The sequence below is a fragment of the Amblyomma americanum genome, chromosome 3, assembly GCF_052857255.1.
Source record: "Amblyomma americanum isolate KBUSLIRL-KWMA chromosome 3, ASM5285725v1, whole genome shotgun sequence".
Classification (NCBI taxonomy): Eukaryota; Metazoa; Arthropoda; class Arachnida; order Ixodida; family Ixodidae; genus Amblyomma; species Amblyomma americanum.
Window position 1 is genome coordinate 198520006 of NC_135499.1, and position 527037 is coordinate 199047042.

At 47.5% G+C, this 527037-nt stretch overlaps 15 protein-coding genes, 1 long non-coding RNA gene and 3 pseudogenes across 31 annotated transcripts in view; 11 read left to right on the forward strand and 8 right to left on the reverse strand.

The window, feature by feature from the left end:
• Positions 1-9259, forward strand: part of LOC144125827 (uncharacterized) — a 105446-nt gene extending 96187 nt beyond the window's left edge. The window contains exon 2 of the mRNA XM_077659545.1: positions 3962-9259. Within this exon, the coding sequence (XP_077515671.1) occupies positions 3962-4458 (497 nt within the window). The 3' untranslated portion in view covers positions 4459-9259. The remainder of the gene's footprint in view (positions 1-3961) is intronic.
• Positions 9260-120529: 111270 nt separating this feature from the next.
• Positions 120530-121864, reverse strand: LOC144124339 (uncharacterized). Its single transcript, XM_077656973.1, has one exon. It carries the CDS (start codon positions 121862-121864, stop codon positions 120530-120532), a length of 1335 nt encoding a protein of 444 aa, XP_077513099.1.
• A 7325-nt stretch (positions 121865-129189) lies between these two features.
• On the reverse strand, positions 129190-163372 carry LOC144125828 (uncharacterized). 6 transcript variants are annotated; one of them, XR_013313422.1, is made up of 9 exons: positions 163269-163372; positions 162116-162234; positions 150851-151260; positions 149610-149841; positions 149056-149408; positions 137906-137951; positions 136689-136790; positions 134075-134132; positions 129190-129306 (listed from the first exon to the last, which is right to left on the reverse strand). XR_013313422.1 is itself a non-coding variant. In XM_077659547.1 (6 exons), the coding sequence occupies exons 2-6, from the start codon at positions 162223-162225 to the stop codon at positions 139240-139242; spliced, it is 1197 nt and encodes a 398-aa protein (XP_077515673.1). In that variant the 5' UTR covers positions 162226-162234; positions 163269-163372; the 3' UTR covers positions 139112-139239. The 6 variants fall into 6 exon arrangements, 2 of the variants coding, with proteins under 2 accessions (XP_077515673.1, XP_077515672.1); XR_013313423.1 differs by lacking the exon at positions 136689-136790 and having other exon boundaries at positions 129190-129302; XR_013313424.1 differs by lacking the exon at positions 136689-136790.
• Positions 152058-154284, forward strand: LOC144125826 (uncharacterized; annotated as a pseudogene).
• A 2454-nt stretch (positions 163373-165826) lies between the features above and the next one.
• Positions 165827-180725, forward strand: amx (TM2 domain-containing protein 3 almondex). Its single transcript, XM_077659555.1, has 6 exons — positions 165827-165984; positions 166139-166283; positions 166369-166543; positions 169737-169899; positions 174809-174884; positions 178193-180725. The coding sequence occupies exons 1-6, from the start codon at positions 165861-165863 to the stop codon at positions 178359-178361; spliced, it is 852 nt and encodes a 283-aa protein (XP_077515681.1). The 5' UTR covers positions 165827-165860; the 3' UTR covers positions 178362-180725.
• Positions 180726-182863: 2138 nt separating this feature from the next.
• LOC144125832 (5-taurinomethyluridine-[tRNA] synthase subunit GTPB3, mitochondrial) lies at positions 182864-196052 on the reverse strand. The gene is made up of 8 exons (XM_077659554.1): positions 195768-196052; positions 195502-195637; positions 195259-195412; positions 187922-187994; positions 187722-187865; positions 186276-186441; positions 184894-185181; positions 182864-183194 (listed from the first exon to the last, which is right to left on the reverse strand). The coding sequence occupies exons 1-8, from the start codon at positions 196039-196041 to the stop codon at positions 182963-182965; spliced, it is 1467 nt and encodes a 488-aa protein (XP_077515680.1). The 5' UTR covers positions 196042-196052; the 3' UTR covers positions 182864-182962.
• A 235-nt stretch (positions 196053-196287) lies between these two features.
• rump (heterogeneous nuclear ribonucleoprotein rumpelstiltskin) lies at positions 196288-223590 on the forward strand. 7 transcript variants are annotated; one of them, XR_013313428.1, is made up of 12 exons: positions 196288-196472; positions 198890-199080; positions 200358-200418; positions 202276-202369; positions 203872-204096; positions 210765-210918; positions 211026-211124; positions 214366-214425; positions 214769-216525; positions 216603-217311; positions 219689-219824; positions 222508-223590. XR_013313428.1 is itself a non-coding variant. In XM_077659553.1 (12 exons), the coding sequence occupies exons 1-12, from the start codon at positions 196438-196440 to the stop codon at positions 222561-222563; spliced, it is 1560 nt and encodes a 519-aa protein (XP_077515679.1). In that variant the 5' UTR covers positions 196288-196437; the 3' UTR covers positions 222564-223590. The 7 variants fall into 7 exon arrangements, 2 of the variants coding, with proteins under 2 accessions (XP_077515679.1, XP_077515678.1); XR_013313429.1 differs by having other exon boundaries at positions 219741-219824; XR_013313425.1 differs by having other exon boundaries at positions 214769-215217; positions 217260-218866; positions 218945-219824.
• LOC144122838 (uncharacterized) lies at positions 207653-208545 on the forward strand (annotated as a pseudogene).
• A 4381-nt stretch (positions 223591-227971) lies between the features above and the next one.
• On the reverse strand, positions 227972-229734 carry eIF1 (eukaryotic translation initiation factor eIF1). The gene is made up of 3 exons (XM_077659557.1): positions 229523-229734; positions 228465-228622; positions 227972-228287 (listed from the first exon to the last, which is right to left on the reverse strand). Exons 1-3 carry the CDS (start codon positions 229554-229556, stop codon positions 228141-228143), a joined length of 339 nt encoding a protein of 112 aa, XP_077515683.1. The 5' UTR covers positions 229557-229734; the 3' UTR covers positions 227972-228140.
• A 186-nt stretch (positions 229735-229920) lies between these two features.
• Positions 229921-310845, forward strand: Larp4B (La-related protein 4B). 4 transcript variants are annotated; one of them, XM_077659550.1, is made up of 17 exons: positions 230160-230515; positions 237658-237732; positions 251655-251743; positions 259963-260053; positions 278544-278730; positions 281627-281763; positions 283949-284052; positions 284159-284326; positions 284724-284981; positions 286257-286391; positions 290714-291144; positions 293989-294037; positions 294126-294224; positions 294492-294889; positions 296862-297030; positions 304733-304880; positions 308018-310845. In XM_077659550.1, the coding sequence occupies exons 5-17, from the start codon at positions 278618-278620 to the stop codon at positions 308170-308172; spliced, it is 2364 nt and encodes a 787-aa protein (XP_077515676.1). In that variant the 5' UTR covers positions 230160-230515; positions 237658-237732; positions 251655-251743; positions 259963-260053; positions 278544-278617; the 3' UTR covers positions 308173-310845. The 4 variants fall into 4 exon arrangements, with proteins under 4 accessions (XP_077515674.1, XP_077515676.1, XP_077515675.1 ...); XM_077659548.1 differs by lacking the exon at positions 251655-251743 and having other exon boundaries at positions 229921-230515; XM_077659549.1 differs by lacking the exons at positions 230160-230515; positions 237658-237732; positions 251655-251743 and adding an exon at positions 253187-253686.
• Positions 310846-314290: 3445 nt separating this feature from the next.
• On the reverse strand, positions 314291-316680 carry ND-B12 (NADH dehydrogenase [ubiquinone] 1 beta subcomplex subunit 3). Its single transcript, XM_077659556.1, has 2 exons — positions 316392-316680; positions 314291-314535 (listed from the first exon to the last, which is right to left on the reverse strand). Exons 1-2 carry the CDS (start codon positions 316547-316549, stop codon positions 314352-314354), a joined length of 342 nt encoding a protein of 113 aa, XP_077515682.1. The 5' UTR covers positions 316550-316680; the 3' UTR covers positions 314291-314351.
• Positions 316681-320492: 3812 nt separating this feature from the next.
• On the forward strand, positions 320493-347100 carry LOC144125836 (maspardin-like). The gene is made up of 8 exons (XM_077659558.1): positions 320493-320703; positions 320994-321081; positions 323214-323375; positions 326771-326997; positions 336575-336683; positions 340583-340690; positions 343938-344078; positions 346859-347100. Exons 1-8 carry the CDS (start codon positions 320687-320689, stop codon positions 346940-346942), a joined length of 936 nt encoding a protein of 311 aa, XP_077515684.1. The 5' UTR covers positions 320493-320686; the 3' UTR covers positions 346943-347100.
• A 4754-nt stretch (positions 347101-351854) lies between these two features.
• Positions 351855-365807, forward strand: eEF2 (eukaryotic translation elongation factor 2). Its single transcript, XM_077659559.1, has 9 exons — positions 351855-351976; positions 353364-353578; positions 353778-353971; positions 356156-356364; positions 358139-358469; positions 360759-361110; positions 362016-362526; positions 364126-364651; positions 365362-365807. Exons 1-9 carry the CDS (start codon positions 351974-351976, stop codon positions 365553-365555), a joined length of 2535 nt encoding a protein of 844 aa, XP_077515685.1. The 5' UTR covers positions 351855-351973; the 3' UTR covers positions 365556-365807.
• Positions 365808-366027: 220 nt separating this feature from the next.
• On the forward strand, positions 366028-388070 carry LOC144125839 (protein lin-10-like). 2 transcript variants are annotated; one of them, XM_077659560.1, is made up of 10 exons: positions 366028-366247; positions 366915-367917; positions 370291-370331; positions 371424-371500; positions 371588-371630; positions 374943-375085; positions 378415-378501; positions 384495-384698; positions 385590-386207; positions 386671-388070. In XM_077659560.1, the coding sequence occupies exons 2-10, from the start codon at positions 366938-366940 to the stop codon at positions 386740-386742; spliced, it is 2265 nt and encodes a 754-aa protein (XP_077515686.1). In that variant the 5' UTR covers positions 366028-366247; positions 366915-366937; the 3' UTR covers positions 386743-388070. The 2 variants fall into 2 exon arrangements, with proteins under 2 accessions (XP_077515686.1, XP_077515687.1); XM_077659561.1 differs by lacking the exons at positions 371424-371500; positions 371588-371630 and having other exon boundaries at positions 366042-366247.
• Positions 379783-380799, reverse strand: LOC144125840 (uncharacterized; annotated as a pseudogene).
• Positions 388071-391928: 3858 nt separating the features above from the next.
• Positions 391929-399581, reverse strand: LOC144125841 (alpha- and gamma-adaptin-binding protein p34-like). The gene is made up of 9 exons (XM_077659563.1): positions 399271-399581; positions 398980-399167; positions 398813-398912; positions 398484-398573; positions 397504-397572; positions 394960-395028; positions 394795-394890; positions 394499-394548; positions 391929-392078 (listed from the first exon to the last, which is right to left on the reverse strand). The coding sequence occupies exons 1-9, from the start codon at positions 399338-399340 to the stop codon at positions 391995-391997; spliced, it is 816 nt and encodes a 271-aa protein (XP_077515689.1). The 5' UTR covers positions 399341-399581; the 3' UTR covers positions 391929-391994.
• A 4-nt stretch (positions 399582-399585) lies between these two features.
• LOC144125842 (uncharacterized) lies at positions 399586-401562 on the forward strand. The gene is made up of 3 exons (XR_013313430.1): positions 399586-400284; positions 401064-401261; positions 401488-401562. It is a non-coding gene; the product is annotated as an uncharacterized LOC144125842 (long non-coding RNA).
• Positions 401563-407389: 5827 nt separating this feature from the next.
• On the forward strand, positions 407390-411828 carry LOC144125843 (cilia- and flagella-associated protein 20). The gene is made up of 5 exons (XM_077659564.1): positions 407390-407620; positions 407719-407798; positions 407911-408022; positions 411122-411310; positions 411632-411828. The coding sequence occupies exons 1-5, from the start codon at positions 407537-407539 to the stop codon at positions 411746-411748; spliced, it is 582 nt and encodes a 193-aa protein (XP_077515690.1). The 5' UTR covers positions 407390-407536; the 3' UTR covers positions 411749-411828.
• A 21765-nt stretch (positions 411829-433593) lies between these two features.
• LOC144123577 (uncharacterized) lies at positions 433594-473949 on the reverse strand. Its single transcript, XM_077656390.1, has 7 exons — positions 473532-473949; positions 457575-457792; positions 452734-452933; positions 451013-451249; positions 439969-440250; positions 438009-438124; positions 433594-437122 (listed from the first exon to the last, which is right to left on the reverse strand). The coding sequence occupies exons 2-6, from the start codon at positions 457780-457782 to the stop codon at positions 438032-438034; spliced, it is 1020 nt and encodes a 339-aa protein (XP_077512516.1). The 5' UTR covers positions 457783-457792; positions 473532-473949; the 3' UTR covers positions 433594-437122; positions 438009-438031.
• Positions 473950-527037: the final 53088 nt, after the last annotated feature.

Sequence of the window (527037 nt, forward strand, 5' to 3'; positions counted from 1 at the left end):
GCCGGGCTGCATTCTGTCTCTTGCTCTTTCATTCCCCTCTGCCTCCGGTGTACATCGCAGCGCCGCGCAGAGGCCTTCTTTCCTTCTTTGCTCCTCTTTCCTTTCCCGTCCGGTTCTCTCCGCTTCCGACAGCTCATCGCGCTCTCTCGTTTTTCAGCTCTCTGTCCCGCCGCCGACGTATGCACTCTCTCGCGGTCCACCGCACCTCCGTCCTCCTCTCCTGCTCCTCTTAGCGTCTCGTTCGTCGCCACCGGTGTGCGGAGGACACAGGTGTCTACAGGTGTGCACTCCCCGAGATCGGAGAGATGTGTTCCTTGATTGCCGCGGAAGCAGCAGCAGTGGCCGCTCACTTTTGGGGGAGTGGCGCGTGTCAGGGAGGAGACGAGATTCATTTCGACGATTGCCGGACGCAACGACCGGCGGTCCGGCCCGGAATTTCTTCTTGTCGGCAGTGCGATGGAGAAAGAGGGAGGGGGACACCTCGCTCTACCGCCGAGCGAAGGCAAATCGCTGTAGTACCTCGTTGGCGCGCCTGATGGGGCTTCGTTCACTCGCTCTGATAAGTCTTCAAGGCTTTGAGTAGTACTGAGTTATTATGCTAGACTCCGCAGATTAGCAAAAGAAGGCTACTTTACTTGAAGAAGGCTTTACTTGTAATGTGTAATGGGGCGACTGTTGTGCTGATCGCGCGCCAGTTCACGGCCTCATACCCTCTCTGCTATGTGTACTGGTGTATAGAGGGCAGTCCCCCCCCAAAGAATACTAAGATTTTGACGAAGTAATAATCGCGATCAACGTCCATCGGGGCATAATCGTGCGATCACAAAGCAAAGCTAAGGTAAAGCGTCGGAGTTGAAAATAACTAACGGTAGCTGCGAAGCGTTACTATCCAACACTCTATAAAGGCGTGGCTACTCTTGTGTGGAGGAGTGTATACTACTCTCCCCTTGTCACCTTCTCGTTAACTGAAAACGCAAGTTTCAGCAAACTGTCAATAAAGGAATGCCAGGTAATCTGGCAGCGTGAATATCAGCAAGATTCGAGTCGGAAAAAGCTAATACATTTTATTCAAACACGCCACTTAAAAGACAGGGCGCCAGATCCTGTGAAAGGAAGCTACTCTTCTTGTGAAGCCATTCCTGCACATGTTCCATGTATCGCTCGATGTGATTTCATCTAGGTTCATCGTGCTGTTGTCGGCTTAGTATAAATAACTGATAAAACGCGAAACCGAAGTGATTTTGCTCCCACGAGTAAACCTATGATTTGAATCATTAAGTCTGGCATCATAAAGCATAATACTGCTGGAGAGCATTAAAGTTGACAATGAAGGAATGAAGAGAGAATAAATTGCAAGTTTTATATAGTCTGAACACATTCTTAGACCACATTTCTTCTTTCCCATTTATTCTTTCCAAATCGAATGCCGAATGCACTTTGCCGCCAATCAACTGGTAATTCTTTTCAGTGCTCTGAGAGCGACTGGCTTGAACGACAAACTTTAACTGTGCTCGTCACCCCTTCTCCATTTGTCTTTTCAATTCCCTCATCCCTCCTCCACAGCACAGGGTAGCCAACCGGAACATCCTCCTGGTTATCCCTTCCTTCTTCCTCATCATCTCTGTCTCTCTCTCTATCTTCAGTGCTCTTAATCACTCACGATTAACGGCACTGTTCGCCCCCCCCCCCCCCCCCGCTTCCTCTCCGCAAGAAGAAAGCAAATCAATCTACACTCTGGCTGACTAATTATGTGCAGCCCCGTAAAACCCCTAAACGCGCTTAAAAAGGACGCAACCGCATGCGCGGGAGCTCCGACAATCCTTTCTAACAAATTTATCGTTCACGATTCGACCACCTCTCGGTACAAACTCCCACGCATATCGCGGTAATAGGCGAAAGTAAAGTGGGAAGAACGCCCGGTGCAGCTTATTGGGCATAACGTTTTAAACACGTTCGCTGATCGGACCAGCGGCCGCGCCACCCATGCCACTGCACGTAATTTGTGCGTGCAAAGCGGGCGGGCAAAACGGGGCGGGTCGGGCACCTCACGTTCGAGCCACGCGCCACCGCCGCGCACCTCCGAGCGCTGCATCTGCGATAAATATCGGGGGCTGCCCTCCCGTGCAATTACGGCGGGCGGCCCTACTCCCCCGTTAACCGCGAGCACTGCGCCGGCCAGCCGAGGCGACCTGTGGTGGCGGCGGCACCCGTAGAACGGTGCCCGCGCGCGCACCCGGCAGCTGCCCCAGGCCAGCGCAGAGATTGCCCGGCGGTGTGTTCTTCGCTGGAGGGATGAAGGCAGGCAATTGAGTGCGCCCCACAAATTTGCGGTGGCCACCACTGGGGGCAAAGCTTTACGCGGAAGAGAGCCGTAGATCGTCGACGGAGCAGACAGGGCTGCGGTGGCCTCTCTCGCTTCGCCTGCATGCGAGTGCTCGACTTTTTCTCGGTCAAGCAGCTTTGCTCCCGCACCGTTTGATGGGGAGCTGTGCTTGTCTGTGTCTGGATTAGGATCGTGCATACGAAGCCCCGTTGGCGCGTAATTTATCGCTGGCTCGTTTCCGTGTGGCGTGCTCTTATGCGCGTACCAGTCGTTCCATTTCGCTTCGCGAGTTCGCAGCACAAATTTCTTCATGTGCCGCAACACTCTGGGAGAGAAAGGAGATGAAGAAGGGATGAACAGAGCGAATGAGAAAAGAGACGAAAAGTTGGGTTCTTCGTAGGACAAAACGCTGTGGAACAGCAGTTTGCAACAGTCTAGTGATCTCACTTGAACTCGATCGAAATAACTCTGTTAGCATATCCTATCAGACTGTGGTCGAAGATCGAGCGTCTACAGCTCTGACAACTATCTTTTTTTTTTATTGTTTTCCGTCACTGTCACCTCGCCGAAGATTTTTACCAAACCTTTTGTTTCATCAGTTATGTCATCATTGTTTCGCTCGAGATGTTCGGCTCATGTTCAAACACCACATTACATATAGCGCATCGCTTTGAGCATAGTTATATGGCACTCAATTATGTTAAACGCCGTATTTTCGCTGTAAGTTATGCCTCATATCTCCATGAAATGGAGCGATATTCTCATCGAAATTGTACTCATATTCGATAAGCATTGATTTTGCAATGCATGAGGGAACGCTGTACTGATCCAATATTACCTAACGCTTTTGTAATGCTAACAGTAGAATCTAAAAATATGTTAGTTCTGTATGCATACTAAATAGCTTTATGACGCGTTCTTTATTTGCTCTGTACCTATCCAAACCTGAACGGATCCTTCGCTTGTGATAGCCAAAAATAGATATTAGTGAGAGTAATATTCATTAGTTAGGGGCAGCACGCTGTACGAAATTTTCTCTTTCCTGTTTGCTAGATTACGCGGACGGTAAAGTATGGTAAGAAACAATTAGGCTTGTAACACGCGGCCGTATACGCTTGCACAACGCATGATTTATTTTCAGAATACCCTAAGGCGCAGCTGGCACTACAGAGGGGGTCTCTGGTGAGAAACAGAGCATGATCATAGAAAAGGGCAAACCAAAAGGATGGCTGCAATATGCATCCTGCACCTATTGTGTGCACGTTGGCAGCGAGTGAGCTTGCAATAATCCTTAAGAGGCCCGAAAGCGGACTGCCACCGCACCATCTCGAAGTAAGTTGACGAGATTTGGCGAGTTTCGCGGCCTATAGGGGCGCCACTAGCCGTGCTATAAGCACTGCAGTCAAATTGGAGGACGCGGTCACCCGATAGTTCCATGGCATCAGTTAGTGATGGGTTTCCCGACTGGATCTTAGCTGTCGAGGCTTTATTTTTTTAAGTGCTTTATTTTTTTGCCCGGCGTGCAATGGGCTTATGGATAATGCCTATCTCTCTTCAGTGTCGCACTTTGGGGTGACAGTGAGTGTGTTTGAGGAAGTCAGTGTGCCCTCGTGACGCGTGCTCCTCTCGTGTTCGCAGGCGAGAAGCCGTTCAAGTGCGAGTACGAAGGCTGCGACCGGCGGTTCGCCAACTCGTCGGACCGCAAGAAGCACTCGCACGTGCACACCTCGGACAAGCCGTACAACTGCAAGATCCGCGGCTGCGACAAGAGCTACACGCACCCGAGCTCGCTGCGCAAGCACATGAAGGTGCACGGCAAGTCCCCGCCCCCGTCGCCCTCCTCGTCGTCCGCCTCGGGCTACGAGAGCGACCCGGGCGCCTTGGCAGCGGGCCTCGGCACCGTGACGGGCTCTTGCAACGCCGCGAATCCCGCCGCCGGCGCGCTGGCCGGGGCGCCCAGCCTGCAGCCCCTGGGGCTGTCCGGGGCGCCCCCCCACCAGCTGCCGGCATCGACGGCGCTGAACGAGTGGTACGTGTGCCAGACGGGCGGAATGCCCACTCCGCCCAGCAACGAGCACTCGCCGCTGGGCGGGCCCCACCACCACCTCCCGCCCCCGCCGCCCCCGCCCTACTGACCCCGGCTGACGGGGGCCACCGGCTTCTGAGGGCCCCCCGACGACGCCAACGCCCGGCGGTCACCTGAACGGCAGCAGGATCGCCGAGTCTCGTCGCCGTCGAAGAAGCGTTGGAAGCCGCCTTCTCTCGACGACCAGGCCGAGCAGACGACGAAGCGGGGAGAGCGGCAACCTGCTCGGAGCAGACGGACCTCGAGGCGTCCAGAAAAGGCGGCTTCGTGACGGTGACGTGCGCTGTGCTGGTCAGCGACGGGACACAGTGCCAGAGGTGGCAGCGTGTGGTGAACACTGAGGACGCTGAGACGCGCACTTGGCGCCAGGGCCGCGGAAACAGGCCATCATAGCGCGACAAGGCACACAGCGACCGCAATAGAAAGTTCCAGCATGCATGCCGTCGCAGTGAAAGCTTTGCACGACGTACGGAGGATCCGCTGCCTTCACGAAGGTTGGAGCGGGCTCTGAGCTGCTTACCGTTCGTGGTGGAGCCTATCGAGTGACGTGCCAGCAGCCTTTGGCCTTAACTGTTGCAAACGCTTCAATGTTACTGCTACCTTCGCCGCAGCTTCCAGTCGCTTAGCGTGTAAACACGTCGCGATGCCGCTAACGTAGCGAGCGCACGCGGAGTTAGCGCCTAGCAGGGTGCGGCGTTAATAGACGCTTTTTAGCATACCGGAGACGTACTAGCGGAGACGGATACCGGATTACCGGACCCCTCCTGCGCACTCGCAGTGCTATAGGCGGGGCCACTGCGCTAATACGTCCCCGGTATGCTAAAAACGTCTAATGTTGGAGTAACACGGAAATGCGGTATGCTGGAACTTTCTTAACGCCTCGCTTGGCGCCGAACGCGATTTCCTTTAAACCCTTCAAACTTCCCGCCTTCCCGGTCCGTTTCCCCGGAATGGCTGCTCCGCGGTCCGTCATTTTCTCGCACGCGCTGCATGTGAAACGCACTGCGCCCAGAAATGCTCCGAGATGTGCATGGCATGCACGCCATGAATTGGCAGGCTGTGCGCCTGTAGCCATAGAGCATGCCGTTAATTTTCGCAGTCCCCACTCGTATTCAGATAGTCATAATGACTATGTTTTCGAACTTCCCGAAATAATGCGGGAACACATTCCGCGAGGTAATTAGGGATGTTTCAACCGCGTATTAGTGACAATTTTTTTTTTTAGGTCAGCCGTTTACCTACGCCTGCTTAGGATGGCAAGTCCCTCTTGGACAATAGCTTAGCAGGCCTAAACCTTGCACCGTGGAAAAGGGTTTTAAAAAAGCAACAAAATCTCTCCCATTTCTGGGCGCAGGAGATGCATCATCCGGCGAGTGCGTCACATATCTTGACTGTGGGAGCAGCCAGCCGCTCGACGCACGTAGCAAATGCGACTTCTGCCGCCTGCTTGCGACAGCTCTGTGTACGTCCAAAATAATTGTGTGGCTGTAATTTTTGGCTTTGTGTGGCAGAGAGTCGCGTGTGTACGCGGAGAGAAAAAAAAAGATGTTTGTTTTTTGCCTTGTGATAGAGATGGCGTTCTCGCAATGTGTATAACCATACGGCGCCTTTGACATTCGTATTTAGCCACATCGGTGATCTCAGGACGATCATTGTGCGTATATCTGCCTCCTTTCGTGGGAAAGAAAACCTCCGAGCGTTTTTTTGTTGTTTTTTTTTTTCTGAAGAGCTTCTAGTGCGGGACAAACCAACCCTGAGAATATAGCCTATCACACACGGCTGTTGCGTGAAGGATTCATCGTCTGGTGCCGTGCCGTGCAGTTCCATTCCTCGTGCGGTGTTTTCACTGTTCTATTCGGTCTTGTGAAGAGGTCTGCTGCGGCTGCAAAAAAAGAAAATTACAGCTTCACCCGTGTAAGGGCTGTTGTCAGGACTTCATGTCGTTCGCGCTAAATGGCGTCAATATCCAATGACGAAATCAGTGACGTCATATTATCTCATGTGATCAATTAGGTCATGTTACGCATTAACTTTCATGCATGGGACCCATCAATTTTCGAAGGGTCATATCAGTCCTGACCGTCACCCCCTTGTACATAAAAGACCACTTTCACACCTTCAAAGCTAAAGATAGTATCACCTTCAAGTTTTCCTTATCGCAACAAAAAGACAGGAATAATTCTTTACAAAGAGCCCAAAGGGAGCCACATTTCTTGAACTTTAGCAAGTCGAGTAAAGAAACGCATCGAGGCGAGTTGCAGACTTGCCGCTCGCATGCGTATAGGCTATAGTTGTACGACAGTCGTCTTCATTCACTAACGCACCCAAGTGCGCGGGCTATCGTGTTCTCTTTCCACGAAAGGAGGGCGTAAGGCGCGCACGACAGCGCATATCATCGCGGGGAGCGCTAAGCGACATTCACTACCTCATGTTGCAGAGTAGAGGCTGCACAGTCATGTCCCGAAGGCACAGCGAACGGATTGAGGCCGTCCTGTACAGTATAGATTTGGTGACGTGCACTTGACGCTTCACAAGGACCCACCAATGCTATTCTCATCGATAATGTACAGTACAGTCCACGCTTAGAGGGAACACTAATGGACATGATGCGAAATTCCGCAAGTGAGATTTCCCACATATGGCAACTGACGAAAACAAGATGGCGGAGCTCTTCCTAGAAGAGTTTTCAAGGCGACAAGAGGAGCGCGATGGACGGAAAATATGAAAACAGTTTGGAAGGATCGAACAAAAAACTTGCGTGTTTTTGCGCTCTGATTGCTCGGAGTGGATAGTCGGCCATCATGTTTGGGGTCATGTGAGACGTGTAAAAGTTAGCTTGCGGAATTTTTCTAAATTATGCAGGATGGACTACAGCTCAGATTTCCATGTAACGCGTCATGAAAGCCGTATTTTCGTTTTCGGTGACCTGGGAATAACCGTTGTAGCTATATTGACTTAAATTAGGCTTTCTTTTCAAGTGGGGACCTTACTGTGCAGCGTACAAAACCTGACGCCATTCGTGGATGGTGTTGCCCGCACATTCAGCATCTTTCACCGTCAAAATGGCGTCAAGGGATGCCACGACATATCCCAAAAGATTAAGCCGAGTGGTGTTCTCAGCGGTATATGTACTTAATATGTCGACACGCGCATTTCGAGGCGCAATTGAAGTCAGTGTCAAGCGTGCATTAAGTCGCTGCTTAGTTCAGCGAATCGCGTTTAGACGTTACAATCGAGTGTGATTGTGAAAATGGTAGAAAGAAAAGAGCCATCAGCATCACCATTCACAAACACTTACCTGATCTGAATGACAGAAGAATGTCTCTTGTCTTCCATGAGTCAGTCACTTTGTGATTCGCGCCAGAAAATTGTGCTCTGTGTATTATACAGCTTGTCAGGGTAGCGCCGGGAATAGTTTTCTCCGAAAGTTTCCAAGAGTTTCCAAATGACTGAATTAGCTTTCCTGCATTTAAGATTTTTTTTTTTATCGCCAAAGGAAAAGGGAGGCTGCGTATCCGCGAACTATGAAATCTCCAACACTAAACCGACGCTGCACTATAGTAAACATTGCGGGTAGTGAAAGCCGATGATTGCAAAAGGAAAAAAGTTGTTTGAAGATAACGCATATGCTACTTTTGTTCCATGTATACTACCAAGCCAAAGTAATAATTTCAGCTGCTCACGAAGAGAGTCCTTTGAACTCGAGTATGAGCTGAAGAAAACGCCGTGTACTTTACTTTTTTTTTTTGTCGGCGCTAACAGTATTTTTTTCGGTCAGTGAGAATGCCTTGAAGAAGTGCAAAGCATGAAAGGAAAATATTGGCATGTTCGAAAACTTGACCAAGAACATTTCCTCGCCTAAGCGTTAAAATCGAATTCCTCAAGGGCTGTGGGATCAGTTCACAAACAATGAAAAAAAATTAAAATGAGTGTTGACTCCCCGGACAGAGCCGTTGCGCACAAACGCATTCGTCCTCATGCCTGTGTAATATAGTCAAAGACGGGCACGCGACGATGTGCCGTTGCTCGTGCATGTGTATACTATACAGATACACACACACGCTGCGCTGGCCTTGTCGCGTTCCCCGCCTCCGTGTAAGATATATGCCTCCATCGTTTTTCATTCACTGTGTGTTTTTGTGTCGTCGTGATAGGTGTCGTGTGTTTCTTTCGCAAGAGCCAAGCCGCATGCCACAAGCGCCGTGCCAGTGCATGCATTCGCGTCGAATGTCGAGCCTCGAGTGACGGACTACAACACGCGCATCAGACGCGTCGACCGCACCTTGGGACCACAAGCGAAAAAAAAAGGATGGACTCTCGCTCGGCGCCAACAACAGTCATGCCTCACGGCAACAACGCTGGAAGACTGCGCCTGTCACGTGACGAGCCGCTAGGCCGTGTGCAGTTAAAATCACCCTTTGCACGTGTGTGACCTTGCGGGCAACACTGGAAAGCAGCACCGTGTATTGTGGCTCGACGACCGAAAACGGACGAAAAACTGGACAGACTCGAAGGACGTGCGTGTTCGCGTGTGCCTCTCTGTGTGCATGTGCGTTTTTTTTTTATGACGCGTGTGTCTGTAAACGTGTAAGTGTGCGTATGTGTACATTTCGAGCTCTCTATTTTATTACGAAGTCCTCCTTCAGACAACCCTGTACCGTTCCCCCGTTCCCGGCTTCCACCCTCCAGTCGACATCCCGCCGAGAATCGGATTAAGTGATAGAGCATGCAATGCGCTCGTCGTTTATTTTTGCAGTGAACTTGGACAAACGTAGAGAGGAGGTGAAAGTGATGGCAGCATTAAAAGAAGAAAAAAAAGAATAATGACGAGTTGCGAAAGCGGAAGCAAAGTTGTACTGTCTTTTATTCCTGGGCATGTGTCTTATCTGCCTGTATACACGGCGGCGAGATGCACTCGCTCATGTCGACGCTGGACTCGCTGCACGGGAAGCAGGAAGAAAAAAAATACATAAAAGATATGGTCACCAACACAGCCACTGTGTATACACCACGAAATATGCCACGAACTTAAGCAGGCGGGGCCAATGCATTGCGTGGGAGCTAAGGAAGGTCACATCAGTGACTGTTCCTTGGTGGGCCGCAATTTAATCGTCTTTTGAAATAACAGCTATATGTAGTTGATCATGCCCAAACAGCAAAAGCTTTCATAGGAGGTCCCGCACGCCGGTGAGCCCTCACTCGAAACACATGTTTGATGCGCCAACAGTTGTGAATTTGACGCAACATTTTGTTGATATTCACATGAGTACAGTTGTATGCAACACAAAATGAAAACTAGTTGAAAAAAATACAGTGGTGTCAGCAGGTAAGGAAATTTTTCATGCCAAACAACATTTTGTCCTACAAATATATCAGCTACGCCGAAAAGGAATCACTTCCGATCACCAAGGGTGAACTGACTTGGCCTTCATCGAAAAGCGGCCGTCGCCGCCCACGGTCGAACCCGCGACCTCGCGTTCAGAAAAAGGAAGGGGAAGAATAGCAAGACATGATATGCGTCAGTGAGAAATGGAATCGTGCGCGAACTGGTGCCTAATTTTAACTCGAGGGTTAAGTCGCAGTGCGGTGCCACATACTTCCCGACGTTTACATTCACACCACGTGAAACTAATTTGCATTTGAAAAGCCATTTCCCCATATCGGCATTGGGAGGAGTATGCGCCGCGTTTCAATACAAGCACGCACTGCCATCGCGTCGTTGCATCCCCGCGCTATCGTGACCCAAACCTATTTATTCGCTTTCGGACGTGCGCGATAGCTTCGCAGACAGATCGAGTTCCGCACGAGAAATTCATCGGATTCGATTCCGCGCGCGAATATACATACGCGCCAAAGCGAACGACAGCTCACGCAACGGGCGACCTGCGCGGATCCGGCCCGTCAACCCTGTGCATGCATATATGCCCTTAATGCATGTATATACTCCGAGCCGGCTGCTAACGACACGCAGTCTACAGGAGCATAATGCGGGGGGCACCATGGGCTGGGGTGTATGCAGCGCCATATCGTGCGCGCTCCGTCGAGGCTTGTCAAGATACCCGTGGTGCGTCTTTCGCGCACCGCGACACATTCGTGACCTGGCAGACGCGGTGGCGTCTCTCCAGCCGTGGACGCGAAAAACAAGGCGAGAGAGGGGGCAGATAACTCTTCGTACATACCGCGCGAACAGTCGATCCGTATGAGAAGTCGTCCGTTGCGGCATTACGCATATGCGTGTAAGAGCGTGCAGTGTGGCGAGTCTGTTGCGTGTACGTGTGTGTACACGTCGCGTGCGTATTCACGATCGACGCGAGCAAGAGCAGCAGCCTTGTTTTTTCTTTCTTTGAAATTTATCGGGGCTCCCCGCCGAAGATATCGGCATGCATGCTTGCGCGTTGTTTGATGGAGCTGTCCATGCGTGCCTTAGATGCAACTCACAAATCACCAACGCGAGACAGGCGATTACAAGAGACTCGGCACTCGCGAGGCAGGAGGGCTTCTCATTTTTAAATTTTAGACTGTCCGACCAGCCCTTCTATTTCTTCGTTTCGTCGCTTCTTCTATAACGCTTCGCACGAGGTACAGCACAATGCCGTTACTTGTGCTGCGATCGGAATGGGAAACCTCAGCTCATAGAGTTGCTTCGTGTGCAGTTACGCACAAAATGCTGAGTTTTGGCCCAGTGCACGAGTGAGCAAGCAAGCGCAGAAAGGATTTGCATTACTCGGTAGGTTTATAAAGTTCATGTTGCTCCTTGTTTACAGCGTGCACGCTCTACGCCAGTTGAACAAAAAAAAAACGTACAAGGGTTTGGTCTTTGGGGCTAACAACTTTGCCGCAGCCACCTCCACATAGCAATCAGAACTGCCCTTGAGCCCCGTATCAATTAGACATCAGCCGGACGGTCAGCCTCCACGACACGACAGCCTCATCAGGAGCAGCCGAGCCAACCTCAATACTAACAAAGTGGTGTAGTTAGCGTAATTTCGCCAATTTTGGCTTGGAGTGTACTAAGATGCAACTTCTGACTGCCATCGGTTAGCTTTCCTTGCTATCGAGAGAGAGAGTGAAGCGCAAGGAAATGAGAAGGCTGGTTTCCTTCTACAGCATCATCGTCAGCCTAGCTACGCCTACTGCACGGCAAAGGCCTCTCCCATGTCTCTTCATCAGCCCTGTACTTCTGCAGCGTGCGATGGCAACTCTTATTAAGGGAGGATATAGTGCTATCGCATGGCCACCGTTAACGAAAATACCTCTTCCCCTACTTCATTGTTCTAATGCAAAAACGCCTGTGCAGTGAAATTTTGTTGTAGGCTATGGAGTGCAGTGGTCGAAATAGTCCGGAGCCTCGCAGCCCAGATCGCGGCTTTGCATGCAAGGCGCATAAAAACATGCCAACCTAAGAATCGCTCTTCTTATTCCTTCTTAATTGTTTTCTCAATGATGTCTGTGCGTGTTTGAGTTTCCCTCAGCACAACACACAGTGATTTTCTAGAGCGTTTTACACATCCTATGGTCTCACACAACTGCCCTTGTGGGGAGTTCTGGCGGAGTCTTTTAATAAAAACCCAATGAAACGAAAGACATTTCGAATTAAAGTAATTTAAAGAGGAGAAATCGTTCGTAAAGGAAAACACGCCAGTGCGAATGTCTTCTCATTCCTTGAAGACGCCGACCGCTGACGTGCACTTGTGACGTATTTGCACTATAGCCATAGCCATAAATATATAGTACTATTCACGTTGTGCACAGCTTTGCGAGGTTTCGTCTGGGGAGTTGTCATTACCTAGTTAAAGATGAAGAGGCTTGTTTCGGAGCACATAATGATTCCCTGTTCACAATCCTTGTTCCTGGTTAAGCATTTGGTGAACATAGTACCAGTGTGGACCCCGAAACGCCATTCTTGTCGCCTTTGATGAGAGCAAAGACTGCGGTATATTGCTGGCTCACATTCCACAATTTACCGTTACTTAGACCTCCAGGGCGTGCGACGCGAAAATCGGTGTTGCTTTCTTTTTTATTTTTCCATGATTGGGCGGCTACTGGCCAGTAACCATTGCATGCACCATCAACAGCGTCCACTTACGAACGATTTCGAAGAGAACTGAATTCGCCGCTGGGACAAACACAGGCTGACGACCGCGAGCGCCCATGTCTTCAGCATGACGTATGCACGTGCCATTGTCTCCAGCAAGCGGCGATGAGCAGCCCGATCTATGACGTCAGCACGCTTCGCCGGACGTCACACGCAGAAATTCGTTGACGCTACTCTACACCTACCAATCTATACTGCAGTTTCGTTTCTTGGAGAGCTTATTACCTTCATGCTGCGTTACGCACCGAGTCATCTCTTTTCAGTCTTTCGCATCAAGTTTATTTATTTTTTTACTTATTCGCGTTTACATGGAAACTCTCGTATGCTAACACAATAAGTCAAGCCTTTTTCTCCCGTTTCAAACATGACAACGCAAATGCTTTATTCTACAGCTATGGCGATTAAGCTATCCGCCAACAGCTGAGCTGATGAATGAAAAAAGGCTTTCACTTACGCCTCTGCATGCGTCGATCAGATCATGCACAACGCCCCGCTTTTTGCTTGCGCTACAGCTCGCCTTCCTGACACACGTAGAACGTATGGGGGGAGAGAGAGAGAGAGGTTCGAAGAAAGAGCAGGCAGGGAGGTGCTTGTCCCCCAACCGCGCATCGGCAGAGCAAAACATGTCTGTTTATGCGCCGCTATACTATTCACGGCCCACACTGGTCAGAGAGAGACGACAATTGTTATTCGTACAGCGACATAATGCCTCACTGACTACTGATGGAAAGGGGAATACAAGTATAGTGAAAGAGAAGAGAGAGAAAAGGTGAATTGCGCTCATGATGTAGTTGATGAATACGAATTTGCGTAAACAAATTTTTATCTTGACTGCAGGGCTCTTGCATTATTACGTTGAAGAGTTGCAGCACTTGTTAAAAACTTCCTCCCGAGACGGAGGAAGATACAGGGCTTTATTCAAGGCCCTGGGGCACCAGACTGTAGGTGTCAAGGGTTTGCAGTGCGCTTTTAGAGCTGTTGGAGCATTTAGATTATCTAGCATATATTGTACAATTGGCGTTAACCAAAGATATAATCACCACAGCTACTTGCCGCCCTTTTTTCCGAGGGTTTATCTAGAGCAGAAGTTGAGCTTGGAGATGCGAGGCCACGCTGAGGATCGGTCAGGGTGTGTATGCCGTGCACCTGCGTATTCAAAGAGTATTTCAAATTCAGTAAAGAAGTTAGAGATAGTATGTTCAAAATTGAAAAATGGTAAGTACAGTGCTCCCTTGCAAAAATGGTCGTTCAAACTGTTTTAACAACTTGCATTAACGTTCTACTGACTCTGCTAATATTGTATTGACTTTTACTTTCCATGACCATTTGTTAATTCAAAGTTGGTAGAATGTTACTTCTTTGCATATGCCCCTATCAATATATAGTTACCAGAGAACTTTGAAGCGTTATGACACATCATGAGTTCGCACACGAGTGTCTTTCTGTTCATTTTGGGTTCAAGCACTGAATCGTGCAAATGTAACGCTTCGGGTCGCCAAATGGACTTCTGAAGACTGCTGGTTCGAAGTCGCTTCCCCGCTCTCTGGTCGGGCGGCCAGGGCTAAACTTCACACCGGCATATCGAACACTACCACCGTGATCAAAAATGAGCCACCTCGTAGCCTCGGCGTAATTATATAGCTAACCTCGATGATTAGAACTCTTAGGGGACCGCAAAGTTGTTAAACTTACAATGAGTTTGAATTACGGAGAGCCCAATCGGGCTTACGTGTAAGCAGGCGATGTAGACGATACCAGATTGTGTTAGAATAAACCGGTAGTTCGCAATGGGTGAGCTCACATTAAAGATATTCAATTGTATACGATTATGAGAGGTGAGTGGCCTGATACTCGCGTCTCACTGGCATCGTAAAGCTTCTTTATCACAAAGTCGAGCATGCAAGTAAAGGAAGCATTATCGTAAAAGAACAGTGTCGCTGCTACGCGGCGCAGAGCCGACATTTAGCTTCTTTTTTTCTCGTGCCACCAGGGGGCCACCACTTCCAGTTTTGTTTGTACGTTTGGGTCAAATTTTTAAGTGCAGTTAGTGCTTTTATTTTTGTGCTAATTAGCTCAGTACATAGAATAAATATACGGTAAACTTGGGCGGCAGCTCACAATCTGCAAAACGACGTTCTTTTACAATGTGTAACCGTGTTGTTATCAATCCCAGTCGCCATGGACCGCCTATCGTGCAAAAATTCATCTTTGCCGACTGACCGCATGCCTGTATTGTCAGCGAGACTGCGCTGGTTTCTATTTCGCAGAATGTTGCTCCTGTTGATCCTGTTCGAAAATGGCGCCTCACGGAGGCGATCGAGGTTGCTGTGTAGAGAGTATACGGCCGTCACAAAAAGCAAGATTACTGGTTCACACGAAACCTCCACGATATTACTATTTATTGTAACGGAACATATTTTTTTTTAATGTACCGGACGTTTAGTGATGCTCACCGTGCGGAATAATGTGTTGCTCACTTGAAAAAGGAGTGCTCCTTTAGCTCGCTGAAGGAGAGCACCATTTTACCTTTGTAAAAACCTCCCCTTAGCCAAGCGATCTTTAAATTTCCCGTGTGACACATCGTGCAACTCCCTATATAAATAAACGTTATCTTAAAGGACTTGCCCGTGTGACAGGGGCATAAGCATGCCACGATTCTAAAACCGCGACCGCCTCCCCTTTGTGCTCCACGGTGTGAGGGTGCAACCGAGCGATAGAAAGCCAAGCTGCTACGAAGGATGGCCCATGAGGGCTCCCGATTTCAGCCGTCCTATGGCCCAAAAGGCCTTCTGAGAAAAACCACGTCCCTCGAGAGCCCTGACGTTCCAAATTGTTCGCACGTCTGCAGCGCATTAGGGCGTTCTAGTTGCTTGTTTTTTTAACCTCGACGATGCATGCTTAAGCTCACTCTACCGTAGACTGCCTCATGATTTATAATGACGTCCTTATGACTTGGCGAAACGTGCGGACACGTAGAGCACTTTTCTCCAAGATGTACGTGGCCATACTTGTCAACCAAGTCTCGGTTTCCTGAATACATTTTATAGCTAGCCACCTTTCGGGGCATGTGCACACCTAGTAGGCTGAAAACGCTGAAAACGTTGTATCTGGTGCACTTTTTAAAACCGTGCACCGCAGTGCTGCGTGACTTACGAATCATCTGACTCATTCTCGGGTGGCGCTGTGTTCGAATCCCGGTAAAGCTATAGGGTAAAAACTTTTCCAAGAATTTCTCTCTTATAAGAAAATCCAGCTTCAAGCCGAAGAACGCTTGAACGGATTAGGAAAACCGGTGGGTTTCTTGCGATAGCGGCATTTGAATGCAGCGCCATGCCCCTAATAGTGTCGCATGCTGTGTAGCTCTGGGGTCGAACTCCATGGACTAACCCTTCCGATGACTGGCGCGTCTGCCGCAATGCAGTCGAGCCCAGATATATCGAATTATTGCCTATATCGGACAGTCAGAACATCCTCTTGAAAATCCCATGCAGAGGTATGACTCAATTGTTGGCATTTATCGTCCAACGGAACATTCGTTATATCGAACGTCGTGCGCCGTTCTCTTGTTAAGTGGCGCTTCTCCTTAACGGCGCTCTCGCGTTCGCACGAGGAGACGGGTCAGCTGTGCGGCCTTGCTGGCAACGATAGCGCCGCGAAATCACCTGACGAGGTGAACATGACGCGTGCTTGAGGGTGACCTTTGGTCTCCTGTACTCATTTTCCACACCACATTGCTGCCATGCGGTGAAGCCCACCTAACTAAAACGGCCTGGCATCAGCGAAGCGAACGATGAACACCAGGAGACGAGACTATTCTATTTAAGAGATTATTTTGTTTGTGCTCTACTATTAACCGACCTGGACATCTAATGGCAGGCGGCGCCTCCAAAGCACCGTCCGCTGTGGCTTCGATGCGAAGCAGGTATAGCAACGCCTAAAGTCAGCGGTGCGCTGCCAGTGTGCCGCCGGGTGGCCCGTCACTGTAAAAAGAGCGTCACTAAATTGGGTGCAATGTATTCTCACTTCTAGGTTACAGATAAGCTTATATACTGCCCTTTTTTATATGCCGAACTTTTTGGGATCCTCTTCAAACTCGATACATCTGGGTTCGACTGTATATGTTAAGAGTAACGGTCACTGCATGTTATTCCTTTTTACTTTGCGTCTTCACTTCGTGTGCTTTTGAAGAGCGCACTGACCATGGATTCTCAAATGCCAGGCATAAGTACCTTGTTTTCATAGCGGCAGTACCGAGCCCGCGGGGCTTGGCACGCGATAATGATAAGGTGGTGCAGGTTTTGCGGGTTTTCTAAAAATGTGTGGCAAGTGTGAATATTGAAGTTATATTACTAACTAATTCTTACAAGCCAAGGCAGCGCCATGAATGGGCTATGAGGTACGTCGCATAGTAGGGGGGGGGGTGGGGGGGGGGGGGGGGGGGGGGGGGGGGTGCTCTGGATTTATGTCAACCATATATGCACGTAACCGTAGCGGCTGTGGATCGCACCTCGTGCCCAATAGCAGAATTGCACAGCCGTCAGGACACTGCAAAGGTGTGCAGATGTTAATAGACGTTCCCGGAGGAAATACTAAAGAGGTAAAATCGTGCTGCATTCGCTCTTTAAATCATTCATCTCTTAAAGAAGAACTTTTTGAGATACAAGCCCGCTGTCATGAGCTCGTTAAGACACATAGGCGACTATATACTTAAGAAAAATCAGCAGAAACTTTTCAGATAAAATCTGAGAAACAACTTCCATTCTCTCGTTTTGAGATTCTTCAACCGACTGTGTGAACACCCGAGACAATCAGACTGCTGCCAGTTGATTTAGAACTATTTTCGTGCAACACGTTATTTTCACGACTTAAAAAAAAATACGTAAGACACTTTGTCGAGACTAAAGTGTGAAACGGCGGAAGCCTGACACCATTGCCAATGGCGATTTGTTGCGTCGGAAACACCACGGAGCGGACGCGCCTCGCTGCCCTGATGCATGCGACGTATACGGTCAGCGTCTCCTGAGCGCCGCTTGCGTTCGGCGGCTGCCGCACGTCGCGTGTTGGGAGACACTGGTTTGGCGAGACGAGGCATCCGTCCCGCACGATGCCGCAAAGTAAATTGCCGCCACCGCCGCCGCTACCCCACACCCAAGCAGACGGCCGCCACGTCAGTGATGTCAGGGCACAAAGCGCCCATCCGGGAGGCCACATCAAGAGCCTGACGACAGTGACGTCACGACAAATAGGAGACCAATCAGGAGGCCGGAAAGCTGTGGCAGTTTCTGCTAACGGCAGATGACCTTGACAATGAGCCATAAAGGCTTCCGCCTTAGTATGCCTTCCTAAGTTGAGTACAGTCGCGCTTAATTAATATGGACACTTTGGTTCCCGAGACAAACTGTCCATATAATGTCCATAACATACGTTTGGGCCAATCGAGAATTTGTTCTCATTGTTGGCCATATTAACGCGACAGAAACACATGTGAATGGGCTCTGTGCATTTTCACCTTGTACATTGTCCGGATAGCGAGTTTCCACATTAATGAATGAATGAATGAGCTCTTTATTTATAAAGGGAGGCCGAGGTTGTTTGTTGGGGAATTTGGTTGTTAAGGAAGGGAAAAGTAGGGACCTATTAGATACATGATTGGACGGCTTGGGTTGTGGAGACACGCTCTACACTGCTTTGTAGAGGCCACTTATCATAGCACATTTGCTAATATCTTCCCAGATGTCGCTCGCTCCGGCTCTGGTCAATGCACAAAATTCCTCGCCATCGGTGCGAAAGCACGCGTGGCGACGTGGTTGTCGTGTCCCTGGCAGAACTCTGAGCAATGCCAAACTAGGCTACTCCCCCGTTTGAAATGCCCCGTTCCAAATTCTCCGCGCCAAATGTCCGGATGCGTTTTGCCCGCGACGTTTGCTCCATTTCAAAATCCCGGAGCTTGAAAGCCCCCCACGATTGCCCAAGTGCACAGTATACTTCGGCAATGTGGCAGGGCCAAGATTTCTGGGTTACTTTTAGGATATTGAAGGCCTCCGATTCGCGATATGGCATTGTCCGCTGAAGTAAAAGAAAAAGTAAACCTTAATGATTTATTAATAGTTAACTAAATATCTTTTAACTATCTTCTGCCACAGATATAATGTCCGAAATGCCTTACAGTCCACTTGCAAAGTGTACACCGTCGTATATTCTGTGGCTTTTTAAAGAAAAATCTGTACAGGTTAAAAAAAAACGGTATGTTTCGTACTGTACTCAGTCACTACAACCTTTGTCCGTAAAATTGCGAGACTGAGACCATTAAAAAATGCGTTTAACATTGAAATAATTTGTGCAGCACCTTTCCGAAAACGCTTCTTGAGGTCTTCGAAATAGTTGGAAAACGCTTCTTTTGGCAGGGCTGTCAGCGCCTTTGTCGTGGCGTCTTGAATGGCCTCCAGCGACCGTTTAGGGCTCTCTTCACACGAGGAAACAGTAAAAAATCGCATGGGGAGAGGTCAGGCGAGTATGGCGGATGGGGAAGTACAGTAACGCTGTGCTTGGTGAGAAATTTTGTCACGCTGAGAGCAGTGTGCGGCCTTGCGTTATCGTGGAGAAGGCTCCATTGTCCAGATGCCAATAAGTCAGGGCGACGGCGTCGCAGTGCATCACGCATGTGTCGGAGCACGCGGATATGACACTCCTGATTCACCGTCTGCCCTTCTGGGACGTACTCGGGGTGTATGACACCTCTGGCCTCGAAAACAAAAATATCAGCATCGTCTTTGTTTTGGTCTTCTGTCGCCGCACCTTTCTCGACGCCGGAGAGCTTGTGGACCGCCATTCGGCGCTCTGCCTTTTTGTTTGAGGATCGTATTGAAAACACCATGTTTCGACTTCAGCAATGATGCTGTCGACGAATGCCCACCCTTCTCTGCCTCGGAGAGCAAATCAGCGCTCACTGATGCCCACGCGTCCTTCTGGTCCTGAGTGAGGCAGTGCGGCACAAGTCTGGCACTCAGCTTTCCTGTCCCCAAGTTATCGCGCAAAATTGGTGGCATGTTGTCTTACTAATGTCAAGAACATCTGATAGCATGCGGACTGTAATGGTGCGGCCTTGCTGTACGATTTCCGTTATCCGAGCCACGTTCTCCGTGAGGTTGAAGGGCGTCCTTGCCTTGTGTCGTCTTCCGCCGATGTTCTCCCCGAAACGAACCCCTTGTGCCATTCGATAACTCGCGCCTGCGATAATTAATGTCTCGTTGCCGTAAGTGTCACGAAGGAGCTCATACGTCTGTGTGGCTGTCTTGCCAAGCTTCTCAGAGAATTTTATGTTTACACGCTGTTCGAGGTGGACGTCCATCTATCTTTCCACATTCACTCACAGTAGAATGCGCAGACGACTAGTGACAACGCATTTTTTCTACATGTAGTGCCATCTAGCGGATGGCACAGCAATTAACATAAAAAGCTCTGGTTAGCCCGAAAAGTTGGCGCTACACATATGCACCAACATTTGTTTCGGGGAATCATTTCTAGAGAAGAAAATAAATCAGTCTCGAAACTTTACGGACAAAGGTTGTATTTTGCACATATCAAGCAACTTGACATCAGCGTTGGCCAAATCGTTTGAGCATCCGCCTCGAATAAGGGAGGTGCGGGGTTCGATCCCCAGTGCCGCCGGGCACCCACCGGTGATACAATGGGTACAAGCTTTCCCCTTCTTGATGCTCGGTTTCGTTAGGCTGAAATGCTTGGGAAATGGGTCTTTGGCCCCATCTTGAGAAGAAGAAACATATCTTGTGTCACGGCGCTCTTTGGCCGCAGGTGCCCTTGCACTATAAAAATCCATCATCATCACCACCAAGGAAATTGATTTTTTTCTTTTATGAGTTCATCAAGTCTAGCCAACAATTTACTCGATCACTGTGGTACTGTAAGAGGCGTCCGATTCCATGAACATCGTATGCACAAGTATATAAAAAGAATAACCAAAGAAACTGCAGTGTAGAGCGGTTTATTGGCACGATGGAAGCGCCGGCTACGAAGACCTTGGCACAGGCAATCTACGAGGCAGAGAGCCGAGAGACCAGACACAAGCGGCAGTGTTCCATCCAGCACGAGCATCCCACCGGCGGCGCGAGCGCTTCGTCGTCGTTGGCTTCGGGGCTGGTTCATCTTCTTCATTCCAGCAGTTATTGTTTGTCACCTTCGCTTGGTTTCAAATCCGCAGCGGCCGTAATCTGCAGTGATTACAGGCATGACAAAGGAAAAACAAAATGACATCCTGGTATAGTGGTACCTCCTTTTGCATGAGAGTGTTTTGTGTAACGCGAAAATGTGTGAACAAGCGTTGTATTTATTGTATTGTGAAAGCGTAGTCCGATCGTGTTCTCTCACAAAGACCAGTGCAAGTAAGGGTAGCCGCGGAGAGACAGCACGAAACAGGCGTTTGCCTACACATCAAGTAGGTGAGTCAGAAAGAAGGAAGAACTCCCCGCTTCACTAATGCACCGCGGGTAAGGCGTTGGTCTACAGCAAAAATTAGCTACAGCGAGCTATGTTTAATAGTAGTGAAGCACTTGATTTCAGAGCAGAAATGAACTGCTCAAAATTAACTTCGCCTGCCACACCAGGCCGAGATTATCTCCTTCGCGAGAAGAATCCAGCCAGGTACGACAGGAGAGGACTGGGGATGAGGGAGGGGAGTATATAGGAATGAAATTGAGCAGCGACAGGACGGTAGAAGAGGCAGCGTGAAAGATCTGCGGAAACGGTACAAATACAGCCTTGGTGATGTGAGTGTGTAGGTCTGAATTTTGCGAAGGATGAGAAAATAGTGCTTTACTACTATTTAACCTAGCTCGCTATAGCTAATTTTTGCTGTAGAACAACACCTCTTTTGTGCTGTCTCTTGGCGGCTGCCCTTGTTTGTATACTGGTCTTTGAGAGAACACGATCAGACCACGCTTTAACAAGCTTGGGAGATAGAGAGACAGGAGTGTGGGGGCAGGGAGAACGGTGAGCTCCTGCCTGAATTCTAGGTAGGACTGCGAAATGGCTTCCCCGACTGGAAGGCCCTCGTCACATAGCAATGGGCTGGACCAGCTTATCAATGGAGCCCGGTTAATACTCTCGCGGGCGAGCCGATTGCACAGCTCATTCCCAGCAATCCCTGAATGCCCGGGCATCCACCTTAATGTGACTGTACGAGGCCTCAGATCCAAAAGCGCCGTATATAGGTCAGCGTGTATATCCAGGGTTATACGGTGCGCTTTCGAAAAGCACGGAGGGCGGGTAGGGAGTCAGTGTACACGACGTACTGTTGGGTCGGGGAAGATGAGCAGGTACCTAGGGCCTGCCAGCGTCCCAAGTGAAGGACTGGGGACATGTTGCGGGGAATGGGTGCGACACGGAGGTTGGAGACTTGTGGGAGGCGGGGACCTGAAGGGCAAAGGGATTGGGATAGATGTGAGCCTTGTAGAGGATTCAGCTGCCCTGCTGTGCGGAGGACAGGCGAGAAAGATGACGATCGCGGTGAAGAGGAAGAAGATTAAGAAGGGAGCGTATAGGGAGAACTAAGCCGGTAACGTATATAGAGACGCTGAGTAGAAGTTTGTACTGGGAGTTGGAAGGCCTGTTTGTAAGAGTGTGCAGAACAGATACCAATTTGTCTATTGGGTTTGGGTAAGACGGAGATAAGAAACGTAGTAAAGGATTTTGTTGATTGCGAGAGCTTGAACAAGACGACAGGCCTGAGCCTCGCGGGGGCCGCAGTGCCGTTTGACAACACGACAGACAAGATGGGTGACCGTGTGACAGGTAGAAAGAGCTTGGTTGAGAGTCTGCACGTTTTTGTGCGAATGGAGCGGCATGCCTAGAACGCGACAGCATTATAGTCTGCAGGGGCTGTTCGTGAGTCGAGAGTAAGAGAGATAAGCCTGTTGTGCGTGCGCTGATATTTAGACCGGGGCGAGGAGGAAGAGTTCAGATTTCTCTGGTGCGGGACTCAGGCCGCCCTTAAAAAGAAAGATGAAAATAATGTCGAGACCCTGCTGAAGAGTGATCTCGATTTCTCCCGCCGATCCTCAGGTGCAAAAGAGAGTTATTTCGTCCGCATAGAATATATTGTGCAGGTTGGTCCCCTAGCGCGTCGCTGTTCAAGGTACACATGCAGAGATTGAATAGGGTCGGAAAGAGGACAGCTCTTTGCGGAGCTGGCGGCAGGACGTTTCCCACTATTGCGATTCGATAGTGACATGTCAAGTACGCAGCTACTACTTAACCATTATTTTCTTTTATTATTCTTTATTGTTGTAAAAAGCACTGATCCATTAAAGAAGAGCACAGACATATCAAGCCGCAGTACACGAGCCATCACCCGATTAGTGCAGTCTTTCTCTACCAGTATACGTCGAAATGTTGTCGTACCATACGTCAGTAGCACGCTGCTCGGCTGAGCCTAAACGCTGATTGGCATTATTTGATCGCGTTAAGCGCTATACCCGAGAGCGTAATGCGCAGAGAAACCGTCGATCGGGTTGACAGCAGGCCGTCGAGAGAACGCAAGCATCCGCCGCGAGAACAATGGAGACAAGCGTTCAATCGCTTTGCACCTGCAGAAAGACGGCGAACACATCTGTCGTGAAACAGGAAAAAATGTAAACAAAAATAAAAAAACACAAAAAAGAAACGCAGACAAGACGCATTTCTATCATGTGACTCTTCGCGTCTGGCGCCTCCAATCCTCCCTTCTTTGTTAGTTCAGTTTTCTTCTCATCTCCTTTTTCTATTTTTTTGCGTTGCTCTCGAGAAGCTTCATCTTCGCTCTGATCGAGGCAGGCACCTCCTTCTCGGAAAAGCATGCCGAAAAGCCAAAGGGCGCAGAGCAACAACAACGACAGAGAAAGAAAAAAACAGGCATAAAGCGCCAAGGTGACAGCTCTCTGGCTATAAGACGCCACCATCCGTTTTGCAGACAGTGCGCACCCGCACCCCGGTGCACGGACGCAAGTGCAGCGCGCACCAAACAAGCAACTAAGGAGCGAGCAAGCAAACCATCAAATACAAACAACAAGGGAAGAACGCGGGATCGGAAAAGGAAAAAAAAAACAGAGTGAGCTGCCGTGCCGCAGAAAGGTATGAGTGGAAGAGGAATCCAATAGGAGGGAACTGGCTGCCTGTTATGTACGCTATTCTCTCGTCCGCATGTCTCGCTGAGCCTTTCCCTTTCCCTGAGCTCTCATCTCCCTCTTTCTTTTATGCTCAGCAAAAGCTGTAAATGCTTCCTTCATCGCAGGCGAGATCGTAAACGAAGCCATTCGTCTACGCTTGTGCTGCCGTCCCTCTCGCATCGCTTCCCCCCTTCCACCCCTCCCCTGCTCTCACGGTTCTCTTGAAGGGAAGAAAGCACCCAGCACCGGTCTGGGATGCTCCTTCGTTAGAGAGCGCTTGTTCTTGGCCGCGGTCCACACACGTCCACCTGACGGTCGAAGCCAGGCAAGTCTCCAAAACTCAAAGCAGGGAAGACACACGTAGGATGAGACACGCAGAAGGTTCTCGGTATAGTCACAGTAAGCCTCCTTTCTGGCACCCTCTCTCTGCGTTTCCTCCACATTTCCTACCTTTGTTTCTCTTGCTGCCCTGCTCCCGAATGGGCCATGCGCGGAAGCTGACATCCCTCTCTCCCGATCACTGACCAAGAGTTTACGCGGCCAAGGTGAAAAAGCCAGTCGGAGAGTGGGACACATGCGCGAGCACAAGTCTAACAAACAGCCGGTTTGCGGGCATCTTCGTTTCCCATCAGGTGCAGTGGGGCATTGCCGGACAACAATGCGAAAGTGAGCCAAGTGCTGGGCTGGCGAACAACGACGACGCGACGCCGGAATCACTCAAGTCGCCTTTGGAGCCCACGGAGAGACCCAGGTGACGAGTGTTCTTCCTGACCCAGTGAGCGGAGGCCAGACGTTAGTGAAAGGGAAATAGGCTGGGCGAGAAAAGTGAAGCCCCGCGGCCATGCAGCGGAGACAAAGGAGGAAGCAAAGACGGCTGGGGGACACAATGCGAGGGAAGGAAATAGGGGCGACAGAGACGAAACAGACGCCCACACAACAAAAACGCCGTAGGGAGTGCGTGTCTGTACGGAACACTAGCGGTCGATCGCGACTGCATGGGCGCAGGGCGGAAGAAATGAGCGGGAGAGAATGGCGTTTCGCGCGAAACATCCGGGCCGTAAACAATTTTTTACACAGAGACACAGTCACGCTGAAATGATGTAGCGGGCCCCTGTCGAACAAGAAGGACGCCTTGCCGAGATCACAACAACAGCGACAAAGAAAGCTGTGGAGTGAGGGAAAAAGGCTCGCCCCTTCGTGAGAAGCCGCGATGCTGCTACTCGGCGACTCGGCAGCGGCGGTGAAGCCCGGACCACCTCGCGTTAGCTAGCGGCCCGAGAAAAGTGGGAGGGTGCGAGAGGAGCCTGCAGGTAAAAGCTGCGGATGCGCACGAAGGGCGGGGGTGGGGCGGAGGAACGGGCAGCCGAGATGACATCGCAACGGGAGCGAATATTTCTCGCGAAGTCGTCAAACCGAGAGAAAGCGGCAGAGCTGGGAGGGGGCGATTTTGACGGCGCTCACCGGGGCGACGGTAAAAAGTCGGGCCGGACACAAAAGGCCACGGCGGCGCGGCGACAGGCGGGAAGCCCGAGAGGCATGTGCGGCGCGAACGAAAGAGGTGCAGCGCAAATCGACCAGGGACCTCCGGGGAGAGCGGCTTCTGAGTACTGCGTACATAGTTATACGGTCCCGAAAGAAGACTCGAGCGGGTGGGCGACCAACCGGCTGCAGATCGAGTCAGCGGGCCACAGGGACGAGGCAACGCTCTTTGTTGAGGTGACCCAGTGCTCTACGTGAGGCTTTAGTTAGTGCTTCGTGATGTTCTTCGAACAGGCGCTTTTCTGTAATAACGAGAGTGGAAGCTCTCGCCTCATGCATGTGGGAGTGAGGCTGGAAGAGAGACCTGGCACGAAACCGCGACGGAAAGAAAAGAAAAAGGCGCGCCTCCCAGCAGCGGGCGAGAGAGCGGAACGGAGCGAGTGTCCGAAGCGGTGTCGCTGTGAGCTGCGAAGCTGAATGACAGCAGAGAAACAACGGCCGGCGGTGGCGGCACGATGGCAACCTGCCGCGAAGCGACAAAAAAAAAGTGAAAAATGCGCTCGCACAGAGGACCGCGATATACGAAGACGACGACGGAGCTGCAATGAGCAGCGAAATGTGTCCGACAGCTTTCGGGCCAGGGTGTGTCTGTTGCCGCAAGCCAGCCGCGTGCGCGCGAAGCAGCCAGAGCAGCAGCGGCTTACCCACGCCCCTCGCCGAAACAAGGGAGGGAAGGCGAACGAGAGCTGCTCTGTCGAAGCGAGTCTTCATCTGCGCCTCTTCCCCCTGCAGCAGCAACAGCAGCGCGGCTCGGTTTAAAAAATCACCGGTAGAAACATCCGCCACCCCTCGATGTCCCGTGCCTCCCCCGTTCGGCGTCTACTGCTCGCCGCGCGGCCGATGTAGCCGTTTGCTTTGGCCGCGCGTGTGTCTCCTCCGCGGCAGTGGTGGGACCACTCTCCCGAGCACGCTGCCGCAGCAGCAGCAGCAAGCATCGGCGGCGGCGGCGGCATCGAGAGAGTCCTTGAAGTGCCACTTGCCCCGCCGGCATTCCCGATGCGTTTCTTCGGCGCGCTCTCTTGTTTTGTTTCGCACGGCGCGGTCGGTCGGTCGGTTGGTTGGTCGGTCAAACGCCGCGCCTGGTGGCAGCCTCGCTGGTTCGTCGTGCGCTGCTGCTCCGCTGAGGATGCATTCCAGGCATGCTTCGTCTTTTCCGCCTGGACAGTCAATCCTCCGCCGCCGACAACGGCATACCTCCCCCCTACGCCACACTAGGCCTGATTGCTTTCGCGAGAACGCCCCCGACGGTCGCCTTGTTCCTTCGGATGTATTGTTTTTTCTTATATTTCACGCGTCCGCGCGCCGCGATGCCGTTTTGAAAAGAAATGGGGAATCCTGCGAACGGAACGGTCCGTCCGCGGAGCGTCAGGTGTGATACATGCCTGCCCGCGCGTGGGTCGGCTCCCGGGGCTTCGGGAACCGTTTAGAACGGTCGACAAGGGAGGTAATTGGTTGGCGATAAAAGCTGAGCGATGCCTCACCGGCGCTGACATGTCAGTCTCTCTTTCTCTCTCTGTCTCTGGCTTGCTTTCATTTTTTCCTTTCTCTCTCCCTGCACGCTCGCTCTCATATACGCACACAGGTGCGCGTGCGCGAAAGGCAACTCTCTTTTCCGAAGCGCATGCAGAGGTGCGCGGATGTTTCTTCGAGATGCGAATACCTGAAATGCTTTCGCGGGGCAATAGCAGTCCGCTCCGCAAGCGTGAGTCAGAGGGACGAGGACCGCGGGAAAATGAAGGGCGTCGATTTCGAGTTCGACTGTACGTGCACGAACACGGTTACCGGCCGTCTCCGCTGATGAATTTCCGTCGCGACCGGAGGTCAGACTGCGGCCACGCTGCAGCTAAAAGCACTGGTCCGGTGCCCTCCTAACGAGCGTGTTTATATGCTTTGAAGTTTTGCGTTTTCTGTTAGCCGTAAATGCAGACTAAAGCGCTGCAGCAAAGCACAAGTGTGTTGCACATGCATCTCTGTTATTGCACCTAAAGCTGCATAGCCTAGGTCTTTGGCTAGATGGATGGTTGGAAGTTAGGAGCGTCCCCCTTGAACTTTTTTTAAGTATATGTCATTATTGTTTAAAAACAATTTTCAGTCTTGAAATTGAAACCTTAGGTCCCTGGCCTGCTTTTGATCCACCAATTTTTCAATCGCCTTTTGCTACCTTCTACCGCAGGAGGAGGAGGGACTTTAATGGAACAGGAGAGATCTGCCTGGTTGTCGGCCTGGCATGCTACGCAGATTCATTCATTTTACCTTTGCTATCTCTAAATCTTAGGGGCTCAGGCAGAGTGGCTGAGCCTGCATTGACATCCGAATGGATGCTGCCACATTCTAGCATAACATGTTCAATAGGGGATATTTAAAATTCTGCAAGGGCGCTTTTCCGCATAACAATGTTGCCCAAGACAAGATGGCTGACCGGGCGTTTCCAACTGAAAAAAAACAAGAAGGGCTAGTTTTTTGTTTGCTTTTTTCAAAAATACGTTTCTTACATTCTACCCACACCTATAGCGCCTTTCTTATACGGCTAGCAGATTTTTTTTGTTTTTTTTTTACAGGGGAGTCGGCCATATTGCCCTTGACAAGATAGTTATGTGGGAAAGCGCACTTGCAGAATTTTGAATATCCCTTATAGTTTACACAGATCTACCACACACTGCACCTGTGTCATCTTCTTGGTTGAATTTCTTTTTCTAGCTTCGCGTTCTAACTCAGCTAGTCTAGCTTCAAAAAGTAGGGCGCTACCTGTTTAGTTATCATAGAACGATTCCTTCCTGATCTGCCTTTCCCGATTTCTGTGTGTCCTACAGTCTACTTCTTTTCCACTGAATTCATCCAGTTTTTACCTTCTGCGTTTTTTACCTCCAGCTTAAAGCTCTTTATTTATTCGTCCTAGTTTCCTGCATACTTACTGGTTAGTTCGCTAGTCTTTTTCCGCCACTGTGAGTGAACACTCTTTCTGTACAAGGATTTAAATACCTTAGCTATTCGCCTGTTATGGTGTAATTTCCTCAGGCGTTCTTCATGTAAAATTTTACTCTGAGCTTCCCGTGCGTCGAACGATGCCCAGCCCATACCCCCATTTACTCACACATTTGTGGTTTTGCCTGGGCACTTGTGCTAACCTTCCGACAGCTCTCTGATTTATTTTAGTCACGACTGAACGTGTGTCCTTAGCCACAGAACCGCACTCCCAAAAGTAAGCCCTGGCGCAATTATTCCTTTCCAAATACCTCTCCGGAGTTCATACCTGTTATACCCCCATAATTCCGTACGCCTCATTTTCGCACCATCTCTTCGCCCTTTCGCCCTAACATCTGTTCGTACTTTTCCGTGCATTTCTCTCCTTCGTTTACCCCCCTCCCTTAGATATTTGTATTCTGCCAGTCTGTGTATCTCATGGCCTTGTACTGTAAGCACCTGATCAGTGGAACCGTTGAATATCATGAGACCCGACTTAGCTATACCTAAAAGTGAAACCTAGAGTATCTTCTTCGCCTCCGTAAGAATTAACCAGAATCTGTAAACCTTCCAGGTTATCAGGTAAAAATACGTACAATATCGTCCGCACAGATTAAACTTGGTCGCCGATGCTGGGAATCTGATGCCTTAGCACTTTGGTTTTCACTTCAATTTCGGTTTTGGCTTGGTTTTCAAGGTTTCTCAAAATCAGACTTCAGCTCGGCTTTAAGTGTGTGAAGCGATAGCGTTAATTGGTTAATTGGTTAATGCCCATAGATACGCAATTGATCATTCTCCACTTTACATTAATGCAGACTCCCATGGGAATTCTTCATACCTTTCCTGGCGCTAGTGGTGAAGCGGTTGAGCTACGCGCCAGTGCCCTGCGATGGCAGGCGCTCCCAGCGGCGGGTTTTGTGCGACCCCGGATAATCTTCCCGAGCGACTAATCATTAACTTAACTGCCACAGCGGGCCGTTTGCCCACTATCCGGCGGGCAGGTTGTGATGACGCCGCAAGGTCACATGACTTATAGGTGGCCCATCTGCCTCCTAGGTTGCTCTCTAGGAATCGCCTGCCAGAGCCAAGCGCTCACAACGCCGCTCACAATGCCGACACCGAATTTTCTGCTGAACGGGACCTTTAACGCTATTTCGTTAAAATGTTCGAAACACTTCATGATTAATGAAATCTCGTGTGCATACTGGTCAGCAGTGAAGAAGTCGAAGTTGGGCGAATTCTCGGGAGCTCCAAGTACATTATCCCAGTAGCCATTATTTGACAATAAATTAACGCAGTCTGGAGCACCTAGTGATTCATGAGACGCGCGATAGCGTTTCAGGGCGTGAGGATGTATCCCCTACTTCGAATTTCCATGTATTATGAACGGAGCGTTAACACATAATTGTACTCAGTCACATCTCAACGGTAACACAAGCTGTAGCGATAATTTCATTCAGAGCCATTCACGCAAGAAGAATAATGATTGTGCTGGTCTACCGGCCACCATGGATGCTTAAAACATATAACAGCAACAAAAATTGCCTATCGCTTAGGCATTTGTGCATTCGCACTGCCTTTCGCTGGTGTCCTGAACTAAAAAAAAAAAACAAGATATATCTATTTCGGGCAGTCGAGGTTTGTCCTCATCACTGCCATACTAACTCGACAAAAATACATTGACTCGACCCGCCGCGGTGGCTCAGTGGTTACGGCGCTAGGCTACTGATCTGGAGTTCCCGGATTCGAACACGACCGCGGCGGCCGCGTTTCCATGGAGGTGAAACGCAGGTGACTCAGTGGTTAGAGCGCTCGGTTACTGATCCGGAGTATCCTGGTTCGAACCCGACCGCGGCGGCCGCGTTTCGATGGAGGCGAAACGCAAAGGCGCCCGTGTGCTGTGCGATGTCAGTGCACGTTAAAGATCCCCAGGTGGTCGAAATTATTCCGGAGCCCTCCACTACGGCGCCTCTTTCTTCCTTTCTTCTCTCAGTCCGTGCTTTAACCCGTCTCTTACGGCGCGGTTCAGGTGTCAGCCGAGATGTGACATACTCCGCCATTTCCTTTCCCCAAAAACCAACTTAATTTAATTTAAACGCAAAGAAGCCCATGTGCTGTGCGATGTCAGTGGCACGTTAAAGATCCCCAGGTGGTCGAAATTATTCAGGAGCCCTCCACTACGGCACCTCTTTCTTCCTTTTCTTCTATCACTCCCACCTTTATACCTTCCCTTACGGCGCGGTTCAGGTGTCAGCCGAGATGGGAGATACTGAGCCTTCATTTCCCCCCAAAAAACAATTTTACATTGACTGCGTTTTTATGGAGGAAAAACGCTAAGGCGCCCGTGTGCTGTGCGATGTCAGTGCACGTTAAAGATCCCCAGGTGATCGAAATTATTCCGGAGCCCTCCACTACGGCACCTCCTTCTTCCTCTCTTCTTTCACTCCCTTCCTTATCCCTTCCCTTACGGCGCGGTTCAGGTGTCCAACGATATATGAGACAGATACTGCGCCATTTCCTTTCCCCCAAAACCAATTATTACATTGACTCGAATGCCCCGCCGCGGTGGCTCAGTGGTTAGGGCGCTCGACTACTGATCCGGAGCTCCCGGGTTCGAACCCGACCGCGGCGGCTGCGTTTTTATGGAGGAAAAACGCTGAGGCGCCCGTGTGCTGCGCGATGTCAGTGCAAGTTAATGATCCCCAGGTGGTCGAAATTATTCCGGAGCCCTCCACTACGGCCCCTCTCTCTCTTCCTTTCTTCTTTCACTCCCTCCTTTACCCTTCCCTTACGGCGCGGTTGAGGTGTCCAACGATATATGAGACAGATACTGCGCCATTTCCTTTCCCCCAAAAAACCAGTTATTATCATTGACTCGAATGGGCTGCGTGCATGTTCACCCTGCCATTCTCCAGACAACGAGTTTTCGCACTAACAAGGCGCAAATTCGCTGCAAAATTTTGGTTGCCAGAAGAACTGTCGACAGTTGGATTCATTCATATCAACGGGACTCCCAATACCGGAGCACGACTGTATACATAAGGAATTGAAGAGTCTACGTGGCGGCAAAGTAATAGTCTTGCGTGTACGCGCGGTGCCCTTGAGAAACGCAACAGCAACAAGGCTCGCACAACACTGATCAGAAGAGTTAAAGAGGCAGTTGCGCTGCTTGGATCCGGCGTTGCACTCGCCTTTTCGCTGACCTGCGCCTTAGGAAAGTCGCGCAGAGCTGCTTTTTCTAGACTTTTTTTTTTTTCTGGAACAGCGTACAGAAGCAAGCACATTCAGATCGCTGTGTATATAGCGGTGGCCATGCATAGGTGATCAGAGCAAAATAAATTCGTTAAGCGTCTCACAAGCGCACGGGCGCCAGTGCGGACTCCGCGCGCGAGCACGGAGCTCAGGTGCCTCGACTGGAGCAAGGAAACGACTGAGCGTAAGCGGCTGAGGCCGCGTAAGTGGAACGAGCCCAAGTAAATACCTACACGAGGATAAAAAACCTTTTAGCCGCCTGTCAATTCTAGCTGACTTCCACCCCCCTCCGCCTTATTCTCCCTCCCGAGCGCTTCTGTCTTTGTTCTCTTCTTTTCCATCTGTCTCGTTCATTGTTCACTCCTCGGAGGTCTCTCTTCGAGTCCCTCTCGTTAGGTTGTTGTTGCCGTTTGGCTTTGTGCTTGCGCGTTCGCTCCGTACGCGTAGCTCTTCGCCTCGCTCGTGGGCTGCTCCATTGGCGGAAACCAGTTCCAAGGAGACGACGGCCAAAAGAGAGAGGGGGTAGGAGAGAAGGTTTCGAGGCAGAGAAAGCGAGGAACGCGGTGAGAGAGAGAAACACCGAGGAGGAGAGGCAACTGAGCCCCGCCAGTCTCCTCGTTTTGGAACAATGGTCCGTTAAGTGATCGCTCATTTCTGCTTGACTCGCGGCGCTTCCTTCTCATCACACCCATTTTGTTTCCCTTCACCACCGTCGCCCATCGCCATTGACGCATGCGAAAGTCCTCCTACGCAGTCGTTTTCATCAGCTCCTTCCTTTCTTTTTCTCTTTTTTTTTTTCGTTTTCCTAAGCCTTCTGTCGTGCTTGCTCCGATCGGTTGGTTTCTTTCTGCTTTGTTTTGTTCTTGACGCTGAGTCTTCTTCGTCATGGTCTTCATTAGGCGTACCGTAGTCGTCATTCGGGGCCTTTCTTGGCGCCGTGTCTCTACGGCGGCTAGGGCCAACGTGCGGCAGAAAGCATGTGGCGTACACACACGAGAAGCTTTGAGTGCGTCGTGCAAGGAGTTGAGAAAGAATGGCCGTACAACTTGAGTTTGGCTCTGTTTCTTGCCCGTTGCGTACTTTTCTTTTTTTTTTTTGCCACGAAGCTGCCTCTGAGGATGAATCTGCTCGACGGGCCGAGTCACGTGACTCAGAGCCATTGAAGTTTTCGACACGCCGCGTGTTTGAGGTAACAGCGGATGTTATAACGATTAGCTGCCTCCGGAAAACGCTGCCGAAACCAGTTAAAGTCGAGGACGCCAGCGCACTTTCTTCAGACAAAAAAATAATAATAATCTGCATCTATACATGTAACACTCACTTTTGTAAATATTCGTAGTGCACAAAAATTTCAAAATTAAAATTTTAAATTTTAATTACACCTGCACGCATAAAGCTAGTGCTTCCAATCAGAAGCTCGAGCAGTCTCCAGATCGTTCTCTGAAGTTTGTTCTTCTTTGTCGTCTCGGCGATAAAGGAGTTATGAAAATCAGCCTTATAACTCCAGTGCTAACACTAGGGCCTGTGCACACATTTCGTAATAAGTGTTGTGAATCCTGCTCCTAATGGATTCTACATACGGGCAATCTGCACGAAATGCCACTCTGCAGCAGCAGCGTCCAAAGCTTCGCGTATGCGTATATCTTCAAATCTCTTGCCCCTTTACACATCGCACACCGACATGTTTCGCTGGGACACAACAGCACTCCTGGCCTCCTTGATACGATTTAAGTGGTTACTAAACGATCAGCCCTTACAAAAATTGCTTTAGACAGTCTATAGACTGTCCATGGACGTCTGTCTATAAAGCCTATAGACTCTTTATAAACAAACCCTAGGGAACAGCCTATAGGCAACACAACTCTTACAGACAGTCTATAGACAATCTATAGATTTATCGCCGTACACTTTTAGTAGACTTTTGCTTATAGACAGTCTATAGACTATGGATAGACAAAAAGATATATGTATAGGTAGGCAATAGAGTATATAGGAAGACTATGGACTGTCTATAGACCATTTTTGTAAGAGAGGCCTCCTCTAGAGGACGGACGGACGGACAGAAAGGTGTTCTGTACAAGCGTGCGTCTGGGAAAGACCGACGGGAGGGCGCGAGACCACCCTGCTCTGTCGTAATGGGTGCCAAAAACCGAGTCACCCGCCGCCGGAGGGCAAGAGAAAGACGGCGGCGCGAACGCAGAGGGGTTTACCCGAGCGGGCGTGCACGCCGCGCCACTGACATGCCGGACAGCCGGACACATCGGCCGCGCTGATGACGAATCGCCTCGCGCCGTCGTCCGTGCCTCGCGGTGCGCGCGGAGGGCGTTCAACGCGCGACGGGCGTTCGCGCTCCCCACGGCACTTTCTCGCAGTGCTCGATCAGGGCGCGACATGCAGAGCACACGCACCCGGGTCATCTGCATGCACGGACCGCCGGCAACAACGCGGCTTTGGCTTTCCCCAGGTGTCGCTATAGTTACTGGCGGTACTATAGCAAATGGCTACAGCCCTGCGTTATAATGGCGCTAAATTGCTTCACCGTGTGTAGCAACGCGTTAGATATATGTTAAAGGAACACTAACTCCATTAATATTTTTTGCTAAGGAAAAATATATTCTGTGGTTCTTTCTGGCTATGTTGATGTTGTTCAGGTAGCAAAAAGACGCTTTCTGTTGTTGAAGAAATTAGATTTAAAAATGTTTTGCTCCTCTCGATTTTAATTCATGACGTCAGGACCGAGAAGAACTCCGTGATCGTCGTTTGGAATTGAACGCTGGTGTAGCCTAGCCTCAGGGGTCCGCGGTTAAAAAAAAAATTAACCGCGTCGCATTCTCCTTGCACTAACGGCGCAAAAAAAAAAAGTTTCTGGTCGGTATATATTTTTCCGTCTCTTCCATTCAAACTCGTGGATTTGGTGATGGTGTCGAGTACGGTGCGTTTCCTTCGTTTAAGTCTCCACGTTTAGTCTAATTGATGCTGTCCAGCTATTAAGTGCGCGTTCCCGGGGTTTAGAGGTGTTGTTATCGGCGTTACCTGCAAGAGAATGGAAGGTAAAAGGTAAAAGGAGGAGGGCGCAGAGAGAGTGAAAGTGTTATGAAAAAGGAGGAGGAGTTCAGAAAAGGAGAAAAAGAGGTTCGTGGGGCGCGTATTCTAAGATGACGAGGAGGAAAGTTGAAAGAAGGAGGGCATGGAAAGAGCGAAAGCGCTCCGAAGAAGAAAGTGAAAGAGAGAGGAGGAGGAGGAGGTCAGAACAGGCGAGGTGTTTGTCGTGGGTGAGGGGCAAGGCGTAGATCTGTATCGAGACTGTATCGTGTTCAGCGCGGCACATTTCAAGAGGTCTTTTTAACGCGACAGCGTTAAGGGCCCCGTGTCGCAGAAAAGCCGGTGTCTTCGGCGTCGGCCGTGAGCGAAAAATCCCTCCTCCTTCTCCTCGCAATGTACGCCACTGCCCCAACAGATAGCGCGCGACGGCAGCGCCTCCCGCTCGTCTCGTTCGGGCGCAGTGGGGCCGTGCGGGCACGCAAAAATCACGCGGTGATTGGCGAACAACGCAGCGCACATCCAAAGCGCGTTCACCGCGAAGCTTGCGGCTAACTGCCCGTTCGTTCGGCGCGAAGCTATGCTGGCGTTCATGGCATCGGGTTTGTCAAGAACGATGTGCCGACGAACTACGACTGCAATTTGAGTCCCGCGCGTTTCGGCAAGGCGCCTGGCAGCGCTTCTACGTGGTTTGCCGCTCCGCGCGTCCGTCTCACCGCACGTAGCAGAGCGATTTGTCTAACGGGCAAGGCGTTGCGCCGAACGGGCGAAGGCGTTCCGTGGACTCCCTGGCAGTGCTGTAGCACGCTGTCGCGTTCCACTCTTAAAGGCGAAGCTTAAGCGTCCTCCAATTTTTTTGTTTGTTTCCAAAATGAGCCAAATCTCGAAACCGTTTCCGGCTTCAGCCCCGCCGCGGTGGCTAAGTGGTTAGGGTGCTCGACTACTGATCCGGAGTTCCCGGGTTCGAACCCAATCGCGGCGGCTGCGTTTTTGTGGAGGCAAAACGCTAAGGCGCCCGTGTGCTGTGCGATGTCAGTGCACGTTAAAGATCCCCAGGTGGTCGAAATTATTCCGGAGCCCTCCACTACGGCACCTCTCTCTTCCTTTCTTCTTTCACTCCCTCCTTTACCCTTCCCTTACGGCGCGGTTCAGGTGTCCAACGATATATGAGACAGATACTGCGCCATTTCCTTTCCCCCCAAAAAACCAATTATTATTATTATTCCGGCTTCAGGAGTACATCGAGAGGGAATGTGGCCAGCACCATCGTGGCATTAAAGTGAATCAATTTAATTACAGCATGCCGTTCGAAGCAGCACACTGGAACTTTCAATCCCGTGCATTCCTCCCCCCCCCCCCTTCTTTTTTCAACTCATGCCTCATGGCACACTTCTCGAAAAAAAAGAAAAAAAGAAGAGCTTCGTGCAAGGCCGATTGAGCAAAGCCCAGGCACCAATTGGGAGCTTACTAACACGTGACGCGTGTAATCAAAAACCACGCCCTGAGCTGACCATATCCTGCGCAAATAATTTCTTATACACGAGGATTTTTTTAGCCTTTACCGACTTTTATTTTAAAACTGGGAGGTATACGTAAGTGCGGTCAGCTGAGCAGGATTCTACACCAAGGGGTAGGGGAGGGGGGCATTGATGCGCTTAATCAACTGAAATTAACCAGTAAACTTTATTTTTGATTTTAGGGAGCGAGGTTATAATGCGGAGTTGATGGACATCAACTTAGAAGGTGAGCCCTGTTTCTAATTTTGCTCAATAAGGAATGTGGATTGAAATATCGAATGTCAAAAATGCACATTTCAGTTGGATTTACCGCATTACCTAATTTTAAAATGGGCTCGTTGTGCGTGGTATCGTCGCCGAAATCAAGTCATCTTCTTCCACATCATCAAATACGCCAAATGCGCTCTTATCTGATGCATAAGAAGCAGGAGAGATGCCATTATATATATATATATATATATATATATATATATATATATATATATATATATATATATATATATATATATATATATATATATATATATATATATATATATATATATAATGCGGGGAAGCCAACTCAATGAGCTTTCAAAGTATATTTTGATGTTTAATATTTCGAACCACATTGCCGATTAATAAAATTTAAAACCACAGCTCGCTTTCGTTGCTGGCCATCGATTATGCAATATTGTTACGTGACGGCCAGCCGAGGAATGAGACGAGATGACTGATGGCAATGAGATCGTTTAATGGCCGCTGGCCTAGCTGTTGTTGTTGTTGTTGCCTGAAAAGATGATGGCACATACCCACGGTGGGGGATTGGCCAAGGTTTGGTGCAGGTCCAAACAGGGTGTTGTTCCCCTCACAAATGCCTAGCGCGAGTGCGCCGTCTCGGCCCACAGCCAGCGTCGTCGTCTTCGTCACAATATAACCTTGTACCCAAACCAAAACTAAAGTTTTAGTTATTTTAGTCAAATAATCGTAATTATTGATCGATATGAAGTACATAATGGCCGCACTGCTGTACAATTCAGCTCAGCAGACCGCAACCGATGTGTCTCTCCCAGTTTAAAAAAAATAATATATCTGTAAAGGTTAAAAAAATATCACCCTGTATATGAGCAGACCAATCTGGTTTTATTGCGAAAGCATTGCCATCACCGTCCTTCCGACAGTTTGATGCCTGTTGAATGAAAGTCCCCAGCCCAAGCGAGCAGTCTCCATACTCCACCCGCCATCTACCTCTCTACTTCCTCACACGTGGGGACCGGCTAAGACAAAATATTTTGAATGAAATGTTTAAACTGTGTTGTTTCACATCTTTATCAAAATACAATTTTTAGATCTAAATCACCCTCGTTAAAAAATACCCTCCCATTCTTAGCTTCATAACATTGTACATGGTTTATGGGCGTTTAACGCCCCAAAGCGACTCAGGCTATGAGGGACGCCGTAGTGAAGGGCTCCGGAAATTTCGACCACCTGGGGCTCTTTAACATGCTCTGACATCGCACAGTACACGGGCCTATAGAATTTCGCCTGCATCGAATTTCAAGCGCTCCGGCCTTGACCGAACCCGCGTCTTTCGGGTCAGCAGCTGAGTACCGTAACCACTGAGCCACCGCGGGGGCTTTTTATAACATTATGGTAGCTCACTTTACATCTATAAGTAACATAAAAAATATCTCTACAATGTTTAAAACGACAGATGTGTTTAAAGCTTCGCTTCTTTCCAGATTTTTGTTAAAATTAATTTGACTAAATTTGAAAAGAAACTCTTCACATATAACCGTAGATCTCTACAATCATCGCACGAAGATCAAAAATCGGAAGATGCGAGTTCCGCCTATACGTAGTGTAGGCTATCTTTTTGTTGGGGCGCGAATTAACGGCAGGATGCCTTATTACTTTTTAAAACTGTTTATTAACAAGGTTAAGTTTAGAGCGATTACATGGGTGCGTACGGTCCAGCGTCCATCTTGCGTCTCCTGTCTTCCTCCCCGGGGTTGCTAGCCGCCTGCTCGCCCAGGGTTGCCGGACAACTGCGCTTTTCCCGCTGCGCGCGCTCGCCGCGCATCTGAAGGTCCGCTAACAGTAGTACTGCATCTGCCCTCTTATAACATCTTGTTCACGTAGGGTTGCTCAGACGGAGTTCGCAATGATATTAAAGGATTGTCAACTTTTCTTGGTTGTTTCGTGACATCGTACGGCATTTCTTATTTTATCCAATGCGCTCACCAAGGCTGCAATTTACCTCACCAACCAACCTGCCCAAGTGCGAAAGCACTCACTGGATGCGCACATTAAATCCGCTGGACTCCTAGTGCCACATGTTAAAAAATACTCAATCCACGGCAGCCATTGTTATTTAGCAGGCTGCAAATGCTACTTGTTCCTCCCCCCCATCGATAGGTTGAAGGTTCCCTACGCCCCACACTGCGATCAACATCGATAAAATGCGACTTTCTTTAACCACCCCTGGAAATATTTAGAAGGCTGTTATAACCACCCTTCCGCGCCTCCAAACGCCCCTCGCCATCTGTTTCTGGATACTCTAGAGAGAACAGCACCAAGATGTAATTTACACGTCGCGACACCCTCAAGAGCGCCTGAAGGCTTATATAGACGGGGTTTAGCCCGCTTTAGCAGCTTCAACTGTATAAAGCCCCGAAGGAACGCGTTTCCACAAAACCAATAGCCAACCAGTCATTTCTTCGACGCATTTGCGCGCTCGCACACAGCGACGCGACACGCGGGTCGTCGGAATAAACCAGCACGCGGCGCTCGCGCGCGACCTTGTGTTGTCCGTCTCCTCCGTGAAACGACGAAAACGCGCTTCCCGTCCAACGATCGAGCAGCGCGCCGATTGCGACACAGAGACGCGCGCACCCCAATCTCGAAACCCGAGGAGGAGCCTCTCGTTCGGCGTCAGTGCTGGGAAATGAACGAGAGGAGGAGGGAGAGAACGGAGGTCGAACACGGGTGGTGTAATAGCGCGTGCCCGCGTCGCGCAGTGACACGGGTGCATGCACGGTGCGCATTTGAATACCTGACAGGGAGAACGCCTCGCGTCAAATTGGGTCAGCTGCCTGCCTGCCCAACGCCGCGTAGCGTATACACGTGTATGTCGACACCGGAACGCGGTGCAAACGACGCTGCTGCTGCACTTTGACGCGCCATACATGCAACGCCATGGCGTTTGGCAACGACGCAGTGTGGGCAGCGCCGATAAGTCCCGCTTGTACATAATGCATTCGGGCCATCCCCGTATGGGACAAGTGCGTGTACTCGCGATGTGTTTGGAAATAGATATCGTAGTGGCCGTGTATGCTGTGGAATCAGTTTAATACTGAGAACAATTAATGCGACACAGTCTACGTGTTGGAGATCTCCCCTCCACCAGTTTAATACTAAGAACAGTATGCTACAGTCTACGTGTTGGAGATCTAGCCTTTAAGTCATGCGATACATGGCTCATGGCTCAGTAGTTATGGCGCTTGGCTGCTGACCCAAAAGACGCGAGTTCGATACCAGCCTTGGCGGTCGAATTTCGATAAAGGCGAAATTCTAGAGGCCCGTGTGCTATGTCAGTCAGTGCACGTTGAAGAACCCCCCCCCCCCCCCCCTCAGGTGATCGAAATTTCCGGGGACCTCCATTGCGACGTCCGTCATAGCCTGAGTCGCTTTGGGACGTTAAACCCCCATAAACTATAAACTAAACTATAAACTTAAAGGAGTAGAGACACCGAATTTTTTGGACTGCCTTTTCGCTCTGGAACGATTCGCGCGACGTTAGTAAACATGAATACTCACGTGAAATTTATAAAGCGCAATAAATAGTTTGTAATAATTTTTTTCACTGTAGTTTCAGTTTCAGTTGCCAGACGATGTTTGCTATGTCGCCAGTGAGTATGAGATTACGTGAGGCATAAAAAAACTGCAAATAACCGCTGCTTTATCGTTTTAATTTATTCAATTTCTTACGCTAAACTGCTCCAGAAGCCGGAATGGCGGAAATTGAACAACGAGCTATTGTATTGCAATTTTTGTATGCCTCCGGAGATCCGGTGCTCACCTGTGACGCCGCAGCCATCTTTCCAGTGCTGAAAACGACACCGAAAGTGCTTAGAAGAATTTGGTTCATTTATAAGTGAAGTAATGAACGAAAGCGAATTTCCCGTGATGATTCACGTTTACTGATGTTTTACGCATCATTCAAAGCAAAAACACACAACGAAAATTTTGATGTCAACACCTCTTTAAAAAATGTAAAAAAAGTCCGGTTCTATGTATTACGTACGGTAGGATACCACTTTGAAAATAAACAGCAGCTGGTAACACTGGTCACTGTCTGCGGCATCCTGCATTATTTGGCTGCCTAATTACAACTGTGAATACAATCACCTTTTCAATATTAGACAACTAGTAGAATAAAAATTATTGTGCCTATAATTTCGTTTCATGGTTCGCGTCTTCTTTAAGTATACAAGAAAAAACTTTCACAACGGAGTGCTTTTAATGAGACAGCATTTAGGTTGTCGTCTCACAAAAAATTGCGGCTTCTCTGGCACTAAATTCCCGTGATTGGTCGAAAGAGGTCGCATGACCTTGTGACGGCATCACCGCCTGCCCTGATAGGACACCCTGATTGGTCGAGAGAGGTCACATGGCTCTGTGACGTCATCACTACCTGCCAACCGCGCAGTTGGCAACCTTGCCACCTGATTGCGAGCAACCTGCTCTTCGTTGCTGGTGGCAGGGGAATCCCCCAAAACCGGCAGTTGACCCACCCTCAGAAATTCCAAAGGACCCCCAAAATTTCAGAAGTAGGCACAGCCCAGAAAAAGGATTGAGGTAGATTAGAGGATATCAGAAGGTGAATTAAGGCATACTAGTGAGTTTTATTATTGTAATTCCATATGATAACCAAATGGAAGGTACTTGAACATACCATATCAGGGCAATGGAACAGGTTTCAACCGGAGTTTTGGCACGCAAACCGCACGAACAGCATTAGACACTCATTGCAGACATCATAGCAGACAATCTAAATGCTATCGCATATTCTTCTTTAAAAATGTGGATAGAATTTCGCTTTATTAAAATTCATAAAAAGGGGGACGGGGGGGGGGGGGGGAGAAAAGAAGTTGCCGCACCTCTAAACGAAAGGCTAAGAAACTTCATGATAAGCAATTTTTTTTTGTAACAGCTCCACAGGAGATGAGAAATAGACGAAAACCAGCAAAATCCGACTTCTCATTCATCTAAGGAGCGCTGCTGCAGCAGCAGATGATTAAAGCTTGCCTTTATATTTTTTTATAACTTCCAAGACTAAACGATGCTGATTTCGTAATCCTTAGCTTCACGATTTCCCGTCGTTTCTTGCCTGGCAACTAATCTGCAAATAACTAATAATTCAGTACCAATTGATTACTCAAGACAGGGGCTTACGAACTACCTAGGAACCAAACAAATATGCCGTGCTATCCGTTTGCATGTAACGGTCTCCACTGCGCTGAAATAAGCAGCGCACGGCTCGTCAAGCAATAGATAAACACAAGGGGATTAGACTGCAGCGGCTTTTTTTCCAGACAGCATCCTTCCCTTGCTACGGAACAGACACGCATCATTCGCAACGTAGCACGTTAGCAGCATAGTCATAACCGCACATACGGAACTTCTTATTCCAACAGCGCTGCCCACCATTGCCCTAACTTATACGGACGTCCTGGATCTGGAGCACACGCTTCACCCCACCTCATTTTCCTTACCAGCCTCACCCAACATGGAGTCCAGAACTATACGCTCCCTTGCTGGGAGGGCTTGGCTTACCGATTATTCCCTGACAAACCAGCGGGGCCTGACGGACCCAACCCACCTGTGCGAAAGATCTTATTTTGATATCTACTTAGAATAATTATTTTCCCTCTCTCTTCTTAGGGAAAGCCCTCACGGAGCATGCCTCTTTTGTACGTGAGTAGGCGTTCCGTTATAAATTATGATGGGGCTTTCTTATGGAAACATAGTGAGAGTAGTCTCTTTGATTACGGCAAGGATTCTGAATGCGTCGCGAAGCTATTCTCTGTAGGAGGCGGGCACCTTGCGGAACTGGACTCGTATCACATCGTGTATTTTTAGATGTGTTCCACAGCCCCCCCCTCCCTTCCCATTTCTCCAACTTTCATAAATTCTCAGTTGTGGCCGTTGAGATCTTGTCTAATGCAGTTGAGAAAATATTATGTCGGCTGACAGCATCTCAACGGCTATGTTGTTGAGACTCGCAATGACAAGGAAAGCAATCCTGAAATCACATATTCATAATCTTCCTTCTTCTCAAGTCACGTCGCAAGTATTTAACTGTAGACACGAACGAACCGTCCCTCAAGATATCAAGGATCCAGTGCTATATGTGTGGACCTCCATAAATAAAAAAAAATGTTCGCAGATGTCGAAGAGCTATTCGAAATAAAGTAATGTTGTCGAGCTTGTCTGTCTTAAAGGGTAACTGCATATGTTTTAGAAATCGACGAACTTACAGGGGTCGAATGTGTGAAACTTGCATGTAAAGCATGCAAAATCTTTTTGGGCTAGCATTCGAAGTGGTGATGGAATAGACGATTAAAATCGCTGTGGCCTTCAAACTTCTCCGCAGCGCACAGCGCCAAGTGGGGGCGCATAATGACGTCGTTGAAGGCACCGGCACATTATCAACGCATAAACGCTTACTTTGAAGGAAAAAAACCAAGGCTACAGAAGACAAAGCCCGCCGAGAGTTGTTTGGCAGCATTAAACGAGGCAAGGCGGAGTTTGGTTGACGGCAGCAGTAGTTTGAAATCTCACCTTAGATGACATCACACCAAACTTACCCGCACTCCTCCAGTGCATTGAGGAGTAGCTTACAAATTCAATCCTCGATTACGTCACTATTTTGAATGCTAGCGCAAAAACACTTGGCATGCTTTACATAATGCCTATATAGATTTGAATCTTTGAATTTCGCGGAATTCTCAAAGAGTGGTGCAGTTGCCCTTTAAAGTATGTTGCTTAAACAGCCGCAGTTGCTTGTAAACGACGCTCATCCTAACTTGAAATCAGGACAAATCAGATCATCAAGAGGCAGACAATAGCAGGACAAGAAATGGAAGCGCTTCTCAAACGAAAAAAAAAAGTTGTAATCGCTAGTAGAGCTCACGTGGTTGCTGAATGTTCTTATCGCAGCAGGCACTTCTTGCCGTGGTGGCTTGAAGTGCCTCAGGACCGTGCCGCAGAAGTTAGCTGCTTGCTCGCCAATGACTTTGGAAGCATGCGGCGAACACTTGAGCTTATTGCACGTGGTTAGCACTACGGTTCTATAGTACGCAAATAACAAGATGTAATAACACCTCTTCAAGTCAGATGTGTAGCGCCGACTTAGTCAACGAAACGAACGATATTCAACGATGTGCACACGATCTTTTCGCCATGTTGTCAAGTCAGCGGACAACGTAAAACTATTCTTCTCGTTCGTTAATTGCTAGCTGGGTCCTTCCATGTCTTTCCAGCCAAGCATGCAACCCTTCACTACGAGACACATAACGATAGGATCCTAAGAAAGCCGTTGAAGTGTAAAGACTACGGGCGGACGAAACATGTTATTGTCAGCAAAAAAAAAAAATAAGGCTGTCCTCGATTGTGGACGCACAGCGACTCCACCGCAAGCTTGCATCAATGGCTTAGTGGGATGGCTTTCGGATCGAATCATGGTCGGTATGGCCAATTGCGATCGAGGTTAAATGCAAGAGCTCCCATATGTTGTGCGATGTCTGTGCACGTTAAAGAACCCCAGCTGGTGCTAGTCAATCTGGAGCCCTCTTATACGGCGCCTGTCATTGTGATGCACGTACAGCTCTGGGACGTTAAACCGCACACACTAAACACGAATACGCCTGTATGAGAGTTGAAAGTGAGCAAGCTACATGTCCTCCAGCACACGCCCATTTATAAAACGGAGTGCACTAGAAGACAGATAACTCCTCGTTTACTCCTTTCTGTTTAGAGTGTACTAGGGTGCTCAAATGCTGCATCGGGGAGGACACTTCCGTCATTTACTAATGAGATAGTCCTCAAAACGAGACCTTATAATGCATGCTGATTCCCATGAATAGTGTTTAAATCCCCATGTATTTAAAAGCTGCGCCGGGCATGGCAGGCAGCGGCAATCCCCATAAATGCACAACAAAGCGCGCCGTTCGAGCGCTCTATATAGACGAATTTGTGGACGACTGTACTACCGGATTACCTACACAACATGCCCTTATCAAAGTTGCTGTTCCTCCTCGTTGTTGTTGTTGTTGTTGTTGTTGTTGTTGTTGTTGTTGTTGTTGTTGTTGTTGTTGTTGTTGTTGTTGTTGTTGTTGTTGTTGTTTTTCTTTTTTCTTCTTCTTCTTCTTCTTCTTCTTCTCCTCCTCCTCCTCCTCCTCCTCCTCCTCCTCCTCCTTCTTCTTCTTCTTCTTCTTCTTCTTCTTCTTCTTCTTCTTCTTCTTCTTCTTCTTCTTCTTCTTCTTCTTCTTCTTCTTCTTCTCTCTCTCTCTCTTTCTTCCTCCTTTCTTCTTCTTCTTCCTCCTCCTCCTCCTCCTCCTCCCTCTTCTTCTTCTTCTTCTTCTTATTCTTATTCTTCCCCTTCTTCTTTTTCTTCTTCTTCTTCTTCTTCTCTTTCTCTTTCTTCCTCCTTTTCTTTTTCTTCTTCTCCTCCTCCTTCTTCTTCTTCTTAACCTTAGTAAACGTGGCACATACCCACGCAGGGGGATTGGCCAAGGTTCAGTAGATAATCCCAGTGAGGTATTTGTGCGGGGAAAAATAGACGTGAGAAGTCTGAATCAAGATGAAAATGGGAAAAGTCAACTGAATTAAAGAAATATGAATTACCAGGAATAGAATCGAGCACTTTTGGACATGCGACAAAATTTTGTATACAGCTAACAAGGTAATCTATCAGTTGCACTTATGTAATCATGAAGGTAGCCGCAAACACTGCTTAACGGGAATCCTTTTGCGCTCGCACCGAATGCAAGAAGAACTGGAAGAGACAGAGGGAGTCCTAACCTCGAAAGAGGGACCTCCGAATACTGCTTTCTCTGAACTGCGAACCGCCGACAAGAGAGGAGAAAATGATCTATTCTTTCAACTTGTCCACATGATACGCAAAGGTTTGTCGCAGCGAACCCACATTTGCATAAGCACAAATTTCAGTGAGGGATTCTGCATCGCAAAAGTGTCATTGACACCTCACAAAGCCTTGATTCACACCACCGAATATTCCATGGGTACTTTAAGTGGTGAAAATCCACGGTATTGCTGAAATATGTTGGAAGCGCTGGAAACGTGAAGCTTCCAACAGAATGAGGTGAGGGACGGGGTAGATTACAGGAGTGCTGAGAGCTAGCCTTGCCAATAAATCAGCCACCTCGTTAAAATAGACGCCCGAATGCCCAGGTACCCAGACAAAGCGGATCTCACGCCCAGTGCGCGGAATAAAAAACCTAAGCGAACGATTCATTAAAGATTTTCCCGAATTTTGGAGAGCGACTAGAACTGAAAGACAGTCTGCAAGAATAAAAACCCGTGCTACATGCCTAGGAAGCTTGAGAAGAGCCAAACCAATGGCCAGAAACTCTGCGAAGAATATAGGAGTATAATCTGGGATACGAACGGAATAGCTCCAAGCCAGCGCGAATATATCCCAATCGCCACCTTCTCACAGTTGCCGGAGGCATCACTGGAGATAACAGTATGAAGAAGAAAATTCTGTAGGTGTTCAGAAAGGAGACCATTTAGGATATTTGCGGGCGTATGTTTCGCATGGGACGGAAAAATATGGTCGTAATAGAGGACTGGGTCAGCCTGCGTATCTGCAACTTGTTGCAAGGAGATCAGGTCAACCTGAAGCGTGGCTAACAGATTCTGCGTGAACCCAACTAGCGGAAGCTGATAGCGTGGCCAATGATTAGTAAAAAGCAGGTGTGGTTGGGATAGAAAAATGGGACTACTAACGCCGGGGGCCGGGTCAAAGGACCTGAGGAAAGTACGCACTGTTCGAAGTTGGAAGCGGGAAAAGAGATCGGGGATACGGGCTTCCAGATAAAGGACAGCGTTTGAAACTGTTTTTGGGAGCCCGAGGTATAGCCGTAGGGCACGCCTTTCCAGTAAAGCTAATGGCTGAAGCTTGTAGTTTGCGCTACCAGGAGAACAAGACGCAACCAAATTCCAGAATCGGTCTCATATAAGCGTTATAGAGCAACAGTAATGTGTCGCGACGCATTCCAAACGTTTTATTGCCAACTCGTGTCAACCGGCCCAAAGCACGTTCCCCTTTAATAACATTATTCTTAATATGGTGTCGCCAGTCCAAAATTTGGTCATAAGTAACGCCTAGGTATTTAACCAACTCCACCTGCGGAATTGGAGTGGAGCGGTAGACTAGCGAGATGTACAAAGGAATGTCAGGCGGAAATACCAGCACGCCACATTTGCTGACATTAAGTGATAAATTAATTTGGTTCAGCCAGACTTCAATAGCATTCAGGTATGCCTGCAAACACCCGTAGAGTGCATGAATATTCTTTGCTGATGCGAAAAAAGCTATATCATCTGCGTATTCATAAACTGTTTTGTTTGGATGAATGGGCATGTCCCGAACCAATATGTTGAAAAGCAGTGGAGACATAACAGATCTTTTCGGCACACCTTTTGATTGAACGTAGGTATTAGAACAGAAAGATCCGTCTGTACAGAAGAAAAATCTATCTTTTAAAAATTTACAAGTCCAAGCACAGATGTAGTGCGGTGAATGTAGCTGAGCAAGGTTGTTAATAAGGACCGTGTGCTCAACGCTGTCATAGGCGTTAGCAACATCAAGTGTCACCAAGGCCGCAACTTCTCTCTTGCGCATTGAGAGTCGTATTCGGCTCTCGAGATCCACGTGCGTGGACCATATGGAACAACCACGACGAAAGCCAATCTGTGCGGAGCTGAGGCCATTAACGTGATGAACATGCTCTGCGAGGCGACTGTGTACTACTCTTTCTATAAGCTTTACTAAATTTGAGGTTAAAGCAATCGGCCGAATATTGTCTAAATGAAATCCATTCTCGGCATTTTTCAAAATTAAAATTATTGTCGCAATTTTCCAACTGTAAGGAATTCAAGAGTTTTCTAATGACGCATTTACAATATCCAGAAGGTGAGTTGGAAAGTCTTGCGCTAAAATCTTTAACATGCCCACAGTAACCCCATCAGATCCCGGGGCAGTAGACTGCACCGAGGAAACAATTGGGAGGAGCTCCGACACGTCCACCTCAGGATAGTCCAAGCTGGGGGTGAGAGTGTGCAAAGGTACCGTTTTCTGCACTTGGAAACGTAAATCCAGCCCCTGAGCGATACTTTCAATGTGTTGCTTAGCTTCCTGCGGAGACAATACCATTGACTTTATGCGGTTGTAGGCCGGAGAGTTGTTATTCCGCGCCATGGATCTATATAGAGCCTTCTTATTCTGGCGTTTAGAAAGATACGTCTTTAAATTTTGATTATAATCCTCCTTTGCTTTTTTAACAGTTCTTTTGAAAGACGCAGAGTAGAACATAATTTATCAAATTAGCTGGGCTCTGATTATAGGAAATACATTTCCTACTTTCCTGCTTTTCTACGACGATAAGCTTTCTCACACTCCTTCATCCAACAAGGAGAAGGCTGTCTAGCAGGGGCAGTAGCGCACACAGAGAATACAGAGCTCTCAGCAGCATCTTGCAGAAAAGAAATTGCCCGCTGAGCTCTTTCTGCTCGACCGGAGCTAACTATGGAAGGAAGCGAGGCAGATATCAATTTTTTATACGCAATGTTGTTTACAAATTTCATGGCTGCGCCACCTTTTCTGATAGGAGAGGATATAAGAGTAAATGTTGTTGAAAAGTGATCACTAGATGTACCTGAGTCTACTGTTGACCATGCTGATACTCCAACCCCACGAGATGCTAAAGTTAAATCTATGACTCAACGAGAAACTCCTCGCATAAAGGTTACTGCTCCGGAATTGCAGCAGCGCACTGCATTCATAGACATCCATGACCAGAGAAGCTGGCCGCAGAAGTCAGAGCGACTACCCCAGACACTGTGGTGGGAATTAAAATTCACTGCGATGACTGTGCTGTTTGCTCCGCTCAGTAAGGTATCCAAACAGTCTGTCTTGTGAAATCACCTACAGGAAAGTAGACGTTAGCAATGGTTACTTTGGCGCACTGTGGAAGGGAGATTTCAACCGCCAACAGCTCACAGTCAGGGAGCATAACTTCCTGCGAGATTGATGCCCAGTGACATATTTTTGTAGACGTCATAGTTATTAACCCACCACACCTGTCATTATTGCGATCTACCCTGAAAACACGGAATTTTTTCATTGAAAATGATTTAAGTGGAGAGGGCCACGTTTCTTGCAAAATCACAATATCTGGATTATGTTTATAAAGAAGTAGTTCAAGATCCGTGAGAGAAGAAAGTACGGAACGACAATTCAATTGCGGAACTTATAGACACCCCATGATTACTGACTGATGAAAGAGGCAGCAACAGACTCCTTCAGCACATCAGTCTGGGGAATTACTTTGGGTGGTCCTTTCCTTGCTTTGATTTACCGAACAGCTGACTTAGAGGGTGAGGAAGAAGCTCGACGGTTCTGGGAAGGACTGAGCATTTCAACATCCGCGTTACAGATATGTACGTGTGAGACACTGGCAGGAGCGCTGTTGGCAGGCGGTACGTGGGATGTGTCAGGAGGCGACATGGAGTCACTCTTACTAGCAGTACAATTTGGGAGCGATGCAAGCGTCGCCGCCGAAACAGATGATTGCGAAGGCAGAGATTGGCCTGCAAAAAGTTGAGATAAAGCCTCGGCGAAATTTCACAACATTCGCTCGACCACCACAGAAAGAACCTGATCAACTGAGGACACTATCGAAGTAGTCAAACTTGACCGTATATCTGCAACAGAGCTTCGCGCACGGCTGGCATATGTATTATTCTTCCGATCCAGAAGTGCATATGCATCTGCTCTCGAGAAACGCTTCGCTTGAATTATATCTAGCAGGCTTTGTCCGTCAGCTCGCTTCGAACAGTTGGCATCATCAGCTGAGTGGTTACACTTGCAGAGGCAACACTGGGGCTGATCAGAGGAGCAGCTGTCATCTTAATGCGCTTCTCCACAAACACGGCAGCGGGTCGCCGATTTACACGCTTTACCACTTTTACGGAACCGCCAACAGTTGGCGCATTGAAGTGGACGGGATTGCAGAGGATCCACACGATACACTATTGGCCAGACCTTGAGCTCAGAAGGACAAGAGGAGCCAGCAAAATTAGTTATAACTGATTCTGTCGCTACACGCACACCATTTAATTCTCTACTGCACCGGCAGAAAAGAACCCCCACGCCTGCATCCTGAAACTCCTCCAGTATTTACTGTGGGGAAGATGCTGGGTCCACTCCACGAACAGTACCCTTTGGAGCATGCGAGCTGTTCAGGGATGAATGTTTTCACTGCTAATGAGTGAAAAATTTTGCACTGGAGCAGGTCTGTGACGCAAGCAATGTCAGAGGACTTGAAAACAATGCCTCTGCGGCCGAACGGTCGCACCTCAGAGATCTGGAGGTAGTGGGTAGTTAGAGACCTCAGCTCCTGCTGAAGAACCTTAGAGGTTTTCATCTTGATCAATCCTTCACCGATCGGGACGAGAGCCACAGGTATGACGTCAATTCCATTTTTTGCTAAAAAAGGTTTAGCGGCAAGCTTTGGGTGGGCAGGCTGGCAAACCAGGCTGCCGACCCTCCGCCCGGGGAGGTCAGCGACATACCTGAGCCAACCGCGCCCTCAAGTGCACATTAACCGCGCCTACAGACTTAAACTTAGACCTCTCCAAATCTCCAACGCAGAAAGGCCTCAGCAGAGATGAGCACGCAGGCACCACCAGCAAACCACAGATGAACTCTCAGCCGAGCACCAGCAGCCTCTTCGGCCTGATCTCCTGTTGGCGTTCCCTTTTCTTTCTTTTCTTCTTAAATAGAAGCCACGGGATCTGATCGTGGAGTGTCTTTCGGCTGATGACGCCTCTTCCTTCCCCTTGCCCTATGTAGGTAAACCGGGAAAAACACGGTTTGTGTATTGCCCAACAGCTAAACAACGGTCGAACAAACGCGCCGCCCAAACCAGGGCGACGCACATCTGCGGCGCAGCTGAAGCCAGTTGATTCAGCCTCGTACGTTCACGAGCCCCGGGAGCACTTCTAGCCCTCCGCGCTGACGACAGACTCGAGCGTTTCCGATTCAGCTATAGCGGTGCCGGCGTCGGCCCGAGGTAAAGGGGCGCTTGTTCCCGGCGCCGACAAACGCGCACGCTCGGTTTGTAAAGCGGCCGCACGTGGGGCGAGTCGCAACCGGACGTGGCCAAAGCCCCGAGAGCGACCGCTGTTTGGTTTGCGCGCCGAGGATGAGGAGCCGCTGACAACAACGGCGGGAGCGCGCGGCTCCGGCAGCGAAAGCGTACGGGTGTTTGGCGCTAACTGCTTACACCTGTTCGCGATCCCTCGCACGCGCGGTGGGCAAAAAAAAAATGCAGCAAAGTGTAAACAAAACGAGGTAAGGACCACGTGCTCACCCAATGCTCGAAAGGTTATTGTTTTTCGTGCGTTGCACAACTTCGTCTATATATATGATTTGCTTCCTGTCTCGTGTCCGTCTACTAGGTTCGTGCATTTATTTCACAATGACGACCTTCGTATATCAACAGTATCGCAAATTCAGCAACTTGCAATAAAGAACGAACGCAACAACGCATAGAAGATGGCAAAAGCGCAAAGATGGATCACTAACTGAAAATATGCAGCGATTTAATCCAAAGCCTTTGTCAAAAGGAAATAGCCTAAGGGGGGTTTGCTTCTCCTAACGTTCGCATGGGTGAGAGTGTTCGTCTCACGCCCAACAAATTTAGAATGCTGACGATGCAGACCGAGTCACAAAAGCGCGACTTAAAACCAAACGCCTATAGGACTGTTGACAAAGGCTACCTCACAAGGGACCAATTGTTCATTTTTTGCAGGTATTTATTTTATTCTCTAGGTGCGAAATGTCAGAACAAAGTAAGGCGACCTTTGAAAGAACCTGAAAAATTTTTTTTCCTTTCTATTTTAATGAAGTACTGCGGTTGGAAACAGTAATGAATATAAAGAATGAAATGAAAGTAATGAATGTAAAGATTTGAACTTTCTTCCTCCGCCTCGGCCATATCTTTTCCTGTAGCCAGCGGGCTGACACGATGTACGATGAATTTAGACGGCGTGAAATATATACCTTATGACGTCATACTCCCTTTCAGTTCTTCTCTCGCTTAATTTTGCTAACCGTGCAAATTGCCGCGTCGTCACTCTCTTATGCTGTACCACAATTTGCTTCATTTTAAATGCAGTTTTGGAATGATGCTGCCCCCATGTGAGCTCTTTTTATGGCTGCGAGATATTTGCATGAGAAAATTTTGAAAACCAAAGCCACTGATTGAGACCAAAAGAGAGGACTATGTTAAACCCCTTCTACAGCCACAAAACTGCTAGACACCTGCTGTTCAATCAAATTAAATTAAATTAAAGCAAAATCAAGTTTGTTTCTCAGAAACTGGGTGTTCACCGGGGCTATCACTTCTACCACTAGCGGGGTAACAGAGTAAATCAGAAATTCAAAGTTGCGCTAAGCACTGCGGTTTTATAGAGACGGTACTGCCTGATGCGCCGATCGCGAGCGGGTCGAGCGAAATAGCGAACCGCCTTCACATTCGCAGATTTACGCCGGTACATAGGCTCGCTTCGCCCATATTGCATCTTTTGTCCGAGTTTTCCAGGCTGCATTTAAGGAAAATAAAGCACCCGCAGAGCGCTACCAAGAGTTTTTAAGTCACTGTAGCCTTGGACCGGTAAAAAAAAAAACGAAATTACAGATATAAAAAGAAACCTGACTTGGTCTGAAACCGTTCAGTACCGCGTATACGCCCGCGACGTACTCCCCGGCACAACAAAGAATCCTGGCTTCGAAGCACGTGCAGAGCATGACCGTGTGACCTAGTGGCCCACAGAGTACGCCCCGCATTCTGTGTCCCGTAATTGGCTTCTTCCCGAAAAGCTGTCGCGACAGTGACGAAGGAGATCGTGCGCTCTGACAGTTTCCATCTCCCCAACAATCCCCAACAAACAACAAACACATACACGCTCGTAGTTAACAGTTCCAGAACAGGACTGCTCGAGCATCGTTCTATACTGCGTGGATCATTCTCAGAATCCGCCGACGACTTCCGCGAACCGTTCGTGTGGTCTCATTGTGCGCCGACGAACCGGGACCCTCTCTTCCCCATTTTCTCCCCCTTTCCTTACTTCCTTCTCACCGACCGAACGGACGACGAAGCTGCCCTGCATACGCTTTGTTGAGACGGGAGCGAGCAGCGCTTGTTTCTATTTACTTTCGCGCACCGGCTCTTACCGCTTTCTTGTGCGTCCAGCCAACTCTCCCTCGATCATCCTTCCCCGACTTCCTTTCATTCCCGAAACCACGTTCGTCCGTCACCCGTCCCGCCCTTTCGAAACGATCTCTGGAAGTTTCAAAACGAAAACGCAAAGCTAAAAACAAAGAAAAGAAATGCGGAGATAGAGAGGGAAAGAAGAATGAAAGAAAAACAAGGGCAAAAAAAATGGACAGCAGGAGTCCGGGAAACAGTCGAGAAAGAAAAGGATGGAGAGCGAGTCGAGGTTGTTTCTGCCGACTAGGCCACCTTCGTTCTCGTCGCCATCTCATGTGCGCAAGTTAGGATACACTTTTTTTTCCCCCTTCCGCCCTTTATTTTGGGGTGGAGGCCCTGCGGTGACTCGGCGAACAATGCCGGGAACGGTCTGATTCCGGAGAAGAAGGGCGACCCGAAGGGTAGCGACGGTGAAGCTGCCGCTGCAGCGGGCAGGAGTCCCGCTGGGTCCCGACAGCCGTTTCGGAATCGGGAGGAGCGCCCTGCTACAAACTAACGTCCCCATTTCCCTCCATCCCTTTCCCGAACTCCCAGCCTCCAGAATGTAGCGCACTCTGTTGTGACCCATAGCCCGCAGCGTTTCCTCCTCCCCAAGTCGCTTCTCAGAAAAATGCATTCTTAAAGTTGTTCTTGGAGCGCCTTTGCAAACCGCGAACGGCCTTCGACTTGACGGGCGATCGTCTTCGACGCCCGAGACCATTTTTCTCGCCCCTGCGCGCAGTTGGTCGCGAGGCCCGCACAGGTCGGAGTAATGACGTGACCTTGAGGACAGGCGTGCTTTTCTTTTCATCTGTCGCAGTCAGCTGTGAACGCGAGTTTCGCCCTAATAAGAGAAGAACAGGCTGCGTAAATACTTTTCGTGCGTGCCCGTAAAGCGAGCATTCAAGAGCTTGGAGCAGCGTCAGTCCGCAGAGTAAAAGAAGGCATTCCGGGTTTTTTTTTATATTTTTATTTTTTAAAAGGCGCTAAGCAGACAGAAGGTCATTAACTGCTTGGCATCTATGCCCTCTCCTTGTCCCTAGATGCAGGGTGTTAGTTCCACTGTAACTCTCGTAGCTGCAGCTGAATGCATGTGAGGATGCTCCTTTGTTGTTTTTGCTTTTCTTTCCTTCTGTCACCAAAACTTTCACCCCTAGCAACAAAATGCATGACCACAACGAAACAATTTCTTGCTTGTACTTAGTGATTCGGTTCTTGCCTTAAAACTTGGCAAACCATATGAACTATTTCGGCGGTCACTGGAGACAATGATTATGTGACTTAGAAAACGTTGAATTAAGTCAGGCCAGCCTACACCGCGTCAAGGGCAGGAAATTTGACGTAATGTTAGCGTAGAATAGCTAAATTTACTCGAAGCACTCGATAAATGTATTTGTTTACCAGACCAGTGTATTTATGGTGAAACAAGCTTCGACCCGTAGGAAACAGCGGCTGCAACGACGATTTTTTATTTAAGTAACAAGATTATCGCCGCGAGACATGATGTAATGATTGCTGGTGGTGTAAAACATACGCGCATGCTTTGCACTCACGGGAAACTTTTGTCGAGGTCTCCCTCTGCAAAAAGAAAGATGCAGGCCGGATTTTGTTCCCCGAGATTTCGTCCAGTTACCCCTTATTTGACTATTGCAGCGCTTGGCACTCAATCGGACGTGAACATGCATACATACAAGTGGACGCAGTACATGCGCTTTACGTATCGTTCAAGTCGTGTAAATGTGACATATCACTAATACTGTATGGAGCGACATCTGGCTGGGCGCCGACTGCCTTCAGGCTTTGCTTTCTTATTTTTTGACCAACACTGCCGGAAGCAAGAGCGGTGTGTACTACGCTAGCGTTGACTGAACTGCATCATACCGCGCCATGTTACGGTCGCACCTGCTGTGGAGACCGCCGCAGACGGGAGCGTCATTAGACAGTTTTAGTTTCACGTACGTAGAGAGTTCACGTACGCGACGCACGCCGCGCGTTACTCCTAGCGCCGTCTACTAAGAAACACGGACACTGGTTGTAGCCTAAATCATCCAAGACAAGTCTTTAAGCCAAGCCATTCGGTTTGTCCTCTCGCGAGATCTCGCGAGACCGTTGCTATCAATTTTCTCGTTTCGACCCTAACGCCGAAAGTGCATGTTTGTCCGACTCGCAGCCATGGAGCGTAGTTGTTTCACTGCGACATCAATCGCTCGAATAATCGTACGCTTGTCAGCATGAACTTTAAGTTGCTTTAGCTTCCCTTTGCGCCTTGTGGCACTTAACTATTCATTGCTATATAGATATACAACGCAACTCAAGAAAGAACAGCACTGTTAATTGTCTATTACAGTGCAGTGCTTCTAATTTCATGATTTAGCTTCCGTCTGACCCTTTGGTCTGAGTCAATGCCATCATATGTTTATGGTTTCGACGAATCTACCCCAGCGCTTGTGAAGTACTTCAATTCATTTTTTTTTTGCCCAAAAAATGTTATCCGTAAAAAATTCAGATCCTCTACGGGGAGATGATTCGGATGGTTGAGAGAATGAGATTCTATCTTGTGATCAAGTTGACAATTGGTGGCCTCTCAACCGTCCTCTACCACTACTCTTTCCAGCATTCAACTATAGCTGTGCCTGTGAAACATAATTGTTAACATACCTTTCACGTACTCCTGTTTTTCCTACTCGGTGGAGGTGCTCTGAAAATTGGTTGGTTTTTTGGGGAAAGGAAATGGCGCAGTATCTGTCTCATATATCGTTGGACACCTGAACCGCGCCGTAAGGGAAGGGGTAAAGGAGGGAGTGAAAGAAGAAAGGAAGAGAGAGGTGCCGTAGTGGAGGGCTCCGGAATAATTTCGACCACCTGGGGATCTTTAACGTGCACTGACATCGCACAGCACACGGGCGCCTTGGCGTTTTTCCTCCATAAAAACGCAGCCGCCGCGGTCGGGTTCGAACCCGGGAACTCCGGATCAGTAGTCGAGCGCCCTAACCACTGAGCCACCGCGGCGGGTCTCTCTCTCTCTGAAAACGCGCGCGTATACAATGCGTAAAGGAAGGGTAAATGGATTCCTGCTCCCCCGTAGGCACGTTAAGCAGCGACCCACTGAGCACACTGCTGTCGTAGCCACTCCGCGTGGTCACGTACGCGGAAAAATACTCAATGAGACGTGATCCCTAAGCGCCTTTTTGCCGCAAAGAAGCGGTTGCCCCGCCCCCAGCCCCCTCTCTCTCATCCCCTGCGCACGTGCAGTGGGCGCGGCATGCAGTTCCTCGGAGGTGCCCGCACCTGCACGTCGTGGAACCCGGGCGACAGCGCCCGCGGGCGGCGCTGGAGGCGTCTTCTCACCGCCAAAGAATGGATACCTCGGGCGGCTTTGCAGGCTGGCTGACACGTCGACAGGGCCCGATCCTTGTCTGCCGGGGCGTTCAAGGAACACGTCCGTCGCGGGACAAACGCAGCCGACGAGTACATTCAGTGTACCGGCGGGTGCATGCGCGCCGACTGAACGGAGCGCAACCGTACTTCGCCGTGCTCCTTTAATCCGTTCATGATCGCGATGGTTGTTGCCCGCAAACATGACAGCCTTCACTTTAACAGCGGGCGGTAACCAGAAACGTGAAAGTGGTTTAGCAAGGGACAGGGCGCAAGGGAACTGGTAAAACAGACAATTTGTGCGTGCGTGTGTGTGTGTGCGTGCGTGCATGTGTGTGTGCGTGAATGTTGTCCATGTTTCGTGCGTGCGTGTGCGCGTGTGTGTACATGCGTGTGCGCGTGTGTGTGTGTGTGTGAGAGAGAGAGAGAGAAAATGAAATGGACGATAAATTCGTGTTATGCGAGTCACGCGAACGCGAGTCACATGTCTAGGGTCGTCCGCACTTAGTGCGAACACGCGACCGTGTGGCCACACTCTTTAGAAGCCCACTGCGCGCGACACAGCCGATCATCGCAGCAAAGTGGCGCAGGAGAAGATTGAACTGGGCGTTTTACTACCCGTCATCTGCCTCTTCCCTTCGTTGCGAGGCTGTGTATATAATGACGCAGTGGCCCAGGCTTTCAAAGAGCACGCCCATGCGCTCGCGTGTTAGCACTAAGAGTGAACGGCCCTGTACAACGTGCCTGTGCTGATTTTCAGGAATCATGAGCACCGTTACGGTGCGTGTGTTATGTGGTGTTTTCGTGTGAACGCGTATACCACTGCCTATGGGTGCACGCTTGTCCATGTGCGTGCCATGCGCGTGTAGAGCGGCACTGCGCACGTTTCCGGAAATGTACGCATAAGGTGACGGTGAGATCGGTCTTCAAAATGCGTGCCCGTATTTGCAGAAAGCAGCCGTCGACGCGCTATCAGCTGCCGTTTCGCAGCAACGTTAGCGAGACATGAGTGCCAGCAGTTAGCGGAACCGCGGAGCCCTTTCCACTTTGTTTCGTACAGCGGCCGCCGCATTTCGTTGCCAGTAGGGTTCGAGGCTATCGGGCACGCGCTCCTGTGTTCCTGCTCATATTGCTCACGATAGTACCTACATAATACCGTAAGCTTTGGAAAAAAGAAACCAGAAAGAACTTCATAAAGAAACGACGAAGAACAGCGCCATCAGTGAACATCAGTGATCGCTTCACATTCTGTGGCACAAGAAACAACGTTTTAAAAGTACCAAGTAGAACTATTTTAAAACAACAAAAACAGCAAAACAAAACTGAAACTCGGTTCGTAGCCAGGGACGGTGCTCGGTTGACAGCGTGATGACGACGTCAATGGGAAAAAAAAACGCTTTTGCTCAGTTTCAATGGCTCTAACAGCGACTGAAAATGACTCCTTCATAAAACGCCTACGAAGGCTTAATACAAGCCTCAAAGTTTGTTCTTTGTGTGTGGATCGCGGGCAATAACGTGCTACTGGTGTTTGTGACATCGCAAACTCAGTGTTCCCAGCAAAACTTTAAAATCGATTTGCTCTGGAATGAATTGTGACACGGCTCTGAAAATTGTTGGACACGATCAGTATGAGGATAAAAACCCGCAGTAAAAGTTTCATTACAATTCGTGAATCCTGAAAAAACGTCCCGGAGTTGCCCTTTGCGGGACAACTCGATTCCAGAGCTTAGCTTCGTGAATCGCCGCTGGCGCACTTTCCATGTTGCGAAAATCGACTTCTAAAATTTCGCCGCCACCTGGCTGCGAAATCTGGCTTGGAAAAACTGTGTTCAAACCTTCGGTAAAATTCGTGAGTGACAAAAAAAGCCGCCGCAATTTCGCGAAGTGAGGTTCAAGCAGGGGCCTCATGAGCTGCCCACAGACTTCACCCCATCCTCGTCATCACGGTGCACAAAGACAGCAGCGCTACACCGGAGAGGTGTGCGGTTTCGGAGAGGCTCCCGCGCGATAACCGTACGGCGCGGCACACCCGGAACACAACCGGGGCGTGGATGAAGAGGGGATTCTCGCGCACCTGGTCCTGAGCCGTGAAATCCGGCCGCGATGGGATATATCCGCGAGGCTTCTTTCAGGCGCCGCGCGGAGAAGAAGAGTGGCAGATGCGCTGCCCGCCGCTTAGAGCCCGCCGTGTACACGGGTTCCGCTTGGTTGGACCAGCGCGCCCAACGCGGCCTGTTGCGCCGCTGCTGCCGCGTGTTACGTCTTCATAAATCGACGCGGTGGCGCTGCCGGCGCCGCTTTCTCTTTCTCCCGGAGGGCGACCACACAGCTTTTGCGTGGGCAGTGCGCCTTTCTACTTTCAATCTCTCGCTCTTTTATTTATTTATTTTTTCTCTCTCTCTTAGTCCCCGCGTGAATGCGAGTGAGAAACTCTTCGTTGTACGCTTTCACTTTGATTCGCGAAAGCTCCGTCTGTCGGTGGTTTTGGTCGACGCGTGGCTGCGCGCAGAGGCCATCGACTCGACCACACGGTATATATATATATATATATATATATATATATATATATATATATATATATATATATATATATATATATATATATATATATATATATATATATATATATATATTAGCAGACAAGGTAAAGGAAATGAGGGGCTCGTTTGACAAACATTAAGGAAGCAAGTCACGGAAACCAAGGGGCATAGGGGAATGTTTTTAATCTTTTTTTTGGCACTACAAATAAAAAAAAAAAGATTAAAAACATTCCCCTATGCCCCTTGGTTTCCGTGACTGTTGGCTTCCTTAATATATATATATATATATATATATATATATATATATATATATATATATATATATATATATATATATATATATATATATATATATATATACCCTGAAGGTCAGAACAGCGTGCCGCGGTATGCATGCTTCGTGTTCTGATGATATGCGTCTGCTTGCTTTAGCTGCAATTAATGTTCTTGAAATCATAAGTATCAAGTTTAACCACCAAGCATCAGACCACACTTTCCTGTCTCGTGACAAACGGATGTGAAAAGGACGAGACAAAGCAAACAAAAGTAGCCTTCGTATAGTGGCTTTTTGCGGCTATATTACAACGGCTTCATACAGAACGTGAACCGAATTAAGGCAGGAAACAAAGCGCGTAGTGATAATTTTGCTCTGCAGGCACAGTAAAAATATTGTCAAGTTTTCGATAACTGTATACCTGAGGCATTGAACGCTGAGCAAGATACGTGCAAATACACAAACCCAAACAGTTCACAAAGGGAGGAGACGGTGTGTAATGATTACGAAATAGAAGGAAACGCGTAGTGTGTAACACTCATGCCTGTGTACCTACTCAAGCGGTAATCGCGAAAAGGATTCTGTCTAGGCTTTCTTGATTCTGCGCATAGTTTAGTTCGTCCTCCATTGGTCCACCCCTTGTCGATCACCATCTCCCGCACACACTGGTTGAACAGATGTGTTCCGCCTCTGAATGATTACCAGAAACACAGCATGATTTTCACATGCGTGCCTATTTTGGGTGAAAACACAGTACATGTGCTAGAAGAACAAGAAAAGAAAGTAAACAAACACGAAGACGAAAGAGAAGAAAAAAAAAGCCTAAAGGAACATGTGCCTTCCATTTTCGAGCCTGCACCCCGGTCGTTCAAAGCTCGTCCCAGCCCCTAATATCCCTCCTCGTTAAAGGCAGCATTCGGGTCTGTCTTCAACCCGGAAATGCCCTGAACCCGCAAACGGCTGTTTCGACACATGTTTATGCGCACAACTGCGGTTCAAGAAGTAAAAAAAAAAAAAGTAAGGAAAGCTCGTCAGTCACCACGGCGCAGAGTGTGGACGCGTATAGTTGCGCTCAACGTTAAAATGGCTAGCATACGCCTAAAAGCTTTAATGCATTTTCTGCTCCAGCTCTGTTCAGTCCGCTGTCACAGAGAAGCACCAAGCTGAACAAATATGGCTTTTTTTTTTTCGCTTTGTGGACTGCGTCTCATTTCAATACCTCGAGCATGTATGCGGCTTCATAACTCTTGCCTTGGTGTTCTATTAAAGACGTTTTCTCTCTATGCGTCGCCGCCAATTTTCCCGCCCCTAACAGAAAGGCGCAAACTCAGTGAGCTTAAGTTCGTCAACGACCGTCTATAGTTCGATGCGACTCAAGAACGAAGCGGCAAATGCCCCTCAAAACAGGACCTCCAGCTAATGGCGTCGATCGATTGTTATGACGTCGTGGCTGATCCTACTGGACCTGTTAGCACGACATCGCAGGGGGTGGCAAATGAGAGGGGATTAGCCACGGCTTAATCGGGTTAACCGCGGCGTCATGAAAATCGGATGCCGCTATTGGCTGAGGGGCCTAGGTCCCTTGATGACCATCTGCCGCTTCGCTCTTGAGTCGTAACCGACTGTACAACCCTCCAAAAAGCCTTTGCCGCGGCCGCTTTGCCTTCCCCTGCCGGGCCTTCGCCGGCAGGTGAGGTTGTCACGGGCTCCATAGCTGCTCCCCACAGCCCGGCCCTCTCCTCACCCCTCCGCCAGTGGTGATCGCTTTGACGTTCCGGACGGCGCAGCTGCGGGCAGAGTGCAAACACAACGCACGAGCCAGATGACGGCGATGCGAACAGGCAAGGGTGTTAACAAGCATGGCAGAAGGAAGCCAAGCCGCTCGGACCTACACCACGCACGCAAGAGACCCCGCGCGTGGCACACAAGCTGCGATGCACACCTTTGGGGCTCAGGCTCGCCTGAACGATGAAGGAAGGTATCCAACTCAAACGTGCAGCTTGAGCGTGGTACGGGAATAGCAACCCAGCTATTCAAAACGCCTGTGTGCTTTTTTATTTTCTCGTTTGACATGTTTTATAGCAATACCGAATGTCCGACTACGTATATACCGGGTGTTTCAGCGAACACTTTCACAAATAGGCTTTTCTGGGATAAAAAATTAGCACTGGCTTAGCTCGGCTACGCCAGGATATACGCAGCGTGAGCTACGCTGAGCCGCTGAGCATCAATTGCCGCTGAGTAGCAATATCGCTCTCCTTCTCCATGGCTATACCACACTGGCAAACGCCCCGCTATATGTATACCCCCACCCCTGATACCTCTGCGCATGCGCACAAAATGAGAGGCGCTATCAAGCGGCTCCGGCGCAGCGTCAGACTTGGCTACTGCGCAACGGAGGCGCACAGCTGGGCATGCGCCGGCGCAAGTGCGTCTGCCGCGGCTATGACGTCACTCCTCTGGAATGCGCAGACCGGCTAGGCGCGCCCGGCGGCTCCGGCGCGCCAGCGGTGCGCCGTGTGACGTCACTGCGCCTCGCGCATGCGTAGCACGGCTCTCCATAAGCCACGCGAAACTGCTCAACTTCGGCCAGTGTAGCTCAAGCTACAAAATACGCCTTCTGCGGCATAGTATATCCGGTGTTGGTGGACAACAAAAAACCGACGAATCGCCTTAAGTAGTAAGCTGGTTAACTAATTTTTAATAATTAACCTTTTAACTAGTAGAGTTAGGCGCCTAGTTGCAATTAGAGATTTGTAGTCGGTCGTAATAGCTATATCAGTTTTTAGAATTTCGAAAACGCGATTACCCTCGCCGCTGTGTCTCGACAAAATTAGGCTACATCGTAAGAAAATATACGTGCTTTCGAAAGCATGCAGGCAAAGTAACCCCTCCAGTACACATAACTATTCGAAAAAGACAAATTTTGTCGAGCCACAGCGCCAAGGCTAATCGCGTTTTCGAAATTCTATAAACGGATATGGCTATTTCTAACGACCGGCTACAAATCTCTTTATTATTAAAATTAATTAATTATTAAAGTTAATTATTAAAAATTAGTTACCCGCTAACATTTTAAGACGATTCACCGGTTTTATGGTGTCCGCCAACACTGGTAATACTATGCCGCAAAAGTCATATTTTTAGCCCAAAAAGCCTATTGTTGAAAGTTTTTTAAAGTGAAAGCTCTCAATAAAGCAATGTGTGAAAGCTCTCAAGCAATGTGCCAAGTAGACGGCAGATTTAGGGGGCTTAGTGACAGACCATTAGGTAATGCAGGCCATAAATGCTCCTTCTGTGCTACCAGACACTACAACCGAGAATAGCCAATAAACTGATTACCACGCCTCGGAAGATTTCACTTGTACAACGCCGAACATCAGCTTTCCGGACCACTGGGTATCGCAATGAGACATAATAGCCGGGATACGGGCTACGCCGTTGAGAAGGGCTCATGACTGATTACAACAAAATTATGTTCTCTGACAAGCACCCAAATCACAGCGCAAGTGTTTTTTTTTTTTTTCACTTCGTATTCATTTAAATGCGGCCACCGCGACCAGAATCGCATCCCGACCTAGTGCTCGATAGCGAATCCCCGTGGCGACTGACCCCATCCGGTATGTTAAATCGGGGTCTAAAAAATGCTGGGACGCGAGCTGTCTGATACGGCACACAAGAAAACCATATAAAGCTCATCAGAAACTCATCAGTGATGCTGCAGTTCTGACAATGATTCACCATTTTGCTCTCAAGGAGAAGGATAAAAGCAGGAGCAGATAGACAAAAGTGGTTCTAATTAAGCGTTTGTCTTCGCCATTTTTTTTTCTGACAGTTTTTCGCATTTCTTTATGTGCAAGAACTTTCCAAGTCTACCAAAATCATTTCATCCTTATGTTTAACTCGCTGAATACGCAGTGCAGGCGAATGAATCTTGTTACTGCGGCGGAGAAAAACATTCTAATAAATAATATTTTCACGAATTCGCTCGCAGTTCACCTTGAATGATAACTTCCAAAGAGAGCAGTTTCTACGAAGACGCGGCTAAAAAAGCGACGCGAACCATGGGAGGAAGGTGACGCGCTCAGCCCCTCTGTACACGTCAGTCAAATACGACTCTCAAAAAGGTGAAAACAGAACCGGGACGCACATTCAGTCACAAGAGGAGGAGGCGGTCGCGGAAAAGCGCTCGGCCAGCGGCATTCAAATGCGCGCAAAGATCTCCACTGTCGGGCCCGCTGCACGCACGCCGGGTCTGGACCCCTGTTCGCGCTTCAGCGGGCGCCTTGTGTCGAGCCCGATCTGTTTACCAACACAGTGTCCAGCGCTATACTGCAGGACAGATTGAAAGCAAAAGGACACTCTTTCGCGCGCGCGCGCGCCCTCACTCCTGGCAGTCGTCTGCGTATTTGGCTTCGTACGATTGTGCGCTGCCCCTCCAAACGTCCTTGCATGAGAGTGTCCGCGACGCCCCCACCCGGCGGAGTCTCCTGTAGAATAGGGTACAGCCGCTCGCACCCGCTCGCCGCAGGCCGCTCCTTCTCGACACCAGAGGGCATGCCTTAAACCTCCGGCGCTTAACCCAAGCAGTGATTCATGGCGTAGCTCTAGCCTACCTCACAGCCTCCCTCAATTCTAAAAGCCATACTTCGCCACTTTGCATGGCAGATTATGCCGCCCCCTTCCCGACCATTTCTTTTTCTTCATCCAGTTCGAAGAAAAACTTTTGAATACCCGTAGTAAATCTAGTAAAAGAAGGCTCAAAAAGTAAAAGCGGGTGTGCATTCACTGTCGTCGAGTGCGTTCCGGGTATAAGGAACGGGGCTTGCGGAGAGAATGGGGTCCCGGCGGACTACAAAACGGAGCGCTCCAGCGTTCTTCGCGCGGTTTCGTTTCGGAAGCAAAAACGGAATGGATCGAGGAACGGGTTCGGAAGAATAAAAGGAAACTGCCGGCGCATCCACTTATTTATCCCTCACTTCTGACCCGCTCTCCTGTTTCCTTCGTTCCTGCACGTATTCGGAACCGGTGAGCTTTTGGCGTGGTTGGTTCAGAATTTCTAATTTCTTTTATCGTTTCATGCCCCGATTGTCTGCCTGTCATCTATGCCCACGACGCGGCTGGTTCTGTTCGCGCGGGTTAAGGGAACTCTGAGGAAGTGTGAATGAACGCGTTGAAACCCGAACTCGATGTGTTGGCCATTGCTGTGGTCGGGGACGGGGAAAGGGGGACGTCCCGCTGGGCAAATATAGGCCTCCCTTATCGGCTGGTCACATCTTCCTGAATTGTTGAAGGTATCGCGATTTCATCGCTTCCGCACATATTAGCTTCTCTATGAGTGGCTATGTATTCCTTCGCGAAAACGTGCCACTGCTTTTACATTGCAAACGGCATTGCAGGTTACATTGGAGGTTACACTGCATTTGCATTTGCAGGTTTTACGTTATCGCACAGGTGCCTTTAAATGCACTGCTGCTATTACTGAGGGCATCACGATACCGCGCACAAGTGTGTTGTGGCGGTCGCTTTAGAAATCCTGGTGCCTGCAGTTCCGTATCTTTTTTTTTTCGTCTGCCTTCACATTTTCTTCCCCCTTACGATCCTTCACATACGGGATAAAAATAGCTTTAAAATGATGCTGAACATCCAATTAGCTCTTGTATGCCTTTAGTAACATAGTACAAGCTCTATCTGAATCTTTTTTCACTTTTCTGCCGAATGACTTACCAGGTTTTAATTACGAGGAACGCAAAAGAGGAACTCTAAGATTCCTCTTTTTTTTTTCAGCTGACTTACTCTGCCTGTAGTAAGCTAAAGAGAGCAGCCATCGCCTATCTTACGACAGACGACATTATAGAGTTTAACAGAGCGGGGGCGTATTAGTGTGCAGGTAGCCGCCGCGGTGGGTGAGTGGTTATGGCGCTCGGCTGCCGGCCCGAAGGACGCGGGTTCGATCCCGGCCGCGGCGGTCGAATTTCGATGGTTGCGAAATTCTAGAGGCCCGTGTGCTGTGCGATGTCAGTGCACGTAAATCTTTTACGTGCATTTCCGGAGCCCTCATAGCCTGAGTCGGTTTGGGACGTTAAATCCCCCATAAACCATAAACCATTAGTGTGCAGGTGCAGCGTACGCAATCTGGGCACATTAAGTGGGCAGCCTTGTTCCACACCGTGCAAGTGCGCTTGCGCAGAAGACATACGTTAGTCCGGTATACGTCTACGCCAATACGTCTCCGCTATGCTAAAACGTTCCTTACAGAGATTTAGCACAGTACGATCCACGTTCTGCTGCCGCTGCCGTAATCCGCTTACGCGGAGGACACAGCTGTGCCTGGGCATTAGCAGGTGTGCGTCCCGCATGCGCAGAGGCGGATCGCGGTAGCAAAACGCACATCGCGCTGTGCTAAATCTCTCTATTGTAACGATCAAAACAACAGTTTCGCAAAAGGGAACATGTTGGAACACTTCAACGATGAGCTCAGAAGCAGAACGTGTGTCCGGGCGAGAGTCGTTGCGTACGCAAAAGCGACGCAGTGGCAAAGTGTAGCGGACGCCCGTCACAGAGCGGGGCCTCCCGAAATGTGCTTCATGGCAGGCGACCGACGTCTCCGCGTGGCGTCGGCACCAAGCTGTCTGGCTGGTCCGGACACTCGCCACCTACAGGACAGACCGCAAGGAAGAGGACGACAGCAGCAAGAGAAACAGAACGCGAGAAAGAGGAGCACCCGAAATTGAGAGAGAGAGAGAGAGAGAGAGAGAAAGTGGCAGACCTCCCTCCGCAGCTTTCTCCTCGGCCACCTCTTGGCTTCCCTTTCCGAAGCAGTCAGTGCGCAACTGTCCTCGTCGTCGCAGACGCGCTCCTGGGAGGGCTGCTTCACTGAAGGGCACTGGTGCACTCCTCAAGGACGTCGCAGCATCCGGTTCCTGCACTGCCCATCCCGAAATAAAATTAGCGTAGATGCACGTGCACTTGCTAAAAAAAATGCATATAGTTTATCGTAATGCTATGTACTCTCCCTCCTTCTTTTCCGCTCATTTATTTTATGAGAATATCTAAAGGTTGCGAATTAAAAATTATAATCTAGGTCGTCGCCGGGAGTAGATATGAGCATGGCATTCATCGCAGGAAAGGCGTACCGGTTAAAGGTTTCTCCGAGGGACCTTCAACTGCACTCGCTTTGTGCCAAACGCGGTCTCCATACGCCACCCAATTTCCTAGCTTCATCTCTCCACCTGACTCTCTGCCACCCTCGATGGTCCTCCTACTCCGAAAGACGAATGACTACCTGTTCTGAGCATTGCATGTCCTGCCTGATTCCAGTTTCTTGCTTTAATAGGAGAGAAGTGCACGTGCTACCGCTGAAGAGTCGGCATATATTTGGAAGAATGAGTTCGCCTGTATATTCCCTGGAGAATACACTAATTAGGGCTCCTAATACACGAAAATTTCCCCAATTACTATGCAGTATCAACTAGCCCCCTTCGTGACTTCGGAGAATATAATAGAGAGATTTATCATAGCGGAGACGGACTACCGTACAGAAAGAGCTATAGGAGTTGCTTAGTATGTAAGCACTGAAGCCCTTGTACACGTATGAAAAGCAATAACTATATTCATGCTTTTTCTACTTTGCCATGAAGTCTTAATTACGAAACATGTTTAATTATGCTTCATTGGAGCTTAATTATTAAGCTAAATTAAAGCTTAATTATGAAGATCTCCTGTGCACCCTTACATAATAGCTTAAAAAACTGTATCGGTGTCCTCGCTAACACCACACTCGACTGTGGTGCAACGCCATGCTGTGCTTCCATGCGAGTGCATACACACCGTGCCAAGAGAGGCTGGGAGCTTCGTGGGACACTCACCGCGCCTTTCCTCTACTCTTCTTTTTCTCACGGCAGCTACCATTGAAGCCCAAGAATACTATCGAGGCTATCTTCTTCTTCTACACTCACTCTTTCTCCCTCTATTTCATTTTCTTCCTCCACTGGGATGCCGAAGATAACACATCCTCAAACCTGAGCTGCCGTGTATGCAGTGTTACGATATATGGGGTCGTGTCGTGTATACAGTGTATGCTTATAACAAATGAGAGCTCTTTATTGATATCCAATTAAGCTTGAACCTTGACTGTCATCCAGGTGAGTACTGCTGTTATCAAGGCGAGATGTTCGCCTATGGACGGACGGAAAAAAAAAATAAGTTAGGACAAGAAAATGCGGACACAGCAAAGTGAAAATGAAGACGTCTCATGCATTTAAGCATTAAAGTGTGGAATTGGGAGTCTCGCTTAAAAGACTTGCGAACTTTGTGTACAAAAAACGTTTACTGATAATCTCGACCCCAAAACCCCTATAAAAATGGTCTATAGACAGTATATGGACTTCTTATAGACTCTATTGCCTTCTTATAGATATATCTTTTTGTCTATACTCTTAGTCTATAGACTGTATATAGACAAAAGTCTACTAAAAGAGTATGGCCATAAATCTATAGATTGTCTATAGACTGCCTATAGGATTTGTATTGTCTATAGACTGTTTTTAGGGTTCGTCTATAGACAGTCTACAGACTTTATAGACAGAAGTCTATGGACAGTCTATAGACTGTCTAAATAAGTTTTTGTAATGGAAGGGCGTCTACGTTTCCGTTCCATGAGCTGCAAACGCCGGTTCGCAGCTCGCTTCGCGGCCCTCGTCACCAGAACAAATGTGCCTCTGGCCGGGCAACGCCTCGTTTCTCCGGCAGGCACATGAGCCGGCACCAGGCGAGAAAGGGGAGGGCAGTGCAAGAGAAAAGAATGCCCGTGCCACGCGCTCGTCTTCTTTTTTTCCGCAGCAGATGCACGGAGGACGGGCTCGGCCCATCGACTGAGCACGGCGGATGAGTGTGGGCGCCCGGCTCATTACTGTACGTGGTTGGCAGAGAGGGGCCACCGCCCTGGTCCGGGGACCACTCCCGCAACCGCAAAGACGCTCTTCTTCTCGTTGGACAGGAGGGGGAAGAAGCGAGCGGCCGTGCCGCGTATAGCGCACACACGGGCAGGCAGTGCGGATATATGCCTGCCTATACGGACCCGGATCTTAATTTGGTCCCGGCCGCCCGCTCCTTCTCCGCTCGCTACATTACTTAGGGGGCGCTCTCTCGTGGGCCAGGCGAACGGCTTCGCATTCGCCTCAAAACCAGCACTGGGCCAGTGCCCGGCAGAGCGAGGCGACGCTGCAGAATAGCAGCAACGCGTCGGTGGAATAAAGGAAAAAAAGAAAGAAAGCGAATGAAGCGCGACTTCGGCGCTAAATGCTCGAACTGAACCGATCCAAAGTTGTGCGGAGGAGAAGCCGCAATAGCGACGGTTCCGGGCGCAGCCCCTTGAATGCGTGCTGGCGCTTTCCCGCGCGACACGTAGCTCGGACGTGGCGTTGCTACGAGTGCGCGGCGAGTTGGCGCGGCAACGACCGCGTGCGCCAAGTGCGACTACACTGCGGGCATTTGGGCGTTTACTGGGCTGCCGACTCCAGGTCGTGACGAGCGCCTCTCAACAACACCGGCGAGTGGAACGGACCCATCCCTCAAAGTCAGCCCGGGGCCAACCGCATTGCAGGGTTCCTTTTTTTTGGCCGCTATCATAAGCAGCTTTGGGCCGTGGTTACAAGCGAATGTGTTGGCGAGAGTCTATATACTTGGAGAGTCTACTTGGTAACACCGCCTATAGCTGATGATGGCGCGCACCTCATGACGTCAGCTCGGACGAACTGTACCGGCGAGGGGGACAGGCTCGAAGGCGAACACATGCGGGCGGACAGGCCTGCGTGTATAAAAGAGGCTGCACGCCCCCTGTATGTTTGCGCACGGTGGCAAGAGGACCATCCTTTTACCGCGCTGAGCCGCCGCGATTAGCGAGCCGCGAAGGTGTGGCCTCCCCGAACACTCGCGGCTCCTCACCGACATGGGTGGGGAGGAGTTGGCCGTGCCCAAAGTTGGCGAATCCTTGTAGCCGAATTTCGTCACGCGTGCACTGCGTCCAACCGGAGGTCAAACGCTGGCATGATTGAACACTGGGCTTTCACATGGGGTCCAACGGCGATAGTTCTGTAGGAATACCTTAACGCCACTATACGCGCGAACAGGGAATGCATGGAACAAAGCAACGTTGGGTAACGAAAGAAAAGTTTAGTGACGGAATGTAATGCTGCACGCATCTTCAGCGTTGGTCAACTTTATAAGAATGCTTTCGGTCGTAGCTATATAGCAGATCATTTGAACAGTGTGTCAGCGACAGATTGCGCTTAAATGTCACAAATTTAAGAAATCGCTGGCTATACAATGATCCGCTTGAAGACAGGCTACCTAATGTCTTGCCGGTTTTCAGAATTGCAGTGTTAGAGCGAAACTATAATGTTAGATAGTCAAAGTAACCTGCCAGTTTTGAATAATTTCACCGACCAGCGCACATTTGATGGCTTGACCTCCGATTTACCTGCTCTTCGTTGCACCCGCTTATGTGAAATAAAACCGCAAAGACGATCCAGTCATTTAGTTGCCACCATTCACAATTATCCCACGCCACTTGAACAACACCGCATTTCATGAACAACCTTCCATAGAGTCGAGCCAAAAGCGAGGGTAACCGGAATTATTTCACTCACAGCGTCCTGAAGTACACGTGCTGACTAACGTTTTTGTCACACAACAAGCCCTCCACTTCCGCATGCACAAAACGAATTCAGCTGCAGCAGAAACAAATTAGATAGTTTAGTTGTCTGGATTCTCAGGATGACATGGGCATGTTACGAGACAGCTAGGGTCCTGTGCAAATTAGTGACGTTCAAACTGCAGGGTACGTAATGCAATACTAAAAAAATGGAACGAAGCGACGACCATCTTCACGAGTATTGGCAAGTCTTCGAACCACAAGTAAACCACGATCAGCCTATATGGAGATTCGACACCGATCGTGCTATACAGTTGCGATGGTACTGTCTTTACCCGCGTCACCTCACCCTTTGAACGAAGAAATACACATTTTTTTATTCGTTCAAGATACACTAACTTGACCAACAGCGAAGTACCTTTCTGGTGTCTGCATCTTCTCGAATCCACAAGTGGTCTGCACTGTCCGGTTCCGGTGCTTAAGGGAGAAGCACGACGATACCAGCATTGATTTTAACGCGAAAAATGTACCACCTGGACAAGAGAGTAACAAACCTCCTCCTAAGCGCGCCAATTTTATTGAAGCTTAGGTCTTTCTGCTTGGCTGTGTTAGCTAATTTACGAGGCGACTCATTTTATAACTAAATTCTTGAACAGGCAGTGATCTATAAGTAACGCCAATTGTACGAAAATGCGACTCAATGAGTGAGCCGGGACATCTGCAGTTTTCTGCCGGGTGAATGATGTTCTTATATTCAAGGCGTATCAATCCACATGTGTGCCGGAAACTTTTGCCGTAGTTCTGATGACTGGACTACCGCGCATCATAGAATCCACCTCCTTTCTTGCTCTGCCTTGCAAAGTGTTGAGATCGCTTTCAGTGTTCACCTTAGGCACTAAACCATTTTACGTTGAGCCTGTTTCGTCGTACGCACTGCAACCACCGTTCGCGATCGTACAGTTCCGCAGTCAGCGTTCTTAACGGTACTCAGCGCGATGCAAGCGACGTTCCCAGTATCTGAATTAGAGGATGCCTATGGGCCCAAGCTTGTCGTTCTCGTATGTAGCACTCTCGCCCAGTGAGAAAAACAGTGGCAAAGCGTTAAACAATCCGCGCTGCAGTCGTCACCCAAGACTGGCAGGAGCGCGTCCCGTTATCGATCACGTGACCCCGAACGTCACGCGCAGCTGACAGCACCGACGCCGTCGTTATTATGGGGCGAAGGGGAGAGTCAAAGGGAAGAAGCGTCGCGGCGCGTATGTATCGTGAATTGCGAACGCTTCACAGCCCCTGTATCAACTCTGGGGGCTGCTGTGGGAGATGAGGCGCGGGAGGGGGTGGGGAGAGCGAGGTCGGGACCGAGAGGCTGACGAGAAAGGAAAAGCAGCCGCTCCCCCCCCCCCCCCCCCTTCCTCTCTTCTTTTCTCAAATAACCGAGCGGCGCGCGTGCGTCTGGCCGCGTGCGATGCCGAAAGCTCGGGCCACGTGTACGGAGGAGGGAAGCCAGTCACCGATGGATGCGACAGCGCAACACTGGAGCGGCACGTTCGCGATTATACGTGGAGGCGACGGCATTGCACGTTGCGAGCATTTTCGGCCACCTCTCGCGTGAATCCATTCCTAGTCGTCAAATACGTATCTTTCAAATCCCAGCACGAATTCTTGCTGTTGCATAGGTTCTAACTAATATATTAAATATGTTCATATGGATTCTGGTCTATTTGAAATCAGGTTTAAACCCACCATTCCTTCCTTGCCTTAGCACAGCAAAGCACCCCCCGTACAGAAGCCGCCACCCGCCACCAAACAATCCACCTTCATCTTACCGAAGCTTTCCAGCCCCAACCACCCACCGCCACCCGCCACCCATCGGCTCACTTTCTCTCTCCAGACAGTGATCTCCACCCACGAGAAGCCCGTGCAACACTGGAACGCAGAAGCGACAGCGGAATGCAATTCAAAGCCAGAAAGGGAAGGCGATCATTATAGCAGCAAAATGTGCAACTAATACTGCTAACGCCTGTGTATTTTCCTGAAACGCATTGGTTTGCTTACGGTAGGTTTTCCCTAGCAGCGAGAATTCCTCCCTCGTCCGCGGTTGGAGCCGCACGGCCGGAAACCGGTGCACAGCCGCTCCATGTACACACGAACGCAGTGCGACAACGCGCGTCGCGTAGCTGCACTAAAGGGGGCGGCGGCCATTCACTCTTCCGTCATCACCGGCCCTTTCTTTTTTCCCGCCAACTGTCGTAATTGTCTTCAGCCTCCCGTCCGTTGCACTGCTGCTGGCCTCGCCCTCTCCGGTCTCTGTCGGACGCCCTCGCGTTGCAATGGCCGCCGCCTCCGGCCTCTTCCGTCAGCTGCCGCTCAGATGGGACCTGCTGTATGGGATGCATCCCCCTCCTCTGGCCTCAATCAGGGCGTTTGGTTTCTTCGCAACTCCCTCGCTCTCAGTACTGCCGTTTCATTGCTTTATTTTAACCACTGCTCGAGCACCAAGCGTGCGGCGCTGGGAAAACAAGGAAACAAAGATAATTAGGTGGTGGCTTAGCATGAATGTGCATATGCTTACGCCCGAGGGGACAGCGAGCCAGTGCATGTGTCCTCAGCTGCCTCCGGTGTGCAATGCAACTATAGTCGCAACGCGACTAAAGTTGCATTGCATAGCTTGGAGATCTGGACATCTTATCAGCAGTCAAATAACAAAAGCCATTCGGCGAGCCACAACAGTGTATAGCAGTGTTCAAAGGCATATGTCTCGCAGATTCACGAAAGCGAAATCCGGTATCTAGACGAAAGTCAAAGACGTGCAATTTTCTAAGGACAAAAAATACTAGACAGAGAATACCCCGACCAAATCTCTATTTATGTCGATCAGGGTTATCGCTGACCAACCTCTGTGAGACTTGTGGCGAAATTGAGTCAACAGATCACTTTTTCCTCTATTGCCGGCGGTTCGCTTCTCTCCGTAGCACATACTTGGAGATCCCCCTCACTCGGCTGGGCTACCTCTATCTATTCCGATCCTCCTCTCCTTTAGGGCAAGCGCCAAGGGATATGCCTTCAAACCAGTGTGCGATTTTATTCACGGATATATAATTGCATCAGGTAGATTCCTCTGCTAGAATGCGAATTCACAGCTTTTTCATTTGCGTTTTTTATCCCCATTTTTAATCCAAATTCGAGTCTTGGTCACAAAATTATCCAATTACTCCACTCCTTGCCCATGTGTGCGTTTGTATCAGCAATGCACCCTGGCGAATCCCCCACTGTGGCTATGTGCCATTATGCTTGAGGACATCATCATCATCATCATCATCATCATCATCATCATCATCATCATCATTTCCGCAGCTATAAAGGTGCGGAAGACAGGCACATGAACAACAGAATATGCCACCAAAAGCGATGGATTGACATTGCTGTTCCATAGTTTCTTCACTTACAAACTACAGTGGCAGCTTCCACAACGCCGCAGAGGATTAGCGGCGAGCCACACATGCACGCATAAAGGCGGACTGCGGACGGGCGAAGCCAAAGCCAAATCCAGCGGCGGGCCGCTGCAACGCCCGAACGCGGTGATGAAGTGCGTCCACATCATCCAGGGCCGCACGGGGACACGCGCCGACTGCCTAAACATTTTCACGGCCCGCTGAAAACGCTCAATGGCGCGGCGGTTGGAGCCTCGGGGACACAAAAAAGAAAAGTTGACAAAGAGGGGGGCACACTTAGCGCGCGCACGTGTCCGGGCCCACCCCACCTCTGCTTTCTTCAGTTGCCGCAAATCACGCGGTTCATGTAACTTAAAAAAAAAAAAAACAGGAAACAATAGGCATAGAAGAAGCAGGGGAGCGAGGTATATATATTGTGGCTACGCGCGCTGTGCGAAAATCGACCACTTGTGGGAAATGAAAAGCAAGATAAAGAAGGCACGAGGATCCCACTATCCTGTTTAACCGCACTTGGTTTTTCCCATGCCGCTGCCACGCTTAGCAGAAAACCCACAGCTCCAGTTACTCGAGAAATAAATTGGGGGAAATCGCAGAAAATGGCGCAAAATTCGAATGCGCGCTTACATCTTGCCAGCAGCAGGGTTAAGACTATTTCTTAAATCGGCAAAATAAAAATGAAAAAGTTCAGTATTTTGCGACACCGTTACTTCTGCATCTGTGACGCATGTACAAGATTCTGGTGACATGTATGATGACAAACAAGAGAAGAGACAGATAGCAGCTTACTTGCCATCAAACAAAAAGCGAATGGAAGGTTTAGTGAGTCTTTTACAATGATTAACCAGCCCTCAGTGACGATTACTGTGAGAACAAATGCATTAGATCAAGCACTGTCGCAAGTGTAACGCCATATTGCCTTTGATAGGAGGAATAACACGACAAATGAACGGTTACGAATTTGGTGGTGAAAAATCATTCAGAGAAGAGATTAGGCTTCTATGCTACCCATCAAAAAAATTCCGCAGGTTCATAAAAACCACGATCACCCACGAATCAGGCGCAGATAATCCGTCTTCAGTTGAGGAGGCATAAAACCATGACTAATAGCATCCTTATCGAGCGTTCCAAATATTTTTGCCTACACGGATGCCCACCCTGTGCTCCCTCAATCTTGAAGCGACAAACCGCTTTTTGTTCGCCTCTTTCTCTCCGCAATGCTTCTGTGGTACAGTGGAAACTTGGTACCTCGATAACGTTATATCTGATGACACGGTGAAAAGTGCGAGCAGACCAGAGGGCAAAAAAAAAAAAAAGGTAAGAGACAGGAGGAAGCTATGTACCGAGTGGAAAGCCGGGAATTGATCGGCCGGGCATTCGACGTGAATAAAACTGCTGTGCACGGTACACGTGTAATGCACGTGGAAATAAGTCGACGATAAAAACAATCTTGAATTCAGCGCCACGATAAAATAAGCAGAAACAGGTGAAGCGACGCGCAGAACCGGTCAGAAGAGTAAAATATGGCGGCACTATAAGTTTGGGCGGCCAAATAAAACACGAGCATCCGGAAGTCCTAGTTCGGCGCTCCGGATCCGCCCATGCGAACTGCTTAGTGCAGCGCGTGGCCGGAGTGGCGGGCAGGCGAGCCGCCTTCCCTCCCCCTCTACTCCTTTCCGCGTCGCGAATCCACCACCACGGCCGCCAGATGCCGCTACGCTACCTATATAGTACTGCAACTCCTTGAAGACTGCGCGATCTGAATAGGAGCACGTCGTACTATACAGTTAGGTGCAAAACTACTGGGAAGTTAAAAGCACATAGAAACGCTTCCAACTCTGCTCGCGCTCATCAAAGTTTATACAGGCGGCGCATAGCCTCACCTCTGCCTTTCAGCTAATAGCTGTAGGTATATCTAAAGCGGGTTGTCCTCTTTAAAACGACCTTAAGTTGTTTGCCCGGCCATTACGTACCCTTCGCACTGTTCCAGGGGAAGTTGGCGACGAATGAAGTGAGACGCACTAACATGCAGGCACCCACATTCATGACAGCTTGCACAGGGTTCGGATCAGTATGCGGTTTGTAGGGAAGTGCTGTACGAACAATCGGCGAGCGTGAAGCAAAGGCGGACCGCATATACTTATTGCATGCGGCGCTTTTTCATGCTATATACTCCCGCCAAGAATCGTACAGCATTTAAAAACGGCTCCATTGGGGGAAGGAGCGCGATTTCTGCCTCTTGACTGTGCGATACCCAGCTGCAGCGTTTTCACTGCATTGCACCGAATCATGCGGGGTCGATGCGAGTATAAATGCATAAACGCGTCACCCGTCGCAGGGGCAGCGGGGAAAACATAACTCGATACAAGGGTGCAAGAAAGGTTAATGGTGAACACACGCAAACACAAAAAGGTAACTCGAAATAAAAGTGACAACTCGGGAGACACAGAGCAGGAGGCATAGTGAAGAAAGATAAATTTGTTCTTGGCAACCTCGTCTCCTCACCGCGCTTGTTCAAGAAAAGAACAGCTTCACTTTACTTTCAAACAGAGAATGAATGGAAAACGCGCACTGGGGTCGGGCGATGAATGAAGCGGCGGGCCCAAGACAGACGCAGTGTGGCACGCGCCCGCGCGTTTCGTTGCGTCATGGAAGACGCGCGCACTCTGCAGCAGCAGGAACAACAACGCGGTGACGGGGCGAGATTGCGGGTTGGCCGCCGGTGCATCACGTGACCCGCAGGGCTCCGCACCGCCGCTGATTGGCCATTGTGTGGGCGCACTCGAGGGGAAAATTGGTGGCCCCGATCGAGGAAAATGAATAAGGGCGCCACCCTTGAAAGGAGAGACGGTGGGCGCCGCGACCGGTGCGCGTGCATGCATGGGCAAGGTGCTGACAGCCGCTCGCGTCGTGGAGAGGAGGAGGAGGAGGAGGAGGAGGAGGAGGAGGAGGAGGAGGAGGAGGAGGAGGAGGAAAGAGCGCGGCACCAATGGCCCCGCACGGGCGAGAGAAGCAACAGTAAACTGCTCGGTACAACTCTGTACCCTTTCTGTACCTTGGTAACCCTTTAAAATTGTCCTCCCGAAAGAAGATAAGCAAAAAGAGAAAAAAAAAAGCCTGAGGTATTACCGGGCTGAAAGCCAATCAAATGTGTTTCAAATAGATCACGAGACCAAAATGAAACCCACGCGTCGCCCTTTCCATCCCCTTGCGCTATTTTTCGTCACTAACGTACAAAAACTCGCCCAACTTTCGGCATTCCTTAATTGATAGCCCATATATTGTGGCAATTTGCGATGCTAATGATGCGTTTTAAAGGCCCCGCTCCCCAGAAAATCCGGTGTCGGCGTTGTGAGCAAAAATCACGAGCATGCCTCTGGCGCGTGGTCCACAGAAAGCAACCTAGGAGGCAGGTGGGCCACCTAGGTCACGTGACCTTGCGACGTCATCACAACCTGCCCACCGGACTGTGAGCAAACCGTCCACCGTGGCAGGTGGCTATTAAATTAATGATTGGTCGCTCGGTACGCGCAACCTGTTCCGCACAAGGCCCACCGCTGAGAGCACCTGCCACAGCAGGGAAGTGGCGCCTCGCTTAACCGCTGCACCACTACGCCAAGCGGGACATGAGGGCTCCCAGGGATCTATGAATATAAAGTAGAGAACGCCCTTCTGCATATATGGGAAATAAGCTATCACGTCATGCCCTTAATTCAGAGCTTAAGCGTCTCCTCTAATTTCTTTCTCTCTGTCATTCTCTAGTTCACTCATTTTCCCTGATCTGGCCTACCGAGCCCGTGTTAGCAGCTCGGGTTAACTGCGCGAGTTAACAGCTCCACCGTACGCTATTTTGTCGAGGAAAGAAAACATAGTGCCACGCTCACTCACCGCACGGTAGTCACTTTCCTGACCAAGCATATCACAGTCCTTTCGCGAAGTACCCCTCCATCAGGACGCAGACGATGGCCTCAGAATCCTTCAGACTGCACAGCATTGTTGAAGCGAGCTTCGCCTGCAAGCAGATGTGTGCAGCAGGAAAGAAGCAAGCAAAGATCACGTATATCAAGTTTTTCACCTAAGATGTTTTGCAATTTTTAAAAATAGGCTTGTACAGTGGTAGATGTAGAACGGCGCTTTTTTCAGCTTAGGATTGTCATAGCGTATCAGAATGTAGCTAATACATGGTAACTAGTAGAAGCGGGTTTACACAGCGCAACACACAAGACATGAAAGGACTGACACCCCGAGTGCTGACTATCAGCTTAGGCTTATTCCGCTTTACACGAAATATATAAGGAAGTAAGTCGCACAAGATGAAAGGCAAGATAAAATGAGACCCGGAAAACACATGACACAGTGAACGCTTACTTCCACGCTGTTACGGAGACAAATAATCAATTTCCTTTTCAAGCAATCTAGCAGACGGTTTGCTCTGACCCCTAAGCCTGATAGCCGTCGCCTCGAACACCTCCCTCGCTTTCTGAGATTTGTATTTTTTTTATTACGCGTGTGCTTCTCAACAAAGGTGCACATTTCCTCGATTGGCAACACTTGTAGTGAAGGGCTAAACTGCTGCCCGTTTCGGACTGTAGTGATCTAGCGTGTTCACTCATTCTTGTATTCAAACACCGACCAGTCTGTCCGACATATGTTTTTACGCAGGACAGCGGCACTTCGTACACAACACTACACTGGCAGTCTGTGAAGCGTTGCTCATGATCAATGTCACAAGGCGGAGCCCTTGAACCGTCCGGCCCTGCTCACACGCCGGCTCAAAGCGCTGAGCCTATTCGCCGAACAAAAAAACAACGCGAATACCAGCCCGTCCTGCCCATTTCCTGACCCGATGAGACAACTTGTGTACATTAGGAATGACGGCCGTCTTAGATGGTTGAGAATACCCTTCTTCTTGGTATTGCGTAGGCGTTAACTTTGCCACGTATTTTCCGGGTCGCATTTTATCTTGCCTTTCATCTTGTGCCACTTCCTTCCTTATATATTTCGTGTAAAGCGGAATAAACCTAAGTTGATAGTCAGCACTCGTGGTGTCAGTTTCTTTCTTGTCTTGTGTGTTGCGCTGTGTAAAACCGCTTCTAAGTATGTACCAACTTGCCCAGATCTCCGCCTTAACACATCTAACTAGTAGGCTGGTTAACTAATATCGAATAGTGAAGTTTTTTACTATAACTGTCAGTGTCCTTATTTATTGAGGGGCATGTAGCCCGCGGCAGGTAACATCCGTGCCAGATTTTCGAAAATGCGGTTAGCCTGAGTGCTGTGGCCTAAATAATTTTGGCTATTTCGACGAATTACGTGCACTGGAAGGGTGCTTTGCCTGCAAGCTTCTCGAAAGCTCCTTGGCGCGATGTAGTCAAAACTTGTTGGGGCATGGTGCCGAGGATAACTTCGGTTTGGAAATTATAAAACTGATATGGATGTTACGGTGAGCTACACGCCGCTCAATGAATAAGGAGAATAACGGTAATAGTTAAAAAGTTACTTACTCAGTATTAGTTGTCTTAGCTGTATTGTGATGCGCTACACCGCTGACAATGTTAAGCAAAAAAAAAAAGAGCGCTCTGCTAACTCAAAACGCCTATTTTTAGAAATTGCAGGACATCTTAAGTGAAACAACCGGTATAATAAATAAAGCATCAAAGCTTTTTCGGTGTAGTCTGATTTCCTGATTTCCATAGAAACAATGTAGTTCGAAGACTACTTCGGCTAACCGGGGTTACCTAACGTGCGCGAAACTTCGGTACATTTTCTTCTTACTTCAGCTTTTCTTTGCGCAACCACTCCTACTTGAGCCATATTACTGGCCTGCAGTATTACTAAAATAATAAATATATAAAAAAGAAGTACAGACAGGAAGGTCCGAAGCTCCATTTAAATGGAGGCACTTATATCTGACCGCAACAAAATCATCTTAATTAAATTGTTCGCGTTAGATCGCGAATATTCTATGTCACAGTCAAGTCATCTTTTTTTAATTAACATCGAATACACGAAACAAACGAACAGGGAAACACTGGAGTAAATTGCAGGTGCTTCATAGTTTTACAAGAAAGCAGAGAAGCCAGGGAGTTGAATTTTCTTCACGTCAAGAATAAACCTTCAGTCGGTAGTGTGCACCTAAGCGTTGTTGAACGTCTCCCTCACAGCTTCTCTTCTTTTTCTGTAAAACTATGCAGCGCCTGCGATTTACTACAGGGTTAAACAGCCAACTAGCACGAACACAAACTATATACTTAAACAGGGGAGTTCCGGACCGGCTGACTGATCTTATTGCTTCGCTCTACGCCTGCTTTCTGTGGCGTGCGGTATTACTGCACCCTGCATTCGGAGCGAGCCCCAACAACTCTGGCGCTAATCGTATCCCGCTCGGCCACACCATTAGCAGCGAGAACGACCGCTGTGACAGCGATCACTTGGCTGCAAACTTGTTGAACGGCCGCCGCCGGCAACTTGCCACTCAGTCGAGGGGGGGGGGGGGGGGGGGGGCGTAATCGGATTGGGCCGCGCGTGGGCTGCGTCTCGCGAGTCCCGACAACCACTCGGGATTTGCTCGCGCCCGTCTACATTGAATTTGAGCGGCACGGGTGTCAGGGAAATCGGGAGCCCGCGTCGGTCACCCGGGCGCTGCGACATGGAGCCTAACCGTATTTGGGAGAGGAGGAATTGTGTCAAATGAACCAGCCTCGGTTCCCGACTTTATAGGCCTCGAGTGAATGAGGTTTTATGAACGAGCAGGGGAACGTGGATTCCCGATGCTTTCGCCTTTTTGTAGCGCATAACGAAACGGGCCTGGCGTATGTGTGCAGGCACTTTGGGCACAATGCAGTATTCGTAATGTGAAACGAAGCTCGAAAAGATGAGAGATGCTGAAGAATGTACACATATCACGAAGCGCTGATAACATTTTTTTTTCTCCAGGGGGAAGCCCAAAAGTTATCCCTGTCATGGCATGCATAATACTGTGACACTTACCGTACTTTTAATAAAAAGTAAGAAATTGAGTTTGTCTGGAGGTGCCGCATGTGAGGGATAATGTATACAGGCACGGCAACCACATACAGGGTGCGTCACGAAGACTTTACAGAATTTTTAAATAAAGGCTTTTTGAAATATAAGAGCCCTTTTTTCGGCATAGAAATGTGAGCGGTGTAGTACAACAGAATGCAGCTAAGGCGTGCTAACTAGCAGGCTGGTTAACTAATAATGAATAGGTAATTATTGAACTATTGTTGTTAGGCTCCTTAATTGTCGAGAGGCGTGTAGCCCACAGTAAGTAATATCCATATCAGTTTTTAGAATTCCGAAAACTCGGTTACCCTCGGCGCTAACTGTGGCGAAATAAATCCTGGCTATTTCGACGAGTTACGCGCTCTGGAGAGGTTGCTTTGCCTGCTAGCTTCTCGAAAGCGCATCTGTTTTGGCGCGATGTAACTAAAATTTGTTTGGCCACAGCGCGCCGAGAGTAACCGCGTTTTCGAAATTCTAAAAACTGATATTTATATTACTTGGGTGGCACTACACGCCTCTGAATAATTAAGGAGCCTGAAAGTTATAGTTAAAATCATCCATTCAGTATTAGTTAACCAGCCTGCTAGTAAGGATGTATTGACTGTATTCCGATGTACTACACCGCTGGCAATGCTATGCCGAAAAGAGCGCTCTTCTAACTCAAAAAGCCGATTTTTAAAAACTGTGTAAACTCTTAGGTGAAACACCCTGTATATAGAAAGTATCCAGAATGAACCAACCAGTCACGCCGGCTTCCCCAATTGGATTCCTTTTTATTCGCTTCTGAAGGCAGTTCTCAACTTTACAAGGTAACGAAGCGTCCTAAATTTGACACCGAGGTAAGATATAAGACAAGCTGCCAGCATGTACGTATGCGAGGCATGTCCCTTGACGCAAACCGAACACAGTGTACTCTATAGGCGCACTCCAGCGAGTGAAATTTTTCAAAGTCAATACCGCACACTTACAAGGCTGCAGCGCGCTCATCGGACTCCGAGCAGTGGACAGAGGGGGCGAAATCGAGAATGGGCGCAATAAATCGTGGCCAGCCGGCAACAGGTTCCCCGAACGCGGCGCGGCGACGCGCGGCCAATTGCATCGCGCGCGCAGGCAGTGCCGAGACGCCGGCGCGAGAGCGCGGCCCGTTCGCCGAAGCCCGGGACTGACAGCCCGTGTCAGACCATTTGAATATAAATGACATAATCGATGCAGCTCGCTTGCCCCCCAACAACACGCCGTACACCACGCGAACCTCGAACCCCCCCCTTTCCCTTCAGAAAAACTGGTTCCCGACCGAGTCACTAACCCGCGCGGCGATGCTGTGTATACGCACTGCATATGCGACCGTGTGTATGCGTTCTACGTGTATGAACGCAGACAGACATATGCGTTTCTGTACAGGTCGGGTTGGGATGCCGCTGTCTGCGGGTCTATATGCATCCAAGGATGCTGCGCACAGAAGGCGTCTGAAGTCTTGGCGCTTCTAGCTCTCGTCAGGTCAGTAGCTTTCACGAGGATTCGTAATATACCGGTCTCCAGACAGTGTCGGCACGCCGTTATGCAAGAGCCGTTCCCTTCGTCTCTTTTAATGCACCGCACGTCAAGAACTGAAACTGCCCTTCCTTTGAGTGCGAAAGCACTGCTTCACTAGTAAAACTGAAAAACCCGACGTATGTGTGAAGCCTCAACCTTTGACAGAGAGCCAGCGACCCCCCCTCCAGTTCCCGCGTGCGGCTGCTGATAGCGGCTTCCGATAAGGAGAAAACCGGGACCGATAAGGGGACCGATAAACCGATAAGGGAAAACTGGGAAGGGCATATTATGCTAGGGCAGGATAACCGATGTTGTTAACGGTAATGGAATGGATTCCAAAAGAAGGCAAGCTTAGCAGGGGGCGGCAGAATGTTAGGTCCGCGGATGAGATAACGAAGTTAGCGGGGATAGGGTATACCCCAAGCTGACACAGGACAGGGTTGATTGGAGAGATATGGGAGAGGGCTTCGTCTTGAAGTGGGCGTAGTCAGGCTAATTATTATTATTATTATTATTATTATTAGAGTTTTCAAATACGTCGAAGACGTATACGGACAGGCGCCTTACGTGTGTGCTGTCCGTATTGTTGTTTGCCCCGGAGCCGGTTGCTTGGATCATTTGTGTTAGCTGCCAGTTCTTGTCTCTTTTTAGCGAAGCGTATATGCGTACTGTCTTAGACACGGGTCCACGTCTTCATGAAGCAAACGGAGCGCTAACGTGGCAATAGCGTGACAGTTAGAGGCACGTATAAAAGCTGTATGACGGTAACGAACTCAGCGAGTGCAGCCAACCGCGAGGCATTCCGAAATAAATGGAAAGCAGCTGAAGTAACGGCCATGAGTCGCCACTGCGTACCAGGCTATGCGTGCCGAAATTCACAAGACGTAGATCAGTGACTAACAAGCTCAGCACAGGCTCTACATGCTCAGTCAGTGTAGTAGATACCGTACATGTCACACGCTCAAAGAATGCTTCAAATACGTCCCTGGAACCGTATTCCGCACAACCGGCGTTACTGCGAGCCGGGTATAGAACACAAAGCGGCGGCTGTTTCATTTAAAATCAAGGCGTCCCCCTATAGTGCACTCAATGCGGTGAAAAAGGCGCTGCATTGGTATGTGTTCCACATAAAACAAATTCACCCATCTGTAAAGTATCGTCCGAGACAGAGTATATTGAACAGAAAAAAATTATCAGGATCGTATGTGAAACTATAGTAAAGTGTACGTTAAGCTGAGATTAAAAGAGTAGCCCGTTGTATGCCCTAGCTACATGGCACGCGCGCTTATCCTCTGCAGGTGGCTCACGCTACTTGTTCGGAGAGAGGAACTTCTCTGCGCGTGCGAATGACCAGAATGGCACGCCCGAGGTGAAGGGCTTGTACCGCTGACGCAAGCCGTCACGAATATCGTGCAGTGACAATGTCCGACTGCTGAGGGACTGAATTTAGACACGGCATTCGGCCGACGTGTATTCCTTCGTTTTAGGCTTTAACGTTTTATTTTTACAAATTACAGGGGTAAATATTTTGGCCGTTTTTTTAAGCCCGCAATTGGACGCATATCAATTTTTTTAAACATTTTCGTCGCCAAAAATTTTTGGGATTATATTTGGCAGAGAAGACAACATTTATCGTTAGTATTCCTGCAGGACGTAAAACGGTATATTTTTGTTTATTTTGTACACAATTTATAAAAGCGCCGTTTTGGGAAGAAATTGGGTTGGGCCCGGTTCTCACGAAATATTCTTGGAGTGCAAAAAAAAAGCGGGCTGATTGGGGTACCGAAAAAGTAATGTACTAAAAAGTAAAACGTATACCAAAAAGTAAATGTACCGAAAAAGTAAAACGCTGGACCCCTCAAATAGCTGCAGTAGGCTTTACTGATTCTTTTTTTATTTTTTGTTATAGCCACGTACAAAATAGGGAGTTTTAGAACGGGTGACCCTATAGGTTAGAGGTATACGCAGATGTATACGCAGCACTTCTAACGGTTTGCGACAGCATGTAAGGAAGTCAATACCGCATTGATTTCAAGCATAATGAAATTTAACATTCACATAAGCTATCTGTGCTGCCGCATCGTCCTTACCCAAGCCTCGAATCTGGGAACATTGTCTCTACAAAAAGAACGAAGTGAAAAAAAAAAATGCCTCAAAACAAACAACAGCTTGGACAGCGCGCATTGTATAAGCCAGCTATAATAAAATGACGTTAGTTGATGAAAAACAATTTACTGGGCCAGCTATGGAATGCAAGTGAGGGTTAATAACGAAGTAAATACAGCTTTATTTCTAAAACCCTGCGTGAAGGGATGAGTGCAACAGGACCCGTAACGCGCAGAAGCTCAAGACTATGGAGTGCGTTGAAAAAAATACTGATGTCAGGACAAATCACAGCGTTAGTTACATTAAGGAGTGCTCTTAATCCCCGTAATCATAAGAGCATAAAAAAGGAGGGGAAGAGATTAAACGGCAATGACCACTGCCCCCCCCCCCCCCCTTTTAATCCAAGTACAAGCGATTGTACAAAGGCAAACTAAGACCATCAATTTGACTGTATACGCTATCAAATTACCGCATTCTCATGACAAAGAGGTTACATTCACTGAAAATAGAGCTTTTATAAGCTAGGTAAGATAAAAATAATGGAATACAGGTATCGCCACTACCGGCCGTTTTCAGAAACTGCGATGATGTGCAAAGCGATTTTCAATGCGGATCTCTGAGGCTCTACTACACTGCCTCTTTTAACTGGCTCACTGGGTCAGTGGACACCTCAATCACGCTTTGAGGTACATGGGGGTGGTGTCCACCTAACGAGTTACATGGCTGCCGTTGTACCCCCAATTTACTTCTATTAAGTGGCTTGTAGAAAGCCATTAAAGATTTCCCTCTAAAGGAACACATAGCGCCTATGCCCTCTTGCTTTCGAAATTGCGCGAAAGCCGTCGTACAACGAATCACAGCACGGGCCGACCCACATACCTCGCGGACCCACAGTACGCCCAGACGCGATGAAGCCGCAGTATGATGTAAACAAAAGTGAACAAGAAGAAGACGTATGCCGAGCTCTGCGTGCGCGGTGTAGCTAGACTCGACAGTTACGCATTCGTAAGCGATCCGACCGGCGCGGGCGGCTGGCGCCGGTGAAATTGGCGAGAAGTGCGCAGATAGCGAAGGCGGATATACGCGCTGGCACAGAAACGCGCGCGAAGCGTCCGGCTTCCCAGGCGGAAGTAGACTTATGATGGGCACTCATCTCGCGCGGGCGGCTTCAACGCTTCGTCGTATAGCAAAGCCACGCTGCTGTGCAGACAGCGCTTTCCTTTTCACCCACGCTGCGGTAATCGGCGAGCGCGCACAGCGTTCCATTTTCTTGCCTGTCCATTCTCTCTCGTATATGGCGCACACTATAGTGCGCATATACGACCCATCTTGCATAATTGTTTCGCGGAGTGCCTTGTTGTTTTTAATCTCGCTCCTCCGCAAACGGCGTCAAGACGACGAGAACGTCCGCCTAGCTTGCACGGTATATGCCGCATTTTGGCGCGTACTACAAGCACCCCCCCCCCCCCCCCCCTCCCGCACACCCCATCCCCCCAAAAAAACTAGGAAAACATTTAAGCTGCGCCAGAAGGGTATGATGCGTCAGCTTTAAATGTTTTCTAGTTTCTTTGTTAATTAGTACCTCCTTCTAATTATATACACTCATTATCATACATGTTTATGGGATTTAACGTCTCAAAGTGATGTGGGACGCCGTAGTGAAGGGGCCCGGAAATTTCGACCGCCTGGGGTTCTTCAACGTGCACCGATATCGCACAGTACACGGGCCTCTCGAATTTTGCCTCCATCGAAATTCGACCGCCGCGGCCGGGATCGAACCCGCGTCTTTCGGGCCAGCCGCCGAGCGCCATAACCACTCAGCCACCGCAGCGGCTTATTAGCATACATCAGTTGGCATGCTAGACTACGTGATACACCACACTGACACACAAAGTCTCCCTTAAACCAAGTAGGACGAATGTGCCTCAGTGGCCTAGTGGTAACGTGTGTCACTCGCAACCCGAAGGCACGGGGTCCGGTTCCAATCTAATTAACCCAGTCTTCTTTTCAGCACAATTAATTTGCTTTACATCCTTACTGTCAAAATGACATTTCAGTCATGCTACAACCTCGTAATCATAGTTTGACTCAAGCTTTAATCATTATCACTCCACAGCCCAACGTGTGACGTCACGACCCTCTTGACCAATCAGGATTTTCTCGACATGCCAACGCCGACAAGTGGGAACATACGGCCAATGAGTTACTGATATCGGAGTAAATTTGTTCCCAGTATGACAATAAAATAAGCGTTGCTAGCATAGTTATAAAAGCACCTGCAGCATAGTGCATGGGTAATTTTTTCCGGTACATCGCGATCGGCCTAACAACTTCCACCGCAGGACAAATGTCTCTCCCCTATCACTCGCACAAACTCCCATGTCTATATATGTGCTAGCTGCGGCCGCCTTATTCCTGCACATGTCTTAATCTCACCTGCCCACACAGTTCTATGCCACCCCCCTCCGAAGTTTGCCTCCTCTTGCAACCCATTCCGTTAAGAGACCATAGGTTACCTGCTCTAAGCAGTTTCGCAGTGGGCAATGGACGTTCCCTGCCCAAGTCCATTACCTCTTGATCCGGTGTCAGTGACTCGAATTTGCTCTCAAACTCACTCCGCTCTCTTCCTGTCTCTTAACGGGTTACAAATATCATTTTCCTTTCCGTAGCTCGCTGCGCTGTTCTCAATTTAAGTTCGAGTCTTTTCGTTATCTCCCTAGTTTCTGCCCCATATATGTGTGTACTTGTATGATTCGTGGGGCTACAGCCGATCCCTGATATGTCTAACTAGAAGGGGATTGTGAAATAGTTCGATATATCGATAATTGGATGTGTACAAAATGGCAATAGATGAGCCTACCTGTCACCTAGAAGTGGGAATACATTTCATCCACGCTAGTGACGTGCTTAAGGCAGTGATGTGCCGCCCGCCGGCATGCTGATCGAAGCCGCTGTGGACTGTTATTTGTAACTATCCAATGCCTCTCCGAACATATCCCATCCTTTTACCAATACTCTACAAATAGAATGATCGCGCATTAAAATTAATTTACAGCTAGTTTCCGCAACGCTTTGGGCAGTGAAGCAAGCAACGCGAGAGCCGCCGCTGGCTTTTGTTAGTTTGGTTGGCTTCACTGCATGATATCGATGTGGCTTGGAAAATGAGTACAAGAGACCGAAGGCCACCCTAAATCACACTCCAGGTTCACCTCGTTACACGGTTTCACAGCGCTTGCGCTGCCAGCAGGTGCACGCCCAAGGCCGACTCACCTCCGCGCGCGGAAGGCGATCGAAGAGTGCCGTTAGGAGAAGCGCAACTTGAAGGAGCGCAGTTATATCGAGCGGTTGACAAGACTGTATCTTGATATATCCGGGTGATATATCGGTGATATATTACATGCTTTCCTCTTGAAGGATATTTGTAAGCTGCTCTTCATCACCTGAGAGTATCTGCAAAATGCACTGCACCCTGTGCTTATACTCCTAGCTGTTTCACTCTCATGATCCAGATCAGCGGTCAATACCTAAGTTAAGTTCTTTTACCACTTCCAATGCTTCCCTGCTATATGGTAGACTTGTTGCCTGTATATCGTGAAAACCCCAAATTAGGGCAGCGGAATAAACATAAGGGCGGGTAACATGGACGAAAATGCGGTACACATCCAAAGAAGCGGCAACACCTCCGCCATCCGCTTGCTTGGAAATCAGCACCGCTCAAGACATGTATGTGAGAGCGAAAGGGAAACTTCGTCCGGAAAACACCGTGTGACGGCACATCACTGTCTGTTCTTCGCTCATTTTAGGGCATATGCATTTCCTTCGTTTATATATATACTTGTTATTCGAGAAAGGTTTAATACGGGCCGCTCGCGGTGCGGATTACAACGAGGAAGCTTCCCTCGGGAATCGAAACAAGTGGTAAAATCGCGTGAAGGCTGAGTGGGATACGTCGCGATATAGGCCCTTAGCTGGTATATTAGCCGCGGAAGGCCGCCAGTCCGGAGTTTCTGCGCAGCTCTGCTTTCCCACGAGCCTAGCGTACGAAGAAATATGACAGTAAGTGCAGGCGTTCATGCGTTCGAGGAAATGGTTAGATCTCCACTTTTTTTTTTTAACAGGGGAATAACGACATTGAGATTTTAAAAAAATCATTTTCTTGGCTCATACTCCAATCGCGAGACATCACACCGGAATGGAGTTTCAGGGAAAATAGTACATTTAAATTTGCATGGCGCCAAATTTGTAGTCAACGAGACAACACACTGGAATGGAGTTTCAGGGAAAATTTTTTTTGCATGACACCAAATTTGTCGCCAGCGTCATACATATGCGAGTAGAATTTTTCGTCTTCTCCAAATCTTCACTTCCCAAACTCACCTGGATAGCACGTATAACCTACTATGTCACCCACGAGACCATGTATGCGATGTACAGTATGTGACATACTTAAAGGGAACATGGCAGCGCGTGGCCGCAGCGCTTCGCGCATGCGCAATAAGCACAGTGGGCTCTTCTTTCTGCGCATGTGCCTGGAGCCTCCCATTCTCGCCGGCTATCCACGGCGTCGCTTCGCGAAGCGTGGCGGCCACGCGTTGCTATGTTCCCTCTAAGTATGACACTTTACGCTATGCGTGGTCAGTTATACGATAAAGTGTACACTTTTAGAGAGATATGGGTGCTCCTCAAAGTTTGTGCGGATACGGTGGCCGCAGCTGGCAAAGGACAGGGTTATTCGGAGAGACCTGAGAGAGGCCTTTGCCCTGTAGTGGGCGTAGTCAGACTGATTATGATGATGATGATGATGGTGATGATGGTAGCTCCTCACTGTTACCCCCGTGAGCTTCGACTCGGATGGCTACACAGGCGAGCCCTACACTGCGGATGTGAAATTTGTTCTGCCAGTCTAACACGCAACCCTTAATAATAATTGGTTTTGGGGTAATGGAAATGGCGCAGTATCTGTCTCATATATCGTTGGACACCTGAACTGCGCCGTAAGGGAAGGGATAAAGGAGGGAGTGAAAGAAGAAAGGAAGAAAGAGGTGCCGTAGTGGAGGGCTCCGGCAACCCTTAGAACGCATTACTGCACTGAAATCCATTGCTGGTCCTCTGTTGACTTGAGTCCGAAAAAAACCATCAACCGGAGATCGGTGAAACGCGAAACCCAAGTGGCAAAACTTATCTCTTCTCTTCGCCGTAGAAGGGACGCCAGCCGCATGAGTCGCGGGCACCCCTAACCGATTCATGAACAAGCTCGGCTTCGTAACTGTTTACACCTGCATGAACGTATGCACACGCACGGGGAACACGACGACAAAGCGAGATCACGACGCACAGCGCGTTATGCATGCACAACTGCGGCACGCGCAGAGCATGTGTAAAACGCGCATACGTAACGACTCTGCAATACCCGGGCCGCAGATATAAGGACGTAAACAAAGAGGGCACGAATGAAAGCACAAGGGAACTCGCGCAGGGGCAGAGGAGGGGCGTCGGCGCACAAGAATAGCGCCCGCCGGCTCCTCGCATTGTCGAGGGACGGATACGCACGCAAAGCAGGCGCGTCCGCCCGCGAGGCCAAGGAGGAAAGAGGCTGGGGATGGACGGAGAAATGAGAAAAGGACGGAATTGGGCAGAAGACAAGGAGACGCGGCTCGCGCGGAGAAAAGAAAGCAGACAAAAATAGGTGGGACGCCGCGCTAAAGAACAAAAGAATAAGAAAGGAAGAAGGAGAACAGAGGGCAGAGGCGCGCTTGCGCGGGAGGAGCGAGAGAAAAGGAAAGAAAAGAGCAGAATCTCGGTCGGCGCGCGACGGGCGCAGCGGGAGGCAGCCGGTCATCAGCGGCGCTCAATGCCCGGCTCGGCGGGGTGCCCAGCTTTCATTACAGCGTCCGGACGCAACTCTCGGCGCGCCAACCCGCGCGCTCCTCTCGTCCGCGCGTCGTCGCCGCACGGCCGCCCAGAGCGCGGCGGAGGCGGAGGAGCGCGCTCTACCGCCACGGCTCGCTCCGTCCTAGTCGGTAGTCGTTGTCTCCGCCGCTCGGAAGCTCGTCGATGTATGTATACTCTAGCGTAAGACTGCACGGTCTCTGTGTTCACGAGTGAGCGTCGGCGCGTTCCACACGCTTTGAATGCGAGCTTGAGCGCATGTAAACGGCGTAGCTCGCGTTATCTCCATTCTATGCAACAACAACAAAAAAAAAACTACTGTGTGACATTCGAGAAGTATGAAGCATACGCACTGCGGGTCTTTCCTTACTGAACTCAATCCCTGCCCAGTTACAACTACTACCATCATCATCAGTCATGTTAACTCCTGGTTAGTCCGATGGTTATGAATGCCTTGCCTTCACCCCTAACCCCTATACCCACATCATTTCTGTAGTGTTTCCACCTTTCTCCCTTCTACGATAACTAAAATAATAACTATACTAATAACTAAACTAAAAATACTAACGATAACTAAAATAGTTGCCAACACTTCTGCAGCTTTGGAGAACAACAGGAACTGCACGCTGGACGACAAAATAAACGGTCGCAGAGCCAACACATTCGAGGTCGCTTTCATTCCGCCCGAAAAATAGGATATAGAGTCGCGCTCGGATATATCTCGCCCGGATATTTTGAATTATTGGATATATCAAACCCACGGATTATCCCCTTGAAAATCCTGTGTAAAAGCCTAGGAAAGCCGCGCAGTACTATATCGAACTCCAATTTTTCCGGCCATTCGGTACATCTAAGGGTTGTACTTTTCAATTCTTATTTTCGAAAACTCGGCGGACATTTTTCAGTCAGTATTTCAAAAAGTTACTTTTGTTTTTTTTTTGGCAAATATTATTTTTGCATACGAATTTTCGGTTTCTATCGGTGAAATATATGTCCCTGTGCGGTCAAAAGTGACAAACAGTTTATATTAACTTTTTTTTTAAAAAAAGAACAGCCGCTCGTGTAGCAGTATGTACCACATAAATGGCCCTCTTAAGTTTTTTTGTTACGACTGTGCGACTTTCTGCCGAAGTTATATGATTGGTCTGTGAGACAACAACGTATGTGGAAGGTTAGTTCTAAAAACGTGACTGTCACATTCTGGTTGCACTCAGCGCTAAATGAGAGGACCACGCACGCTATGCTACACGTGCCATGCATGGTTCCGCATGGGCCGTTTCTTGTTGCGGTTCCAAACGTTTTACATGCCCTTACATGCATTGGAAAAACCTACTTAACGAAGCGACGGCTTCAAGTCGGTGATAAGTGTGAGCAGATGGCGCTATGCTATAGCCAGTGACGCTTAGCTAAGCGGTTGAGCGTTCCTGTCTGCAATGGCATGTCTGAGTTCGCGGATTAATGCCTCATAACTCACAGTCACTGTACTAAATTCCTAAAATATGATTGCCTCACTGCGCCGCCGCGGTGGCTCAGTGGTTATGGCGCTCGGCTGCTGACCCGAAAGACGCGGTTTCGATCGCGGTCGCGGCTGTCTAATTTCGATGGAGGCGAAATTCTTTAGGCCCGTGTGCTCTGCGATATGTCAGTGCACGTTAAAGAACTCCAGGTGGTCGAAATTTCCGGAGCCCTTCACTACGGCGTCCCTCATAGCCTGGGTCGCTTTGGGACGTTAAACCCCAATAAACCAAATCAAATCAAATCATTGCCTCACTGCGTTCCTGATTCGAACACTTTCTTAATTTCCTGCTGTGACCTTGTACGTGGTACCGAATGGCCAGTTAGCTCTGACATGCATGCCAGAAATACTGACCTTTTTCGGCTAAAACCGAATTTCCGTAAATGAATCCGGCTTACTTTTATGGGTGTTTTTAGGTTTAAACCGAAAAGTCTAAACCCTATAGATACATAAAACGACGCGCCACGCCCCTGCAAATAGTGCGCGCTTCTCCTAACGGCGCTCTTTCATCACTTTTCTGGCGCAGAGATGAGTCAGTGGCGCGGCCTTGGACAGCTGCTGGAAGCGATAGAGCTGTAAAACCGCGTGATGAGGTTAACGTGGGGTGTGAGTGAGATTGATTGATTGTAAAACATTTTATTCGCCGGAAAGAGCTTGGTAAGAGGTCGCGCTAAGTGGTCGAGAGTACATAGCCCTCGACGACTTTGTCAGGGGTCAGAGCTAGCCAGCACGGCCTCCCACCGCTCAAGAGAAGGAGGGGTATCTGGGTCACCCGGAGGTGGCTCGATTTAACAATACCACAGGATGTGATCGTAGTTGGCTCGTTGGCCACAGTGTTTACAGTTCGGGCTGTATAGATCCGGAGGGTGGCCTTCAGTCATCTGTGTTCAAATACCGCGCCACATTGCTGACATGCGGTGAAGCCAGCCTAACTAAAGCCTAGCCGCGGCTCTCGCGTGGCGTGCTTCCCTGCAGCACATGTTGCGAAGACCAACTCTCCCTTAAGTTTAATGAATGATTATTATAACTATAGCGTACTGGCCACAGGATTGAGTGGCTACTTCCAAATCACCGTCCGCTGCGCTGCCAGCACGCCGGCGGGCGGAACGCCACTGCAAGAACCCATGCTGTATATAGCATGGGTGCAATGTATTCTTGCTTCTAGGTTACTTATAGATAATAGTATCTATTGATTTTTATACAACCAAACAGCGATACGGTGAACTATTCGCGATCCCCTTCCAGTTCGATATATACGGGTTCGACTGTATAGTGCAACTGCAGGTCCAAGCCTTGCGTGGAGCGTAGGAGCCTTCCCGGGGACACGCACAACGTGTTGGAAAAGAACTAAAGTCTGAATATTGGAGAAAAATAGTACGATATATATATATATATATATATATATATATATATATATATATATATATATATATATATATATATATATATATATATATATATATATATATATATATATTGGGCTTACACTCAATAAACATAAATACCCACGAGAGCAGCAGAGCAGCAGATTGGACAGCCGTCGCCGTAGCTCAGTTGGTAGAGCACCGGGCGCGATATTTGGAGGTCGTGGGTTCGGATCCCACCGGCGGCATGGGTTGTTTTTCTGCTGCTTTATAAGTAATTTTCTTTAAGCAATAGATTAATCTAAGTATTAGTATCACACTGATAAACACAACACACAAAAAATTAAACATTCCCCCTATGCACCTAGGTTTCGGTGACTGTTGGCTCTCTCTCTCTCTCTCTCTATATATATATATATATATATATATATATATATATATATATATATATATATATATATATATATATATATATATATATATATATATATATATATATATATATATATATATATATATATATAGAGCCAGAGAATTAGGGCGAAGAATTTGAGGATATAGCCCTCAACAATGTAGTATTAAATGGCCGATAACTTCAGATGAAGTGCGTCTGAAATATACTTGTTGCTGACAATTTTCAGCGAACTTCTATTGCCAAAGATGAGGAGACGGTCATGTGATGCGGCAAGCTGTGCCGTAGAGAGGTGGCGACAGGGATCGGATCCATTAATGAGCTTCTGCGGCCGGTTTAGTACACACTGAGCTGAGAACTATACAAGCTGCGGACAGACAGCGCAGCGTCGAATTTGCGGAGCTATCGACCTTTTTGTTCTGCTTGAACAGCCGCTTTGTGCTTGTGTCCGCTGCTGAATGCATTGACCGCCGGGGTCCACATGCATGTGCGACATCGTGCTTTGGTGAGACATGTGTACGCATATCACACGACTTAGGAGTTCTAGCACCTATCGAGCGTAATACGGTCCAAGTGGCAGGGACACGATAAAAGGCTGAGATTGGGCGCAAATGATATATGGCGAAACTATAACCGCAGAGAAAACGAGAAAGGGAGAGAGAGAGAGGGGGGGGAGGGAACGCAGAGACGAAATTTACCGCTGTGGTAGAATGCGCCACGAAAATATACATAACAATGGCGCCAGGTCGAGGGCGCCTAGCGAAGCGACGTCAAAATAAAAAAAAGGATCGATAAAGAAAAAAAAAACAGCACACTGGACACGTGTTCGTGTCCGGGCGCTCACGGCAACGCGCAATAAAATATAAGCTGGTTAGTCGCGCTGGGCCTCTGCCAGCAAAATATAACAAATAAAAAAAAACAAAAAGGAAAAGCTAAAAGGAATGACACAACCGACGCATACGCACTTCGCGGGGCGAAGCTCAGCACACGGGAGCAGGAGGAAGGGAGGAGGAGGGGGGTGGGGGCGAGCGGCGAACTTATTTCTGTGAAAATTTCTCCGTTCACCTTCTCCTCTTTCCGAGATGCTCCGATAACAAGAGGGCCGGGCCGCTGCGGTTGCTGTTGCCAGTGCAAAGGAGCGCCTATATGCGCTCCGCAAGGAATGGATGTTTAAGGATGAAGGTGGAAAGGAGGGGAGGGAAAGGACCAAGAAAAATGGCCTTCCAGGTGGCGGTGGCGCGCGAGCAGTGAGCGCGTTTTCGCTTTGGAGGAGGGTAGAGCAGTGCGAGTGAAAAAAAAAAAATATGAAAAGGAGCTGGGCGTCAGCGTGTGGGTTCCTTGGCGATGTGGGGTGTGAGGGAAAAGCGAGCAATAGGAAGAACCGCAGCGGCGGACGCGTACTGCAGAGATAGCATCGACATGGCATGGCAGAAGAAAGGGGAAGGGGAAGAGAGATGATCAAGAACCCCTCCCCCCCCTCCCCCCGCTCGCTGCTGGGCTAACTAACGACTGCCCGCTTTTAAACGCCGCGCTGAGGCGGCAGCAAAGTCTCCGCGGCTCTGTTGCCCGACTGTGCTTTGGCGAGCTCCGCCTGCCCCTGCAGCAGTCAGAGACAGCGTTGCTTGTTACTGCTTGCGCCTTGTAGCACGCACACACGAGTCAGCTTTGCTCCTCGGTTGACCCACAATGACAGGTTTAGAATGAAACGTTGTGTCATGCAGAACACGCCCGACGGAAAGTACGGATCAAGAGAAGTGACAAAGTGAGAAACGTGGTAAGGGAAACAGGGCTTGGAGGGCTGCATATGTGATTTGAGGTAGAGATATACCGTCAGGAAGCGTGTGCAGTTCTGCGGGCAGGTATGTTTGCGCATTTCACCCCCCACCCCCTCCCCCAATCTCCCCCCCCTTCCCAACATTTTGTTTTTCTTGTTACAGCTGCCTCGGTTTTCGCTTGTTTGCTTGGGGTCTTGGGTGCTTGTGAGAGTGGTTCTCACGCCGACTTTTGCTTCTCCGGAAATGTGCATTCCTACCGCTAATTACTGTATACAAGTTCAACGTCTCTGTCGCCCCACTGTTGAAATGACCTCATGCAATTGCACGCACACGCAGTAATGTCAAACCGCGCACCTGAACGAATTGTCCGTCCATCCCTCGTGTCCCGCGTTAAACATTGCGCACAGAGTGGTGAGTTTATGAATTCAATTTGTAAATAGGCGGATCAGTGCTTGTAGAAATCCTCTACTGTTTATAAAATACTCCTGCGCCCTCAGTTTCGAAAAACATCGCCATTTCGCATTTGCTGATAACACGTGCGTTTTTAGCCATGCTCACCGGATGAGGTTTGCCTGCGCGAAGCCTCACTTGACATAAGTGACAGGTGGTGCTCGGGAATAGCTCGGGAAGAGCAACCTGGGTCTCAGAAACCTCACCTGTCACTTCCGGCAAGGCCTTCAAATGCTATCGCACCGCCTACACATAATGTAAGGTGTTCCGGTGTTTTCTTTTTCTTGTTGCAATGTGACGTCAGATGGTTTCTTTCCCTATGCGAGTTGGAGTATCCGGCGCCGCTGACAGCCAGCAATGCATGTCTATGTAACTAAAAGAAACTCACAGGACGGTGTGTAACGCGAGATTCAGCGATAGCTGTTTAGGTGTCTAGTTTCGGGGATATATCCCTGAGCACTGGTTTAGTGGTCACGTGATCCACCCCTGCACTGGCAGGCGGCTGTTCTAAACAGAGCCCCCCGTAGGCTTATGCGACCCAGGTTGGCCGTGACATAAGGTCACGTGACACTAACGCACCCACCGGTTACGCCGACGTCGACGCGAAAGCCAAGGACGGACGCCTAACAGATATCGCTGTAAAAAAAGTAACCGGGAATCCGTTAACTTCCCGCCGTCGGCTGATAACGCCTTTTGCCGCATGAGCTTCGACGTCACTGGTTCGAGTTTGGGCCTGATCTGCCACATTCCTGCTAAATAAGCTCACAGCTCTAATGCACGCAAATTTTACTGCGCTTCAATTCCGCGTGGTTGAAATTGAATCGAAAGTAGTTCTGCCATTTACATAATTTCTGTGCTCGACGCCGTTACCCGCGTAAGACCACGTATACCTTGAGTCTCATTTTCGTGGCAGTTATTATCTATGTCTATAGTGCGCATATATACACCGCTCTATACCTTTACCGATCAACAAGCGGTCTCCGCACTTGGACAGAAAACCCGCACGGAGGAACTGCTGAATGTCAATGCCAATTAATTTACGCTAACACATTCTCTCGAGCATTCGTGAAGGGAGAAGAATAAACGGCGTTCTGTGCCGCCGTTTCTCTATAGCGCCAGGTGCAATAAGGGATGACGGAGCAACTCTCCGCTCTCTCAAGGTGCAGGCGACCAGGCGATACACCGCTTCGGCGAACAAAAAGGCCGCAGGCTGCAGCATAGAGGCCTGTCATCTGGGCGATATAGATTAGGCATCAGAAGAGAGAGAGAGAGAGAGAGAGAGAGAGAGAGAGAGAGAGAGAGAGAGAGAGAGAGAGAGAGAGAGAGAGAGAGAGAGAAGGCCCGCAAGCGAGCCGAGCAACAAATCAAGACACGCTGGCAAAAGCGGGGAAAGCCCCGCTCAAGAACCCGTATAATCCATCTACTGTATGCCGCACTCACGACAGCGGAGCTGAGGGTTGGCGCGGTACTCGCGCTGACTGACAGGAGATGAGATGAGCGACCACTCGCGCAAGCTTCGGGCGGCGGTGTCTGCAGCCGGCCGACGCATATAGCACACTCTATACGAGGCGTATGTATAGTATATACAGGAAGTGCAACCCGAGCGCTTCGTGCGAGCAACTCAAGACGCGCGCAACTGACATCAGAGATCGACGCGGGCAGAATGAAGTTTCACTCCTGTAGACCGTGTGAAGAGAGCCTGCGTATACATGCACCGAACACGAAGGATATCAGCTTCTCTGTTATGCAGTCACAGACTGAACGAATATGTGCGACCCATTCTGCTATGCCTTTCTATAGCGAAACCTCCTTGTAAGAAACTTGAACGGTAGCGGGAGAACAAACAAATCATAACAATCTACTGTACATCAACAAACAGTAAATAAGCCAATCATATAAGTGCCTAAATTTTGCGGAAGATGATTTAAACATCGCCAGTGAGTGTCATATTCCACATCAGTGCTGGAAACAAAATGTGCAGAAAAAAATAATCACCACAAAGCGCCGCGTCGCGTCTTCTTTCTGCGTCTCGTTTATTTGTATACGGTTGGGTTTGAAGCAGAGGAAAATACGCAGTTAAGCATACAGTCTTCACTCAGCTTTGGTGCCTAAAGGGGGCCTGTTCCGCCCGAGGGTTCTCTGAATGCTCGGATTACCGAGTATCCGTAGCTGAGTGGATTAACTCAGCGCCCACCGTCTCAGCGGAGCTCGAAAAGATGGCCAACAGCAGCGGGGACTTCCGCGTCCGCAAACCCGCTTTCTGCTCGGCACGGGGTATATAAATCAGCGCAAGAGCTAAATTTCTTTTTTTTTAAACTGCTGAATCGCTGTGTGATGTGGCCGTGCCATGCGCTGCACTCTCGGAGATCATGGGGCTAAAGCTGAATAAGCTCTGCGGTGTGACATGGTGCTGTTCACTTAACGAGATTTGTCGGGGCCGGCAACAAGCCGTAGCTGCTGTCGCGCATTATTTTATTTTCACTAAGTGCTTTGAAGTGCATTTGAAAAAGCGATAGACGCGATGAATTGAATAAGTTCTCTGGCTATTTATACAGCAGAGTTCAACACCTTAATTGTGACTCGGCCGCGACGTCAAAAACCTCGCGATTATTTTGTTGCTGCTGCTACTGCTGATGACGACGATGACGATTTTGATGTTGTTGGCGCTGCTGCTGCTGTTCTTCTTGGCGTTGCTGCCGCTGTGACTGCTTTCGTTAATGGTGCTGCTGATGACGATGGTGTTGCTGCTCTCGCTGCGGTTGTAGCTGCATGCATACTGCTGCTGTTATCGTCGCTTTCATACTAGCAGCAGAAGCAATGGCAGAACAACGGTATTAGTTATGGTAAACGGAGGAGGAGTAGAGGTTAAATAACTGAATTACAGGAGGACACTCAGCCGCCTCTCGAGCTGTATCCTTCACGCGCCTGTTACACTCATCCACACGGGTGGAATTATAACAAGTATAAATGCGCGGCCAAATCCGACGCGTAGAGGCGTGTGCAGCTGCAGAATCTTTCTTAGGCCTGATTAAAAATACAATTGAAGGGACAAAAAATTTAGGGGCGATCAGTTGGATTTATACGGAGGAAATGCGATAGCAATTTTCTTTCACTCGCCAATCTATTCCAATTCTGATTCTTTTGTCTTTCACTCGCCAGTTTATTCCACTGCCGATTATATTCTTGTTTCATTTCTATTCGTAATCGCTTCCTTCATTAATTTTTGCTGAGTCATTCTTAGTCCGGCCTCTCCCCTACAAATGGAGAGGATTTACGTCTCTCCACTTCCAACCTGCCAACAGCGGCAGGTGGAAGGTGGAGAGAGAGAAATCCCCTAAAACTCCACCTGCCACGGTTGGGAGGTGGCGCTTTCACACCGACGCCGCCGGGCAGTTTTCGGCTTTAAAAATAAACGCAGTCGTTTCGTCAGCGTTTTAAAAGGCAGAAACAGCGAGCTTCTTTCCTGTTTTTTTTTTCTTTTATCGTATTCTGCTTGCGTAAAACGCTAAACTAAGAGTGGTTGTGTTAGGCGAATACTCTATCTCAGTAGAAACATGCTGCGCTTCCAAAGCTACAGCCACATCATCCAATCCGAAAGTCCATTCCCAATTTAAAGCTGGATGTGAGTTGGCCGATCATGCAAGCGAACCATGCATGCTGTATGCGAGGTGCCGGCACATCTCCAGCGAGCATAAAAAATAAAAACTTAGAGATCACTGCAAAGGCCGCATTAGCTCATTAGCACAATAAGCTGAGGGAATATTACCAAATAGTAAACTATCGTAACATACATAAGTATTCAGTTGATTGCAGCGACCAGTGCATGGTCAAAGTTTAGGTCATCTCTGTTAGTAATAAAAAGTGAAAGGAATGAGAGTTAAAGAAATACTGTTGGTAAGATGGTAGGTACGTTTACATAAGAAAAAAAGAAATGTAGTGGCTGGCACACGAAGCACAATTAGCGCACAACAAGGAAACAAAGGTCACCAAAGTGCCGTTCAATAAACTGCCTACAAAACTTGCCCTCACATCCTCAGTCAGGGTTGTATACACGCTATTGGAATGAAATTGGGAAAGCTGGTAAACCTTTGTTTAGCCGCGCAAAAAGCCGACAACGAAACAAAAGGTTTTAAGGTAAAGATCAGGTGCACAAAAAAAAAAAGAACGACATTCATTCGCACTCCCGGTCACGCGCGCACGTGTCTGGATTCTAGACAAAAAGACACATCACAGTCTATACGTCAGCGACCGTCGCCGCAAGGAGCCTGCGTGTCAGTATTAAATAACGACCCTGGACTGGGAAACAGAAGATGAACAAACCCATCTGCATATGACGCGAACAAATCGACGACGCCACGGCGGCTGGCACGCGCAGTCAAGCCTAACAACAACTTGAAGGGGCGCAAAAGAAAACAAAGAGTAGACACGAACCTAAGCGCTAACGTGGATATAGAAGCTTCCGTGTACGGGACACTGCATGGGGACAAACTAAAGAGGGCTGCATCGGAAGGGGAAGGGGGGGGGGGGGGGGGGGCACGATGAAAAATTCATCCCCCGAAAAGTGAGAATCCGAACTTGACATGGGCCATGCAGCGCGCGTAGTGTCAAAAAAAAAAAGCAAAAATCGCCGTAGTGCATATCCGCGCACGACCCGCCAAAACCAACAGACACCCTCTCCAAAGTAAACATTGTTTCGCTAACCGCCGCCAGAGAGCGGTTCCGACCAACCCCCATTGACCGGCACCGACCCCGACCCGGGGGTGACAATGGTGCAGCACTAAAAACCCCGGCGCGCGCCCGAGCGAGCTCCGCGGCGTGCGAAGCTGCCTGCACCCGAGCTTCCGAGAGTACAATATGTCGCACCCCCTTTCCATCTTTTTTTTTTTTCTGGCGATGCCCCTTCATCCCCGACGGGTGCATATTATTTATATAGAAGGATAATAGTTTATTTTAAATCGAGGTCCGCTACGGGAGCCGAAATGGGAGAATGGGTCCGCCGCTGCGGAAGGAGATAGGGTGGGGGGTGGGGGGGGTGGGGGTGGGGGGGGGGGGACTACTGGAGGAGACGCGAGAGGAGGGTGTCGCGGCCGGCGAGCTTTATAATGTTCGGCGTGCATGGGCTCTCTGGTACTCGCCCGTCGAGCGAGCTTGGGGCCGGGGTTACAGAATCGCACAATGCTGCAGAACTACGCGGCTGGGTGAACCCGGGCGAGTCTTTCGGTGCGCCCAGTCTTGCGCGAGATGCCGTGAAATGGCGGTTCGTTCCGACACCACCAGAGGGCGGTGCGGCTGCAGGCCGCGCGCCGCACCACTCTGCGTTGTCGCTGGTGGGACCTGGCGTACAATAAAGGATGCCTCGAGAAAGATGCGGACAATTATCTTATTAGTTGCTATTGGATTTTTTTAAGAACTTCCGGCGCTTGATGGATTGAAGGTGTTCTGCAGGCACCAAGGAGTATAGGCAAACGTTCTACAAAGATAGAAGAGGCATTCGCGATTCAGTTCAGTGCTAATGTCACGTTCCCCTCGCCGCATTGGAACGAGAACATACTCAATGATATCTTATGAAATGTCCGCCCTCCTCTCCCTTTACTTTCCCACTGCATATAAGAAGTACGCAAGCGGCCCCTGGGACCCAAGCTGAGCCACCATGTCTCGCGGCTGACAGATGTAATCCCTATTACACAAACCGTTCTGACGAATATGCAGAGATTGACCTCACTGATGTTTCAAAGCTGTCGAGGACGTCAGTTAGCACGTCTAGATACGACGTCTTCAATCAAGCGATGAGCGCGCAGTCTACGTTTCCTTCCTGCAATGCACGATACGTGCCCTCTGCAAGACTTGCGCCAACGAAAGCAGACACCGAAGTCTCTGTACCACCAGACACTTCGTTTAGATTTATATATTACACATGTTTATTTATGAGTACCGTCAATTAATTGGACCTATAGGGGGCCGTTATAATGTGGTAGGGAAGGCAGATATACAGTTGATAACCACATAGCTGCTGCCGTCAAGGACACTGATAACATGGCACAAGACCGACGTATTATAAACAAGTGCGAATATAGGAAAAAAAAACAGTCGAAAACCATTAGGACAAACATGAAGCTCAGCATATTCGCTGGATACATGGAAAAAAGCCAGTGGCTTGCAGTCCGTTACCAGTTCAAAAAGGCGTACTACAAAGAAATTTATCAAAGACCAGGATGAAATAGAGTGGAAATGAACGAGACAGGACGGTCAACCAGAGCGCCAGAAAAGAAAAAAAAGAGTAAGTGTTCCTAGAGGGACTCTCTGTAAGCGTTCCCTGTACGTAGTGTAGAAACAAAGGCCTCCAATGCTTTCTCTCGTACAGCAGCAGCTCTTCTCGCGACAACCAAAACCTTTCACCTTGTTCGAAACTCGTAATGCGCGCGACCATATCTTCATGACGGCCGCGGCGGCGAGACGCGTGCAGGCAGGTGGCTCCCTCTGTGGGCGCGGGCGAGCAGCGAAGCCTGCCGCCTCGGCGCCGAACGCGGAGACGGATCTGTCGGGCTTCGCATTGCACGAGGACCGCGAAGCGTCGGCGCAGCGGCAGAAAAGCCTGCTCCGCACTCTACCGCAATACATAATGCAAGAGCAGATAAAAAAAAAAGAAGCAGACAAGGAGGAAAGAGGATGTGTTACGGGAGAGGGAAGCAGGTTGCACAAAGGATGACGACGAGAGAGAGGAGGAAAATACATTGGAGTAACGTAGAGAAAAGAGGGCCCTTGCACGTCGTAACAAAGGCCATTCAAAACAGGCCCCTCTTACGTGTACGCGGGGCCCGCACTACAACGCCGAGCGGGTGAAGCGGATAAATCGCACGGCGGCATAGAATGAAGAAGAGCAGAGTGAGAAGAGAGAATGGTGCGCAGTTCAGGCAGGAGCCAGGCGCGTCGTGCGGAATAGTGGGTGCCGATGACAAGGGGAATAGGGAGAAAAAAAAAGTAAACGAACTACAGAAAAAAAAATTCATCAAGGCTACGATGAACAATAGGTGGAAAGAAGTAAGGAGCAAATGAAGCTGCAGGAGTCAACACAGTTCTAGCGCTCACCCTTTTTATTTGTTCGTTGGTGCCGTCATCATTTTTCTTGTTTAATATGTGAGCATTAATTCCGTAGCTCGAGGGATGCGAGGGAACAAAAGTACTTATGATCCAATTCAAGTCGACTACAATACTAAGTAGCTTTAAGCTGGTAAGTGAGCGATCGTCGCTTCACCGCTTAGCATATATGTGACCGTCAGCCAGGAAATAGCGCGAACGCCTTCATTGGGAATTCATAACCTAAAAAAAAACAGCAACTAATACGCACGTATGACCGAGGCTGTGATGTAGTTATAACCAGGTACGAAGAAACTGACTTTTGTTGAGCGTTTTCGATTATTCAATATAGTAGCATTAACGGCCTCCACTTTTCTCCTTACCCCAGGAATTTCTCTGCCAGAGGTCGCTATGAAAGCCGACACTCGCGCGCAGTATAAGAAACATCAACTCAGAGTTATTCCAAGCAGTCCCATGCGGGCAGCAATGTTTTTATCGTGTAATTCTATTTTCATGCGCAAATGACTGTTCATACGGCTTTTTAATAATAATAATTGGTTTTTTTGGGGAAAGGAAATGGCGCAGTATCTGTCTCATATATCGTTGGACACATGAACCGCGCCGTAAGGGAAGGGGTAAAGGAGGGAGTGAAGGAAGAAAGAGGTGCCGTAGTGTAGGGCTCCGGAATAATTTCGACCACCTGGGGATCTTTAACGTGCACTGACATCGCACAGCACACGGGGGCCTTAGCGTTTTTCCTCCATAAAAACGCATTTAAGCTTAACAAATCTGAGAAATCAGCATTCACGAGTTGACATTTGTTCGGTGTTTGCGAAATAACAGCTGCTTTAATTACAAGCGTCAACCAGCGACTGCGTTTAGTTTCAATTATGCACAGCTTTGTTCGAAATAAATTATTTCAGTAGATTAACGGGATGCACTTTCTTGAGCAGGAATGTCATGACTGAACAAAATGTAAATTCCTGTTCAGGAAACATGCCAGAGATATACACCCCTCAGATATGCTGTATTGAAAAGCATTTAACTGACACACTTTGAACTCATGCAGGTTTGGGCTCCAAGTATGCATAAAACGACAAGCAGAATGTTCGTTTTGCAATTAATTGGGTCTCCGAAAGCTGTCTGACTGTGCTAAGCATTTTTCTTTTCGTGTGTGCCATAGGAACGGTACTAAGCCCCACCTTATGCACTTCAGCGCAATCAGGAATCACTGGTTTATGCAATAAATATAAACATAGTGGGTGTTGTGTGTGTGTGCGTGTGTGCGTGTGTGTGTGTGTGTATTTATTCCAGCATTGTTTTTCTACGATTATTCGATTATTTGCTCCCACGCTTTAAAGCTGATTTAATTCCAGTCATGTTTCCGGTCCACTGAGTTTCCAGATGGGCGGCATTTGTAGAGCTGTGGAAGCACATCCGGCGCTTCGAAGCACAGAGCGTGTTACAGGAACAAAATTCTCTTCACCCTGCAGAGGTTATAAAAGCCGGAGATGCTGTATGTGCGGCTCCTTACAGGGTCCCAAAACAAATCCTTTGGCCTGGGAACTTTTGGAGAGCAGTGCACACCGCTGGGCATGCGACTACGCGAACAAAAGGAAAAATGCCTCTCAGTGGGCGACATGGGCGCTGTACAGTGGCTGCTTGTTACCACACACCGCGCAGTCCGTCAGCACATCAACATGCGCGCGCTATCGCGGGGCCTCCATGCGTGCACGGGTGCCGCGCATCCGGCGCCGCTGCGGGGCGCTGATGCACGACTAGTACGCATACATATGCGCATGCATGCACGCGGAAGCCCGAGGCGCCTCCAAGCGGCAGGCAGCTACATTGTATGCAGAGCGCGCAGGAACGCGCGCGCATACATTTGGCCCACACATTGTGTGTATACGTATACGGAACAGGCCTTGATGGAACGGCCCGCCGATATCTCTAAGAATAAGCAACTCGCCGCCCAGATTTGTGCCCACCGTGCGTGGAACGCATTGTTTGCTTATCTCATGTATACCTTCAATAATACACTAGCCGAATTACTTTGTCAGCTTTCATGCCGCAGCGAAGTGATTTAGGCTGCCAGTGCTCGCAGTTGGTTACATGCATTATATGTATCTATAGATAACAAAACTGGAGCTGATGCAGCATTTATTCCTGCAATAAATCCACCTCCTGCTTTATCTTAATCATTAGAACTTGGAACAACTTTAATTCACTACAGTCTGAAATTTTGCCTCCCTTTATTTGATAAGCGCTAAGTCAGCGCTAACTGAACAGTGTCCCCGCCCGCGTAGCATGGAGATTGCAGTCCCAGCCTCGAGGGCTCGCGTCAGCAAGCCTCGCGGCGATGCTTCATCGTCATGGCCTCTATACCCTTTTAAAAGTGGTCTATACACAGTCTACACACTTCTTATACTCTCTATGCCTTCCTATAGATCTCTCGTTTTTTTCTATTCAGTCCATAGACTATATAAAGACAAAAGCCCATTAAAAGTGTATGGCCATAAATACATAGATTGACCATAGACTGTTTATAAGATTTGTATTGACTACAAGCTATTCTCTAGTATTTTCCTATAGACAGTCAATACACTTTGTAGACAAAAGTCTATGGACAGTCTACGATAGTGTAAAGAGATTTTCGTGCAGGTATACAGCGGGAGAAGGAAAAAACTTCATTGAGGGGATAGAGTAAGCAAGACGTAAAACAAAATCAATTTTTATTTCGTTGAATTCCTAAAGTACACGCCTTAAACCATTTTTTTCCAGTATCGCACTTCTCCCTACGCGGTACATTTCCCTTTAAAGAATAGCTTTGACAAGGAGAAAGCGAGCGGCGCGTTCCTCTTTTTGTGGCGGCAGTGTTTTATCCGTTTTTTTTTAAACCAAATTACATTAACGAAACTGAAAGTTCTTACTTCAGTTGAAGTTAGAGCGTACCTGGCAACCACCTCATAAGATGGTTGCCAGATAGTTGCCAGAAGAGGCTAACCTTAGCCTCCATGTTGCCGTTAGCACTCGAACCGGGATTCGAACCCGCGGCGCCGCGAACAGATCAGCTACCGCTGGCCAATGCACGAGAGCACTATAGGCTATATATGGCCGCAGCCGATCACGCCTCGTGCGAAACTGTAACACATTCCGCGTTGTGCAATGCACATAGTCTTCATCTAATACTGCTATCGGACTAATATACCCATTCTCGCGCGCTGTGCATTGCACACCGTCCCCCTTTTCAACTAATACTACCACCAAACTAATTTCTTCGCCAGACGTGCCGATGAGCCAGCAAAGCACAATCAATGGTATACATGGAGCCTGAGACACCGATAGAGCTGCCCTCAAATTTCGCATTAGGGAGAATCCTAATCATCCCTAGAATTTTTCCTCTTCTTTATATCTCTCTCCAGGAGGTCCAAAAGTGTTCTGCATTAAACATTTGACTTTTTTCGATAAGAAAGGCTGCGTAAGGGATGATTTGCTAAAGGAGTAGTTAACGACCGGTTACGTCAAAAAACTTTATACCCCATTCATATAGTGTTTCACTTTCATTTCACATTTACTAGTTATTTGGAAGCGTTCATTGACATACTCATTTTCCAAGTGCCTGTTTTTGTTAGTACGCCGCGAATATTCTCATACAACATCAAAGCTGTCATTTGAAACTCGCGCCATTGGTGGAGAGCCTGCCTGTCTTCCTCCGCCCTCTTCCTCTCCCTCTTATCCACAGCCATGCACGTCTTCAGCGTGGGAATAGCGTTCATACAATGGTGCTAATTATACACCCGGACAGTATAAAGATCATCAGCAATTAATTGATATTATATACAACATGCATTAGTTCGTTAGTTCCCGTGCGATGCCTTCAGAGTTGTGGTCTGGAATTTCATTATCCTGAAAGCTAATTTCTGAGCAGAAATCGGGTTTAATGGGATTTTGAGAAAACTCCTCGGAGTACAAAAACCGAGAAAAATCGGGTTTTACCCCAAAGCAAAGTGACTCAACAACCAGAATTTCTCTGAACGGTTAGTATCACAAGTCACTGGAATTTAACGGACTGCCATACATTCAACCATACCTGCCACGTACGCTCACAATTTGCTGCCTTTCTACGCACGACCCGCCGCGGTGGCTCAGTGGTTAGGGCGCTCGGCTAATGATCCGGAGTTCCCGGGTTCGAACCCGACCGCGGCGGCTGCTGTGTCGATGGAGGCGAAACGCATCAGGCGCCCGTGTGCTGTGCGATGTCAGTGCACGTTAAAGATCCCCAGGCGGTCGAAATAATTCCGGAGCCTTCCACTACGGAACCTCTTTCTTCCTATCTTCTCTTAGTCCCTTCCCTTACGGCGCGGTTCAGGTGTCCGCCGAGATGCGAGACAGATACTGCGCCATTTCCTTTCCCCAACAGCCAATTCAATTCCACGCACGCACTAACTTGTTTAAAAATTCTCTTTTCCTCGCACAGTTAGTCAGTGGCATGGTCTCCGCTCTGCAATTTTCTCCACTGACAACTTTCACCAGGTTCTACTTATGTATTTTGCGTCGTAATATTCTGTGCCATTTTTCCGTCCGAAATTTCATCAGTTTTTTTTATATTCTGCGGGGTACTGTATATAAGTGCATTTCTGCCAAGATTACGTGAAGGTCATTTTTATACGAAAATGAATTGTGAACTTGTTCATTTTTGTTCTAGTTTTTCTTTCCCGCTTCGCATGTCAAACACAAGATTATATTGTCACTTGATGTTAATGGTAATAAAATGTTGTACAAACATGCCCACCCGTTTGGTCTCCTTGATACCGCAGTACCTGTAAATAAAAAAAATAAAAAGTACAAACGCTCGGAGCATTGCGCAGTCGCAGTCTAGGTTACTTCTGGACTGCGAGTGCAGAGATATATTACGGAACACTCGAGACCTGTAAATCGCTTCGAAGAAGCGAGCTTGGAACTCTGTGACGGCAATGCATTTGACCAGCAGACAACTTCAAATTCCCAGGTCCATACCCCACAAACAGCGTATATTTATTGACTTCCATACCAGCACCGGAGATGTCGAGCTTGAAATAAAGATGCACTTCACGGACTTTATGCGTATGCGAATGTCAGCTTCGAATAAAACTCGACACTGCTGAGTACGCAGCCTGACGTGTATCCGCCACTGTCTGAAACCTTCTCGGGTGGCTTTTGCTAAAAAGCAACTTTCAAATAGGGCCTGCAAGAGTACTTGTGTGCTAGTCGTATATTTTTGACCATCCTACGAAGCAAGTATAAGCTTCTCCAGAGCGAAAAACCTATTGAGAGCCAGGCGCTGAAGTTACCGCGTTTAATGCGCTGACGACTGTAGGACAGATGCATGTTTACACCTATGAAATAGACCCGCTGTTACACATACACATGCAAAGCTCTGCCTCGCCGCGTGTTTTGTAACATAATCTGCACACACATGCGCTGTTCCTGGGCCTCTATTATGCGGACGGATGCCCTATGCACGTACCATCCTCTGCCAAGAGAATCGTATGATACGCATAAACTGCGGGTCTTTCCGCCGGTAGAACTTGCTCCCCAAACCGCCCCTGCGAAAAAAAAAAAAAATGCGCCCAGAGCGCAAGGAAAAAAAAAATTAAAGCAAGAAGACTGGGCGAGCGGAGGGGGAAGGGGCGACGCCAGGGGTCGGTGCATGTGGTAATGACGCGCGCCTGGTGGGCGAGAGAGTGCTCCCATTGGCGGAGCAGCACGCCCCGAGGTCGCAGCGGGGGATCCAATGAGGGGAAGAGGCAGAGCCGAGGGACAACGCCCCTCTCGCTCCGCGTTTCAGCCTCGCATGAGCACTACTGCCTCTCCCCCCTCCCCACACCTTCTCACCTTTCGCGGGTCCAGTGTTTTTGGCAGGGAGCGCCTCCCCTCCCTATCCTTCCCCTCCGCACGAAGGTAGTGCACCCACAGCAGAGAGAACGGACACGGTTCACTCGCGGTATACTGTGGTGTGGATTGTGTGTATCGTGTGAAACGATATATCGAGTTGGGTAATGAAACAGCAGCAAGGAAAAGCGATGGACAGGTCCTACTCGTTCTCTTTCCCGCCCCCTCCCTCTCTCTCGCACGTGACTCACGAGTGGGGTGGAAACCAATAACGACCGTGGCTGCGAGAATTTTAATTGGTCGGTGATACGGCAGCATCAGCGATGATAAAGCGGTCGTTTTTCTGTTCTTGTGACCGTTCTGCATCGGACGTCGTGCGCATATTGCGAAAGCGCATGCGCAGCTGCGAACGCAGTGTAGTACATGTCTTCAGTGCGCCAAGCGCAGAAAATGCGCAGTTGCGTGAAAATGCTGTTCTGTAGCTAACGTTCTTTGTCGTTTTTATCAGCAAAATCGTCATCATCGTTCTTGCTCCGTCCTCGCGCATGCGCGTACGGACACCGAGAAAGTAACAATACAATTGAAATACAATACAAGTAACATGTACGCATGCGCATACAGCAAACGCGTGCACTAGGTCTGCGCTCATCTACAAGGCAGGCATCCTGAAATGCGACGCAGATGGCAAGAATTAGGCTGGATGATCCGTCAAATGATTTGCGTTGCGATGACTGAAAAAGTGGCTGCAACTTACTCACTGGAAACGGTGACTGCAAAAAATTTAGCTCTGTAAGTTAACTGTAAGAAACGACAAACGCGCTGTAGTGATGACTGCGTCTCTTACCGGTCCAGACATCAAAGTTACACGCAAACCAATGTAAGGACAATACCCATCGAGAGTCGTGCTATCTGCTTTAATGGTATCTCTCGAAATGAAAAAAAAAATGTCTAAAAGAAGTTTTAGCTGCACATATTCACAGTGAGGCTTTCATTCAATCGGCTACTGCCCGTGACTGCCCATGAACACAGGAAACGCATAGTATATGAAGAGGTTTCTACGCAACGGGGAACATGAACGGGCAAACGAACTCAGTCCAAAGGCACATGTATACGCTATAGCATTTCTAGGGAGTGCAAACCTGCGTAGATATTTAAAGCCAACTGCAGTGGTGTAATTTTTCTTTGGCTATAAACTGCGTCTTATTGTGCTGGATGTGTCATAAAACTAATCGTGACACAGTTCAGGCTGGTTAGAAAAATAGTACCGCTGTCACAAGAGTTTAAAAAGCTCAACAGTAGAAGACGTGTGCTCAACGAGGCGTGTCGCACAGTTAGGCAACTTACCGGATATGACGCAGGTCCGGGAACTGAGATCCCTCCTCATCGAGCCGGGCCCATTGGGACTGAACTGAAAGCCTGGAGGCTAAGATGCAGCTCGACTGTCCCATAGCTTTGTCCCCGGGGTAAAGTTATTCGAAATTTTGGGAGCGATTATAACACGCCTATGGACTGCGTAGCCGTCGGAGTACGAACGTGCATGCGTGCCGCGTGCGTTGCCGAAGTACGGCAAACAGCGAGCGTTGTGCGGCATATATATGGCGATCTATTTTCTTTCGCGGGTAGAAAACGTAGCGCAATAACGACAAGGACTCAGAAAGACAGACACACACAGCGCTAACTTCCTACAATTATTTATTTCCCAAAGGGAAGGGTGGTTTTATGCACCGACTTGTCACAGATGCACCATCACACCATGCGCTAGCAAAGCGTATCAGCCAGATATGCGAGCTGCTTTGGCAGCGATGCAACGGAATGCCTACTCACACAGTCATCTTCCAACAGGGCAATCATTCAGCTTCAATGATTTCCCGTGTTAAGCGCTTTTTGTGCACATTTAAGACCACACATTTTTTTGAGGAGCGGAATGCAATGACAAACATTGGCTGACGAACCTTTCCCACACATATCCTTTACGTCACGCCCACGCTCCCGAAGCCATCATTCAGGCATCTGCCTGTTTGTCCTACAGATTGCTTGCCGCAGGAAAGAGGTATCTGATAGCCACTGATATCTGATATAAGATATATCATCTCTCTGATATCTGATATATAAGGTATCTGATATCAAGCCTCCTGGCGAAAAACCTTCGTTACCTTTTAATTCAGCGCACTCTAAACTCGTAAAAAGATTCATTGCTCATTTCTTAATCCTGCCCGCATCTCATGCATGAAAGTTTTTCTCAGCAGTGTAAGCGGCATTCCAAAGAAAGTGTGGCAGAAAAAAGCGCAGGACAATCAAGGGGCTATGTGTAAGAAAGAAAAAGTTGCTGTCATTCCTTACTTTCATTGGCTGCCCCATAATCTAAAAAAAAAATATAGCGCAACGTTCGGGATCTAGAGTGGTTCTTTCGGCCCCTAAAAAGTTGAGATATTTGTGCACAAAAGAGTTGACAGTACCCAAAAAGGCGGTTGGCTGTACAAAAAACAACAACATAAGAATGAATTTGTAAATTGCATTGAAAATGTCGTTTATCAGACACCTCTTTCCTGTGGCAAGCAATCTGTAGGACAAACAGGCAGATGCCTGAATGATAGGCTTCGGGAGCATGGGCGTGACGTATAGGACATGTGCGGGAAAGGCTTGTCAGCCCATTGCCGTGTTTGTCATTGCATTCCACTCCTCAAAAAAAAAAAAAAAGCGTGGTCTTAAAAGTGCACAAAAACCGCTCAACACGGGAAATCATTGAAGCTGAATGGATTGCCCTGTTGGAAGATGATTGTGTGAGTAGGCCTTCCGTTGCAATGTTGCCAAAGCAGCTCGAAAATCTGGCTGATACGCTTTGCTAGCGCATGGTGTGATGGTGCATCAGTGACAAGTCGGTGCATAAAACCACCCTTCCCTTTGGGAAATAAATAATTATAATTACTGGAAGTTAGCGCTGAGTGTGTCTGTCTTTCTGAGTACTTGTTTTTGCGTTACGTTTTTATGCCCGCGAAATGAACCTACAAGCCCAAGCGTCTACCCATCTTGTTTTCTTTCGCGGCCTTCTGATGGGGTCCCAGCTTGGTTTGGTGAGAGTGAATCGAAGGTCGGCATCGGCAGTAGCGATTCCGGCCGAAGAGCAGTATTTTTAGGGTGCCCCGATCGGCCAGCGCCGGAGGCCAGCCGACGTCGAAGCACACTCAGTTTTTCTAGGGTGCCTCAATGCCAGGCGCTGGCATTGAGGCACCCTAAGTATTTCCAAAAGCTAGCGCCATCTCTCGTCATCGACAGAAGACGCAAGCAGACTCCGCATAACAGAAAGTGATCCCTGATCGTGGCCGTTCATTCGTAGTGCTGTAAATTAATGCAATCGGCGTTCACGCCGCTCAGAGAATATCTTGCAACGCATGTCCACTCGATGCCGTTTCTATATAAGGGCAGTAATAAGCCGCTGTAACGCCACAATCACGAGGCCGACTGGTTCCGAGCGCTATCGTTTGCATACGTCATTTCCGGCACTTGGTAATGATCCCCTTTTTTCGAGTTTCGGTTTAAAAAACGACGATTTTTGCGAGCAATTCCTGACGCACTCACTTATTATACAAGTGCTATTTTTTAAAGACTGTTTCTTGACATAATGGTAGAGAAAAGCCTTTTTACGAGGTGAAAAACTTCGCTGCACAGCCTTTAGCCTTTACAATAAAGGAAGTTCAGATTCTTTTAAGGTTATACACAGCGCCTAATGATTACAAAAGAGCTCGCTACCTATCGAGTCGACCCTTAAAAAGCATTTCGGACGCTTCACAAGAAGGACTACGCAATATTACCTGTGTTCACGCAAAAAAAAAAAAAATGTACAGAAATGGTAATATGTGTGACTCGTTAAACTTTAGAGATCTAACATTTACGCGAAACGGAAAAGTCAACATGTACTCAACGAAGAATTGAAAATTTTGGCAGTCCACAAGACCTATATTAGAAAGCAAATATTAATAGATGGACTGCAGCATTTCTGTTGCACAAAGAGATATAAATTAAAATCTAATGTTTGATGACACGTCGTCTGGTCGGGTAGTAAATTCATGTCAAAAAGGAAAACAAGAACGCCGACTAAAGCTTGTTGTCAAAAAATTTAAGACGTTTCGGCAATCCTGTTTTCCTTTCTGACAACTGCGTCACTCTCCTCTCTGGGATGTCCCCTTTAAACCGGCGGATATCACTTCTCCTGGATTAGGCAGCAAAAGAGAGAAAGAAGAAAAAAATCAGCTGCAAGCATGTTATCCGCGCACTGAAGTACAGTCATGAAATTTATGAGCGTGAACACGGCAGCGCGTGCCCGATAGCCTCGAACCCTGCTCGTGGCGCTACGCAGCGGCCACTTCATAAACACAATGGAAAGGGAGGTGCGTCCTTCGACTTGCCGGAAGCTGAAGAAGCGGATAACCCTTTCCACCACGTTGCGGAAAGCAGCCGTCGCGTATAGCTACATGTAGGGCTCGAGGCTATCTGCCACGCGCTCCCGTGTTCATGGTCATAAATTTCATGACTGTACGCAGAGGTTAGGTTGAGTGGAGTATAGATTAAAAAAAAAAAAATCTGGGTCTACCTCGTCCTCTAGAGCATAGAAGCATTGCAAGCACTGCAGAAAAGAAGCATTCTAGGACGGCTGAGACATAAAGGTAGCTACACTCGAGTCTTGGAGGCTTTTGTCATCAGGCACTTCACCTTTCGTCTAGCGAGCTAAAGCGCGCCGCTTTCGGTGGGCGGTGACCCCCGTGACCAAAGCCGGCATTCGATGAAGAGGAAGTAGAGCTCCAGTACGCGCTACACACTTACGTCGCGACCGCGACCACATTTGTTGGAAACTTGCAGTTGCTTCATCGAGGCTGGCGACGGAGCGGAAGCGGCAGGTCCCATGCGTTCTGTGTAGCACGTGCTGGCGGCACCTCTTCCTCTTAGGGAAGTCTCCGGCACTGGTCACGCGTGTCGTTACAGTACCTGCGTTCAGCCGCTTCTCTTTTTGTATTAGGTACCGCGTTCAACGAGAATACTACTCAAGAATCTCACGATCCCAGCGCCTTCCCCTCGGTACGCATCATGTGCGCTGCAGGCCACGCGTCCCTTCCTGGCAACAAGCGCCCACACGCGCTAGTCTAACTTACAGGCCGGGCGCCAGGTGACGGGCGGTCACACCTCAACGACATACCGCCGACAGAACCACTCACGTACTCGCACATCCTCGAATGGTACAGACTCCAACGAAGAACACCCCCACCACCCCTCCCATCCCTTCCCAGAGCGGACGCCAAGGCGCGGCGAAAGCGCCCCAGTCCAGACGAACTAATTCCCGATCCTCCACCACAAGCGCACCTTCTTTCCCTCACAATACCCCTCGCGATACTTGTCAATGTAAGTTTTTTGCCACCATCACCCGCGTTCGACGTCTCTCGCCAAGCAACACAGCAATACTCGCATTCGAGGCGAACGCTCACAGCTCTGGGCCACAGCTGCGGTAAAAAAAAAAGGGGGGGGGGCACAACTGGGCCTTCCCACACGAGAGCTGTCGCCCGCTATGCTGCGATGCACTTTCCCTCAGTAACATCGCGAGCATGAGGCATCACTAATACCGGGACAAGCTGCGCACTACACAAACGAAAGAAAACACAACTGAGAGAGGTCATTGCCGCGAGACCACATGCACCTATTGGTCTGAAGAAAAAAAAACATGCTGGCAATAGAAGCGAAAGAAGGCGTTTTGAATTCACGAGAATGACGAACTAAAACGATTATCGCAGTGAAACGCACAAACATAAACGATAACGCACTTGGGTTGGCTTTGCCACAGTAAGATGCTCAATGCGGAGATGCCAACACGCAGGAGCTCAATGCTCTAGTCAATGGGAGGCATCAACGTGGCGTCTTGTTTGTTTTTCGCCATAGTTGACATTCCAGGTATAATAAAACTGCAAGAAAAGAAAAATTCGGTTATACCCAATACTTACAAAAAAAAATTGAGGCATATTCAACGCCAGGGTCAGAAGTTTGCCAGCGCGGTGGTACAGGGCAGTAGATTGTTATGTGTCCAGAGTAGTGTGGGAAAAGTTACGCTTAATGGGCATGATTTTCCCTAGGTACTGGTTATGTCAACATATTTAAGGTTTCTTCACCTGTTCTTGCAGGAAGCGCAGACGATAATGACCATGACGACAGCAAGCGTTCGACGTGACACCATAAGATTGAATACAAGAGAGCGGAGAGTGACGACCATCAAAATGGCGATACTCAATGACGCAGGTGCCACGTGACATTCGCTGTCCCCGCCCACGCTGCAGCGGTTCCCGCTCATCACCACTACGCTGTTGCAGCGCGGGTGGCGACAGCGAGTGTCACGTGACATGTGCGTCATTGACTATCTCCATTTGACGGACGTCGCTCTGCGCTCCCTGCAGGCGCGCGGTTTTCGAATGGCTCGACAAATGGCCAAAATTTATTGAGCCAAGCGGAGAAGGTAATCGCATTTTTGAAATTAAAAAAAAACTGATATAGCTATTAGTAACGACCGGCTACCAGACACTAATTACAATCAGGCGCCTACCGTAATAGTTAAAAAGGTAATTATTAAAATTAGTTTTACTTTACTAGTTAACATGGTTCGCCTGTTTTTTTACGGTCCCACAGCACTGGCATTACTATGCCACAGAAAGGTTCTCTTTACCTTTAAAATTAGTGGCGGCCTTCCCTGAAACATCGGTATATAAATATTCGATATGTAAGGGTTGGATGTTCGGTTTTCAGTTTTTTAATTCGCGTTCCTTTTTTTCGTGATACAATGTGGTAATCCTGTCCGGTCAAAAGCCATCAGGAAAGGGCCATCAGGAAGAACGACACTATAAGGCGTGATAGTTGGTTCGTATTTGAACGAAACGCTCGTGCTCAGCGCCCGTGGTTGTCGTCTCGTTCGTCCGCGTCCTTGCGCTGTTTCTACTTTGTTTAAAAGCTGCACAGGGCGACCCTTGCTTATGATTGCACATAAGTGGTGCAGGGCCAGCCTGGGAATTTAGACATCCGTCTTGAAGCAATATGAATTCTCTCTCCGCTCCCATCCTTATAGTGTATTCTACCTCAACAGTGTCACGAGGAGTGGTACGCCGGTTTGTATTTCGACGAACAAACGGGACTCTTTGTGGGAGGCCTGCTAGATTCCCGCCGTGGCGTCTGCGCGGCATCCCGCGTCGCCCTCTTTCCCTTTCTCCCGCCTCGGGCGGCGGAGAGACGGCTGGTGGCTAATCGCTGTCATTCGGCCGCAGCTCCGCCCCCGGCTTCCCAAGGGCCTTTGCCATTGGTGACTTTTGGCGGGAATTCGGGACCCGTTTGGGGTGGTAGCGCGACCTTCCGAGCGGGGCCGAGAGAGAGAAGAGAGACCCCTCCGAGACAGCGTAAGGTGCGTACGTTACTGTTCGTCCGGGCCGGCCTCTGCCGGTCGGACCAGTTCATACTCGAGCTCGCCAGCGTGGGTCCTTGATCCGCCGCGGCTCGAGCCTGTCCAGGGGTCCAACGACCTCTGACAGGCGCACCTTGCGTTGACTGCCCACTCTCTCTCGCAAACGGCCCATCGGCCGACACGAGAGAGATCACAGCACTGCCGCGGGGACAATCTCCTGCAGCGGCGTGCTAGCGGCGCGCATTTCTCTTGTTGCCCCGAGCGCGCACCGGAGCCTTGCTCTGAGCGCGCCCCGGGACGGGGTGACTGTTGAGTGTGTGTATGTACCGCTGGAGGACGGCGTCAATAAACGTCTCCTTCGTGAACTTGGAGGCCTGTTTCTTGCGGCGAGCCGCTCTCCTCTCTTCAGAGGTTGAACGCCGCCGCAGCGGTGCCCCAGGGTGCGTGTGGTGACGGCTGATCGGGGCCCTTGGCTCGCGCGAAGCTCGAACCCGCGGTGGGTAGTGGCCTGTGCCTACTGAGAAACCCACATCTTTCAGTGGCTCTTTCTCTGATCGAAACTTCACTTTTTAGTGCATTTGTTGTTTGCAATTCATAATTCATAATGTTTTTTTTTAAACATCGCTAACAAGTTTGTATTGATATGCAGTGCTGATTCATGCTGCTATTTGTTCTTTTTTACGTTTGTACATAGAGGTTAGCCGCCGCGGTAGCTCAGTGGTTATGGTGCTCGGCTGCTGACCCGAAGGACGCGGGTTCGATCCTCCTGGCCGTTGCGGTCGAATTTCGATGGAGGCGAAATTCTAGAGGCCCGTGTACTGTGCGATGTCAGTGCACGATAAAGGACCCTAGGTGGTCGAAATTTCCGGAGCCCTTCACTACGAAGCACTTCATAGCCTAATACCCCTGTCACACGGACACTGTAAAGGTACTTTGAACTAATGCTCCATTACTCTAAGGACGAACGCGCGCTGCCACACGGACGCGCCAAAGGACACCTAGCTCAAAGGAGCTTCGAAACAAAACTGCTCGAGTTCGTACTTTGAGGTTTCAAGGGAGTACTCTCTCTCCCAGCGAGTTAACAGCATAAATAAATTGAGAAAAGAAACGTTCAATTTCATTTTATAAATACACTTCATAAGATTAGTGGTGTTTTAAAATATAAGATGGTCATTTGTTTTGTGGCAGTCTCACCACGCCATACTCTCGTTCCAGATATACGAGCGTCACGGTAACCACGGTAAATATGCCGCCATGTCGGGCATGTTGTTTGTTGCTTTAACATAATACGGTTATAAAACTAATTTACTAAAAAAAATGTGACATTTCTGTATTTACATGTGCAGTGAGGTTTGCAATTTTAATAACGCTTTTCGCCGATGAGGGCGCTAAAAACTTCTTGCGAAGGTCGTTCCGCGACCGTGTAGCACGGACGAACTCCCTTGAAGTAGTGCTCCTTTGGGAGCATAAAGGAGCATTAGTTCAAAGTGCCTTTAGAGTGCCCGTGTGACAGGGGTATAAGTCGCTTTGATACGTTAAACCCCATAAAAAATAAAGATGTACATAGAGGTCCCACTACAGTGCCAAACATTGGGACCTCTTTTTGTAACCTTCTGCATAAACATAGCGTTTGTAATAACTTATGAATAAACTTTCAAACTTTCAGAATGATCGGTGTTGCATGCCCAGCTGCTAGGCTGGTGCGTTGCCCGCACAGGGGCCTGTTTCCAAGCTCTATTCGACGAGATGAACGCACACGCGGACCCAACGTGCACGCGCACCCACTGCCCGCCCAAACCAGCGCACGCTCGCGGAGCTGCAGCACCGGAAACGGACACGCGGGAAGCCGGAGAGCAGATGAAAGGCGTTCGGGGCGGGCGCTTGATGAGCCGTCTCTGCGTGAGACGCGGCGGGTAATCCATCCAAGCCGGCGGAAATTAGACGAGCCGGCCGGGCTTAGGAGCGGGACCGAGGAGGCCGGCTGCCTACGATACGAAAGCGGTTGGGATAAAGACGAGAGGCCCGGCACAGCACCGACGTGACAGGAGAAACAGCGTCGATAGGCAGGTTGCATAACCGGACTGACGCCTATCGGGTGAAACCCGGCAGGTAAGTCTAACAAGGCCAGATATCTTCGCTCAGTGTCCCCGGAGACTTGTGACGCGAGATGTCGGGATAATCACGAGCAACTTCGCTATTGTGTTTGTAAGTTTGTGGGTAGACGCGCTTGGATTGGAACGTATACCGCGGCTGGTATAGCTCAACTGCGGTGTAGATTGTGAAGTGGTCAGTGATTATCATTCGAATTTTGGCGTGCCTTGCAATTTAATGCATCTAGCCCCCATGGAAGACACACGAGGGAAGACGCTAAAGGCACAAAGATAGCATCCTCCATCATTGGCATGCCACTGGCCCTATACCCACGGACCCGCAGCACCGGACGCGAGTCTGTGCCAGCGTAATGCAGGATACCTGGCCCGACCTCACGGTCGTCTCCAACGCGCGCAACTATGAGCACTCAATACTGGAGAGACCTTACGCAGCGTTCACTCCGTGCTGCATACCATCTTCGAAAGCAACAAACACAGCGAACGGCGAATCCAAACCAGAATGACGGAGTGTGAGAAATTCAGGAAGGGCAGCAAACTATAGCTACATCGGAACAAATAACCATTTACGAAGATTGGGCTGCCTCCCTTCTAGACCTTAAAGAAAAGCTCACAAAAACCCTCGACACCACGGAGGGTCACCCAGCTGTTGACAACCACCTCCTACGCCTCTGGGAAGCCAGACGTGGTCTCATAAAACGCTGTAAGGAACAAAGACACAATTGCAAACTAAGAATTCGAATAGCCAAGCTTACACTTCAAGCAAATCAATACGCATGGGACCTCGCTCGCACCAATTGCCTAACGAATTGCGACTCCCTCAAAGGCAACCTAGAGACCAAGGCTACGTGGAACCTTCTCCGATGCCTAATTGACCCTCGCAATGCGAAGAATGAGCACTCGTGAACGCGTCGCTATATCTGCACCACGAAACACAGACGACCCTGCAATAAGCAGTACCGGGAGAAACCGAACGAAGACCTAGACAGAGGCTTCACTCTAGAAGAAATCATAGCAGCACTAGTAGATACCTGTATACGCAGAGGCGCAGCCCAGGGACACGACAAAATCACGGTCGGACTTGTGAACTACCCCGGCACGGAGGCAGTGCAACGACTCACGGATTACACAAATTAAAATGCTGGCGCACCGACACCATTTCACATGCACGGAAAACAGCCAAGGTACACTTTATCCCCGAACCCAGCAAAGAAATCAGCACCGAATACTTGCTCCCCATATCCCTCACATCGTGCGCCGACAAACTCATGGAAAAGGCAGTCCACGTGCAACTCTCCAACTATTTAGAGGACAACGAGCTACTGCCACACACGATGTTTGGATTCAGAGCACAGCTGTCCACGCAAGATGCCTTTGTGCAACTCAAACGTGAATTCATTGAACCAGAACGCAGAAAACAACAAAGAAAGCGCTTCTAGCCCTAGACTTCAAGGGAGCGTCTGACAACGTCGAGCACTGTCCACGATCCTCGACGACCTCCAGAGCACCAACTGAAGTGGACAAAAACTACACCGGCAACCTATGTGACTGCCTCAGAAGAACTGGACTTCACTCCTTTTAACTTTGTAACTCCTGCATTCCATTCCCCTTTCTCAACTTAAGCCTCATGGCACACTTCTAGAATAAAAAAAAATAACTGTGGCTAGCGAATCTACCAGTACATCTGCGAATTCCTAACGAACAGAATGGTCGAAATCAGTAGCGGCACAAAACAAACCACGCAAGTGAAGATGGGCGCGAGAGGCACTCCGCAAGGGACAGTCCTATCCCAGCTGCTCTTCAACAATGCGCTCATCAATCTCCCACCCGTTCTCGATAAAGTACAGGGCGTACGCCACGACCTGTGAGCGGATGATATAATCATCTGGACAACCACGGTAAGTATGGGAATGATTGAAGACAAACTACAAATAGCGGCAACAACAGTTCAGAATTATGCGCGGGTGTGCGGACTAACGTGCTCTCCGGAAAAACCTAAACTGAAAGTCTTCCGCCAACGCAAGAATCAAGACACCAGCGGCATCCACGCCGAAAACACACCCATCAAGGAAGTTCAGACCCTCGAGATACTGGGTCTGTACATCTATAACAAGGGCAACAACCTCCTCACACTCCAGAAATTCCACCCGCTGAGCGAGCAAGTCGTAAAGATAACAGCCAGGATAACGACGCGGAAATCAGGGATGCTGGAAAAGGATACTGTCAATTTGGTGCAGGCGTTCGACGTCAGCCGCGTCGTCTACGCAAGACACTACCTCCGCCTTAAGAACCGAGACAAGAACCTAGACGTCATAATCAGAACGGCCTACAAGAAGGCCCTGGGCCTCCCTCTTGCGACGTCGAGAGACCGGCTCTTACGACGGAGCGTCCGCAACACGATAGACGAGCTGGCTGAGGCACACCACACGTCAACTGCCCCCTGCAGTTAGACACCAAAAACAACATCCCAGGCTCATGGAGGGGACAATTCAAGGCAACCCCACTACCGAGGAATATGCACCCCGATTTTCACCAAGCAAGACGATATATACACGAGCCGAAGCTATAAAAAGGCATATACGGCGGGCGCGAAGGCGTGTTCTACATCGATGCTGCGGGTCCCGAGCAGGGAATGGCGACCGTCGCGGTAGTGCACCAAAATATAACAGTGAACGGACTAATACTGGCTAGCCAGGATACACTGGCTGCGCAAGAAGTGGCGTGTCCAACATTGTTGGACAAAAAATTGATTATCGCAATCGCGCGTCTATCGCGAGGTACGACATCGGTAACAGGACAACAGCGCTGCTGCTGACTATGTCGGGGCCCCCGGTTAATACAGGCTTTGTTTTTGGCACTAAGTGCTTGTAAAGCACTGCAGAAATACCCACGCCGCGCAGGGGTGCAGTTCGTCATTTTAAATTAACTACCACCAGCTTCTGCCAATATGGTATGTTTAATTGCCAGATAACTGTCCTTAGCTATACTTACACAAGGAAAGCGTATACATATATAGGAGTAGACTGCGCGCGATAATCATAAACATTCAAAGCAAAATAAAATCAAGCTTATCAAACAGCGACTATGTGCCTCGCGTGGTAAGAATTGTCACAAAAGGAAAAGTAATATTGTTCATGCATGCATCAGCAGATATCTTTCTCCAATGCGGCCACTGTCACCGGCCCGCATGACTCTCCAGAGCAAAGTACACGGACCGCGTGAACGAGTACGGAGGGCCACACTTTCCACGGGTGTCATCAAGCCTCATGTCGAAGATGACGACACCCTGGGCCTTCCTCCAGGAGCCCCAGTCGGAGTGTGGGTCCAGCGCAACCCTGGACAGCGAGCCCGAGGAGGCCACCACGCAGCTGCCGGTACGGCGCACCTTCCAGCCCTTGCCTCTGCAGAGTTCGGCTCGGCTCACCAGCCTCCGGAACCTCACTCCTGCTTTGTCGTCCCCTTCGACGGTTGCCCCGTATTCCGCCAAGGCTGCCGAGAGGGCCACGAACCACCTGGGCCGCTGTGCCGCCGCCTGCTCAACTTCAAATGCATCGAGGACCTTCTCGGGAACAGGGCACGGAACGGTGCCCAGACGCTCCAGCTTCGTGGCGTCTGTCAGCTTAACGAGAGTCAAGTGACGAGGCGCGTTCACAGTGCGGAGGCTTTCGTGCAGCTCAGCCTCGGCGCCGGGGTCGGTGGGCAGGACTACTGCCGTCTGCAGGGACTCCCGCGCGGCCGACAGACAGAGTGCCCTGACGAAGTGCGCGAGTTTCTCTGGTTTCTTCAGGAGCTCCGGATGCCGCACGTCAACGAGGCTGCCCCAGTCAAACCCCAGGCGCTTAACGGTCCTTACGATGTTAGCTACTAGTTTGGTGAGGTTTCCAGTATTGTTCAAGGCCCTGCTCAGCACCGTGGCGTTCGTGGACGGCCCGCCAATGCCCATAATGCGCCCGACACTAGGATGGCTCCTTTTGAGTGACGCAGCCGCTGGGCCTATGTAGGCGCCTTCCACGTCCAACCAGGTCAGATCCACGGCGCCGCAGCACACGACGACGTGCGAGCAGAACCGGTACGGCGCGGACAACGCGGCGCTGCTGGCCGCAACCTTCTGGTCCAGTACGCAAAAAATTGAGCTTTTGGGCGGAGGTACGACTTCGGTGGCGGCAGAAAGGTGCGCGGCCGGCAGTCGTCGTGTCGAGGCGCGCTCGACACGGGGGGCGTCGTGGAACAAGGGCGCGCTGGCGGCTTCCAGCTCGTCGTCCGCGAGGCCTTGGCGACTATCCGTCTGCGATTCGAGGTAGTAATTGCGCGCGATGAGCGGCGCCAACAGGAGGCCAAGTGCGGCCACGGCTACCACGAGGCAAGTCGAGAGGGCCAGCACGAGTAGGCGGTTGCGCCTGGACACGGTTTCTTCCGAGACGGTCCACTGGCGCCGCGGCTTCGAAGAATCGCGTCCCGGTGTCGAGTCGCGGTAGTGCACAGACCCCTGGGCGACACGCTGGCCGGACATCTTGCCGTTCCCTCAAAGCCGAGACGATATAGACTTCCTCCTCTTTCTTGTGGAGCGCGTGGACAGCCTGGCATTTGCGCTCGTATGCACCTGACATCAAATGGATAGCGCAGTGTATAACTTCGTTCAGGGAATTTTCGCCACAAAAAGGGAAGGAATCGTCAAACGTTCAGGTAACCACCCGAAGATTCTGCTTTCCACCGAACAGCACAGTTTGAGGACAGAGCTGCATGTCGATTAAAACTTTCGTCTCCTCTTGCATATATTTTCCCATTTTCGAATATCATGTTGAAGTTTTAACGTTTCCCTGCACATCACAATTGATATGCCTCTGTGGTGATCTTGCCTCCAGCGGTATCGAAGTCACCAGTATGTTGTATTTGTAATATCGGGCTTGTTAGTTTTGATTTGGGTCCTGCGCGGTGGCTCAGTGGTTTTGGCGCTCGGCTGCTGACCAGAAAGACGCGGGTTCGATTCCGACCGCAGCGGTCCAATTTTGATGGAGGCGAAATTCTAGAGGACCGTGTCGCCGAGATCGATGATCTGCGCCGTAAGGGAAGGGATAAAGGAGGGACTGAGAGAAGAAAGGAATAAAGAGGTGCCGTAGTGGAGGGCTCCGGAATAATTTCGGCCACCTGGGGATCTTTAACGAGCACTGACACCGCACAGCACACGGGCGCCTTTGCGTTTCGCCTCCATCGAAACGCGGCCGCCGAGGTTGGGTTCGAGCCCACGGGTACTCCGGATCAGTAGCCGAGCGCCCTAACCACTAAGCCACCGCGGCGGGTCTGGCGTAAACTCCTGTCATTGTGCCTAATGACCTGTACAAAGAAAAGGCCCAAGAAGCAGTCCATGTCCCCTTCAAGGAATTATAACCCGCAAAACCTGGTAAACTGCAAGACAAAGCGATCCAGCTTTGTGAACAAGCTGGCCTCGCATTCCGCGCATTCGTGTTTGAAAGAGGCACGTGGCAACGTGAAGTCGCCGTGTTCTTGCAGAGCAGAAGTCCGTTTCTCACCTGGAAGTGGACGACCCTTTCCTCATCAGGAGACCCGAGGCTGTTTCAGACTTCCTTCAGAATGAGTGCCCACTTGATGTGAAGGACCTGTACTATTCTTTGCCTCAGCGCTCCGTGACCGCGGAAATAGCCTTTGCATCGACCGCTTTGGCGCAACCGAGTTCCAAACGCATGTGGAACGGACTGTACTTACCGTGGACTGTACCTGGACTGTACCTGGACTGTACCGCTAATTGTTCGCGACGCAGCGCCTTGCAAGACGTTCCTTATTAAAAGTGGTGGAGGTGCCGACGATCCCCTCGCCCTGGAGCTTAGCAACCGCGCATTGCATACCGTCTCTGCAATGCCTGAGACCGTCACACAAATTGCATCACCGCTTCCGTCGGCTGTCTTCAGTTCCGGCGCCGCGAAGCAGCGCTATCCGGCCATCTTTAGCGGCACAGATGACACTGATTTGAAGGATTAGTTGGCCACCTATGAACGCTTAAGTGCATACATACAATAAGTGGGACGACAGCGTCAAGCTCACCAATATTATATTTTATTTGAGCGATGTAGCCAATCTCTAATTTCGAAACCACGAGGCTGACAACTCAAGCTGGGCAGCTCCCAAAACCAACCTTACAGAAGTCTTTGGCCGTCCCGCAGCTTCGCGCCGAGCAACGCTTGCGAAGTCGGGCCCAGCAAACCGGTGAAAACTTCACCAGTTAAACAGAAGATGTCGACCTCTGCAAGCGTGTCAACCCTTCTATGAGCGAGGCCGACAAGATCAGACATTATGAAAGGCATTGAGGATGATGCCTTCCAGATGCTCGCCGCCAAGGATCCCCAGACTGTCTCCGGTGTCATCGGCTACTGGCAAAGCTTTGATGAGCTGCGCAAACAGCGCCTTTGCACCCGGCGTGCTGGCTTTCAGGAGGCCACACTTTCCAGCTTGGCACTCCCAGGTGACGGTGCTCTGGACCAACAGTCGCTCCTCTAGCGCATCCAGCAGTTGGTCCGTGAGGAAGTCGCACGCCAGCTCTGCTTGTCTATACCTGCCCGCCTGCGCCGTCGCTCACTCCCAACCTACAGCGTGTCATCCAGGAGCAGGCCGCTGAAGTCCTGCCATCTCCTCCTCAGCCACCCCTGATCGCGGCTCCTCTGACGTACGTCGATGCCGTGGTGCCGTCGCGGCCCTCACCTGCTGCCCTTGTCTACAGACCACCTAACATACTGTTAGAACCTATTTAAATATCACACTATCAGTGTTATTCAACGCTACGGGGAGGTTTTAGGTACCCTTCCAATAGTTGTCTCACGGCTTGTGGAAAGGGAGTGTGTAGCATCAGCTGGGAGTACGACACCCACTCATTCATGCAAATCGCCTCATGGTCAGTACTTACCCTTTGTTCAAGTTCGCTTAAGTGGGTTAGGTCATTAATAGTAATGTCCCGAACCATATACTGTTGCTCGTTCTTATAATACTCGCTTCTAACATACAGCTTTGGTTTTTACTACTATTTCGGACCTTATAATTGAGTTCCATGTCACTCTTGCCTGGTCTTAGCGATCGCCGTTTTTCGATATTTAAGCATAACGTTAACGTAACAGCTTTAGCGAAATGATTGCAACTTACAGTTATTATTACAAGATGGGACACAATCTTTAAGATAACAGCTCTTATGTTTACATGATACGTATGCAGAAGACTCCTCCGTTTCCACTTTGTACTGGTGCTCTAGCGATGGAAAGAGTGATTTAAAGGGACCGTGGCGGATACACTGCAGGGATTGCGGCTGCCTGCCATTCTTTGAAAACTGCTCAGTGATCACGAAATAATCACGATGCTTGCTCTAAAATATTTCACCTTAATGGTCTTTCTGACCATGACATCATTACTGGGTGCGTCATTTGCAGAATTATCGTAAGAAAAACTACCACCAAGCTGATCAGGTGTTGTAGCAGAGATAATTTTGACCAAATGAATCATGAATTAACCTCTTTTTCCGGGCGGTTCTTGGCTGAATCTTCATTCCGTTCCATTGAATAGAACCGGATACTGTTTAAAACTACTCTAATTAACCTCATTATAAAATACGTACCGGTTATCACAATTAAGTGCAGCAAAAGTGCGTCCTGGTTCAATGGTGGGCTGCGAAGAGCTAATAATAAGAAAAAATGTTTGTATAGGCAGGCGGTTGCTAACAACCTATTAAGCACATGGTAAAAATACAAAAAATGGATACAAATTACCAAAAAATGCTTAAAGCTACCCGTTGCCAATTTTATAGTGACGTTTTTCCCACCATGCTAATAACCGCGGTATAGATTTTGGAGCGTAATTAACCCTCGTTCTCGTCCCGATTCTTTCTTGACAAGTTCTAATGGTGACCGGCTGGACGATGCCCATTCTGCTCAGCTCTTTAACAACGCTTTCTCATCTGTTTTTACTCAAAAACTCATCACCACCTCTCCAGTTCTCAACTCATTTCATGATCATTCAATGCCCCCAATAGTCATTAGTGAAGATGGTATTCTTTCTTTCTTACCACAATTACCACAAGCGCGTACCCACTGGGCTTTAACAACAAAAATACTAAAAAACCTTAAGTATTTTTCGTCTTGTCTGCAATTTTTTCTCAGTCTTTATCACTTGGCTCTATCCCTCACGACTGGCGTGTAGCCAAAGTAACACCTATTTTCAAATCTGGCGCCCGCTTTGATCCTCTAAACTATGGACCCATTTCGTTGACATCCTCCTTCTCCAAGCTCCTTGAACACGTCATACACACTCAGATCATTCATTATATTGCAGATCACATCACATTTAAATATCAGCACGGTTTTCGCAAGGATTGCGATGCCCAGCTCGCCGGTTTACTAACGACTTATTTACTTCTCTGGATGCCGGAATTCAAGTCGATGCTTTGTTTTTGGATTTTTCGAAGGCATTTGATCGTGTTCCCCACCATATAGACTACTTCTCAGACTATTCACCCTCAGGTACTAGCATGGATTGAACACTTCCTTTCATCTCGCGTTCAGTTCACTTCTGTTAATGGTTCTGGTGTACACCAGGGGAGCGTGCTTGGTCCCCTGCTCTTCCTAATATTTATTAGACTACCAAATTGCATTTCTTCACAAATTAGATTGTTTGCTGACGACTGTGTTGTGTACCGAACCATTACAAATGACTCTGACCGACAATCTTTACAAACTGACCTAGAATCTATTAATACTTGGTGCCAGTTGTGGCTTATGACCCTAAATCCCTTGCAAGATAAAGCTCGTCTCCTTTACTAGAAATTCTTATCGCATCCCAACTTCCACTTACAAGCACCTAGGAGTTTACCTTTAATCAGACAATTTGGAACTATCATATTAACTTTATTCTAGCAGCTGTTAACAGTCCTCTTGGCCCTTTAAAAAGCAACCTTCGACATGCTCCGACGCACGTGCGTAAACTTGCTTATATTACATTAATTCGACCTAAAATTGAGTACGCTTCAGCTATAAGGGACCCAGATCAAGTTTACATCAAAGATAACATCGAATCCCTGTAAAAACCGTGCAGCTCGTTTCATTTATTCTACTCACGTTTTACTACCGTCACGGTGTTATAAGCTCGTGCTGGAATTGACAACCTTTGCCATCATCGCGAACTCGCTCGCTTAACTCTTTTGCACAAAATTTACCATCATCACTTGCTTCACGACGATTTCTTTCACCCACCCTCAGCAGTTTTTCCACGCCGTGCATCCTTTCAAGATCAAACGCAACACATGCAACACTTCAAAGTTTTGCCAAATGATTCATACCCAAAACCATTATTGATTGGTACCGGCTGCCTTCCACAATCGCAACTGAATAGAATACATCATTTCCTGAACTTTTAAAAAATCAAAGCGATGTGTAGTTTTCTTCTGTTCTGCTCACCGTAATGTTTTTGAGTTTTGTTCCATTTTGATACTTTCTGACTATCAGTTATTGCGCTTTTCTTGTTGTGTTCTGTCCCTCATGTTAGATGTTCCTTCGTGTACCTTCATGCTCGAACTTTTACCACCACTTATTACCCTCGTGACGAAGGCCTTTAGTGGCATCTTGAAATAACTGAAACCTCCCTCTCTCATTCTCACAGAAATGCAAATGATAGTTTCCTTCCATGTCTCGCTTATCTCGGTAGACACCCGAACCGCGCCGTAAGAGAAGGGATAAAGGAGGCAGTGAAACGAGAAAGAGGTGCCGTAGTGGAGGTCTACGGAAAATTTCGACAACCTGGGGATCTTTAACGTGCACTGGCATCGCACAGCACACGGGCGCCTTCTGTTACCCGCTGCGGTGGCTCAGTGGTTAAGGCGCTCGTCTACTGAACCGGAGTACCCGGGTTCGAACCCGACCGCTACAGGTTTCGATGGAGGCGGAACGCAAAAGGCGCCAGTTAAAGATCCCCAGGCGGTCGAAATTATCCGGAGACCTCCACTCACTCCCTTTCTTACGGCGCGGTTCAGCTGTCCGCCGAGATGCGAGACAGATACTGCGTCATTTCCTTTCCTCAAAAAAAAAAAAAAAAACCTTCAGGCTGGAGAGGCGCGCATATCCCCCTCCCCAGAAATCGCAGGAAGTTACCTGGCGCCGAATGCAAACACGCTCCCTTCTGGATCCGGCAGTGCTTGCCCTCATGTACCCTGGCCAGTACGACCCGAACTGCCATAAATGTGGTGAAAGGGCCACATACGACCGCATTCTGTGGAACTGCGCAAAAGATAGGCCTCCGGCGGAGTTGATACAGCTCCCTTCTCCCGAGCGGTGGGAAGCCATGCTGGTCAGCTCGGACAATCGAGCGGGCCAATGAGGTCGCCGTCAGCCATGGCTGGCGGTATGTGCACGTCTCTCCTGCAACCTGCTCTCGACGCATTAAATGTTTTACAATCCAATCACTTTAGCTTTTCTTGCACCTCCATTCGTTCCTTTTACGCTTCTACACCTTTTCTATCTTGCTTTAGTCTTTCCCTCCAGCTATTCTTCGTTCACCTTTTCCTGGAGCTTCATTGCTTATCACTGGTAATTGCTTGCAAACTTCTCCCGCGTTCGCTGGCCGCCTACTTGATCTGTAGTCCACTTTCCCTGTCCCAAATCGTTTTTCGCTCTGTGCGCCTTTGAATGACGATTCATTCTCAGGGTGCCCCGCTCAGGCGACGTGTTCGCGGTCGGCAGGGTGCGGATACCATGCGAGTGAGGCCTTCGCCGCGCGTATTGCAACTTGTCTCCGAGCCTCTCATACGCGCTTTTATTGCCCTAACGAGCTTAAACAGCCCCCCTTTGCCAACGGCAACGCTTAAACTCGCCGAATGCTGCGACATAGGCGGTTAGCTGTTCTCGAGTATTCCACGGCAGCGACAACCCCAGCAATACGGTTCGCCACTACAAAGCCATCTGTGAACATTCTATTCAGGGGGTCGGTTCGGCCCGGAATAGAGGCCAGAAGTTCGGCGCGCTAATCACGTGCGCAACCTGTACAAATTTATGTAAACAGTTTGTGCATATTACCTCGCCCCCTATCCTGTCCCCCCACCTTTTTCATTCCACTTCTCCATTATGCCTATCCTTTATTTCCGCTGCCCAAGCTCAGGTGCTTTATTATCGATGGCAGAAGCCAGGGCTAGCAATTTTAACAAACTACTAATACGCTCAGAACGCAATTTTACGCTGCCGCTTTGTAAATTGCCGCACGTACAGGTCCCCCCAAAATGAAAACTTTCTGTACAATTGTGTAAAGAGCCAGCCAATTTCAGGAAAAATCTCTAATAGTGCAAGCAGTTGACATTCATGCTGCTTCTCCCTGCAGCTGCCATCTTCTCACAGTGGCATTATTTTCACAACTTATGACTGGTACAGCATGGCACCTTCTGTGAACGCCCTGAAGGCCTGCCAAGCAGTTTAGTAATGTGACCCCCCCACACACAGCAGGTGCACCCTCAATGGCAAAAAAAAAAATTGCTACAGTGGTTCCTTCAGGCATTGGCTGATATATTGTTTCAAGAGAACCATCAATGAGCCTACACCTATTTAAGCATTCATTCTTGCAGCGACTTACCCTAGCATTTCAGACATACAAACATTTGAGGTTCAATTACAGAATTTTTGAAAATTCTAAGAACTACGAAAACGAAGACGCTTAGAACGGTCACTTCGCCACTCGCATTCATGGCCCAACCCCAAAGACAGCGAAAAAGATGAGAAGGCATGCGATTGACCTGGAAAACATGGATGCAAGCCTGCAGAAAAAAGGTAGCTTTTCTAAATTTTTTGCTACAAAACAACAATGTAGGACTGTGCAAACAATGGCACAACAGATTCTTTATTTGCAGCTAGGGTGTCTGAATGGAATGCAGCGTGTTCACTGCCACCTTTAGTACTCGCAGGAAGGCCATGGACAATCTTCCTGCACAAAAATGACACACACGCATTAAAGCACAGCACACAGTAATTAAAAATACAAGAACACTATTTTGTGCACTGAGAATGACATTTAAGGTCACACTTATTAAATGTGTTTTGGGCTTTACATTTTGTTAAACGATAACTGACTCAATGCCACCAGCCAATTTCAGGAAAAATTGTTTGTAGTGCAGGCAGTTGACATTCCTGCTGCCTCTCCCTGCAGGTGTCAATTTCTTACAGTGGGATCATTTTCACAGCTCATGACTGGTATAGCATGGCACCTTTTGTTAACACCCTGAAGGTCTGCCAAGCAGTTTAGTGTAGTAATTTACACTGAAAAGCAGAACATTCATTCATTAAAAAAAATGCAGGATTTGCAGCCACAAACAGCTAGGACTCTTCCGTTAAGTCTGTGAGGACAGTCTCTGCAACCATGCACTATACTAGCCAGGCTCTGAATTGGCCACTAGGGGATGGTTAACAAGTCTTCAATGAAGTCTGCAAATTCCCAATTTTAATATAAATCCAGAGTGCCTTTTCATGCTGAATTTAGCCCCTGTATTCTTAATTGCTTTAATGTATTTAAACATGAAGTAATCCTTTTTGAACAAGATGCCTTGAACTCATTTTCGCCTGCCTGAACAAGCTTCCAAAAGGATCTTCTGAAGGATCACTTCCATGAAGAGTATTTTTGAACCACTTACTCAATTCACTGAACCTTGCAGGGCTATTTACATCACTGCTGGGACAGCCTCCGCCAGATTTCATTATTCTAAAATAGGTATGAAGCATGCTTTGCAACCTTTACAACAAGGATGACTAAGCTCTGCGTAAACTATAGTTAGGAAAATAAGGGCAATTTTCCCAAATTTTTTTTACAAAGCAAGGAATTTGCACAGTAGTGTTTCTCACAAAATTTCACTCCAGAAACCCTGCCACAATACAATAAGTAATACTGAAAAAAGTTTTCCTAAGATGACAGTTTACTGGAAAAACAGGAATAGAGAAAAATGGACTCAGAACATTGAAAATCACCCAACTTTATTTCCAGCGCTCCAATGTTCAAGAATGACCTCCACCCATGTAATGATATTTAGCAGAGATTGTTCCAGCAGCGATATAAACCAGTCCCGCAAGTTTCAATAAAATCGAGAAAGCGGTTAGTTACTCAATAGGGTCGTATTGCCCCTTAATGCACAGACTTTAATAAGGCTTGACACCACGCAAGCTCCGCATTTACTGGATTAAAGAAACACGTACCAACTAAGGCGCAAAATCAAATAAGCAAAATATAAACACTTCACCACACTGTGCATACTCTAAGGCTGCGAGGATATTTGGATGTTCATGCTTTTTGCACAGAGTTGCTGCAGAGAAAGTTGCCTAACACGTTAAAACATTAGCCCAAAAGTTGGGTGTCTATACTCCCTTAAAAAAAAAGTGCATGTGTAGTGTGCATGTGGGTGCTTCTGCTTCCTTGTAGTTTCATGCATCCTAAACAATTTCGTGCAAATACGTTTTCACTAGCTGCAAGGTGGTTTTGCAAGCAAAGTTCAAGAAGACGCTAACCGTTAATAATGCGAAAGTAATCCAGGTTCCTACATCAGTGGTGGGAAAGGGAAAAAGCGTTTTGAAGCAGGCAAAACATTTGTAGCAGGGTCCCAATTTTGCAGCAGAAGCCAGATACTCAGAAATAACATGGGTGTTTCAACTATAACTCGGCAATTGAAAATACGCCTCAAGTTGTAAGAGCATTTTTTTTCTGCTATAGCATTGTCAGCGGCGTACTGCATTGGAATACAGCTAAGATATTCTAACTAGCAGGCTTTAGCAATATATTGGAGAGACCTTTACCCTACAGTGGGCATAGTCAGGCCGATTATAATAAGTTAACATTACTATCGGACTCCTGTTAGCCTCTCAACAAATAAGGCACCTAACAGTAACATTTAAAACGTTAACTGTCCAACACAGTGAAAGCTATTTAATTCAGACCTCATTCATTCGAATTTATGGATAATTCGAACTGTACGACTTCGTCCGTCCTCGCCAATTGAAGCTTCATGTGAAACAGCCTATTAATTCGAATGTGAATAGGTTGCGCCACCGATAATTCGAAATATACGCTGCTGTGCCGAGGCAGCCTCACGTAAAAGTGGAAAATGAAGGAACAAGGGGATCATGCCCTTGGGCCCGAATGCCTCACGTTTGGTCGCGGCTACACAAAGCAGAAGGACATGACGCTTTGGTGACTCATTAGGCAACATGTACAGGAACTGGCTCTGCTGCTACTATTAATGCAGGGAAAGGCGGGATGCACTAAACATAAGATACCGCATTTACACGATTGTAAGTCGACCCCGCATATCGCATGTCAGGGGGAAAAAAAAACTTGGAGGTCGTTTAAGCTTTGCTTTTAAGAGTAGAACACGATAGCACTATCCTGTCGCAGCCGCTATTCGGCAGCTGTACACGGGCATGCCAGAGGGCACATTCGAAAACGAAAATGTATTAATCATTGGACTACTCGTCTATATTTGTGCCACCATCCTCACTAGCACTGCCATCATCACTGCTGCAGCCCCACAGCACGTCGATCTAACATCGTAGTCCTGCGAAATCACCCACTTCGCAGACAACCACAGCATGTTGTCGTCCCATGGAATTCTACACTGCACAAACAGCCACACCACAACATCGCATGGAAGAGCTGAAAATTTTGCCTCACTGCATCCACCACGCCTGCCTGTATCACCTGTTCCGAGACGTCGAATTTCTGGCCCAGCGCGCAGTTCGTATCTTTGGTGTAGAGAGAATGACAGCCATCTTGAATGTAGCTGTGAACGAGCGCCAAACGCTTACCAGACCCGAAGCAAAAATGACTGACGAAGCACCACATTAAAAATATATAAACCATGGCCGGCAGTCATCAAATGCGTCAAACAGAGCCAAAGAGAAACTGTGTGGGCGGCGTCGGCTCTTCCGTCAGCGACACTCCATTGAGCGCCGAGTGCGGAATTTAAGGAAAATCCTTCCAAAAAAGTGCACAGAATAGCTGAATGTTTATTACTGGCTAGAGCCGCAGAGCAAACAAAATTGCAACCATGCTGTAGCATCCCTGATATCTCATTTGCCTCGCCTTAATTTATGGTGCCATGCTTTGGTTTAGACTGTCAACCCTGCCCCACCCACTCGATTTTCAAAAAAAAAAAAAAAGGTCAATTTACAATGTCAATACGGTACTTCAAAATCTGAGGTAGTAGTACCATAACATGGCGAAAAGAACATGAGGCTTCGAAATGGAAACGGGGGCCAGCTGTCAGGAACAAAGATTACTGGCTGTACAGAGGATTGACTTTTTGCACAGCAAGACCCACAAGGGTGATCTACTGCGGCGCGGCACCAACAACGCATGCATTGTCAGGACATGCAGATGCAAATGGTGCAGGCATACACCTGTTGTGCAGGTGCATTCGGCTGTGTATGGAAGCAGATAGTACTGATAAACTACAGAGTTTCAGGAGCGCATATCTGCTAAAACTACAGGTCCATTGCCTAGGGCGGTCCCAGTTGTGCTTCTGCAAAGTGCCTGCACATGCAGGGCAGCTCATACCCAGATGGCGTCCCATGCAAAGAGATTATGTTAACCCATTGTGCTTTGTTTGGACTTCCTATGCCAATGCCAGAAGGCAGTGGAATGCAGACCAGAGTGCACTTCCGATAGCAGGAGCATGATGTTTGCAGGTATGGCAAACAGTATGGAACAGGCAGAATAAGTGAGAACATGAGACAGTGATGATGACAAGCAAAAGTTGAAATCCCATACTACAAACGCAGCCAGCAGTAGCATACACTTCAGCAATAACACTTACCATCAATGCAAACAAAGTAAACAGCCTCCCCCTCCCTTGTTCACTTTGTTTTCCAAGAAACCCATCCCCCGCCTTCACTCTATCCTAGTAACCTTCATGGATCATATCCACCTTCACACGAAGCCCCTTTGTTGAGGGGCTCATTTCGATGCATCCCTATTTTTTGTAGAGACAGCTACAGTAAGGTAGCATTTCGAGCCTTCAGAGTGGCGGCGCCGCCACGCTGTCATGTGGTTGGTCGAGTATTGCGGAGCAGCTGCAGGTGGTGCAGTGCCGTGGCTGATCACGTGGTTGGTCACGTGACCAGCCACGTGGTGTGCTCCGTGCCGGCGAAACAGTGCCACAGCTGTGCGCATGCGCCGTGTCAAGTGGGACGAAGATGAAGAAGGAACGCCCAGTGAAACAGAGCGGCGAAAGATTGACTTTGCAATTCAACTGAGCAAGTTCCACTCGGCCAGCTGTAGCTATCGCGTCATTGCAGGTTTAACCAGAGCTAAACCACTGCCAATTTATTTTTATTTGGATGGGGAGTGTTCCTTTGGTTCACTTTGAACAAGTCTAGAAAAGAGCAGTGAGAAAATTAGCCATGCCTGCGTATAGGATGGTAAACCCTGGCTTGGGAAGGCAGTGGTTACTGAAATGGTACTTTGGCACAATTTCATAGAAAAATACCGATTTGTAGCAACATCAAGCAGGCTTAGGGCAATGATGCAATATGGAGCAATTTGTGCAAAATTCCCCCCCCCACTGCTTTAAGAAGCCCCATTTGGCCAGTGTACCTTCACACTGTTGCCCAGTTCCAGCACCAAACAGAAAAAAAACCTCCCATAAACTCCAACACATCCACATGTGCCAGAGACATCAGTGGAGTGCTTTAAAAATGAACTGCTCCCTTACCACAGAGTCATGGTGCAGAGGAGGAACTTGGCTTGGTTGCCCAGCAAGTGTGACAGTCCTGCACGTGGCAAGAAAATAAAAAGCACAGCATGATGCACCTACACAATGCTTCAAGTGATTTCTTCTGAAGCAACAGTCCTACATAGTCTCGCAACATTACGTATTGTACTAGCAAAGCGAAAGCGGCTGCAACACAGGCCTCCCAAGTCATGCCCACATGTGTCATCACTTATACATACCATATTTGCTCTACTAAGTCATTCTCGTGTCCAGGCCACTTCCCCAACTCCAAAGCTGATAGGGCAACCCACACTCACACTCAGCAGGCAGATTATGGCAGTTGTGCGCCATTTAAAATAATGCAGACGCCTGTCTGGATGGCAACAGCCCACCACAAAGTGACAGGGGGGGCTAAGAGGAGCACCACCCCAGGTCGCCCGCTAGTGGATTTCGAATTTGTGGCATGCCAAGGCAATGGATATTGTTTTAAAAGGTTCGAAGTTGTAAAATTTCGAATGCAACAGATGGAACCAAAGATGACCATTTACGAGGGTGGTGAGAAGCAGGGCCCATGCAGTGACTGCAGTGAACTTCAAAGGTATCGAACTCCCCCCGCCAGACTGAGCCTTGTACTGTGCAATGCAACAGAGCAATTTCCCACAATCACAAGGTACTATTCATAAAACCCTCAGCAAATAAATGCAAACATCTACATCACTAGCTGACAAAAGACAACATCCTAATTTAATACTGCACGAGGCATGCAAGCAGCTGCATTAGTAGAATTAATGATTATGCATAGAATCTCCACGATACGAATTTTGCAATGATACGTACAGTCGAGCCCACATATAATGGCCCCACTTAAGACGAACCTTTGCATATAACGAACGAGACCTGCGACCGTCAAAATATACATTGTTTCAATGGCACAAAATCACACGTATAACGAACGTCATTAAGCCCTGCTGATCGGTTACAGCGAACGGACAGCGTAAACCCGGCGCCGCGATGATAGATAACCTGCGTCCGACCCCTTTGTGCGCCCGGCGCACGGCATGTTTTCCGGAGCCTCGTCCCCGGCCAACTCCCCGCCACGTTTCGAGACGCTTTAGAGCAAGCTACCCTTTCCCCCGCCGACGCACCTTCCAAGATCACAATCCCGCCCCTCCTCGCAACTCCACTCCCCACTCTTGCAAATCTGCGCATGGCCCGTGATTGACCGCTCCGCCGCCGGTGCCGATCACAGAGGCCACGCTCCGTGAAGCAGGCCTTCCGTGAGAGCCATGAGGCGGCTGCATTGACGCTCACGGACGCCCCTCATTGGTCTCTTCGCTGGCACTGTGCGTCTGTATCTTTAGCTTGGTTTGATTGCCGCCTGTGCACGTTGCACGTCTACCCCATCGCGCGCTTTTGTCACTCGTGTGGTGCGGACATTTCGTTCGGTTCGTTCAAATCTCTGGCCCTGGTTGTAACTCGGGATGGTGGACGGGAACACCGTGCCCATTTCCATTGTATTCAGTGGTAGAGATGATGAAAGCGGCCTGGGCAGAGGTGACGGCCACTGGCGAGCGGAACTGCTTCCGCGAGGCCGGCTTCGTCGACACACTGCCTGATGCTTCGGAAGATAACCAGCCCGGCGGCGATTTGTGGCAGCACATCGTCGACTCCGACATGGGGGGGGGTCATGACATTGGTTGGAATGATTTTATTTCTGTCGATGACGATGCCGACACCGCGGAACCGTGCACGGGCGTCGTTTCTGAAGTGTGGGTAGAGTGGAATCAGATGGATGAAATCAGATGAGGATGAAACTTCGGAGCCAGCACCCATAGGTGCGCCTGTAGCAATGAGCTACATAGAGGGCCTCGGCGATAGCATGCTTCTGCTTTACATAAACTTGAAACCTCCCTCATCGGATCTGCGCTGCAAAAATACGTCCATCACGGATTTTTTCGCAAAGAAAAAAAATTTTGTGTTTTGACAAGCAACTGTTTTTAAAGCTGTGGTCCACTTGCTACAAACTTCGGGATATAACGAACGGACGCCACGAGACACTCATATTCGTTATAAGCGGGCTCGACTGTATTAATAAAATTCCCCGGCTGGAGTGCATTGTGCACATGTTCCGAACTCTCTCCAGCGCCTCATCAGATGATACGAACACGCGAGCCGCGATTGCACACTCGAGCACCAAGCGCAGCCCTCAGATCGCCGAAATTGTGATTGCTAATTGTGCGGCACACACACCGCGAGCAGTGAACGGGCCTCACATCGCTGAAATCGCAATGGCTAATCAAGCTGTACGCACTATGAGTAGCATGGCCGCACTGCCGTGAAAAAATCTTGTCGGCAGTAAACAGATCTGCGTGCATGCATTCTCTGCTCCTGCATATAAATTCTGTTTCATTGGATGATACAAAATTTCAGATGATACGAATTTTTTCGCGACCCCGTGAGATTCGTATCACCAAGATTTTACTGTATTTGCATAACCCTAACAAACATTTGTATGACCATAATCCAAGAACATACAATTAAAATCCAATTAAGGCGCGACCCTGCTCTTCAAAAAAAGAAGTAAAAATTATGAGGTGCACTGAAGTCTCCTTACCTGCAGAAATGATAAAGTTGTCCGCCACCTGTGCCATCTGCTGGGCCAACGCCGTACAGTGCGAGGGGGATTTTCAGGGGATGCCACAAGGTGGCGCTATGGCTGCACACCAAGCACAGAGAAAATTTACCAGAAAAGGACGAAATTTGGTACTCGCTTGATTGCGACATCTATAATTAGCATGCTCATAATTACTAATGTTGGCCTCAGTACATTTCTCAAAGATGCGTTTTTAAGAACTGTGCATTCACCAGATGTGCTTTTATTCAGCCTGAAGTGTCGAGGTGGAGTGGCAGCGTCCCAGTCTCGTACGCCAGAGGCCAGTGTTGGATTCCCACCCAGACCCGAATTTTCTTATTAATTACCATACAACTTTTGCGGACTGCCTCTGTCTACTTTTGTCCACGCCACTCATGAGCGAAGAAAAGCTCTTGTCTTAAAATTAAGGAAGTCACAGTTATGCAATCTTCAGGGAACATGTACGATATACACTCGCTTAATGAACCCACCCCCCACTTTTCGCCGTGAGAATTTACCTTTTTTTTAACTGTTGCCTTTTTCGTAACGCGACAGTGACCCTCAGTTTTCGCGCCATCCCCAGCGCAGAGCTTAGCACCGCACCAAGATGCTGCGTGCTGGTAACATCACACCGTGCTTGTGTATCTTTAAACTCCTGTGGAGGGGGGTCTCAACGAACTTGGCAGAGCGTCAAGACATGCGCCCTTGACAGAATCGGCGGCGGCTTGCTCGGCGCGCTGCTGCGTGCCCGGCTGCGCTACTGCATGCATAGAAACCTGGCGAGCGCTTGAGTATGAGGGGTGTGGCAGTTTAAACCAGAACCCTATAAAACATCATCTACACTGAAATGCTATGAAGGAAGCAGGACCTTCAGACCTCCAAGCGATTTGGCAAGCTCGAGATCGGAAGCGAAAATGCCTAATCCCTCACCGTCCTTCGAGTGCCCCTGACCTTGAGGGCCAGTGTTCGACATGCTCGCCGTGATTTGCCACACACAGAATCCATACACGAAAATGCGTTCCCTGAGGATTGCATAACAAACTTCATAATTTTTTTTCAATGAGCACAGTCCCCCCATAAAGAAAAAAACCAAGCGCACCCATATCCTTTGTCAAGGCAACTTTTCGGAGAAAACATCATGACAAAGCTTCACAACAGAGAAAAAGCTATGCATAAATACAGTAACAGCATCTACTCACCCATTGATTTTTTGATGTTCACAGGCCCACGGGAAAGGGCATCAACCTAAAGAACAAGCAAGCATTTTAGAAACAGTACTGCCAACAGGAATGCCTTACTTCAGCTATGATTCCAAATAAATTTGCCAACCTCTATTTAAGTTCATTCCTACCTAAGGAGCCAAACATCTTTTTTTTTAATCGGCTTGGAGGCCCCGCATGCAAGCATATATCCGATTTGCTACTACTAACGCTTACGAGCATGAATCCATAGTTGTACAAGATGCAGCCTTTATCAAAGCTTACTCGGCATACACATAGACAAATGAATGTCAAAAATTGAAAGTCAACTTTACGAAACGCACGAGTGTAGGAGTAACAATGTTACAACTGCCATTCCGCAGTAATAGCAGTCTACCAATAGTATCCAGCAGTAGTACTGGTAGCAGCAGATATCGGGTATTGTCGAAGTTTCCGATGCACCGATTTAAGTTTCAGATGCGCCCATTTAACTTCTCGCTTTTCTGTGAGCAGGGCGCCTGGCAGTGTGAAAGAGGCAATGTAATGAAACTTTTGTTAACCCACCTGTGGTACTTATCATCCGTGGATGCTTTTGATTTCAGCATCATGGAACCAAGCTTTGTAGTCTAGAGTTCGCGTGCAACGCCTGGCTGCACGTTCTCAGCACCAGGATACAATAAACAGGCTGTATTTTACGACAGCATGGCATGTTTGCTTCCACACAGGTCATTTTCACTGCACTATGTTTCAAGATGCATAGCTTCAGCAGACAATCTACCATGGAAAAATTTAATACTCTTGCCAATCGGCAGACTGCCACAAAAGGTTACACGCGGTGAGTGCCCAACATTGTACAAATACAGGCTTGTACTCAAGTTAGTGGTTACTTCAAGTAAGCTAAATGTGGCACTAAGGGGTGCCTACTGTCACTGGTAATAAACAGCCTTTCTTAGAATGGCACTTTGCATCAGACAGCCATGAGGAAATAGGATCCGCTTTTTTGCAACATAGCAGTGATTTTATCAGTTATATGAAAATGTTTATGCTACACAGCAGTGGTGTGAACATCCTTTTTTATAAGCAACTGTGCTAGACTGGCACAGGTTGTTATTTCATATGCAAACCAGTGCAACTGACGTCCTGCGCATTCAGACGCTATCACCGACTGCACTGACTTAGTACTAAAGCAAGACACATAGCCATGTGCACGTATTGCAACTCCTTTATAGAAACTCAAAGGTGTGGGATATGAGGAGTTTAAAATGGTGCTTATCACGAGGCTTCCTTCAGTACAGCACCAACAATGGCTGAGAGTCTTGGTCTGCATTATGAGATCACGTCAGCGTAGTAGTGTGCGATACTTGGCCGTATGCCAGCGGAGCCACTGGAGCAGTGCCCTCTCCATAGAATGACGGGCTTGCATAGGCTGTGGAGAATTTAAGAAGACGGCCTTGCAGACATATCCACAATCAAAATGCATGAGAGAAACTGCTACCCCAAGAATAGTGCAGAGTTAGCTTGCTGGGAGCTCTAAGTCATACTGTCCAGTGCAAAAAATCGAAGGCTGCCACCACAGCCAAGAAATGCTACATAATGTAAGCAACTGGCAACGTGCTGTTTAGTAATGTGTCATACTAATAGTGGCATAAGCTTTGAAACAACTGGTAAATCAGTCATTATGCTACCAGATACATGGTGACATGCATGTAGCAGTTTCAATGCAACACATTGCTCAGTAGAATGCTTTAAATGTGGCTGTGCCAAGTACAGCTTCTTCAGGCATTGGAACACTTTAAACTCAGTGCAGGCAATAACACTGTACAGTTATGTGCTTAATTCAACTGACAAAAACAATCTGATACAGCAAAACTGAAGGGCTGTCATTCTATATTCAATATTGTACTATGTGGTTTTCCACATGTAAATGCGTCCTGGACCAGCCATTTGTAGTCAAGCCTAGTTGCAAATACTGAAAGGCACAAAAACCACGCTCTCCAATAGCGTTCGTCCGAGGACGAGATGCACTGTTTAACAGCGATTCTTTTAACTGTTTAACAGTAGATTCTTTTTGACGGTTGCAGCTACTGGCTACTCAAGATATGCCTACTGCTTTGATTAATTCTTGCTAGCGTGCCATTTTAAGCACATGCGGAATGGTACCCGCCAACTGTACAAGGAGAAAGTGCGTAATGATGATCAGCAATCAAAGGTAGTAGAGCCACGGCACATACAGCTTTGCTGCACTTGGGTAGTGGCGGCTTGGTGACCAGGATAGCCTACGCAGTCTTGTAAAACTGCGGCTGTCTTCAAAGAAAAAGCAGCTTCAGACAGGCACATGGCTCCCTGCAGAGCTCTTGTCCGTTTTCTCAGAACATAACTAGGGTCTCCATTACACTTTACAGATGGGCCAGTGCTGCACACTAAGCACCTTCATAATAAAAATTGGCAGCAGCTAAGGGTTCCACTCCACATTTTATTTCATTTGATCCATCTGGACCACTTTGAATACATACATAGACAATGGTAGCATGGACTTAATTCATGACAGGAGCGCTTACTAACACCAAGTTTTTTTTCATGACAGAATGCCAGGTTCACATGAACAGACATAAAAATAAAGACTTGGGAGTGCCTATTACAGTGCACATGTGGCCTTCCAAACCGCCTGGCTATGCTAAGAAAAAAATAAAAAAAAAAGCTGCATGTGAGGAAATGAGAAATGAAGAGTAAATTACAGAGCACGAACTTCACATGTGGTGTTGGGGAAACAAAAAGTGCAGTGCCTGCATCTAAATTTCTTCGAGCAAGGCCGTGATGGCAAGTTGAAGATGGATGGTGGCGGGCATGGTGGAGGCTCTTTCAGACGTGAAAAATGTGTCACTGGTGCTCTTCTAAGCCTGCTCTCAAAAAGCAAGAGTTGACAGCTTGCTGCACTCTTAATAGCGGCCCGCGCCTCCATAGCTATCCCGAGACTGGCCATACGCTCCGCCACCATAGCTGTCATAGGAGGCATAGCGATCGTCTGATCGGGGACCACCTGCAAGCAACGACAGACACCGAGATTGTTATGCCGCTTCACACTTTCCGCGCATTCCAACAAGTGGCAGGAAATCTAAGTGTGTAGCACCTGGCCTCTGAGCTTTTTGTTCCAACTCACAAATTTCGAAATGGGCATTTGCCACTGCTCCTTATGCTGGCAAGTAAAACAACGAGACAACTGTCACTGAATCAACTGCTAATGTTGTTTCTCTTGGCAATGGACTTTCATCACCTGTGCACTTCAAAATTTACGGGCATACAATATGATTACACGAGTGCAACCATAATTTTCTCCAAGGGAACTATTTGTAGACGATATTCAGAAGCAGAGGCACTAGCATTTGCCATTGTACTGCATCATTTTTGTTTGCAATAATAAATGTAAGACCGTTTGTGCACGCAGGCATATAGAGGCTCTGCTCTAGGTCTATGAAAAACTGGCAAAAAAGTCTCAACAGCAGGTCGCAAGCTTTTTCTGGGTTTAGGCAGTGCTCGCACTCGCACTATGTTGCGGACTGCCAGCTTCACTATTCACCAGCGTTCTAAAAACACCTAAAGTGCCGAAAAGCCATCCACAATAAGCCGTGTCGCCCGATATGTGGGGCCATCATTCCATAACAGGCAGCTAGAATATGTTTTGGTAGATAAATGGGTGGCTGTTTTTGTCATGTTTTGTATGCACAGCTCATTAAAACAGTGCCACCATTAATGAAAACAGTTCAACAGCTCAATATGAGCTGAAACGTCGTGCACGCAGTCTCTCTCAGCAGTTCATATGTGGTTCTTCATAAAACCACTTTAACTATTTTCAGGGTTATGAGGCAAGAGTTCATATCAATGGAAGCGATAATGGCATGCCATTTGGGTTTACAAATATTTTTGTTTTTAAGTGGTGCTTGCTTAGAGCTTTCATAAAGAAATACATTTGTGGGTTTCTTGTTAGCCTGCTTTGTGGAATGACCACATCCTTGGCAAGACAAAACTGCTGGACACAGGTCCATAGAAATCAAGTCATGTTATGTTGAATTTGCTACTTACAGGTTAGGTCCCAGAAAGCATCAGAGACAACATTAGTGGCTAATACGAAGTACACAACAAAATGCATGCACACATGAATGGCAGTGCCTCGCAGCCAGCTCTGTAGTGCATGTGCCTCAATAATGAGTCATATCAGCATCACTGTCTCAAGCCAAGAACCAAATGAGGCAGCACTAACAACCTAATTTGCTAGAATAGAAACATGGGTGACCCATATGCACACCAGTGGAAATCCGATATTAGGCCAAAATGTGTCTAGTCTGGAATAAATGTGGTCACTAAAGCTTTGCAAGATTAACCCCTGCTGAGCACACGGCCTTGGCACTGAGTGACCATGTGCAATCTGCAAACTTACACTGACAAAATCAGCAGAGAGATGATAAGCACAAGCTTCTAATAATATACTAGCTTATGCGCATGTTTCTGAACGCAGCGGAGACCACACAGGTAGGTAAAGGACACTCAAAGGGGTAATACAGTGACTGTACCCAGTCAAGTTTGGTTTGGTCCCAAAGCGACTCAGGCTATGAGGGACGCTGTAGTGAAAAGCTCCGGAAATTTTGACCACCTGGGGTTCTTTACCTTGCACTGACATCGCACAGTACACAGGCCTCTAGAATTGTACCCAGTCAAGTCCAGAAAAAAAAAAAGTGAAGGACAGTAACAGCCCTCAATCGAAGTAGCAACTGTGTCCAGTCGAGTGAATTTTTAGCTGGCCACGAGTGGTTCGCTATGAATGGATGCTGGGCAACAACCTGACCAAGCCCTGCGACGTGCACCGCTGCCAACTGTTTGTGGGTAGGTGTCGTCAACATGAAATCTCTCCCCGAACAGATGGTCCGCTAGTAATTTAAAAAATTTAGCATCAGCGACGCGCTAGACGACACTGAGGACAATGTTCTGTGGAACGTGGGCCGCGAGAAGCACTCATCATCTGATAGTTTTTACGACGCAAGGGCACCTGTGGCCAAAGAGCGCCATGACTCAAGGTTTTTTGTTCTCAAGGTGGGGTCAAAAATCCATTTCCCAAGCATTTCACTCTAAAGAAGCCGAGCACCAGGCAGAGGAAAGCTTGTACCAATTATATCACCGGTGGGTACCCGGCGGCACTGGGGATCAAGCCCAACTCATCATCAGACTAGAGTTCTGATGACTCGCACATTCCATGCCCTTGTGGCATGCACTGTACAGACATGGATAAAAGTTTGCGGGATGGGGATTTGTGGAAAAAGATTTATTTCTGCGTTGCTGCACTACCCAGGCAGATTGTATTTTTATAGCAGATGGAGCACGCACGACTCCGCATGTTCGTACATATTTCAGCGATCTGCTATGCCTGACCTCGCCGCAATAAAATTTTTGTCCTCAAATCTGCATCTCGCAAACTTGTGTCCATGACTGTACATACTATCAGCATTTAAATGCAAATTAACATATACCATGCAGCCGGTAAAATAAGAGTTGAAACCTTGATGTAACGAGCTTCAATGTAACGAAGTATTCCAGTTTTCGTAATTTTCAATTCATAGGACACAGTGTACTTTTAGCTTCATAATAACAAAGTACATTTCGCCGTACTTTCAATGTAATTAAATTTCATTACTGACTGGAAACAAACCCGAGGAAGGATTGTATCCTGGGCACGAGTGGTTAAGCAGAGCGCATGGCGACACACGCACCAGAGCGTGCACGTAAGGTCCATTCGATTCACCTGCACTACATGAACTAGTTCTCGCGATGCTGCACTTCTGCATTCGTTTCAGAAATGTGCAGACATTTTGCAGGTCTAGTTCAAGAGAAGTTTAGGAAAACTACACCTCCTCAGTGGTTGGTGCCGAAATAGCTGCCGCTGCCATGGAAGCAGACGACGACTTGCATGACGATGGCTTGCGCTTTGCAATGAATGGCGGAGAGGCTCAAATTATTCCCCTCATTGAAGAGAACGGTGACCCACTCAGACCCGACATGTATGAATGTCACTGGGGCTCCTCCTGAGAAGGCGGCGACGGAGGAAGGGGTCCTCGCCGGCACCTCTGCATTTCTCGACGGACCCGTCACTGGCATCTTCCTTTGAGATCAATACTCGAAGCAGCTTTTGTTAACTAAAAAGATAATGTGCCCATAGCACGATGCACGCTGTTGTAGAAACCGCCTAACATGCAAGTCTGCACGTGCACACCTCAGTCATGCTCAGTAAAAGAACACACGTGCATATCGCTTAGCTGCCTCGAGGCTGGTTCATGGGAACACTTCGCTAAGATGTGCTGTTTGAAAATTCATCCGGTTCGGGATGTTGGCGGCACTGATGTGGCCAGCACACTGCTGGCTGCACTGCAGTTTAATGGCAACGCCAATGACAGCAGACGACCAGGCCTGCACTTAACCATTCGTTGTGGAATCAGCCAGTGCCAAGCTGCACTTGCAGCGCCAGTTCCTGCAGTTCATGCTCACAGCACCGCCATGTAACCACACAGAACTGGTGCAGCGAGTGCAGGTGAATCAAATCTACTCGTAATACGGGCACCGCCCAGCTTTCACATGCCGAGTGCATAGGCACACTCAAATATGATGAAAATCATGTGGTGAACATGCTGCAAACCATGCCATCTGGGGTAGTAGGGACAAAACTGCACAAGCAACTGCATGGCCTTGGAAGCCTGCCAGGCCAGCCCGTCCTAAAATCGGCACCGAATGACTCTCTCTGCCTGTGCTCAAAGGCAGCATGACACCTCTATTCCATTTACAAATGCCCAAAGCTTCGTAACAGAACTGAAGGATCAGTGCCGTTGGCATACCCATCAGCGGTGAAGGCCTTCGAATGCTTCACACCCGACAGCCTCACTTCTCACTCAGATGATGCTCAGATGCGCAAAAAGACGCGCGCTCACAACGGGAAATAACAGAGCGAAGTGGGCTTGACTTCGTTTAATTGGTTACGGAAGGAGTAGGGAGGGGCAGATGGTGTGGCCCAACACCGGCCAGGGGACCGTAGTGGCGTGTAGTGTCGGCAGTGTGCTCAGGGAACTTGCAAGAGGATGATGCTGACAGCAAAACCAAAATCAAGATGGATGCGTCACAAGGTGGTTGGCGCAACTGACGAGCTAAGGGAGCTCACGGGCTCTCAACATAAGCAAGACGCATATAAAGTTGTTGCAGCTGCTGAAGAAAGGGCAGAAGGACCCTTTAATAGCAAATAGTTTTTCCCGTAGTTATCCGCAGCACAATTTTGCCAGATTCGTAACAAGCTAGGAGATTTCAGTGCAGCTGCGACATACTTTGGCATGTTATAGCGATGCGCTCGGGGTGGTTCATGTTGGCCAAAGCCTGGCTGTTCTTGTACTAGGATTGCCAGCCCCGAGGGCAGAGACCATGGTTCGGCTCGGCATCCGTTGATGTCACGTGGTTGTAGGTGGCAAGCACAGCATTGTGCATCTTGTCAATGTGACCATGGTGTGTTCTTAATCCCCAACCATAGTGCATGGTGAGCGTTATAATGAGCTTGCCAGTCAACTTTCCTTTACCACTGAGGCTTGGTCCGTTTTCTTTAATACGCACTAGGTTTCGGAGTGCCGTCCCCATTCCCCTGCTGACATGGTTGGTGCAGTCTTCTTTCTGAGTCTGCACATATCCGTACACATTCGCCTCGTGAAGACTATTGAAGGCGCGGCTGTTGCCATCACCGAGCATGGTAACATATCACAGCCCGTACTTTTCACGTGACTGGATAAGACAATCACGGTTGCTTCGACTTCCATTTCACCTGGCTTGCTGGAAGTGTTTTTTTTTTTTTTGGCATTTGTGCTCCGCTTGCCATGCTTAAAATTCTGGATCACCCTCCTTCAGACCACAATAGCACCCCAGGCAGAAATTGGATAGAACAAAATCGAGAGCATAGCCTGTGAAATGTTCTATTGCGGTCCCAACGCATACATGCCATGAATGGCCCCGCTTGAGCCACGTTCCATCGAACGACACAGCTGTGTGCTGGATGCCCAAAGTTCAGGTTCTGGTAGGCAGTAGCACCGTATTAGCACAGTCATTCATCACTTGTGCGGCAGCATTCAGAACTGCAGGGTTCAACTTGTCTTTCAAGAAATCTTGGTACGTTTTGCAGTGCATACCGCGCCGCAAAATGTTGAGCACGGCAAAAATGTCATTCAACGCGGTCTGCCCATTTCCCTTGCTTGCAGCCGCACGCGTGGCGAGAACGTTGACTTTGAAGGCCTTGCAGGTTGCGTTCATGCCTACCCCATGTGAGCTCCAAGTAGTTTCTAACTGCCTGCAGACTTCAAATTTGAGCGAAAGCTTCACAGCAATCCCAAATTCCAGCTCACCTTTTGTAATGGTAACAAGAACCGCCATACACTTTGCATTTCACACACTCAAGCAACTCATTCACGAAGGTTAGGGCAGCACAGTGAATGGTGTTCCTGACGTGGGCACATCTTTGATCGGCGGTTCCGAGGGAGATCGCTTTCGCAGAGTGGCTGGAACCGATGAAAGTTCACGGCGCACGTCAGTCAGAAACGGTGTATTACGACAGCTCTCCTGGCTCTGTCGGTTGTTGCAGCATCTTGCAACGACGCCGCAGGAGAGCTCGTAATGTCGACGGTCTCCATGTTGGTGCATCCGGCGACATTTCGCCCGACTGCAGCCGCGACGGTTGCCAGTTTTCTTTTCTTTTTTTAAATGCATGGGCAGTGTGGAACCTTACCGCCAGCCATCGTAGCCCATTCGAAAGATCTCTATCCAAAATGGCAGACGCAATGCCGTTTTCTTGCATCTTTTTAGCAGACGATTTTGCAACATCCAATAAGGGGGCAGGATTCACAACACGACACAAAGTGCCAATGCAGCACCTGTATTCTTTTTTTACTGGCACATGGCGCTTCTGTTGCCAGACTTACAAACGGTTTCCCACCGAAAACGGATACATAGTTGGGCTCTGCAGTGCTGTTCTTGCGCAGTACGCTTTTGAATTTGACCGTCTTTTGAGTTGCTCTCGTGAGGCATGCCACGAACGAATACCAGCGAACGAGAAAAAGCTTTGTCAGTACTTGAGCTGCATCAAGAAAGATGCATGACCATGTTCAGCGGACATTAAAACCAGCGACTGAATCTCGGGCGAAAGGAAGTGATGAAGCAACCCCAAAAAGTCCAAACGAGCTGCAGCTGCAAGAGAAATTAAAACATATATGCCTAGCATCCAACATGTAGGACGTCGTTTCTTTGCGCATTAACTTTATTGTATAAAAGCATCACCCGCTAGCATATGTTCAAGAGGGTGTAAACTATTGCGTGCATTCAGTTTTATGCATTGTGCGCGTTCAGAAAGATCCGCCAGTCTTCTCTGGACGCCATTTTTGAAATTCGACCCCATGAACTACGTTGCAATTCTGGAAAAAAAATTTTGCGCATTGTCATAAGAAAACTACTCCGTGGATGATAAATGAGATTTTGAAGTGTAAATCTGCAGCTTTACCACACTAACAGATAGCTAATCTGCCTAGTATCCTACATTGTAGGACAGCTCGAAGTTTGTGCAGAGAAAGATATTGCCACCAATAAAAGGTTGATTGTGAATAGTGAACTGAAATAAACATCACTTAAAATATACAAATAGTCCCTTTTCTGAAAAAAAAAAAAAACTGCTTTAAAAATTGCGAATTTTGCAGTTCACCAGATTCCATTTACAAGGTAATATAATAATAGACTGCTCAGAGCCACAGTCACACTTCCGTGATGTCCACATCAGCTCGCATCACGATTCTAGACAGTGCGAAGCAGCCGCAGGTCACGTCTTAAACGAAAGCACATGCCACACGAAGCTAACAGTCTGCTTCCAGACGAGCAACGACACTCGCGAAGGCAGAGGGGTAACCCATGGAAAGAACCGATCAAAAGCGGGCGCCTCCGAAAGCACACCCTCATCTGCACCGCACCGTGGGTGGCGCCGTCTGAGCCGTGGAGGACGCTGCAGCTGCGGTTTTAAAAGCGATAGCGCTGTCTTTGCCAGTCATCTCGATGGCAACGGAAAGCGTGCCATTATGCCATTATCTTGAGTGGCAATGATGAAGACTAAATAACCAAAATTATCCAAGCTAGTCCATTCGAGTGCTCCCGTTTAAATCCAAAATGGTGCCTTTCGCAGCGGCGGAGGACCAGTTGGCTGTGACAGTGATGCCTGCTCAAATATAGACATTTTCAAAAACAGGTTGACGGGCATTGCCACATTAGGCACTGGGCTGTACTCACATTACTGGAAAGAGTCCCCCCCCCCCATTCTCCCCACAGGCCAGAAAACCAGTTTTCCCCAAGGGTCATGGAAAGGCCTATATATTAGGCACAAATAAATTTTCGGTCGAAAAACTATCTCCATGGTATATCCATTGAGTCTATTTTAGTCCAAAAAATCAAGCTTTCGGACTCCAGTAAGTCCAAAATACACACCTTTCCAAAAAGAGGTCGATGGCCGCCGCATTGGGCACCTGGCTGTGATTGTAGTACTGGAGAGTTTAGGATTAAGGTCCCCCATGTTCTCCCCACAACCTGTTCTCCAGAGGGTCTTGAAAATGTCTATAAATGGTGAATATGTACACGTTCCTATGGGGTACGTGAAGGTTTTTCAACTAAGTCCGAATTACTCGAGTCCGAAAAATCTGTCAGCTGTATACGTGTTATTCATTACATTTGAAAGCAGCTTAGTTTAGCACAATGGTAACAGCCACAAAGTGCTGCATGCGGTAGAACAGCATATCACACTTGCCTTTTTCATTTTGCTGTAATTTCGGATAATTCGAAACGCTGGTTAATTTGAATATTCGACACGGTCCAATGGGGTTTGAATTAACGAGGCTTTGCTGTAGCTTCATGGCGAAGGTGACAAGCAGAGTGGACCAATGTGCAAATTTTCACACCCTTGGTCCTCCACCATGGCAACTACATCAGTGCAAGCTACCCACTTGATCATTGCAAGCGTTTCACCCTATGAGGCACATGCATCTCCAAAGTCTGCTGCGAGGGCTCTTCACAAGCAGCCCCTAAAACAAAGCAGCAAAACATTGAAATCTTACCTCCACTGAAGCTGTCGGCCGCTGGACGTGCTCCGCCGTAGTTGCCCTGCCTGCCCCCATATCCCCTGTCGTCGTAGCTGCTAGCGTAGCCACCACCGGAAGGTGCAGGAGGTGCATATCCAGCGCCACTGCTTCTGAAGTCGCCGCCTCCCCTCTCCATCGGTGGTTTGGAGTAATCTGTGTTGTAGCCACCAGAACCATCGCCATATCCGCCTGCACTGCCGACTCCCTGGCTCTGGTAGCCATTTCCCATCATGTCAGAGGGCGCATTGTACGGGTCTTGATAGGTGTTCTGGCTGACAGGTGCTTGCCCATAGCCATCGTCATAGCCACCGCTGTTTCCATAGTCTTGGCTAAAGAGGAAATGAAATGGAAGCTTTAAGTAACTGCGAGAGTAACTAGATTGATCACCTTGCACCAATACAATCACAAACGGGCCCTACCAAATTAAAAAAAAAATTGCACTTAATGTTCTAAGAATTAATGACCTAATGGCTAAGTAGTTGAACATCGAGACCAAGCTTAAGCAGAGGCAAGAAGGAACAAGAGGGCACCTTGCGCCATTGTTGTAGTACGAGTCCTGGTAGGAGGAGGCCGCACTTGGCGGTCCCTCCCAACGCCCTCGCTTGGCAGGTGGTCCACCAGCCCCCATGGGTGGCCCTACATGAGGTGGCATGCCACGACCGGCTCCCCGAGGTGGCGGAGCATCCCCCCTCATTGCCGGTCCTCCCCGCATCGGTGGTCCTCCAGGCATGTCACGGCCAGGCGGTCCACCCGCAAAGCCTCCTGCGCACCATGCCATGCAAAAGTATGTGCCATTAGACAAGAGCTTGAGCAAGTTGACAGGGCAACGCAAATACTCTACTTTGGCCTTGTACAGTTGGAATTCTTTGATACCTTCTCAGTTCATATGATTTCCTGCTTCACATGCTCAAAAATCTTGGGCAATAAAAATGCCCCCTTCAGTTAAGCAAATTTAGAGCGCAGCTCTTCGGCGCCCACTCCCATGTTGAGCAGCATGCTTCGCTGTCAATGTAACTTAGCAATGAGTGCACTAAAGACCAATAGCAAAGAGAGTGCAAGGGGGAAAGCTGAGGAGGAAAGTAGAGGAGCGGCAACCCTTGGCACCAGAGTAGACCATGCGATCGTCTGCCCACCGAAGATAGCGCCACTGTAAACACGGGCTACAGGATGATAATTTAACCCTTATTGCATAGCTTGATGTCAAAAACTAATGGCACGCAATCTAGCAAGTTTCCTGCAGCGGAATTTCTTTAAGGGGGAAGGACGGCTTCTGGGGGCGAAAAAAATCGGACTTTTCAGGAACAGAATTTTTGAAATCTGCAGCTGTTTTTCTACTAGTCTGTGAATTTCCACAACTCAGGAGTCAATAATTCGACTGCAATACGATTAAGAAACGTAGACCCGTGCACGCTCTGGGTAGATTTGGACGTAAAACCACGCTCTTTCTGCGACAAGCAGCCGTCATCCTCCAGCAGCAATCGCCGCCATCTTGGTCTCATACGAAAGAGCAGCTTTTCATGTTCACTTTCGCGCCATTGCTGCACCTTTAATGCTTATTGCTTGCAGGTAAAAAGGCGCAAAAGAAAGTCGCAATGTGCGCTGCTACTCGCTAGTTGGTGCACGTGACTGAAGCGCGTCATCAAATTGGCTGACATGCTTCGCAATGTCCGCTTTAGGAGTCTGTGGCCGGCCGCAAGCGGGACCATCTTGTTTGAGTATCATCGTTGGTGCACCTGCGGAATGAAGAGTGAAGAATGAAGAGCAAGCTCACCACCATGAGGGGCATTGAAATCGCCTCGTCCCCGAGGAGCAAAGTCCCCCCTGCCACGTGGTGTGAAGTCTCCACGGCCCCGTGGTGTGAAGTCCCCACGGCCCCGTGGTGTGAAATCGCCACGGCCTCGTGGCGTGAAGTCACCACGACCCCGCGGAGTGAAGTCACCACGACCACGTGGCGCGAAGTCCCCACGACCCCGTGTGGGAGGTCCACCACGTCCTCTTGTGAAGCCACGTCCTCGGGGCACAAACTCTCCACTGGCTCCGCCTCGCCCTCGTGGTGCAAAGTCACCACCTCCCCCCCGACCTCGTGGGGTGAAGTCGCCACGGCCCCGCGGGGTGAAGTCGCCACGCCCACGGCCTTGGAACTCTCCACCACCTCTCATACCGGGCCCACCCCTGAACACACTGCATGAACAAAAAAAACAAAAAAACTGAGGTCAGTTGGGCACCTGCAAAGGCAGGAGCTAGTTTTACATGTGGGTTTGTTCAGCATGTCTCCTCCATGCAGCTTGCTCCTATGCTACAAATCGTGTTCCTAACACATGCTTTGGCACATGGCACACATGACTTGCTATATCATATGAAAGAAGCAAACACTCAATGAAACCAAGAAGCATGGAGGAATGTTCTTTAAATTTGTGTTGCTGTTCAGCCGGAGATTAATAGTGTACAGTCTAGCCCGCTTATAACGAACATGAGCGTCACGCGGCATCCGTTCGTTATGTTCCGAAGTTCATAGTAAGTGTACCGCAGCTTTAAAGACAGTTGCTTGTCAAAACAGTTGCTTGGCTCCCACGGAAGGCCTGTTTCACGGATCGTGGCCTCCGCGATCAGCACCAGCGGCGGAGCGGTCGATCGCGGAGGCCATGCGCGGATTTGCAAGATAGTAAGGAGGAGAGTTGCGAGGAGGGGCGGGAGGGCAATGTTAGAAGGCGCGTTGGCGGGGAAGGGTAACTTGCTCAAGAGCGGCGCGAAACGGGACGGCTAGTTGGCCTGCGACGAGTCTCGGGAAAACATGCCGCGCGCACAAAGGGGTCAGAGGCAGGTTATCTCTCATCGCGGCGCCGGGTTTACGCCGTCCGTTCGCTGTAACCAATCAGCAGGGCTTAATGACGTTCGTTATACATGTGATTTTATGCCATTGAAACAGTGTACAATTTGACGGTCGCACAGGTCTTATTCGTTATAAGCGAAACTTCGTCTTAAGGGGAGATGCGCGTCGAAAAAGCGAGTTTTCCGAGTAATTTTTCAGTTTTGAGTTTTTGCCTGTAAAATTATCTTTGGGCATTCAGCTACAACTCCCGAAAAGATCAAGGCAAAATTCGATCGCGAAATTAGTAAAAAGTCTATTTTATTCAACCACGGTGGCTCGAGAAAGTGCTGCTTTTCGCGCAAATCGTCTACTTTCGAACGCCTGCATCTCGAAAACGGCGCGTTGCCCGCCATTGCCGTTTGCTGGGAGAGGTTGAGTAAGCCTTTTTCTCGTAGACAGCGCCTCCTGCAGTTTCGTATCTGGCTGAAAATAATAAGAAAAACACGTTTTTCGCGCACGCTTCAAGCGTCGCTACTGGTCACGTGGGGCTCTAGCGAAGCCGCCATTGGCCCGGACTGATGCGATGCTGTGGCGAAGCCTACCTCCTGGCCTTTCCTGCTCTTGCTTTGTACACGGCTAGTCCGGCGTTTCAATCGATCTCTGCGGCCTTTTAGCATTTGTTCATTCGCGATGAACGACTCGCAAAAGCGCGATTTCCGAGTTCGAAAGGCTCGTACGAACAAACCGTACCGAGGACGCCGTCGCAAACTTCACCGGAAAACGGCAACGAAAAGAAGTCACCCGACGCCAGCTAGCCCTAGCCAGGCGAACGGGCACTCGGACGAGATCGACGCCGCGGTGGAATTTGTGAGCACCTCGGAGGTGAAGATTGGACTCTTCAAAGAAGATAAAGCAGCGTGCGGTCGACATTCTGCGAGTGCTGCGATATGCGAAATAGGCGCGCTTACGGCGCTGCTTGCCCTACGTGCCGTGCCTGTACCCTTGCGGTACGCGAACCGGCGGAAAAGCGAAAGGGGCTTTCAGCATTTCTTGAGCTGCACTGTGAAAATAGTGAGTGCCCAGCATCGGTTCTTTCTGCTGCGCACACCTCGAGCCGCGTTGTGCCCAGTGAATCTGCGGATGGTGCCAGCGGAAATCGGGACTATGTGAGTGGGAGCTCTCGTGACAGCTTCGCCGTGAATGTGAAACTGGTGGTGGCTGCGCGCGCGATTGGCATCGGGCATGAACAGTTATCGCGATTTTGTGCTATTCTTGGCCTGCCAAACCCATTGCACCACAAGAACTTTACTGCGATCGGCAAGAAAGTTCATCTTGCGGCCATGAAAGCCGTGGCAGAAAACATGGAGAAGGCGAGGGCTTTCACGAGAGAGATGGTGGATGACTCAGATATTGCCGTCATGTTTGATGGCACATGGCAAAAACGGGGTCACAAGAGCCATAATGGAGTTGGCACCGCTGTGTCAGTCGACAGTGGTTTGTGCCTCGATTTTGAGGTCCTGTCGAACTTCTGCCTTGCTTGCAGTCGGCACCAAGACCTTGGAAGTGAGGAGGAGGAAATCTGGAAGGCGTTCCATGGCCCTGTTTGTGAGAAGAACACTGAATGCTCCTCCCACGCCATGGAAACAGAGGCAGCAGTGCATATATGGCAGCGGACCTCCTCGCAGAAAACCCCACTGCGCTTTACCAAATTTCTTAGTGATGGGGACAGTAAAGCTTTTAGTGCTGTGTGTCAGGCTAAAGTGTACGGCGAAACCTCCATCGTGAAGGAGGATTGCACAAACCATGTGGCCAAGCGCCTAGGCACTGCTCTTAGGAAGTTGGCGACACCTCTTCCACGCGGTGAGAAGTTGAAAGATACACAGATACAAAAGTTGCAGAACTACTACAGGATAGCAATCACAAGCAACCGGGGTAATGTACAAAAAATGTATCGTGCCATTTGGGCATCATATTTTCACTCATGTTCGACTAATAACGCTGGTAGCCACAAGTTCTGCCCGGAAGGAGTGGAATCATGGTGCAAGCACCGACGGGCCGAAGCGCTGGAACAGCCTGCACCGGACCACACCCCGCTTCTGACAAAGGCACAGGGGCTAGCTCTGCTGCCCATATATAAGCGCCTCACTGAGGAAAAGCTGCTCACCCGCTGCTTACAGGGGAAGACCCAAAATGCAGCAGAGTCCCTGAATAGTAAAATCTGGCTGCTCTGCACAAAAACCAGGTTCGCTTCCAGGACTGCTGTGGAAACAGCAACTGCCATTGCTGTTCTATGGTATAACAGCGGACATACAAGCTTTGAGAAAGTGCTTCAGGAGCTTGGTGTGCTGCCACCAGAAGAGCTTGTTGTCTTAGGTAATTCCCGGGACCAGAGAAGAGTAAAAAAAATGTCATTCCGCCAAACTGCAGAAGCTCGAGCGCATCGCCGTAATATGGTGAAGAGAGCACGCCTCACAGACTCTGTTAGAGAAAATTTTGAGGGGTCAACTTATGGGCCAGGGGAGTTCTGATGAACATTGCAGTGTTCTCTGCATATTTCTCTATTTTCTGATGAAGTTTCATGTGCTTTTGTGAAGTTTATGAAAAATACAGATGTTTGAAACTTTCAAATGCAGTTTTCTCCATTTGCAGTTTTCAGCATTTTCTACGTTTCGTGCAACAAATTTCAAGTACTTCCAATAGTCAGATTTGGATGAAATTTTGCACACAGCCTCTTCAAAGTGTATAGAATGTTATTATCTGGTTATAAAATATCTGTTCAACATTTTTAAAAAAAAAATCAGAATGTTGACTCATGGTGCCCAAAATATACACTTTGGTGTTTCTGAATTTTTTTTACAATTATGGGCTAAAATGAATAAATTTGAAGTAGATTTGAACATACTACATTACTAAAGCAACACAATGAGCTATTGCAAGCTGCTCAGAACATAAATTTAATTATCAAAAAAGTGTGCACAAAAGACCCTATATTATGCTTGTGTGAACCCATTTACATAAAAACTAAAAAATGCATGCTGAAACTAAATACATATTTGGAATCAGCATTAAAAACTCTATCAGTGGCCAAAGTTTCATAACCTTGGGTTCATTATTTAAAAAAAAAGTGTTTTCGACGAGCATCTCCCCTTAAGTGGGGCTGTTATATGTGGGCTCAACTGTAACTGTTTTACCGCTGAAAGATTTCTTAATAGAAACCAGAAGAAAAAACCACATGCTGCCAGTAGGAGTCCGGCCCTCTACCGAGCTACAGCGGCGGCTGCCTAACCTTCTGCTCTCAAAGGTACTTACGTTACGTGTAATCTAACCTGTTCACAGGTACTTATGTTACGTGTAATCTAACCTGTTCACAGCACTGCCCGTTTCCATGTGACATATCATGGACGCATCTAAGCTTCCTTTTCATAGGATCCTAAAAAAGAATGCAGAAAAAATTTTATCTTCATTTTTAATGTCCACACACATCTCAAGTTTATTTTAACAGCCACCTTTCCACGAAACCTCCTTCAAAATTTCATTTAACGAGAATTACAATACTTGGGGAAAAAAAATCTGAGCACAGAAAAAGCTCGTTAATTTGAACTCTGAAAATTTGAAATGACGCCCAGGTCCCGGCACAGCCCTGTGTACTTCAATGGGGGAAAACTCCCAATAATTCGAACAAGTCGGCATCTGCTACGGTTAATTCGAACTAGGAGCCCCTGGCTGACACCGTTCCTCGTAGATAGAAGTTGACCCATAGCGAGTAGAATGCTGCAAATTCACTAGAGATGTAAAATAATGGAAACGAAAAAAGCCGCTCACACGAGGCTGGCAGTGCCCGCACTCCGGTGCATGCCGAAGCAGGTTTTCGCTGCTGGAGCACTCAGCCGCGCCGCTGATGCTTCGGCGCAAGCCATTCCAAATTTGCATTGTGCCGCGGTCACTCGGTCGCCAACGTGAAGTTTTGTTGGTGCCGCGAGCTATGTGGACAGAAGTGTGGAGACAGAGTCCTTGATTGATGCCGATATAATTGAGGCTAAATGCTGTCGGCAGACAACACAGGGCTCAAGTGCGGTGAGCACAGCAGACAGTGATAGCCCGACTGCGGCGACAAGCCTATGCCACCGCCAAGTGCATGTGAAGTAGCGTCGGCGCTCGATGTTGCAGCACACTACTTCTCTGCCAGTGAGAACTTGCGGACGTTGTGCTGGAGCTCTTGGGCAAGCTGCAGATGATGCCGATGAAGTCTCGGCAGAAGGAACGCAAGCGAATGCCCACCACTGATTACTCATAATTTTGACAACCCTTCTCAGTAGATAAACATGTTTTGGAGCATAAATAGCAGTACTAAACCTCGCTGCTCACGCGAATGCATTCCAGTACTTGTTTCTGGCACATCACTGGCCGATCAATTTATTTCATTTGCCAATAGAACTGCATGAATTTAATTCTCAGAATTGCCCGCCACAAACATGTAGTAGCGGCTAGCTCGCGATAGCGGGTCTTGATGCGATTGCTTCGGATTCTGCCCGCGCGGCGGGGCTCAATGACCGCTCATTCTAACGTCCATTTGATAATTCGAACAATTTTCCTGTCCCCTTGAGTTCAAATTAACGAGCTTTTACTGTACAGACAAATCTGTTTCATGTTTCCTCCTTTCAATTGATGCGTTAGGCATTAGTATACGTGAATCACCCCCTGGTATTCCCCAAGGCTGCTAAACATAAAACTAAATTTATTCTTGTTTGTTTCAACTTAACGATGGGCGAGACATGCAAGAAGTGTGTGGGTCACGTGAGGCACGAAAAAAAAAAAAAACAAATACAATCACCAATATGTACTTTCAAATCACTACAACACTTAAGGGGGGACACGGCTCTTTGGCACCGAAATTCTGCCCAAAAATCAGATTTTCAATCTTTTAATTTTCGTGTTCCTCGCACCATTCCGCATCTGCAAATTTTCATCATTATACCCCACGTAATTAAGAAGTTATAGCGATTTAAAAATGCAGCACCACACCCACTGTCCTTTAAATTGTGGACAAACGTCACCCAATTTCGATCGACCGGCGCATCGAAACTACGTGCTCTACCGCGGCCATTTTGGTCTCGTTCGAAAGTGCGGGCTTTTGGCTTATTTTTTCTTTCGAGCAGCAACCCTGTACATGCAACCTTTGCAAAAAAAAAAATGAAGAAATATAGCGGCACGCGCTGCTATTGGACGGTTTAGGCACGTGATCAAAATGGCGTCGTCTGATTGGTTCCGGCAAGCTAGTCATGGAAAGCGGACGCCCGGCGACGCCATTTTGTCTTTCTGCCGACCACGCTAGTGCAACGCAAGACCCATGCCAGGAGGCGCGAAGAAGTATCGCTCTGTGCACAAGCTCAGGCGAAAGCGTGCAAAAGGAAAAAAACGTGTTACTGACGCGACATTGTTGCATACAGTGCAACAAGCAAGCGCCAGTGGTACGGGATTGCGTGACGGTCACGTTGCGGGCGGCGACGCTTCTCCGTCTCCGCTGGATAACGGCGGTGTTCTTCGTGCCGATTGTAGTCGCGTACGAATTGACACCGTGCCTGTCACTAACAGTGACATAACTCAAGCGAGTGCCCGTGAGCAGTCTACACTTGATCGACTGGAATCGACGCCGGCGACGGCACGAAAGACCGCGCTGTTCGCCGATGCAAGTGGTGCGTCCGCAGGATCAGACGCAGACGGAACAGCCTCCTATGCAATAATTGACCTCAGCGTTGCGAACGTCCTCTTGGATGCCGTGCGGTGCAAAACGTGTCGAGGATGCGTGAGGTTGATTACCAGCGACCAGAGCTATGGCCTTGCCGTGAAACTGATCGTGCTATGTGACAACTGTGGTGAGATTGCAGCCGAGTGGAACGCGCGGAGGGTTGACGGTGAGAAAAGTGCAATCCTTTCGAGCTCAATATTCTTGCTGGTCGAGCAATGCTGTCGACCGGTAACGCCCAGACAGCAATGAACGATATCTTTTCGACGATGGGATTGTCACGGCGTGGCATGCACAACAAGACGTTTCAACGGCACTTGAAAAACACACTGCAACCTGCTGCTACTCGAGCAGCCGCGGCAGCTACGGCACAGGCCGCGCAGGCAGTGGCGAAGGTATATGACGACTTGTGTTTTGGACACAGGGGGAACATTGCCGTGTGTTACGACGGCTCACGGATGATGCGCGGGCACTCGTCACATATAGGCGTCGGTGCGGTAGTGGAACTCTTCACTGGTTATGTGCTCGATTATGTGGTGCTGTCAAACTTTTGTCTGGGCTGCGAAACTGGCCCAAAGCTGAACACTGACGGCAATGAACTCTGGAGATCGCGCCACGAGTGCCAAAAGAACACCAACTGCAAGGCTGGCCAAATGGAGGTAGGGGCAGGCAAAATTCTATTTGAGAGGTCTCTGCAGCGCCACAACATGCGCTACACAACGATGTTATGCGATGGGGACAGTCGCACATTTAATGCCTTTCAAGATCTATGGCTACATTGAAGTAGTCAAGGAGGACTGCATAAACCATGTGCACAAGCGTATGGGAGCAGCTTTGCGCAACCTCTTGCAGAGGCACAAGGGTGCAGGAAAACAGTCTTGGTGGCAGAGGAAGGCTCACAGCTGATCTAGTTGACAAGCTAGCTATATATTATGGCCGAGCGCTAAGGTCAAATGTAGGTAATGTGGATGCCATGCAGCGAGCCGTGATGGCGACATATTACCACATCACGTCTACTGATGACTGCCCCAATCACACTTTGTGTCCCACTGGTGAGCAGTCTAGGTGCCGCCACAACGCTGCAAAAGCAAAAGAGGAGCCCGAACCGAAGCATAAGTACAGTCTGCCAAGCGATGTGGCTGAAGCTCTTTTACCCGTGCACAGTCGCTTATCAGAGAAGAGCCTGCTGCAGAGGTGCATTCGGAGGAAGACCCAGAATTCAAACGAGAGCTTCCACTCGATCATCTGGACCTTGATCCACAAAGAGCGGCATTCGTCACTGTTTGCTGTGGAAGCAGCCACAGCAGAAGCTGTGCTGCGCTTCAATGCCGGCTGCAAGCATACAGCAACAGCAATTGTGCCATAATGCAACGCGAACGTGCCAGCAACTGTCTCCAGGAGAGCTGAAGAAAAGGACTTGCGCTGTAGCACGCGTTCTGTGAAGAAGCGGGCGGCTTCGCTTGGCTTTGCTAAAGTGGAAAATAAGAAGCACCGCGACAGCATGCACCCTGATTATGCTCCTGGTGCATTTTGAAAGCATGTGAAGGTCTTTGGCGTTTTCTTTCCTGATTAAATTTGCTGTGAGGCATGAGTGCTTCTCATAATCTCCCAATTTTGGTGGTGTTGCATTTTTGAAAGATTAATACCTCCGGTCCTTTTCTTGCTATTGCTATAATTTTTTTTTTTTGCTAGAAAGGGAACCTTGTGAGTCACATGACACCAAGGTAAATGCAATGACCACAAGAAAAAATTTACTCAGAAGGTTATCTGTCTTGGGTACCCAAATAAACCTCTCCTTTCAAAAGTTTCATATTGCATAACTTAGGCTGAAATTGGCATAAGCCATTAATTTTTGCTTTAGTTCACTTTCCACTAGTTTCTGATCATGTTGACATAATTTACATGTAGATACTGTGAGATGTTCTTTTCTAAGAGTTCTAAGAGGGGTGTTCCCCCTTAAGCCAGCCTGCTTCACAACCTGGAATGACAATTAATGCACCAGCAGCTATACCGCGATTTTATTTCATGTCTCACATGACCTATACTCCGTTTCATACACAGCAGTCAACACTGCAAAAGCTAGCGTGCCTGTTCACGCAGGCTAAATTCGCACCCAAAAGGAGTCCTCCATAAATTTCAACTACCATCACTGGCAACCTCCTGCACTTTGCCTCTTGCCAAATTACTTCAAGAACTAAGAAAGACATGTGGCGTTATTATACACGACTGGTAGGACTCCGTCCGAGCCTAAAAATTAGTGCATGCACTGAAAATTTCGGCACAACGCCTGAACACTAAGCGCCTCAAGGCTTGAACAGTGATTCCCAATGCAAGCACTTTGTTTTACCAAAGATTCCCGAAGAACAAATGATACGTTGAGTAACATGGTTTTGCAGTTACACTACTTCTGCAGCTTTGACTGCTATGTATGAAAAGAAGCATAAACATTTCTTGAATTCAGAGCCATCAGTCAGTTGACGGAACCAAAGCAGCATAACAATTCACATAAAAACTAATTAGCAGTCATAGGTGAATGCCCTACAGTGATCCATATGTTCTAATGTTTAATGGTGCACTAAAGAGGAAACAACTCGTCTTTTTACCGCGTGAACTCGACATGCACGTTCCGAGCATTCTCAGAAACTTCAAATTATTGCCTTGTGCGGCCAATTTCCCTAATTTAAATTTGATTAAGCGTCCCGGCTCCCGCCTTTTTTAAAATTCAACATTGAAGGTAGGAGGAGTCCACCAACGCGTAGAGTGCCTTTCAGCCAGTCCCGTAGTGGCTTCGCTTTCGCTTTTATTTGGTTTCTGTAAATAAATGTTTCAGTCGCAGACAACATAGCCGCAAATTAGGCCCACAGAAATAAGAATACGCGTGGACTCTTTCATTTACGTATCACTCCGCCGATGGCAGAGCGGCAAGCCGCCACGGGACTGGCTGAAAGGCACTCCACGCGTTGGTTGACTCCTCCTACCTTCATTGTAGAGTTAAAAAAAAATGCAGGAACCAGGCCAGGACGTTTAATCCGATTTAAATTGGGAAAATTGGCCGCACAGGACAATAATTCGGAGTTTCTACGAATGCTCGGAACATGTAGATTGAGTTCCCGCGGTAAAAAGAGTTCAGATTCCTCTTTAGTGCACGTTTAATGCGTGATAACAGAGAAGAAAACATGCAACTAAATTTAAGTGTTTATAATACTTTAATGAAATAACTACAATAAAAGATCAACTTGAGAAATATTTCTTGGATTGTGTGCACATCCTGCCACCACTCTTGGAATGGGTGATCCGTGTTTCCGAAGTCAACGCAAAGGTTCACAGGAATATTGTCATTTACTGAGAATTCCAACACACTTGCAGGAAAAAAAAAGATCTGAAGTGTAGACACAAAGCCTTTTTCTTTTCTGTACATTATATTTTTTACGTTACTGTTTACTTCCAGTTCCAACTTTTCTCTCTGCTCCATTCATTGCAGTCACTGTGTTGATACTGCTTAATCTACCAATTTATTTGTGCTGGATCATCGCTTACTGTATGGCATCATCAGCAGACCAATGCAGCATCCAATGCACTCTGCTTCGTGGCACATTCAGGCATGAAATGAGAGCTGCAGTGCAACCAAAATAAAAAGATGGCAGCCGATTTGCGCAGTTAGGCCAAATGGGAACATGCGAGTAGCATGCTGTGTTCAGCAATTTTTGCATCTTTAAAATTGCTACTCGTGATGCGTTTGTCTAAGTCGCTCATTTGCAACCTAGGTCTTGTGACATCACAAACTGACAGGCGCACGTGCACACACCGCACTAAAATAAGGCAAATTTTTCTGTGAGCACACCTTGCAACGTGTAAGGACGTGCGGTGGTAGTGGAATGTGTGGGTCACGTGCTAGCTCTCGATTTTGCAGATTTCGTATCGCTTCGCAGTGCAGGAATAAAACGTACAATGTTGATGCATTAAATTCATTCAAGCGCACTTGAAACCGGCTGCAGCACAACACCCGACATATGACGACGTATGATCCATAACAGTGCACTCTTACCATCCAGAACTCAATTTTTGCACTCATGTTTTGCACATACACAGCACACACTGGTCTTGCAAAGATACAGTGCAATCTGTGATATCGCAGCACAAATAAAGGAGTGAATAAACGACACAGAGACAGATGAAACAACAAAAAGTTGCATCTGAAAGTAGCTATCTAGCACATGATTTTCCCATGATTCTTGGCCGCGATTCAGCAACGCACCTCCCCCATTGAACAGTTCTCGCAGTGCAACAGGGTGCCACTAATTCTCTGCCTGAACAGATGGCAGCACCAAGTTAAGTGCTTCATAGTCATAGTTCCACTCAAAAGCACAACTAGAAAAACCTCCAAGCTGACAAATACACAGCACAATATCCTAAAAACAACCCATAATGCACTTCCGAGAATTGAAGTGGAACAGCTGCTTCACTGCGAAGCCAGAAAAGCTCACCCAGGTGGGCCACCACGGCCTCTCATGGGCGCCCCACGGCCTCTCGTGAAGTCTCCTCTGCTCATGCCACGGGAGTAGCCGCCTCTGCCACGCATTCCTCCACCGTCCATCTTCAAATGCTGTGAAGAGGAATAATCGATTAGTGCGCAGTACTGACAAGATCAAGCAACCAAAACACACCAGTGGAAATGCGTAAAGGAAAACGACAGTAACGATGCCAAAAGACAAACGCAATAACACGACGATGCGAGCACGTCGGCACAAACACATTTAGCGCTTAGAAAAGAACGCATGCAGGCCTCGTTTGCCTACTTGTCGGGATACAACTAGCATGTCGTGACAAGACAAGCGGGAACCGACGCGCTAGACGAGCACAGTGATCTCACGGTTTCTGCCTCCGCCAGCCGTGTTTTTAGTCACGCACCGTTCTAAGTGATCTACCTCCTACAGGCTCCTACGCTCGCACTAATGTTTTCCAACCGATAGCATTCGGCAAGCCTCCAAGACTAACAAATGAGCAACTTTTCGTGACCGCTAAGAATAGCCAGTCCCGTTGCTTATTCAGAGCACCGTACAACGACGTACTCTTCGGCGTCAATTCCGTGCACATTCCAGGCACTAAACGTAGCACTGATCCGCGAGAACAGCATTTTAAACAGATCTGTAAACTTGTTTCAGCACGCAGGAAAATAGAACCGAGAAACGCAACTACGTAACACTCGACGAAAGAAGAGCATGCACCTCCTAGCACGTATCCTGCTGCGCACCATGATCTTGCACACTGCAGAGAGCACACCAGGTAGGCCTACTTCTCCGAAGACTGACAGGTAAGAAAAGCAGCATTTACTCACTAAAAAACGAAGCACCACATGCCGCAAACCAGCTCACGACGCAACTTAACTAAAACCATAACGCCGGAACTTTACAACTTTTGACTCCAATATTAAAAAAACAACAAAAACACGTTAAACCACACAGGTGCGTCGTGCTAGATACGTCGGCGCTAGGCCTAATACAGAATCCACAAAAAGAAATTCGCTCGCAATTCCAAGCGTCCTCTCAATAGTTCGTTCACAGCATGCTAACATACCACGGTATTTCACAAACCAATTACAAGCCAGCACATAAGGATGAAAGAGAAATTTATACTTACATTCTTTCTTGCCGCTAGAACAGCACGCACAATTTATGAAAGAAACGCTACGAATGACGGGAAGTGCACTGACGCCAGTTCGCCGGCACAGATCGGAACACCACTACCGGTGAAATGAGTAAGTAGCTGTGAAAATATTAGAATTCCGCGAATCCGTAGTGAACGCGTTCGACCGAAAACATGCAAAACGCAGTACAAGACTTTTGTATTCCGTAATCAGTGCTCTTTGATCCTTTTTTTAGAGCCCTGCAGAAGAAAACTGTGACTCTTTAATTCGCTAGCTGAAGGCTGCTGAAGGGCTCATTGGAGTGGGGCTGGTGGAAGGAGTACCACAGATGGCTGGTGGAACTCCTTCACTGAATGGGCTTCTTGGAGAGCATGTGTCACAAAACAAGTACTATCAACATATACAAAGAATGTATTACTCCAAAAAGATCGGATATGAGGGCTCAAGCGCGCACCTATCGTGCCACGAACATCGGCCTAGGGAGTACCACTACCACCACCGCCTCACAAACAAGTTTTGTTTTTCTTTCATCCTGATAGCACTGAACCGATCGCAAACGGCTAAGGCTGCATATGTATGAATTTGACCTTTTTTGCGTGTATGCATGCTACTTCCGCAAGCTGCAAGGCTACGATCCGCGCGCTTGTTCCGTTCCCCGCAAAACGCAAAGACGTCCCGAGTACTAGCCAGGGGTATTTTATAAAGGCAGAAATATGGCCAAACTGTGCATCGTTCTTGTTCTGTGCATCTTTCAGAATGCGCAAGCATTCACTGCCTGAATGTTTTCCGACAGTGTCGTGCCATTTTTGTTTTAAGGGACAGTGTACTGACTTTTATCAACGATATTTTCATTACAGCAGTTAAAAACACCTTGCCAAATTAATCGCATACCTAGCTGTTGGGCTGAGAAACCTAGCGGAACTTTAATTCGCCAGCTGAAGGCTGCTGAAGGGCTCATTGGAGTGGGGCTGGTGGAAGGAGTACCACAGATGGCTGGTGGAACTCCTTCATGGAATGGGCTTCTTGGAGAGCATGTGTCACAAAACAAGTACTACCAACACATACAAAGAATGTATTACTCCAAAAAGATCGGATATGAGGGCTCAAGCGCGCACCTATCGTGCCCCGAACATCGGCCTAGGGAGTACCACTACCACCACCGCCTCACAAACAACAGTTTTGTTTTTCTTTCATCCTGACAGCACTGAACCGATCGCAAACGGCTAAGGCCGCATATGTATGAATTTGACCTTTTTTTGCGTGTATGCATGCTACTTCCGCAAGCTGCAAGGCTACGATCCGCGCGCTTGTTCCGTTCTCCGCAAAACGCAAAGACGTCCCGAGTACCTCAGGATGTCCGCGTCAGGATGTTCAGATATCCTCAGGTTGTCTCTAACTTAAACCTGCAGTTTTTAATATTAATGAGAGCCGAGTACGAGAGATAAAGCTGGTTTGATCTCTGTTCAATCCCACAATAATGTCCTGCGATAGTACGACTGTAAGATAATTTTTTCATCCTCGAGTCGTCCACCAAAGTGCAAACTTCGACATCGATTCGCCTGCACTCCCTGCACCAGTTCTGTAAAGTTCCGCAGCGGTGCCGTGGCGGTGCCGCGAGCGTGCAGCGCCAGTTCCAGCTCTATGGTTCCAGCAGTTCAAGTGCTGCCTACTTCCAAAACGAATGGTCGAGTGCAGGCCTGGTCGTCTGCTAGCCTTGGCGTCGCCACCAAATTGCAGCCAGCAGCGTGGCGCCCAAATCAACGGCCGCCAACATCCCGAACCGCGTGAAGAGTTTTCAAACAGCACATCGCAGCGAAGTGTTGCCAAGAATCAGCCTCGATGCAACCTCGCGGTAGCTAAGCGAAACGCACGTGTGTTAGGTGTGCGCGCGCCGACTTGCATGCTAAGCGGTTATTGCAACAGCGTGCATCATGTGCTGCATGCACATTTTTTACTTTTTAGTTAGCATAACCGGCTTCGAGTACTAATATAACTTTATTCATAGAAAGGAAAGAAGCCGGTTACGAGTCCGTCGAGAGCACGATGGTCGAGAGATGCAAGGTGCCGGCGAGGGCCGCCGTCCCAACCTCCGTCGCCGCCTTTTCGGGTGGCCACTCACGTTCCATGAGAGTCAGCTACTGTTAATCATCAACGAGTGGAATAATTTGAGTATATCCGCAGTTTATCGAAAAGCGCAAACCATCGTCGCGCAAGCCATCGTCTGCTTCCATGGCGACTGCAGCTCAACTTGATACGCTTGTAGTCACTACCTAGGCTTCTGGAACCATCTTCATCTATGTTCATTACCCCTAATCTATTATACATCCTCTGTGACATTAGTGCATAATCTATCGTCGAGTGCAGATGTGGTATCCAGCCCCCTAGTGGAGATCAGTGGTGGTGAGAGTCACTGCTCTCTTTCTTCTTTTTGAAACTTAAAATAGCAAAGCAAACACTATTATGTTTATTGTTGTTTGATACGTATTGTTTTTTAGCATGACAGCAGAGAATTACAAGCTTGTAAGTTAGGTTACTGCTTTCTTTTGTTTTCTTTCTGGCAGCTGTTTGGTCAAGCTCTGGCATCAATGTGCAACAGCATAATGGTGGCTGCGGGCGCCTCGAAACTCTTGCGTCGATGGGCGCAGTTAACAGTCTCTTTTTCGTTCGTTATTCTTTCGTTTTTCGTGTGCAGCTGTTCTGTTTATAACGGTAAGAACGCCTCTTGCTGCTGATACTGGTCGATAAGACCGGCGCTTAATATTGTTGCCAGTGATAGACGTCATGTTTACCAAATTTGTTGGTAGTAGTATGTATGCAAGTACTACGTCTCAAGACCGCTCGTTTGCTCTCTTATTAACCGCAGAAGCCGAGCTTTCCAGCGACACACCTCAGGTATTTAGGCCTCCTTCCAGTGGAAACGCTCATCACTTGATCTTCGCGAACGACAGTGCCGTTTCCCGTGTCTACCGAAGCAAGGCGGATTTGATCTACAGCGGAGGTATTCCCCAGTGAGTGCTGAACAGTTGCTTTACCAGCGTTACCGCTGTAACCAGCCTTGGCGGCTTGTTGACACATTTTATGCTTGCGCAACAGGCAGCAGCTCCAGGCGGGACTGTTGGTTCAAGATGCTGGCTACGTGACCTGTCCGTCGGATGTCCCTTGCAATAGGCTCAACGCCGAGTGCCTAACGTGCGATTTCAACTACACCTGCGTTTATGGCGAGGAGCTGACAGTCACGTGTCGTCCGAAGCAAGGAAGAAAATGCATTGTGAGTGGTGCCGCAAGTGGTGGGACGCTGAACAAGTGCTTTGAAAAAGATATTTAACCGCCGTGACAACGGTCGCGCGTGAAACTGGGATTAGGGCGGCCGTAAAAGCGCAATTATTGTGCAAAGAACTGCAATATGCGAAAGTATTTCAATCTTATCAAGGCACCCACTGTTGATGAGGTTGCCCAGCTCCTAAGGAGTATAAAGAAACGAGAAAGAGACTATGCATTCTGCTTTAGTTCAGTTCTAATGTGTGTTGAAAGTTTTTACTCGAGGAGGTGCTGATAAGTATAAAGCCTTACACAGAAAAAAAATGAGCTAGAAAGCTGATACTGCTACACTATTCTACATGTACCCCCAGGATGTCACTTGCGAGATGTCTCCTGCAGCCTTTTAAGTCCCTGCAAATAGAAAAATTTTGACTGCTGGTCAAACCAGCCATTTGCAGCATTAGTTACCTCCAAAACTATCCCAAACCTTTGTCCCTGTGGGTGTTTTCAGAGGTTCGGGAACAGATGGTAGTCGGGGAACCAGGTCGGGCGAATAGCTGGAATCCCAAGGAGGCCTATCTTGTAATACAGGCACCTGCATTGTGTGACTGGCCACTGTCATACAACAGGATGATGCCTTTGGAGAGCTTTTGTCGATGTTTTTTTTATTTTACCTCAGCTTTCTCAATAACGAACAGTAATATGTTGCATTGATGGGTGAACTCTTTGGGAGGTAGTCCACGAACAAAACTCCCTTCTTATCCCAAAAAGTGGTTGCAGTTTGCTTCTGCACTGACCTTTGCACGCAAAACTTCATTGGCCCCAGGGAACCACTGTGTCTTCTTTCCTTACATTTTAGTTTTTTTTTCTGGATCATAACAGTAGATGTGTCTCATCACCAGCCACCAGTTTGTCCATAACAGTTTGTCCATAAATGCTCCATAACAGCCACTAATGCCTCTACACGTCTCCCCTTCTGTTCGGTTGTCAAAAGTTTCGGGATCCAGTTGGCTGTAAGCTTTCTCATTCCTAAGTCGTTGCCGATAATGGCACCAACTCTTTCACATGATATCTCTCGATATGTAGCAGTAGTCTTGGTTGGTATTCGGTGGTCCTCGATGATCATATCATGAAAGTCTTTCACATTTGCAGGCAAAGAGACGGATACAGGCCTTCAACTGGGTTTCTCACTTACAGCACTGAAATGACCAGTTTTAAAATTTACAACCAAACGTTGAACTGTTGCATATAAATGGCCGCTGTCACCCAAAGTTTGTGAAATTTCATCGTGGATCTGCTTTGCATCCTTCCTTTGGAGAAACAGGGACTTGATTATTGTCCTAGGCTCTTCCGCATTGAATGTTTACGGAGGCACTGTCAAGTTAACTGTGGAGCGCAAAAAAAAAAATGTTAAAATCATAGGTAGCTAATTTTTGCACCACTGAATACAAACGAACCCTCAAGTATACCCTACAATTTACAGCCTCCTAGCTTAATTTTTTCTTGGTAAGGCTCAGTACTTATCAGCACCCCCTTGTATATTATATCAAGGGCCATCAGTTATAAAACGAACCATTGCACATCTTACACGAGTTTTTTCCAAGGTTCCTTTAACGGTATGATACAGGGTGTCTTCTGTGTGTTTCAAGGTCCTTGGGGTCATTAATGGTTTCCAAATAAATGCAAGAAGGCTTAAGGTAGTACTGTTATTGAACAAATTGTGTGCTGACCTTGCATGTCACTTTACTGCATTTTGAAAAATACTGCTGCCAGCTTGTTTCATACAATTCTTGCTTGAGCAGTGTTTTTATTCAGTCAAACTGTAAGTTTCATCTTGCATTGTGAATGAAGAACTTTGCTCTGTGGAAATTTTTGGGTCAAATGTTAAAAGAGGGTGGCCATGGAGAAAATGCATAATAGATATGTATATACCCACTGTGGTGGCTTAGTGGCTATGGTGTTCGGCTGCAGAGCCTAAGGTCACAGGCTTGAATCCTGGCTGCAATGGCCACGTTTCAAATGCAGTGAAGTGCAGAAATGCCTGTGTACTATGCGATGTCGGTGCACATCAAAGAATCGCACGTGGTCAAAATTATGCCATAACCCATAACTATGGTGTCTCCTATAGGCAACATAAGATGAAGTTTGCAATGTCAATTGCAGAACCAAAACACAGAGCCTAGTGAGGGGAGCAAGCATTTTTTGGGTGAACCTGTAGCGCTTGTCCGAGCCACCTGCCTGCACTTTAGGTATGGGCTTCTGCGCTGTGTTGAAGCCTCACATGTCGTACGTGAGCTAACCAGGCCTTGTCGAGAGCACCTTGGTAAGAAAAGTTATCAGTCGGATGCCGCCTCTAATTATTCAGAACATGGTCTCACGTTTATTGCGACCCAAACAGCTGACGGCAGCAGTGTTTACGGGTGCAGCGGAACATTTACAGTGCCTCTGTAGTCCATGCGTAGCTCTGGGGTTAAACACTGCATACCATGCGAGGTACCATACCATATATTGATATCTGTACTTTAGTTTGTACTGCTACTGTAATTTGCTCTCAGTGGTCTTGCTCGGCTGGCCATGGCGCATGCAGTTGTGCGTACTCGTACTTGACAAACTGCCGTGACTGCTGGTAAATGCAGGATCTGACAAAGTTAACTGCCAAGTGCTACCTCAGTATAAAATGTAAGTGCAAAAAAACTACTAGTCATAAGTTTATTACCACATAATTTTTGCATGTCGGTGTTTATGACTTATAAGGGCCCTTCCAGGCATAATAATAATGAAAATTAAGTACTAAAGCCAGGGTAAATCATGAATAACTAATATTAATTAACTTTTCACTGCACTTCAGTCAGCATTATGTGGTAACCAGTAGCCCTGCAGGTTCCACGTCGCCGATTGTTCACAGATCGACACAGAGACGTCACAATATATCTTCTGCTTGGACAGCACATCACCCATTAGCTTTTTTTGTATGGACGAAAATGTAGACACTGCTTGTCAGCCAATCCTGGAATTTGCCTGTGTCTGAAACTTGCTGGAAGACATCTCTGTACACTGATGAAACAATTGGATCTTTTTCCAGTCTCTGAAATTTTGTGTCTGTGCCCCTTTAAGGCATGGGAAGCACTTTATCGTCTCTGCACTGGTGATCTGCATGGAGTGAAAGCCATACAGCAGCTAAATCCAGTTTCCTGAACACGCAGGATGAGCCTGGTCACTTCGAACGCAAGATGGTCTGCCGTTACTGCTACCAGACAGCAGCTAGTGAGCACACCTGTGACCACAACAGCAGCTGCCAGGTGAACAGTGCCCCGCGCCAGCGCTACATTGCAACGTGTAATGTTCGGCCAGACGTCCTTTGCCTGGGTGAGCAGCTGCATGCAATGTGGTGAGCTAAGAAGGCACTTTTGTGCCTCTGTAGTAGGGGCACAGAAGTGCCTTTCGTTTTGTGCGCCATACTGTAAATAGTAAAGCGCAGGAGTCATTCTACACTGCCCTTGACAAAGCACGTCACATGCGGTGGCCCAGAAGTTATTTGTGTAAAAGTTATGCATGCTTATGAAGACATGGAAGACAAAGTACACCCTTGTTAGAACTCTAGCATAGACTAGTTGTTGTGCCAGGCCTTGTTTGTTTCATTTTTTTTCCCTCGATGTTTGTGAAGAGTGCGGAACTAGTGGACTGACGGACCATTTTAATTGGGCAGTGGCTCACACTACCTAGTCTTGTTTCGTAATACATTTTCGACTTAAACTGGAGACAGGGAAGGCTCTGCTTCGCCTTTAGCATGAGCCATTCCACGAACTCCTGCAGAGTGCAGAAGAAATTTCATTCTTGCCTTGATTTTAGCCACCCATCAGATAGCCAAAGCTTGGTTATCTCTACCCATTTAAAATCTATTTTTTCTCCGCTGTCCTTAAACACCTATGAATTGAATAAATCAGCCCCGTTGTCTTCAGCTGTAGTGTGAAGCTCAGTACAGAAAAGTATCAAGTGTTCATTTGTGTCCTCTTCCTCACATGCACCGCATAACTTGTCTATCGCTTGGCACTTTACTCAGTTCGTCTTAGTCTGCAGTACTCCTGTCCTGGTTTCGAACATCAAAGAGTTTTGTATCGTAGATATTATCGTAGATATTATCGAAGAGCAGCTCTTCTTCCAGTTCGCCAAACTTGCATGGCCTGCCCTCGGCCTCACCCAGCGCCTCAAGTAGAATGGTGCCCTCTGGGTGTTGCGGCGACAACTGGGAGCAATGAATGACCACATGTTCAGTGCTCTCTTGTTGCTCAGCACACTTTTGGCACCGTGCTGCCTGAACCTCCATGGAAGCGCTGATGGAATAGCAGGGTGCGTAGGGCTCGAGCTCATGCCTCAAAGAGGAGTGCACTCCCGCTATTGTTGTCATAACTTTTTCTGGGACTGGGGCGGTCTTGTGGACAACACAGCAGACTGATCTTCGAGCACACTGCCGCGAGCCACTGGGTTGTATCCGCAGGCCAAAGTTGCAGCTTAACGTGTGTAGGCGTGCGGTCCACTTTGTGTTGATGCCTTTGAGGCATAGGTACCTATAAACTCGGCAGGCCCACCTGTTGTGCATAGTCCGCAGGTGACCTTTGGAGGGAAGTTTGCTGCTTGCCTCGTGTGCTTCAAACGAGGGCCAACCGAGGTCACCATATATATGGCCTCAATGGCCACTCGTTCATGACAGCTCAGAGCCATGCATCCCACTTCACGCTGTCCGCGTTCCAGCCAAGCTCGGGTTTTGGCTGAAATGCGCATCACCACATTAGCATAGGCTAGCACTGGGATGTGGGCAGCCTTCCTTAGGTCACAAACGAGGATATATTAGTTTCAACCCCACATCGAGCGCCGGCACAGAGCATCACTTGCTCTGTGGCAGGCTTGTTGCAGGTGTTTTTCGTGTGCCACCAGGAGATCCGGTGAGGATGAGAGGGTAACACTGAGGTGTCGGTGCTCGGTGGCCCATGGGATTGCTTCGTTGTCCAGCAGGAACACCTTGCTTGCTTTTAGTGTGCCGGAAGACAGCAGAACGGTGGATTTCTTTGGGTTGAAGGAGAGGCCGAGGCTTGTGAGGTAGGTGGCACTCAGGGTGACGAGTTGAGGTTTCCGCCAGAAGCACCAGATTGTCGGCAAAGGCCAGTGCAGGCAACACCAAGGTGTAGAGCAGTCCTTCACTTATAAACCGGGGCGGGAAGCCCAGCCCAAAGTCAATCAACCTTTGCTCCAACGCCGAAACATACAGCATGCACAACAATGGGGAAAACAGACAGCCCTGCTTCAGGCCCCGGCGCACCGGTACTGGAGTGAGTGGGCGTCGCCCAGGCAGGCGGCAACCCGCCTTTTTCACGACGCGACTGCGCATGCGCCCATCCCCTGGCGGCGGTGTCGCGAAACATATTGGAAGGGTCGCGCGCCCCACTCGAGACCGGCCGTGCAAGTGTAAACACACCGGCTTCCTACGCAGGGCGCGCTGCTGCAGCCGTCGGGCGTTCAGCGCGACGCATATCGCGATACCTACGATATGTGTTGCTTACGGCTGCAATGCCCAATATGTAAAGGGAAGCAAACTCGGATTTTTTCGCTTTCCGAGCGCTTCTCGGGACAGCCTTCGACGCAAAGCGTGGATAAAAGCAGTTCGCCGGCTCGACGATCGTGGCCGCCCTTGGGCACCGTCAAGCACATCAAGACTGTGCGGGAATCACTTTGTGACAGGTACGGACGAGGTACTGCGGTTAAATGCGTGTGCAGTTTATCACAAAAGGTTTTATTCATGGCCAGGAAGGCCTCGAATGTCACCGCGGCATTTAGACATCGTTCCGACGCTTTTTGCTTTCTCAAGCAAGAAGGCCGAATAGGCAAGTGCTGTGAGCCGCTTTCAACGCGCGATGGAGCGGGCAACGAAAAAGTAGCTACGAGAGCATTCACGCATGGTGCTAAAATTTTGTCATAATCTCCTACGAAAATTTCTTTGTTTATGCCACTACACCCTGGCCAATCCCCTCGTGTGGGTATGTGCCATGTATTAAGAGGCAGAAGAAGAAGAAGGTGCGTTATGCGTGTGTTCGAATCATATCCATGATGAAGACATCTGCGTGGTATCGCCGGAATGGATCAATGTGCGCCTCTCGCGCTCGTCTTTATGGACGCGCATGCTTGTTTAACCTATGCAGCGGTGTGCTGTGGGAAAATACAGTGAAATGCTAGCAGATCTGCTTTGTTGCGAGTACGCTTGTGCTTTTATAGCTCGTGTAGCTATTCTGCAGCACTTCAACGCAACGATTGCTTGTGAAAACTGTTGTCCCCAGTCGTTTTCTGTACTACGGCGTGCACGATGTAGTATCCACCTTTCATGAATGACAGGCATATACAGCGGAAAACGCCAACCTTACTGATCGGGGATATTTCATTGAACATTATGTTCCGAATGTAGCCTTGATCTCTGAAGCGGCGGCCCTTGCTCAGCTGGTGTTCGCATAGCATGCCGGATGACCGGAGATACTGAAGAATTTGCTCTTCGGTAGGCACTGCAGCCTGCCTCGGACTTCGCACCCAGCCATCAGTCAATCCTAGAAGTCCTCCAGGTACCAGGTGCTGCCCAGGACTTGCCATCGTCGACAGATTCCAACAAAACGTGCTCCGGAGCGGCACTCAGTCCGGCCGGACTGGGCGCGCAGTACCCTACCAGTGAGCTTCCATCGTTGTACGCGAGGTGGCAGCACAGGAAAATGAAAAAGGCGGACTGTGTTGTCTGTGTATATCCAGCACAGAGTGCTTTCCAACAGTGGTGGCATATTGAAGGCTGGCATTTGGGGTAGCATCAGTTCATGTGGAATGCTGTCATGCGTCTTTGCGACGTCGAGGAAGCGTGTAACCAGGCCCCGTGACTTCTTCTGCGCCAGTTCGATTATCTGGCCCAGGGTAGGCGGGCGGATGGACGGACGGACACAGACAGATGGACTGGACGATGATAACACTTTACCCTTTGTATTGGGCAGCAGCTTTTGCCACCTAGCCTGTGATCCCCCCCCCCCCCTTTAAATTTTTCCTCCCAATTTTGCTTTTCAAATGTATAATTTGACCATCTTTTTTTCAAATTCAGTATGCGCATAGTACCATTGTTGCCAGCTATGCAAAAACTGCCAACACCAGCTTCTCCAGAATGCATGAATGCTACTGCAGCTTGTCCAAGACAACTAAGTTCATTTCAGGATTGATCAAGGTTGATTAATATTACTGTAACGATTAAAGATTTTGTTTTAACCTTTTCAGTTAAACTTGTTGGTAGATTGCTGGCATGTCTGCAAAATTATTGGCGGCAACGGTGGCGCCGCAACACCTTGGTGTAAAATGATTGAATCTCTCGACAGCGATCGAGTTTGCCGTGTAGCAGTGGCACAACCCCTTCGAGTTCGATAGCAGTTGAGTTCGAAGTCTCCTAGCGCAGTAGCCTTCGAAAGTGCCCGTGTGACAGGAGTATTACAAAGCCGGTGTCTATTTCTCAAAAACTGCGTTATCTTCACTGAACTCATCAGAACAGACTCCATCGCGCTGTTTTCCAAGCTCTCCCTTCCTCCCAGCCATCTGCTTTAGGGACGCAATGAACTAATCGTGGTTGAAGCCTTCCTTGTAGCTTGTGGCAGTTCATTCCTTGCGTTTAAGTTGTACTCATACTTCATGTACAGCAGTTTGGCCAGAGCACGGCTATTTGATTTTGGCGTCCGCATGAACGAAGTCATCCCAATCAACATTCGGCCAGGTTTGCATCAACGACAGATTGTCACGAATCCGCAGGCATCTTATCACATGGGCTATGTAGTGATGGAAACAGCGCAGCACAGATGCGCAAGGAATGTATCAGAAAGAAAAAAATTAGTGGATGAGAGTGCACGTAGACCTACATAAGGAGCACATGGTTGCTCTAAGAATGTCGATCCAGTGGCTGCAAAGCGTTTTAGCATCTGACTGCAATGAATTCCCACTGTAATCTAGTCTGGTATTAACAGGGATGTGATTGTTGCAGTTTTTTTTTTCCATTGCTATTGCCATTCTACTATTATTACTTGTCCATGGTCATTGAGAGTGGGTGAGCATTTTCTTATGAAACTGTGTTTCTAGTCATCCTTACTTATCAATGTGTGGCGTCAGGGGTGGCTTGTTTTCGTTTTGAGCAAACTTCTGATGGAACGAAAAACTCCATTTATTGCATGGTAGTGCTGTCATTGATGCTCATTTGAGTGACTCTCTGTGATCCCAGGAAGGCGACAATTCCACAAGAACCTGCTCTGCAATTGGACAAGGGGCTACAGCTGGTGGACGGCCCTCGTGCTCAGGTCTTTTATCTTTTGCTGTTAAACTCTTTAATGTAACTGACCATACGGCCCATGCGTTTAAATCTAGCGATCTGATTGGGCCACTGAAGTTGGCTGACACTCGGTACCTGTGGGGTGGGTAGCTTTAAAGTAAACTGTGTACAAATAGCAAACTCTGAAATAATTGATAACTGCGCTAACACCTGGCAACAAAATTAGTGACACCAATGCAGTGACAGAAATGCATAGACGTAACAGTTCGAGAGATAAATTAAAAGCTAGAACAGGCAACAGAGTGCACTAATTTTTTAGTTGATGACAGCGAATAGCGACAGTTTTTATTTGCCACTCCTAGATGGCGCCTACATATGCTAACCTCCATGAAGTGGTCCTGTGTTTTGCAACTGGTGTCATCAAAGAGTTCTGCTTGTATGTGCGGCTTGCAGAATGACTTTGCCTGTGTTTGCGTTCACTTGCACTCCAAAAACAGGCAAGCGCAAATTTGTTGCTGTGAAACTGAAGAGTAGGAACAAACTGTGGTGTGTATAGGTTAATTTTGAACCTGCCACTCTCAAGGCTTCTTTGCTTGTCCATCAGTGTTGATAATTGTGTGATTACCTGAATATATCATGTTTCAACCCTAACGGATGGCGTGGAAGTTATGAGAATAACATTCGTGTTCTATCATAGCATAATATGCAGTCTGATGCTGTGAATCATGCTTGTGAGGCACTGTGCGTGCACATACCGTCTTTTCCAGAAGTAACCACGCTGCTCATATTTCTTCTTATGCTATCATGAGACTTATCATCATCCAGAGGAGGATAGTGATGGTACTGGTTGACATTGCAAAGGTTATCCTCAATGGTGACAAGGGCTGGCAACCACAGCTTCACTTCTCCACTACCACCAGCCCACGTTTTCTTGTCACTGCATCCTGGTTACTTTTGGCAAATATGGTACCTGTGTGAATGTTGACTGATGACAAGGTACTTGATATAATGTATTTTCTCGTGTAATGAACAAACTCGCATAATGAGCCCACCCCCTACTTTTGTTAAGAATTTACTTTTTTTTTTTAGTGTTACCTTTTCTTAGATGCATTCCTTAGTTTTGTGCCATCTGCAGCGCAGACCATGGCAGCATGTTGCTAACATCACTGCATGTTCATCTTTTGACAAGAGCTCAGGGGGCGGAGGCGCGCTCAGCATGCTTACAAAGCCAGCGAGCACTCAAGCATGAGAGAGGGCCGTAGCAGTTTAAACAAGAGCGCTGTAAAACGTCCTCTGCACTGAAGTGCTATGGAGGAAGTATGACTGTCAGGCCCCCAAGCGATTCAGCGAGCTCGAGAGCAGGAGGGAAAATGCCTAACACTTTTCACACCACAGCCAACACTTAAACATCACATTATGCACGCGTAACTCTCCTGCAATTTTTTAACCATGCATAAAAAACGTGCACCTGACCTTCGTTTTATTTCGCCGTAATTGGCTGGCGCCGACAACTATCACAAAATCTTCGGATCGCGCCACAGTACAGCAAACACCTTTCGAAGCGAACAGCGCTAAACACTGGCGATACGAACGTGCCTGATCATGTGATTTTGTTGATGGATGGACAGACGGACGGGTAAGCCAACAGGTACACAGGCGGGCCAGCGGGGAGACAGGTGGCAGTATGATATGTAATTTCGACTGTCGCTAAAAAATCTGTCTAAAACACTTTTTCCCAGTGTAGTGAACCTGCCCCCCAAATCGATGTCAACTTTTCTGGCAGGGTTCATTCCACGAGTAAATACATTGATTGGATGCATGTTAAAATTTAGCAAAAAATAATCTGGCTAAATCTGTAGCCATTTACTGTACAAAGCCAAGCCATTAGTTTGACTTTCACGACTCTCGCAGTTGAATCTGTCCTGTCAAGAAATTTTTGGCAAAAATAGGAACGATGGGAAAATTTTAAAACGTGAACATTGCTGACATTCAGCTGTGTCTGGGCCATCATGTGCATCTTGGTACGACCATTTAACTGGCTTTACCAACTGTTTGCCTAAATTACCTTGTATTGCGCATCTAGTACTGAATGGCTATCAAGGAAATTTGGAGGCTTTGATTGAATGTTGAGTCCCAGATTTCGAGGGAATTTTTTTGCCAATGGGAAGAATATTGTCACGTAGTAGTGACGGCAGTCGAAGTAGCGATGAAAACGGACAAAAGTTCTTCTAAAAGGAAACTGTTTATTGGGCTGAATCACTCGGCGGCGTCGAAGCGACAAGCGTGCCTGCCGCTGTTGTCCATGCTCAATTTAAGGGGAACACTGGTCTTTGGGACCAAGAAATGACCCAAAACCAATTTTTTAAAAATGACATTTTTGGAGCCTGTAGGTAATATTCTTCAACTCTAGCAGTTTTATCCTGTGGGAAATCGGTATTTGGCCATAGTATTATATTTAGATCACCGTGTGGGCTCAATTTGTGCAGGAGCAGGCGATTTAACACCATGAAAATTTTGGACACCTGGCTGTCTTAGTACGTCAATATTTCAACGTCTAGGACAGATAGACATGTCATATCGTTTGCTAAGGGAAGCTGAAGGCACAATGTATGCAATAATTGAAGCTCAATTGTTCAATCACGCTTCAATAATTTATAATTTTGCAAAGTTTATCTATGCATGATATTGACACTATGAATGCTGCTATCCTAAGTGCTGTAAAATTACTAATGAGGGTAAAATGAAAAAAATGCTTTGATTATTGCACTCTTTACTCACCATACTATGTAGCAATGGGTTACAAATTATTTTTTATTGAGCCATTTTTTTTTGTACCGAGGTACTAATAAATGACCCATTAAAATTAATTATATTAGGAACCAAAAATTAATTAAAAAAGCAATTTCATATTTGAAATTATTATCATAAACTGAGCAAGGTGATACAATTTCATTAGGATTGGACTAAAAATAAGGAAAATAGGTCTAAAACCAGTGTCCCCCTTAAAGTTGATAGCGAACTTTCGAGATAAAGCGTGCAAAGTTACTAGAACATTCCGGAACAACGTAGAATCAGCTCTGCCTGGCTGCGATGAATCGAGATAAATCTAGTCGCGTCTTGCATCACAAACAAAGTGATAAAGTGGCGTGGCGGCAGATTTGAAGAAGGAACAAACACTGCAAAGATTCGCAGCAATATCTTGAGGATAAAAACTGCTGGACTACCAATAATTTGTGCTTACAGTTTGATTGCTCTCTGGAGCTAGCCAGAAGAGAAATTTTTCTGAGCTCTCGCACTGCCACAGCTGTCTAACCACTTGATCCTCCTATCTTGCAGCATAGTGCTGGGTGGCTTCGGTGCAGACCGCTTCTACCTGGGCATGTGGCAGGAGGGCATTGGCAAGCTCTTCAGCTTTGGTGGCCTGGGTGTGTGGACACTGGTTGACGTTGTTCTTGTGGCTGCTGGTTACCTGGGCCCAGCTGATGGGTCTCTCTACATTTCCTGAGAGGATATTCTAGTCTGTGGCAGAATTCCCCTGTGGTGCACACAGCGGAGCTGGTGCCATTCACTGGACACAGTCATGTCGCAGGGTTCCAAGTTGCATTGAAACTGACACACCCCAAGTAGAAGCTATGGGTGCATCTTTAATTCACAACTTTTGTGAGACACGATATGCAGAGGTAAAATATGCTTCGTACAATTGCTAACCTTGGAAATTTATATAGAGAAGATACTTCAAGTTGATGAGTTACAGTAAAGATATGAGATAAAAGGATTCATGCAAATGTAGTTTTAGTTCATTGACTGCAGGGAATTGTATATTGTTTTGGAAGTGCCTAGTACCGCAAGCAGCAGTGGCTTGCGGTGCTACTAGGCACACCTACTTGGGATATTACGACCAAAGCAACAGCACTTCAGGTGCCTTTAGCTGGCTGCTTTTGAAGATTACTGTGCTCACTAAAGTGCCACATGTGTGTTTGCCTTCAGATACTGCTGTGTACATTGCCGTAGGTTTTAATTTCACTTGTCCTGCCTAGTCATGTTGTCAGACAGCAGCATTACGTGTTTGGTGACTGCAGATGGAACTAGGGTGACCCTGCCCATTGCAGCTGGCATGACCTGGCAGGTTGTACCTTGTGTTCTTGCATTGAGCGGTCTGGTCGCATTCCCTGGTACCCACTCATTGTTCTAATGGTGGTGCTTCAGATTTGTACTAAATCATGCTGCAGTTGTTCGTAGAGTAGGTTCCCTTTGAGATGAACTTGAAGGGGCCATGAAAATTTGCTCATTTTAATAGAAGTTTTGTTTTATCACAAGTGCCCCCCAAAAAGGGTATAGTATGAGCATGCTACGTGTGTCAAAATATATGTTACACGAGAGGAATTAATAAAATTACCTTGCAGTGATAAATTACAAAGAGACTATTATATATGAACTAAGCTCAAGAGTGAAGAAATAAAAATGCTCGCGTCACACTATGAAAACAGCACTGGTCTATTTTTTTTTTTTTTTTCACTCTCTTTCCCTTGCTTCTGCAGTGACCGCTTTTTGTTTTTTCCTGTCTTTTGCTTTCCCAAATGCGTTCAAGTGCACTGAAGGTGCCCAGCTGGTTAGCCATGCAGTATAGCCTCTGAAAGCATATGACCATCTCTCTCTCTCTCTCCTCCCACTCCTTCTGCAGCGCGGTTGTTATCAAGTATATGAGCAGGCACTCCTCCCATTTTTCCATCCGCTGCAGGTGACGCGGATTGAGCGCTGATATGTGGCTATGTCAGATTTGTACACCATGAAAACCTATGCTGTAGCACCACATCAGTTTAAAGCTTGGCTTCCACCTAACTGTGTAAGTTGACCAGCAGTGTACTCTGCGCCTAGGCGCCTTCTCGTCCCCCATAGGCAACGCTCGGCATCACCGAGATCTGCCTATGTCAGCTTGCTGCGCTGTGCTCAGGCCAGCGTGAAGAGCCCTGCATTCCTTAACCGCACCCGTGAGAACTTTTCCCTGCGCCTTCATGCAAAGGTGCAGTTGATCGTGGTTGCTGCAAATGTTTATCTTAACCCAAGGACATTTGGAACAGTTTATCTTAGACAGGAGTCTATGGGAAACCAACCAAATGCCATCATGTTCTTTTATCCAAGAATTCGTCAAGCTTATAATGATGGCACAGACAATGAGCATGCATTGGCATGTCCCGTGACTAATTGAGGGAGGAGGAGAGAGACTTTAATGAAAAGGAGAGGTCTGCCTGGTTGTTGGCCTGGCATGCTACTCCAGGCATGACTAATTGCGGCATCCTCATCACGGCTACGGCATGCAGTGGACGTTTCTCATGGAAGTACGGAGTGTTTTTCGTAAAAAAAGCTCTAATGCTGTGTGATGCTGGCACATGTGAAAGCACCACAGGTGGTTGAAATTAACCTGGAGCTCTCCACAATGGTGTCCTTCATAGATTGTGTGCAGCTTTGGGATGTTAAACACCACATGCAATATTGTACCATACCACCGAGAGTGCTCGCATGTGATGTTAGTATTGTGACATACTCGGCAGTTCATGTTGATGGGCTTGTAAGTTGATACTTCAGGAAACAAGACTGGTAGCTCATACCAAAGACCGGCATGCAGCAAAGAAGACAAGATGCTTCAGCTGAAGAGAAGAACGAAGTGCCCATCCTGTCATCATCTATCCACCCCATTACTTGGCTTGAGCTATCAGTCTCGCTTCCTGATGCGACATGCCCGCCTTGTCCTATTAGTGAAACACTGAAATTTCATGTGGCTTTGTGCTTAGTGTGTTGCAAATCAATTACTGTAAATAATGTATATACAGGGTCTGGTATAACTGTCTGGAAATAAAGCTTCTGAAGCTTCTCTGTGGAAGTCCTGTTAAATGACTGTCATATACAGTCAGTGTTGGCTGAATTTGTCTGTGGCAACACTCCTTGTCCAGTGCTATGGCATGAAATGACACAAAAGGAAAGGGTTTATTCAGTGCACTGATAAACATCGAAATCCAGAGCTGAGCCACTGTGCCAATTAAGTAAACATCCTTGTGCCCACATACCTTCTGAGGAGAGTTATGTAAACTCGCTCAATCACTGTTTGGTGTTGTCACGAACACCTGAGGCAAATAAATACACTTCTTCCTGTAGCAGAGAACCCACAATCGCGCAAGAAAGTTGGCGAGCCCTTCCGATGACTTCTTTATGCTCGCGCCCTCCTCCATCTGGCGCTCCTGCGTATTTCTGTTGGAGATGGCTGTTGGTTGGATTCTTTGAGCCATCGCGCAGCTACGATGGCCGCGGCCATTCACCCATGTCACTGTAGTGATTCAGGCAGCTCTGCCCCCCGCCCCCGGGAATTCCCCCGCACATAGAGAGCCAGTGGTGGGGCAGGGGCCAAGTGGGTGCGGCCGTTGGAGCAGTGCCGACCTTTGAGTGTGCAAAAAGCGACGAGAGGAGAGGGAAATGTGCAAAAATGCTGAAAAAATTACAGGATTGCACTTCAGTGTGCTTAAGAGTGGAAATGCGAAAGCCTTTCGCTTTCCTCTCTTTCTCCCTCCATTTTTCAGTTTTATTTTATTTTAAAATTTTTGAATGTTTTTATTTTTAATTTTGCTTTTCCTTTTATAATTTATTTCCCCCTATTTTTATCTGGCCTTGAAAATTGCATTAATTGAATTACATTAATTACAATCTTTTTTTTGTCAATGTAACCACAGCATATTTTCTTACACACTAAATATTTTTTTCACCAGCACATTCACACAAAACGATACTGTGAACGGACATTTAAATCATTAGTTCAATTTAATTAACTAGTTACAGTTGGTCAATTAATCTTCACATTCATTCATATGGAGCGACGTTTTCGTGCGGACAAATTGCTGACAGGACATAGCCGTATAATGCTTTTGCATTAATAAAAAAATGGTCTACAGATAACGGCTTCCAACAAACACATTAAAAAAATTCTTGCTGAAGGATATTCTTTAATGTCCCAACTATACCATAACTTTTCAGAGCTTCTTTAAAGCATTCCTTGTCCACACGACACTTCCGCTCATAAAGCGGCTAGGGAGCATCTCCTTACCTCCGCTCTTCCACTGGACCCTGTTAACGAGAACATTCCATGTGTCTCTTCCGAAGCTCATTGTAAGCAGAACGTTGCCATTTAACATTTTCGATTAAATCGCCTCAGGAACATCAACTGTCGCCGGCTTCATGACACCACCACTCAGGGTTTTCTCACTGACACCTCCAAGCTCTCCTAGGTGGACCAAGCTTCAGTTAACAAGCTTTGTGGTAATGCTGCGTACAGCCCCCAGAACCTCCACAAATGGCTCACTTCCCATCACCCACGATCGCTGTTGCAGATCCCACATGAGCGCAGATTACTGAAATACCTGTACTGTTCCCTTGATTGTAAACCAGATCTATTTCACCTAATATGACACTGCTCCTTCTTTCATCAAGGTAGGGACTTGGCAACCAAACATGACACGCCCACAGATGCCATTGCCTTTGGTCAACTGCTTTCTCTTGGCCTCCACAGCATTAAGGAGGACCTTGGTGCCTATGGTAGGCGAAGTGGCCTTATACAACCAGCGTGAGGTGAGACTTCTCACCCCGCTTAGTGGGTTACTCATGCCCTATTTCCAATTCGTAGCCATACGACCTAGATGTAAACTATTACTTTCCTTCTTCCCCATCCCTCGACCATGGCCACAGGCTCTGCCTCAATAAGAGCTTATTCTTTCATTCATTCCTGCCCACCCGTGAGCCTTTCAAAGTTGCACCACACTTCAAAATTTTGTGGCAGGTCATGAAACCCAGTACTGTCACACAGTATATACCATTCAGGATACTGCACGTGCTGAGGACATGTACTAATTGGGTTTTTGGTGTGTGTGACACAAAATTTAAGGAAGCGGAGCACTGTAATCCTAATGAACTGCATCACAACAGGTCTTTGTTGTAGTGCATAACGAGGAAAGAGTAAGAGGCACATAGCGACAACCCAAAGTCGTAAAGACATTGTGTCAGTGCATTCAATTTTATTATATCTCTGCTCTCAACCACTGTCCACATAGTGAGTCCGACAAACACTTATTTTCCAATACAAAAGTCCCTGAATATAACGTCAAGTATTTCTTCTGTGAAAACACGGCCTGTGATCTTGCCAATGTGAGTGATTGCAATCCTCAAGTGTTCAGCACCTATTACCGAGTCGCTCTGCACCTCAGTGCTGAATAGCTTTAGGTGCTTCAAGCACTGCTCGAGGTTCCTTCTGTGCCTTTCCTGGGTCAGAAGGGGGCTACACTCTGCTGGCTTGCCACACCTGTAAAGCAAAGCATGAGAAGCAACCTTTAACAATACTGATTCATACTTTACTGCTGCCATTTTAACTGCAGAACTGATGGTGCTCTCTTTAACTTAGTTTCATCATTCACTGATCATCCACTGTGGCCTTTTTTGATTTTTTGGTACCCTCATTCACACTGTGTTGCTTTTTGATCTTGCTTCTACAGTATATTCTGCATGCCTATGATATGCTCCTTTATTCACTAGTGTGTATTATCTGCCTGTTCTTTTCTTTCTTTTTTGAAATATTTTATATTTTCTATAAAATGCTCTTTCAGTGGCCTGTTTAAGCAGAATACAAAAAATAGTGTGACTTGCTCCATAAAACAGCCAACAACATGCATTTGGTCGTGTCGTCTTAGAGTGCCTCGGTATATTTTTAAACCCAGGCTAAAGTTAGCTGGGACACCCAGCATATGTTACATGAAAAAAATAAATAAAATATCTTTTCAGAGAGAGGCTAACTGCAGATAGTGCATTTAATGCACCATGCATAAAGTGTGCTGAAGACTGAGAGCATAAAACAAGCTTGTGTTATCCTGCTTGAAAATGGGTCTAGTTTTCTCCTTACGGCCATCTTTTTTTTCTTGCTGCATCTCATAGTGGCTGCTTTTTGTTTTTTTTTCTTTCCATCCTGCTCTTGAGTACTGCGAAGGCACCCAGCAGGGCAAGTGTGCGTCTCTCTTATTTCGCTTTTTCTGCAGCATAGCTGTTACCACACCACGTATGTTTCCCTACACCACAGGCGATGTGCACAGCGCCGATATCTGACCATCTCTGCGCCAAACGCTTGTTGTGACACAATGTCTGTTAAAAATGCAGCCCCACAGTTTTTAAGCTCTAAATCAACGAGCGGATGCACTTTGCACATACATACCTTCTAGTATGTGGGTGGGGTAACATGCGCACAATGCCGAGATCTGACCTCTACGCCAGCACAGGCGCGGTGGTGCCCTGCTTTTAACGCACTGGCAAGGCACAACAGCCTTCCCCCAAGGAAGCGCACTCTTGCAAGACTGCTTTCCCACAGCTTTGTGCGAAGGTGTGCGGAAGCCATCTTGCGGGGGTGCTCTTTCTTGCGTAAATGCATTTTGTACATTTTTCTTCCCTTAATGCCGCGCGGACACCTTGTGAGTGCTGTTAAACGTGGTTGCTGTTGCTCGCGGTTGCTGCGAAAGTTCGTCTTAACTGAAGGACACATGAAACGGTTCATCTTAAGCAGATTTCCTTTGCATTAATTCAGTCCTATATAGGAAACCAACCAAATGATCTCGCTTGTTCACCTTCTCCGAGAATTCATCTTAACCGATAGCCGCCGCGGTGTTTGAGTGGTTATGGTGCTCGGCTGCTGGCCCGAAAGACACGGGTTCAATCCCGGCCGCGGCGGTCGAATTTCGATGGAGGCGAAATTTTAGAGGCCCGTGTGCTGTGCGATGTCAGTGCATGTAAAAGAACCCCAGGTGGTCGAAATTTCCGGAGCCCTTCACTACGGCGTCCCTCATAGCCTGAGTCGCTTTGGGACGTTAAACCCCCATAAACCAAACCAAACCAAATCATCTTAACCGAGTTCGTTTTAAAGGAAGTCTACTATAATAAAAACAACTTAACAGATTTTTACGTGTTCTCAAATGTGAATTCACAGTTTCTGCACCAATCAAAAATGCAAGAACACTCACAAGGCTTCAAGCCGAGCGCTGAGGATCTTCACCAAGTCGGCAATGCCTTGAAGCGTGGTGCAAGATGTGAAGCAGCTCTCAACAGGCAGCCTCTTTGCTTTTTTTTCGACTGCCACTTGCTCATCAGCAGACAAAAGGTCTCGCTTGTTGAAGACAATCAGGCGTAGTGGCGCACACGACATCAGACCGAGTTGCTTCAAGTAGTCCTCAGTAAAATCTGTCGTGGGTTGCAGGTGGAGGAACTCCTTTGAATCCACCACTATGAGTGCCAGATCTGCACCAGCTGCCCTGAAATGGAAGTTGTTTTCCACTTAACTGATACAAGCAAAATTTTTGTCTTCCCCTTTCCTGAATAGCTGTATATATTCAGGTCATAGAGCATATGTTAAATTAAAATTTAAAGAACCTGAACGTTTCATGAAAAGCTGCATTCTAATGGTGGCGCCTAGCAGATTCCTGCACACTACATTTATCCAAACCATGGAAATAAATCTGCCCACCTCTGTGAAAATGAGAAAGATATCTCACGACACAAGCCACTCAAATACCTACACCTCCGTTTGTGCATTGGTCTGTGTCTCCAGGTTTAAAAAGCTGACCACACCATTAGCTTTTCGTGACGCCAATAGGCAGAATTTGTACATGTCATCCACCTTCTGTTTGCTCATGCCACCTAGGATGAAAGTCGCACAAAGTTCCACCGCCATTGCTACTGCCTTGCTGCACAGACTGTGTTTGCCTCTATCCATCACGTAACACGATGTGAGCGCACAAAACTAATGTCAATAACTATGCAGTTGTGCACAAAAACTACAACTAGAGCAGCTGTGGTAATTCCAGTTGAAATGAAGTGGCACTATAACACTCATCACTGGCCTTTGCGGACAACCACTCAACAGCCCACTGATTCGAGACAGTTCACTGAAGCTCAAGGCTAAGTGCACTACAGATTATCGCAAGCACGAATGACATATTGGAAGCAGTGTACTGCATTAGAGTGTCATAATGAAAGCCAGAAGAGAGGCAAGCGATGGCCGACTTTAGTCTCTTCTTCCATTCCGTACGTCCTTCCCTCCACGCTGTACACCTTGTTTCATTTCACCACTAATACTGTGCTTTTGATAGCAGCCTTTTATGCCCCATCTCCTGGTGCTTTGGACTGCAGGTCTCTGAAGTCACTCTGCTATGCCTCCGATGTCTGCTCTCCTACCTGTGCTATCTCTCTCTCTCTCTCTCTTAATCTGACTGAGATGGAGCTGTTCAATGATCACATATCACTCTGTACCTACAGGTTTGCTCACAAATGCTACCATGTTTGAAGTTACCCTTAGCTTAAGAAGCCAAAAGACCACAAGGCTTACAAGTGGGCCTGCCATTATTACCAGCGCTGGGCACGCGAAATTCCTTCTTGTTCAACTGGGTCATCACTGTTGCGAAGGCCAGCAGTATCAGAAAACACAGCAGGGTAGCCGCCAATATCCAACATGCTCTCGACCACATCTCTTGTTGTTCCTGCAATAGGCGACACTATGGCCGCATCCCTCTGACCTGTTTCACAAAGAGAGTGAGAAAACAAACAGCCATGATTTCCTAATGCTTTCATTGATTTTTTTAATGATTTTTAATACTCATCTTGGTCATGCAAAAACCGGTATCTGTTTGTTTTTGTGAGCCATGACATACACCAGTGCAATTGTCCACCTAATCAGTCACTCATTAAATCGGAATCATCCACTTGATCGTTCACTCATTCACTTGCTTGCTTCCATTTCCTCTGAGCTAAAGCCGAAAGGACTCTAGTTATAATTTATGACAAACAAAACTAATAACACAAATTCATTCAAACCCAGGAAACGCTGAAGCAGAACTGTTTTTAACACTGCCTTGGCATTGAAAAGTTTGCAGATTCAATAAGGAATGGCTCAAGGGCTCTGTTGAAACTACTCTTACCTTACAAATCCTTCAGACGAAAAGTTGTAAATATTTTATGCTGGCTATATTTCCTAACGTATTTATGCATCTTGAGTGAGACTCTGCACTTTTGCAACATCAAAGAGTAAATGCAAAGAAATATTCATGTGGGGAGTATGTTTTTAAAATCTATTGCCAAGAACCGTGTCTGGTTGCCTCATTTTTGAGCCTCATCACAGAGATGCAAGATGCAGCTCCCAAGCTGAAAGAAGCATAAAACGGTTTGAAAAGGTAATAAATCGAAGCACAAGCAAAGCACGTTAATGATGTCAGCTAGACACAAGTATCATTGCACTCCGAAAAGCAAATGGGGCCTTTTCCATGCACTATTTATAATAATTTTTTTTTTCCAGTATTGTAGGCGAGGTCAGGTGTAGTGATGTCATTTTGCACATACATACATCATTTTATGGTTGTTTTATGCGTTCACATCTGGCATAACAGAATGTGCTATTTGTAGAATGTAGGCCTCTCAGAGGCAGTGCACTGCAGGTTTTAAGGAGTCAACTGTATAGCCCCACTGAAGCAAACTTCACCACCAAATTTGAAATACGCTGGATCCTGGGACTTTCATGTCAAACTTATGATTTTGGCTAGAGGCACCAAATTGACAAATTTAGAGTAGAAATTCAATGCATTATATGCTTGAACTAGAAAGCACAGCAGTTTCAGGAGCGCGGCAATGATTCTGCACGCAACAGCCAAGTACAGCTGTGTACTGTACTGTTGCCGACTAAAAACACATTGCGCTCTTACTCTTAGTGACAGGACAGACGTACCACCATTTATTTTTCTCAGTAAACCAAGTAAGCATTAAACGGTGAGTATGAAGATGTCAATGACTCAATACTACTTACACAAGGCATTAAAGAGGCTGCTTTTTCCAACATTGGTCCGGCCGATAATGGCAACCTTTACACCACCTCGTAATCTTTCTCCACGTCGCCCATCCGATAGGTGAGCCTGGATCTCTGTGGCTAGCTTTTCAGCCTGGGCTGCAGCTGGAATGGCCTTCATTAGAAACGAATGTAGGGAGCTGGTCAGTGGTGTGCAGTACCGGAGTCCAGTATGGCTTCTTCTATCCCCTGGTCCTCACTGAAGTCGATGAAGGCTTCAACATTTGCCAGGCACTGAAAGAGAGAGAAAATGAGAATTGAATGATGAAATGAGAATGAGTGAAATGAGCCATATTCTGAGTGTTGTATTCCATCTTTCTAGACCTCCGGTCCCACTCTTCCCGTGTGGAACTTTTGTATTTTGCAGGGATTTTAACTACCCTGACATCGACTGGGAGCAGTTGTCAGCATCATCTCGACAGTCAAAAAAATTCCTTGAATTAATTCTTACTTTTAATTCAGTTCAGTCTGCTAAACTCCCAACGTGTGGTACCAACATTCTTGATCTTGTACTTGACTCAAAGCCCGAGTTGTTTCAGTCTTTCTCATGCAACAGTTGGATTAGTGATCATAACCTACTATTTTTTAATTTGTCCTTTGTCATCCATTCCCACTTGCCATCATTAAAATACATTCAAGACTATAACAAAGCCGACTATGCGCAAATTACCTAGGGCCTGAAAGTGTTTCTGCATCAATTCAGTAAATCTGCCCATTCCCGAACAGTTGATAGCACCTGGTTGCTTTGCAGCCAAAAAATGGTATCACTCATGGAATCACTTGTCCCCCTTGTCTGCACTCGCAAAGATGCTGACAAGCAATGGTTTTCCAATGCTCTCTGATGGCTGTTCAAAAAAAAAAAAAAAACACCTTTTCCGGGCAGCCAAAAATTCAGCCTCCAATTCAAAATGGGGCAAGTATTTCAAATGCCTCCGGAACTGTATGAATCTTTTGAGGTGCACCAAAACAAATTTTTCAGTAATGATTTGCATAATATCATCAGAAGTAACCCCCCAAAATTCTGGAAGATCCTATTACTAAACCATAACTCACAACAAAATATGTGTACAGATGTTATGAATACATACTTTTCTTCCGTTTTACTCCAGAGCCGGTCCTGAATGCACCCAACCATCCCAGCGGTAGTTTTAGCCAGATGCCCGATTTCCATTTCTACCAAAGGCATAGGTAAACTTATTGACAACCTGAAGTTAACGCTCCTGGGCCTGACGAGATACCTGACACGTTTCTAAAAGGCACTAAAGAAATTTCAAGCCAGATATTACAAATAATTTTTAGCCAATCAATTTCAAGTAGCTCAACACCGAATGATTGGATATTAAGCAAGGTTGTTCCAGTTTTCAAGGCAGGCGGTCATTCTGACCCATCAAACTATAACCCAATTTCATCAACATGTACTTCCCGTAAAATGCTGGAATATATCATATAGTCACAAGTTGCTTTTCACCTGGACAAAAAGTTCCTTCTTTTTCACCAACCAGCATGGATTCTACTCTGGATTTTCATGCGATACCCAGCTGTAGGAATATACTATGGACCTAAACCTCAACCTGGATTCTCCATTTCAAACTGATATCATCCATCTAGATTTCTCTAAAGCCTTTCATCAGGTAGCACACACGCCTGATGGCTAAACTCGCGCTTCTCTCCCTAGATGTCTTAATACCGTCATGGATTTTCTTTTTCTTCTGAGACTGTACTCAGTTTCCTGTTACTGGAAACCGTCGCTCCAAAACCTCCAATCTTATTTCAGGTGTACCACAAGGCTCTGTCCTAGAACCGCTTTTATTTTTAAACTTTATCAACAACCTCCCTACAGGCATTTCATCCACAATTCGCCTCTTTGCTGACGATTGTGTGCTTTATCGTCGCATTACTACTACCTCTGACCAGTCACTCCCGCAGAAGGGCCACCTGGCTGATGAAGCTGAATAAGTCCAAATGTAAGAGTATGCAAGTGTCCCGAAAGCATTCCACCCTAGATTATACATACTCATTATCACGTGTTGAATCTTAGTGATATCTAGGTGTTATCACAGATAAACTGAACTGGTCTGAACATATAACAAACTTGTGACTGACACATCCAAAACACTTGGCTTCATCAGATGATCTTTTTTTTTATCTCCCAGTTACATTCGAAAACTTTCCTATGAGGAATAAGTTAGATCGAAAATTGAATCTAGCTGTGCAATATGGAGTCCTCATAAACATTACCTAATTGAATTACTTTAAATTATCCAGAATCAGGTGGCTCGCTTAATTTGCTTAATAATCTGTGTCATAACCGCCCCGACCTTTGAACCTGCCTTCTAGTACCACCCGTAAAACATCACGTCGGTTTCTCAATTCTCTGAGTGCGCAGCGTATAACTGGTTCCACAAATGCATTCAGTAAGGCATTCTTGCCCTCGGCTAATGATAAATGGAATTTGATTTCCGAATCTACCGCCTATGAATGCATCAACTCCAAATTTAGGCATTTCATATCAGCTCATTTTGCTTAATTAAACTGATGAACAGCAAAAGGTTATCAATTTCTCTTTTCCTGCTCGACTCCAGTCTCAATTTATATATTACCTTTTGTTCTGTGCCTGCGTAGTTTTGTGCGTATTGTGCTTGTAAAAACTGTTTCGAATATTCTGTAAGCGAATGCAGACACGTATCACATAGGTGCTCTTGTCATCCGTTTGGTTTTTGCATTGTACTTTCATTACGCATAGTTCCACAGAAATGTATAACGTTACCATGCCTTTTTTTTTTGCAGTATAATAATAATATAATGAAATCACCACAAACGTACTTGCTTGCTTCCCCCTTCTTTATGTAATGCCCGACCCGGGGCCCTTAAGGGACAATAAATGATGATGGTGAATACGGTAATGTTTGGGAAGTTGATTCACGGGTTACGCAGTTATGTACCAGCAGGTCTTCTAAACACAGCTCCAAGCTAATCTGAAACACACTTTGTGCATTTGTGTTTAACCAAATTCAAATGATATTTGGCTCAGCTTAGTATCTTTGCTTACAAGTACTGCCCTACAAAGTGCTCACAGCTCATGAACAGCTCAGATAAAGGTCAGCTCCATCTCTCTTTCATTTATGGTACATATTCTAGAGCACCTTAAGGTGCCAAGAAATTAATATGACGTGCTAGTTAATCACTGCCTTATTGAGAGAAGACAAGCTAAGCAACGATAAAATGGGACATGGGAATGATGTGCATCTTGAGGATAATAAACCAGAGAAGCAAAATCAGCTGTGCATCATGGTGCCATACCAAGTATCTCGTCTCCATTTGAATTCAACATGGTCCATAAGCAAAAAGAGAAACATTCAAAGCTTCATTTGTAAATCTAACAATAACTTCTGCTCTTAAGCATGCTCTTCTCTAAGGACGCCACTCAAAGGCAGCCTTTACCACCATTTTCAAAGCATCATGCACATTTAGAAAAAAACAGTTTTCACGGTGGCATCATAAGGCGTTTGCTGTCTTAGCAAGGATTAAGTCACAAATAATCATTTTTTATGAAAGTGCCATGAAAGAATAAGTAAAGTGCTAAGTAAAGTAAAACAGCAGGCAAGTACCCTCTTTCCTCCTGTAAACTGTATGTGTGAACATATCCTGTGTGTGCTAGTGGTTGCTTTTTTTTCCACGTTTGCTGTACAAAACATTGTATCTCACAGTATCTGGGGGAAGCACGCGGAATGTATTTGCAAGGCTTCCCAGTAAAAAGAAAAAAAAGACAATTGGTTCCAATGGGACCCAAATGGTGTACAACTGGTTTTAACTGGAGTGGTGTTCTGGCTAGATAGTCCAAATGGACTACCAGCTGGACAAAATGAGTTTCCGACTGTTTCTCACTGGAGTAGCATTCAAAACGGATACTCCAAATGGGCTCTCAATTGAAGAAATTAAGTTTGTTGCCCCAACTGGACAGTCCAAATAGACTGCCAGTTGGACACAGCACCAGTTTAAGGCAGAGGTCACATTCAAATCAGACGCTCAGCTGGATAAGTTATTGTCAACTGGTGAGCCCAAATGGTCTTACCAATTGACTACAATGTTTAGGCCAACAAAAAAACAATGTATCAGCGGTATACTGCAGTTTTTTTCGTGCCTTACGTGTCTTAAAACACACTTAGACGCCACAGCCATCGCTTGGTCGATGAAACCAAAACAGCATGAGAGAAGAAATTCAAATTTAAAATATTTGGCAGTCATCGGCAAATAGCATATGGCGGTTCGCCTATTCTAATGTCTTGTACATCATTAAAAAGAAGAAAACATGCATATAAAATTAGGTCTCTGCAGTCCTTTAATTTGGAGGTACACTTAGTAAATATTTGCTGGACACAGTAACTAACAAGGACCTAATAGCGGGTTTTAGAATAGGGGGACCCTGTCGAGTAGGGGGATAACAGCCAGACTGCCAGTACGCCTGTGCAGGACAATAACCCGAGGAGTGTTATTGTTCTACGCATGCGCTTTGGCATTCCGCTATATCCCCTAACCAATAGGGTCCCCCTGTTCTAAATGTCTGTAATGAGTCCAACTGGTCAGATCCAACTAGTGGACTAAAAGCACAATAGAATGAATTGTAATATCCAATTAGTTCCAGCTGAAATTTCCAGCATTTTTTTTTCTTCGTGGGTTAACAACAGAATTTTACGTAATGAATTACAATTGAATGCTTATAAATTACATATTCTAGGAGTTTTGTAATGCAATGATTACTTTTTCAAAAGGGGTAATGTTTTCAATAATCCAATGACATTTTTTCAGTAAATGATTACCCAGCTACTTTTTATTCAAAAAACAAATTGTAACCACTGAGCCTGGTGATAAATACTAGTGTTAGTGTTGAATATTCCTTCATGATAGACAGACAATGTTCAAGCTGCAGAAAAGCTGTGCAGGCAAGGATGCCCAGAATTGCAAGCCCAAATGGCCTACATTTGACTAGCCCTGCGTTCCATGGTTCCCATATTTCTTCACGATGGCACAACAGAATGTCATGTTTAATGAGCCTGAGCTTTGTCTGCCCAGAAAGCGAATAGCAATAAAGCGCGGTTTGTGTATTCGTATGTAACAACTCCACCCTACCCTCCAGCACATACACCGAGACAGTCTTCAGTGTCGCTGCTCATGTTTTCACGAGAAAACATGAAAAAAATGACTGCTGGTGAAAAGTAACAGTGTTTGAATTTGCAGCAAACAGATCAAAGAAGCCGCATTGGCTCATTCTAGTCCATGTGTATTTGTCCTAAGGTAATAAAACTGGAAAGAAAAATAATGTATAACAGTAATCGATTACTCTTGTGTAAATGGTCACTTACTTTTGGGAGGGCTTAACTAACCATAGAAATTAGTTACAATTGAGATGAAATAATCCTAATTGTAATCGGTTATACTAATTCTGCAAGGCGTACAAGACTGCTTAACAGTGACGTACAGGTATTGGTGTCAGGCCTGCATATACGTGCTGCTTCTCGTGGAGAATGCCCAGGTGTGGTGAAAAAGGTAGGTATGCAAGGTCAGGAAAATGGCACTAAAATATACAACTGGCTTAAAGGGTAAATACTGACTGCAGGCTCTGTTGGTGTGGTCAGGTGACGAGGAGGGAAGGAGAATACGTGAGAACAGGGGTTTGGAGAGAACACAGAATGAAAGGGGGGACAGGGATGAGCAAAGTGGAGATTTGACTAATTCAACTGATAAATTACTTCACCAAATTAATCAGTTCAGTGACAACTGAATGTAACTGAGTTTAATTATTTCAGCAATTAACGAATTCATCAATATAATAAATTATCGATTAATTTGTGCAATAAATGACGAATGCAACACATTAACAACATCATCCAATTAATTCATAAATTAATAATTTGGTGACCTAATTATTCAGTCATGCTAATTACATAATTATTTGGTGTTCACTTTAATGAATTTTTTATGGGATAACCATATCAAGCAATTGGAGGGTAAACCCTCCAATTGCTTGATGTGGTTATCCCATAACAAATTCATTAAAGTGCAAGGTACCTACTAGGACAAAACTTGTAATCTACCATGCTCCAGATGTTTTGACTCTCATATTAAATATTGTGATTCGGTTTGGGGCACAACAATGCAAACAAACGATTTTATTATTACAAAAAAATGCAGTACGAGCAATAGCAGGTGCTACATATTAAGCACCTACAAATTCTTTATTTTTAAAATACTGCATCATGAATGCGAGGCTTATCCATCAGTACCGTGTGATTCAGCTGTATAAATCTCAAGTACACAGTGACACTACATTTTTAACTGACCTTGCTAATATATGGGAAAATACCGTTCTTCATAATACAGAACACTATGAATACTGTTATGTACCTTGTCCATGCACAAATTACGGATTTCAAACACTAAGATATGTATTACAGTCTTTCCTGAACATACACTTTCACTAATCCATCCATTCTCTCTGTTTCATATAACAGTATCAGAAAGATGTTCCTACAGATGAATAATATCCAGCTGTAAATTATACTAAGTATTCAAGTGATGTCATTAATCTGCTATTCTTTGCCTGCGTGTAACAGTACAGAGACTATGCTGGTGACCTATTATGAAGATATTGTACACATTTATTTCATGTATTTTCTTGTTTTGTTGTTACTTTTATCTGCCATCGCTGTGTTGAACAGCTACGGGAGATGGGAGCTTTGTCAAGCCGCGTGCGCAGCTTGATTTCCTTTCTCCTCAGCCATTGTACGACTGAACTAAACGGAAATGAACTGTTCTATTAATTTCTTCTATAATGGATGATTGACAATTCGTGCGGACATGCTCTGATGGTAGGTCCTGTATGCTACTCATTAGACAAGAAATGCCTTCGCATTAAAAAATTAGTCCGACTACAATGAACTACTGCGCCTTTAGTGGTATTTTGTTGCACGTTAATTTTGAAAAGTTGTTTTTCGAGGTTGTCGTTGCTAATTTCCCCAAATTTTCTCATTAAGAGATTATTAGCTACACTGAACTCTCTATGTATGTGCTCCAGGAAAGGGCGGTATTATCACGTATGAACACCTTGCGCAACAGCCCATAGTTGCTTCGATGAATGAAGCAGGTATGGACCTTGCGGAGTGGTCATGTGACATTTCTCGAGATTAGAACAGCCATACAAGACGGTGGTGACCCGTATGTAGTCCGGACATGATCGCGCGATGTTTCTCCACAACCGCTTGGTCATGAAGGAAATATCCCCATGTTTGCCGTCGTGTTTCCTCAAAGTTGTACCGTTGGTTACAACCTGCTGTTAGGAAAAAATAACCGATTACCAGTAATTAATTAGATGTAATGCATTACGTGAAACTCTCGTAGTGGAGGATACTCATTAGAAGCAGTGAACTCACAAATGGGATACAATCTCAAGGAAGAAGACTGGGTGGATTTTGGGAGAACATTACGCAGTAATAACATCTACCATCTTAAGGTCGTGTGTCCACTGCATGTAGAGCTTGCTGAGGCTTCCTTCCATCTGTTCCAACGCCTGGATCCTCTGGGCTTCTGTCTCGGCTCGTAACAGGTCTGCCAAGCCTTCAACCTCTGCTAAGTCCATTTTGCCATTCAAGAAAGCCCTGAAAAAAAAAAAAAATCCACCATAGTTTATAAGCACATGAAGCGCGGGATATTAATAATGTAAGAGAGTTCAATTAAAATATGCCACCTCTTTGTAAACTCGCCGGGCTCTGCCTGCCTTACGTCTTCAATGTGTGACAGTGCACCCAGTACTGCGTTAACAACCCCGGGGCCTCCGTGAACATGCAGTTCGCAGCAGTCTTCACCAGTGTAACTGTGAGGTGCTGCACAGCAATGTGAAAGCACAAATTAATCGTCGAAGCACCGCCAGTGCCGTGATAGCGAGTTTTTCTCGTCGTCTCTCTTTCCCCTAAAAATGTACACCTAAGGCAACAACCAAATAATCATTCATACAAGGAAACCACAAAACAATGGCGCTGTCGAGATGAACGCCCGAGCAAGGATGCACCAGCTTTCGCAGCAGTGCTTTCCGCGGCGTCGGCTGCTTCAGGTTGGCTATGCGACGCAGTACAGCTGCGGCGTGCGGCCCAGATACTCTGATTGTGGCAAGGGCGCTCCTTACTGAACCGGAAGAAAGTGCGAAAATAGTCGACGTCGACTTTGTTCTCACGAATGACGAAATGTTTCGTACGCGAAGATACATCGCCACCGCGAACAGCGTGCACATAGCTACTATGGTAACGTAACTATGCTACTGTGTTCATGGCTTCGCGCTGGCTTCGCTTCATGCGGCTAGGTGGGCTAGGTTTGGCTTTTTGGGGACATTTCCACTAATTTGACGAACACTCTGTTTTGAAAAACATTTGCTGAGTTTTTGTTTGTTTAATTTTGCTTCTTGTACTACATAAATAAAAAAGTTTTTTTTTTGCACTTTTGAAAATAATGAGTGCGCAACTGCGCAATTGTGTTGCTTGCGTATAGTGTGGCTGCTACCCTTAGCAGCGGCATTTCTAGATTGGCGGAATCACTTGTGTCGGAGCGCACTAATTTGGGAGTGTGTTTGTTCTTTTGCGCTGTGTTTTAATTGATTGTTACACGGGAAGCTAACACCATCGCGTACAGCATGAATCAGAACGGCGCAGACGAAAATGGCAAGGGGTACGTATAAGCGGTATATGCGCCTGTAGGTTTGTAGCGCGCGCCACTGTTAAATCGAACGTGACCGAGCCCACATTTAATGCATGTTGCAAGCTGTTAACTCTTGCGTTAAGCAATTATTCCTGATAGTGTAGAGTGGCATGTTGTGGTGGCTGAGTGCCTTGTCTATTGTATCGGCGCGTCTGTGGCTGCCCTGGGATTTCAATTTAGAAGGCGCCCGATGTGTGTGTTACTGCAGTGTCGTGATCTCGGGGATGGCGTCAATATTTACAACCTGCCGTGCTTATGAATGCACCTCGCATATTCGCATGCCTTTCGGAACTCAGACGACACGCAAGCAGAACAAATCGCCGCAACTCGAATGAGGCGCTTCGCACCGATCTTGGCGCCGTGAGTGAACGTGCGATGCCTCGTGCGCACGCGCATTGGCGTTGCTATCATTAGTCCTACGCGTTCCATGCCGGCTCCTACCGAAGCTGCGTCGACTATGAATCGGTATTTATTCAGTACATAGCATTACTTTTCTAATAATTTTCGACGCTGGAAGCATTTTTAAGTGTCCTGGCTGACTTCTCGTTTCAGGCGTGCGTTTAAGCGGCTTCGAATTTTTTTCTTGCTTCGAACCGGTTCTGCCGGCTCTTGCGACGGTTTCCCTAAGGAACAATGGAAAGATGTGGCGCCATTTTAATGCAATCTGCGCACGTTGGCACCCTGCTGTTTATCACCCGCTGACGCTGTGATGTCAAAATTAAGACTTCAAGTAATTGGTCAATCGCAACTTCCTTCAAGCGCAGCACACGTAACAGCGCTGACGTGTCGCATCGGCTGGCTATCTTGAGAAGTTGAAGCGCTGCTGAAGATTTCGAGACTTCGCTTTCGAGCTCCGCGACGTTAGTGTGTTTGGGGTGGATGCTTTATGTGCCCAGGCCTGAAACATAAATCGCTTTTGTCTATATGAAAGCGAGTCGAATAAAATGGTTGCTTCGCGGTCTTTTGTGATTCCGCGTTTCCGAGAAAGCTGCGCTTCTGCATTCAAGGTCGCGTTTCTTAGGCTTTGTGTCGATGACGCCTTCCGCGTAGCCGACGCATGCGGCGCGCGAATTCTGGCGAGTAGGAGGCTCGGGTTACGGTTCTCGTTCGAACATCGGCTTTCACGGGAAACTCACCTTAGCGTGGTCTTGCATATGAAAAGGTTGGCAGCAATAATTGGGAGAGGGGGGTGGTGGAGATGGACGGTGTATCGAACCAGTTTTTTTTTTCTTTCGTCCACACGATTTCACTGATTAGCCGGTGGTTTGTGCGTTACTGGTAGGTTTTTTTAAACCGTAGATCATGGTCAAGGCCAGTTCAGCGCCTCCCGCGGCAGTGCCCTTGTGCTACAGTTCAATATATTTTTTATTCCTGTTAACTCTTGTATATGTCTTCGTCACGTTAGCGCGCAAGAGCATAAACCACAGATGAGCATCTCGCACAGGATTGAGGCAGGGCTGAGGAGTCCTAGCGTCTAGTACAATGTGTGTAGGCAAGTAGTCAAGTGCCTGGCACTGTTGATCTCCAAAAAACCCAAGAATAATGAAAAGTGGTCACTGGCTGCTATATTATAGGCTTTGTTTGGTTGCTGTGGTTACCGAATTCTTGAAGGGATTTAGTGTCGCCACGTTTACCTGGATTCCCTTCAGAAGTGCACCACCGTATAGTGCGTTTTTTTTTTTGCTCAGTGGAAACATGAAAGGTATTATAGTTGCATGTTTTCTTCTTTGTAATGATGCATAAGACGTGAGAATACATGGGTCACCATGTGGTATTTGCCTACGACCTCTAAGTAATTCATAATTGATTTTCTTCTTGCTGTTTCTAAGGTTTGTTTAGGTCATAGGAGACATGAAAAAAACTGCAATAGGACGATTGATAGTTCACCGGTTGTCATTCCATCTCTTGAACAGGCTGGCGCAAGTGTTGTAGTTAATTAAAATTATGTATCAGCAATTATATATACATATCTCGTTTTAGAGCGATAGCTTTAAGGGTTTCACTCAGCGGCAGTTGCGTTGTGTCGAGAAACCCTTCCGACCCGCCAGAGTGATGCTGCCTACTGGCCACGGCCATGGTAGCTGTGTAGCGCCTGAAAGAATGCAACCATTAGCCATCCCGTGACAGTTACACAGTGGCATGCGGCAGAGGAAGGCGCAAGCATGAAAAGGACTCTCCAACTTTCGTACTCGATTGTGGGTTCTTGCTGCGTGTAGAAGTGTATTTGGCTCAGGTGTTCATGACAACACAGCATAGCGATGTTTATGTGCTCCTCTCGGAAGATGTTTCAGAGCTGCTTTCAGGTTACCAGTTAATCCTATGGATGTCCAGCATTTTTCCTGTCACACCAACTGGCCCACCATTCAACTTTGTGGGTTTTGTTTCAGGGGTTATTACAGGTCACGGTCCCGGTCTCCAGTTGACTATGACAGGGAACGTGATTCAAGCCGTAACCGCAGGAGGTCAGATTCACGTCCAGAAAGGAGGTCTCGTGCACCATCAGACCGACGTGTGTATGTTGCCAATGTGCCTTTCGATAGCAAGTGGACAGACATCAAGGACCTGTTCCGGGATAAAGGTGTGTGCTGCAGTTTGTTGAAGGATGCTCCTAAAGCTGCATGTGTTAAAATAATTTTAGAGAAAGGGATCATCATTGCCTTAAATTAGCTGCATTAAAGTGGCATCTTAATGCTTGGCCAAATAGTTGGCTCATGGTTTTCTCTGGAGGAATGTTGCATTGCTAACTAAACCAGTAATATAAACCAGTAATATTCAAAACTCATTGTGCAGATAGGACAGCCCCTTCCCCCCATCCGCCAACCTTTTCAAGAGCGACGCATGAACCTACTCCACCTCTGCCTTGGTATAATGCATACAGGGGGCAAGGGGGGGGGGGGGGGGGGGAGGCATTTGGAACGGGGAATTTAAGACTGGGCAATCATGTCAGGGGCTTCTGAACTCTGGGCTTTTTGACGTCGGGTACTTTTGTGCGCCAACCTGTAGGATGCCCGGGTTCAGGGTCCGATGTACACTACACTATCGCTCGTCATTGGCGCCGGCGGCCACCGATCATAGTTATCCTTTATGCTGCTGCCTTTTTTTGTGCATGTATCGATGTTGCGGGCCCCAGCTTAAAATCAGCAGGTATACACACTGATAAATTTTCAAAATGGCTGCGACCAGGAGTGGTGGGAAGCTAGCCAATAAAAAGTGCTGGGTTTGGCATCAGGCAACCACTTGCAAGGCTGTGTCATGTTTTTGTTTTGGCGTTTTTCTTGGCTTTGAAGCGACACTCATGGTTCTGTTCTGGTACAAACGATAGCCCAAAAACTGCTCTTTGACACGAGACCAGAGAGAATGCATTGTCTGCTGGTTTTGGAATTGTCGAGTCTCTGCTATCAAAGTGGAAGAGAACCTCTCGAATCTGAATTGAAAAATTGATTTTTTCACGATTTTTCGGCTCTATAGATCTGGGTTTCTCATTAAGTCTGCAGTGAAGCTCCGCCCTCATTCAGGACTGCCACACACAATTCTTCCACAAAAGAAAAAATTGCCCGTTGTGAAAGCGTTTCTGGTTACATAACCAAGAAGCTTATCCCGAGGCAAAAATATAAGCTTAAGAATTTTGATGCCTCTGGCTTGTTTCACATAGTAAAACATTAAAAAAGGTGATTTTGTTCACTGTTGTGTTTGGTCAGTTGAGTAATACAAGACACGCTGGCCCTTTGTTACCAACTTTTTTTTTTTCTAGTTGTATCCTACTATAGTTAAGTGGGCCAAACGTTTCTTAAAGTGACTGTTTAGCCAATGATAGGTTGATTGCTAACAGGCTTGGTCCTTTCCTTTCTTTTACAGTTGGGGATGTGTCGTATGTCGAGCTGTTTGAAGATGAGAACGGCAAATTTCGCGGCTGTGGGTGAGTATTTAGGAGGAGATGCTTTTTGTTGTTTCTGGCTGACGAGTCTTCATTGTGGACAAGTTATTGAGCTTGGAAGGCCTTTGAATGTGATAGTGTTAGGCTCGTTTCACATGCTGCGGATTTCACCATCCGACATAGCGAAGTCGTTCGGTTTGTGGCTGAAGAGGGTCGCTGGTCATGGCGCAGACAGCTTGCAAATAATTTCTGTTCAGTTGCAATTCATTCACTGCGGCGGTGTGTTCGCTGTGTGACTGACCAATAGGGAGCATCTTCTTCTTGGCTCCCCGTCAGGCTGAAGTTGGCTTGGCTTTTGCCAGCTATAACTGTCTTGACAGCCATGTCCACTCTGGATGCATAGCAAGGAGCATATCTTTTATTTCTTTGAGGTGGTAATACTCCCCGAGGATTACAAGGTGCATGCCTTCAGGATCGAAAGAACCTTTCCATGGCCAAAAATGAGCTGAGGACTGAGCCCGAGCTGAGCGTTATATTAACGCCTTGGTGGCCGACGCTATTTTTGCGTCTCAGCGGTTTCATTCAGCGCACCAGCGTACTTTTAGAGTGATTCAGAACGGTTTAATAAAAGCATACGAAATGTTACCTTGTGTATGAAAGTGCCACCACTACACAACATAAACACACTCATGTTGCTCTAACACTCCCCGGCACCTCAGCCCTTCCGAGTGGCAGTGCTGGTGCGATTGGAACAGTGATTATCCATCAGTTATCTGCACTCCCTTGAGTGCAAATTGTCCAGCTGAAAGTGAAAAAGAAAAAACTTGCAGGACCCTTAAGCTTTGCCTTTAAGAGCAGAACACGATAGGATTATCCCGCCGCCGCTGCTATCAGCAGCTGCAATTGGCAGCCACGCACAGGGAGGGGGGGTGCTGTTTCACAGCTTATTGACAGCCGGCATCGGCCACCGTGCGCGGGGAGGGGGTGCAGATCCTGCGCGTTGGCAGAGCAGCTGTTCAAGGCCAGCACCAAGTGTGATGTGATGAAGTCACGCAGCAAAAATACAACCACGCTGTAGCATCTCGCCTAAATTTATGGTGCCATGCTTTGGTTTCCATTGTAAGTTGACCCCCTCCCACCTACTTTGGATTTTTTCAAATTAAAAAAAAAATAGGTCTACCTACAATCATGTGAATAAGGTACTTTGTCACAGCTGCCGGCGTGCTCAGCTAAACTGCTTGAAATGTAGTGCATTTTGGCAAAAACAAAACTTCTCAGCTTGCCACTGTCGGAAACTGCAGGAGTGCCACGAACTTTGCGACATCAGTAGGCACGGCACAAAGTTTGCACATCCCTTCACGAACTGCGCAATTCAAGACATTGGCCAACATAATCAGCCTAAACTGCTTGAAATGCAGTATAGTTCGGCAAAACAAATATTTCTCACCTTCACAGTGTCAGAAACTGCAGGAATTCCGCGTCGAAGACCAAGAGAGACTCAAAAACACGCAGAGTCTGTGCGCTCTAACAAAGACACTGCACGCCTAGCTTTGTTCTGCCCCGTCGCCTGTGCGTGTGCACACCTACGTTGGTGGCGCCACTAAACGGAGGGCAAATAAGCCCAGCCATGATGCATTTCGTGGGGCCAGTTTTCGCCGACTGTCTGCTCTTTACGAAATTCCTTTCTCTATGGCCCTACCCTTAAAGCGGAGCTTAAGTGTCCTCCTGAGTTTTTATATTTGCTTTTTACTGCAGCCAGCTTTTAATTTTGAGATTCATGCAGGATAGCAGCCTGGGCAGTCTTGTCAGCTGTGTGTAGTGTCCATATTGATTTGAAATTGTCCTGGTGTCTACTGCGGGGCTTGCCTTGTGTGATGTTCAAAATGCCCTCTTCTGCAGGATTGTGGAACTCAAGGACAAAGCCTCCGTGCCAAAGGCCATTGAGGTGCTGCACAGATATGAAATGAAGGGCCGCTTCCTGGTGGTCAAGGAGGTAAAACTGCATTCCGTTCAGAGAGCAAGTTCCTTGGATTCAGTCCCTGCATTGAGCTAGACTGCCCCTCTAGCATTGTGCAGGGGGGGGGGGGGGTGGCAACGTTGAACATCAGGCGTGCACCTCCTGCAGTAGCTGTGTGACCGTTATGGTCACAATGCCGCTGTTTTAAACCTGGTTGGGTGGCTTCATTTTGATGGAGGTGAACTGGCAAATTGCCGCATACTGGTGGAACTGTTTTGCACGTTAGCTTTGTGTGGCTGAAACTAACGCAGAGACGTTCACTATGACATGCCCTTGTAGCTGTTCCTTTGACTTTGGGATGCAGATATCCACGTACGCTGGAAATTGGAAAGTGAGGGGGGGGTGCTCTGCCCTAACTTTCTGTCCTTTTGTTTTTTTTAATTTAAAGGACCATTGATAATGGGCTGATCGATCCCCTGCATGAGAATTCATAAAAACGCATCTCAATGTGTTTTGTATGTTGTTAAATTTGCTGCTACCTTTTATCGAAGTACACATTATATCGAACTTGTCGGCATTTTTTCACAAGTTCGATTGAACATCAAACTTGCAGAATGCCTGGCGTGAAAACCAAGCTTGGTAGGAACCTGCAGTCAATTTTAAGTTTACCGAAAAGAATGGTTGATGCAGTCGCATTCTTCTAACATTTTTAACCGTGTGGTTTTTTCTACACAGAATGTTATATCCACATTTGCATAAAGTTCACCCATTATCATCATGTCAGATTAGTGAAGAGTGAAAAATGAAGTAATTCAGAAATACAGTAAGGTCACTCCAAAAAGAATTTATCAAGGAACACGATGCAACAAACTACATGAAAATCTCTGAAGCCTTTGTTGTGCTATTCTTTTTGCAAGCAGGGCTGTCTGGTAAAAAAAAAAAAAAAAGAGCAGAGATTGCGGCCAGTTTTTTTGATACCTATGCTCAGAAAAACGTTTTTTTAAACTTCCCTCTGTGGTGTTCTTGGTAAAAATTTATTGGCGTATAATTAACCAATAAGCTAGTTTATTTATTACAATGCGCAGTGTATTTAATTAGCTTGCATATATATATATATATAGCCATGCATCCAATGCCGCACTCACGTTTTTCGCCATTTGTTCTATATTGTAACCAGGGCTTGGATCATTGGACAGCTACAACGATAAAAACGAAATTCAATTTACTGAAAAAAAAAAGACAAGGGAGTGACAACAGCTAACTAATAAAAAGAATGAGATTTTATTTCCACCAGTTTTTATCCTTTTTTTTTCCTCAATGCTTACTGACAAGTTCTGATGAGAGTTCATAGCACTTGAAGAAATCTTTTTATTTTAAAACACTCAAAATGGTAGTCTTTTTGCGGTAGCAAAAAGAGTTAAAGGGCTTAGAGATACCAAATGTAGTGTTTTAAAAAAATTTTGTCCTCGTGTCTTCTCTTAAACAGCACAATTACAACGTTTTTTTTTTTTTTGCTTTCTTGTCGCTTTATTTTTCAGGATTTTGATGTGGAACGTGACCGCTATGGTCGTCCAATTCCCCGTGGTCGATCGGGTGGCGATAGGTCTATGATGGATGACCGGGGCGGCCGTGATGTTGACAGGGATGGCTATGGTCGTGGCGGCGGTGGTGGCGTTGGATTCAACACGTATGGCTTGAGCCCCCAGTTCCTTGACTCCCTTGGAATTGTCGGACCCCTCTCAAACAGAGTGTTTGTGGCCAACGTAAGTATTTCATGCTTGGATTGTCTCTGCTTGTAGTTTGGCAAGGTATGCATCTCCGTAATTCTTTCTTGCGCTTGGAAAGTGGCTACGCTTGATGCTTGTGTTCGGCAGAGAGACTTGCTTGAAAGAGCCACATTGGATATCTGACCTCGAGCAGGTCTTACCTCAGATCCGGCCATGCGCTGGCAACGAAAGTGCGGTGATAGCGCAAGAAGAAGGATTGGTAAACACTCCGAAGGCAACCTTGGTGGGCAGGATATGCATTGTCACATTCTTCAATTTCCCTACCTGTGCACCCTCGCTGTCCCTTTCCCTTTTGTGGTCACTGATCTAGATCTGGCAGTAGTGTGCCTCCTGCTGTGCATTTCTTTTCTCTGCTTTTCTTTTTCTTTTTTTAGTATGCATCACACCACTGGAAGTGTGCATGCGAACAAAGATGCACTGCATGTGGCACACTTAGCGTGTCCTCATAAGCAGCAAACATTCCAGTCAGCTTGGGCTCGAAGTTGGATTGGCAAGGACTTACACTCACGGCCATGGCTCAGCTTTGCCCAATGCACATGCATTCTACTTACCGTAGACCTATTTTCCTTATTTTTAGTCTAATCCTAATGATACTGTATCAACTTGCTCAGTTTCTTTTATCGATTTCAAGTATGAAATTGCTTTTTAAATTAGTTTGCTGGTTCCTAAGATAACTAATTTTAATTATTAATTTATTAATACCTCGGTACGGAAAAAATGGCTCAATAAAAAATAATTTTTAACCCATGGCTACATAGTTTTGTTAGTAAAGAGTGAAATAATCACAGCAGTTTTTTCATTTTACGCTCATTAGTAATTTTATTACAGCACTTAGAATAGCAGCATTCAAAGTGTGAATATCATGCATAGATAAACATTGCAAAATTATAAATTCTTGAAGCGTGATTGAACAATTGTACTTCGATTATTGCACACATTGTGCCTTCAGCTTCCCCTAGCAAACAATATGACATGTCTATCTGTCCTAGACGTTCAGATATTGACGTACTGAGATAGCCAGGTGTCCAAAATTTTCATGGTGTTAAATCGCCTGCTCCTGCACAAATTGAGCCCACACAGTGATCTCAATTTAATATTATGGTCAAAATACAAATTTCCTAGAGGAGAAAACTGGTAGAGTTGAAGAATATAGGTATAGGCTCCAAAAATGTCATTTTTTAAATATTGATTTTTGGGTCATTTTTTGGTCCCAGAGACCAGTGTCCCCCCTTAATGTGAAAGCTTTACTAAGGTATATTGGTGGGGATCGTGTCCGCAAATTGTGTCTGCAGCTTTTATGGGCAATTCAGAGGAGGTAGCATCAAACGAGTGGTTGTAATCAAAAGAGGATGATGTGAGGATGCTGCCCGAAAAAAAAAATTTTGAAATTGGATGAATAGTTAATTAATTAGAGCCAAAAATTTCGAAAAAATGGGTGGAGCTAGAGCAAAAGTGGTGCCAAATTTAAAAATGGCGGAAGTGTGGGACCACGTGACAGGAACTGTGGGCAGAACCAATGCGTGCCGCCAAATTTGAAAGTGAAATGAATACAGAGATGAGACTGAAAATGTGCAGTTAATCGACATCTAATCAGTTAATGATTATAGAAAGCGTCAAGAGTGAATAATGTGAAATAAGGTGAATTAATAAGATTTATATGTGAATTAATGGTACATTAAGGTGAAATAAAAGTGAATCAATAATGAATTATTGGAAAATAAAGGTGAATTAAATGTAAGTTAATGTGATTTAATTGTGAATTAATGGTACATTAAAATAAATATGGGTGATATAAAGCGAAATAAAACTGAAATGATTGTAAATTGTGAATTAAACTGAATTCTGAATAAAGCTGTTAAATAAGGAACCATTTAATTTGCTTGGCGGAAAATTTGAAAACTCGAAATGGTTGCCGGGATGAAAAGAGGGTATATAATCAGAGTTAATTAATAACCAATTAATCAAGTGAACGAGAAAACAACCATGGCGCCAAATTTTAAAGGTGACCAGTGTCAAGGAAGCGTCAACGCTTTCGCATTCTTCCAATGCGGGTAGCCGCAGTGAGCTCTAATTTTATTCTAATGCGCACGCCTTTTTCCAGAAAAAAATTGCCTAAAAATGACTTACGTGTTGAAATTTTTTTGACAAATATTTTTGACAAACGCATGCAATTTCTACTTTATATATCGAACGTGTTTGGCCATGAAACTGATATGTCGAACTCCCCAGTGCAGTGGCGCTCCAGCTGCGCCAATTGCGCCATTCTTATACATTTACATTCTCCTGCGCCATTCTGCTCCAAAAGCGGAAAATTGATCAATATGCCCCCTAGCTGCGCCAAAAAGACGACACGGTCGCGGGAAAGTAGCTATTTTTGGAACCTTTCAAGTTTTCAGTTGGCAACCTACTAAAACGTTTCCGCAGTTGGCAACGCAGTGCGCTGGCGGTCCGTGGTAGAATTTAGCAGCTACTACCTGTTCATTCGCGCAACTAGAGTTCACTTTAACGCAAACGAACACGTGAAACGAGGCAGCGACCTTCAAGTGCGACCTTCAGCATCGGAATGCCGCGCTTCTGCTACTGTGACTGCGGACGTGGTTTATGTGACATCGTTCATTTATCAGTTCTTCGTAGGATCAGTGATGAGGAACAAGCATAAGTAATTTTCTGCACTTGTGGGATAAAAGTGGCGTTTGTGCGCAGGCGTGGTTTATCATTCTTTGTTTGGGCAGTTTGTTAGCACTCTTTGGAGTTTCATTAACGTGTAGCTTCATTAACATTAGCACTCTTTGGAGTTCATTAAAGTGAAATACATTTACGCCATTTAAGCTGTTCAGGTTAGAGTTGTGTAATCATACAGTAAGAAATTGCAGTGCGAGAATCGGATTGTAGTTCTGACGGAGCAGCGTGGTTTCAACAGGTTGGAAATTCTCCGGCGATTCGCGCTGCACGTTCTCGCGTTCGCTCAAACGCTTGCATGTGAAACAGGTTTTACGCGGACATATTGAGCTTTCAGAACACGCATTTTGCCACCACCGAATGTCTTTACATGCACAATCAGACGAGTATAGTGGGAACCTTGTTTAATGACCAAGGGAATCGCCTTGGGCACATTCACATTTGCGCGCTTTCGCCGCTCAGGAGTTAACCATTCGCGTTTTCGAAGTTTGCACTTTAACATGCGCTTGCGTATATACAATTCTCGTTAAGATTCTCTGTCGCATACAGGAGCAATTTCAAGCACTCCAGACATACTTCCGCAGGGATGATTTACCTGGATGGCACTTGGAAGCTCAAAACCTGCACGACAAGCTTTCTTCGGCGTTTGCAGACAAAACCCTGTATGCAGAGGTGCTGTTTTTAAAGAACTGTGCAGGCCTTTTCTTGGGTTTCCAGAAGTTATTTCAAAGTGAAGAACCACTTTTGCACGTGCTTCACTTGGAGATGATGTCGTTAGTGAAGCAAATCCTCAGTCGGTTTTTGCGACGTGAAGCCTACATCAACAAAAGTGCAGATGACTTGAAGGCTCTCAATGAAACCCGAAGTTGGTGTGGACACCGAGCAAGCTATGGTGGTGTGGGATGCAAGTCAAAGAAAGTGATTGCGTCTTGGTGCACGGGCATTCTACATGGCTTGCTCGAAGGACCTAACGCAGAAATTGCCTCTGAACAACAAAGTTCTTCAAAGTGCAAATATTCTTGGACTTGAGCTTGGCAGGGTAGATTCCGAAGTGCGTTCTTCATGAATGCTCGCCTGCGAACTTCCACAAGTCATCCAAAGTACTCAAGTGTCTGGATTAGTAGAGTGGCATATGCTCAAATGTGACTTGGCTAACAACATTCACCTTGCAGAAGGCCGTATAGATGATCGTTGGGCAAAGCTGTTTCAACAAAAGGGGGTGGCTGGTGAAATTAAGTATTCATTTCTTTCAAAGCTGGTAAAAGCGTTATCTCTACCCCACGGCAATGCTCACTGTGAGCGTGGCTTCAGTCAAAACAAACGAATGCTTGAAAGTCGAGCTTCACTATCCATCGAGAGCATCAATGGCTTATTAAGAAGATATGGTAGCGATGCCACGAAGGTGCCTTTGTAGCACAGCTTCTTCAAAGCGTAAAAGGAGCACGAGCCAGGTACGCAGAACGAATTCAGAGCAGAGCAGCAGACCTAAAAAGAATGACACCTGAGAATTCAGCGGGTGACGGAGATGACTGTGATGTGAAACGGTCACGGAAGCAACTCGAAGAAAAGGTTGCATTGTGTCGATCAACCCTGAAGAGGGCCGAAGAAGTCATCTCTTTTGGGTTGAAGAACAAAAGCTTGGAGCAGGTCCAACGAGGTCAAGCTTTGTTGGAACAAGGAAATTCCAGCCTTGCTGATTCACTTTGCAAGCTCGATGAGTTCGTAAACAATTCCAAGAAGCGTTAAGATAGTGCCGGCATAAAAAAATGGTTATAGTAAACGTATTTTTTGGACTCTAGTACACTTGACTGAACACGCCTGCAGGACAGTGCCAGTAATAATAAAATGTTTTTGTCACTATTTTTTTTGTGAATACCTTTGTTTTTTCTTAGCTACACATGGCTGAACCTGATCTCGTTAATTACAACCGCTTCTGGGTGACTCCTTTATTCTGTTCGTGCTGCTCTGGGGTTGCTCCAGAATTATTGTTATGATACAAAGGTGTTCCAGAATGGCTATTTGTCTGCTCCAAAGATTGCTCCAAAACTTGAAATGGCTGGACCACCGCTGCCAGTGGCAAACTGTGCCTGTTCGGATGGCAGGCTTCGCCGCACTGCACAAGTGACTGTCAGTGATGCGGCAAGCGTTCACGCCAAGGTTTGCACTCGCCACCAGCGGCGTGTAGCCTTGCAGTCCGGCAGTCAGCACGCGTTCACGCCTCTGGCGTGCCTCGACAGTGCAATGGAAGCAGCAGTGCAGGTGGTTGTAAACTTGCAGTAACAATCCTGCGCTCACGTCGGCTGCCTCGGAGGTGGTGAAAACGGCGATAGCTTTTGCTTTGACCATCTGCTTCCCATGAGACACGGCTGTGTTGCGGGGAAGCCACTGTAGCCGGCACTTAATCTGCGTTTGCGGTGCAGTGCGGGGAAGCCAACATAACGCGCTCGGTTTCTTGCGGACTTCATAATAGCTGCGAGCTCTTTCGAAACGCCAGCAAAATCTGGAAGAACGTCTGTTTCTCTAGTAAGGATCGCCAGAATTGCTGTCCCTTCATTGACTAAATTGCGTCGCTGTTGCACGCGTTTCTGATGAAATTTTATATTACGAATTTCGTCTATAGCGAATTATTTTGACTTTTTACTTCGCTATAACGCGGTTTCACTGTAAAACACCTTAGTTGTCACTGCTGTTTCAAGGTTTGTTGAACCCCCCATATAATGAACATGACAGTCATGTGGTGTTTTTTTATGTTCCAAGTTTGCAGTAAATGGATTGACAAAATCAAGCGTTGCAACGCAGGCTTCCTTATGGCGCACTTTTTGTCGTGCGAGTAGTCTTAGGTCCACCGAAATTTTGGCACTCGCTTTCGAGCCGCTGGCTGTTTCTCTCTCGCTTACAAAACACCAGCACATGCATCAGGATGGAACTCAGTCGACATTCTCAAGCTTGCATGTCCTTAGAATCTACCTTTCGTCGCCTTGACGCCGACCGGCCAGCCGATTTGGCCTAGCATGAGTCAAATGATTGATTTTCTGTTATACGGCACATCGCATCTGGCAGAATTTGAGCTTACTATGTCCGAGAGTATGTGCAGTGTATGGGTTGTTCAACTAAACTTCGTATCACATTTCACAACAATATCTCCTCATGCAGCGTATTATAAAACATAGAATAGGTTCGAACTGTTTTTTTTTTTTTCATTGCTCTGCTCACATTGCGGCGGCCAAGCCCAACTTCCTTTTTCTTGTCCAGCACCACGTGCCATGGCCTGCGAGCCGAGCACGGCACAAGGGGCGCTACAAATCGAAGACCCGTCACATGCGACTCTGTGCCAATAATGAAAATTTTAATGGTGTAGCACATCTTTACATCACACTCAAACTTTTCTAGAATTGTTTGCCAACCTAAGAGATATAGAAACTAAAATCTACATGCTCCAGAATGTTTCAATAGCAACGTTTTTTTTGCTCCAAAGTGCTCCAAATTCGAAATTTTAATGCTTCATACTGTTCCAAAGAGCTCCAGATTAAAAATTTAGTGCTGCAAAAGCTGTTCCAAATTATATTTTACTAGTGGCATCACTGAACACACCATGATGGTAATCGAGCGAAGCATCTTGGCGTATTGCCAAGGCAGTGCTTTGTGGACGCTGATGCTGAAGTCATTGCAACTTTTTTTTTTTACCTTGAAAAACAGGTGCATTTTACAATCGAGGGTTAATGATAAGAAAAGAGTAAATACGGTATGTGTACCAGTTTGTGCGGCTCCTGGCTGGTTTGATCGGTAGCGGCACTGTCTGTTGTGGCATTGTCTGCAGTGACATATTTTCATTATCAAACTTTTCTATAGTACCCTTTGGTTTCCAGGTAGGTTCGAGTGGGGCAGTAGATGTGGCCCTCTTTTTAAGACTTTTGCTTTCATCCTATTTCAAAACAACAAGATGAATTTATCTTCTCTGCTTGCAGCTTGACTACAAGGTGACTGCAAAGAAGCTGCAAGAGGTGTTCCGAATTGCTGGCCGAGTTGCAAATGTTGACCTCCGGACAGACAAGGAAGGGAACAGCAAAGGCCATGGAATTGTGGAATTTGAGCATCCCATTGAAGCTGTCCAAGCCATCTGTATCCTCTTTTTGCCCAGCCTGGCATGCTTTTCTTGTAATTCTTCTCTTGGATGAAAGAGCTAGGTCTACAGTGTCAGTGTTGTGTTCCTTGACTGTATATTGCAGCAATGTTGAATGGCCAGAAGTTGTACAACAGGGCAATGAGTGTCCGCATGGATAAGTACAATGAAGATCTTGACGGGGGCCTTCCAGCCAAGCTTCCGAGTATGTTTATGTTTTGTTTATTGCCATCAGATACCTTGCACTTTTTGCCTGTGATGGGCTGTTGCTGATATGTGCCATTTTGAGTGTGCATAATCAGTGATAACTTGTTGCTGATAAGGTAAAGTTTACAAGTTAGAGTATAAGTTGACTATAGCCAACTTATTTGCCAATAGAATGGTGTTTACTGATATCCTTATTTTTTTTTCTGGTTGGTAGTCTCTTGGCAGGTAATTGTTCCTGTTGTGTTAGCTTTTCTTTCCCCATAATGTAGTGTATTTTTGGTTTTGAATAATGCATAAGGCATTAATAAATATGAAATTTGCCGACTGTAAAATCCAGTCATTGCCCACCCCCCACTTTAGGCAAAATACCGATTATGTCAAAACCACCGAATCATCACCCGCCCCCTAGGTCGCCATTACTTTTTAATGGGATATGCAGTGCCAGTGGTACAAACACAAGCGTTTTCCCACACCGATTACTGGACAACCCCAGCATAGCCATGCCATACCCAGTAGTAGTTGTGTGCAACAGGTAGCGATTCCTTTCGAAAGGGTCCTGCGGTCACCTTTGGGTACAGGCTAATTGTAGTCATGACTTCGAATTGTGGTCTTCTGGAGCTGCCCTCGTGTGACACAAACAGTGGATTTTTTGCGGACAGGGAAACATAGTTTTATGAGTCATGTGGATAACATCCCCTGATTAAAGTTGAGTGTATCTCTGGTCAAGCCAGGCTAGGTGCAAACAAAAAGAAATGCATATTTTCTAGCTTTTTGAAATTTTTTTAGTTGGTCCCCGAGACATGGCCCAGCCCACTTTTTCTATGGATTTCAGGTTGTGAGGTGGGTGGGTGATGAGACGGGATATTACGGTATGCCCAGTACCTAACTTATACTTGAATTTTTTTCCTCCATGCGGTTTCTGTTTCAGCGGACAAAAGACTGTTGCGACGCAGTCAGTGAGCATGAGATTATGTGAGGCATAGAGAAACTGCGGTATAATAGCTGTTTCCTCACTTGCTACCATTCCAGCTTCTGGAGCAGTTTAGCGTAAGAGTTTGAATGAATTAAGGGGGGACACCCCACTTAGACATTTTTTTTTTTTATGGACAAGTATACACCAAATTTTTACTGTTAGTGCATTTTCATGCGCCGATTCCAATACTGCAGAAGCTTTTCTCCTGCAGCAGACAGTTTGTTTCAGATATATCTAAGAAAGTATGTCTTTTTCCTGTAGGAATCTGCTGGTAGTTAATAAAACTGGTGCCGCCGCGGTGGTTAAGTGGTTATGACGCTTGGCTGCTGGCCCGAAAGACGTGGGTTCGATCCTGGCCGCGGTAGTCGAATTTCGATGGAGGCAAAATTCTAGAGGCCTGTGTACTGTGCAATGTCAGTGCACGTTAAAGAACTCCACGTGGTCGAAATTTCCGGAGCCCTTCACTACGGTGTCTCTCATAGCCTGAGTCGCTTTGGGACGTTATACCCCCACAAACTAAACTAATAAAACTGTTAACATTGTATACTTTAATCATTTAGCAGCATGCTGCAATAAAAATTATTCTGTTAGCTGCTCTAGATGCAAAGATATCCTCTGTGTAAATAAGCAACTAATCAAATTTTTTTTCTGACTGCCGCTTTTCGTCCCTTTTCAACCAATGCGACCGTTTGAGACTCGTCGCTTTTTGACCAAAACAGTCGCACAGCCTCTGCGACTCGCAAGTGTGAATGAGTCCAAAGACATCGTGCGATTAGAATATTCTGCACTTAGCGCCTGACAACCCTCGCTTGGCCGTGACAGTGGAATGGTGCGAGCAACTCAAATGGCGATAAGCTACGAGCGGTCGGCATTGCCAGCCAACCAAAAGTCGCCATTTTGGTCACATGAGTTTCACACAGTTTTATTCCTTTGTTTACTGCTTCATGGTCGTCAACTGAAATATAGGAATAGTCTGAACCATTCGGCAAGTTATCGGTTGATTTGCACTGTCAAAAGTGCAACGAAGCTTGGGGGGTGTTAATTGCAATGCAGGCCGATTATGGCGAGCAGATTTCTAGACAGGCTTCCCAAGTCGTCTTCCAGATTTGTTAACGTAGCTCCTCGTGTCGAACACGGCAAAGGGCCTGTGACCAGGCAGCAGCTCGACAAACATTGTTGTTCACACTTGGAAGCGCGACCTGCGGGTCGCCTTCTCGTTTAAAGCGAAAACTCTCGGGAACGACGTTTTTCGTGCGCTTTCGAGAGTTTCGTCTGATCTGGCCGATATGAAACGGTTAGACTTAGCGACGGCTACTGCAGGCAGGGAGCAGCTCTGGTTTCCTGGCGCCTCCGCGGTCGGCGTCGTTGCCGAAAGCTTGGCTCATTCGCTGACTGATTCAGTGGTTTGCGATTGTTGGTTTTCGACCAAAACAGCGCACAACCTCTGTGACTCTCAAGTGTGAATAGGCTCATAATTGGAGGGACACTTCTTTTGTGCTTTTTTGGCACGTGTCAGCACCAGAAGTGCTCTTTAGAGCGGTGAAACATTGCTCATCGAGTGCACCCCTTGGAATGTTACGGCGCAAATCTGCCCGTGGTCTTTTGGCCACTTTTCGGCATCCAATAGACTGCGGTTTTCTGGCATCGCAAAGCGTCAGGAAAACATTTTCATGTGGATTCTATCACGGGGGACACCAGCAATGCGATTGCAACTGAGATTAACGGCTAGGGTGTGCTACTCCATGGAATTTGACAGCTTCCGTTCGCTCTGCTGTAAACAGCTGGAGGCATTCGGCACTTGCTTGGTGCCTGCTACTAGGCAGGTCATTGGTAGTAGGTTTGATACTTTGTTGGCCTCTTCCTGTGCCTGCATGAGACTAATTCGTTGGCAGTATTAATTTGACACTGCATGCGAAAAAAGTAGCTGCCGCTCAGCGGCGGCGATGTCACCGCTAGCCACTTCGCTCTAAGTGAGTCAAGCTCTTCGTGTGCTTCGAGTAATGCGGCTTAAAATGCATGCGTTTGGGTCGGGGCTGGAAGAAATTTCGAGTAAAGCGATTTCGTTATAACAGGGGATTACTGTATTTCCGCATGTAAGGCTGTTTCTCACTCTTGCTGGACTGGTATTGGCGGTGTTTGATTGGTTGATCATTTGTTCATATATATCTGCCTCAGGAACTCGCCTGAAAGCATTGAACTAACTTTTTCTCTGAGAGTGGGGGTTATATATCCTTTTTCTTGATTGCTTTATCATTTCATTGTGCAGCCGGCCTTCAAGGTATTGGAAAGGGTCTTGGAGCTGGTGGGAACCCTCTCCAGATGAGTGGTAAGAGCACCGCCTTGCTGGCACTTCATCTGTTTTTTGACTTGCTACAGTGTCACCGTATTTATAGTCTTAAACATGGCTACCGTGAACAAAGGTACTCTGCTGCACCTGTAGCTTTAACGCACTTTGCAAACAAAAGAGAATAAAGGCCAACTCTCATTCATCTATGGCACTGCATAGATTAGCCACATAGGTTACCACTAGTTCTTGATGGAAGTGAAATGCTCCAGTGCTCATTTACTTTGCACATAAAATTCCAGCCGTAATCTCAAGGAGGTTGTCTTTGTAATGAATGTCTGCTATCGTGATCAATTTTTGTGACCAATCTGTGTTTATTTTGCAGCTGCTCAAATGGCCCAGATGAACATGACAGGCCCAGTTGGTGGCATGCCCATGGGCGGTGGTGGTGTGAACCCAGTGGCAGCCGGCATGGGCCTTGGCGGTCTGGGTGGTGTCGGCGGAGTCGGAGCCATGGGCCTGGGTGGTGCTGGTGGCCTTGGGGGTGCAGGCGCTGGGGGTCTCGGTGCTGCAGGCGCCGGCCTTGGTGGCATGGGGTCAGCAGGGGGCCTGGGTGGCCTCTCGGAGCGCTCGATGCTGGGCTCGGGCAGCCTCATGGGAGGTGCCATGGCTTCACCCACGAGTCTCATGGGTGGCCTCTCTGGGGGCCTGGGTGGTGGATCTTCTGGTCTGGGCGCCGGCAATGGCGGGGGGCTGGATTATGACCGGCATCTTGGTGGTGGTGATGCTGGCTATAGGAGTCCCCGTTCGTCGGACGCCATCCTCGTTCAGAACGTGAGTGGTCATTGTGTGCATATTTAGTCCTGTTGCCGAAATGGCCTTGTGCCAGCTTGCACTGACTGTCATTTGGACGTCAAATAATGATTGGCATTTCATGGCACAAGGTCTAAACATGTTCTTTTCTAGTGCTCACAGAATTCAGACTGCATTTATGTTGCGTCTAGTGCAGAAGAAACTTCGCAACATGTATGGTCCATCAACATCAATGCCAGAAGTGGCAGAAATTGCTTTAGTTTCAAATGCTTATCCTCCTAGCAATAATGCATTGTGGGGAAGCCATGGTGGTGACTGACCGTCGCAGTGTCTTTGGTTTTCATGCCGTATTCCCAAGACTCATGCCGCTCGTGTGTAAGCATGTCATGATTTTGAGTGCTTTGCCTCCTTGCCCTTATAGGCACTCCGAAGAAACGCAGGTGGCGTCATTTTTTAACGCTGCTGTTGTGTCGTTTTGGATGCTTTACACTTACGCACCTAGGCACTGCAGAGAAGCCACCACTGTGGGTGGCAGCTGCTGCTTTCCAGCGTGTCACGTCCCCCCCAGATTCAACCCGCTCGTTTGTCAAAATTTTAGACATAGTTGCCAGGAAATCATGGTAGCCAGGAACATATTAGCGAGAAGAATAACAGTGCAGTTCAGTGGGAGTTTTATTGGCTAAGATTTTGAGCGCAGTGACGGGAACATATCAGCAAGTTTTTACTGTGCCTGAAACATATATGTCATTGCTCTCTTGTAGGATAGAAATTTTCTGTTGTTACAGTTAAACCTCGATGTAACGAACTTCAATATAACAAAATCCCCGGTACAACGAAGTATTCCAGTTTTTATAACTTCACGTTGTAGGACACCATGTATTTTTAACCTCAATATAACGAAGTGGATTTTTGCACACCTTCAGTGCAACGAAATTTTATTGCTGGCTGCAAACGAACCTGCGGAAAATTGTATCGTGGGCACGAGTAGTTGAGCGAAGCGCTCTGCGTGCCGAAGCGCATATCGGAGCACGTCCATAATATGGGTGCTGCACTGCTCTCACATACAGAGCGCATGACAGACATAAATACGACGACGATCATAGTGGTGAGCGCGCCATCGGGAGCAGTACGGGCGAGGCTGGCACGAGCGTCTGCGCAGCTTGGCAGCCTGCCAGGCCAGCCAGCGGCTCTCGCTATCTCGTCTAAAATCGGCGCCGAATGTGACATGACGGGTTGCTTGTGCTCGAAGTCAGTGCGCCGCGTTTGTCACATTTACGGATGCCCAAAGCTTGGTAAAAGGGCTGGAAGGTCAGTGCTGTTGGCACAACCGTCAGCTGTGAAGCCTGTCGCGCGCTTCACACCTGACAACCTCTTCTAACTCAAACGATGTGCATATGTGCAAAAAGACACTCGCACTTGTGGCAGAAAACCAGGAGCGGGGTTGGCCTGATTTCATTTCATTGGCTGGGGGTTTTAGTACTCTCTCCTCGTTCTCGTCGACATGAAGAAAAACAGAAGTGTAAGAGAAATGAGAGAGAGGGAGGGGGCCGACAGCATGGCCCGTCGCGAGGCCACCGTTGACGGCCACGAGGTCGCAGCAGTGACAGCGGCGGAATGCGGCGTCGTATCTGCGGTGTGCTTGGAGCGCTTACAAAAGGATGATGTCAGAAAAACCAAAGCTTGAGGCGAGTGCGTCATTCCCGTCACCCACGAGGTGGTCGGCGCGATGGTTGTGTTGGGGCAGCTCGCAGCATAAGACGCGCGGAACTATTGCTGCTGGTGAAGAAAGGGCAGAAGAGGCATTTTAATTGCAAATAAAGGCTTGTCCTGTGAGTTATCTGCGCCGCGTTTTTGGCAGATTCTTAGCATGCTAGCAGGCAAATTTGGTGTTGGGAAATGTCAAGATTACGAAGTAAACTGCCGATTTTACCGACTTCGTTATATCGAGGTCTAACTGTATTAAAAATTTCATGAAAGGCTACATTTTGAGGAAGTAGCAGTGCAAATGGCATTGACGCTTGACCTGGAACCCTACTAATACAGCTTTGGTCATCTCACTGCAGCTTCCCATGGGCTACAGCTGGCAGAACCTGCGTGACCGATTCAGGGATGTCGGTAAGTTCTGTGATCTGTTAGATGTATTCAAACTTTACTATAGTGGAGGGAGTTTTGCTGGTTAGGTTTAAGTTCAGTAGTTGAATAATTGAATGAAATTTTTGTACTGAACACTCAATATCACTGCTAAATGGGCACTTTTGATTCTGATTTAGTCTGATCTTGAAAGATGAGGACGCAGGTGACGTGCAGTGTTGCTTATGTTCCCACTTGATCTTGATCAATGAGTTGGCGCACAGTGTGCCACGTAGCACTTCATGTGCCTCTAGTTATGCAAGTTTCTCAGATAAATGGGTTTGTAATGAGTAAATCAAGCCTCACTGGATTAAATTTATTTGAAAAATTTATTCTTTTTTAAAGAATACATTTTCTTTTCTCAGCATGTGTGTTGTAGAGGCACCTTCTTGATTCAATTTGAAGTTTGAAAACATTGATCGTGTTTCGTAAAGCTGGATCTGCATTAGCTTCAGTCTTTCCTCAGGATCGAAATTGCCTGTGTGACACCTGAGCAGGTGTGGAATTGAATTTGGTTATGACTGATATCGGTGTAATTTCTTATTGTGCTTTTTATTTCTTAGCCGGTACAGTTGCTCATATACTGTGTGTGAATGTTCAGTACAGATCTAGCACCTAAAAGGACAGGTGAGCTTGTTCTCATTTAACTTATAGTTGTGTTGCTTCAGGTGGTGAACTGCTGCCCGACATTTGCTAGTTTATTAAGTTTGCTAGTTTATTAAGTAGCGCTGTGTGAGGTACAGTTTTCAAACTTCCTTACCCTCCTTATGTCTGTGCAGTTGCACTGCTTGTAGCACAGTGAAGGCTACAAATATTTAGTGGAAGGCAATTGCACACAAAATGACGCTGCTTCAGAGTGGTACTGTAAAGGCCAATCATGCTATGTGCGTCTCGCTGGCTGTGGGCAGGTCTGCTGTTGGGTGAACTTCTCTTCAGCCCATGTGAAGATGCTGTCAGTCATTTTTTATTGCCTCCGTATATACATTCAGGGTTGCGCTGGGGAAGCTGGTTTTTTTTTCAATCTTACAGCTGTGCAAAAATATAACAGGAATAATGATTACATGCATCTCATAGTAGATATACCCTCTACCCAGCGGTTATAACTTGTCAGTAAAATTTCTTTCTGTGAGGAATCTACATTCGGGGCTTTCGTTAACGAAATTAGTCATTGATAGTCATGATAGAAAAACTGTGGACAGGTGAATAAGATGACAGGGAGTAGTTCTGTCCGGGGAAACCTATTTTGATCTGGTGTTCGCACTGCCTGCACCAGAGCTCTCATTGGCATATATATTTGATATATTGAATGGAGCATATGCACCCTCATGAGCTGTGCTTTTGCCAGGCTTGTCTTGTCTCTGCAGTGCTCACAAAAGGTTTATACAAAGAGCCGAGGGCACGAAACAACCAAAGGAACACTGAGGGAGTACTGTGAGTTAGCTCGATATAATCACTTTTGAAGCATATACACCTTATCCAAAATTAGCACATTGTAACTACGCTTGCCTTTTTGGAGATTTGTGTCTGTACCCATAGGAAGGTAGGGGGAGCATCCAAAATTAGTACATTGCAATTACGCTTGCCTTTGCAGAGTTTTTTAGTCCGTACCCATAGGCAGGTAGGGAGAGCACCCTACTTGATGTTGGGGCAGGCCAAGCAATAAAGGCACCTGTTGCAAAATGGACAGGCATTTGAAATAAAAATGGTGCTGGGAATGTCAAGATAACAATGTTTCGACGGAATTTGGAATGTTTTTGTGCCACTGCCTTCTTTTAGCAGATGGAAGAGTCAAAAACTGCTTGATATCCACGCATAGGAGAAACTGGTCATTCTGTCTTGCTCACAGAACTGGTCTCTCCTCCATTCTGCTTTCCTTGGAAGCATCTCTAGCGAGCAGTGACAGGAAGAAGTAGACTTTGACTCAAAGACATGCACTATGCAGAACAGGCAACTGGTGGTCTCTAAGGGAGTGCAGATGCCGAGGGAAGGGAAACTTGGTCAGGGGCCACAGAGGCTCAGTTCAGTAGCTTAGCCATTATCATCAGCGTTAGCTGTGTAATGAGGTCGTAGCCTAGTATGTGGCAGTAAGCAATTCCCAGCACCCCGCAGCCACAAAGCAGGTCCGCAAAATTTGGTAAACTTGAGTTTGAGTGGTGATGCTAGGAATTTCGCTGAGATAGGGTGACCACCCATAGAGTGCTCACCTTGTTCAAGAACCCTCATTGCTAGCTTTTGAGAGTGTAAGGCTGGCAAGCTCTACACAGAGCGGCGCTTGTATGCACACCCACCATGCTGACCTGCCTGAAGCTGGCCTTAAAGACTCTCCATGCTGAGGCAGCGCCTTGGTCTTTTTTTCTTCAAGCCCCTCGCAGCAAGCAGCCAGGTTCGAGGTCCTCCTTTGGTTTTTGATGCAGGGAGCGTGCGGTACACTGACATGAAAGGACGTGGTACCGCAGTTGTGCGCTTCAACTCCGAGCGGGATGCCCAGCGTGCTGTTGGTATCCTTTTTTACGAATACTTTGCTGCTGATCTGGGAATGATTTTAGTTTTCATATTCTTGACCCAAGGCAAGAAAACTGGTTTATCAGGCATGCTTATGCATTTCTGCTGCTATATTTCCATGGTCATGTCGAGACCTCATCCTTGCATTTGCACCTGCGATTCCAATGCAACACATTTTTTCCCCCTCCTTGTGGTCTCAAATTTTAATTGTGTTATTGTGAGGGCATTGCCCACTGTGGCTTCAATGGGAGGTGAGCTAAACCTAGCAACACCAAGTGAGTAGTTACCACACGTTATGCGCTGTATTACCAATGTATTGAACTGTTTCGCGGCAGTCAGCTAAAGCCTATTTCACATGCAAGCGGAAACTCTAGCGAATGCTGCTGCTGTGGCACGAAAACCTATTTTGAGTCGTCGTGGCGGCTTGAGCGGCGAGGTTCGAATAAGCTGAAATCCTGTCCTTGTCTTCTGGTCAGTGTTTTTTTGCACAGTACCCTTGCTTAATCAGGTATAACAGACTCGCCCAACAGCATGCACTCCTGAAAATTTTTTGGTGTGACACACTTTTCAATTCGCTCAGTCGCTTGCATGTGAACCACCCTTAGGGGATGGCATCAGAGTATCGTGCGCTGTCATTTGTTTCCTGGAGGAGAGCCTTACTGGCGGCGGACCGCCGTGCGCTGCCCAAGCCGCAACTCGGAGCTGCCTTCATTTGCTGTGCGTGTTCCATGTGTGGTCGGCTACGGCTCAAATGCCGCAGCAGCTGCGCTCGAAAATCTCATTACCAAGCAGTGTAATCGTCGGCAAATTTTTTGTCCAGTTTATACTACTTCAAATAATTCCTGAATGTTACCCCATGCAAATTTTGTGGGGGAAAAAAGTGTTCAGTATGCAAGTAACAATATCCCCTTCAGGCGCCAACCTGCTGAAAGGAAAAGTCATCTTTTGCATAAATGACAATCATGAGCGTAAACACTGCTACATTTGCTTGCATTTTCTAACTGATCGTTAGACATGAATAAATGTTTTGCTGTCAGAACATATGCTTCAGGGAATTATGTAGTTCATGACTTATAAAGCAGATAAAAGCAGACAAAAGCAGACTTTCTGCGACGACAGGCAGATGAAAATTCGGTATTTCGAGCTCCGAACGTGCCTTTTAGATGTGCATCCTTCACGTCGGCACCGTTGTGTAATTAACGTGTTTGGAAGTTAGGGCCAGTGGTTGCTTACTCATCAGCAATGCTTCAAGTCCGGCTGCATCGAAGGGGTCTCGTGTGATCTGAGCACAGGCGGAATGGGGGGAGAGATGGCACCTTGCGGCCTGTTTTACGCATGGTATTTACAAAAATGAGAAGTCATTTTGAAAGGTCGCTGCTTGTTAACTTTGTCAGAGACCTGAAACAAACTCTCCCTGCGCTCTACCAATGCGCTGATAGTTATTTTGTAGCCTTGGAGCTGAGCGGCCAGCTCTGAACTGACCATGGTGTGAGGGCGCGGGCTCACCTTTTTCATCCCTCCTTGTGTAGTGCTGCCACTTAGTATCTTTCTCCGTCACGGGTTTCATAGAAAATGTTATGATTCTTGCTAAAACAGCAGTGAAATTTTCAGAACGAGAAAAAAAAAAGTTCTGGACTGCCACTGAAAATGGTTCTACAATCTAGCACAGGTGGTCTCGGATCCCTTCTTGAATATTGGTAGGGGGCCTAAGACCCTCCTTGACCTCCCTGACATTATTCACTGGTCATAGTGCACTGTGTTTGTTGGCAGCGGCTCAGCTAAGTGGCGGTTCTTTGCGACCATCTGCGGGCCTTCATTGCTCAGTCGGCCGCACTTCTTTGGATGTGCTTCTCCAACGGCTATTTTCATGAAAAACGCTTCAGTGCTGGAGCCGTCCAACGTTCTCTTTGTACAAGCCTAGCTTTCAAGGCCCGTAAGCCTATTTCCTACCGTACGTGCACAAAAAAACCGGCGTGTTTTAGGAAGAAAACGCCACTTCGGTATTTTTCGGCAGTAAGGTGCCATCTCCACGTATGTGGACACGCCACTCTGAACGTCCACCGCAGCAATTTTTCATCATCTCTGACGATTAAAATTGGTGTGCCGTTTCTACATTAACCTATGGACATAACCGAGCCCTAAATTGAATCATTCACGATCATTTGTCTAGATCGAATGCAAAAAAGAAAGCTATTTACTCGCTCCGCCAAAGAACGACAGGATGCACGTTTTTTTTTTTTTACCAACGCATTTCACTAGCTGCAAGAGATGACACCACAAACTTGACAGGGAGGGTCAAAATAGTAAAACTGCGGTATTCGGAGGTGAAAATTTGCCTTGCGTACGAAAATATGAGGAGGCTTAAGTCGCGTCCACATATGTGAACCCAGCGCCTGAAGGGGATATAATATTTTCTATTTGCTTGCTGTATGGAAAGTTTGAAAACCTATTTAATTTAAATATTTCTCACAATTTGAGAGATTTCTTGTTAGCAGGTTTTTGTGTGTGTGTATTAGCCACTGTGGAATTAATTATTCTGAAAGTTGAGCTAAAGCAGTCCTTTGGAAACTGTATCCTTGGCTTTTGCTATATAATTAATGCAGAATAGTTAATCTAATGTGATGTTAATGTGATTGTTTGGTGTGCTGTTTTGTTGGCCTTGACTGCACCTTGCTCTAGATATGATGAATGGCATCCGCATCGAGAACCGCCAGATCGACGTATGCCTCTACTGAGCATCGTGGTTGCGTCCTTTGTCATCGTCAGAACCCCTGGTTTCCTCCTGTCTTCCTTTCCATGGGCTCCTGTCTTTTTTTTTTTTTTTCCTGTGTCCTTCCACTGTCAACTGGGCGTCCACATCCTGTGTGCCGTCATCCTTCCACATAAATCTTCTGCTCACGGATGGCTCCATCTCCTCCATTCCACAGCTGTCCTCCATTGAAACGAGATGGCTGGTTCCAGTGCTGGGCGTGCGATTGGCAGTACATCCGGCCACACATGCTGTGAGGGGGAATGGCTCCGTCTTCCTTTTATCTACACATCTCTTGTTTGTACTCCGAGCACGTCATCATTTTCAATCAAGGGCGCGAAAGTATGGAACTCATTTCTGGTTTTAGACCTGTCATTTTTTTTGTTGTTAACATCGTCACAGCGGTCTTTATAAAGTAGAAAACTCGGCTTATGGTATGCTTGTTAAATTTCATTTTTTTTTCCCCTTCTAGTGGTCTCGTATTCCAGTTATTTGAGTAATGAACACTGAGTTTGCCGCAGATAAATGAGAAGGAAATGTCTGGTGGCTCATAAATCTACAAGTCTCGTGTGACAATGCACTGCTACATCAATGAAATCGTCCATTGTGCACTTTTTTTTTCCCCTCCATAGATGGCATACATGGGGCATTCTTTCTATTATTTTTTCTTTCCCACACAAGTCCCGTAGTGCAGCAATTGCTAAAGAGAGTCCCATAGTTGCTGTAAAATTTTATCCTTGTCGTGATCCTTTTTTCTTTTCTTCCTTTTGTTTAGCATCAGGGCTGCAGTGTTGAAGGAAGCATCCTCATTTGTACATTTACATGGGCACCAGGCTGCAGCATTGGTCAGGGGAGCCTCTGATTCATGCCACAGCTGTAGCTGTGAATTGCAACCACCTGGCCATTCCTCTTGATTGTGTGGGCTGCAACGCGGGCTCTACAGAATAGCAGCACTTGCCTCTGAACCACGCTTGTTGCTTCTAGAATAAAGCTTCCCTTGTCTCCGTGTGCAACTCTTGTTTCAGACGTGTCTTCCTGTGGTGTGGCGGTGGGGTCCACTGTTCACGACACATCAATCGTTGGACTAACCCTGCTGGTCGTCTCATGCGCTTTCATGTAGTGTGGCAGCGGTTGGACTAGCTTGCAGGCCGAACGCGAGTGGCTCCCGCCTGTGAGCTGTGGCTTCTTGCTGGTGTGTTTGTGGACAGCTGCTAGTGCTCAGAAGTTGAACAGTGGTGTTTGGTGCAGTTATAGAATAGCTGTGCAAACCCAATTTTTGCTCTTCTTGAATAACCTTAGTTCTAATAATGCTGTTACTTTTACCTCCATTGACCTGGCTTTATTTTATGAGGCTCTTAAGATATGTTTTGCTCCAGTAGTTTCAGAAAGCAATTTTTTTTAATCACAGCTGCTGTAAGAGGACATTCTTTCCCTTACTTCAATCTTTTGGTGCATTTTGTTCAGACAGGTCTGGAATAGCTTGGCACTTATATGTAACATGCACAGGCAAGTGTGAGGCACCTATCTTAGTGTCTGGTAGGGTACATTGGCACTAAGAGATGCTGCATTGAATCTTTTTTGCGTGCATTACTCCATTTAGGATGCACAAGAAAGCGGAGCACATCTTTGTGTATCTGACCGGAATTTGAGACGTCCACGGGCATTGTCTGGTTCGTCTCTCTTCACTGCGTTTTTTTTCTTTTGTGGAAATTTTTTTTTGTGTGTGTATGTATGCTTGGCTGGAGCGTTCAATGCTGCGCATTACGATGACTCTAAGTAAGGTTAACATTGCTGCTGTGCACACATCCATCGATTCATGAAGTATGGGTCTGGCACTGCTGGGTTCATTGCTCAATGTAGTTCCACAGCCAATTCTGTTTGGCCTGTCTGGATTGAATGGTGGCGCTTGGTCCAAAGCAGCCTTTTAGAAATATGGGACAGGAAATTTCTTTCTGTGGAAGGAAAATTTTCTGTGATGGGAAAATTGCATATTTCTACAAATGCGTGCTCAGCAGCATTAAGCTACAATCATTTTCTGCGACTTGTGATCGGCATGGCCTGGAAACATTTGTCCATATTGATCTGCTACCATGTGGGGGGATTCTACTCTGCTTTGCCACCATGGTCGGGTTTTTCATTAGCTAAGTGAATTGGAAATGGGTGGTCAAAAGAATATTTTTTTGGAATGATCAGAGTGTGCTCATGTGGACAAGGACGTGACAAAAGAGAAGACAGTCCTTCCACTGTTCCAATGCCTTGCTGCAACGTTAGTCCATGCTCTTGGAGATTTCATGGGCTGTTGCCAGAATGCAGTGAATCTGCTGTGGCACATAGTTTGTGGGTTAGCACTTTTGGGAGTCGATGTCTTGCAATGAAATCGAGCTATGAATTCCAACTCTCTTGAGCTTGGCGATTCAAACGACAAGTCTTCTGCTTGACTTTGGATTCGAAATCTTGGACATAATTGGGTAAGTATGTGGTGAGTTTTTATAACAATTGATTCATTCTTTGATCAAAGATTAATTAATGACAAAGACCAGCTAACTGATTGGTTATAGTGTTAAAGTTGTTGCACTATAATGAATTGGTCTGCATGTGGTATTGCTGTGCAGGAAAGCAGAAAGTGATGAACACATGTAATCAATAAATGTGTGTGCCCCTTTTAATGTGGCTTTGTTTTTATTTGTGGTGGTTAGGGTTGACCATGGCTGCCAAATGTCCATTGAAATGACAAAAGCATATGGTGTCCAGCATACTCTAGTTGCCAGCTTGCACTGTAGCTGACCAGTTTTGACAGGTGAAATAGAGGTACTGTCAATACTAGCCCTGGAGCATCACTGGGGAAGGGGGGGGGGGGGGGGGTTGTAATGCATTGCAAGTAGTGGATGGCTTGTAATTGCATTTTAGACTAATTTTGCAATGCATTAATTACTTCTTGCAAGTGGTAATTTTTTGCATTGATTACAGGGTCCATCTGGGTCCCTGAAAACCCTTGAGAATGTTTTTAAGAGCTGTAAGAGTCCTGGCATTTTTGTGGGTCTTTGTACTGAATGACTTATTTTCTCTTAATGACAAGTGTAACATAGCAAAAACTGGGAGAGCAGGAGTGGCTCTTGAAACTAAAGTGCTTGATATCCGAGCTGAATTTGAGGAGAAAAATCAGCATGGACAGGGCATGTGTTGCAAAGAGCAAACTGGTCTCTTGTGCTCTCTGAATGGATTCGGAGAGCAGCCTAGCAGGGAGCGGCAGTGTCTGGTGGGCAGATGAGATTGGTAGGTGGAGTGATATCAACTGGAGGGATATGGGATAGGCCTTTGTCATGCATTTGATATAGTTCAACCACGAAAGAACGCTCCTGGCCACCTTTTTTTTTTAAACATTCGTATATTGTGAATTCCACTGCTGGATCCAAGCAAGGTGTGGAATCTGTCGGTGACAATCTCCCAATGAGTGACTCAACATTGGGAGTGAATGCATGTGTGCATATGTATTAACATTTTTTTGCACTAATATTTGTCCTCCGTTGTTGATGCAGCCAGTAATTTTCAGGCCTTTGTGAGAATATTCAAGAAACGTTCCTTTAATAAGAATCTCCTGGGTCTTCATTGCTACTGCTGCACTGTGAGCTAATTCAGCCGTTATCCAAATTGATCAGAGGGTGTATAGCTACTCGTTCTGGTGATACCCTATACTTAGTAATGTATACAAGCCCCCATGGTTATCTAGCAATTTTTCAAACTGCAGTAAAAATAGCAAACTTTGCTTGGCCAGTCTGGATGTGGTGGAATCTCATCTTTGGGGGTTGCGGCAGAATCCACCTCTACTAAACGATTATGAACTTCTATAAAGAAAGACCGTTGTTCAATCGGAACCAAGGACATAGGAGCATGTTACAGAGGTTCAATATGAATAGGCATTTTACTGTGGAAAATTGGGCGGGAATTTTTTGCATATCGCAGCGGTCTGTGTGCGATGCTGTGGACCAAGTAATTATATCCTTTCTGCAGACTGATCTGTAAGGGATAATAACTGCTTTCTTGGAGGCTTGAAAGAAGCAGGAGGCCAAAAGTGTAAAGAAGCAGATGTATAAAAGGCATTGTCTTGGTGAAGTTTATTTGAATGCCCCCATAAATGTTTAGAGCGAGCTTTTCATAGCTGGACAGTTTTAGTGGCTGCAGAGACATTTTTTGCAACATATGCTAAGCTGGAAAATAGCATAAGCAGAGATTTTGTGAAAGCTGCAAGTGAAGAGCAACTTGGCTTATGTGGTTGCGTTGGTAAAATTGCCTCTGGCAATAAAAGTTACAATTGTGATGTGTGGAAAATATTTTGATAGGGCGCTGCATTTGTCATTGTCCATCCTTGGAAAAAAAAAAAAAATGCAAGAGTCGTTGCAAACCCTGGACTTTTGAACTTGGAACCAGCAACTATCAAAACCAAGCTGCATAAGGGAATGTTTCTGTGACAGTGATCAATGAGACAATACTACTGCGATTAATGTCACGACATACAGCGCACAAGAAAAATAAAACATGCCACTGGTGGGATCTGAAGCCTTGACTTCGTGAATTCGCGGATGCCAGGACATAAAAGCCCGAGCAGCCTGCGTTTGACAGCTAATTTTTTCACAACGGCACTTCATGTTTTAGTCAGTGAGGCTTTCTCCCTTAAGAGCACGAATAGTGAAGTGCGACGTTTTGCTAAAGTAAGTGCTGGTGCAGGTTTTCGTGCATTGCAACTCCACACGTCCCTCCACTGCGCATACCAACGTAGTCTGCAGTGTTGCTATTATCAAAATGAGACAAATACTGATGAAAACACACTTGCAAATTCCAACAAGCAAGCCACAACTGCTATTCTATTGTGTATCTGTCTTGTGCTAATAAAATTGAATGGTAATTTGTTACTCTTGCAATTGTTTGGTTTCATTGCAAATGAGGAAATGGTAATCTTACTCTCCTGCAACATATGCAAGAGAGTAGATCTGCCAGCAATTTTCATGCACATGCTGGATTTGGGTGCAAGACAGCAAACCCAGTATTGGCTGAAAAAAAAAAGGGCAGTTCCCTGGGAACTGAATTTGGTCATCATTCAATGGCCTAGGCCAGGGGGACTATTCCTATCAGAGGTAGCACAGATGCAGCTGGCTCTTGAGCAACACATTGTGTGGTTATGTAGGCAGAGAGATTGGTGCTGGTACGAACTATGGATTAGACTGTGCAGGTTGCAATGCAGGGCAGCCAGCTTTGTGTTGCAGAAAAGCTGACAGTTGCTGGGAGCTAGAAAGGTGCGCTCGCAATGTTCACATGTCTTTTTAACTGTGCACACACATGAATCCAGAGCCCTGCGAACAACTGCACGGCTACTTTGAGGCAAGGCAAAAACAAGCAACGTTAGTGGCAACCCATTTTGTACAATTTTATTTCAGGACTGATGTGACAAACAGACAAGCAAAAAAAAATCTCCCAGGAGCACCTTCCTGTCTGGAAAGGCTTGGGGCGTCAATCTGGTGCTGAATCTTGGTGGAAGTTGTCCACAAGCAGGAGGTACATGGTGTGCCGCTCAGAAGCCGTGCACCTTGAGCTGCTCGGGCTTGGCAATGCCAATGCGTGTCAGGAACTGACAGATGTTGTTGCGCTGATCTCCTTGCAGCTGCATAACCTCGCCGTACTCCGGGTGCTCCACCACTGTGCCATTGCAGGCAAACTCCTGCACATGACAAAAAGGGGGTTGGCGGGTGGGCTACAACCTTGGGTGAACACTACTGCAGTCATGTAAATCGTTAACGAATACCCGCTTGACAGTACGAGGCTGCTGCCATGAACCGCACCTAGGTGTAGTTAATGCTGTACCTCGTACCGTGCCTGTAAATTTTTGCATACGCACCTTTTTGCAAGCCCTCACGATTTTCTTCTTGTCATAGTCGTCTGATATGCCCTGCACTGTTGTGAGGGTCTTGCGACCGTTGCGCTGCTGGATACGAACGTGGATTAGACCGTCCTGGACACCCTGCTCATCACCCCTGATGGCATCAGCAAAGGGGTCTGCGTTGACAAAAAAAAAAAAAACAAGGCACATTACAGCGTGTACTTCCCCGATAAGACGCAGCAGTGAGGTAAAATATAGGCGACAGCACAGTGCCGCTTGTGACCACCACCAAGCGATGTCCCGACTACACCGCCATTTTGTTTGTTTTTGATGGGCGAATTCCACGACGCGCACATAGGCAATATTTGCTTAGTCATCATGTTCGCGCTCTTCAAATGTAAAGTGCCGAACCACAGCGACTAACTTATCTCAAGCTGATGAACCCGGACAGTACAGACATTTACACAGCAAGAAAATACTTGCTAGCAAGGCTGGAATTCGCGAAACCGCATGAACGAAGTCGGCGCAAGCAGACACGCAACAAGTCAGTGTGGTTCCAAGCTTCTGAACTACATATTCAGCAGCCTAGCCATTACAGGCGTACTCCAGCTTAAGCACAGGTAGCCGCTGTAATTTATATAGTGCAAATAAGCCTCGAGAGAACAGCCGGCCTTGAGGCGGACAAAAGTTAGGCCTATCTTCCCGCCTGCAGGTTCCTTGGCCACCAGCTATAAAACTCGTCAAACCGTTATCCCCTGCTCAGAATCCCGTTCACGGGAGCCCCTGAACAGACCATAACGCCTGAATGTCAGTTACATGCATAATCAACAAGACTCGAAGCACCGCAAGCGACATTGTAGAATGCAAATGGGCACTTCCAGGAAAATTCCCACGACGACTATAAAGCGTCCGAATGCGCTGTCTAATCGCGGCGATGACGCTCGCGCCAGGCAATTTATGTTTCTTTTAGTAAACCTGGCCACGAAGCGAAACGAACTCTACGACGCAAATGCGTTAGCCTGACCTTGTGTCAACAATGCGCATGCCAAAGTAACGCAATACGAAGGCCTACTTACCAAAAGTTTTGAGGTTTTGAATGCCGGCAGACATACAGCAATCCTTTGAAACCTTGTGATGAAGGTAAGGGGTTCCTCCTGTACGAATTTTCTGATGCTCCTGGCTCTGGGAACACCACACTGAACGCACACGCCTAGAAGGTGCAAGAGACGGTCGCAAAAGGTGGTGACGAAACACGTTGAGATTTGGGAGCGAGACTTGCCCGGATGTGGAATGGACTAGCCCAGTTAGAGGGTAGGTCGGCAGGAAACAAGAAAAAGATTTTTTTTAATTGCGTGTTTCGTGCATATATGTTTTTTCTGGTGTAGCAAAATTTTTATATAAATTTTTGTAATATTTTAGTGCGCCGAGAGCAACTGAATTGTATTGAAACGATAGAACTTGTATGTTTATTTCTGGCACCAGTGCCGAGAGTCAGATTGGTCAGGTATCTCTAGTTTCGGTTCTGCAGCAATGACCAGAAGTTGAATGATGCTGATTCAGTTTTCACGTGACCTAAGCGAAAAGTAACAGCTTATTAATCAACCATTAAACACCAAATTACGACGTGAAATTTTTTGCGTTTTGTTTTTCAGTTTGCTAAGACCGGTGTCACTTTTGTGGAAATAGGACGCTTATCGGCTTGATCCGTGGTGAGGTAGACAGACTGTTTTGTGTGGCAGTGAACAGCTTTGGGCGCACGGAGCAACAAAGGCGCCGGTGGAAAGTGTTTGTTTCGAAGTGAAAATTGCCCTGTGAGCAACGTTTTAGCCCTCGGCAGGCCTGTCGTGTCACCGTCGATAGTTCTGAACGAGTGGCAGTCGTTCTGTTTTCGAACTGTACTGTACAATCTCAACGCCGCCGGGCTAACTCGGCGCCCGAGTCGCGCTGGGTTCGAGGCTATGCCAGCGGTCTGCATAGTCGGACTGTCGACGTGAACTGGGAAGTTGAGAAGAAACTCACTTATTTTTTGGCATCCTACTCTGCTAGGATTTGGATTCATCTACAAATTCGTGAGTACTCGATGCCCTTTCTCAGTGATCATTGTGGTGCAGGTGGTTGGGAGCTTTCTTTTGGCATGACATTGGTGCGAGGTAGTGGGACATACTTCTACCAGTAGGCCTAAGACCACGAGGTCTTTTGAAATGGACTTGCTTTGAATTACTTTCATTAAAAGTGTCTGCAGTTAATCAGCTCAGTGTGTAACGCGATTACCGGTGCGTGCGACGGAACTCTACCGGTCCTGGCATGGCGAAAGGAGCGTCCGGGCGCAGCTTGTTTGCGACGGCGGGAGCGGTGGCTATCGAGTGAACAGTGGGGCTGACGGGGACATGGAGGGAAGCCAGCCATTCTGTACTGTCTGTCACTGACATTTGGTTACAGCACGGTAGCACATGTGCACCGCGTCTGCTTGTGCCAGGTGTGCGAAACAGTGCGTGGCTCTGCAAGAAAATGCAGTATGGAACGCCGCGACCCGTGTTCGCGTCGGCGGGGCGCCCTTCGCTCCTCCTCCCTCCTTCCCCATATTCTTTTGAGGCATGTTTCTCGGCGCCTGCAAATTGGGTTATTATAAATTGGCCCCGGCTGCGGCACTTGCGAAGCATATCCGCCTGTACCGCCAACAGCGGGAAGAAACGCTTCTCGCGACGCAGGTTGTATTCTTGCGTTGTTCCGTGGATGGTTCGAGTCGTTTTCAAGATGTCAAAAACATGGCACTCGCCGGTGGGGTGGACTCGGCTTTGGTCGGGCGTCCCCGGTGTGTATCGCTTTCCAGGGCTGGATCAGTGCACATGCTGTTACTTTCTTCCTCTGTTCGGCGATGGTTTTGTGCTGGTGCCACGAATGAAAATAATTGGAAGGCTTAACGGCTGGGAGGGGGGAAAAACAAAAGAAGAAAAAAAACTTTGGCCTTTACCCTGCGGCCAGCCAGCATACCGGCCTTGCATATGATCACGTGCGCGGCAGTTCCCGAGCGAAGTGTGGCTCCGATCGCATTGCTAGTCTTGCATGTAGTAGTTGCAGTAGCACGGTTCACTTTAAAACGCTGTTGAACGTGGGTTTTACTTCGCTTGCCGCGCGGGTTTCGTTTTATTTTCTTGTTGGCTGCTGCTGCTTGGCCGTCGCGTCGGGTTTCCGGCGGGAAGCATTATTGGCCGAAGGCACTTGTGGGCCGTGGCGGCTGCTTAAAATTCCTCCTTACGAACTAGATGCAAACGTATCTATACAGGCGACATCTGAAGTCCATTTCCCCGGTGTAGGAGGTTGCAAGTAGGAGCCGTATGCCGAGTCCCAGTGGCACGGGTTTATTTTTGTGTGCTTGTGTTCACATCGGCGCCGCCTTATGCGTGGTTATGTTAACTTTGCTCAGAAATTCATTCTTGCCGCATAGATTTTTTTTTTTGTCTGGAATATTCAGGTTGCCGACGCGGAAATGGTGTGGCCTCATCCGACCGATAATTATTTATCGTTCATGGCGTCACGTTACGAAATTCCAAATTGCGACCGCGGTGGCCGCGTTTCGATATAGGCGAAACGCAAAAGGCGCCCGTGTCCTGTGCGATGTCAGTGCACATTGAAGATCCCCAGGTGGTCTAAATTATTCCGGAGACCTCCACTAGCACTTCTTTCTTCTTACACTACCTCCTTATCCCTTCCCTTATGGGGCACTTCGGGTGTCCACCGAGATATATGAGCATTACTGCCTCATTTCCTTTCCTGTAAACCAAAACCTTATCTTACTTCCTTTTCAGCAGGTCTGTCTGGTTGTCACAGGTACGTCCAGTGCCAAGAAATGTTTTGTGCTTAGAAATATAGCTAGGACCCAGAGTACACATTCTTCTGGTTTAGTTCGAGTTATCGTGGCTTCGTTGTCATTTCATGTCACCTATGTTGACAGCACATCAGGAGGCTTTTCTCTTTACACTTGTGTCAGCTGCTGCCCTGGCATACTCTGTCTTGCAACTCGTTTGTGTTATGGAAAACATGAGCATGATGTTTCCGCAAACGTGCTCTTAACAAGCACTATCGAGCCAGCCACAGGCGTCTGGAAGCCATCACCTTTTGCTCAGGCTACAAGATGAAAAGTGTTTACTATAAAGTACATACGTGGACCATGGGTTTTGTACTGGTGCTCAGACGGCACCTACTTTCATTATTACGCAGTTACGTCTGAAATATTTAATACCACTGTGTGCACAGCTTTAAAATTTTGTTACTAATATGTGAATAAGCAGCATTATTGTGTGCTATCCTAATTGCTATTTTTAAGGCGAAAGCCTTGTTCGGCTTATCAGCAACGGAACACTGCGTTGTCCGGCATCCAGGAAAAGGGGTACCAGAACCCCAAATGACTTCATCAGCAAAGGAAAATAAAATTTCTTGGGGAATTGAACAAAGGACCTTCAGATCGGGAAGCGAGCGTGCAACCCATAGGCCACAAAAACTCATTGCTTCTTCGCGAATGAAGGTGAACCTAGTGTGTGTGTTGTCTTGCGACTGTCTGCTAATGGTTGGGGTGTGTTACTGTGTCCTGACAGCGTGCGAGCTGACATGCTCATAAACATTTGTCTTGGCAGTTAGCATGTGTGTTTGTATTAGAAACTTTACATTAGACTATCCTCGTAGCACGCCAGCATTCCACAATATCCGCCTCAACGTTATCAATGCAGTTTGTGCATTTGTGCATGCAGTATGGCGATAATTGGCATTTTGCTAATTCATATGGTGAAGCCTACCCTCGAATGTCAGCTTTCTGCTAGTCTCGCGGGCCTCGAAAGACTACTAGCCCAAGTTGCCCGAAATGGCCTCCCATGCACCCATGGCACCCCAGTGCCACGTAATTCACTTCATGGTGCCCTCGTTCCAGCAACGCTCGCGTACAGGCCGTGCATCCCACTTCGTGCTATCCTTGTTTTAGCAATGCTCGGGTACAGGCCAAGATACACACCACCCTCTAGTATCGAAAATTTCAACCAATGCGGTTGCCAACCGTAACTTCTTTTTGCGGTTGGAGCACAGACAAGTTATCATATAATAACCCAAATGCTCTATAGAACCTTCTTGTGCTGGCGTTTGTGAAACAGCCTTGTTAATTAAAACCTTCCCTTTTTATTCACTGCCCTTAAGCAAATGAGTTGACTTTGTGTTCAGTAATAACCGCCACCCTGTGATTTTTAATAATTCAAGGCCACCACACAAGAAATGCAAGTGAGAAGGTTAAAAATGCGGGGTGGGATGATCAATGCTATGATGTCCTAGATTGACAAACAGGCTTTTCATGCACTTGCTTACTTTTTCTTTTAGTTTTTATACGCTGAAAACTGGGTTCACTGGGAAAGAGCACACAGCTAAGGCAGTCTTGTGAGATTGACTAAGGCATTTTTCTTTTGACTGCATAAACCTACTTATTAGGTGCAAAGCATAGTGAAGTTCAGACACCATCCTGATTTGCTCAGACAAAATGTGCCCATTGCGCTGGCATAACACTTGCAGTTAAAGTTGAGCAAGATGAAACCTTTTAAAAAGGTGCACTAAAGAGAGTTTTGAGTTTGTCTTCTTATCGCGAGGACTCTGCACACTCTACACACTCAGAGCATTCTTAAAAACTGAATTATCCTGTGTGGCCGATTTCACGTCCAGGCTCCCACTTTTTTTTTTCTTTAACTCACTACGGAGAGTAGGAGTCAGCCTACATGGTTGACATGGCGAAAAGCACGCACGGAGCGCGAGTAATACGCAGGAGTGGTCTTCGAAATAGGGTGGGTTGCTGGTCGGACTATGGTCAGCTGGAGTAGTGGATCGAGTGGATCACCCCTGTGGCAGCAGCGAGGCGATAAGTCCGCTTGTTATTTCGGTGACATGTTCTCTGAACCACAAATGCGTACTGGTTTTATCAAACTAGTACCTCCACTGAGTCTAAAATAAGTAATAAAAGTTACTTTGGGTGTCTTCACAGATTATATTATTTTCATTGGCCGTTACAGATGGTGATAAGGTTTTGTCTCGCAGTAGCAAATAGTCCACACATATTTTTATTTCCTTGGGCCTAATTTGCTGCTATGTTGTCTGCGACAAACTATTTATTCATGGAAACCCAGAACACAAGTTAAAAGTGAAAAATCGAATTTTTCTAGATCGCCCGGCGTGTCATCAAACTAATTATAACAGCGTTCCAAGTTTGTTGGTAACTAGTACTATTGTTGCGAGCGTTTAAAAGCTCTGTTCCTGACGACGCTTGCATCTCCAGCTTGCTACGCAGCTTACCAAATGTGATGTTTTGGTGTTAGGCAACTTAACCAGGTGTGACGGGGTAGCTCAGAGCCCTGCTCAAGCCGGGCCCATTGAAATGAATGGATTACGGACAGAGTGAAGTGAAAGGCTGGAGGCCAAAGTGTGGCTTCGCAGTCCTAGGTTTTATATTGTCGTATAGTTCTTCGATATTTCAGGTAAAACTGTCATGCCGAATGCGCATGCTGTGAGCACTTCCAAAGTACAGTAAACAGAGTGGAGCACTTTGTAAGCCATGGCATTTTTGTGGGTTCCTTGCCTAGTTTGGTCGGAATGAATCGAAAGCCTGCGTTGTCTTTGGTAATTCTGGCCAAAAAACAGTTTTCGCAAAAGCTGGACTAACTCCATTTCTTGTCGCGGGAACATTGACAAAAGCAGATGCCACGTGACAGTGGTCTCTGTTCCTAGGCGTTCGTTCGCAGTGCTATAAATTCATGCAGTCGGTGTTAGCCCACTCAGCGTGATTCCTGAGGGCAGCAGAAATGCGGCAACTGCGATGCTGAGTGGATCCGCATGTTCCTGTTTATACATAATTTCTGGCACTTGATAACAGCCATAAGTTTGTTTGACAAATGATTTTTGCAAGCGATTCCCCACCCACTTGCTTCTATCAAGGTCGCCATTTCTTGTTATTGGGACTCTCTCCTCATATACTGATAGCAAAAATATGTACAATTGGACATCTCATGCGACAATTCTACGAAAGCAGTTCGATTTACCCTCGGGGATAACTTTCGTGCTTCTACTCTAAGCTGCGGCTTCATAAACCTCACAGAATTCTTCTGGAGGGCGGTGGTGTGCAAAGGCGAGTGGGGAAGCTGCTCGAGGGTGGCAATGAGTGGGTGGGCCTAGGCAGCTGGCTTTCCCATTGTGCCTTCGATTTTGCCTGCTTTTTTGTTCGGCTTCTGTGTGGGCTTTCTAGTGGTGGATTGTTGAGGGTGAACGTGGGCGGAGGTGTGTTCGGTAGTTTGATTGAGGTTTGTGGGTGGGCAGCCCCCCGCTAGGGGGATGCGGTGGGGGAAGTGGCTGGTGCAAGGTACTGCTGCCTTGGCCATCTAGACCGGTGTTTTTGTAGAGTAGCAATAGCACTGCTTCTGCAGGTAGTCTTTTTACAGGCTGAAGAAGTTTGTTGCAGTTGGCTGCTGAAGTACAACATAAGCGTTTTCAGCTGCCCCTGCATACATGATATTGGCTGGTCGACTAATGTCACATAAGGCCAGACCATTTGGTTTGCCCTAGTGACTTCTCTAATAATTGTAATTTTTCAAACACCACTGAGTACTAAAGTTATTGTAATAATATTCTCCTAATATATTGCTCTAAATTAAAGTACTACTAGAGCTGGAAACGAGTGCATTTCATCAGTCATGCAATACATCAGCTGGAGAGTGAAAGCAGGTTGCTTACAGAACAGTGCTGGACCTTTCCCTTAGTCTGTGTGTTTCATTGCATATCGATTTCCTAGTCTGCAGCAAGTTGCCCTTGTCACCTAAAGAAAGTTTGAATCGCAGTTCATCTTATCGACCTGAGTCGACCAGATACCTTATGCTTGGTGCCACTTGGCTATGGATGCCATTGTGCAAAAAAAAAAAAAAATGGAATCACCCTTCCTGTGCTGTTGGCTCCAAAGCCCATCCACTTAACCAAGGTGTATCTCATCGCTGTACGGCTAAAAGTGCACCCGTGTGCTAATGCAGCATAGCTGTGCTTCAAGTTCTGGGTTTGTGGTGCAAGGTGTGAACGCAAGGCATAGACAGAGCAGTGGTCAGCAGGAGCCCCTTCACTGATCAGCTCCTCCAGTGTTCACATTGTTGCTTGGCTGAAAGTTCGTCATTTATGTTACAAGAAGATGCAATGCTTGTTAGGTAGCTGGTTACACTTAGTGGTGCAGGCTGGGCCACCTTATTTTTCGTTATTTTTGGTCTTTGGTTTGTGAAGCGCAGCCCATAGAAGAGAAAATGTTTTAGTGGACGCCACGCCTAAGAGAAAATGTTCTATTGAATGCCACGACTAATTGTCCAGCCTGATCTGGTGGAAACCCGAGATAAAATGCTTTTCAGTAAAGTGATTGTGACGAATCCTCAGAACATACTTAGCATGAAAAATGGGTGGTTTCTCAATGACTGGAATATGAGGCCACACGGTTCACATTTCTTCTGCTGGAAAACGAAGACAAGCTAATATGAACTAATTAATACTGCAGAACAATTGGCTTTCCATGAATGCATGCCTATGCAAGCACAGGAACAGTATTCGACCCCCCCCCCCCCCCCCCTTTCTTCCTTGATGGGTGGTGATTCTTTTGCGCCCAGTAGGAGTCAATGGAAGGGAAAAACATTGCGAATGAAATTGTTGTGGCAGTTGTGCCTGGTGGGGCCCCTCCGTTGGTTAATAATAGCAGCCAAGTACGTGAAGTGGTGGAGTGTACTGTTTGTGGATGCAGAAATGTTGCCAGTTGGGCAGTCAATAAGCTGTCACTTGGCTTGCTTGCTTACAGAGTGCTGCATAGTTGGTGTATCAACAGTGTATGAGTGCACTCATCTTCCTCTTAGCAACTAGGGAGGACTGCATTTTGATTTTATCATCCATTTGTTTTGCATGTGCAGTTTGGGTGGACTGTGTGACCTTGGCACATGCCTGAAAAAAAAGTCTCGTAGTGCCTTTAGTTGGTGACACGAGTAAACTGCTTCACACGTTTTGTGGCTTAAATGTTACATTTTACACAAGTTAGTGACACAGCAAACATTCAAGAACATCATATAGTGAAGTGAAAAAGTGGATTAACTGTTGAAATTACGGAAGTTAGCTTTCTTTATTGCAATTTTTGGTGAAGCGCAGGTTTTGTACATCACATTCTCTTCTTTTCCAGTTATAACATCTGACCTGTCCCATGACCTCTGACCTCGGAGACGGGCAGGAAATTTGTTCCGACCTTCAACAGACAGTGAGTCACCATTTCACTAATTTCCTTAATGATGAAATGCCCAGACTGATTCTTTGTTAGTTTTGTAGGAAGTCTGTTTGATACTCAAGAATGGAATTTTGACATGTCTAGGCATTGCTAATTTTCAAGAAAGACAAAGCGAACCGCTGCACAATTCTATTCTTACAGGTCCTTTGCAATAGGTCTGCTAAATACACACCCATTGGATTATTTTACACACCTGTTTACTTGCCTAATTCTGTTAATACAGAATTGGTGAAATGTTTTAGGCAAGGTGTAGTGAGTAATTACTCCCTTATTATCAAGACAGAATGGGGCATCGTCAAGGACGAAAGTAATGAGATTCCATGATTGAGCATGCTCTGGTTTTGCCCAACTTCTCTGTTGATTTAGTGGGGTCATGTTGTGTCGTCTTGATTTTTGTAGGCAGCTAATGCTAGTGCTTTATTAATTCACCTAGCTTGAAAGGCCTTCTTGTAACCTTTCAAAAAATTCCATGTGCGTTTTTTATTAATGCGCCTCCACTTATAAAACTAGTTGTTGGACTTTTCAGGTTTAACCGAAAAACGTCGGCATTCATAGCGTGGATGCCACAGCTGGCTTGCTAATTACCAAAAAAAGCCTACATGCAATACGGGGTGTAATTAGGGGCTAGAAAAGGGGGAAAAAAGCATTCATCTGCATATACTACGGCTGAGGAAAGCCCACCAAATCATTTATTTGTGCTTCATTTCGCGCTTGACGTGGTGATTTGAGGAACACTTGCGAGGTGTCCGTGCTGCATGTTTGTGTGACCGGCGCCAGCCCGCCTCAAGCCTCGGAGAGAGGAATGCATCTCCATGTGCCTGGTGCTCCTCACTTCCCCTCTCGAGCCAACATGCTTGATCAGAGACTTTCACGCCGTTAAGAAACGAGCAATTCAGATTTACCCTGGCACTCGAAGCAGCCTGCGGTCCTCCATTTGTAGTAAAGCGGTGTGCCACTTCTGGTGCGTTCGTGGGACTGCAGCGTGGTACAGATCTGAGCACTGCACTGGCCGCGCTCATGTGCAGACTGGCTCCGGCACGCACGCGCAGCATGTGTGCCTAGGCAATGACAGCAGTAAGGGTTTAGTGATCGATCTTGTAGGGTGCATCGTCTTCCAAGATTCTCTTTCCATAGAAACTTTTCTTCAGTGGCGCTGAGCACGTTCGATATCCCGCATTTCTTGAAAGTGCGGCTTACAGGCTCCTCGGGAATGCTGGCCCAAGCGTACGCGATCGAACTGCAAAGTGTGGCTGGAGAGGTCTGTTTCTTCTGTCTAGCGGCAGCAACTGCAGGCTCTTCCTACTTTGTCCAGTCCATGCAGCAGCGCTTGACTCAGTGCTGATGCTTACGGCAGCTATGATTACTTTACATTTAAAAGGAGCTGAGTACTGCTTTCGTGGTCCCAACGTCGTGCGTGGTGCGTTTGTCCTGCTTCCAGTGGCATGGGCGTCGTTGCTGGCGTCAGTGTGGTGAAATGGTGTTGAAACTGAAACCATTGAAATGGAACTGACGCCACCGCTAGATAGTGCCTCTTCTCGGTGGAAACCTAATGCTGATAGTGTGAGAGATAATAGCCAGTCAAGAACTGCATATTTGGCTTGAAATTTGTTTGGGTCCGCATGTAATATGAGGTGGAAATTTAATGCATTAAAACTGAAAAAAACCTCGTATTGTATATAGGTTTTTATAGTATGTAGGAGTTACTCACTCAAAGGAGGAAATAAATCGTGTGCAAGCGCGGACAGAAGTAAACGGAGCGCGTTGCACAGGAAAGAACTGTGCGTCAGTGCCGCCTAGCCGAACCAGACAAAAGCTCAAAATCGTCAGCACATGTGCAGGCCCTCTTCAGGCGTGACCCTCTCATTGCACCGCTTGCCTCGCATTAGGCCGGCATCAGTGTCACGCTGATGATGATTATGATCAGATGGCAGCACCCTTTGTAGCGAGCGGGCATTTAGGAATGCACAGACTGCCGCCTTGATGCCGCAGAGCCCGCAGAGGCGACGCTACTATTATGCCGTTCCATCTGAGACAGCTGCAGGCACATTTCCGTCCCAAATAGCCCGTGTCCTTTGAACTTTAATTGTCTCTGGGATTCATTTCCGGCTCGCTATCGACCAAATATACTCAAAATACTCAATCTACCGCTGCAGTTTCGGGTTATTTTAATATAGTTACCGTTTATTTTCGCCTTGTTCCTACAAGGCACTGATGCAGCGGCAATGCATGCACCCTGTGTGTCTGTCCCGTAGTACATTGCACGTGCATTGGAACCTGGCCTAGGAGGTCAGCTTAAAATAAGATGAAACCGCAGTGCTTTTTGCAGCGCGATCCAGCATCGCAAGGATAGTGACTGCTTTCAAAGCTGCTGGATGCTGCTGCTGGCTTGCCACGCTTATACTGTAAAACATGCCGATGCCTATGTGTAACAGTAGCAGTGAAGTAATATAGCTAGCACTGAAGAGTTAGGATCGCTGGCCAGTGTCTGTCATGGCTCATTCTCTGATCAGTGGGTGCACATGGCAATGTTGCTGCATTGGTGAGTTGGTTTTTCCCAGTTGTCGGCTAAAAATTTCCCATTTTTTCCCACAAATATATTTTTTTTTTCAAAATATAGTAATTTTAGAGGGAATACAGCAAAGGTAATAAATATAAGAGTGAGTGAAATAAAGTAAATACAAAGCCAATTAATAATGAACATTAGGGCTGGAATGTTCTTGATCACATCATCGTCAATCACCACTTCGTTTTTATTAGTTTTTGCGTTAGGACGGGGACCAGCTCGGCTACTTCCATTTCCTTTCTAGCCTCCTGTGTAGACCGTAGAAATTTTCGGAAATTTCTTTACAACAACATGCGTACATATGGGATTGTGTGACTAAAGAGCTGGGAGTGGTTGGAAGCAATTAATGGAAGGGTCACTGCCACTATAGCTGGAAGAAATCCAAGGACACAGAACTTGAAGCCTGAATGGGCCAGGGCTCTGTGTCCAAGGCTAGGCAGCAAATTAAAGGGAAACATCAAGCTAAATTTCTTCTCGCGACTCTACTCAGGCCGTCATGATAACAGCATTTTCCCTTCATCTCTGCACATTTTTCCGGGAAAGCACATTTAGAACACCGGTCTTTAGCGAAACCAAAATTTCCCATGTTTTCAATGGATTATTAAACAAAATTCCCTTTTTCCCTGAGTGGCTTGATTTTCCCACGATATCAGAAATTTCCCACGATTCAGCACCACACACGGTTACTTATATGCCGAATTACACATGCGCGCCACGCAACGCGCCGCTGCCGCGGCATTCACATAGGTGAGACAGCTGCTGCTTGCAGTCATCCTAAGATCCGAAGGTGCATGCAAGGTGATTACCTGAGCTCTGCTCAGCACATGACAGCGCGATACACAGTGCGCTGTCTCGGTGGCGATAAGAGCAGGTTCCAGTATATGGACAGTGCGCCTCACTGAAGACTGGCAGGGTGCATACATTGGTGCTACGTCGGCATCTCGCAGGGCCAAGGCGAATCATCAGTCATAAATGTACGAAATTAACGCAAAGCTGTGGCAGTATGCCAAGTGTTTAGAGCGCATTTGGTTGCTAGCGAGACTCAGATAAGTCCCAGTGACAGCAAAAGTTTGAAACATGCGGGTTATATGCGGCGCAAATGCGCCTCCAGCTGTCTCAAACCAAGCGGCTTAGGGCTCATTCGCATTTGAGAGTCGCAGAGGTCGCGCGACCAGCAGTCGCCTGCGACTACACCGCAGTTCGACACACCGATGTTCACATTTCCAAGGGTGACCTGCAGGTCGCCTTCTCGTTCGATTCTCGTTTGAAATGAGAACTCTTAGGAATGACGCCGTTCGTGTGCTTTCGAGAGTTTCGTCTGCTTTGGCCGTGTCTCCTGCGCTCGCGCTTGTCCCTCGAAAGTGCTCTGGTCCCTTGATATTAGCAATGTACTGCGACGACCTGATGGAAGAGGAAGATATTGCGGCAATGTGCACCGCGGCCATACAAGCGGCCTGCCAGCCAGCCTGGATGCCGGCCGCTAGTATCAGAAAAATGCGCTAGTATGCTGTTTGTTCGCGCTCATACCATGCTCTAGGAAGTCGAAATTCAAAAATGAATCAGTTTTGAGGGTCATTGGCCAATACCGAGCTGCTGGATACAAGCAAATTCCTTCTCATAGCCGCTTTGCTGCTGTTGCCCAAAGCGGCTTGATCGCCTGCCGTCTGCTTCATCCGCTGCTGAAGGCGCCGCGGAAATCGAGCATATTTTTATATTGTCATGAGACGGGGTTCACAATAAAGCCTAACGAGAGCAGCAGCTTGGTTACGGCGCAGGTCAGTTCCGAAATGCCCTCAGCTGCGGCATCGATGTAAAACCGGCTAGGCTTAGCGACGACTACGGCAGCCAAGGATCAGGTAGCACAGTTCGTCGCTCGCCGCACCCGCGAGCGGCGTCATTGCCAAAAGCTCGGTGCGCTCGCTGATTGGTTCAGCGGTTTGCGACTCACAGTCGTGAGGCTACAAAATCGAGCAGCGAGCGACTGGCCCGCGACTGTCGCATTTCAACCAAAACAGTCGCGCGACCTCTGTGACTCTCAAGTGTGAATGAGCCCTTAATGGTAAAGCCCGCACAACCTACCTTATCAAGAGAAAAATTATTGTGGGACGATAAAAAGAACGAAAAATAGTGTCCCTGCCCATGCCACTAAGTATAACAGGCTGTCTTATCAAGACAGCGGTCTGTGTATTCCGAAATGCTCACTAGCTACACAGGGAGCAACCATACGATCATGATCGTCAGCACGGCATAGACGCCGGCCGAATGTGAGGCAAGTGGAGCAATGAGAGGGTCGCGCTAGTAGGGGGCCTGCACATGCGCGTGGCGATTTCGAGCTTTCTCCTGTTTCGGCTAGGCGGCGCTGACACTCGGTTCTTTCTTGTGCAGCGTCCTCTTGTTTACTTCTGTACACGCTTGTACACTAGCAGGGGCACGGTGAAGTGGGGGTACGTTTAGATTAAGCAGCGAAGTTGTGCACTACCTTACATGCCTCGGTATATTGCCGCGAATATTTGCAGTGTGTTCGTTTTTCAAATCTGCCGCCACATCACTTTTTCGCTTTGTTTGCTACGCAAGACGCGACTAGATTTATCTCGATTGATCGCAGCCAGGCAGAGTTGATTCTACGTTGTTCCGGAATGTTCTAGTAACCTTGCGCTCTTTATCTCGAAAGTTCGCTATCAGCTTTAAATTGAGCACGGCCGACAGCGGCCGGCATTCTGTTCGACGACCGCCGAGCACGCTTGTCGCTTCGCCGCCGCCGAGTGATTCAGTCCATTTTGGGTGCAAGTCAGCCCAATAAACAGTTCTTTTAGAAGACCCTTTCGTCCGTCTTCATCGCTGCTTCGACTGCCGTCACCACTACGGGACAATATGCTGCTTCGCGGTTCACAATAAATTGTTGAAAGTTAGCGCTCGTGTATCTCTCGTCTCTTTCACCATCCTCGTCTGGTTTTGTGCTTCAAGTTGATATCATGTCTCACCAACACGCCCAAAAAGTCACTTTGCTGAACTTCATTTCTAGTATACATTGGGCCCATCTTTGTGTTCCTCGTCATCCATCGGCTACCGTGGCATTCATCGCTAGTGGAGTTTGCAAAGCCCGTTCACTCGCATTTTGCTTGCGCAACAAGATTTTGCCGGAAGATGTTCGAGCCTTGTTCGGAGGGCTTATTCCCTCTAAACGACACGGGATTCGCTAGTGCAAAATCCAGAGGTTGGAATGGCTTCGCTTGGCACGGCTGTACAAGAGACAAAGGTGCAGCTTCAGCCGCCATGGACGCAGACGATGGTCGCGCTTTGCGATGAACGGCGGATATACTCAAATTATTCCGCTCGTCGATGATAACAGTGCCTCACATGGGCACGCTGACTCTCATATGGAACGTGAGTGGCCACCTGAGAAGGCGGCGACGGAGGTTGGGACGGCGGCCCTCGCCGTCACCACTACGTGACATCTGGTGGAGGTGCGGGGTAGCCTTCCATGTTCCGGACGCCCCCTTCAAGTCGTGAAGCCGTGGACGCATATCCACTGCAGCCATTCACATACTCAAGGCGAGGACAATCACTTTTACGAGATGCTTCATCACGTGGACACCAGGCCATGAGGCTGTCAAAGGGAACCAATGTGCGGACGCTAATGCCCGAGCATACGCCAACCGGGAGGCACGCACCGAAGGGGAACTGGACGCAGTCACTAGACGGTATGGAGCCATCGTAGAACACCAACGAGCCCTCCGGAGGACCTACCCGCCTTTCCACAAAGACCTTAGTAAACAGCAGTCGGTTGTCTGGAGACAACTACAGACTAATACATACCCCAATCTGAGTTTACTCAGCAAAATCTATCCATCCACTTATGAAAACAAATGCCCGCTATGCGGTGAACACGCAACGCTTTACCACGTTACATGGGCCTGTCAGAAAATGCAGGCAGCGCCGATAAACAACACACCTACACCGGAGCAGTGGGAGGCTGCGCTGTCCAGCTCGAAGCCTGAAGAGCAGCTCAATCTGATCGACAGGGCTCGCAAGACTGCAAAGGCCGCTGGGGCCCTGGACTGAGGGCTGCACCTACGCTGCGAGAAATAACCCTTATACAATAAAGTTTTTCATTCATTCATTCGTGAAGCCAGCCCTGAGCGCTTCGCACCCGAGTTCGAGCCAGCAGCTCAGCGAGCCAGCCGACGTCTCCAGGGAGAGGAGCCTGAGTTCAGGAAACTGCCGGACCGCACAAGGCAGCGAAAAGACGCGGCTACGAGCACCGCAACATCGCCGAAGATGTCGACACCGATCATACTGCAGCAGCCGCGGGTGCCGCCAACTTTCAATGGATCCCTAGGCGAAGACCCTGAAGAATGGTTGGATCAGTTTGAGCGTGTGGCATCATTCAACAAGTGGGATGATGCGGCAAAAGTTGGACACTTGTTCTTCTCATTGGATGGCTCCGCATGCACGTGGTACGAAAACTACGAGTCGTCCCTTACGACATGGGAGCTATTCAAGAGAGAACTATTGAAGGTATTCACCAGTGTCGTGAGGAAAGAAAGAGCCGAATGACTCCTCGAGTCCATTATCCAGCTTCCGAATGAGCCCGTCCGCGGTTACGTCGAGAAGATGAAGCGCCTATTTCGCCGCGCCGACCCCGGGATGACCGAGGAAAAGAAAGCTCAGTTCTTAATGCGCGGCTTAAAAAAACAACTCTTTGCAAGCCTCGTCCGCCAGCCGCCAAAAACAGTCGAGGAATTCATGCAAGAAGCCTGCATGATTGAGAAGACCCTCGACGTCCGAGCTCGGCAGTACAATCGTCCTTCCTCTGCCTGTGCAATCCGTTCGGACACGACGGCCACCACCAGCGACAGCTTGCGGGAAGTTATCCGCGAAATCGTCCGAGAGGCCATGACCTACGCCGCTGCAGTGAAGACTGCCCAGCCACAACGACAACCCCCACGTCCTCCCCGAGATGAGCCACTTGTTCCACAACGCCGCCTCCCAGCCCCCGCCCGCCCAGCCTATGACCGACGCTCAAGCCCCAGGAAATGCGATGCCTGGAGGACTTCCGACAACCGGCCGTTGTGCTTCCATTGCGGTGAGGCCGGCCAGGCCATATTCTTCGTCACTGCCCGTACCGACGTATCGGTCTTCGAGGATTTGCCCCACGACCACGCTTCGGGCAATGTCCGCAGGAAATCGACGAGTACCTGCGTCGAGAAGAGTACACGCCGAACCGCTTTTCGCGCTCACCATCGCCGTCAACCTCGCTCTTTGCGTCGCCACGCCGCAGCTACGCAGCCGCGGTACGAGGAAGGTCTCCCAACCCCCGTAGGGGAAACTGAAGGCAGCAACCTCTGGAGGTGACGTTGCTCAAGAGCGAAACGCCGAAGATCCTCCACCGACCACGCCCCATGAAGACGCTGCACCCGCGACGCCGCATGCAGAACCGGCACTCGCTGCACCGACGCCGCACACAATGAGAACCCCGACCACGACGCAGGCTGCCTTGAAAACGACGCCGCCACCCAGAAGAGCTTCGACCACACGTCCCACCCGCGACTCGCATACGCGACGAAGCCGTGACCCGACGCCAAGAGCAACGTGCAATGCAAGAGCCAGGACCTCTGACTTAGAAGTGACTATCGACGGCCGGAAAGTTACCGCTCTAGTCAACACATCATCATCATCATCAGCCTTACTACACCCACTGCAGGGCAAAGGCCTCTCCCATGTCTCTCCAATTAACCCTATCCTTTGCCAGCTGCATCCACCCTTTGCCTGCAAACTTCTTAATCTCATCCGCCCACCTAACCTTCTGCCTCCCCCTGCTACGCTTACTTTCTCTTGGAACCCACTCCGTTACCCTTAAGGACCAGCGGTTATCTTGCCTTCGCATTACATGCCAGGAGCCGATTACTCGGTGATGAATGGAACGTTCGCTGCGCAGCTGAGAAAAGTCACAACGGCTTGGGACGGCCCACAAATTCGCACCGCAGGGGGCCACCTCATTACGCCATCAGGACGATGCACAGCGCGAGTGACTGTCAAAGGACATACCTATCCTGCGACCTTTGCTGTGCTACCGCAATGCTCCCGCGAAGTGATCTTGGGTATGGATTTCCTTAATGAGCATCAGGCGATCATCGACCTGCGATCCAAGCTGATCACGCTTTCGACGGACGAAGCCATCGCTTCGATGAAAACTCGGGAAAATCACGTTGCCCTGAGTGTCCTGGAGGAAGAAGTGAGCGTCCTACCCCGATCAAGCGTTATCCTGACCGTAGGCGCCACGAAAGCCATTAACGCTGTAGCCATCATCGAGGGCAAGAGGCATCGCACATTTGCGCAATGGCCAGGCCGAAGTACTGCTGACTAACTTCAGCGAAGAATACCAGCACATTAACAGAGGAACGACGATTGCTTTCTTCGACGAAATATCTGACGTACGAGACTCCTTCGCCCTCTCCGACCCCTCCGCAGAAGATTCGCCTGACCAAGAGAACTCGCCCACTTTCGACATCGACCCAGCCCTGCACTGGAACAGACAAGACCAGATCCGCAATCTGCTTCAAAGCTACAGTGAGTGTTTTTCGACATCGCCGAAGGTGCGACAGACGCCAATTGCCAAGCATCACATTATAACGGATCAACACGCCCGACCTCTCCGTCAAAGCCCCTACCGTGTGTCACCGCGAGAGCGACAAGCCATTCGGGACCAAGTCGAAGAAATGCTTCGCGACGACGTCATCCAGCCTTCAAACAGCCCATGGGCGGCACCGGTTGTTCTGGTGAGAAAGAAAGGCGGCGCACTTCGATTCTGTGTGGATTACCGTCACTTGAACAACATAACAAAGAAGGACGTCTACCCCCTCCCCCGCATCGATGACACACTGGACCGCCTCTGCAACGCCAAATATTTCTCATCGATGGACCTCAAGAGCGGCTACTGGCAAATTGAGGTCGACGAAAGAGATCGCGAGAAGACAGCATTCATCACTCCGGATGGGCTGTTTGAGTTCAAGGTGATGCTATTCGGTCTCTGTTCCGCACCAGCGACGTTTCAGCGAGTAATGGATACAGTGCTGGCAGGCCTGAAGTGGCAAATTTGTCTGGTATATTTAGATGACGGCGTTGTCTTCGCCTCGAACTTTGAAGAGCACTTCAAAAGACTTCGAACAGTACTAGACGCAATCAAGTCGTCTGGCCTAACCTTGAAAGCAGAGAAATGCCACTTTGCCTACGAAGAGCTGCTGTTTCTAGGCCACATCGTTAGCAAGGAAGGAGTACGCCCAGACCCGCAGAAAACAGCTGCTATTGAACAGTTTCAACCGCCGGCCGATAAGAAAGCACTGCGCAGATTTCTTTGGACTATGCGCATATTACCGACGATTTGTGAAAAACTTTTCGCGCATCGCCGAGCCCCTGACCCAACTGACGAAGGCAGACGTGCCGTTTAAATGGGAAGCGCCGCAAGCAGAAGCCTTCAAGGAACTTCAGCGTCGTTTACAGTCCCCACCGATCCTTGCGCATTTTGATGAAAACGCCGATACTGCAGTTCATACCGACGCAAGCAGCGTGGGACTAGGCGCCGTCCTCGTTCAAAAAAGTGACCGGCTGGAGAAAGTCATCGCATACGCTAGCCGTTCCCTTTCCAAGGCCGAGGTCAACTATTCTACAACTGAGAAGGAGTGCCTTGCCATCATCTGGGCTACGTCGAAATTCCGCCCCTACCTTTACGGACGACCGTTGAAGGTGGTCAGCGACCACCACGCGCTCTGCTGGCTTGCCAATTTGAAGGACCCCTCTGGCCGACTCGCTCGATGGAGTCTGCGTCTCCAGGAGTTTGACGTCACCGTCGTTTACAAGTCCGGACGCAAGCACTCTGACGCCGATTGCCTCTCACGAGCCCCTTCAGATGCACTGCCGCCGGACGGCGATGAGGACGCCTTCCTGGGACCCATCAGCCCCAGCTCTTTTGCTCAGCAGCAACGCCCAGACCCCGACCTAAAAGGCCTCATTGAGTACCTGGAAGGCAAGGTTTCTTCACCCACCGCTTCATTCAAGCGAGGACTTCTGTGTGCAGAATGAGGTCCTTGTGAAGAACTTTACATTGAACAAAACAGCCTACCTCCTTGTTGTACCTACTTGTCTCCGCAAAGAAGTTCTACAGGCTTCACACGACGAGCCGACAGCTGGACATCTCGGGTTTACTCGCACCCTCCGCCGCATTCAAGACAAGTATTACTGGCCCCGACTGTCTGCCGATGTCGCACACTATGTGAAAACCTGCCGAGATTGTCAGCGACGAAAGATTCCTCCCACACGACCAGCAGGATTTTTGAGCCCCATTGAACCTCCCTCAAGGCCCTTTCAGCAGATTGGCATGGACTTGCTTGGCCCTTTTCCAACATCAACATCTGGAAATAAGTGGATCATCATAGCGACCGACTACCTGACCCGCTACGCCAAGGCGAAAGCCCTACCGAACGGAACAGCAGCAGAAGTGGCCAAATTTTTCGTGGAGTGCATTCTTCTTCGACACGGCGCCCCCGATGTGCTCATCACGGACAGAGGAACAGCATTCACGGCGGAACTAACGCAAGCCATCCTGCGATACAGCCAAACCAGCCACCGGAGGACAACTGCATACCATCCGCAGACCAACGGACTGACTGAGCGCCTGAACAAAACCATCGCCGATATGCTCGCTATGTATGTCTATGTCGAACACAAAACCTTGGATGTCATCCTGCCTTACGTTGTCTTCGCCTACAACACCGCAGTGCAGGAGACCACCCAGATGACGCCTTTTAGGCTCGTCCATGGCAGGGAGGCCACGACCACACTAGACGCCATGCTGCCCAACGTTACAGAAGAAGAGAACGTCGACGTTGCCGCCTACCTTCAACGTGCAGAAGAAGCTCGAAGGCTTGCCCGATTACGGATCAAAGATCAGCAGCAGTCCGACTCCAGACGCTACAACCTACGAAGACGCAATGCGGAATACAAGCCAGGAGACCAAGTCTGGTTGTGGACGCCCATTCGCCGCCGTGGATTGAGTGAAAAGCTTTTGCGCCGCTATTTCGGCCCGTACAAGGTTCTTCGTCGGCTGGGTGAACTGGATTATGAAGTCATCCCTGACGCAATGACTTCATCCCAGCGACGCCGTGTACGACCAGAAGTTGCCCATGTAGTCCGTCTGAAGCCACCGTATTATGCGCGCTAAAGGCCGCTGCATTTCCATGCTCTATTTTCGCAAGATCCGTTATGTTTCCTTACTAGTAGCATTATTTGTTTTAATGCATCGGGTCGATGCTTCTTTGAGAGGGGAGTAATGCCGCGAATATTTGCAGTGTGTTCGTTTTTCAAATCTGCCGCCACATCACTTTTTCGCTTTGTTTGCTACGCAAGACGCGACTAGATTTATCTCGATTGATCGCAGCCAGGCAGAGCTGATTCTACGTTGTTCCGGAGTGTTCTAGTAACTTTGCACTCTTTATCTCGAAAGTTCGCTATCAGCTTTAAATTGAGCACGGCCGACAGCGGCCGGCATTCTGTTCGACGACCGCCGAGCACGCTTGTCGCTTCGCCGCCGCCGAGTGATTCAGTCCATTTTGGGTGCAAGTCAGCCCAATAAACAGTTCTTTTAGAAGACCTTTTCGTCCGTCTTCATCGCTGCTTCGACTGCCGTCACCACTACGTGACAATATTTAGAGGCTCCACAATACCCCCTCGCCAAGTGTCATTGCTAGCGTAGCGCTGTTCACTGTCATTACCCCGTAGGCCAGTTACTTGATTGAGTAGGTTCCTCCACTGCATATAAGGACACTGATGCGAAACTATGCATAAAGGTCACGAAAGTGTCATGTTCTGGCTGCCATGACTGTTAATCTGAAGATCCATCGCTGCAGTCAACACGCACGCACGCACACCTAGGACTGAAGGTCGAATGCTGCTTCAAAAACAAATAGCTAAATATTGGCCACTCATGCTGCGTTTTTGTAACACAATTAATTTCATATGAAGTGTAGAAAACACATTGCCTTGTAACAAACCCATGTAAAAAAGATTTGTTTGGTTTTTGAAAACTTCTAACACGGTTCATATTATTTCATGAAAAGACACTTTAGGGCGGAATTTCTTTTGCTTTCAACCTTTCCCATTTTCTTTTGTCTTTTAGATTTCATAAACGAGGCCCAACAGAAATAATAAATGATATTTACTAAGTACTGTGTTGGGAGGCATGCTTGTGGATCAAACACAGAAGTAAAAAAATTTGTTTCTGCATTGTAGTGGTTGCCAATTGTGCAAGGTGGTTTATTCTAGAAATTCTAGAGGCTCGTGTACTGTGCAGTGTGAGTGCACGTTGAAGAACCGCAGGTGGTCGAAATTTCCAGAGCCCTTCACTACAGCGTCCCGATAGCCTGAGTCACTTTGTGACAATAAAGCCCCATAAAGCATACCAAATCAAATCAAACTTTTGCTCGGCCTGCCCTGTTTTGTTCTTCCTTTCAAGCCCCCCACCTTTTCTTGGGCTCTGCATTTCACTGGTGCTGTGGTTAGCTGACCAGGAGCAGCAGCCCAGTTTTCCAAAAACTGGTAAAGAGTGTGGCGGTGGAGGCAGATATGTTCTGCAGGTTAGGTGAGACAGCTGGGCAGTGGTGTTAGTTCCGACAGCTGTGGCTTGAATTTAGTAGGCTATGACCCACGTGAGCAATGTACAGTGCGGTGCATAGCAATGTTTCAGTTTTGCTTTAGAGCCTCCAGGGAGTGATACAATCAGCTTCAAATTGTTTTAATACTTTCTTCTTTGAGCAATTGCTTTCATGAGATCTTTCTATTCCGAAGTGCTTAGCCTTTCAAATCTTTAAACATATTTTGCAGTAGTTCCTGCCTCTGCAAGTGAATGCGGGAACCATGTTTTGAGTCATGTCGGAGTTATTCTCTTGTTTTGGTCAAACTCAGTGTTGGATCCCAGATGGCGGTGAAATTTCAGTTTGGTTTCTCTTCTGGTCTGGTATGAGCCTTGCTGCTGTGATTAAAAGGTGCATACAAATGCACTTAGAGGGGTGAAGTTCTGTTATGTGCAGTTGAGGTCTGCTCATGTGCCACATAATCAGGGTGCTTGTTTGTGCACTCTTTTTGTCAGTTTTGCATAATCCTTGAACACTAAGCATGCACTAGTCATAATGCATTGAGGGATGACATGTTGAAAGTACTGAAGCGGTTCGATGTCTCGTGGAATGTGTTGCTCTGCCCAGGCACGATAGTTTGGATGAAAAATGTTTTGTAGCAGCCTCAGGAAAGTGATTAGCATGTATTCCTTTTGTTGTTCCAACAGCACTATAGCCTTGACAGCCATGGTGCACCTGTTGAGCCATATTGAAGATTGCTGTTTGTTTTCGCCTAGTACAACACTACCAAGAACAGGTCGCTCAGCTTTTCAGCGATTGCATTTTTTGCTAATCTATGTCTTTATAAGGTGTGGGGAGTGCTTAGTTTGACTTTTACAATTGTTTGTAAACATCCCTGTATGTGTGTGTAGTGGGATACATCAGGAGATCCAAGTTATAAGAACAATATAAGGAAGCGTATTATTTACCTAAATAATAGTAATTAAGTGAGTAGGACCCCTTATAAGTTGTAATTACAACCTGTTATTATTATTAAGAAAGCTGTACTGTTAGAATACAATTATATGAGCACTGATTTTGTGACAACTTTTTGAATTATATTATTGTGCTTTTACTGAGGACAGAAAATTCACTCGGTTGGAATTAAGGCAAAATTAGAACGGATTGTTACACATGCTTTTTCATGTGCATTTGGATTAAGTGCGCAATTATTGGATCAAACTAGGAAATTCTTGCTTATTGCCTTTCGCACCAGATGTGATTAGCAGCTCTTAATGGTTCAATGTAAAGAACTAGACAAAAATGTGTGGATATTATTACAGAAAGGGATTTTATGATGACGCTATAGTTTTTATTTAATTTCCTGCATTGTGTTAGATCTTGTTAGGATTTGAACATTCCTTTGTTCTACAACACTTTTAATGAGAACATCATGAATACCCTGAACATGACAGTTGTGACATACCACGTCAGTTTGGAAGATTGTTAGTAAAGTGTTGTGGTGCCTGCATGCAATAATGATCATGCAAAAAAACTCTTGGGTGTCGTGATTTGTGCATGATGATGGCCCGTGCGTCACTCTGCTAGTGTCTTCGTAGTCCGTCAGGATTGCTTTTCACTCATTTCCCTGTAGCAGCGAAATGGCAACATTACTCGCATGACCTGTCCACTGCAACGCTAATCAGGCGTGCTCGGCACTGTTGTTAGACGTCTGGTGTTCGAGTTTGATTGTACATCGTGACCGGGTGAAAAAAATGCGCTCTGCCATTCTATAACACGCTGCCAGTTTGCTAGGTTCCGGAGAGCCAAACTCCACAGGTGGTGGCGTCGGGACCGCCGGTGATCCTCCGGCTCAGCGGTCCATGCTGACAGCTCGATTCTTCTTTCGCATCTTTCACTCCTTCCACATCGATTCTGTGGCGAGGAGTAAAGGCTCTTGTCACCTGTGAGTCAGCGCCGCCGCGCGCTGCCTTATTGGCGCGCGGGGGAGTTCTCACGACTATAAATACTTGCGCGTGCCAGTGTGTTTCCGCTCTTCTCTGGCAGTATTTCCGGGGCATACCGATAATGACCTTGGAGGTCGCCGCCGCCACCCCTCTGGCGGGAAGCAAGGTGTGCGCCGGCGGTCCCCCCCCCTTATGAACGTCGGGGGAGGGAGCGAGTGCACCACGTGGGCTTCGCTCTCGGGCCACCCGGACGAACGCGGCAGCGCACGAAAAGGGGACGCGACGCCCCTCTTCCTCCGCCCTGGTAGAGCGTCGGTCGCGGTGGTGTCGTCGTTCCCGTAGCTCGCTGTCAGTGCTCGTCGAGACAGCCGGCCTGCAGTGGGCACTGCACCCAGTCGTCCGGGATAAGCTGCCGTGGGTGCAAATAAACGCGGCAGTGGCCCGAAGAAGAAAACGACGTTTCTCGGTGCAAGCGGTGTGCGGCGCGAACGGGCATGGCGCGCTTTGTCGGTCAGCCGTTTGTTGCGGAAGTGCGACGGAGGAGGAGTGGGGAGCCGGCGGAGAGAGGGAAGGGGAGGAGGCGTTGCCAGGGGCGACGTCAGCGCCGCGGTCCGTCCGTGCCGCAGCGGCGGCGGCGGCCGTGTCGGAGAGCCGTGGGGCTGGCCGGAGTCCGCACCGGGCCATGGTCGAGCCCTTCGTCGGAGGCGCCCTGCACCCCGCAGCCTGGGACTGGCCGTCGGGGGCCCCGCTCTGCTGTGCCGCCTTCAGCCCGCGCTGCTTCATCATCCAGAAGGTGCGCAGCGAGGCCCGCTTTCGCAGCGCGGCCGCCGCGGCCGCCGGCCCGCGCTACCAGATGGTTCGCCCGCCGACGTGGATATGGCGTGGAAACGCGGTCGCCGCCGTCCGACCGCCTCGCGCCGACGGATGCCGCCGTCTCTGGCGCGGGGGGATCGCCGGGGGCTGCCACCCGCCACCCCCTCCTCCCCCCGCGCGTGCGACCCGCCGCCGTATGTGTGCACCACCCCCTCCCACCCACCCCGCGCCACTCCGCCGATCAACAGGTGCTCGGTCGCGACGTGTGGCACTGTGCGCGTCGTCTTTTTCCTCGGGCGAGTCGGTTTATTTCGGTGCCTGCACCACTGCACGCAGCCCGTGCGTCTGTGTCTCGGGCTGCGGTCCCTTCACCGCAGACGGTCGTCGTGACTTCCGGACGGGGCGATGTTGCTGTCGTCGCCTCTCGGTCATACTTGTGTGCCGCCCGTGCTTTGGTGTTTTTTGCTTCTCGCCCCGAAGCGTGGTCTTTCTGATCTGCTCTGGCGCAAAGCGCGACCGTGTGTAAGCGAGCAGCGGCCAGCTTTCTCCTTCCCTCTCGCCCCCTCCCGTGATATTTTCTTCTCATTCTCACCAAGACCGTAGACGTGGCGGCGAGCGTGTCGCCAAAGTAGTCGACAGCGTTTTCGCGCACGTTTCCCGGCCGCCCATTCTGATCTTCCAGTCTGCGGTGATGTGTCGAGGGGGGCGGGCAGCTTCTGTAAAAGCGTCGTTTTGCACGCCTCTCTCCTCACCCCGTCATTTCCTTCGGCACCTGTGGCGCCTGTCTCTGGATCTGTTTTGTTTCGTTTTCTGTTTTTGCGCTCACGCGCCGTCTGTGTCGGCTCCCACCTAAGCTGTCGCGCGAGGGGGTCTTAAAAAAACAAAAAAACATCGCTGCTCGGCCTACGCTTTCTTCCCTCTTTCTCTCTCGCGGCTCGGCCGGCTTACGCCGAAATTCGTTTCTCAGGTGTTCTTCTCTGTGTTTGCCTTCTCCTTTACTTCTTTTCTCCGCCTTTTCCAGAATTCCGGCAGTGCCGCATCGGAGCGCATGTATTTGGACAAGTATTTCGACGTAAGTTTGGAAGCAGTCTGTAGAGACGACTTCGTTTTCGCCGCGTATCTCGATCGGTCGGCTTTCAGCGCCCCTCCCCCCTACTCGCTCTTTCTCGCTTGATATAAGTTGAGTCTGGCACAATTTATTCGCTTGCCCCGGCGCGTACGAGTGCGAGCGGAGGATACGTGGCTGGCGGCAAACGTAGGAAACTCCGGTTAGTTTCGGTTTCAACCGCTTCAGCGCACCTGGTGACGAAGAAAACTGATGCTTAATATTTCCTCATACCAGCGCGCGCACGCAGCGCGATAGGCAAGCAGCGGTGGCAGGATTGTGTCCGAGGCACCGGGATACGAAGATGCTTTATGTTTTCGCCTGCGATGGTTCGAACCCCGTTTGGGTTCTCTCTCTCTCTGCCGGATACCGTTTGCTTGACGCTCCAGTTGGATGTCCTCCGGCCGCTATGGAAAGAACTGGCGCTGACGCCTGTATTGGCTGGACAGTGGGTTACAGGGAAGTTTCCTACCCGTGGCAAAAGCGGTGTGCGTGTTCCAACCAAGACTTCCTCCTCGTCGTCGTGTTTGTCAGCGCGTTGCAGTGCGTCCTCTTCCACTTTTGGTCGCCGGCCATTGCTTCCCCCCCCCCCCCCCCCCCCCCTTTATTTTCTGGGTGTTTCGCGTCGCCAGTGTGCTTTCGGTTCGGCGCTGCCTTCAGTAGAACAAGGCATTGTGTCAGTCGACTTTGATGGTGATAATGGCTGTACCCTTCGTAACGGGTCGCCACAACCTTTCGGTGCGGCGGAGACCCCCCCCCCCCCCCCCCCCCCCCCGAAAAAAAAAATAATGAAGTAGAAAAAACTCCGACCCCTTCTTCCAGAATGGTGCTCAGGGATGCGTTATTCGGGGAGGTTCGTTTCGGAGTGGTCTGTCACAGGCGACAGCGACCGAAGCTCTTATCATCCAGGGACCTATCATCCGAGGGACTGGATCAACCTGGTTAGCAGGGGGGCCCGTGGGGCAGGTTGTCCAGTTGTCGGCCACCTCCGCCGCTTCCCCCACTGCGTATTCGAGGGGCTCACTTGCTTATCTATCACCCCTTCCATATGGCGCGCGCCGACACACACGACTCGGGTGCTGCGCGAATGTCGTCGAGCTGCGGAAGTGTCGTCTTCGCGCGACGCGCTGACCTCGCGGTGAAATAGCGGCGCACGCGTGAAAAGCACCGTGTCTCCCTCGCGATGCCGACATGCGCGGAAGGAAGCCTTCGATGCCGACTAAAAGGCGGTGAAGGCGTTCGATTTTCGCGGTGTCGTGGCGTAGTTTTGGTGCTGCCCGTCGTTGGCGTTGCTGGTATTGATGCGAGGTGGCTGGCCCGTCGAACGAGGGCGGTTTGTGGTAACTCTTGGTTGTCCCTTCGGCTGGCCGCGCAGTCGTACAGCGCCGACTGGTTGGCTTCTAGTCATTCCTTTTCTGGCCTGCTGCTCTGCGGTACAGTGACCTTGTAGTGCACTAGCAGTGCCCGAAAGGAGGGCACGGAGAGAATGAAAAGACAGCACTGACGGAAAACGTTCAGGGGCCCTTTCATTCCGAGGGCGAAAAAAAAGTCGAAAAAAAAAGATGCAGCCGATGATGTCCCTGGGACTTTTTCAGCGAGTCAGCTGTGCGGGCGATCGTGTCACCGCGGCTATAGTGCTCCGAGTCCAGCTGTGCGCAGGTTCTGCTCAAGCCTCGGTCGTCGGGGAACGCGTGAAGAGCGCCGCCCGCGTTTGCTTTCGCAGCCGTCGCACTGTTCCTCGCGCTGGCGCTTCGAGCGGGCGTTTTTTTTTTGTTGTTGTTGTTGGAAGGGAGTAGCAGCGAAGAACGAGTCTGGGCCGAGTGGTGGGCCAGCCTCATTTTTTTTTTCGCTCTGCGCGCGCGGTTGCGGCGGGCGCAGTTAAGCGAGAGCAGTCTTAATTGTCAGATTCCACTTGTTGCCTTAGGTGCCGATGCGGGGACACAGGAATAGCGTCGTTTTCCCGTTTCGTTCGGAGGGAGGAAGGGGGGGCGCACGAATGCGCGTGCCGTAACCGTTGCTTTCGATTGCTCGATGATGGCAACCGCTATCGTCTCGGTTGTCTTGTTGCGGCGTTTCCATGCCGGAAAGTTGTCGTTAGTGCAAACGGTTACTGATGGTTCTGGGCGGTTTCCTACGACGAGAAGCGTGCCTCCGGAGGTACGAAGTAAGAGGAGGGGGCAGCCGATTAAATGCCGGGCGTGATTCGGAGGAGCCACGCGTTGAGCTCCAGTGCTTTATGTTCCCTGGCGCTTCATGTTCGCTGCCTTCGTTATCGTGCGTGTCATGGCCGTGTGCAAACTGCATTGATTGTGACGGAGCCGTCTAGTCTGGTGCGGCTCGTGCACGCTTCGGCATCTCCCAAGTCTTTCCTGCTTCCTCATCGTCCCCCACTTTTTTTTGCCCCTGCTGATTTGTGAACCACTGGTGCGCGCATCTGTAGTGGTGAACATTTCACTGCGGGGACTACAACCAAAATCGTCATATTTATGTGAAAAAAAAAAATTAAAACCCTCAATCCTTATAAAAATGGTCCATATATAGTCTATAGACTGCTTATAGACTCCATTGCCTTCCTATGGATATTTTTTTTTCCTATTCATAGTCTATAGACAAAAGTCTACTTAAGTGTATGGCCATAAATCTTGATTGTCTATACGACTTGTATTGCCTATAGACTTCTCTGGGGTTTGTCTATAGAGAGGCTACAGACTTTATAGACAAGTCTATGGACAGTCTATAGACTAAATAAATTTTTGCAAGGGGACACGGTTACTGCTGTGTAACGAGAGATCTAGCGACAATTTTGTGTGGTTGTGACTGTAACATCGTTTACACGTTATTGACTTGTTCTGTCTGAGTGCGCTTGACGTTACTATGCTATCACTCGTGCCGTCACTGTGTTCGTACCGCTCAGCGTGGTTCGTTGCCGTGGAGCGTTAGTGTGACGTCTTGCGTAAGGTCACTGCAGCGAACCAATCAGCGTAGCGCGTTTCTGGGACGTTATGTGGGACGTAACTGCATGCAGACCAATTTGTGTGCCTTAGTGTTACGCCGGCGCTGCAGAAAATTTCCGTCAAATTGAATCCCTGGGAATCTCGTTTATTCCTTTATGGATCCAGGATTTCACTAACGTTGGGTAATCGCCTCTTGTTTCATCCTGTAGCGGACCTGCCGTACGAGTTCTGCTATTTGTTGTTTGGCTTTGAAACCGAGGAGTAGCAGATATTGAAGAACAAATATTGTTATGTGGGTGTGGTTTTGATAAATGTGAATATTCTACCTTTCTTTAGAATAGGCTCCGCGTGCGAGTAGTGTTGACCTGAGTGGACGCGTCTGGCAGCTGCTGGCAATTTATAATTCCTCTTTTGGCTTGGCAGGAATACAGTATTTTGCTGCTAGTTTCAGCGTGTGTGTAATTCTCGTAATTCTGGCGTGCGTGTGAGTGATGCAGGTGCATAATTCGGCTAATTGGTTGGCGGTGTTCGCTTGCGAGAAACGCTTCTTTGCAACGCAATCGGCGCAAGTGGCGGTTAATTGTCCGGGTTATCTCGTACCGAACGCCCGTGGACGGTCTTTGTCCGCAAGGCGCTCTGAGCCTGCTGTGTCTGACGAAGTAAGGGCCCTCAGTAACCGTTGTCGTCGCACCGGTTCTGTGCGCTGGAGAAATGCCACGCTTAATCTCTAGTCACGGGAGACCCTAGCGGCGTTTACATGAACATGGCAGGGCCAGGCTGAGTTTTCGGGTAGAAAACCGGAAACTGGCTTCATGTAAACTCCACCGAGCCGGTTCTGGGATTAGGAGCGTCGGGTCCATTCAGCTCCACGGCAAGCGGTAGGTTGACTCGGGTTGACCTGGCTAGGCGCTGGGCGTCGCTGCAGTTGCCCCCAGTCTTGACTCGCTAAAATGGAGTGGGGTGACATTGCACAGCAGGGCCCCCTGACTCGACGCGCCGCTATCTGGTTCATGTAAATGGGGCTTCTAGCAGCAGCGGCACTTACATGGACTCCACAGAATCGAGTCGGGGTTGGGTCCAGTCAGCCCGAAAGCGAGGGGTGGGTTGACTCTCAGCTCCCCTTCGCAAATGACACTTGGTCCTCATTCATGCTTGCGGAAACGATTTTTTTCTTTTTTGCGGTGGAGAACAGAAGCGGTCGCCGCTTGCTCAGCCTGACCCCTTGATTCGACCCGCTGCTGTCGAGTTCATGCTTCCTTTCCGGCGCTTCGTCGCCCGGTGTCGCACATTCTCCATTGACGCGCGTCGCCTGGACCCGCGGGGACCGAAAATCCGCTTTTTCAAAAGTGTTATTCGCCACGGAACGGGTCTGATTAGACTTTCGCGGCCCCTTCGAGGGGAGATGAGCTCCCATACGTTGAGGACTTTGTGTAGCTTTTACACTTCTGCCATTTGCGGGGAGAAAGAACGTTGTGTTCGGGCTTCATGGGACAGCGTCCAAACGGCGTCGTCCAGGCAAAGGTGCTGTCTCATCCGCTTCTACGCGGATGTGGCGCCACGGGGGCAAAGTGCGCGTACGTGGCGCGGAAGTTTCCCGGTTAGTTGAACATCTCTCGGTCGCCCCGTGCGGGTCCCGCGTTGCTAATGAGTTTCAGTACTGTTGCGGTAACTACGCCTACTGTAGCTGTAACTACGACCGTACGGCAGGTGCGGCTAGGCAGGCACAGCGAGAGCAACGCGTTGCGATATCGGCGGCGCGGCTGTGATGAAGCTGTCTATTCCCCGTCTAATCGGGAGTGGTCCGGCAATTAGTCGCTGGGTTAGTCTCGAGCAACTCGCCGCTTTGAGGCGACGGCGTTGGCTCCGGTCAGAGCGAGGTTCGAGAGTTTTAGCACTCTGGGTGCGTCACTCGCTAGTACGTTTCTGCTGTGCTGTGAGTAGCTCCGACGGCGATGTGCGCTTTCCGGCGGATCGGAAGCTGTGGCACATCAGCTGTGCGGTACACAGTATCCTTGAGAGAGAGAGAAACACTTTATTTCTAAAGGCCCCTTCGGCTGTCTTGGCCGCAGAATGGGCATCTGGGGGAGAGTTGTCTTTGTGCAACCTCATTTGCCATTTGTTGTCTAATCCAATACTTCCCTTTCTTTTGTCTGCCTCTGTCCATGTGGTGCTGCCTCGTCGGACGTGCGCCCGGCAGACGAAACCAGCAACCAGCACGCAAAGCCTGAACCCGAACGCCGACATATTCTACTGCAAGAATGCACTGGCCAAGTGCGAGGACGACGACGGTGAGTGTGGGCTGCCCTGTTGCGCGGTGCGTGCGCAGTAGCCGCCTCTTCGAAAGCGTCGGGCGTAATATCGCGCGCGCAGCTGATTTGTAGCCAGTGATGCGGTATCTCGTCTTCACCATTTGGTTTTGCACTTTGCGCGGTTTTCTTTTGCCGTCACATTTAGCGGCTGCCGCATGTCAAGGCAGGCGTGTGCCGCCTTCGTCGAAAAGAAAAATTAGAGGGACGCTTAAGCTCCGCCCTAGGGGTATGACGCTGCAGCATTAATGGTTGTGGGCTTTTTAATTACGTGCATTCATTGGCGTACATAAGTAGGCATACTACTCCTCGTGATACACCGCAAGACGCACAAGATATCCCCTCTAAGCAAGTGGAAAGAACGTGTCTCAGTGGCCTAGCGGTAGCGTGTGTGGCTCGAAACCCAAGGGTCATGGGCTCAATTCCCAGCTAACTACCCCAATTTTATTTTCGGCGTAATAAACTTACATTGCTGCGTGTCACCGTGACATTTGAGTCACGCTACGACCTCGTAGTCACAACTTTGTTGGGATTTTAATGATTTTCATTGTAGAGTTTGACGCCACAACCCTGTCTGCCAATCCCGAATTATTGTGACAATGCGCGCTCGGCTTTTTCTCCGAACTCTAACGCTGTCGCGCATTGCATCTCCGGGACTCCAAGCCTGTCGAGGGGAGGAACTACCGTCCCTGCTCCTGCGGCGCTGACGAGTGCGATGGTCCTGATGGAGGGGGTAGCCTCGTGTCACGGCAGAACATCCTGTGTGTGTTTTGACGAAGGATGTGAAGTCTTCGGCGAACGGGACACGACGCTGCCGTGCTGGTCGTCCGGTGGCGAAGCGCTTCGATGCGCAGGTGTTTGTTCGCGTCCAGCGAGAGCCGCCTCCGTGTATCCTTCGTCCCTCTCTCCTGCCGCTCCGTCAAGTTGTCACCGCTGCCCGGCGACGGCACCTGACCAAACCTCGCTCCGTCCGCGCGTGGCGGAAAGGGTGCTCCACCGCGTTTCTCCCTGGCCTGCGAGAGTGGGGGTGCTTTCAGCGGAGGTGGTTTTGTCGGGCCCCGAGCGTCGCAGCAGAGCCTGTTCGCCGCCGCTCGGTTTTCGCACTGCTGCGAAGGTCGCGTGACGTGCGGGGCAGCGAGCTTGGAGAGACCAGTGCCGTTCGCTTTCTGCGATCCCCCCCCCCCTACTGTGTCTCGCCCTGGCGGCGCTCCACCGGTTTCTCGATCGAGACCCATTGGCTCGGTTCATTTCGGTGGGATTTTATGACGCGCCGTTTCGCTTCTGGATCACCCGCAGCCGGATGACTTTATCTGCTCGACTGCATCGCAGCCCGCAAAAGCCTGTCCCCTTAGGGCACCCCATCGAGACCTCTCGTGGGGTCAGTGTAAAATGTGGCGACACATGGGCAATGGGGGACGCCGTACTTCTGGGCTGCGGATTAATTTAGCCTTTTGTGTTTCGCCTGCATCGAATCCTGGCCGCCGCCACCGGGGTTGAACCGAGCGCCTTAACCGCCGAGCCAGTGTTTGTTCGCGGTAACGTTACTTGGGGTGCTGTGCGAATCCATGCCGTTCCGTACAAAAAGTGAATTCGTCTCGGTCGTCGGATCCTTTCGCACACGGCGTTGACTGCTGCTGCTGCGTAATACTACGAGGCCAACCTGCTCCACCGCGCAGGGAGACTGCGTAGGCGAGTGCTGACAGCCCTTATCGCCGAGGGGCTGGCGAGGGCGCTTCATCGCTAGTGCACCGTGCAAGCGAACGAATGGCGTCTTGCGGCGCAGTTTTAGACCGGGGGACCGAAAGAAGTAGCTAGTTGCGTTGTGTACATGGGCAGATGAATTCTAGCGAAGTCGTGGTGACGAAATCCCCCGCGCCGGCGGCTGCTGCAATGGCGTTCTGCCTCCTGGCACGCCAGGTCGATTCCTTCTCTCTCGATCGAGGTGATCGAGGCGCCAGGGCGCCTGTGTACTGAAATTTTGTGCGCTTTGTAGAGTGGTTTAAATTACTACAATGCCCCCTGCACTACGGCGTACGAGCTTAAATCTGAGACCACGGGAAGGGAATCGAAACCTTAGACGTCTGGCGCTTAGCGGCATTTCAGTGTCCCTTAACGCTTGGTGCCCGTGTGGCGGTTAACGAACTACGGAGCCAGTGTTCGTCGCACTTGGTCGTATGTTTATTGAAACATGCTCTGTATGCAAGTCCAAAATTGAAACCTTCCCCGCAAAGTTTAAAACATGCGCTAGAAGCGAACGCGCATTGCCGCCCGCTTGTCCATTTGTACGAAGTGCACTGGGGTGATGAATTTGAATAAGTTTCGTTCGTGAATTTTTGTCCTCCATGCTGTCTACGGCACCGTTACTTTGTTTGCGCCCCTGTGGCAGTCAGCCTTCTTAATAAGCCTTTATCTCAATTTCATAATGGAGCAGCTGCCGCGCCGCCGTGGAAATGGCTGGCTCAGATAGTTAACGCTCTTTCGTTCCCGCGTGCACCTTACTTTACAACCTCCGTGCAGCGTTTGAAATCGCGCGCCGGCGCACAGGTGCTGCGCATGGATATCGCGCGTAAACCTGCACTGCCGGTTCACTCCGTAAAGCGCAAGGAAGCCCCGGGTTCTGTGGATAGCGCTAAAAGCCGTGGCATACGTCCCATGAACGGATTGGAGAGTTTTACACTGCCGTACAGCCGTACGGCATATACGGTGTGGACGTATAGGGGGCTCAGCCTTCCGCCCCCACACCGCGGATGCAGCGTTTCCGCTCGCTAACCGCGGAGGGGTTCGTGCTCGAGGGAAACAAGGGAGGGGGGGACAAAGCGTGAACACTCATATGCCATTTATTACACTTGCAATTAATACACAGAGCGGGCCAGCTAGCTGCAGGACATCAACGAGGCTTTCCTCGGAAATAGAGGGCTACGTAAGAAGGGCTTCCGACTTACAGGCTGGTGCAGGGGCGCGACATCGGAGGTATCGGCGGAGAATGCGGCCGGGTTTTGCCGTGCGCGCCGCATTCTTTGGGGGCACAGCCATCCCCGAGCATTTGCTGGGGAAGGCGACGAGAGCGCGCGTTTGCTGCGCTCGCTTCGCTGCCTGGAACCAGGAGTCCGGCGGCAAGGCACGATGATCTCCGTGCGCCGGCCGCTGAAGGTGTGTGGCGTCGCAGAAAGCGATCGTGTATTTATTTATAGTAAGGCAGTGCCATGAGTGACCTTTTGCAACAGTGCTGGCCAATTCCTTGTGATTCCGATGCAAAACAGCCGACGTCAGGCGACGGCCTGAGAGTAGCGCACCACCGTCCGTCGCACTCGCAGGCAGCACCATTGCGGAAAGCTCGCTGCGTCCGGTGCGGCGAGCGCTGCGAACTTGCCCCCGCTTTCGTGATGCGGCAGGGACCGGACCTTTTTCGTCGCGGTGGCTTTAAAACGCGTAGCCCGAGTGAGCACCGTGGGCCTGTGCTGCAGTACGTTGTTGCTGCGTCGTCGGACAGCAGTACAGACACTGCCTACTTTATTGTGTCGCTCTTGAAACGTGATTTCTTGTGAAAAATACGCGTTGTTGAAGGGGGGCCAGTTCGTGTGTTTTTCGCACCTATGGGCACAGACGCCGCCATCGTGTCTTAGGTAACAGCGCAAACCGAGGTCGCCAGGCGCGGTTAGCGCCATAACCGTGGTTGAGCGTGCCCTTATAACTGCGTCTTGTGGGCACGCTACAGGCACGTTACGACGCGTTGCGGTGTCATGGCGGTGCGCTGCTCGCCCGCATCTCGGACAAAATACAGCGTCGCCGCTGCATCCTTCAACGCCGTAGCTCGCCCTAAATGGCGGCATTCGCATCATACATCAAGCTGTAGTCGACAACTAGACCTTGTTTTTTATGTATAAATTGGCGTTTCAGGCTGTATGTTGGTAACTCCAACCACACCCGGCCAGGTAGTTTCCAGCGTGGTCAGCTTTTGCATTTTACTCGGCTTTCTTGTGTACTTTCTTAAAAGGAAGGCGCTCAGTGCGCTCACCATGCAGAAAAAAAGTTTCTTCCGCGCAACTCGGAAGCGCTTTAACTTAACGTAATTAGATGGAATTGCACTCTTTGTACGCCCACTTGAGGGACGCATAAACGCGAGCCCAATGCGGCTTTTGTAGGCGTGTCACGTATTCGTGAATGTGGAAATTCGTATGCCAGTGAGGTATTATTATTATCAATGCGAAATCACTATATTGCTCATTATGCGTAAAATCCGCCGTTGTCCACGCCAAATAGTCCGAAACGCCACGCGACCTCATGACGTCATCGGCAGATCAGCTTCGCTAGCCAGTTCATTAGAGCACTGCGTCATCACCGCAGCACAGCTACCCGCGTGCTTAACTGCCAGTAACTCGTTCTATGTTTGGCTATCGTCGTCTTAACCTGCATTCGCTGCCGGCATCGCTGGCCCCTGCATTAGAGTAGTATGCCTTCGCCGCAGTACAATAACCCGCATGCATGCTTTCGCATTCACAGCACGTGCCGTCCCTAATTTTTACCATTATTAGACACCTTTAGCATATCGTGCTGCCGTTACGGCTACCGTTGTACCGGCCGCCCGCGCGTCGTCAGTGCGCATGTGCAGATGGGCACCAGATGGCGCCAGGTATCCGGTAGCTGCGGCCGCGCTTACCTCATCGGGTCCAATCAGCGCGTGCGTAGTGGCGGTATACGGTCTCCCGGTAACGTGGTACGCGGTATGCTAAAGGTGTCAATAGAGAGTTGTAGCATAGCGCAATCTGCTACCGTGATCCGCTTCCGCAAGTCGCCAATGCGCATGCTTAGAACGCCGTGAGGGCGCCAGATGGCGCCACGTGCCCGTTATCTGCGTGCACGCCTGCCGCGCGGGACCAATCAGCGCGCACACAGTGGTCCCCCGCGGAAGCGGATCACGGTATCCGATCGCGCATCACGCTATGCTATAGCTCTCTTATGACACCTTTAGCATACCACGTACCGTGCCACCGGTACCGGAGTACCGGGAGCTCGCGCACAGCCAATGCGCATGCTCAAATCACCTTGACTGCGCCAGGTACCCGGCAGCTGCACGCGCGCCTGCAGGATCGGGACCAATCAAATCGGCGCGTACTCACCGGCGGTGGGCTGTAGACACGAGCACACAAACAACAGATTTAGCATAGCGCGATCCGTTACGGTATTTAGTTCCGCGGGGACTCAGCCGCGCCTGCGCAGGTGGCGCCTTTCAGTAGCGGATCGCGCTATGCTAAATCTAACAGGGAAATAACTGGCGCTGGTTGGTCGTTCATAAACCCCGCCTGACCGGTACTCATAGGCACTAAAATTTGGCAAACGTTACATAAGGCAGACCGGAAAGTGCATAAACACGACTCGGGGAACACGTGTGATCAGATCATACACTCCGGCAGCCTGGCCTCCTCCCATTGTCAGCATTGTAAAGAATGCGAACCTCACCTGGGTGATAGCAACATCCTAGGGCCACGTGAAAACAAATTGATAAATCTAAGAGTTCCAAGATTGAAACCGCCGGAACGAAAAAAATATCAGCACTGTGCCTGTCACTCGAAGGTAGTGATAGCGCAATTGAATAGTGGTCATCGGGCTTATTCGAGGCAGAAGGATAATGTTCTTTTGTTTGCGAATGACTTCACAGTCTTTTTTGTTTCTGTATAAAAAATATTCACGTAAGCTTGCCGGCTTAGCGCATTAATCACCTGCCGAGAGATCTGGAGTTGCAAGTCCATTGTGACGTTTCACAGGCCTTGTTAGGCGTCTCGGAGGCCCGTTTTGGCACCTATACGCTCACGTGCATACTCGGCCTTCTCCCGCATGCGGCCTTCAGTTCGTTCGCGTTCCCGGCACACTTCGCGGACTCCAGGGCCCGCTTGCACAAGAAAATAGTGTAGTTCCCAGTGTTCTCCTATTCTCAATTCAAACGCTCCGCTGGTTTTGAGGAAAGGAGGCGCCTAACTGGCTCGGTGGGTCTGTGTGGACACCTTCAACCAAATGGCTTCTACAAAGGTATTAGATTTAGCTGTAAAAGCGCCATGCTCCGAGTAAAACCAGTTGAAAGTACGCGCTTCGTTTGTCTGCCGTTCCTTGTTCACTTCTTCAGTTCTACATGCCAGTCAGGCGCGGTTTCTGTACAGTCTGGCATGCGCCGAAAATGCCAGAAGGCCTGTCGGAAGGCAAAGCAAATGATTGAGGAGCCCACGCAGGGGCAAAGTAGAATCTCGTGGCAGCGGATTCTATTTACACAGCGGGCATTGTGCGGAAAGTTAGTCAAAGGGGCCCGAACATCACGGGAGGCTGCCTTGAGGACGTTGGGGGTCCGGCGTCGCAGCGTTGCCCCGCACCTCGGGCACCGTCGACGGGAGTGGAGCGTGCCTCCGTCGCGTGGTGGCGCCATGCGGTCAGCCGTCTCCTGCGTGTTTACGTTGTCCCTTCGGAAGCCGCCCCGGACGTCGTTGGTTGCGCCGTTGGCGAACGAGAGCGGCGGTCCGGCATCCGGGTCGCTCTACATTTCCTCGCCGCGCCGAAATCGAGGCGTCTGTTCATTCACCGCGCCTGCTTTTGGTGCGAGCGCCGACTTGGGCTCTGTACTACGTGCCTGCCTCCGGAGGTGGCGGCGCGCGTGCGTCCTCCTGGTTGCGTGACGCCGACCGTCGTCATTCGCAGTGTGACTCACCCGCGCGAGAGACTGCTGCCAGCGGTGTCGTGCGACATGCTCCCGATGCCGTGCCGAGTGGGAACGAGGCTATACGATAGTCGCGGGAAAATGAGCACCAGCGCTGCGATACGCTGTGTCCAGCAACTGTATCAAGGGCACGCGCTGGCTGCCGAGGCGTCGAGAAGCTCGCGCGCATGACGGAGCGCGCGAAGTTCCACAGGCGCGTTCGCCCCGCTGCTCGGGGACTCCAGAATAGCACAGTCGTTAGTGGCTCGGGATCGTCCCGAGACGAGAGCGTCGTGCCGACGAATTGTAACACACGTCGTTCGCAACACGCTTTTTCTTTTCTCTCCTGCGGTCGCAGTCCGCCCGCGCGTTGGCGCTCTCTTTGGGTTTCTGCCCTAACGGCGCAGTGTTGGCTTTGCTGATAGACACCTTTGCGCACCGTGTTACCGGGAGCCCGCGCGCCACCAGTGCGCATGCGCAGATCAGATCGCCACGTGGCTGCCAGGTGCGCACTGCCGCATCGAGGCCAATCAGCGCGAGCGCACTGGTCGTGGGCGGGCTCTCGGCACTCCGGTAACGGTAGCACGGTGTGCCAATAGTCTGTTGTCTGGCCAGTACTCACTGGGGTTTATTATTCTAGTGGTTTATTATTGGGAAAATGCAAAAAGGAGGAAAAGATGCTGCCAGCCGCGTGAAAACTGCTAGTATATTAAGCAGCCAGCTGAGGCTGGCAGAAATAAATGGACCGGGAGGGAGCGATAGCGAGAAAAGACAGGGGTGAGCTTTATACACGTTTTACAATATTTACGAAAATATAAGGAGGTGCACTTTGGAATTTCCCAAGTGCGTGTCTGGACGATTGGTAAAGTGGTCCTGTGCACCGGAAGAGACCCAAAGCGGAGGCGGCTGAGCGGACAGGTGGTACAGCTCGTGCCCTGCTCGGGCGCTATGCGTGTTTACTCGCGTAATGTACTTACGCGCCCCATCATGGGGCGCGCTGTCTGCTGCTGGTGCTAGTGATTGATAGCAGGGATGCGGAGTCCTTTTATTTTTTTTATCCGCCGCGGTGGCTCAGCGGTTGGAGCGCTCGGCTCTCGGAGTTCCCGGGTTCGAATCCGACCGCTGCGGCTGCGTTTTTATGGAGGAAAAACGCCAAGGCGCTCGTGTGCTGTGCGATGTCAGTGCACGTTAAAGATCCCCAGGTGGTCGAAATTATTCCGGAGCCCTCCACTACGGCACCTCTTTCTTCCTTTCACTTCCTGCTTTATCTCTTCCCTTACGGCGCGGTTCAGGTGCGCCGATATATGAGACAGATACTGCGCCATTTCCTTTCCCGAAAGACGAATTATTATTATAATTATTTTATAACGGACCCGAGATGACCTAATGCCAGCATCAAGATTTTGTTAAGCGGGGAGCGGGTATTAATGTGCGAGAAATGCATGTGTCCCGTAAAAATAATCTGAACCGAGGCCAGGAAAACGCAAACTTCGAAATCGGTTTTGCGCCAGGAATGAAATGTCGTATGGCTGCCAAACTTCTGTAAGTATTCAGGAATGAGAGAAAAATCTGCAGTATAAATTTCATTAGAATATGGTAGAATATGGATCAGCCCTTCAATGCGTAAATCAAGGACGGTTCAGAACCAGATTGCATGTTCATGCCTGAGACCTGTGCGTGCGGAGATCGCGCGCGCGTCAGCGTTCGTGGAAGAAAAAAGTTGGACGATGCTTGGACCTACCGTAACGAGTGCAGTGAGCATTAGAGATCCCTCCCGCGGCTAAGCGTTGCGCCACATCCCCGCCAGGTGGCTGTTTCTAACGTAGCCGCGAGTGTAGTCGGCTGCGCATACGGACGCCTTTTTTTTTTTCTCCCCTTTTTATGTTATGTTTAGGCTATGGCGGAGACTTCAACCGGTGGGGATTGTGAGGCAGACGCTGTTCTTCCCCAGCTCCCGTATTGATCACAAAAGTGGGCCTCGTGAGCGAACTATCGCGGGCATGGCTCTGGCAGGTGATCCCCAGAGAGCAAGGGTCACCTAGGTCACGTGACCTTGTGGCGTCATCACAACCTGCGTAGTGAGCAAGGCCCACCGCTGGCAGAACCTGCCATCGCAGGGCAGTAGCGCATCATTTAACCGCTGCACCACTGCGCCAGAAGCGGTACGAGGACTCCCAGGGATCCATGAATGTGAAGTAGAGAATGACGTTGTGCATATATGGAAATTATCGCGTCATGCCCTTCAGGCGGAGCTTAAGTGTGTCCATTTCTTTATTGCACATTCCTAAAGGCTGGCTGTCTGTCTCTTGACCAAAGAAAGAGCTAATGCGCTGTGCCACGGCGGTCAGGTGGCAGATGCATTAAACTTATTTGAATTGATTTCATTTGCCACCTGTTATGGTGGACAGGTTGCCCACAACGTGTGGCAGGCGGGCCAGCTTTTTTTTTGTTTTTGTTTTTTTGCGCGACACGAACGGATGCCGGCTCTTGTCGCAAACGGGGCCGCTAATGTTATCGCATTAATACATACGTGCAGAGCCAACTTGTCAACCATTTTGCGGGACGTGCTCTGTGAAAATGGTGGCGAGGGGGCTGCGCGAATGGCGTTACCGAAAAAGGGCCCATTCCAAGAGTGCAACACAAAACATATCAAGCAAGCGAACACTCATTGAAAGCATAAGCGAGTGTGCTTGTTTTTTTTTTTAGTTTCTGGTGCTAAGGGAAATTGATAGTGTAATCACTTTATGGCTGAAAATTTATTGGTAAGGAAGTGGAAGCAATAAAGACCATATGGCTGCCAGAGGGATCCGAGACCACCGCTTCCGTCATAAGCAACAGGGCAGCTGCGCAACTTGCAGCCTCGCAGCCTAGCCGAGGCCCGATAAGGGTACACCACTTTTTCTCCGTACAGTGTATGTCCTATCACTGTCCCAAAAACGAGAGTTGACTGAACAAAAAAAAATGTATTTGAGGGAGAATGGCGCCTTCGTTTCGCCTTGCGTGTAACGTTTCCTTGAAAAAGTGGCTGGCGGTTATCATTGCTAAGCACGGAATATTTGTGCTCAAGCGCAGTTTTTTTTTGTAGGTGGACACGATCGCCACGTGCCTGAAAGCGCGATTGAGGTGTCCACTGACCCAGGGAGTCAGCTATGCGCGTTTTCAGCTTTTTTTTTTTATCGCCAGTATCTAAATTTACCCAATGTACGCCGGCGGCCTATGCTCCAGTGCCGCGTTTCCGCAGCAATGCTGTCAACCATCGACGCATATCGTTCTAGTGCTGTGTGTCTACCACAACGTTGTCCATGCCGACGCATGTAGCGCACGTCTCTCTGTCACTACCGCCAAATGGTGAATAAGGCGCAGTGGCCAGCGAAGCTGATCTGTTCGCGCCGCCGCGGGTTAGAATCCCAGTTGCTGATATTTTATTTATTTTTATTTCATCCTTTCACTTGGCGCAAACATCGCAAGATCTTGCTCCTACCCATCGGAGTAGGGCTTTCGCACTCTAATGGTTCTCGGCGCGCGTGAGGCGTCCGAGAGTTGCTTACGATGGACGCGCTGCCATGGAGGCACCCTGCTTTGACTGCCCAGTTCAATTGGCGTGTTTGTGAGGGGGGGCATTTTCTTACGGTGAACTTTCTGTCCGGCCTGGGGTATTTGGCGCAAGGCTTGGGCGGTGCTTGCCTTGCGCTGTCGCCACCCGCACGCTCTATCGGGATGCGATCGTATCGGCCGCGAACACGCCTAAAATGTGGGTTTTACAGCTGCCGGTCTCGAAGCCCGCGACGCCGAGCCGGGTTGACCGCGAGGCGGAGCGATTTGTTAACTGCCGCCGTCACAAAACTGGTTTCCTCTCATTTCGCTTTTGCGTAGAGCGTGCATCAAGTATACATAAAATAAAGCTTTTGTTGCGAGCAGGTGCCGACCAACTCTCCTGCGAAAGGGGGGGGGGGGGGGGGGTACTGCGCCGACCTAGGCAGGCCGTTTGGTTTCATTCGCGCTGAGGTCGCAGAAGGTGTTCTCGAGCTTGGAGTCGGCACCGCGGTTGGCGTGGCTTCTCCCCGTGTTGGGCCCGCGCCTCTGCGTGCGTGATGTAGTCTGGCTAGCGCGTTCATGCTCTCTACCGCTACGCGTGATTGTGCCTGGTGCGTTTCGTTTATATTTACTACATCAGTGTTCATGGACAGGTCGCCTAACAATGCAGTGATGTTGTACAACGTCAAACATGGAAAAACTCACCTGATCACTACCACCGACCTGATGGCAGCATTTGAATAACACGCCGTTTTTGATTGACTGATTGTGGATCAATTCGTGTTGCTCAATCTGTAGCGAAATGAGAGATCTTGTCGGCAGCCAAAAGCCCACATCGCGTAGATGGTGGTGTCCGTTCTCTCTCTCCTCCTCATTGCTTCCTCCTCTGGCGCGTTTTGCTCCGGTTATTTCCAGCCGACTCTGGCAGATGGCGCCACGAGTCCGACGAAGGCGGCCGGCATGTTTTTCTTCTTTTTCGTTTTGGCTTCTCGTCGATCCGGCGGGCATTTTTTTGTGTTCTTCCCGCGTGTTTCCTTCTCGCTGGGCGTTTGTGCCTATCGTCGTCGATCAGCTCGGAGCCGGGTGCCACGTCGGACGGCCCGGGCACCGGCTGCGCTTCCTTCCTTCGGCGGGCTCGGTAGCCGCGGCGCGTGCGGGTCCCAGCAGTGGTGCGGGCGATGCTGCTGCCACGTCCAGATCCCGCGACGTGCCCCCTCCGAGAAGCAGAGGTCGCAGCCCGGTCGTCGTCGGCCGCCCCAGCACGCTCGAGCATGTCGGCGCGGTGCCGGCGGTGATCGTCGGTCGGCGTGGTGCCGTCTTCCGCGGTAACACCGGCGCCGCAGCAGCGTTTGTGCTCTATCGCGGCATCCCGTCGACGTGGACGCGCTCGGTGGCAGCGTGCCGCCGCCCCGCCGTGAAGGTGATTCGCTGCCGGGCAGCCGGCCCCTTGATTTCCCGGTTTATTGGCGCCCAGGGGGTTCTCACTGTGGCGACTCTGTTCCCGGCCGCCCCTCTTGCGGGTGTCCGCCGCTGCCGTTTCGTCGGCGTGGGGCCGCACTCGAGAGGGGGACGGCCGTCCTCGTCGGGGCATTTGGGGCCGATTTTGCGGGCATGGCCGCTATAATCTGGCCCCCGTGGTCGTCCCTCGCATTTCGCCGGGAGATAAGCCGTTCGTCCTTGAGTTTTCACATTCCTTTTCCTCGTCGCCGTCTGGTGTTCTTTTTGCTTGTTTGCTGTCTCCCCGGTGCCAGCCGGTGTCGTTGGCCTCTTTGTAAAGCATCTGTTGTGCGCCCACATGCACGCGGATCGCCTCGTTTCGCTCGCCGCGCGAGTGCATTTTGTTTCATTCGGTGCAGAGGAGAGGGGATAGCGCAACGAAGCCAGCGTATTACGTAACACGCGGCAACTCCGGTTCGCCGCAGTCTTTGCTCCTGGCGATGGAAACTCCGGACTCTTGCGCGGTGTCGGTACCGCGCTGTCCGCCTTGTTCACTGGACAAATTGAGGCAATTACTAAAGCGCTGTGCTATCGGAACGTGTGGCCACGAGGAAGAAAGATTCTCGCGTCAGCGCCATATTCCCGGAGGGTAGTAGCTTAAACTGCATGCGAAACTTTTCCCGCCATGGCAGTTTGCTTTGGACTTCCGCTGTGATTCATTGCGGTTGCTATTTAGCCGTCTGCGGCGGTACGTGTGCTCGAATGTAACCTCAAGGTCATTGAAAGCGCTGCTCGTTCGCAGAGCTAAATGTGGTGGACATGGGTGATCGGCTCGGCCGCGGTGCAGTGAATTTCCTGTACTCCCAGCGTATTGGACAAAAGCAGACGCAGTTTTTTGTTCACGGGAAGCAGAAAGTCCTAGGCATTCTTGGCGCAGTTGATTGCTCACTACAACATTTGGAAGAAGGTGTTTCTGTGTATTTCCAAGGCGTGAGAAATGCTGTTTGACTTAATGTATGCCTTGTGCAGCATTCGTAACGAATGTTGTGAAAATGGACCTTTTCTTATAGTGGTTGTTTCAAAGGGTGGCAAGCAGTCAAGAAAACAAAGGCAAAATTGACATAGCAGCTTCAGTGTCAGAATACAGCTGGATTTTTAGCAGACAAAGCTAATCTGGCTAAAAACATAATTCAGTGCGCTAGCACTACAGCCCCCGCACAGCGATTTGGCTGATGTTTGTCTGCTCGGTCTCACTGTGGCACGTGGCAGTTTGATTAATGAGTGGTCATGAGAGGTTGCCCAGATTATCGCAAGCCTCACAGGTGGCAGCACTTGCCATCGCAGGGGAGTGGTGCTTCTTTTAACCGCTGCACCACTGCATCGGGGGGATATGAGGACTCCCGGTGATATATGAATGTAAAGTAGAGAATTAACAATTCTGCATATATGTGCATTGATGCTGTCGTGTCATATCGTTGAGGTGTAGCTCAAGTCCAATTTCATGTATTTTTCTCTGAAACCTGCTTGGCCTTGACAACCGAGCATCAAACACAAACCTAAGTACTAGCGCAACTAATTCGCATTCAGCCTAACCAGGTTAAATCATACGCCTTTTTTTTTTCCTCTCCTCATGCTCTCTAGTCGAGTTCACTCAACTTTTTGCTAGTGCTTTTTTGTGTTTGTATTGCATTGGCTAATAACAATGGTGGTATAATGTGAACTCGTGTTGCAATAATTAACTGAAAATTGCAGGGGACACTTAAGCTCCGCCTTAAGGGTATGATCCAATAGCGTTAATGGGTTTATGCATATATGTGCGGATTGGTCGTTGTACCCCTCCTGGTGCAGTGGTGCAGCAGTTCAGTGATATGCCACTGGTGGAGCCTGTTGCTCAGGTTGTTCCTCCCGAGCAACCACTCGTGACCAGTCATTAGTTTACAATCCGGTGGGCAGGTTGTGATGGCGCTACAAGGTCACGTAACCTAGGAGGTTCACTTAGGTAGCTTCACCGGGGATTTTTCGCTCACAGCGCCATCACCGGATCTTCCGCAGAAAGCGAGCCTTAGCGCTATTGTATTAAAACTCGTAGCGGTGCTCAAGCTTTACTTGGTCATGTTATTCAAGAAGGACACACAAGTTTTGTGGAGCTGCACACACATTTTGCTTTGCTCTTCTCATTTTCCTTGCCTCGAATGGACCCACGCAGAACTGGATAGGTGGCATGTATAGGTGACCTATTCCAGAAAACCCTAGTGCCCATCACATTGACTTCTGTAGAGGTAGCGCTCGATTGAAGTAAGTGCTTTACTTCCCTTTTGATTCCGTGCGGCAGTGCACCTTTCACCAGCATTTTTTTTTTATGCAGGAAAGGAAACTGTAATGTTGTTGTTTGCGAATATACACTGTCTTGACTTCTAAAACGGGAGGGAACAGCAAAACCTTTTGAGCCAAAGCAAGCGCACGAAATTTCACGTTTTGGAGAATGAATACATAAAGGTCCTGTTAACAATGCTACACAGCAGTCTTTATGCCATCAAAGTGAAAATCATATGCACCAATAGTCAACCTCAAGCAAAATCATCTTCCATTTCTGCTCAGATTTCAGCTGCGTTCGCATTTCATATCTAAAAATGAATATGTTCAAAGAAATAATACAAACAGTTTAATTTTGGAGTTGAATTGGCACTGAGCCATTTACTGTCTCTGAATGGCTGTATACTGAGCGGCACCTGAAGAGCAGAAATGCTCAACTTGAGATGCAGTGATGCCTCGCACAGAAGCAAAGAACATGTTTTAATATACTGCCTGCATTGCGTCCACCTATTGTTGCTTTGGTAGTTCTCGAAAATCACCTCGGTGAATACTTGGTTTTATGATTGTTCCTATGGTATGTTGCATTGAAAGCCAACAGTGCAAGTGCATTGTTCACAATATGAGCAGATTACATGCATTGTTTATTGTAGTGCAAAGCCCAACTCTGCACTGGCCAGGAGCATTTCAGTGCTGGTTGGCAAGGCAACTGCGTTTTGCTGTGCTACTCACACTTGGCACCAAAAGTAGTTTGGGCAACATTTCAAGGGGTCATTGTTTGAATTGTATGAGGTTCAGGTAATGGTGGAAAGAAAGACACCTTGTATAGTGCCTGTGGAACTGATGTGCAATTTCTTGTGTGTTATGTGCTGCATAGCTGTATTGGTGAGGGCAGGCAATTTCTTGTCTCTCGTGCCAGTTTTGTATAAGAATGAAAGCCTTCTAAGATTTGGAATGGTTCATGCAGTGAAAGCAAAGGAGATATTTTAAGAAATATTGTTTACTCTTCTTTTCATTTCATTGCAGAACTGTAATTGATTGTAAAAAGCCTACCATAAAAAGGTATAACCTAGGCTAGGCTTGCCATCATTTGATTAAAATCTCTTACTTGGATAGCATCGTTGCTAGTTGTCCTCATACAGTGGTAGCACCTCTCTTCACCGTCGCCGTGCTATGCATCCATACATGGCCTGCGTAACATCTTCGCAAGATAAATTCTTTTGGTTGAGTGAGTTTCTGCTTTATTGATCACGTGCTTGCAAATCATTCGCTTTCGATTTTTTTATCTATGCTACATCACATAATGGACATAGTGTTTTGTCTGTTTGTTGAGAGAGAGAGTCATTGTACTGACGCATTACTATTTACTCTGAGGAAATTTAGCATATTAGTGTGCAAGATACTGTGGGGAAGTACTGCGAAAATTATTGGCCTACTTAAAAGCGTCCAGAGGATATGGCTTGGCTAAAACCATTGCTATACCTCTGCTTCAGGTTTTCTTTCTTGCATTCATGCAACTTCCACTATTTAACCCTATAATACTCACCGTATCATGCATGATAAGTCTGCATATTTGTCAGTTGTTTTCATTTATAGTTGTGAAAGTATACAAATCCTGTCAGTTCTGCCCAAACGATATTTACCACAATATTTTTCAGTGAACAGTCAGTCTCAGTTATAAAAACAAGTTAATGTATGAAATGGCGTGTTGCTGCCTTGGTAGTTTGTGGAATGATTTGGAAGTTTGCAGTTGAGTTATTTTATGTGCCTGAGCATCTGTGTGAAGTCTTGTTATGAGATCTTCAGAAAATATAGTTTCCTTTTTTTAATCACTTGAGCCAATGCTCATCGAATTCAATGCAGATCACAGGTTGTCACCTGGCCGTTCTCGAGCGCAATCGAGCCCGATCCTGCTTGGCTCGATCATGATTTTCCAAGTGTGATTGAGGTTTCAAGCGCAATTGAAAAGCGGGTGTTTACACTCGCCCTCACTGTGCTATAAAAATAAAAGCAAGTTAGTAAAGCAAAAGCATAAATGTTAACATGTCAATTGGTTAAAAATGCATGATAGACCTTTTTAGTTCAGCATGCCTGCTTACAAAGACACATTTATAAAAATCTCAACACCATGGCTCTACCGGCAGTGCAAACAAAGCTAGCTTCTGCTTGTTCGCCTTTTGACGCTGCGACCAATTCCGCTGCGTCTTGTTGCACAACTGACAAAATTATATCGGCGAAGAAGAGGTAACTAGATGAATCACAGTCGTCCCCCGCACTTGCATACCATGACCACACGCCTTGGCTACAGAGTGTAGGCAGACGACATCTCACTGAGCATTGAAAACGTCCTTGTAGCACCGGGTGCTTCGATCATGCTCGAAATTCTCAATGCAGATTGCAGTTCAGTTAGGATCGAAAGTGCCCTTGTGGCAAGGGTACAAAAAACGCTTTTGTCAGCCCAGGGGCAAGTAATGATAAAATGTTCATGTTTGACCCTTGTTCATGTTTGCATATGTCTGAGCATGACAATGTTAAGTATGCTTTCACGTGCCTTGTAACTGGGTTATTATTCACCAGCCCTTAGCTTTCTACCCATTATGCTTGATTGAATATTTTATTTTCATTTACCTATATAAGATGGTTTGTGGGGCAGTTCTAGCAGCAGGTATGATTTATTTTTGAACAGTAAAACAGTTCTATTGGCTGTAAAATGTAGAATGCAAGTTTCTCTTTAAAATGTGATGTCGTCTAGTGCTGGTGCTATGCCACCACTTTTGTTTTTATCATCTCATGCAGCTTGCATAAGCCTTCACATTTCTTGGTGACTGAAATCCATCATTCCTTAACTGGGTATGGCGTGCATTTCTGATTTCGTGCGTGACTTTTTTATATATGTATTGCACTGGTGAGAGTTGTTTAGCATCACATACTTTTTTGGTGGCAGTAAACAATACTCATGCTTGTGAGTGCAAACTGTATTCTTTTTTTTTTAAGCCTCACCTTGTCTTGTTAGTTTGTAGGCTATTGGAGTGGGGCGTTTGCCACATGGTTTTTGCCTGCAACCAGCAAATTATTTATAAATTCTTTTCCTTTGCTGTCTCATTTTTTGCAGCCAAACAATGAGATGTCAAAAGATCAGTATAAGTCACATGGCACACAAAGAATATGTAAAGTAATTGCTAATTCTTCATTTGTTGTCATTCTGGCGCTTGAGGCAGGTGAATTCAAACAACGAGGGAGCATTTATATTAGATATTTTATTCCTGGTGTGACCCTTACTGAACTTTGATCTCAGAGCATAGTTCAGCTATTGAAACTGAGGCTGCATGAGAGAAGAAATTCAGGTGTAAATTATTTACAGGTTGTGGGCGAATGCCTTGGGGTGAAGCATGTGCTGTCAGCAGCAAATGAAACACGAACAGGATACTTTTAATGTGGACACGAGAATACAAAAATTAAGCTGCTGGAGAAAAAATTTGGTCATGGTTTATTAACACTTCCACATAACGGTCTTCTGAATAACTAATTCGCAATACAGTTCAGCCTTTTCTGGATAAAAGACCTACTGCGCTAACTCAATGGCTGATTAGCTCAATGCCTCAGGATCAAATTTCCGCCATGGTGACAGTATTCAATGGAGGGGAAATGTGAAGGTTCCTGTGTGCTGTGTGATGTTAAGGCATGTACAGTCGGGGGTCAAAAGTCTGTGGGCTATGTTTTCCTCAGACAAAGCCGATAGCTCTGCTATTAGCCGGCGGCTGAAGACCACACTTGTGGAGTAGAAAGTCAAAATTTTGTCCTTTCATAAGTGTGGTCTCCAGCCGTCGGCTGTTAATAGAGCTATTGGCTTTGTTTGAGGAAAACATAGTCCACAGACTTTTGTCCCCGACTGTACATTAAAGGAGCCCTGGCGGTCATCAGTCCAAACTGCCCAGTGTGACACTGTCCCTTATAGGTTTGGCGTGTGTTGCCTGTGTGCGTGCGTGTGCGTGCATGCAGCTGGACAGCTGTGTTACAGCTAGATAATTGAAAGAAAAGAATTCTGTAAGCAGCAAGAACGTGTGCAAGAAAAAAAGCCTGCAAGTGGGCACCCAAGCAGGTCCTCGCATATGCACCAACATTCCCTAATCTCACTAGTGCATGTATGTGTGTGTGTGTCACAGGTGCAAGAAGAAAAAAAAAACCTGGAAGTGGGCACCAAAGCAGGTCCTCTCATATGCACCAGCATGCCCTAATCTCACAAGTGTGTGTGTGTGTGTCACACACACGTGCTGCAACTGTTGTGGAATGATGGTGCATATGCGAGGACCTGTTTTGGTGCCCACTTGCAGTTTTTTTTTCTTGCACCTTCTTGCTGTTTACAGAATTCCTTTCTTTCAGTTATCTAGCTGTAACAAAGCCGTCCAGCTGTATGTGAGTGCTCGTGTCTTCATCTGACTTATAAGTTGCACCGTTTGAGAAATGTAGACCTGGTGGCCTGATTGCTATTTTTGTGTATGTGTGTGTGCTCAGGAGGAGGAGGAGCAGTGTGCTGTGATGGCTCGACAGCTGTGGCCACGGAGGTAGCACCGGAGGGGGGCACAGCCATGGCGCCCCCTCCGCCCCACGGCCTGGGGCCCCCCCACTTCGCCCCCGATGAGCTGCCCCTGGCTGACCTGCGGCGCATGTTGATGCAGCAGCTCGAGTACTACTTCTCCAGGTACCATCACTGCTCCAAGTGCTGCCCACCTGCCTCGTGTGGCTTGATGACTTTACTGCCTGTGCACAGGAAGGTTGTGCAGTTACTGATGAACAATGCCAAACTATGTGGAGATTATTTGGACAGGAGTTCCCCGGGCTTCTCAGGTTCGAGCAGAAATGTCGGTGGATTTTGAAATGCTCCAACTATCGTGGCTATCCCTTCCATAATTGAGTGTCCAGGTGCACAGCTGCTTAGCAAACATGCACACTCAGTAAATGCTCTATGCTGGACTTTGTTGCATAGTGAGATCACCAGTCTAGGCTAGATGCTTTAGCACTGTGCACAATAAGTAGTAAAAATGAGTATACATTAACCTGTGGACGTACCAAAGGCCACAATAGATAAGAACTCTCCCATGTCCATTAGTCTTAAGTAGTGGGTGCGTCATGGATTCTATGTGACCGTGTCCCAAACTGTTGTGTTGCGGTAGTGCTGGCACATACGAGTAAGGAATGTCTGGCCAGATGCTCAAATTTTGGTCAGATTTTTAAGGTAATTTCCTAAGGTGGAGCAGCTTTGTAATAAAGGAGCAATTAATCATAGCCATCCACCCAAGCGCAGCCATACAGCCACAGAGGGTAACTGTACAGCTTCCACAAAAACTTCGTAGAAACTGTGAAGTTTCTGCTGTAGCTGGATGGATGGAAACAACTTTTTTGAGCAAAAGAGTGGTCGCCCGAATGGTGTCCTACTGATCCAGGAGTCCACAAGCGTGAGCTTCACAAAAGGCACAGTCCACTAGCCATTTCTGGCCGGCTGGCTGAGCAGTCCTCAAAGCAGCCTCCCAGGAGGAATTAGTGGGATGGGGTTTGGGGAGGGAAAGCACGAGAGTAGGTGGGTGAAAGGAGCTTCCTGTCTGTAGCTGTCGCCATGTGACTCTGGATTAAGGCGACACAATTACAGTGGAAGGGGTGGCAGCATCGTGAGGCTCTTTGTAGAATGTGGTGATTCGATAATATTTAGAAAGGACAGATGTGGCCTCTTTGTGTGGGGTTGGGTGCCTGATCATCCAGGGTCCTGGAGGACAGTTCTCAGGCCAGCGCATAGAACGCGCTGATTACCAGGGATCAAGACATGCCCAGGGAACCATGTAAGAGTGGCCATTCGGTCAAGAGAAGGGGCTGTTGTTGACACTGTGATGGGTGGCCAATGATGCTGCCCTCTGTAGGTACTGGCAGTATATGGGCTTATATATAATCTGTGCAAATTATAGCAATTTCCTTCTCAATTTTAGAGAGGGAATAGCTTTCTTTTCTAGCTGTTTAGCTGCACTTGGGTGGGTGGCCATTGAGTAATTGCTCCCTTGTTACAAATTTACTCCACCTTGGGGGATTCCCCTAAAAATTTGGCCACCACTGTTCTCACTTCAAGTTATTGATCAATTCGCTCTTGCCCTACCATAAGCTTGCCGCTCCGGTTTGCTCAGTTGGTAGAGTGACTGCTTCAGTGTAGTGGTTGTCCCGAGTTCGAACCCCGGACCAAGACGAAATTTTTTATTATGAATTATTATTATTAGGAAATAATTTTTTGAAGAAATAATTAGGAAAACTAATAATTTTTGCACATGGTCATGAGGAAATGACCGCACAGCATGAGAAATGTGATTTTAAAGTCGATGTCAAATATCTGAAGCTCTACCACATGTAATAAATAGCAAAGTCTCCTTGTATCATACATTGTAGGGTGGCTCAAAAGTCGGTGTAGAGAAAAATATTTCCACCAATAAAAAGATCAGTCGGAATTGTGAAGTGAAATAAACATTTTATATTGAAAAATATTTAAAGAACTATAGACGCCTAATCTTATTGCGTGTTTTTTTTCTCTCAAATGATACTTCAGACATAAGAATACATGGATCACTGCGTGGTTTTCACCTATGACTGCTAAATAATATATAATTGAATTTTTTTATGCTGGTTCGGTTTCGATTTCATCAACTGAATGACGGCTGTGATGAAACCGAAACAGCGTCAAGTAGAAATTCAATTATAAATTATTTAGCGGTCGTAGGCGAATACTACGGGGGGTTCGGTGTATACCAATGTCTAGCGCGTTGTTTGAAAGAAGAAAACACGCAAGCAAAAATTTGGTGTCTGTAGGCCTTCAAATTTTTTCACATTTCTGAAGTTTCGGCTTATACGTGTTATAAGAGGTTTAAGGTCACCAATTAAACGAACACTCCTTTAGAATAAGCAATTCAATAAGTCTTCAGCTTTGTTCAAGAAAGTTCAAGAAAATAGCGTGATGGAGCCGCGTCATAAGGCCTTACTGCATGTTTGCATTTTCTGCATGTTTTTTTTTATTCAGGGGTGTGGTCAGAGAATTTTATAAATTGAGGCCTTCGGATAAACCAGGCATTTCTTCCTGTCCCTTCAACTCCGAATGAATGAGGTTTTACTAGTCATGTTTTTTTTTCTTGCCAGTTTTGTCATTTTATGGATTTTGTTTTGCCTGACCATTACAATTTGGATACTGTTATGCTCACTAATCAAGTAGTATACATTTCTGTGCGCATGTTTTTTTATACGGTACTGAGGCAGTCTAGTTTTGTTTATTTTAGTTGCAAAGCCCATACACTATTTTGAAAAATATTAGGGCAACGTTTCCTTCTTTATCATTTTCAGAATTTTTTTGTACTGAACAGATATTCGATATTCGAAGCCATTTTTCTTCATATTCGTATTCGATTTGTATTCGAAAATTTCAATATTCGCACACCCCTAGTATTTGCCACTGCATTCTTGAATAGTATCCTACTATAGAAAATCAATGTATGCAGCCAAACAGTGGCACACTGTTGCATGTTATGTCCAAGTTGAGTAAAACATTCATTTATGCCTTGTTTTTGGTGCAGGGAAAATCTTGCCAATGACACATACCTGCTGTCTCAAATGGACAGCGATCAGTATGTGCCCATTGGCACAGTAGCCAACTTCAACCAGATCAAAAAGCTAACCAAGGATCTTAGTCTCATCGTCGACGTCCTACGAGGTGAGCGTTTATATTTGAGCCCGTTTTCATGCACATATTGGGATTTTCTGCTTATGTTTAGTGGCCTTCTGTTCTTGTCAAGCAACAGTAACGCACTGCACTGAATCAGTACATGGGGTAAATCATGTCATAGATTTATGTTATGTTGAAGTTTGTGCACAGAAGCTTTGTTGGCGAGCTAGGTGGCGGCCATATTTTGAGAATTAAATTCATCTGGTCCTAATGGCAAATGAAATACATATGCCCCAGAAACAAGTACTGGAATGCATTTGCGTGAGCAGCGAGCTTTAGTGCTGTAATATATGACTCTATTTATGCTCCAAACCATGTTTGTTTATGGGGAAGGGTTGTTAGAATTAAAAGTAATCGGCGAAGTGCATTTGCTTGCGTTTCTTATGCCGGGACTCCATCAGCATCATCTGCAGCTTATCCAAAGCTCCTGCACAACGTCAGAGTTTTCATTGACTGAGAAGTGGTGTGCTGCAACATCGAGCGCCGACGTTCTTCATGTGCACGTGGTGGTGGCATAGTCTCGTCGCCGCTGTCGGACTCATCGCTGTCGGCTGTTCTCACTGCATGTGAGCTCTGCGACGTCTGCTGGGAGCATGCAGCCTCAATTATATCGGCGTCACTCAAGGGCTGAAACGTCTCCACTCTGCTGTCCGCGTAGCTCGCGCTCACGGTACTAACAAAAGCCGTCATCGCGCTAACTGCCATACTACGTTGATTACATCACATGATCGCGACCCAGCGACCGCGGCACAACGAAAACCTGGAACGGCTCGCGGGCGAGTGCTCCGGCAGCGGAAACTTGCTACGGCATGCACCGGAACGTGGGCTCCATGAGCCTCGTGCATTTAGCTTTTCTTTCTTTTTCATTGTTTTACATCTCTGGTAAATTTTGAGCATGTTTTACTCTCTATGGGTCAACTTCTGTCTACGAGGAGTGGTGTCATCCGGTGGCTCCTAGTTCGAATTAAACGTAGCGAATGCCGACTTGTTCGAATGGAGTTTGAATTAACGAGCTTTTACTGTACTTGCATATTTTGCGTGCAAGGCAGGATTGGGAACACTGGCGCCGCCATGTCGCTGTGTACTTCCAGTAACCTCCGGCGCCGGAATCCAAAAGTACCGAACCATTGGCTTTTTTTTTTGCCACTAGTCAGCCGGTCCGCACATGACGGTGCTGTTTTATCACCTATTACCTTTATTTGTCTGACTGCTGCCTTTGCGCATATATTGATTTGAGATGCTCATTCCTGTTCAAATTCCTGTCCATTGAAATTTGTTTTTTTAAGCAGACTCACTTCGCATCATGTCTGACAACTATTACGTAGTTATGCGTGCATGGGGCGAGATATTATTTGTGGACCGTATATAGGTTGTCTGATTATAAGTCAACCCTCCACCTTTGGAAAGTAAATTTTTCAGAAAAATGGCTTGTAATCGGTAATGTACGGCTGCAATCTTTACACTGCTGCTGTTAAAAATAAGCTTATTGCATGGTTGCAATCTATGTTTACTGCACAACACATGGTTATCATATTTTTGACAGTCTTTGGTGTGGAAATTACAAAAGCTTGGGCACTGTAATTGGTCATAAAATAATTAAAATTTTGAAGTCTGCAAGGAATAGAGAAGAATCAATTGCATATTTGTTTTGGGATGCCAAAGTACTTTAGACTAGAGAATTTCATCTGTGTGAGTTAATAATTAACAAAATTGGTTGAAATGTAGGGTCTTCCCTTAATTTTTAATTTTGGCCTATTGGCCAGGTGCAGTCAATGCAGAAGATGGTGCGACTTCGTGCGTCTGTCAGAAGCCAGCATCTCTGCTGCAGAAAAGAGCTCTTAGCTTCAAGTAATGCATACTGGTAGCACATTTGAGTGGCACTCTTGGAACTGCTATGTTCCCAGTCAGAGATGTATCACATTGGTATTGGTTTTGGTCAGTTTCAAAGTATTTATGTGATGAGCTTAGGTGGTTAAATTATGTCAAATGAAATGAAACTCTGAATCAAATGAAAAGTAGAATTGAAATAAAAGTATATACATTCTGGCTGTTCTGCATCTTGCCCAGGAAATTGAAAATCAGTGCTACGCGTATTTCCGCTCTGTGAATGCTGATTGGAGGCTGAAAGCATGTTCATTAATATTGGGGTTCCTTTCTTTAATTCCCTTCCCAGAATCCCCCAACGTGCAGGTAGATGAGGCTGGTGAAAAAGTGCGTCCCAACCACAAACGCTGTGTCCTCATCCTTAGAGAAATACCTGAGAGCACTCCTGTCAAGGTAAGCGCAGTCACCCATATTGTGTAATTTCGTTGCAGTGCATGTTGGGCAATGCCTGCATGCTCGGTGTGAAAGTAACACTTATTGCTGGTTGTTGTGTGTGCAGGACATTGAGGCACTGTTCAAGGCTGGTGACAAGTGCCCTCAGTTCATGAGCTGCGAGTTTGCCCACAACAGCAGTTGGTATGTGACCTTTGAGTCAGATGAGGATGCACAGCAGGCGTACAGGTACCTGCGAGAGGAGGTGCGCTCCTTCCAGGGAAAACCCATTATGGTGAGCTTCTATTTGCTTTATTTCTTTGATGTGCTCTGCAACAGTAGCTAGGAAGGTGCAAGTGCACTCCGCCATGTCCCTTTATTCGTCTTTAGCCAATAGCCAAATGTCTTTGTTGGTTACATTGATCAACTGCAGTCAAATGTTGCTGTGGTTTTGGAAATTTTGCTTCATAGCCACTACACTGTCATCAGATGTGTTTTTAACTGCCGTTCATCTACCTCACGGCGTGCATTCCAGGTGGATGCTGTGATCCCTCCGAGTGCACTATTTGTGACGCCCTAAAGCTATCTTTCATTGGCATTTGTAGCAGCCACTAGTACAGTTTGGCTTAATGGGCTGTTTGTCTAGTCTGTAGCATTTATGACTGCTTCGACAAATCTGACATGGACTGCAGGCACGCATCAAGGCAAAGCCTATCTCCCGAGCTTCGTTCCTGCCCCCGTACAAGAATGGCCTGCGGCATCAGCCCCCCCACTTGTTGGCTGGTGGGGAGGTTCTGAGTGGAGCCTCAGTGGCAGCCCCCACACCTGCTGGGCCTGCTCCGGGGGGAGTCTCGACGCAGCCGCTGAGCACCAGCCAACCGGCAGCCACCACACCGGTGGCACCCCAACAGACCACACAGGCATCCACCTTTTATCAGGGGCCGTTACAGGTGGGCCTTTTGTTTTAGAGCAGTACCTCTGCTCCTATCATGACCGCCCTCCAGCGAGTTTCAGCGCATGACCTCTGGCTACACAATTTGACCGCTAAAGAGCCACACGTTTCTAGTCACGTACACCACACATGCCAGCTGCTGCGCAGAGGAGGAGGGTAGCGGCATCCCAGTAGATGCTCGCTCTTTCGCGGAGAGGAGGTGGAGGGGGGTATCTGCCACACTGAGCATGCTCGCGTTGCTGTGGAGATGTGCGCTCCATTGCTGTCACCGTATTGCGGAGGTCAAGAAAGGAAGCATCCCATGTGTGCTGCGTACTTTCTCCATGATGTCACGCACCTAGACTGAGTGGAGCGAGAAAACATCTGCCGGCATCGCATGCACAGGACATGAAAGTGGGTTCTGCATAGAATGCTGGTGCACTTTGATGCGTTCAACGGATTTCCGGTTGTGTTCAATGCAACGCCTGGTCGCCCACAGCTAAAGCTCCCGGCTGGGCAAGGTACGGTGATGTCATAGGGTGTGAGGAGGAAACTGTGGAGCCCAAGAAAAATTAAACATTGAAACCGGATTTGTGTCATATCACCGGAGCTGTTGCTCGACATTCAGTTCAGTGGCGTTGAACCTGTTTTTTTGCCTTTGATTTGTACCCATGCCATGAAGGCTCAATCGCACATATCGACCAGACAGGGTTAATTCTTCTAAGAGCATCTATTTTTCGCTGTTCTAGATCCATTTGATCTAGAAGACTACCAGCAGCAATACAGTCTTTCAAGTGAAGTACAGTCGGTGGCCAATTTTTCAGGTGCTGAAAATTCGGTCATAACGATAGAGACAGCTGAAGAGAACTGTCCTTGACATGGTCATCTAAGGGATTAATTTTTTTTCATGCTGCTTGATTATTCTGACTTTTTTCCTGGCCCCGTTCAAGCCTGAAAAATAAATGGCAGCTGTAGTTTACAGCTGGCAGATTGTGTTCACTACCATTGGCTGTTCATTTCACTAGCAAACCATTCCAGAGAGCTAGCACTGCTTTTGCTTAGCCATGAGGCAAGTTGTAGTGCTGCACGCAAATCGCCATTCATGCAGACATTCATTTTGTGGCCTGCTCTTATAGTAGGTTTTGAATGGGGGTTGGGGGGGTGGGGGGGGGGGGGGGTCTTTTTGTGGTACAACTAGAAGGATGGGGGATGTGATGAGTATGAGACATTCTCGGCTGTTGCATGGACTATGGTGCTCTTCATGTGTCTGTTGAATTCTTTCCAATTGCTGCAGGTGAACTATGGTCCAGCGAATGCAGGTGGTAGCAGTGCGGGGCCTAGTACTGGCCCACTGTACCCGCCATTTTACCCTCCTGCCATGCTACAGACCTGGACACCAGCCACACCCACTTGTTTTGACCTTGGAACGGTGAATCCCTGGTTTTCATTGCTCCTTCTTGATCTTATTTTAGTTCTATCTCTTTGGGGGAACTCTGCAGAATTCACAATTTGCCTGTGTAATTGCTTGCAGTGCTGCCGAAGTTATGAAGCTTGTAGAGGTGGTGTGCTTGATTCTTCTCTTCCATTACGGTGCTGTGGTTTGTGCACTGCGCAGTTATAGCGGCATGCGCAACGTTGCTAGGTTGGTCTACTTAAGGACCGACCACAGAAATCTCGGGCACCGCGTCCTCTTATTGGTGTACAATGGCGTACCATGTGCCATGTTCCGCTTCGGCAAGGAAGCGGTGCCTTCGCTGACATCTTTTGATTGTCGTGAAATGGGTGACTCTGGCCATAGCTTCGTCTGGCAGTGGTACGAGCGTGCTATCAAGTGTGTGCAGTGCGGTCACATGCACCGTGCGAATGAGGTCAGGGAAATTGCAGCATCTGGGGCCGAATTACGGAATGATCAAATCACGTATGGTTCCATGCCCCGCTCCTATTGGTCAATATGTCTGCCTGTTCGTGCTGGCCAACAGGAGCGGGACTTTGTGACAGTTTTGTGACTGTTGAGATTGCGATATGTCCGAAATTTCAGGCACGGTATTACACTGAACTCCGTGCTATGCAAGTGTGGAGTATAATTCATGTCCAAAATTTCAACATCCAAAAAACCTGGCAGCAACTTTTACATTTAAGATTAGCGGCACGTGCCGAGTCGCATGGTAAGGGCTTGAGGCTATGATGTTTAGTGCACTTTGACTTGCTGGTGGTTGAACATTGCCTAACCCAAATTTGAAAGCATTTTTGTTTCGTTTTTTATTTAAAATAACTTGCCTTAGTGAATTCTGCAAACCCCATCCTTCGGCAACTGTTATGCAGCTTTAATGAATTGCCTCTTTTTTTCTATTTGCTTTGATTTGAAAATATTCGCGCTGCTTCAAAACTATTCAAACAAGATAAATATTTGCTTCGGATTCGCTTTGAACTGAAAACTCACTGTTCGCACATGGCTACAAATTAGACCTCGAAACTTTACAGTATGCGATTTTTGAAAAATAGAAAACTCTGAAACAAAGCGCTGCGCATTTTTGTCTGCTGCCAAGCAAATTTTTGGGGTGGCAACCACTACCCCTTGTGTCCCCTTGGTTCCGTCACTGCACCACATTGCTGAAGTGTGATTTGAAATCACAAAATGCTTTCCTGCCCGAATGTGCTCTGAGCAAAGTGCACGAAGCATGCTTTTGCTACAGACCACTTGAAGCACCCATGGTATCTGCAGAGTGTGCCCTTGCACTCGCTGCTCGTTTTGAGGTGCAACAGTAAAGCCACGGTTAAGCATCGTTGGTGTTCCATCGGGCCATTTTTGCCCGGAACTCCTGGTTTACCCCCTTGGAACACTTCTAGATTGGGCTTCTTTCTGTTCTTGTTGTGGTATGTTTGATTGATAATGGTGTTTTAATTAAAACCCCGCTGACGGGGTTTTTCTACATTATTAGGGATTGAACACACAAGTGTCAACTTGTAAAGAAGGATGGAAGAGAGTGAAGTCCCTCGCTTCCCGCTGACAGCGACTATTGAGACCGCAGAAAGGCAGCGATGTGGAGATGAGAGTGGGAGAAAAAAAAATCTAGGAAGTTACAATAGTTGGCAGGACCACCTTTGTGAATGTCTGAATGAAGGTTGCAAGCATAGATAGGGCTGTTGCGTGCACAGAGCTAGTGCTAAGCAACCCTCTCCCTCTTATTCGAGAGACTGGCGGCTATGGTCGCTCCGCGCACCTCAGCTCGCAAAGAAAACAGCACAAGATGAAAGTACAAGCTTCTAGACAGATAAGATAGATGGTGCGGCTGCCTGGTACGTTAACGACACCCCGAAGGGTTAACATACTGTTACCATATGCCATATGGTGACCCTCGGCTGGTAGCTGCACTGTGTACAGCGCAAATTGGCAGTCAGTTTATTGTTTGGGAACTGTAGTGGTAGCACGGTAATGGTGAGCCAAAGCGTTCTGCTCATTGCACGCACACATGAAACATGTGCCGAATACATCGAGGTAATGGCAGGAGATAATTGCACACACAAACAAGTTATATTCACCGCTCCTCCTCGGCATTTCAGATTGGAACAGCTTATCCAGTGATCTAGCTACGATTTCTAACCACTCATACTCACCATTGTAACGTCATATTAACCATTGTTTGTTTGTTGTATTCATATGGGCTGTGTATTCATGTGTGTTGTATTCATACATATGGGCTGTTGACTGTGGAACAGTGTTTTTTTCTTGTATTACCCTATTTATTATTCAAGGTGTTCATTATATTTTTCTGTTTCTTCTTTTTTGAAGCGCGCCTGTAAAGTCTGATAAAATTTGCAAGATTCCGTTCTTTCTCTCTCTCCTTCTCCCCCCCCCCCCCCCCCTCATCCCTTCCTCATGTAATGCCCGCGAGGGCCTTTAGGGAATGTAAATAAATAAATACCGTGTTTACTCGCATAATGCTCGCACTCCTGTAATGCTCTCACCCCCCACATTGGCTATCAAAAATTGGAACAAAATTTTTCCCTGCATAATCATCGCACCCTCAAAATTACTGCCGCGAGTCGTCTAGATAGATAGATACTTGATAGATACTTGAGGCCTTGCCCTTTGTAACGGGTGGGCACCACTAGGTTGGGCACCCGTCGTAGCGAGCGCCATCTATTGACCGTGGCCACAACTAATTGCCATGGTGGGGCGTGCGCGCTACTAGGCAGCTGTACTGTGCTATCATCCTCGTACCGCGGAGGGGGAAAGTGACACCACCGCCGCTACCATGCACCACTGCTATGCCATTTTGCGGAGGTGTCTCCAGTGTCTCATAGGCCTCGTTTGCCTTGTTTGCGTGTGGCGCCGTACCAATCGTGCTCTTTGTGCCACTCCGCCATGGGGCGCTACACAGCTGCTTTTAAGCCAAAAGCTATTGAGTATGCTTTAGAACATGGCAACCGCGGCGCCAGCATACACTTCGGCATCAACGAGTTTTGCTTCCGGTATAGGAGACGGCAGCACGACCAACTCCAGACGACCGGTAAAACTCGCCGGGCCTTCCGTGTACCGAAGAGTGGGAAATTTCCTGCCGTCGAAACATCTTTGTTGGATTATATCAAGGCACGACGAGCGGATGGGTGTACCGTGTCGATTGAATTGATACGGAACCAGGCGCTCGTAATTGCAGGAAAGGAGGGCATCCCGGTTCAAGACTTCCACGCTAGTAACGGGTGGGCCATACGATTTATGCGGTGCAATGGCCTCTCGCTCAGGAGGCGAACGACATTTTGCCAGCGCTTGCCCGCAGCCTATGAAGAAAAAATCGTGGACTTCCATTGATTCATCATCAGGCTTCTTTTTCCGTCGCTCCTCATGGTTGACAGCTTTCGGGGCCATCTTCAAGAGTTGGTTCGGGCGAAGTTGAGGGAACTGCGCACGAACTGTTATATCCGACGGCCTCAGATCAATGCTAGAACCTCTTGACGTATCTTTGAACAAGCCATTTAAAGATAACGTCCGGTGGCTGTACGCAGAATGGATCGCCGAAGGTCTACATGCTCTGAAGCAGGGCGGCAAGACTGTCCGTGGAGCTGCTGTGCAGCTGGGTATCGGAGGCATGGAGGATGATTGATGCATACATGGTGGTCAGAAGCTTAAAAAAGAAACGGGAATTTCGAATGCCCTGGATGTGACTGAGAACCACCTGGTGGGGAACGACGATGAAGCATCAGAAGCTGAAGAAACCGATGCCGCAACCACCGATTCCACTGTCAACACAGACTCTGATCAAGAGTAGAATTGCCTGCAGGACGTTATACGAGGCAACGCTAGTAGTGACGGGGAGGTTGCGTGCGGCAAATAAAGTGCCTAAGCATCTTGAGCTTATGTTGACCCTGTACTTTCATAACGAAGGTAAGTTCCGCTTGAAAGTAATGTTTTCGTTATATTTACAATAGCGAACCTGACAGTCCCGATCTCACACCCATTCAACTTTACATTTTAACACTCTGGAACATTTGCTTGAAAATTTTCCCCGCATAATTATCGCACCCCCAAACTTCGCGTTGATTTTCAGGGAAAAAAAGTGCGAGGATTACGTGATTAAATACGGTAAACAAGCAGTCTTGCACAAATTTGGAGTACCGCACATGAGAATGGAAATGAAGGAGACTGCTCTAATAGCTTCACAGCATATTTGCTCACCATAGTATTGAGAGTGACTGATCATATAACCTTGAAACTGAAAGTTCTCCCTGGTTGCCTGCTCCATCGCTTCACAGGTGTTCTCTATGAATGGCCTGGCGCCCCAAGCAACATACAAGCCCCTGAACGGGACCGGGGGCACGGGTCGCCATGGCTTTCCTGTCCTGTGGCCTGGTGGAGGTGGCCGTTCATCTAAGTCGTACCTGCGGGCAGGCGGTGCCTCATATGATGGCAGCGACTCTCGGGGCTTTTATGAGCGGCACGGCGGCAGCCTCCTAGGGCCGGGCTACCCATCTACATACCTGACCGGCCCGCCTGCATTCCCGTTGCGTGGCGGTGCTGGTAGTGGCCCTCCGCCAGCTTACATCCAGGAGTTCCTGCCTGCGACCAGCGGCGGCTCCAAGCGAGACTCTGGCAGCTCGCTCTACTCTCTCTACTCCAGAGGCAGCCCCAAGGGAGACACAGGGAAGGAATCTGGGGGAGGGGGCTCTTCACAGAAGTACCAAGAGTAAGTTTTGTACTTGTGCATGCTTAGGACCTAAAATGTTCAACAAGCAATAAAACCATGTGCCTACAGTGTTCAAAAACATGAACGTAAAAAGTTGAAAAGGAAAAAACAAATGCCAGTTAGTGCAGCAGGAAACAAATTAGGCAAAAAAAAAAAGAGACCAATACTGCTAGTGAGTGAGCTTGTCCTGCCCTTACTCCGTTGCTTTGGGACATAATATTAATAGTGCCCAATGTTCTTTTTGCATTTCTTGGTGTTTGGCCATTTCATTCATTCTTTTTGACATACTAATCCCTCGTTATAACAAAGTCAGTGGGACGGCGAAAAAATTCGTTATAAGCGTTAATTTGATATAAGCGGCCACACAACGAACGTTAAAGCAGTTGAGCTTTATTGGTTCACGCACGCTGCAGTATGGAATTTGACAGCTTCCATTCTGCCTGCTGAAACATCTGGGGGCACTCGGCACTCGCTTGGTACCCGTTACTTGGCAGGCCAGCGGTCGTGGGTTTGGTACTTTTGTGGCCTGTTCTGTGCCTGCCTGAGACTAATTCATAGGCGGTATTATTTTGACACTGCGTCCGCAAAAGGGTCACGCCACCGCCGAGCGGCGGCGATGCCTCCGCTCGCCACTTCGCTCTAAGTGGGTCAAATTCTTCATGCGCTTCGAGTAATGCGGTTTAAAATGTATGCGTCTGGGTCGGGACCGAAAGAAATTTCGAGTAAAGCGATTTTGTTATAACGAGGGAATACTGTACATGGCCGCACATGCTCCTTGCAGGCTCTTTGACATTGATAAGTTATTGTGGTCCTTTCTAGTCAGTTTTTAACCCCTCCAACAAACATTTCATAATGAAATTTGGGTCAGAATTGCCTTTCAGTGTCTGTACCCTCATCTGTTGGCTGTAAACCAGACTCTGTGCCACAAAATGCATGACGAGCTGAGCTCTTTGGCAATAATACGCTGTTGGCTTGTGACGAGCTCATTGCTGTTTGTTGAGAGACTGAAAATAGTATACTGTTTTTTTTTTAGCTGTGTGGCAGTTAAGAAGTCTACAACTTCGCAGAGTGCAGAATGCTCTTGTAGCACTAGGCTTTCCAGATTTCATGCTTGAACATCGCACAAGACATGCTTTTATACAGCTAAAACTCGATTTAACGAAGTTGAGGGAAGCCGCAAATTATTTCATTAAATCGGGAACTTTGTCAAATTGAGTGATGCATTTCTCGGTCACTTAATTCGATACAACCAATTATATGGTGCAGCAGCATCCAGAAAGCTACCGCAGCATAATATTTACGAAGCGTAAATACGCCGAAAATGAAACTGCGGCCCGCAGAAATGACCAACACCGCTAGCATATGAAAAGAAACAGATTTACTGCAACCAGAAGGGCCCCTGGGGACTACAAATTTATTTACAAACAAGCAAGTCGGTCGTCTTTGCTTGTGTGCGCTTCGTAAGCAATGTCCGCACGGATTTCTCATGTCTCAAGTGCGTCCAGCGCGTTCTTCGGTCCCCTCGTGTGTTTCTGCAAACTGCCGCAGTGGGCCAACGGCATCCATCACTTGACCCGTTGTCTGCACAGGAGCTTCGTGATCACAGTGTTCATGATCGTCATTGTCATCGTCAGCATTTTCGGCCGCCTCTCCTTCCACGCTTCCTACAAGCCGCAAGATACCGGCGTCATACAAAACTTACGTCTTGACTGCATTTGTGTCGACGCTCACGTAGTTGATGAAACTTATTTCTACGGGCACTTCATCCACTGAGCGTAGATACTCCCAGGCATCTTCATGCTGGTGCACAGAGCTTAGTGTATCGAAGCCAGCAGCCCTGAACACGCTAGTCAGCGGCGCACTTGCTAGCACACACACCACGTCCGCGTCCATGAGTAGCAAGTCCAGACTGACTGTAGGTGCTGTAGGCCTAACAAGCTGAGCTTAGCAAACACGGCACAACATTCGCAAAGAGAAACGGAAAGAGAAAGTACGAAAGCATGGTGTAATATCCGCAGAAGAAACCGCAACATTGCCATCTATGGCATGCGACATGAAAGTTTTTTACCCCTAGCGCCATCTGGCCAACTCTACTCAAAAATTATCTCGTTTACACGGCCGAACGCTCGTGAAGAGCGCTCGCTCCCCTCTAGGCCGGCTGTGTCGTATTGCGCCGTGCAGATTGGTAAAAGCGGGATGAAAGCGCTCCGCAATGTGGCCATTTGCTTGCGTCGATAAATTTTGGGGCGTTCTCTACAAAATAGACCGAAAATTAACACATTTTCACGCTCGTTTTTCGAGAAACGGTTCATTAAATCGGGACAGATGACGAAATTGGTTTCGTTATTTCGAGTCAGTCAAAGCATTGGAACCTTTGAGTTTTGACTGTAGTAGACTGCTTGTAGCACCCATGGTATCTGCAGAGAGTGCCTTTGTGCTTGCTGCTCGTCAAGTGGTGCAACAGTAAAAGCCACGGTCAAGCATCGTTGGTGTTCCATCGGGCCACTTTTGCTCGGGACACCTGGTTTACCCCGGTCGGGACACTTGTCATCAACTTCTTTTCTTGCAGCAGTTTCAAAAGCTGTGCTTGTGACGCGTTCTGTGCGTGTGCCTTTAGGAAGATTCAATTTGTGAGCTAAGCCACTGTTGGAAAAGAGCACTTCTTTTCGGTATCGCATGTTTGTCATGGCCCATCACAGCTGGTGGGCACTTCTTAGCAGATTTTATTTTTGTATGCTTTCTTGCTGCGTTTATCAACAACCTCCTGTTGAGGATGTTGTTTGTAAGAGTCTATATCCAAACGCCTTTGTAGTCTCATTGGACATTCTTCTTCCTTCATTGCAGTAGTAGAATGCGGCGGAGAAAAAAAGAAGAAAATGGTTCCAACAAGCCAGTAAGCATAGTTTGTGTCTTCTGAAAAGCAGAGGAAGTCGAGCACGGAGCACAGGAGAAACTCATTGCACCTTGTTTTTCCTGCACAGGATGGGAGCAATGCAGATAGCAGCAAATCAAGGGAAGAAGCTGAAGCTCCAAAATTTGATCTGGAGGAAGCTGCTTTTCCACCACTGCCTGGCTTTCTGGTGGGTTTTTCCTGCAGTGTGCATGTGATGTGCAGTTTTATGATGCTTATGTGTTATTGATTTGTGGTATCCCAGCAAGCTCAGCAAAACGACAGTAGTGCCTGCTTTCATTTTATGGATAGTTACGTATAGCATGGTTAAGGGGTAAGATTGCACAAGCTCTGTTTCTTCTCATCATAGTGAACAGTGTTTCTTTATCAGATTTTATTTCTTATCTCTCTCTCTGCATGGGATGTAAAGCTGTTTGTTGTCCTGTACTACATGCAGGAAGAGGAATCGTTGGGCCAGGGAGCTGTGTCAACGGACGATGGCTGTCCGGCTCTAACGACACCCGCTCTGGCGACAGCCAACAGCAGGCTCTCCGACATTGTCCGTGGTGCCACTTCAGGTCGTACGCTAAGCAACAGCACCGTCAGTTCAAGCTTGACTGCTGCGGCACCTGCTTCGGCACAAACCACAAATGCAGCTTCTTCTGTGAAGCCCCCAACGCGCGACTGCAAGACACAGACAGCAGAATCTGCTCTGAGTCCCACCGCAGCTGCTGGGAACACTAACCCTGCATCTACTCTCGTCACCAAGGACAGTGCCACCCTGACCAATGGCAGCGATTTCCCAGCGACCATGCTGACTCCACCCGCATCTCCTGTGTCCCCAAACACTGCCACGTGAGTGCCTGTGCTTTATTGGCCCTTACTTCTCTGCGACCGCTGCGGTGGTTCAGTGGTCATGACACTCGGCTGCTGACCCAAAAGACGCGGATTCAGTCCCAGCTGTGGCGGTCGAATTCGACGGAGGCAAAATTCCAGAGGTCCGTCTACTGTGCGATGTCAGTGCACGTTAAAAAGAACCCCAGGCGGACGAAATTTCCGAAGCCCTTCGCTACAGCGTCCCTCATAGCCAGAGTCACTTTGGGAAGTTAAACCCCCATAACCCAAACTTTACTTCTCTGCAACCTCACACTAGTGCTGCTTAGTTGAGTGCTTGACGGAATCCCGTCTTTTCTGCTACTAGTCCTGCTTCTGAGAATTGCCATAGTCAGCTGCTGAGCAGCATGTTTTGCTTACTGAGCTGCGAATAATGATAGTTGAACTGTGTTCAAAGTTTTCATTAGACCACATGTGGGTGGTATTTGACATGACATCTGAACTCATTTTTGTTGGAATACAACACAGGGGAATGGGGGGAGAGGATTCTGTTCCAGAAAGCAACAACCGATTGTGGAAGGTGTACAAAAATTTTCCACAGCAAAAAATTTATCATCATGCATTAACCAGAAAAGAATGCCAGCTGGCACCTGATATCAGAACTTAAAAGATTGAGCTAAAGGATAAAAAGCAGCAGTATGAGGAACTTTCTCCTTTGTGGGTGCACTATGTCGGTGTACTTATAAACTGGAATTGGAAACTTCCATTCCTCTATGAGAGAAAACGCCATGGTGGCTCGGTGGTTATAGCACTCGGCTGGTGATCCGAAAGTCACAGGTTAAATTTCGATGGAGGCGAAATTCTAGAGGCCCATGTACTGTGCGGTGTTAGTGCACCCCAGGTGGTCAAAATTTCCGAACCCCTTCACTGCGGCGTCGCTCATAGCCTGAGTCGCTTTGGGACGTTAAACCCCCATAAACCATAAACCTGAACCAAAGCGTTTGTCTGTGGGATGATGAAATCAGCAACAGCCTGCACCTGGTAAAGCCGATCCTTGGCAAACGGAAGTCATATCAATACCAAGAACACCAAGAAAGTCATCTAGTGACCTTCGCATTGGACATACGCATCTTACACATAACTTCATGCTCATGAAACAGTGCTGCCGCGGTGGCTCAGTGGTTATAATGCTAGGCTGCTGACCTGAAAGACGTGGGTTTGATCCCAGCCACGGTAGTTGCATTTCAATGGAGGTGAAATGCTAGAGGCCCATGTACTGTGCGATGTCAGTTCAGTTGAAGAATTCAAGGTGGTCGAAATTCCCGGAGCCCTTCACTACAGCATCCCTTATAGCCCGAGTCTCTCTGGGATGTTAAACCCCTATAAAACCTTTTTAAAGAAATGACCAACACGGATGTTCGGATTCAGAACTGATCAACAAGTCGAGACGCTGCACTGTCTGCACTGGAGTGAAAAACTTGACCTCACTGATATTTTGAGAGAGTCAAGTTCAAATTAATCAAGGTGTAGTTATTTGTGCTCCCTAGCTGCTCCAGAATGCACATTTTATTTATACATAGTGCAGGCCATGAAGCCCGAGCAGTAGTGGGATACAGAGACAAAATGTTACACTTTTAAACTGCAAATCAAAATGCAAGCAAAACAAAATACGAGTAGCAGGGAATCACTGGTAATACAGCGCATAAAACTATACATGGTCACTTATAATGTCAAGAGATTGTACACAATGAACTGGCAAGCTGCTGCATAGTTGTTTCGAAATGTATATTTTTTTGCTCTGAGAGCTGCTGCAAAACCTAAATTGGTTCCCACCCTTGTAACTCAGCTGGCAGATTTTGACCGAACAGCCCGATTCGCATTCATGTGTTGCTACCACAAAGTACTTTTCACAGACCTAGTGCTGCTGTTCTTTATTGCTGTGGCTGTGTGGTCTGTGTAACTAAATAAGCCACTGGTCACCTGTTGTTTGCAGGCGCGAAGGTGCTTCTCAGGAGGCGGAGGCCCCTGGCAGGGTCCATAGCCCAGCACCAGCCGAAGAGGCAGCTGCTGCTGCTCCTCCTGCTGCAAATTCAACTGCGGCTGCTGCTGGCCCAGCTGCTACGACGGCGCCTACAGCAACACCACAGCCTGTTGCCAATTCTGTGAGTGCTCTTAGTGGCATATATTGTGGAGGCTGTGCTTGTCATTCCTTACGTACAGTGCAGTTCACTTATAACTATATTGAGAAAATCAGATGGTTATAACTGATTATCGTTAAATCATTCTGTGAGTGCGCTTAGGGCCGTATATTGTAGAGGCTGTGCTTGTCATTCCTTATGTACCTCAGGGATGTTAGCTTGGCGGTGTGCCAATATAACATGCTGGCACCAATAACATCACTGTGCCAGCAGTAACATCTAGGAGCCCAAGTCGCGGCCCTTGTTTTGATCTGACGGGCGGCAAGCTGTGCCGCTGCACGGAACGAAGGACTCTGCAGTCGGTGGCGCTTCCCACCTTGGCTTCGAATCCGTTTTACCTTATGGCGCTTTCACACACTAGCGATTCGGGCTTTTCATACGTGCAGTCACGGTTTGCCAGCAAATGCAATGCTGTGGTAGCTTTTGGGCGCCGCTACTTTATAATTTTAGATCTCTAAGGATCGAAAAATGTCTTCCTAGTATTTACAAACAACCTGATTTAACTAATTCATGGTTGCTCTTCTGTTTGTTAAATCGAGTTTTAACTGTGTAGTCTGAGACATACAAACACTAGTGTCCTCACTGCTTTCAGGGGTCACTGTTTTCTTGCAGTGTCATTGAAGATGGCTCTATACTGATTTTAATCAAAGGCCTCGGTTAAAACCTCACCATGTCATCAACGTCTGAAAGGAGGCAGGAAGGTTTTTCATCGCTAACGATGACTATGAATCATTGTTGCTGCTTCGCCTGTTGTCATATTTTCACTGCACAGTTGATTGCTATACAGTCAGGTCATCTAGCTAATTATGTGCTGCTAACCGGGCAGAATTCTTTTCCGGTGTCCTTCGGCGGTTCAAAGCTGTCTAGTTTATTGCATGTGAGGAGAGTGAACACTGCGGAGGGTGTACAAAAGTTTGTTTTTACCATTGATTAATAACAGGAATGCCTATATTCATTTGGTCTTCATTTCCTTATCTGCTCCTACCTAAATAATGTCCGCAGTGCCAGAAGAGCAAAGTTCGTTCATTACTGCAGTGATGCGATTGCCGCGCCAGTTATGCCAAACTGCTCCAAACGGCAAAGCTTGCTGCATGCTGCTACGTTATGACAAATTACGAGTACAGTAATCTGCACCAAGCCTGTGCCAAAACTCTGTATTTCCTTACAAAGTTTTCTGGTGCCGCATATTAGCTATACCTTTGTTTTAAGCAGCACCTAGCGGTAACGCAGATTTGCAGAGAATTCTTCAATCAGTCATTAGTATATATGCAAGGGCGGGCTAGCTGGGCGCCTTGTCCCCTCGCGTAATGAAAACAGAAGTGAAGTAGGCCTGCAGCACACAGGAATTTGCTCTAGTCATCCCATAGCTTGGCAGGTACACCAGAAATGCATGTGGCACAAATATTTACAAATTGTGGCAGTGTTGACTTCCACGTCCTTGCTCAACCGAAGTGGAGAAACTGCACGCTACCGCGAAATTCTCAGTGGGCGTCGATTTTAGGGTTCGCTTTGTTGCCCTATCACAAAAAAGTAGATAGTCGGATAATTTTTTTCACTGACGTCAAGCGCTCTCCTGGCTGCTCAGTTCACGTTTTCCAGCGCATGTTCAACGGAATACAACTTTGTTTTTGCATCGTGGCTTCTTCTCCTCGCAGGTGGTGTCATTCTGAGTAAGAGCGCACGGCGCGTGCGAGGCCATAAGGATGCAATGCTTAAATCAAAACTTCCAAGAATATGAATGGACTGGATGAGGTGGCGGCACGCATTGAATTCGTGCCACCGCGGCATTCAGGCTGATGGTTGCGAGATGATGGAATCCTAGCCGCATAATAACATATTTAAAATACAGTGTCAGCATAGCACGATCCGCATTCCACTGCCGTGAACTGCACTCGCAGCGATCTATCTGCGCATTGGATAGATTAATGGCTCTGAGGAGCGCACTTCCGCCACTGCATCGCCATAATTGGGTTCTTGTGGAAGCAGATCACTGTAGCTGCTTGCGCTGCGCTATATAATAACTTGATTGTTTTTCTTTTACTCAGATTTTCTTTTCAATCATAGTAACTAGGAACGGCAAAGATTGCACGTAGCACCGCATCATTTTTTTGTCGTAGATAAGTTGCACCAACGCAAAACCTAAAAAAAAAAACTCCTTTTACACTGGAAAATGCAGTATGTTCCTGCACCTATTGGCAGTTTTGGCTGTTCCAAAGTGACTTCGGCCAATCACATCACTGTTAATGACTTTGCAGGTACATATGTTGTGCACTATTTTTCAATACTGAAATTTCGCTACATAAAATTCATCTCCTAGCATGTTAAGAATCCACTAAAACATAAGCTGCGGATAGCTCACAGGAAAAATATATTTGTGATTAAAGTGTTATGCGCATATTGCTTATGTTGCGAGCTTGCGCGCAGCCTCAGCACGACTATTGTGCCAGTCACCTCATGGGTGACTAGGACAATGCACCGATCTTGTGTTTTGGTTTTGCTGTCATCATCATCATCATCTTGTGACATGACAACACGTTCTGCCACTGCTGCCACCTCGTGGCCGGCGGCAGCGGCCTTGCGCCCCTCTCCTTACTGTCCTCTTTTCCTTGTCCATGCTGGCGAAAGCGAGAGAAGTGTCCTCTAATCGCCAACCAATGAAATGAAATCAGGCCCATCCCGCTGCTTGTGGTTTCTGCTGTGACCGCAAGTGTGTCTTTTTGCACTCATGATTAGCATCTGAGTGAGAAGGGCGACAGGCTTCACAGCTGACAGGCGTGCCACCGACACTGACCCTTTCAGTGCCTTTACCGAGCTTCGGGCATCTGCAAGCGCAGTATACGCGACGCACTGCTTTCGAGCACAGGCAGTGTGCCGCATTCAGCGCCAGTTTAGGGCGAGATAGCAAGAGCCGTGCGCTGGCCTGGCAGACTGCCTAGGCTGTGCAGAAGCTTATGCCAGCCTCACCCATACTAGCCCAGGTGGCTTGGCTGGCAGCGCATTCACCACTCGTCATATTTGCGATTGCTTATGAGCTCTGTTTGTGAAAGCTGGGCGGTGCCCACATTACGTTCGCGCTTTGGCACACGCTGTGCTGAACCACTTATGCCCGCTATACAGTTGAATCCCTGCACAACGAATGCCGCTTCAACAAAATTTTCGCCACAACGAAGTATTTTTCATTTCCCGCAAAATGTGTCCGAAGTCATCACTCACAGTGTCCGAAGACTCTGCGAGTGATGACTGAACGTAGAGTAAATGCCACTCATTCCCTGACTGGTGTGTTTTTATTGTTTTTTTTTTAATTTTTTACGCACAACACGCACATGGGCCGCACCCTGAAAACTGCCCCTGGAATCTAGAAAAAAAATGCGGCCCTTACACGTGTTTATGCAATAATTTCTGAGTATATTAAAACAGAATGGACTTCCACAAATTTAACTAAATTATTTAGGCTAGGGCTTGATAAGGTGCGAGTCAGGAAGCCTAAAGAGAAGACGGAACATTCCAAGCAAAGGGTGGAACCAGGAGCTGAAGTAGACAGAAAATGGGATACCTTAATAAGCTGCAGACGGGAAGCATTTTATTTGATCAATGAGAAAATTAGAAGGAAGGGGTCCCAATGGCTGTCAAAAATAAATAGAAAAAGAAAAGCAGCTAATAAATTATGGAGAAGTTTGAACTCCATGAGTCACAAGTCAAGGTATTCGGCTGGAAGGGGATGAGGCAATGGAACACATAGCAACAGTGATGACAGAAAATTTTAAAAAACAAACATGTTGCATGCACTTTACCGGAGGAGGATAGCCCAGTAACTGCAGTGGTTTCACTTGGGCAAAGAGAGTGGGAAAAGGCAGAGAAGAAGGTTCCTAGTAGCATGCTGACAGGAAAGGATGGCATTCCAATTATGTTAATAAAGAAATTTGACCCAAAATCTAAGCAAACTTTAAAAGAGGTAGTGATCAAAATGATTATTGATGGCGGGGAAACCGCCAGTGAACGGAGACTAAGCAGAATGAGCATGATATATAAGGAAAGGAGGACAAGGCTGACATAAACAACTACTATCCCATAAAAGTGCACGGGCAGGGACAATTTATTTTGCATTCTTTTTAGTCCCACAATAATTTTTGTCTTATAGAAGTGACGTCAGTGGTTTACAGGGTGGTGATACAGATTATAAAGGACAGACTGCAGGCTTGGGTGGAGAACAAGGGGGTGCTAGGGGAGCTATAAAACTGGTTGCAGAAACGAAGGTGGTTAGATGACAATCAGTTTTCCCCGACGCAGTGTACTGAAATTGCAGAAAAAGAACACAGGCCCCTATAGCTAACATTTCTGGATATCAAGGAAGCCTATGACAGTGTAATTAAGGGTGGACTTATGAGACATACTCGGCACATTAGATGCAGAAGACGAAATAACTAATCTTTTAAGCGATTTCTGTAACAGTAACAGAGTGCTTATAAAATGGTGAAAGAATGTATCAGAGCCCATAGATATACAGGGGGGATTAGGCAAGGGTGTCCTCTCTCACCTTTGTTGTTCATGTTGTACCTACAAGTATAAGAGGCCAAACTAGAGAGGAGCAGACTTGGCTTCAATCTTTCTTTTTTCAAGAAGGAGAATGGATTACCAGGAGTCATTACCAGGACTGATGTATGCAGATGATATACAGTCGTGCCCCGTTAATACAACCCCCATTAATATGGGAGAATCAAGCTTTTCAAAGTACTTGCGCCTCGTTGATATGGAAAATCGCTGTCTGGACAAAGCACTAGATGAAAATGCACGGAGCTCATTGAGATCCATGTATTTTTGTCCCATTAATATAGACAATGATGAAAACAAAATCCCGATTTTAACTACCAGATGTTCCGCTCCTTATAATTTGAGTGCATAACACCAGCGAAAGGCAGTGCAAATGTGCAAATGCCATAGTATTGGCTTTTTTGTGTATGTGTGGTTTCATGAACAAAGTTGAATCCCGGCACAACGAATGCCGCTTCAACGAAATTTTCGCCGCAATGAAGTATTTTTCATTCCCCGCGAAATCCCCATAGGAGTTATATTAAAATTTCCTCGAAAACGAATTACTTTGTGAGCATGCATTCGCTTCCAATTTTTCGCGAGCCTTCACCGGTCAGTGGCACGCCTTTCTTCAAAAGTTGGGTGCTGTACGAGATTATTCTTTGCTAAAGCAGTGGCTTGGAGCAGCTAAATAATGCTCGGAATGTATGTTTATTACATTTTCTTGTATTCTTTATTGAAAAATTTGGTTGGGAGACGTTTATTCGTCATCGGGAAGCAGCGAGGGGACTTGTTGGCGCCGTGCGAAGGCCACCGGCCGTACGAGGGCCAAAGACGAATCCAAATTTAATCACCAGCCTCCCCTCCCCGCCTTCTCCGCAGCCCTTGCAGCAATTTTCTCGTGTGTCGGTGTGTGTTGATCGTCGATCTCTCGCTGCAGTCTGATCTCGTCGATCGCCTCTGCCATGTCGCCGCCAACGAAGAAGCGAAAGTTTATTTCGCTAGAAGAACAGGATAGAATTATCGCCGAAGTGGAAAGCGGGAAGAAGGCAATTATTGCCGCAGATTTTGGCATCGGGCCAAATTCACTATTGACGATTTTGAAGAATAAGGACAGCATTAGGAAGGCACTTTCATCAGGCAATTCAGCGCAGCACAAGACAGTGACGCAACCAACTTATGAAGAGCTCGACAAGGCTGTCTATGCTTGGTTCGTCGATACACGAGCAACTAACATGCCCCTGAGCGGTAAAATTGTACAGCAGAAGGCCCTACATTATGCTTGTTTGTTAGGGCTGAACGACTTTAAGGCAAGCATAGGATGGCTGAATCGCTTTAAAGAAAGGCATAACATCGTCGGCAAGGTTTTGTGCGGTGAATCGGCATCTGCGGACGTTGACGGCGCATCAGCATGGGCGGCAGACAACATGACTGACATAATGAGCAGTTACGCTCCGTCTGATATTTATAACGCAGACGAAATGGGCCTCTTCTATGAGGTGCTACCAGCGAAAACGCTTGATTTTAAAGGGCAGCGTTGCCACGGAGGCAAACATAGCAAGAAACGAGTGACTCTGCTGCTGTGCACAAATGTGGATGGGTCTGACAAACGCCCCCCCGTTAGTTATTGGCAAAAGTGCAATACTGCGCTGCTTCAAGGGGAACACTAGCCTACCTGTCAAGTATGTGGCAAGCAGCCGGCCGTGGCTGACCCGTGCCATTTTTGCTGACTGGGTGGTGGCACTTGACCGCAACATGAGCAGACAAAATCGAAAGGTTTGTTTGCTCTTGGACAATTGTTCAGCGCACCGCATTGACGACGTCAAGCTGTCAAGTGTGGAGCTGAAGTTCTTCCCGCCGAACTGTACCTCAGTCATTCAACCCCTGGACCAAGGCATCATCCGGAGCATGAAGTCTTCCTACCGGGAGAGGTTGATCCAGCGGCTTCTCCTGAACACCGACACTGGTAGGGAGACGAAAGTCGTGATCTTTTCATGGCTTTAGAAATGATGGCGGCGGCATGGAGAGCAACACGGTGCAGCGTGATCTGCAACTGCTTCAAGCACGCCGGCTTTGTCAACAGCAAGGCGACCAGCACGACTGCAGCCGCGGAAAGTGTACCATTGTCATCGACTCCGGGGATTGACGTTACTTGGAAATCGCTCCAGGAAGCTGGAAACGTCGCTGCTGACATAGCGCTGGACGATTTCCTCGACGCTGACGTGGAAGTGATTGTCCACGAGGAACGAAGCGATGAAGACATCATCAAAAGTGTTCGCGAGTCGGAAGAGCCGTCCGATTGTGAAGACGACTCCGCTCAAGATTTACCTGCCCCGGCAGCCTCATCGCAGATACTGGATGCCTTTGACGTTATTAGAAAATTCCTTGGCACAGACGATGACGACGTTGCGATGTCGCTGTTAACATAGTGTGAGAGTAGCGTGACGCTGCTGCTGGCAGTGAAACACAAGCAGGCTAAGCTCACAGATTTCTGGCAATAAAACTATGTTTTGCTGGAGTTATTGCCTTGCATTTTTGGTTAATTACTCAACAGCGAAATTTCTCGCGCGTCCCGTCGATTTCGTTGTAGCGGAATTCAACTGTGCAATTTTTCCTCGAGTTTGTTTCCAGCTAGCACTGAAATTTTGTTGCATGGAAATTGGTGCAACATTTCCTTTGTTATATTTGTTATATTGAGGCTAAAAGCGCATGGTGGTGTTAGGACACGAAGTTATGAAAACTGGAGTACTTCGTTACATTGAAGTTCATTATGTCAAGATATTAACTGTACAAAACGGGGATACTTGTCAGTCCAGCAGCTGTGTGCCCCTTGTCCTCTCGGAAATGGCGATCCTATGGGCAGTTTGCATGCAGAAAGAAACAGTGTTCCCTTCTCCACAAAGCAAATGCCACTTGGTGATGCCGGTGCACTGTAGCAGATGACACACTGGAGAGCCACTCTTACTGCGCTTGTACAGTATTGCTCAAGGCACTTGCGAAGAGGCACTCTATGCAGCGTCGATAGTATATTGCCGTGTTCCAGCTGGAAGTGGCTGACCATGTGCACAGTTGGTGATGTAGCTGGTGGTGGGCCAAGTTGATGCCAAGCAACATGCTGATGCAGTGCTCCCCTTGACAGGTACAACAGAAGGCAGCGGCTGCTGCAGAAGAAGGTGGCCGCAAGCTCACCTACTCGGAGGTGGCGGCCATGGCGAAGAGCCGGGCAGCTGTGCAGGCCACACCCGAGCAGCCCAAGGAGGCTATCAAGCCGGGTGTCCGAAACTCAGGTAGGCACACCATGCACCCTCTTCTCGTCTGTGCAATAGATGCTTCTAGCTTAGCACATATTGCTACTGCTTCCTGCGCACCGCACGCTGCCAGTGTGCATGCACTCATTGGTCCAGACGTGGCAGGTGTGCACACTGATGGCGTGCAGTAAGCAGTAGCCATACGCTCTACTCTACAAGTCTCTAAAAAGTGTGCACCTGTAAGACACTGTTAAACATAACTGTGCTGGCAGGTATGCTGTGCTTCGTTCGGGAGGAGAGCCAACTTCATACAAAATTGCTGAAAGCAAATGTGGCACCGAAGTTGATCAGCTAGCACAGGTATTGGGGGAAGTGGAATCATAGCAGTTGGCACACTACAGATGTACTCACTTTCTTTGTGGGGTTACCAGCGACTGATTCGAAGTGACACTTCGCCCACATAATGCGGGTTCAGGCTAGAGCATGCTGAGGGGCGCAGCCAGTGTTCACTGCGTGCCTGGGCTCTCGCCCTGAAGGAAGGAAATGAAGGTGGTTATTTGACAGTGCAAGTGTCTATTATATTACACAGCAAGCTGCATTACAGAACACTGCACTAATCTCCACACCTCAGTACAACCCCATAGCCTAGCTTCAGCAACCGGAAGCAGGCCCTCGGCACCGTGCATACAGAGCAAGGACTACACATGCATGGCAGCACAGCTAAGGACGATCGCGGGCCGCACGGCCAACTAAAGGTTACATCGCGCACGACAGAACACGAAAAGATGGGTAATGCGCAGAGCTCATCCAAACAACACAGGTCGCACGTCGATGGCTCTTCGCACGTCTCCGCTGGCAGTGGCCGGCGGCAATGGTCGGACCTCTCTTGGAGACAGGGCCACTTGTTGTTGCCATGCCTTCTGTTCGAAAACTATCGTTGCTTGTTCTTAACGCGTGCACCAGCAGAACCGATAGTCAAGCACTCGTCTCAGCGCCATGTGAAACTTGGCGGCACTGTTGAAGACGTGATAGCGAAAGCACAAGGGAAAGCAAGTCAGTGAGGCTAGCGAAGTCTCATTTGCATAGCTGCAAAAAAAAAAAAATATGGCTTAAGTCGCGTGGTTTTCTGTTCAGTCAGCCCCACACCCAGCTTCCGGTGTGAGACTGGTGATAATGACAGCTGTCAACAGTAATACATGCCATGAATCGAGCACCTCGGTAGCATTTTCGGCGCCGTTAATCCGGGGCAAGTTTGTAATAACAAGGTGCCTTTACTATGGCTGACCAAATAAATTATCGACAATATTTTGAAATTCATAGCTGTGAAATATTTTCATATTGAATATATAGGCATTCTGGCGAGAGTCACAGTTATGAGATTTTCAGGGCACATGTATTTTTGCGCGTTGATTCTAAATATGTCATTTAATTTCATGTAAAACAATTTCTTGAGCACTTACTTTTGAAGAAAATTTGCTGCGGGAAACTCGCAGAAATGCATGCCATTGGGTTCTCTTGATACCAAGGAATGCAATAAGGGTAAAATTATCATCCTGGCTATCATAGAACTTTAGTTATAGGGTACTGAAGCTGCCCAGTCAAGGACAAGACCCTCCTTCATCCAACCGTTCTCATGGCATCTCACGATGACATTCTTTGGCAGCTCCTCACCTTTCGGCATTGTTTTGCGGTTGAACACGCCCAAGGGCGGGAGCTTGTGGCGGTCTGCTGTGCACGATAGCATGACCGTAACCCCGCGCCTTCTCGTTGCTGGTAGACTGGACGCAAACTTGTTTGGAACCCTTCTTGTGCACAGTGAGGGGTGATGGCATGTCCAGTTAAACCGGCGTTTGGTCCGTGTTGCCTATTTGCCCTAGTTGAAAGTTCTTGGACTTGCGCAACGAAATAATGTAGCGCTGAAAAGCCACCAGCAGCTCTTCAAACGATTCGGGCAGTTGTTGGGAAATCGACATTGCCGGCGTAACGAAAACCCAGCACGGCACATGTAGCGGTAGATACAGTGCTTGTTCGCGTTGAAGGAGGTGCTTGGAATACCTTTTTCTCTGGCAAGCTCCCCAGCTTTTACCTGCATGAGCTCCATGCTCACAGCTAGATGTGCGGCTCGCTGTTCTCTTATGAACTCCGTCAGGGTGAGTCAATTTCTGGGTATGACCCATTCTTCGGGTCGTGAAAGCTTCTTCGCGTTCCGCTGCACGCAAAAAGTGCTTCCTTCTGTCGTCTCCATCCGCAGATGCTTCGCTCGGTGACGCCGAACTGCCTCCCGGCCGCACTGTTGCCGATGTTCTCGGCAACTAAAATAGCCGTTCTCTTGAAAGCAGCCGAATACTGTTTTCGTGACCCTGACATCGGGCTCCTCCATGGCAGAAAAAAAAAACAACCTTCCCTTCGGGAAGCGTGGTTTATGCGTCAGTGTGTATGCTATCAGGAAGGCCATGCTATCACGGGTAACGAAGCCAAGCCGTAGCCACGCGGCAATAACGAAACCAAAACTTTGAGCAAAAATGAAATTTTGTTCGGATCGGCAAATAATACGAGGCAGAAATTTGAGGCGCTAATAATAGCCTCATACTATATGCGGGTTTTTACGGTACACACTTTTCTTTGCATTTCTGAAGCAACAACTTCAGAACCCTATAACTTAAGTTCTTTGATAGGTAGGAAGGCAGTTTTACCCTTATTGCATTCCTTGGTGTCTGGCATACATTTCAGCAAGTTTCCCGCTGGAAATTTTTTTTTAAAGCTCTTCTCAAAATACATGCATAAATATTACATAAGTGCTCAAGGAATTGTTTTACATGAAATTAAGTGGCATATTTAGAATCTGCACACAAAAATTTTAGAATCTGCACACAAAAATTCATATTCCCTGAAGATTTCTTAACTGTGACTACATTAATATTTTCTTTTTTCAAGACCAGGCTGCCTTTTCAATTTGAGGTTTGTAGTAATGAGATTTCACTGTAAAAAAAGTAGAAAGGGACGTATTTGCTCCTTTTCCGCGGTAGCTGTGTGCCCACAGTCATTGCAGGTTGACATTGTCCCCGACTTGCGCAAGTGCTGTGCCTTTGTCCTTTGATTGTATGTGATGCATGACGCGAGCAAACTGCGTGTGTATGTGCACACCAGGAGCCACGAATTCCGTCTGTACTATGCAGGTCACGGCCAGCGGGCCGAGCAGGCACCAGCGGGGCAGCCCCAGAGGGTCCCCCCCGGCAGGCGGATGGAGCCGCGTGCCCACTCGCGCGACCGTCGCTCTGTGGTAGCTGGCTCCCACAGGCACCGCAGCCCTCCTAGTGAAGACGCCCACTAGAGCTCTTTGCAAGATGTGGCCGCGACAACACTCATCCCCGTCGTGAGGTGCCGAGGACATCTCCTTTTGCCAAACTGGCCCCAGCGGGAGGTGGCCCCAGAGGGGTTGTGTGATGTGTTTGTGACAGCAGTATTTGTTGATTTTTATGACTTCCTTCGTTTGCATCACGCGCACGCCCCTTCTCCTGTCCACCTTCCTGGTTGGCCTGATGCCAGAACATTGCTCCTCATTGTGAGACCTGGTATGTCCGGAAGGGAGGGGCACCTTGTTCCTGTTGCAAGCTTTGCCAGTGGTCTGCCGGAGCCGTGGGCACCACCGGGCTTTTTTCCCCCAAGAGGGTTTGGGAAGCGGCCTTGCTTGCTGGCCAATATGCAAGGGTGGCAGGTGACAGACCACCTTCCACCCACCTGACAGGCTCTGCGAACACCACCACCACCACGAAAACAACATACGTGTTACTACAAGACTTGACACGTGCTCGGCGAGGGCCAAGCAGCAGAGGACTGTGCTGTTTGGGGCTGGCTGATTCTCATGGGGGATGGATTGGGGAAATGCCCAGGGCAGGGCTACTGCAGTGACAACATAACACTGGCACTTTCTAAAAACCTGCCTGCCCTTTTGAGGCATTTTTTGTTTTCCTATATATATATGTGTTGTTTTTTTTTTCCTGGGTGATCGCAGAAGAGACCCACAATGGTGGCAATTAGTCCATCGGTGTCCTCCAGCACTGTCCTTGTAGGAGTGTTACTACATTCGAAACAAAGGAGTGGATAGCTTTTTCTTGATTTTTTCTTTATATATTATTGTCTTTGTTATAATCGCTGAAAGCCAATTGTTACGAACAACATCCAGGGGCACCTAGTTGTTCCAAGCTAGTGCACGGCTGTGCCTGGGTGGCACTTACGGCAAGGAATGCCCACCAAATGTGCATCACATGCTTCCCATTTGTTTTTCTGGCGGTCTTCCGTCTCTGTGTGAGCTTGTCCATGAGAGATGATCATCTTTGTCAGCTGTGTTTCCTGACGCGAGGTTTCCCTGTTTTGACCTTTTTGTAAAACTCTTTGCTCCCAACTTCTCTGTAACATAGTGTTGCTACAGCTGGTGTCGCAGTGCATATTGTCTCTCGCATCAGTGCCCCTGGTTTCAGAGTTCTGCATGTGTGTGTCGCAAGCTTGTGGCGCCATGCTGTTGCCAGTGTCGCAGGCATCTTGCTTTTGCAGGCATTGATGCACACTTCCTCGAGCATGGCACACAGGCTGTCTCTTGGAAAGGAGGTGGAAAAAAAATGCCTGCTATGTAGGTTTCTCATTTTGCTACAGCTTCCTATTGAAAATTGCATAAGTAACACATCTCGAGACCAGGGTGTGAGCATGACTGGTGCTGAGAGAAAGTGTGCAGTGCAATTCTCAGAATGACTGGTATTTGCTATGTCTGCAGTGTGTTTGGGGAACACATTATTGGACTGGACGTGAGATGTATTGCACTTTCTGGGTCTGCCCTAGTCTGGGGGCTTGTGCTCCTGGTATGGTGGGTGGGACCTCTGTTTCTCTATTATTTGTTTGCTTGCCTTCCTGCTATGAATTCTCTCTCCCCACCCTTATTAATGTTGCAAGGAGGTCCACAAAACAGGTTTATGCAAGTGCACCATGATTCATTTTTAATTGTGTCGAGCTTTAGTGTGCAGAGTGTAGCAGCAGGTGCCTTGCTGCTGCCTACAATTCCTTCAGCAGGTTTTATTTTCCTTCCCTCTCTCCCATGTTCCCAATGTGTTTGGTGCCCTTTGAATTTGAAGTTTGGATGGTCTTTCCATATATGTGTTTTTTTTTCTATCCTAATCTGGGAGAAGGTGTTTTTGAAGTTTGAAAGGGCCTAGTCAGGACAGAGTTTGGGAAAGGCAGAAGACAGCCATTAGGGCCTTTTTTTTTTTGTCCCCTCATTCTTTTTTTTTTTTTCACTTGTGACACAAAGGCAAGAATGCATCTTATGGCTAATGGCTCTAAAGACAAATGTTTATGTTTGACTGGCCTCCTTTGAAGCCTGAGCAGGAGGATGGCAAATCATGAAAAGGATGTTCAGAGTTTGTACATAGTGGCTTTTCCTTTTTTTTTTCTCCCCCTTTCTGACATTAAGTGAAAGAGGGAATGGGGCCAGTGTGCTCGCTGATCGAAAGGGGAGGGGGGTGGTCAATGCGAGTAGCTGCACTTGTGCAGTGTAGGCGCGCTGCAAGGGAGGCCGAGATTTTCAGGCGCTTAACTACTTCTGTTGTCTGCAGAGGGATTGAGGGAGAGAGCTTGGCAGCGTGTTATATTGAGGATATATTTTTGCGACGACTGCACTGGGCGTTCAAGAGACCTCTCTCTCTCTCAGCGCATTTTTTGTCAGTCCAAGTGCCTTAAGTTTTTTCTCGGAACCTCCCCAAGCCGTCTCCTGCCCCTGTGTCGATGATTTCGTTGTTTCTTCCGCGTCATTTCATGCCTGTGTCATGGAAGCTTCTTGTATGTGCCTCCCCCTCTCTGGCTCCCAATTTTTGTTTCACAGGTTTTTGTGCCCAAAACTATGTTTTTGCAGCAGCATATACTCTGCCTTTCCCTTATTATCCAATATTTTGGTAACCTGCAAAGTATGATTTGGATTGCTGGGTGTATAAATTAATAAATGCAAGCACTAGGTCTACTTGGGTGTACTGTTTTAAGGGCCTGGCTTCGAAAACTGCTGCCTGCCTGTGCAGGGTTCTATGCATTACGCTGTACAACTGTGCAAAGCTGCCTTTTTGTTCAACCTGTGCACTGATAGAGGGGCACTGAGGACAAATTGAAGTTGCCCTTGATTAAGTCAGTTGCCACTTTCTAATGACAAAGGGGCTGTTTTCACACACGAAAACAAAGCAATTTGTGTGAGTCAGAAAGCAACCAAAAATGAAGGCTGGCATCACCGTCACCACTGGCTGTTTCCACAAGTATGCTGCAGTGACCTCAGGTGAGATTTTTTGTTGAATAGGACAGAAAATGGGGGATTCCACATTTGAGTGTTAAGGTCATTTTTGTATCACCACCGCCAGTGCTTTTCTGTTGCAAGAGCAGCACTGGTACTGAACAATGAAGTGCAGAAAATGTATGAGTTAACCGGAGTGATGTGAAATTGTATTCAACTAAATTTCTTTGCATTGAAATTGTGTGGTGCTGCTGAAGAAACACGAGAGTCGCAGGAGGCCAAGGTGTTCACTTTCACTAATAGAAACTGATGTTGTCCTCGGTGTCCCATTTAAGGTTAGCCTTGTAAAATGTGCATCCAGCATGGCAGCTAAGAGCTACAATGGCAATTGCATTAGAAATCCACCGTGCTTGAAAGCACAGATGTTCTAAATAGAATACAGTGCTACCTTGTACGTTCAAACTCCAAGATGACAGAAAATGTGTTCAAATAAATTGGAGTTCCAACGAAAGGGAATCCCTTTCAATGGGCGTAGGGGAGGGGGGGGGCACCACCTCTTGTGCATGCATTGGGCAGAGTTGTTGTGCCCTTGCATGATTCATTAGGGCTGAGTAATGTGAGCGCTCTTCTGAGTGCGACTGTTGGCATCGTAGCATGGAGCACTACAGCAGGTCTCAGCTGAAAGATAGGTGGGTTCTTGCAGCTTTCATTCTTGCAAACCAGACCCTACCTCTTGCATCATGAATATAGTGTGCTGGCTGCATTGCAGTTGCGTTCTGTCCTGGCACTGCTTCTACATGAGCGAGGCTGTATGGATAGGATGGAATGATGACATCAGGCCATGCAGCTTGTGAACAACAATGCATGCTGTATTTGTTCGTATAATAAATGCACCGATTATTTTGTCATAATGTCCCACGTAATGCGTAAGGGATGCCATCGAGCATGCCGGTGAAAGGAAGCATGGCCAACCATTGCAGTCTGTTAAGCAGTCTTTTCAATGGGAGTCCGCTCTGCGGGACATTGCTCTGGATGTGGTCGCATTTACTTGGTTGTGGCAGGACTTAGGAGCAGTGAAGCAGAGCAAATTAAACTTTGTGCTCCTTTCTAGTTCGAAGGGTTCTTTTTATAGATCACTAGGCTTAAGAGGGGACGAGGTTCTTAATATTTCTTGTTGTAAAATCTCGACTATAATTGCCGCGTTATCTGAGTGGTGATAGTGCTCTGCTGCTAACCCAAAAGACTTGGGTTTGATCCCAGCCGCAGCGATCGAATTTCGATAGGCGAAATTCTAAAGGCCCGTGTACTATGCGATGTCTCTGCATGTTTAAGAACCCCAGGTGGGCTCATCGTTGCAGGCCATTAGCCAAAAAGTTTATAAATTATTCAAAATATTTACAGAACTACATCACCCAAAGTGCACTTTGTGCAGTGATGCTGCCTTTACACTTGCCTCAGTGAAAATACATCTAAAAAAAATGTGTGAGGATGTACAAAATTGTTTTGCAGATAATTTAGGAGAGCAAGTAATTAAATCTAATGCATAACGTAAAAGCCAGTAAAGTAGCATCGCCACACAGCTCCGATGTCACCTTGAATGGTGTAAAAAGAAAGGGCACTAAACATGGAGGAAGGAAAACTGTTTTCCCTCCTCGATGGCACTCGAGGAGCTTAGCTTTCAAGCGATGGCAGAAACAGCGGTTGGGCAACAATTTGGGAATTGGAGCGTCATTTCGAAGCTCTTCTCTTCATTTTTCAGCCGATCAACTTTGAAAATAATTCATTTTTGGGAACTTCGGGACTGTTTTGAGCATGGCTAAACCAGTTTTCTCGTGATTTTTTGTGATCTCGAAACCCACATTCCTTTTTAAAAATCGTGCTCTCACCCAAATTTTCTTCCTGCACAGCTCCTATTATTATGTGAATAGACACTCAAATGCCAAGTAGATGACGTTAATGCTAATTTATTCTGTTGCCATGAGAACCTTTGCCTTTACAACATGGGAAAAGGGTGCGGCTGCTCTGCAGTGCTACCAGTGTTTAGCTGGGCCACAAATACTGTCAGTTGTACTAAGGCTTATCTTGATCAAATTATGCATTGGCATTGCACTGCATGTTGTGTTGTAATGTCTATTAATTGGAAAGTTCCCTGTTAGCACTGGTGCTGCTGGGATATTGAATGTCTAAAGTATGCTGGTGCTAAACATTATGGGTGGTTCCCTATATATAAAGTTACAAGCTGGCATAGGCATGTGTTTTCTAGGCTATTGAAGGAATGAAGGGATTGTGGTTGCATTGGATGCTGCTGGTACAACTGGTAGTAGTTTAACATATTGAATACACGTTTTGTTGGCTGTTTAGTATTTTAAGTCGGTAGTTATCAAGCTAGTAAACATCTGTACATTTCTTCCATATGTTACTGATGATGTATGGGGCCCAGTGCTGTGCAAATAGCAAAATTTTTAGTGGGAAGCAAATTTAAATATTAAGAAATGCATGCAAATCGAATATTTTTCAAAGCTGCAAAGTATGGCCAGAACGAGAAATTTGGATGTATGCGAATATCAAATATTTGGGTGTAAAGCAAATATGACCACAATAGAAATGGTTGCAAATTGAACCTAACAATTCCAATTATCATAACAGGTTGTTCAAAATAATCTTTTTTCTCAAAACATATCTATTAAAAGAAGCAACAGTAGTGAAGGGCTCCAAGAAATTTCGACCACCTGGGGTCCTTTAACGTGCACTCACATCGCACACACAGTACATGGGCCTCTAGAATTTCGCCTCCATCCAAATTCGACCACCGCAGACGGGATCAAACCAGTGTCTTCCGGGTCAACAGCAGAGCGTCATAACCACTGAGCCACCACGGCGGCCGACTGCTAGGTATGAAAAGGAGTACAGCGACTAATACGAGCACAAAGGGGGTGTGACACCTGGAACAACCGTTGCTGCTCTGTTGCATGACCAGCCAGCAAATTCATCCAAAATGAATATCAAGAAAGTACAAAGTATACGCAATGTAACTGTATTAGACGTGAAGAAAGTGCATCCACATAAAGGAGCATAAAGTATGTTTAATACTTTGCACTCAGTGTCGCATATGACAAGAGTGTAAAAACATTGCACCAGGCCAACCAATTGAACAGGGAATGAACTGCACTGTATGCCAGTCAAGAACTGCTACAGCTGAATAAATTTATTCACTAGCATTTTTTTCATTAACCATTTTTTGCATATAATTAGTGATGGGCATCCTCATGATGGTGGTGGTCATCCTTCTTGAATGCATAATCATATGCCTTCTCTAAGGCGACCGTGCCAACGGCCAGAAAAAAGCCAGGCTTCAATCCACGTGCAAAAAGGGCCTTGAAAGCAGCCATAGGAGGTAGCTTGGTGTGCAAGCTGTAACGCCACACTTCATTCCTGAAATATACGGGAGGAAAAAAATGATGCACCGGTTTAGCATGGTTAGGCCAAATGCGAATTAAGAGTACTAGCACTTCGCGTTTCAAGGTCAAGCAGGCTTCAAAGATCAATGAAATCGGTAAGTGGGATGGGCCGTAGTGCGCTAAAACTCAAGTGCAACATTCTAGTGCAACAGATCTGTAGAGGCGGTCTTTGTGAGTATTTGAGTCAAATTTGAAAGCTCTGTGCAGACCCTACAATTTAGAAATAAAAATCTCTCCTTGCAGTAGCTCGCAACCAATTGGGGTGACGCACCACACCATGCCTCTGCTACTGCTATGACGGCGGTGGGCAGAAGGGCCAGCCTTCAAGCTCGCCCCGTGATCCATATAAAGGGAAAGGCCGACATCACATCATAATGATGTGAACAAAATTAATCTGGATAACATATTACTAATGCTGTTTAGAACATCGAAATGTACCATGAATGTCACGCCCAGCATATGCATACATTGCGTGTCGAGTACCAATGCCCAGATGAAGCAGCAAGCCATAACCTTGTATGCGGACTTTAGAGCATAGGTTTCTAGGAGAGGCTGTGCGTGCGACACAGTCAATTTGTAAACTGGTACGTACATGATTGGCTTGTTCCGCTATCAGTTTGCCTGTCAGGACAGTGCATGTGACTTAACAGCGAGGTCTTAAAAAATGTGCTGACTACTGTCAGCGGACAATCCAAGGCGCCGAAGGTCATAGTAGCATTATATTAAACGTACTGAAACACACTGGCTGCATCTGGCACTACCAGTGCCAAGGAAAACATGGCAGGTGTAGATTAATGCCAACACGATGCCAGTGTCTTGCTTTCAAACCAAGTCAAATTTTCATTTCCAATCCTCACAGTATTGGTTTCTTAAAACTGAATGTTTTCATGGCAAAATGTTTGAACTGCTAACAAAAATTTTCCTTGTGTCTTTGCAGCTATAGCAAACAAATGCATGCTTTTTTTTGTTTGCTATAGGTTCGGCTGCACATGGTCAAGATTCTGCAGGGGCACAGATGCTACAGAACACAAACTTCACACAATACCAGTCCTCTGTGCATCAAGCGATCGGCTGCTCATTCTTTGATTTTGTTAGCAGCTGTCAATCAAAGAAAGGACTTCATTTTCAAGAGTGAGAAGATGAAAGCAATAAAGCGGAAGTGCAAGCAGTTACTTAAGAATGCCTGAATGGGCAGCACGCAACAAATAAGTGTTCCAAGGCCTTTTCTTCTCCCTTTGCATAAATGAACAGCGGGGTACTTTTGAACAACTACATAACTGCTACCGGCTCAACGTGGAAAATGGAAAGTGCCCCAAGTTATAGCTTACTTGTGCACCTGCAATCATCAGTTGAGTTTTATATTAGTTAAGGTTCATGCCTTAAGACAACTAATGCTTTGCTCAAAATTAGTTTTCAGTAATGTGTGGACCTGTAGAAGGGGCGTCGTCAGCAAGAGCTCGCAGATGAACCCGGAGCTGTGTTCATTACTGGTAATTTCATGCTCTTTTCATTCCAGCTACCATGTTCATGCGGCTGTCCCGTCCGCAACAGTGAAGATTATGGTCACCAATCCTTAGGGCCTTGTGCTGCGATGTCGTTGCATGTGAAAGATTCGTGCTAAAGCATTGCGGAGTCATGGGTAGTTTCGCAGACTACCTAATTAGAGGCGATCCGACGCGGAACAATCGCATTATGTTTTACCAACCGCAGCCTCTCCCGTGTGACGCATAAAAAAAAAAAAAAACTCTAACGAGCACCGAAATAGACATGAAGACTCCACAAATATCGACACAACTGAATCGCCTTACGTCTGCAAAGATCCGAGTTTACCTTATCCAAGGGTCCTTAAGGCCCTGTCGTGCCAATGTGTCCCTCATTTTCACGAGCCTTGGCACATCCTCGACTTTGTAGATTCTGTAATCTGGCACGGATGGAGGTTGCGGGGCATGATGTCCATGATGGCCATGCTCGACGACACCGCTACCCATAGCTGCTAAACAGTCCTCTGAATTAGCGGGACAAAAAGCGCAACAAATTCAACCTACGTCCCCTTAAACAGCTGCCAATGCCCTTGCGGATTGCGCCCTTCCTTTACAGTAAACTAGAACATACCCAGTGGCGCGACCGCCTCCGCCGGAGCGTGCCTTGAGCGGTAGAAAGTTGCGGCGGCGCTGGAGTCGACCGCACTTGAAAGCGCGTCAGCCTTCGTGCCGCTGTTCTGCTAGGATAAGCGCTTCGTGTGGCGTTTGATGCGGCTTCAGTTTAATATCACGGGGTGTTATGAGAGTAGCCAGGGCCAGACGTTCTTGCATTTGCTTTTTGTTTCTTGCAGCTTCGTTTTACTCATGTCAAGGCTCCGATACTGTCGTGGGAACAAGTTGTAGTTGTGCTGTCAGGCCGGAAACGGGCACTGCATCGCATATCGGTTTTCCCGCGCGTGGTTGAGCTGGATACTTGGGCGTTGTACATATGGCTAACTTCTAACTGTGACTGATAACGCACTCCGCATAAAATACGTGCCTAATTGCGCATGTGTCCTGACTTTTGAGCGTCTTCAATGACAAAATAAAAAAAAGTCTGTCTAGGTTCAGCAATAATCATAGGCCCCAAAACGAAAACGCATAAAAAAGGAAGCTTGTCGCAGGTGTAAGGCAATGGTGGTATACGTAATTGTTTCCTTAATAGGACCATATTTAGCAAAAACTTTCAAATTCACTGCGTTATTTGCGCCGAGACGGCTTTTTACGAACGCACGTGCTCGAATGCCCTATATTGAATGCATGCAATTCTGGTTTAATTGCTGGTGTAATTTTTTCCTTACTTCTTTTTTAGATCTTTGCTATCGGTATACACAAGTTATTTGAAGAATCATATCTACAATAAGGAACAGCACAGTTGTAATATCCACCAGTGCACTTTTATTTACGCAGCATATGCTCACTGCATGTCATAGTCATTGTTCAACAGATTCAATACACTTTCATAGTCGACTAAGTTTTAAATGTTGGTGAGACTTCCCGCGTGCTGCATCCCGGGCCTTATTTAAGCCTTTGATATAAAAGTGCATTCGCGCAACTACATAAAATCCAATCATACTTGCTGTTGTAGTGTTTTTCTGTGTTCATCGCATCCGATAGCTGCCATCTCTTTGGTATGTATGACAGCGCAGTATATCCATGATGCTGTCTTGGTGGAGCTTGTTAGAGCTAAAACACCCTGTAAATATGTCCTCAAGGTCAGTAATAAACTTCAGTTTCACGGAGGGATACAATAGGCCACCGAAGTCACAGGCACTTTTGTGAACTGTGCTGCATCCAAGTTCCTCCATTCTGAAGCAGGGAGTAGAAGCTCGTTCGTGCAGTCAAGGCACCTTGACTTTAAAACGCACTTCCTTGCCAACTTTGTCCGTTGCGGCAACAACTTTGTCCGTTGCGGCAACACCTTCGCATTCTTCGTTGCCCACTGCAACGTCTGCACCATGATCTCTCGATCGCGGTTCGAGCAGAGAACTTTACATCTGGTATCGCATGGCTCCTCTTGCTGCCGTCTTTTATTGCGAAAGCAATACTGCTCGCACTTTCGGCCCATCGGTGGTCGTGGCGCCTCCTTACACAGCTGCGTGTCACGTGACCGTGTGACGTCACGCCAGACCGAGAGACGGGGCCCCAGCTCGCGGCATCGATGGTGGAGGCGAAGCCTTGCGCGCCGCTGCTGCGGCGCTACCGAGAGGGCCATTCCATTCCAAAAACCTTTATTTCCACCAGAGAAGAGGCTCCACTACTCCCCATCTCTGGCACGCAGGCCTAGTGGTGGGGGCCGGGAGCCTCGCATCTAAAGGCAGGCATAGAGTTCTTGGTCTCTTGCGGCCTCCAGTGCCAGGTGAATGACTTTTTTCTGCACGGCGGGGTCCGCGCTTTGCAGAAGGGTTTCCCAGGCTTCCTTGCTATTTATTCCTTCTTTAATCCCTGGGGAGTGTGTACATTCCCAAATGATGTGATCTAGGGTCCCCCTATTCTCACATTTTTTGCATTTTTCCTCTATTTCCTTTTCCCTAAATACGTGTGATGCCCACACCGGGTTTATGAAGTTCCCAGCTTGTAGTCTACGCCAAGTTGTAGCTTCTTTATTCCCTAGTGTTTTGTCCGGCGGAGGGAAAATCCTCCTTTGACTTCTATAGCTCTCTATTATTTCTGCATAGCTGATCAGTCTCTCATCCAGGTCCTTGCAGTCGGGCGGCTCTCCCCTGGCTCGGAAGTAGAGGTCTCGAGCCAGGGTGTTTGCCGCCTCGTTTCCAGGGATGGATGCGTGAGCTGGTACCCACACGATGCGTACGTCCCTCCCAATTTCCTTCTTTTTTAGAATTTGTGCTGCTTCTAAGGCAATCCTCCCTCTGCCATAATTGTAGACTGCAGTTTTGCTGTCACTAGCTATAATTTTGGCCTGCGTTCCTACGCATGCGAGCGCTATTGCGACTTCTTCCGCCGTTTCCGGGTTGCGGCTTCGAATGGATGCTGCTATCTCAGGTTCCCCCTTTCCGTTGACCACTGAGGCCACGGCTGCTCCTAGCTTCCCACTTGCTGCATCTGTGTATGCCACTGCTTTCTTATCTAGACTGTCCAGTCCTCTGGCCATGGCTTCTGCCCTCTTTTCCCTTCTTTCCTTGTTGAATTCTGGGTGCATATTTTTGGGCAATGGGTCTACTCTGATCTTTTCCCTAGCACATTTTGGAATGTCTTGTTTCTTTTGCATCCCCCTGTCGGTTTGCCTGTCGACCGCTTCTAGTATAGCTCTGCCGGTGCTCGTCCTGCTGAGCCTATCTAGCTGCGCTGATCTTACCGCTTCAGCTATCTCACTCCGAGAGGGCGCTCGCTGGTGTGACGTCACGCTAGGCGGATAAATGGGGCTACAGCTCGGCCAACATCACAGTAATACCATGTTGTGTCCAGTGTGAATCCATGTATAGCCATGCATAACATAGATAAGTCATAAGCGTACGAAGGATATCAATAGCAGAAACCAAGCAAAACAATGTATAACCTTAAGTTTAACAAAGGGCAACCATGTCCACACCATCAGCCGAACCAAGGCGCAGCCAAGGGTATTGCTTTCGCAATCTTCCAGGCTTAACCAAGCTAAGCCTTTAGCCAATTTTTTTTTCTTTGGAGCCTTAGTTGGAGTCGGAGTTGTCTTGCTCAAATAGGCGGGCAAGTTCGGGAGAAGGATTGGAACTGCATTAGGGGCGAGCTTTGCAGTCCCCCTCGGGTATCTGACTTCCTTTCCATCTATAACGTGGACATAATCCCTCAAAATGAGGTGCGGTTCAACGTGGAGTTCGCAAACTGCACAATCGGGGCCAAGCGGCCTGTCAAGCCTGCGCAGATTTCGCTGCCAAACAAGCCTTTGGGTTTCATCTTCGGGAGCCTTGAAAAGAGATAACTTCCACTCTTGGGCTGTTCTTGCGTACCTAGTTGTGCAGCCTGGCGCGTAACAGTGGTTTAACCGCCACTTGGGCGGCATCATCAAGACACTGACGCAGAATAAGGCACGAAAGAGGCGAGGTGCCGCGACGAAAGCAATGCGAAGCGATGCGCAGTAGCAGACGACGAGCGCGCTCGCTTCAAGTGCGGGCGACGACAGCGCCGCCGCTACTTTCTCCCGAAGGAGGCACGCGGCGAACGGTGAGCCGGTCCTCCGCTCGAGCCACTATATATGTTCTAGTTCACTAGTTCTGGCTGCACTAGCTCGACTTCAATACTTGCTTGGCTAGGCTAGCTAGGCTAGCTAATGCCAGACTATTTCTTGCGTTAATTTTGTTCTGTTCTAAAATTAAGTATTACAATTTCTAGGCAGGTTTTTAGAAAATGTATGCACTGCACAACTTTTCAAAGTGAAAAAATGGCAAAAATGCGGCGGTGTAAGCGTTCACAACTCAGTGACAGCTGTTTGTCTGCTGGAAAGTGGGATAGCAAAAGCCAGGCACAGAAGACCGCGGAAGACCTGAGACAGTCGCCTATGTGCGCGGTTACGTGAGCTTGTTGCGGCATTTGTGTAATCTATGGTCGTTCCCGTACGAGTTTCCTGCCATTTCTGCCAAAGGACGTCCACTTTAATGCTGCGTGATTACTATGAGCACTGAAAGAGTGTAAGTGCCATCATATGATGCGTTGTGCGGCGTTGAATCAGCCCCCCAACGTCGATGCCGAAGATAAGCGGACTTAAGAGATATATCGAATATACAGTCTTGGAAATGGCCTCCCAGTCTCACATGAACGTTCGTAGTTACCGGTGTTTGCATTCGTTTTGTCCTTTTAGCCTTGCCGAAGCACAAATACGAGGTCATATGACAGGCGTTGTTCACGACTGGTTCATGTGTCAGAGTGTGCTGGCTACCGTGCTGAGCTGTGATAAGCTGACGCTTCTGCTTTTTTTCAGGTTCAACTTGCTGAGCAGCAAACCTACAAGCGAAATCTCCCATTCACCTGAATATGCTAGCTTCAGGGCCACCATCCCCCAGAAAAAGGTCCGTTGTGCGCTGCATTTTTCTTTTCTGTTAACATCGAACTATAAGCTGCAAGCTTTTCATTTCTTCATGGAAACGATTGTGAACAATTGCCTTTGTTTTCCTGAAAACCATTTGGACTCCAACTGTGGGAAAGCTGTGAAGCACAGTGAACTAAATTTGCATGTTGTGGTTGATGAAACAGATCTCGAAGACATTTCGAAGATGATTTCGAAGACAGACCAGTGTATGCTGTAACCTTGCCGATGCACTGTACTCTATAGGGGCTAGAATTCGCACCTAGTTGTTACTAACCACGTTGCAGTGTGACCAGTGGTCATATATTACAGCTGCACCTTCGAGTGCTCAGACATGGCAACTTGTCTGTCTGAGTGTCTTGAACAGTATATCGCAAAATGTTGCGATTTCCACTCCTCACTTCAACCATTTTGGCTAGCATAGTGTCAACCAAGCAAGGATGCAAAACAGGAAGTATCACATCACTTTTGTTCGATATCCTAAATGTTTGTTCAGTTTGCGCCATATGTGAGAGCAGTATTCTTGTCAATTTTCATGGTGGTGTATATTTGCGATTACACTCATGACCTGTACTGGAACATTTAATTTGTGTTTGTTGTAGATTGAGCTGAAAACAGTATGGAAGAGCAGAGCAAAAGCAAACACACAGTGCAAATAATTTCACTTTCCTTAATCTCCTACACAGTTTTCTTGCTTAACACATGGCAAACCAACTAGCCTATCATACTCTAGTGCAATAAATTTGTTTGTCACATGCATGTAGCATTCATTACTTCTCACTAGTGAAACAATACAAATGTAAATTTTCAGAGTCCAGCATGCACCAACTAGTTTGTTAACAGTTCATGTGAGAAGTGGGAGTGGCTTTATCTATCAGTTGACCCACATACATACTTATATAGGGGCTAGCACAGTTGTTCCTGATTGAGTAAAAGCATCACTTGTAGATAGAAAGGGTGTGCACTCATGGTTGCACAAAGAGATGTTAAAACGAGGTGGCAGCATTATAAATAACATGGATGCATTCAAGTGGTGAAAAGTTATTTTTATGTAAAGGGGCTTGAGCAAAAACTCTTGAGTAGTCACATGGCAGCTACTGGGGCACTAGCCTTAATCTTGGTCATGAAGACTGAGTTAACACAAGCACATGTGTCCCATCGGTCTTTTCTTCAAAGCTGCTTTTTGGCACTTATTGACCATGAATACATACCTGCTATCCAGTTCAGTTCTCTAGCCTTAGCTGCATGTTAGTTGCTGAACTTTCGAAATTTATTGACTCTAATGTATGCCCGCCTCCTACAAGGGCTCCTTTTCTTTTGTGCCTGCAATTCATGTACCGCAATTTCCGGACTGTAGTCTGCATCCGGTGTGTAGTCCGCAGAAGGAAATTTCGGCTAGAAATAAAATTTTCTTGCTTACATAGTCCGCAGGGGCATATTTCGGCTAAAAATAAATTTTTTTAAATAAAAAGAAGGCTCTTCGTCTTTTCGGAGCCATCACAACCGTTCTGAATGTACAAGCCCTGGTGTTACATGTACAATTATGTGTGTATGTATTTATTATTTATTTATGTTAATGAGGTTCCGTGCATATGCTCACAAATACAACCACCGGAAAGCAGCCACTCTTTGCTACCGCAACAGCATTTGCTTGCATATAAAAGTTAATTGCATATAGGAGCCGATTTCACCATGTTATTTAGCACAGTAACATGTCATAGGCGCCCACTTGGGGCACATTTTTGTTTTCTTTCATAGCCACCTGTAGGGTTCTCCAGCTATGACTGTTTTCTGAAAAAATAAAATCACATATAGTCCGCATGACAAAATTTCAGCTTTTAAACATGTATAGTCCGTGGACTATAGTCCAGAAATTACGGTATTATACTTAAATGTTCCATGGTTGGCACACTGGGCTAGCATAACATTGCTTCCTTTTCTATTTCATTTCTTATTTCACTCTATGTGACCTCCTTAAGCAATGCCATGTCCCTGCAATAATCAGGGTTGAGCCAATTGCAGGATAAATGCAGTGAAGTCAAAATGGAGTTTCTATAGTGTTCCTGTACAGTTATAGCAGGTCATAAAGAACAGCATTCTCTTTTCTGATTTCAGGTGATTGTAGATGAAGGTGGCTCCAAAGTGTGGACATACTATGACCATGGACCACGTAGCATATCTTGTCCACTTGTCTGCTTGCCACCAATCAGTGGTACAGCTGATGTATTCTTCAGGCAAATCATGGCCCTCACAGCAAGAGGATACAGAGTAATATCAGTAAGTTCTATATCCCCTGCACCTGTTTGTGTGCACAACAAGCTCATGAATGCCTTTGTGTATTGGCTGGCCACACCTAACTTGTGCCAAGCCTATAGAAGAATGGGTCCTTTTTTGCTCAGTGAGCGACCTGTGCTTCTAATTTTTTTATTTTTCTTTTAGTCAGCTACATTTTATGGCATAAGCGCGACACTGTCCTGTTGCATGTTTGCCAACCACGCAAGCATAGCAAGCCATGTGGAGAAAAACTAAGTTTTCTCCTTTTTATCATAATGATACATGAGGCTTCGATTCCCTTTTGCTTAGTTTCTCACTTTGGCAATATTTGTGACATTGGTTTTTAATATCCTGCCTGCATCCTCAACTGTTCACAAGCTTTCTTCTTATCTGGTGTCTGCGAGTTATCTGGCCTTGCATAGGGGACGCCAAGGAAGAATGGTATGATGGAGTTTAATTTCCTGAGACTGCATGAGACACTGTAGCTGAGTGCTCTGTACTGGTTCCAGCCATCTGGGCTCCTTTAATGTGCACTGATATTGCACAGCATGCCAGAGTTTTTCATTTTGCCTCTATCAAAAGCAGCCAGATTTTTATCCACGTCGTCATGCTCAACAGCATAACGTTTTAGTCACTGCTGGCAAATAAATTTCAAGGCATCTTATATTTTATCTGGAGATTTGTTATGCTTCCCTACTTCACTAAAAAGAACTCTAAGGCAGCTAAACTAGACTCCATTTGCACCCATGTTCTGCACCCAAGTCAGTCTCATTGCGCACAGCTTTCTTTATGCTACTGCTACAGTTCCCACTGAATTGCACAAGGTGAAACATTCACTTTTCTTTCCGGCTGTTTTTGGCTATTCATGTGCTCTACCCATGCTTGTTCATTGTTGGAGTATAGATAGAGTAGTGAAACCTCTTCGTTGGCACTTGTCACGGTGGCTCAGGGGCTGTTGTGACATTTGGCTGCTGAGCAGCCAGGCAGCCAAATGTCTCCACTTGCAGAATTGAATCCCAGCTGTGGTGGCTACATTTCGATGGAAGTGAAATGCAAAAATACCTATGGGCTGTGCAATGTCAGTGCATGGTAAGGAAACCCATGTGGCCTAAATTAATTCAGTGCTGTCCACTAGGTTCTGCTTTGGGACATTAAACTCCACGTGCCAGTGGTTTTTTGACGCTGTTGCAGCATCCACTGCAGACAACTAGAGTATTGCATGCACTTATGCTTTTGCTAAGCTACTAGGCATTTCAATTGAGGGCATTGTGCGCACCAAAAGCACACTCTGTTTTCCGGTATGTGGCACCACCTTTGCATGATGGGCAGTGCCTGGTCCATTCGACATAGTAGGGTGGGCATTATAAAGTAGTGTAAAGGTGTCACTCAATTGTAGCCCTGCCAATGTTAGTGTGTCATCCTCCCATTGATGTTGCCAGTTGCATTTGGTTTTACATGGGAAGGCTTAATAGAAAAACAAAAGTTGGCAGAGACATTTAAGACTGCTTACGTGTGAGAAGGCACAAGCCCACCCACTCACCTCGTGAACGCAGTCGCCGCACGCTCTGGCATGATGTAACCCAATGTCGTGCAGCTGGCAATTCTACCTCTGCATGGCTCTACATAGCTGCCGCCGTGACGCCACCGCACCCTTTCTTATCTGCGTGCTATCTTCGTAAAGGTAGTCGCAGCCCTGCCATGGCCCACGCTAGAGCACTGCACGGGCTCGGGCCTGGGTTGGCCCGGGCCCGGCAACACAGATTTTCTTAGAGCCGAGCCTGGGCTAGGGCCTATCAGAAAGCCCAGCCCCTCGGTTCGAGCTATGCAGGTTTCCTCCATGCCCAGTTGAGTATGCTAGGAACTAGCTTTACAGAATTATCTTGTGTTATCACTGAATTTTCTGATCAGCATCCGTGAAGTCGCTATGTTGCACCTTTTTGCAGTTTTTTATATAATGGCCGAAGGTAAACTATTTTGCACTTTGTAGGAGTTATTATGTTCACTACACATGTGATTTCATTTCTGTGTAAATTGTGTGCATGTGATATTTTCAAAATGCGAGGCTGATTGTAGTACCCAAAACGCCTTGCTGTTCAAACAAGAGCAGTTGCCTCGTCAAGCTGTTTTGACAGCAGCTCTTTGTGGCTGTGCCCTCCTTTCTAAGAAAATAAAATAAATAATTGACTTTGCTTATTCGATATATAAATGTATTCAAATACTTGTGTGCCTACCTGGCCAGGTGCCCTTTGGCGCGTGACTGAGCTGTATGGGACTGGGCCGGGCCCGGGCTGGGTAACGTGTAGAGTCAGTGGTCCGGGCCGAGTCGGGCCTTGGAAAGTAGGCCCGTGCAGTGCTGTAGCCCACGCCGCCTCTTCCACCAGCTGTCGTGTCCGGTTGCATTCGGATGCACCGACCGTCTGCGTGAGGTCATCCTCAACTTTAAATTCATAGATTCCTGGGAGTCCTCATACCACTCCTGGCATAGTGGTACAATGGTTAAGTGATGTGCCACTGCCCTGGGATGGCAGGTGCTGCCAGCGATGGAATTTGTGCGATCCAGGTTGCTCTTCCCGAGCAGTCTTGTGCAGCCTATCACTAGTTAACCTGCACCTGCCAGTTTGAATGAGGATGCCATCTTTTATGGGTGCCATCGAGTGTTAACACACCCACACACAGACGGGTTTTTGCTCAGTGGGGCAAGTAAGGCTTACGCCTTAAAACCACAGTTGCGGGATATGCTTTTCCATGACTGGCAATTCTTGCTTTTTTTTTTCTTCTTGTGCTGCCAACAAATTTGGTTGCTCTGTACATTTATGCTCCAGTCGTTTTGTTACAGCAGTGTGTGCCACAGCCTCTGTTGGCCGACAAAGGAGGGATATGATAGCATTTTGAACATGTGCATATTTAGATGACATCTCTGGTGTTAAGTAAGGAGCGCTGACACTAATGGTTTGCCTGTCATCCTTGGAGATTCTAGTGCATGGCTGACTTGCAAGTGGAGCATCAGAGGTTTGTGAAGCCCATGTGACTACGAGCAGTTTCCTGGACAGCTGGTGACCTAGTGGAATACTCGGTGCTCTGCATGAATGGAACTGAAGCAGGTCATTGGAAATAATATATTTGTTTGAGGGAGGCTTTATGGGGGGAGCAGCCATAAGGACCACGCTGCACGTAAGCAACTATTGCTGTGTGTTATCAAGGTGCCATACAATGACTGCTGGTACAGTAGCTACCTGCTAACACAGAACAAAATGAATATTTGTCCCTCTTTAAGGTGAAACAGAATAGGAGTATGTCTACACACCATGCGAGACATGTGTAGTTCTCACTGTCAGTAATTTCTAATGTTTATGTGTGCAATGAATTGCTACAGTGCAAAAATGAATGCACGCTTGCAGCTGGAGTACCCAGTGTATTGGACGATGCGTGAGTGGGTAGTTGGATTCCGGAAGCTGCTGGACCATCTACAGCTAGACAAGGTCCATGTGCTGGGAGCCTCTCTGGGTGGTTTCCTGGCCCAGAAGTTTGCAGAAGCCACCCACACCTGTCCCAGGGTCCACTCCCTAGTGTTGTGCAACAGCTTCTCGGACACCTCCATCTTCTCCTACACAGACACTGCCGTGCTGTAAGATGCTCATCTTTCTCAGTTTTTTGTGCTAGTTCTATACTTTTGGATTTGAATTGAGTATTACTTGACTAATTCATCAAAATGTACTTTCACATTTTTAGCACTCTGATTAATATAAAATTCTGCATCTACTACCATGGTCAGGAATCATGCTGCAAAGTCTAAAGCAAAAACTTATGAAAGCATTGTATACATTCATGCTAGAACCACATTTCTTCCTTTGGGGTTTTGATGGTGTTCAAAACCCTACACCAGGGCAGCCTTTTCCAGTTAGTTTCTGACTGCGCATGCATACAAGGATCTCCTTTTTGTCTTACATGTTGACAGTGGTGTTTCAATGTTTGCCAAGATGCACAGCATATCTTCATTGCAGGCAACTGTTTCTGGCATGTGCAGAAATGAGCAGCACAAAGAAGCAGTCTTACCAGTGTATTTCGAGTTCTGCAGCTCTATCGCACGAACAAAACCGACTGGAGAAATGATAAGATCTCACTGATAGTAGTACTATTGCTATCCCCACATAAAGAATGAGACACGCTTGCTTTCTGAATGCTTTTCATTTTGGGCTCCTGAGTTGGGAGGAGCAGCCCTTATGCGTGCATGGCTTTTGGTCAGATGTGTACGAGCAGATAAAAGGATGGCCAAGGCTGTACATTGTCTGCTGGAGCCCTGCACACAGCATGTCAGCATGTTTAGAGATAAGAGTGAAGGGGGAATAGGGTCTCTGTGCTCTTATCTGTTGCATGTTGTCTTATTTTATTATTTTCAATCCAAGAGGAAAGATAACTGAGTAATACTTTTTGGGGGGCTAGTTGGTGCATGTTTCCAGGAAAGGGCTGTAGCGCCAAACAGGACAACACAGCAAGCGAGGCAGGACAGGTGCAAAGAGGACAGGAGAGGAATATAAACCTCTCCATCCACATGAAAGCAATATTTTTCTCTTGTGGTTTTCTTGTTTTCAATGGCTTAACAAGCTCCTTGGTACCCATTCATTTTTCATAACTAATGTTAGGTTTATGCGCTACTCAGCTTAGTTGCACACACTAATGTTGTCTCGGAGTCTTGCATTGGGTAGCCTGTACCGAAGGCCCTGATGCTGTTTTTGTTGCACTAAACCTCACTTGCAATAGGCAGGAATACTGTGTACAATGTGATCTTTTATTTCATGTTTACTTGATGAATGTTATTCCAGGGCTTTGCTTACAGGGCAGTGTGCAGCATGACCGCTCTATGCAAGTGGAATGTGTGATTGTTTTTGAAACAGCCCAATCAGTGCCGACTCTTATCTGAGGCATTATTGGAAAGCACTTTTTTATCTACACACCAGTAAAGCATAAAAAGAAGTAAAAAAGACAAAGGCAGGTAAAATGAAGAAATGGTTGAAAGGGAACAGCGCAAACACGGGACGAAGAGAGGAACGTACAACACATGTGTTCCTCTCTTCGTCCTGGGTTTGCGCTGTTTCCTTTCAACCATGTTAAACCAACTAGCCCGCAACAACACCCTCGTAAAGTGAAGAAAGACATCAAACAGCAGTCAAAATCAATACACACAGCGGTGATTGTAGAGGCTGTCAAACAACAAAGGAGCATACAGTGAAATACTTGTTCTGAGGAAGGCTGGTTTACAGTTAGTCTAAGAAAGAAACCTCTATCAGTCAAGGGGATAGATGAGGGCTCATGCTGCTTTTAATGATATGGAAGACTTGTACTATCTTGTGGGTCCCTTGGTCCCTGTGGCAAAAAATGATTGCGGTGCTAGAAAATAATGGTACACAGTTATGAAAGCAACATTCAGTTGCTAGATGTCTCAGTGCATTGGGCTTCATGGAATTCACATGTTCCATTAACCCCACTGACCCAGTCTGTCTGATATAAGTATAGCTGTATGATAGTGGCTGCTTATAAGCAACATCGGTGTTGCGTACGTGAGCATTTCTTGCAATAGGAGGAAGCACCAACAGCCTGGTACAAATCCCCGAGAGCTTTTTGTGAGCTAAAAACACAACTTTGGTGTTGCATCTTCCTGCCCTGTTCTCCAGCATATGGGATTGCCAGTAAGCATAGAGAACAGCAATGGCTGGTCTGCGGTGTTGCACTGTTTTACGTCACTCCTCTTTCGCTCCACGATTTGTCCAACATTCCACTTTTTCGCATGCAGGACAGGTAGTGACTGCTCTTCTGGATCATGAGAGGGAAATAACTAGTATAATAAGATGGAAGTGGAGCGCATGTGGCAGGTTCACTGAGGTCATGAATGGCAGTTTGCCAATATCCCTTAATGGAAAAGTATACAACAGTTGTTTCTTACCGGTACTCACCTATGGGGCGCGAACATGGAGGCAAACGAAAAGGGTACAGCTTAAGTTAAAGACAACGCAGCGAGCTATGGAAAAAAAAAAATAACAGGTGTAATTCTAAGAGGCCGGAAGCGGACAGAGTGGGTGAGGGAACAAACATGGGGTAATTACATCCTGGTCGAAATCAAGAGGAAAAAATGGGCTTGGGCAGGAAATGTAATGCGATGGCAAGATAACTGCCTGTCCTTAAGGGGCTCTGAAAGGGGCTGTAATAAAGTTGCAGTATGCCTGGGATGTTAGAGCATGCTGCTTCACTAATATTGTCCCGCAAGAATTTTTTTAATGCGCTTTGTAGAAGCTGAGTTATGTGTAGTTAAAATTTGAATTTCAGCATATTTGCACCTTTCCCTCTCCTCTTGTCACTTTTTGCACGCTGGAAGGTAGGTGGTCCTTCACCAGCCCCACCTCCGGGACCGGAGCTTCCTGACCCGCCGGAGCTATGCAGCTTATTGACTGCAGTCATGGTAGCAGCGTGACGTATGAAAGGCCCTAACCGTTAGCCAACTCTCAATTGTATACGCAAGTGCGAGCGACGGAGGAGGGTGCGGGTATGAAAAAGTCGCCGGGAAGGGCTCGCCAAGTTTTGTGTCTGATTGTGGGGCCTCTGCTGCGTGTAGAAGTGTATTATTTTCCTCGGGTATTCATAACAACACAATGTAGTGATTGAACGAGTTGATGTGCTGTCCTCGGAAGGTGTTTTCAGAGTCCCTTTAAGGGTAACGGAGTAGTTCCCAAGAGAAGGCAAGTGTAGCAGAGGGCGGCAGACAGGTAGGTAGGTGAATGAGATTAAGAAGTTTGTGGGTGGCCGCAGCTAGCAAGGGGTAGAGTTAATTGGAGCGACGTGGGAGGCGCCTTTGCCCTGCAGTGGGCGTAGTCAGGCTGATGATGATGATGAAGAGACACCCCAAACGAGGTATATCCGACCACACTGAGCTCAGATATCTGTCTGCTCAGGTACACTCAGAACAATCATATTATGGCAGAATTTCGAGATATCAGCCCTTAGGTTTTTCTAGCACCACAATCTTTTTTTTGCCATAGAGACCAAGCGACCAAATGACATGTAAGGTTGTACTAGAAGCCTTTCATATCATTAAAAGCAGCAACTTCATAAGCCACCCTTCAGTCATCTTGGCTGATAAAAAGATCTCGTAGACAGTGAGTTGTAAACTGCACATACTTAGGATGAATGTTTCATATTGCCAGGCGGTGCTGAGTCTCAAAGGTGTTGACGCGTGTGGAACTCAAACTGAAAGACGTTGAAGCTCGCTGGCTCCCCTGCTGAAGGATGTGCTGCCAAGCTGTCTGGTCTAGCTCTGTACTGTGAAGCTGTCCCGTCTAATTTCTTGTCACAAACCCCACGACAAATCTGGTGAAGGTGGGATCCCATGTCCCGTACCCTGACAGCAGGAGTTCCATCCCTATATCCCCCATGACAACCCCTGTGACAATATGTATGGTTCTTTGTCATTTGAAAGTCTTTGCAATCACCGCTACCTACACCGGTTTTGACTGCTGTTTGACTCTCTTTTTTTGCCATTTCTGCCTTTCTTTTTTCTTTATACTTTTTTGTTCTTTAAAACTATGTCTATATAAAAAAGTCTGCTTTGCAGGAAAGCCTCAGTTGTGAGTTAGTGCAGGGCCCCTTTTTTAATTGTAGTCCCATCTGCTCTTATTGCGCTTTTTCAAAAATGAACATACACTGATTTGCCTATCATCAGCCATAATGTGATGTATATTTTACATATGATATTTCACACTCACTGTGTCACTTAGCACCAGGAATCTTTGTGATCAACATTCTTGATTCTTTTCTTGATGCTCCTGTAGAAGTTCTTGTACACAATATTTAATGCAGTTTAGAAATTCTTTGCAAACATTGTACCGCAGCGGTGGCCAAGTGGTTGAGCATCCGCCTCGTATGCGGGAGGTGCGGGGTTCGATCCCCAGTGCCGCCGGGTACCCACCGGTGATACAATGGGTACAAGCTTTCCCCTGGTCTGGTGCTCGGCTTATTTAGGGTGAAATGCTTGGGAAATGGGTCTCTGACCCCACCTTGAGAAAAAGAAAAAATACCTTGTGACATGGCGCTCTTTGGCCATAGCTGCCCTTGCGCCATAAAAATCCATAATCATCATCATCTTTGCAAACATTAATCACTCTTTCATATAACTTTGGTGAAGTTTTGCCATTTGCACAATGGTGATTACTTTCTGCATAGCTTAAATGGACCAGTAAAAAAACATGAATGCATTATATTGGTTCATTCACTACAGATTTTTTTTTTTGTGTTTACTAAGGCACAAGATGTGCTCTGCCAGTGAGAGGAAATTAATAAAGCTTTTGGTGACCGCAAAATGATGCCATATCTACTGCTTAGGAATTCGAGATGTGTAGTTAATGACAACCGATGGCTAATCTGGCTGACTAGTATGACAGGTAGGTGCCGCATAGCCTGTTTGCCAAAGTAAAACTGCATTACAGTGTACAATAATATAATATATATTTTTACATCTGTGTTGCTTAACCATATTTTATTCACTTGGCCAGATTTATAGTGCAAAAAGATGAGGACACAGGAAAGAAGTAGACAGGACGCAGCGCTTACATACCAACTAACCTGCAAGAATGTTCTCGCACAACTGATTTTAATCAGTTATTTCGTTAATTGCTTTTTTGCATTGCTCTGTTTTGCAGCTGTTTTTCATTCTGACGTAAGTTGCATGTGCATGTTGTGTGCTGACTAATGTTGTACAACTCCTTTTCATTTAGGTTGCTTATTGTTGCTCTGGTGTTTGCAAATGAATTGACCTCAAGGCTGTAAAATTAGATCATGTCCGTTACATTTTCTGCTGATGTAATATGTTAACATGGGCTGTTTATTCTGGCAGTAGATATTGTTTAGCAGAACTTAATTTTATGTTCATTTGGTGCTGAGCTAAAGAGCATAACAGTGTCAAGGGAACATTGAAGAGAAAATCAGCATAAACAACAGGCATGCTATACTGACAGGTTATGCTTTAGGACCACTACCAGCGTTCTTTGCTGTGTGAAAATGTGAATGTGTTGAAGAGAATGCTATAACTGACATACCTGATTTTCTCCTCCATTTGCACCCCTACAATATCGCAATGGTGTTTTATCATTTTTATAATGTCGGCCCTTCATATATCAGTCGAAATGACAAATCTCTTAGCCTTGTATAAAAAAATTAGCTGCAGTTTAACTACTGCTGAATCTGGTTAGAGAGCAAAAGCTGTGGTGTATTGGGCAACTAGACGCGGCTTGGCGTCTGTAACGTTGAGTGCGTTTCGCACACTGGGTAGGCAGCGCGTTCACCCTGCCACCCTGGCAGTTCAATTAATGGTTGATTGCAAGAGGTTGGTCACCCATTGAACGCTGCAGCCTATAGCTGCAGCGCCGCATGTCTGCCACAACGTTGTCAGCGCTAATGCATGCTGCCCACATCTCTCACCACGGCCCCTACCTCAGAGCAAGATTGAGGCGTCCACTGACCCAGGGAACCAATTATGTGCTCTTTCCTCAAAATCATTATAGAACACTGTCAATGCCAACTCCAATGAACATAATGAACGCCGACGGCCTATAGCTTCAGTGGCGTGTTTCTGCCACAACGTTGTCAATGCCAGCACATGCAGCACACATCTGTCACTACCGCCGCATAGCTTAAAGTGTGACTGAGGTGTCCACTTTCCCAGGGGGCCAGTTATACGCCTTTCCTTTGCTTTCGAAGCTCCCGCTCTTCATCTGTTTCAGCGCAGTTTCACACGCCGTGCGGTGAAGGTCGCTGAAGGTCAAATCTGCACGGCGAAACTTGCAAAACATGCTGTAGTAAAGCTTTCACTTTAAAAACAAGCAAAAGTGAAACCGCTGTCTCTGTAGATCACACTGGTCATATCAACAGATCGTGCCATCGTACTTACGTTTCATGTCCATGGTGGCCTCCCCATTTGAAGAGTGTGAACGACCCTGAGAGCTTGGCCTGGTTTTGTGCTTCTGAAGTCTCTCTGCACACATGCTAAGCATGCCGCACTTCGTATTTTTATGTCTGAACCAAACTCCTCACGTTGCTTTACCTGTTCAGTGGCAATTTCTGTGAAAGTAGTGTTGCATCTGAAAGAGATGAGCCAATCATGGAAGGCAAAGAATTCATTTGACCAAGCACAATTACGGGAATTCTCAGGTGGGGGGGTCATCGCATTCTTTTGTTTTTACTTTTTTTTTGGCTTATCTAAGCTCCATTCTTTGTAACAATGACATACAGTTGAACCCGGATATTTCGAACTCAAAAGAGGTCATGAAATAGTTCGATATATCGATAATTCGGTATATAAAAAATGGCAATTGATAAGTTTGTCTTTAACCTAGAAGTAAGAATACATTAGAATAGCAGCCTGAGGGGTGAGTTGGTGCATGATAAAATGAACGGCGGCGCTAACAAGGACACTAACAAGAATGAGACTCCACATGCGCACATTGTGTCGACGCCAGTGATGTGCTTCTTGCAGTGATGCGCCAGCGTACCGCTCACAGTGAATGGCGCTTTCGAACAAACCACTCCAATCCAAAAGATGTCTAATCCTGTTGCCGGTTCTCTATAAATACAATAATTGCTCATTAAACTTAAGGTACAGTTGGTTTCTTCACAGACTCTTGCAGCGTAGCACGCCACATGAAAGCCTCGGCTAGGCTTTACTAGTTGGGTTGGTTTAACACGTGGCAGTCATGTGGCGCAGAAATTGAGTACAAAAAATCGAAGGCCACCCTCAAGCACAATGCCCGTTGACCTAATTGCGCTCTTTCACAGTATTAGCACTGACAGCAGATGCTCAAGGCAATGCTGCTTACCTGTCTCCACACGCGCAAAGTGATCAAAGAGTGCCGTTAGGAGAAGCGCTCCTTTCAGGGGCATTGCATGCCATTTGATATATTGAATGACCGGCAGAATTGGAGTTCGATATACTGCATGACTTCTCTACACGTTTACACAGGGTTTTTAATGGGATAATGTGTGCGTTCAGTATAGTCAGTTATTCGAAGTACCCGGGTTCGATATATCAGAGCCTGGTTGTATTTGCAATCTTTGGGCACTAACCTCTCAATCTAGCTGGATTGCATATTCCCCTGTAAGCTCTCTGTGATGGGAGCAAACTGTAAAAGCCTGCACAGTTTCATGTTCCTTAATATTTTTCTGTACATTTGCTCTGAGGAACTGTGAGCTGCCGCAACCCAGTTCAATACATACAGTGCTCCCTATGCTTAAGCAACCGTGTGAGAGTCATTTATTTTTAATCCTTTTCTTGATAGCGTGCTTGTGAACAGTCTTGTCCCTTCTTGCATCAGAAACATGGCCAATAACAGCATCCCATTATGCGTGTCGATGAAGTAAGCGTGCATCTGATGAAGTATTACAAAATGTTGACTGCATATCCAGTGTCAGTGGCCGCTTACTGACTTTGGTGCAGCACATGAAACGCTGGAGCCTTTGCTCCTCCACTGTGCTGCATTCGTCGAGTCGTGTCGCGAGATGCTCTTGGTCTACAGTGTGCTGGGTGCCATCCCAGACAACCTAATGGCACTGTTGTGACCACAGGGCAGTGGGCGCACCTGTGAGCGAACTCTGGTGCGCCTGTGTGTTTACTTAGAAAAAGCAGGCTTGACGTCCCATTTTTTCTGTGCCTGGTAGTTGCACGCTGTGACAGGACTGACTGTGTATGCTACGGTGGACGCTTTGCAGTTGGGTACCGCACACCAGCTGTTGTGTTCTTGTTTTTATTTTCATGGCAGGACACAACACGTGCAGCGTGTAAATATTTACTGTGAGCACACAGCGCACGAAGGCCAAGTGTGTGTGTGTGTGCGTGCGTGCGTGCTCGAAGAATGGCCCCACGTGATGTCTAGTCACGCGAGAGGCAATGTGTCTGTGCCAGCATGAGAGACCTCATGTGGGCCGCAGCCACCCGCTTCCTGGGCAAGTGCACGCCTGCGCGCAGAGATTTTCCAACGTTCAGGCGTCCCGCTCTACTTCAACCCATGTATTTTTGTATATGGTGTGTATTCTCACCCTACCGCTATCCTTTCTTTAAGTCACTCCCCTCTTTCTTTCCCCCTCCCTGTTCTCTCCCTATCCCTTTTTTTCCACTTGCTGCAGCTTAGGTACTTCAGGCTTCGATGACAGATGGCGCGGCTAGCAACATCTTTTACTTCCGTTTTTATTTTACTATGAATAAAACCACTAATAATAAGATTGAAGAAAAGCAAGAAAGAAATGAGTGAAGTTGCCAGATGCTGGCAAATATAACTATCGGGGCTACCCCTTATCAATCAAGTTAGCCTTATCACTGAGAGGTAAGGACATCACATCTCACGCTGCAAAGCTGACACAGTGTGCCTTGCGCCTACTCTCAGATAAGCTTTGTTACAGAGAGTGCAGCCGAATTTTTGGGGCCAAACCAAAACATCACACATTTACATTGTGTAATGACAGCAAGGTTGCCCAGCAACTCAGCCCCCCTCCTCTTGCTAATCTTATGCCATAGGGTGCAGGAGAGGATTCTCACCCCGTAGTGTACCCTGTGGCAAAATAAATAATCAGAATGTTCGAAAATAAACATGCGCAATAAAAAAGGAAGAAACTCAAATGTGGTAAGAGCAAGGAAGGTGCGTCTCCATGCACGGGAATGGATGCATCTATTAGTGACAGACCAAACGACTCAACCTGAGCATGCAGAAAAGAGACTCGATCAAAGCTGTGTCCTCCTGTTTCCTTTTCTGCATCGGACGTTGATTCTTGGCATGTCGTCTGTTGCCATACTGATGGACTGCTGTCCACGCTGATGTCACCAGCCAGGTGGGGACAACCCACACAACTGTAATTTTGCTAACTGCGTCATTAATCCATTGCACATAGTCACGGGTCTACTTTTGAAGTGTTGTCAACGCACTTCAGTACTACTCAGAGTTCAGTGGCCGAGAAAAGTTATCGAGCTTTTGAACATCAACCCTAAGTGGCAATAGCAAAGCACCTGCTGGGAAGCATAGCAGGTCTTTAAGCGTATAGGGAACTCCAGGACCATTTTTAAAGGAAGAAAGTGGTGGTGGTGTCTTCAGTGTCCGTGCATTGCCCTCATCAGTGCTCATCAATGCCTAGTGTTTTCTCAGAAGTGAAAAGGAAGCATTCTTCCATTGTTGCAGGTTCTGGCTATTCCCAGCAGTGGTTCTCAAAAGAATGGTGATGGGCAGCTACAGCCTCCACCCTGTCGACAGTGATATAGCTGACTCGATCGATTTCATGGTGGAAAAAGTAAGGGAACTTCCTTTTCTAAAAATACTCCTAGGTGTTTTGTACTATGTGCACTGCAAAATGTTCTGAATTATTTCATAGTTTTGTTGTAGTTTATGCTGCTTGGCCAGTGGGTGCTTACACTTACGCCTGCAAAACAGTGGAGACCCGACAGCAGCGAAGCCAACAAGTTCTGTCAGCAGCTGATGTATTAAATGGTCATAGATTATGATCACTAGTCGCATTCGGTGCACAAAATACTTCCTGCTTACATAGTTGCTATTGTCATAGATCAGGATAATTGAGAACTTTGCGTCCTGCGAACAATCTTATTGCTGTAATATATATGTTGAACTGAAACAGAGGTTTGATAATAGGGTTGTCTGCACTAAGTAAAAGATAATGGGGCACTATGGAAGCTTTAATATGATGTGGTTGTGATTCACATTAGCTTTTTTTAAGCGATGTTTACTGCCTCAGGGCATAAGAGTGTGTAATGAGGATGCTTAAATAAATGAAAAAAGGTTTGCTGATCTAATGAAGTCAAGGAGTGAACGGTGATGTGGTCCCTGCGTCCAAGCGGTATATGAATCTGGATTGTTCGGTGAGAGACCCGCTGCCTCCATGTGCTGAAGTCTCGGCTTCAGCGCTCAGTGAATACCGCCCTCATTATCAGAGTGATTTGCTTAATGTGCTCTGATCTAATTTAGACTACCTTGCCAGTTGTGGGTCTTTGCTCTGCTTTGGCGAGCTGTAATATTTATGCATTTGGCAGGGGCAGCTATGAGATGGTAAAATGACATTATAGTTTTATTGATGTGCTAGGGCTTGCAGTTTTTTTATTTGGCCATGCAATAATTTTTTTAGATGACTGCGTAATTGCTACTAAAAAAGGATATTATATTTGTAGGAAAGATTTCTTGGGCATGTAACACACTGTCTGATTTAAAAATAAAAAAGTAGCAGTCATAGGAGTGTAGTGCATGGCAATACAGTTTAGCATACATGCACTATGCAATGTGGCTCCTGGCTTATTAGCTTTTTGCCAGGGATAGAAAAAGAAAAATTGCAACAGTAATTGTAAGTTCATCATTTCAGAACTTCTTGTAATGCATTAAGTTTTTGTTGGGCAAAACTTTCCTCAGAAAAAGTCACTTTAAAAAAAAAAACATTGATACATGGTGCCAGACCTTGTATTAATGTAGATGCTGCATTTTACTAGCCTTGGACCCTTTGTGGGACAAAGGAACACAGTTGTCCCACTTTGTTCTCCATACTAAAGGGCTCGTAAGAGGCTTACACTTATTTTAAGGTTTCAGTGACTTTTTAAAAAAGGTTTTGAGCCGCGTCCACAAACTGAGGTAGCGATTCGAGACCTTGAAACTTCATTGTTTTTTCCGAGCATGTTGCAAGTTTTTGGCTATATTCTATCTGGCAAAAAAAAAAAAAAAAATCAAAGGCTACTGATCAGGAGTTCCCGGGTTCGAACACCACCACAGCGGCTGTGTTTCGACGGAGGCAAAACGCTAAGGCACCTGTGTGCTGTGTGATGTCAGTGCATGTTAAAGATACCCAGCTGGTCAAAATTATTCTGGAGCCCTCGACTACGGCACCTCTTTCTTCAATTTTTCTTTCACTCCTTCCTTTATCCCTTCCTTTACGGCACTGCGCCCTTCAGGTGTTGGCTATGTGAGACATACTGCGCCATTTCCTTTCCCCAAAATCCAATTTTCAATTTTCAAATGTCCGGTGAGTGGTTCTTTTTTTTTTTTTTTGCATAGAGATCACAACATGCACTAGTTCCGAAGATTTGAGATGACAAGTAATAAGGGGAAAGCACTTTTTTTTTTACCATGCTGAAAATAATTGGACATTTAACGACTGAATATTGAGTGGTAATTCCCCAACATCATATGTAGAGTTTGTTCTTGGATGCCAAATCATCAGTAGCCAAACATTCAGAACCGCCAGCAGCAAGAAGCCGTTCCGAATGAACATGAAGGTAAAAAAAGTGGGGGGGGGGGCTAAACTGGTTGGTGTCTCCGCTGAAGTTCGGCGCATCGGCAAAGAACACAACCCTGTGAAAGTCGAACAAAGGTGTAGATGCTGTTACTGTTCCACGGCAGGAGAAGTAGAGCGAACAAATTCAACAATGAGCAAACAAGTGCAGACAAGTTGATGAAGTGGTTAGAAGAAAATAACTCTGTGAGGAAACCCATGTAGTTCAATGGGACAAATATGTCCCAATTTCTTTACCCCCATTTAGATTTCAAACTTTTTTCCACTTAACTATCTGTACTAAAATTGGGAAATTTGTTGATAACCATTTCTGTATGCTTCATCTGCTTGTGCAGTCAAAAATTTTCCATTAATTTTGCAAAAAATATATCCTCTCCCACAAAGGGTTAATTGTATGCTTTTACCCTTTAACCGCAAAAAAATTCCCAAAATACAAGCCAAAATCGACAAATTTTTTTATGTAGTCAATTTTTTATGTATTCCTGATTCTGAAAAATGTATTACTTCATTGGTTTCTAGTTAAGATTAATGCAAAAATTTTAAAAAGAAAAAGCTGCTTTTGAGGACAGCTTTCTTTCAGTACATGCAATAATAATGGGTTAAAATGTCCAGAAGTGCGCCGTATTTATTTGGTTCGATACACTGTAGCATACTGCAAAGTGCATAGACGTTTCTTCGTCCTGACACAAACAAGGTTTTGTCATTAGTAGTAAACGTGTACTACCCAGCGTGTCACTGTTATCTCTATATCACCGTCGTCGCTGTCGCCCTCGTGGTCATCTGAAGCAGTCCTCAGCTGACAATTGGAGTCAGGGTCACTGTAGAAAACAAATTATAGATTTTTAGCTCTGCAACTGTCAGAAATACTCCAGCTCTTTCTTTGGGGACATCGCCGCCACTAGCATTCTTCATGTCTGACGTCATTATGAAATCACTATTGTCAGCCGTAAAGTACGCACTGCTGTGGAAAACGCACTTCTTTCATGAACAACTACTGCCCTTTAGTGTTGAAAATTGCAAGCTATGTAATTGCTGGCCTTAGCTAACCTCTGGCGGTGGGAGCAGCGCAAAATCGGGCCGTACGAGCGTGACTTTTCATTGGAGATATTGGTACAATCTCCCACGACGAGTTCAGCTCGGGGATGGTAGTTAAAAGGTTAGGAGGCCCCTGAAACAATCTTTGACCTGGAAAACTACTCCAATGACAGAGGACAATGTCAGAACGACCCCTTTTAACGAAAATATTTTCCTAGTGCCCTATTTTAATGAAGTTATGAGCAGTTAAACATCACCTGCTTCCTCGATCCGCAACCTTTCTGTTTAAACCGTTGTGTGGGCTGCTGAGGTTATGCTCTATGTGTTTGACCCTGCATTATCCTTTGAGGCGAATGTTGCCTGCTTCCAGCCAGGTGGAGTCGAACGCCTTCTCGTGTCGTCCTTTCATACGAGGTTAATTCATTGATCGCTGTCATTCTTTAGGCATCAACTTCTTGATAAAGTACCCCAGGTGGTTGAAATTATTCCGGAACTCTTCGCTATGGTGACTCTTTTCCTTTTTTTCTTTTCACCTCATCATCACTTTGCTGAAAGGGTGGTTCATGTGTCCAATGTGAGTGAGACCGTCATTGCATGTTTCGTTTCCTCTAACCACACACCATTAAAGAGGCTGAGTTTGTGTGGTGTACAGTGCTTGGATTCGCTGCACAATATGTGGTATACATTCATTTTGGTATAATGCTTTCTCTTACATGAAGTTGTTTTGCTTTTGCCAGATGCCAGTACATAGCACATACATTTCTTAAAATGATTTTAATCTTTGCTGTGTTTGAAATTTTCCTTAAAGCATGTTGAGTATTGAAACCCAGTATCGCTCACTATGCTGGCTTTCACTTTCTTTTCAGCTGGAAAGTTTGTCGCAGTCCGAGCTTGCCTCACGATTGACACTGAATTGCATCAATGCATATGTGGAGCCTCAATACTTGGATGGAATTCCCATCACAATTATTGATGTAAGATTTCCCAAGAATAACCTCCCACTTTGGGGCGTCTGGTGTTTGCAATATTTTTTATTTATTGCCACTGTAACCTTTGAACTTGTGGAACTTACTCACTGTTTGCCCATTTTTTAATATTTTACTGGCTTTGCTTAGTGCATGAGGAGGCACTATACACCATCTCAGTAGTTCCTTACAGCACTATCAAAGCTGCGATGATCAGAGGCGACGTTCTGATGCTGAAGAATGTAGTGCCAGTTTAAAATGGGCATATGGGATAGTGTACACTAAGAAAAGCAGCGTGCTTTGCAGTGTGCATGTGCAGACAACTATTTCAAATATAGCTTTGCGATATGTTCACATTATGTACGCTATTTTCTGAGTTCAGCATGCATGGTGCTTGCGTATGCTAAAATGTCTTTTCCAAATTACCGGCACCCATCGAAGCAAGGCCCCTCGCTTTGGATTGCATTTGTCATTGTTACTGCCATTTTGAGTATGTTCACTAGTCGTAAATGGGGCACCAGGCTTTCGCTTTGCCTCATCTCTCCTATAACAAAACATATGAGCGATCAGTTTGCTTTATTTTAGTGCGAAAACACTTCTAGCCGCACTTCCCGGGTTTCAGCCAGTGTTTGTGAGAAGCCTCAGAGTAGCAAGTGTAACTGGATCAGTGGACACCTCAGTCATGCTGTGAGTAGGTGGGGGCATCCATTTTCAAATTGAGGCAGTTATGCGTCTTTTCTTTTCTCAAAGCTAGTGGAAGGAGAGGTGCATAACTGGCTCCCTGGGTCAGTGGACACCTCATTCGCTCTTTGAGGTACGTGGTGGTGAGGTCCACCTGCAAAAAAACCATGCTTTTGCATGATATTTCATGCTTAGTGATGCTAAACCACTGTCCATTTTTTTTATATAGTTACAATTCTGCCACTTCCAGGCCTAGAGAGGAGCGTCTGTTTGTTGACAAAATTAGCTCCCTTTCTAACAACCATGGTGCCACTGGGTTGGGCATACTGTTTTGTCGCCATTTGCATATGCTGAACTATGTGGGAATGTGAGAAATGGCATAACATGCCTCAGACTGCTTGTGCTTTGTGTACAAAAGCATGCATGCAGTCATGGTACGTAGACAGTGTTGATTTACACTCCTTTCTAACCTTATCTGTGCACTCTGCGAGCAGATAATGTGCAACATATTTAACGCGCTCTCCTAATCAAAAGTGGAGGTCTCTATTGTCTATAGTGCTTCAAGGAACTGAAGAGATGTAGTGTAGTTAGATGTATGTTTAGAGGAATCCCTCACTGCTAACTAAACATAACTGAACACTACATACTAAACATTTGACCCAACACTGTTCCCACTTCTAGTTATTGATCAATTCGCTCTTGGCCTACGATAAGCTTGCCGTCCTGGTTAGCGCAGTTTGTAGAGCGACTGCCTTGGTGAAGATGTAGTCCTGGGTTCGAACCCCGGACCAGGACGAATTTTCTTTTAACTGCGAAGTTTCTGAGAAAGCTGTATAGCTTTACTTTGTAGCCGTATGGCTGGGCTCGGGTGGATGCCAACGAGTAGTTACTCCCTTATTACATATTTTGGTTGTGCGCTATTGAGGACAAGTGGTATGTGAAAAGGACAATTTGAACACAAATACAAAAATATAAAGAAAAATCGTAGCTGAAAAAAAAATACAAGTGGATTTATCACTTCCAAACCAAAATTGCCATACCACTGGAGGGATAATTAAACATGCAACTTTTTTTTATCTTCCGTAGCTAAAATCTTGCCATTCAGGCGTTTGGGTCCTAATTGTCCCGTTCATGTTTAATTTGCCCCCAACATAGAAGTAACATTTTAATTACAATTTCAAGCACTGATTACACCTCACATTAGGTGTGAGTTTGCAGGTTATCTTTTCTAGTCAGCCTTATGCTTATTCACCTTCGTTCAGGAAAACAGCTGAAACGTGGAAGTTTTTTTCACTCCTGGACTAATATCTCTGGGTCCTATATGCGTGACTCTTGATGTACCGTCTGCAAACTAAAAAAAAAATGTGGTTTTGTCTTCCCCATGCAATAGGTGACTGTATTTTACTTTGGTTCCATTCTGTTAATCTCATGGTTTTCTTTTTCCAGTGTTATCTTCACTGGAGTATTGTCTGGTTGTGGGATTATGTACTGATAGGAGGCTGTGCAGCTAGATAGAAAGCACCTAAATGAATGAGCAAAACCCCCTCCATGGTCGTTTAAGAAAGTTGACTAAGAGCGACTTAATTGATGACAGGAGATGAGTGAATTGTAGCAGTCAATGGGAAAGAGCACTTTGCAGTTTTCACCATGTCATGTCCGCATAATAGTTAAATGTAGAGTCAGTTGGCGCTACATGCAGCTGAAAATAAAGCTGAACGTAGAGTTGAAATAATATTGCTGGTGCCACTTCGCAGTGCAAATTGGTGATTCTCACCGTTTGAGTCCATGCTTCGTAGGCACGGCAGTAGCTGTGTTTCCACAAAAATGATGTTTTACACATAGTAACTTTAGGAAATTCGAAGGATTTGTAACTGTGGCAAGCAAAACAATGTCCTAATTTTAGAAAGGGTATCCTTTAAGTGCATTGTTCAAGCTGGGATTAGATGCTGCACTATTTGTGTTTGCATTTCGTGGCACTGTTGAAGGTTTCTCTGAGGCTGTGCCGTGCTCAGTGCTTGGGGTATCGGGAAAAGTGTTTTCACTGCTCCTCTATCGTTGCAGTAGTTGATGAATAAGTTGGAAAATGCAAAAAATGCCTGCCTGATAACCAGTGTGTTAAGCCGTGTGCTTTTAGCTTGGCCATTTTTTCTGGCCTTCAGCTGCCTTCAGATAGAGCACCATGGGTTAAGGAATGAGTTCGTGATATCCTTGCTGAATTTGAGATAAGGAAGTTAAGGAGGTTAAGTGGACAAAAGGAAGTTACGGAGATTAAATGGACATGGGTGGGACACGTGATGATGTGAACAGGTGACCGATGGTTTGTTATGATAGCAGAGTAGTTCGAGGGATGGAGAATGTGTCAGGGACAGGGTAAGGGGAGGTGGGAAGATAAAATAAGGAAATTTAAAGGGGTAGAGCGACAACAGGTAGCACAGGACAGGGCTAACTGCAGATGAATGGGAGAGGCCTGCAGTGGACGTGAGGCTGGGGACGTTTTCTGATGGTACTTAATGAATCTATACATGCGCGGGAAATACATCAGCTGTTTTGTTTATTAATATGCCTACATGTTCAGGTCTTCGACTCCAGTGCATTGAAGCAAGAAGTGAAGGAGGAACTCTACAAGCTCTATCCACATGCCAAGAGAGCCCATCTAAAACGGGGTGGCAACTTCCCATTTCTGAGTCGCAGTGATGAGTTCACCATGCACCTTCAGGTGACTGCCTGCCACATCTTAGGAGTGGTTGGCCACAAGTGCGATTGGTAATGGCCGCAGTGGTAGAATTTTCATGGAGCTGAAATTCTAGAGGCCCGTGTATTGTGTTATGTCAGTGCGCATTAAAGAACCACAGATGGTTGAAATTTCCAGAGACCTTCACTGGGGCGTCCCTCATAGCCTGAGTTGCTTTCAGACGTTAAACCCCCATAAACCAAACCTGGCATTAATAGCAGAAGTGGACAGTAACACATGGATTTAAATTTGCCATGCATTGGATTTCTCTTTTTTTTTTCTGTGGCTGCAGCGGAAATTCACAACAGTTCTGTGTATTCAGCAGTTGCAGAGAAGCCATGAGCTACTGATGTCGGCCTGTTTCTGTGTGTGGGTGTGAGTATGTCTGGGTGTGGGTATGTGTGGGTGTGGCTATGTGTGTGTGAGGGGGGGTTAAGTGGGTGGGTTGTGTTTTCGTGGGTTCTGTTTGGTCGGGATAGCCTATGTGGCATTACTTATTAGTGTCAAATGCTACTACACTCTGACAAGTGGAAAGAAAGTTTCATCACATACAGTGGTGAAAATGGGTAAAACAGGTGCAGTATGGTTCATGATGTTTTATTAGCCAAGCATAGTGTGTTTCAAGACCTGTTTGGATTAAGCTAAGTGGAATTTTCATGCTTAGATTCATCTCTACGTAGCTCATTTTTCCAGCTCCAAGAAATAGGGCTTTATCAGTGCTTTCAGTATTTTAAGTGCTGTGTGGCAAAAAAAAATAATAATTTTGTGCAGCAACTTTAGTTTAACAGCCATAACTGTTAATTTCTTGCATTTCAACAAAATATTCTCAGCCCTGTAAACACTTAATGTTGTAAACACTTAATAGGCTGTTATAGCTCGCAAAGTGCAGTCGTGTCCGTGGCGCAAAGCATGCTCACTCACGTGATATTTGTTATGACCGAAACTAACGTGTAATGGGCTGGCTAGATGCACAACAGCGACAATGACACAATAATTGCAAGTGTTACTTGAACGGCTTCGAAACTACTGGCAGGGGTACAAGTGCAAGTGTGCGGATGTCCGCCTGCACTGAGAATAGCGGGAGCGCGCAGCAGGCCTGGTCGCACAACTCCTGCTATTAAGAAGCTCGAAACTTGAAAAAAGGGGCAATCATCCAGCAATTTGCCTGGCACGCAGGTCTTGCGAGGAACCAACAAGCAAGCACCCGCTGATGCGCCATAATGCTTGACCCTCGCCGCAGCTCCGCAGTTTGGCAGTGCGCTAATAGCCACCGTGCGTTGCCACCGCTCCCAGCTTCGGAGCTTGGTGAATTTATGGCGGCAGACACTTTAGAGAACTTAAGCGGGACATGAGGAGAGTTCATTTCCGAGGCAATAACAGGCGTGCTGACCTAAGAACGGGACACACTGAAAGAACTGCGCCTTTAATCCACTCGTCCTCCTCAGATAGCAGCGGCTGTGGCCGCTTATCAATGCAGTCACGTGCTCAAAGCAGGTGCACTATTAGTCAGCCATATTTCTTGCGCCACCTGCCACATGGGGCTCCTGTTGTTATAACTGAGTGCCCAATTTGCGTATCTGAGTTTGTTCTACAAAATAACACTGGAGAGAAGGCCTAAGTCTTTACCATTCACAATGAGTAAAGTAAAAGTAAAAAAAAGCCAGTATTTTGCTTATCTGCGACTCCACCTTTCTCAAATATTTATCTTGTTTCTACGCCTTCAAGTAACAGAAGGCTAATTGAAAGAAAACCTGCCAACAGATGTGGCTGCAGTGCAGTAGAGTGCATGTGGAGTCTTGTCAAATGCTAGCCATACGAAAGTAAACAGCTACCTTTTCTGCTAATAAGCTTATTTTCTGAAACTCCAAGTCACAAGGTGACAATATTAACACAGCAAGAGATCAGAAAGCAATGAAAAAACAAAACCTTGCTTATAAGAGACCTCTATTATAACTAACAAAAACTCCTCTCCAGTAGTAGTCTGCTATAAAGGGGTTTTTCTGTTTTTCTGAGTGTGCCTTTATGAGGGCATGTAGGTCACAGGTCTCTTCCTTTCTTGTTAACTGTTTGAGCTGATGAGATGCTACCCAGCGAAGGGATGACAGCTTCAGTAATTTTTTACATTATAATATGCCGACTTTCTCGTTTAAAGAACAATATATTAGTGTTTCTTGTGTCCTGCAGTGCGAAATGCAAACTATTGTGCTTTCATCTACACAGAATTGTTTTTTTTTTAATATATCCTAATGATTAATAGTTCTGAAGTGTCCACTTTCGTAGAATTACATTACACACCTAGTTACACGCTTCGTAATAAGCTAGAGTTGAGCCATAATACATATTTCATATTTTTGTTTATGTTAAACAACTTGTGGTCTTGTTTCTTGTCTCTTATTTTTTAATGCTGCTGTGTTGATTAAGTGTGTCAAATTAGTATACTGACTACTCTAACAAAGGTTGGCATTTCTTAGCTTTCCTGGAGAGGCTTGTCTCTAGCAAGTGAAAGCAGTGAATATAGTAGCCCCTTGAATTGTAGGAAAGATTAGATTTAGATCCTTGTGGGTGGCACAAGGCTAATGGCTTGAAGTCCTGACAACAGAAATGAGATTTTCTTGTAGGGGATGCTCCCCTCCGCAGTCTAGGTCTGTGTTTGACAGCACATTCAACCTGTTTGCAGAAGGCTCTCTAACATCAGTATTCTACCGTGAAAAAGCTCTTCCTAAGATTTATTTTTGTTTTTACATGCTGGAAACCTTTTCTTCCAGATCCACCTTCGCCAGTTTGACGGCACACGGTATGCCGCACGAGAAACCGAGCCAGTGTGTAACAGCCAGCCTGTTCCTTCCTGATGAGGCCAGCATACACCTCGTCAGCTCTGTGCCTTGAATTATTTTATCAGCCTCTGTACAAATATCACTTGAATACAGTTTGTTTTTAAGACAGTCATGGGACTGCAATGTAAAGAGTTTGGTTCAAGAAATATAAGTTTGTCTTGCTTTTCTTTTCACATTGTTTGGCATTGGACATATTGTTTGGCAGTGGACATTTGCTCACAGTAAAAGATGTAAAATGGTTTTGTGCATTCAAAATTAGACAAGGAATCGACTCATTTGAGTCACATGCGAGTACTGAACCTGTGTCGTATTTCTTAGAACCCACACTGCATGAAAGCTTAAGGCCTCTTCGATTTGGCTGCACTTGCTGCATCAGTTCAAGGAGTGCAGCACTTTCACATTCGTTTTGCCAGTGCAGTGCGCATCTGCTGAACTTCCATCTTCGTTTTGCAAAAGTTCCAGCCTGGTGCAGCTCAGGTTCTTGGCCAGCTTGCACTCTCCAAAGTGGAAGTGCAGCTGTAGTGCAGCAGTATGGTGGCTCCCATGTCTAAGTCAGAGAAGCGAAAAAGATGTGACAGTAGCCTCCTAATTAAATGATGGCAATTCTTTCTTGAGAGGAGGAGGTGAGTGACTGTTCGTGGCTTCATAGTTGTAAACCTTAGCCGCATGAGCGGCATTTCAGTGCATATTCGTAAATTATCTGTATACATTCAACAACTTTTTTTTTTTTCCTGTGGAACAATAATTTCCTGGGGCTGGTTCATGGCAATACTTCTTTGGGATTTGCTGATTCGAAATTCTTAATATGGCTCGGGATTTTGGTGCCCATTGATGTTGGCGGCACGCAGTTGGCTGTTATTTTCTGGCAGTGCCAAGGCTAGAAGACGATCAGGCCTTCAGAGTTACTCTGTGATGTTGGAATGCAGCCAGGTGGTGCTGTGCTGACAGCTCTAGTCATGATTTATGAACTGCTCTGAGGTTTGAATCTCTAGCAAAAAAATGCTGCTTACTTGGATGTGACCACGTTGCAATAGAATGAATATTCAAACATAACTTTTAATTCAGTTTCCATTCTGCAAAGATGCAGAGTAACGGCAGTGCAGAGCACCTCCACTAAGGATGGGTGCAAAATGTTGCAATATTGTGTGAACGCGGTATAAGCCCCCAGCAGTGGAGGCGAAAACACATCGCTGTAGAGGACAGTGGCGAGCAGTCTACTGTTCCAGCCTTGCAAACACAGCCTCGAATAAATTTCGTTGAAGCTAGTGACAGTGCCTGTCCATTAGTAGTACCGGGTCTTTGAATGTACGAAGAGCACATCAAAAGACAAAGGAGACAAGGATGGGTGCTCATGCATGAAGTTTACATTTTTCATTTGCTCTAAGACTCAGATTTAACAAGTACCCCAACTTGACCCTGCTGCTTTTCTGGACTGGGCTTCGCAAGACTGGCTACGTGGGCATGCTTGTTATGGACATGGCAATGGCTGGTGATGACAGTGTGTCAGCAGCACGATTTCCTACAGCTGCGAGACCCCTCACTCTTATTCACCTTTGTAGATTCTAGGTTATGAACCTAATCAGCACAAGAAGTTTTTGCAAGTGCAAGGAAGTGTACAAACTGTAAGGAAGCTGCTAAATAGCACTGCTGAACCGAATGTATAAATAAAAATTCAGTAATGTTCCATGCTGGCAAAATTGTAGGAGAAGCACCTTAAAATGGACATATATATTTTCCAACTATGTTCTGGTTTTACATGTAATCGTGTGAGGTGCAAAGCTGATAATAGTTTACTGTAGAAGACGAGACATCTGGAGGAAATGTGTAACCACTTTTGTTCAGAAGGGTGCAGCCAGAAATTCTGCTTTTTAATGTATTTTTTTTTTTTAAGAAAATGGTGTGAGAAGCAGGATTCCTTTGCATGGCTTTGTTATCGCACTGTTCATAAAGTATTTCTTTGAGCTGTGTTTTTCACCATTGCCTTTTCAGTGCTTCTCATCAGGTGGCTATCGGCGGAGTGCGAGCAAGTTGTCACTTGGTATACAGAAATATTTGAGTGAAACTGGAATTGGCTTGGTTTTGTCCGGCCTGCCGGTGCTCACGCCCCGCCTCTTGGGAAGGCTGCTTTGCTCCACCAGCAAAGTGCCCATAAGATCTCTTGCTGCCGCTGAAGGAAAAAGAAAATGGTACTGCCAGCCGCCAACAGCACATGTGATAATGCAGTGCTATAATTCTCTCCATTCATTGATGAGGAGAGTTGGAATGCCAGTCCCTCACATGTTCTCTCTCTTGCTCAGCCTGGCAACTGTTGTTACCCTAAGAAATGGACTCTGTCCCCTGACACCTTCACTTTGAATCTCCAAGCTTTGAAGGCAGGAGCGGAAGCAGTGTATAGTGGCTGCATGGGTATCGGAAGTGCACTAAGTTCGAAGCAGCACAGAGCAATTCAGAGTGCGCCCACTGTGGCAAACTAGCTGATAAACTTTGCAGCATGGCCTGTGGCCCGCACAAATTACTTTTTGATGGCCTTTTTTAAGTTTCATCTACCAGATCTTAAAATATCTGAATTTCGTTCCAGGAATCTTCTAAGTGATCAGTGACAAACCCATTTTTCAGAGTTTATTGCGCAACATAAACCTTTGATTTACCTGATATTTCAAGGTATAAGAGTGAGTTAATGAGAATTATATGAACAGTTCACTAATCATTTTATTTGAAGCTTACAATGTGAAAATCAAAGCATCTTTGTCTGCAGAGGCCGAAACATGGAGGCTATTTAGACATGGCAAGAAATTTTTTGAACCATGTCTCTCATAAGCCCGAGAGCACATATAACGGTAATCACTCATGAAACTAGCTATGAGCTCTTCTTGTGCGCGACTACATTCATAGCCCTGCCGTCCTGTATCACAAGTGGCGTTCGCCTTGTCTGGAGTAAAAAAAAAAGATTAAAAAAAATTGCAACCATTTATACACATGCTGCAGCCAATAGCCAGTTGTGTTCGACGATTCAGTGAGCATTTTTTTTTTTTTTGAAGCGATGTTTATTGCCTCAGGGCATAAAAACTATAAAGTGAAAGATGAGTAAGATGCTTAAATAAATGAAAAAAGTTGAACTGATCTGATGAAATCAAGAAGTGAACGATGATATGGACCCTGTGTCCATGCAATATATGAATCTGGATTGTCCGGTGAATTTTTTGCTCCATATGGTAGCTTCAAAGTTTTCTGCACATAGCTGCAGGAAAGACCGTGACCCAGTATATCTCTGTAATGAGTATATCAAAAAGGGGACTGGTAAGGTGGTGATCTATGGGCACTAGAAATTTGCAACAGTGGTCTGGTACGTTTTGGTGTGGGGACTTGTCTTCACATATATCGAGTGAAGCACCACTATTTTGTTAACCTTTAGTTCTTTATTTAAGGGCTGAATAATCCTACTATAACTGAGCAAACAAGTGAGATGGGTATACAAAGAAGTTCTTTAATGGCGTTTTTCTACATGTCTAGTTGAATATTTGATGACAAGTGTGGTCAGTGAGACAAGACATGCCGTCCCTTGAGCATGCGACGGAACAGAATTTTTCTCCCATTTTTGGTCGATATGCGGGTCTTGAAACCAGACTTCGCGATCCTCTTGTGCTCGCTGGGACGAGGAAAGAACTGATGCATACGGCCTCTCACTTGCTGCAACTCTGGCGACAGAATTAAGTGCTGCAGCAGCTGACCGGACTGCGCAGCGAGCCCCGTGCACCTGCGCAAAGGAAAGAAAGTTTGAAAATGGGCAGTATGGAATGTCACTGTACATTTAATGAAGACGTCAAGGTCGCGCATGCTAAGCATCTGCACGCTTGTTGCCGCGTTCCTCACGTTGCAAGTCTCGCTGCCGGCTGGCGGTGGTGGTAGGACACCTTTACTGAAGTAAAAAGATTGAAGCTATATCCCTTGTGACGCCTAGTCCAAGGCCCCATAGCCAGCACGTATAACTAGTCGCCGATAACTGGCTACCTTGGGATCACTTAGCTGCTATTCCGAGGGCATGCTGTAGTGTTGCGGAACGGAATGAGGCAAGAAGTGGCCTGCACCGTTCATCGCGATGTATGTGGGGCCAGCGGTGAGCCGAGGGTTGGATAGATGCAACCTCATCGCTTACACGCAATGTCAACAGACCATGTCTTGTCTTTACCAGTGGAGCCCAGCAGCGAATTGTACTCTGATAATTTTTACCCTTAACTGTACTTCCGAGAATTTAAATACACAGCTGAGGGCTAAAGTCCCTAGATAAATGTCTGCTTTTTCAACCTGGCTATCTTCAATCAGCCACCTCTAAAAACGGACGCGCATGAGACAACGAATCATGCGCGTTCAATGCAGAGTGCTTGAGACACGACGCAAGAAAATGTCAGACGAATCAAAACTTTAAGAAAACTTTCAGCTAAAAGCGTTGGAGCATTCAGTTGGAGCAGCAGACGCGGCAGACACTGAAGCATTGCTCACATCGTATTGAAGCAGCGGCCAGCTGCTCCAATTACGCTCGTCAAGACTGACATGATGGCAGCACTTTTGGTGCAGACAGTAGGAACAATCAGACAAATCAAGGGTGCAATCTTTTCAAGGTAAACTTGGCGCTAATTTGGTCCACAATTAAATAGGCAGAAAACGAAGCACGTAAAGGTACTGAACCATGCACTGAACGCTTGGGCGCTGCCATGCCGTGATGTTGACGGCAATGCGTGAGCTCATGATGTCGCATTGGACGCATTCTTAGTATACTATAGTTGTATTTTGAGTATATAGACGACACAAATTTACCAATAAAATATAAAAAACAAGATATGTGCCTCAAGTTCTGTGTGTTCAAAAGAAAAGCAATTGGACAAAAGTTGCGTTTTGAGATTAAGATCGAGCCAATGTCTGGCCTGGTCTGGCCACATAAAAGCTAACCTGGCCACCAGCGCTACCACTGCTTGGTCCTTTTTACTCGTATCCGCCATAGTGGTACGACCGAAGTTCTATCCATCGGAAGAAAAGTTTTAAAAACTCAAGATGGTACGTGACATCCTTCTCCAATCTTTATCAATCCCCATTCCCAACACATTCGTGAACTTGAAAAGCAGTGAATTTTTATTTGCGGACATTAGGATTTTTTAGTGTTCCTTACTGTGCACCGCTTCTGGACACGGTCTGGCCGGCATAATGTCTCGGGAGGAAAGGCAGATGGGGTCATTCTTGCATAATATACGTATTTGACTAAAGATGGTGTTGAGCAATGGTTTTATAGCTTATTGTTACTCGGATTTTTAGCTCTACTCTACGTTAGCTGCCGGAAGCAGACTTGACGTTCAGCTGATATGAGGACGCGGATGTCACCCTGTATTACTGCCTGGGGCTATGACAGCGGTGCTGTCGTGATGTCGCTTTTTTGTTTAGTTTCCGTGCGGTATGTGACGGGTCATAGTGGGGTTAGTGCAGCTGTAGAAGCCCGTCTTGCGATTTTTTGTCGAGACAGGACCCCCTGCGCAGTTGCACATCAGAGATGCGTGTTTTTTGTAATCAATGAAAATTCTTCGAAATGCTGTGGTAGAGATATTTTAAACGCTCTACAGTGGCGGGCAGAAACTGCATAACTTGAGATTAAGGGTTATTCCATTTTTTAAGTTGCGTGGTATGTTTTCAGGGAGGTGTGCGCACAATGTAGGTCGCGTTTTCGGCTAAGCGTCCCCGACACGTGGCGTGCTGGTCTTGGCATTGTAATCTTGTCCGTGATCGCAGAGGAACGCGCAGACCGCTGAGCGCGGCGGGTGGCACTTGTTCGCCCGATAGTGTCAGCTTATGGTAGTCGCGTGACTATTGACGCGAAAACGGCAAGCCTTGCTCACGTGGGGTGTGTCGCGAGCCTTTTTGTCTGCCTGTCAGCAGCCATGTAGCATATTGCGCCCTTTGTCAGGCATTTTGTTTCGGTCATTGTAGTTTTCAGTGCGCTGCCCCTATTTAATTTACTATGATGGTTGCCGTTGGAAGTGAATTTTGGCCGTTTATTGATATTTTGGCCGCACTGGCGACGGGAGACTGATGCAAGTGTTAAGCTGAAGGATAAGACAACTAAAGATTATAACGAAAATTTACAACACTAGTGGGGGAGCTGGATCTGACAAGTGTGAAAAGACACGCTGTAATAAACCATTTCTTGAGTTTTTATTTTTCTAAGCTTATTTGCATGTTGAAAACATGCTTGCATGAACATTTGGGAATGTTATGTGCAGTTTTAAGCTAGCAGAATTGGTCCTTTCCAGAGCCAAGCATATGGTAGCTGTGCATACCTTGCCGTACCAGTGTTAGTGAATAACAATGAAGGCAAGCAAAAAAATCTACTGTATGGCTGATAACCTCAACATGGCATTGGTTTTGTGCTTATGAGTGGACGTGGGCCTTGCAGGTGAACTTCACGGTGGACGAGATCCGTGGGCTTATGAATAAGAAAAAGAATATCCGGAATATGTCCGTGATAGCCCACGTAGACCATGGCAAGTCTACGCTGACAGACTCCCTGGTGTCAAAGGCTGGCATCATTGCTGCAGCCAAGGCTGGCGAGATGCGATTCACAGACACGCGCAAGGACGAGCAGGAACGCTGTATCACCATCAAATCTACGTGAGTGTTTCCACGCAGGCATGCATTTTTGCCTGCATAGAATTATCATTGATTGAAAATGAATGGAAATGCAGGGCCTAAATGAGACTTGTTCAGGAAGAGCCTGCCTGTATTAGTGTCATGAGATGCAGATGGGGCCTTTGTCTGTCTGGTGTTGGAGCTTTGACATTGAATGCATGTTACCAACGCTTCTTTTCAGTGCGGTGTCAATGTACTTCGAGCTGGCTGACAAGGATCTGGTATTCATCAAGGAGGACAACCAGCGTGAGAAGAATGAGAAGGGTTTCCTCATCAACCTGATTGACTCTCCAGGACACGTCGACTTTTCCTCCGAAGTGACTGCTGCTCTTCGTGTCACAGACGGCGCTCTTGTTGTCGTCGACTGTGTCAGTGGTACGTACCGTGCAGTCCTTGGCTGACATGTTGAATGCTATAGATCAGTGTCATTCAGGTCTTTTTGGGTTAGGTGGTTTTGTATTGGAAAGCAAGTCCAATGCAATGCTGTGACTAGATCACTGTATTTGTCTCTTCTGCCTGTGGCTTACTGGTGAACCGGAGGACATTGCAGGCCAGAGGTGAACGACATTTTGAAACAAGCCATTAAAGCACTCGGAAACCATAAGAGACAAACCTCATGTGCATTGTGTTCGGAAAGGTACATTTGTGAGCAGGCCCTGTCTAGAGCATGCTTACGGTGCTCTGCGTAGCAAGTCAGCGCCATCTAACGTTACGCTCTGGGTTAGTTTGTGTCCCGTGTGCATGCGTGGCCAAAATAAAGCGGGGCCTGCTTGTGGGTTCTCGGCCCCATTTCTGCTCGGAGCTCCCGCTTCACGCCACCAGGGTCGCGCTGAGTGATATGTAACAGCGGCCGGAAAACCAGCTTGTTTCGCGCAAATCGCAACGTGGCTAGGCAAGCAAATGGTAATGGCATGTGGTGACTGCGAGTTTCAAATGCAAATGATATCCGGTGATTGCGCGTTTCAAAAACAAATATTTGGTGATCGCGCGTTTCCAAATTAAGTGATAGCGCTTTCAAACACTCACCAGGCTAAGAGTGCAAGAATTGGGCCTAGCTGGTTGTTTCTTGCCTGTTTTCATTATGTCCGTATAGTTTAGCTACCCTTGCAGCGGTATAAGAAGCACCAGAGACATCCAAGTTGGCCGGTCTCAATAGACTCGAAATACCGCGTCCCTCGTAGATAATACGCAGCGCAGATGCATGCTGAAAGCATTATGGCCGCGGCGAGCGGTGCATAAGCAGAGACACGCTATCACTCGCGCTTGCTTGCCTGGCCGTCTCGTTACACTCGTGAAACACCGCGGCATGGCGATGCCCTGGCCAGTCACAAATGCAGGCAGCGTGGCCCTGGTCACATGAAACGAACCAGTAAGGCGGTGGCTGGACAAGGAAGTGATGAGCAGGCAGACCTGTTTTTGCCATGCATGCGCACGGGACGTATAACTCACACCCAGAGCCTGTTAGGCCAGTGTTGTAGACGTTACCGAAACTAAATGCATTAGTTACGCTTTAAAAAAAAGGAACGGGTTACCGGCCTTTGTTAGCTAGAAAAAAATGTGACTCGTTACCAAAAACACTACCGCACGTTACTTTGCCGTTAATTTATCGCCCTAAATTTTAATCAGTGCGTTTTTGCTGCAAGAACTCATGGTAACAATTTTATAAAGCTCATATTGCACATAAAACTTCTGGCCCAAACATTTATATTACCTGAAATCCTGATTTAATGTGAATGCTATGTGCAAATGTGCAGGAGCTTAGCAATTTTACAGTGGCCTAAAGTTGCCTGTAGAGTTGCGTGTGATGGCTTCTAACTCTGGCACATGGTGGTCATTTTCTGAATGTGATATTAAACACAATATGACACTCCATCATCACAAAAAAACATCGCTGAACTCTCGACAAATTTGCAGCAATTCTGAAAAATGTGATGTTCCAAGATGCTCAGCATGCTTCCACTATTTAGTTTGGGAAGGGGAGATAGATGAAGGCAAGTGTGTGAATGCGTGTTCATGCACGTGTTTCGTGCTTTATGGGTACTCTTTTTATTTTAGTTAGGTTCGTCGTCAAGGGCAAGTGTTTTATGGCACGCATTCGAGCCGCAACAAGGGTTGTCGAGAGCACCTGTACGTTTTTTTATTTGGAACATCACTTAGGTGCTGCACTTTATTTATAAGGGGGGGGGGGGTGTAATAAAAAGTAAATAGCAACGTGACACCTCATGTTAGCAAGAAATGTTAACGTTAGTATATTACCTGTTACAGTTCCGAAATGGTAAGGAGTTTGTTACTAAGTTACCGAAAAAAGTAACACGTTACCGCCGACACTGCGTTAGATGGCGCAGACTTGCCAAAGAATACATTTGTGATGGAAGGTATTTTTTTTGTTTGGTCTAGTTTTGTTGCGACTTCAGAGGTTTCTGAAGTGTCTGGGGACCATTTGGCAAATTAGTGGCACCAGGAGCCATTGGGGCCACATTTTGTTTGTTTTATAATAGTTGTACATGTTTTGCACAAGAGGATATTTTGATGACCACCAATTGACTTTTCACTTGGCAGGTGTATGTGTCCAGACGGAAACAGTGCTTCGGCAGGCCATTGCTGAAAGGATCAAGCCTGTCCTCTTCATGAACAAGATGGATCTTGCACTGCTGACGCTGCAGTTGCAACCAGAGGACTTGTACCAGACCTTCCAGCGGACTGTGGAGAACACGAACGTCATCATTGCCACCTACGGTGATGAGAGTGGCCCAATGGGTGACATCAAGGTGTGCGGCCATTTCATAATGTTGCTGCATTGTACATAGGTCAATTTGTTCATGTCTGTGTGTTTGATAAGTTTCTCATTGTTTACACCTTAATTACACAACGTTCACAAGGATTTGAGAAAGTGCACTCGTGCATGTGCGGTTAGGGGGGACAAACCTCTTGGTACAATTTTTCTTGTTTCTTAAAAGATAGTCGTGAAACTTGCCCGCTTTATGCATTTCAAATATGCTTCTACTTTTCCTGTAAAATAAGTTCTCAAAATGTTATGAGTCCATGTTTGCAGGTAATTTTAATGTTGTAATTGTAAAGCCACAGTGAAGTTTATCATACGGACTTGATGCTACACTCGATATTAGTAGGCCCAGTTGCAGCAGGTTCAACTGTACCAGGGAAGATTAAATATGGTGACTCAGTCAAATTGTTTTCAAATTATACTAACTGCAATTGGTCTAGTTTTAGTCTGAATGCACTCTCTCAGAGTTTAACGATAATTGTTATAAACAGGTTGCACGAAAAAAAGCATAACAACTGCAAAGAGGGTTCACGGACGGCAAGTCACATGCGAGCTCTGCCGAGGCATCGTTTTGGTGGCACCGAAAGGGGCCTTGTAAAAAATACGAGACAAGACAACACCGTATTCACTAGAGGGGCCTTTGTTCATTCCAAACCATCGAGCTGGCGTGGCAGAGTGGTTAGCTTCTCATCTCTCGCTCCGGAGGCCCCGGTTCGATTCCGCAACTGGACAAATTTCAGACTCGATTTTATTTATTAGTGCTTCTGGGATTTTTCGCTCACGGCTAATGCCTCCACCGGCTTTCCTGCTACACGGGGCTGTCAATGCTATCGCGTTATGTTTCCAACCATGTCCATGTATAAGGGATAAGTCCAGACACTTACAAATGCACCAGAGGCATAATCAGGTTGCATAGTGCCGCCACTTTGCCGATGCCCCCAGTTGAGTCTCTTCTTGGTGGAGCCACAGAAGCAAGACTCGGTGATTCAAAGATTATCGCTCTCTCATGGGCACTAGCTTCGTCCATCGAATCAATATTGTTGATGAGTACACGGTTGGTGTAGACAGCACCGGTGATGCGTGGAGGCGTGAGACTAGGGGGCACGATTTGACCTGTATTTAAAAGGCAACGCGTACGCTTTCGGAAATATAAATCGCTGCTACAAAGCAAATACTCATTTCTTTCTAAAAATTTGTTGTCAGGTGCAAAATTGCCTCGTGAATCCAAATATGACAAAATTGGAGGCCAAAAAAGGCAGTTCCTCCCCAGCTTGCAATATCCAATCAAAAGGGTTCAAGTTCTCTGGAAAAACCTCCAGTGGAGGCTTGGCATCCAGTCATGCATGCTAGCCAGGTTTGCTTGTTTACCTGTGCAGCAATTCAAATCAGTTGCATTGTCAACAGAAAATTGCATGACTTTGGCATGGCAGTTCATAATTGTAGCAGTTATAAATCTGGGTTAAAAACCTGGTACTGTAGGAATTCCTTGAGGTGATGTTCATATCAGCTGTGCAGTCCTTGGGTACTCTGTAATTTGCATTTCTCCATAGTGGGCACATTTTAGTCTGCCATGGCCATTTGATGAAAAATGACAAAATGGATTTAATGCAGATCATTTATATATGAATCAATTGGAATGGGCATCAGTCAGGATAGGTGGAACGAGCTGAATTCACCTGTCTCTGGGCTTAGCACCCTGTTCTATGCTTACCGTTTTGTTTTGAAATGTAGCTTGGCTGTGTGGTTGGTTTATCCAACAGGTGGAGCCATCCAAGGGCAACGTGGGCTTTGGCTCGGGGCTGCACGGCTGGGCCTTCACGCTGAAGCAGTTCGCCGAGATCTATGCCGAGAAGTTCAAGATTGATGTAGACAAGCTGATGGGCCGCCTTTGGGGTGAGAACTTCTACAACCCAAAGACCAAGAAGTGGGCTAAGAAGCCTGACGCAGACTACAAGCGGGCTTTCACCATGTTCATCTTGGACCCGATCTACAAGATCTTTGACTCCATCATGAACTACAAGAAGGAAGAGACTGCCCGCCTCCTAGAGAAGCTCAACATCGTGCTCAAGGGTGACGACAAGGAGAAGGAAGGTGAGTGCATTGCTGGGGCTTTTTTTTTTTTCAAGTTGTATTGGTAGCTGATGCTTCGTATTAACCCTTACAGAAAGGTCACAAAGCATTTTCTACATCTTGTGGATTTTTATCGGGGTGCTAGGGCTTTGTCATTTTTTACTGCTGTAGCACTTATTCTCCTCGTTTAGCCATTGTTTTTTTTGTTTGTCTGAAGCCTGCTTTGTGGCAGGCTGCCCACTGGGTTGTGGGCATTATGCCCAGTTGTATAGTCAAATCTTGACATAATGAACCACGTGAGACAGCCAAAAATCATTCGTTATTTTTAAATATCTTTCTGATGAAAAACAGTTATAAGCCAGTGGTAAAATGGAATGAAAATGACCTATCTTGGCAGTAGACAAGTGGGCAGATAAGCAAGCTCTCAAATTAATGTGTTGCACTCACTTCAAAGGTGCTCTGTTTGAAGAAATCTGTTTTCTTCTGGCACGTGCAGCACACACAGCAGATTAGAAATGCTGCTACGCCTTCCAATTTGTGCAACACCTTACCGGGTGCATCATTGCTCCGTGCAATGACAGTACGGACTTCGTTCATGTGGAATAAAACGTCGTTCAATATGACCTCTTCAGTGTTCGGTGCCCCACAGTCGTCTTCCTTTGGGTAGTCATCGTCATTGAAGATGTCGAGAACGCTGTTAATGGTCCCCTTGGTTGTAAAGTCAGCCGAGGTTAGTGCTGCGCTGATGCTCTCCACGTAGTCGTCGAACCAAAAGACATCGGGCAGCAGTCATCTCTAAGTCGTCTTCAAGCTGCATAGTTTTGCCGGCAGTTGCTAGTGTTAGCCGCTTTCAAGTTCCACCAAGCTCCTGTGAGCATTTCCACGTCCTGACAAATACTTATTGCTGTCGGCTGCTTTAGGCGGAGGTTGATGAGCAACCGCTGCACAAGGCTCTTATTTCCGCAAACGAGTAGGCATACGGCCTGCCTTCACATTTCACTATGATGCCTTGGTGTGCTTGTCGGCAGAAACTCTAGGCGAATGTGCAAATGTGCTCTGATTCACAATGCGAGCTGAGCAGTTCAAAATAATTCTTCAGGAAGGATCCTTCCTTATTTGGTTGTCGAGTTTGGTCAGCCACTCGGGAAACGATTCTCATCATCCACACACGCTTGTTCGCACGGTAGTCGTACGCTGCCGACATCACGTACTTGCCTATGATGAGTAGCTTAATTTTTTCCGTGCCTGTTCCATTGCAGCAGAGCAGGACATTCATGCAAAGATGCGACTTCCCTCCTTTGCACTGCTCTCCTTTGAAGTGCGTCGTCCGATCTGGCAGCAGATAATAAATGCGCCTTCAGCTAGCACTCTGAAACGATCATTTCAGCAAAAATTCACACCTTCTCAGCAGCCCTTTCCTCGCCTGAGACTACCTGCCAAGTTATTCTGTTTCTCTGACGGAAACGGAAAAGCGAACCCGTCCAGTTATTTTAAGTGCATCAGCAAATTTGTGTGCTTTTTCTTGCAGCATTTGGGCCAGACACTGGAACGTTTTGTAGTCTGGCATCTTTAAACCATGTGAGAACGGCTTTGTCCAAATTTTGAAAGTTCCCCAGTCGCTGCAGTTTCCTTGTTGGAGCAAGTTGCGACTCCCAATGAAGTTTGAGGATTTGGCTTGGTCCTTCAAAATGGTCGCAACCATTGGTGGGGCAACGGCACGTCTGCAGAGGTCTTTTTTTTTTTTTTCATCAATTCTTGCAGTATGTCCACTTTTTCCTGCAACGAGAACTGCTTTTGCTTCTTCTTGGCACCATTGCTAGCTGCATTCATAGTTTAATCACGCACAACGAAAACACTTGCGCGCACCACGACCAAACGGCCGACACCCAACACCATGGAGGAAGGAAAATCGGGAGAGGCCCTCTCTATTCGAGCTGCACGCCAGAAAGTGTGCCGGAAGTCTCTTTTGCAAGCACTACTAGGAATATTTTGCCGCCAGGGCAGCCAATAGTAACGCTGGGCGCAGCAGTGTTGTCTACTGTACGTGCGCAAGTGCACCGAGACAACTGCCAAGTAGGGGGGCGCAGAGGGAGCCGGCTTCAAAAAAAATGTAGCGCAATTCCCTCTCCTGCGTTCTTTCCTTCCTCCGTGCCAAACTAGGTAGCCGTACTGGATGCTTTGCTTGGCATAGGTGTTTGTCATCAATGTTGGAATGTTGTCTGTGTGAGGATTTTGTCTTGACTGCATTTTTCAGTCTCAGTGCAGTTTGCTCACAAACTTCCAGTAATAGTGCTGTGCATATCTTTGCAGGCAAGAACTTGCTGAAGGTTGTGATGCGGACATGGCTGCCAGCTGGAGATGCGCTCTTTGAGATGATCACAATCCACCTGCCATCTCCTGTGACCGCTCAGCGCTACCGAATGGAGATCCTGTACGAAGGCCCCCAGGACGATGAGGCTGCTGTAGCCGTGAAAGCATGCGACCCCGAAGGTCCTTTAATGATGTATGTTTCCAAGATGGTGCCGACTTCTGACAAGGGCCGCTTCTATGCTTTTGGGCGAGTTTTCTCTGGCGTCGTATCGTCTGGACAGAAGGTGCGCATCATGGGCCCCAACTACACTCCAGGCAAGAAGGAGGATCTGGCTGAAAAGGCCATCCAGAGGTGAGCACATGGTGTTTGGGAGATAACCGGGGTGCCATCAGCATTTGGTGGAGCTATTGGGACAGCGAGATTCTGGTGCATGCCAACAGGTGTTGCGGTCCTTCCTTATAGCTCTTGGCTTTGTTTTATAGGATAAAACCACAGGCTGTGGTATTCTTTGTGGAAGCATCAGGTGAAGGGTGATCTGAAAGCAGAGTGGTGTCTGATGGCTTCCATCTGCTTGTGTTCTTGAATGATGGCTGCTCAAAGAAGACCACACCTGCAACCGTTCTGATGCCAGGGAATTTTTTTCTGTACTCCTCTGTCTTGGCGCGCTTCTCATTTGCAATCTGAGAAGTTGCGAATGCAAACGGAGGAACATCGTATGCTGGGTCTAATGCCTTCGGTGCCTGTCTCTCGTCTAGCCCCCTTGGGAGCGAATTGGGCAGGTCCCATCCTCTAAGGACCCAACAAGAAGCTTCAGAAAACTAGTTAAATTTGTGCTTGTTCTTGCTTGCTTGTCTGAGCTCTTTTGCAATAGTCTTTGTCATGTACAGTGCTGTTAACAAATGCAGCCTAGGCAAAGGTGGCAGTGGTGCTTATTGCATATTAATTGCAAGCTAGCTGTAAGATTTGACAGGTTGCATCTGTCCACATCAAAGATTTGAGTGACATAACTGTTGCAGTATCTTGTTATTGACTTTTTGTTTGTAAAATCATGCCATAATTTATTTGTTAAAGGAACTTGTTGTTTTTAAAATCGGCAAATAAGATTAGTTGTCTCTCTGTATTAAGCTATTAAAGCTTGTTGCACCACCATGGAGGTCATATGGACAGATCCAATCGCCCTCACACAAGATCTTGTTTTTCACACTGCAGTTTTTGTTGGTAACAGTGTCCCTTTTCTTTTTTTCTTCCTTGTTCAGGACTGTGCTGATGATGGGCCGTTATGTGGAACCGATTGAGGATGTGCCTTGTGGCAATATCTGTGGTCTGGTCGGTGTGGACCAGTTCCTGGTCAAGACAGGCACCATCAGTACCTTCAAGGATGCGCACAACATGCGTGTCATGAAGTTCTCTGTGAGCCCTGTGGTGCGTGTGGCCGTGGAGCCACAGAACGCCTCGGACCTGCCTAAGCTGGTGGAGGGCCTGAAGCGCCTGGCCAAGTCAGATCCTATGGTGCAGTGCATCATTGAGGAGTCTGGAGAGCACATTGTGGCTGGTGCTGGTGAGCTGCACCTTGAGATCTGTCTCAAGGACTTGGAGGAAGACCACGCGGGTATCCCACTCAAGAAGACAGACCCTGTTGTCTCCTACAGGGAATCTGTCCAGGACGAGTCTAGCATCATGTGCCTGTCCAAGTCTCCCAACAAGCACAACCGTCTCTTCATGAAGGCATGCCCACTGCCTGATGGCCTGCCTGAGGACATTGACAAGGCATGTAGATTGTTGCGATGCATAGCGCTGTTGCAGTACGGGGGTTGTCCGAGGGTAATTGAAGTTCTGATGCAGTCATGCTAGAATTTAAGGCTCCAAACCATGGGCTTTAAAGATGAATGCCATGGTATTGGTTTTATGTGTTTTGGGCCGCGTATAATAACCTGTGATGGGGCACCTCTGTCTTGGCGCGCTTCTCGTTCTATAGAGAAGTTGCGAATGCAAACAGAGGGACATTGAAGGAGCTGCTGGGTCCAATGCCTTCGGTGCCTGTCCCTTGTTAGCCTCCTTGGGAACAAACTGGACAGATCCCATCCTCGAAGGACCCCACAAGAAAGTGGCATTCATTCAGCGACAATCAGCAGTTTGGGAGAATATGGTGCAGTTGTAACCCATTTCAGCAGAAGGGGGTCTTGCAGACAGTTACTAAAAGAGGAAAAGGGTAAAGCATCAGCTCAGACATGTTACTAGGTTGTGACATACTGAAGTTTCCTCTCTGAAATGCCTTTACAAGCGCCATATTTACACTATCTAGGCTGGCCTCGATTCTAAGCAGACAGCTGAAGGTTGAAAGCTAAATAAAAGTTCCTCGAATGTAAGTCGACCTAAAAAGAAATTGAGAACGACAGCAGGGACAGCACGCAAAGGACATTTCCGAGAATTTGCCCCCGCAATGCCCTTTTTGTACAGTGCACAATCTTCTGTGGCATCAAGTGCATTGGAAATGCTGAACTTCAGGAACAAGTACGCAGCCAAGGTTTCAGAAATGTCATCCGAGGTTGCAGCTAGCTACAACTCCTAGCGACATGCTCTTGATAGCAGGCAACACTGCCAAAGTTAGTGCCTGTTTGCGCAGGCTACGACCGCGCCCAAAAAGTAGTTCGCCCTACAACCAAGGGCAGTGAATGACGCCTCTAGCAACATTTCAGTCTTGTTGGAGCTGTCACGTGCGCCTCACTGGTCCCGTGGAATGCCTCGCTCTCTTCCCAGCTCTCTTTGGTCTGTAGCACTTCTGCGGTGACTGGAAGGGTTGCTGACCTTCGCGATTTCACAACCTCTGCCGGTGCTGATTCCACGTCGGGATGGTGGCCTTTCTTTGGGCCCGCAAAGGCCCTCATTGAAGTGCAAGCAAAAAGTTCATCACGAATACAATGGCAAAATCCTCAAATCTATACCAACCTAAGAGTTTCATCTCATATTTTCACAAAAACTGTCTGCCTACATTCTAATAACCCACATTCAGTGTGGTTATGCTGCCTTTAATGCTTTTGTGGCGGACGTCAAACCTCCAGTATTTGCTCTTCCTTCTTGTTGGCAAGTTATGTGACAAATTTTTGTTGAAACAAAAAGAGTGCCTGCATAAGCAGTTGTAAGGAAAGTTCATTGGTCAATATTTGTGCATAATCATAAATCCAAGACTGACTTGTGTTTGGTTTCTAGTTTTGCAAATGCTTGGCAATATATGTGTAGCTCTTTTGTGGTCCAGCTCACTTGCCTTGGGCTGATATTGTCAGTTCTTTGTTTTGTGGTATTAAATCTGCACCATGGCGTGTCCAAATTATTTGTTTGAATTCTGACAGCTGCTGCCTTTCCTTGCAGGGCCAAGTGAACCCTCGTGACGATTTCAAGGTTCGTGCCCGCTACCTTTCTGACAAGTACGAATGGGATGCCACTGAGGCCCGTAAGATCTGGGCCTTTGGACCTGAAGGCACTGGCCCCAACCTTCTTGTGGACGTCACCAAGGGTGTGCAGTACTTGAACGAAATCAAGGACTCAGTTGTGGCTGGTTTCCAGTGGGCCACTAAGGAATCTGTCCTTTGTGAAGAAAACATGCGTGGTGTGAGGTTCAACATCCATGATGTTACCCTGCATGCTGATGCCATCCACCGTGGAGGTGGCCAGATCATCCCAACAGCCCGACGATGCCTCTATGCCTGCATGTTAACTGCATCACCAAGGCTTATGGAGCCAGTGTACCTCGTGGAGATCCAATGTCCAGAGAATGCTGTGGGTGGCATCTATGGAGTGCTCAACCGGCGCCGAGGTCACGTCTTCGAGGAATCCCAGGTTGCTGGCACACCCATGTTTGTGGTCAAGGCCTACCTGCCCGTCAACGAGTCGTTTGGTACGTTGCCTCGGTTGAGATTGACATGCAACTCATGCATTCTAGACCATTGTTTCCTTTGCTTTTCTGGTTACTGTGTACACTAACCATTTGCACTTCCTGTGTGCCAGGAGTCATGGAGGCCTTTGTGGGGGTCCTGTAACTGCATTGTGTGTAGCATGGCAGTTGAGGTTTTTATACAGTTTAATACATAGCAGGCAGCACTGCCAAAGTTAGTGCCTGTTTGCGCAGGCTAAGACCGTGCCCAAAAAGTAGTTCGCCCTACAACCAAGGGCAGTGAATGACACCTCTCCCAACATTTGTCCTCCAACCCATTGAGAAGTAAGAATGACTTTGGCAGTCTGGCAGGGCGAATCACCCTTACTCCACCCGCGCCTAATAAGTTGCTCACGCGGTGAAAAATTAGAGGGTCAGAGTACTGATATCCTCATAGCTTTGACTAATTTTCCATACTTCAGTCGTTTTATACCGCTCTTTGTTTTCGTCCAAACACTTGCCGAAGCTTCAAGAAGGACGAATGACACGTGGCAGTAATATGGCTTTGCAAACATACTTCTGCAGCATTGCCTGCTATGTATGAAATTGAGTATAGTTCCTATTTATACTCTTCACGTAGAGTTCGTAGGGGCAGACAATTTTGCCTGTATATCTTAATACAGTCAGAGCTCTGCATCTGTGCCTTAGCATTGCAGCAATTGCTGTTTTTGCAGGTTTCACAGCGGACCTGCGTTCCAACACTGGAGGCCAGGCCTTCCCGCAGTGCGTGTTCGACCACTGGCAGATCCTGCCCGGTGACCCACTGGACGGCAAGTCCCGCCCCTACAACGTCGTCATGGAGACCCGCAAGCGCAAGGGACTCAAGGACACTCTGCCAGACCTGGATCAGTACTTCGACAAGTTATAATCGCCGGCAAGCCTAACACCACTCTTGCAACTGGCCAGTACTCGTCGCCTCCGTTGGTCAACCCCGAGTTTTTTTTTTTTTTTATAGGAGGAGATTTATGTAAAGATATGGAAAGGACCGACGCTCTATTCTGCACTGTGTGGACATCTTCATTTATTGTTGATTTTATTCTAATGTCCCGCCGTGTCTGTCAGAACGTTGGTTACGGGCGCACTACAGAGCTATTCCGCGAATAAAAAGTTTGTGGAACTTAACCAGCGTGTGTGTGTTCATGCTTGAATTTTTATTTTTTTGGAAACTACCGAGCTGCAGACCTGCTGCCGGTGACAACTCATTCACTCGTGCGGCAATGTTTGAGTACCTGCACGCAGGATTGCAAATGCCATTGCAAAATTGAATTGGGGTGGGTTAAGAACGGTGTGAAGGAAAACCGAGACAAAAAGGCTCATGCGTCGTCCGCCACGTGACTGGTGGGGCGCTGTGTGCGAGGGTGCGCATCCAGCGCCGTGCGGTTATGGGTTCATACGGTAGAAGCCCGTGTATGTTCGCTCGGGGACGAACAATGTCCGGGGCTAGATCCTGGCATCCGTTGTGAAGTATCGGCAAGGCCGCGGAACCAAGTTTGATCGCTCGCGTGTATCCATGCCTTCCGCCATAGCCCTGCTTTCAGGGGCTGTCTACCTCGGTGCTGGGTAAGCCTAACGCTGTCGTGCAGTTTTACGTTCTTGCGGATGTTTCATAGTGCTGTGCGCCTACGCGGCTCGCATTAACAGCTGTGGCCTTTTTCCTCTAAACATCCTTGGGGTAAACTGCTTTGGATCGGCCGAAAATGAGCTGGTGCGTTAATTCTCGAAGCTGTACTACATCCACCGGTTACTCCGCTCGCCGAGCGCCCACAAATGTGTGCAAACTCTAAAAAAACTACTTATCTGGTAGCGTGAACGCCTTTTTTTGTGATGCGTGCACATTTCAGTCGAGGCACACGGCATCGGTAGCATACGCTAAGGTGTGGTGTCCTCTCGAGCGTGAATCATCTGCTTACGCCGATCGATTCTGAGCCGATGTAGCCAGGGTTCAACGCTACCAGCGTGGGGTTGGGTCAGCTCGGCCCTGTGCCTTTCTGGCTTGCCTCGCGATTCGTTGCGTGTAACTCTCCTTCCCTTGCCCCGTGTTGCTGCTCAGCATTTCGAGCCCATGGCAGGCGTAGGCGTGCGCGCCTAGGTGTGTTTGTTTTTTCGATCATTCTGTCCCGGATAACTGCGCGACTCCGAAGTGTTCGCTCCAGGCTTCTCGCGCTGCTTGCCGGCACCGCTGTTTCAGTTATGCAATCGGCGTTCTGAGCTGTCTCCGCTGGCGCAGGAGGCTGAGGAGCCGTCGGCAGCATGCATCCGTCGAGCGAAGCGAGCAGCGACACGGACGAAGTGGCGCGGCTCTTCCCCAAGTGCCGAGGTCGTCACGACGGCCACTCCCAAGACGACGACGATGAGGCGGATAGCCTGAACAACAACCACCACCCGATGGAGGACGGTTCCGTGGTGAGCGCCTACGACACGCCGTCGCGTATCGAGATAGCCGGCGGTCGGGAGATCTTCTGCAAAAGCCGAAGCCGGCCCAAGCGGCGCCAGCGCGATGCTGCCGAGGCGTGGGAGGACGAGCCGCTCGTGTACGAGGCCCCTGTCTGCGGTGCCGAAGTGTACGATGACATTGACGAGCGTACCGCTCCGGCACGGCTCATTGGTAACGTACCTATCGCTCAGTATGAAGGCTCACCGCGGCGCTATGGACCGCGGCCGGGCTACCCGCAGCGCGTGGCCGCCGACGCCCAGGAAACTGACGAAAGCACGGTGTGTGGAAGCTCGTATGTCGGGCAGCGATTGGCGGGGGCCACGCCGAGTCCGCGCACCCCACCGAGCCCTCGGCCCCCCAGCCCGCGCATTGGCGGCAGTACGCCTGCCGCCGTGAGTCCCGATCCAGGAAGCGCGGGAGGAGGCAGTCCCCGCAGGCTTAGCCCGCGGCCGCGGAGCAACAGCAGCACCGAGACCGGCGAGCAAATGGACGAGCAGACGAGGAACCTGACGCTTTCGCCTGACGGGACGGACTGCGAGTCGGCCAGCGAGGCCATGTCGCTAGCTGGGTCGGCTGATGCGCCGCTCGCCATGCCCGTGCTTGAGGACGGCCTCTCTAGCGGCCACCTGTCAGACACGGAGGGATCCGTCACCGGAGGACCACCGCCTTCGTCGGACGATGTAGTCTCGGACGCCATCCGCGAGATCCAACAGGCCATCCAACACAGCAAGCGCCTTGCACTGAAAAGCTGCGGCCCAGCTGAAAGGGGCGATGCGCCGCCTGTCTGGGTGCCCAGGTACTGGCTGTGCCCAGTTCATCATTCACTATGGGAAGATGATTGCTAAACTAACTTTTTTCCTGTACTATATGGACATTTTATTTCATGTCTTAATTGTGTGGCTCAGCTATGTTTGTGTTACACTCATGTTGCACAAGCTGTGCGATCACACCTTGTTACTGGAAACGTCCGCAGTTGTAACAGATAACGGCATCTGCTAATGCCTGCTCACGGAATTTAACCCCATACATTTTTGGCCTGTTTTTAGCTGAATTGAAAGGGGATGACGGACATCAGTGTCCATCATTGATCTCTAAGCCAGCACATTTACTGCTCGTTCAACCATGTGGAGGTTGTGCATATGGATATACTAATGTCTGTGGTCATATGCATTGGCTGTGCATTCAGATAATCTTGTACAAGGAGTGACAGGGGAAGCTGCCATTGGGCCTCATTTCAGAGTAGTCCTGCAATCTTGTGTTCAGCAGTACTAACCAGTATTCCCAACCTGCGTAAGCTGCTTACTTTTTTCAGCTTTCCATAAGAAAAATGACCCAGCTCACTTCAGCTGTCTAAGAAACAAAGAAAGATTATTCTTACTTCGACCTCTCTCTCAGCAGCTGCTTGCATGCAGTTTTCCTCTCAAAACTTTGATTTATTGAATGTATCTGAGACTGCCTTAGCTTTGGCTCAAAGTGAAAAATTTATGTGGGTAGAAATGTCTTTTTTATAGTATTGACTGTGTTTGCTCCTTGCTGTGCATTTTATTTAACACTTGCTGGCAAAGAAAAATAGAGGCCATGCCACTACTAACATGGCTTTCTTTTTCCTTCATGCAAAGTGGGCATTGTTTTTAGCTCTTAAGTGCTAATGTAATGAGGCAGAGTTCATAGGAATGACCACAAGCAGGCAGTGTTGCCATTTGCTCGAGAAATCACTGTTTTATTGCATCTGCTGACATTGCTAACTTGCTCCTAAGTGACACTAGGCTTTTTGGTTGCTCGCAGGAGATGTGTGTGGTCTTGGGTCTGTTATGATCATGACAGCATAACTTTCTTTTCCTTGTTCCTGCATCATTGCTTTTCAAACTTTCAATCCCAAACTGTTTTCATACATGAGCATTTGGAATAGCACTGCCTTTCAAGCTAAGGCTTGCCGCACTAGACATCTGCGACGCTATCCTTTTGCTACTGATGCAGTCACATATCTTTGTGACACATACTAAATATGACAGTCAACGTCTAATTCAGTAACCACTAGTTCCTCAGAGACTACTTCAAATTTTACTGTACAGCATGTGGTGTCCATATAAACATGATTTGGCACTTTCGTTTGGTTTTATGGGGTATAACGTTCCATAGAGACTCAGGCTATGAGGGACACTGTAGTAGAGGACTGCAGATAATTTCGACCACCTTGTGCCGACATCGCATAGTACATGGCCCTCTAGCATTTCTCCTCCACTGAAATGTGACTGCCACGGCCGGTATTGAGCGCACGTCTTTCAAGTCGGCAGCTGAGCACCATAACCGCCGAGCCACCGTGGCAGCCTTGATTAGCTTTTTAGCATTTGAGCCAAGATGGCATGGGATAGGATGGTTAGCTACTACTTAATATAACAAAAGCTTAATGATAGCATTAGCTACGCACATTTTATGCTATTTTGTTGTTTTGCTTTAATATGTATTGTGTCTTTCTTTTTCTTATTTTCCTGTCGTTAGGTTTATTACTGTGTTCTTTGTCATGTGTTCATGTAATTTTGCTGTGTACTGCATTTTTATTTTCATTCCGTTCTGCTTATTCTGCTAGAAAATGTTTGAAATTTGGTGTCCCCCTTACACAACACGCTACGGGCCTGTAAGATATTTGAAATAAATAAATCAATGAATATGTGGGTTTGTTCAGAAGTATATAACTGATTTCGGACATTTTTTTGAACTCTACTGCAGAATACATTTAAGACTGTTTTTCATCTTTACATACATAGATTTACAAAAATTGAGGAATGGTTTGGTTAAAGCACAGGAAAATGTCTCATAGAACAACACTGAAATCATACCTCCAAACCAGCTTTTACAAATAATGGTGGAGCATAAGCATTGATGTGGTAAAAACAAAGCCCAGTGAAAGAAAATTCAGCTCATGATTACATCAGCATATACACAGCGAAGGTTTTGAATATGCTGAGTATTTACAGTGATGGAGAAATACAATACTTAAAATTCCCAAAATTATCCTGAAAGTAAAAATTCTTAAAATTGTTTTCAAAGATAAGAGACTGTGATATATAGTCTTGAGCCGATTCTGTGGACGGGAATTGTGCAACTTGATAAGCATAGCATTAGCACAAGAAAAAGTCGTTAATGAAGCATTTTTTATAATTCTTCGCAGGCTTTCACAGTCCACCAGAGAGGATCAAGCTCCAGATGATGGTAAGTTCCTTACTTTTTGATCTTGCATGGCCTGCTTGAACATTTCTTGAAGAATGCAGCTTAGATTGCTAACATTTTTTTTCTTTGGTGTGGGGAGGGGGGAGGGGGGGGGAGAAGAATGTCTCTAGAAGTAGTGTTTTGGTGATCTTCTGGACCAATAAAAGCTGAAGCCAGTGCTCCTGTCTCTTGTTCTTTCCTCGATCTTGCTAGTGCAAGTGCACATTTTCCAAGCTCCTCCTTGTCTTGCTTTAATTGACAGCCCCATTTTCTAATCCACATGCATTGAAAGCTCAGCACTTTCAAAATGCAGTGCAGTGTATACAGGCATTATCATGTGAAAAGGGCAGGCAGTCTGGGTAGAACAATTTCTACTTAGTTGATTCATTGAGGCATGGAACTGAGGACAACCCAGTGAGGTTGAAGACGGGCAAGTTGTATTGACTGAAGCTGGTGAGGTAGAATAGCTGCTAATATCACTCGGGGGAAGGGGGGGTGTTCAGAGCAGCAAAGAATGAATGTCAAATTGATCTACTGTCTTTATCCCCCCTCACTCGTGAAGTCCTTTTGGGGGTATTTCGTATAAATAAATAAATAGTCCTACTAGGAGGTACAGCCGATTTTTTTTTTTCTCATTCGTATTCCGCCAGTCTTTGTTTATGTTCACGAGCTCCCTGCATTGGTTATTCAATTTTTTCACATCTTGGTTACCCCCTTTGCTATGATCGTCTGCACACGGATATCTGCAAACAAAAAACAGTACAGTTGATTGCTCCATGCAGTATAATGAAGGTCCAAACATGTGATGTCTGCAATGCTGTGCATTGCTGAACTAACAGTTCAGCTAGAACTTTTTAGTTACTGTTAATTCCCAAATGTTTGGCAGTTTCTAGTTCTGTAAAAAAATGCTATGCTGAAAATTGACGGTGAGCCTCTAGAACACATTGTTCGATAGGTTCGTCTTCTTATTGGCTTATTTCTAATAAAGCGTGACTGCTCACGAAACACAGCAAAAAGAAGTATTATGGCATGAGTTTTTACTATGTGTGGGTTGCTGTGCACTAACCTGACCGCCCATGCATGCTCCTGTCCTAGATTGTGACACTGATCAGGAAACTGACCGACTTCTGGGAGCACAGCGGTCAGATGACCGAGGCTTCTTCGATGACAAGGTAATCTGCGTTGCGGGCACTTCTTGCTCTTTCTTTTTCCTTTTGCTTGCCCTTGTGCATTGCTTGTGTCCCTTGTGGTTCTCACAGGCCCAGAATTCTGTGGGGAAAAAGAAAAACACCTCAAAGGAAGGTAAGTGGTACTGCTCATTCTTTGGTCATTCAGTGCTGTTGAAAGGGGGTCTGCAGACAAAGCCAGCACTAAACGGGGTCATCATGCTGGCCTCTCCTGCACACCTTTGAATGAGTGCTCGTGTTAGGAGCCAACTGAGTTCCCAGGTACAGGATATACATTTAAGAACGGGGTATCGTTCTGTTGGTGCAACTAGTGCTGAAGTACAGATTGTGTTATCTGGGATAATTTCTTGATAATAATTGGTTTTTTGGGGGGGGGGGGGAAGGAAATGGCTCAGTATCTGTCTCATATATCGTTGGACACCTGAACCGCGCCGCAAGGGAAGGGATAAAGGAGGGAGTGAAAGAAGAAAGAGAGAAATAGGTGCCGTAGTGGAGGGCTCCGGAATAATTTCGACCACCTGGGGATCTTTAACGTGCACTGACATCGCACAGCACACGGGCGCCTTAGCGTTTTTCCTCCATAAAAACGCAGCCGCCGCGGTCGGGTTCGAACCCGGGTACTCCGGATCAGTAGTCGAGCGCCCTAACCAGATAATTTCTTGATCAGTTTTGTTTTGGCACTGCTATTATGGGCACCGCTGAGGGGGTTCCGTAATGCAAACCAAAGTGGATGTTCTTTGCAGAGTAGCAGAGCTGGCAGCTCTGCAACAGTTTGATGTCTCATGAGGCCTCTTGCATTCCATTACCTCTGCACTGTCTTCATCTGCTTTTCTTGCCTTCACTCACTCACTGCTCTCTCTGTGCCTGGATCACCAACACTGTCACCCGTTTTGGTGAGTTCTCTGAGTGCACTTGACACTTTTTCTCCTTTCTAACCCTTCCTCGCCTTTGCATCGCAGGGTGAAAAAAAAAAAAGCAGCAAAATCAACTTTGTTTTGCTGCATGCAACACAGCTGTGTCTAGCTTTCGCACAGGTTCTCAGAAGCTGATATAAACTTTTGTCAGATCACATCTTAGTGACTTTCCCCATGAGGTCAAGTAATAGCAGTGAGCTATTGGGTGAGAATGTGAGAGAAATACTTGTGATTTTACATATGCTGCATGATGTGGTTGAAAATTGCGATGTGTGCTTGGTCTTAAACAGCATGGTCTTGTGAAAGAAGCCTGGAATCTTTAGCATGCAAGATTTTTAGGTTGATTCTGCCCATTACTTTTGTTCTTTCGCACTTTTTGAGAACTGTTGCTAAATTTGGATTACTTCGGGACACGTGCAGTCTTTCGTTATGCCCTGGTTGTTGCAGTGGTGTATTGTCAAGTTAATTGATGACATCTCTTAGTGGCAATGCACTTGAAATTACTTCTTACTGAGCATTTAGGTACTGTGGAGGAATTACTTCTTGTATATAAATATTGTCTCAGGCCCAACAAATGTTGGCACTTGCTGTCACCGCGATCCGAAGCTCACCACTCGCACTGTCTGCACAAACCTGCCAGGCAGTCTCTGTGGCTCGTCGCCTTTATTCCTGGTTCAGCTGGCTGAACATTCTACTAGCTCTGGCTTACAACTTAGTTTGGTTTGTCAGTCTTGGAATGCTAAACCTCTCCATTAGCTGTTTATAGGTTTCTCAGTATTTTTTTTTTCTTTTTTGCGTGGAGGTCACTCGCCCACTGGATGATGGTCATACTGTTTTGCCAGTGACGCCTGTTTGTTAACATTTATTTGTTACTGTTGGCATTTTCAGGATGGCAGGGAACTAACTTTAGTAATGTGAAAAGTGCACTGCTGCAAAGGGAAATAAAATGTGAAACAGCTAATAGGGTGCACTTTGTGAGCAACATGAAAGCAGTTTTGTGTATGTGCTTTTGTGGACATAAGTCTCCAGAATGCATAAGTGGCAACCAAAGCCTGATATATTTGTTATTAGCTGTTGGCTGACACCAAAATTGTGGAGTTTAAAGTGAGACTTGCACTGTTTAATGCATAGTAGGAAAATGGGGCGATCACTGGCACATACAGCACCTGTGTGCCTAGATTGCTTCCATGCGTCCTGAATACTCTTGTCCCCAATAGTACAGAACAGATGCATGTTACGCTAGGACAGCGTTGCTGACACGTGGCAACTATGAGTTATCAAGTGCCTCGATGCATTCTGCAAGCTCGTGTCTGCAGCCATTATACATCTCTCACTGTTGCATTGTTACGTGGTTTGTTTTCTATGAATCCCCTTCGCCTCCCTTTTTCTTTTATCACAGATGCATGTACCGCCTTGTTTGCCTTTCATTTTCCCTTCACAAGCCCACTATCCTTTTGGTCGCTTTTTTCCTAACTTGAACCCAACCAAGATACAATAGCGTTCCATGGCCATGCGACACCTGATTGTGATTGTTTTCTTCGTCCTTTTGTTGCCTTGGTTATCAACGTGCAAGAGAGCAAGGAGTGTGGGCTGAAGGAACACGTTTGTCTCTGTGTTGTATCCCTCATTGCCATTTTCACCACACCTGACAAAAGAGAGTGTGCAAAGGATTTCTAACCAGGCTCCTGAGGTCTTGGCGTGCCACCTTTCATACTATGCATATTCTGCGGCCAGCGTACTTGAATAATCCTGTTTTTGTTAGCTCCATTTATTTATTTATTTATTTATTTATTTATTTATTTATTTATTTATTTATTTATCATATTACCCACAGTGCCTATTTGGCATTACAGTGGGGGGGACAGTGTTACAACATAATCGTGGCAGGAAAGTAAAAAACATATTAATTGTGAAAAAATATAGATTGCAAAATTTACGCTCTTCTGTTTCCCATTAACTTAGGCATGCTGTATTGTTTTGATCAAGATACGGTAAAAAATAATATTAATGACAGAAAAAGAATAGTATGTGCATCGCAAGGTGCTCTTTCTTTATCTGTATTTTTCCCTTCCACACGCAGTCCACCCTGTTCCCTTTAAAGAAGTACTAGTGGCCAAGTTTAAGAAGCAGCATTTTGATATCATGACATCCAGAAGCTTAAAGTAGCATGACATTGTGTGCAGCTAAGTGCGGTAGACTGCACCGCTTGTAACATTCAGAAGGTTTGCAATGTGGATGCCTGTTTGTCATGAGTTAGGCTTTGTTCTGTAGGCATGTTTTGTGGTCAGCCGGGTGCGATCATTCATGGAATGTATTCTTTTTGTACATTGCAATGATTCTAACCTTTAAGTACCAAAGAGAGGGACTCATCGAAGCAAATATATGAAAGGTCATGATGAAAGCTCAAAAGCCGATTGGGTCCTTTTATCGAACCGATTGCTCTCTTTCGGTAACCTGCACTGATGTGTGTGCCTGATGGCAAAGGGTACCTCGCCCCTCTGCTGCTTTTGCAGTACTGGTGCATGAACCGGCAGTGCTGATTGAAGGGGTGCTTTTCCGAGCCCGCTACCTGGGGTCGACGCAGCTTGTGTGTGAGGGGCAGCCCACCAAGGCCACCCGCATGATCCAGGCAGAGGAGGCTGTGTCACGCATCAAGGTCTGCTTACAACCTGTCGTTTGTTGCACTTACCTTTAGTGCATAGCTGATGGCTCTTGTTGTAACCCGACACCCCTTGTGCAGATACTTGTAGCGTGCCATGCTTTCACATGCGGTAGCTTCTGTAGGGACTTTATTTTGGGTGCTAAATTGTGTTTACTGGTAAGTAAATGACATGCTGTGAACAATCTCATTATGGCAATGCCTTTTATTAATGCAAATGTTACCGTGCAGGTGGAAAAAAAATGGGCAAAGTATTTAAAGGAATTTGTTGCACAAATTCGACTGAGTTTAAAGTTCCACTTGTGGTATAAAAGTAAATTCAGCATGTGGCGCTATGGTTGGGTGTGGCACTGATGAGCACTCTAAACATTAGGCCGCACCTAATAAACGTAAATGGGTTCGAAAATAGAATGGAAGACAGCCGTATAATAGCTCAGTTGCTGCAGCACAGTGTGCAACATAAGGTGGTTGAAGGTTGGGGCTCACTGGCAGAATGTGTCAGGTTTTTTTCTTCAATCTATATTCCCTGCTAGCTTTGTAAACTTGAGTTGGCTGCTTTAAGTGGAACCTGTAGCTACAAGGCTGCACTCTATTTATGGCATCTATATGCATTGAAACCTGTCAAAATAATTGTATTATGTCATTGTATGGCACAAGAATATGAAAGGGGGAGGTGAAGTTCAGCCAACATCGCAGTATGAGCAGAACTTAAAAATGTCTGTTTCTTAGCTTTGCTTGGCAGCTGTAAATTTTGGCATCTTCTTTTCTTTCACGGCTGCTTCATGGAACTAAAGTCTCTGGTGAGTGCTGAGAGTAAAGAAAACTCTTTATACCTGCTTTCTCTGTCCTTAAAGGAGTACAGACACCTAATTTTGGTGGCATGTTTTCTTCTCTACATTGATGTGGAAGACACTACTAGGCATGAATCACCATGTGGTATTCGCCTACGACTGATAAATGAACTTTAATCAAATTTTTCTGTCATGCTGTTTCGGTTTCGGTTTCAACAGCCGAACGATGGCTGTGACGTCTAAGTGTGGTTATAGGTCACATGAGGTATGAAAAAACTGCAATATAATCTCTTCTTCTATATTCGTTGTCATTCCTGCTCTCGAGGAATGCTGGCTTCAGCATTGTAATGAATTAAATCGATGAAGCAGCGATTATGTAGACGTTTTTCCATGCCTCACATGACATATAACCACACTTTGACGTCACAGTCATCGTTCAGCTGTTGAAACCGAGACCGAAACACCACGAGAAAGAAATAAGATTATAAATTATTTAGCGGTCACAGGAAATGCCAAATGGTAATCCATGCATAATAATTAGGGGTGTGCGAATATTGAAATTTTCTAATACGAATCTAATACGAATATGAAGAAAAAATGGCTTTGAATATTGTCACTGAGAAACGGTTGATGTAAGCAGGGCTGGTTTACTTGCTTTAATTAGACGCGCAAGACGGAACGCGCAAGGCAGCAGGCAGAACGAGAGATGAAGAAGACGAAGCATCTAGCCCCGAGATGCCTCAAGGCTTGCCAACTGCCAGGAAATGCAGTTTAGCCGCTGTATGGCGCCACTAGACTAGTTAGGAGCGTAGCAATATCGAATATCTGTTCAGTACAAAAAAAATTTCAGAAAACGATAAGCAAGCAAACATTGTTGCACTTATTTTTTTTTAAAATAGTGTATGGTCTTTGCAACTAAAATAAACAAAACTAGACTGCCTCAGTACCATATAAAAAAATTTAATGTGCACAGAAATGTATACTACTTGATTAGACAGCATAACAGTGCCCAAACTATAATGACGTCATAGAAAACAATATCCCTAAAATGACAAGGCTGCCAACAAAAAAATAACATGTCGACTATTAAACCTCATTCATTCGGAGTTCAAGGGACCGGAAGAAATGCCCGGTTCATCTGAAGGCTTCTGTTAATAAAATTGCCTGCGCCCCCCCGAAAAAAAAAAAATGCTGCCGAAAATGCTGAAGATGCAGTAAGGCCTTACGAGGCGACTCCATCACGTTAACACCTGTAAGCCCGTGACAGGCCACCTGTTTGGGAGTGCTGGAAAAACAACACAAATGCAAGCAAGGGGCCGGGGAACACACACTGGCGTCGGAGCGGCGAGGCGGTTTCTAAAAAGGAAAAAGAAATAAGCGGCGCGGAGCTGGGATTGGACTATCGGCGAATGCGCGGGCCGACATTTGAAGTTGCCGCGGGGCAGCGGTGAAGCTCAGAAACCGAAACTACGCAGCCAGGCAATTTTTTTGCCCTAGCAACAGAGGCCTTCCGATTGTTGCCACGCCTGCCGTTACGCCCGCTAAAGAGGTGTGCACGTTACAATGCACCATGCAATAGGCGAGATTTTGACAGGATCGCTTGCCCTATTGTGACTACTCGATACGCCCCTTCAGGAGGCTCCCGCGGCATTCCGCAAGTAGGCTTTCCCGCATAGCGTAGTTTACAAAACGGGATGGCGGAAGTCACGCTCGGAGAGCGTTGAAGGCGACAGGACGCATTCTTCGGATGTGGGCATTAAATATGTAACATATTACCGAAGGATTAAAAAAAAAAAGCGCGATTTCGCGCTGCGATTGTTCGAAGTGGAGCGTCGGCTATCTTGTTCGTAGCACGGGTGATATGTGGGAAAGCCCACTTGGGGAAATTCTCACGAGGTGAAGCCTTGCGGCGTCGGGATGCGGTGGGTCCGCGTGATAAACGGCAGAGAAGGAAGGGGATAGGAACCCTGTATTGTTTTCCTTGAATTTTTAGCTCGATTATCAGCTAATTTGACCAGATATTGTGGTTTTGCCACAGTCAAATTTATGAAAGTATGCGCAGTATACGATCGCTGGCGAGTATTCGGGAATTTCCGAATATTCGGAAATTCACGACTATCGATTTTCGAATACGAATACGAATCGAATATCAAACATATTCGATTTTTATTCGAAATTTTGAATATTTGCACATCCCTAATAATAATGCCTTACGCATCATTACAAACAAGGAAACACGCACATAAACGTTAGGTTTCTATACTTATTTTAATTTTGCATGCGTGATAACTGCATACCTATCTATTAGTTCTCTCTTTGCTGTTTCCTCTTTGTTTTTAACACTTTATATAAACGTTTGCAGTTTCTGGCTGACATTAGGCGAGGGCAATATATGTACACACCTCTCACAGGTATTGTGCAATGCAGAGAGCAAAGCAACTTGGCTAGTTCAACTGTGTGTGTGGATATTGACGATGGATGCTTGCAATAGATGCGATAATATTGGAAAAATGTTGCTTCGGTCTTTTTGTGCAGGCGCCCGAAGGAGAAGCGCAGCCCAGTACTGAAGTGGATCTTTTCATCTCCACTGAGAAAATCATGGTGCTCAACACTGACCTCAAGGTAATGTTTCCACTACAGCTATATTCATGTAGCTGATTGGTAAAATTTGTCTTTGTAATTAACTCAGGCACAATTGACACCGAAGCATATAGGTCATGACTTGCTGGTTAGTAAAAGCAGAGTCCCTCAATACTTTTACTGGTCATGAAACTCCCCCGAAAGTTTGATATAGGGACAAGAGTGGCCGTTAGGGGCGCCCTCGCCATTGGGGGGCATTGGAGTGAATCCGGTGCTGGCGCTCTGCGGCCTGCGACGGAACTGAAAAATGCGAATGCATCTCCGGAGTGATACTACTGTGAGAAGGATGTGTGTCCGGGCAGATGAAGGCACAGACAAAAATAAAACTTTTTCTGCGCACTGGCGGCCGGCGAACCCGGTAACACTCGCAAACTTGCACGCAACCGATTGCGCAGCAAGCCAGCGGGAATCGCTCGCGAAATGCGAGTCCCTATTTCAAAAACAAATAGGACAGGCGCCAGCATGGTATATGCTGGCTAGTATTTAAGAGACAGAGATGGATCACCTGCGGTCCGATGGAGCGGGGCTGCCGCGTTCGTTTGCCGTTCAAGGTGCGAGGCGCAGCGCGCATGCACGCACCGGCAATGGGTGCAGGCGCCCCTGGCTATGCCTGCTCGCGTGGAGCTAGGTATATGTCTGGTGGCAGTGCTCGCACTACTTGAAGGAAATTTGGGTAAACGATGATGAAGAGGACATAATATTAAATCTAGCTTTAGAACGAGAATTTCGATGACAATAATAGCATGTTATTTCTGCTATGCAGCATGCAGTGTTGATAAAACATGTTTTTTCCTAACGCATTTAGTGCAAATTTCAATAGCCGATCCACGGCACTTTAAAGACTGGGACCGGCCTTAATGCCTCCCATAAAGCGCAATGGTCATAACTCGCGACCACGCCTCGCTATTTCCTATGTAGATGCTTACTTGTAAACATTTATTTTTCCTTTTATTTAATTTATTTTCTTCATAACTACAATCAGTATGAATGAAGCAATGATGCAAATTCCAGATTAAGTAATTAAGACCGAGTGCTGTTTTATGTGGATTTCTTCCTTTTTGGTTGTTTTTTTACTCCCAACGCCTTCATTCCACATCTGCCTATAAGGTTGCTCATACAGTATTTGTAGTTTTAATTCTGCTTTTATTGTGGTTTTTATTGCAACTGATATTGATAATTTATCAATACAATCAAGTAGTTCTTCATGGCCGAGACCATCATTAATAAGGTAAACTAAGTCAGAACCGTTTCCAACGTCAAAGATGAAGAAAGTGTAGGCAGTAGTTTTATTCATGAGAACAGGACAACTTTTAAAGCAAAAAATCACACCAATCTTTTTATTTTGCAGAGGCATGACAGAGCTACATAACTCAGAACCGTTTAACAACGTTTAGCACAACTTCTTCCCTCCACTTGCTGGACAGGACCGGCGCGATGATTCCCTGGACTTCTTGTTTTTTTCTCTGATGAAGAAATGCAGCCGGCATCTCAGAAAGAAATGAACAACTTCTGCAGTGGTTGCCATAAAATGTGATGGACAGCCCACACTAGCAGAGGGAATTCTATTGTCATGCAATATGCTTTCAATAATATTCATGTAGAGATTAGGGCATGCAATTTTCTCTACTGTGAACTCCTGCACCATAGCCTTCTACTACTTTTAAAAGGCCAAGCAAGCGGTCTGAAGGCACCTGTAGATAGCCTTTTGATCTTATTGCTGTCAAATCATTTGGCTTCAGAGTTGAGTTTTTTAAGGTTTGGACACAGCACGAGCAAGCCATCGTTGCAAACTACTTGACCACGTAGCCAGCAAGATGATCTAGAATGCACTCCTTGGGTGACATGAGCTGCATTGTGCCACTGGTGCCTTCCATGCAGTCAGCAGGCTCTAAAAGAATATCATCGACGAGCACAGCCAGTGTGTCGACCTGAAAAATACAAAACTTGCAGTACTGTTGCTTATATGCTATGAAAATTGCATACAAGCTTGTCACGAAGCAAAATTGGTAACTTACATGAGTTGGAGAAGGCGCTTTCTTGCAGTCAATATCTTGCAACTTGAGGAGCAACTTTGGTGCTTCACCTTCGACTGACGCTCTTTTCAGGGCCCGTACCAAGTTGTTGACACTCAGCATATGATAGATAAACAAGAACTGCTGGACAGTTGGTTGACCTCCATCTCCGGCCACATGTTTAGCTATGCCAAAAAAGCGCTAGAAAAAGAGGACATAAACATGCATTCATTCGTCACAAGACACTTTATCAGCATTAACTTTCTAATAGCTATAAGAATGTGGCAGCGAGCACAACAGGCAATCTAAATAGGACATTACGTTTTCTGCCAGGCAGACCTTTCTGGCTTACCCCTAAGGGGTCCTGTCCAATATTTCCTACTAGAACGTAATGGAGGCCAGCAGTGAGGAGACGTTCTATAAGGGACACGGTGCTATGCAATGTTATTCTGAGAGCCGCACAAGTTGGCTTGCTGAGGAAGAAAATTTGTTGCTGTTTTGGCAAAGATTTGATATAAGCAGACCAAGCATCGAGCCATGCACTGTTGTCTTTCAGAGTCTGAAAACAAAAAGTTTTTTTCTTTGCATAATGCACAAATTTTTTTCTAAATGTAGCCTATTACTAATAGCAAAGAACCCTAACTATACCACTCACTGCAATATGTTCACTTTCTTTGAACAGAACCTGCTCTGTGCGTTAAGTGTTCAGGCAGTCAAATAAATTGTTCATGCGCCTTGTGAAATCAGCAGTTTCGGTGGATCCATGAAGCTTCCTGCAGTTCTCTTGTTTGTTGTAGAATTCCATGGCTGAAAGCTGTACTTTCACTGAGCAACTGAAAAGTAAGAAATATACTATAAGCTCATTAAATACAAATGAAAGCATCCAGTAATCAGCACGTAAGCATACCTGCACTGCAAGCTTCATGCTCATTTTCTGAAATGGATTTGGAAACATATGAGGTTTTGTGAGTTTTGGGACAGCACGTAGCCCGGACTGCTGCTCCTCATATTCCAGCAAGGCCGAGTAGTAAAAATGACAGACTTCTTTGTCACCAGGCAGCTCTTCAAAAAGAGAAGTAAATGCATCAATAAACCTTTACCCTTTTTTAAATGCCAATAAGAGCTTACCAAAAATTTTCCAACTTTCACCAGATTGTTCCGTATGCACTTAAATATGTGTGGCGGATCAATCACAGCATAAATGGTGCTCTCGGGATCACATGGATGTTGAAAAGAGGTCTGCAGTCCATTCATTTCTCCACTGACACCTAAAGAAAATTGCCATGGTATGTGTGGCGTACAATTCGCAAATCTAATACCACTAATACGTGTTATACAGTAAAATATTTACCTAGTGAGCTCAAAGCTGACCTATTAGATGCGGTATTGTCACAAGTGACTGCATTATGACCACTCCAGCGTTACAAAGGTGAACAATACACTCCAATAAGAGTTTTGCAAGGACGGTGCCTGAAGCAGCACCAGACGCACAGAACACTCCTACGGTCTGTGACCAACCGCCCAGGAATGGCCGAAACAGAAACACCAAAACGTGATCGCCATCCTTGAAGTGATCAGATGCCGTGGTGTATTCACCGAAATCAACTTTACCCAGAAGCCTCATGTCACTTTCTCGTAGGTGAACACTCTTCCTCACGCTCATTTCATCAAACATCAAAACTCCTGAAAGTGAAGAAAATAAACAGAGTTAAGTGTCAGGAAATGCAAATTAGTTACCATATTAAACCTTAATTAATAAAAGCACACCTCGGCGGTCCCTTTCAGGCAGACCTTGGAGCTTTTCCCTCAAAATATGAAACAAATTATTGTCAAATTCAAACTCTGCTTTTAGATTCTTCAAATAAGTGTACAACGTGCGAGGATGTGGCAGGGGAAGAAACCCATTTTCATGAAGAAATGTGTACACCGATGTCGATTTTATCTTCAGCAGCATGCAGTCATGAAGCCATTCCTGCTTGTACCTGTTGGCAAAGATTTTTTTTTTTTTCGTAGCGAATCGGGAAAAATGTGCAAATCTCAATAAATAAAACGCTGAGCAATGTGCCTATCTATTTGAAGCTTACCGCACGCATTCGGCGACTTCACGTTCACTTTCATTAAACACTGATGAAAAATTAACTTTTTACACTTTGACAGCTTGTGCAAATTTTGTTCAGTTTTTCGGTGTTTCGCCTCTTGAGCTGTCACCCTGGCGAGCTTCAGTTGGCAGCACTGAAGTCGTTGCTCCAAGCAACGGATATGTGCCTTCAATTTTTTGAGCTGCGAGAAGCTACATACAGCTCCCTCCGTTTGACAGGCAGCGTCTGCACGCCCGCTTCCATTCACCTCAGCGCCTACGTAAAAGAAAGAAGCGAAAATTTCACTCATAGATAACCCATGCGCCGTACATGCAGTCAGAACGCAAGCAACAAGGCACACGCATGTCTACTGCGATTACCTGCGCCAGTCTCCGTTGCATATGCCCCCATCGAACTCGAGCACATCGTCACTGCAGCGCCGGACCTCTACAGATCAGCTGATGGTTCCCGGCGATGCTTGGTAACCTTGGGCTGTCGAGGCGAGTGAGTTTTGCGCTTTTTCGGATTTGACAAATACGCAGGGAGGCCTTCAAAAATTCTCGGCACGGCATCCAGCGAAAGTTTTGGCACATCGCGCTGCGACGTCACAACCACGCCATCAACTCTCCATCGATCTTCACGCACAATGTCACTCGCATTGAAGTGCTTTTCACAGACACGCACATGCGGGGAGTCGAAACTGAAGCCAGAAGTTTCTTGGCGTGGTATGGCGCGCTTCCATTTTTCACGCCGGTCGCTGTCACTGGGCAGGCAGAACATCGACGCTTTTTTTTCATTTCCCCTGTACCCGGAGCGGCATCCAGGTACGCAACAAGTATGCGGCATCCTGACCTGACTTTCAGGCACACCCAGGGCACATTTTCATGAGACATAGCACAGGGAAAAGCCGAAAACTGCGAGCTCGCATGCCACGCTACTTCGCACTGACAGCAAGCTGCCGCCTTCGGTCGCCTCCGCAATGCCCCTCCGCAACACGCAGTGCCGCACTGCAGCCGTTGCTGGCAGCGCACAAAGCTCTCCCATAGCGTGACGGCGAAGTTTCATGACCAGTAACAGTATTGAGGGACTCTGGTAAAAGCTTGTAGCAGCCCATAATGTGAAATGATCAATGGGCGTGACTTAGTGCTTAGCCGTTCACCAATAGCACCGGTGGTGATCATACTATGAACATTGATAACCTTGCACTTTGACGTTGTTAATAATGCTTTTAACGTTACATGGGGTTTTCTTAATTCTACAAACCTTTTTTAAAACTTCACATTGCAAAGTATAGTTACAGGTACCTTTTTCTGTTATGGTTGTGCTATTTGGACAAAGTGGCTACTGAGTAGTGCTAACTTCGTAGCTTTATATTGTCTTGCCACAAATGCAATGTTGCGGTATCAGAGAATTTACAAATGTGCGAGTCTGACTGTTGGACTTGAAAAGAAAGTGGTATGTTAATTTGCTGCTGGTGGCAGCACCATCCAAAACATAGTATGTGCTTTATATAGTAATGTTCTCATCTTCTAAAGCGGCAGTTTGCAGTGATGACCTATCAGTGTGCTGCATTTGTTTTATGCATCACCTTGTTTATTTCTCTCAGTGTGCTATCGCGTCATGATCTCGTGATTGTTTTGTCACTTCCTTTTTGCACTTACTCTGTCCAGGGATTGCATAAACGGGAGACTCATCTGCTGTGTTGAACGAAGTTTACTTTCTGAAGTTTGCTCCTATTAGAAGTCTTGTGATCTTTCTGGAGGGGCACTACCATATGAAAACTTACTTTTCGGCTTTGTACTGTGGTAGTTAATGGCTGGAAAGAGAGGGAGGACATTAAATGTTGTTGGAAGCAGCTTTTGGGAGCAGGTGCTGTGACATGCAGGAGATCATGATGGACCATGCACTGCGGAGCATCTCCTACATTGCGGACATCGGGGACCTGGTGGTGCTGATGGCACGGAGGCGAACTCTGGAGGATGATGCAGGAGGCGGGAGTAAGCTGCGACGCACTCCAAAGATGGTCTGCCACGTATTTGAGTCGGAAGAGGCCCAGTTCATTGCGCAGTCCATTGGCCAAGCCTTCCAGGTCAGGAACTGCTTTGACATGAGTTTTGCCGCTAACTGAACATGTCCACTCACACATATGAGTTGCATCAGGATGTGGCATTCCAGTGGAATCCATAGCATTGCTTATTTTTGCATACTCAAATTGCCTTGGGTTGGCATAATCTTCTTTGTCCTCTTTTCATGTGCTACATCAGACATCGGATGTTATGCAATGTTTACCTTTAGATGAGTCACAATGCATGCATTGACTTCTATAATCAAGGGCATTGTCACAATTCTGAACCCATCCATAGCAGCCACATTTCTATGGACGCAAAATGTGAAAATGCTGGTGTAGTGCGGTTTTGGTGCGTGTTAAAGGACTTCAGGTAGTCAAAATTAATTTGGAGTCTTGCATTAGGGTGTACCTCGGAAGACCACAGTCCAGGTTTGGCACACAAAAATCTATTATTAATTGATTGTGCATTGTCTAATTAGGCATAACGTTTAGAAGCAAGCAGGCTCATGCAACTGCTGCAGTAGTAATTACTTTCCGTAAGTAGCCGTTCAGCTTCACTTAGCTCCTGAATAGTCATTACATGTAAAAGGTTGCATATAAATGCCTACAAACTATCTTTTTACATGAACGTTTGCGTTATGGTGAGCGATTTTGCTGAAGTTGAATAGCCGTACTATTCTAAGTTTCTAGCTCTCAGGAAGATTGGGCTAAGAATGCCTGCTATTCTTCTGACCGTTGTCAGTCATTGTCCGAGTAATTTGCATGCTTTTTTAGTCGGGGCGGGAATAATGTGTTGCTCACATTTTGTTCTGGTTTGTATAGTACTCAGAAAAGGTGGCCTTGACACTCAGTCTTTATCTTTCACGAGACATAGAGGGGGCTGCTGTGTGATGGTTGTTTGATTTACTGCAGGTGGCATATATGGAGTTTCTCAAAGCAAATGGCATTGAGGACTCATCCTTTGTCAAAGAGATGGACTACCAGGAGGTGCTCAACTCGCAGGAAATCTTTGGAAATGAGCTGGAAATGTTTGCCAAAAAAGAGCGCCAGAAAGAGGTGGTTGTGCCCAAGCACAAGGGTGAGATCCTGGGCATGGTGATTGTTGAGAGTGGCTGGGGCTCTATGCTGCCCACCGTGGTCGTGGCCAACATGGCACACAATGGCCCAGCTGCCCGCTGCTCGCAGCTGAACATAGGTGACCAGATCATCGCCATCAATGGTGTCAGCCTTGTGGGCCTGCCCCTGTCCACCTGCCAGGCATATGTCAAGAACACCAAGCACCAGAGTGTTGTGAAGCTCACAGTCGTGCCCTGTGCGCCGGTCGTGGAAGTCAAAATCAAGCGTCCCGACACCAAGTACCAGCTGGGCTTCAGTGTGCAGAATGGCGTCATCTGCAGCCTCCTTCGCGGTGGTATTGCAGAGCGTGGTGGTGTCAGGGTGGGACATCGCATCATTGAGATTAATGGACAGAGTGTTGTGGCTGTGCCTCATGAGAAAATTGTGAACCTGCTGGCCACATCAGTTGGAGAGGTAGGTAAAGTGGGTGAAATACATTCACAAAACTGCTGCATAAATCTTGCATGCTGAGTTTTATTGGCACCTTGCAGTGTTACCTGTCTGCATGTTTGTCCATTTACTCTGAGCAAAGCACAATTGGCATACAAATTTGATTGTGTGGAACCTTCATCAGTCTTTTTTTTGTCTAGCAGTTTTGCATGACACATTATTTCATCTCAACAAAGTTGGTGTGAAATTAATGCGAGATTACTTTGATTCCTTTCTATATTGGCAAAGTTGGGCTTTGCATTTCTGTAAGTTTATAAGCTGTTGCAGATGTGTTTCAACTCAACATTATGTCAACTATTAGTTTTAGCATTTCCTTTGGGGAGGCACCTATCAGTTATATGCGCACGAAGCCATTGTATGAAGAACGTTAGCATTTTTTGGGTAAAATGCGTGCAATATGTGGGGGCTTCTTGTTGTCTCTTTGCAGATTCACATGAAGACGATGCCCACATCCATGTTCAGGTTGTTGACTGGTCAAGAAACCCCAATGTACATCTGAACGGTGTTGTGAGGATGCAGTGGCCATGTGCTTGTCTGTTATAGTCCCTCATCTAGTCATGGTATTTCTCTTTACTGGAAGAAGTTTGGCATGTTTTGGCATGCCTCCGCACAATGTATGAAGTTTTGGGCTGAAAATAGTGGACTGCCAGAAGAGAGCACCACTTCATTTTGCTGTGGACTTCCTGTACTCTTGCAAAGAACCGCCATTATGTGACATGGTGCAGGCAGTTTGGCACAGCCTTGCTTGGGCTTCTGCACCGTAGCTTTGTGACGACACCACTTGGGGTGTGGTCAAGATGCTGCCATTACTTCACTCAGGCACAAATGTTTCTTCCCCACCAAGTCTGAGCTCCGTGTGGACACTGATGAGCCAGCAAGATGTGTTGAGAATGAGTTTTGGGGGGGGGGGGGGGGGGGGGGGGGGGGTGCAAGCTACCTTATCACATGCTGGTGGAAATGATGCACATGGTCTCGGTAGGGTACCACTTGCCTGATGGGACCACACAAGAAGTGCCAAGGGTACCTCACAGGATCGCAGCAAAGGCACTGAAAAGTCTCCTTTTATGAAAAAGTATCAGATGGTGTGGTAACTGTACTTAACGCATAGAAAGGCCTTGGGAGCTAGGTGTCATCAAGCCTGTGAAGGACTCTCAAGAGGAAGATGTCTCGGCAAAGCTGTGCAGGTTGCAGTGGTCTGGCATTGCATATGCAGTGACCATTGTAGTCTACATGCTGCGGATGCCAGCCGTTGAACTGATGGAAAATGCTCTTTTGATTGGGTTGGCTCTGCAAGAGCTCAAACCTCTTGAACTGACCCTCTTTCTTCTTTTTTTTTCTACCAAGCAAGTTGCATTGTGCCATGGCATCATCATGTTGTTTAGCAACCAACTCATCTGCTAAGCCTTGGATGCGTCAGGAGAGTGGTTTATGCAACTTCTGCATGATTCTTCCAGGGATTGTGTCTGCTGAAAAAAATTCTCGCATGAAATGAAATGTGTGTTGATTTAAGAGCTAGGTACAGCGTGTGTCTGCTGTGTGGACTGAGAAGTCGGTGTATGTCAAAATGGAGGACAGAGCACTGGAATGTGTGTACTTTTGTGGAGAAATTATGGAAATCAATTTTATTTATAGGTGGAGACAAAGTCTACAGCCCTATACATTTTTGTCAAGTCAGTCATAGTTCCTAAGAGCTTGGCATCATGGGCTGTGAATATAAAGAGTAACAGAGGTTTTTGTCTATTTGCAGCCCACAAAGACTTGCGAGACATTTCTTCTCATAAAATGGAATCTCTCGTCAACAATAAAGAAATGCTCGTGCTGTCTAAATCTGCCTTTTAGTGCGCTTTGTGCTTGGATGGCTTTCATTCATTCATCATGCTTTTTTTATTTTGAGTGCCATGCTATCCTGCTGATAATGGATATTGGTCATGGCTTAACCCTTCATATTCATTCACATCTCTGTGAACTAAATGGTGCAGTTTGTGTGCATGCCACATCAGGAAGTACATATGTAATGTGGGTCTTTGTGAATTGAGCAAAAGTTAAAGATAACATCTACTTCCTGCATTATGCAGCTAAGAAAGTCTTCACTGTGTGGCAAATAGGATGAGAGGGTTATTCTTTTGCAGGGAAGTGCAAGATCAACAGCAGGTGGAAAATCCATCACTTCAGAGTATAAGCCACACCACATGCCTGTTCATATTTCTCAAGGTGGTGCTGCTGCCACAAAGACCTTTCCTGAGGTTAAGCTTTATTGACAGTTCTACGCTATCGGAAGCAACCCAAAGTTGTGTACATATAAGAGCAAAGAGCAGCTGCAGCCTTTTCTAGGCTTTTTTTTTTTTTTAACTTCTGCAGTGTGAGTGCACACTTGGCAGTGGCTATGTTTCGATGCAGGCAAAATTAAGGCACCTGCGCGATGTGGGATGTCTGCTCACATCAGAGAGCCCCAGGTGGTCTAAATCAATCCGGAGCTGTCCACTATGCACTATGGCATCCCTCGTAGCACATATGTTGCTTCGGGACGTCGAACCCCACAGTTTTACAATCTTCTCTCCACGTCTCTTTCGTAATGCCGGCGTACAAGTGTAACACTGCAGTCAATGCTTTCCTTACCATGCCCACAGGCCATACAACGTCGATGCTGAATGAGTACGCACACAACAAAATATTGCTGCAAGATAATACCGAAGCTACTCCTTACCGAAGACTACAATGCTGGCACATTGGGTGTGAATAAGTTGGACCAGCTCGTTACCTACTTATAACGTTGTTTTGAAGTAGTGCATGCGTTGGTGGAAACAGTTATTCTTCCAATGTATTGGCATTGCTTGTGTCAACAGCTTCATCCTTTTTCGAGTCAATCGTGAAGCTCATCGATACATCCCTGAATTGGCTCAAAGTTCCCAGTAAGACTTGCTTCCTTCTAGAGCAGGTTTTTGACTTTGACCCTGTCGAACTAAGCCATATTTCTCCTGCACCTCCCACAAATTTTCGTCACAAGCCCCAAAAACGGGGGAAACTAAGAAATTGCAGGCTGTGCTATGGCACCAAGTGCTATGGTGGCTGAATTGAAAAACTTTTATTGAAAACCGACACAACAACCAAAAAGACTTGTGCCATTTTGTGAGGCAAACAACAACTTGCAGCTGAAAGTGTAATACTTCTGGATTTTATAGTGGACAATTCTGACAGCACTTTGTATATTTCAAATTTTTTGTTGTTTGCCTTGGTATGGTTTGCATGTTCTCTTTTTTGCAGTTTTTTTTATATCAAGTAAAAAAATTAAGAACTTTTTTTGTACAACCGTGCTTATTTTAGTAATTTTTATATTGCATGAAAGAGCAACTATTCAGCTACATTTTGATAAATTCTGAGCAAGATGCAGTGATCTGTAAGAACGAAATTTTCTCCCCAATACCACAGAAATTTTTTGCCATAGTAAGGACAGAGTTGAGCAGCAGCACTGCAAGTACATGGCACCAAAAAGACCATGTCATGGGTTTAGGTGCCTGCCCATTATGCGGCTGCTTAATAAATGCAGATTAGAACAACACTGATGCTCGAAGAAAAGAGGAGCTACACAATGTAAGCAATGAATTTTAGAAGCAAGAGTGCAGTTAACTAAATCTTATAAATGGTGGTGAAATATTTTTATGCGGTTAAGGGCTGACATGGTTTTGTGACTGGCTGCAAAAAAAATGTCTAATTTGAGAAGGAAACATCAGTTTATAGTCGATTAAAAAAAAAAACCAAAAGCAGGTTATGCACTTTTCAAAACTGGCCTTTTCATGCCACTAAATTGCCCTTTTGTTGTGACAGGATAATTTTACATCGCTAATCTTGGGTATTTGAGTAGCATGAACCATTACCTAGCAAATATTAAGTACTCGCAAATGAAGAAAACTGGCTCTTGGTTGCCAACAAATAGTATGCATTGTTGAGTGTTTCCCTTTCATAAGTGCATGTTAATGCCATATTACATCTGCCCACTCCGAAGGACACATCCAATCACTTCCTAATATTCTGACAGAACTGGCAACATGTTTAAGTCACTGGTGCTGTTAGCATTGCAAAGAAATGGCCAACTTGGCTTGTTCTTGCAAACTAGTTATCTGTCTGCTAAGAATTTCTCATGGAAAAAGTCGATGGATTCCAAACACAACCTTGGAAATTGCGTAAAGAAAGTAAGCCACCCTGCTGGACATGCAAATGTGTGCTATCACATAAAACGGTTTTCCAACAAAGTGCTATCCCTTGTGCTTTCCTGACCCTCCTCCATCATGAAAGCAGCCCTTTAAACATGGGCTACTACACTTTACACTGCAGCATGTGGTAAAAGAGTCATTATTTGAGTACTGTGCAACATGAGCATCACACTCTGGTTAAGAACAAAAATTTGGGGAACACTTCAGCTCCACGTTTATGGGTATGACGCAATAGCGTTAATGGGTCCCAGCAGCAGCTCCTCTTGCCCACGCAGACACGGACACCGTTTCCATATTTCGTAAAAGTGAACATGACATACACTTAACCAAGTTGTACATATGTGCCTGCGTGGCCTTTGGGTAGTGTGTCTTGACTCGCAACCAAAGGGCCAGGGGTTCAATTACTAATTACATTAATTTTCTTTCCACTGCATTTCATTAACTTTATATACTTGCATGTCCTAATGATGTCATGTTGTCATGTCATGTTGCGGCCTTCTAATCACCAGTTTCTAGCGTTTTAATCACTTTTCAATTCTGCCACATCACATGTCACGTAGCCACCTCTTTGAACAATCCGGACTTTTCGCTGACAACAATGGATGCTGCTGGATTTTCTGTAGGGCAGAACCCGTGAAGCTATCGCTTTAAATGTTTTAGCCAGGTATATTTGTGTAGTTATACGGAGTGCCGTGTACAGGTGCCCACAAAAGTTTTCGGAATGCCGGAATCACGAAAAATGTCAATTTCCTCACTAGCTAGGAGTGCAGCCAAGCACTAAGGGGTGCACTGTGCAGATTGCACAACAAACTACAAAACACCCTTCAGATCATGGCTGCATGCTTGTGCTGCGGAATAATTAGGCTTTGTGTCAATTTTCATGTTCCGAAAACTTTTGTGGGCACCTGTACATACGGCCTAGCTTTAATAGCAGGATCTAAGTGCCAATTAAAAAAAAGGTTTACTTAGAGGCGGCCCACAATCATGCCCGAGGATTCGTCGACCGGGATGTGTTGTCGCCCGTCCTGCGGACGGCGAGAGATCGTATGGTTACATTTCATGACATAACCATGCACTACCGTTTAGGTAGACTTCTATATCCCCCGCATATATTTCTCTCACCAAACCCCAAGAGGTTGCGTGGAGGCAACTCCAAACGAACACCTTCCCCAACCCCGCGATATATGCCCGCATATACCCTGGGGTCTACTCTCCGTCCTGTCAACTATGTGGCCAACATGCCACTCTATCCCACATACTCTGGGCCTGCCCTCAGGACTCCCCTCCGCGAGGTTTGCAGCTCTCGAATCCAGACCAGTGGGAGGCCGCATTGCTCAGTTCCGACTCGAACACAGATCCGGATTGTGACAAGAGCCCTAGAAGTCACCGGACGCCACGGGATCAGGGCCACTTGATGGAACTATAACCCCACACCGACTGCTACCTTGGTCGACGAAAATAAAGTTTATCCTCCTCCTTTAGATAACCCGAATAAGCAGAAGAGTTTATTTCCAATTCTTGCAAACCTATGTACATGACTGCCTCATTTTTCACCTTCGTCTTCAGAGCTGAGGCCGCATATTTCATCTTCCTCGCCTCCAAATGCCCTCCAGAACTGAATTGCAACCTGCAATTAAAGAAGAGAAATACAGCAAAACAAACCTCATGCTAACATGGATGTGCCCATTCAACACTGTTCAGTGTTCCAGAAATAGACCGAACATGCCCAAGTTCAAGCTGTTCACATTTTTTGTCATTACGCACTTGCAGTTCCTACAACTGCAGCTCATTACCACTCAAATCTGTCACTACCCTGAACATGTTTACTGCAATGGAGGAACTTCTGTTCACTGAACATAGTCCACTATTTCTTCCCTCTGCACACAGTGTGGCAAGAAGCTAACAGCAAAGGGACCAAGACATGTTAAAAGATTACGATGGATGTGGGAGGATCTTGCTTCATAACGGTAAAATTAAGCATGACATTACGAGTTTAACAAGAAATCTTAATTTATTCTGCCAAAGAAAATTGCACATAAACACAATACACTGTGTTGCAGTGAAGCCCAGGTACTGCCATACATCCCATCAAAATGAATTCATGTCAGTATGCATATCTTGGCCATTGTTAACACACAGTTTCTCTTTCAAAAAGTGCTTTATATTTTAATCAGTGTTTATTTATTTATTTATTGGAAATACCTGCAGCGCCCGAAGGCATTATTGCAAGGGGGATGAGGATACATAACAGAAGAATAGGCCAGAAAAAAAAAAGAAGAAAAAAAAAGCAATACAACAAAGCATGACACAGCAAGTACAAAATGAATGAAATATGAAACAACAAAAAGACGACGAAAAAAAAGCCAACTGACCAAATGATGCTGGATCAACAAGAACGAAGACCGCGTGATTAAAAAGCCAAAAGAAAGCCAACTGCGCACTCGTATATCCGACAGTTATGCTCCCTTCTTGGGGACGAGTGCAGTTATAGAACAGCGGTAGCCCGCGTAGCATGGCAGTGTGCATCAGTGCTTTCTTGCACAGGCATGGGTAGATGACTGTGAAAGTGCGCACATATTAGCAAAGAACCAACGCAATATTTCTCAAGGTGTGTACTAGCTTCAAATTGCCAAGACTACAATCACACGTATGATACAAGAGTGCCTTCTTGTGGCTGGTGCTACATTTGCCTTCAGTTTCACTAGTCTTTAGTATCACGCTCACTTGCCACTGTTTCCAGCATTGGGGCACAGTTATACATCTGTCCACAAAACTGTTTGGTCTACAGTAGTGCTTACAGTAGATTAAAACAAAAGGTTAGATCCATAGTTTCTGATCAGAAGATATTTTTCAATACCTTCACACTGCTTGAATCTCTGGTAGATAATTATATTCATGAGCAGCACAAGTGCATTCCAAACTTTGAGCATGACTGTAAGGCCGCGCTTCACCAACGCGTACATTTTTTTTTATTCCCTTGGCTTGCGGTCACTGCGGGCCTCCGGTCTACGCTCCCCCCCTACCCGCGTGCCCGCGACCGCCTGTGGTTCTTTAACGTGCACTGACATCGCACAGTACACGAGCCTCTAGAATTTCGCCTCCATCGAAATTCGACCGCCGCGGCCGAGATCGAACCCGCGTCTTTCGGGCCAGCAGCCGAGCGCCATAACCACTCAGCCACCGCGGCGGCTTAGTTTTTCTGTGTGAGATCTTCTCTTTTGAGTTACAGTTCGACTGTCTGTGTGACCCAACTTGTAATGCAGTTTGCCAATGTACATTCTGTAAATATATTTTCTCTTTGTCTTCATCATCTGGCATCAATCATCGTCTGCTCCTTCAACACCGTCGAATTCACGTTTGGAGAGGTCCTGTAGCCCTCCGAACAAACGCAAAGAACCATCTTTGAATTTACTATGACCTTACACACACGCGAGAGCAGTAAAGCTTTGCTCAATTCAGAACGCTGTAGTTGACTGGAACTCAAATAAGCACTCAACACAAATAGTGTGAAGCAAAATTCACTTCTGCTACCGTTGTTATTCCGTGCTTGCCGAAGCTCTTCTGTACCCGCAGCTACCTGCAAAGCTTTGGCTTGTACTTCCTTGACGTCGCACTATGGGATCAAATCTTTTCTTGCCATTATACCTCTGCAATTTGAGCAGGGTTTCAACAGCTCTCACAATTGAGTGAAGTTGACTGTGTTAGTATTTTTTTTATCATTCACACAGAGTTCTGTCTAACATGAATTTGCAAACATACAGTGCTTGAAAACTACATTTAAAATATCAATACAACATTTACAAACAGTGATGCAACGCTACGTTTAACTGCCCTAGGGTAGAAATATACGTGTTCCAAGCCTTCTCAGGTGCATGCAGTCATCTGCCTACGCCAGCCTTGCCTGGTGGGCATGACAACACTGAAAGCATGAGCAATACTGCTTGGTTTTGCCACTACTTTGGCATCACAATGTTACAGAATTCATTGAGTACAAGTGGTTTGATGGTCACACAGTGTGATACCAATAACAAAAGTTGTCATGCTCACTTTTTCAGCGAACTTCTTGCGCTCTTCTCCAGAAAGCTTGTCAGCTTCCACTGTAAGCGAAACAAGAAACGGTTGATTATAGTGATATCTAATAAATAGCCTGGCTTCTGCTCTTCTGTAGCAACTCTCTATACATGTGGCTTAGACAGCATTGTTAAAGAAGTATACTAATGTGAACAAAGCATTTTGCAAAAGTGAATGACACACTATCCTAGCAAAAAGGAACAGCTTCAAAAAGAACTAAAACTTGTTGCGTTAAAACGAGAACTCAAGCCAGGGAGCGGTCAATGTGGTACCTTTCATATCCTTAAACTTGGCAAAAAGTTCCTCAAAGCTCACATCTTCACCATCAGTAGCCATAGCTTCTGTGAACAGCTTCAGGTCTCGATCGGCTGCAAAAGGCAAACAGGTCCTTATCAATGACCCAATGAAACTTCTTAAAGAAAAAAAAATGTACTTACCTTCACCACTATTCCCTGCTGATAGCCTTGGACCCTGATTCGTTGTCCTGCTGGGACCAGGAGCTTCTGCTATATAAAGGAAATACACCAACAGAGATACCACATTGAGCTTACTTGTCTGATAAGCTCAACTGCTTGAGTACTATTGTTTACTTTCCTGCACACACCACAGAAAATGTCTACTTTAACATGAACCATCCAACTCCGACACATTGGTAAATGCAAACTCTTGCAGTGCCACAGCAGTACATGAGCATAACTTTACCATGCAGACATTCTCATCCATCCAGCCTAGATTACATGGAGGTGGCCTTGCATGTGACCGCGGGCTGATAGCCACCTAGCACAGATCATCTCCATTTTGCCTTCTGATGAAATAAATGTTTTGCAATCCAACCAAGCAAAATATGCTTGCTTAGAGATGTGAAGGTTGTGAGCAGGCCTATGCAAGTGTAAAGCAGGTGCTATCCTGCGTGGCAGGAAAACATCTGCCACGTAAAAGACTTCACTTCACAACAAGTAATTGATCATCAGCAGGTGCTATGTGGGATTTATGGGCACATTTTCCCTTCAGAATGCTTATGGTTTATGGGGGTTTAACGTCCCAAAGCGACTCAGGCTATGAGGGACGCCGTAGTGAAGGGCTCCTGAAATTTCGACCATCTGGGGTTCTTTTATGTGCACTGACATCGCACAGCACACGGGCCTCTAGAACTTCGCCTCCATGGAAAATTCAACTGCCACGGCCGGGATCGAACCCGCATCTTTCAGGCCGGCAGCCGAGTGCCATAACCACTCAGCCACCGCGGTGGCTTTTACAGAATGCTTAATATTCCTTGCCAAGTCCATCTCGTTTATCTATATGTTCATACAGAACCTCATATTTTGGGCACTCATTAAGGGGATATGGCAATTTAACCTATTTCTGTTATTTACACCTATATACAATTTTTTTATGCTTATTTCAGAAATTTATTTCATTTTAAGCTAGCTGTGTAGTTGTTGGGTAATAACAACGTAACGTCATCTACACGGCATTGAATAACTATAAAGAAAGTGCAAAAGTTTTTATCTCACCACATTCACAATGCTTTGCTCTGTGCAATAAAGCTATTAGTTCTTTTTTTTTTTGGATGACCAGTACTCACGGACACAAAAGTTAAACTCCAACATGCATATTTATATGCATTAAAAATTGAGATCTTTGCCGGACTTCCCAACGTCTCAAGATTCATATGCAAAAAACAAAATCATTGTACTGCCAGTCGTTAGGAAATGCCAAAGGGATGAGTGATAGTAATCGCAGAAAAAGTGAAAACCGAGAAAATCATCCTTTACGTTTATTACCTTGTTTGCCTCATTTATTGCCTCATATCTTTTGCTTTTGGTCAGATAAATGTGGCACTACAACCAATGGAAGCTCCGATCTTCTGATCCCTCTTCTTCGTGGCGATACTTAAATGGCGGCGCTCTGATATCAGAAGACCGCGGAATTTGCGATGCACCTGGGTCATCTGAAGTGCGATTCGGTCACAATTTTCGATCACCACACATGAAACAAACGTCATTTTCAAAATCTGTACTGCATATTTTGTTGTAATCTTTCGTCATAAGATAGACGAAGGCCTGAGGGCTGCGAAAAAAATAAACTGAGAAATCAAAAATGTTGTCCAAATTGGCCATTTCATTTGCACCACCCCCATTTAAGCTGAACATATACACAAGGCCTCATCAAGTTTGTCTCAAAGGGAGTCTAATGTACTGCCATGGCACTACTTCATGCCCTTGCACTGAACTAGTCTAAATAAGGACCCAAGAGCCATAAAGTCCTTCGACTTCAGAAAACACCACCTCGAAGCAGGCCATTCAGCCACATACACTATATTTAGGAGCGAACTTTATCACTTATTCCTCACACCACCCTGCTGACTGATGCAATCTTGGTACAAGTGAGCATCATTGCCTACCATTTCATTTCCCAAGAGCTAGCTTGCAAGTGCACAAGAGCCAGGTAACACCATTTATGATACATTAAAACTGAAAACTCTGACGACAGGATATGACCACAAATTATGAACGTGCTGGGCATTCGGAACTCCTGGACATTATTTCAATCTGCACACACCACAGGACAGATCGTGCTCAGTCATAGAAAGAGGTGTACAAGAGCAACTGTATCCTTAAAATTAAAAAAAATTGAGTGAACAGCTTTATCACAAACTTGTGCGACTAACAATAAATGCCTGCAACACTAAAACTTGTGCCAGATGGCAATGTACGCACGCATCAACCATGAAATGCCAAAGGATGCTATAGTGGCAACATCCTGATAAAGTTGCAGCACACACAGACAAGGATAAGAGTTGCACCTACTGTTTCTGTCTTATGAACCTAGAGATACTACTAAACATCACTGAGGAAACACAGATCGTATTCAAGTTTGGAAATTTCTTCGCTTTACAGGCATACTTACTGAGTCGACTATACCATGAACAGCAACAGATAGCTCAACAGCACTACAAAATAGTATTGTCATTCCTTTACCTTTCATCTCAAGTTGGGGCCATGGATGTGCATGGAGTGCTTCAATAATCCTCTTGATCCCAGTTGCATCTGGAATAAATAAGAAAGTAAGCTATATGGCAATACCCGTTAATAGCGCACACACTAGATAAGACTCCAATTCCACAAAAACATAGCAGCTGCAAGAAAGCAGACACTCAAGCGAAAGGTTAGTTATTTTTAGACGCTGCAAAAGCATGTCAGAGCAAAGAGGGACACACACACAATTCAGATAAAGATACTAGACTAGGATGGTCTCGTCATTTCTAAAGGGAACAATGCACAGACAAAGGGCAATGGGAGTGGACACAACAGATGCCGACTCTCAACTAATTTATTTGAAAAAGCACAACGTATACATATTTGCAACCAGGGCGCACTCCTACTAAAGCTGGGCCAAGTTACAGCAGATCACTGTAACGCAAGGCAATGGAAGGGGGTGGCTCATAAACGTGTCTGCTCTAGTGAGTTCAGGTCTAACTTATTTCCCTCGTCAACTGATCACAGAGCCTGAACAAAACCTTTGTTTTACTGAAACAAGTAGTGCAGTGAGAGCAACAGCATGCATTCCCTGCAATGCAAGGCTGTGTGAGAATGCAGCATCTTTTAAAGAAGAGCAGTGCTCATGCAAATGGGTATTCACACACCTTTCCGTGTGCCCAGTGTAGTCTGGAATGAGCTGTAGTGTGTAATGCATTGAGAAATAATGTTGCAACATGGAATTTTCACAGTACTTTTGTATCTGTCTGTACACTAAAAGAAAAAACAAATAGTCAGTTGTGTCTGTATTATACAAGACCTACTGAGCTTTATGGGCTTATTAATTAAGTGTACCTAGTGGCATTGGAGATCTTAACAGTGTGCTTTTCAATATGAAATGGTATCTCATTTTTGGTTAGACTGAACAGAGTCTAAAACAGTAGTAGTATATTGGACCGTTCAAGCTTAAGAAAAAACACTACCTTCCTCATCATCTTCCTGACCAGGCCGAGTTTCAATCAACTCACAACTCCGTTCGATGCACCATTCCAAGACATGCTGCCTTGAAAGCCCTGCAATAAAATGTTGTGTCTCAGTACGCTCCAGTTCTACAAAGGTATACGCTGTCCATTAAAGTGGTTGTAAAGTACTATTAAAGGTTGTGTTGATGTTTCAGCAGTTAGAGAGCTGATGAAAAAAAACAGTTCGATGCAAGAATAAATACAACCGCCGCTTTGCAACAAGTAAGGTGAATTTGTGAATGAAATTACGGGTAGAACAAATCTGAGCTGAAGACGTAGTCGTTGCTTGCCTTGGGGTTCCGCAGCAGATGGGCACCGGCCGCAAACGAGGAGCACAACATCGCATTGACATTTTTCAATCCACTTGGCAGCTAGATCCAAGGTGGTTTTCTGGCATGAGACATGTGGCATTCCGTGAGTAGTATTCACATGCGCGCGATGAAGCAGACGCACCCACCTGGTTCGGGTCGAATAGTAGTATAAGGCTGTGAATGTTTTCGTCCGTGTCGTCGTAATCATCCACAGATGCCGACGTCGTGTGAAGGTAGACAGTCGCTGTGTAGTATTTAGTTTCGATCGTCCATGGGAAGGCTTGAGCACCTTCAGAAACACGGACAGGTGCAACCGATACTGGGTGTACGATTTCTGTGAATGCACATACAAAAGCAAAAGGCAATAAGCACCCAAGACAGCAAGGTCTGAAATGATCAGATATGCCACACTTCTGCAAAACATTCGACTACCTAACCTTTTATAAGAACGTCTGTGCTGTCATCACAGCAGCTGACTACAAGACAGCCATCCAACCTTCCGTTCATTCTTGCGGGTCAAAGTCTACTTCAACGGATCCACAGTGTGACATTAGTGACCGCTGCCAATATAGTGACACAATGCGCCTATTTTTCCTATGTCTCACGTCAAGGTAATGTTGGCAATGCAGCCAAAACAGTGCGTTTCAAATGCATGCAACTTCCACCCTTTCGCGGCCTCCACCGCTCCACCGGCGGCAGCAGCGGCAAGTTTTTGAGGCACTAGCGCGAAACTTTACGGCAGCTTCAACAGTAACCCCCGAATGCAGAAATGTAACTTGGCTCGCGCTTGGACTCAACTTCGGCAAGTCGAGTCGAAGCACCAAGGCGGCTTCAGAACGGCCAAGTTGGGTTTCGTGTTTCATAGATGCTCAACCTGACTTGCTTCGTCAAGTTAAGCGCGTGCTTGAAAGCGAGGGCGCATTGCTCGTCTGGGGATGAGAGTATTGAACAATCTATTATAATAATGCCCATTTTGCTCATATAAAACAACGCATCTCGTTCAGCAGTCATAAACAGGCACTAGGTGTGAGTGACCCGCTGAAAATTGCTAACAATAAAAACTACATTTCAGTGCTACCCGCTGCTTCCACTTGATTGACGTTTTTGGCTGGCAACGTGCTCCACATTGAGCCAATCCTAGTTGAGCCATAGCCAGTTTTTCCCATGCTTTTCCTGCTCCCAGCGGAGACCAGCGCCTCAGTTCACGTTCGAGGAAAAGGAATTGTTATTGTGTTTGGTTAACGCACGTCGGAATATATTAGAGTGCAAAAAAACGATGTGTCGTCGCTGGCAAAAAAAAAAACGCCACTTGGAAGGAAATTGCCAGGCTGTTTAACAGCAATCACGGGGCGACCCGACGTGACCCCAATCAGCTCAAGAAATGCTGGGCCAACCAAAACAAAAGTCGAAGGAAGAGGACGCGAGGAAAAAGAGAGATCGCCACAAGACAGGTGAGCGCGGCTTGCCGGCCGTTTACAAATGTTTGTTCCTGCATGCTTTGTATGCCATGGATAAGGGCATGATTATTCTACTTCGGTCGGCGTAAGCAACGTGTACTGGAATGCATAGTTTTTTAGGAACAGTGTGATAACACGTAAATGGGCACGTAATAACGTTTCGGTGCAGTGTACTCTGCTTTATTTACAAATGCAGATGAATGCAGCCTGCGTTAATCGTGTAAATAATGCCCAAGCAGTATCCTGTACAGCCTCCGTAATTTTTAAAAACTACAGAGAATGTTTGCTACATTCAAGTCAGTACGAAGGCATGCGATTTCTGCTGCATAGAAGACTATGATGAGTATGATGAGCGGACAGTGCAGTGGGACGGAGGGCTCGCGCCTGGCCAGCAGCGAACTGACAACGGACGATTTTGCTCGGAGTTGGTACCATTCGCATACTATCGCGCCGCGAAGCCAAATTGGGTGCACCGTAGACCAGACGGTGTCTACACTGGCGACCTTCATGTTCATGAGGAAACTTGCCGCGCTATTGACAGTTGCTTGGTACTATTGAATAACCGGAAGGCTGTACATACAGCTACCTACCTTTACTCATTCCTGGCACTGCTGGGACGGGTGGCACAAAAACGTAGCGAAAACACACAGTTGCATGCATTGGTGTGCCTTTGGTTGCTTTTGTGTGGCACTTCATGAACAAAATATTTTAATGGCGCATTGTCTATAAATTAAGAGTAGCTTCACTGTGTGCGGTGTCTTTTTTCTTTTCAGGAGGAGGGTCAGCTCAATGCACTGTGAGCGCTCAAAGTGAGCAAGTCATTGCTGTTGCCAGCCACATAATGACCAGGGTAGGCAACCAGACTGACTCTGATGGAGGCATCGACCTACCACCAGTGGCAAGTTTGCCTGTTATAAGATTGTTGCAGCCAATGGTGGATGGAGCAGGCAATGAAGAATTCCATTATGCAGGTAAAGAAAGCACTTTGCATGTTGTAGAAAAACAGCACTCCTCTCTTTATATTCCTTTGATGACAACGGCAGCGTGTACTGTCAATTGACGCTGTTTCAATGTTTTTTATTGCCTTGAACCTGCTATGAGGACTGTACAGTTCATGTACAACAAATTATAAAAATCTCATTTAATACAACACTGTGGAAAGCTGCTCTACATGTGGTTGGCTGAATGTTTGTGCAGATAAAGGCTGCATTGGTTGACAGTGCGAAATGATGACCTGCTCCAAGCTGCATGTTGTTGGACAGCACTCTGAAGGCATTTTGTCTTGACGGCTTATATTCATGTGAGTGGTATGCTGTGTTCCTGTAGCGGAAGGCGAGGAGTTGGTTAACCGTCGGACACCGAGGGAGCAAGCATTCAGTGCTGCAACCTGAACTGCATTCATTATGACATTCTCTCCTGATGATGTTTTTGAGTCTTGTTTGCCATTCCTGCCTCACTTTAAACGAATGCCAACTTTAATGCAGTTTCATTATGCATGCACTCCACATAAATTTTCATATTTCTGTGTACTTGTACATGATGGTGCTCCAGGGATAAGGTAACAACATTCTTGTTGTGAATAATGGTGCAGCTTGCCTATGTGTAATGCTCAAAGCCTTTTCGAATTTGGCTGCTAGTTTCAAGGAAATTGTTAGTTTTGCAATGCAGAGGTTTCACTCGAAGCGCATGTTTTCTGTAGCCCTCAGGCTCAGGCTGCAGTATTTGTCACCTTTCTTGTATGCCTCACCTTGGCATTGGTGTCGCATATATGCGGCGAAGCAAGCAGGCAGGCATTACAAGGAAACCTTTGCAAAAAAAATGAAAGTGGATTAGCTCAGCTACTCCAGGATATACAAAGTGAAAGCTGTCGGCGTTCATTGGCATTGACAAAGTTCTAGACGCTGATGATTTTGAAGAAAGGAAGGGCGTATAACTGGCTCCCTGGGCCAGAGGACACGCATGAGTACAAACTAGCAAATATACTAAAATTGAAAAGAAACCCATTGAATGAGCAAAAAAGCTGCAGGTGCACAGTTAGAGGATAACCACATTTGTAAAACTCGGGGCCTGCGTGACTATCACTACTGTATCAGCAGAAAAAAATAAAGTGAGGTCATCAGGCATAATTCAGAGTGAAAGGTGATGAATATGGCAGAACAAAACAGAATGACTAAACTGGGGCCCCCAGAAACAACGGCAGCTATTTGGCGCTGAGAAGGGCAAGTGGTGCCTTATATAAGAACATTATAAAGCTTTCGTTATAATGTCTCTTCACCAATTGACCCAACAATCTGTGCTGTTGAGGCAGACAGCTAATGTGTTGTAAGCTTAGATTTGTCCAACTAATTTTTACCTTTTCTTTATTACAGAAGATGACTGGGAACCTCCGCTCGTGGATGAGCCGCAGTCACCAGCGGCTGCTGTTGGTAAGAGTGGGGCAACTCCAGAAGCAATTGAGCAGGAGAGCAATCTCTTTTTTCCTACTGTGCAACCCGCTGATGCTACCAGCACAGCTGCAGCAGGCTGCAGCAGTGCTACAGTTGCTTCTGGAGCTGCCGCTGGTCCCACTACCGCTGAAGCAGTGGCCACCGGTGACGCTGGCAGGGCTCCAAGAGGGCGGATGGCCCTTTTAGAAAGGTCTCTGGCAGATGAGGACGACTATAGAGTGGCCTTACTGCGCGAAGAGCATGGACTGCGTCTGCAGCTGATGCTAGAGGACCACAACAGTATTCTGCAAGAGCGGCAGGAGAAAAAACTCCTTGATATCCAGAAAAAAAAATTGGAAATCTTAGAAATTGAAAAACAAATCAAACTTGAACAGCTTCGTAGGCTGCGAGAGGCACCAGAATAAACGGTGCCTATGACTGAATGAAACTGGAATGCTGTGTGAATGCTTGCACAAATATTATGTGGCAAATCCACATAACTACACTTCATTTGCACATGTACCGTTTTAAGCACATTACTCGGTGGGAACAGACATACAGCCCCGTCACCACCTTGCATGCAGGTCTGACAAGCTATCGCATAGCAGGAGGCAGGTAGGATGGTTGCGTGGTACTTCTGCTGCTATGGCTATATGGATCTTTGGATGCAAACAGCAATTTATTCATAGAAATACGCATTGCTGTATGCTACAAATATGGCTGCTCTAGGAAGGAAAAATTTCCCCTGGCATTGCTTGCAAAACCAACCAGTAGGGAAAATTGCAGGCCACATTGTTAAAGTTTCCATGTATAAAAAGTCAACAATATTGGCTCACGCAAGTCAACACCACATAAATGCTCAAAGGCCAACACCGCTCTCTACTCCTTCCATTATCTTTGCTGTCTCATCTAACCTAAACCCTCGCAGCTAGTGCCTCCTACTCAAGAACCGAAACCCTTAAAGAATGCGATTCCTCCTATGCCGTCTACAAGGTGGGCCCATAGCTTGAGTCAATACAATGCCACATCCTCCCGCTTTGCTGAAGTAATCTATTGCTTCAAATATATGGCCACCACATTCCTGTGACAAGCCGCACTAGGCATGACAAAAAAAAGACTATAAAGAAGCATGCATCAAAGAAACACTTGCTGATGGCACCCACGTTCTGCTATTTCGAACCCCGCCAAACCATGTAACAATTTCAAAACATGCCAGTTCTCGATGAGTGGAATCAGCACAGTTCCAAGAAGGCCGACTCAAATGCAAAGCCAGATTTAAGCTATGACAGCCAACCAGTAACTGCATGTACAAATCAAAAGAACCGCTAGTCCAAGTGTTTGCATGTAAAAGATTTCACTACAACACTTGCGAGCTGGAAGTAGCTACCTAGTCATATCACAAACCATTCATTGAACCCTCAAACCAAAATGTTGCAAACACTACTGGGGTCATAAATTATCTTTCAGTGGTCCACCATGACTGCGGCAGCAAGGCGTTCCCAAACATCAGTAGTGCCCGCACACAATGATCTCGACTAACTGTTGGTGTTGGCTCATGACGACTCACTTTATGATCTAGGGTTTGTATTCAGCCATGCAAAGCAAGGCACCTAACAAACATCAGGTGCATTTGGCTCGAGAACAATGAATATTGAGTGCAACTGCTCGCAGACAGATTGTGTAGCCTTAGCAACAGTTACAGGAGTTCTATGTACGACCATGACCTTTACACTTGGAAATTAAAAATGCTCACAGGTCACACACTGTAGGTTGGTATGTTTCACCATGACACAACAATGCCTGGAATCCTCTCCGCACATATGCTGCTTCTTTCGCTTCTTCCTCTGTGCCAGTTACTGCCCGTTATGCAACTTTGTTGTAAGAGATTGAGCTGGACGAGGCATGTGGATCATGTCAGGAAGCCCATTTCAGACCTAAAGAATCGACCTTTTGCACCATACAATGACAACAACCAACTCCCACTTTGAACAGAGACGAGAGAGAGCGACAATGAACAACAAACCACTCGAGCATCGTTCCTTGAAAAGAAGGCTCCAGTGTGACAGCTGAAGGTTCGACCGTTCTACACCATCTTGAAAGCAAACCAAATGAAAAGAATACACTCAAGTTTTTTTTTACCTCAATACAGCCAAAAAAAAAAGTGAGAAATTTAATAACTGATTCATAACACACCTCTGTTGGCAAGCCAGAAAACAAAACTTCGCAGTGATCTGGAATTTCATCATTGTAGGCAATTGGGAACGTCTCGTTTTGTTGTAAAAGGGATATTTGAAATTAATGATTGTGCAATGGGTTTTCCGGGCAAAAAGTACAAAGCGCAGAACAGCGTTCACAGACAGTCAACGGTTCCACCAGCACCAACCCGAAGCACGCGCTCGCCGAGAGCAGTCCCGCTGCCACATGGGCACTTCTTTGTCATTACAATTGTGACATAAAAACAAATTTATACTCAACACATGGAAGACATGCAAGAGCCCAAGCTTGAAGTGCAAGCAGGGTGAAAGTAGAAAAGACGAAGTAGCAGAACTACTTGCTGTGAGGAACCTGAATTCCATGCCGCTACCAAAGCAGCCACACAAATGTTTGCTCTGTGGAAAGGTGCACAAGCCCTGCGACTGCTCCACCTAAGGCCTAACTGTTGTACTTTACCAAATCTGGTAATTTTTCACATGCGTGTAAGCAAAGCCGCCAAGACAGCAGCTCTTAAACAAATGAACTGAGCGCCATTAAGACCCTCAGCAGCAGGGTCAACAAGAGCTTTTCTGGTATTCGCCTCCTGCAAGATCAATACAGCGTTCTTGAAAAATAGCATTTGAAATAGAACACTATAGCAAGAAATGCAGAACCTAGAAGTGGAAGAGTAGCAGTTTGTTAATGCAACAAGCTCGCAACTTAAAAGCTTCCGAAGCTGAGAAAAAATTCTAGTGTAAAGGGGTGTATTCGCAGTGAAGGTCTGCGGTCGTAGATCAGAGAGCGTCATGATGAGCACACTCTCAGGAGTCACTCAGGATCCCCAGCTGCACTTCGTCGACCTCTTCGTCCCGCCGCTTGAACTGCTGCTAGTCGTTCCCATTGCTCTAACATTTCTTTAGTTCCTGCACAAAATTTGGGATACGGGTAGCATGAGCAAGTGCGCATTATAAACATGCTTTATTCAAAATGCATGGGACAGTGTTGAGAACTGTGCATTTCTTACCTATGTGAAGCTCTTCTGGATGAGCACCCGTGGTGCCTGCATTCCCGACAAGCTGTCGCTGACAGCATCAACAGGTGGCAGGTGCTCTGGCCGCCTCGCTGCTGTCGTGCTGGTGCGAGCCGGTGGAGCGTCCTGGATGGGAGCGCTTTCAATAGGAGGCTGTGGCTCCTTCATCAAACATGCAAAGTTCTGCAGGGCTGCAAACGCTGTGATGATCACTGCAGCTTGTTTCGGCTTGTGCTGGAGCCCCATATCCAGACAAGGGAAGCGGCGCTTCCAGACACCGAATGTCCTTTCGACCACATTCCGTGTCTTTATGTGGGCTTTTTGGTACCTGCACGTATAAAGGAATACTGCGTTGATTTAATGCCACAGCTCGAAAGTGTGGTCAAGCTTTGTCAACTTTGTCATGCACTGTCATTGGAAACATTAACTAACCTTCCTTGCGGTGAATTTGCACAGTGATTGCGTGGTAATATAGCGCCTAGAATGTAGTGCTACTCTTCATGGAGCATGGAGAACGAAGCTACACTCTTCATGGAGTACAAAGCTACATTATAAAGCAGTACTAAAACAAAATGCTGGGCCTCGATCGCATATTCCGAAGAGAAACATTTCGCTATGTGGGACGCCGTAGTGAAAGGCTCCGGAAATTTCTACCACCTGGCGTTCTTCAGCGTGCAACGACGTCGCACAGTACACAGGCCTCCAGCATTTCGCCTCCATCGGAATGTGAACGCCGCGGCCGGGATCGAACCCGCGTCTTTCGGGCAAGTAATCTTGTGACTGTACGTTCGTAGCACCGCGGGGAAATAAATAAAATGACAGCACGTACATGACGCGAACGAATACGAATGAGCTGAACAGTGGTAACTGTTCAGAGAATTTCAATTTTCATTGCTCACCTGCACATTGATGGAGAGCCGAGTTTGGTTTCAAGCCGAGTTTGGTTTATGAAACACGATGGAGCTCACTTGAGACCGATGGAAGTTAAGTTCGAGCCAAGTTACATTTCTGCATTCGGGGGTAAGCTTCCGAAGCGGTGTGATGATGGTGATAACACCAATAACAGCACCAGTTCATTGCGAAATGGAGCGAAATGGCCAGCGCCGCTTCCAGGCACCCGATTACAAAACAGTTTGAGGCGCCAGCTAGGAACGGGTCATAAAAACTTATTACCCGTTGTCAATCAAAATTCAGAAACAATCAAACATAACACTTAGTTTAGCTTTTAACTTATTTAAGAGCATTTTGCCTGTGTATTTCTATTACGGCCTCTGTTTCACTGATTTTGCTGCCAAGCGCTGATGCAGTTATCAATTATTTCAATTGGTAACTCGCGCATAGCTTATCTTACTGCTCATAGGTGTCGCGACAATCAGTTAACTTCTCATTTTTGGTTCAATTAGAAAGGCAATGCATCGGCAACATGGGTCCCACCGCGAGTATCGCAACTAGTGTGCTTAAAGGTCTTTGGTGGTTGCTCGGAACGCCGGAACGACGCGAAACAAACACACTGGTTACTATGCTGAATGCATATTTGAACTGTCTTTGACGCACTTGCCTTGCGTCTTGTTATAGAGGGCACTGATTTGCTTTCAGCATGTTCAAAAATACATTTCAGAGTGGCTTTTTGTCAATACTGTACAGCATCGGAAGCAAGCCACTGCAAATCTGGGATAAGAAGGTAAGGTGCGCATCGAAGTGTCCGCGATGCATTGTGTAGATCAGAATATGTTGGTTTTCGTAATATTCTTGTAACTTAGCTGCCTGAAATGTTCGCAGGTTAGAAATGGGCACATCAAAAGAATTACTGACAACGACATTCAGTCCTTCGTGCTCGAAATTCTCGGTACAAACGTGAGGTAAGAGCTCCAGCTGATTGAATTTGACTGGCATAATCAGTACCCGCCTTTGTACTGCTTTACTTAAACATGCTCTGATTTCCTTGCCGTCTGTTCTCTTCCCGGACGTTAGCACAACTTTCATCACGTGTCCTGCCGATCCTAGGAAGACGCTCGGCATCCGGCTTCCTTACCTCATCATGATTGTCAAGAACATGAAGAAATATTTCACTTTTGAAGTGCAGGTAATCAGCTGGAGATTTGGCTGCCCGGTTGATTCTTGATGCCGCTTTACGCTGTGCTTTCTTAATGCGAGATTTTTCTACTGAGGTCACCACTTGATCGAGTATGACTGAAAATGAAATGACCAGCGCAACTACAATAACGTCGGTGCCCGTGCTATAGCAACTAGATTACGGATATGAATAATAAACGGATTTAATGATGACGAATTTTATAGTTAGTTTCAGCTGTGCAAGTAACCTATCAGTATAGTATAAAGCAACGAAATTGTGACATTCAGGCCAAGCCTTCTTCTTGGTGCTTATGAACACCAAAAGTTGCTAAAATGGACGGCCAACAAGAAACATGGCTTTTAGCTTTTTTGGCGTGTTGATTGTTGGCCTTTTACGTATTTTATTTTATCATTTGCAGCTTTCAAGATCATGCCTTTCATGGGTTGTGAACAGTTTCACTTGTGAGCAATCTACTGAGATGACCATGAAGCTGTATATACAGCCAGGCCTCATTAATATGACCCACGTCAGAATAGACGACTTGAATTATGTACAATTTTTCTGAGCACCTAATTTTTTCTGTGCATTTTTCCCCCGTTATATGGAAACTCGCTGTGCGTATAATGAACAGGGAATGGAAAGCGATAAAAACAAAATGTCAGCTTCTCCAACAGAATTTTCATCCATGTATTTTGAGTGCTAGAAACCAGCGAAAAGCAGTGCAAAAGTGCAAATTGACGAAATGATGGCATTCTTTCATGCTTTCGTGCTTTCCAGTGTTGTGGTACCTTGTGGACAGGCGTTAGCATTCGTCATATTGCATGAATGGTCGCTCAGCAGGCTCTTTCTGCAGCTTGTTATGTTGAGAGCCTCCTTCAGCAGCTGTGCGCCAAGCGAGTACAGATAGTACTAACAGTTTCCATTAAATGAGCAGTCATGCTAGTAGGTATGTCATCATGCCATGAGATTCCATCATGCATGTCATAGACCACTAGGCACTTTCAAACTGCATCACATTATTTTAAAAATAATGGCGACCAGGATAACAAACTTGGTGCTGCTAAGATTTTGTCTAATTGCCACTTCACTCCCTGCAACCAGCACAGAAGCAGACATCTTTTTTTTTTTTCTAAATATTTTTTCCCTTCATGATTCATTATTGCGGATGTCCTGCTTAATGGACAGTTTTGCCATGCGTATGCACACACACACATACCTCTCTCTCTCTCTCCTTTGCTAAGATATTATTGTGGGATAGCCTCATCTTAAGCAAGGGATGTTCAAGTAAGTTTTGCCACCTGGGTGATGAGTTTTTCATTAATTGGTGGAGCCGAAAATTTTCAACTGATAGTTTGGAATGTTGTTTCTCCAATGAGCACAATGGAGGGGTGGCTGCGGGGCGGGATTCATCAAATGCTGGCATTACTTTACAAAGTTTCAGGGACTTTGGTTGACACCAGTAGAGGACTTCACCTTGCAGTCCTGACTGCACCATTTGACTTCCGGCTGTCTCCCAAAATGAAGGGATAGTTGAAGTGTGCATACTTTGTATCGCACAAGAGGCCATGAATGCATCTGGGAAAAAATTGGCAGTGGTTTAGCTCTGGTTAAACCTAAAAAAACGCGATAGCTACAGCTGGCCAAGTGGAACTTGCTCAGTTGAATTGCAAAGTCAGTCTTTCGCCGCTCCGTTTCGCTGGGCGTTCCTTCTTCATCTTCTTCCCTCTGGACACGGCGCATGCGCACAGCTGTGGCAGCTCGGTTTCGCCGGTGCACCGCGCTGCCGGCAGCTGCTCCACACCACGTGACAGCGTGGCGCGCAGCCACAGGGTGGCGGTGCCGCCACACTGAAGGCTCGAAATGCTACCGTAATGTAGCTATCACTACAAAACCGAACGCTCGACTTTCATTTGAATATAACACCTTTTGTTCCACTACTTGAGTCATGGCCATGGTGTAAGTATATTCTTACACTGTCATCTTAATGTATGTTTAGTTTGATTTCTTTACAACTGGCCAAGCAAACCAGGGTAAGACAGGCAAAAGATGTTATACACACCTGCTGGCAGAGACCTGTCCTCCCTAAGCAATATCATCAAGACAACCGTGATATTACAAGGTTATGTCATCATCATCAGCCTGGCTACGCCCACTGCTGGGCAAAGGCCTCTCCCATGCTTCTCCAATTGACCCTGTCCTGTGCCAGCTTCGACCACCATATGCCCGCAAACTTCTTGCTTTCATCTGCCCACCTAACTTTCTGCTGCCCCCTGCTACGCTTGCCTTCTCTTGGAATCCACTCCGTTACCTTTAAGTACCAGTGGTTATCTTGCCTCCACATTACATGCCCTGCCCAAGCCCATATCTTCCTCTTGATTTTGACTAGGATGTCATTGACCTGCATTTGTTAATGACAGAACCAGAAAAATTGCACGCAGGATAATTGACAAATGTGGTAAAAAAGCAATATTGTTATCAGCTCACACAACACAAGAATCTAACGATAACTCAAAAGAGGCTACCCATGAATGATGGGTAATACAACTCACAACAGTGGCTTAGTATGGTTGATGATGTTACTACTTCTGTAAAAGGGGTGAAATAAGCTACCTGAAGACTTCTAAACATGTGATCACAAATTTTGTGAGGTGGCATGTTTGCATGGTTATGCACTAGCAGAAAAAGGGGCAAAGTGCAAATTAAGAAATGGGCGGCACAAGCACTGGTACCATCCGGTTCTGTCTCATGTCCCAATTCCTTTTTTTCTGTCCTATTTTCTTTCAGTTGTGGGCACAGAATTCCAAAAAAGTTATTACTTGCTAGGCCTCAGAAATACCTAGGTGTGCCAATATCTTGGCTAACTATTTATTATACACTACTTTGCATATTCAAAAAAAAAATTGTTGCATAATGTGGTAAAGCACTCAACTGTAGCTAGTAAGAATTCGGAAGATTATTACTGTGTTCTGGACTTCTTATATGCCATGTGCTCAGCCCATAAAAAGAAAATAATAAATAAATGCAGGCAGAGGACATTATGCTGTTGACTGTTATCTTCTCTTTATTGAAGTGCTTTCAGGTGTGCCAATAGATGCTCTTACTGTGCAGATCCTAGATGACAAAAATGTCCGTCGACGTTTTCGTGCTAGCAACTTCCAAAGCACAACAAGGGTGAAGCCATTCATCTGCACTATGCCTATGCGCCTGGATGAAGGCTGGAACCAGATTCAGTTCAATCTAGCAGACTTCACACGTCGTGCTTATGGAACCAGCTATGTGGAAACATTACGAGTGCAGGTATGAAAGTTGCTTTCTTGACGATTGTACATAATTTTAGCATTGCATTTACTCTCTCCTGTTGCAGCTTCCTGTTTAAATTTTGTGTGGGTATGAAGTTATGGGGCCATTTATATTGTGAATATAGCATGTGACTTTTGCAAAATTTGTGCTCTTGATCTTGTGGCTTGTTCTTGATCATGGTTTCTTGTGGTAATTGTGTGCATTGTACACCACTATCTCTTATGTTATAATGGGAACTACGGGGACAACTTGCACAGGTAAATTATTGCAACTAATTGAAACCTGCGATTGCTTAAAATTTGTCTTGGATCTTTTCAGATACATGCGAACTGCCGCATTCGGCGAGTGTACTTCGCAGACCGCCTCTACTCTGAAGATGAGCTGCCTGCCGAGTTCAAGCTTTACTTACCAGTCCAGGCTAGGGCTAAAGTATGAGTTCCTTGTCATGTGCTCAGCACTACTGTAATCCTTTTGTAAGCTCTTTTGTGCCCATGATTAAAAGGGTAGGGAGCATTTTGTTGCCATGATTCTTGGGCCAAAGGGTAGGTGTGGTGCTAAACATAAACAAAAGGAAGCTGTTTTCAGATAGCAATTCCTCAACCGCCACACCTAGTGGCCAACCCTGAAAGCTCCGACAATGTTTGATGAGACATCAATCCTACCGGGCCCTCCCCTGCCCACCGCCAGCCATCGTCCCTGTGAACGGACGCGTTTCGCGAGCTCTAACTTTGTTGTGCACTTCGTTTCATTCAGCTGTCTCATATCCATGTCTCAAGATCCTTAGCCCTTGTCACGTAGTTTTCTTTGGTACAAGCGGGGTTTATATTTATGTCGTGTTGTCTTTCATGTCAAGTGGCGTCTTACCACTGAATGCTACTGAGTATGTGTGTAATTAGGTTCCAGTTACAGTAGTAATTATAAGTAAGTACCAAAGTGCATATTGGCACGTGTCAGTGGCTCGCGCTGGCATGCAGCAGCCAGCAGAAAACCCCCACGATCTGATGTACGCTGGTGCTTCAACAGACGGCACGCGAGCAGTATAAAGTGCGTGTCGTCTTCATTTCTCAGTGCAGAACCTGCGTTCGGGTGGAACGCTTGTTTGTGGCTTCAGCGTTCACCGTACGGCGGCGGCTATCGCAGTATAAATTGCGTCTTCATTTCATTTCTCAGTGCGGAAGCACCCCAGAGGACCGCAGGCCGCTATCGGTTCTCTGCTACATCTCGCTCTGCTTGGAACGTAACCAGCCTCGTACCTGTGCGGCAATTTAGGGAATCAGGCACGTCGTTCTAAGCGAAGCCGCTCACTTACTATTGTGGAAACTTCTTTGAAGTCACAGACACTCACAGTCCATCATGGGAAGTGGAAAAGTCGCCTCGTACCTGTGCGGCAATTTAGGGAATCAGGCACGTCGTTCTAAGCGAAGCCGCTCACTTACTATTGTGGAAACTTCTTTGAAGTCACAGACACTCACAGTCCATCATGGGAAGCGGAAAAGTGGCAAGAAGTTCCGCCGTGCAGTCGGTGATTACGTAGTGGTGCCAGCTGCATGCGGCGACCACCGAAAACCCCCGCGATCTAGTGTACGCCGCTGCCCCAAGAGACTGCACGCGTACAGCATGAAGTTAATGAAGTGCGCGTCGTTTTGTTTCAGTGTCTATGTAGTTTGTGTATGATGGGAGACCCGCTGAAGGGACCCATTACCGGTATCACGTCATACCCTTAAGCCGGTGCTTAAGTGCCCCCCTTAATTCTTTTATTGCGATAGCATTTAGGTTGCAGTCTTCATGGGCGTCCAGAAGGGGGGTCCCCCGCCTGCCTCCCCTCCTTCCTCCCATTGAATTTCACATATTTTTTCATGCACTAGCAGAACAGAACTACACAGCTCGGTTAGCCCGCTTAGGTTCCACATATCCATATGAAACACTGGTGTGAAACGCCCTTCAGGATTTTGAGCCAACTTTGCACGTTACACACTATGGCTGCTGACGAAGCCGTCATCATGTTTGGTCCACAGAAGAGTTGTCACATTGTGTGAACCGATTATGCGATTGTAAGCAGAATTCTATTGGTGTCACATAGACGGTGGGGCCAGCTTTCCCTCTAGGTAATATTTAGAAACTCTATGCACAGCATGTACGGAGCAAGACCTACTAGTTCAGTAGGTCTTGGTATGGAGCTTCGTCTGCTCAGCTCGTGTCGTTCCGTTGCACTAGCATTGCCAACTCTGCTCTTTATTTTGATGTCCTGCAATAAAATATGGTAACTGTACATCGCAGAAAATTGGCATAAAAGCAGATACGCATAAATGACCACCGAATTTGCCCATGGCGATAGAGGCCTTTCTCTTCATACCGTCAAATATAGCGAACCGTGGGAAATATTTTTTTGTGCATTTAAAAGACACTTTTTAGAACAAAATAAAAAAATGTTGGTTCGTAAAATGCTACATTAAGAAGCTTCAATTTTCGCATTGTGAAAAACTAATGTTTCATTGGTGCAGTCTGCTATTGGTGGATGCGCCGTATGTCCGTGCATAGGATATGTTCGTGCCGGGAGAACCTTGCCTGAGCCCTCGCTTTTCTGTGAGAAACTATTTTGCGCACGCTATATGCTGGCTCTTGGCATGTTCTCGTGCTGCGTTTACAGATTTTGCCAAGAAAAACGCCAATTAGGAAGCGCAAACATCTCCTACCACAAGTTAGTGACGGCCATGTTCATGTTGACAAGTGCAACATGCAGGTATTTGCGTGAATTCATGAAGGTGGAAGTCGTTCCTGCATGCAATGTGCGGCCACCGCCAGTCTTCAAACTGAACCAAGGACAATCCTTGCTGGGTACAGTTAACATAAGTTGCGCTTGTCGAAGTACTTTGCGCTTTTAAAGTGTCTCCAAGACTCCCATGAGAAATGGGCAGAGTGGTCACAGCAGCAGACTGTCGAGTTCTCGGTTCACAAAAAAAAAGAAATAAACTTGTTCCCTTCTTTCACATTTCAATGCACCAGTAGCGCAGGTACCCGCTGAGCAAAACCCAGCTTGCGTAAATAGCTCCCAGTGAAGGGTCAAACGGAATTTAGGCCTAGCAGGCACCAGACACTGCTCCATAGAGAAAGCTTACATCCAGCATGGACGCCCAAGGCCCAAGGCTTGCTAGGAAGACAGCAAACCGGCTTGACATCTAGTGGCTTGTTGACTGCCGCGGATTAATTTTTTGGTTGTTTTGTTTTCAGCACTGTAGGTTTTACTGATGTTTTATGCGCCTTGTGGTGTAGTGCAGCTACGCACGCAGTTCATGTGAGATCCGAATGCGCTTGCATAAACTCGGAAGTGAGCTGAGCACATTCTCTGGTGACTGCTAGGCTTAAATTTCGTTTGCCCCGTCACTGGGAGCCATTTATGCAGCAAGCTGGGTTTTGCTCAGCGGGAACGTGTACATTAAAATGTGAAAGAAGGGAACAAGTTTTTTGAAGCTATAGCTTCACTACGCCATGTAAATCCAAGGTCACCGGGCTGAGGTTGTGAGTTAGTGCGCATGCGCCGAGCAACAGATGCGGAGCGCAAGACGTCAGAGTTGCGCCGACTCCGCAGCCTCGCGTTGCGCATGCGCAGTAGCTACAGGTGCGCGTCATTGCTCGGCCACTTTGTAAACTGAGGGTGCGAAGCGGGAAGTTCGCGTGTATACTGCGACCGACATCAACGGCCAATTCGGGAAGCCGCGTCCACGGATCCCGAAGTTGGGGCGTGGTACAAGGCAAGTCGACAACGAGCCCAAGAAGTCAGGAATGACAAGCGCGCGGCCGAGACGCCGGAACGAGAACGGCTCGCCAAACGACGCCGTCAAGAGGCGGAGAAACCGCTGTGACAAACCACGTCTTCTTCGGGTCAGCTATCGCGTACAAACTAGGTTTAACCGGAGCTAAACCATCAGCATTTTTTTAATGAACTGAGAACTCGACAGTCCGCTGCTGTGACCACTCAGCACATTTCTCGTAGGAGTCTCGGAGACACTTTAAAAGCGCAAATTTAGGAACGTCGACAAGCGCAACTTATGTTAACCATACTCGCCGAGAATTGCGTTTGATTCATTTCGAATACTGGCGGTGGCCGCGCATAGCATGCAGGAACGACTTCCACTTCATGAATTAATTCACGCAAATACCCGCTTGTTGCACTTGTCAGCGTGAACACGGCCGTCACTTGTGGTAGGATAGGTTTCGCTTCCTAATTCATGTTTTTCTTGGCAGAATTTGTAAACACAGCACAGGACATGCCAAGAGCCGGCAATTAGAGCGCGCAAACTAGTTTCTCATAGAAAAGCGGAGGATCGGGTTATTTCTCGCGGCACGAACATATCCTTTACACGGACATAGTGTTGGGATTCAGGTAGCGTGACTGGGCCGGAGAAGAGACGAGGACGATCGGAGGAAGAAAACTTGGAAAACTTTATACAAAGACTTTACATAATGTACAAGTACGGGCAACTGAGAGTGCTTCTCAGTAAAGAGAGCTTCTTAGAAGTCGGGAGTCTCTCCCAGCAAAGGGTATTTCTCAAGAGGGGGGGCTCTCTTCTGGTACCAAACCAGCAGCTCGTTAAATACTCTTCGTATTCCCCAGATCCCTAGCTGGGGAATACACTTCGAAGAATGATGTCCGATCACACGATGGCACTGATGGTACCACCCACGGCAGGGCGGTCCTGATGTTCTCTCGCAGCTCGGTCGAGGGAAAGGGAACAGGACCCGGTCACGTTGTCGTCCACGCGGCCTCCAGGTGGGCGCGCACGTGGGTCCGGACTGCGCCCATGTGGAACCGGAAGGCGCCTGCGTGACACAGGGATGCGGGCTGTCTCCCAGCAGGGGTTGAAAGATCTTGTACTGATGACCGGAACGCGAAACCTCTGTCGAAGGCGCAGCTCTCGGGCAATTGTTCAACCCCAGCGTGACAGAAGAGGGCAACACTGATCTTGTACTTCGTCGTCTGATGACCGGAACGTGGGGACGCTATTATCGTCGCTGCACCCTATGGCATGTTCGAACACGTGGGGACGCTATTATCGTTGCTGCACCCGATGGCCTGTTCGAACACGAGGGGACGCTATTATCGTCGCTGCACCCGATGGCCTGTTCGAACACGTGGGGACGCTATTATCGTTGCTGCACCCGATGGCCTGTTCTAACACGAGGGGACGCTATTATCATCGCTACACCCAATGGCCTGTTCGAACACGTGGGGACGCTATTATCGTTGCTGCACCCGATGGCCTGTTCGAACACGTGGGGACGCTATTATCGTTGCTGCACCCGATGGCCTATTCGAACACGTCGGGACGCTATTATCGTTGCTGCACCCGATGGCCTGTTCGAACACGTGGGGACGCTATTATCGTTGCTGCACCCGATGGCCTATTCGAACACGTGGGGACGCTATTATCGTTGCTGCACCCGATGGCCTGTTCGAACACGTGGGGACGCTATTATCGTCGCTGCACCCGATGGCCTGTTCTAACACGAGGGGACGCTATTATCATCGCTACACCCAATGGCCTGTTCGAACACGTGGGGACGCTATTATCGTTGCTGCACCCGATGGCCTGTTCTAACACGAGGGGACGCTATTATCATCGCTACACCCAATGGCCTGTTCGAACACGTGGGGACGCTATTATCGTCGCTGCACCCGATGGCCTGTTCTAACACGAGGGGACGCTATTATCATCGCTACACCCAATGGCCTGTTCGAACACGTGGGGACGCTATTATCGTTGCTGCACCCGATGGCCTGTTCTAACACGAGGGGACGCTATTATCATCGCTACACCCAATGGCCTGTTCGAACACGTGGGGACGCTATTATCGTTGCTGCACCCGATGGCCTGTTCGAACACGAGGGGACGCTATTATCGTCGCTGCACCCGATGGCCTGTTCGAACACGAGGGGACGCTATTATCGTCGCTGCACCCGATGGCCTGTTCGAACACGTGGGGACGCTATTATCGTTGCTGCACCCGATGGCCTATTCGAACACGTGGGGACGCTATTATCGTCGCTGCACCCGATGGCCTGTTCTAACACGAGGGGACGCTATTATCATCGCTACACCCAATGGCCTGTTCGAACACGTGGGGACGCTATTATCGTTGCTGCACCCGATGGCCTGTTCTAACACGAGGGGACGCTATTATCATCGCTACACCCAATGGCCTATTCGAACACGTGGGGACGCTATTATCGTTGCTGCACCCGATGGCCTATTCGAACACGTGGGGACGCTATTATCGTTGCTGCACCCGATGGCCTGTTCGAACACGTGGGGACGCTATTATCGTTGCTGCACCCGATGGCCTGTTCTAACACGAGGGGACGCTATTATCATCGCTACACCCAATGGCCTGTTCGAACACGTGGGGACGCTATTATCGTTGCTGCACCCGATGGCCTATTCGAACACGTGGGGACGCTATTATCGTTGCTGCACCCGATGGCCTGTTCGAACACGTGGGGACGCTATTATCGTTGCTGCACCCGATGGCCTGTTCTAACACGAGGGGACGCTATTATCATCGCTACACCCAATGGCCTGTTCGAACACGTGGGGACGCTATTATCGTTGCTGCACCCGATGGCCTATTCGAACACGTGGGGACGCTATTATCGTTGCTGCACCCGATGGCCTATTCGAACACGTGGGGACGCTATTATCGTTGCTGCACCCGATGGCCTGTTCGAACACGTGGGGACGCTATTATCGTTGCTGCACCCGATGGCCTGTTCTAACACGAGGGGACGCTATTATCATCGCTACACCCAATGGCCTGTTCGAACACGTGGGGACGCTATTATCATCGCTACACCCAATGGCCTGTTCGAACACGTGGGGACGCTATTATCGTTGCTGCACCCGATGGCCTATTCGAACACGTGGGGACGCTATTATCGTTGCTGCACCCGATGGCCTGTTCGAACACGTGGGGACGCTATTATCGTTGCTGCACCCGATGGCCTGTTCTAACACGAGGGGACGCTATTATCATCGCTACACCCAATGGCCTGTTCGAACACGTGGGGACGCTATTATCGTTGCTGCACCCGATGGCCTATTCGAACACGTGGGGACGCTATTATCGTTGCTGCACCCGATGGCCTGTTCGAACACGTGGGGACGCTATTATCGTCGCTGCTTCCGACATTCCTGCCGCCACGTTTCTTCCAGAGGGCTCATTCACCTTCGCGGTGGTTTTCAGGGAATCCTCCCTCATGTCCAAATTCGCCGAACCCAACAGCAGGAAGGGAGCGCGAGCACAACAATAGCAAGGCGCGTCCAGCAGTAGCAGACTACACCAATGAGTAGATGTGTAGGCCAGTTGGTGAGACATGAAGGAGCTAGACACCGCAGCGGACACGGGACAGAGAAAGAAGACGACACAGGGCGGTGTCTGGGGACACATGATTTAGGAGAGTAGATGTGTAGGCCAGTTGGTGAGACATGAAGGAGATAGACACCGCAGCGGACACGGGACAGAGAAAGAAGACGACACAGGGCGGTGTCTGGGGACACATAATTTAGGAGAGTAGATGTGTAGGCCAGTTGGTGAGACATGAAGGAGCTAGACACCGCAGCGGACACGGGACAGAGTCGTGTCGTCTTCTTTCTCTGTCCCGTGTCCGCTGCGGTGTCTAGCTCCTTCATGTTACACCAATGAAACGTTTCTATTTTTCACAATACGAAAAAAAGTTCTAAAGTGTGCTATTTTAAAAATTATCAATTTTTTTTTTCAAAGTATTCGCTCTAAAAAGCGTGTCTGTTAAACGCAAAAAAAAATATATTTTCCACGGTTCGCTATGTTTGTCGGCATGAAGAGAAAGCCTTCTCTCGCCATGGGCAAATTCGATGCTTTTCTGCTCATTTATTGCGATGAGCAGTTATTCTATTACAGGACATACTGATTGCAAAATAACGCTTCCTTGCAACGTATCATTTGCAAAAATTTATTTCTGCAGTTGTAGTCTTATTTTAGGGCTAAGCCAAGTGCGCCTTGCTGTCTTCCCGGCATTCCCACAGTGGATGAAGAGCTCTTTCATGCCTCTAAACTCGCATAGACGGTGGTGCCAGCTTTCCCTCTAGGTAAAATTTTAGAAACTCTATGCTGCGCTCAACTCGTATCAAGTCAAGCGCCTTCGGATGCTTCGGATCTCAAATGAACTGCGTGCGTAGCTGCACTATTCTAGTTCACTGTAACTACACAACCGCAAAGCGCACAAAACATCAGTGAAAACTATAATGGTGAAAACAAAACTGAACAGCCAAAAAAATTCAATCTGTAGCACAGCCAACAAGCCACTAGACGTCAATCCACGTTGTCTTCCCGGCATGCTTCAGACGTTCATGGTGGATTAAGTGGTAGTAGTAGCTCTATGGTGAAAAGCCGTCAGCCATGCCGTCAGCTTTCCCTGTAGTGTACAGTAAAATTCCGTTTCGACCGGAGCGGAGCGATGGTAAGGCCACTATCTCGTGAGCGGCCAACGGTGTTGTGCTGGTTCCAAAAAGTATGGCGCTGCTTTTTCGACGGAGTGTGTCAAGTACTGTTCCATACTATACCAAATTATAGAGGAATGAGCTTTCATTCGTGATACTGCAGCATTCGTCTTTCTCGTCAGCCGTTTCTCTCGTGCTGTGCAGCTGAAACGTGGCAATGGAGTTATGTTAAAAGCACGTCTGGAAAGTAAATGACACCCTAAAGCGACAAACATCACCCGCCACCGATGAGACGAGACCTCGGCCCCCTGCAACTCGAAACAAACTGAGCAGCAGCTGTATAACGAGCGGCTCTTCGAATGTCAGGATTTCTTCGCCATTGTCCGCCTTTCCTTTGCTACGCAAAAATTAATTTTTGATATGACTTAGACTCATCGTCATTTCTCTACTGCGCATTTACGCTCGGAAGACAAGAACCAGATAAGAAATTACTTTTATATGCACGCACCCCTTTGGCGCGGCTGGGTGAGACCTGCATGCCTGTTTTCTTCGGTTTCTCTGAAATTACAGGGTTCTCCAAGCAATGCTCTCATTTCTCGTGACGAGCTTGCTTATTCCTTTGATATTACAACAGACGTTAAACAAGAACAACTTTAAAGAAACAGAACTGCAGCATCTCCCACCTAGTGGAGATCAATGGTTTGGACAGTAGGGGCTGCTGGAAAGTGGCGCGGCGAACAGGTCTAACCGAAGCCCTAGTGTTTTACACGTATTTGGCTCCCGACAGTACATCAACTGCAAGCCACAGGCAAGCTTTAGAGAAATCGCTTACGTACCTGGGCGCCGCCATGTTTGTTTTACCCGAGCGCCGCCTGCCGCTGACGCCATCATGGGCTGATAACCTGCAGCCCGTGGGTTGCAGATGAAGCAGCGTGTGGTCTCTGGTAGTGTCATCCGCTCGTTTTATTCCTGCCAAGCCTAGAATTGCGCGTGAGAGTTCGCCTCGTGTTCATCCTCGTGTGTGCTAAGTCATGTTCTTCGACGGAGCGAACGATCAGCATCGGTGAGTGTCATGCTCGCAGTTCACGCGTGCAGTTTTGTCGCCGGTTGCCTGTATGGTCAAACGCGGCATGGTGCTGCATGTTGAAAAAACGAAAACGAAATGTGCTGAAACTCAAGATCGCATTGATCAATCGAGTATCTCGTTTTTTGTGGGGCAGTTTCTAATTAACGCTTCCGCTGCCTGCTTGGACATGGCGAGTGTGACAATTTAGAGGCAGAGCTTACGACAGAGTACCCCCCCCCCCCCCCATTCACAAATTTAACTTTCGGGAGACATCAGCGAGCTATGTGACCGAAAGGAATCAACGTCTGATCATTCCAATGCTTGTTTGCGGCGATACGCGCGGTAAAATTCGGTCCCTCCTGCCGCTCGCGTACGGCTGTTCATACTACGAGCTGTAAGTTCATTGATAGCAACACGCATTCTCGTCTACTCTGCTCCCGCCAGTACTCACTGACTCGCAAACACCAGAATACGTAATTATACGGACTGATAGGTTGGTACGCTAATGGAACGCTATTACCGCTTACTGACAGGCCGCTCCTGTGTTGAGAATTCCAAACTCGGTCGGGTAGGGGCACTGCTCAAGTTGTTGCGTTTGTCGTATCTCTGGCACGGTCATGCATAGTGGACTTGGTTACTGTGAATTTGATGTGATTTCAGTCGATTCATTACAATGCATGCCAGAGTTTACCGTCCCGTGCATGCCGTATGTTCTTATTACGTTGCCGTGGCTGCATTTTTTAATGCTCAGTTTGCAGTTGGGTAAAAGTTCGTGTCGCCGCTTTCATTCATGTCATTGTGCAAATGAAAATAGTATTTTTCTACTAACGGTATGTTTTTTTTTTCAGATGGCGATGCCCACACGCTCCCGATATTTGCGAACGTGTGGGGTGACGAAACGAAGTTGTGGCCACATTTTCGAAGTCCTTACATCGTGTACTGCTGAATTAAAACAGCTTTGCCAAGACCATCTAAAAGCTTGGTCTCTTAAAATTACGTACAGTGTATAGTTTGGTAAACCAGGCGCGGTGCTTCGTTCCGCGCCCGATATTAAACACAGGCAGTGGGTTTGTTTCCGTGTGCATTTCACTCACAATATGCGGTGATGCATAAGCTTGTTGTTGGCGCAGGCATTTTCTGTTCACCAACTACGTCCGCTGTCGGGGCCGGCGGATAAGCGGTGAAGAAATAGACATCGCAGACACGTTGAGACCTTCACATAACATGGTGCGCGTACATATTTGCGGCTTTTTTGTTTTGTTTTTTTACTTCCGTCGACTATTGCCGCAGCTGGCAATAAAACATTGATGTCTAGAGGACGTTGGCGCTCCGTGCAACATTGCAGGTATTGTAGTACAGACGCAAACATGCGTTTGACTGGTGACTAACCAGCCGGACGTTGCTCCGCGCGCAGGATTATCAACCCACGGGGGGATGGCAACAGTGGGGTGCCGCGCAGCGCACGTGTTTGAGAGTATTTCTCCCTCTCCTTCCCGCTCGTCGTAAAATGGTGTAGAGTGTATAAGTCGCTTGCGGTTTGGATAGTCCTCTAAGCACCAATTTTACCCCTATCATATATCACTCACCGGGGACTCAACACAGGCGACTTACAGCGGAGGCTAGACTTCCGTTTTATGCAGTGTCACCGGGGGGGGGGGGAAGATTTCCTAAAATTTCGAGAGGGGCGTGTCCACGAGCCGTGTCAGACTGGAACGGCTTCTCCTATTCCGTTGCTGCTATCACCTGCCCATCATCCGTCAACGCCACCATTGATATTCTTGTACCATCATGACAAAATGTAACAAAGCTTTTGATTACCGCACCCCGTATGTAATATCCCGAAAGGGGCCTTTAAGGTAACTAATGGTGAATTCCAATCGCAGGCCTGGAGCGGTCTGCACGCTCTGTGACAGAGCGCCTGAATCCGGCGCAGAGCGCGCGACCTGAAATTGCGATTGGAGTACACTTGCTCTGGCCAGAGCATGTAGGTGGCGCTCGCGAACTGCTGGAGGAAGTACCCGTCATTTCTTGCGCCTACCCGCTTTTCGCACGATTCACTTTTGAGCCCATAGCGGCGTGCGAAATTGATCGTCTGCTACGGAGTGCGGAGAGGAGCCGGCTCGGCGGACACGACAAACCGCCGGAAATGCAGGGCGCCGCTAGCGCCGCGAAAAAGGACGTCACGCAAACTTCCAGTCGACTCCGCTGATTTCGGCGGAGCAGTCCCAACTGCTCCACGGAGCAATCTCGGCTCGGCAACCGCTCCCTGTCTACGATTGGAAGACGCGATCCTTGGCTCAGATCTGCGTTTGGAATACAGTTGCTCCGAAAAGAAGAAAACGTTGCTCCCGAAGTGCTCCACCTCTGCGATTGGAAGTCACCATAAATGAAATGAAAGCCCGCCCGGTCACTTCGTAAACGCGACGCAGCCGGCAACGTCGTATGCCTGTATCTACACGGCTGTTCGAAGCAGTTACCGCGGCGCCGCTACAGCCCGTCTGCTCCGCGCGCTGCCGTCGCCGCGACACCGCGCTAACTTCCCCGCCTTACCGCGGCCCACGCCCCCCTTTCCCACCAGCTGCCGCATCAAGTTTCATTCGGATGCGCCGACCGTCTGCATGAGGACGCCATCGTTATGGGTACCATCTAGTGCATCTAGTACCATCACACACAGGGACGGGTTCTCGCTCAATGGGGCAAGTAAAGGCGCGCTCACACTAGCGGGAAGCTTCCCGCGCCGGCACAGCGTCAACGTCGACGCTGCCTCGCAGCTCCTCGGAATGACGCCATGACGCTCACACTGCGCGCGTTTTCTCGCTGCGGTTGTCTTGGAATGTGGAGAGAGGAGGCGCTGAGGGAGGACCCGAACGAGCAGAAAGAGAAGGGGATAGTCACGTGACACTAGAGAAGACTGGAAAGCGCACCCTGCTAGCTCCCCTCCCGTCGCCCTGGCAAAGCAGCCGCCGAGTGCCCCGGCCGGCCGGGGCCGGCCGGCCGGACGCGCGCAGCCTCCGCCTCCGCCGACGGGGTCACTGAACTGGGACCGACGTCACGGTTCACGGTCGGCGCCCATTGGCTGTTCTGTCACCGGCACGGGAAAAATAGGTACCGAACCCATCGCTCCGCGGGACGGAAGAGCAGGCTGTCCGCGGGAGAAAAACCGGCTTGGGCGGGAAGCGGCACGCGGGAAACGCCCGGCGTTGCGCGTTTTCCCGCTAATGTGAGCGCCCCTTAAGGCTTTCGCCTTAATTGTGTACTTCTCAACGACGAGGCGCATTTCGACAGAGATGCGGGAGAGAGCGTAGCTGGTCTGTCGGCAACCCGCACTCCATGGCTGCGAGAGCAAAGGCACCAACAGCGATGGTCTGCAGAAGGACGGAATGCATGTTTTTGGTCTATATAGTGGCGGAATCATGAGCCTATCACGCTCGCTCTTAATCATGTCCACTTTGTGGCCTCGCTGACTCTCGTATAGTTTATTCCTAGGCTCGCTTGAATCTTCCTGCCTGTGGCGCTTCTCGACAGCCTTTCGTACTGCCGAGATTTGTACGGCTTCTACAGTTTCATCCCGAGCGTTCTGGAGACTTCGTTCTAGTAGTTTTAAGGTGGGGATCCGAATGGGTAAGCCCAGCGCCTGCTTGACACTCCTGCGGGTGATCCCTTCGAGCTTGTTATTCTCCGCCGCCTAGAGGTTAAGGAAGGGAGCTATACGTAAGCGATACTGCTTATTTCGAAGGCTTGAACAAATCTGATTAGTAGTTGTGAAGAACCAGTTTCTTAAAATGGCCCTGGGTCCACACTGGGCATGAGGAGATTGATGCACAGACTCCAAAATGATTTTGAAGTGATTTAATTAAAGCATCTGGCTCGATGCCGCTTACGGGACAGAAGCTGGGCTCGTCGTCGCCGAGGCTGAGTCAGCGTGGTGTGGCACGGGCTCGATGAATGGCTGGTTGTCTGCAGCGGCCGGGCTGGGAGTTCCTCGTGGCTGTGCTGCCCTCGTTCTCGGCTGGTCGTTGGATGAGCTGCCAGGCGTGGAGGCGCGTTGGCGAAGGTCGAACGTTAGCGGCGGCTAGACCCCGGGCTCAGGTCAATGCCTCGCTCCGTCTCCGGCCCTCTCGTCCACTCGCCCCGATCGCTCTCCCCCTTCCTCTCGTCGGCTTCCGCTTTTAAAGCCTTTGCTTCTTTCTTCAGCCGTAGCCGCGCCTTTGTCCACTCCCCCGTGGCTCTCGAGGGGTGCATAATGACGGGGACACTCAAGCGTCGTTCGACAGGGCCGTCGACGGTTACCATATATGGTCATGTTTCTCCGCCACAACCAAATATGGTCATGTCTCTCCGCTGCGACCCGACCCCAGGACGGCGCGGCCAACCGTCTCCAGGAAAAGTCACTGACCGGCTCGCCGTGGCACCGGTGCATGTGCACGAATCGTCACATAGTTTCTTTCATGCCATATTGTGTATTTGCGATTCTGCAGATGAGTCGCCTGGTCTGTTGCGCGCACATATTCAACTTTTTTAATGTATCCCCATTGAAACCGTTGTTTTGAATTGGCAGCCCTAAAGCTCTAATCCTGACCACCTTCGGGATATCGAGTCCCTGAGCCTTCAGAGAGATCCGCGGGGTATCTGACCGCGATTTACACTTGGGTAGATAGAAAAGCATTTCCGATTTTTGCAGGGAACGTCCAAATCACCTATCATTTACGTACTTATCGACATCTTCTATGGCCATTTGTAGAGTTTACTCTATATGACCATCGGTTCCTTTGGCACTCCACATGATAATGTCATCCGCATGCATGCAGTGATTGAGTCCCTCAATCGCCGCTAGTTTTTTTAACGTAGTTGTAGGTTTTCAGGCCTACTCCCTGGTGGCTGAAATTATCCAGGATCGCCTTGTGCGTGACGTTATACGAAGGCCTTCGCCAAGTCAAGACCCAGGATGACCTTCGTGTCCCGCGTTTGGTCGTCCAGAATTTGATGTTTTAGTTGCAGTATCACATCCTGCGTGGGGATATAAGACCTGAATCGCACCATGGTTCTGCGGTAAAGGTGGTTGTCCCCCATCATGTAGTTGATGAGACGCGTCTGCACTACATGCAGCGCAGGTAGAAAGAATGGATGGGATATGACAGACACACGAGTAAAGAGCGCTGACTTCCAATCGTTCTATTTCTCCAAGCGTGCCACGTATCTCTCCTCTCTCTCTCTCTCTCTCTCTCTCTCTCTCTCTCTATATATATATATATATATATATATATATATATATATATATATATATATATATATATATATATATATATACATACATACATACACACCAGCAAGAGTGAAATTCGAGACAAGGGAAAACAGCAAAGAGGAAACAAACTCGCCATGATGTCAAAGCAAGCACCAGGAACCTAATTCCAACCATCTAAAAATCCGATTTCCTTCTGCGACAAAACGATCGAAGGCATGCTCACACACTTATACCCCGCACGCTTAATCTTAACCACCTCGATTATCTCCTGAACTCCCTGATCTTTATGCTTACTATCAATCTTGCATTGATTAAATTTTATCTGGCACGCATGGCTTTTTTCGGCGCTGGCGTCCACAGTTTTTTCCGCAGTTGCGACAGTGCAGGCTGAGCTGACCCTGGTTTCCTTCATTTACGTTGTTATTGTGTTCTCTCAAACTTGTGTTAACACATCTGCCTGTCTGTCCGATATATACGCGGCCACATAACAAAGGAACGCGATATACAACACCTTCTTGACAACTGACGAAGCGGTTTTGATGATTAAGGCCGCAATTTCCCTGCACATGAGGTTAGGGATATAGGTCGTGAGATTCCCGATCGACAGAGGTTTCCCCCGTTTAGGTAGAAGCCGACTTAGCCGACTTCCATTGCTTGGGAATCTCACCTGCCTCCCAGAATTTTTGCATGCATACGCAGTGAGTGCTGTTATAGAGTTGTCCATAGTATTTGAGCATTTTGTTGCTTACCCCAGTCGGACATGATGACGAATTGATACTTAATCTAGAAAGTTCAGCTCGCACTCCGGATTCCCTAATGGGACCGTCCAAGTGATTGTTGGGTGTGCCATCATAACCAGGCAGGGGTACCTTCTCTGTGTCCCCTATGTACTTGGACCGAATATCTTCGAGCAGCTCTTGCTCTGTGCCCTCATATGTTTATGCTGGATCTTTTGCACATTTTGCCTATGGACCGTTTTACATCCGTTAGGGTCCAGGAGGTATCTGAGCAAGCGCCATGTCCGGGCCAGACTTCCATTTTCCCCGTCCATTTGTCGGATAGCGATTCCCAGTTTTGCCTAGAGAGATGAGCACGTATTCCTCTGTCGCTTTGATGTGCCTTGCTGTCCTTCGAAGGTTGCGATTCCACTTCTGACTTTTAAAGGGTCTCTGAAACGCCTTCCGAGGAGAGCACATTAACTCACGTAATCACTGCACTGAGTTGCCATGAAAACCAGAGCCAAATAATACCCTTCTACACGCAGCAGACGACCCACAATCACGCGTTAAAGTTGGCGAGCCCTTCTCGGCGGCTTTTTCATGCTCGCTACCTCCTCCGTCCCCCGCATCTGCGTAGGCAATGTGAGAGGTGGCCATTGGTTAGATTCTTTCAGATGTCAGGCAGCTACCGTGGCCGCGGCCACGGTAGCTCCGGCGGGTCGGGAAGCACCGCCCCCAGAGGGGGGTCGGCGAAGGAGCGCCTACCTTCCAGCGTGCAAAAACTGACGAGAGGAGAGGGAAAGGCGCGAAGATGCTGAAATTCAAATTTTAACTAGAAATAACGCAGCTTCTACAGAGCGCATTTAAAAAATCATTGCTGGACACTATTCGTGAAGCGGCGTGCTTCAATATCCCGTGCATTAGGTCCCCCTTCACAGCCTCTTTTAGCGGCTTTTCTATACTGGTTTTGGTTTCCCACAAAAGGAGGAGGCGGGTGCCCATCGCTTCTAGCCCCGAGACCTCCTCCACGGTCTTCGTCGCTTTACGAGCGTCCACTTGGAGTTTCCTGACACGCTACTCAATGCTATCTATTTCTGTGTCGTTTGCACTCTGTTCCCGGATATGGCGGAAGGCATCCCACTCGGCGAGTGATTGGCGTCGGCCTGTGCGTTTATCAGGTCGGCCGGTAATTACCGTTACCAAAACAAAGTGATCTCTCACACACACACACGTACACGCACACACGCACGCACACACACTCTGAAACAGATACTCGGCAATTTCGGTTCTGTACCTTGTATCGGCACCGGAAATGCAATTTTTGACGGTATCAGCTATACTTCCTCATAGGTTCTTTCTATCTGTCGGCTCTTGGAAGAAGCTCCCCAGACAGGTTACGGGTTACAAGTTGAAATTTATTTTTCTGCATCATCGTCCGTATTCCCCAGTCCATCCAAAACACACGATTAAATAACGTTCCAAAACAAAGAACACCGATCGGGTCCGAGGTTCAGTCCCGGGAAGGCACCGCCCGCTCCCCCCCCTCCTCCCCCGGCAGTGTTCCCTTTTATGCGAAGCATAATAGGGACACTACTTAGCTCAACCATAGCCCAGCCTGGCGCGGCCTCGACCACCAAGGCTAACTCCCGCTCCTCCCGCTAGGGGCGCTGCAGTCGAGCACGTGGTCTGACGTCACGACAGCTGAGGAGAGACGGGGCTCAACTCGCGCGGTCGCCGCGTGGCCGCGACCACCAAAGCTAACTCCCGCTCCTCCAGGAGATTGCTAAACAACGAAGAGACTAGCCTGACTTACGGGCAGGCGATACCGAATCCCTTTCACAAATCTATTATGCTTCGCATCCTAGGCTTAACCTTAGCTAAGCCAGGCCATTTTTTCCCTTGGAGATCGCCGCGAATCACCATCGTACACACAATCTCGCCGCTCTGCTGACACCATCGCACAGCTGGGCCTCACGTGAGGGTCCTCCAATTCTTGGAAAAATGAGTCTTGCCGTCGCTGCCGTCATCGCCACCGGCCCCGCTGCCTTCTCCACCAAGGTCGGGCGCGAACTTTCGCGTATCGTACCCGCACAAGGACGTCAGTGATGTTCACCTCACGGCGCCACCCGGGTGCAGTACAACCACCAAGCCAGCGGCCTTCCCGCATGAATCGCTGATCCGCGCCCCCGCCCGGCACACAGGGAGTTACTGAACGGGGCCACACCAGGGCTAATCCCTTTAGGCTCCGGCGACGACTCGCCACTGTGCAGTTGCCGCCACCACGTGCAGATGGCTTATCGCTGCATCCCAACGCTGCTGCGCCTATCGCCGTCTCGTCTTCTGTTGACCGCCGGCCATACACCAAGGGGGAATATTCTTCTACTGTACCAAGGCGGGCTGGAGAAAACGGCTCATTTCCGGTCCTCAGGCGACCTTGCGGCAGTATCAGTATCGAAGACACTTTTTTGAACTATCGTGCTCAGCCCTGGGGGACGCCAAAGCCATTAGGCCAACCGCCGCCACCCAGCCTCTTTTCTCCACCCTCTCCCTTAAAAGTAGAGAGGAGTATTTACTACTCTTCGTCAGCTAATTCTTCAGCTAATTAGAGCTAACGCTTTAAAATAAGAGTGTCAAGTAAGGAAGCAATACGGACTTTGCACGCAGGAAAATCATAGCCTATTGCGCAGTCACGACACCCTCTGAAATGGAACAGTGCCTGGCCGACCTTCATATAGCCGATGATCGCAGAGTTATAGCGTGAGTTTGGGCTAACTCCTCACTGCTTAGATCCATTCTCTAGAATTACAAAGACGTTAGTACGGCGCACCAAGTGCAAAGCGCAATCATCAACTGCTCATTACAAAATTACACTTTCCTGTCGCTTTCTAGTTTTGCCATGCCGCACTCACTGTAGCGGAAAATGTCTGACCATGGGTTGTTGTCGAATACGAAAGCTCCGCGTATGCTTGCTTCTGGTGGCCCGCACTTCTCCATTTCTTGTTTCTGCTTCAGACGCCCCACACAGTTGCATCCCGCAAGCCTCGCACCGTTCTTCCCATTTCTGCCTGCTCATTTCTCTTTCGCGCGTGCATAAATACGAGGGGCGTGAGTGTTGCCCAGCCAGGAACAGGAGCAGCCGCGAGCTGCATCGCGAGAGCCGGAAACGGTAAAAAAATAAAGCCCGCGTACATCGGTCGCAAATTGCCGTATCATGCTCCATTAGCCATACGGGCACATACACTCCGACGAGCGAAGCGCGCCAGCTTCCCTCGTTGCTTTGCTTTTTGCCGCCACTCATCCAACACCTTCCCTCTGCACTCGCGTCGGCAGCGCCGCTTCCCGAGGGAGGGGGCGAGATTCATACCGCTGTGGGTTTGCGCGTCTACCGCCACTATGCGCACCCGGAATCGCGCGTATCTCATCTCCCTCCTGGACACTCCCGTGCACGTGTAGCTCCTCTGAGACCGTTGAGAGAGGTGTCCGATGCAGCCACCCACGGTCGTCCTCCCATTGTGCGCGCGTGTACGAGCTTTCCCGTTCGCATTAACTGTAGCCATGTAGCGTCCCGTATATTGTCGCACTCTTGTGCGCTCTGCCTCTTTTTAACACATCGGTGAGTGCCCCTCCTTCCACTCTCCTCCTCCGCGCGGGAAAGCAAATGCGTGCGCGCGCGCGCTTGTGCGTGCGCGAGCGCACACACACACCCGATGATGAAAAAATGTTAGGAGCTCAATTATTCTTTTCTTCTTCCATGAGCGCCTGTCTCCTGTTCTGTCCCGGGACTTTGATGCCTGGTGGAGCTGGCAGCCCTCGCTTTGGAAAACTCGAGGGTTAAAAAGTCACACTCAGAACGATATCGGCGTCGACTCGGCGAAGAATACCACGCGGTTTGTGTGTGCATGCGACAATTGAGCCTGACACTGTACCGCAGTGGTTTGCTTCCACAGTGGCAGCGCAGGTTCACCTTGAGAGAGAGGAGCGGTACAGACGGTGTGCGCTCCATCAAATGCTTTTTTGTTTCCGTAATTTACCGAGCATAAGGCGTGAAGATTCAAAACAGCCCTCGTGATTTTCGATTGGAATCGCATCGCTAGCCCTCATCGGTAATATCTGTGTGGCGTAATGAAGAGTGGGGTGAGCGCAGTGCAATTGATGGATACGAAGGGGATACAAATTTGGGACAGTACGGCCCCGCTGTAGGAGAGCGCATTCGGTTCCTCTGGAGCTCTCACCGGCTCCGCATCTAGACCGGCGAGAAGGTAGCCAACTGCCACAACTAGAGGGCGCTGCGAGTAAGCGACGAAACACCAGTCACTTTCCGACGAGGAATGACAGAATGTTGGTGTGCTGATCACCGAGGGATCGGTCGTCCCTCCTTGGTCAAGCGATTAATTGGCCATTCTCCAGTTCAGGGAAGAAAGCCAAGTTCGTTTCAGCAAGGTCTAGGCACACCCCCATGCATAAACGACCCACGATTCAGTTCGCCGAAGTTACCCTTTGCGTCAGCCCCAGCCCTAAACGGGGTGCAGTCTCTAGCGACATTCCATTGTTGTAAAATAATGTGCGCTCCGTGCCGCCCACCCGTGCAATTCGCTCGAATACGCCAATTATAATATTGAACACGGGATTTCACTGGGGGCGTACGCATATACAGTGCCAGTCGTATATACGGTGTTTACCGTTTCGCATACTGTGCGGATGATTACGGAACGGGACTCGTGTGTGGACCTTGGCTATCGCTGTAATGAGAGCCGATAAAGGCAGAGGTCAAGTTGCTGCGAAATAGCCTGGAAATGACAGATATGAAAAGAGGCTGGCCAAATAAAGCGACAGAAAAGGAGAAATGGGGCAGAGGGTGTAAGGTAAGTCAACGTTCCTACGGATCGTCTGAGGCTGCTACACATGACAAGCGTGCGCGTCAAATTTCTCTGAAAACCTGGTTGATGAGACGCGTGCATCGGGGGACAGAATAAATCAAAGCACATGTATAGGTCCGGCGTGTCTGTTCCTAACTCTGCGTATTTGTGTTTCAGATCTTCATAGATCTTATCAGACATTTGATAATGGAACGTTATAAATACCGCGGCCATAGGCGTGTGCAGAGGTGTGGAAGGGAGGAGGAGGAGGAGGAGGAGGAGGGGGGTGATGAGGGCGGTGATATCCGATAGACATAAGGAACGGGCGGGAATTTTGTGCCATATTGTTCTCTACTGCCCAAAAGACATGAATGGGCGCCACCATGAACTTTGCACCACCCCACACCCCATGTGGAGAGACCTGTGCACGCCTATGAGTGCGACTAAATACGTGGCCTCGCACGCGACACCTGGTGGCCAACGACGCTAGTAGAAATGCTTCGCTAAAGCAGCAGGGCCTGGGATCACTATACCACGTCACTGCCAACCCTCACTTTCCCGCCCAGCAAGCATCGACTGCCGTCGCCGTAGCAGATCAGGCTCATAATTCACTCCACAAGCTTTTCCTCCTTCTCCGACTCTGCTCGTGTGCCGCAGTCTCTCTTACGCTCGCTTTTATGCGCGCGCAGTTTTTTTTTTTCGCGTCATCGCTTACGGCTCCCAGAAGGGGAACGCCTGCTGTCATTGTTTCTCTCGAAGTCGTTCGGCAGCGTGGTGGTGCCGCATCAGAGTGCGGGCTTCCCCCGCTCTTTCGCGACTTAAAAAAAAAAAAGAAGACTCCGGCGGCGTCTAGGTGCCAAAAGCCCGGTCAACGAAATCATTATTTATGAGGCCCGTTTCATTCATGATGGCCGCGTCCTCCAGCGCCTCTTTCCTCGCCCCACAATGGCTTCGGCCGGGCGTGACTGGGCCCGCGCGGGGGGTTAACGTAGCGTAAAACCAGGAGGTAGGCTGTGACGTCAGCAGGGCGTTCGGTCTGGCCGCGGCGTTACCCGCGGGGATTCCCCGACACCGATGCGTCTTCGGGATTTCAGCTCATCTCTGTTTTATTCATGCGTTGCCGTTTTCACCACGGGTCCTAAATAAAGGACAAGATATGGGGTAAAAAAAGATCATGGATGGTGATGATCGGTGTAATGTTTGCGCAGGAGGACAACACTGCCGTGCAATTGGTGTTCTTTGCAGCTAACATATGGTCGCGCACACGCCTTTGCGGTTTGGAAGATTAGAATGCCACCTCGCTTGCACAGAAGGCTATTTTAAGCGATCAGTGTTGTTTTTTGGCTAAAGCTTTTGATGTAGTGCGTCCCTCTTGCCCTGTCAGGAGGTAGTATACCGCGCTTGTAGGGAGTGTTCCATGCAGAGCATGCGTGCTCCTTTTCGACTTCATCATCATCATTACCACCGTGGCGAGTGTCACCCAAATTCACTGCATATATTCTCTATACCATCATGTTTGTCTTTTAAGCCAACCGTAAGATCAACAGCTGTGCCTCCGGTAGGCATTACCGGTTGTCTGGTTTTGTGCTGCACACGGAGCCAGGCAAGACCCGAATGACTCTTAGCAAGCATAGTATCATGTCCAACTGGAACGCAACAATGCTTGTATTCTGCACGCGGGTTGTTTTTGCTTGTTCCCCAAGCGATGCGTGACTCAGTCGTGTCAGGGGAGGGGCGGTGTTGTGGTTGTTGAGCGGATGTCCATTATTTGAACCTCAGCACAGGCAGTGAACCGCCTTGGTCCTGGATTCCAGTAAACCGCCTCCCCGCATCTCGGGCTGAACCACTCGGTGTGAATGAGACAGCGCATACTCTCTTGTAAGCAGGCATGTACGGCGTCAAAGAGAGCAAGGGAACGAATGCGATGATACGAAAGAGACATCTTTGTTCACCGTTTTTCGGGTCACATGGCATTTGCTTTATTGTCGGCTCGTGGCGAGGAACTTTTAACCCTATAAGAAAGACGTGTCGGACACATGTCGTCCCCCAACATCCGTGTCCGTGTACCCGACGGCCGAGGCGCATCAGGTTCGCCGTCATCTCCTGAGCACGAATGCTACAGAGTGGCGACGCTGACGCGTTCAAGATGGCAGCACAAGCCGCGAAAAGTCACTCTTCTTTGATGACTGTTGTCGCAGGTCCACATGAGCGGTGAAACAAAAGAAGCACAGCAAATTCACTTCGTCCTTTACCCGAACGTCTGTGGAAACGCCTCTAATCACTCTAACGTAAGCGGGTGCAGGTGCAGTTTCCACTGTCCTGGGAAACTCGTGAACTTAGCGTGAAAGTGGCGGCAGAAGATGCGAAGCAAATGAAAGGTCATTTTAGCTTTTCTGGGAACCCGCGCCGTTGGTACTTAATCCTGTACCTCAGCCTCTTTGACAGCGTGCGCGACAGCAGCTTGTTTTCGTGCGTACAAAAGCATGGAGCATGTAAAATGATGGAGAGCTTATGCCTGAACCGCTCCGCCTTCCTGTTCCAGTATAGGCGACTTGCTCTGCGCCTTCGCATTGGCTGCAACAACCATGCTTCCACGCCGAGTTCCCGAGCTAACGCCGAAGAAAACCATTTTAACGCATGTCGAACGCATATCGATTCCTGGTATATTACCGATACGCAACAGCATGCGGTTACATAATTAGAAATGAGAAACCAAAACTTAGAGATATCAAGAAAGCACATTGCACTCTACCGGCCACGCACGTGACGTTCAGACACGGCAGCTCATTCAAAACAAAACACTTTTAAAGAAAAAAAGTCAGTTGCACGGAATACAGCTGAAATTCAAAGCAAGCATACGAAAACACGGGGATAAAAATTTCATATGATGACATAACAAGGTACAGAATAAGACAAACTCGACGATACATTTTGTTCCGCAGACAAATCAGTAACAGAACGAAGCCGCTTCATCAGCTACTCCGCCAGCCAGTTAAACAACATTGTCTTGTGTAAGCGGCCTCATGCCAAAACGAGCAGCTGTTCTTGTACACGGCCTTTCTACTGCATGTTGATTTCTGCCTTCACTGCGGAAAGAATACTAATTCCGTGACTCAACGCTCAAAGTGAGCATAGGATGCGCAATAACATATAAGGGAACATTTCAACAATAGAAGAAGGTTATAAAGAAATAATGTATAGAACGCTTCCTACATCACATCAAACATAAAAAGTCAACACTGCACTAAAGACTGCAAAAATATTTTTGCAATGACAGAGATAATGCTAAAATTCCATTGTTCAGACAAACCCCTCTCTTACAATAAAGGATTACATAAACAAGAATGAAATTCCATCAACAACGCGTCCCCGAGTCTTTAACAACGACTCAAACAACGTCCAGTATTATACTCATGGAAAGTAACCCTGTGTGTCCGTTCACTTATCATTGTCCTCGCGAGCAGTGTGAGAAACTATCTTTTACACAGTGCGACACTGTTTGAGCACAAATGGAAATACATTTTTCACGTGTTTAAGCGCTCATCGGTCCTCTGGAAATGAAGCCCATTTTCGAACCAAAAAATGGATAATGTAAGGGCTAGAAACTACGAATCACATTGCAATTAAGAGAGAAAACAACAGATGAGACGTGTTCAATTTTTTTTTTCTACTCCATGCTTGCTTGCAATAAAGATACAAAGAGAAACTGTCACACCTGCGTTCGTCCGCGTGGCCCTCGTTACATTGTTCAAGCACCTGACCTCCTTTCTCTAAGCAGTTTTTATTTACCATTTGAACGAAAAATGCAAGCTGATAGTTTACTTCGTTAGTGTTGTAATATGAGTTAACCACAACACTCTGTGAAAAGGGAGGGATTGTTTTGATGGGGTGCTTGCAAGGCAAACAAAAAAAGGTTACGAAGTCTCAGTTCTATGTTTTGTAGCGATAGCAACATTAAGGCAGCATTTCGAGCCTTCAGCGTGGCGGTGGCATGTGACGGTGGCGGCAAAGCCACGGCGTGGCGACGCCGCTACCGCCACGTGGTAGGTCACGTGACCAGCCACGTTGTGCGGAGCAGCTACTGCTGCCGGCGGCACGGCGCGCTGGCGAAACCGAGCTGCCAATTTTTTATCTGTCTTCTTCTTGTGGATTTGTTTTCCCCGCTGCCCCTGGTTTTTTTAAAGTATTCTTCGCTGGCTACGTTTTCTCAAAGCTTGCTTCGAGGTTGTTGTTTTATAATGCTTCTTTAAAGGAAACGAATTGAGCGTTAAGCACTTGCGCAAATCAACTAACCAGCACCACTCGCCTACCGTAAGATGGCCGACACTGGTCGTGACGCCATGACAAATACAACACAGGTTTCTGCCTATCGCTTCAACGTAAATAACGAGAGGTACATAACGGAGAGGCCGATACCTCATACCATCATTTTGTCAGAATCGCGACGCCAGCGCCACAGCCAAAAGAATGCCATTTGGGATAATCTCTATAGCAACCTCTGCAAAGGTCGCCATGAACCGAGCCTCTGCGAAGCAGTTAGTCGAGAAAGAAGCCGGCGCACAACCGCTCTCGGCTCGCGAGCGCCAAAAAGAAAATCGCGCAGAAATAAAACGACGCCGTGAGATCGCAGGAAGCGTGCGAAAAAAAAAATGAAAGAAAGCACCAACCCAAAACATATTGTTCCAGCTGCCTGCTGTGCATGCTCCAGAAACTAAATGCTTGCTGGCTTCATTCCACGCGCCTGAATCCTACTCTGGTCTCTCTGCTTTCAATGTTTGTTTGTCGCTGTGAATTGCGAGGCGGCATTGTACTGCGACAATGATGAGAAAACAAACGAACAGGGGTGCGAAACAAACATGCAGAAAAGCAAAAGCAAAACAGTATTGCTAAAAACGAAGAAGAGCGAATAGAAATAGGAGCACCCGCTGACTCCCGCATCCTTCGCGGTTGCCATGACGACAGGGGCGTGGCGTCCGGGAATGAGGGAAAAGGAGGGAACAAAAGTGAACAGACAGCAAGAAGAAAGGCGCAGTGTCTGGTACAGTATATTTACACGGGCCGTCAGATAGGTGCCGTTGTCTCCCATCGGCGCTTGCGATGGCTCTGCCAGGACAATCCTATCACAATCGATGATGTCTTCTTCGGTCCGAGAAATCAGCTGGAGCCGCTTGACGATTGGCGCACAACGTGTTCTTCCACTCGCACCGCAGGATATGAAGTCACTTCCCGCGTCTCTCGCCAGGGTCATCTTTCTTCTCTTTTTCCCTCCGCACGCAACAGCCACACAGACACATCACGCACACGCACGAAGACTTCAGACTCGTGGGTTCCTCATCTGTACGACCCCATTTTTATGCCTGGCTCTTCGTGCGCACAAGCATCTTGGGGATGACAGGCTTCACGAAAAATGCTGCTGTCTTTTCCATCTTTTTTTTTCCATGTCAGCAGGAACCTAAACACGGAATAGAAGAAAGGAGATCAATGATGGTGCGTCATGACGATCGGTCGTCTTCACTCACGTAGCCGCAAGTATCTCTACGCAGCGCTCTGCAAAGGGTACTTCACTGCAAGAGTGAAGTTTATGAGGTGAAGACGAACGTGACGCGAATTAAGCTAACCAACAAAGTATCAGCGTGCCAAATTGCAACATAGATGACACACATTTCGCAACTAAATACAAAAGCCGATTAAAAAAACTATTCAACAATATTTTAAGTGTAAATGCGCTTCTAGACATATGTTAACTAAGCTATGAACACATATAAGTAGTATGTGTTCTTGTATGGTACCAAATTTTTGAAAAAAAAAAAAAACTGGAGATAATGTGCTATTTTATTATCAAGCATCGCCCATTATTTTGAGACACAAGTTTTTGTGAAGTGTGAGGTGAAGTGAATGTATAAACAGATTTGAATCAAACTGTCATGTCCCCTAAATCGAACAAGAAACTACGCCCAGGTAGTTGAAAGAGTCAAACTTCTGGGCTCTACGTATTGTATGCTGTTGTGCCTGCCGCCACAATTACCTGACAGGTATTGGAATAATATACTCATAATACTTGGGCAGCATTCATAATGACAAAAAGTGTCCGTTTTGTTTGAAGTGTACAGTTATTTCAAGCATCATCAAACGTCGCCCAATTTTCGTCACCAGCGTCACCAAAATTGCAAACGGTGGGGACACTTGTAACATTCTTGACTGCTTAGCAGCCATTAAAAAAATCACAGCTAAATTTACGTTATCCTTGCTGTATGAATATAACATCGTTACGTTCAGCAAATTTATGGACATGCAATGAGTTGTCTTATATTGATGTAGGAAAACATTTTTTTACTCACTTATAAATGTAGCTTGACATGCCCTAATTCCATAGCATGTTGGAGTCGAGCATGCTCCAGGATTGTAATGAGTTGTAGCAGTTTCCGAAGTCTGATGGACTGCAAGAATTTCCAGCCTGTAATCGAGAAAGGAAAGCTTCAAGTAAGGCACTCATTCTCAAAGCAAAAAAGTTTAACTTGGTCTTCGCAAAAGAGAGAACTGAATGCTCGTTTCCTTGTTACATCTACTGTCTAAATATACGGTGCTTCTGTGTATTGTGTTATTTATGGTGCTCTCAGATTCACATGACTTAATGTGAGAGTTATAAAAAAACTCCAATGTCATATGATGATAGCAATTGGCAATACAGTTCTTGTTAGGTATTTAAGGCAAAAAAAAAAAATTCAGAGGAAAAAAGCAAATGTGCTGTCTCTGTCACAGAAGGGGCGGCATCTTTTAATTCACTTATGCTTATATAAAACTGACCTGCCCGCGTTTAATAAACATAGTTTGTCGATGCAGCCTCTATGTGTCTACGGAAGAGCACGCCTACGTGCACGCTGTTTCGGTGGTAGTTTCTTCTAGTGGTGCAACTCCTTCACACTGCACGTGGAGACGGGAGGGGGGGGGGGGGTGCGTACGTGCTGCTTGCTCTGCCAAAGTCTTGAGCTGCTTTTGTGTATTCGTAAATTCTTTTTCAACTTCAAGATGGCGGCCATACAGTGTCAAAGTGTGGGTGCCTACGTGACTTCCTTTCCCTATGCGAGCCACTTAGTGCGTTTTTGCGTGTGTGTGTTTTTTTTTTACACCAAGTGCTTCGTCCACTAACGACCTAAGCCTTTAAGGGAAAGCCGCCGCACCGCATCCTTGAAGCTGCCTAGCCTGCGTCTTTGTGGGTTGTCTGCCGCCGCGCTCCCTGGTCAGGTTTATGTTCGATCCCCTTCTGAACTTTCTTTTCAACTGTCGCTAGTTGGACTCGCTCCTTCGTCGTGATCTCTGTAGAAAATCTCTTATTGAAATGTATAACTTAATTCAGTGTATTTAATGCGATGTGTGTTTTTCCGCAGTCCTTGGTAATTGTTTTGTAAAATTTCCATTCCTCCTCTGTAAAATCTGTCGTATTCCTCGTATCGATTCTATAAACGTTGTTTTGTTGTTGTTACCTCCCAACACGCCTCTGTCCCATTCACTACGTTTGCTTACCGGCTAGGCCGGGCATCGAAGGGTCACCCCCTCCCCTTATTGTCATGACTCGGTGATTACCTCGCGTGATCATCGAACCCCGGTACCCGTGACAGTCTCCAATCGTTACTGTTCAGTAACGTAATTCACGGCGACTCGCTGTGCCTAACAGTCGCGAAAAGTGAGGGAATATTTTATTTATTTATTTATTTAAGAATACCGCAGGCCACTGCTTTGGTTAGTAAGCAGTTTATTACTAATAATTTGAAAAACATTTCCCTGTCAGTTTGCTGAACTTTTGATCACTCATAGTCCCTGACGAGTGCTCAGTTTCATAAAGTGAGATCCGACATGCGCTCATGCTCTGCAGGTAACATCAGTTTCCGCAAGAAACGCGGCATAAAATCAAGCAAGCCACCGTAGTGACACTTGCTCGCAAGCTAGTTCTTTTACTACTTAAAGTAGCAGTGTTTCTACAACGTAATTTAAACAAAGAAAAAAAAGCCGCCATTTTATTCATAAAATTCGCGGTTTAACTTTTTTTCCATCCTTCATTTCCTTTCCTCACTACACGGATCAGGTGTGTTCGCACGCCTTTGCTTTCCTCACAAGCTGCTTCTCCTCCTCAGCGACTGTCACTGCATTACCGCTTAGAGATCAGCTAAATGACACATCGTCAGTCTTGCAAAGCGGTGCCCGATAACAAACGGGCAGGGTATGCGCGGCGAGCACCATGTCTGTGCCGTCTTCAAGAATGACGCGAGCAGATCGCGTCCCTCGCGAAGCTCGGCCGCTCACCTGGGCGATGGTCGGCACGGAGGTGGGCGGCCCGAGCGGCGGCTGCCTGGCCAGCGCGGGTCCCAGGTGGCCCATCTGGGGCATGCTGGCGTGCGGGGCCCAGCGCGGCGGGCCGCCGGGGTCCGAGGCCGAGCCGAAGGCCAGCCCCGCTGCGGCGGCCTCGGCGCCCACCGAGCCGAATGGAGGCAGGCTGTGCGAGGGAAGCAGCGCGCCCGGACTGCGGAACACGCTGCTCGTCTTCTTGCGCTTCTTCCACTTGGCGCGCCGGTTCTGGAACCACACCTGCGACGACGACGCGGCGACAGCAATTTCGCTCTCCTCCCATCCGAGCCCTCACCTCTTTGCTCCTGCTCCGACGTGGAAGTCGGGCTCGCCTTCTGGCCCTGATGGGCTCAGAGCATAAAGCTTACCTCCTCGGTCTTTATTTTCGAAAAACGACTGCTAAAAAAAAAAAGATACAAAAAGCCGCGGCCCGTTTCTGGGAAGGCAGCAGCGCCCCTTCTGTATCCTTGCTATTGTCCCCCTTGCCCCCGCATAAGGTTCCCGCCGCCGCGGAATGGGACGATTAGCTACGGACAGCGGCGTCTGCTCCACCACGGCCGGTCTCGAGGGGAGCGCGCTCTTTCGTACAGCCTCCGCACTGAGCGCGCTGATGCCTATTTCATGCGAACCGCTCACGAACTCCGCCGCGGCGGCGAGGTTCGGGCAAGTTGGAAATTTTCGCGGCGGCGACGCGGCAGCACCGCATCTCAACGAATGACTGCCCGGCGTTGCCACGCCAGTTTGTACGCCGCACGTACGAACTTTTGTTTAAAAAATAAATTGTATAAAGTGCTGTTTAATGCTTAAGACGCAAGAATTATATTTATTTAAATGAAATGTGAAAAGAAATGACAAAATAAGGCTTTTATATTACGCTTTTTTGTGTTTGCAGGCCAATTCGCTTGCATGTGAACCGCCCTTGACAATGGGGGAATGCGAGTCGCGCTCCATCTGTGGCGGCTGGTGGTGCGCACCCGGTTTCCCACTTCCGAGTGCTGATTAACGACAACCGGCGCCTCGAAAAAAAAAAACAAGCAGAGGAGCAACACAGTTATGTACGTTATGGAGATAGAACTACAGAGGATAATCGTTCAAATAGCGCAGGCTGTTAAAAATACCGACAAGTCACCCTCCCATTTCAGGAATCAAAACGACTATAGGGCAGGTATTGCGGGGATCAATGCACGATTTATATTGTGATCAACTTTGTTCTCGTGGTGCATACTCAGTAGTAGCTAACCACAGAAGAGGGTTCCAGTCAAAGTAAGAAAGCTCTGGAAGTACGCACGCAAGAATATAGGGGGCTGTTCACTCAAATCGATGGAAAACTTGGGCTCTTAGTGAATCATATACGTATACCATATTTTCAAAACGGTATGTAGCGTCGATACCTTCAAATATTACCGACGATGCCCAAGCAAAACACTAATTTCGCTACATAACGTATTTTGGTGTAGCGGCGGCTGGCAAAAACATGAACGATCGGAAGATCACGTCGAGGAAAGGGGCTCTTGGTTGCAACCTTAGCTAAGGCAGCCAGATATTTAACCTGAAGACCGGCAAACAGGTGGTTTGAAGTAACCTTTAGGACCCTGGGAAGCAACGCAAGGGTGTGCTATGTGCGAGTTAATTTCTTCGCCCACTAAGCGCTGGCATTGTTATCGTGGCAACATTTAGTCGATATGCAATTTATGCTTAAAGGAAAATTCAGTACTACTTCTGTGATTCTCTTCAGAAGTGCACAGTCATTCGAGCCGCATTCATCATGGTTTGATAAATTTGTTGATGGGAAGAAATTGTATTACTGGCTATAGTTTCTTGCCTCAATTGCTGTCTTGCAGACATATAAAAGTAATTCCAATACAAATGAACGACACGACTATCATATAACTGGGTAATCATTCCTCCTGATGATGGTTCCCGGAGCGCAAAAATAAAAAAAATATACAGAGGCAAAAGTAGCGATGGTCGTGGGTTTAACCATGCAGACAGTGCAAAAAAATTGCCGTGAGGATCACTTTCACCAAAAGGGAAAGCTTTACAATGAAACCTATAAGTCCTGACTCTCGATTATTTTTTCCTCTTTCCTGATTTTTTCCCCTAGATTTAGTATAGGCACAAAGCGTTACACAAGAAAACGCTATTATTGGCCGAAGGAATGCGCTAGTCTCTGGGACCAGCGTAAAGCAAGACTTAATCTTAAGCCTCCGCTCGACACAATACACAACTTGGAGCCGACAGATCAGGAGGGAACTCTTTGCGGCAAGTTCAGTGCCCTGTCCCCGTACTTAATGAGAGGGCTGTTGTCACCCAGCGCCGACAAATTCCTTCCGTTCCAGGAAAGAGGGCAGTGGCTTGCTCCCGCCCATACAAGGGCGCGTCGGCGCGAGCATCCGAAATAAATGAAACTTTGCGGCCGCGGCAAAGACACACAGAGGAGGACGCGGGGCCGCGACAGCCGGAGCGGGAAGGAAAGTCGCCACAGGAAGGAACGACTCTGCAAGCTAAACCCCAGCCGGCGCGAAAGATAGCCCGGAGCCCGACCAATAAACAGTCTAAGCAATCCTCGGCAAGCCCCCCCAGCTGGACAGGAAGAAAAGACACAGGACGACGCAGCAGGCTCGGGGGAAACAGAGAGAGAGAGAGAGAGAGACGCGAAACTAGAACGCCTCAGGATATATACGATCGAGCACAAGCCGACGACGCCGGGGTGGCGATAGAGAGAGGAGGCGAAAGGCGGAGCAGAAAGAGAAAACGGCTGACCGGACGGCGCGATATCGAGAAGAGGCGGGAGGACAGAGCAACAGTGACCACACGGTAGCGATGCGGAGAAGGACGCACGTGGCAGCGTCCTCCTGAGACGGGAGGAAACGAATACCGGCAACGAGGCTAGCGTTCTTGACGGCGAAAGAAAAACCGCGGGCCGCTCTCTCGGCCACCGCAACTCCCACCAACGGTCGTACCTCGGAAAGAAGATACGGTTGCCTCTCCTGCCGTCCCCGCCTCCTTCCCCCTTTCTACCTTAGTCGCCTCCTCCTTTCGCCCTCTTCTCCCTCACTGCGACCGCAGCCAGGGGCTCGGCGAAGCCAAAGTCGTATCCAGAGCCGCGGCCACCTAGTATAAATTACCAAAAAGGCCAGGCCAGAATGACGGTGACAACCGTCAGCAGGAGGAAAGCGGAGGAGCAGGGGGCGGGGGGAAGGGACGCGTTCCTGATGCCGAGCTCCCCTCCCTCGCCCGCCGACCCCTCTTTCGGCGGGCCAGACTTGTCTCTCCGCATCCCTGCACGCTCCTCCAAGTATGCCCGGGAGAACCGTTAGGGGGCGCATGGCGGCCAAGTCTCTCCCAGTCGAGCCGAGTCGAGCCCGAATCCCGAGTCCGAAGCCCGCGGGTCCTCTGGGGACGCGGCGCCGGAGCGTGGGTCGGGCCCGCGACAGGGAACCCGCATTTGATATTAATGTGGTTTTGCTGTTCCATTAAAAAGTAATCTCTGCTTCCCTCCGTTCTTGCACTCTTCTGTTTTTCTTTTCTTCCTCGCCTCACACCGCGTACCCCCCTCCCCGCTGCCGCCACTGAAGACTGGCGATGAGTGTGCACAAGGTGCCGCCTGCTGCCAGCCGCTCGTCTCTTGGCTTTCGCCGTCCCTGTCTGTGTTCGCGTGGACCTCCGAGCAGCGCTTGATGAGCAGGCGCGTACACACTTAATGTTTTTTTTTCCCCGCTTCTCTTGATGGGAGTTCGATACGCACCTGTAAGGAAGAGAGCTCGAGGGGAGCACTTAGAAGGCTGTACTGTGCTGCCGAAAGTAAATATCAGTGGGGACATCTGACAGCGCTAAGGCTTAGACAATATACGTAAGGATTAAGTTCATTTTGCAGCGAAGAGCTGAAGGCTGACGCGTGAGAAATTGTTCTTTGATTGACGAGCAGTTTGTTTTTCTTCCACAACAAAATATTTAAAAAAAGGAACACCTCACTTGAATACCTCTACGCTCGTAAGCAAGCAACAAATGCGGATTGCAAATCAATTTTTGCGGCCGCGGCTTCTATGCGAAAACCAACAGCTTGTTTGAGGAGCCAACTATAGAGCATCTTACGAGGCACGATGTAGCTGGTTATTGGGTAATTTCATAACAGATGAGAGCATGCGCACGCATCAAAGAAACCAGAAGTTTGTTTGAGGTTTAATTAACAGTAAAATCCACTATTAGTATTTTTGTTTAAGACCACTTTCTGCAGTCCAAACAAAATTTCTTGCCATGTTTTTTTCTATTGTATTGAAACTTCGAAGAGAGGTATATTTAACTCCTCTGCCTCAGTTTATTGCTGTTAAAAATATGTGCTTGCTTAAATTTTTTCACGTCACAAAAGGTGAAATATCATCGCCGTCATCAACCTCGTTCAGTGTACATATGCAGGAAAAAAAGTTCTCCATTGATCTCCAGTTCTGTCCCGTGGTGACCCTTTCCTAGCAAATTCCCTAATATTATCTCCGCACTTGACCCCCAGATGTCCCCCTCTACACACCCCTTCTCGCGTTGTATCCACACCGTTCGTGTAAGAGACCACCAGTTAGATATTCTCCGCCTGACATGACCGCCCAAATTCATTTTCTCACCTTGATTTCAGCTAAAACAGTATTAACTCGAGTTTTGTCTTTGATTTGCTCTGGTACCTTTTCTATTTGAATGCCACCGAAGGACACTAGGGGAGATAAGCCCCCGAAAGGCGTATTTCTCAACAAACCGCTCTTCCAAAACGATAGACGCCAATTAACACATTATGTCCGCTTTCCGCAATCCACCAGCCCTTTATCGCGGAGCAGTAATTCCCCCAGAAAACGCGACGTCGCGCACAAAATCCGCACAAGTACACAACGCCCGAGCATCCGTGTCGGAGCGGAACCGTGCATCTTTCCAGAAGCAGGGATTGCGTAGATTGGATGCCTCCTAGTTTAAAAATGCATGCGAAACAGCAAACTCGAGCCGCATTTTTCTTGTTAACTTCTCTTTCCAAAAAAAAAAAAGAATTCAAAAAGTGCACCTCCTCATCGCAATCCCAACTTGCTCTCCGAGTGGCGCCGCAAGCGAGCTAAGCGGCGCGTAAGCGCAAGGCGAAAAGAAACGAGAACCACTCGCGTGTTGGGAACGAGCACCTCACATGCGACGCGAGGTGCTCTTGCGGCGCGCGCTACAGCTGCGGACGGGGGCCCGTCTTCTCTCCGCCTCATTTCGGCGCTCTTCACGGCCTGCACTTGAAACTGGGGATGATATCGCGCCCGCGCGGGCCGCGCGCGCTATTTCGTTCGGCCCCAGCGCGCGCTTAATGGAGCACGTCGCTTCCACCCTCTGGCTCCTCCGCAAACTCGTCCCTCTTTTCGCCACCCTTTCCTCTCGACACAACCCTTTCCTTTCGCTTCCGAGAGCTCAGTGGGCAGGCAGGCAGGAGACCGTTGTCTACTGCTTATGCCGAATCTTGACAGCGCCTGTGAAATTTCTCCCGAAGATCCCCTCGTGCCTTGCTTGCTATATGTGGCCGAATCGTCATTTCCGCCCGTATAAATAGCAATAATATAAAAACTGAAAAGAAGAAATGACGACCGACGGTATGTGATGTAAGCTTGCTAGCAGCATTGGGATGGATCTAGTTGGACGCCACGCGGTTCGACTACTATGCTGAGCGTGATCTGGTCTTCGAAACCTCGTGTTTAGAAAACCTCGTGTCTCCAAGAGCGTAGATGAGGAAAGAAAGACTCAAGCGGCTGAAGCCTTCGAACGAACAGAAGTATCCATTCATCTTCTTCTAGGATAGAGTAAGTGGACACGAAAGGTAACTTTGGCGAAGGAAATTTTAATGCAGTGGTGAGGACCTTCTATTGGTCCAAGGATAGAAAGCAAACTTAATGGTGAAAATAAAAGGTTAAAAGGCGATAACATACTGTTACCTGCAGAAGCAATGCGTTTCTACGTGTATATGCGGCGGCGAATAATGTCACCAGTTGCGCATCAATAAAAGCACGCGTCTTGCACACAAGAAGCATTGAGTGAGAAGAATTTTTCTTAAAGTGCCTGCGAAAGTGGGGTAGGGACAACTGGACTGTAAACGTCGAGAGAATAAAGGCCGCTCAGTAATGACAACAATATCAAACAAACAAACAAACCTGCCGTGTGAGGAAGCAACGCATGGGCATTTTTTTTTCTTGTATCATAGTTTAGCCTTACAAATCTTAATAGCTATATTGCATACTGCAATTTGACCACATTTCTGGAATATCCTACTTATTTTATGCTCCATTTTGACTAGCCTGTGTAATCTGACTGCTCTTGAGTGTTAACTGCTAGTTTTCGTGCAAAAGTCCGTGTTTTCTTCGCATATATGTTGATGACGATGAATTGGCTCCGACAGTGAGGCGAAAGCGACGAGCAAAAAGTCGTGGATCAGGAACAATGTGCAACAGCTGCAAGTGCACAAAGGCGGAGAAGTCAGTCATAGGAAGAGGGTCAGCGAGACACCGCAACCCATCATTATTTTCGGAGTTGGCACTACACATCCGCATTTAATGCCATTACACCAAAGTCCCGATGACGAGAACACCTGTAAGCCAGTCAAAATTTTCATCTGAATGCAAACGTGCTATGAGCAGAATATCTCAACAAAGTCGTTCAAATGCAATATATACATTATTTTGCAGAAAATGCCGCTGTCCTTGCTTGACGAATCGAAGAAGTGGCCAAAAAATCGATTGTCAACACACAAACCTAGACTATCTGTCAGAAGTGCTGGTGCTGGAAAATGGCGCCCTTCTCCAGTAGAGATGCCTCATCTGACTGAAAGTCAGGAATAAACCACTTGCTACTGGATAGGAAGTTGTTACTAACAAAGTTGCATGCTTTCCTGTGTGTGGAATGGGGACGCGAGTAACCATTGTACGGGCGAACTCACTAGATCGCGAATGGCAGTAAGGCTAATGCCATTTAATTTATGCGTGTGGCACCGCGCGAATGCCATTAAGACCTAAGGCAGTAAGCACTTAATGACATTAAATTTGCCCGTGTGGCACGGGTATAATACGTATTCAAGACAGATTCAATGTGCACAATAGGAAGCGATAGCAGGAGGAGATTCGGGCGGCTAACGAAGGCGTAAGGAAGGTGTATGAAGGTTTTCGCCTGAAATTTCATCGTATGGCAGACGACGAGTTTTCGCATTCTTTTACGTACAAAAAGCTACGCTGAATGAGTCTACTACCAAGACATTAGCGAAAACGTCCCATGTAAATCCCGGAATTATGCGCAAAATTGCATTTAATGCACGAAATGCCATAGTGCATTGTTAATTAATCCTAGCTGCGTTACACAGCAGTATAGGGTTTCATAAACAGACTCCTCTCTGTGCATTGTTCTCTGTGTTTGTTGAATATACAACTCTTCTCTAGTATTCTGGACTGCTTCCTTTCTTCAGCACAGTCAGCTTGTCAGGTGTTTCAACCAGCAAAGTTAACCTTTCTGATGTTTAAATGAAAACTGGGAATAACTGCCGACCGTCAATTGCTGATTCTTGTGCTTGCCAGGCTCCGTCCTCGCCGCGCTGTTTTTCCAAAGCAGCGCTCCCGGATGTAAGTTACGAAGGCACGCGTAGAGCTAGGCTCAGCAAGACAAAAAAAGAAGGGGGGGGGTAGGGAGAGAGAGAGAGAGAAGGCTCACCCAGCCTGCGAGCCGGGACGGAGCTCGCGGCGGCGGCTGCGGCGCGCGTGTGACAGCTCGGCGACAACTGTCAATCACGCGGAGCGGTCGATGAGAGAGGCCACGCCCCGGCTTCGTGCGCAGCTCACAAGCGCCGGCCGATCGATGACGCCGCCCCTAGCGAGCGCTGCCGCCGACGCCGCTTGATTCGGGCCGCTTCTTCGTCCGCGCACCGAGCGTTATTTGCTCTTGGCGCTCGATTACACGCCGCTTGGCTTTGCGCCTCTGATTTGGAAACACGGCTGGCGCGCGCCCCGTCGACGTACGGGGCTGCGCTCTGCTTGCGTGCGCACGCGATTGTGCTGCTTGCAGCCGACTGAACAGGCGATATGTTCCGTAATTGTGAGCGCTAACTTGCGAATTTTTGTAACTGAACAGTGTGACACGCGTGGCTCTTACAGACAGTTCGCGTCAGACAGTGCAGAAGGCAGGTGGTGGTTACAATGGGCGAAGCATATTTGCAAGAAATATTCGAAGCCAACGTACGAAAGAAGCATGCTTAAAGGACCAATCGTACGACGGTGGGGGAGGGTAAAGGGTATTGCTCAGGTACATCATTTGCACGTCGGAATGTTAGCACAGAGTTACAAGGACAACAGAAACGAAGCAGACGGGACACGGCGCTACTAACAACTCATTCTGTGCTAATAGTTCGACCTAAATATGCACCAACTAGCCTGCAAGCATGTTCTTGTATCATTTGGAGACAGGGTCGGATTTATGGGTCACTCTTGGGGGGCAGGCGACAAAAGCATAAATGGGAAAACAACAGATAAAGAATGATTAGCTCTCTTACCGTGCGTTTAAAGGCGGCTAAGAAAACGAATGTTCTTGAACACGCAAACACGCTCAAGCAAACTGTAGTTTATTTCATAAATGCGCTTCAGGAATGCCGCTGACAAACGCCATGTGAAAGTGGTAGACTATTAATGACGGAGACAGTAATATAAGATACCAGAGTTACCACTACATCCGATTATCTCCCGCGTTAATGGATGGATCACTGCTTAGGGATCCGCATTCACTTCTGCCTCCAAGAGCGAATGTGGCAGAAATTTCGCTCATGTATTATTTAAAAACCAGCGTTTTTTCCTTTAATATTAGAGGAATCGGTGTTTTATCTTACGCTGTCTTGCTTTTTTTTTACAGCTAGATTTTTCGGCAGCTGATAGTGGACTCGCAGTCTTTTTTTTTTGCATTTGCTATACGAGTGGCAATGATTTGGCTCCCGTACGTACTGATACAACCGAAAACAAACACTGTTTGCAGCCTTCCTACGCTCTATCTACGCAAAGCAAAACCGCTTCTCTCGCTCTCCTGTGTGGCCGGCAATATAACGAGGAGCATTCTTGAACCTCGCCCCACACTCAATTATTTATATGGCGGTCAACTCTGACATGGTGACCGTGCTGTTCAAGCACCGGCATGCGCACATGAGTGGAAATGTGCAAGAGAACGAAGCACAGCGTCGTCTCGTGATACAAGAAAGGGGCATGGAGACAGTTGGTCACTGCTGAATTCTCCTTCATGGGGGCTGTTTTCAGTCGGCAATACGTAAATTTATGAACGCGCCAAATAATATTGTGCTAGTGCAAATAAACAGCACATTTATATATGGCAGTTCTAGTGCGTTTATATTATTAAACTGATAAAAACTATGCAAAGAAATGAAACAATATCGCTTCTAGCCACCTTGAAATTCTTTTCAATATTTATGAAGAAAACTTGACATTCACCTCGAAAGTTTAAAAACGAAAACAGTTTAATTTAGTTTATGGGGGTTTATAGTCCCAAAGCGACTCAGGCTATGAGAGACGCCGTAGTGAAGGGCTCCAGAAATTTCGACCGCCTGTGGTTCTTTAGCGTGCACTGAGATCGCACAGTACACGAGCCTCTAGAATTTCGCCTCTATCGAAATTCGACCGCCGGGGCCGGGATCGAACCCGCGTCTTTCGGGCCAGCAGCCGAGCGCCATAACCACTCAGCCACCTCGAAAGTTCTAAAAGTGGTTCGCAATAACGAGGGAAGATGTTTACCCAGCACAAATAACTAGAATATTTAGGTGTATGAACAATATTTGGAATCAGAGATCAGAATTTATTGATAACACGCAGCATTTGTATAAAGTAATCCTCCTGACAACTCGTAGCAAACTTTTCTGTGAATTTCAATATTGACAAGAGCTTTCTTGCTGAATATTTGGTTGCATATAGTCCTCGCACAGCATTTTTTTTTCGATTTCTTGCTACCCTTTAAACGCATCATAGATAACGGGTTAATGGCTGTTCGGACAATGCGTGCAGACCACAAAGCATGTTTGTCAGCTTATATCATGTCGATGCACTCCCAACGGCCATGCATTCGAAGTTGGTCCATTCATTCTGCTGTCACTGAGGTCATCCGCTACTCTGGTCAAAAGCATATAATGCTTGATACCTATACAGTGATTTATTGCAGGGATTAAGATCTCTTTCCGCGCACCCCTACTGGCCCGTCTCACCCCATGAATGTGCATCACTGCTCTAAAGGATAGCGCTAGGAGCTATTCCAGAGCACAAGACGCAACCTTCCTATTGTCGGTTCACATGAGGAAGAAATGGTTACAAGGGCACACCGACGCACGTTCGCGCACGCACATAAACACACACAGAGAAAAATGGGGATATGAAGGAGTCAACAAGACTATCAATAGTGATGCCAGCTTTTCCAGCGCGCGAGCGCCGGGCGTGAGCAGCTAACAGCGCTGCGCACTCTTCCACGCCCTTCTTGGCAGTCAAGCTAGGCGCTCAAGTTTCGTGCGCCATCGTTTTTTCAACAATTTATTAATAATAATAATAATAATAATAATAATAATAATAATAATAATAATAATAATAATAATAATAATAATAATAATAATAATAATAATAATTGGTTTTGGGGGAAAGGAAATGGCGCAGTATCTGTCTCATATATATCGTACGTTGGACACCTGAACCGCGCCGTAAGGGAAGGGATAAAGGAGGGAAAGAAGAAAGGAAGAAGAGGTGCCGTAGTGGAGGGCTCCGGAATAATTTCGACCACCTGGGGATTTTTAACGTGCACTGACATCGCACAGCACACGGGCTTAAACAATTTCCTCGGCTTAAGATTCTTGACCTAAGAGGCGTCTCATGCAAGTGCCAGAGCTAGCGGACACCCGAACTGGGTCATGCCTTGCCGCGAGCACTTTCTTCTTGCGAGTGTCGTCAACACCGATCGGCTCACGTGTGCTGTAACGCACCTGCACGCGCGACTCCGTGAGTCCGATCCTCAAGGCCAGCTCCTCGCGCATGAAGATGTCCGGGTAGTGGGTCTTGGAGAAGGAGCGCTCCAGCTCCTGGAGCTGCGCCGGCGTGAACCGGGTCCGGTGTCGCTTCTGCTTGGCCGGCTTTTCTCCGCCGTGCTGCGACCCGCCGTGAGGAGGGTGCTGCTGCGGAGGAGGAGGAGGGGGCTGACCGGCCACGGGCCCCGACGAGCCCTGCGGAGAGGCGCCACGTTCTCTGCTTACCTGCGCCCGCTTACTGCGCTTTCGCTACCGTCTACGGACCCTGCCCGGATGCACGGGCAGTGACTTTGGACCGGAATTCGAACACGCGTGTCAAGCTTGCAAACAGACTGCGCATCTGGATTCCTCCCGGAAAGAAACGCTCTGCCTCCTTGCTGTGAATAACGCTGGCAGTTCAACTGCCTCCCGTGGGGAGGGGGGGGGGGGGGGCAGTCAGCTTCCATGCATAACTGCAGGCCGACATGACTAGGGCATACATTTTTTGTTCTGTTTTATTTTTTTCCCCAACTAGTCAGCACCTCGCCTGCTTCATGGCGTGGGAAACGTCTGCGCCCGTTTTAATAATGTTGTACTGTCGGGACAAATCCGAAAATTTGTGTGCGTATATTTAGTACCCCCTAGTTAACAAAAACAACGTGAATGGCTCAAAAACTTCACGAATTCGCGCTCGTCGGACGCATCCATGCTCGCGAAATTGCAGCATTATTCTTCTATCAAATACATTTATGCTCAATTCATTATTTTCTTTATCATCCGAAGCTGTTTCCGCAACGAAAACTTAGCTAAAGTGTTCTTTAACAAAGCATTTGGAGGTGTCAGAGAAAAAAGAGCTTGTGACGTCCATTTTTATTGATTTTTCTTGAAAACCGATTTTTTTTTTTCTGCACACTACATGGCCCTACCGTCTTGTCTAGCAGGAATTTCAAATGCAGCCTGCACCACCGCCTTGGTGACAACAGCGCTAGACGCACTGAAGGAAATGCTTGAAACGTTGCGTGCACAATCATGACACCGGGCAGCAAAGGTACATTGCTCCTATAGTACGACACCACTCGCATCTATTAAACACTGATATCCAGGTTCAAGCACTGTGCTCTGTTTGAATGATGAACCGTCCGCTTCACTTAAGGGTCGCATAATGCAGTGCCAAAGGACAGATAACCTAACAATCACGGAATGGGTCCATTACGTTGCAGAGCACTATGAGTATCTTCCGTGCGAATGATCAATTCTGCGCTGTTTGCAGGTGCAGAAAGCAAACTGACAACCTCGGAGAAAACTGATGGCTGCTAGGCCAATTCTTGAGGCGGAGGCCCATTTGATTTTTTTTCGCCCAACAGAAAAAAAAGGAAGGATAAATAAGAGGGAAGAATGGAAGAAAGCACGCATGAAAAGGAAGAGAGGTTAATCGTACCCATGATCGGCTGACTACCCTGTATTGGGAGGAGTATGAAGAAACGAAAAAGATGGAAAGGACAGACAGGGGCTCAGATAATGCGCATATATTGAGGGACGCCGATACAATCCGCCCCCCATTGACTTCGAGCACAGCAGCATTAATCAGAAACATTGTGCACCAGGGAATGCCGAGTCCGTCGTCTAGACATCAGAACAGGTTCGGGCCACCAGCTGTGAGAACGGGGAGGTGTCCGGGCACTGAGGTAAGAACGCCTCACCGAGTGTTGCTGCTGCTGGTGATGCTGGGGCGGTTGCTGGAGGTGCCCTGGCAGACCCATCGAGTGCGGATTGGCCTGCACAGGTGCCACGGCCGAACCCAGCGGCCGCGTGGCGGCCTCCAGCACTTGCAGCGTCGTGTGACCCTGCGAAGGGGGCTCCACCGCTGGCTTTAGTGTCTCCAGGTCGGCCGCCTTGACGGCTGCGCGGGGGGGAAAATGATGCGAAAGTTGGAAGTTTCGTCGGGGTCGCCAGGCGCATTTGCACTGGAAGAAAGACTGCCGTCTGTTTCGTCGTCAAAAGTAGATGTAAGCATGAAATGCATCGCAGGAACGGCGCGGTAGTGTGTAAGAGGGCGGTGGGAGGATCCGCACTGGGGTATTGGCGGTCTTTTCGCTGCTGAATGCGCCCCCGCCTTCTCACACTTGTTTTTATTAATGCGAAAGCATTTCTACGCTATGTCGACGGGGTCGTGTCACCAAAGCGTGCCACCGAAACGTGTCCCCCAGCGACTGTGACGTTCTAAGAAGAGATGGCATCAAAGGAATGGTTGTGATCGATGGAGGACGATGTGAGGATGATCCGCAAAAAAATTGATGTCAGTAGGATGGTTAGTTAACTAATTAGAGCCAATAATGTCAAAAAACTTCGAAATAGCCCGGAGGTCGATATAGTGAGTGGACCTGAAAACAGCCGTGGACGGCAAAATAGTGGAAAATAGGCAAAGAACTGAAAATAAAGTTTGAAATGGATTGAAAGGGGTTTGATGAGTGATACATAATCGAACAAAACATTTGATTGGCATAGAATAATTCGTTAATTCATTACAAGCAAACGTCAATGGACTCAAAGAGAGGCGACGAGTGTCGATGAGGCGTCAATGCTTTCGCATTCCTCCAATGCGGGTGGGTAGCCGCAGTGATGTCCAATTAGGCAGGGTGCATGGCTTCCCTGCTCCTTCCGTGGCTTGAAGAGCCTCCGCCAACACTCGCTTTTCTTAACTGGACAGCGCACTTGGCTTCCTTCACCGCTTTTTAGGCTTTACGTACCCCCGCGTTCTGCTGTTGCATATTTTTTTTTTATTGCTGGGCATTGCTCTCAGCGTCGTTCAGTGCTTTTCCTGTTTGACGCGCCACAGCGCGCCCGCTCCAAGGCGGATTTATAGTGGTGGCGAAGGCTGGGCCGAAAAGTGGTTTAGCGCGACTGCAGCACAACCAGAGGATGGGGGGCAAAACACTCATATAAAGAAATGATAAAGCTACAAAATTGGAATGTAATCTGCCAATAGAAAAAAAAATATATTAGCACCTTGTTTTATGAAAGAGGTAAGTCATTTTATTAAAACCTGGCAAATTTTGTATTTTTGCAACACTCTTGACCTGCCCCCTATTCATAAGTGTGCGGTGCATTACAGCGCGTCTTTGCAGGCCTTGTTTCGATACCCGGCTAACCCGGCCACGCCAGTGTCTGGAAGTGTTGCTGCCTTTCTATGCTGCCCCTCCTTTACCAGTCGCTTTCATTGCGTTCCCAATTTCACATTAACAAGGCCATAACTAGCAGGAACTCGAACACACAAGGCGAGCACATTTGACTGGCAAAGGTTGGGGCGCGCTGAAAGGCAGCAACCTTCGAGAGGTACGGGCTCGAAAACGCGGATTCTACAGAAAGACCGCTTTATAATTCGCGCCAAAGCATATGTATGCGTGACGTCATTCTACGTCACGTTTGCGTAGTTTGCCCCCCAAAATCCAGGGGGCACTGGAGTGCCCACGAGCCGCCATTTTTTGGACCAATGGGCGTCTATGGAGCCTTCGCTACCAGTGTACATCTACCTTGCCCGCTCTTCAGCGGCCTTAGCAAACATTTGCGGCGCAACTTGACTGTATGAGCGATGTGCAAGACGACGATTTCAAACACGCAGCGTGAGAGGCTACCAGTTAGAACACAAGCCGGGCCGGTCTAACGGTCTAAGGAAACAAAACTGCGATACTCATGGAGCAGCTGGTTCGAACCCCACACTTAGAGCTTCATTGTGAACCCCAAGTGCACCCCCCCCCCCCCCCCATTTCCCTCATGCAAGAAATTTTACGAAGAAAAACCCTGTTGAACCTCATCTTTGCGACTAAAGTCCGCAAAAAGACCACACAAAAATCCATGAAGCAACCTGTAACATTTATTTCTAGGTCCCTGATCTATCTTACATTTTTTTTTTCGTTCAGAATACTGGACGTCATGCGGCAAATTTTAAAGAATGTATGTCATAAGCGCTTTCTTTCGCGGTATATTCGCAGTTGATTTTTTTCCTTCTTGCTTTTTATTAGGAATATATTACTGAATGCAGTGTGATTCTGTTTACCTCGTCGCAACCAAAAATGCTCAACGCTATGTTTGCAGTAATCTTATATATGCTTCAGGCTGATTCCTGGAATCAACTGCATTCTACAGCATGAAACCATAACCGTTCGTGATTCCATGTCAGATACCCCTAATCCTGTCTCACACGTACACGCGTTGGTTGGGTTTTACTCTCTTTAATAGCCATTAGTTCGCAAGCAGCCATTTCAGAAGTGACGTCAAGAAATGGAAACAGTGTTCAAGAACTGCCTGCGTCAGGTACCATTTTTACCTCTTGACGTCAATTCACCCCTTGAGCAAACCAAACGTATCAAAAGTTCACTTTGAACGTGTTGTGAGGCAGTTCATCAATTGCGATGGCAGCGCTATTTTCGGCTTTATGCATATTTAAGTGTTTAAAAAAAGCGATTACTATCTAGTAACTGCGGTACTTATTTTGTGTTGATAACCAATGCATTTATCAGCTATATATAGTCGGATACGGCTCTAGGACGAAGCGACAGATTGCCCTCAAAGGAGGCCGTCCAGCTAATGGTGGCGACCGGATTGCATGCAATCATCGTTAATCTGATTAAGCCGTCTTTAATGCCCTTTAATTTGCCACCCCCTGTGGTGTCACGCAAGCAAGTCTAAGGGGATTCACCATCACGTCACAAGACTCAGTCGACGCCATTGGCTGGAGGGTCTCCTTCGTGGGGCATCTGGCGCTTCGTTTTTGAGTTGAGGCGAGGGCATAGCCGATTCTCGAGCTAGTGCCGCTGGCTAGAGCCACACATCTTAATCGGCGGTCTTAAGATCAATAATCTATTTCCGCGTGACCAACCGGAACCATCAGAATCTGACTCAAACTGAAATGCGCTCAACTAAAACCCTCCGCTGTTCTCGCCTGCTTTTGAAACTGTATTATGCTTCCAGCGCCTGTCGCGAACGAGACATAATGAGCTTTGTCTGGCGCTTATTTTTTGTTCTGAGTGTTTCGCCTCCGCACGGAAAAAGAGCAGAGAGAGAAAGGGCGCCTGCCCTAACCAATGAGTGGAGGCGGAGGGGCCGTTGCTACGACTACGCCGGCTCTGTCGCTGTGGCAACAAGCGGCGCGAGAGATGTGGCGAAGAGAGAGAGAAGCCGTGACGTCACGGACTCCGCCTCTGGAGGCACGAGGCAGCGGCGGCGGCGGTCGGAGGACCGGACGGCGCTGGAATTTGTCCTCAGACAAGCCGCAAAGGATGCCGCGCGAAGCAACGCTCTTGCATGGGCAGCACCAGTCCCTGAGCATTTGCAACGCAACGCAGTGCGGTATTAGTCATAATGCTCGCACAGCTGAATTCACTTGATACAGCCAGAGTTGTGCTCAAATTTCTCTGCTGCGATTTTGAGGCTGCTGTGGATCGTTTCACAATACAAAGCCGTTGTTCAGGAAAAGAAAGCAAAATCGCTGCCCATGTGGATGGTAGTGAAGAAGAAGCAGAGTTGTGAAAAGCATTAACCATGTAAGCTCAATGGTGTGGCACTCACAAATCACGGTTTTTTTTAAGCAACTGCTTTATACACCGCCGTGCACTTTCAGTTGCCGTAGTCCGACACGCTGTTATTGCTACTAATGCAATTAGCAAACAGCTATTTATTCGAGCAATATACACTTGCATAACACTCCAAATGGGGTGTTCAAAGAAATAAAGGAGTGAGATTTGATGTGATGTCATTGCATACATAACCCATTGCTCTCGTCAAACCACCTATTAGGGTTATAAGTTTAGATCTTTATTTTTTGAAAATTCAGCAGAATTTTGTTTTTATTCATATATATAATACCGCAGGCATTGGTGTGGTCCAAGCCGATGTTTATTTTAAAATGCAGTTTGTGATTTTTTTTTTGCGAATATTATTCTCTGTGAATGAAGTACCGGTTTTTTCGGCGATATAATGCGGTATTCTTGTGGTAAAAAGTCACTTCGACTGTGTTTGGCCTTTTTTTTTTAGCACTAGCAGTCGATTAACTTGTAACTAACGCACATATGTTCGTACATACAGCTGCGCTTGTGGAAAGCGGAAGTTAAGATTACAGAAATGTCAGGCAAATCGCAGTATTTGCCGTACGCGGGTGATGACAGCGCCACGGTAGCGGACGCCGTTTTGGCGAGAAGTGTAGCCTCCCGGTCTCCAGAGGCGTGTTAGGTATCGGAACATTGCCCCAAAATGCGCAAATGTGCAGTTTAATCCTGTGCTAACATCGTCTCGCCACGCTCCTGCCTTCCGTACCATATTATTTTCTCTTTTGACTGCACACAACTCTTACTCAACAGCCGACAAGCACCTGTGACGCGCATGTCAGGGATACTGACGTTCCTCGGTTAAAATCGAGTTTCGAAAAGCACTTCTATCTGCGTTGTTCGGCCTAAAAGCAAAAAGTCCAGCGTCTAGCTGTACTCTACGCACTCCTTGGTGTCAGTACCTGTTGGCATGCATTTCGTGCGTAGAGGGGGGGCCTCACCTTCGTTCGTCTGCTGCTGCAGTCCCGCGTTGTACGAGTACTTGAGCAGCTGGAGACTGAACTCGAGGGCCCGCTGTCGGCCCCCGTGCAGGTCGGCCATTGGGCTGCGCATCTGCCACGGCTCTGCTGCTGCGGAGACCGGGGCGGCTGCGGGCTGCTGCTGCTGCTGCTGATGGTGGTGATGATGCAAGGCCCGCCTCACGTCCATCGGGCGAGCGCTGCGGTATGATTTCATCCAGTATATTCAGCGGAATTTCCGAGGTAGAGTAGATTTAAATTATCCACTAGAGCGCAGCCTTAGGCTACAGATATGACTCCTGGAGATTTAACCGAGACTTAGCAAAGTGATTAATTAACACGCGATACGCCTTGATTAGTTACGGTAAAAAGCGAGGTTCTGTTGTGGCGCGCTGCTGTCAAGATCGGAATGGCAGACGAGCAGCAGAGGACTCCACTACCGGAAAGGCTTCACAGCCGTCGGAGGGGAGCCGGTGCGTTGCCAGCCCTGACGGGCACCGGAGCCATGTGGCAGCCTTCACCCCGAACGCCGATGCCGGTAACTGCCGGCGGACGGCCACGCCGACATGGATGCGCAAAATGCACTGGGGAGGGAGCGTGGACGCCAAGAAACAACCGGTCTCAAGGGGGGGTGCTCCTCTCGAGACCGGCCGTTAACAAAAGCTTCACCCGGTAATAGCGACAGCCATGTTTCCTTCGACGGAGGCAGCGGAAGAGGGGGGTGTTCAAGGAGCCGTGATTTATGATCGAGTCATTAATAATTAATAATTGGTTTTGGGGTAAAGGAAATGGCGCGGTATCTGTCTCGTATATCGTTGGGCACCTGAACCGCGCCGTTAGGGAAGGGATAAAGGACGGAGTGAAATAAGAAAGGAAGAAAGGGGCGCCGTAGTGGAGGGCTCCGGAATAATTTCGACCACCTGGGGATCTTTAACGTGCACTGACATCGCACAGCACACGGGCGCCTTAGCGTTTTTTCTCCATAAAAACGCAGTCGCCGCGGTCGGGTTCGAACCCGGGAACTCCGGATCAGTAGTCGAGCGCCCTAACCACTGAGCCACCGCGGCGGGACAAATGATCGAGTCGCAATATGAGGGAAGTCAACAGTCACCGAAACCGAGGAGCAAAGGGTCGCCTTTTTTTTTTTTCACAGTAATAGTACCACGTCCGCCGCTATAGACGAGGGTGGCGCTGATGAACACTCTCAAGGTTCGGTCACACACAACATAAATACCGCCGAAAGCAGAAGATTGGGCATCTTTCGCCGTAGCTCAGTTGGTAAACCACCAGACGCGAAATTTGAAGGTCGTGGGTTCGGATCCTACCAGTGTCATGTGGTTTTTTTCTGCTTTTATTAATCTCCCACTGATGAAAACCACAAATCAGAGAAGAAAAAGACGTCCCCTATGCTCTTCGGTGACGGTTGGCTTCCGTGATGTATACGTCATAACGAGCACCTCTTTCCATTCCCTTGTCTGCTGCATGAGTCACAAGTCAGGAATATGCCTTGGCCTACATCTTGCTCTTGACCCGCCGCGGTGGCTCAGTGGTTAGGGCGCTCGGCTACTGATTCGGAGCTCCCGGGTTCGAACCCGACCGCAGCGGCTGCGTTTCGCATGCGAAAAGTTTTACATGCGAGAAGTTTTACATGCGAAAATTATGCTGAATCCCATGTTTTTCAGCGAAAAATGTCCAGGAAATACAATGGTTCAGATAGGACCACGCCCCCTGCATGAGTGACCCATAAATCTGCCCGTGTGTTAGATTGTATTTTCCCAGGAGGTCGGCACCCACGCCATTTAGAAATCTAGAAATGCACGATATGTCAACAAAACTGAAGAATGTGAACCGATTGGCGCGAGGCACAATTCAGAGCAAAACTTAAAATTTGCATACGTTTAAACGCTTTAAATCACTGAAGCTTACTTCAGTGCATTGAAGCTTACTTCAATGCATTCACTGCATAAGGGTAAAGTAAAAGCTAAGTAAAAGCGAAAGGTGGTTTATACCTCAACTGAAGATTACCCACAAAACCACAGCTGTGTGTCGTGGCACGCCAGTGCAACATGTGGCTTATGTAGATTTTTCATCGTTGCTGATGCTGTATGACGCCGATTGTTATTACGGTTAAAACTCCGCTGTATTTGAATCCATGCTCTAAACCGAGGCTTCCACCATAGTAACCGTACAGGAATTTGATCAGAGCAGCCGATTTTGTTCACGTTTACTGTAAACAGTATCGCAACGCTTCGCCGAACTCTTTCAAGCCGAATTTCGACCGTCATCTGCCGCCGTTCGGGGGCTGCTGAGCCGTGCGAATCTCTTTCTCGCCATTCTTGTTACATTTAGTTCGTAAAATGTGTGATGGTTTTTTTCCAGCTCGCCTGTGCTTTGCATGTAGAGGAATATGCCTCCTTTTCTACTGCTGCCCATTAAAGCATTTGTAGTGCGCGTGCACTCTAAAGGAGCAAAAAAGGAGTAATTCGTCTTCTAGCGCACTCTTTTTAATAAAAGGGAGTGTGCTAAAGGACAGTTTACTCCCTTTTTACTCCCATATCGGTGTATTACTCTTTAGAGTGTAGAAGTCCGAGTCCAGCTGGTGCTAAGCCAGCAGGATTTCATGAAGGCAAGATATATCTGGAACGTAAATGAGACTTTGCTAAACGTATAGTCACCACTCGCCGCGAGTGCCCTTCGTAGAAAAGAATGATGCAGATTTGCCTCGGCGGCTCTGTTTTGTCTTGGGTCGGACGGGCGGCTTTGCGTTCTCGGTGTTGCCAAAGCACCAGCAAGGCGCCAGCTGTTTACATAGTCAGTGATCTTGTGTCTGTGTACAGTGATAAAGGACGTCGCGGTGCCTTTGACTGGTGAAACACACGACCTCTCAGCATGGTCGTGCGGCTTCGTATAGTACTTGAGGAAACGAAGATCAGTAAAAGCACGCCTCAATACTATACTTGGTGCAGGTCAGGGGCAGACTTGTGTGTGACTCTTGAGGAGGTCGCGAAGATCGGCTTAACTCCCCTCCGTACGTTATTCTCGATGTTCGTGTCCTATTCGTGCGACATATTTTGTGGATTTGCTTCGTCGAAAAAAAAGTTCATGATCTTCCTCTTGAATGTTTTTTTTTTTCACCTGTGGGGGGATTAACTTTGATTCAAGAATGCAAACTGTCAGTCAGCGGAAAAATTATTGGGGAATTCGTGCAGCATGTGTCACGTTCAGGCGGATAACGTGTGGAGCGGAGTTAGGGCAAGCCTTCATATGGAAGAAGGCATATTGTGCACAAGCTATACCGGTGACGACTAATGCGGGTACTTCTATCGAAAGGGGGGGGGGGGGGGGGCAGATGGAAGTGGGAGAATAGAGAAGATGAAGAAGGAAAATACAATGATGGTACAAAGGCGCTTATGAAAGCACGCCAGGAGTGCAAGCCTCCCGCAGCGCGCGGGGGTCAACTATACGATGGCTGGCCGACCCAATAAAGGGGCTGCCGAATTCACTGTCATTTCTCTCTTCCGTTCTTTGCATGCTTTTCTGTAGGTTACGTATGTTACCAGATTCACACCTTCCGACTTCAGCCAGTAAAAAATTGTCGTTTAATTTGTGATTTCTGGCGGTGTATTTGTTTCTCGGTTTCCAAAGAACCGTGTTCATTTCCTTTGCGTTTTCTCTGCGCCTTGTTTACCGCTTCGCACCGCCTTTTCATATGCCCTTACAAGTATTTCCCTACCCTCCTTGCTTTCTCATTTCCTCAATGCTTCGCGTGCAGTCATATAGAACGAGAAGAAACGTTTGCCTGTTTGTATGACAAGTTGTACAGGCATGCAAGTTGTGCACTATTCGGTCGTTCCAGCGACGGTGGCGGCGCCACGCGGCCTCTTCCTGAAGCGGCGAGCCGGTGATCGCTCTGCGCGGCGCGTGCAATCGCATTGGTTTGCAGCGTAAGGTACGCGTCAAAATGAGCATATTCTGTTGTTCTACGATGTGCGAACATTCCAAGCAGCAAACTTGTTGTTGCTGCCACACGTAAAGAGTTCAAAAAGCAGTGATTAAGTGTATTTCTGCAGGTTGGTAACGTGTTTCAGCCCAATAACCCGTCTCAGCGACGTATTCTGTTGGCGCCACGACACCGTGTCGTCAATGCATTCCTATTCGGTGTTTTGTTCATGCGACCAACGTAGCGCATTAAAGCTGCATGAAAACAGTGCAGTGCTTATACACTGAGCTGATATGAAGTATATTGGTTATATTTTAAGGCGGACGTTTGCAGAAAACAAAGGTTTTTCATCTTCAGTACATTTTTGTCTAGACTAAACACGGCTTTCTGACCACAATGTGATCGCTAAATAGCGATATGAATGGCAATAACTTCACAATTGTACCTTCATTTCTGGGATATAATGCGCAAAAGCGGATAATTAACCGCAAACGCTTTTTGGCAACTGTCGTCTGCTCACTCGATCACACCGTTTCCCCCCCGCTAGTCAAAAACACATTTTGAGCGCTAATTTCGACTGTAGCTCGAATGACCCCTTGGCTGCCGCTTCAAACAACAGCGACATTGTCTCTTCTATTACCGCATATATGTGACCAACGTACGCTGCAGATAGACTATAGTCGGACACAATTAAGTCAGCAGTAAAGCTCCGCCCACATTCAGGAGCACCAAACAGAATTCCACCGTGAGAAAATGTAGACCACTGGTAAAGCTTTTCTGTTTATCTAAACAAGCAGCCAATCACGAGTCGAAATTGTAGGCTCAAGGATTTTGATCTTTCTGGCTTGTTTGATGCAGTACATCATTAAAAGTTGATTCCGATATCTGCCGTGATTGGTAAGTGCAGTTATATTACGCCGCGGACCGTGGCCAGTGTTACCAACTGCTGATCTTCTTTTTAATCGTGTCCTTATGATATCAGCGCGCAATCAGTACACACAGTATGCGGGTAAAGGCCGCACTCCTGTAGGCACCAAATATAGCGTCTCGGTCCCTAAAGTAGCTTCTTTCCGCTTTCGGGTAAGTGCCGAAGAACAAGAAAGTGAACGCGCAAAAAATTACAGTTCAAAGTTTTGTGTCGCACTTTACTATGCTGAGTTAGCAAGTTTCCGAGTTTTTGCGGCACTTGCGAACTAGTGATTCCATGCTCATATCGATAAAAAATTATTTCGAGCCTCTAATGCAGCCAAACTTAAGCATAGGATCTTATTAATAACCGAGAATCATTTACTGCTGCTTATCTAGACTTAAAAAAAAAACACGAAAGGTGTATAGGACGTCAAGAAGCTGCTTTGCTTCTATGAGACGCACGCTACGGCAGCGGCGCCATCACCGCCTCGTCCGCCATGTCGTACAGCCGCCGGTTACCATCTGTACAGGCTTTACAGCGCCGCATCATGGGGGCTGCCATCTTTGTTCACGTGATCGCACCGCCATTACACGCCCCCTGACTGCTTGGCGCGCACCTCTTCACGGCGGCTGCTGCGCCCGATGGTTCGGTTCTGACGGGCAGTGTTTCGGCTGTAAAGGAGTGGGCAGACAACACTATGGTTTGGCCAAAGCTTCGGAGGGCATGTGAGAGCCCTAAATTGATCCCTTGTGGCGTGAAAACGTGATCGGGCTTCATGTCGCGAGGAGCCGCTCAGCTCTCCCTCTTCGCGCCAAAAAATGGGTCGCCCGAATGCTTGTCTCTGCATCCGCTGAAGGCTTTGCTGAATGTTTTTATGGTTATTACCTAAAACGGCAAGGTTTAATGCTCGAAGATCGTTGTCGTGTTGTGTGCATGCATGCAGACACTGCTCACACGCACATCGTGCGCATTTGTTTACAACCTGTTATGTGATGCTTAGGAAACCATAATATTTTCTGCTAGTTTGTTAAACACAGAAAGGCGACAAAAATAAATCGGCACAGAAATTTTAACATTCATGGTAGCAGTGCCATGCATAAAGCAGTCTTCACGAGCTGGCGTGCAATTGTTTCGGAGGATTCCGCGATATTAGTGTTAGAACGCGCGCATAGAAACGCGTTAATACTACACGAATTCCACAATTATGTCAGCCTCACATATAAAATTGTGGTACGCTCCCCGCTCGATATGTGGATATGAAAATGCCCGAGGTCTCGTTGGTGGTAAGTAATCAGCTTCACTCTGAGCGCTGGCCTGCGGAGTCACTTTTAGTGACTGCCTCGCATGAACCGCGAGGAGGTGACAACCACCCAGCACACCAGCCGTAACGCAAATGCTTTATTACGAATGTGGCCCACGAAAACCGCGCTACTTGGAGCGAAGTTCAACAGTAGCACGGCCTCATGTAATATACGGACTGACGGTAAGCGTTGTCCCCTCGCGCGGCTGTGCACTGCATAATCTGCAGTGGCGGTATGTAGGAGCGTAAGTCACCTTTCTTTGCCGTTCTTAATTCGTCCTCGGGCGCTCCTGTTACTAATGGCCGCGCACCTTAACTTACGATCAATGGGGTCTCGATACACACGCGGACGCAACTGCACAGCATTCGAAAACACAAGCGACGGTTTCGGTGGCGGAACTGCTTGTTCATGCGGCTATGTTGGGCAACATCGAAACCTTTCTTCCTATATTGGCTATCTAGCGCTGGCGAACATGTTTGTTGCGTTCGCCCGTTCGGAAAGGGTGCATGCCGAACGGGCGCGACAGGGGCAGTACGTCTTTGTACGTACAGTTCGGTTCCGTGATGATCGCAGACGATCTCATGCCACACCGTTAACTCTCCGTCGCAATTCTTGCAATCCGCAGCAGAGGACGTACTTCCTCCGCCTTTCCACATATTCATAGAAAGAACACGTTCGGCAGCCACCCGCGACATTACCACTGCTGCGTCGAGGCGTACACGCTGGCTACTTACGAGGCCCGTAATGGCGCCGTGTTCCTAGCGCGCATGTGGCGCCGTCTGGTCTCAAATGGAAGAACCGCCTAATGGAAGAACGGTTTATAGGTGAAACGACACATTTCGCTGTCGTACAAAGGTGCACGCCAGTCTCCTGTCAATGGGCGCACTACCCTGTCTTCGAAGGAAGCCGAGAAACAGAAGGTTCTTGTCTGCACAGTCGTTCCGCCGCGAGTGAAGACGAAACCCACGCGGGCGCCAAGGGGTCAGGTTTGAAAGTTGGAAAGGAAGTAACATGCGCGCCCATTCAGAAAGAGCATGTCGAGCAAGTAAACGAGGCCGGCACTTTGTCAACCTTAAAGCGTTTAAACCGGACGCGCGCGGGTTCGCGGCAGGTCATTGCTTAAATTGCCGTCGCCCTCGAAGCAGCCCCCCGCACTCCAATCCATTCACTCGCGTGGCTCGAGGCTGTGTTCCGGTGATTTCGGGAGTACATTGACCTATTGCCACCGGCTTGCGCACGATGTTGCTGCGTTGTCCTTTGATCTTTGCACCGTTGGCGGTGCAAAGGGTGGCAAAGGGTGGCGCCAGGAGCACCGGAACAACGGACGTCGCAAAGCGCTTCGCTTTGTTCGGCGCTGTCTGGTCAGCCAAGAACGATGAGCCGGAAGCTGTAGCAAACGAGGTGCATGTGGTCAGCAATGTCTCACTCGTTTGAGCAAACCTGGTTTCCACCTGGAGAGGCGCCTTTCAGAAATGGTCGTCGGCCAGTGCAGAAAGCTCAAGGCATCGCACGGAATTCGGAAACCATTCGACGGCGATGTTTTTAGTGAATTATAAATGATTTTAAAGTTGTTTTCAACGCTTTGTATCTTCGGCGTGACTTCGCACCTCAGGTTTTTTTCTTTTTTTTCAAAACTACCTGTCAGTTGCGAGCGACCAGGAAAAATGTACTGACTTAATGTACCCCTAAAATCGCTTAATTTCGTAGGGTGGGAAAGAGAGTTCGTTATCAAGAGACTTCATGATTCAAGAGGAAACCTGGTGGACTGTATACTTTTTTTGGCAAATGCTATATTATTCGTGCGGCTGCATCAATCGACGCTCACGCTAACAACGTATTGCTCCAACGCTCATCTGTGGTCATGTGTGTTTCAGGTGACCACTGTGAAGTTTAATGTTTCCATGGTGTGCACTTAGGTGGGAAAGTCCACCGCAATATGAAAGTACTGCACATGACATGGAACGTACGCTACGAAGTGTATTAAATAAAAAACGAACATAAGATTTGATAAATGCTTTCATCATTTGACCCTGTTTTTGTCGAAAAAGATATCACACTAAAATGGAGCAAATGCATGTTATATCCCGAGACAAAGCGAGCGCTAGAGGTTGCTTGTGCTATAGAAAACCTGAATTAATGCAATTCAATTCAATTAATTTAGCATTTCTTTCATTGCCGAAACAAATGCAAGAGTATGAACAAAAAGCTGCTGCAGAAGCAACTTGACAAGGGCTGTTACCCCGTTTCCTGGCAACGGATATCCTATGCCAACGGGGAAAAAAAAAATGCTATATATATAAGAACTATTACTCAACAAAGTATATACAGCAGGAACAGACTTATATGATAGAAACCACCATGGACTATAACGCAGTGCCTACCAGGTGAAGATGAATTAGCAGATATGAAATGAAGACCATAAAAAGTCAAGTAGCCGAGAGTAACCACTGATGACGTTTCAAGAACACATAAAAACCAAACGTACCGTCCCCGCCCACAGCAACCAGAGCAGAGGTCCGGCCCAGAAAACAGCGCTAACATAACAGAAATAGATAATACTTTCTGATGCTTTAGCTCGAAAATATCGCTCATGAAATGTTTGAGCTGATTCTTCGACACAGAATTAATACCGATATTTGGACTGTGGCATACGGTGAGTAAAGTGGACACACGACACTGTAGTTCATTCTCTCCCTGAACCGTATGTGAAAATGAAACTAACCATACCTCTCTTCTTCTTATATTACAGCTTACTTCGGATGGTTTCGATAAATTGCATAGGTGCAGAAAAGGCGCACGATTACGGCTCAAGGAATATTTATATTTTGACAAAGTATTGAGCTAGTACACAAGTGTGATAGGAGACATTCAGTAAGGAGAATAATTTCCTTGTGTGAGCGTTATAAGGCACTTCAGAATAACAGCCCTAGGGGCGAGCTGGTGCGTGATGAAATAAGGCACATTTGCAATGTAACGAGCCGTTTTTTCGTTTTTTGTTTTGCAGAAGAAAAGCTTATGCATATTTGTCTATGCAGTGGTAACCTAGGTAAGATTACAATTACTTACATGAGGAATAAACATAGCATTATATAGTAGCAGTTTCATCTTAGTTGGAAGCATCTGTTAAATCTGCAAGGTATCCCCCAAGCCCTATAGCCAAACATTTCATGATATAATCTATATGAATACCCCATATCAAGTTTTCGTTGAAAGTGACCCCCAGAGTTTTCATTTCCTTTGTCATTTCTATCGTTTCAGATTCAAAGTAGAAGTTAAGGCCACGTTTAACACATTTTTGTGATGGCAAAAACGCAAGTCTTTGTTTTCTTATTGTTTATTTATAAATAATTACATCTGCTTCATTCTGACAGTTTGCTGACGGTACTATTTCCTAATTTCTCTAGTTTACTATTATCATTGCATTGAATGGAAAAGGTGGTACCATCGGCGTAGTTTACAAAAAAAAAAGCATTTTCGCATATGTGCGTTATATCGTTAATGTTTATATTAAAGAGCACTGGCCCAAGGATATTGACCTATAGTACACGTAATGTTACAAAATATTTGTTGAAAAACATTTGTATATTCATTGTGTATGATTTAGACCTTTAAAATAACTCCCAATTTTTACCGCCGACTTGTGGAAAGAAAAACTAATAAAAATTGAGAAAACAGGGCGCCCTAGCAAGGCTACAAACACAAGCTTTAACTAAAGTACGCATATTTTTAAAGGATAGGAGGGATCTATTGTTTTCGAAATACTTCTTGGAACCGGAGATGAAATGCATAGGCTCCTTGCGCCGATTATTAGATCATATTTAAACGACCCTTGTTTGATGATGAATTCATTGTGAACAAGGCTTCCGTGTGGAAGCCGAAACGTCAAGAACGAACCTTTTTTCACTCGTCGGCGTCTCTTATTTTTTATATTTTTTCAAATGCATAGGATAGGCGAAACAACGATGAGTGACGCGGAATTTACCCGACTGCTAAGTGATTGTCAAAAATATGCATAAAATTTTATGGCGTTCAAGCAGGTAACAAAAAAACGCAAATGACTATAAAGCAAGAGCTGAGAGACACTGGCGTCCTATTTACATGACTGTCTGAACATTCGTGCGTGCGTAGTATTTACCTTCTTTAATTAATGCAACGCAGCGAGTGTAACGCGGCCGCTGAGCGTAAGCTGCGGTTGTAGAACCACTCTGGTGAGACAGGATTCCTCCTTCGTGGGCGAATGCTCGGAGAGAGAAAGAACAGGAGAGAAGGTTTTTTCGCTGAAAATAAAAAGAAAGGCGAGGGACTTCGACGGGGGGGAAATATGAAAAGACAGGAAACGATCCAAGGCGCCACTGCCGACCTCTGTCACTCTTTCTTTTTATTTTTTCTGGAAGCGACCACTGGGGTGAACTCTGGGGAGTCGAAGGCCAAAGTGTGGAGACAATCTGGTCTTTCTGCTAGCTGGCCGCGGCTACCACTGCCCACACACGTCCGAGGCCCCTCGGTTCCCTTTGACGCCGCCGCCGCCCCCCCCTCCCCCCTTTCCCCTAATTCCTACCCGCCGGTGCAATGCTAGCCGCCTTCGGCAGACACGAGACTGCCCTCCGCTGTCCTTTATGTCGGGACTCACACTTGCTTTCGCTCAGGCGCCGAATTTCCTTCATATTTTTTTTCTTCTGTCGTTCCCCGAAACCTCAACAATCAGCAGCAAACTTATCAAACTGGATAGCCCAACGGAAACGCGTAGTTAAAAATGAAAGGGACCGACGGGGGTAGAAAAGTTTAGAAGCTATATGTCACAGCACCACCACCCCGTTCTTATCCGCCTTTAGCAATCAAACCTGCGCTTACCTCGCGGATGCGAACATGATCAGGCGCGGAAGAAATCCGCAAGAAAATACACTTTAACATGAAAAAGCAGAACCTGTCTTTCGGTAGGAAATGCCGCGCACAAGAGATGGCAGGTGGGAAGGCTAGACCTTTCACTCCTTCGACTAAAAGTCATTTGCCAGTCACGTGACTTTCTCGTTGTGATATGTCGAAACTGTTCAGGAGCGTAAATTGCTGGGCTAGTTGGTTCATAATGTTGTCAGGGTGGAACCAGCGGAACACAGACGCAGGACAAGAAAAGGAGGTGGTGTGTGTACCTCCTTTTCTTGTCCTGCGTCTGTGTTCCGCTGGTTCCACCCTGACAACGTCGAAACTGTGTTGCAGCACCTGATGCTTTGTAATTTGGTCTGGTTTGTTTTTCTTGTCCTCTGAGCCCCCGGCATAAAAGAGCCAACACTAATACAGCATTGTGTCGCGAACGTCTGTCGCTTGCGCGTTTTTCAGACAAAAACTGCAAATAACGCCTGAGCACTGCTCGAGCCTTTTGGAGATATATTCTGTCACTCAGACTATAGAAAATGCTGGAACGGCACTCTGATAATTTTGTCAAGCATTTGGGCTGTTGTCATAGCCCGAATCATTAGTATTGCGCGTCATTGAGTATAGCAGTGCCATTTCTGTCCGCGTCCGCTAAGCATGCATAACAGTAGTCACCCCCCTTACTGAGATCTGGAAACACGGTAAGTGGTGCATATTTCACTGATCATTTCGACAGACAATAAAAAGTTCACGATTCGTGATCGCTGCATTTGAAGGATTGATGTGCAGCTGGTGCTGACGCATAATTCTGTTGTGTCTGAATGCAAAGTTGAATGTGAACGTTGCCTTCTGTATACGAGGTGGACGCCGACATGTATGTGGTACAGTTAGGAAGCATTAGCGCTCGTCGACCTGTTTGTAGGAGTGTACATGCCAGACAGCAATGACTTGCTCTTGCTTCCGTGGTGAGCCAGAAGGGCACTTCGCATCCTGTTCTGTTAGAGCGAATTCCCGCAAAAGGAAGCACGGGCCCGCACGGACGCGCGCGCCATCTTCAGGCGTCTGCAAATTGCAGGGCTATACGATAACCAAAACTGACGGCAGTAAAGACTCCAGAAGGTATCAGTATAGACAGACACGCTCTCTCGATCTTTCTCTCTCCACACAGACAAAACGGAGCCGCCGCGGTGGCTCAGCGGTTGTGGCGGTCGGCTGCTGAACCGAAAGACGCGGGTTCGATCCCGGCCGCGGCGGTCGAATTTCGATGGAGGTGAAATTCTAGAGGCCCGTGTACTGTGCGATTTCAGTGCACGCTAAAGAACCCCAGGTGGTCGAAATTACCCGGAGCCCTTCAGAAAACGGCGTACCTCATAGCGCTGAGTCGCTTTGGGTCGTTAAATGCCCATAAACCATAAGCCACAAGACAAGACGCGAATGATATGCAAGATCGGCTTCATCTGAGTCGCTTGGTGCGCGGCGTCAGTTCCGAGAATATACGAAAATACATTTTGTAGTGTGAAAGCGTTATTCCGATGGGTAAACCCCGAGCAAGATCTTGCGATGTTTGTGCGTCTGTGCTAATTAAAAAAATAAATAAGAATAAATCAAATAAATACCCGAGATAAGATTCAAACCGTGGCGGCGCGATCAGATCAGCTTGGCTGGCTACTGCGCAGGTCGAACAAGCCTATAGTGTTAAACTGCAACGCACTCTCGCGCAGTGCATTGCGCGTTGTCTTCTGCATGAACTTATACTACTATATTTCAAGCTGATATTCGCGCTCTGAGCGATGCGGCGGTAGCGACAGAGAGATCTGCATTGCATGTGTTGGCGTGGACAATGTTGTGGCAGCAAGTGAATGATATGATGGCTGTGACTCGTGCGGGCTGCATGCTTCTCTTCAAGCTCCGGATGCTCACACTGGGACTTCAGCAGTATGCGCTCGAAATCATTTCTTTCTCACTCTGATCCCAAGCCTGCATGGGGACAGGGGAATAGCGGAGCGCCAGTGCGCGCGCGCATGCGCACTGGCGAATCGTTATTCCCTTATCCCCTAATTGATAGGGACACTATTGGAAGGGGAGGTTGATGGGAGGCGGTCCGTCCCATTGCATTTCTTGGACTACTTTCGTCGAGAAAATTTGGGTTCACCATGCGTGGGTTTTCCATGTAAAATTTCTGGCTTGGTGGGGTTGACGCGCCCCCCTCTCTCTTCCCATAATAATAATAATAATAATAATAATAATAATAATAATAATAATAATAATAATAATAATAATAATAATAATAATAATAATAATAATAATAATAATAATAATAATAATAATAATAATAATAATAATTGGTTTTGGGGGAAAGGAAATGGCGCAGTATCTGTCTCATATAACGTTGGACACCTGAACCGCGCCGTAGGGGAAGGGATAAGGGAGTGAAAGAAGAAAGGAAGAGGTGCCGTAGTGGAGGGCTCCGGAATAATTTCGACCACCTGGGGATCTTTAACGTGCACTGACATCGCACAGCACACGGGCGCCTTAGCGTTTTTCCTCCATAAAAACGCAGCCGCCGCGGTCGGGTTCGAACCCGGGAACTCCGGATCAGCAGTCGAGCGCCCTAACCACTGAGCCACCGCGGCGGGTACTCTTCCCATACCCTGAAATCTGCTCCCGAAAACCCAAGGCCATTTGACAGCCGAATAACACTAAAAGAATGTTACTGCGCATTGTCTCCCAGGCCTGTTTTCCTGAACTCTTTAGCATTTCAGTGTCCCATACCCTTTCTTTTCCCTTGGTTCAGCAGTCGTAGGTTTCGGACAGTTGTTACGAGAAGACACGTAGACACCGCTGCGGAGGCGTAAGCAGACATGGTCACTCTCGCGAGGGTGATTGGCGTGTTCAGTGCGTCTTTACACACAACGTTAGAAAACAAAAAAAGTCTTAGAAGCTATATTATGGCTTTAATTTACTATTTTTAAGGTCTTGGTGATGTCTAAAATTCTTATAATTGTCCAAATCAAAGGCCGATCGTGTGTAGCAATTCGCCCGCTGATTCCATGGAGCAGCGCTAGAGTCCACGGGAGCTTATAATCATTATAGACACAAAAAGCCAACACGTCGAATTTTGTTCGCTCCTGTCTGGTGCCCACGTGGTTGCAAATGAGCAGACGTGTGGCTCATGTATATATCCTTGATGGTACGACGCGAGAAATCAGTACGCGTGCGTGATCTTTTTCGTGATCGATTTCCGTCGGCCACACAAATAGCACACATGTAGTAAAGAAAGTTTTTAGCTCGTACCGATCAAAAGCAGCGTTATATATATGCCAGTGCACACTTGACATATAGTCACAGCCGATGCGCATTATCGGCACTTTCACAACTCTTCTATCGGCGTGACCGACCAGTCATTAACATGCACAGCTTAATAATTGGAACAATCACACCTTTCTTTTAGTAAAAAACTTTCTCCATGTTCGCGTTTTCGAAATGCGGGATTGTCTGAAAAACTTCGCTCTTTCACAAGTCGCTTTATACGTACTTGCGCGCGGTCTTTTGAAAACGCGTCTGTATCACGCACATTTGGTGCTGCAGTGACTTAGTCGTTAAAAGATATTCAGAACTACGAGCCCTGTGTCCGCGTGTGGTAGCGGAAAAAAAAGAGGTGGCGTGCTTGCACCCTTTGTAGTTTTCATGAAGGAAACCAATAGTCATCGAAACCAAGGAAAGCATAGGGGAATGTTTCTTTTCCTTTTCTTCAAATTTCTTGCGTTAATAAATGAGAAATTTGCAATTATTTTATGGCTGAAAGATAATTCATTAGAAAACAGAACGAAAACAACCACATTCTGCCGGCGGGGTCCTCACCCATGGACGACCTCCGAATTTCGCACGCGGTGCTCTACCAACAGGGCTGCGACGGCGGCTGTTCAATCTACTTTCGGCGATATTTATGTTGCGTGTACCCTAATCTTGAGGGTGTTCACCAGCGCCACCCTCGTTCATAGCGGCGGACATACAGTTTACTTCAATGCACTGGGTTACGACGCTCCTACAGTAGCTATAGGAGAAGTAGAGTGGGTCGAGGGTAAGTGAAAATCCATTTAAAAGCGATTCGGACAGGGTTAGTCTTTTTTTTTTCTTGATTGTTCGTGCTATTCACGAAACGATATACGGTGGATTTATATGTTAAGGCGTCGACCACTGTGTACGTTTGCCTTAACATATACAGAAGCTTCTGTCAGCCTTGCCCAGCGAACAATATGTGCGTTCAAATGCGCAAAATTTCAAATTGTTCTTGCGGCTGCTGCAGAAGCTACAATTAACAACAACCGCCCAGCAAGTGTCAGTGGTTGTGGAACGTCGTGACGTGCTAATTAACAATTGATCGAAATCTACGCCCAACTGCAGCGAACGCTTTACACCACTGTCGTCTCGTAGGAAGTGTTTCTCGAAGTTCACTTTCGAGTAGCCATGCACTGTGCTCGAAGTGGGGTGTTTTACATTCATGAGCACAACCATGTGGCTTCCAGGTAAGAAGCTCTCACTTTACGCCTGATCCACCCTCGGGAGCAGCGCTCTCAGTTGAGAAAAATGGACCCCTTTACGTAAAGAACGTCGTCAGCAGCAAGAGCGCCGCGAAAGGCGCCCATTTGCGAGGACGCGCCTTGAGCGGAGCAAATAGGCACATTTACGGGGGCGAACGCGTTAATCCAGCAAATTTAATCAGGTCCCCCCTCCCCCTTCCCTCCCCGGCTATCAAACCTAATCAGCAATTAGCGAGCGCCCCCGCCTTCTCCTCCTTGCCCCCTCTTGCTCGCCGCTTTCTCCCCGAGTACGCGAGCAGCGTCAGAGCCGCGGCCAGCCGGAAACGAAGCACCTCCTTCCGCCGCCGCTGGCCCGAAAATGTCATTTTCGTCGCTCACCTGACTTCCGGCGTTGCTGGCCGCGCTGCCGCCGGTCGCGGTGCATCGTGCTGCTGTCGGCGATCCCGGACGCACCTTTCCTTCCTTCCTTCGCTGGGCAGACCGACGACCACGGAAGGGAGGCAGCCAAAAACAAACACCACTCTCACACGGGTCGCGGTGCCGCCGGCGCGGCCAGCCGATCTCTGCTGCCTCCAACGATCGGTCAGGTTCGCTATCCGGGCGATTGCACGTAAAGGGGAAACTGTTAGCGTTTTAGGGATCGGGGCTTGCGGGCGCCTCTTCCTTCGCGCCAGTCTCCGATGGCCGCGGCGATCGGGTAGCGATGAAACACGTCCCCTTCTCCCACACCCTCCGAACGGGGCCAATCGAGAGCGTCGCTCCGCCCACCGAAGCGCTCTCTCTCCCTCTCTCTCCCTCTCTCTCTTCCTCTCTCCGTTTTTCCTCGCCGAGCGTGCACTCCTCTCTCGTGAAATCCCAGCATCGTTCGAGCGGCTCGAGTGGAGACGAGGGTTGCGCTGGAGACGCCGGAGGAAGAACGCTTCAAGATGGCGTCGAGTGCACTCGCCCCGTCGTCTGCTCCGGCATGCTTGCGGCGCGGTTAGGACAACACCAGGAGTGTAATGCAGCAGCTTACTCTATCTAGCCGGTCCCGAGCAAATCGAGAGAAGTGCAATGCGCTCTGCACCACGTAGCGATCCGACTGTCGCATTTCGGGAGATGCATAAGCTGAACAGCGCCCGGCAATACCACTTGTCTGAAGTCCGTATAAATTTTCCACCCTTTGCACGGCAGGGCGAGTAAGTTTGGATGGAAGCTGCGATGCGCCACCCTCTCAACGTCCGAGGCTAAGAATGTTTTGAGTCCCCATAAAATCTGGGCGTTCCCTCTCATCATTTTTGACGTCATCCCTTTTGTCATGGAAAAAAAAAAAAACTCCGCGCTACACGAAAAGAAGAACAATAGATTAAGCTTTTGGAGCCGCAATGCTGAAGTGAACGCGGAAAGTTTCTTTTTTTTTCCCATAAGGTGTTCTATGTTTCCAGTTAACAGGAATCATTCAATCCTGAAAAGTTGAAAGAACTCCCCTAGGTGCCAGCCAGGCGCCCCTTGAAGACCACGCAGGCGACCTTAAAGTTTTTGTTGCCCTTTTAATGTGCTGGTACGAGAAGTTTGCGCTCTTGACCTGATTGTATTTTTCATTCTGAATTGAATTTATAAAGATGTTGCTGGAATCGAGCGTCTAAAAAACAAATACTCTTGAGAAAAGTTTCGCATCATACACGGGGTGTAATCGTTGACAGCATGCTAACACAGTGTCCTTATCATAGTGCTTCGACCTGTGGGCCTCACGCACAAAGCTCAACACCCGGCAAAATAGACTTTGATCTGACTCTACAGCATAAAACAAATGGGACAAAAGACTTCTTTTGCCGCTAAAAAGAAAAAAAAAACAAGCCTTGAGCGTTCGGATGTCTCTCGCCACTTTCTTTTTTTCAACCATACAAGGTAAGGAAGTATAGCTGCCTACAAAAACACATCGACACAAACCGAGAGTGGATAAAACGCGGGAAAGGAGGTGATCTGGAGCGGGAAGGTTCTACGTACACACAGCAAAGTGGAAAGTTGTGGCAAAGTGGGAAGTTGCGTAGCAAAGGCTCGAACGCCGCTCGAAGCTTCAGACAGAATGTCAATTTTGTCGGTTGACGTTTTAATGCATCCCCGGCGCAGCACCGCGGCCTTCCTTCACTTTTGGCTGCTCGTCCGCGGAACGCCTTTTCCCCCCCCTCCCTTTACACTTCCTTAAACTTTGCCTTCGTGTTCCTTTGGTACGCTGTTCGATAAGTGGTAAGAGCAAACCTTCGTACTTGCTGCTGAATGTTTTTATTTGAGCCTGTGAAGGATACCAGTGCATTCTTTTTTCAACCCTTAGCGGTTATCAGTTCTGCGTTTCTTGGCCTATTGGTTTCTTTTTTTTTCACCATGATTAACTACCTTCATAACTAAATTTCTCGTATTGCCAGTGCTTAACCTATCATATGGATTTTTTTTTCGAGGAGTAGCTGTTTAAAATTTTCTGATTGTGCTGGCGGCTGACTGAGAGCCCAGATTGGGCAGCTTTATTACCACTTTCTGAAGGCTGAGAAAATTGTCACTTAACTCCGCTTCGAGGTTATTATAGAGAAGTGGTATGCGCTGATTCACATAATAAATGCATATGAAAGTTCTAATGAAGGAAGCCAACGGTCACCAAAACCAAGGGGGATAAGGGGATGTTTAGATTTTTTTTTTTCAATATCTGGTGTTCATCAGTGGGAAAATAATAGCGTAAATATTTCATAACTGAAAAAAAAATTATTAGATAGTGGTAAAGAAAAAACAACAACATGCCACTGGTGGAATCCTAACCCACGACCACCAAATTTCATGTACCAACAGAGGTATACCTTCTATACCAACTCTGAAGGATACCAAATGAGCTATGGTGGCGCTGTTCGACCTTCTGATTTCGGGGGTATTTACGATGCGCATAACCTAACCTTGAGAGTGTTCACCAGCGCCACCCCCTTCCTTCCATAGTGGTGGACGTAGTACGTCTTGTGATACCAGGGTGTCATGTGGCACATGATCGAACGGTTAGGGCGGAAGCTGCGCGAGAACCCTGTTATTCTATACCTGTGGCATCAAGACAGCCAGGACCGAGCCCCACAGTAAGCTATTGAGCAGAGAAGGGGTAGGAATTGAGGTTCTCGTTATGTACACATATTACGGAACCCAACAGTCAACGAAACTAAGCAGTGCTAATCAATGGATAATTATCAGTGTAATTGCTTTTGGCTTCTTTCATTTGTATGTCATAACAAGTCCCCCATTTTCCAACCCTTGTCTCCTATGTAAGGGTTATATATAGATATGTCTCGGCGTCCCTTTTTCTTTTGCTTGTCTGTATGTGTGAAATAAAATGGGCGGATGGATATGTACACAAACTGGAGCAGATATATTACTTATTGCAACCGAAATTTCTGTGAATTAAAGCATTAAGCAGGCGTAAAATTTTATTATCTGACAGTGACCTTTGTTGTATTTTTAGTACACAAGCACTTGCTGCCGCACGAAAACTGACGATAAAAATCCTCCTCGGTGAAAATTCCCTTCAATGCGATCGGTGTGAAAAAAATAAGAAAGTTCCACTAAAGTAGTACCATCATGTAACGAGAGTTCCGCACTTGTGATATTAAGTGGTTAACCCGAGTATACTTTCGTTACGACTTAATAATTGCGCAATAAAATAGGTCGCGACTGAAAATTGCGCGCACTAAACACGAAATTCAGATGAAAATGCCAGAAATTGTGATGTTATATACGTAACTTACTGTTTTATCTTTTCTTTATTTCTTCGCTCAAGGTCAGGCAGCGTGGAGCGGCCGTATAGCCAAATGTGTTGATTCACCTTCGCGGGCTGCTTAATTAAGCAACGTCACCTGTATGATGACCGTCCCAGTGTAAGTAAACGCAAATAACAAGATAGACTTGCTCACTATATGTCTCAAGACCGCAAAAAGAGCAAAAATGAAATGAGCGAAAAAAAAAACGGCTATGGTAAAGGGGCAGAAAAGAATTAAACTAAAGAAGGGACTCAAAACTGAACGACAGAAGGCTAGAGGTGAACAAAGAACAAACTAAACATGCATGGAGCCTAGGCTTAAGGCAAGGAAAACAAAAACCCACGCCGTTCGTACTTGCGAGACAACGACGAAGAAAGAAAAGTGACACGCTCTGCCCAGAGTGCACTCCGAACCTCATCCTCCATCCTTTCTTCTGCTCTCTTCACTCGCTCGACGACTTCTCTCGGGCGCAGAGGTTTTTCTTAAAAAGCAAGCGATTAGAGCCCGATCGAAGTGAGATTGAAAGGATGTATAAGGAGAGAACGGCCGTACAAGCAGCAAGAATACACGAGCACTCGCTAAGATAAAAAAAAATAAAGGTTTGCAAACAAGAAAAGACGGCTGAGGAAAGTAGGAGGCGCCTGCGCGAACCCAACCGGAGAGCGCGGGAGACGCAGTGGAAAGTGTCAAGCGCAGGAGCAGCCGCTATGGCGGCGGCGGCGGTGGTTTGTGTGAAAAGTTATCCTAGTCCTGCGCATTACAGGCTTTGCTCCAGACTCTTTTTTTCTTTGTTTTATGTTTCGACGGTAGGAAAAAAAAAAGGGGGGGGGGAGTGTTGAGGGTGAAAAAGAGGCACCTTGACACGATATAATTCCTTAACGAAGATAAATGGGCCGGAAAAAAGTTTGGCCTTCTTGATTTAGGCGTCGACGTTTAATTGTGTTTCTTTTCTTCGCTCCCGGCTGCTGCTGCAACTGCACGAACCAGAGACAGCATTTCTTGAAGTGACGCTGCGAGCTTTGTGTGTTTTGAGTTTGATACCATCACTTTGAACGTGTCGCTATTCCTTTCCTTGCTGTTTTGTCCTGACTTCTCTTTGACGCACCAACTTTAGAGTAGCAAGAAGGAGCTAAAATTAAAATAATTCTCGAAGGTATCTACGTATGTGCTAGATTTAGTGTTTTCTTTTAAATTTCTTCAGCGTTGTTCCTGCTGGCAACTCGGTGACTTTTCAAGTAGTTCGCCAAGAACACTTCACTGTTTTGTCTTCCGGGTCCTGACTAAAGTCCATCCTCTCTCTCTTCCTCAGTCAATGCTGTTTTTCTATGCGTTTTCGCAAAGCCATATAGCAGCGCCCCAGTTTGCTGTTATGAGACAGCGCGCCCGAATTGCAACTAACTACAAAGTTATACTCTAAACTAGCATGAAAGTGCAAACTTATACTCTAAACCAGCATGGAAGTGGCCACATGATCATGTAGATTTGCCAACAAACTCGCTCCCGCTTGCCATTTCACTCACGAGACACTGCTCGCAATGCAAGAAGAAATTTTTCTTTTTCTTTTCGCGAAGATATCTTTAATGCAGTTATTTTGAACAATAAATGGGTATTAGAACGAAGTGCTTCGCACGTGAGAAGATCGCAGTGTGTATTGGACGAAGCTTAAAACATTTTAAATGCGGCTATCGCATATTTGAAGATTTTAAAATAAAATCACTCCATGGGAGGCGGTTATGAGAGCATGTATAAAGTGGGGATTTGAGGAATTGCTTGTTGATTATTAAGCATCAGTGTAAACGTCTCCGTAGGTTACTTATCAAGAGACGACATAACGACGTAATCAAAGAACAAAATCCTAAATATTTTTTTCTTTTCTTCTGTTCCAGACTTCTTCCTTGAAACTCCGTAGTCCATACTGAGAGTAAAGCATAAGCGTGTTATCACCTGTGAAAGGCATGGGCAGAGATTGCTGCACTATCTCCCGCAGATCGCTTGAGGTACAGAACTGAGCATTGCTTCAGACTTCCATTTACTATACACCTGAAAAAAAATTAAATAAAGAATTGAAACGTATACTCAGAAACTATGAGAGCAATTTCAAAACAAAGCGCACGAAAGCTTGACAAAGTAAAAAAAAAACGATCTAAGACGAAGCAGTTCAGGACAGTACCCAAAACCCGGCAGTTTTCGAGCTGTGAGTGCCAAACCCGAGACAAATCGGCTCGCATTTGAACATAGCAAAAAGTGAAGCCGACGGTCGGTCGCTCTTTTTAAACGTGGACGTTAAAAAGGCAGTCACGGAAATCGCAGATGGAGGAACAGCGAAGGCCAAAAACGGTGGGGGCGGAGGGTTCTGGTCTTGGGGGAACTGATTCTGAAAAACAAAAAACAACTACCGTTCACATACAAGACAAGCTAGCCATTGCGAACCTACTCGACATATAGCAAATAAAAAAACTAACGACGAGGAGAGAAAAGGCGGGGGTGTCGGACGCAACCGGAGGTTGAAGTATCAAGAGACGGCTAAATCCTCCCGAGAAGTGCAGCAGTAATCAACTCGATAAAGTCGTCGACGGCGGCGGTAAATAATAGCTGCCAGGCCGACTGACACTTTGGGCGAGGCGCTCGCTCGTGGCGCCCCCACGCGCCGCCGTGCGGGCGCACGACCGCGCGCGCTGTCGCGAGCCCCGTCTGCGAGCGTCTCACTCGCCCTCGCGCGAAATGCGGCTTGCGAAGTGAAGGGAGAAAGAAAACTTCAAAGGAAATCAAAATCACAACACTGCCGCGAGAAGTGAGACGGCCGGCGTTACACGCGAGCCGCGGCCCGCGCTGCTCGCTTTATTTTCGCGAAACGATTAATTTCGATAAACGGGGCTTAAAAACTCTAAAGCGTAGAAACGACGCTATCTTCGAGCTCTCTTACACGCGCGGTGGCGGCTTCTTCAGTCGGCTTGATCGCAACGGCGCTGGCGTGTACGATGTGGGAAAAAAATATATATAATATATCCATACTGACAAATTTATCTCTGGATTTCTCTCGGGTGAAAGCCTTTGTTAAAAGCCGCCGCTGTTTGGAGGCAGCAGTGATGGAGCAGTCGAATACGGTGACAGCTTCGAAGCGGCTTTCTCCTTTCTACGACCGAATGAAGCGTTTACATCGTATTTTTTTTCTTGGTGAGCGCCATTACTTGACACTCTCTACTGCTGCAGTACGCACACACACACACAAACACACAGAGTTCGAGTTTGGGCCATTAGAGAAATAATGGGTCCCACTTGATTTGGCGGACTGGCCTATAATACGACGGCGACTCAGGAGCACTCTTGAACGCCTCGCTCGACAGCTCGCGATATTTCGTTCGTGGTTGTTTGTACTTTTTTTGTCGTTCCTGCTCTGGCGAATGCTGCTGGAGCCTTTCACTCGACGTCAGAACTTTGGAGCATGGAGCAGGCTAGATCCAGAACTATACTTGGTAGAGCTGCCGTATAAGCTGTGCGGTACTCGTCTTCAGGTTCAACCTTCTCCATTTGACCCTTCCGGCTAAACCATTTGCCAGTATGGGTGCCTTGTTCGGCTGTCAGTTATGGGCTTCAACTGCCCCCTTTCTTATTTTGTTTCTGCTCTGGCTGTTCATTTCTGCGTAGCTGTATAGCGTTTTCATGTGTAGTAGACCTGTGCACAACTTAAAATAACAAATCCGTAAGGGTACGTTGAGCGTCCGTGGCAGCGTCGCTAGCGTAGCATAGTCGTCACGTTGCAAACAACCGAGATGAAGAAATAGTGTGCCATATTCAAGTTCACATGCCACTAAGCCTGCATCAGGTACATGGAAACCTGATTAGCCAATTATTTAATAAGGGGATCGCTGATCTGAACAGTGTGCTTTTGCTTTGTTTTTCGGACGATTTCTTTCCTGTTGTGTGGTTCGCTAACATGCAAATCATGCCTCGAACCCTAACAGTGAATTGAAGATTTAACCGCGTTAATGGGCAAAATGCGTAGGTTTTATAAATCGAAGAGCTTAAAATGGTCGAATGTGTGAAACTTGCAGGTAAAACATGCGAAGTCCTTTTGAGCTAGCATTTGAAATGATGACCCGTAATCGCCGATTAAAATCGCGACTGCCTCCAAGCTTCTCCGCAGCGCGCAACGGCAGGGGGCTGATGACGTCATCGAAGGTATCGGCACATTTCCAACGCATAAACGCCTGCTTTGAAGGCAAAAAAACCAACACCACAGAAGACAAAGCCCGCCGAGCGTTGTTTGGCAGCATCCAACGAGGCCCGGCAGGGCGTAGCTGACGGCAGCGGTAATTTGAAATCATACCTTCCGTGACGTCACACTGAATTTCTCCGCAGTCCTCCGGTGCTGTGAGGAGAAGCGAAACAATCAATCGTCGATTACATGACTATTTTAAATGCTAGTTCAAAAACACTTGGCATGTTTCACCTACTGCTTATATATATTTCAATCCTTGAATACTGCAAAATTCCCAAAAAGTGATGCAATTTCTCTTTATGGAAAGCCTACATTTGCTATTCTACACTCTTAAAAACTGCACGTCATGACCAACGATATTCAAAATGTGTTTCGTTAAAAACTAAGAGGAAGTTCTATCTTCTTTTAAAGTCTTAACGAGTCATCGCTGCTCACCATTCAATCTCTTTACGGGTGACAGAAAAGAATTAGCCGTCATGTATATATGCCACAAAAATACGCGCATCCGTTTTATTTCACATGAAAAGCTGAATGATCTTTTCTTCCGTCTGATCCGCACATCAAACGGCGACATGATCGCACCCTGCAAAACATACTGCGTCAGCACCACCCCTATGAAATGTCACATACATATGGAATGTAACCATGCGCGGAGAATCAGCGCGCAGCTCTCGGCCTCTGCGCTCGCGAGCGACCCTCGGCGGCGGCGCCGACCGACACGTGTTCCTCGGCGCACAAGTTGGCCCACGCACCAAACGCGGCTCGCGTGTGTACCTATACACTTATACACCCGTTGCACCACCTTTTTCTTTGATATATACATACACGTACGCCGTCGGAACTCGGAGGCCGCACCCCCCGTCACCGGGGCTGCGAGGCACGAAGTCGCGGAATTTATTCAATAAAGGTTACCTAGCTGTCGCGAGGAGAGCGGGCCCAGGTTTGGAGTGCGGAGAGCGTTCAGAAAAGAAGGGGGGGGGGGGGGGAGGCTGGTCCGGCGCCCGCTGCTTCTTGTATCTGCGCGCGAGTCCCGAGTTTATTACGAACCTGGAATGCGCGCACGCTCGGCATGCGGCGAGCGATCGAGCGAGCCTCCAGCCGACGACGAGGACGCCACCGTGCGGCCGATCTCCACTCCCGGCTGCCTCCGCCGCCGCCGCTGCTGCCGCACTTGGCTTGGTTGAGTGGACTCTGGCTGGCGCCGCGACGGTAGCGCTGTTTCCCTCGCCACTGCTTTCTTGCTGCTGATGGTTGTGTCGCTTTACATGGCTTTGCTGCGAACTGTAGCGTTCCCCTGCGTCTCTTCTCCACCTCCGCCCTCTTCACCGGGGCGTGCCCGTGTCGGTGGGGCCGGTCGCGGACGCGATACTAGTCTCCGTAGAATCCCGCGGCCCTACAGAAGGCGCAGTGGCATGCGTCGCGCAGCTACCCCGGGGAAAAGAATGCTCCTGGCCGCTGCTTTATTACCTCCGCTTTTCGAACTAGGCGAAAGCGAGGCAACCTTGTGTTGTGTGGTTGGAAGCGGAGCTTGAAAGGGAGCGAACGAAAAAAAAAACGTAAAAAAATAAATAAAGATAAATAAATATGAATACAGAGCAACACAGCGTTTCAGTGCATCATGCTTCGTGGAGCAACTCGACGTGGGTTCCATATTGCACGTCGCCGACTGTTTTTGGTGATTTGGAACTGGGCTTGCAAAACGCCAACACGTGAAACATGTTCTTTTCTTCGATGTAGGACTAAATGGTGCAGCAGTATCTCCACAGCTGGTTGAATGAGACGCGTGCTGTCTCCAATAAACGGCCGACATTTTTACGCGGATGTCAATAAGCATCATAGCGTGGTGGGCGAGTTGGTATTGCATCTTGAAATATTCAATACCAACGCGCTTGTACGCGTCTTTCCTTTCCCTGTTCCTTCGTTTTTTCTATCTTTCAAGATTTAATAAGCATCGCCGACTTATTATGAAACCTACCAAGAACAACTCTACTTTAAGAACGTGGCATTGCAGGTGGCTAGCACGCGCAAGGCTATTGACCGCGACGTCATGGCAGCCATTGGTTGAAGGGCTTTCTTTGAGGGACGTTTGTCGCTTCGTTATTGAGTTGTATCCGACTTCAATAACCGTTTGTCCTCGTGAACTGAATGCGGTGGCCGACATCATAAAAAGAGCTACCTGTGCGCCCGTGACGCATTATTTTCTCCTATTCTTTTTCTGTTCTTTTTTTTTGCCCATCACTCATAAAGTGCCGACGTGGCATATTGAATTTCCTCTATGCCTCGGTCTAATATCGTGGCAGCAGGCTCCAGTGCACATCTATGCTTCCTGTATGGGTGCAGATCTGTCTTTTATGTTTTTAGCTTCTAAACCGCACGCCTCCATGCACACTCTTCAGGCATCGTGCACTAGATTATTTCGTATATATTTTTTTCTTTCATATTCTGCCATTCATGACATTCCAGCCTGAAGATTTCGGCCACGTAATTTCGCCTTGCGCGCGTATACGAGCCGACTGCGTTCATTGGCATTGTGGGCCTACGCTGGCCGCAGCTCTGAGAGAATTCGGCCTCCTGGAATGCGGACCGGTGATTGAATATCGAGGAACCGCAGCTCGCTCAAGCAAAAAATGCGAAATACGAGCTGGATCCTGTATGTACGACAAGGGTATGCGTGCGGTTTCGTAAAGCGCGACCTTTCGCCGTATATCCACCCATGCACGGAGTCACGCATGCGTCCTTGCCTTCAGCTGGTTAAGTAACAAGGTGCGATGCATCACAACAAATATAGTCCGCAAAAGCACCCGGCCCTTCTTCCGTTCCCCTCCTTTCTACCGTATGTTAAGAAAGGCAGGTAACAAGTGAGTGCAAGGTGAACACTTAACGCCATCAATATATATATATATATATATATATATATATATATATATATATATATATATATATATATATATATATATATATATATATATATATATATATATATATATATATATATATATATATATATATATATATAAAGATTTAAGAGAAGTGGGCACTTCTACAAAGACACTTTTATTTATCAACGTTTCGACCGCGGTGCGGTCTTCTTCAGGACTGAAGAAGACCGCACCGCGGTCGAAACGTTGATAAATAAAAGTGTCTTTGTAGAAGTGCCCACTTCTCTTAAATCTTTATTCTGCGGAGCCAACGCAACCTACGTTCGTAACATATATATATATATATATATATATATATATATATATATATATATATATATATATATATATATATATATATATATATATATATATATATATATATATATATATATATATATATATATATATGTGTGTGTGTGTGTGTGTGTGTGTGTGTGTGTGTGTGTGTGTGTGTGTGTGTGTGTGTGTGTGTGAGAGAGAGAGAGAGAGAGAGAGAGATATGACCGAACGTACTTTATGATACAAAGTTATTTGTTAGTAAATATTTGTGGGACAAAAAACAGCTGTGTGTGCTCTTATATGTACGATTAACTTGGCATAGAATTTACAGCGGTTGCCGCAGTCGCATTGACCGTTGGCATTTTTTAGTTCATATATATACCTGGCAGTTTTTCCTCTGGTAACATTTGCTCTGTACCAAAGTTACTTTTTCGTTTTTTTTTCACGAGCTTTTTTTTTTCAAGGCATTCTGTTACAAAAATGCCTTGGGGGACGAGACGTCACAAAATTGCGCAGCTTTCGTGGAGATCACGAGAGGAAACCTTCAAAAGCTTCGGCAAGCGCGGATCGGCGCTTGCGCTGCTAAAGTATAGTTTCTTACTTCAAGTGCTGTCGCGTAGTGCGCACCCCTTGTCACTAGGCCTACGATGTGGTCTTCCAGTTTGTGGTGATTGCATTGGACCATTATGCACACGAAACGGCGTTCTCAAAGCTTATCTAATCCGCACTGTGCGCCCTTTCTTCCACTGTCCAGCTGTGTTTGTTTTTTGTCACTGGATGTACTGCTAAGAATGTCATGTATAAGTGTGCTAAAATGGCGCGGGTGGATTAGCTCAAAACGGTAGTTTTTTCGGTTGCCAGCTGGTGTCCCGCATCTTGTCGAGCCTGTGGAGTTTTACGGTGCTCTTCGTTAATGTCTAAGCATAAAGCCGTAATTGGTATTTTCTCACTGCAGGTAGTTTAGGCTGTTAGTAAGATATAGCGCGAGTTGATGTCGCTGAAGACGCTCCTGACTTCGGTGATAATCGAAGCTCAGCCAAAAAACTCACCCAGTGCCAAAAGCTTAATCATGGCGTGCATAACCAGCAAGCTCTGGTTTAATACCGAGGTCACCACCCGCCCATACTAAATAAAAGCCGGCCACGTGACGCCTGTCGAAGCACATCAAAGCAGCGTGCATGCCATAGTCGCAAACGCGGCGGAAGGACCGCCGCAGCCACGGCCAACGCAACCTGCGTTCATGTTTCTGCTTGCTTGCTGCGCATCACCGGCCCGAAGCTCAACGCCGCGCTTTCCACCTGCGCTGTATTCGCGTGGGCGCCCCGGGAAGCGTCCATCAACAGCGCGCGGCAATAAATAACGCGCAAAACGGGGAGATGGGGGCGCTAGCCTCGGCGTCTCGGTCAGCGCAGAGACGGCTCGCGGGCGGGCCGGGTTACATCCGGGTTGCATCCGATATTGCTGAGTCACTCAAATAGAGACGACTTTATTAGACGACCCGTAGGGAAGCCTCCCCGCCGGCATGGCTTGGCTTCCCTGCACGGCTGACGCCGCACCCGAAAAGAAGCGCGCCACACCGGGTTGCTACCGGGTTGCTTGCGTCAGGGGCGCCCCGCAGCGGCGGGTGGCTCAATTAAACGGGTACCCCCTCATCCCCTCCCGAACGCTGTAGTTTCCACCGGCAAATACGGGAAAGGTCGCGTCGCGTGTCTCGACACGTGACCTATTGCGTACGCATCACGGGCCGCCACGCTGGTTCCTGTTAGCTCCGCGTGCTCGTGTGGCGAGAGCTGGAGCGGGACTCGTGGGTAGGTGGGAGCAGCCACGGAGTGGAAGCTGCCTCACACGCTGTGATTCCCGGTAGGCAAGTGACTGTAGGATTCGAGAAAAGATTAGAGAGGACAGAGCGATCCCCGCTTCTGTTTCCTCGACGAGCTGCCTCTGAGAAGAAACAGTGGGTCAGGAACAAGATAATTTGCACTAGTTACCTACAGATGCGGAAAAACCTCTGCAATAATAATAATAATAATAATAATAATAATAATAATAATAATAATAATAATAATAATAATAATAATAATAATAAAAGCTGTAGAACTTGTCGCGCTAGGGCGTATACAGTGTAAAATATATGCACGGTCACTTCCCTCGTTGTCGATATTTTGCCCAGTTCCTATAAGTCACCGCTAAATCCCGTGAATTTGTGCTACTCCCAGAACGGGCCTTTTCAACAACAGTATTTAATTCAAGTTTCAGATATCCGAATCTTTTCGCAATCGCAATTAGTCTTTATGCGTCACCTGTTCACCTCGAAGGCTGCGCTTTCCTTGCCCGTAGGTGAACATCAATGAATGAATCAAGCAACAACGTTTGAAAGCGACTTCTTGTTCATGCGACGAGTTTGCCATTAGGCCTAAGTTAAGAAAGAGTGATGGAAATGGTACAATATTCAAAGAAGGGCGCAGTCCAGTTTCACAAAGAAGCCCGCTTAGAGAGTCGATATGTATAACGGTTGCCCAATATCAGGTGCGAGGTTGCACCACATATATGCTCGTTTCCCTGAAAAAGCTTGTGCTCACAGAAACCGTCGTCAAAGTACCGACGAAGCACCACTCGTAGAAAACTGTTAAGCGTGGTCTTTCTTGGGGTTTTTCGATGTTTCCTAATAAAGCTGTTACTATAGTTTTTTCAGTCCTCCTTGATCATTTGCGCCAAGTCCGCAACCGTGCAGCTGATCACTGGTGCATATGCTCCCATTTAAGGCTATATCTGCGGACAGCACTGCAGAATTTGCGACGTCGCAAGCGTTACCTGCACTTTGATACCCACTCCAAGTTGACCGAACAATTTTAATTTGTTTATTCCGTTATTTCAGTCATTTTATGAACATAGTCTTTGTTCCCACTTGCTACTTAAGCCATTCAACGCGCATAAAACTTTTTCTTTTGCATTTCTTATGTCATCGCTGCTTTTGCAGTTTTACGATGGTTTTCCCTATGCATTTTGAAGAATCGATTTGTTGCACCGAAGAAAGAGTAAGGTGGCTCTCAGAAATTTGATGCCATCATTCACGCAATGCGGCCACATCGCTTCCTTAACAGATCACCAATTAAAGACTGCCGACAAAAATCTTTTTTTTTGTCATAACAGCAGCACCCTCACCCACCCCTCAAGTAACACTCCGTAAATAGGGCCTTTGAGGACTGAATGAATGCATGAATGAATGAATGAATGAATGAATGAATGAATGAATGAATGAATGAATGAATGAATGAATGAATGAATGAATGAATGAATGAACGCGTTAGAAAATGCAGTGGAGTGCCCTTTTAATCGCTGTCCCACTACATTACCGCCACACGGCCTGTCCAGGCGCAGCATGCACCACCGGGGTCGCGCGTAATATCGGCGGCGACGCATGGCCCGGAAAGCTGCGCGCGTGTCGCACGCGCGTTTTCCGCCGACGCCCAGTAGTTCGCGTGATTTCTGCCCGCGGACGCGCGCACCGGCCGCGGTTCACGGCCCGCCTGAGCCACGCTACAGCCGCGGTGACGGATGAACGAGCGGCGACATGGCGGCACGCTTGTTTGGCTGCGGTTGGTGTCCCGCGCGATTAGCCGCCACCCAGTTAGGCTTTGCGATCGGATATCGCTCGCTCTAGAGGGAGCAGCGAACGACGCGCTCTCGTACACATTACCGCACGCACGCATTGCTTCTTCTAGGTGCTGGGTGAATGCTTGTGTCGACTTGATGACCGAGGTCGACGTTGCAATAATTGATTGAATTGTCTACCATAAACACCGATGAAGGGCCCTCGCAAAGATTGTATTACACGTTAAAAGGGGCGATAGCTGGTATAAGTACATCGGTGCAACAATGTACCTAGTTCAATACGGTGCACAAAAATGTCAATAAAACAACAACTGAAAAAACTTAAAGGTGAAATAAACACGTAGGAGAAATAAAGTACGTATTATAGGCTTTTAGAATAGGCTCACTCTATTCTAAAATAGGCTAACTCTATTCTAAAAAGTCCCTAGTTAGTCCGAGCATTAACAAGCAGTGTGGAAAAATAGAAGTAGAAGTAAAGGAAAGATGTTAAGGCCGATACCTGTCTTATATAGGCTGTAAGAGATTGTATTTCGTACTTATGACCTCTCGAAGTCTTGCGATGTTTGTTTCAGTAGGAGAGAATAGCCATTCGCCAATTGCGCGCACTGTTTTAGCTAACCAGTTTTACGGTCCGCTCCGCTTACGTTGACCAGCTCAGCATAAGCGGAGCGGAGGTGCAGCGAGCGAGTTCTAGTGAACCGTTTCTTGGCGTGAAAATAGCGAATTTCTCACACTTGCTTTGCTTCCTGCCGAAAGAAACCGGTAAGGTGGTCTACGCGGTTTTCCACTGCGACCACTTTTTCTAGCAGCCGTGTCCATATGTGCACACAGACGCTCGAAAGGATTCACGTACCGCAACAACCCCGCACGACTGTAGTCGAAGAAATAAGCCATAGAGACAGTGAAACTTGAAAGCGCTCTCAAGCCGGGTTTACATGAATGCGACAGAAGTCAACACCAGTCCCCTTTTTGAGGGAAAGAGCAGGTTCTGAGAAGGAAAAGCTTGATTCGTCCTCTACTCTCTTCCTTGACAATTTTGCGCTTTCCCCCCAAAAAAGGAGAGCGGAGTCGACCTCTGTCGCATTCATGTAAACGTGGACGCGACCGTCGAGTCGGAGGCAGCTATTTTCATCTAACCGGAAATCCCGAGACGTATCCGCTACGCGCCAGCGGAACGAAGGCGCCGCTCCTCTGACCCGCTAGCATGTCAGCCTACTGCGCATGCGCACTTCAGTGCCTACTCCGCTCAGCGGCAGAGTGGAACGAAAAACCGGTCAGCTAAAACTGCAAGTTTTCGAAAGGAAAATAGTGTAAATAGATGTAATAAAAGCGCTAAGATGAATAAGAAGCTGGTGCGATTGCTTTAACGTATAAACGGGTCCTGAATTCACTTGAATATTATTAAAACATGGAATCACTTTTTTTACCGCAACAAAACTTTGGCTAAAAAAGCCTCGCTTACATGAACCCGATAGCGGCGGGTAGAGTCAGGGGATCGAGCTGAGCAATGTCAGCCAAACTCGACGACTGTTTACAGCCAATCTATCAGCGCGCACTCCGAGGCGCGACCACGCGAGTAGTAAACCGGTTCCCTCTTCAGTTCTCCTTTACTGAAAATGCCTTCCCTGAGTGCGAAAAGTATTTGCGGAGGGGGCTACTAGTTAATCCACCCCTTGTGGCGAGTTGAGGGGCCGAGTCCAGTCGTGTCCCCGACTCGACTCAGCGCCGTTTGCATGAACCCAATAACTGGAGTCCTACCCGACAACTCTGCTCAACCCGGCCCTGTCAGGTTGATGTAATCACAGCTCTAATGTTGAATTCCAATGGCAGATCCGGATCAAAATTTTCTGCTCTGTTTGGAGCAATCGTATTCCAATGTGAATAGGGGAGCGCGAGTTGTCTGTTCGAATGTGTGATGAACCAGTTTCTTAAAATGGCCCTGGGTCCACACTGGACATGAGGAGATTGATGCACAGACTCCAAAATGATTTTGAAGTGATTTAATTAAAGCATCTGGCTCGATGCCGCTTACGGGACAGAAGCTGGGCTCGTCGTCGCCGAGGCTGAGTCAGCGTGGTGTGGCACGGGCTCGATGAATGGCTGGTTGTCTGCAGCGGCCGGGCTGGGAGTTCCTCGTGGCTGTGCTGCCCTCGTTCTCGGCTGGTCGTTGGATGAGCTGCCAGGCGTGGAGGCGCGTTGGCGAAGGTCGAACGTTAGCGACGGCTAGACCCCGGGCTCAGGTCAATGCCTCGCTCCGTCTCCGGCCCTCTCGTCCACTCGCCCCGATCGCTCTCCCCCTTCCTCCCGTCGGCTTCCGCTTTTAAAGCCTTTGCTTCTTTCTTCAGCCGTGGCCGCTCCTTTGCCCACTCCCCCGCGGCTCTCGAGGGGTGCATAATGACGGGGACACTCAAGCGTCGTTCGACAGGGCCGTCGACGGTTACCATATATGGTCATGTTTCACCGCCACAACCAAATATGGTCATGTCTCTCCGCTGCGACCCGACCCCAGGACGGCGCGGCCAACCGTCTCCAGGAAAAGTCACTGACCGGCTCGCCGTGGCACCGGTGCATGTGCACGAATCGTCACAAATGGCAGATCGGGATCGGGCGTCGATCTCGGATCGCTCCGTGGAGCAGCGATATTTGCACCGCCGAAATCGGCAGATTTCACCGGAACCCGCGTGACGTTTGCCTTTCCCCCACGTCTACTTCCCGTCACGACCTGCTGCGGCTGCTTCATTCCTGTCGTCGCTACGCCGTTACGCAGTGAACCGGTCAACATACAGGTATAATGCCTAGAATATATTCTAGGCACATAAATACAAGGAACGTTTGTGAATTTTTTTTTCGGATTGCTAGTCACGTGCAGCGCCATCTCAGCCTAAACGCGCAATGTTAACACTCCCAAACGTAATTGTTTTTCGGCTTGCTCGCGTCGGTATAAATACAAATTACCGGATAATTAAAAAAACTTTTAACAGAATTTCAATTCTTGATGACCGCTTTTTAGACCAAAACCGTTAACCTGTTTGAACCTCCCACGCTTTCTGACGTGAGACGACGCCTAATCACTAAGCCTAGCAGCTCTGTAAATACGGAAGAAATCTGAAAATTTGGCACATTTTGTCGCTAAAATTTTGTGCTGCATCTTGAGACAACGCGAAAGCTTCGTGCGCCTTTCGTTTGCCCTCAGACAATAGTGGCAGCAAGGACGAATCGGTGGTGAAGCGAGAGGCCCCGCTTCAACGGGCGCCGCCATGTTGCCTGAACGTAGAGCTTTTCTTGCACCAAGTGCCCCCGCGAATGCGCATGCATTCCACTCGCAGAATGGGAGGTAGCGATTTCCGCCGGAGCTACGCGCTCCGTTCGTGATCCGGCGGAGTGCTCGCGATCTGCCATTGGAATCCAACGTAAGACTTTGCGAAAATAATTCAGCTAGTCGTTATAAAGGGCCTACCAACAATGGCGAGAGGTAGCGCATGCAGCCACTTGTTACCCTTGAAAGCAGCGTCTCCTCAAGTTGTTGCCCGAAAGACCCTAGCACGCAAGACGAGCTTCCACTCTTTCGTTGCGTGGTGACCTAACTAGTATGTTATGCGCCACTCCAGGCTCCAGCATTAGCTTCTTATACATGAACCCGACGTTGCGGGTAGAATCGGCGGTCGATTTCAGCAAGGTCAACCCAACCCGATGGCTGTCTGTTTACATGAATTCGATACTAGCGAGTCGACTCTCGGGGCGGGCCCTGCGAGGCGCAACCGCACGAGTAGTAAACCGGCGCTCTGATTCTGTTCTCCCCTGCAGAAAATGATTTCCCCAAGCCGTGGTTTTTGGGGGTCGGGAGGGGTATCCGATGCAGCAACCACTTGAAGACTCTCGTGCATATTAGCCATTTTTATTTCTTCGTCATTTTCCGTCAATTGTTTTGAACCGAATACCCTGCAGGCGATAAAATGAACATTGTGGTTAGACTGTGATAATAAAATCAATAGAAGGATAAGTGGGGCGATGTTTTACCTAAATGACTTGGAGAAGTTTTACGCGTTGTCTGTGACGGTATCTGTGACCTTGTTCAGAATTTCATTGTCCACCAATACACTATGCAGTGCACGTGCAAGGACGTCATAGGAATAGTGTCCGCTGATGCGCGTGCATTCGCCTCCTCCCTCCCCCCTTCCCTTCCCTTGGATACGTGCCTAGTGAGGCCAAATTTGCCGACCTCAGTCACAAACTATCGAGCTGTCGCCGACTTCATCTAAACCTCATATTATACCATGAGGAGGTTGAGGTCGACTCTGTGTACGGTCGCCCACGTCTGGTTAGCCCTGCAAAACTTGTAGTATAGACGACACCGGGCTCTCGTTCATTCGGGACGCGGCTTGAGGCGCCGGAGGGTTGACGAGGGCTTGACACACCTGAATTACCTGCTTTCGAAACACCGTTTCACTGGTGCCTTTGACATAAGGAATTGTGATGTTGGTTGTATTGGCGAACTGGTTATCCTTCTCTTCTTTTAGTTTGCTGTCAAGCCTTCGAACCACTCATCCGACAAAGTTTCTAGTGTCGTCATTGCTGCCCAGTCCAGCAGGGACGCGTTCCTTCGCCACCTTGCGCTTGGTGTGTGATGGGCAAATTTTTTCTATCATCCCGTCGAGAGTCAAGACAACCTGCCCATTACAGAAACGCGCAAACATTTATTAACACGTAAATTCTAAGTACAAGCGTACACACGAAAACTGACCGGCGATTACGGAACTGGTAATGCGGAAAATCAGCGCTAGCTGGCATGCGATGATGATTGTGCACAAAAAGATAAAACACGCGTGGGGTTCTGCCCCCTGGTCTCTTGGTCCCGGCCACGTTCGACTACACGGTGCGAATTTACTAAGAAAACAAAATGTTTTTCCCGGGAACCTTCGCTCTTTTCTGGGAAAGTTAGCGAAAGGCACGGGTTGTGTACACGGGGTGTACGCGGGGTTCCCGTCATGCCCCCTCCTCCCGGTCATGCATGGCTGCATTGATGCTTAACGGCTTTAAGGAAGAAGCGGCACAGGTGAGAGCAAAAATGTAGTGATTAGAAGTCTGAAGCTTGTATCCAAGTTCTTAGGAACGTTTTTTGCTATACGGTGAAGCGGAGGTATACAAGGAGTAGATTTTATTAAAACAAATTGGAACATAAATTGCGAGTTTTTCGGCTATAGCTTCCAAAGATACAAGGAATAAAGTAATTCTCAGTTCGTCTTAGCGGACGAGTTCATGGATTCTGAATTTTCAACCACGTCGGGAATAAATTATTTCTTGACGTCAAGCACGTTAACTTTAGGGGTTTGCAGTCAAGGTTGGCCGAGAAATGAGGACGCGCCGCGTAGGTCTCCGCTTTCAGGCCAAGCTGCTCTTTGCTCCTTCGCGCCGCGCGGAGCTCGTCCTCAACAACATCCTTGATGCAAGAAAGCAAGCTTTACAGGCGCTGAAACAGTACTGGGTTGGGCATCGCGGGCTCACGACGACCCGAACCGCTGAGGAAATTTTAAACCATTTAGCCGTGTACTGGAAATCTTTAATAGAGTGCAATGGCAAAAAAAAAAGTGCCAGAAGAGGATATGTTCCAACGAAAAATGCAACGAAAGAAATGTGGCTATGGACATGCTGTCGCCACAGTGTTGTCGGCGACAAAAGGTCAAAGCGCGTCCGGTGAAGCCTACAAATGCCAAGTGTAGCTTAGAAGAAGAAGTATACCGTTTCATTCATTGCTTCTGAGTGTTCGGCACTGCCTGTTACAACGCATTACTGCTTTGATGAACCACAAGGCGCGCTGGTGTCGCTCACCTCACGTTGTTGCTCTCACTCTGTACTATTGCATTTACTGCTTTGAAATGGGGAAACAGAGCAGAAAACTAAAGGTGACAATTAAGCTCCACCTTAAGGGCATGGCGCGATAGCGTTAATGGGTTAACGTCCATACATGCGGGAGGGGTCACTCTCTGCTTTACATTCATAGATCGCGGGGAGTTCTCATACCACTCCTGGCGCAGTTTTGCGGCGGTTAAGCGATGCGCCACAGCCCCGGCAGGTGGCTACACGCCACCGGTGGGGCTTGTGAGACCTTTCTCTTTCCGAGCAACCTATCGCTACCAATAATTAATTTAACTTCCACCTGTCATGTTGGGCAGGTAGCAACCCACAAAGTCACGCCTGAAGATTTCTTTGGGAGTTTTTTGCTCCCGCCGCCGCTGCCAACGACGCTGGCTTTTCTGCTAAACGGGACCCGTAACGCTACCGCGTTAAAACCAATCGATGGTAATGTAAGAGATGTCTCGTTCACTTCTGTGTCGTCTTATCCTTTTTCATTAGGTACGAAACAGCCCAGTATAGGACTACACCTACACTACACATGCAGAGGGAGTGATTTGATAAGGTGGCGTGCAAAAAGTTTGTCCGTGCAACGAATCACTAGCAGATCTTCTCATTCTGTAAAAAAAAAAAACGACAAATAGACAGAAGCTGGCGTCTGTGCAGAGTTTTTCGTGCGCTCTCGCTATAACCCCCAATCTCAGAATTCTCCGATGCTTGTTTGTCTGAAGCATCTTCCTAGGTCCCCCCGGGGTGCCAGGGGGCAACATTGGTCACTTCACAATGTGACGCTATCACAACCTGCCCACCGGACAGTGAGTGAACTGGCCACCATGACAAGTGGCAGTTCAAATAATGAGTGGTCGAGAGAGGTTTCTCGGAAAGAGCAACCTTGGACTTAAAAGCCCCACCGGTGGCATCACTGATCATCGCATGGCAGTGGCGCGTCACGTAACCGCTGCACCACTGCGCCAGGAGTGGTATGAAAACTGCCAGCGATCTACGAGTGTAACGCAGAGAATGACCATCTCCGCATATATGGGCATTAAACCATTAACGCTATAGCGTGATACCTTTGTGGCGGAGCTTAAGTCCGATTTCGCCGATCTTTATCTGAAGCTGCTTTACCTTGAAAACCGAGCCTCGAACCAAAACTGAAGTAAAGACCGAAGCGCTAGCTCACTTAACTCTCGTTTAGACTAACCACGCAAAATCAGCCGTTATTTTTTTTTCTCTCTTCTAATGTTTCCTTTGGTTAATCCGCCCAAAGCACGTATCGCATTAGCCCGGTTCCCCCTGAGATATTCGCACGAAGTATGTCCACACATGCCTTGCACTACAGGACTTGAGCCGATAACACTACCTCCATTGTCGTGTTTTGCCGTAGTCTGTGGGCTTCGCGTTGTGCAGAGGATGACAGGATGGCGCGACGGACAGGCAGTTGTGCTATTGTCGTCACCCATTAGGCTTTGTCTGCATTTGACGCTGTATTCGTGTCTGTTGCAAAACATTGCCTGAGCGCCTGCAGAGCGTCAGACAGTAGCAAACGGGACAATCAGGGCCTGGTCGGCCGCCGTGCGGAGCAGGAGACGGACCTAAACGGATAACATCTCAGGGCGCGGACTGCGCGCGGAAATTGGGGGCAACGGCGTCGGAAGTCAGGGCAGGAAACGGGAGGATGACGACACCGGAAGTGGGCGGTGGCGGACGCGTTTGGTTCGGGGCCCTGCGGCCGCTGTAGAAGCGGCTCGAGAGCTGCAGCGCCCTCTTTACGGTTATTTGTCCCGGCCTCGTGTTTTAATCTGAAGCCACTGGGGGGCGCGCCGACAGCGTGTGCCGCGCCGCTTATTCACTCGCGCTGCCAGCAGACTAATAGCCTCAGACCGGTAGCAGGCATCATTAGGTACTTTTCTCTTTCGGTTCCTGGGATCGCCTTATTTGTTTTCATTCCCAACGCCGGCCTCTGTGAATGCGGGCAACGTACGCACGGACAATGTAGAGCAAGATCAGCAGTATTGTGTTCCATAATTAGACAGCGCAACTGTAGGTTTAGCTCGGTAAAGTATTTACAAGATTATATTTCTGGAAAGAACTTCTCTCAATAGGAAATGTGCTCCCGCATATATAATTATTGAGCCAATAGGGTTATTAGAAGACATTACTATGTTAACGCCCTGCTGACAGCAGCTCCAAAAGTCACTGAACGCTGGGATGTTCCTAAACGACATAAACGTTATGCTAATTTCGCATTCGTACAAATTTTAAAAGATGAATGGCTCAATGAATAATAGATTGTATACAGCCATTTTTTTTATGCGGCAATTGTCATGGCCTGCCAATTGCTTCTTCGAACATCTGTCATCTCTGAGCATATTTATCCCGATGTTCTATCGACAGTATTGTCTTCGCAACAAAGTTTAACATGTTCATTTTTATATAAATTAAATACACAGTATGGCATCCTCTACGAGAAATATAAAACTTACTGCAAGAGCCGCAGCAGGACATTTGTCAACTTTGGGAAGAATTGCGAACAATGTTCCCGTCTCTCCACTGCCACACCAGAGCTCTCAATAGAAAAGGCTTGAAAACTGCGGGACTGTTCGCATAGAGCGCAATACGCTTTGCGCTCGTATTATTTCGGGTAGTGGCGCAAAGCGCGGCCTATGCTGCCAATGACTCCTAAAGCAACGTATGCCAGTGAAGACTGTGCTACGCTTTTATTGCAGCTAATGAAGTTCTCCTTCCCTATGGCTTCCGTTGCTTCTTTTCCAATATAATTTTGTCTAAATGTCTGAAGCTATGTGACTTACGGAGCAAGCGGTGTAAATAATGGGATTGCTGATAGTTGACGTTGTGCGCTGATGCGCGATAGTCATTTTTATCATTTCTGAGTTTTACTACTGGAATGAGGACAAATAAACTTAGCGCTCAACAAATAAATAATCAACATGTGAGCACCCTGCCAACCTCACATCCATCTTCAGTATTTTCAAACTAAGCCCCTCGCATGGCTGTCGCCGTCTAGGGGGGTGGGGGGTGAATTAAGGTGTGCGGGACTGCTGTGTGTGGTGTGTCGTGATGATTACCCGGTGCAAAAGTCCCGGTATATATAGTGAACAAATTTTTATCAATGTAACAGCGCGCATATTTGCTACTCACCTATAGCAATATTCTTTCTGGAAATTTCTTTTCATCAACGTCATACTCAGAGTACGTTGTCGCTACGACTTACCGCGAGGCGACGACACCTTCGTGCAGGTTTTCTGTAAGTAGCGAAGTGGTCAAAAGTAGCCAGGTTGTCTCAGGCAGCTTTTAACGAAGCCGTAACAGAGCTTAGTAGTTCCCGCAATTCTTGCAATCTAGCCTGTTGCTTATCGACGGCCATTCTGCTGTTAGAGACCTGTGTTCCGCTGGCTTGAGCCTAGTATAGAACATTCTACCTCATACCAAAGCTAGCGCTCTACATGCTGAGGCATGAGGGTTTGCTTGCTTCTCAGTGCGGCATTTACAGCAATGAAAAGTATGTTACACATAGGCATGTTAGGCATATTTACAGAGCAACGAACTAGTACCGTCCCACCAAACTGCTTATGTTGGTTGCCTAGGTTGCGAAGAAGGAAATGTCTCCACTCAATGCCTGTATTGCTTAACTGGACAGGCAGCGCAAAAACACGTAGCCGCAGCTTCAGTGTGCGGAACAAAAGGCAGTAGCAAAAAATTAAATGAAAAAGAAAGCACCCCTCCGCTATATATTCAGTCCTGTTACTCAAGATCTTTAGGACGCAAAAAATTGTTTGGCCAGTGAAGAGTTCCAGGAGAATTCTTCAAAGTGATTGATATTTTACGCACGGAAGTAATTGCATTTAGCGTCCACGTGAGCGTAGCAGCAAAACAACTAAGAAAAAACAGGCTAATGCCTGTAGCTGCATGATCGCGTTCAGGTTAGCATTAGAGCAAATAAATTCCTGCTTGTGCATTCATTTGAAATGGCGTACGATTAAAGAACAGTTTCAGTATTCTGAAGCAATGTACGCGTTTTAATGGGTTGCGCCGGCTAGTAACGAAGGTCGTCTTGAAGAGTACATCTTCTGTACATCTGTGAAGAGTACATCTATGTGGAGACCTTGCAGAAAAAAAAAATATACCGCTTCAAACATTTGTGCGGCTATTCCCGTGGCCAAATAACAAACAAAATAATGAAAAGAAAACATCATAAGGGAGCGCAAAACAAACAGCGCCCAGGATATCAAATTAGAAATGTCTTCAAGAAAAATGAAACGGGAAACAATTGACACCCATTGAGGTGTATCAAACCACGCCCGCTTGTACAGATGGAAGATCACGTGGCATGTCGAAAGGCCACAAAAACGTTCGGATATCACCGCCAGAAATAGGGCTCCGGTGGTGATTAGCACAGAGTTACAGGTGCTGATGACCACTGGTAATTTCTAGCTTTTTAATGCGGTTGCACTTTAGGAGTGGTAATTTGTTTTACGGATGCTGAGTGGTAGCTTTCGTGACATGCACAAAACTTAATTTCTGGAAACTACTAGCTAAGTGTAATGAGATAGTTACACTCGGGTTATATAATTGGTTTTTGGGGAAAGGAAATGGCGCAGTATCTGTCTCATATATCGTTGGACACCTGAACCGCGCCGTAAGGGAAGGGATAAATGAGGGAGTGAAAGAAGAAATGAAGAAAGAGGTGCCGTAGTGGAGGGCTCCGGAATAATTTCGATCACCCGGGGATCTTTAACGTGCACTGACATCGCACAGCACACGGGCGCCTTAGCGTTTTTCCTCCATAAAACGCAACCGCCGCGGTCGGGATCGAACCCGGGAACTTCGGATCACTCGGGTTGTCTAAAGGCTAATTTCGCATAAAAAAAGAAACCCGGTTAATTTACTATGGTGTAGCGCAGAGAGTCTTGTGAGCGAAAATTCGTTCTCAAGAAGGGGCCATGTAACCAGCCTGAACTTCCCTTTAATGATCAAGGCTCGGATTGTAAGATACGGCACCCCGTTATGAAAAGTAAAATATAAAAAGGCATTTACCAATCAAATATCTGAACGACCGTGTGCACTATTTATTTCGCGTGGAGCTAGACCCTTATTTCACTGCCTCTGGGAGGAAATAGCATTCCGAAGGCGTTGGCGCAGACGTATAAGAGAAGATTCGTACGTATATGAATACATATGATCCCGCACGTTGATTAGCTAGCCGAAAACATTTTCAGGTTCGAGGCGCATTGAAAAGAAATTGAACGGGAAGATCGGGCCAGACATTGAGTGAGATCCTCTAAATCCCTGACGAGGAATGGGCGAAGAAGTGAGAGGGAGGGTGTTAATGAGGTGCGGTAAAGTCCGATCCGGTGTGGGAAGTGAAATATATGCAAGAAGAGGTGGAGACCGGGTAAGGAAATGACGACGTATGTGGCGAAGATAACCTTGCTCCCGTGTAAGCCTTCGTAGAGAAGGAGTATAGAGGGGTGTTCGGAGCGCCCTCAGGAGGGCAAGTTGCAGGGCGCTGCTATGCGACACGGGCGTCGAATACTTATTTGCAGAAATTGTGGAGAAGAAACTGCGTCATAACGAACAATTTGAAACTTATGCAGCTGTTTGTGCTTGAGAACGAACCTCCTCTGAGTATACCGGGTGTTACAAGGAAGACTGAGGAATTTTTCAAAAAAAGGATTTTTGAGGCAAAAGTATGGCTTTTGGGGCATGGTATTGCCAGCGTTGGCGAACGCCAGGAAACCGGTGAATCGTGTTAAATAGTAAGCTGGTTAACTAATTTCCAATAATTAACTTTTTAACTATTGGAGTTAGGCGCCCAATTGCAAATAGAGATTTGTAACCGGTCATTAATAATAGCCATATAAGTTTCTAGAATTTCTAAAACGCGATTACTCTTGGCGCTGTGGCTCGACAAAATGAGGCTTCTTCCACTAGTTACGCGCATTGGAGCGGTTGCTTTGCCTGCATGCTTTCGACAGCGCATGTATTTTCGCACGATGCAGCCAAATGAACTAAAAATTAACCGCATATATACAGTTACTATTCGCAACTCATCCCTCATGATGCCGATATCCCCGCGAAACTGGCCTTGTGAACTCTCTTTACGTGCGGGCTATCAGTGCATGTATTCCTACGGAGTTGAGTGACCTGGATATTTTATGTATCAAATACGAAGGAAACCTAAATAGCCGCGGCCAGTTTTCAGTGCATTCAGCATACTGAGTAGCACAACAGCCCGTGACAACTTGTACATTGCCGTGCAAGCCGACGCGGTGGCCCAGTGGTTATGGCGCTCGGCTGCTGACCAAAAAGACGCGGGTTCGATCCCATCCGCGGCGGTCGAATTGCAGTGGAGGCGAAATTCTGGAGGCTCGTGTACTGTACGATGGCAGTGCACGTTAAAGAACCCCAGGGGGTCGAAATTTCCGGTACGTTTGACTACGGCGTCCCTCATAGCCTGAGTCGCTTTGGGACGTTAAACATCCATAAACCATCACCGTGCAGTCACAGCCGCAGCATCACGCATAAAACAGACTCCGAACCTCCGTGTTATTGCTGCCACAAGCAAAAAAGTATGTATACGTAGGGCACTTAAGACTGCTTACGGATTACGAGGGCATCGCTCACTTGTGTATTTTCTTCTGTGTAGGGACCGATTTCTGGGCTGACGAACGTATGGCCATCGATTGACAGCTGAGTGTGTTCGAACCGCGATATCACTGTGGTATCAGCTGTGCACCCTGCTCTACCCACGAGGCCTGCCGAACTACGATGGTGGAACGTCATCCAGGACGAGGCCAATCAGCGCAAGCAACACGGATCGACAAGCTATAAAAGCCGCCGCTTCTCTTCGAAGGCTGCAGTCCGGCGGATTACGAGGGCATCGCTCACTTGTGTATTTTATTCTGTGTAGGTGAGAATATTTTGCCTTTCACACTTGCTTTGTTAGCCTTTTCCCTCCGCTGGACTGCCCGCCAGTTTTTTTTTGGCAATGTCAAGTAAAGAATGCCTTGCATGTTTAAAAGCGATCTCACCTGATGGCAAAAGTCTTATCTGTACCGAATGCAAGAATGCTTATCATGTTGGAAAGTGCTCGGGCGTTACAAAAACAAATCTCAAAAGCATGTCGAAGGAAATGCTTCGACAATGGGCATGCTCGACCTGCAAAGCGGGCAGGTCAAGAACCGCACGTCACAGGGACACTGATTCCTTGAGTGAAATATCGTCATGTGACCCTGATGAACCTTCTTTAGCAAGTGTCATGTCAAAGTTAGATGCTGTACTGCGTCGCCTGGACGAACTCGAAAGAAGGCAGGAAGAACAGCTGACGAAACTAGATACTACAAACAAAAGTATAGAGCATCAAAATCAGACAATGCAAGGTATGGAAGCATCGCTAGACCTACTTTCTTCCCAATACGACACTGTCCTGCAGTCGCTAGAAATACAGAAAACCGAGCTGAAAGACATAAGAAAAGAGACTTGCGACCTAGCAGATCAACTAGCAACGTCAAACGCGCGGCTTCAGCAGTTGGAAACGGAGGTGGATAAACTGGAGACTTACTCCCGTAGAAACAATATAGAAATCCATGGAATAAAACAAAGTGCTAATGAAGACCTGAATGTAGTTTTGGCATCTATTGCTGACAAACTCCAACTTCCCGTTCCTGATGAAAATGAAGTCGACGCGGTGCATAGAATCAAAGGTAAACCGAGCAAGGAACCACCAATACTGGTCAAATTTTTCAAGAGAGCAACAAGAGAAAAATGGATCGAGAAAAGGACAGCCCTAAGAGATGAAGACATTTTCATCAATGAGAATCTCACATACTCTGTGAAAAAGCTGCACTGGTTGACAAAGTGTGCCGCCAAAGAAAAACAGTACCGTTTTGTCTGGGTGCGCAATGGAAGGATATACATGAGGAAGATGGAAGGGGGAACAGTAATACGCATAAATAAAGAAGAGGACCTAGCTAAGATTGCATGAACATGACAGCTAACACGTTAAATAACATTTTCAATCAGACAGCGCGTCATTCCTTCCTGCCATCAGATATATACGCTGCATCCTCGCAGAAAACAAAAACTATCTCTTGCTTTCATATCAACGCACAATCCTTGCGAAATAAAGGCGACGAATTTGAGGCGTTTTTTTCCACACTTAACTTCCGTTTCAACGTTGTCATGGTCACTGAAACGTGGTATCAAAATAGTTGTGAAATACTGCAGTTGCCGAACTACAACACGCATGTACAAAATCGCAATGACAAACGAGGCGGAGGTGTCTTGATAGCAATAGAAAAATGTTTTAAATGCAGTATTCTCGCTGATTTCACTCAAATTCATGATGACTACGAAGTACTGTCCTTACAAAGTGGTAAAAACGTCTTCTCTGTTATATACCGGCCTCCTAAAAGCAACTTCTCAAATTTTGCTTGCTTTCTTGATGAATATCTCCAATGGGTCTCAGATAACAACCTTAACCTAGTATTAGGTGGTGACGTTAACATAGATTTTCTTTCACATTCTGCTAACAAACTAGAAGTTGAGTCTATACTGCAATGCAACGGTTTTATTAATGTCATAAATGAACCAACACGATTACAGGCTGCAACGTCAATTGATGTGTTTTTTACTAATTCTCCAGCTGATCATCTTAAATCAGGAATAATTAATGTCCATATCAGTGACCATCTTCCAATATACCTGATTGTTGAGTGTGAAACATCTAGGAAACAATGCGTACCTTCTGCGATAGAATACCGGCGCATTAATAATGAAACACTGAATTTCTTTCGAGGCGCACTTGCAAATGTTGACTGGAACGTTGTGCGAAACAAAAATGCTCCAGAGGATGCCTACAATGCCTTCATCGCCATATTCAGGACTATATATGAGCAAAGCTTTCCTTTTGTCGCTTTCAAAAAACCTCGAAAAGCCAGAAAACCATGGATAACTGCAGAATGTCTTAAAATGATAAAAAAGAAGACGCACCTTTACAACCGCTTCATTCAAACAAAGTTACCCGATGATCTTGTACGATTTAAAACATATCGCAACCAAGTTACGTCTACTCTCCGTCAGGCAAAAAAACAGTACATGGAAAAACTATTCAACCAAGACTTACTAAAAAGGAGCGATCTTGTGTGGCAAAACATTAAAAGAATTTTAAACCGAGGTTCTGCTGCCACTGATGTACTTGAACTTTTTGTTGATAATGAGCTAGTGAGTGGGAAAAAGCTAGCAGATAATTTCAATAATCATTTTGTGTCTCAGGCGGATGGGAATGACGATCTCACGGATGTGAAGTGTCTTGACGTACGGATTGTTTCCAGTGCATTCCTATTGCCAACAGATGCTATTGAAATTAAAAATTGCCTCTTGTCTTTACGCAACAGCAAGGCACTTGACATTGATGGTTTCAGAATTTCCCCAGTAAAGTATGTAGCCGATGTAATTAGCCCAGTGTTAGAATATATCTTTAATTGTTGCATTGAACATGCAGTATTCCCCAAAAGAATGCAGATTGCCAGAGTCACGGTTATACATAAAGGCGGAGACAAAAACATTCTGTCAAATTATCGACCAATATCCATTCTTCCTGTTTTTTCAAAGTGTTTTGAAAAAATCCTGTTTAGACGAATATCTGGTTTCTGTGACAAACATAACATAATAACGCCCAGTCAGCATGGTTTCAGAAAACACTTCTCGACGGAAACCGCGCTTCTAACTCAGAAAGAACTAATCTTAGAGTCCTTTGAACAGAAACTTCTCACTCTTGGCATTTTCATTGATTTTTCTAAAGCATTTGACCGCATGAATCACAGAATAATGATAGCTAAGCTCGAGCACTATGGTTTTCGCGGAAAGTTTCTTCAAATAATTCAGTCTTATTTAGGTTCTCGAGTACAACAGGTAAACATACACAATGACTCCTCAGATTTTAGGCATATCACTTCAGGCGTTCCGCAAGGCAGTATCTTGGGACCACTCCTATTCCTCCTTTATGTTAATGACGTCGTCTGCACTAGTAAGCTGCCAACTTTCATTATTTACGCAGATGACACCACCTTATTTTTTAGAGCCTCACATTTACAAGATCTTCAGCAACAAGCATCACATTGTCTACACTCGCTTTTAGAATGGTCTAAATGCAATTTGTTAAGCATTAATACCCAGAAAACAAAAGCTGTGCTCTTCAGACCTCGCAGTAAGCCTATTAACGGATCGCCACTTTCTTTAAGATTGGGCTTGTCACTCATCCAGATTGTTCCAGTCATCAAAAGTTTAGGTGTGATTTTTCATGAGAACTTATTATGGAATGATCATGTCGAAATGGTAATAAACAAACAGTCCAAGGTTGTCGGTATTTTATGTCGACTAAGGTACTTTATGCCGAAGCGTATTAAGCAAATGCTGTATAACGCACTTTTTTCTTCTGTTCTTAACTATTGCTTTTTGGTCTGGGGCACTACGTCTTTTACCAACATTAATCGTTTGCACCTTCTTCAAAAAAAAAGCTGTTCGTAGCATTGTGAATGCTCCGCGACTAGAGCATAGTGGCCCGATATTTCAGGCACTCGGCATCACCCCCCTTCCCCAGTTGTATGAAACGTTGCTCTTAAGACGGTATGAAACAAGTGTTGTTAAAAACAATTGCTTTATGTTACAGCTGTCTGGACTGAAATACAAAGAGTCTAAATACTCTACTCGAATAGTTTTGAATTGGTTTATACCTAAGACCCGCACAAATTACGGGTATCAAATGTTGAACTTCACTCTCCCACATTTATTAAATAAGAAATCCTTATAAATATATAGCTAAATAATGCCAAAAACTGTTATATGTCCTGTATGTTTGTACATTTTTTTTGTTGAAAGTGCCCTCGTATTGTTTCTTTCGTTTGTTTTATTAACGTGAACAAGTATATCACTGCCAAGCTTCTGTAGGGTGCGCCGGCCTCGTCAAGCCTTGCCACTGGCTTTTTGCCGGTGCACCCAACATCGCCATGATGTTAAATAAATATATTCTGATTCTGAAAGCATTTTTAATTTATTTATTTTATTTTTATTCCCATTTCTTTGTTAATTTTTTTTCTCTTTCTTTCTAACGACACATCGACTCAGCGTACAGTCGTAAAGAAACGCGTATACTAGGTCCACCTTTATTCGCCACGAAGCTACGCGGTTTTGTGGTCTATGGTTGCGTGGTCGCCTCCCAAGGCTAAATAAAAGTCCTGCAGGTTCGATTCCCAGCACCTTCGGAAGAAATTTTATGTTTCTTTGATACTACGCTCATGTCACCCGAAATTTTTGGGACCACTGCTGCTGGTCAGCGTCGATAACGCCGGGTTTCGTTTGCGATGAGCAATACACTGGTTTCGAATTAATATCTTCTGTCTCCTTCTAGATCAGTCGTCACCACGCCACCGCACAGAAACCACGCCACACGCATGGCGCGCAGGGCGCGTTCGGCGAGTGGGGCTCATGGGACCGCTGCGAGGCGAAATCGGCGGCGAGGGATGGTATAACGGGCGTCCCAACCCTGAAAGCACATTGCACGAAAAAAATCGCAATACGTTCGATAGATCGCAACTGGGCTACACTTCCTCTTGCATGCATCATATGTAATCCAAGCACTCAGAAGTCTGAATCGGTTGCAGCGGTGATCTGTAGCTGCGCTAGCAAACACAGGCATGTGTTTTGCCCCCAATTTTTCTGCCTCGTTCCTCAACTGCTCCGTCGCTATCCCTGTAGTTTCCTAGTGGGACTCAGACACTTTGCTGGTGTCGATAACCAAGTCACATTCTCAAATACCAGAGGCTTTTTATCTCAATTCCAGTGCCGACCGGCGTGGGGACTGTTTGGTGCTTATTCTTTGCACGAATTAAGAGCTTTTTTTTCTGAACGGGAGACTGAATCAAACTAACAATTAAAATTATCGGCACTCTTTTACCTCAGAGTAACTTGAGTGGCATCAACAAAATATCCCTCCCACGATTCGTCAGTGCCGTACATTACCGTCACCTCCTATGCACCAGCAGAATTCGCACCTCCCGACCTCTCCTTGCCTTTTTTACAGGTTTAACAAAATCATCCCTCATTACCACTAAACAACCTGTCCGCTTTACTGGTAGCACACACCGGAGCTTTCCAGTGGCTCGAGAGTGCTTGCCGATCACGTAAAGTCGTTTTCTTCACAGCATTACATATACAGCCGCCTCTCTGTGTGGTCTTCTTGCAGTGTGCGGGAGTCTGTTGATGTGGACATCGTTTGCTTCCCAGCTATTGCACCCCAACTAGCGTTCATCCAAGGTCCCTCCTCCTACAGCTCGCACCGTGGCGCAAGGGTCGCCGATATCGCGGGACGCGATGATCGAAGCCGTCGGAGGAAGCTGCCGGCAGTAAACGTAATAGAGGGCAATAAACGCCACCGTAAATGGCTGCTCAGGAGTCCCCACTCTCCGCCTCCATGGTGTATATACGGACTGTCGCCCTCGGCTCTCCGCGCCCCATAAAAGCGCAACCGCTGCCGGCACTGCGGCAAGACATGCTTTGCTGCTCTGTCCGTTTCCCGCTCATTCTCTCTTTTTTTCTTTTTCGGAGAGAGGAGGGTGCTGTACATGGAGAGCTCGCATAAATGTGACACTTGCAGTATCACATCTATGCTCACAAGCAGGGAAGATTTGTTCTTTAGAGCCATAAAGTGTGGCTCTGAACGAACTCCCGAGGGGATTTGAAGTCTGCTTATTTGGAATGGCCAGCGGTTTTGTTAGTCCGAAAAATGTGCGTAGCAGCAGCGACTTCAGACATGCCAGTCTTTTTCTTCTTTAATTATTTTACATCGGGCCCCGCAGAGGGTTGGGATTTCAAGAGTACTGGACAAAACTGGACCAAAAATAACTATTTTGCTTTGCAATGCGAAATAAGATGAAATCTGAATTTGAAAACTAAAATTTTATTGTACTTCACTTGAACTCTACATAAAGAATACTTATCGGTCTTGCACGGGCCAAATAAAGTTTGTAGCTTCTATAAGTTGCACAAAAGGAAGTTGGGACTCCCACGATGAACCGTGAGACTTCTAATGATATTAAATTCAATGGAATTTGTAATTAATCATCAAACGCGCTCATTCGCAACCGCACCTAACGTACCAGTTGCTTCTTTTCAACAGGCCGTGGTCTCCTCCTCCACTAAAAGACAATTTAGCGAAAAACTGGTAATTTTATTCCCTGCTTTTTGAGAAAAGAAAAACAGTTAGGGAGAATTTCTTCAGCTTAAACCTGGTTAAACTCGCACATGCTTGCGATGCGCACTGTACAACGTTGTAATTTGGTGCACACGATCGTCGCTCGAAACTTCAAAAATTTCTGAATATTTACGCAGCGATCTGCACGCCACTTAAGCCCAATTCAAGCGCTCACACATTCGTGGCTTTTGTGCATCCTTCGTTACTTGCTATTGTTTGTTCAGTCGGATCACATTTGTAGGGGAGGAAAGGTACGTTTCGTTGCCAGTTAACATGGCGGATTCAAAATTTACTACTCCTGATAGGCGCTAAATATTGAATTTTTTTTAATTTAATGTGTCTTCGGCCTACATCGCCTCTCTTTCCGTCTTTATTCGCTCATTTCAGCCCGAGGGCAGCTGACTCCAAGCTTGTGCTCGCAGAACATATGGCGAACCCAGCGTGCAGAAACCGGTTTGAAACCCATGAAGAATATTGTGTTCATGCGCAGTTCGTATTTCACGGTCGTCCCCTAGCTGCCTCTACCCCCGCCACCTTTTTTATGACCGCTATTAAGGGCAATAACTGCGTCGTAATGCGTTTGGCGTACCCGAAGCTACTGCGTGGTTCAATGCAGGGAGGTACAGCGTCGCACACGCTGGCTAGAAGACGGTAGTGCCTGTTCATTGCCGTGTTAGACATGCGTTGAGCGTGACGCAAAAGGGCGCGTGGAACCGAGACTTCGTCTTGAAGCCGATATGGCTCAGAACGTGCGTGGAATACCAAGTCCTTTTATTGGTAACGGCAGTCGGCGAAGCGCACAATGAGAAAGCGGGGAGATGTTCTGCGAAACTTCGCGAGGCCATTGTGGTGACGTCATCGCAGTGGTTGGTACAAAAGAAAGGAGGTGAAGACATGTAGCGAGGGGTGGGGAGGAAGAGCAGAGCGCGAAGAAGATCCCTCTTGGCAAAAACTTTCGCATCCTCTCCCCATTACCACTGTATTGCTGATAAAAAAATATAAATAATTTTTGTTCTTTCTTTGTTGTACTTTTTTGACCTTTCAATGAAGAAGCGCAATCCTGGACGCGGAGACCTGATTTCGATGGAGGCAAAATTAAAAAAAAAAAAGGCAGACTGTACGACTGATATCTTGGTGGTTCTTCTCCCACGTTGTAGCAGAGACCATATGTCCGATGTACACCCGTCCCAGAAGGAACTTTGCCAAAGGCAAAAAGATGATCTTCAAGACGAAGACTCTTTCAGTGAGGAAAGTAGGTAAATTTATGTGCACTAATAATCATCTTATTTGCTTACTTACGTATTGTTCATGCCAAAACTTTGTGACTGTCTATTATGGTAGAACCTCCCCTATCGGGAGAACCGAAGGTGCAGTGCCCCTGACCACTGACCACGCTCCGGGGCTCAGTTTTTAAAGCCCCAGGGCCCGGACCACATTACGAATGTACCCAACCAAAGTCATCCAAAATCACGATTAGCCCCGCGGCACGAGTTACGCCCCTTGCACCTTTGCAATAGGCTAAATTCTATCCACATAGCGAAAGAGAGAGTGAGAAAAAACAAGAAAACCAGGAAATCGCTTTTCCCCCATGGTCTGCGGGTTTCTTCGTGCCACGTAAGCACTAGGGCAAGTGTAGATTATTTGGGCCTGTTGACAGCCTGACTGAATTCCCGGGTGTACTACACCCTGATTAGGCCCCAACGTGGTCCGCAACCGTCATGTTTGCTTTGTCGCCTCCCCGACTGGTTGCGCATTGTCCTCGCGACGCGGACGCGGTGGCCTGGTCCCTTCGTGCACTGCGTTCTTAGCCTATACCCCAAGGAGGTCGTTATCGCTCGTTAAAGGAACCGGACTGAGATATCCTTTGTTCCCGCGTCATTTCAAAAGACGGAAACGCCCATCCCCACGAGCTCAACTCCCTTTTGTAAAGGTGTCCCTGGAAGTGAGCAGCGTCACGTGAAAGTTTTCACGGGTAAGCATGTGTAAGCTTTCTTGATACGCACATGTGTGCTTTTTCCTGCCGGACTTCATGAATTTTTGGTAACTACTGCGATGGATGCCAGTGATCGACGCAAACATCTTACTGGGATCGGTGCAGGCTTAATGATCCCTTGCAGGACGCGAATGATCCAGCGTTAACTGGAAATTGCGATCGCGAAGAAATTGAAACATTAAAACTGATGTAATTAGAGCAGCCCTTCGTATTCGGGAGGTGAATGGCATTGATTACTGATTGTTTTTTGGTTCTCGATATGACTTCTATGTGGCGGTGGCGTGGCGAGCAGAGGAGTGGACATGCTGCGCGGCTGGAATGCCGAGCAGTAATCGAGCGATTTGGTCGCTCCTCAGTAACTTGCCAATAGGGAGCTGCATGCAATCCGAACTGTCGCCAAAGAACAACTGTCTGCAGGCTTTTCCGTGTGTCGGTACGGCGTTATCCATAGCGATTACTGACAAAGCGCTGGTTCTCCTCCCTCAGACACAGAGGAAATTATTTCACGAAAATCACATAAGCTTTCTTTTATGTGTTTAATGGCAGTAACCAAGAAAGCTGGTTTGGCTGGATTATAGGGGTCGACGTCCTAATGTAACTTAGGCTATGAGGGAAAAGCCGTAGTGAAGGGCTCCGGAAATTTCGACCACCTGGGGTTCATTAACGTACACTGAAATCGCACAGTGCACGGTGCTATATAGCATTGCATCTCCATCGAAATGCGACCACCGCGGCAGGGATCGAACCCGCGTCTTTCGGGCCAACAGCCGAACACCGTAACCACTGAACCACCGCGTCGACTTAGCTGAAAAGTATCACTGCGGTTGTGCCAGGCTGTAATCACGCCAACCCCATTCGTCTTGAGAACATGGCTAAGTTTTCTTCCACATCTTACCTTTTTTTTGTGGCGTTGAAATGACAGGGATCAGCTGTGCAGCGTTTGCTTCCACCTCTCCCATCTATCTCATCCAATAAATGGCTCAGAGCGAACGTCTGTGTGGGTCAGGCTTATCTGCGCCACATAACCGTACATGGAACATTATCGTTAACGCCCACTTCCCTGCCAGGGCGTGAGCTCATGGGTTACGATTCATGACAAAGCGGATGCCGTTACACACTTTTTAAACTTTGGCACCTCTGAGGCTGCGCTGCGCCGCATGAGATATTGCCTATGCTCGTCCAATGAGGGCTGCGCGTTCGCCGACATCATGAACATGCTTCACTATCTTCCGAGATGCCGGAGAAAGAAACCTAGCTGTATCACCAATACTGCGATAAACCAGCACAACTATGCAGTTTAAAAGCTAAGCATTCACACCTCATGCGGCAACCGCCCACGGCCCCCGAGACAGCGCTGTTCCTGCAGGACTGCAAGCCATGCGCCCTCTGTGGTAAGCGACCCTCGTCTTAACCGGTGCTTGCTCGCTGGCGCGTGCATTTTTCCCGGGCCCGGGGAGGCGCTAATGACTTCAAGGCGAAGGTAAACAATCAGCCTGGGAGGCAATTAATCACCGGCTGCCATTACATTCTCACCTTCATTTATCTTGGGCTCGGGCGCTTGGATGTGGAGATAATTAATTAATTAACGACTGATTATTTTCGGCGCTCGTTAGGTGGCGCGCACGAGAAACAATGAAGCGCTTGTTCCCGGCGTGTCTTGGCACCGAGAGAGTTTCGAGAACGACAGCAGTTGGCGGCTGCCGCTTTGTTTTTGCTACGCTCGAAAAGCCACACACAAGAGCGGCCTGCCCTGCTTCTTACACAGTGTTGGGCGCTAGCACCGGCGCGTCAGAGAACATAAGGTATGCCAAGAATGAGCTTTGATTACTGTTATCAGCAGAAACTTCCTTCATCCCCCTTCATTACTTCAGCTGATAATCGCAGATAACGCGAACTGATCAGCTAATTTTCTGGGTAATGCAAGAAATACAACAGCGCTTAAAAAGAAAAAAAAATGGCAGAGAGCACAGAATTTTATATTTTTTATTTTGCATTCGCGATGTCAGCTATAATCACTGAGGGGACCGTTTTCAGTCACGTGTTGTTTGCTGCGTTGCAGTGTTTCTTATCCTCAATACTTTTGAAGCTAAGATCATGCTCAGAGCTATAGAGGTTGAGGCAGTTGATATCTGCTGTCGGGACAATGGCCTTGCTTTATGCTACCAATAATCGCTCTGCGGTAGTGACAACTAAGATTATCTTTAAATCGCAACTGTCACCAATCGTTTTATAGATGCGCTGACTTACCCTTAATTTCTGTTTACTTTCGTTCTATGCGGCACGCGCGCGCCGCAGTAATTTTGAGGTTGCGGTAATTTAACTCCGTCTGGACAGCTCTGCAGTCCAAAGTGGTGGACTGCGGACATATTGAAAGCACTCAAGGTTGTTCAACGTGCACGGAAGTTTTGTTACACAAGCGTTTTGGCCGTCGCGGTGGCTCAGTGGTTATGGCGCTCGCGGCTGCTGACCCGAAAGACGCGGGTTCGATCTAGGCGGTCGAATTTCGATGGAGGCAAAATCCTACAGGCCCGTTTGCTGTGCGATGTCAGTGCGCGTTAAAGAAACCCAGGTGGTCGAAATTTCCGGAGCCCTCCACTACGACGTGTCTCATAGCCCGAGTCGGTTTGAGACGTCAAACCCCCATAAACCATAAAGAACCCCAGGTGGTCGAAATTTCCGGAGCCGTTCACTACTGCATCCCTCCGCTTTGGAACGTTAAACCCCATAAACCAAATCGAATCATCTGCAGGGTTAGCAAAGTCCGCTATAAGTGCGTGCCTTATTGTTGAAAAAAATAAAAGGCGGTTACACCCGTTTTAATGCGAATGTTCAGCGCTTAGTCCACCCTGTGTTTTCGTAATTGTTGCATTTGCCTTGAATGCCGCTGAAACGCAGCAGTGTTCTACAATTAATAATAATAATTGGTTTTTGGGGAAAGGAAATGGCGCAGTATCTGTCTCATATATCGTTGGACACCTGAACCGCGCCGTAAGGGAAACGATAAAGGAGGGAATGGAATAAAAAAGGAAGAAAGGGGCGCCGTAGTGGAGGGCTCCGGAATAATTTCGACCGCCTGGGGATCTTTAACGAGCACTGACATCGCACAGCACACGGGCGCCTTAGCGTTTTTCCTCCATAAAAACGCAGCAGCCGCGGTCGGGTTCGAACCCGGGAACTCCGGATCAGTAGTCGAGCGCCCTGACCACTGAGCCACCGCGGCGGGCAGTGTTCTACAATTGTATTTTTATTCTGAGGGGGTTGCAACGAACGCATCATGGTGCGAGAAATGTTTTAGCATGCACTTGAGCATTTTGTCTTGCAGCGCGTTTGCGGGAAGAATCCCGAGAGCATTCGTCCTATATATGTTCGGCTTTCGTGACTTTTGTCTCCCGCATACGTGCAGCGTTCATAGCACGACATTCCGCCTATGTTGCATATAGATGGCCTTTCCGCAACACAACGCGGCTGATGTGCCACGTCGCCGCTTGATCAAAACTGCTGCGGCTGCTGCAAGCGCGCAAAATGTGGCGTCATGCAGTCATTTCTGGATGTAATCTGAAGCTGCACTTCAGTTAAGGGTTTTGGCGCCGTTTTGCAGCAACCTGGCGCCCCGCCTGATAACGGTGCAGTAATAGCGCGAGGCTTGACTCAAGGGATACACACACGGACTGCTAACGAGGTCGCAAACATTCTGGCCTCGCCGCCCCCGCCGCCGCTCAGCACGAAAAATGGCGAACTTCGGTTTAGCTCTCTCCGTACCAAGGCAAAAATTGGTATATTTTATATGTCCCTTTATTATTTCCCACTGAAAAAAATTTGGTAGTTACATTAGCAGGCAGCAAGGCGGGGGGGTTGAGGGTTATTGTTTTTTTTTAGTCGGATAGTACTAAAGCCCCACTCTCAGATTTCTCCGATGCTTGTTTGCCCGAAGACTCTTCTTGCGGGGGCAGTGGCGCGCATCGCTTGACCGCTGCACCACTGCGCCCCAGGAGTGGCATGAGGACTCCCAGGGATCTATGGATGTAAAGTAGAGACTGACCAATTCCGCCTATATGGGCATTAACCCGTTAATACATCACACCATACCCCTAAAGCGGAGCTTACTAATGGACCCTGCGGTAGCAAAGGAAACCGCACTATTTTGCTACCTTAGAGCGATTGGCTTGAGGGACAAATTTAGAATGTGCTCCTCGCTCCTTCTCTGTTTCCCTTTTCAGTCCCTTCATCGCTCTTCCCCAGTGCAGGGCATCCAACCAGAACACTCTTCTGGTTAACATCCCAGCATCCCCGCTTCCTCTTTATCTCTCTCTCTTTGCTAAGTTCGATTTCGCCGATCTTTGTCCGAAGCCTACTTGACCTTGAAAACCGAGCCTCGAACCGAAACCAAAGTGAAAACCGAAATGCTAGCACATCAAATTCTCATTTGGTTTAACTACAGTAAATCGTCCCGCTTTTTTTTTTATTGGGGGGGGGGAGATTGGGGAGAGAGCAGAGCGGCTGTATATGCAGAGATGTTGGTACCAAATCAAGGGCGCATAATGTGGAAAGATGGCAAATAGCGGCCTGAGTAATTCGATCGCCCCTATTTCATCTTAGGTGGCAAAAAAGAACAATTGTACAGCGGTAACGGGCAGAAAACAATGCTCCCCTGTGGACAGCAGTTAATGTTTTGGGCTGGTTTCTTGAGATACTCGTCGTCAAAACTAAAACCAAACTATCTGGCATCATTCTGAGGCTCATTTCTACTACACTATTGATATTAAAAAATAAATTGTCCTGACGGTCGAAAAAAAAAACGACCAAACTGAGGTGGTTTCTGAGACTGGGAAGCTTGTAGCTTGTGCTGAGGCTGGGAGATTGTAGCGCTCCCCATTGTAGCACTAAAATTCACTGCCGCTTCATACCAGGGTTACAAATTACTTCGAAACTGAAAGTTGACTTCCTGGATTGCATAACTGATAGAATAACAAGTCTGAAAGTTCATTAGGAGCATTAAAATAGCGCACAATATCCGTGGGCCACTGGTGACCCATGCTCAATGGGTATGGCATGGAATGAGTTGGGCTGTTAAAAAAAATTAGGGGGAGAGGGGAGGGGTTGAGTAGCTACTAACCATAAAATGTTAGCAGTACGGGAAAGGCCGCAAAGAACCACGCGGCCAAGACTTTCTCATACTGGAAAAGATAGCACCATTCCTTATTTACCCGCAAATCGTGTGGCTAATAATTATGTTTCTAGCTGGGGCAAAATTGAGTCAAGAAACGCAAACTACCTAGCTATAAAAACGTCGTCACACTTTTTGTCGAATGTTGGTACTTTGTGTTTATATTAATTTGTATTTTTATGTATTTATTCAACAATGTCCGTTGCATTTCGGCACTCCAGGCAGGATTAAGCACATGAATGATAATCAAATCAGCTGAACTACAAATCACTTGATAGCATCCTTATGGGATTACGATAGGTCAGCACTGCCTCCCCGTATAGCATGCCGCTTGGGTAAAGTTCGCGTCTTGTTGTCGAGCACTTCAATGAAACCAGCAGGCTTCTACACCAAAAGATATTTTCAGTTTTCATGTTCACTAGTGAGCACCACTAAAACAGTGTGTTAGGCTTAAGTCATCCTAGTCGTCTACCCGTCCCCTGCGCGCGCGCGCACACACGTAATAGAGCCAAAATTTTGAAAACGCAACCACTCGATCTTGTTTTCAGTTGGGTCTTTTGAACACTTCCGTTTTACACCTCGTTTTTTTTTTTTACTGTGCCAGAGATGGATTGAGAAGACTTAGTTAGCCGTTCTATTACGCCCTTCTTCATGTTCTGGCTTGATAAAAAATTATAGTAATTCGAACGATATAGTGCTTGACGTGGAGCCGTTCGAGAAACGATGGTTGCACCACTTGTCGTACGTTGTCGCAATTTTCCGCTCATGGTTAGCAGCAACTCGAGCAACATTTCCTTGACCACTTGCATGCGCAGCCGCTGGTTTCCTCTCTACATAATGGGTAGTACGTGTAAGGCTAAGCACGAAGGAGCTTTTTAATAGGCAAGCTCGTGAATGGAAATCAAAGCTCGACAAACAGTTTTTTGGGGCTTTTTTTCTGGTAAAATGATTGTTTATTGGTCCCAGAATATATGCAAAAGATCATAAGTGTGCAGACGGGGGTCCGATAGTCAAATACTGTACCGGGACCCTCGATAGATCAATAGTACAAGAAATAATTCCAGCATATTTAGCGGGTTATTATAAAATATAGAAAACAACAAATCAATACTTCACCACAAAAACCGAGTCTAAAAGCACAATAACGCAGGTATTATACATAAAAAGAGAATAAAACATCAGCGATCCAACAAAAATACCTTGAGCTTATTCTTGAATGCAGGCAATGAAATTGATATTCTTAGAGTGGGCGGCAATGTATTCCAAAATTAAATTGCTTGAAAAGGCGACGTTTTACCTTAACTGCATGCTATGGACTTTGGGGAGCAGACAATTGTTTCTTGCTGCAAATCTGGTAGCGTTGTGATTGATCAGCTGGATGGGGTCTACAAACTGAAAATGTAGGGCGCCATGTAGTAACCTAAAGAACATGAACAGCTTTGCAGACCTACTGGACCCGAAGTTGTCTTACTCACATGCACGTTCGTCGCCTGGTCTCCATCAGCCTTAGGACAATTCCACTGAAGTTTCGACGTCTTTGCGAGCCATTCGAGAGCTATAGCCGTTTGGAAAGGCATTACAGCGCGGTTCCGCAATATACTTTTGTTCCTGTTTTTTTTTTGTTCTGGCTATAAATATTTCACTGACAAGACATGGCGCACTAATGCACTCGAAGGTCCGCACAAGCCCTCCCCAACACATAACCCGCCGTGCCTAAAACAAAATATTGTCACCCTAGTAGACAAACAAAGCGAGCAGCATAACGCGAGACACGACTTTTTCAAAAGATCGAGGTCGACGCTTTGGCTCTCTTCTCTACTCGCTCCCGTTACAGCGCGTCTCTTAAAAACCGTTAAACGAATGAACCGGAAATGTAGTAAAATGGGGTAAAAGAAACAAAGAAACAAAAATAAATGCCGAAAACCGAAAGCGAGGCCGGGACGGGCGGCACGGGACCCGCGGGGAGTGTGTGTGGAAGAGAGGCAGTGCAGAGCAGCGAAGGTGACAAATCACGAAACGGGGGAATCATGAATGATGAGGCGGACGGGTTCGCCGCGCAGGCGCACACAGCAGCCGAGGTGCGGAGCCGTGGTCGCGGGCGGCCCCACCGCTGGGGGAGCACAGTAGGCGACGCCTGGTCCCCGGGAGACCGGGCCTGTCCCCAGGGGTCGCCAGCCGAGAAGAGGGGGGCCACTGCAAACGCCGCCGAGAAAGCGATGCATCTCTGTGTGCTATGTATATACTCTATACACAGCGGGTGCACGGCTATACTGCGTGCATCTAAGCGCTCGCGAGAGTGTCGCGTCCGAATGTTAGTGGAATGGCGTGATTGTGCGATAAGGGTCGCTTTCGGCTGCAGCGCTGCCGGTTCAGTGGTACGTTAAGTGTAGCTTGTGAGCGCTGTTTTTGCCGAAAGAGCGACGAGCGGAGTGCGTCTGGTGGAATTTCCAGTCCCGGATGGCGAGAGACGAGACCTTATTGTCCTGCATCTGTGCACGATACGGAGCACACAAGGTGGACAGAAAACTATAGCCTGCTCCTCTAATTTTCCCGAGACACGGGCTCTTCGCATTCCGGAAGCACTTTGTGGAGCCAGATGAAACACGCCTGCTGTCGTCTTGATCCCTGTAACGCCACCGGGAAAGAGAACAGAAAATTGGAACGGATAGCTAAGCTCCGCCTTAAAGTACGACGTGATAGCGTAATGGATTAATTCCCAAATATATGCGGAATTGCGTATTCTCTACTTTACATTCATAAAGCTCTGGAGAGTCCTCGTACCCCTCCGAGCGTAGTGGTGCTGCGGTTAAGCGATGCGCCACTGCCTTGGGAGGGCAGGTGCTGCCACCTGTGGGCCTTGTGCGACCCAAGTTATTGCCCTTCCCGAGCGACCAATCATTAATTTAACTGCCACCTGCCACTGCGGTCGGCTTGCTCACAATCCGATGGGCAGGTTGTGATGACGCCGCAAGATCACGTGACCTAGGTGGCCCACCTGCCTCCTAGGTTGCCCTCTGGAGATTTTTCGTGGATTTCTCTCAGTATTCGTTTCAACTTTTTCCTGTCTTGCAATGAGGTTCGTGCGTAGGAGAGTAACTGCTGATTTTGCAGCTTTCTAAGTTAAGTTTTTTCTGCAAATTTGAGCACTTAAGTCATTCATGCGTCCTGGTGCAGCATGCATGAACAAATGGCTTGTCCATGATGTCTGCTAAAGACAAGTTAGCCGTTCGCTGTTACCGCTCGGTTGAAATTCATGTGGCCGATAATCTCTTTCTGTTTCGCGGTACCTAAGCGTTTATCAATCAAAGAAATGTGCAGTAATGTACTTAAACTATCAGTGGTTCAAACAAAGTACCCAATTTCTTTTTTATTTTATTGTAAACCACTGATTTGTCTCTTGAAGGCTATATGGTCAGGGAGCTATAACCCGGAAATGCATTGTGTATCGCATGCGGAAGGCGGGGAAGAATATCTTGTGAATTTTATTTGCCGTATATAGCTGTTACGTTCTGCGGATTACATTGAATTCCAGTGGCGGAAAAAGAGATTAAAACACGCATGAACTAGAATATTTCTGCCAGAAGAACCCTGTTGGTACCAACTGAGTTTTTGCCTTGGCACCAACTGGGTTTTTCTGGCAGAAATCCAAGATTATTGAAGCCAGCCTGCGAAATGCAGCATTCTCTTGGCTCTAAGGCTTTTCTTTACTCCGTCCGACTCGTAATAACACAGATCGAAGCCCCATGGATTCCAGAATAGCTACTACACCTCTTTAATTACGGTTGCCTGTACTTGCTTCCTGGTCCCACTGTTGCCTTCCCAGCCTCCAAAGTATTCCTCCTCACAACCAGAAAGAAAAGCTGAGGGAGGGGGGGGGGGGGGGGAGGTTGGAAGCAAGGAGGGAAAATAAGATCGCTCACAAACAACGGAAAAGGGCGGCTTGTTAGACCGCTCTGTTTCTCCTGTGAATCGAAATAGATTTCCGCATTTTCAGGCACCTCAGAGTTTCCACGTCACCAGAGACATGGTAACATTAGCGGAATGCAACGAATTCAATCACTGCATTCTCTTCTCTTCGCCCTTCTCTTCCGCTTCCGCTCTTATGTCTCCCTACAAGTCGTGCTGTAGCCCCCCCCCCCCCCCCCCCCCCCTCCTTGTTCCCCTCTCGAGTGCAATGAATCCAGCCTGTCACCGCAACGCAGCTGGTCGGAATTCTTTCGACGCTGAGAGTCTGACCGTTCTCCCTCCGTCAGGCTCGCTGACGTGCTCACTTGCATTCTGCGCATTTCCACTAGCACCGACACTGCGTGCAAGCTGTTCACATTGTCTCTTTTCCAGACCTTCACTTTGGACTGAGTCGGCCGACGCAAGTCGTGGAAGGCTCAGGACACTTTCGTTCACGCGATCCACATGCCGTGGTTCGATGGGAAATCTTTGCCTCCTTGCCGCTGTCTCGACTCCGCAGCACGCTGACTGTCTTGATTAAAGGCTTGTCCTTCGTTTCCTGCTGAGGGCAAGGAAAGTAAATTTAGTTTAGAGGTTTGAGAATTAAAAGTGCCTTATCCTGGAGAACCTGCAATTATGAGGACCTATACAGAGGTCATAATCATCATCAGCAGCAGCTGCGGCAGCCTGACTACGCCCACGGCGGGGCAAAGGCCTCTCCCATGATTCTCCAACTAACCCTGTCCTTAGCCAGCTGCGTCTACCGTATGCCTGCAAGCTTTTTAATCTCATCCGCCCACCTAACTTTCTTCCGCCCGCTGCTACGCTTGCCTTCTCTTGGGATCCATTCCGTTACCCTTAACGACCAGTGGTTATCTTGCCTTCGCATTACCAGCGGCCACGAAGCGAAGTAAAGTGTCGATCGAGGCTCCAAATGTTACTTGTTGCTCCGCCGAGAGCACGGGTGAGCTTGTGCCTTGGTTAATCGGAGGCAGGGCTCATATGTAGAGCGATTATTTAGCCCGTGAAAATTACTTTCACAAACGCTGGCGGGAAGGGCAAAAAGAGTGCTAACACGTAGCTATTGCACTGCATAACAAACAGAGCGTGAATGCACTTAGCACGGTACGTACAGGTAACGGAATCTTTACCAATGCTTCGCATGTGCGCGTGGGTTATACACCTCCGACGGTCTACGATGCCTCATGCAGGTTTTGCGGTGCACTCAAGGTCTAACTTCGCACTCAACTTTAAAAGCCCCGTTGTTGCTTTCCCGTACGGCTGATCGCTTCATATGCAACGAGTTGTTCCTTTTTTATTCCCTTCTTTTTTTAGGAGCGCTTCTTACTCCACATTCGCTTTTCTTACGTCATGTATCTATTCGCCATGCATACCTGTCCATTCAACCCACACTCTCCTCTTACTGGCGCCTCCAGAGCTAAGATCAAGAAAGATGACATGCGTAGGTTTCCGAACCGGCTGGCCCCATAATGTAGACGCTTCTCTCACTTTGTTTTTTTTTCTTCCTTTCCTTCGTTCGCTCCGCACGCGCGTAGCAGCGCGGGAAGTAAGAAGTGGGCAGGCCTGTCCTATAGGCGCCGAAGGGTGATTTCATGCTCCGGTTTGCAGTATGCTGATCTCTGCGCCTGCGCAGCAGCAAGCTAAGCTGAAGCTCCGACCAACGGTCTATCCCCACCACCTCTGCACCGCCAATAGAATGAAAATCATAAAAAGAAAATGAGAAAAAAATCTGGCAAGGCGCCTGAACAGCGACGAGAAGCCGCGGGCCGTCCCCGCTGTGAAGATGGGACCATCTATCTCGTTGCACCTCTCATAAATCCAGGTTTCGACGTCGACTCCGCAAACTTTTGACAGGTGCCTTTCGCCAGACTTTGCCATCGAGTGGCACAGCGCGCGGCTTTTTCTGGCACCGCCGTCTCCGATGACGGCGCGCTCGCGTCTGGCCAGAGAAGCCTGGCGAGAAACTCTCGGGCGCGGGCGCGCGATCTGTCTTTCTTTGGGAGCAGCTCCTCCTTTTGTCGGTGGGACGCCGCGAGAGGGTCGGTTGCTGCGAGCATGCAAGCATGCCATAAGCGAAAGGGATGAAGCCGCGGTACATATAGGAGAGGGGAAAAAGAGAAAGAACGCGAGCAACGGTAAGAACAGAGGCGAAAAACGAGCGGCGCCAGGTTGAACGGTTTCGCTGCTTTTAGAGGTTCTCTCGCGGGCGACAGTGTGACGAAAACTCTTTGCGCTCCTTGGGCACCGTTCCACTTCGCGGGCCCTTAATCTCTGGCTATTTTCTTTTCTATCTCCCAAGGGTCCTTTAGTGAATATTCGTATAGGAGATTCTGTTGCGCCATATTCAGGTTTCGATTTGAATTTCACCTTTTATGTTGTTCAGCCGTAGAGTGCTGAAGCCGTCGACAGAGAACACCACAGAAATGTAAAAGTAACAGCTCTATAACTTGGCTATTGGGCTAGGGATGTCGGTTTACACTGGGACGGACTTCTCCAGGTTGATACACGTCGCCACACCTTTGAAGGAGTGATGTGCACACGCATATGAAGTGTTTGCGTGCGTCACTTTCGCCGATGTTTTCAGTTACTTCGGTGCACCGTCTTTTGGTAGGATCTGTGATCCCTGCCATTCACCCAATACGATAGTCGATGAATCTTTGGAGCAAAGCCGTTAAATCCTTGGCGAGCGAAGAAACAAATTGCTGTTGCTAATTACGGAAAACGTTCAAGCACATTATCTTGGATTAGTACGTACACTGTAAACATGAATTATTCTAAAGGGAGTAAAAGAAGTAACTAGTAACTCCCTAACAGGGTTTGCTGCTCAAGCCCTGGGTTACACCGGCATTGCTAAAAATGCGGTTGGTAGCGGAAGCAGATTCCACGCTTCAAAACCTGCGAAGTTCTTGCAGTTACAAGGATTTTAACTGACGTTTCAATGTCCTCTAATTCTTAGCCTTAAAAACTCCGGCGCCGCGCTAAAAGGTCTCGTTCCACTGCAGACTGCACCAATATACTAGGCTCTGAGGTAGGAGTATATGGCTCTGCGGCCAACGGCAAGCATTGGATCCGTACATCTATAGTGATCGGAATCAAGCCCGGGAGTTGTGCACAATACTCTTCCCCTAAAATGGAGTGTGCAAGAGGACTGTTTACTCCCTTCATACTCCGTGATGGGGTAACTCAAGATTACAGTGACCACAACCACGTTCATCTCGCCCCTTATTCAACTCCTTCAGAATACAGCGTTTGCACGGCTCAACCAATGTCTTCAACGAATCTTTCCTTTCCAATAAGAATGGAATAATCTGCGCGAAAGCGCTATTACTGGTAAAAATCCCTCCAGACTTAAGCGAATACTGACGGCTTCAACGTACAATACTTACTCTCCCTCGCGCGCCTCCTCCAGCAATCCGATCTGCTTGTATTATAACGTGTCCCCTCTATTTTTCTGTATTGATACATGTTTTGCCACGTTTGTTTACTACAGCCCACTTTGTCAGTAATACAGCATTACTTTCGATTTTTGTATATACCTACATTATTTTTCCTATCTTGTTTGTTTTTATTAGACTATTGGACGTTGCTACCTATTTTGTAAGTCTTATTAATCTATTTGTTCTGCTAAAAATTGATTTTTTTTTCATACCTATGCATGACCGCCTGACGCATTGCCCCCCCCCTCCCTTCCTCTTGTGTAATGCCCCTATGGGACCTTTCAGGGAAACAAATGACGGCGTGATGATGATGACAGTCGTGCTGCCTCCAAAGCTCCTTTGCCCCGCGGATGGCTCTGGTCGCATAATATTAGTGCAGTAGTCACGCAGTCTACGTACGCGGAAACAATGAGAGAATGATTTCTTCGCTCGATCGGGTAGCATATGCTCCACAACAAAATTCAGTGAAGGGACCACAGCACTCCGCCGTGCAGGCATCCTAGCTGCCTAGGTTGACGAAATCATTCCGTGGGCCTGGCTCTCTTTATATCGGTGCGGAACTAGTCATTAACAGCGCATGTATCCGGGCTAGCACACGACGTGTACACGCGTACATACTGCCGGGGATCACGCCGTTCGCGCAGCGGCAACTCATATACGGCGGCGGGGTTCACCACGCGCCGTGCACGCGCCGAGCCGACGCGAGCGCGCAGTGGCATTCCTGCACGTGGCCCTGCGGCGTCGGCGCGGCTGATCCCCGGGCGATTAGGTGGCCGGAGTTAGGCTTAATCCCGGATTAAGCGCCGGCCCCGATCGACCCGCCGCCGTTTCCCGACGGCCATCCATCAGCGGACCAAGGGCACGCGCTCACCAAAAGCTTCACCGCCAGCACACAAGACTTGAGGGGAAGCCGAGCAGCGGGGGGTGCGTGGGATCGCCATTCAGGTCCCGCGGCGGGAGGGAGGGTTTATTACGGCCCGACACCTTGCCGAATCGCGCGCGTCGTTAGTTCGGCGTGTTGACAATACGTGGATATATACGTGGATATATACCCTGCAGCACATCGGCAGCCGAATGTAACAAGTGCCTTAACGCATTCAACGTTCTGGTCAAATCCGTTTTATTTTTTATTTTGTCCTGCTGCTGGTGCACATGACACGGAGAATCAGGGAACTGTGCCAGATGTTTAATGTCATCCGCCGTGTTGACTGAGCTGGACTTGCGGAGGTCAGCAGGCCTATCTCACTAGAGCGGTGCGTATCGGGATGAATAAAGCGAAATCTTAGCGCACCGATATATCGACTCAATACACGTGTGCTTTTGTCGTTCGGGTTTCCATTAGGGTTTCCAAGAGCTCATTATCCGGGGGGGGGGGGGGGGGGGCACGGCGGCCTCAACCTAACTTAAAGGTTGAGACGCTCACGACCTACCACGAGGTCACACAGCACTACAGGTTAGGACGGCGGAAATATCCACTCCCGGATAAGTCTCTCACGTCCGCAGAGGCAGTCACCTGGCGCCGCCTGCAAGCCAAGAACCATGCACATGTCTCCAAGATGGCGATACCTCATGCAAACGGGAAATCCGGAGGACTAACTCTGCAGATTCTGTAATAACTTAGGAATTCTAAGACATATCCTATGGGAGTGAAGCAACTCCCCGGGGTATAATTTATGCAAGGACGAAGAAGCATGGGAGACCGCGCTTCATAGCGAACATCCGACGACACAGGCCAACATTGTCCGTCTGGCAGCCGAAGCGGCACACCGCTTCGTCTACTGACCCCTGCCCCTTAGGGTGACATCGGGCTCCCTGGACGCCTGCGAGCGGCACCGGAGCTCCGGGGTCACCCCCTTAAGGACAATAACAGTTTTCACCACCACCACCATCCGGCTGCGCTCGAGGACCAGCAATGCCAAAAAAAACCCGATACCTGCGTTAAAAATCTGTTTTCTTCGCTTTTCACGCCACCGGCTGAGCGCAAGCCGGCTCATTTATTCATTTATTTATTTATTTAGTTATTTATTTATTTATTTCCTTCACTTATATTAATTAGCTCCGCCTTAATTTTTTTAATTGGTTTTGAGGGAAAGGAAATGGCGCAGTATCTCTCATATATCGTTGAACACCTGAGCCGCGCCGTAAGGGAAGGGATAAATGAGGGGGTGAAAGGAGAAAGGACGAGAGAGGTGCCGAAGTGGAGGGCTCCGGAATAATTTCGACCCCCTGGGGATCTTTAACGTGCACTTACATCGCACAGCACACGGGCGCCTTAGCGTTTTTCCTCCATAAAAACGCAGCCGCCGCGGTCGGGTTCGAACCCGGGAACTCCGGATCAGTAGCCGAGCGCCCTAACCACTGAGCCACCATGGCGGATTCTTGCAGTTACAAGGATATTAAATGGCGCTTCAATCTCTGCCTTGAGCTCCGCCTTAAGAGCACACTCTGAGCCGGACTAAACCGAGCGCTCGCCTCTGTTTTTACAGGCCGTCGGCGTTCATTGTGTTATTGGCGTTGGCGCTGACAGCGTTCTAGACTCCAATGATTTTGAGGAAAGGAAGGACGCATAACTGGCTCCCCGGCCCAGTGGGCGCCTCAGTCGCGCTTTTAAGTGGTTAGGGCCCTCGGCTACTGAACCGAGGTACCCGGGTTCGAACCCGACGGCGGCGGCCGCGTTTCGATTGAAGCGAAACGCAAAGGCGCCCGTGTGCTGTGCGTTGTCAGCGCACGTTAAAGATACCCAGGTGGCCGAAATTATTCCGGAGCCCTCCACTATACGGCACCTCTTCCTTTATTCTCTCAGTCCCTCCTTTATCCCTTCCCTTGCGGCGCAGTTCAGCTGTCCGCCGAGATGTGCGACAGATATTGCGCCATTTCATTTCCCCCAAAACCAATTTTCATTTTACGTGGCAGTTGTGAGAGATGTGGGCTGCATGAATTAGCTCTGACAACGGTGCGGCGAACACGTGGCACTGCAGCTATAGTGCAATGTCTAGAATAGGGGTATTCTAGGCACTGTAGCAATAGGCCGCAGCGTTCAATGGGTGACCAACCTCTCGCGATCAACCATTAACTGCCGCCTGGCAGGGTGAGCGCGCTGCCTATGCGGAACTCACTCGACGTTGCCGCCAAGCCGCGTCTACTTGCCCGATACACCACAGATTCCTAACCAGTTTCAGCAGTATGCTTAAACCGCAGCTAATTTTATTTTTTTACCCGCTGCGGTGGATCAGTGGTTAAGGCGCTCGTCTACTGAGCCGAGTACCTGGGTTCCATCCCGACCGCGGCGGCCGCGTTTCGATGGAGGCGAAACGCAAAAGGCGCCCGTGTGTTGTGCGTTGTCAGTGCACGTTAAAGATCCCCAGGTAGTCGAAATTATTTCGGAGACCACTGCGGCACCTCTTTCTTTCTTCTCTCAGCCCCTCCTTTATCCCTTCCCTTACGGTGCGGTTCGGGTATCCACAGCAAGTTGCCGACAAGAGTATCTACATGCCTGAATATCGAACTCGAATTAAACGAAAAAAAAGGAAGACGCTTAAGCTTCATCTTTAAGAGTGGGACGCGACAGCGTGTTGCAGTGTAGCGCCTCTCGCGCCGCGCTCGGCTCGCAGGCCATGGAACGCGGTTCCGGACAAGAAAGAGAAAGTTCGGCTAGGCCGCCGCAGCGCGAGCAGCGCAAATAAACAGTTCTTACCTCAACGCTGTCGGAGCTGGTTCTTCCTCGCCTCAGCTCCGAGAGCAGCTTTGCCAAAGAGTCCACGGAACGCCATCGCCCGTTCGGCGCGACGCCTTGCCCGTTAGAAATTTATTAAAAGAAAATGATGCCTGTCTCACATATGTCTGTGGACACCCGAACCGCGCCGTAAGGAAGAACAAATGAAATTAAAATTGGTTTTAAGAAAAAGAAATGACGCCTGTCTCGCATATCTCGGTGTACACCCGAACCGCGCCGTAAGGAAAGCAATATTTCAGACGCGCGGTGCCGACTTCTACTGCTACTACACCGACGGCAATTCGACCGAACGAGCTGTATACGCTGTTGCGTAATAACAACAGAGGCTTAAAAAATGAGATCAATGAATTTTAATGCAACGTGAAGGCAAGAAAAAGGTTAAGTCGCTCTTCATATATCCGAGTCGACAAAATCTATCCTTCACAGTTACCTTTTCACGCGTGGTTACAATCTAAAGCTTAAATTTCTTGCCCGACTGTCGTGCTGCTTGCGAGTGCTGACACAGGCTGCATCGAGAACATAAAGATGCACATCATCGTGCTGCTGTCGCGAAAAACAGTCCGGCAATAAAGCATGCATATCAAGGTTCCTTCATGTGCGGCAACCACGCGGAAACCTTTTCGTGACTTGTTTGTACACGCCCCGGCAACTGCGGTCCTCTGGTTACAGGGTGCTCCTCACCACCGCCGATGGCTCTGCGGCTGCTCGGAGGACGCCCTCTTGCTCTGCGCTGCCTCTTCGCCGCGCGCTTGGCGACGCCGCTGCTTGACGACGAACTGCTTCGCAAGAGGCGTCTCCTGTAAGCGCTGCTCTCGCTGCTTCGGTTGCTGCTTGTCCAGCCGCTTCGCAGACGACGCTGTTTCTCAGCGCTACTGCAGCTTCCGCTGCCACCGCTACTGCTCTCTAACGAGCGTTGGTTTTCGGAGCCAGGGACGCTGGTGTCGTCCGACGAACTACTCGTCGACAACAGTACTCGCGTTCGGCTTCCGTAGTAGCCAGGCGGTGTGCCTCTTGAGGAGTCTCGCAGTTCGGCGGTGCGCGTGGTGTCGCCCGTGCTGCTGCTGACTGGAGACGAAGAGCTACTAAACCTGCTTTGGGCCCTCATTCGGACTGGCCTTTTTTTCGTTCCGCTGGAGGAAGGAGCGTTGTGCTCATCGTGAAGCAGCGTCGTTGTCCTCGCGCCGGACGACTTCTTCGTGGCGGCTTTCGAAGGCAATGTACGCTTCAAAGGCCTACCTCTACCCTTAGGAACCTGCTCCTGTCGACCACGACTAGAAGTCTTCCCAGAGGAGCACAAACGCCTTTTTTCCGCTGTCGCCGCCTTACGTTTCCTTCTCAGTGTATTAGTGGCGATCGCTGAGGGTTTACCTTCGGATACGACTGGCTTGGGAGGTCTTGCCTTCACTCCAGACCGGCGTTCAGGCGCCTCCATGGCCGCCTGGAGATTGGATTGCTTGCTGGCGAGCCTGGTGGACCTCCTCCTGGTCACGGGCGGTCCAGGCGACGTGTCGGCGACTTCGCTACGTCGACGCTTCGCAGGAGTAGACGCTGCCGGCGTTTCCTTCGGGGGTCTCATTGTTGAGTCTCAGTCAATTCGAACGAGGCCAACACGGTCACCGATAGGTTGCGCTGCAACCGGCATTAACATGCTTCTATCGCGGCCACATTGCTGG

What these genes read in the sequence shown, in the direction of transcription:
- LOC144124339 (XM_077656973.1), bottom strand. Translation starts at nt 121,864, where the DNA reads ATGTCCGGCCAGCGTGTCGCCCAGGGGTCTGTGCACTACCGCGACTCG.
- LOC144125828 (XM_077659546.1), bottom strand. Translation starts at nt 162,225, where the DNA reads ATGGACGGTGGAGGAATGCGTGGCAGAGGCGGCTACTCCCGTGGCATG. An exon ending in TTTCAATGCCCCTCATGGTG is followed by an intron (nt 149,842 to 150,850) that starts GTGAGCTTGCTC and finishes CATGGTGCGCAG; the next exon opens with GAGGCTTTGCGGGTGGACCG. An exon ending in GGCCGACAGCTTCAGTGGAG is followed by an intron (nt 140,943 to 149,055) that starts GTAAGATTTCAA and finishes CGTTGCTTGCAG; the next exon opens with GTGGTCCCCGATCAGACGAT.
- amx (XM_077659555.1), top strand. Translation starts at nt 165,861, where the DNA reads ATGTGCAACAGCATAATGGTGGCTGCGGGCGCCTCGAAACTCTTGCGT. An exon ending in AGCAAGGAAGAAAATGCATT is followed by an intron (nt 166,544 to 169,736) that starts GTGAGTGGTGCC and finishes CTGAACACGCAG; the next exon opens with GATGAGCCTGGTCACTTCGA. An exon ending in GCCAGACGTCCTTTGCCTGG is followed by an intron (nt 169,900 to 174,808) that starts GTGAGCAGCTGC and finishes CTGTGATCCCAG; the next exon opens with GAAGGCGACAATTCCACAAG.
- LOC144125832 (XM_077659554.1), bottom strand. Translation starts at nt 196,041, where the DNA reads ATGTGCACGCTGTTCGCGGTGGCGATGTATCTTCGCGTACGAAACATT. An exon ending in CCCGGCGAGTTTACAAAGAG is followed by an intron (nt 195,413 to 195,501) that starts GTGGCATATTTT and finishes TTTTTTTTTCAG; the next exon opens with GGCTTTCTTGAATGGCAAAA. An exon ending in GGACACACGACCTTAAGATG is followed by an intron (nt 187,995 to 195,258) that starts GTAGATGTTATT and finishes TCTCTCTTTCAG; the next exon opens with TGCCTGGCAAATGTTGAAGC.
- rump (XM_077659552.1), top strand. Translation starts at nt 196,930, where the DNA reads ATGCCGGCTCCTACCGAAGCTGCGTCGACTATGAATCG. An exon ending in GGACCTGTTCCGGGATAAAG is followed by an intron (nt 199,081 to 200,357) that starts GTGTGTGCTGCA and finishes TTTCTTTTACAG; the next exon opens with TTGGGGATGTGTCGTATGTC. An exon ending in GAACCCTCTCCAGATGAGTG is followed by an intron (nt 214,426 to 214,768) that starts GTAAGAGCACCG and finishes TTTATTTTGCAG; the next exon opens with CTGCTCAAATGGCCCAGATG.
- eIF1 (XM_077659557.1), bottom strand. Translation starts at nt 229,556, where the DNA reads ATGTCTGCCGGCATTCAAAACCTCAAAACTTTTG. An exon ending in TCAAAACCTCAAAACTTTTG is followed by an intron (nt 228,623 to 229,522) that starts GTAAGTAGGCCT and finishes TTGTCAACGCAG; the next exon opens with ACCCCTTTGCTGATGCCATC. An exon ending in TCGTGAGGGCTTGCAAAAAG is followed by an intron (nt 228,288 to 228,464) that starts GTGCGTATGCAA and finishes TGTCATGTGCAG; the next exon opens with GAGTTTGCCTGCAATGGCAC.
- Larp4B (XM_077659549.1), top strand. Translation starts at nt 253,576, where the DNA reads ATGGTCGAGCCCTTCGTCGGAGGCGCCCTGCACCCCGCAGCCTGGGAC. An exon ending in CACCACTGCCTGGCTTTCTG is followed by an intron (nt 294,225 to 294,491) that starts GTGGGTTTTTCC and finishes TACTACATGCAG; the next exon opens with GAAGAGGAATCGTTGGGCCA. An exon ending in GTGTCCCCAAACACTGCCAC is followed by an intron (nt 294,890 to 296,861) that starts GTGAGTGCCTGT and finishes TGTTGTTTGCAG; the next exon opens with GCGCGAAGGTGCTTCTCAGG.
- ND-B12 (XM_077659556.1), bottom strand. Translation starts at nt 316,549, where the DNA reads ATGGGTAGCGGTGTCGTCGAGCATGGCCATCATGGACATCATGCCCCG. An exon ending in CTTAAGGACCCTTGGATAAG is followed by an intron (nt 314,536 to 316,391) that starts GTAAACTCGGAT and finishes CGTATATTTCAG; the next exon opens with GAATGAAGTGTGGCGTTACA.
- LOC144125836 (XM_077659558.1), top strand. An exon ending in CCACCATCCCCCAGAAAAAG is followed by an intron (nt 321,082 to 323,213) that starts GTCCGTTGTGCG and finishes TTCTGATTTCAG; the next exon opens with GTGATTGTAGATGAAGGTGG. An exon ending in TTCCCATCACAATTATTGAT is followed by an intron (nt 340,691 to 343,937) that starts GTAAGATTTCCC and finishes CTACATGTTCAG; the next exon opens with GTCTTCGACTCCAGTGCATT.
- eEF2 (XM_077659559.1), top strand. An exon ending in TGTATCACCATCAAATCTAC is followed by an intron (nt 353,579 to 353,777) that starts GTGAGTGTTTCC and finishes GCTTCTTTTCAG; the next exon opens with TGCGGTGTCAATGTACTTCG. An exon ending in TGCCTGAGGACATTGACAAG is followed by an intron (nt 362,527 to 364,125) that starts GCATGTAGATTG and finishes CTTTCCTTGCAG; the next exon opens with GGCCAAGTGAACCCTCGTGA.
- LOC144125839 (XM_077659560.1), top strand. Translation starts at nt 366,938, where the DNA reads ATGCATCCGTCGAGCGAAGCGAGCAGCGACACGGACGAAGTGGCGCGG. An exon ending in GAGGCTTCTTCGATGACAAG is followed by an intron (nt 371,501 to 371,587) that starts GTAATCTGCGTT and finishes TGGTTCTCACAG; the next exon opens with GCCCAGAATTCTGTGGGGAA. An exon ending in TGCTCAACACTGACCTCAAG is followed by an intron (nt 378,502 to 384,494) that starts GTAATGTTTCCA and finishes TGTGACATGCAG; the next exon opens with GAGATCATGATGGACCATGC.
- LOC144125841 (XM_077659563.1), bottom strand. Translation starts at nt 399,340, where the DNA reads ATGAACGGAAGGTTGGATGGCTGTCTTGTAGTCAGCTGCTGTGATGAC. An exon ending in AGCAGGGAATAGTGGTGAAG is followed by an intron (nt 394,891 to 394,959) that starts GTAAGTACATTT and finishes TGCCTTTTGCAG; the next exon opens with CCGATCGAGACCTGAAGCTG. An exon ending in GCAAGAAGTTCGCTGAAAAA is followed by an intron (nt 392,079 to 394,498) that starts GTGAGCATGACA and finishes CTTTAATTGCAG; the next exon opens with GTTGCAATTCAGTTCTGGAG.
- LOC144125843 (XM_077659564.1), top strand. Translation starts at nt 407,537, where the DNA reads ATGTTCAAAAATACATTTCAGAGTGGCTTTTTGTCAATACTGTACAGC. An exon ending in ATTTCACTTTTGAAGTGCAG is followed by an intron (nt 408,023 to 411,121) that starts GTAATCAGCTGG and finishes CTTACTGTGCAG; the next exon opens with ATCCTAGATGACAAAAATGT. An exon ending in TGGAAACATTACGAGTGCAG is followed by an intron (nt 411,311 to 411,631) that starts GTATGAAAGTTG and finishes GGATCTTTTCAG; the next exon opens with ATACATGCGAACTGCCGCAT.
- LOC144123577 (XM_077656390.1), bottom strand. Translation starts at nt 457,782, where the DNA reads ATGGACGTGAGGCGGGCCTTGCATCATCACCACCATCAGCAGCAGCAG. An exon ending in ACCAGCAGCAGCAACACTCG is followed by an intron (nt 451,250 to 452,733) that starts GTGAGGCGTTCT and finishes GCCTCTCCGCAG; the next exon opens with GGCTCGTCGGGGCCCGTGGC. An exon ending in TCACGGAGTCGCGCGTGCAG is followed by an intron (nt 440,251 to 451,012) that starts GTGCGTTACAGC and finishes TCGTCGTCGCAG; the next exon opens with GTGTGGTTCCAGAACCGGCG.